Source organism: Podarcis filfolensis (genome assembly GCF_964270895.1).
Source record: "Podarcis filfolensis genome assembly, chromosome: 14".
Taxonomy (NCBI): Eukaryota; Metazoa; Chordata; class Lepidosauria; order Squamata; family Lacertidae; genus Podarcis; species Podarcis filfolensis.
Genome location: NC_139616.1, coordinates 19,810,266 through 20,386,981, shown reverse-complemented (window position 1 = coordinate 20,386,981; position 576,716 = coordinate 19,810,266). Strand labels below are relative to the sequence as shown.

Genomic DNA, 576,716 nt, shown 5'->3' with positions numbered 1-576,716 from the left:
TGGATTTGAATCCTGACACACCGTAAAAGTGGTGCCTGTTTGTTTGAAACTGGCATTTGAAACTGGCTACAGGGGAGATACAGGAAAGGTTGCACATTTGAAATTCATTTTCTCTTTATAAACACAACTCCTTGCACTTCCAAAACAGCAGATTGAGGTGAAGCCTAAACCAAACGCTTCTCTCTGGCATGGGCATTGTGTACATAGAAGGTTCTGTTTATTTATTTACACTTACTTATTAGTCACTTTCCTGGGCTAATCTCTCCCAGAGAGGAAGAAAATAACAGAACCTCACATTTTTTTAGTATATAAAAAATAGAAACCTGAGAGGTACTAAATTAGAGCTTGGGCTGAACTCAGCTGGCGTAAGTCCTCTATTCTGGCTAAGCTGAGATCAGAGTAGGTCTCACAAAGGGGTGCTGTGATGGGAATAGACTGGAGGGTTGGGTTTGGAATAGGAGTACAGTGGTACCTCGGGTTAAGTACTTAATTCGTTCCGGAGGTCCATTCTTAACCTGAAACTGTTCTTAACCTGAAGCACCACTTTAGCTAATGGGGCCTCCTGCTGCTGCCGTGCCGCTGCACGATTTCTGTTCTCATCCTGAAGCAAAGTTCTTAACCTGAGGTACTATTTCTGGGTTAGTGGGGTCTGTAACCTGAAGCGTATGTAACCTGAGGCGTATGTAACCCGAGGTACCACTGTATGTTACAGTGGCATAATCTACCCCAGCGTAAAGTAAGCTGGCTGTCTATCATTTAGATTGCTCTGTCAGATTTCCCACAAATTCTGCAAATAACCAGACATTTTTCACTTATTGATGCATGTGCATCTACTTCTAGTTTCCAAAATCCCCAGTAAGATTCCCAGTTGGTTGTGTAGGTTTGCACCAACCAGATAACTGGTGGGGGAGAAAATGAGTGACCCTGGCTCAAGAAGATGAGTTGTAGCATTAAGATCAGGCAATGAAAGTGAAAAGATGAAAAAGCTTTCTTTGCAATTGGGCTAGTTATGCGACCCCCCCATAGCTACGATACAGTAGAAATCCCTTCATCGCAGGGGGTTGGACTAGACGACTCTTGAGATAATAATAATAATAATAATAATAATAATAATAATAATAATAATTCTTATTATTATTTATCCCTTCCTTTTTTTAATAAAATATTTATTGAGATTTTACAAAAATCTCAATAAATATTTTATGTTTTCTTTTTATTTATCTTTTTTTATATGTTTTCTTTCTATTTTGTAAACCTTTGTTTATTATTTATCCCTTCCAACCCCACAATTCTACAATAAAAAAACCCCAGTGAGGTTCCTTTGATAAAGAGGGAAAGTTGTGTGCAATTGGATGTGGTAATTAAGAAAACGTGTTCAATTTCCTTCCACAAAACATGTAAGCCATCCTTCAGAGCTCATCTGCTGGGGGTAGATTTTGTGCTTTTCATTCCTGCCAAGGGCTTAGATGTAACCAGAAGACAAAGAAAGGGAAAGTGGTGGGAGGTTGGGAGGATGGAGGCACACCGACAGCCTTAAGTAGGAAGCAAGAGGTGTGAGGAGAGGGAAAAACTTGCTAAAAATCTTTTAGCAAGTTAAGAGGATTAAGGAAGGCCCCAGCGTTCTGGGTTGCCTCTTTTCTTTGTGTGTGTTTTTAAGGGATTCCATGTTGTGTTTGCATTATGGATTAAGTTCTGTGTGACTGCAGAAGAAGAGAAAACAACTCATTAAGAGAGGGGCTGGGTGGAAAGGTTGTTCCAAGACAATGGTTACAGCAGGCTTCATCAACCTGAAGCCCTCTCAGATGTTTCAGGCTACAGTTCCCAGCCAACACCACTGTAGTCGAAAACATCTGGAGGGCACCAGGTTCGAGAAGGCTGGACTAAAGCGACTGAGCTGTAAAAACCATGGCCTGCTAAATTTAGGTGGATTTTATCTGAAGACAAACATCATCGCAGTTCACATAGCGTTTCCCAAACGTCTGATAACTGTGACACCATTTCTGCTCCTATATTAAACAGACATGCTCTCAGAGATACACAGGGTGGTGGTGGTATTCAGTGCTGGTCTTACTCAGAGTAGACTCATTGAAAATGGGCCTGGATAATGTAGGATCATTAATTTCAGTTAGCCGCCCTGAGCCCGGCTTCGGCTGGGGAGGGCGGGATATAAATAATAATAAATTATTATTATTATTATTATTATTATTATTATTATTATTATTATCTGCTCCAAGTAGGGCTTAGCTGAATACAGCTTCAACTAGCACATAAACAGATACATAGAACAGTGTGTGTAACTATGTAAAAATATGAATTATGCTGTGAAAATCTAGCATAGCATGAAAACTGATGTTACATCAGTTGCTCAGACATAAGCACACTGGATCTAAGAGGCGTCCCAATGTGAGCATAGCTTGATCAGATAAAATTGCCAAATGCCAGGTTTTGTCCCTTCATCCCTGCACTGGACTCTGTTATTTGGAGGCAAGTTTGGAATGATAAAAAACTGAAGCTTAATTCAGTGAAAATAGATGTACTGTGGGTAGGGAAGTTATTATTATTGACTTATTAATAGCCTTCTAAACCACCATCTCAAGGAAATTTGCAGAGAACATCATTAAAAACAGCCAACGTAAGAACAACAAACACGTTTAAAACAAGACTAAAACCCTAGCAAGTGGACATTCATGGTAAAGACCCATGTAACCAGCTGGGAAAGTCTGTGGGAGACAAAAATGCATTCAATTGTTTCTGGAAAGTGCAGACAGTGGGAGCTTGCCATATCTTTGATTGGGTGGAAGTGTACAACTGGTGAAGAAGAAGAAGAAGAAGAAACAACTACCTTTCATCCATACATCTCAGGGCGGTTCACAGCATAAAAATACAATATAAAAAACGGCAAAATACATAATAAAAGTCAGAACAACAACAACAAAACAATAAACTCCCCTCCTACAACACATTTAAAAGGGCGTCTGATGTCAATCAGCCCCAGGCCTGTTTTCACCTGGCTCTTGTGTAATGAAGGCGCCCGGTGAACCTTCCGGGGGAGAGCATTCCACAAACAGGGAGCCACTACAGAAAAGGCCCTTGTGTTGCCACCCTCCGGACCTCTCGTGGAGGAGGTGCACTAAGAAGGACAACACATGATGATCACAGGGTCTGGATTGGTTCAAATAAGGAGAGGTGGTCCACGAGGTATTGGATGGAGTGGAGTATATGCATCGTCCCCTATTGAAAACTGCCAGCTGAGGGGTCCTTCTGAACTTCAATGGCTGTCAGTGGCTACTAGTCATGAGCGCTCTGCTCTTCCTGCCTGGTTGAAGGCAGTAATACTTCTGAGTATTAGTTGTTGGAAACCTCAGGAGGGGAGAATACTTATGTGCTTAGATCCTGCTTGTGGGTTTTCCTCAGACATTTGGTTGGCCCTTAGCTTTTCCACCAGTGTGGAAAAGCCAGTGTGGAGAGCCAGTGTGGTGTAGTGGTTAAGAGCGATAGACTCATAATCTGGGGAACCGGGTTCGCTTCCCCGCTCCTCCACATGCAGCTGCTGGGTGACCTTGGGCCAGTCACACTTCTTTGAAGTCTCTCAGCCCCACACACCTCACAGAGTGTTTGTTGTGGGGGAGGAAGGGAAAGGAGAATGTTAGCCGCTTTGAGACTCCTTCGGGTAGTGATAAAGTGGGATATCAAATCCAAACTCTTCTTCCAAACTCTTCTTCTTCCACCTGTTGAAACTGTAGCATGATTTTTACTGGTCTCATTTGAAATTGTTTTGTGTTAAGATAAATTGTTCTCAGACACTTATTTCCAAATCTGTTGCGTTCATTGTTGAGCCACCTTGAGAAAACTCTGATCTGCAAGGTGGCATATAAATTTCCGAAATGAATCAACAAGCTTACTTTTGACCCTTCCTCTTTGGAAGACGACAACAGTTCTCCTTCTCTCCCTCCCACGGCCCATCCCGACTTCCATATGGAAAGCAGAACTGTTTTCCTCAGGCATACAACATTTTGGGCTTAATAGCTTGCCAATGGAAAAATGACACTAAAAATATATTCTTTAAAAACTTTTGGAAGGAAGCAAAGGCGCCTCAGAAAAGGGGCAGAGGCTGGGAGGGGGCTGGGAGAGAAACAATTTTGCCAGAAATGATCTGGCTAGACAGCTGTGCTAGGTGGAAACAACGTGCAATAAAAACTCAAGGGAACCAATTAAATTGTGGTTAAATAGGCTTAGCCTGATGATGAACCAAGCCAACAGAAAAACCAACCCCAAATTTGCCATTGTAGAAACTGCTGGTGGTGTGTCTGTGAGGGAACAGCTTAAGGTCTCCACAGGCAGATTTGGGATGAAGACAAGAGTTATTGCAATGTTCTTGACCATCGTAGAGCATGATTCCAAACTGTTAACCCCCCCATACTCATCATTTGGATGTCTTGCAACCATAGAATTCTACCAGAAACTAAGGCTGAGCATTGACTTTGGGTAAATCTTGGATCCCAAACCAAATGTGGCTGCTGCAAGTCTGGAGTTTCATGGAACAGGTAGAGGTAACCCTGAATTGCTCCAGGTCAGGTCCACCCAGAACGATCTGGGACTGGTGGCAGCTGGGTGACAGCATATTTAATTATGGTTTTGTACCACACTTAAAAGGGACGTGGGTGGCGCTGTGGGTTAAACCACAGAGCCTAGGACTTGCCGATCAGAAGGTCGGCGGTTCGAATCCCTGTGATGGGGTGAGCTCCTGTTGCTTGGTCCCTGCTCCTGCCAACCTAGCAATTCGAAAGCACCCCAAAAAGTGTAAGTAGATAAATAGGTACCGCTCTGGCGGGAAGATAAACGGCGTTTCCGTGCGCTGCTCTGGTTCGCCAGAAGTGGCTTAGTCATGCTGGCCACATGACCTGGAAGCTGTATGCTGGCCAATAAAGCAAGATGAGCGCCGCAACCCCAGAGTCGGCCACGACTAGACCTAATGGTCAGCGGTCCCTTTACCTTTACCACACTTAAACATATGATTGGCCTTGAGGGAAGAAGAAAACCTAGCAAGAGTAATTAAACCATTAGGGCTGCGCAAGAACCTCAATTTGATTTGGGGCCTAGGTTCAAGTCACCCTGGGTCAGATTGGGCACCAAATTGTGCCCTGAACCAAATCAGGATGTGTGCTAGCTCTACCAGAAACACATGGTTGCCTTCTCTCTTCCATAACTTATTGAATTTTCCACAGAAACAGTAAATCCAGATTAAACAGGAAAATAATCAGGGTTGGCATCTTGATGAGGATGGCATAGTGTGGATAAGGCACAAAGCATGCACCAGTTCTGCAGAAACACCCAAGGAAATAAAAACACTACTTAGAAGCCCAAATAGTTAAGAAGAGCCCTGTTGGGTCAGGCCAAAGGGCCACTTAGTGCAGAATCCTGTTCTCAGTGGCCACTCGGATGCCTCTGGGAAACTCACAAGGAGAACATGAGCACAAGAGCACTTTTCTGTCCTAAGGACTCCAGAGACTGGTATTCAGAAGCATTAGTGCCTCTGAATGGAGGTAAACCTGGCATTGCTGGCATAGCTTCTCCTTGTCTAATTCACTTTTAAGGACACCCAGGTTGGTGTGGAATCTAAGTTTTGCATTTCACACAGGCATCATGGAGTTCACTGGTTAGTAGCAACGGTTCTCAGCCGATGTCTTCCCCACACTCATCTGGGTCTATTCTCTTGTTCCCTTCAGCACCAGGAACTATGAGCCATGATTTTAAATTTCCCACAATGCCCTGACATAACCTTATGCTGGGGCATTGTGGGAAAATTAATGGTGGCCCCTAATGGGGCCATTGAAACTGCCTCAAGGTGGTGTTATGCCAAGGGCATTATGGGAAATTTTAAAGTGGTGGCCAGCAGGCCCAAGATAGGCAGGGTGATTCCACTTTGTGTTTGTAGGGGTGGGCAAACTTTTTGGTATAGGGGCCCACATGCAGCGCATAGGAATGGATTTTTCCAGAGCTAGTGGTGGAGGCACACAAGGGGAGGGAAGAGTTGGGTTGACCCGGGATTAAAATTGGGGAGGAGGCCATTGTGAAGGAGAGGAAGGCATATTGGGATGCCTCTCCCCATGCGTTGCCCATGGTAGGGCCTCCTCATGGGTGGTTCCCCATTTGTGGAAAGCCTTCCCTGGTGACGGACATTTCTTTCCCTCATCATTAACAAACAGGAGGAAGTCAAAAACATCCCCAATCACCCAGGCATTTGATGCCTGAAATACATTGTTCCTGTCAGCGTTTAAATTATTAGCTGTAAGGATTTGTGATTGTTTGTCGCATGTACTTAATGCTTTTAAATGTTATTTTAGAACTTATTTCATTTTTAATTGTCCCCTTTTTTCTGCTTTGTTGTATGGGACCCTGGGATCCTCTGGGAGGAAGGGTGGGGTGGGAATGTCATAAATATAAATAAATAACAAACATGCCTCCCTTCCCATCTCAATCATGCTACCATATAGCCTGCCAAGCAGCTGTTGGGCTGGGCTGGAGGGAGTGCAGTTTACAATAGGGGGAAAGCACATGGCGATGGTTCTCCATCTACATCCCTATCAAAACTGGTCTCCCAAGAGCAAAAGTCAGCAAAAATTGGAGTCAGCAACATTCAACCTATAGCAGAGCCTCCAAGTGTCCTTATTTTTCAGGAACAGCCCCAGATTTACAGTAGCTGTCCGGGTTTCTGATTTGATCCTGCAATCTCCTGCTTTTCCTTAGGACATCCCTATTTTCATCAGAGAAATGTTGGCGGGGATGGAGTTATCCAATCCCCGAGCCATCTGAAAGGAGCCCTGTATAGGGAAGTTTTTAAAATGTTTTATTATGTTTTTATATATGTTGGAAGCCACCTAGAGTGGCTGGGGCAACCAGATGGGTGGGATATAAATAGTAAAATTGTTGTTGTTGTTGAATAGGACGTTCCTAATTTCATCAGAGAACTGTTGGAAGGTGCATATAGGAAGGGGAAAATATAGCAGCTGGGTGGTGGGCGGGAATCAGACAAAATGTATGGGTCACCATGAAGACCTGCAACAATTGCAAGCACCCCACATGATGCATTATCTTATTGATTTATTGAATTTATATACCATCCTACACCTGCAGGTCTTAGGGTGGTTCACAGAATATACAACCATAAAATACATAGTCAGAATAAAAACAACAACCACCCAATATTTTCATTTTCTCTGACGCAAGGGAATTATTTGGAGTGGCGGAGCAGCTGTAGCAAACAGGACTAAAGCCCTGTGATCCCTGTTTCAAAGAGAAGCTCCTTCTTCAGCCTGTGAAGTTAACAAGGTCCCACATCGGGTACAATTAAAGGCAACAAGTAGAGGTGCGACTGCTGAAAATATATTATTAATTGTAGTATTGTACTTATTTTGATTTATTCTGGAATACTGCTTGCATATACTGTATGCCTTGTAACAGTTGGTACATTTTGACGAATACATTCATTGTACATTGCTTGCCATACATTGTGTCTTTGTATGCTGGCCTGAACCCGTTTTTTCTATTTGCATGTGTTCCTATACAGTGGGTTCCTTAATTTTGTGCTTGACTCAGGGCAGGCCTCAGCACTCCTGGGCCCTGCCGAGCGCTGGGGCCCCAACTGCAGCTCAAGAGTGCTGGGCAATGGCTCTAGGCCTGGGAAAGGGGTGAAAAAGACTGCCCTGCTTCAGAGGCTTCAAAACATAGGGTTTGAAGGAAGAATGTTTGGTTTGTACCCAGACCCGAGTACAGTGGTACCTTGGGTTAAGTACTTAATTTGTTCTGGAGGTCCGTACTTAACCTGAAACTGTTCTTAACCTGAAGCACCACTTTAGCTAATGGGGTCTCCTGCTGCCGCCACGCCACCAGAGCACAATTTCTGTTCTCATCCTGAAGCAAAGTTCTTAACCTGAAGCACTATTTCTGGGTTAGCGGAGTCTGTAACCTGAAGCGTATGTAACCTGAAGCGTCTGTAACCCGAAGTACCACTGTATCCCACTAGGCCATTTTGCTACTGAGCTTACATTCAAGGAGCATAAAGCATTACACAGTTCCAGACCAACAGCAGTGTAGTGGCAAAGTCAGAATAGCAGGAGCCCTTCATGCGTAGGATTCCTCCACACTCCGTCACGACAAAAACCCCCTCACAGTCTCACCTATTATACAACAATAATAATGAAGGATGCATTGCAATGCATATCTATTTGGATAAACCCACGATTTCCTGTGCATGTACATGGGCAAATGATTTTGAGTGCTCCAATATCTTCTTTCGGAGGACCGTAAGTTGTGCTTTCTATGAAATTCCACTGTACGTAACAGAACCTGCACCCTGTTCTCTTGAAACAGAAACCCGTTGTGTTTCCAGCGTTCCTAAATGCTTAGCTTGGGGGCTTTTAGAACAGCTCCGTGTTTCTCCTGCGCACCTTCTCCAGAGTGACCCTGGGAGCCAATCCCCAGTGGCTGACTCACCTCCTTTCATTCTGATTGGCTCTGGAAGGCACAAAGGGTGGAAAGCCTTTTTCTCACTGGCTAAGAAGTTCCTCTTTTGTGCTGTGACTGCTCAGCTCTATGATGCTGGAGACTGGGACCTTGCTGCAGATATAGTCTTCACCCTCCTGCCCGCCACCACATTTGTGGATTTAGGGCAACATGACCGGTTCCACTGCCCTGGGCGCTGAGCTTAGGGGGTGGTGCAGGGCATTGCAACTTTGATGTAGTGAATTGAGCAGAACAGAAGGGGAAAGTTGTGGGCTCAGAATTTTGGCCTTGCAGAGGGCGCCGCTGAAATTTGAAGGACTGAAGTCCACTCCTGTCCTCTGTGTCCCTGCACCATTATGCCTCTGCACACCAGGGTATCTGAGAAGCTGCCTTTCCCGCTGCATCCCACCCGTATCACTTAGATCTGTGGTGCTGCCACATGCCCCTGCAGTAAAGCACACTCTGTTCAGGACGTGTGCTTTTAGCATTATGATACCAGTTCTCTGGAATTCTCTTCCCTTGTTAATTACTATTTCTTTATAAAAGAATATTTGTATACCACACTTTCATTAAAAAAAAACTCAAAGTGGTTTACAGCAATTATACATGGAATTAAAACCACATTAGAAAAATAAAATCACAGACCATCAGCAAACTATTAGAGAAGATGTTTTCTTAATTGTCTGCATGAGCTTTAGGAGTGAAGCAGCCGCTCACACAGCATTGTTAGGTTTCCGACGTTTGTTGAAAACCTTCATTTTCTCTCACGTACTCCCAAATCATTCTATTTTATCGCTTTTTAAAAATTCTTTTAAATTCTTGCTGGTTTGTATGTTTCTAATATACAGTGGGACCTCGGGTTACATACGCTTCAGGTTACATACGCTTCAGGTTACAGACTCCGCTAACCCAGAAATAGTACCTCGGGTTAAGAACTTTGCTTCAGGATGAGAACAGAAATCATGCTCTGGCGGCGCAGCAGCAGCAGGAGGCCCCATTAGCTAAAATGGTGCTTCAGGTTAAGAACAGTTTCAGGCTAAGAACGGACCTCTGGAATGAATTAAGTACTTAACCCGAGGTACCACTGTACTGGTTTTGTGTTGTGTGTTTTATTTCTGTACACCACTTGGGTATTCCTCGAATGTAGAGCAGTTTCTAAATTCTAAATAAAATAATATTCTGGGAACAGAATCGAGTGACAGTGCAGGAATCAGGGAAGCTGGGACGCATTCTCCAACAGTTTGCAACAAGCCAGAAACAAAAGCTATCCATTCTGCAAGGTTTCACCCGCCTCTAGGCCACTGCTCCAGACACAGACACAGCATTTGGGTGGACAACACCTGGCCAGAAGCATCCATTCTTTTTAAAAAAATACTTCCCAGAAGCTACACCTGCAGTAGGTAATCACTAAATACACCACGATCCAGAAGATCAAGGTATGGATGAAATATTGTGTCCCAAACAATGCAATCCTTGTTGCTTTACATCCGTCTAAGGCCTATGCAAACATTTATACACCCCAAGTTGCTACACAAGTCTGAATCATCTGAAGCCGCAAACTGTCTGAACCCACAGGAAACACAAACAGAGCAGTGGCTCAATGAGAGACTCAGCCAAAGGGACAAGTGTTGTTTCTGTAGACACAATTGATGAAAGGATTTGTGTCCTTTCTGTATCACCTGAATAACTTCCTCCCTCTCTGTGATTCTTTTGATGTTCATTTTGATGGCGAAATTCATCTTGATCTCATGGCTCAAATATTTATTCGTTTTGGTTGTTAAAAGGAAGCATGCAGAGTACCCAAAGATCCCTCTGCTCTTAATTTATCAGCTGTTTGTTTTCTGTGTTCTTTTTTTTCTATAAAAAAAATTGCCTCGGGATGATCTTTCAGTTTAATTCTCTTATGCAGTTCCCTATTTGTTTGTTTTTTAAAAAAAAATGGTAAAGAAAAAGAAATAAATACGGGAAAACATGTTGTCCTGGCAATGATTTCATCCGCTGTTATCACCATTCTGTTATTGCGGTGGAGGAGATCAAAGAGTTCTAGTTTATGAAGCGGTGGATGGTCCAAATGTCAAGGGAGAGCTGGGTGAGGCCTCCATGGTGGCTGGTTCGAAGAAACTCAGGGAAACAGGCTGTTCCTTCGGGTTCAATCCAACTTTCCCTGTTTGCGATTAATAAGCGGTCCTCTTGCGTCAAGCAAGGGGCTGAGGACAGCTGTATGCCGTCTAGCAGACATCCTCTTCGTTTGCTTTTCCCAGGATAGAGTGTACAGTACCAAAGGCCCCGTATATAGGGAGGGCTCGGGAAGGAGGAATCCGAGGGAAATGACAGCATAAGCCGATCGGCTCAAGTCATGAGCTCGCTTTGCATCTGTGCTCATACCATTCTGCTTTTCACGAGCCCCTCCAGAAAACCCCCGGGCTCAAGCTTCAACAAACATCTCTTAATTAAGAATTTAAACTGCTTCTCCAAACTTCAAGTCACAGCCCAATAACACACGGGGCAAGGATGGAAGCCATTATGACTTATTTATTGGGTCTGCTAAGAGCCTCAGCCCACAATGTTTTCCTTGCATTAGAGGAATGGGCTGGTTTGTTTTCTTTGTCGCCATTGCATCTCATAATCTGTGGTTGACCTTCAGACCTTCAGAAGCTGCCTTATGCCGAGTCAAGGCAATGGTCCATCTTAGCTCTGTGCTGTCTGCACTGGCTGGCAGCATTTCTCCAGGGTTTCCAGCGGGAAGTATTCCCTACCTGACGATGCTGGGGAATGAAACTTGGACCTTCTGCATACAAAGTACGTGCAACCTTGGCCTTCCTCCTAATGTCAATAGGAAATTTTATGATTGACAAAGCATGTTGTCATGGCACTCAAGTAGCCATTCACAACTATGTGTGGCCTTCTCAGTAGTGGCACCCTTCCTGTGGAACGCCTTCCCATCAGATGTCAAGGAGACAAATAACTATGCAACTTTAGAAGGCATCTGAAGGCAGCCCTGTATCAGGAGATTTTTCATTATTTAATTGTGCGTTGGAAGCCACCCAGAGGCTGGGGCAACCCAGTCAGATGGGTGTGGGGTGTGGTGGTATTAGTATTATTATTATTATTATTATTATTATTATTATTATTATTATTACTATTATTATTATTATTATTATTATTATCCACATGAATCTGCTACTTACCAAGGCACAGTACCAGTTCCTTTGCAGGTGGGTGGCCAAGCTACCTTACTAATGATACCACTCATGTCCTGAGATAGCACTGCCTTTATTTATTTATCATACCTGTGTTCTACTCTTTCTCCATGATGCTGTATCTGCAACTATCCAGTTGTGATGGCCTGGGACTCGGGCTTGGACTCGGAGCCGGGAGTCTCAGTCCACTCTGGATCCTTCGCCTCAGGTGGCAGCTGAACCTAGTCTGGGGCCCGATTCTGAAGAGCCCCCTAGTCTGGGGCCCGATTCTGAAGAGCCCCAGTTGTACCGGCCCAGCTGGTGCAACAAGCACCAGCTGGGCCGAGTCAGGGGCCTGAGCCTGCCCTGGCTCCAGATGTGGGGATCACCTCGTTGCCCCCAGCTGGGCAATCACTTACAGCTGCTCCAATAGCAGTTGGGTCAGGAGAGGCTGAGGCGGACTCTGGGTCTAGTAACCCACTGACATCTCCCGAGCTGCAGAGACTGAGGTCTGAGAGAAGGAGAGACCTGAGTACTCGCAGGAGGAGTGCTCGCCTTCAGGTGAGACAGGGAGGTGAGTCACCATGGGATCAGGACCGGCCGTTACCCCAACAGAGATAAAAGGCTTCTGGACCCCACCCCAGGTTGCGGGAGCAATGTTGTCGTTTGTCAGAACCTGCCTGTGATCCTGTGCCTGACCTTGCCTGGTTTCCTGCCTCGTGTCCTGCCTTTCCCCTGTTGGACTGACTCCTCACGGAACTCTTGGATTCGGAACCGGACCTGGACCGCGTTACTCGGGTTACCCCTGGGCCTAGCACACCAGTGGCAGCAGCAGCAGCAATTTATATAACACCAACCAGGCACAGGGCTATACATCGCTCAAGACAACTGTGCCCAGTGAGGCTTACAACCTAGCATGCGACACAGGGGAACCTGTCGCTTTGAACGTTCGCTCACAAGACCTGCCTGCCTTGTGGGAATGTGAGGACTGCAATTGCACACTCTGTCAGGGTGGGTGGGCTTGCTTCCATCTGCGAAGGCAACACCTCTTTGTAGGTGACTAGACTGCATTGGTTTGTTCCGGCTCCTGCTCTGTTGCTGCCACCTCCTGTTCTGCCTCCCTGCTCAGCTCTTCACAGCCCTCCCCACCCTCAGGGTAGAAATGGGAGATTCCCTCTCCTCCATACGCTCAACTCAGGCCTCCATTCCTTTATCCACCTCCTGTGTTGGGCCCTGCCATTCCAGATCCGATGCTGATGCCATTGCCAGACTCAGGATACTATTGGCTGTTGTGAATCGCCATTGAAGGCTGCGTTTGGCTGTTACAAATAGATCCTGACTTACCATCCATGCATGAGAAGGGAATTATTTTGGAACAATTGAAGATTTCATGGGAAGCTTTTACATGATGGCAAGATACATGCTTAGCTACTGTCTCAAGACAGGCCCATTGTCCTCGAGTTCATCTTTCTCTCTCTCCTTTTAATGTATATTGATGTTATACATTATAAAAATCAATTACCTCCTGCAGCTATTTCCTCTCCAAATAGTGCAAGTTCTGGATTCAATTATGATGTCTCTCTATCTTTTTTTTATTATTAGGAAATGTTGAGTTCAGCCGATACATTCTGCACAGTAACTTCTCATGTATGATGGAGAACCAGTCTATCAGGATGTTGGCACGAAACAAGTTGTTTTATTGTCAGCGTAAGTCAATAAGTATTGGCATATGTTGGGTCATGGCCAAAATGTAACGCCAACAATGCATTTTCTAGTCATGCCAGAAACCTCATTCTCTGCTATTTTCTCATTTAATACAGTTGGCAAATATTCATATCGCTATCTGCATTTGGACCGTAGTTCAACATTCTGCTGGGACTGTGTGTGTTTTTTTAAAAGCTAATCCTCATTATAGTTGTAAACATGTGTTTCTTTTGGCTCAGGGCTCTAGTGCTAAAGTGAAAATAACCATTCAGAACTTAAACCAGATCTTGATCTCTCATATATATATATATATATATATATAATATGTGAAACTGCCTTATGCTGTGTCAGACCACTGAACCATCTAATCAAGTATTGACTACCCTGATTGGCATCCACTCACACAGAGGTCTTTCTCTGTGTGAGAAAGATCCAAGATCCTTTAACTGGACAAGCCAGTGATTGAATCTCTCTTTGTCAACAAGTAAAGCATGTGTTCCGTTGCTGTGCTGCTGGTTCATCAAGTCTTCTATTGCCCACTCTGCTAGCAGCTCTTAACAACTTTAGATCTTTACCAGAGGTCCACCTAGTCCTATTCTCACAGTGGCCAATCAGATGCCCACGGGGAAACCTGCAAGCCAGACCTAAATGCAACAGCTCCCTCCCATTTATATCCCCCTGCAGAGGAGATTAGGAAGCTCATAAAGATTCATACCATTGGTCCACCTGCACTGATGGGCAGTGACTCTCCAGGGTTGCAGGCAGAAGTCTCTCCCAGCCCTACCTGGAGATGCGGGGGGTTGGTTTTGGAACCTTCTGCATCCACAGCAGAGGTCCTAACACTGGGTCACAGACCTTCCCTAGCAACTGGTACTTAAAAGCATGCCAGTACTGGAGCCACAGTATAAGGCCACCATGACTTGTAGCCATTGAAAGCCTTCCCCTCTAGGAATTTCTCTAATCCTCTGTTAAAGCTGTTCAAGCGGGTGGCTATTACTAATTCCATTGTTTAGCTATGCTCCATACTGAATCTTCCAACATTCATCTTCAAAGTCTCAGGCAGAGGTCCTTTCCAACACGGACTGCCCGGTGATCCTTTAACTGGTGATGTCAGCCTGGAGCATGTCTAGAACAGCACGACAAAGATAGTGAAGAGTCTGAAGATCAAATCCTATGAGGAGCATTTGAAGGAGCCCGGTACTTTCAGCCCAGAGAAAAGATTAACAGCAATCTTCAATCACTTCAATGGCTGCCCCGTTACAAGGTCACTTTGGGGCATTGTGGGAAATTGGAACGGTGACGCAGTGTAGGTTGGAGCCCACCAGAGGGCACTGTGCTGAGGACCCTTCAAACCACAGAATCATAGTGTTTGGGAGGGACTTTAGAAGCAATCTAGTCCAAGGCACTCATCCAGCATCCCTGATGCTACCCATGCAGCCTCTTCTTAAAAAATATCTAGCCAAGGGGAGCTCACCACTTTCTAAGGATTTCTGTTCCTCTGTCAGACAGCTTGTACCATCAGGAAACTCTTCCTAATGTTTAGTCTGAATCTTTGTTCTTGCTGTTTGGCCTTTGTGTGTTCCAGCCCTACCTCCTGGAGCAACAGAAAACAGATTTGCGCCATCATTTAGCCATTTATTTTCATAAGATTTCTTCCCTTTACCAGGAGGTCCCAGAGTGGGTTACGACGAGGGAGTATACTATTTCTAAAAACAGATAGTGGTTACAATTACAAAACAAGCGAAACCACTCTGAATGGAACAGAACAGTATAAACAAAGCAGGAGAGGTGGGTCCCACAAGACAAGATCTTCAAATATTTGGAGATGGCTGTTGTATTGTCTCTTAATAATATCTCATTCAGGATAGATTTCCACAACTCCTTCAGCTTTTCATCATGGGTCTGGGGTTTCAATTCAGATCATACAGTTAAATCAAACGTGAGGTACTTGGCTTCCCCCAAGAATTTCTGGGAGCTGAAGTCTAAGGGTGTAGAGAGGAAACCTCACAGAGCTACAATTCTTAGAGTTCCCCATGAAGAACCACTTTAAATGTATGGTGTAAATGTGGCTAATATCATTACTTCTCATGATCTGGGCACAAAACTTCTGTTGATGCAACCTAGAATTACATTTGCCTTTTTAAAAAGCCAACGCATTGCACTGCCAGCTCATATTGTGTTCTGCTAAAATCCCTCTCTCCGTTTCATGCCTCAACTCAGCATTTACCCATCCTAGCTTTGCTCATCTAATTCTTCATACAAAATGCAGAAATTCATTTTGCAGTCAGTCCTAGACAGGACTGCATAATGGTTGTGTGAGCATATGTCTCCTTGAACACTGGTTGTTCTGTGGTTGTCCAAAATTAGTAGTAGCAGCATAGATAGATAGATATTCTATCCTTCCTCCCAAAGGACTCCAGGGTGGCAAACAAGCAACAAAACAATAAAAACATATTTAAAACACTCACACCTTTTTTGCGCATGTTATTTACAGAGCAGCGGTAGAAAGAACTAAAATACATGGCATGAGAGAGCTCACCTTTTTACTGGATCCTGGGGGGGGGGGGGGCGAGAGCGGCAAGAGTCCAATGAAGACCTCCACAATCATTTTGATTAATGTCTTAAGGAATTTGCTCCCCACCCCCAATCCTTAGCAAAGTTGTTATATTTATTATACCATTTCCTGGATAGCATTTATTGTTCTCCGGTGAATAGACAAATAGTTTCTCCATGTGTATCTCAGCTCTTACAGCTGGCTGGCTGTTAACAGTGGTTCTGCTTGTGTGCATGGAGAATTCCCCCCCCCCCATGGATGAATGTGGGGGGTTGCAGAAGGGGCAGGGTAAGAGAGACAGTGTGACGGTGTAGATGGAGGGGCTGGTCTTCAGCCAGTTTCCTATGCTTGTGTAGCATCTACCTACCCTGCACAGGGTGCCCCTGGCAATAGCATCAGTCCTTTGATTGAGGAAGAGGCAGCAGAGGAACGCTGGACCCCGTCTTTTGGTCCTCCCCTCCCTCTTGCTCCTGAACAGCTGATAGGGGGTTATTGCTGGTGATGCAGCTGCGGCTTTGTTGCTGGATGTGAGTTCTGGGACTTATGAATTCTTCCAGGTCAGGCTTAGGTCTTTGCTGGGACAACAGCCTATCTGCCTGCTTGTTCTCTGTTCCTCCCATGCCTATGTGCTCCCCTTCCAGACCTTCAGCCTCTGTTATGCTAAGCCAGGTATCCCCAACCTGCTGCCCTCCAGATGTTTTGGCTTACAACTCCCATGGTCCCTAGCTAACAGGACCATTGGTCAGGGATGATGGGAACTGTAGTCCAAAACATTTGGAGGGTCGAAGGTTGGGGATGCCTGTTTTAGGCTATGACTCAGAGCCATCAACTCCTTGGGTAATAACCCATCCCTCTTGCTGACCAAAGACTTGGGGGTGCAGGCAGGGCCCCCGCTATCACCCTCAAAGTCTTGGAAGGCCAGAGGTAATTCAGTTTATAACTTAAGGGTTCATTCTGCTATCTGTGAGTCAGCTAACCAAGAGGGGCAGTGGTGGAAGAGGTGTTGCTTAGCATCCAGGCAGAGTGGCATGACGTTTGCTGAGGTAGCCTGCCTTCTGATTGGCTGTGTAGCCCTGAGGGAGTTTTCCCTCTGTATGTTCGGTTGAATGTCACCCTGCTATGTGCTGTTAATGGCCACTAGCCATGATGGCTATGGTCGGAAGCAGTAATGCTTCTGAAAGCCTGTTGCTGGAAACCACCGAAAAGGAGCGACTTCTTGTGCTTGGGTCTTGCTTGAAGGTTTCTCACCGGCGTCTGGTTGGCCACTTTGAGAACAGGATGCTGGACTAGATGGGCCTGCTCCAGCAGGCCCTTCTTGTGTTCAGAGCTCAAGGTGATGAGGTTGTTTCAACTTACCCTTCCATATACTTAGCTGCCTGCTGAGGATACAGTTCTCAAGGTGTTATAATGAACATACAAACCTGCTCTTGGTCTGATGATTCCTAGCTTACCTAAATGGCCTCAGTGCAGTATATCTGAAGGAGCGTCTCCACCCCCATCGTTCTACCCGGACACTGAGGTCCAGAGCCGAGGGCCTTCTGGCAGTTCCCTCACTGCGAGAAGCAAAGTTACAGGGAACCAGGCAGAGGGCCTTCTCGGTAGTGGCACCTGCCCTGTGAAACGCCCCCCCACCAGATGTCAAAGAGAACAACAACTACCAGACTTTTAGATGACATCTGAAGGCAGCCCTGTTTAGGGAAGCTTTTAATGTTTGAGGCATTACTGTATTTTAATATTGTGTTGGAAGCCGCCCAGAGTAGCTGGGGAGGCCCAGCCAGATGGGCGGGGTATAAATAAATAAATTATTATTATTATTATTATTATTATTATTATTATTATTATTTATCAGCAGAGTGCACAAAACACTATCTAAGCCCTGCTCAGATGGATGGGGTTTGCATTTATAAGGGAAGGAGTCGACTACACTTCAGAAATCACTTGATGCCTTGGTTCCCTTCTTAGGGTGCATGACTGTCTAGGCTAATTCCTCACCTCACATCCTTGCTTGCAACAAGCTCTTGTTTCCATCCTGTGGATCTACACCAGTCCTCTGCTCCCAGTCTTACACTACAGGTCCTGCGTAACTCGCACCGTGGCCCAGTGCTGAACGAGGTATGAGGAGCTGTCATTCAAACAATACATACCTCCAGCTCCCCAAGCATGCAGAACCCATCGTTTAGACTTCGGCCTTGGACTTCACAGGGCTTTTATTTGATTTCGCTTGCTTCAATGGACAAGCACAGCCACTCTTCTGGAATTTGAGAAATCCGCATCCAACATCAGAAAGGACTTCAGTTTTAGTTTCCCTCCAGACCCTTGCCTGTAACTGAGGCATATTTACAACCAACAGTGCCTGCCAGTCAAGGCCCCTGGTAACTGAGAGCTGAGGTTGGCGCCCCTTTGAAAACTGCTCATGCTTTTCAGCTGTACGGCTTCCAGGCTACGGAGAGCGCAGGGAGGGGGGATGTAAACATTGTTCTCCTATTCAGCCTCCTACATAGGGGCATTGAGCTTGACAAGACTCCAGGTACCCCTGTGTTCCGTTTTCACCAAGATTAGACACCGATATCCTTTCCCGGAGACACACAATCCCTCCGGCTTGTTTTTGCTCTTAACAATTAACTACTGTGGATTTGAATAGGGCCTCTGAACGCTGCCAATAGCTCCTGAGGAAGAAGAGGGATCCGCCACAGCACCTTTTCCTCATGGGAATCGGAAATTGTCCCTTCTCATCCATTTTTTAAAACTGACTTTTTTAAAAAAAAAAGAACTTAAAAAAACCACTTGGCAAAAAAGGGACGAAGATCCAATGAAGAATACACAAGGTCACTAAGTGTAGTGAGCAGGGAAAATGTATCATTTAAATATTCTTAGTGGGCTATGGCTAAATTTGTAGGAGAATCACAGGGAAATATCCAAAGGAGAAGCTCAGGAACTATCAAGAGAGTTTGGATGTGTAAAGTTACGTAGCTGAATCACAGTTGGAAAATACATATGTGTGCATTTGATTGGAATGTGATGCAGACAGACAAATGAACTTGGAGTTCTTATGCTGATATTTCAAGTCCTAAAAGGCTTAGGAAGAGGATGATTCAGTTTGTACTTAAAGGCAATGCCACTTACATGCTCTGAAACAACACACACATCAAAACACAGTCATCCTTCAGAATTTGCCGGCCTCTGAATTTTGCAACGTTGTTCTCCAACCAAGAAACATCTACAAAACTACATATACTAGGTAAAGTGTGCATTAAAAATACATGTATTGGTGAAAATTAAATTACAGACCATTTACTAGGGATGCTAGGGGAAATTGATTGCACAACTATTAGGCAAAATTTGATGCAAATATGTATGTATTAGGGGAAATTCGCACTAAAATGGTGGCAAATTTTCATGAGGACTTAAAAAAATAAATACATTTGAAAACTGATGTGGAAATGTGGAGAACTGAATTTAAATTGGGGGGGGGAATGTGAAACAGAGAGAAACCAAAATTGGGAGATTTGTCCAACCCTACTTGGGACCCAAACATTTAAAGGGAAGTTACCTCCCACACTGTCCTACTCATGTCTTAAGATTTAAAGGGCAGGCCCTTTTCATGCTCCCACTACAAAGTGAAGTTCAGGGAACAGAGTCATAGGACAGGGCCTTCTTGGCAGCAGCACCACAACTCTTAAATAGTCTCCTCTCGGAGGTGCATCTTGTGCCAATGCTGCTTACTTTTTACCAGTTGGTGAAGCTGCTTCTCTTAGTTCAGGCCTTTGGGAGCAGGTGGTGACTAGGAACTGTAACAAGCCACTTGATTTGAACTTGCTTGTCTGATGGTAGCTGATATCCTGCTTCAAAGAATATGATTTTAATTATTATCCTGTTTTCGTGTTTCCCACAGGCATCTGGTTGGCCACTATGAGAATAGGATACTGGATTGGCCCAATCTAGCAGGGATAAATACCTTTATTTCTATTGATTTGTTGTTTTATTGTGGCACTCATTCTTTGGGACCAGTTGGAGGAGAGGTTAAAGGTAAAGGGACTCCTGACAATTAGGTCCAGTCGTGACCGACTCTGGGGTTGCGCGCTCATCTCGCTCTATAGGCCGAGGGAGCTGGCGTTTGTCCGCAGACAGCTTCTGGGTCATGTGGCCAGCATGACTAAGCCGCTTCTGGTGAACCAGAGCAGCGCACGGAAACACCGTTTACCTTCCCGCCGGAGCGGTACCTATTTATCTACTTGCACTTTGACATACTTTCGAACTGCTAGGTTGGCAGGAGAGGTTAGAGAGACTCTAAATCAGCAACCTAACAGTCACATTGATTAATCTGTTTTGTCTCCAATCTTCAGTCCATTTGATGACAATTGGATGATGCTGAAGGAGTTAAGGCAGAATTCTTTTCCAGGGATCAAAGGTCCTCTTATAAAAATGCACGGTGACCGCAGTTTTCCCCTTTTCACTCTGATCTTGCCTACAGACCCCGGAAAAGTATCCCATCTTTGGGCATCCACTGCGAATGTTTCTGTGGCACAAGAACTGCACTTGCGCATGCAAAGCTCATCCGCAGCGTTGGCCGGCTGTTCTGAATTATCTGGCTTTGACTTGCAGAAGGGGCAGGAAACGTGTGCATGCTCCACAATGCCCACCAGAATCCAGAATCCTATCTTTGGTCTCAGCAGAGCTCATTTCCTCCCTGCAAGTCCACTCTCTTCCAGGTAATTTGTGAAGTTTGACGTGCTCCAGTTGCCTTTGCCAAAGTGAGATCTGGAATGGCTTTAAAGGTCACACATGTTGCAATCATGGAAGCCGAGGATGATTTGATTCCTCATGAAGGAGTTGGCCAGCTTTCCAGAGCTATATGCCTGAGTCAGCACTGGCTCCAAAAGAGTTCTGCCTTGTTTTCTTGCTTTGTATGAAAAACACCTGTCCAGGGTCAGGGCTGGTGTTGGGTAGGGAAAGGCAAATCTGTCACTTTTGGTCACTCTCGGTTTCTCATTTTTCCAATCTTTAGTTGAGTTCTCCACATTTCAACATCAGTTTGTGATTTTTAAAAACCCTCCTGGAGCCTCAGTTTTTTTAGTGTGAATTTATCCTAATACAGTGATACCTCGGGTTACAGATGCTTCAGGTTACAGACTTCGCTAACCCAGAAATAGTACCTTGGGTTAAGAACTTTGCTTCAGGATGAGAACAGAAATCATGCGGCGGCAGCAGTGGGAGGCCCCATTAGCTAAAGTACCTCAGTTTAAGAACAGTTTCAGGTTAAGAACGGACCTCCAGAATGAATTAAGTTCTTAACCCGAGGTACCACTGTATACACATTTTTGCATTTCCCCCCCAATGTGTACATTTTCAAAGCAACTTCCCCAATGTAAAGCATTTTTGTAATGCTATTTTCACCGGTGTGTGCATGCTTCGCCCTAGTACACATTTGTGTACACACTGGTTGTCTGGAGAACAGCATTCCAAAATACAGAGAAATTTCAGAAAGTGTGAATTTGTTAAGTTCACCTTTAAATGCAAAGCGAATTGAATTCCCCCCTACTTCCCCTAGGGTCAAGTTTGAGGGGACCTGGGTTTGAGCTGCCTAGCACCATCTTGGTAGTCCTGTTCTCCAAAACAGGAATTTTAGAGTTTCCAGGGGTGATGGGCAGCAGTGAGGGGACAAGTAATAGTAGTTAAATAGGTCTAGTTGTTCACTACTGCCTGCTTCAAGAAGCATCTGCCTCGGGGTTGCAGTTGCCATCCCCCCCTCCAAAAAAACCCCCCTGCTCTCACATCTGAATCATATGCAAATCAAAATGTTGGTGGGGCACAGTTCTGTGCAAGGCAGTTTAAAATAATAACAATAAAATCTGAGAAAGTGGCGATGGATGGATCTGTTAATTTGGAGTCCCCAAGTTTCTCATTTTTTTCTATCTCAGATTCATCTCTCCATATTTCTGCATCTATTAGGGAGCACAAGGCAGGCCCTGAAGCACACACATCTCTGCCCAGTCCCTGCCCCCCATCATCTGCCATGGCCTGAGGCCATTGCTTTCATATGCCTCATGTTAGGGCCGGCCATAATGCTTATTCTCTTTGACGTTGGGAACTCAGTTCTGTGTGGAGAATGAGGGAGGCTTCTCATCTGGAAGAGTTTGGCCCCACAATACACACACACACACACACACACACCAATCTTCCACTCGTTTTATATCATCCGTGGCCATAGGGTCAGGAAGTTTAAACATTTTACTTCTAGTTAACTTAATCTCCCAGTTCCCAGCAATTTCCATACATTTAATTTAAACTTGCTGCAGAGGGAAAGGGGGGTCAGAAACCGCAACCCCATTAAAAAGGAGACATTGCACGCTTTATATAAGGCAGCGCCAGCAGAGTGGAAAGCTGTTTACTATTGGCTGGTCCCCCTAGTTGTGGTGATTTGCTTCTTCAGGCCGTGCTCCAGAGCACAGCATTCTCCTGGTCAGCTCTTTAAATGCGACTCCAGTACGCTGAGAATGCCACTTAAAATGCAGGGTGCTATAAATGCTTAATCTTAGTGGAAAACAATCTTACTCTGGTCTCAGCTGCAGGACTGAAGGAACTCTCGTTGGCCCTATGTAAAATGAATATTGTGAAGCAATGCAGAAATGATCTGCCTACAACTAGGCCCCCAAAGAGCCGATTCCTGTCCACTCTCTTTTATTCACCTCAGCACACATGATCCTGGCCATATGTAAAGCACTATGATAGCATTTTAAACAGTCATGGCTTCCCCCAAAGAATTCTGGGAGCTGTAGTTTTTTTTAAGGGTGCTGAGAGTTGTTAGGAGACCCCTGTTTCCCTCTCGGAAAAACAATTCCCAGAGTTCCCTGTGAAGATGGTTACACTTCTCTGGGAACGGTAGCTCTGTGAGGGAAACAGGTCATCCCCTAACAACTCTCAGCACTCTTAACAAACTGCAGCTCTTTGGGGGAAGCCATGATAATGCTTTAAGTGTATGAGGTGACTGTGGAAAGCAGCAAGAAGAGAATAAGGGCCAAGAATGACCGCTCACCAGTCGCAACAGTGGGCGGCTTTTGCGATGCAGCGCGGGCTCCCCGGCCTACAGAACCACGCCAAAGCTGCCAGGGCCATTGCTCTGTCTCCTGGGCTGGCCCTGGTTTAAATCAGCCAAGCGGCGGCAGCTGGGGGAGGCAGAGCAAAGGCCAGGTAAGGAGGCTCCAGCCGATGCCAATCTCTTTTTTTTTTAAAATATATTTTATTAATTTTCCATACATTCGTGCCACATTAACAGCTTACAATAAATTTTCCAATTTTTTGACTTCCTTCAGCTTCTCTGCCAATCATTCAAATTCTAATTTTTTAGATACACATTTCCAAATTTTGATATTACCTTTATGCTTACCCCCTCTTATATTTTGCTTTTTTGCAATATTTCTTATTCTGTTACAGAGCTTCTTTAAATGCCGCTAACGTTATTTCGTTATCACTTATACATTCCCAATAATCTGCTAATTTTTTCCAGTCCTCGATGAATCTTTGATCTCGTTGGTATCTGATCTTCCCAGTCAGTTTGTCAAGTTCTGCATAGTCCATCAGCTTCGTTCTCCATTCCTCCAACGTTGGTATTTGTTCTTGTTTCCAGTTCTGGGCCAGCAATATTCTTGCCGCTGTCACTGCATATTGGAAAATTTTATAATCCTTTCTATTTATTTCATTACCAACAATTCCTAAGAGAAAGGCCTCTGGTTTCTTAACAAATGTATATTTCAACATTTATATAATGACCAGCCGATGCCAATCTCAGTTCACCTGGATTCTTTCAGTGGTGAGAGGGGAGTTCACCTCACTGCTGAAAACATCCTTTTGTGTGAGCAGGGCAGGAATCGGACTGAGAAGAAGCACACCACGGGCGGTACCTCCTCTGAGCACTATTCTGTACCACTCTCTAAGCTACAAATTGAAGAGACACGTGAGATTTTGTCTTGCTGATCATGTCTCCCTTTTATCTTGGAATGAGGGGCTTAATTCTTCTTAAAAAATGGCAGGGCTGTCAGGTGCACTATAGACAGCTCCCTGGCTTCTTGCACTTACAGAAAAGCCTAGCCAAGGACATCACAGGCTTCTCAAGAAATGTGGATACCCAGAATGCCTTCAGAATGCAGAGCATTGTAGATATTTGAAAGGAAGAATGCTCACATTGGCCACATTGACACCCTACAATTCAAGCTGTATGATACCACTGTAAACAGTCATGGCTTCCCCCAAAGAATTCTGGGAGCTGTAGTTTAGTAAGGGTGCTGAGAGTTGTTAAGAGACACCCTCATTCCTCTCCCAGATCTCCAGAGTGCTTTAACAACCAATCCTTCTTCACAGGGAACTCTGTGGAGTTCTGCCACTGTGCTCATTGCCTTTGCTGAAAAATGCATCAGAGCCGAAGAACGTGGCGTTAGAAATCCAAAGTCTGATAATACAGTAAAAGGGCAAACTTGCAACTTGAAATGTGATAGCAGTATAAAAGTAAAAAGCTGGCACTAAATGTTTAAAACAGCAGATCGAGCTCTGAGAGAGGCTGGGTGGGTGAGTCACGGTCACAGCTGATCTTCGCCATTCTTGTTTTCATCTGCCCAAGCAAATGGGCAAGTGAGAGATGGTGGTGACGGTGGCAGTTTCCTTGCACTCCAAAGGTCAACTGCAGTGAGTCATTTGAAGCTGAAAGGTGAAAGGAAGAGGAGGAAATCTCATATTTCCAGTCCCGGCATAGTTCCAACCCCCAGAAACCCCTTGGTTCTTCCAGGCTTGGAAGGGCAGTCATTGTTTCCAGACCAACCCTGGGCCTTGGAAGGGCTGTGGCTCAGAGCTAGAGCTCCTGCTTTGCATGCAGAAGGTTGCAGGTTCCAGAATCTCCAAGTTTCCCTATTTCCCAGGGACACTCCTGGATTTACAGAAGCCATCCCAGTTTCTGATATGATCCTGGAGTGTCCTGCTTTTGCTTAGGACACCCCTATTTTCTTGGGACAAATGTTGGAGGATATGGAATAGGGTGTCCCTATTTTCATCAGAGAAATGTTGGAGGGTATGAGGTTCAATCCCTGGCATCTCCAGGCAGGACTGGGGAGGGCTTCCTTGAACCCCAGAGAGCCACTGTCAGTCAGTGAGCTAGATGGACGGACTGACTCAGGATTAAGGCAGCTTCCTGTGTTCCTGCATATTTGGGCCAAACTAGACTTGATGTTATTTACGGATAGGAGCTGCTATATTTACCTACTCCAAGCAGATTTCTTAGCTGAGACCCCAATGTGGCTCTGTTGTTTTACATTTCATAGAATCATAGAGTTGGAAGAGACCACAAGGGCCATCGAGTCCAACCCCCTGCCAAGCAGGAAACACCATCAGAGCACTCCTGACATATGGTTGTCAAGCCTCTGCTTAAAGACCTCCAAAGAAGGAGACTCCACCACACTCCTTGGCAGCAAATTCCACTGTCGAACAGCTCTTACTGTCAGGAAGTTCTTCCTAATGTTTAGGTGGAATCTTCTTTCTTGTAGTTTGGAACCATTGCTCCGTGTCCGCTTCTCTGGAGCAGCAGAAAACAACCTTTCTCCCTCCTCTATGTGACATCCTTTTATATATTTGAACATGGCTATCATATCACCCCTTAACCTCCTCTTCTCCAGGCTAAACATGCCCAGCTCCCTTAGCCGTTCCTCATAAGGCATCGTTTCCAGGCCTTTGACCATTTTGGTTGCCCTCCTCTGGACACGTTCCAGTTTGTCAGTGTCCTTCTTGAACTGTGGTGCCCAGAACTGGACACAGTACTTCAGGTGAGGTCTGACCAGAGCAGAATACAGTGGCACTATTACTTCCCTTGATCTAGATGCTATACTCCTATTGATGCAGCCCAGAATTGCATTGGCTTTTTTAGCTGCCGCGTCACACTGTTGGCTCATGTCAAGTTTGTGGTCAACCAAGACTCCTAGATCCTTTTCACATGTACTGCTCTCAAGCCAGGTGTCACCCATCTTGTATTTGTGCCTCTCATTTTTTTTGCCCAAGTGCAATACTTTACATTTCTCCCTGTTAAAATTCATCTTGTTTGTTTTGGCCCAGTTCTCTAATCTGTCAAGGTCGTTTTGAAGTGTGATCCTGTCCTCTGGGGTGTTAGCCACCCCTCCCAGTTTGGTGTCATCTGCAAATTTGATCAGGATGCCCTTGAGTCCATCATCCAAGTCGTTGATAAAGATGTTTTATGTGCCCTCACATCCCAAAGTCTGCCTGGGCCAGAGAGGAGAAACTTGTGGCCTGCCAGATGTTGCTAGAACACAACTTGCATTATCCCTGACTGGGGTTGCCAGATGAGGCACATCCCATGGGATTTTGGTGCCCAAACCTGAGACCCAGAGGCGGCCCCTAGTGATGTCATGAGGCAGGCCCTGGTGTTTCTTCCTCTAGGCTGCCTCTTACCACTGGGTACTCGGGGTGGAGGTTAATAGGGAGAGGAGAGCAAGGAGCACAGGAAAGCAACCTCCCCCAAGAATCTACGCAATAATTTGCAGCTGGCTCCTGCTGAGTTAAAGTTTGCAAGTTGTGTCTGGTGGCAACTGGAACCCAACAGCTTCCAAAGGGCCTCAGTTTCCCCATCCTAGGGCTAGCCCCTTCTTTAAGGCTCTACTGCAATGTTCCATCCCACCTCAGGCCTGGCATTCTGCAGGGACTCATAACAACAGCGCTGGGTGTCCCAGCCGACTGCAGCTCTGTGCTGACGAAAGTAAAACAATACTGGGCGCAATACCTTGCCAAGGCCTCACGATGGTTAAAAAAAAATCCTGATTGTTTCCTTTTTAATTGGGCGTCAGCCAGGGCATTCCAACACAACATCGTTTTTCTTCATCAATGTAAAGGAAATTCTACCCATTGTTTAGATTAATGGGAATGCCTGCGTAAAACCAAAGGTTAGCAAACTGGACCGCTTATTATTATTATTTTCATTCCTTGTAACCTCTTGGTGTGTTTAATTTAAATTCTTCTGGCATAAGGTCTTTGTTCCTTTCACTATAGCTTTCTCTCTCTCTCTTTGACAGATGTTTGCGTCAGGAAAGTTACTCAGGTCTCAGATGTGAGTCTTAGTGTTTTCTGCAGCGGCGATAAGAAGCCCCAGGTTTGGGGGCCAGTCCACTTTCTTTCTGGCCCCTGGGACTCTCCCCAGAAGCCATCCCTCTCCCCAGGCCACACTCCCAAACAGCCCTGGTTCATGCCTTCTTTGTGTGTTTTTGCCTGGCTGAAATGTGCCATGGAACTCTGCTGCATCTCAGTTGCCTGGATGGAGGCTAGGGATGAGTGTGTGCCAAGATACCTGTACACAGGTAAAAATTGCTTTTGTTGCTCCCTCCATTTTTGCCTCTGGTCTCACCCACTGCTGGCATGTGCTCCCTGGAAGGTTGCCATGAATGGAATGTGGCTCTCAGATTGAAACAGGGTCTCGACTCCTGCTCACTAGGGCTGGGCCCAAGCTGGATAGACTGGGGGAAAGAGCAAGGTCATAATGAGTGGAACCGTTCTGTGAAGGCAGCTGGGATGTTTGCCAGAAGGAACGAGCTGGGAAGCCTATTAAGATGGCACCCAAAGGGAACTTCTAGGGATGGCGAGGATTCAATTCAGTTTGTGTTTAAAGGTAAACCTACGTGAGACGCTGCCTTGGGCTGAAGATTGGCGGGGCCAGCATTGTGTCATTTGTGCATGAAATATACTCAGAGTCAAGAGTGGATTTCATGCTCTTTATTCAGCTCATAGTGTTGAGGAGGAATGGAAGTTCCCCCAGGGTAAAGGTAAAGGTAAAGGTAAAGGTAAAGGTAAAGGGACCCCTGACCATTAGGTCCAGTCGTGACCGACTCTGGGGTTGCTCATCTCGCTTTACTGGCCGAGGGAGCCGGTGTACAGCTTCCGGGTCATGTGGCCAGCATGACTAAGCTGCTTCTGGCAAACCAGAGCAGCACATGCGAACGCCGTTTACCTTCCTGCCGGAGCGGTACCTATTTATCTACTTGCACTTTGACGTGCTTTCGAACTGCTAGGTGGGCAGGAGCAGGGACCAAGCAACGGGAGCTCACCCTGTCACGGGGATTCGAACCGCCGACCTTCTGATCGGCAAGTCCTAGGCTCTGTGGTTTAACCCAGAATGTCTGCTTTATATACATTATTTACACAATGGGCCCCACGTGATTGGCTAATTCTGGGATTCTCCTGTAGGCCAATCAGGTTGAGGATTCACTTCCACATGGAGCTGGATTGGGTGGCTCCTGTGGACCAATCAGACTGCTGCATTCTGGACCCTATTGTTCTAGGACCAATCAGACTGCTCTGCCTTTTGGATCCTATTCAACTCAGTACATAACAGTGCACCATCAGCGCTGCACAGCACAATTGTGCCTTGTGCAGCGCCGCACAGCTTGAATGGCCGCAGCTCCTCCTCTCTCACGCTCAGGATGAGCCTGCCTTTGATGCTACAGTGCACTTGGCTCGGCAGTTCGGCCTCCTCTACCTCTTCCATATTGGGGGGGCTGAGCCCCCTACTAAGGAGGGGGCTAATGACACCTCCACCCCCTAGAGTTGGCACATCTGGAAGCCACCTGGAAGCGTGGGTGGCGCTGTGGTCTAAACCACCGAGCCTCTTGGGCTTGCCGATTGGAAGGTCGGTGGTTTGAATCTCTGCAATGGAGTGAGCTCCTGTTGCTCTGTCCCAGCTCCTGACAACCTTGCAGTTCGAAAGCATGCCAGTGTAAGTAGATAAATAGGTACCGCTGCAGCGGGAAAGTAAATGGCATTTCCGTGCGCTCTGGTTTCCATTGTGCCAGAAGCAGTTTAGTCATGTTGGCCACATGATCCAGAAAGCTGTCTGTGGACAAACGCTGGCTCTCTCTGCCTGAAAAGCAAGATGAGTGCCGCAACCCCATAGTCGCCTTTGACTGGACTTAACCGTCGAGGGGTCCTTTACCTTTACCTTACCTAACCTGCATTTTCTGATACCATCTGTGAACTGAAATGAAAACAAACTTCCCACGCCTCCAAATTTTGCAATGCAGCTTTCTAACCCATGGGCCCTGGGGGCTGATGGGAGTTGGAGTCCAGAACATCTGGAGGGCCCCAGGGTGGCGAAGTTTGGATTAGGGGCTCCTGTGAGAATTTTAAATATTTTAATGCTGCTTCAGGGCTAGTAGGTGTGCGGTACGCTATGACTAAGTGTTGACGTTACTGATTGGCTTTGTCACCACCGAGTTATCTAGCATTTGCTTGCCTTTTCCTTTGGTTTTAATGAGTGATAAATCTGTCATCCCAGAAAGTGTTTGCATGTCTGGTCCTTCACGCTTCCATAATAATAAATTCTCCGTAGTGTCAAAATGACACACCGCAGACTATTTCTAGCTAAAGCTTCTCCATCTCCCTGCGGTTTTGCCGGGTATTTCACCTGACCCCAAGGAACAGTTCTTTCGAGTGACCTTCAGATCAACAGCTGTGCAATCTTCCATCTGTGGCAATGCACATAGCACTTCAACATATTCCTCCCTCTCCCCCCCTTCTTCCTTTCACTACATTTCCTCCCCTTTTCCTTGTGAGGGGAGGAGAGTTTTCTGCTTGTTCTAAAGGTCAGAGTTTTCGTTTGTTTTGTTTTTTTTTAACGCATTTGTAAAATACGTGGGAGCTGCAACAAAAGGTTGCAGCATGGAGTGCTCTTGTTCAGAGCTTCAGCCAGCCAGCCATGCCCTTTCCTAAGGTATTCGGTTCCATTCTCCCCCTCCCAGTTTTCCATTTTTCTTCCCCCAACAGTCAATCAACATCCCATCACCACTGAGCATGCTCACTCTCGTGCATAGGTTGTGCCATTTTGGCTACATAAGGGTCTACGATCAGAGAATAAATAGAAAGGTTTCAGAATAAATAGAAAGGTTAACTCCTTGGATGGGTACAGAATCTCATCAAAGGGCTGCATCTGTTGTCCGGACAGCACTGCTTGCTACTACTACTACTACTACTACTACTACTACTACTACTATTACTTCTACTACTGTATTATTATCTGGGTGGCTTCCAACAGAATATTAAAAATACGAGAAAACATCAAATATTAAAAACTTCCCTAAACAGGGGTGTCTTCAGATGTCTTATAAAAGTCAGATAGTTGTTAATTTCCTTGACATCTGACGTGAGGGCTTTCCACAGGGCAGGTGTCACTACTGAGAAGGCCCTCCTCTGCCTGGTTCCCTGTAACCTCACTTCTCACAGGGAGGGAACTGCCAGAAGGCCCTCGGAGCTGGACTTCAGTGTCCAGGCTGAACGACGGGGGTGGAGATGCTCCTTCAGGTATACTGGGCCAAGGCCGTTTACTAAAGTTGTGATGATGGGTATTTTAGTCTTGGTCAGTCCACAGGTATGTTGCCACTAAGAAAACAAACAAAATGCAGCTGTAACACCAGCCTCATGTGCAAAAATAGCAGGGGTGTTTTCTGGCATACAATAAAATTTATTTAATTAATTTTTTTATATCAGAAAATTTATATACTGCTTGATTGTAAAAAAGAAAACAAAAAACAAACAAACCTCAAACTGGTTTACAAATAGAATAAAAAATTAACTATCAGTAAAATAGTTTAAAACAACTATTTAAAACATTCAGAAATGATTAAGATCAATGATAAGTTAAAAGCAAGGTTAAAACCAATGTCAACATTCTACATGTCTGGATGATAGGCTTGCCTAAAGAAAAATGTTTTTAGCAGACACCTGAAAGAGTACAGTGAAGACGCCTGTCTGATGTCAATAGGAGTTCCAAAGTGTGGGAGCTACCACACTAAAGATAGATTGGAGAATGGTTGGAGAAACTTTACCTAATGAATTTTTCTGTGTGTCAGGCTGCTGCTGACGGCAGAAGAGCTAGACCAATAAAAGAAAGCGGTGTCTGTAGCCTAGAACTGTAGCCTAGACAGTCACAATTTTTAAAAAGAAACATAGAGGTACCAGAACCCATCTCTGCTTTTGGCACTGAGTCTTTGGTTTTACCTGTCCCTGAATTGTTTCCACTCCAGCATTGTTTCCAGTTAAGTTTTACTCAAAGCAGACCTAAGTTAGTCATGGCCATTAATTTCAGCGGATCTACCCTGAGTAGGATTAGCATCGGAGACAACCATACAAAACTAAGAACTGGTGCCTAAGTTTGATTGCTTTCCTCTACCCTCCTCATCCCTTTCACCTTTTGTGCCATGCCTTCCTAAGAAAATGCATATTCTCCAATCGGGCCTATATCCTTTTAGTATGTCGGGGCACATATAACACAACATAACAAAGCCAGCAGCAAAAACAAATGTGGAGAAGAGAGCATGGAACAAATATGAATAAAGTCGTTGTTCCCAAAGACTTGTAAATTGTCTCTTTTTAAAACTAATAAAAAGATTTTTTAAAAACCCTATGAAGCAGATTGCAACACAATTGCTTTCATAAGTCAAGTAAGTGTATCTTTCCAAAAGGATAAACAAGATGATGCAGGATGAATCCCGTACTGGTCTTTGTTGATGTAAGAAGGGAAGAGAAACCGTGTTTCTGGGAAGGAATTTTGTCTAACTCTTTTTTGCTGGCCATCGTATACACACTTCCCCGAGAGTAAAGCTCCTCTGATTTCAAGGGGGTTTCATAGATTTCATATTATTCTTATCTGCATAACAACAGAGGGAAATATTTAATTTGGCAAAGAAATGAGAGGCCCACCCGTTACGTCACAGGCATGCTCCACGAGGACGTTTATAGCTTCGCATGATTTCTCTTGCTTTGTATTGAAAACTGGCCATATGCTAATAGCCACAAATCACAAAGTCCCGAGGAACGGAGCTTGCTTTCAGCTTCAGAATATTCATGAACCCTCCTCTTGCAAATCCTTTCACATCCCCCATAACACTGGGGTGGCATAGCAGAGAGCCAGCATGTTTTTGTGCTTGGACCTAGGACCTGGGAAACCAGGGTTCAAACCCCACTCAAGCCAGGAAGCTTCCTGGGTGATCTTGAGGCTGCCCTTGCTTCTCAGCTGAACCTACCTCAAAAGGTTGTTGTGGGGATTGAACGGGGCAGTGGGGGGGGGACCATGTATGCTACGTTGAGTTTTTCAGAGGAAATGGCAGAATATGAATTCAAATAAATAAGATATAGGAAGCTGGTTTGACAGTAGGGCACGCTGTCTTTGCATCTAGCTCAGTGCTCTGAAGTTGGAGCAGGAACAGCTTTCCATAGTCTATGCATGTGGAAAAATAACAGGAAAAAGTAAGCAAAGGGTGGATGGCTGAAATATACTTGGAGTCGAGAGTGGATTTCAGGCTCTTTAATCAGCTCATAGTGGTGAGGAGGAATGGAAGTTCCCCCAGAATGTCTGCTTTATATACATTATTTACACAATGGGCCCCACGTGATTGGTTAATTCCAGGATTCACCGGTAGGCCAATCAGGTTGCGGATTCACTTCCACCTGGAGCTGCATTGGGTGGCTCCTGTGGACCAATCAGTCTGCTGCATTCTGGATCCTATTGTTCTAGGACCAATCAGACTGCAGCATTTTGGATCCTATTCAACTCAGTACATAACAATGGCATTTTCTCATAGAATTGGAAGGGACCCTGAGGATCACCTAGTCCAACCCTCTGCAATGCAGAAATATGCAGTTGTCCCTTATGGGAATCGAACCTGCAACCTTGGCGTTGTCAACACCACACTCTAACCAACTGAGCTATCCACCTCTTTGGCCTGGTTAATCAACATTGGACCGGTGATAGAAACTGTGGGGAAGGGTGGTAGCTCAGTGGTGGAGCATCTACTTCGAACGCAGAACATCCCAGGTTCAGTCCCTGGCATTGTCAGGTGGGGCTGAGACAGTCTTCCTGCCTGGACCTCTGGAGAACTGCTGACAGTCAGTGTAGCAGTCGGTAGAGCATGAGGCTCTTAATCTCAGGATTGTTGGTTCAGGCCCCATGTTGGGCAAAATATCCTTGCATTGCAGGGGTTGGGACTAGATGGTCCCTTTCCACTCCACAGTTCCCTGATTCTGTTGAGCCAGATGGGCCACACAGTCTCAAGTCAGTATAAGGCAGCTTCCTACATCCTGTAATTGTGTATTTTAATGGGTTACTTGGGCAGATCATACAAGCCTTTGACCGACATGACATGGAACACAATCCCAACACCGAAAATACTAAACTATGTATTGATTTAAAGTGTTTATTGAAAGCACCTTCAGCTAAGTGGCTCCCAGGGCAGTTTATGTAACAGCAATAATAGCAATACAACCTGTCTTGCTGTCTGCAGGTTTTACCATCTAAATGGCATGACACAAAAGGAAAACAGGAGGAGGCAGGAAGAAGAAACACACAAACCCAGGTAGTGGTTGCAGTTGTGATGGGAACAGTTCACAGAGAGGGGGAGCCCAATGGAGGTGGTCTCTCAGCAGAGCTGGTGGAGTGGCCCTGTTCCCCATCTCTCCTGGTGCTATCACTTGATGAAATTAGAGTGCTTTTTCCAAAGCAAGAGCACCTGTATCCACAAGAGTCTGTTTGTCCTGAATCACAGCTGAAGCTTTTTGTTGTTGTTTGTTTTTTAACCTAACCAGCTAAAATGTCATCACAGTGATGATGGGACAATTCATTTTTCCTGACATGGTTAGCGTCCTCCTTTAATGAGCCTCCTTTATTTTGTATAGCACCCTAAATTACAGGGTATCACAAAGCAATTAAATGGGAAGAATTCAGAGTGCAAGGAACACACAAGCCTGTACACACACACACACACACACACACACACACACACACACACACAGTTACCCTGCAAAATGGGTTTCAGATGCTGCTAATATTGCTCATATTAAAAACTAGCGAAGCAAAACACCCTTTCATCTTATTTTAATTGAGGGGAGAGGCACATATCTAAACCAATTATCTGAACTATCTTGCTGTTCCAGATCATCGTGTCTTGAGTTTTCATATGAGACTGGAAAGGCTACAATGCCATCGGCAACTGTCCAAGTTTATGCTGGGCCTACAAACCAGCATCTGGGCTACACAAGGGAACAGAGTGCTTAGCACAGCACCAAAGCCCCTGCTTCCACTGTCACATTTTCGCAAGGCCATTATAAAGTATCAAGTTAGGATAGATGGATCTGTCCATATCAGTTTCTTTCCATTTCTCATTTTTCCAAACTTAAATTCAGTTCTCAATTTTTCTACATCGGTTTGTGGTTAGATAGGCAGGCAGGCAAGTAGGTAGACAAACATATCCTCATAAAAATCCACCAGCGTTCTAGAGCAGAGTTCCCCTAATCCACATTCCTTTGTATGCAATTTTGTCCAATGTGCACATTTTTGCACACAGAATGCCTTTTTGTATCTAATTTTCAGTAATATAGTATATACATTTGTAAGCATGCTTTACCGTGGAATTCCCATTGACGTGCTAAAGAACTGCATTGCAAAATTCAGAGAAGTGCAAATTTCGAAGGATGGTTGTTTCGTTTCTAATAATAATTTCAGTAATAATAATAAATGTACAAATGCAGAAATCAGAGTAAGGAAGAACCATTGTGGAGTCCAATGCTAGCCAGGAATGTGGAACCTGTGGCATGCCAGATGTTGTTGGACTCCAACTTCCATCAGCCCATGGTCAGGGATGATGGGAGTTGTAAGAATCCAACCACATTTGGATGGGGGAACTTAAGGGCCACAGGGTCCCCCTGACTTGTGCTCCATGGGACCTTTCATCCACCTAGTCCAGTATTTTCTACTCAAAGGAGGAGGCAGGAAGAAGAAAACAGGAGGAGGAGCAGGAAGAAGAAAACACACAAACCCAGATACTAATTGCAGCTGCGATGGGAACAGTTCACAGAGAGGGGGAGCCCAATGGAGTTGGTCTCTCAGCAGAGCCAATGGAGTGGCTCTGTTCCCCATCTCTCCTGGTGCTATAACTTGGTGAAATTAGAGTGCTTTTTCCAAAACAAGAGCACCTGTATCCACCAGCGTCTGTCCTGAATGTCAGCTGAAGTTTTTTGTTTGTTTTTTAACCTAACCAGCTAAAATGTCATCACAGTGATGATGGGACAATTCATTTTTCCTGACATGGTTAGTGTCCTCCTTTAATGAGCCTCCTTTATTTTGTATAGCACCCTAAATTACAGGGTATCACATAGCAATTAAATGGGAAGAATTCAGAGTGCAAGGAACACACAAGCCTGCTCTCTCTCTCTCTCTCTCCAAGGTCTCTGCTAAAGAAGGCTCTTCCTATCACCTGATCCTTATTGCATGGAGATGCTGGGACTGAATCTTGGGACTTCTATATTCAAAGTATGGGCTCTAACCCTGACCTATGGCCCATCCCCTCACTGATTTGGTGCCTACCCAAAAGACTCACCATTTATATTAAACATACAAGACAGTTGTAGAGGGATTTACAAGCGAGGTAAGACCAAGGAAATCAGGTGTCAATGGAAGTGCAAGTAAGGTATAGATAGGTATGTTCAGAATAATGCTAATTATTATTATTATTATTATTATTATTATTATTAATGCCCCGGCCATCTGGCTGGGTTTCCCCAGCCACTCTGGGCGGCTCCCAACAGAATTAAAAGCACAATAGAACATCAAACATTGAAAACTTCCCTAAACAGGGCTGCCTTCAGATGTCTACTAAAAGACAGGTAGTTTTTTATTTCCTTGACATCTGATGGGAGGGCGTTCCACAGGGTAGGTGCCACCACCAAGAAGGCCCTCTGCCTGGTTCCCTGTAACCTCACTTCTCGCAGGGAGGGAACTGCCAGAAGGCCCTCGGTGCTGGACCTCAGTTGAACAATGGGACTGAACAATGGGCATGGAGACACTCCTTCAGGCATACTGGACTGATGCCGTTTAGGGCTTTAAAGGTCAGCACCAACACTCTGAATTGTGCTCGGAAACGTACTGTGAGCCTATGTAGGTCTTTCAGGACCGGTGTTATGTGGTCTCGGCAGCCACTCCCAGTCACCAGTCTAGCTGCCACATTCTGGATTAGTTGTGGTTTCCAAGTCACCTTCAAAGGTACCCCCACGTAGAGCACATTGCAGTAGTCCAAGCAGGAGATAGCCAGAGCATGCACCACTCTGGCGAGACAGTCCACAGGCAGGTAGGGTCTCAGCCTGCATACCAGATGGAGCTGGTAGACAGCTGCCCTGGACACAGAATTGACCTGCGCCTCCATGGACAGCTGTGAGTCCAGAATGACTCCCAGGCTGCGCACGTGGTCCTTCAGGGGCACAGTTACCCCATTCACGACCAGGGAGTCCCCCACACCTGCCCACCCCTGTCCCCACAAAACAGTACTTCTGTCTTGTCAGGATTCAACCTCTGTTAGCTGCCATCCATCCTCCAACTGCCTCCAGACACTCACACAGGACCTTCACCACCTTCACTGGTTCTGATTTGAAAGAGAGGTAGAGATGGGTATCATTCAGTATATTCAAACCAGCCTCTCCCAAACCTGGTGTCCTCCAAATGGTTTGGACTACGACCCACAACAGCACCAACCAGCAGTGGAGGTTCATCCATGAGGGTGGATAGAGCGTTGGCTCACCATCCCCGCTGTGGTTTCAGCCAGCACCCACCAATGACCAGTTGAGGGGGTGGTTCTGGTTGGCAGCTTCCTCCTCCCTAGTTGCAGTATTTCTCAGAACAGGGAAGAGGAAGGGGACAAAAATAGAATGGTTTGCCTCCACCTGTCATTGGTTCTGTCTTTTCCTGTCATTCACCTGGCTCCACCTACGGTTGACCTTCCTCTTTTCTGCCCTTGCAGTTCCAAAGGGCACCAGCCACCACTGCCAGCCATCACTGATTTAGTCCATTATATTTGTGTGTGCTACTGATACTGATATGTCATACTATCCTACACACACACACACACACACACACACACACAATTACATACTTTTTAAACAATGGCTAACAAATTGTCAGGGATAGGGCGCTTTTGCCACTTCCAAATGTGTTCATGAAAAACAGCACATATTTTTGACTCAATCCTAACATTTTGCTTAATAGTTAATTCAGTCCTGCCCCCAAAACAGCAGCTGGTAGCAGGTGTGAGTTGCTTTCTGGAAAAAAATATAATCTTGTAGAAAAGCATAGAATTTGTCTTAAAACCCACGTTGTTCAAACTTTCACTTTAACGTCTCATCTTGTAACTCCCAAACACTGGAAACGGGCTCAAGCGAATTGTTACATATAAGCTTTTGGTTATTAAAGGAAGTAACTTGAGATGTTAAATTTGGCATCTGTCCAGAGCACAGAGATTCCTTCCCCCTTCTAAACCCCACAAGGGGTGTGTGTGCGCGTAGCTCCGTCAAGCTCCAATACTCATTATAAATGACCTCATTTTATAAATAATGGAAGGAAAAACAATACATTCAACAGAAATGAGATTAGAGCATCGGCGGAGAGGTGGAGATGAATTGCAAATGCCGAAAACGTCTGGTAGTTATTCCAAGGAAGATAAATTTTACGTTAAAAGGCCCCCAGTGGGGCAGTGCAATTGTTAAGAATGAACTAAATAAGCAAACAAACGAGAGAGGGGCAGAGAGAATGAGCTTTTGTTTCATTTCAATAGAAATTATGACAGTATGATATGGAAGAAGAGGACTCACCCATTTTCAATGAGGAACATAGGAAACTGCTGTAGCTCAGTGGTGGAAGGTCGCAGGTTCAATTCCTTGCATCTGTTGCCAGTCAGTGTAGTGCCCTCCAGATTTTGCTGGACTACAACTTCCATAATCTATGACCACTGGCCATGCTGGTTGGGGCTGATGGGAATTGAAGTTGATGTAGACAAAACTGATCTAGATTGACCATTGGTATGACTGAGTATAAGGCAATTTCTTATCGTTCCAATGCCTTATACCTTACAACATTAGTTCATCTAGTTTGGTATGGTCTACTCACTGACTGGTAGCAACTCTCCACAGTTTCAGAAAGGGTTCTTTCTTTACCTTACCTGAAGGCACCAAGGATTGAACCTGGGACTTACTGGATTCAAAGCAAAATGCTCTACTACCGGGTTTACACATCCTCTGGTGGCGCTGTGCGTAAAACCTCAGCGCCTAGGACTTGCCGATTGCATGGTCGGCGGTTCGAATCCCCGCGGCGGGGTGCGCTTCCGTCGTTCGGTCCCAGCGCCTGCCAACCTAGCAGTTCGAAAGCACCCCTGGGTGCAAGTAGATAAATAGGGACCGCTAACCAGCGGGAAGGTAAACGGCGTTCTGTGTGCTGCGCTGGCTCGCCAGATGCAGCTTGTCACGCTGGCCACGTGACCCGGAAGTGTCTGCGGACAGCGCTGGCTCCCGGCCTATAGAGTGAGATGAGCGCACAACCCTAGAGTCTGGCAAGACTGGCCCGTACGGGCAGAGGTACCTTTACCTTTTTTTTACATCACTCAGTTACTTGGACCCAGAACTCACTAACAGCAGGAAATGTTAGTCTAACTCAGTTATACCGCTGTAGACTGCATGAGGCAATTTGCAGGATACTTAATAATAATAATAAATCCCTTGCATATAGAACAGCAGGTGTATATGAGAAGCTGTCAGCAGAAAATGTCTGCTATCTAATTTCTGTGCCACCTAAGAGAAGGATGAGAAAGCCAAGACACCCTCCTCTCACATAGGGCTCAAAGGGTATCAAGCCTCTCACCCTACAAGACAACTACCAGAGAAGACACTCCACTTATTTGGGGTGGGGGATTCTGCAAAAATGGAAGACCTGGTGTTACCACCACTCCAGTTCCAGGCCCTCCATGCTCACCTCTGATACCCCCAGGTGAAGAGACGGCTCTGAGTCTGGACTGAAAACCTGGCTAAACAGTGCAGTGCCCACTGGACATCATTTGCAAAGTCCTATTTTGGAGGATGAACCATGGGGCAATGTTCATCTAGGAAAGGGCGGAGCCAACTCTATAAGTGCTCAGTTGCAGCTGAGCTAGTGCTGGTGCAATGCCTAACCTACTCAGCCTGGTGTGGTTTCTTGGTTGGACAGCTCCCCTCCTGCTTTGGCAACTTTGCCACAGACTGACTCCTAGGCTTGCTGGACAGCTCCCCTAACTTTGCCAATGAGACAGGAGTCGACGTTGCTCTGTAGCAGTGGAGGGAGTGGGATGAGTGAGCACACCCACCAGTTCGGCTATGCAATGATGTCATGCTATGGCCCGGTCTGCCCGGGTAGCAGAATCGGGTAACTGAACAGACTGCACCACTTTGGTCTACAGATGGAGAGGGCATTTTGCTCCCCCATATAAATAATTCCTTGCAGGCATTCTCTGCAATTGTTTTAGCATGAAGACAGTTTACAGTAAGCAGGAAAAAAACAGTTACTACTGTTAGATGTTTTGGCTATTTTCTGAATCAATTGCAATTATTACAATGGCCTGGTTCACACATAACCCTAAAGCATGGCTATTAAGTTATTTATTAAAAACTATGGCTTAGTGTTTTGTGTGAACCCTACCGGACAACTTAACTATGTTTACTGCCAACTATGATTCTATGAAATCATAAACTGAGGCCATGGCTTGTTGTTGGCTTACAAGCACTTTTTAAAAAACAACAACTGTGACTTGGCATTATACATTAACAGTGTTAGCAGAGCTTGCATCTTGGGCAAATTAGATTGGCATAATCACTTGCATTTTCTGGAGTTCAAATGCTTTATTCATGCAGGTAATATTTACAGGATTAGTGGAGATGAGAGCGAGAAAATAACAGACATATTGTCTGGAGAGAATTACAAACAAAATGGCTCTGCTTTTTTGGGCTGGAGTTAGACATAGAGGTTTACAAGCAAGTGCTGACTAGATTGCTACACACACAGTGCCTTCATATGGTTTAAAGTTACACATGCATTAGCTAGAAGTTCAGGAGAAAGTAAATATATTTGCTTTTTTCCAACACCTAGCAACCATCCTTAACCATGGTTTCCTTGATCACCCCACCCCAGAAGCTCAACAAACTACAAAAGCATGAGGCAAAGGCAGCTGGAAGGGAGTGGGGAAGAAAAATTGGGAGAAAGAAGCCGTGGCTTCTTTGATGATCTGTGGGACAACTCATGGTAAACTTGTGATTTGTTAAAGAAACCATTGTTTTGCATTGTGTTGCAAATCAATCCAATATTGATTTGAAAGTTGAGTCTTTCAGCAGGTGGGCACATGGACTAAGCACAATTATCTCCCCTTGGATGGTAGTCTTTGACTATCAGAGACCTAACACAATTGCTCTAATACAGAGCTTTGAAAATTCATTTTTAAAAGGACCTAGTTCATATCCAAAAAGTAGCTAATTCCACTTCACATTCAGCCCTTTATAAAATAAACCCATTTGGTTCACATTCAGTTCCCTTCAGATTCATCCAAATGATCCTCTGCTAAATAAATTAATAAATAAGCATTCGGAATGTTACAAACTCCTATTCTGGTGTATAAAATAAACTTAGGAAGACAAAGAAAACATCAACACACAAACACAGTTGAATGTGAATTGTTTAGTTTTCCCCAAAATTACATTGTTTAAGCTTAAAGGTTCAAAGAGTCTCAAGAGTCAAACAAACAAAACACATGTGTAAGACAATTAAGTTGAAGACAAACAAGAAATTGTCCAAAGGTCAGCCCCAATTCACCTGGCAATTATAGGAACTACTTATTGTTTCTCAACATTGGAATGTAAAGTTGGTATGTTGGACTGGAGAAAGACTATTGTTGACATTTATTGATGATAATAATAATTGGAAAACCCCTTTTAGACTTTTTACGTGGAAGGGAAAATATCGCCCAGCAGAACGGGGAATGGCAGCATACAATCCTGGAATGAATGCTTTGAGTTTTGAACTTATTCAGTGAACTTAGACTCATAGAATCATAGAACTGTAGAGTTGGAAGGGACCACGAAGGTCTTCACATCCAAGCCAACTTCATTAAAATGAACTAGTTCATTCCAAGCCCTGCTCTAATATTTCCCGCTTTCTAATGGAAAATGGGTTATTCTTACACACATTGCTTTGATTAGTTCAGTCTCTCCCCAATAACTTATTGAACTACATATAATACACCCCTCCCCCCTCAAAAAAAAAAGATTGAGCATATTCTTGGAATGTTTTAGCCAAAGGAGTGCACACTGATGCCTTATCTCCATAGCAAGCCCCAAGCATTTTCCTTCTATCAGGCAAGAGGAACACCGCAAACCTTGGGCTCCAAAACACAATGGGCGTGCTTGTATGGCTCACTCACAATGGTGATGGTTTGGTTTGATTCTTTACTGCAGTCAGAGAGCTTTAAAAGGTGGGGGGGGGGAGCATTTGAGCTGGAAGGTCCTGGTCTACTAATTCCTACGCTAGCTTTCTCTTCACAAGGGGTTATTCAGAAGGGGTTTCCCCTTCCTGCAGCCTGGTGGTATGACCCATCCAACAGCTCAGAACTCTGCCACCTCCGTCTGCTGCCTGTTGTGGACCAGGCCTAATGTGAAGCAGATGAGCCTTCCCTGGACTTGCCCCGCTACACTGTGTAGAGGCTTAGCTGCGCTGATTAGATTTGGTGAGGTATCCCCTGAAAGAATGTGGATGTCACAATTCTGCACATGCAGACCTGTGGTATGTGAGGCGATGGAGGCTGAGCATCTAGAAATGGCAGCCGTACAGCCTTCAACCCCTTGGGCCAAGGCTGGAGAACAACCGAAAGTTATGGAGCGCCAGAGCTAATGATTCCCTTTAGGATTGCATCACTGCATTCAGACTGAGTCATGGCGTGGAAATTTGGGGAAACAAGTCAGAATTCATTATAAAGAACGTGATCAAGGCTGTTTCAGTCTCCATGTATTGCTTGAATTATGCAAACATAATAGGTGTAACAAACTGGTCACAAATCTTGAGCACATCTGGGGAAGCCTGGGGGAAGTCTAGAAGTGATTTTTTAAAAATAAAAATAAAAATTAACCAGGGCAAATGTTGAAGTGGAGTCATGGCTGACTTTGGGATGCTTTGAGCTGGCCATTTACTCAAGACAAATTTGCAATTTGTTCTGAGACAACCCAGAAACATTCAAGTTCTGGGCTGGCATGTCATCGGGGAGGTTATTTCTAGCTCTGAAATAAAATTTAGCAGCATTTTTAAAAAAATTAAAACATTTTAAACTTGATATTTCATCTTAGGCAATTTCAATTTTCTCTTTCTTTCTTGTTTGGATACTTTCCTCCAAACCCTTGTTGGTTAATTTTAAGGTACAATCCAGTCTTTGTACACTGCAGTCCAAGTTAAAGATTTTAACAACTGTTTTAATTTGTATTTTTGAGCAGTTTGGGCCAATATTTTGCAAGCAATTTCCCATTGCAGTGAACAACTTGCTCTGACAAGTGCTGGAAGGGAATTTGAGGCCTTTTCAGCATCTGCATCCCAACCCACCTCTCCTAGCTCCACCCCTTTTTAGAGAGTCCCTTAAAAGGGTTAGTCCCTGCAGTCCTCTGGCCAGAAAACAAGCACTTCTCCCTTGCTTCATGGCCTCCCTCTTGGACCACTCCCTGTGTGGTTTGACTGGCAAGGTAATGTTGGAGGAACTCAATTCCTCCGGCCTAGTGGAAGGTGCCCATAATGGTTCTGGCTCTGAATCTATGCACCCTGGAGCTGTAGGAACTATGGGCTGAACAGTTTCCTACTTGCTAGCCTCAAGGTTCAGTGGTGCCCTGACTAATAGGCTCAAAGCCAGGAAACTGGTCCAGCTCCATAAGATCACAGGAACTTAGGAAGCTACCTTAGACTGAGTCTCAGACTGGATTATTGTAACTCACTCTACGTGGGGCTGCCCTTGAGACTGACCCAGAAACTCCAGCAGGTGCAGAATGCCACGGTGAGACTCCTTACAGGGTCCTCTCTGTGGGATCACATTCACCCAGTGCTATACCAGCTGCACTAGCTCCCGGTGGAGTACAGGATCAGGTTTAAGGTGCTGGTTTTAACCTTTAAAGCCCTATACGGCCTAGGACCCTCGTACCTACGGGACCGCCTCTCCTGGTATGTCCCATGGAGGACCTTACGGTCTTCAAACAAAAACATTTTGGAGGTCCCGGGCCACAGAGAGGTTAGGCTGGCCTCAACCAGAACCAGGGCTTTTTGGGCTGTGGCTCCAATCTGGTGGAACGCTCTGCCACAAGAGACTAGGGCCCTGCGGGACTTGTTATCTTTCTGCAGAGCCTGCAAGACAGAGCTGTTCCAACAGGCCTTTGGCCAGGGCACAGCCTGACCCCCTCCTTTGGCAATCCTCACAGAACTCTAGACCAATGGTTGCCATTAATCTGATTTGAACTGTTTATAATGAAATGATTTTAGAATGTTGTATCATTTTACTGTTGTTAGCCGCTCTGAGCCCGGCTTCGGCTGGGGAGGGTGGGATATAAATAAATTATTATTATTATTATTAATCCATCTAGCTCAGTTTTGCTAGCGCTGATTGGCAGCAGCTCTCCAGGGTTTCAGGCAGGGGATCTCACCCAGTCCTACTTAGAGATGCCAGGGATTGAACCTGGGACCCAGAGCTCTGGCCTTAGCTCCTTACTTAGGGATGCTGTAGCCTCCAATATGGTTTCCTGGTCATTGTTGGACTCCAGAGTCATGATGTCTGTTGACCTTAGCTAAGAAATGGGCTCATGGGATATAAAGAAGGGAGGAAGTGTTTCTCCCCCTGCCACACTTTTGAACTCGCATGGCATCCTGGACATCCAGCCGTAGCTGCCCCCCGCTCCCTGTTTTGTACCAGGTAATGCCTGAAACTATCAATAATCATAAGGCCAGCACTCTCAATGGAGTTGACAGATTACATCTCTTGAGTTCCTTTATTGGGCCTTGTTCCTCAGAAAAGCTTGCAAATTGCTCAGATCTCAACTAACAAAGCCACTGTTCGCTCCCGGGAGCCTCTCTGGATATCCTGCGCGATAACATGTGAATTGCTGAGAATTACCCAAGATAAAATATCCTTTACAACATCAAAGTCGCCTGTTTCCAAGCTGTCAGCTGCAGGTATGTGAAAGTTCTGACAGGCTGAAGATGGAAGGAAGAGATAAAGGGGAAATTAAAGAGAGGGAGCGGGGGGGACTGGGGAGTCCAATTCCGTGAATGGGGAAGGGAGGAAAACACACACACACACACACACTTTATCATCGCTTTGGCACCAGAGTTTCTCTGATGGGGATTAGCGCAGGCTCCTCGGAGGTGTGAGCAAAAGAATTATGGATTTGGCCTCGGAAATTGGCAACCAATCCTGCTCAGCTTCAGCAAAGGACAAGCCGCGACCTCCGGTTACATAGCGTACAATGCACATAGGGTAACAATGCCTCGCGCATATCGGTAATCAATCTTTGGGGCTTTGATCATTTTGATGCTGGCAGAGCGGGTCCATACAGTCCCAGCTATGAATTTCTAAAGTGAAGGCTGCTGGAACTCCATATTCTGTTCCGGAGGGAGGGGATCATTCTGCATCATCTCACAGGGCTTAGTAGGCTATGAGTGTTTGGAGCACATTCTGTTGGGAAATTCTGCTGCCCACGTCCCATGCAATTGAATGCAAATTGCACAAAAGCACACCTGTGTTTCTGCAATATCTGTTTATGGAGAAATATACAGGAAGGGTAGTTGGGAAGCAAGGGTCCATGGCAATCGGGCATTGCATTCTGCCAGGCCCCATAAAAGCAAGAGCAGCCCTCTCACAGCCTCCCAAGACTGTATCCCACAGGGCAGTTCGCAACTTTGTTTTCTCTTGCCAAAACTAGCTTCCAGGACTTGAGACCAGAACCTCCAGATCTGCATGCTGGGTTCCCTTTGATGAGTATGGCAGGCTGCAGAATGAACAGGGCACAGTATTATCCATTTCAAGCTCTAGCATGCTTCCTTCCCTAGGCAACCCACTGATACTTCCTGATGCAGCTACGCTATTGAAAGGTGAAGGACCCCTGGACATTTAGGTCCAGTCACAGGCAACTATGGGGTGCGGCGCTCATCTCGCTTCAGGCCTAGGGAACCAGCATTTGTCCACAGACAGCTTTCCGGGTCATGTGGCCAGCATGACTAAACTGCTACTGGCGTATGGAGGATGGTGATAAGTGCCAGAGCACATGGAAACGCCGTTTACCTTCCCATCGCAGCGGTACCTCTTTATCTACTTGCACTGGTGCTTTCAAACTGCTAGGTTGGCAGGAGCTGGGACACAGCAACTCACCACCATCGTGCGGATTTGAACCACCAACCTTCCGATCAGCAAGCCCAAGAAATCCAGTGGTTTAGAACACAGCACCACCCGTGTTGCTATAAATGCATCCAGGTCAGCCTTGGGTCTTTGGCTGAGAAAATTGCCCAGTTTAGGCTTCCAGGGATGAAAGGATCTGTCAGTATTGGTTCTCTTGATTTCTCATCCCCCCCACCAACTTCAATTCTGCACATTTCTGTAGCAGTTTGAAATTATTATTATTATTATTATTATTATTATTATTATTATTATTATGACTCAGTGTAAGGCAGTTCCTGTGTTTCTGTCCCTTAAGGGAAGGGTAGTAGCTCAACAACAGAGCATCTGCTTCGAATGCAGATGGTCCCAGGTTCATTCTCCAGCATCTCCAGGTAGGGCTGGGAAACATTTCCTGCCTGAAACCCTGTAGAGCTGAATTGGGTTCATGTAGCTCAGGGTTGTCTACACGTTCTGCATGCAGAGAAAATGCGCTACCACATTGCACACTGTAATTATGGAGAATGCACACAAGTTCGATCGGTGTTTTTATCTTCCCCAAAACCTTTTTCTTTTTCTATACTGGCAGTCTGGACATGCACTTGCAAGATTTTGCAATTCTACACTGACTCGGTGGTTATGGAGGCTATTTGGGTGGGTGGGGGATCCCACTTTGGTTAGCACCCCCTCCCTGGCCGATACACTGCCTGAGTCAAATTACAACTCCCATCCCTCCAGGCCATTCTGTTGGGCTACCTATGAAATAACAGCTCTTACTGTAACCAAATATTTCCATTCAGGAATGCCAGTTCACAACCAGCAAAGGAGGAGACGTCTTCATTCATTCCCAGAGGCTGGTGAAAGGTCCTTTGTTCTAAGCAGGAGCACCTGGAAAGGATGTTGCTGGAGGCCTGGAGGCCCTCTGAGTCCAAGACTCCAAGCAGCTGTGGTGGCCCCTCACATTTGATCCTGCATGAACACAGTGGGATGGCCGTGTGTGTGTGTGTGTGTGTGTGTGTGTGTGTCTGTCTGTCTGTCTGTCTGTCTGTCTGTCTGTCTGTCTCCCCAGTGCAACCAGTAGCTACTTGCTTTGCCTGTAATAGCCCAATAAGAACATTAGAAGAGCCTGCTGATCAGACCAATGGTCCATCCAGTCCTGATCTCAAAAGTGGCTTCCCAGATGCCCATGGGAAATCCTCAAGCAGGACCTGAGCACGAAAGCACTCTCCCCTCCTGTGGCTTCGTCCATGAATTTGTCCAATCCTCGGCACTGTAGGAGAAGATATTAATAGACAGGATTATAAGCTGTTTTTATATGCAATGACTGCAGCAAGAATATTACTGGCACAAAAATGGAAGCAAGAAGAATTACCGATGAAAGAAGAATGGCGGACGAAATTAATGGACTATGCAGAATTAGATAAATTAACAGGAAGGATTTGAAACCTGCGGGATCAGAGATTCTTAGAAGACTGGAGTAAATATATGAACTATTTGAAAAGCAATTGTAATGAACAGATTACTCTTGTAGGACTGCAAGAAGTTCTGTAAGGAGGACTATTTGAAATATTGCAAGAAAGATTATGAAGAGAATTATTAGTTAATGGTAATTAAGAGTAATAGAGAAATTAAGAAATGCAGAATAAGTGATAAAGAACGGAAAATTATCAGAGGTTGTTGACGGAAGTCTAAAATATTGTATAAGATAAGAAGTTATGTTAAATGATTGTTGGAAATGATATGGTAAAAACCCAATAAAAATATAATAATAATAATAATAATAATAATAATAATAATAATAATAAAGAAGAAGAAGAAGAAGAAGAATTTGTCCAATCCTCTTTTAAAGTCATCCAAGTTGGTGGCCTTCACTCTTACTCACATTTTCTCTGAACGAAAAAGTCCCAAGTGCTGCAACCTTTCATCATAGGGCAGTCACTCTCCTTGACCATTTTGGTTGCCCATTTTGGAACCTTTTCCAACTCTACAATGTCTTTTTTGAGGTGAGGTGAGGCGAGGCATGGTACCTTGGGTTACATACGCTTCAGGTTACAGACTCTGCTAACCCAGAAATAGTACCTCAGGTTAAGAACTTTGCTTCAGGATGAGAACAGAAATCGTGCTCCGGCGGCGCGGCAGCAGCAGGAGGCACCATTAGCTAAAGTGGTGCTTCAGGTTAAGAACAGTTTTGGGTTAAGAACGGACCTCCAGAACGAATTAAGTACTTAACCTGAGGTACCACTATATTCCAAGTGTGGTACCTCCCAGCTGTTCCTTAGACTCCCCTGGTTGTGCCTTTCTGTCAGAGGGCAGACTTGTGTCGAAGGAAGATTAAACCGTCAGGCCAGTCAGCTTCTGTATATGGAATAGCTGGGCGCCATCTTCTCCTTTGCTTCAGGCAGCAAAATGTATTGGACTCACCCTGAGTGGTCATCCTCTGAGCCCAGTGCTCTCCCACCGTTCAGCAGTGTGACATTACAAAGCTCAATGGACTAAGGATTCACAGAAAAGTTGGGGAATGTGTACAATCACAATTAATGACACCACCAAAACTCAAAATTAGGCAGTTTGTAGGTCAAATCGGTTAAGTTGAGAAATGCTTGAATCTGTGTCAGACTCAGTTCAGTATTTTATATTCTTGTAATTTAGCTGCATGAGGAGTTGTAGACTCAGAATTGGAAGACACTTCAGAATATAAATATTTATCAATGGTACCAAAAAGTTTGGCCATGTGCTCTCTTAGAGAAATTAACATAAGAACTAAGGGCAAGCGTGGGACAAAAGATAAAGGACTCATTTGAGAAATTGTGGGAAGTGTTTACTGATTATTGATTGGATTAGGTTCAGGTTTCCTTGTGGGGAGAATTCACAAGCACCTGAAGAAGGGCTTTACCTTCCAACCAGAAGAGAGCCCTGCCACTATTCTTGGATGCGGATTATGAGGGCCCCAAAATAAGTTTATTTCCTTAACCAACCAGGCAGCACCTTCAGGGAGGCAGAGCCTACCACACTTGACGGCTGGTCAGCCTAAATGATGGTTCAGTTGACTCTACTCCCTGCAGAGAATGCATCCCTTGGAGCTGTCTCAGGAGGAGAATGGTTCAGCCAATAGCGATCCTTTGGAGCTGTCCAAGGTCCTGATCTTGCCTGCTTACTACTTGAACCAGATACTGTCTGCTTCCCCCCTGGGCCTAAATAATGTTCCAATTGACTCCAGCTCCTTGCAGAGGCAACTTCTTCAGCACCTGCCTTCATGGGGCCCCTTGGAGATGCTCAAGGTCTTGGATGCACTCTGCTTGACTCAGCTTATTGCCTGTGTCAGGTTCCTGTCCCCAAACAACAAACACTCTACTCTTACTTGTAAGGAAGGAAGAGTTCTCTATTCAGGTGGTGCAGGCTCAACAGCAAACATGGGATCCAGAAGTCAAGTTTCCGAGGTACAAGAGCAAAGCAGGTGGTACATAACCTAGAAGGAAGCTATTAAGATGTCCCAACAGTTGGCACACTCCTCCCATCAAGCTTTTAAAGATGTGACAGGGCAAGCTCACTAGTGGGACTCTCGAGCCCTATGAATTTGCTCCAGGCACGCATGCATGTTTCATTTCGGCAGCTGTGCCTGATCCCTCCTACGAAGGTGGTATCTGGTTTTCTTTTCTTTTTTTTCCAGATGATCTTTATTAAATTTTTAGTTACATACTGTACATACACATACATTATATTTCACATTTGTTCTTGCTCTCCCGAGCTGACTTCCCTCCTTCCTTCTTCTGGCTTTTTTATGTCCTCTTTGACTTTTCGCATTGTCTTTGTCCATTTTCAATAAGATTGTTCTTTTTCATTTTTTCCATTAAATGTCCGTAAACAAATAAATCTTTCTATATATACAAGTTCTTGTTGTCTGTCTATATTCATTTACAAATATTGTTCAATAATAGTCCTAATATACATTTTTAATTCATTTTGATATTATTATCCAGTAAATTTCGGTATCTGGTTTTCTGTGACACAACTTTATCTTGCCCTTTTGCTGGCAGCTCTGCCACCACCACCTCCTGTTCAGTCCTCCACCTTCCCCAGAGAGACTCTGTGCCAGAGGATCAGAGGGAAGAGTAGGTAAATATGCTTCTCTCTCCCTCCCCACCCCTCTCTCTCTGACATCTAAAGTCACAAAGGGAGGACCTTTCTCATTCAATCCTGTGTTCCAGCCTCTCAGTCCTTCCCTGCCTTCTCCTTCTCCTATATAAGTACAGTGGTACCTCAGGTTAAGAACTTAATTCGTTCCGGAGGCCTGTTCTTAACCTGAAGCTGTTCATAACCTGGGGTACCACTTTAGCTAATGGGGCCTCCCGCTGCCGCCGCCGCACGATTTCTGTTCTCATCCTGAAGCAAAGTTCTTAACCCGAGGTACTATTTCTGGGTTAGCGGAGTCTGTAACCTGAAGCGCCTGTAACCTGAAGCGCCTGTAACCTGAGGTACCACTGTAATACACAAACGAGAGAGAAATCATTGTGAAATATGTTCACCAACATAAGACACTGCATTATACTGAGACCAATGTCTGCACTGGCTGAGTACACTTAGTGATAGCTCCCATGCTTCACCATAATCACTGCTCACCTATCCATAGCACTCGCAGCTACCAAATAATATTGATACCCCACTTTTCTGTAGGCTAACAAAAGTGACATACGATGAAATAGGAACACAGAAAGCTGCCTTATGCTGAATCAGACCACTGATCCCTCTAACTCTGTATTGCATACACCGATTGCCATCCACTGTCTCAGAGAGGGAACATCCGTAGCCCAACCTAGAGACGCCAGGGATTCAACCTTGGGCCTACCTGCTCTGCCACTTAGCCTTCTGTGGTAAACAACTGATGCAAAAACCATTTTTACTGCTTGCCCTCCAAAAGGAGAGAATATTTGCAGATATCAGGTTCAGCTCCACACCCACAATCATTTTGTGTGAAAGCACCCTAGCGAATGAAACTTGGGCATGAGCAGGGAAGAGAGTTATTGGCTTGGCTTTTTAAACAAAAGCCTTCATGCTGTACCTAGAACAGCTTAAATGCTCCCCCAAGTCTTTATTTGGTTTTGATTGCCAGGTTCCCTGATACTGGATACTACATGAAAACCAAACAGACCGATCAGGAAGATAGACGGAGAAACACACAGAATAAGCATCTGTATATTTTGTTTCAAAGGGGAAACCCGGCTATTGTCCTGCTGTCCTTGGTTCTGTTTGAGCCTGGATCCACTTAAAACAGTTAAAGTGATTCAAATACACCCAGCTTTAGAAGGCGGTAGCTCCCTATGAAACCAAACCAGCTTCTTTGCCACTGAAAACTTTTTAATGCAGAGGATTGTGTGATATGGAAGTGGGGTGGGGCGGGGGAAAGAAATAGAAAAGAAAATCCTCCTATCTTCCTGGAAGTTTAATGGACAGATTATCTTGCTGAAACATCCTTGCAGGGTAAAATATCTGGACCTGACATGTGCTTGCTTTATGCCTCACTAACGTTTGATCCTCTTGTCTGAATTTGGTTTTTGATCGAATATTTGTATCCTGCTTTTCCAACAATGAAGCTGAGCTCGGCTCACAACAATAGCTAATAAGCATTAAAAACGAACAAGATTTCAGTCAAGATAATTGTGTCTAAAGCACAATAGTGTATAAATATGGCACAAAACAAACAAATTAATCAAATAATTAATACAATTCTTTCCCCCCCAAATAATCTTTATTAGTTTTCCAATTGCATACTCCATATATACATAATGTGTTGCATTTTACAGTTATACTTGCTCCTAAGCGCTGACTTCCCTCCTTCCTCCTTCTGGTTTTTTATATCACATATAATTTTATCGCATTATTTTCATCCATTTTGTATATTGTTATTCATTTTCCATATTTGTCCATAGTATATCCATAAACAAATAAATCCTCCTGTTTGTACAATTCTTGTTGCCTGTCTGTATTCATTTACAACTATTGTTAGTTATATTAATCTCCTTATACATTTTGCTTCTTATTATTTTCATTATTCATCACTGTTCCTAATCTTTCCCGTTATGAGGTTTATTTCCAATTCTACTGCTTTCACTATTTCATCTTATCTTTCCTATATACAACATAAATTTTTCCCATTCTTTTTGAAATGTTTCCTCGCCCTGTTGTCTAATTTTCCCTGTTAATTTGGCTATTTCTGCATATTCCATTACCTTCTGTCGCCATTCTTCTACTGTTGGTATTTGCTGTTGTTTCCAGACCTGGAATAATGAATACAATTCAGTACAAACTCGTATGGCTGCTGAGTAGCAGCCCTGGTCCAGTTGACCTATTTTTTTTTATGGGAAGGGGCTTCTTCACCCAGTGCAGCAGCAGAGTCCCAGGCAACAAGTTCTTCCATGTTTTTTAACCCCAACTTCTTTTGCATGGCATCAAACAGGTGAAGAGAGATTTCGGCAGCAATGCATGAAGGTTGGTTGCCTCCTTCCTCAGTAATTTGCCCAGAAGGAGGAAACGGAGTAGACTTGGTTCTCTCTCGCCACCAGAGCAGGAGAATTCAGGGCCATGGAGTGAAGATCCAGCTTTGAATCGCCTGTGGTTCTCTCAACCAGCATGAAGCAGGGAAACTGTGCCTGAGATCCAGAGGCACTCCTGATAGGAGCTCCACGGTGCCTGTTGGAAGATTTGGGACAGATTAATGAAAGTCCTTCTTCATGCAGGATATATTAAACTGTGGAACTCTCTCCCATTGGAAGCAGTGGTGGCCTAGATGGCTTTAAAAGAGGATTAGACAAATTCTTGGAGGAGAGGGCTATCAATGGCTACTAGCCATGATGGTTATGCTCTGCCCCACACGGCAGAGCTAATAATTCTTCCAAAAGCTGGTTGCTGGAAGCCACAATAGAGGAGAATGCTTTTGTGGGTTTTCCAGAGGTATCTGGTTGATCACTGTGAGAACAGGATCCTGGATTAGATAGGCCATTGGCTTGATCCAGCAGGCTCCTTTTTCGTATTTATGTACCACTGCCCTCACCACCCCTATCCCGCCGCATCTGGCAGCTGAGTCAGTTGCCTCAATCTTCCTAATGGCAGGGTCAGCCCTGCAAACATTACAGGGACATACCTGTTGGCATACAACCAAGGAAACAGGGGCAATTGGCAGGCCCCCAGCTGGCTCCAGCCCACCGGCTGGTCTGCCAGGCAATCTCCAGTTCTTGTTGCAGCCTCTGCGACCAACAGCTTCAGAAGCTGGGGCAAGCAACTCAGCAGAGATAATGCACAAACAGAAGTGGCAGGAGAGGTTGTGTAAACATATTTACAAGCAGTTTATTCAGCATAAAAGGTAAAGGGACTCCTGACCATTAGGTCCAGTCGTGGCCAACTCTGGGGTTGCAGCGCTCATCTCGCTTTACTGGCCGAGGCAGCCGGCGTACAACTTCCAAGTCATGTGGCCATCATGACTAAGCCATTTCTGGCGAACCAGAACAGCGCACAGAAACGCCATTTACCTTCCCACCGGAGCAGAACCTATTTAACTACTTGCACTTTGACATGCTTTCGAACTGCTAGGTTGGTAGGAGCAGGGACCGAGCAACGGGAGCTCACCCCGTTGTGGGGATTCGAACCACTGACCTTCTGATCGGCAAGTCCTAGACTCTGTGGTTTAACCCACAGCACCACCTGCGTCCCTTTTTATTCAGTATACATCAGGACAAAAGGAACACATGTCTGATCCCTTTCGTGCCCAAAGCAAGACAGCATAAGCAAAAGCTATACACAAAATGGAAGTTCCCAGCAAGCTGTGCTGGAGTGTAAACAGGCATGTGACACACAACAGTCATGCCTGTTCCTTAAGGTGGAACGGAATATTCCAACAATACCCTGCCCAGCCAATCCCACTTCACTTGGTTTCCTTCCGTGATGAGAGGGTAGTCTACCATGCTGCCAAAAGCATCCCTATGTGTTCACAAGGCAGGACTGGACTGAGAGGGAACACACAACAGGTGACGCCTCCTTTGAGCACTTTTCGGTACCATTCTCTAAGCCCCAAAGTGAACAGACGCATGAGATTCACATGCCTGCTGATTTTTCTCTTCCTTTTACCTTGGGGAAAAAATCTTTCCAAATTTCCTTAAAAATAAAGGGACTTTTGTTTTGTTTTTTTAAATGACGAGGAACAGCTGTCAGGTGCATGGTAGACAGCCTCTCTGTGCTCACAGGAAAGCCTTGCCAAGGACATCGTGGGCTTGTCAAGAAGTGTGGGTACCCAAAATAAAGGCTCCAGAACGCAGAGTATCACAGAGGCTTGATTGAATGAAAGGGAGTACGCCTCACATAGGCCACATTTGCACTACAATATCACTTTAAACAGTTATGGCTTCCCCCAAAGAATTATGGGAGTGGTAGTTTGTTGAGAGTTGTTAGGAACTCCACCCACCCACCCCGGCAATTCTCCTCACAGAGCTACAATGCCATGAGTTGTTTAACAGTCATTCCCTCTTCACAGGGAATTCTGAGAATTGTAGCTCTTTGAGGAGAACTGGAGTCTCCTAACAATTCTTGAGGTCTTTTTTTGGTGCCCATAAAGTATCTGAGCACCCACCCACCCCACTTGCTTCCCCCTTGGTCAAGAAGTGGTGAGAATGGTTATATCCCAAAGAATTTTGGGAACTGTAGCATGTTAAGTGTGTTGAGAGTGGCTGTTGTTGTTGTTTAGTCGTTTAGTCATGTCCGACTCTTCGTGACCCCATGGACCAGAGCACACCAGGCACTCCTGTCTTCCACTGCCTCCCGCAGTTTGGTCAGACTCATGCTGGTAGCTTCAAGAACACTGTCCAGCCAGCTCGTCCTCTGTCGTCCCCTTCTCCTTGTGCCCTCCATCTTTCCCAACATCAGGGTCTTTTCCAGGGAGTTTTCTCTTCTCATGAGGTGGCCAAAGTATTGGAGCCTCAGCTTCAGGATCTGTCTTTCCAGTGAGCACTCAGGGCTGATTTCCTTAAGAATGGATAGGTTTGATCTTCTTGCAGTCCATGGGACTCTCAAGAGTCTCCTCCAGCACCATAATTCAAAAGCATCCATTCTTTGGCGATCAGCCTTCTTTATGGTCCAGCTCTCACTTCCATACATCACTACTGGGAAAACCATAGCTTTAACCATACGGACCTTTGTCGGCAAGGTGGTGCCTCTGCTTTTTAAGATGCTGTCTAGGTATGTCATTGCTTTTCTCCCAAGAAGCAGGTGTCTTTTAATTTCGTGACTGCTGTCACCATTTGCAGTGATCATGGAGCCCAAGAAAGTAAAAACACTCACTGCCTCCATTTCTTCCCCTTCTATTTGCCAGGAGGTGATGGGACCAGTGGCCATGATCTTAGTTTTTTTTTATGTTGAGCTTCAGACCATATTTTGCGCTCTCCTCTTTCACCCTCATTAAGAGGTTCTTTAATTTCTCCTCACTTTCATCAAAGTTCTGTCATCTGCATATCTGAGGTTTTTGATATTTCTTCCGGCAATCTTAATTCCGGCTTGGGATTCATCCAGTCCAGCTAGGAGACCCCTATTCCCTTCTCAGAGCTACAGTTCCCAGAGTGTTTTGACTATCAATCCCTCTTCACAGGGAGCTCTGGGAACTGTAGCTCTGGAGACAGGGAAACAGGGTCTTCCTAACAACTCATAACAACCCATAGCAAAACTACAGCTCCCATAATTCTTTGAGGGAAGCCATGACTGCTTAAAGTGGTATAATAGCATTTTAAATGTGTGCTGTGAATGCGGTCATCATCCCGTGGCCACCTTGAAAGTCAGGTGAGCAAACAAACAAAAAACCCTTGTGCCCCACTCATAAGAATTTCACCCACATACCCAATAAAATAAAATAAAATAAAAATCTCCCTTTGATCATTTTCAGATGTAATTCCAATTCCCATTAATTTCTTTTAACAAAATTTTATTGGTACTTAAACAAATGCAAATACAATAACCGTTAAACACTTATCCAGCAGTGCAGCTAATGGTGTTTGTTTTATCCATTACAGTGGAACCTTGGTTCTCGAACGGCTTAGTTGATGAACAAATCGGCTCCTGAACACCGCAAACCTGAAAGTAAGTGTTCCGGTTTTCGAACGTTTTTCGGAAGCTGAACGTCTGATATGGCTGTTGGCTATTGTTTCTGGGGCACCTGCACCAATCAGAAGGCACGCCTTGGTTTTCGAACATTTTGGGAGTCAAACAGACTTCCGGAAGGGATTGTGTTTGAGAACCAAGCTTCCACTGTATTTTGTTTTGTTTTCAAAAAAGAGGAAGAAAAAGGATGGTGGGGGAGGACCAGCTATACTGAGCCTCCCAAGTCCATTCTTGGGCATGGTTTGGAAGACCTTCTGCAGCATCTTCAATGCCTATGAAGCCCAGGTTCAGACAGCAGCCTGTGAACTAGCCCCAGTTGTCCCAATTGAGCTTGGGATTCCACATGTCTGGAAGTAGGCTTTCTACACCCCGATCCCTAGATGATGGAGAATTGCTTGCAAGTGGCTGCAGCTCCCACAGTTCCCCAGCCTGATCCAGCAGCTGTGGCTGGGCATGCAGCCCAGTAAACAAAGCTGGAATCCAGCTGTTCGGATGTTTGGGACAGGGAATAGGGGACAGAATCCAGCCCCCCCTCTCCACCTCCTTCCTTCCCTGCCAAATGACCGATTTGTGGAATTTCAGGTCCTTTTAATAGGCTGCACTTGTTGAGGCCTGGCTGCTGTTTGCACCCTCTACAGCAGCTGAGAGCACCGCCATTTTTATTTCCTGCACTACGCCCAGTGTCCTATTGCTCCAGAAGAGGAATTGCCCACCTTTTTTAGGGCTACAGGCAAACTTTTGAGTGATGGGCACCATCCCCTCTGGTCTCACCCAGCGATTGCCACACACACACTGTAAACTCAAGATACACAAAGAGAAAAAGCACACAGGCACATACTTCAGCTTACCCAAGGATCTGAGTGACATAATTAACCCGAGCTCTGAAAAGCACAAAGGGGCGAAAGAGGAAGTGGGCAAGAGTGTCACCCTTCCTCGCTTCCTCCTTTGGTTCAATGTACTTTTTTCACTGGAGAAAAGGTACTCACACTTGCTACCTCATGACCAGGGGGGCAGTGAATGGGGACGGGGGGGGGCCTAACAGGGGTTCATGGGCCCTAGAGGTAGACCTTGAGGATGCTATTGCACCCATGGGTGCCACATTAGTGCCACACGCTTCTGGGTCATGCTTAGAAATTAAAATGGCAGAGATTCCAGTCCTGTCTGCCTAGTACTCTGATGAGGTGTGAAATATACTCGGAGTCGAGAGTGGATTTCGTGCTGTTTATTCAGCTCATAGTGGTGAGGAGGAATGAATGTTTCCCCAAAGTATCTGCTTTATATACATTATTTACACAATGGGCTGCACGTGATTGGCTAATTCCGGGATTCTCCTGTAGGCCAATCAGGTTGTGGATTCACTTCCATCTGGAGCTGGATTGGGTGGCTCCTGCAGACCAATCATACTGCTGCATTGTTCTGGGACCAATCAGACTGCTGCATTCTGAATCCTATTGTTCTAGGACCAGTCAGACTGCTGCATTTTGGATCCTATTCAACTCAGTACATAACAAGGTGTGTGTGTGTGTGTGTGTGTGTGTGAGAGAGAGAGAGAGAGAGAGAGAGAGAGAGAGAGAGAGGAGTGGGGAGGATTAACTGGGGTCCAAAATCAGCCATCAGCCGTAAGCCTTGCTGGGATGCTGAGGCCTGACAGATGACCAAAAGTGCTACTTACTGATTCTGTCTTTTTAGCCCTGTATTTTTATGGGACACTTTCCCTCCTCTGGGTTGTATCCAATGTTAGTCCTCCTCAGAGTAGAACCATTGAAGTTAATAGACATGAGTCACTTAGGTCCATTCATTTTAATGGGCTTACTCTGAGTAGAACTTAGCCGGCTGCATCTGGACTCTGCCTCGTGCCCAGAACTGTGCGCACTAATCTCTGTCAAAATGTGTGTTAGAAGATGTTGCCCAATTCGTATTGTCCCAATTCTTTGAATGATACCATTTCAAACCAATGCTTACTTTTTAATTAGTATTGAATTACGTTTTACTTCTTGACAGCTAATTAAAATCTATTAAAGGAAACCCTGGTCGCTAAAAAAGCCGTCGTTAAAACCAGTTGCTTTGAAAAATTATGCAAATCTGGAACTCATGAACTAAAATTGCACATATTCGTGCCTGTAATGAAAGTTCCCCTGCCCAACGCCCCAGACTGAGCCAACTTTGGAAAAGCTACACTATAAACCTGAAAATACTGCGGTTTTGCTAGAAAAAAGGAAAAGAAACACCAACACTGCCCCAAATTGCTGAAATAAGAATATTTTATATAAACTGTTACACCCAAAGGAAATACATGAAGACTTCTCCCCCGCCCCATAGCCAATTTCCCCAGTTCCCAGCCTCTGCCATGACCACGAGTGCCAGATTCATTTTAATGATGTGCTGCTTTGAGTGAAGGGAAGACTGCCGCCTAAAAGGTAACTGTGCTTGGTGACCCCTGCAACATCTCAGCTGGGAGTGAGCCCTCGCCCCTCCATACCTCTTGCCTCTGGGGAGGAAGTACTGCTTTTCCTTGCTGCAGTAAAATTGCTTTTGTGACATCACCAGCCATGATACTGGTCCTCACTGTCCTCTCAAACCTATTTGCAGCCTTAGGAACCTATATGTAAGGAAAGCAGGCCTGGGAGTGGGGAAAATATGAATGTGGGCATATAGAACTGAGTCGCAAGCTCCCATCTAGTTACAGATTGGCCTATTCCCATTGCCACTTCCTGTTTGCCTTTAAATGCACACACACACACACACACAGACACACACACACGGACGGCTTGTTGTGCCAGCACACCTCCATTCTTGACCTCTCTGTCTCTTCCATGGTGTTCAGGGCAGCGTATATGAGGTTATCTCATTCCACCCTCATGACAATCCTAGGCTTCAATGGGATACAGTGGTACCTCAGGTTACATATGCTTCAGGTTACATATGCTTCAGGTTACAGACTCCGCCAACCCAGAAATAGTGCTTCAGGTTAAGAACTTTGCTTCAGGATGAGAACAGAAATCGTGCTCCGGCGGCGCGGCAGCAGCAGGAGGCCCCATTAGCTGAAGTGGTGCTTCAGGTTAAGAACAGTTTCAGGTTAAGAACGGACCTCCGGAACGAATTAAGTACTTAACCCGAGGTACCACTGTACTTAAATACATACTTAAGAGCTCAGTCCAAACCCAGGCCGCTACCCAGTGGGGATGAACAGAGTGGGGGGACACACATCAGCTGAGGGAGGAGTGGGGGAGGCAAATTACCATGCCAACCTGGAGCTGGTGCAGCGTACAGGCCTGGATGAGGCCACATGCTGCCTTGTGCCAGCACCTTGGGATCCAATGGATTGCAGGCTGGCACAGCCCCTCCCTTTCCTTGCCTTTGGACCATCCCTTGTAAAATGATCCTTGTAAAACAACAAATATAGTGTTTTTTTATATCTGATGAAAACAAAGAAAGCAATACAATCATTTGGAACTGTGTGTGAAAAAATAGTAGAAATAATAACGCAATGAGTCTAATCGAAAGTCAAATGTGTTTATTTTGTTTTCTTTTCCTTTCCCCCCTTTTCCCCCTTTTTCTCCCCCCACCCCCTTCTTCTTCCTCTTCTTTTTTCTTTTTTGTGCCTCCTTTCTTGGACTTTCTCTTTTTGATTTGTTAAGAAAGAGATAAAGAGATAAAAGTGTAATATAAAAACTTCAGTAAGTTAAAAGTGATGTTGTGTAATTTTTCTATTACTATTTATATATTCTTAAAATTGGTTAACTCTTGAGAGTCCCATGGACTGCAAGAAGATCAAACCTCTCCATTCTGAAGGAAATCAGCCCTGAGTGCTCACTGGAAGGACAGATCCTGAAGCTGAGGCTCCAATACTTTGGCCACCTCATGAGAAGAGAAGACTCCCTGGAAAAGACCCTGATGTTGGGAAAGATGGAGGGCACAAGGAGAAGGAGACGACAGAGGATGAGATGGTTGGACAATGTTCTCAAAGCTACCAACATGAGTTTGACCAAACTGTGGGAGGCAGTGGAAGACAGGAGTGCCTGGAGTGCTCTGGTCCATGGGGTCACGAAGAGTCGGACACGACTAAACGACTAAACAACAACAACAAAAATTGGTTAATTGTAATGAATTGATGTAGCAATTACTGTAGTTTTTTCCTTTGTTATTGTTGAATTCTAAATAAAGTATTATTCTTTTTTTTTAAAGGAATGTTCCATTTTGGGGCTTTCCACTGGGTGCTCCTGCAAGAAATTGGATCCAAGTTGCTCCTTGAAGTCTGGACACTCCAAAGTCGTGGCCTGTGTGATTTTGGCCCTTGCACTGTGTCTGATTCATGTAGGCTATATTTGCATGTCCCATCCCCATGTGAACACCTGGCGCAGGCGCAGTAAGCATGCTAGGTGGTCAGGAAGAACAGGTGGGCACCAACTCATCTCAATGTAATGGGCCAGATTGCCCAAGGGTCACCGACTGATCTGGCTCTTTGTTTCCTTAAGGCGCCACACAACTAGGGATGGGAGAGGAATTTAGTTCAAGCTCAGGTGGGCCACAGGTTCCCTTAAGAATATTTCAGGTGTGTGTTTGTTTCTTTTACTTGAAACTTCCCCCCCCCCCCCTCACCCTGCCTTTCCTAAAATTCTCAAGGCAGCTAAACAATTCAAGTACAGTGGTACCTCAGGTTACATACGCTTCCGGTTACAGATTCTTCAGGTTACAGACTCTGCTACCTCAGGTTACCTCGGGTTAAGAACTTTGCTTCAGGATGAAAACAGAAATCGTGCCCCGGTGGCGTGGCGGCAGCAGGAGGCCCCATTAGCTAAAGTGGTGCTTCAGGTTAAGAACAGTTTCAGGTTAAGTATGGACCTCCAGAACAAATTAAGTACTTAACCTGAGGTACCACTGTATACTAGAAACGTGTGTGTTTGTGTGTGTATTTGTATATTTTTTGGAACACACAAAAACCCAAACAAACAGCAACAGACCTTTCCCCTCTCTTCCCAGACATCCCCTCCTCATGTTGGTTTTGATGTTGGATATTATTTCATGCTTATTCTCAGCTGATGATGACTTAATTGGAATTTAATCGAGAGACAGTCGGGCGGCTGTGACTAGGTGACTGAAGCTGCCATCTGATCTTCAACAGCAAACGTGCGAAGTATAACTTCATCCGTACTGGGGATGGACTTTGATCAGATTGGGGTGTAGAAGGTGGAGACGCAGGATGAGAAAGTCAAAGCTGTCAGAGTCAACTCTGAAGTTTATCATTCCTATCATAGCACCATCTGCCAGGAGGCAGGGCAAACATGTCAATTTCAGTATCCCTCCATTTTTACACTCTTATACGTTTTACAGTCTTATACGTTCAGCTCTCCACATTTCTACATCTGTTTGCAATTTTTTAAAAAAAGTTCTCATGCAAACCCATCAGCATTTTTGTGCAAATTTCTCCTACTACACATCATTTTATAAGCAATTTTCTCTAAGATGCCTATTTTTGCAATTTCCCCCCATATTATAGAAGACATTAAGTGTTGTAAGTGCTCCTTTCTATAAACATGTAAGACCACACTCTGCCCTTTTGCTGAGAGGACACCCCAGGCAGCTGACCTGGGGCAGCATGAACAAGGAGCAAATAGCTGGTTACTTACAGAGCAAGCCTACATTTTGTAGAGGCGGCAATCTGCTGAACAACCTCTGTATCCAAAGCACCCCTGGCCCGGGAGCGGGAGAACACAGAAAGAGAGTGGTGGAAGGCAAGGGAGAGCAATCTGTGTCCCCTACTCCACTGGAGACAATAGAAAGGGAATTACTTACATTCCCTTGTAGGAAAGGGAATTACTTACATTACATTGTACCAGGTCCTATTGTCAGTGGCGTAGCGTGGGGGGTGCAGGGGGGAGCTGGCCGCACCGGGCGCAACATCTGGGGGTTAGGGTTAGGGGGCGCAAATCCATGGGTTAGGGGGCGCAAATCCACGGGTTAGGGGGTGCAAATTACTTGCCTTGCCCCGGGTGCTGACAACCCACGCTACGCCACTGCCTATTGTGACATTGTTTTCTGCAATCTTTTTAGTGTGGCAGCACCTGCACTTTTGGAACTCCCTGTTTATTTAAATCACTTATTTAAATCACTGTACCCTTTCCATCACCTGCTAAAAATATTGTTGCTTTGACAAGCCTACCGAGACTAGTAGAATACTGACCTGTGTTTCTTGCTTTGTACTTTCCTCTTTTTCTTCATTGTTGTTATTGCTATTATTTCGCCTAAATTAGTCACGTCCCTTATTTTCATTGAGTCTACTCTGAGTAGGGCTAAGACTGGACGCAACCTGTGTAAACCACTTAACAACTATGGATGATTAAGTGGTGTATAAGTCCTGTTAAATAAATCCAAATAAATAAGGAAACACCTGAGCTTGCGGCCATCAGCCCTCAACACATCTACATGGTGGCAGTTAATTCTGGAAATGGAATACTGTAGCTACAAACTGTGAGGAAAGAACTTCATTTTCAGAGTAACTGCTGGATTCTCTTATCAAAGAGGAATTTGTGTGGGAGAATCTCTTTCCCGTCTGTCCATCACTTTGGACCAGTGAACAGCTGCCCCGTGTGGTCGGCCAATGAACTGCAGGCAGCAGCTTCTTAGAGAGGTGCCTTCAGGCCCTGAACCCTCCCATGCAGGCAAGCCATTGGCTCCTCCTGAGCAGGAAGAGGTGTAAGAGATCTTCCTGTTGCTTGAGCTCTTCAGCCCCAATTGCTCGCCTGTCTGTGGCTAGTTCACCTTAGACTTCTGCTTACAACCTAGTTGCGACCTAATTGCCTTCTTGAACCAATATGCAAACTGAAACCAAACTACCCTTTGAAAACTGCGTTTATCTGAATTTTGCGGTGCAGTTCTCTAACCAAGATGAACGAAAATGTGTATTTTAGGAGAATTTTGCACTACAGTGTTGATGAATTTCCATTAGAATTTATTATTTTTAAAAAATTATTAATATTTGCAGATGATTATGGAAATGTGGAAAACTGAATATGAGATTGGAAAAATGAGGAACTAGTGCCACATCTGCACCCTGTATTTAAAGTAGTGCTGAAGCACCAAGGCTTCTCCTGAAGAATCCTATTCTCCTCACAGAGTTCCTTGGGAAAAGGGATAGACTGCTGAACCTCTCTGAGTATTGTAGCTCTGTTAGGAAAATAGGGGACTCCTAGTTACTCTCAGCACCCTGAGTAAACCACAGTTCCCAGGATTCCTTGGTGTAAGCCATGACTGTTAAAGTAATATAATAGTGCTCAAAATGTAGGGTTTGGATGTGACCTGAGAGAAACTGGATTTGACAGACTCATTTAATGTTAGTGACAAAGTCAATACCAAAATTTTATATCCAAATCTTTAAAAAATAGCCTTTTCTACAAAGCATAAAGCAAAACCCTTGGACTTCCAAAAGTCTTCAATGGGGCATGGCAATTGAAGAAATGCCACCTCTGTCAAAGCTCTCCACTCATGATGAACAACTGTACCCATTTTCCATTGGACTCAACTTCCACTGGCTTTTGTTTCCCATCTGTCCCTCATTCTGCCATGGCTCAGTCTTGTCTGGTTGGATGCTCTGCTCATCTCCCGGCCGACCCCCTCCTCAAAGGCCCAGGGCTCTCCGAGACCCCTTCTCCCCTCGTTAGGGAAGTGTTAGGAAGTTGCTGAAGTGCGAAATGAGCCTGCAAAAGCTCGTTGTCCTAATTAAACTTTGACAAGGAGAGTGACAAGAGGCATCCGAGGGGAAACAATGCGGGCAGTGTTTGGGAATCAGCCTTAAGCTGAGAAGGCCTTTGTCCCTGGAACAAAAGCACTTGTTTGCATGTGTTAAAGTCCATTAAACTTCATCAGGCCCAGGTGCAACCCCCTCCCCTCGCCCTGTCTCTCCCCACCCACCCAGTCTTCTCCAAGCCAACCCGCCGCACCTTCCGAGAGCGAAAGGCCCCAGAATCCTAACTTGGGAGACAGTTGGCAGGGCAGGCGAGAGGACCTCTCAGCTTCCTCGGGGGGGCGATATCAAAGTAAATATTTTGCTCTGAAATGAATTATTGTTGCTGTTTCCATCAGCCTGCTGCCTGGACCGTCAGGGTGAGGGGCACTGGCAGAGGACTTTGTTAATGAGGAGGAAGTGAGGGAAAACCTTCATTAACATGGGAGTAATATAATCGTTTAAAACCAGGGTGGGTGAGAGTGAACAGGCCTGTGGAAGTGCACTGCAGCTTGTCATATGGGACTCTGGAATACAACCGTATGTGTGCGTGAGGAAAGTGGCTAGGGGAAAGTATTTCTCCTTCTCTCATAACACTAAGAACTCATGGGCATCTAGTGAATGTCCAGGACTGATCAAAGAAAGGACTTCTTCTCCAGACTGCCACTCACTGAAGGATGGAAGCAGGAAGAGCCTGAAGCAAGTTGTGCTATGTTTCGTTCATTTCTTTATTTTTATTATGACATTTATATCTCACTTTTCCTTCAAGGAGCTCAAGGTGGTGTGCATGGTTCTTCCCCCACCCATTTTATCCTCACAACAGCCTTCAATGTAGGTCAGGTTATAAGGGGAATAAGAACATAAGCATGCAGGATCAAGCTAGTGGCCCATCTAGTCCAGCAAGTTTTTCTCAAAATGGCCAACCCGATGCCTGTCAGAAGACTGCATAAGGCTATTGTCATCAGGTCCTCCTTGCAGCAGAATTTGACTAATCCTTTTTTAAAGCCATCCAAGTGTCTGGTCAACTCCCATCCTGAGTGACTGGCCCAGCTTCATGGCTGAGTGGGGATTTGAACCCTGGTCTCCCAAGTTGTAGCCTGACGCTCTAACCACTACACCACACTGGCTCTCAGACACACAGGCCTCAGATGGAAGGGGAGCTCCATACAGGGATGCCATTTTTACCAGCATCCCTGTGTTCCCTTTAAAGTATGGCTGCAAATCCCATTGCATAAGCAGCTGGTTGAAAAATATGCTCTGTTAGCCTTTATGTAAACATCACAGGCAGAGAAGATGATGATTATGATTGCAAATTGTCCTGCCTTCCTGTCCTTCTCAGGACCTCCAATGTAGCTTGACAATGGTCTAAAAGAGGACTGGGGAAGCTGCAGCCCTCTAGATCAGTGTTTCCCAAATCTGGGTCTCCAGTTGTTTTTGGACTACAACTCCCATCATTCCTAGCTAGCAAGAGCAGTGGTCAGGGATGATGAACCTACCTAAATCACACTTCCTGAAACGCTACATGAAGCACAGCGATCCTGCAAAATTTGCACAGCACTGAATTTTTGTGGTGCTGTTCTCCAACCAAAGAATGTGTCTGTATTAGGGAAAACAACATACAGAATTGCATTGTGTTGGGAGAAATTTCATACAGTAATGTTTCTTAATCCAGATTTGATGAATTGGTCACATGGCACTTCTTAAGAGAGCCAACAGTAGAAAGCCTGTTGGATGAGGACCTAGGAGACCAGGGTTCAAATCCTCACTCAGCCACAAAGTTTACTGGGTGACTTTGGGCCAACCATTGCCCCTCAGCCTAGCCTACGTCACAGGATTGCTGTGGGGGTCAATTGAGAAGGGGGAGAACCGTGTACTTGAGATCCTTTGAGTAAAAAGGTGGATGCAACAAATAACTAAAATTAAGGTACTCAAGGAAAGTGGTTGTAGCTTGGTGTTAGAACACATGCTTTCCATGCCATAGGTCCCAGACTTGATCTCTGGCTACAGGATCTCAGGTAAAAGGGTCTCCCCACAGAGAAAGCAGGGGAGAACTCAACATCATAGAGTTTTGCCCTTTCGCTCAATGGGTACTACAGAACTGGCCATTTTAATGTATTTCAGACTTTGAGGTAGACATAGCTGAAAAGCAGTGGCTGCTTCCAGTGGTACCTGGCACCCACTGAGACTAGTGGGGCAGAAAGCAGGGAAGTCAACAGGGCCACATGCACACCATACATTTAAAGCGTTATGATATCACTTTGAACAGTCAGGACTTCCTCCAAAGAATTCTTGGGGTGGTAGTTTGGTAGAGTGTTGAGAGTTCTTAGGGAACCCCCTTCACATTTTCCTCACAGAGCTACAATGCCAGGAGTGGTTTAACAATCAATCCCTCTCCACAGAATTGTAGCTCTTTGAGGGGAATTGAAGTCACCAAACAATTCTTGAGGCCTTTCCCTGGTGCCCACAAAGCCTCTGAGACCCCTTCCCCTTGCTTTCCCCTTGGTCAAGAGATGGTGAGAGTGGTTTTTTTATACCCTAGTGGTTAAGAGCGGTAGACTTGTAATCTGGTGAACTGGGTTCGATTCCCCGCTCCTCCACATGCAGCTGCTGGGTGACCTTGGGCTAGTCACACTTCTCTGAAGTCTCTCAGCCTCACTCACCTCACAGAGTGTTTGTTGTGGGGGAGGAAGGGAAAGGAGAATGTTAGCCACTTTGAGACTCCTTCGGCAGGATATCAAATCCAAACTCCTCTTCTTCTTCTGAAGGAGGAAGTTCGAAGAGGCCAGGAAAGGGGATAGAACAGCATGGCAATTTTTGATGCTCTCTCAAATAGCTTGCCATTCTCTTAAAAAATGATTGTTGTTCTCCCGTCTATATTGATGAATGCCCCTTTGCTAAGGGTAGCTTTTAGGTAGCAGCGAGAGGGGAGAAAGTAGGCGATAAATGCAAATGTGAGAGATGAGGATGAGATAAAACAAATGATTGCCTCGCTTGCTATTGTTGCCACTTATTTGTTTCCAAAATGCCTTTGCTGCCTTTCTGAAATTCCATACTGATCTAGCATAGGAAGTTGCCTTCTTATAGCAGGTTAGACCCACACCAAAGCCAGTTTTGCCTGTTCTGACTGACAGCAGCTTTCCAGCATCTCAAGCAGAAAGTGGCTCTTTTCCTTCACTCCTGACCTTTTAACTCGATGTGCCACGGATTGATCCTGAGACCTTCTGCATGCAAAGCAGGTGTTCTACCACTGAGCTGTGTTCCTTTGGGGCTGGAGACTGAATTCAGAGCTTTTCTGGAGAAGGGCCCAAAAGCACAAGGAGGAAAGAGGGGTGAGGACAGGGCCAACGCAAGACGTTTTGCTGTGTGAGGCAAAATACAAGATAGTTGCCCCACGACCGTCATCGCCACCATACCATGTACAAAACCCTACCAGGCTGGCAATGGAGTCTTCAGTCCCAGCCGCACTGTAATTTAAAGCAGTTTCATGCCACTTTAAACAGTCATGGCCTCTCCCAAAGAATCCTAGGAACTGTAGTTTGTTGAAGCAGTTGACCTCGCAGTGCTACAGTTCCCAGCACCCTTAACAAACTACAGTTCCCAACATTCTTTATGACTGTTTAAGTGGTATAGTAGTGCTTTTAAGTGCTTGGTGCAGGTGTGACCTGAGGGTGGGGGGTGACAAACAGGTTGGGGGGAGAATAGAAAGCAGTGACTGGAAAAGGGAATGGGGAATGCCTTCAGATTTTTTCTAAAAGTCAGATAGTTGTTTATTTCCTTGACATCTGATGGGAGGGCATTCCACAGGGCGGGTATTACTACTGAGAAGGCCCTCTGCCTGTTTCCCTGTAACCTCCCTTCTCGCAGCAAGGGAACCACCAGAAGGCCCTCGGAGCTGGACCTCAGTGTCTGGGCTGACCGATGGGGGTGGAGATGCTCCTTCAGGTAAACTGGGCCGAGGCTGTTTAGGGCTTTAAAGGTCAGCACCAACACTTTGAATTGTGCTTGGAAATGTACTGAGAGCCAGCGTGGTGTAGTGGTTAAGAGCTGTGAACTTGTAATCTGGTGAACTGGGTTCGTATCCCCGCTCCTCCACATGCAGCTGCTGGGTGACCTTGGGCTAGTCACACTTCTCTGAAGTCTCTCAGCTTCACTCACCTCACAGAGTGTTTGTTGTGGGGGAGGAAAGGAAAGGAGATTGTTAGCTGCTTTGAGACTCCTTAGGGTAGTGATAAAGTGGGATATCAAATCCAGACTCCTCCTCCTCCTCCTCTTCTTCTTCTTCTTCAATGTAGGTCTTTTAGGACCGGTGTTATATGGTCTACCTACACAAAAAGACCCCAATGGAGGAAGGACAACACACACCCAAAGAACAGGTCATTAAGGACTCAGCAAGCATGTTCAGTAGGAATGAAATGCTGGCAGATTGAAACAGAAATGAAAAATGGGGTGGGGGTGGGGGTGGAATAGAGAGGAGTGGGTGGAAAAGAAGCACTTCATGCTGCAACAATTTTGTCCCACTTGTAAATGAAGAAAAGGAAAGAGAAAGAAGGAGGATGTTGGGAAGCCAAAGACAGTTAACAGAGTCTTTGCCCCACTTTTGATATCTGCTACAGGAAACATCCTAGATACTCTGGAACAAATCTTAAGAGTAAATATTGCATCCCGTACAAGGCAAGAAAATCGTCATTTTCCAGACCAGGCAAATGACCAGGACATTCTTGAACACCTCTAGCCACTCCAGATGGGAAGTGGGGCTGGGGGAATTCCATATCCGTATCACATCCCAGCACCGAAATTACTGAGATTCCGAGAAACGGGAAGAAGAAAATAATAAATGCGACATAAACAAACAAACAAGGACATAATGAGGCATGCCTTCTCTGCAGGATCTCAGCTGTGCTTCCAAACACACGGAGTAGGGAGCAATCTTCCGTGAAACACAGTGAAATTTCCCAGCAAACTTACATTGGGTTGCATTGTTAATCATTCCAGCTTGTGAATCATACTCTCCCCCAACTGTACCTGTTCTGAAAGGTACAATGGCTGCTTTTTCAGGTCTGGAAGCTTACTGGTGTGCAGTGAAACAGAACCTATTGCTGTGGGATCTCCCCTGCAAGGGGTACTCCTCTGGCTGCCACAATGCAATCTCTTATACTGGAGGACTCCACATCTCAACATGGCGACTGAATGCAGGATTCTGACCACTGGGGCCTGAGACCTTGCAACACCCATTTCTTTCATTTAAATTTATATATATATATATACACACACGCATATTAATTTCATAAAATTTATAACCCTCTTGTTTGTAAAACAACAACAACCTCTAAGAAGTTTACAAAAAGAATAAATTATCAGTAAAAAAAAACCATTTTAAAACAACTATTTAAAACCTCTGCAAAACAATTAAAATCAGCCATAAGCTAAAAGGTCACCTCTGGCCTGTCTTTCATGCCAGAGTGCCTCAGAGCCAGTGCAGAGTGCTATTGGATTCATCACTGTGGCAGTAATTCCCAAACTGTGGGTTCAAACCTTTCATGTCCTCAAAGAGAACTGGTAGTGTGTGGTGAGAATTTGGTTAATTAAATACTGTAGTTAAAGAGTTATGTGGGCCAAAAGTGTCTGGACCTCCACAAAGAGGAAGCTGCCTGCTGGGTCTCTGCATGATTTATTGCCCTGAACAAGGTTCCTTCCATTTCATTTCCCTTGGAGAAGATAGTTCTGTACCGTGTCTCTTTCAGGTGTGACAGGATCTTGACAGCTGGCTTTATAATCTCTGTATGAGCTTGGAGGCAAGTCCAGAGCAAGGACTCATGCAGAGGCACGGGGCAGATTCCTTCAAGGGCAGACACTCTTACAAGCTGTAATGTAAAAAGGTAAAGGACCCCTGGATGGGTAAGTTCAGTCAAAGGCGACTATGGGGTTGCGGTGCTCATCTCGCTTTCAGGCCCAGGGAGCCGGCGTTTGTCCACAGACAGCTTTCCGGGTCATGTGGCCAGCAGGACTAAAAGCAGATCATTCAAGGCTCCTGCAAACCTGAAGAGGAGGCTCCCTGTTGTGTCTCTGTATTATTCAACTATGCTCTGATCAGATCCTACCAATCAGCTTTCACTGAGCAGAGTTAACTCTGTCATGTCCTTGCACCAGATTGTTCCACCATGCTTGATATGAAGCCAAATGACTTGCCTTAAGAAAAGACTGCCCCCCCCCCCGTTGTCTCTCTGCATGAGTCACTTGATGTCTAAGCTTGCTTATCAGGAGACACTTTCAGATCAGTAATTTCCACAGAAAAATAGGCAATGGACCGAGGGTTGCCCTAGACCAAATAACACCCCTTTCATTGTTCCTCTTCCATTTGTTCAACTGCCGAATACATTTTTAAAAGTTGCATTAAAAGCCCATTTCACAACTTTGACTCATAAATCGTATGAAGAACAAGGTATCTCTGCCAAAAAAATTAGCACACATAAATCTGACCACAATCACTTAGGCCCCTGCTGCTTTCTGAACAGGGAGTGAAGCTGTAAATTTCACATGAATCATCCTCATACATCATAAATGTTAAGTCACACATTGCCAGCTTTGCAAGCGAAGATGACTCCGAAAGCTGTAGCAGGATAATGTCTTTATTAGGATCAACCAAACCATTAGCAAATAGCGAGATCTGCAGGAATCTTGCAGAAGAGCTCTGGAACACTCAAAAAATTGCTCATTCTTTTGTGACATCATGGATGGTCCTAATCAATCTATTGTCCTACTGTAGCTTTTGGGTTGTTTTTCCTTCTTCTAATGAATCAACACACATTTTTAAGTAAATGTGAATTGTTGCCTTGCTTGTTTCAGCTGTTGAGTGGTTTGAGATACTAGACCCATCAGACAAACCCACCCCAAATCTGACAGCCCAAGCAATTGCCAGGGTCATTTGCATCGAAATCCGTCTTTCATTGGACTCCCGTGAGGGCAAAAGCAGCTTAGATATTATAAAACTCAACAGATTTTAATCTTTATGGGGAAATAATACTCTTGCATACTCTAAATGTTGAGCAATTTTCATTTGGGGTGCATTGAAAAAAGTAACTCACATACTTAAAAATCAGTTTTGATATTTAAACCATCTTACATACTCTAAAGCTGCCATAGATTAACAGAATTGTAGAGATGGATGGTACCCCCAAAGGTCATCTAGGCCAACCCCCTACAATACAGGAGTCACAACTAAAGCATCCAAGACAGATGACCATCCACCCTCTGCTGAAAAAAGGAGAGTCTCCAACCTCCCGAGGAAGTCTGCTCTACTGTCAAACAGCTCTTCCTGATGTTTAGTTGGAATCTCCTTGCTTGTAACTTGAAGCCATTGGTTCGAGTCCTACCCTCCGGAGCAGGAGAAAACAAGCTTGCTCCATCTTCCATGCGACAGCCCTTCAGATATTTGAAGATCAGCTCCTCTCAGTCGCCTCTTTTCCAGGCTCCTTCAACCGTTCCTCATAAGGCTTGCTTACTTATACATTGCTACATGAGAGCAAGTCTTCCATCAAAACACAATCTTTCCTTCAAAGAACCCTGGGCGCTGTAGTCTACAGTTCCCACCAACCCTTAGCGCCCCAGAATTCTTCAAGGTGGGGGAAAATGTGCTTCCAATATGCTTCACAGTAGGCAGACCCCAAACTGCACCCGCAACATACATTCAAAGCACACTGCCCTCCCCAAAGAATCCTGGGAACTGTAGTTTGGCATAGGTGTTGGGAATGGGGTAAACTACAGTTCCCATGATACTGGGGGATGGGGGGAAGTAATGTGTTTTAAATCTATGGCATGTACGTTTTCGACTCTCCTTCCCTGCTGATAGTGGCTGCAGCGGATCGCTCCCTGGGGCCCTACAGTAGAGCCGCGCTGTTGGTCCTGCTGGCCTGGGAGCAGGAGCATCCAGCTGGTGGGCCGAGCGCCAGAGCCGGGCGGGAGGGGCCCGAGGCGCGCCAAGCCCAGCCAAGCCAAGGCAAACAAGCGAGGCTTCCTTCGCGCTGCTCTTCCACGGCGAGAGGGGAGAGATGGACATTATGCACGCACGTTTTTGATTAGGAGGGGTTAATCTGATATGAGCTCATTCCATCGCGCTGCAGTGATCATAGGGGAGAAAAGGAGAACTTTAAACACACACACACACAAGCAGCACCATTATAGATGGATATGAAACGCTCCGTGGCAGTACAGCTGACCTCCTCGGAGGTTTGAGTTTTTGAGGCTGCGTGTGCTCATTTCTAAGGCAATTTTTAAAAAACAAACACACAAACGGGGATGGGGCTTCTTAACTCATTCCCAGCTCATCGAGCCATTCCAGGAGGTTTTTAAAAACAATTACCTTCATTGTATTATTTTTGCAAGGGGTGGGGGGGAGGTGGGGAAGAGAAAGAATGAAAAAATCCAGGGGGCCGCACAGCTGGGATAAATGAAACAGCTGCTGCCTCTTTGGAGAAAAAGGATACACACGTACACACATATCCACAGTATTTATTCTATATGCACCAGCTGGCTGGGGCTGATGGGAGTTGTAGTACACAACCCGGTTGGCAGAGGCTGATAGAGAAACAGACGCTTTGTGTGCGCGCGCGCATGCACACACAATATACATATATGTATATATACAAACACACCCCTTTCTGCTGAGGAAGCTGGAGCTGATCTTCCGCACCTGCTTGGGTCCCGCGCCTTGCACCCGCGCCTTCTCTTCCTTCTTCCTTCCTTCCTTACCTGCCGCCTGTCAATTGCAGCCTCCGAGCGGCTGCATGGACCAGCAGCGGGGCGTGGCTTAGAGCCGCGCAGCCAATGGGAGCCCTCGGCCCGGGACTCCCGCTGGAGGCTGAGAATTCATAAAGGCAAGCCCTGGGAAAGGCTTGTACTAGCTTGGCTGCCTGTCACCCTGCCGAGGAGGACTCCGTCGGCTGCGAGGAAGAGGGAGACTACCCGCACCAAGGCATCCTGCGAGATGGCCGCAATCAATGGGGCCGTAGAAAACGGGCAGCCGGAGAAGAAAACGACCCCTCCGCTTCCTCATCCTATTAGGAACTTGGAGATCAAGTACACCAAGGTAAGGGGGCAGCGGTAGGTTTCTCTTTTCATGTGTGGCTATCTTCTTCTCTGTCTACTTTTCTCTCCCTGGTGGGAGAACTAGAGGGATTTTAAAGTGAAATAAAGTCTCTAGTCCTTAGGAGGTCAATCTCTCTCTTCCTCCCGACCCCACAAAACCTGCTCAAAGGAGTAGACTAGAGAAGAATGCACACCTAAAAGTTGCTCCAGGATAAAAGCCACAAAACACAGATGGCCCTGCATCTTAGAGGGAAATGTAGAAAAGGTGACAGAAAAATGGTTAGGTTGTGATTTCCAAGCACTGTGTGTGTGTGTGTGTGTGTGAGAGAGAGAGAGAGAGAGAGAGAGAGAGAGAGAGAGAAAGAAAGACAGAGAATTTTAGTTTGTTTTTAAATAAATAGTGCATCTCAAGCATGCTGTGGGCAGCTAAAGCCGCATGAGATTACCTTGCCACTGTGCTCATTTTACAGCAGGGAAAACTGAAGGCTGGGAACTAGCTGAGTTAGAATATCTTTTCTTGTTTAAAAGTATTCATGTGCTGCTTTTTCATAATTAATATCGAAAGGAGCTCACAAATCAAGCAACACAATAAGACATGCACAAACTTTACATTCCCATCCATCTAGTTTTCCAGTTCCTCAGTCAGCGTTTCAGGGCCGCTGAACATTCTGTCCTCATTGGGCAATCTTGGGCAGTTCCCCTGCTTCCTGGGGAATTTTTTTTCTTCCAAAATGTACTTTTGTTAAACCCTGGGGTCCCCCTGAGCCTGCCAATGCCCTCTTGTGCATGGATAATGCTGTTTTGGCTGTACAAGCCACATCCCTCATAGCCTGAACGCTTGAAGCAGAGGACATACCAGCTGAATAAACAACAAACAGAAACATCGCAATAATGAAATCCATAGCCAGAGAAGAGAGCAGTTAACTTTCCAAAGGTTATGGCCATATTTGGAAAGCTAGCAGAGATGAGGCCGTGTATATTATGTTCCACAAGTCTCGGGCTGCTGCAGAAAAGGCCCTGCTCCTGGTGGAAGTTGACCTCACCTTCATGGGAAAGGACTTCTGCAGTCATTGGAAAGTTTTGTACCGGGGGGGGGGGGGGGGCTCATAGTGGAACTAGGTTTGCATGTCTAAAAGTTATTCAAGTTCTCTTGGATCTCCATTAATGTATTTTACGGACATGACTAGATCCATGTTCTTCCTGTACCTTGGTACCATAATATTGCTGCATTTCTAATAGTGTTCGGCTAATCCTTAAACCACCCCTGCAAGGTATGTCAGTGTTATACCCTTATTGCAAATGTGGAGGGAGGCTGAAGATGTGGAATTAATGGCTTGTTTAACACAAACTATTGAAGTGTGATTTCAACTGGGGTACCACTCCATTGCACATGGTATTATTTCATACCTTCTGTTCAGTATGTGAACGATAGTGGCATTAGCCCACAGAGTCTGCCGGTGTGAGAATGAATGAAAGTGAAGCATCTCAAAATAGTAAAATTTCCGGGCGTTAATATTGGCTAGGAATTAGTAGAAGCAAAATGCTACCCTGCTTTTTACATTTTCTTCAAGAGGCATGCTTGGAGTGATTGGCCCTGTAGCCATGTTGGAAGCAGAATGAATCGTATTTCATGTAAGTAATTATTTAAAATAATAATGAGCCAGTCCATCATTCACTATAGCCTGTTCCTGTTCCTGTTCAGGACTCAATTGAACAGCTGGGACTGCAAAGTTGAGCGCCTTCCCGTAGTGAATTGCGTAGCTGTAGTATTACTCACTTTTAAAATAAGAATAATATTCAGCATATGATTGAGACTGCTGGTATTTTAGTCTGTGCCAGGTTTTTGCATTTATGCAAATATCCTGCTGTATTTGGCCACTAACATGAAAACTGCATCTACCAGTTACAACTTAGATTAACAGCAGGACACCGCCCCAGCAAAAATAGAACTCAAAAAAAGAGAAGAGTTTATTTGGCAACATTTCCAAATAGAACGTCAGTTTAAAGAAAAAAAGACATGGAAATTGGAGGCATGATTAAAATTCAGTTGCCTTGTTGAAATTTATAATTATTCCTTCTCCTTGACGTATTCATCTGAAGATCTTGTCCCAAAGTAGAGTCTAAATCTGAGGTCCCAACAGAAAATAATACTGGAAATCGAGCCTACCCCTAATTAAGAAAAACAACATACAGGTGATGTTTCAAGTGCAAGGTTGCAGTGAATCTTCTGCTGAAAATTGCTAAGTGTGTATTTCTTTGCAATGTTAGGCAGCATGTGCAACTACAGGCACTTGTATAATCTCACTTATTTGAAAATGAAAGAATGCACTGATAATAAATGGAACATGTATACTTCCGCCTATACAAAAATAAAGTGCATTAGTCATAAAACAGGAAAATTGATCAAGAAAGTTTAGAGTCTTTTGCACACATGCTTGGGACATGTAGGAGTGTGTTATTTGAAGATGGATTTAACTGTTACGCTAAGCAAGCTGTAGACTTTTACCACTTAAAATACTTTTTAAAAACCCAATCAGCTGTCTGGCCTCTACTGATGAACTAATCACTTTCAGTTACAATATCCACACATTGCAGCCTTTAGTAAGGACTTTCAGCTAGTGGAATTGATCTGGGCTGTAGTAACTGACCACTGTTAACTTCAGATTCTGGGATTCATATCGAGAGGAGCTAATTCCTTTTCTTGAAGTATAACCACTCAGTGGCACATTGGAACAAAAAAAAAGCCACAACCCACCACATTTCAGATCTGTTATATTGGACTTAATGAATTGAGTTGGGCGGGGGGTCTCAGGCCTTTTAGGACTCCTTAGTAGAAGACTTCGGCCATATTATTAGCACATTCTCATGGCAAGTAATGCAGTCGGTCACAGCCACCCCTACCATTAGGTAAAATTAGGCAGCTAACTCAGGCAACTGAATTAGGGTGTCATGAAAGTATAGTAAATTGCTGAGTCATTTTAATTTTTTATTATTCAGATTGGGTTGGCTTTTTTTAACTTCTGGGGAATGGGGAGAGGAGCTTGAGATTTTTAGCTTCAAGTGCCAAAATAATGTGACTGGCCTGAGGACCTACAGTAGTACCTCAGGTTAAGTATTTAATTCGTTCCGGAGGTCCGTTCTTAACCTGAAACTGTTCTTAACCTGAAGCATCACTTCAGCTAATGGGGCCTCCCGCTGCTGCCGCACCACCGGAGCACAATTTCTGTTCTCATCCTGAAGCAAAGTTCTTAACCCGAGGTACTATTTCTGGGTTAGTGGAGTCTGTAACCTGAAGCGTCTGTAACCTGAAGCATATGTAACCCGAGGTACCACTGTATATACCTTGCTTAGAGGTACCATTTGCTCTGTGTTGGAAAACAAAATGTTTTGCTAGGATTGCAGCCTTAACTGATCACTTTATTAAAGCTTGTGGGTCTTGCTTTCAAACCCTGGAGAGTTTGTGCCTCTCACAACTTGTGTTGGATCCTATAAGATGTGCACTGCAAAACGCAGAAGCCACATAAGATGTGAACAATGGCTTTATTTCCAGGAAAACGTTAAACTGCTTGCTAGGGATTGGGAGAATCTGTCACTTTCAGTTTCTTAGGTCCAGTTCTCCACATTTCACAGCCGTTTGCAAATTTTCTTCTTAGAGGGCCCTCATGAAAATTCATCAGCGTTTTAGTGCAAATTTCTCCTATACACGTTTGTATGCCGTTTTGAAAAATGGTCACATTTTTGCAAAACAATGCTCCTTAATACATTTTTCTATGTGATTTCCACTAGCGTGTGCATTTTTGTACACATTACGTGGCTGGAGAACGGCACTGCAAAGTTTAGAAACGTGCTTGTTCCAAAAGATAGCTGCATTTCACAGAGTCATGCAGAGTTTGGATCTTGTATTTTTTCCTATCAGAAAGTAGAAATTGGGAAGGTTTGTCTTTAAATGTGAACTCAGTGGAGTTTGGCTGACATCCCTACTGTGGCCATAAGGAAAGGAAATCCTCTTGCTTAACATAGGATCTTGGTGAGGAGACAGGTACGAGCAGATGTTGTGTGCATATACCTGTCTTTAAGGAGGCCTGCTTGTACACATTCTCCTTAATGTATAGGCATATAGATATATACATAAATTTTAAAAACACTGCCATTTGGGGTATCCATCCCAAAATGTGGAAAACAGCAGATGTTGACCATCTCAAAAATCAAACAGAATGGATGAACCATACACATTATTTGGAAGAAGCATAGGATTCCATGCCCTCCAACATTTCTCCATTGAAAATAGGGGCATCCTATTCCCTGATGATAATAATAATAAATTTTATTTATACCCCGCCCTCCCCAGCCAAAACCGGTCTCAGGGCGGCTAACACCAAATATAAAAACAATTGATTGAAATACAGCTTAAAAAACAAGATTAAAATACAACATTTTATGTTGTATGATGATGATAATAATTTTTTTATTTATATCCCACCCATCCAACTGTGTTGCCCAGTCGAGGTAGCTTCCAGCATATAGTGGTACCTTGGGTTACATACGCTTCAGGTTACATACGCTTCAGGTTAGACTCCACTAGCCCAGGAATAGTACCTCGGGTTAAGAACTTTGCTTCAGGATGAGAACAGAAATTGTGCTCCGGCGGCGCGGCAGCAGCGGGAGGCCCCATTAGCTAAAGTGGTGCTTCAGGTTAAGAACAGTTTCAGGTTAAGAACGGACCTCCGGAACGAATTAAGTTCTTAACCTGAGGTACCACTGTATATAAAAACCTAAGAAATCATTATGCATTAAAAAAAACTTCCCTATACTGGACTGCCTTCGGATGTCTTCTAAAGGTTGTATAGTTACTTATCTTCTTGGCTTGGGGCTCACATAACTCTATACCCTCCAATGAAAATAGAGACATACTGCCATACCTTCCAACATTTCTCTAATGGGGGGAAAGGGACACTTGGAGGGTCTGTGATTCCCATCATGCCTGACTATTGCTTATGCCTTCTGGGGTTGATGGGAGTTGGAGCCCAACCATCGTGGGTGCCCCCAATCAGTTTATAAGCACAAGACTGTCAGATCATGATGATCAGTTACAGCTCCCCAAAACCATTCCATACTGTTCATATATACCTCTGAATGAGTCAGTCCCAAAACTGTTTCCTTGCAAGTATTATTGTGGTGGTCTTACGTATTTAGAAAACACATCTGTGTTAAATCCAAGTAATAATAATAAAATAAATTTTATTTATATCCCGCCCTCCCCAGCCGAAGCCAGGCTCAGGGTGGCTAACAACAATAAAACAGTACAAAAGTACAACACAACACAACACAACACTCTAAAATCATTCATTATAAAATTAATTCAAATCAAGCCACTGGCAACCATTGGGCCAGAGCTCCGCGAAGATTGCCGAGGGAGGGAGTCAGGCTGTGCCCTGGCCAAAGGCCTGATGGAACAGCTCTGTCTTGCAGGCCCTGCGGAAAGATGTCAAGTCCCGCAGGGCCCTAGTCTCTTGTGACAGAGTTTTCCACCAGATCGGAGCCACAACCGAAAAAGCCCTGGCTCTAGTTGAGTATGTAGAAAATGTGGAAGAAAGTAAGTGTAAATAGGAACGAGTTGGGCAAAGTTGTTTTCTAGAGTCTAGATAACAATCAGCAGCTGATTTTCAGGGGAAAAGGTTTGTCTCCAATAAAGAAGAGGAATTCAGGAAGCTTGCATGAAATTTTAAGGGATGTTTCATCCATTATTTCATTTTTTTAATAGATAGTAGATATCTAATGAACATTTTATAGGGTTACAGAAATCAGGAGCAAATGTGCTTAAGATGCTTAATTCTTTCAAGTGTTTAAGGACATGGTACCTGAGACTACCCAGGCTTTCTGAAGTACAAATTCCATCAAGGCCAATGGCGATTCCTGACAAATGAGGCTAGGATAGTGATCTCACCCTTCAAAGCGGTGTGTTTTGTTACTGCAAAGTGAATGTAAGGCATCTGTGCAAGTATTTGGTTCTGGTCTTGGATCTGTTCTACTAACACACACTCCAGTCCTAAAATTGATGCTGCAGCTACTTCAGGAAAAACGTGATTTTTGTCACCTTTTAAGGAAAGGCCTCGTCACCCTGCTTTGTGTTAGTGCTAGCCCTGACTTGGAATTGTGTGAACAGACATTTCAATTCATTGAGTTGATACATATTTGTTTGGATAGGTTTTCAAAGAGGTTCGTCTAAAATATTTGTGGCTTAAACAACTTTGGGCAAAGGAGGAATTGCAGTTCAGAACCAATAGTTAGAAGAAAGCAGAAGAGAATGTTAACAGGTGCTGAGAAATGGACTCTGTGTGATGCAATACCGTAGTAGCTCATCACATTATGGGTTGCCCCCTCCCCGAACAACTGTAAAAACACCCTTGTGATTGCAAATAAGCTTTCATTAAAATCTGGGTCGCTGGTATATTGCTGTTTTATGCTGATCTTTAAAAAAAATTAATTTGACAGTCATCCCCTCTGAATTGCTTTTTAACACAAATGTTTTTACAGTTGCCCCGCTAAAGCATTTCTGCAAGGGCTGTTTAACCAATTAATTGGTTTGTTAGATCAAAGCCCAGGCCTCTGAAAACATAACACAAATGGTTTTTTGGGATCATTTTTCTACCTCAAGCTAAATTCCAGCATATCTTGTGGTAGAAAAATGTCCCAAAACAAAGCCATGTGTGTTGTGTCAGAAGAAAGAAGGGTGCTTAAGTCTGTTTCCCTGGATCAGTTTTTGTTGGCGGGCAGGGAAGGGGGAAGGAACTTTTTTTAAAAAATCCTATAAGTTAACATTGGCAAACCAAAAGCAACAACAGCCCAGTGACAAAAGGTGGGATTTATTAGGATATTTTATTGCCACTGGCATTTTTGTAGAAAAGAAAACTAAATGGCAAGCGGCTGAAATGTTGGGACAGCACTTGCATAGTAGTAAACAATATCCTAGAAGCACTCTTATCAGACTCCTGTGTGAATTGTGCAAATATAGTGCAGTAGCAGAGTAATTTACATTGCAGAGGCTCCTCACAGGGTTAATTTTATTTTTAATAAAATATTTGAATAAAAAGAGGCCCCAACAAATTGGGCACGGCACTTAATTTTTATTTTGTTTAATAAAATGTGAATGCCACTTAATTGTCAAAACCGCTAAGGGGTTTACATTGCTTTACCCATATGCTTTTAGGTTGCAATCCCATGCACCTGAGAGTAAGTCCCATTGAACTCAATGGACTTGCTTGTAGGTAGGCATATATAAGGACTGTCCAGTCAATATGATTAGTCGATTTCTCTAATTGAGTAGCTGCTCTGTGTTTGTGGAAAGCGTTTTGCAAAAATGTAACTATAGGGAGAAATTAGCACTAAAGTGCTGATTGATTTCAATGAGGTCTTAAAAAAAATAATAGCAAACTGATGTGGAACTTTAAGATTGGAACATCCCTTCCATGCCAACCTCTCTCAACTTTACAGTTCACTTAAAAAAAAGGTAAAGGACCCCTGACAGTTAAGTCCAATTGCGAACGACACTGGGGTTGCGGTGTTCATCTCGCTTTACTGGCCGAGGGAGCCGACGTTTGTATGCAGACAGTTTTTCTGGGTCATGTGGCCAGCATGACTAAGCCACTTCTGGTGAAACCAGAGCAGCACATGGAAACGCCGTTTACCTTCCCACCAGAGCGGTACCTGTTTAACTACTTGCACTTTGTGCTTTTGAATTGCTAGGTTGGAAGGAGCTGGGACCGAACAACGGGAGCTCACCCCGTCATGGGGATTCGAACCGCCGACCTTCTGATCGGCAAGCCCAAGGCTCAGTGGTTAACACCACAGCGCCAGTTCACTTACCCATATGCTATAACAAAATAACACTTAGTGTGACATCCCTAACAAGCTGGGAAGCACAACTGGGTCAACACCAGATGTGGGGAACAGGTGTCCCAGCCCCCTCACTGTGTATAGGCTGATTCTTGGTAAGCTGGTTGTCTTAAGCACAGAACATGTTCCAGTCCCACAGCAGCTCCTGCCTTCTGGTTAATAAATCTTGTCCAGATCAGTTTGTGGTAATCATAGAATTGTAGCGTTAGAAGGGACCCTGAGGATCATCTAGTCCAACCTGCTGCAATGCAGGAATATGCAACTTTCCCATTATGGGGTTTGAACCTGCAACCTTGGCATACGAAGTACCGCACTCTAACCAGCTAAGTTATCCAGGCAGAGAGCTTGACTTTAAAGGTAAGACGGATATCAATATCAAATGAATCAATCTAAAATGGAATGTTCACTGGCCTTTGCAGTTGACCAAAAGGTAGCACTTTAAGTTTGACGGGTACAGTGGTACCTCGGGTTAAGAACTTAATTTGTTCTGGAGGTCCGTTCTTAACCTGAAACTGTACTTAACCTGAAACACCACTTTAGCTAATGGGGCCTCCCGCTGCTGACGTGCTGCCGGAGCACAATTTCTGTTCTCATCCTGAAGCAAAGTTCTTAACCCGAGGTACTATTTCTGGGTTAGCAGAGTCTGTAACCTGAAGCGTCTGTAACCCGAAGTGTATGTAACCCGAGGTACCACTGTATATCCAAAGCAATACCTGTGAAAATAATGCCAACAGGGGTGTGATCTGTTTGACTAGGCAGCAAAGATTCTTTAAGATGACACGTTAGATGAATATTCAGTATTTGATGAGTCTTTTTATGGTAAAATGTGCAGATGTTAGATGTTAGTGGGACTTGTCGGCTCAGTTATAATGTAGCGCAAAGCCAAACCATGGTTTAAAATGAACATGTGAGCCTTTATAGTCCCCGTGAGGAGATCACGGCTTTTTTTAATGCTTCTCAGGCATTATTCCTGCCGCAAAGCAGCTTCAATCTCCTCTCTCACCCACACTCTCACAGATTTACAGTAAACTGTGGTTTGACTTTGTGTTACATGTGAACTGGGTCAACATCTCCATTTGGACTGTATTGAGTGTGAATCTCCCACATGAGCTGAAAATGTTCATACTCCTACAACTTCCATTGCAACATGCAGATTTGTACCTGGAAGTTGAATGTTTTGGTCCCTTGTTCTGCAAAGGTCCTGTCCTATGAAGGTCGTACATATTGACTTGGAGGGTAACTGCCTAGTAAGCAAGCAGAGGAGTGCAGTCTTACATTGCAACTGTGAGCCGGTATCAAGACTGCAAGAGGCAGCAGCACAATAAAATGCTTCTTGATTTTTTAAAAAATGAAAGGAAACAAAACTTAACAACCGTAACCTGCGCATGAAAAACATGCATGTTGGGGAGAAGATAAGCTTATTATTCTCATGATGCAGAAACCTTTATTTTTCTCTTTTAGATATTTATTAACAATGAATGGCATGAATCAAAGAGTGGAAAGAAGTTCCCTACCTTTAGCCCTTCAAAGGCCGAGAAGATCTGTGACGTTGAAGAGGGGGACAAGGTTTGTTTGATTTTCTTCCTTGAACCTGGTTATTGATAGCTACATTTTGGCAACGCAATTGAGCGATCAACCTGGGTTTGTTGTTGTTGTTGTTTAGTCATTTAGTCGTGTCCAACTCTTTGTGACCCCATGGACCAGACCACGCCAGGCACTCCTGTCTTCCACTGCCTCCCGCAGTTTGGTCAAACTCATACTGGTAGCTTCGAGAACACTGTCCAACCATCTCGTCCTCTGTTGTCCCCTTCTCCTTGCGCCTTCAATCCTTCCCAACATCAGGGTCTTTTCCAGGGAGTCTTCTCTTCTCATGAGGTGGCCAAAGTATTGGAGCCTCAGCTTCACGATCTGTCCTTCCAGTGAGCACTCAGGGCTGATTTCCTTCAGAATGGAGAGGTTTGATCTTCTTGCAGTCCATGGGACTCTCAAGAGTATCAACCTGGGTTAGGCAGCCCGAACTCCAGCTTGCTCACGCAAACAAATAAGAAAAGGCATGATTGTGTTTCTTCATGACTTCTTTTTAGGTGTGTCTGATATGCATGCGACCACACACACATTGCGCTGAATCAGGAAGTGACCTGGAAACATCACGAAACGGGGGACGGGGTGGAACAGGGTGTTTGCAGGCTTTTTCAGCAGGTGTTCCAGTTATACGCAATTCCACACCAACATGCGGTGACCCAGAATGCCACCTTTGCGCAGACAGGGAGTTGCCTGTACTTGGTTCCCCTTGAAATGGCAGAGTTCCTGTGACAGGGATAGGGTTCACTTTAAAGGGGTTTCTCCTGCTGCCAGATCTTCAAAATGGAGCAGGGCATAAGGAAGGAAGAAGAGCCAGAACTGGCTTTCAACCCTCCCAGGAGGTGTGTGGAGGGGCGCCATTAATCATTAAATACATTAAATTACCAATTATGTGACTAACATAAGTGGCTGCCATTTGTATTTTTTGCACTGCGGACTCCATAATGGCTTGAGCTCATTTTGGGCATGCTTTCATTTTTTTTAAGGGGCTACCAGTTAGTGTGGAGTTGAGCACTGCAGTAGCTATGTATTGTCCTGATTTGTTTGCACACAACAGTTGTTGATCATTTGTTCTGATTTATTTGGAGAGAGAGAGAGATGCATTTATTTTTATGTCAAGTTGGCATACAGAGGTTTTATACATACATTCTATCAACAGAGTTAACAACATAGACTCTCATTTTGCATAACTTGCCCCTAAGTCTGATTAAAAAGGGGGAAAGTGACAAAGGGGGGGGGGGAGAAGAAAGCTTCCCATTTTGTTCATATTTTGTTTAATGGAAAGAGAGAATGTGACCTCACATAAAAATGAAGATTTACAGGCAGGCAAAATAAAAGGTTTAATAATTAAATAGGCTTGGTTTGTTTAGGTTTATGCCCTAAAGTGGGGAAAGGAGACTTTGCATCGCATCAAGCAACTGTTATCCTGCTGTTGCAGTTTCCCATCGCTTTCCTTGTCACAGAAAATCTGTTTGCTTTTTAAACAGAAGTAGACTTCTGTGCAAGAAAGCCAAACCAATTTTACATGTGAAAAGGATCTAGGTGTCTTAGTAGACCACAAATTTAACATGAGTCAACAGGGTGATGAGGAACAGCCCCCCCAAAAGCTAATGCAGCAGAAGTATAGTGTCCTGATCAAGGGAATAAGAGCTTGAGTTCTATTCTGCCTTAGTTAAGCATGATTTTAGAATGTATTGATTTTAGAATGCTGTGTTACCTTTATTGTTGTTAGTTGCTCTGAGCCCAGCTTCAGCTGGCGAGGGCGGGATATAAATAAAATTATTATTAAGCTCCAGCTAGAATACTGTATCCAGTTCTAAAAAGAATATTGGCAAGCTGGGATGTGTGCAGAAGACGACCAAGATGATAAAGGGTCTGCAAAATAAAGCTGCCTGAGGAATGGTTGAGGGAGTTAGGTACATTTAGCCTGGTCAAAAAGAAAATTTAGAGGCGATAGGATATCCATCTTCAAATATCTAAAGGGGTGTCTCATGGAAGATAGAGCAAGCTTGTTTTCTGCTGTCCAGAGGGGACGGCCAAAACCAATGGATTCAAATTGCAGGAAATGAAATTTCGAGAAAACATTAGGTGTTTTCTTTCTGGGAGTAAGAGTTGTTTGACAGTATAATTGACTACCTGGGAAGGTGGTGGACTCTCCATCGCTGGAGGTTTTTAAGCAGAGTTTGGATGGTAATCTTCCAGTGTTTCTTTAGCTTTGACTCCTGCATTGCAGGGGGTGGACTAGATGACTCTTGAGGTCCCTTCCAACTCTACAATTATATAATAGTGCGTCCTGCATTGTTCAATAAGTGACATTCTGGAAATACTCTTTGTCCACTGTCTTTTTATTAGGGATCTGTACAGCATCTTTGAGAGATGCACCCCCCACACCCACCGTGCAAATATTACACTGTTTTGCTTGCTGATTGTCTTACAGAATTTTTTTGTGCTCTGTTGTACAGTGGTACCTCGGGTTACAGACGCTTCAGGTTACAGACTCCACTAACCCAGAAATAGTACCTCAGGTTAAGAACTTTGCTTCAGGATGAGAACAGAAATCGTGCTCCAGCAGCGCGGCAGCAGCAGGAGGCCCCATTAGCTAAAGTGGTGCTTCAGGTTAAGAACAGTTTCAGGTTAAGAACAGACCTCCAGAACAAATTAAGTTCTTAACCTGAGATACCACTGTATATTATATATTTACAAAAATATTTGTATACCACTGTGTCATGAAAAATCAAAGCAGTTTACAGCAATAAAAAACACAAAAGCATACAATAAAAACAACAAAAAGGTAAAAGCAGACATCAATTAACCATTGTGGAAGGACACATTCCTGCATAGACCAGGTGGAATAGAAAAGTTTTTCAGCAGGCATTTAACAGTGCCTGGTGACAGCTGTGAGGGATCTAGTCCTCCATTCACTAACCCCACACTTTAGCCGCATGTTTATGCCTCTGTATTGCAACATCCATGAAACATAACACTGATTAAGCACTGGGTGGGTTATGACTGGAATGTCTGCCCTACCCATAGAGTTTTCTTGTCTGTGCGGTTTTTTGCTTTGGGCCTCCTTCGTAGTCTTGTAACTGAGAGCTGACGTGGGCCTGACCTTTTCCGTTGAGGAACTTCAACCGAGTGTCTCCGTTTCCGTAAATAATGACACTGCAGTATCTTGGGCTGCACAGAGGTATTCAAATAATATTCTGGGAGCTATGAAGGTCAAACTTTTTAACCAAATGTAGTCACATGCCAGAGCAGGGATTGTTCACCTGCTGTGATTCTGCGAATGATGCTTTGAGAGTTGGAAGTGTATTTTGCTGGACAACCCAATCAATACCTTCATATGTTCACTGTTTTGAGTGGGTGGAAATATACTTCAGCTAGCCACCGAGGGAAGAAAAAGAATCTTCCAGTTCCTCACCTGGAACATGATTTAGAAGAAATTTTCAGATAATTTTTCCTTTTTCAGGGTTTTCCTACAAACTGCAGGAGGATTTCAACGTTGCCAATGATATTTGGCAACTCTTTCCAAATTTCTCTGCCCACGAATAGAGTGAAGGACTTTGAACATAGCCAACCAAATATGCATTTTAATATTGTTGATGGTGAAGAAGCCTTCAGTGGGTTTGCCCTGCCCCACTCCTGGTTCTCTCTGGGCCCATTGCTTTCTTCATCTGCTAGTATGAGCATCTAGTTTCGTGCAGAATTGAGCAAACTAAAAATTGTGCACACAGAGAATTTTCTCTTTTTTTCTTAAAAGAATATTTGGCAAAATCCCTCTGTTGAATTTCACCACTCACAAATAGGGTGGACATTTCCATTTGATTCGTCTGTATCTGGAAACTTCAGAATAGGTTTGCCTGGTGCACCCCTACTATCTTCTAGGCCAGGAGTGCCTAACCACAACCTATGGGCTATATTGCCCCTGAGTGATTTTTGATTGCCTTCAAAGCCCCCCCCCATTTGACTAGTTACCGTATTTTTCGCTCTATAGGACGCACCCAACCATAGGACGCACCTGCTCAGTGCCCCTTCAGCAAAGCGGCAGCAAAAACGGAGCCCCTTCCATTTCTCCTCCCGCTTGGCTGAAGGGGCGCCGCACAGCTCTCCCTCTCTGCTGAAGCCAGGAGAGTCTCTCTCTCCCAGCTTCAGCAAAAGGAACCCAAAGCCTCTGGAGCGCAGTGGGAACTCGCGCTGCGCTCCGAAGGCTTCAGGCGGCTATCCCTGAAGCCTGGAGAGCGAGAGGGGTCGGTGCGCACCGACTCCTCTCGCTCTCCAGGCTTCAGCAAAAGCAACGTGAAGCCTCTGGAGCATGGAGGGAGCGCTCCCTCTGCACTTCGGAGGCTTCGCGTTGCTATCGCTGAAGCCAAGGAGCCTGCATTCGCTCCATAGGACACACACACATTTCCCCTTAATTTTTGGAGGGGAAAAGGTGCGTCCTATAGAGCGGAAAATATGATAAACTCACATCAGCTTCAGACACTACAGCTGTGCTGGCTGTGGTTAATGGGAATTGTTGTCTAAAACATATGGAGGGCGTTGGGCTATGGAAGCATCTAACAGTGTGTTCTTTTTATTTTGTGTTTGGTCTTTTGTGTGGTAGCCTGATGTCGATAAAGCAGTAGAGGCAGCAAAAGCAGCCTTCCAAAGAGGATCTTTGTGGAGACAAATGGATGCTGTGAGCCGAGGAAGGCTCCTCAACAAGCTGGCCGATCTCATTGAGCGAGACAGAGTGGTGTTGGCGGTAAGTGATGTCTGAAGTGTGTCTGGTCTGGAGATTAAGGCAGAAAACGTTAAGAACCTACTTATGCTGCAATGCATAAGCCATTGGTTCTACAGTACCAAGGGTGGCCAACATGTGCCCCCTACATATAGTTGGACCTCAACCTTCCTCATTCCCAGCCAATAATCAGAGGTGATGGGAGATGCCTTCCTGCAACTTCTGGGAGGTTGTGGGTTGGCTACCGAGTTTTTGGCTCTGTTTCAAAGGTTAGGCAGCTTATGAGATTACAACTTTTCAGCTAACTTCCTTCCTTCATTTAGACCAGGTAGTAAAATCTAGGTTTCAGGAGAGAGTGGAATTAGCAAGGGGGAGTGGTGGAAACCTTTATCCTTTTCAGCCTGAAGAAACCTACCTATTAATGTATACACAAACTCAGAGTTGTAGAATATTGCTTTTCCATCATCGGAGACACATATACCTGAACAGGGACGGGGAACTTCTTGTTGTTGGACTTTAACTCCCATCCACCCTGACCATTGGCCATGAGGACTGTGGCTGATGGGAGTTGGAGTTGTCTGGAGGGCCACAGGTTCCCCATCCCTGAACTAAATGATGCTTTATTGAGAACCTCTAAAATACCACTTATCTGAAAGCAGCATCAGTGTGTGGCCTTTTTATGGCCTGAGGCAAAAGAGTAAATGATACCCTCCCCACTCTCCGCAAGTAAAGGTTTATAGTAACCCAGACTACCTATGTTATTTTGATACAAGACAGAAAATACTACAAATGTCTCTCTCTGGGAGAAAAAAAATACAATAATAATAAATTCAATAACTACCGATTACTGCACATTCATGGCACCCAACGTGAACGCTGTCTAATGTTAGGGCCTACCCTTCAACTTTGGTCACCTACTGCTTCCACTGAAGGGGGGGAAATCTTCATGAGGATTAGACAATGGCAGTATGCAGAGAAATGGAAGAAATTCAGTTCAGTTCACATTGAAAGGGGAACTGCTTAATTCACACTTTCCAAAAGAATATGTGAAATGAAACGCAGCCATCTTTCAAAATTTGCAGTTCTCTGAATTTTGCGATGGAGTTCTCCAGCCAAGTAATGTGTACAAAAAGGCAAATATTAAAATGTGCACGAAAATGCACATCTTACTGAAAATAGTATGCAAAAATGCATTATATTGGGGAAATTGCTTTGCATTTTAGGGGAAATTGCTTACAAATGACCATGTGTATATTTTAGGTGAAATTTGCACTAAAATACTGGTGAATTTCCAGAGGACTTAAAAAAAATGCAAACTGATGTGGAAATGTAGATTGAATTTATGATTGGAAGAATTATAAACCAAAATGGACAGGTTCACCCATCCCCAGTAATATACCCCCGTAGCAAATAGGGTGGGGGATTGACATTTTGTTTCATTCCAGACCTTGGAAACAATGGACACAGGGAAACCATTTCTGCAAGCATTTTTCATTGACCTTGAAGGCTGCATAAAGACACTTAGATACTATGCTGGCTGGGCCGATAAAATTCAGGGGAAGACTATACCTGTGGGTAAGTTGGAGCTTGTGTCGTATACACGTAACACCATAGGTCTGGCAAACAAAAGTAACCTGTAGTGAGGTTAGCCATGGCTAGCATATGGCTTTGGTTTCACAGAAACAGTTCTCAGATTCCTTCCTCTTTGCCCTGGTTCACAGGAAACCATAATTTACCTATAAACCAGGATTAGAAATCCACTTCAGACAGGCTGCCTGAAGCCTACTGCTGACTGCCAAACCATAGTTTGGCCATGTTGCTGGGCTTTCAGCTGCAATCTTCCTTTCATATGCTTAGGAGAGAGGTATAAAGAAGGGGCTGGTTCACACATACTATGAAGCTACTGTTTAAGAAGCCATAGTTTGTTCATGCAGACATAGTGCTTATAGACTATAAAAAGAACCCATGCCTTGTTTATCAAAAATTGGTTTTTCAACTACTCTTGCCTCCTGATTTCGTATTCTGGTCTGGGATGGAGTGGTCGAACAAACCATGGTTAAGGAAGGGTGCTTGGTTTACACATAACACCAAGCCATAGTTAAAACAAACCAAGGTTCATAAGCAATAATTCATCTGGATGATTGTTGGCAGTAAACAAACCATAGTGAAGCCTCTGGACCAGATTTACATATAATGGTAAGCCATGGTTCTATAAACCATAGCTTAGTAATTCATGGTTTAGCATGATGTATGAACCAGGCTTAGTAATCCAGCCTTCTTTATTTTGGTGGGAAAACAGCTGTAGGGTCCCAATCTGGTTGGAATAACTGTACTGGTTTTATGGGTGCTGTGGATAGTAAACAGCAATTCCAAGGACATTGGAATTGCACAAGGGGGTGTGCTTTTTAGCATTAAAAAATGCTTTCCCCAGCTGCATTGGATCTTTGATCCCATGGGATCATTCACATCACAACCATCATAAGTAGATGACTTGCATTCTCAAAACTTTTACAGATGAAAACTTTGTCTGCTTCACCCGACATGAGCCTGTGGGGGTTTGTGGTGCCATTACACCGGTGAGTAGAATATCGTCTTCTACATTTCTGGGGAAGTATTCTGTACTGCCGACATCTTGATTTTTGCCTGTTCAAGTGAATAATGTTAATGTTTCCTTCAACTTCTGAGATTTCAAGACAATCCAGCCAACACACTTCCAAGTGGCTTTGAAGGATGGATAAATAAATAAAATCCTCCTCTCCGCTCACAATATCAAATGTGGCTGCTTGAGAAGTAAATTGGTTTCCTTTAAGCTTTGAAACAAGTTGTGTTTCTCATTCTGGGTCATAACCTTTCCCCCCAAAGTTTTAGGATACAAATGCCTTGCTTTTTCCAGTCTTGACAGAGACAGATCAAAATATTGACCGTGGCCTCCTAGGTAACTGCCAGTGTATGACCTGTTAACTGAGCTTTGTGAAGGTCCTATCTGTATTTCCTTTGTTCACAATTTTGGGTGTGTCCACTTCCACTTCCCTTCCATTGGAATATAGGAATCTGCTTTATATAGAGTCAAGCCATGGACCCGTCTAGCTCAATTTTGTCTATACTGACTGACCTTCTAGGGCAGCCTTCCTCAACCTCGGCCCTCCAGATGTTTTTGGCCTACAACTCCCTGATCCCTAGGTAGCAGGACCAGTGGTCAGGGATGATGGGAATTGTAGTCTCAAAACATCTGGAGGGCTGAGGTTGAGGAAGCCTGCTCTAGGGTGGAGATGCTGGGAGGACTTTCTGCTTGTAAATGCTCTCCTACTGAACTACAGCCCTTACTTAGTAGTGGGAGAAGCTGCTGCATTCTGAGCTGCAGGAGATATAAAGAGTCTAGTGCTAGGAGCTGCTTTTTCTGCAGTAGGGAAAACTCCCAGCTAATTGCACCGCAGCTGAGACTTTGGAGTGGCTGGGGCGCTACTCTGTCCCTTGCTTAGCATAATGGTTAATCCACCGTATCAAGGCCAATTCTGTTGATTACGCTGCTGGGGAAGATCACCACCAGCAATTAACTCTACTTAAATCTACAACAGGTATTTTTGTTGGCGGAAGATGCTTGTAACTAGGCTGAGAATGTTTACACAGCTGTTGGAATAAAATACCACTCTGGGATATTTCCTTACCACTGCTGGGAGGTGGCCAGTATAGTGTTAGACTAGACTAGGGTTGACATCTGATGTCTCCAGGAAAACAAATGCATAATTTCGCTGGGTAGACTGGAGATTCTACTGAGGTTGAACTTATTTTTTGGCTCCCTTTGGCCAGATGAAAGGATTAGAAGGAGCTACTAGCGATTGTGGAGAGATTTGATTCAGTTCACATTTGCAGCTGAATCGATTGAATTCGCACTTTCTGGAACAATATGCGAGCCTGAAACACAGCTATCCTTCACGATTTGCACTTATCTAAATTCTGCATAAAAGATGGTTATTGGTGAAAATAATGTGCAAAAATGCACAATATTAGGGACAGCTACTTGCAAAGCTATGTACGTTAGTCAAAACTGCATATAAAATGCATTAGAAGCACTCAAATGCTGATAGATTTTCATGGTGTGTGTTTTTAAATAAACCAATAAATAAATGGCAAATTGCTGCAAAATGTGGAGAACTGAAGATTGGAAAAACGAGAAGTGGGGAGAACCGAAATTGACAGATCCTTCCATCCATAGGAGCTACTAGCACTCCAACTAGTCTAGAAGAGTGGATTCAAACCAAGCAGGCCAAGGTTATTTCCCAGCCCTACCTAAGAACCAAGGCTATAAACCTGTGGTCCTCCCAGTGTTGCTGGACTACAACTCCTATCATCAAAGGCCATGCTGAGTAGGGCTGATGAGAGATGTCCAACATTGAGATGATCACAGGTTTCCCAGCCCTTCTTTAAAAAGAGGTGTTAAGGATTGTGTCTGAATTGTTTATGCATGCAAATCATGTGTTCAGCTAAGGGAATCGAGACCTCTGTGGATTTATTTATTTTTAACATCACATTTCCATGTGGTCCTTTCACATAGTTGATCTATCTTTCCACCTATAGTTCCCTTCCTGTGTAGATTCCCTCTGGTCTTACAGAGCTGGGAAGATCTGCCTCACTTGCCCTCGATTAGGATTTTAAGAGCAGCTGCTCTGTGCTCTTATTTTCTTTAATGGATGTATTGGTACTTGGCTATGATCTGCAAGCGTTGCTGGTATAGTTCTGTTTGTCTGTGTATATGCGGAGACAAGTAGCACTACAGTGACACCTGGGGACAGGATAAAGGATTACAACGTCAACAGAAGAGGCAACTACACGTTCTGTCTAGAGAAGAATCACAGTTTTAATATAAAAAGGGGGGCCCATAAGTACTTGACAAAGTATATAACAATATGTACATGGGGTAAAAACTCAGCTTCAGTGTGCAGAAATTGCCGATGCTACTTAGGAGTGTGGGGGGTTTTTTTGGAGGAAGAGGCTGTAATGATACAATTGTGAAGCCGCCTTCTGAATTTCTAGAACAAGAGTCAAAGTATAGAAATGGTAGCAATGACATCCTCATAAGGTGAATGTCATGATCTTCTGTTTCAGTGGAACTTCCCATTGCTCATGTTGATTTGGAAGATGGCACCTGCTCTGTGTTGTGGAAACACCTTAGTTGTTAAACCTGCTGAGCAAACCCCGCTTACTTCACTATACATTGGCTCTTTAGTCAAGGAGGTGAGTAATGTAGAAGCCAGCCAGGTGAGCTTATGCGGCTTTACACACTCAATGGGGGGGGCAGACTTTTGAGACCCTGCCCTGTAATTCCAAAGGAATGGAGGTTTGATGACTGGCAAGGAGTGGGTGTGCTCTTCGTACACCCCAGTGGCACCCACTCACCCTAACAAAGGGCACAAATACTCCTTTGCATGCCGCCCCACTCCCTTGCAATGAATGGAAGCCATGCCCTAATTTTTCTTATTCTGACTCTGGAATAAAACATCTCCCCCCCCCCCCGCAGGCAGGATTTCCTCCAGGTGTGGTTAACATTGTGCCGGGATATGGTCCCACAGCTGGAGCTGCTATTTCTACGCATCCTAACATTGACAAAGTAGCTTTTACTGGGTCAACAGAGGTAGGTGATTTTCAACATTTGTGTTTGCCTCTCTTCTTGCCACTCTACAACCCCCAGTTAGTGAACTCTGGAAAGCACAGAAATTAAGCCTACATAGGATGCTTCCTGTCCCTTGACTGGCTCTCACCAGTATGTTTTGGAAGCGTTTTCTGAGGCCGGGTACACACTATACCTTTAAAGTACGTTCAAAGCATGCTATTTCCTTCAAATAATTCTGGGGACTGTAGTTTTACCCTTCAGAGAGTTACAATTTTCAGCAACCCTTAACAAGCTACAGTGTCCAGAATTCTTTGAGAGAAAGGATATGCTTTAAAAAGTATAGTGTGAGAGCAGCTATAATTTTTGTTGGGTGGTGTGGCTTGCGAATAGGCAGGCTTTGCATTGCTGTATAGGAATAGTTCTTGATGTAGCAACTTCGTATTCTCAACAAGGCAGTCTCAAGAAAAATGTTGAGTCCTGCATACTCTGTCCGCCACTTGCCAGAGAGTATCTCCTTAAATAGGGACGCGGGTGGTGCTGTGGGTTAAACCACAGAGCCTAGGACTTGCCGATCAGAAGGTCGGCGGTTCTAACCCCCACAAAGGGGTGAGCTCCTGTTGCTCAGTCCCAGCTCCTGCCAACCTAGCAGTTCGAAAGCACGTCAAAGTTCAAGTAGATAAATAGGTACCACTCCGGTGGGAAGGTAAACGGCGTTTCCGTGCGCTGCTCTGGTTCGCCAGAAGCAGCTTAGTCATGCTAGCCACATGACCCGGAAGCTGTACGCCGGCTCCCTTGGCCAATAAAGCGAGATGAGCGCCGCAACCCCAGAGTCGGTCACGACTGGACCTAATGGTCAGGGGTCCCTTTACCTTTATCTCCTTAAATGTTCTGGAAGAGCCCAACTGGGTCAAGACAAAGGCCCATCTAGTTCCGTGTCTTTCTAATAGCTAGATGCCAACGGGAAGCCCACAAACAGGACCTGAATGCAACAGCAGTCTGCTCACCTGCGATTCCTGACAGCTCGTACATTCCCTCCAACAGCGGAGGCATAACCCAGCTATTTAATATCCATGAACTTATCTAATCCTCTTTTAAAGCCATCACTACCTCTTGTGGGTGGGAGTTCCCAATTTTAACTATGTGCTTTGTGAAGAAGTATTTTTGTCTGTCCTGAATCTTCCAACATTCACTTGCTGGTCCCAAGTTCTAACCTCATGAGCAGAGAAACAACTTCTCTCTGCCCATTTCTCCATAAAGGTAAAGGGACCCCTGACCATTAGGTCCAGTCATCTCGCTTTATTGGCTGAGGGAGCCGGCATACAGCTTCCGGGTCATGTGGCCAGCATGACAAAGCCGCTTCTGGCAAACTAGAGCAGCGCACAGAAACACCGTTTACCTTCCCACCGGAGTGGTACCTATTTATCTACTTGCACTTTGACGTGCTTTTGAACTGCTAGGTTGGCAGGAGCAGGGACCAAGCAACGGGAGCTCACCCCATCACAGGGATTCGAACCGCCGACCTTCTGATTGGCAAGCCCTAGGCTCTGTGGTTTAACCCACAGCGCCACCCGCATCCCTTCTGCAATTCTCTAGCATACCCTCACCCCAATGTGTTTTGCTCTAGCGTGGTTTGTTCATACACCCATGTCACCCATGCAGCCCCCAAGTTATGACATATATTTGCAAACTGCACTTTGGTTATATTCAGTCTAAACAGAGTAATTTGTGATTTCGTCAGATGCCACTTTAACAGAAACCCTGATCCGCCCCGTGCATTCAGTGTTTGTGGTTCAGAGCTTAATATCCTCCCTGGCGCACTGCCAGCGGCATCTGCGGTGGCATTCTCTGCATGCTTGATATGACCTTGTATAATTATGGTAAATTGCTGTCGGCACCGAAGGTCTCACTCAAATGTCTAAGAGTCGGACAACTGAAGACCTTGGCATGTCACACCACCTACTGGTTGAGCTTGGCATAGCTATTCCTGGTTCCTGCAATGGTTTGTGGACTATTCCATAGGGGAACATAGGAAACTGCCTTAGAATCTTACAATGATAGAACTGCAGAGTTGGAAGGGACCCTGAGGATCATCTAGTCTAAGGTTGCCATATTTCAAAAAGTGAAAATCCAGACAAAAATGTTTGTTTTTTGCTTTGTTTTTTTTGTTTTTTTGCCAAAGTTGTTCAGCCTTTTATTTTCGTTTTGGCCAAAGTTGTTGAGCTTTTTATTGCAAAACAAAAAACCCATCACCCTGTTTTTAAGCTATTTTTAAAGGAAATTTGCTCACACAAAAATATCACTTCTGACATGGGCTACCATTTTAAGCAATTTTCAAAAATTCCACCAGGACACCATTTTTGGGGGACAAATCCCGGCTATGTCTGGGAAATTCTGGATGTATGGCAACCCTAATCTAGTCCAGTTGTCCTAAATGGGGATCGAACTTGCGACCGTAATGTTATCAGCACCATGCTCTAACCAACTTGTGCTATCCTTTAAATGGAGTCAGACCTGTCGGCCCATCTAGCTTAGTACCTTCCATGCTGACTGACAGTAGCTTTCCAGGATTTCAGGCAGGGTTCTGTCCCAACTTTAACTGGAGGCGCTGGAGATTGAATGTGGGATGTTCTGCATGCAAGGCAGATGCTCTACGAAAGCACAACGCTGTAAAGAGGTGTGCAGAGAAGAACAGATTAGGACACAGAGCTAGTGTGGGGTGCTGGCAAGGTTTCTCGTTGTGAGATGGACCCACATTTCTGAACCTTCACCAAACAATGAACGCAACCAAGAAAAATCTCTGGCTTTTGTGCTGCTTTTACCCACAACTGAGTAACTTGAGTCCTGTTCATTTGCAGGTCTGCTTGAAAGATAACTCTACAGGGTTTGCAACCTAGAAAATATTCTTAAGCTTACTTCCTTGGAAGGAAGTCCCATGGAATTTCATGGTGCTTCCTTCCAGTAGCCATGAGTAAGATGGCTTTGTAAGGGTGTTTCCAATAACAACAACAACAACAACAATAATTGTATACCATAGATCACAGGTGGTTCACAACAGAAAAACACAATATAAAAAAACACAAAATACATACATAATAAAAACAACCCAACATCCCTCCCTTCCACAACATATTTTAAGAGGGCATCAGATGTCAATCAGCCAAAGGCCTGGTTATTTTGAACTCCTTCTGCTCCATTTCCACATGTGAGAAAAGGGTGATTTGCCTGTATTTCATGGCTGCTTTCTTCCCGGCGCAGGTTGGAAAGCTGATCAAAGAAGCTGCTTCGAAAAGTAACCTCAAGAGGGTGACGTTGGAGCTCGGTGGGAAAAATCCCTGTATTGTCTGTGCGGATGCTGACTGTGAGTGTGGCTGCTGCCAATAGTGCTAATATTGAAAGGGTCAAGCAGAAAGTCTGTACTGTCTTTGGAGAAGGCTTTGGAAGTGGGGGGAGGGATAGGGGGGACCAAATAATGAGACACTGTAAGCCAGTGGCATAGCATGGGTTACCAGTGCCCGGGGCTGTGCAGAGGAGGGTAGGAGGGAGGGAAACAGATGGAGTATGCATGCACATTCAACTGCAGGAGATCGCAGCCACAGAGATAAGAGTTATTCTGTTGTCTGGAGAGGTCACTTTTTGGTTTGCATGGAGAAGCCGTTTTCAGTGGCGCCCAGCAATGGAAGCACACAGCTGTGTTGAGGCAGTACAGCTGTTGCGCCCCCCAACAGTTTTGTGCCCTGGGCGACTACCACTGTGGCCTCTCCACGCTATGTCACTGGTATAAGCAGTAGTATAGTGGCAAATTCAGAAGTGCAGGGTTCCTTCACGATAGTCATAGCCACACCTTTCAAGGGTTATTCAATAATCTTATACCTATCTAATAAAAATTAGGGATGCATTTCAACAATCAATGCAGGTCTCTCTGTGTTGCCCTTCAGCTAAATCTACTATTTTCTATGCATGTACATGGGTAAATGATTTGGAGTGTTCCAGTACCTTATTTTGGCAAGACTCAATAAGTATTTTCCTTGAAGTTCCATTGTATGAAACAGAACTTGCACACCGTTCTCCTGAAACTGAAGCACCTTATGTGTTCCTAAATGCTTTGCTCGGGAGCACACAGAATAACAACTCCTTGGTGTTCTTCCTGTTTGCCTTCTCCAGAGTGACCCTAGGAGCCTATCCTCAGTAGCTTGTTTCCTTTCACTCTGACTGTAATCAGCAAAGGGTGAGAAGACTTCTTCTCAATGGCTCAAAAACTCGACACTGTGCTGCTTGGATGGTTCTAGGCCACTGGAGACAGAGACCTTACTGCAGAAACAGTAACAGTCTTTGACCCACTGCAACCCAGGACCACTGGATGTCCAACAGAGGTCACCATATTGTCTGTAGGTGATGGCTTGCTTATAACAGCCTGCTTTCTCTCTCTTTGCATTCTCTTCTGGCTTTCCAGTGGACTTGGCGGTGGACTGTGCCCACCAGGGTGTCTTTTTCAACCAAGGGCAGTGCTGCACAGCTGCCTCTCGAGTCTTTGTGGAAGAGCAGGTGTACCCAGAATTTGTCAAGCGCAGTGTGGAGTATGCAAAGAAGCGGCTTGTGGGGGACCCATTTGATGCCAAAACTGAACAAGGACCCCAGGTAAACTATTGCTTTAATTTAAAAAATGCCCATCTTTTGCTGCCTCCTTTCCTGAGCTGGAACAACAAATGGCAACTCCAAGTATCAGATATTCCATTTCATCCAATAATTTAGGAAAGGCAGGCGAAACAGATGATGCCAGAGATAACTCAAGTGGAAAGTGGTCACTTTCAGCTCTGGGAATTATCCTGAAGGTATCTCGGTTAATTGGCATGTTATTAGATGTTAGGATATTATCTATGGTGCTAGTAAATCCTTTGGGGCAGATAAAAGTAAAATAACCCTCTTGATGCCATTGACCGTGCCCATTGCATAACAAAAGGTTATGCTTAATTATAAGTTCACAAAGATATTTCCCAGGGTGGTTAGAGGTGGTGTCCATTGCTGCCCTCTGACAGATTTCAGGTTCGTCCTCCAAGTTTAGTCCAGAAATGGCAACTCCACTTCCCAGTTGAACTGGACTGGTCCTGGCTTTTATGGGTTGTATCCAAAGTAGCACTAAGTGAAAGGTAAAGGGACCCCTGACAGTTAAGTCCAGTTGCGAACGACTCTGAGGTTGCAGCGCTCATCTCGCTTTACAGGCCGAGGGAGCCAGCGTTTGTCTGCTCCAGACAGTTTTCCCAGGTCATGTGGCCAGCATGCGCTTCTGGCACAACCGAACACTGGCAACAGAGCAGCGCACGGCAACACCGTTTACCTTCCCGCTGGAGCTGTACCTATTAATCTACTTGCACTTTGACGTGCTTTCGAACTGCTAGGTTAGCAGGAGCTGGGAGCGAGCAAAGGGAGCTCACCCCATTGCAGGGATTTGAACTGCTGACCTTTTGATTGGCAAGCCCAAGGCTCAGTGGCAGTATACTTGTTCCACAGGTGGAATGGTTTGCACCAGTGGAAGGCTGATGTGCAAGAGCAGGTTTCTGGTGATGCTGTCGTGGCATAGTCTGTGTTGCACAGCACATTTTTGTCAACCCAACTGTTGTGTTGTATTCTTCTGTTATTGAATATTTAAAGTTGCCCGTGGTTTCCAGGAACTGTTATTCGGAAGCATTGGTGCCTCCAATTGTGGAAAGAAAACATAGCCGTCATGGCTAGCAGCTGTCAACAGCCCTCTCCTCCACGAATTTGTCTAATCCTCTTTTGAAGCATACAAAAGTGTGTAGATCTGGAGAAAACTGCACTAAAATACTGATGGGTTTTCATAAGGATTTTGTTAATTACAAATTGATGCAGAACTGTGAAGTGAATTTAAGATTAGAAAAAAATAGAAACTGAGAGAACAACAAAAATGACAAATTTGTTGATCTCTGCCCACGACAACTTTCCTTTCCCCCCTTTCTGACAGATTGATCAAAAACAGTTTGACAAAATCTTGGAGCTGATAGAAAGTGGCAAGAAAGAAGGAGCCAAGCTGGAGTGTGGTGGTTTAGCCATGGGAGACCGAGGCCTGTTCATAAAGCCAACCGTATTTTCAGAGGTCACAGACAACATGCGCATTGCTAAGGAGGAGGTACAGACATTTTTATTTTAAGACTGGACTGTCATGTTATAAAATTGGCATGTTCGTCTAGATGTCACCTTTGGGTTCCCCTCTGAGCCTGTGATTTTATATTTCTAGGGTGGAATTTCTGCACATGTAAAAAAACCATTTTTAATTGTTTTTGCCAACCTTCAGGTTAATTACTCTAGCCAAGAATCTTCAGCTAGTATTTTCTGTGGAACACTTTGACCTAAGCTTAGCATAACAATGCCTGTTAAATACTGCCCTTAAGTTAAACTTGGGCCAAAGTGTTCCATAGAAACTATTATAGCTGCAGATTCTGGAAGGAATTTTGGACTGAAGAGAAGTGCAGTTTGCTGAGAATTGTTGGGAGACCACGTTGATCATGGCAGCTACAATTTCAAGAGTTCCCTTGAAAGACGGATGGACTGTTGAATTGTTGTGTGAATTGTAGGCCCCGGGATTCTTTGGGAGAAGCCATGACTGCTTCAAATAGGATACTACTTCAAATGTCTAATGTCCCCTCAAGATGGAAGGGGGGCTGGACATGGGGGGTGGGGCTGTAGAGGCCTCAGTCCAATGGAGTTGACATGTCTGTTAAGTAGCGCAGATGAAAAAACTTTCTGACAGTAAGAACTGTTCAACAGTGGAACAGTCTCCCTTGGGAGGTTGTGGACTCTCCTTCCTTGGAGGTTTTTAAGCAGAGGTTGGCTGGCCATCTGTCATGGATGCTTTAACTGAGATTCCTGCATTGCAGAGGTTTGGACCAGATGGCTCTCAGGGTCTCTTCCAACTCTATGACTCTATGAAATAGAAGGTTCATTTTCCAGCTTATTTTACTTTATCCTCTTAGGATTTGTATGATATCTAAATGATTGACAATTGATTAGAATCAATATGATTAGAATGGGTAAAGTATTAAATGTAACTGTGTATTACTGTAGTGCACTGCATTAAGCACATTCGTGTATTGATCTTAAGACCATTACATAAAAATATGAAAAAGGAAATGGTTTTTGGAGGGGAGGAACCAAACTGCGGATGTTTTTAGTCTGAGCCAAAGAAGGGGCCTTCCTGTTGTCCCATTTCTCCCACTGCCAGATTTGTGACTTCTGCTGTTACTTTGGCTTGTCTCTCGCCTTATTTGTATCACTTCTCATTTTGAGTTCTGTAATATCAAATGAACGAGTCACCGTAAGAAGGAATGGGGATGTGGTGACCTGTCAAACAGTTACAGCTGTTGTAAAATTGCAACATTTCATATGCTCCGTATCCCAAAAGGCACTAATGTCAACGTAATCAGCAACTTTTATTTCAAAGGCAGGTGATCGATTCAACTAAACTCATTCATCAGTTGACGGCCCTGATTCTATAATGTGTTTGCAGATTTTCGGACCCGTGCAGCCCATAATGAAGTTCAAAAACATAGAAGAAGTGATAGAAAGAGCCAACAGCACAGAATATGGGCTTACAGCTGCTGTGTTTACAAAGAATTTGGATAGAGCCCTAACGCTGGCATCGGCACTGCAGTCTGGGACAGTCTGGTGAGATATTTTTTTTAACAAAAATTGCTCAAAGTTTAAGGTGGGCAAATCACTGCGCTGACCTTTATGCCACCTTGCCCCTCTTCCTCTCAGTTATAGACAGTGACCTCTATGTTCATATGGGCAAAGAGGGTTGTGGGTGACTCATAGCTCAGTTGGTTAGAGCGTGGTGCTGATAATGCCAAGGTTGCAGGTTCAACCCCCGTATGGGACAATTGCATATTCCTGCATTGCAGGGGGCTGGACTAGATGATCCTCAACAACCCTTCCAACTCTCTAATTCTATGAAGTGTCTTGCAGGCTTGGTTTACCACCCCTGCTTCACAGGAGTCTACTGAGCTGATGTATAAAGGCGCTTGGAGAATCTGAAATGTAATGTATGTTGCTAAGATCTTTGCTTCTTAACGGGGCTGGCTTTCTTCCCCTCCAATAGGATCAACTGCTACAATTCCCTTTTTGCACAAGCTCCCTTTGGCGGCTTTAAAATGTCAGGAAACGGGAGAGAATTGTAAGTAGTTTTGTTTCATATATTTATATATATATTTTTAAGGTGCCTTTTCATTTATTCATTTCTGAAGCCAGCTTGGGGGAAGCCTAAACTGTTGAAGAGCTATCCTCTCTCTCTCTCTCTCTCTCTCTCTCTCTCTCTCTCTCTCTATATATATATATATATATATATATATATATATATATTCATTTTTCTTTTTCATCCATTACATACGTCTCAATTTCTTAATATTTATTATATATTCCTCCCTCCCTCCCCTCCAGGGCTTCCCCCAATTTCCGCTTCTGGTTTGTTTCTCTTTTCACCCACTTTGCAATCTCCTAACAGAAAAAAGTTATTAATAACATATCAAGCCTAAAAACATAAAAATAAAAGTAAATACACTATATTTCACTATTTTCTAAACATTTTCTAATACTAATAATGTGAAGGTTTATTTAAATAACTGTTGAAGAGCTATCCTAATGCTTTAAATGTATAGCATGGCGCATATGTCATGTGGAAGCACATATACTGAAACTTCAAAGATATCTCTTTCTCTTCTTGCAGAGGTGAATATGCTCTGACTGAATACACAGAGGTGAAAACGGTCACCATTAAACTGTCACAGAAGACTCACTGAGTGAGGAATGCCACGAGACCTAAAACTCTGACGCTCTGAATGTTAATGTATAGTGGGGGGTGGGGGTTGCTTATATCTCGCCGGGGGGGAGGAAAGTAGCTAAACTCTTTAAAAAGCAAACCATCTATATAACATGTTCGGGTTCTTTAAAATTCCAACCACTTTGTTTAGACATTTGTTTCAGGCCAAAATGGAGGATCTTAAAAACTGCATGCTGGAGAGTCACAAAATAATGAATGTTGATACGCATGAGCTATGCTCTGCAGCCAGGCCTGCTCTACTGGCACCACATGTGCTTCAGTAGCAACTAGAGACTCAACAAAAGGCCTTGTGGTCAGAAGCAATCACACACGGCACTTTGTCCAAATTCTGCATCTTTGACATGTGCTCGGGGGCGGCTGTGGTTGTGTGCATGGGATGTGTGTGTTAGTTGATTCACCAGCATGGCTCCTACTAGGACCCTCTCTTCTGATGATGATGTTGTTAGAAAATAGATATAGGGCACACAGGACACACTTATATGCCCAAGGAACTCGCAGCTTACAGTGATTTCGCTTATGCGATTTCAACTTTATGCAGCTGGCAAGAATAAACAGAGAGCCCCGAAAAGTGCTTTATAAGCCTCTCTGCCTTGCTTCCAAGGGCTCTGGGAAGGTTGCGTGTGAGAGCTCTGGGATGCTCCAAACAGGGATGGTTGCACCGGGGAGCAGGTCAGGGGGGTTCCTGACATTATGCAATTATGTGGGGACCTTCAGAACCTAACCCTCACGCAATCTGCAAATTACCTATGCACCCTGTTAGCTAGCACAGCACCTACAGAGTCACAGATCCCTGATGTTTAATGCTGCGTATAAAACAGTGGGGCAAGAAAGTTTTCAGAACAAGGTGCTGTGAGGGCAAGGAATAAAAAGATTGGGCCAACCCCACAGTCCCTCTGCCCCCAGGAACCGGCAGCCTTGGACCCCACACTGTATATTTCCCTCGTCACTTGTGGGAAAAGTCAGCTCAGAATTTCCTCCTTAGGATACGGGGCTGGTTTTTTTGTGGGTCCTTCCTCAGGCGGTTTGAGAAGAGTTTGAGGATAAAATAGCCAGGCTTCAGCTGAAGTTTCAGCCTACGTGACAAGTCCATAATTTCTGACCCGCACATTTTTATGGACCACGTGCCTACAGTATGCATAAAATTAGAGGCCTTATTTGCATTTTTTACAGAGCTTCTGTAGTCAGGTCATTTTTTAAATTTTATTTTTAATTTTTTTATTTTAAAAAACCCTCTACTTTCCCTCTGCTAACCCTGTGCACTGTATTGTGTGTGTTTGTGTGGAGCAAATGAGTGCAGATTCTGAGTTTCACAGCTCCTCAGTGTTGGGATAACTGCTGCATTACAAGCAAACTAAGGCTGCTGCCCTTGTCCAGTTCTCTCCAATTTTTGCAAGGGGTTGCACAAGAGAATATACCACTGGATCCAGGCATGGCTGATCTTCTCGGCGAAATGGAGCATTGCCCCATACAAAACTGCAAACACTCTACTTGCTTGTCGTCTTACTGACAAGCAGCCCAAGGGGGAGAGATGTAAAACTGGCTATCAACTTCTTCCTCCTCTGTCTCAATGTTGCCCCCTGTGGAACTTGGCAAGGGTGAGGATGTTGACAAAATTAGACTCAATTGGCTCTGGCTCCCCCTACTGTTGGGCTCCTTGTCTTCTGCCCTACCAGCCCCAATGAGCACCAACCACTACTTACTGGATCAAGTAAAACTGGTATGAAGCCTTTGGCTTGCAGACCTCATCCTTTGACTCATGAGATCCTTTTGGCCAAGCCACTCCTACTTGCACTGCATCAGAGGCGGTACATGACATCAGGTGTGGGCTAGATAAAGATTTGGCTCTGGTATTTGGTAATCGCAGAGTGCGGGCTGGTTGTCAGGGGCTGTGGGGTGCTTTGCAAGGGGCATCCCAAGACCCTGAGCATCAGCTGGTTGTGAAAGGAAAAGAGAGGCAAACAGTAAAACAAGGCTACATGGGGAGAATTTTGATTCAGTTTTTTGTTTAAAGATGAAGATCCTAATTTGCACTTTCTGGAACCATACAAGAGCCGAAACAGGCCTCCTTTGAAATTTGCCAGTTCTCCAAGTTTTGTGATGCAGTTCTCAAGCAAAGGAATGTTTACAAAAATGAATCTGTTTGGAAAATAGAGTATGAAAATGTATTATGTTCAGGGGGGTTGCTTGCAAAAATGTGTGTGTTAGTCAAAGCTGCAAAATGTATTTTATTTTGGAGAAAGCTGCATAAAAATGCCAATGCTGATGAATTTTAATGAGGATTAAGGCGAAAACAACCCACCACAAATTACTGCAGAAAAGTGGAGAACTGAACTGGAAATTTGGAAAACGAGAAACGGAACCGCAAGTCCCTCACTTCAGCGATTATTAGTTGACCTGTCTGCTTCTTCTGAGTTTAAATCACTACAATCATCATGCCATTTGAGATTCTATTTTCTAGTGGCTGAGAATATATAATATATATTCATTCCAGATCAAGTTTTTTGTCTTGTAACTACTTACTGTAACAGGGTTTCAAAAAGAAATTGTATACACTGAATTTTTCTACATTGGATTATTAAAAGCATCATTAGGCACTAATTGTAAAGTACAATCCGGTAGAGCCTTTATATTCTTTCATTGCATGTTAGTGCTTTTTTTTTGTATGAAATATTACTTAAAATGTTTAAATATATAAATATATATATTTATAAATTAGAATGCAATTAATCTAATGTATTTTTAATTGCCATTTGTACATGGAAATGCCTTTTTTTTAAAAAAGGGGGGGTTCTCTCTCTTGTAATATTAGCTCTATAATTAAAATGTTATAATTTTGTGATATGGCTCAGAGTTATCTGTATGAGAGAAGATTTCCATAATGTTGAAACAGTTGAGCAAAATTTAGATTCTGGTGCCGGGTAAGGATGCCTGAACAATTTGATCTTTTCAAACTGATCTGCTCCTCATAAGAACATAAACTTAAAACTTGTTCTCAACCAAAGGGAAAACAAAACAGTGGTTTAGGACACTTCATGGAAAAAGTATGGATTGGGAATGCTTCATGTAAAACCTGATTTTGAGGCATTTCAATTGAAGCAGCTCTTAAAGCTGGTCTGAAATTCATTGAGATTTCTTGGGAGCAGGAATTAAAAACTGGGGAACCTGTTATATTGGGGTTCAGGATGAGATACTACGGAAAGCATGGCTGGCATGTATTTTAGACCACCCAAGGTTCTGCTACACAGACAAGAATAGGCAATACAAAACAATGGGCAAGAGCACAAATAGGGTATGGGGACATCCTCCCAAGGGGAGGAAAATTACTGAGGAAATTTTAAAGAAACAACTTAATGTTTCAACTACCGGTAACTGGTTCCAAATAGGACAAATTTGTTCACTTGCTCATTCATAACAAAAAAGGGCTCCGATCCCAAATGAAGTTGGAAGCTTTAGGAATTAGATCTAAGATGGAGATAAAAGGCAAAGCTGCTCTACTTTGTAGGTCCCACTTGGAGCTACAAACGGGCAACAGACAGCAGTTGACCTCTCCAGGCAATGGAACTCTAGAATTGTAGAGTGGGAAGAGACCACGAGGGTCATCTAGTCCAACCCCCTGCAATGCAGGAATCTTTTCCCCAATGTGGGGCTCAAACTCATGAGATTATTCACAGGGTTGTAGGGAGGTGAAGCACCGCCAGATACTTATTGACCATTTCTCCCAATTTTCTTTGCGGGGACGTTAGACAAATGCAAATGTTATCCCCCATTTTCCAGCACGTCTGCCTGGAGGTCTGTTTGTAAACAAAACAATCTAGCATTGTATCAGTCTTATGAAATTTGAAAACAAATTCCTCCCCACTTTCCTTATCACAACAGGCAGGGGGCGGCTTTGTAGTGCAAGGACCCCCAAACATATTTCAGTGCACAACCGGCATTTATTTGAACGGCATCCAAAACCTGCAACCGTCTAGAAGGGATCTACACACATATAAAAAAGAAAAGAGGTGAAAATGCTTTAAAAAAAACAGAAACACACGTTTCGAAAAGTACATTGAATTTGGCATAGCTCACTGTCGCCATCTAGCGTCACATTTGTAATATTGCACTTCGCAAAACATTTGAAAGCGTTTCGTTTGCAGCTGTGTAGCTGAGGACCGCTGAAAAACGAGGAGATATCAGAGTGCTTGGAAAGCCCCCCCCCCGTCCCCGCCCTTTTGCAGAAAAGTACCCGCCCCTTAAAAGGGCCTTTGCGGGCACAAATACAGCGAGGACTGTGAGCAGATTCGGAACTAGCCGCTGCAACCCCGCAGGCAGCTGCTCCTACAGCCTCGCCCTGCAGGATCGGGCTGCGCTTTCGCTTCCTCTACAGCGCGCTCTGGGCGCCGCTCCTCCCCGCTGCCTGGCGCGCCGCCGCAGGAGCCTCGGAGAGAGCAAAGACCCGCCTCGCCGCCTCCCTGCCCTGCCCACGCCCAGCGCCGATCGAGGAAGTTGCGACCGCCGCTAAGTCCGGAGCCTGGAGAAGGAGGAACCCCCTACCCTCGCCGGTTAGCAGCAGATGCGCTTTTACGCGTGCGAGGAGAAGAGCAGGGGGCTGCTTTCCCCAGGATAGCAGGTACGGACGCTCAAGTCCTCTCTGCACCCAGCCACTCTTTTTTTAGTTTTTAGGTTGTTCCAGCCTGCCTCGTCGTCCCCCTCTCATTCAAGCAGAGCTGCACCGTGCAAAAAACCCAAAACTACCAAAAGAGGGGCGATGGAAGAGTCATTAAGAACGCGCTGCAAAGTTCATGGCAACTCCCTTTGCTCCCAGCAAAGCGTGCCTGGCGTTGCAGCTTTATTATGGGAGGACGCTGCTTATTTATTTTATTTATTTGCTTGCTTGCAAGGGGTTCCAGGGTAGGATTATGGTTTTTTGCATGGGCGGGATGTTTTTTCGCTTAAAGGAGGGAGGAGGACGCGGGGAGAGTTGCTGGAATGGGGGGACAGATTGCGCACAGACCCGCAGCGCGCGTGTTGCTGGCTGCTGTTGCTTTCTCGTAAAATAATATTTTGCTCCGGCAAGGATCGGGTTTCCTTTGGCCGTTCTTCCACCTCGGTTTCTGTAACTTCGTTGTCTCCGCCCCCTCTCTCTCCGCTTTATTTCTTTTTCCACTTTTCCATCCAAGTTGGCTAGACGGGCGAGCTGTGTGCAACTTCTTGGAAAGTTAGGATGCTCTCCTCCTCCCGCCCGCGCCCCACCCCCGCAACCAATCTGCACCCGCGGTGGCTTTGGATTCACACAGATAAGATAGATAGATAGATAGATAGATAGATAGATAGATAGATAATACTTTATTCGGCTATAAGCCCACAAGGTAAAACCAATCAATAAATAAAATAGCGTTTTACATTCTAAAATATCAACTAAAATATTTCAACGCATAATCTCCTTCACGTTACATACAATCTCTAGATGTACCATATCGTGGCCTTGAATATAAAGATGGTGGATAGAGTTTACTAGATTTTTAATAGTCATGCAGCATTCCATGAAGTCTTTTATATGAAAGAACTGAACACAGATAAGAAGAGAGAAAATTCCCCACGCTACCCCAAATCGCTTAGATTTATGCCAGGGAAAGGCTTCATTTGCGTTTGTTCATGTAGGTCTCCCTGGACAAGTTCACGCAGGGAGAAGGCTATCAAGGCTACTAGCCATGATGGCAGTGTGATGGTGAACTGGAAAGTGCAGAAGAGGAGAGAGATGTATTGGGGCATCTGGTTGGCTGCTGTGAGAATAGGATCCTGGACTTCTAAGATGGGCTATTGGTCTGATCTGGAAGGCTTTTCTTAAGCTACTGTTAAAGGAACAGATAAGGGTGGATGGGGATTTCCAAGCTTCCCAGAAATGCCTTGGGACTAAAGGTAAGGTATCTTTGCAGTGGGGGTATTGATAAGTGCTGTATGTACGAGGTACGCTTTGTGTCTGTCAACTTAGATCAGGGGTCAGCAGACTTTTTCAGCAGGGGGCCGGTCCACTGTCCCTCAGACCTTGTGGGGGGGCGGACTATATTTTGAAAATAAATAAATAAACAAACGAATTCCTATGCCCCACAAATAACCCAGAGATGCATTTTAAATAAAGGGACACATTCTACTCATGTAAAAACACCAGGTAAGCCCCACAAATAACCCAGAGATGCATTTTAAATAAAGGGACACATTCTACTCATGTAAAAACAATCTGATTCCCAGACCGTCCGCGAGCCGGATTTAGAAGGCGATTGGGCCAGATCCGGCCCCCGGGTCTTAGTTTGCCTACCCATGGCTTAGACTGTCAACAGCTTCCCAATTTTATTTGCATGCCTCAATTTCATGTCCTGGATTTTGCCTGTGGCTGTTTCTTCGTCTGTTTCGTGGCAAGTACTTTTATCCCAATCTTCAGTTGCGGGTGGGGGAAGACCCCAAAGTGGCTCTCAAAGTTCAGTCGTAAGACAGTGCTGTCATGTTGACATCCTAAAAGAAAAGGCACAAAAGGAAAGGGGATTTGGAGGGAAGCCAAAGAAAACAAACTCAGGCACTCAGTTGCATTTTGGGTTAGCTTGTTTTTGTAGTTTTAAAATGAACGTTTTCAGAGGCTGCTGCTACTGCTGTCTTGCTGGTGGGGAAGTGAGAGGGTTTACTCAACAGGTTTGACCAGAAGTATTTTTTTAATGCTTAAAACCTTGCCTTGTGCAACCTGATCAAAATATGGATATTTGCTCAAGAATAGGCACTGCTGTGTTCAAGGGGGTTTAAAAGGTAAAGGGGCCCCTGACCATTAGGTCCAGTCGTGGCCAACTCTGGGGTTGCAGCGCTCATCTCACTTTATTGGCCGAGGGAGCCGGCGTACAACTTCCAGGTCATGTGGCCAGCATGACTAAGCCGCTTCTGGTGAACCAGAGCAGCGCACGGAAACACCGTTTACCTTCCTGCCGGAGCGGTACCTGTTTATCTACTTGCACTTTGATGTGCTTTCGAACTGCTAGGTTGGCAGGAGCAGGGACCGAGCAACGGGAGCTCACCCCGTCACAGGGATTCGAACCACCAACCTTCTGATCGGCAAGTCCTAGGCTCTGTGGTTTAACCCACAGCGCCACCCACGTCTCTCAAGAGGGTTTACTCCCAGGTAAATAAGTGTGCATTGGATCAAGGCCTTGATTTTGATTAAATAATGGATAAGCCACATAAGAAAAATGTAACAGTAAATGAGCCACATTAAGTTTTATAGATACATTAAAACAAAAATAACATGTAACATAGTATTACATTTGCATGCTGGTGGTTTTCAGTTTGTCCTCTTTTTCTGGGTATGTATCCAGTGAAGAGTAGAAGAATCAAAAAGTTTCCCACTAACTTGAGACAGCCAAATAGTATACATTGTAAGCTTCTTCCTGACATCATGGATTTTTGTGTGTGCTGGGATTTGGCAGCGGAGATGGGCAAATAGGTCAATTTCAGTTCCTCTGATTTTCTCATTTTCCCAATCTTAAATTCGTTTCTTTGCAAATTCACATCAGTTCACGCTAAAATGCTGGTGAATTTTCATGGGGCTGGTTTTTTTTTTTTAAAGCAAATTAATCAGCATTTTTGTGTGAAGTTCTCCAACTAAATAATAAGCACACTTTTGCAGAGCAATGTTCCGTAATATAATTTTTTTGTATGTTTCCCCACCTACAAATATATGCCTTTGTATGCACACTTTACTCCAGTAGGTGCATTTTTGTACTTGACTGAAGAGCTGCATTGCAAAATTAAGAGAAGCATGAATTTCAATGGATGGTCGTGTTTTGGTTCTCCTACTGTTTTGGAAAGTGCAAATAATAATAATAATATAATTTTTTATTTGTATCCCGCCCTCCCTGGCTGAGGCCGGGCTCAGAGTGGCTAAACATCATAAAAACAACACAATATACATTAAAGCACACATCAGTTAATTAAAATACATCTTAAAATTAATTCAGACAAATTAAAATCTGTGCAGGTGACAATTATCAGGTTGGAACTGAGAGTGGTTAATACCTGCCAGGACCAACTGTTTCCACTGATCATACAAGGACCTTTGGGCTTGTTTTATACAAAGGAAAGTACTGGTAAGTCAAACTGCATCCTGCCCAAAGGCCTGGCGGAACAGCTCTGTCTTGCAGGCCCTGTGGAAAGATGTCAAATCCCGCAGGGCCCTGGTCTCTTGCAGGAAAGCGTTCCACCAGGCTGGGGCCATGGCCGAAAAAGCCCTGGCTCTAGTCAAGGCCAGTCTAATTTCCCTGGGGCCCGGGAATCATGGTCTTCCTTTACATAAGACCACAGGAAGAGCTCTGCTGGATCAGGCCAGAGCCCATCTGGTTCAGCATCTTGTTCTCACAGCAGCCAACTAGATACCTGTAGGGAGCATGCAAGCAAGCTTTTAAATTCAAAGTGTTGGTGTTGACCTTTAAAGCCCTAAATGGCCTCGGCCCAGTATACCTGAAGCAGCATCTCCACCCCCATCGTTCTGCCCGGATGCTGAGGTCCAGCGCTGAGGGCCTTCTGGCGGTTCCCTTATTGCAAGAAGCAAAGCTACAGGGAACCAGGCAGAGGACCTTCTCGGTAGTGGCGCCCGCCCTGTGATGTCAAAGAGATAAACAACTACCTGACATTCAGAAGACATCTTAAGGCAGCCCTGTTCAGGGAAGTTTTTAATGTGTGACTTCTTAGTGTATTTTTGGTCTTTGTGGAAGCCATCCAGAGTGGCTGGGGAAACCCAGCCAGATAGGCGGGGTACAAATAATAAATTATTATTATTATTATTATTATTATTATTATTATTATTATTTGTAATGGAATCCAATGTCTCTCCCATCCTTAGACCTACTATGGTGTGTATTTTTAATCTCTTCAAACATGTGGTTCCTCATCCCTGCACTGTAGTCTAAAACAGTCCTGTTCAGGAAGTGGTATATTTGCATTTTTGAAGAACTAATGCTAGGTCAAAGCGTTCAACCTAGGCTTTTTTTAAAAGTATTTCTTGGGGGGTGGGGTAGAAATGTCCCAGAAAATTGGATCTGTCTTTGAAGGAGTCAGAAAGTGCGTGACTTTGGAGTGGGTTTACTTCTAAAAAATAATTTCTCCCCCTGCCCTTTTTCTTCAAGTGGGTGGAGATTTTCTGCTGCTTCAAACAGTGGTTCAGTTGAACTTGTCAGCCCAGTGACATCCCCCTATTAATCCCGGCAAGATGCTCCGTGGGAATAATAGGTACCCCTGAGCTTTGCAGAAGTTCAAAAAATATTTACAAAAAACCGTAAGGGGACAATCACACCCCCCCCCACAAAACCAACCCAATGAGGACAGAGCTTCCTGAGTGTCACTTAGAGTAAAATGGAAAATGGAGTGTTTTGGAGAGGGTACATCCAGCTGACCGCTGGCACCCCGAAAAGGAAAAGTCCTGCTATAAGACCAGGATACACTGCAACATTTTGTTGCAGTTCCCACTTGTCCTTTCTAACTTTGATGTGGGCTGCCATGGGAGTCAGTCTTGTGGCTATTGAAAAGAACAAGCGCTTTTACTTTCTGGATCATGGAAGCTACAATACTTCTTTTAAAATGGAAATGGCTGTTGTTACTATTATTTTGTTGCAACTCCTTGTTTTTGCTTTCCCCAAAATGAAGAAACAAACAAACCCCATGCCAAGGGTTTTAAGATAAGCTATAGGTGGAGCTTACGATTGTGAGAGGCAGAAGGAATGTTTGAAAACTGTTTGCCAACTGTGAGGCTTTTAGTACCAGACTGAACCTCCTATTTATTGCAAAATGGGACTGACCTTAAGGTTATTGGTGCCTACTCTTTTTATACTCTTTATATTACGTAGGATAATGAGCTGATTATGTCTGTTACCTGTTTTTCTATTTACAGGTAGGTAGCTGTGTTGGTCTACCACAGTCAAAACAAAATAAAAAAATATCCTTCCAGTAGCACCTTAGAGACCAACTAAGTTAGTTATTGGTATGAGGTTTTTTGTGTGAAGAAGTGTGCATGCACACGAAAGCTCATACCAATAACTAACTTAGTTGGTCTCTAAGGTGCTACTGGAAGGAATTTTTTTATTCTGTTTTTCTATGTTTACTGTACATTCATTTCCAGTAAAAGAGCAGTTTCCCCAAACTTGTTATAACCTACCAAGGCTAAGCTATGTAATCATTGTATCAGGAGGAGTCATAGAATTGAAGAGTCGGAAGAAGAGGCCCCTTAGGGACTTCTCGCCACAGCCTCCTGCATTGCAAGAACCTGGTTTGAAACTCACTGTGCAGCATTCAGCAAGGGTTTTGCTCTCAGCTTTGGCCGTCTGTCTGAAGTTTGGGGAATGCTAAAACTGGCCTGCCATCCAGGGCCACTGTAAGGATTGTTGTTGACGTTGGTGTGCCTCTGTCTTGGAGTGTACCTTTGGGGGTGAAGTCAAACCGCTGTGTTAACAGCACCAAAATGACATCCCCGGGGCACAAGCTTGGGCAGTGTATATGGAGGTCCTGGGCTGCCCAGATGACAAGACTCCCCGCCCCCCTGCCTCACTGATGTGGTCCAAAGGAAAGCAGAGCAATACGCTGGGCACCAGCATGGCTGCAGAAGTTGCCAGAAGGAGCTGTACAAGGCGCCATCCATCCATCTTAGGGACTCCGCTCTGGATTTGTGTTTACAGTGGTGCCTCGGGTTGAGTATTTAAATCATTCTGGAGGTCCATTCTTAACCTGAAACTGTTCTTAACCTGAAGACCACTTTAGCTAATGGGGCCTCCCGCTGCCGCCGGAACACGATTTCTGTTCTCATCCTGAAGCAAAGTTCCTAACCCGAGGTATTATTTCTGGGTTAGCGGAGTCTGTAACCTGAAACGTATGTAACCTGAAGCGTATGTAACCCAAGGTACCACTGTACTCCTTAACCTTTTCTTCTCCCAAAGATGTCCCTCAAGACAGCGGAGGTTTAGGATCAGAGTTTTCCTTCTCAGCGGTTCTCAAACTGTGGGTTCCCAGATGTTGTTGGACTACAACCCCCATCATCCCTGAGCTCTGGCCTTGCTAGCTAGGGGTTATGGGAGTTGTAGTTCAACAACATCTGGGGACCCACAGGTTGAGAAAGGCTGAATGGACTACCTTCCCAGGTTGACGAACCCCACCTGCCCCCTTATTTCCCTCTATAGCACATGCAGAAACTGCTTTCTTGACCTTTGGTCTCGTCCGTCTTGTCTTCGCAGGCAGAGGAAGTCTCTAACTCACTGAGGGTTTGTGACCCATCGGCTATCCTCACCTAGTTTAGCACTAATATTATCACCATTATTATTTGTTAGACTTGTTTGCATCCCAGAAAGGTCACTTCAGTGTTGGGAGCCCTCGGCCCTCAATATATTACTGAACTACATCTCCCATCATCCCTGGCTATTGGCCTTGCTTGCTGGGGCTGATGGGAGTTGTAGTTCATCAGATCCAGAAATAACAGACATTTTAAGCTCAACCTGTAGCAAGACAATTAAAAGCAAGAGAACAAGTCATCGGGTAATTGGACTCTCTTGTCTGTGATTATGGATGAATTACCTTGTAGTGGGATTAGGGTTGGCAGTTTCCCCCTTCTCTTGTGCCTTCAGCAATAGTTTTGACATGTATTAATTACGCACCTGAAGGTCCCTCCCACCCCCACAAAGAAAATCACTTTATCTCCTTGTTAGTAGAGATGAGGGAGAAAGTTGTTCAATTTGCATTTTAATATGAACCCACCGGTTTTGCACTTCCTGCAGCAATGCATGAACTGAAACACAGCTTTCCTTTGAAGTTCACACTTCTCCAAATTTTGCGATGCAGTTCTTCAACCCACACATGTGCGCAAAAATGTATGTTATTCAATCTAATGTACAAAATGCATTCTTATCAGGAGGAAATTGTTTGGAGAAATGCATACACACACACACAGTGGTACCTCTGGTTGCAAACGGGATCCGTTCTGGAGGCCCGTTCGCAACATGAAAAGCCTGCTACCTGAAGCGCTGTATCTGTGCAGGTGTGCAGCGCAATTTGGCGCTTGTGCACATTTGCAAAGCATGATTTAGCGCTTCTGCACATGCACAAACGGCGAAACCCAGAAGCAACCCTTTCCGGTACTTCCAGGTTGCCACGGGACGCAACCTGAAAAAACGTAACATGAAGCAAACGTAACATGAGGTATGATTGTGTGTGTGTGTGTGTGTGTGTGTGTGTGTATATATATGTATATATATATATATATATATACGCGCAAGGCTGTCAACACATTGCATTTTGTGTGACTGCCAGTAGATGGCCATGCCAACTTTAGCACAATGACAGAACAATAGACAGGTAGGTAAGTGAGCAGGTAGCCTACTGCAGACAAGGCAACGTTTACATTTGTTGCTCCACCCACTTTTGCTTCTGGCTCCACCCATATTGACATGTGGCTGCCTGAAGGCTACGCAGAGGGGAAGGAGCCCTCAGGCTGAAAAAGGTTTCCAGGCATACATATGTTTTCTTTGGATGATACGAAATGGATGATACATTATTTTTTGGGTATGCCTTGGTGGTCTGCTGCACTTTTAATTTTAGCAACCATATGTGTTGGGCCCCAACTCCCATTCAGCCCAGTCAGATGGCCAGTGATCCATGAACCTCTGACTACGCAGGAAAATTATCTAAGCTTTAGTGGCTCCTCTGCAGACAGAAGTTCAACAGGTGCCGTATTTTCTTACACGGAGATGCAATGATGCGGGGTGGATGTGCATGGATTTCTGCTGAATGTGTGGCTGTTTTCAAAACCAAAAACAAAGGTGCAAAGGGGGTGACCTTGTCTTTCACCCCCACCTCTTTTTGCACCCCCCCCCCAAGGAATGGTAGCAAATTGAAGCTGCCCTTTGCCCACACAAACTGGATTTCCCCACTTCCCCTCTCTGCCATCTGTCTTGCTACTTCCTGCTACACTTTTCAGCTGGGCTTGTGGTTGCCGTGGAAGAGCCAGACAGATGCAGGTTGCAGTTTGCTCCAGCACCTCGGAGATCGTCCTTTGACCTCTGCACAGCTTCTTTTCTGTCTTTTCTCCTGCTTCCCAGAATATGTGGTGTGAACTTTAGCAGTGCAAATGCTGAAATATGGAGGAGAGCTATACAGTCGTACCTCGGAAGTCGAACAGAATCCGTTCTGGAAGTCCGTTCAACTTCTGAAACATTCAACTTCCAAAGCGTGGCTTCTGATCGGCTGCAGGAAGCTCCTTCATCCAATCAGAAGCCCCATCGGACGTTCAGCTTCCAAAAGAACATTCAAAAACTTGAACAATCACTTCCGGTTTTCGATCGTTCAGGAGCCAGGATGTTTGATTCCCAAGGCATTCAGGAGTATGACTGTAGCTTAGTTGCAGAGCTGCTGCTTTACATACCAGAGGTCCCAGGTTCAACCGCCAGTTTCTCCAGGTAGGACTGGGAGCACCCCCTGCCTGAAACACTGGAGAGCAGCTGCCAGTCAGTGCAGACAATACTGAACTAGATGGGCTAACAATCTGACCAATAGGCAGCCGCCTTGTACTAAATCAGACCATTGAGCCATCCAGCCCAGTACTGCCTACAGCATCTGGCAGTGTTTCTCCAGGGTTTCAGAATGGTGTCTCTGCATAAGGCAGCTGTATCTGTTCCCAATATGGCTTTGGGTGACCCAGTTTCACACCTGCACACTCCCCATTGGATGCCTGCAACATCAGGTGACAACTTGCCTATGCACCCAGCTAAAGAGATCTTACTTGCTTATCTTTGAATATGAGGAAACACGGTACAGTAGTTCTAAATAAGGAAAGCGTCTGTTTTTTATATGCTGCACACTGTGCAGGAGCAGATAGGGTCTTAAAAAAGAATTTCCAGAGAGGGAGCCATGTGAGTCTGCTTGTCACATTAGTGAAACGCATTTTATTATGGCATGATATGTATTTGTAAGAGGGACGCGGGTGGCACTGTGGGTTAAACCACACAGCCTAGGGCTTGCCGATCAGAAGCTCAGCGGCTCAAATCCCCATGATGAAATGAGCTCCCGTTGCTCGGTCCCAGCTCCTGCCAACCTAGCAGTTTGAAAGCACGTCAAAGCGCAAGTAGATAAATAGGTACCACTCCGGCGGGAAGGTAAACAGCGTTTCCGTGCGCTGCTCTGGTTCACCAGAAGCGGCTTAGTCATGCTGGCCACATGACCCGGAAGCTGTACGCCAGCTCCCTCGGCCAATAAGAGCTGCAACCCAAGAGTCGGCCATGACTGGACCTAATGGTCAGCGGTCCCTTTACCTTTAAGTATTTGTGAGCTACGGCCTACTTCACTAGATGCACAGAGTGTCACTCTCAGTTGTCAGGTGTATACACACACACACACACACACAAAGAGTTGTGCCCTTCTTGCTCTGCTCACTAAGCCCCCCCTGCAATTCCCCCACACACATTTACCCTCCAGAGGTTCTCCTTCCCACCCCATGCAACTACTAAGCTCACTTTTCCCTTTTCCCAGTCCACTTCTTCATGGAAAATCCAGGATTGTGATGCTGTGGCACTACAGATGAGGGCTGTGTGATGACGGCCTTATGTTTTTATGTATATAGGAAGATAACGGGGGAGGGGAGGAAATGCAAAGGCCGGAGCTGAATGGCAATAGAATGCAAAAGTACAGTCTGTGACAATTAGGTTCAATCAGGGGTAGCCAATGGGTTTGCTGGAGTCCAACTCCCATTGGTTCCAACTGGCCAGGGTTGATGGGTGTTGAGGTCTATCAGGGTCTGGAAGGTGCCACATTGGCTGCAAATGGATGCAAAATGACCACAGCAGCAGTAACTTTTCTTTTAAAAAAGAAAGTTTATCGAGCAACAAAAACAGTCAATACACACAAAGAGAAAAACAAGCATATGAACAACAAAACGATATAGTTCAACATAAGGAGCTTTCAGTAAGAAAGTCAAAATAAAGAATCAGGAGTGAGTGAAATAGATACAATTATAAAATTATAATGACATAAAAACACAACTTACATTCTTCAGCGGAAATGGGAATAAATGAAAAGGGATTGCCTGTATTTATAGATGCCACAAAATAAAATCACATAAAAATCACATACTGTAAACATAGAATTGTAGTGTTAGAAGGAACCTTGGGGATCATCTGGTCCAACCCCCTGTAATGCAGGAATATGCAGCTGTCCCATATGGGGATCGAACCTGCAACCTTGGCATTATCAGCACCATGCTCTATCCAAGTGAGCTATCCATCTTGGCATCTGAGTAAAGTGTAAGTGTAGCAAAATGAGCACAATGGTCCTTCGCACTATTTGTGATTGGTGATCTCACCCGTTGGCAGTGGTGAGTATATTAACATCTGCCATAGAACAGTAAACCATTGCCTCTGTTCACACCCAAATGAATAGAGTTGAACTTTATGATAAGCTGCAATTTATGAGCTTTATCTGGAGCGTCTATGTTCTTTTTTCCAGGATACACACCTTAAGATAACAGGAAGGAGCGGCTGTCTTAAAGCGATCTTTGCCCTCTGTGGGGTTTTTTTTAATAGTCAATACAGCTTTAAAATGTTCTGGCCAGTTAACTGGGGCACCTTTTTTCATTGTACAACATGCTTTTTAATTGATCAAATGTCACAACCTTGATTCTAAATGGACTCATAAATTAACTCATAAATTCCTCCTCCATCTCTAAATAGGGAATTACTAGGTAAGGCTTTCCCTTCTGAGCACATTATCTGCAAAACTTCTTTCCAGCACTGGGAAAGAAGCTTCATTTACTGTAGCCAGAGATTCTAACCTCCAGTTACCCTTCCATTTGCTTCCTCATAGCTCATTTTTGCTTCTTTCTTTGGGTTGTTTAAAGCCTGCCCAGTCTCAAAGGCTCTTTCCCACCCTTTCAATACATACATGCAGTACTTTTTTCAGAGGGGGGGGGGGACACAGGGCTACACATACCCCTAAACATTTTGTGAATCTAGGTTTGGCCTCATTGAGGGGCAGTATTTCAATATGGGGACGCGGGTGGCGCTGTGGGTAAAACCTCAGTGCCTAGGACTTGCCGATCGCATGGTCGGTGGTTCGAATCCCCGCGGCGGGGTGAGCTCCCGTCTTTAGGTCCCAGCTCCTGCCCACCTAGCAGTTCGAAAGCACCCTTAAGTGCAAGTAGATAAATAGGTACCGCTTTATAGCGGGAAGGTAAACGGCATTTCCGTGTGCTGCTCTGGTGCCAGTTCGCCAGAGCAGCTTCGTCACGCTGGCCACGTGACACGGAAGTGTCTGCGGACAGCGCTGGCTCCCGGCCTCTAGAGTGAGATGAGCGCACAACCCTAGAGTCTGTCAAGACTGGCCCGTAAGGGCAGGGGTACCTTTACCTTTACCTTTATTTCAATATGAGTAGGAAGATGAGAGTACCCCTAAACAGTCTTTTTATAGAAAAAAAGCACTGCATATATGCACCATAAAAATAGAATAAAAATTAGACAAGAATGTAGAGCGTGAAACTCCAGAGAACCTGTTGCTGCAATGTATTAAAGCTTCTGCGTAAGGAAGTTATTTATAACTGTTTTTAAGTGATGTACGGAACAAAGAATCCTGAGGGACAGGAGAAAACGTGGTGTTTTTAATTCCTGACCCGCTGGAAGGATTAATTTAGATTTTTTTTTCCTTTTTAAAGAAAAACAACTCTCTTCCAAGCTACATAACGAGGATTTCCGAAGTCTCCAAGCTGGACACTCGCCTTTGAGTTTCGACAACTTCATTTTTGGATATTAAATGTATCAGAAAGTAGATTTCTCGAAACGCCCGAGCAGCAGCCCAAAATGTACTGGTGCGTGGGAACAGAGGACTCTGAGGACGACAGCAAGAGAGACATGGCGGCACAAGACGGTAAATGAAACATCTTTCCTGCCTAAGGCAAATTCTGACAATTCCATGCAGCTGTATGTAAATACGTATATACTACGGTCTTTGAAATATCAAGCCCTCATAACTCACAAATGGAATGAGATAAAAAAAAGCAATTTAAACTTAGCTTGTATCATTCAACAAGTATACAAAATATTAAGAAAATTGGGTGATGGGAAATGATCCATAATGAATTGAAAAAAATGTTTAAAAGTACTTCCCCCCCCAAAAACCCTGAGTCCTTTCTGTTGGGCATAATTCAGACTGAAATTCCCAGGTGTCAAAAAAGGTTATTTATGTATGCTACTACTGCTGCCCATGTTTGGTTAGCCCAAAAATGGAAAACGAGTGAGGTCCCAACCAAAGAAGAATGGCAAGTTGACAGAATATGCACAACTTGCATAGCTGTCAACTTACAGATTTGAAAATAAGGGACCAGCAGCCTTGAAAATAAGGGATCAGCAGCCAAAATAAGGGACCTGCAGCCTCACCTGTTCCAGGCACTCCAGTCTTCCTGTCCTCCTGCAGTCTGGTCAAACTCATGCTGGTAGCTTCGAGAACACTGTCCAACCAACTTTGTAACCAGAGGTTCAACTGAATAGAATCTGAATCACATGCACCACAAGGCCTATGCAGCCTCAACTTAAGATGGCTCCCCGGCCTGGCTTTGCACTGCAAAGTTTGCAGCAGCATGTGCAACAAAATGGCGTCCAGCATTCAAAAAACCCCTCAGCTTGCATTAACTAGCTACACACAAGGCATTCAAGCTCCACCCCCCAGTCGTTCTTAGACTTCTTATTGGGTGAGCAACACAGCCAAGCAACATAGTTGGAGCCTCCCTCCTCCCTGGCCAGCAGGGAGGGAGGGAGAGGAGCTGCTTCCTTTGAAATTTAAGGGACATCATTTAAGGGACATTTAAGGGACATCCATCAATAAGGGACAGCAGCGGGACATGGCGCTGGAATAAGGGACTGTCCCTTCAAATAAGGGACACTTGACAGCTATGAACTTGCAGACTTTAACATACAGAATAAGAGAACAAGAAGAACATACATTTAAAAAAGATTGGGAAAGTTTATTGAATATATGGGGAAATAATTGTGTACAGCTGAAAACGCTGGCAGCATTAAGATATATTCAACAGTGTAAGTAAGTTTTGATGGATGCAAGAATGGAATACTGAATGGTATAGTTTTTATAAAATATGCAGGGATATATATGATATGTAAAATGAACCATGGAAAGAGAAGAAGGGAAGCCATATCTTAAGGAAGTAAAATGAATATTTTAAATTGTAAAACAAAAAATTTAATTAAAAAATTATATACAGAAGAAAATTGGATGACACAAGGTAAAAAAAAAATCAGATCCCTTGATATGTAACGACCTAACTTCATCATCAGTCTCCTCTTCCACAACCCTTGGGGTGAGGTCTTTTACTGCTGTCAGTCTCCGGCTCTGGAGACTGCTGACAAAATCACGGTGGAGAATAGAAGCGGAGGAGGCAGCCCTGTCTGTTTGTCCGCCCTGCCTTCCAGTCTCACGTCACTGCCCCCCTCCAAAGAAACCCATAGGGAAGGGCCAGCCAAGAAGCCCAGCCCAGCCCTCACCAACAGCAAGCTTGCTTTCTCTTTCTGGCCACTTGCCAACATAATGGACAGCTTGCCCAAACCACCGCCCAGGTGAGCCACAGAGGAACAGGGAAGACAGCCTGGGGCAGCTGTAGTTTGCTTAGGGTGCTGGGAATTATAGCTCTCTGAGGGGGCTCCAAGCAACTCTCGGCCCCATTAACTAACTACAATTCCCAAGATTCTTTGGGGGAAGCCACAACTCTTAAAGAGTGCTTAAAATACACAGTGCTGATGTGAACAAAGTGTGCCCAGGCAGAGGCAGGATTTGAACCATGGTAGGTGCTGGAGATTAGCAGGGCGGGGCTATAGACAGGAACAAGAACCATTTGGAAGCCAGCTGAGAGATCCATTGATGCCATCTTGCCTTCCACTGACAAGGCTGATGTTCAGCTCACCTGTTCTTCATAGGGCTTCACCAAATAACCTATTTATTGAGCATGCAGTTCTGCTCTGTTTGCCAGGAGGCTGCATGACAATGAGAACTCATCCTGATTTGCTTGTGGGGTGTTTATACGTCTTCCCAGTAACCGTCTATTCATTCCACGCTCTTCCACCCATTCCCCTGTCACTTTCCCAACAGCAAAAAGTCCATCTCTTTGTAAAAGTGGATTTCTTGTATTAGGGCGGTGGGGCTCTTTAATTCACATCAGTGGTGCAAACCTAAATTTCATGGCATGCCCTTGAATCCCTCCCACAAGATACTAACAGTCCAGAGGTGCCCTTGTCATGTTCTGGCCCGATGCTAGAACTCACAGGGAAAGCAGCAAGGCAGGTTGATGGTTGCCCCGGCTGAGCAACTTGCTCCAACAAAGGTCAGGAGCACACTGAGGCCTTTTATACCTCTGTCCCATGACTGCCTCCTCCTGGCTCCACCCCCTTGAGAGAACTTCAGAGCCTTAAAGGGCCAACCCTCTGGCTTGAAGGCAGCCACTCCTCCTCTGTTCCATAGCCTCCCTCCTAGTGCACTCCTGGACTGCTGAAGTGCAGTGGGCAGCATATGGCTTTTCAGGGAAAGATGGATCAGTCTTGATGGTTTTGGAGGTTCCTCTGGGAGTTATTAGGATGTGGGTGGCGCTGTGGGTTAAACCACAGAGCCTAGGACTTGCCGATCAGAAGGTTGGCGGTTCGAATCCCCGCAACAGGGTGAGCTCCCGTTGCTCAGTCACTGCTCCTGCCAACCTAGCAGTTCAAAGCACATCAAAGTGCAAGTAGATAAATAGGTACCACTCTGGCGGGAAGGTAAACGGCGTTTCCATGCACTGCTCTGGTTCACCAGAAGCGGCTTAGTCGTGCTGGCCACATGACCCAGAAGCTGTATGCCGGCTCCCTTGGCCAATAAAGTGAGATGAACGCCGCAACCCCAGAGTCGGTCACGACTGGACCTAATGGTCAGGAGTCCCTTTACCTTTACCTTTTACTGGCAGTTATTGTCCAGCTACTTAATGCACACTGGTCTCTCTTTTTTCCCCAGTCAGCCTGAGCCCTTAACCCAGCACTCCCATCTAGAGCCCCTGTAGCCTCCAACTCAGTGTCCGGTTGACTGTTGGGTACAGGGATCATGGCACTGCCCATAGGTTGTGTCTCCAACCCAAAACACTCCCAATGCCCTCTTAAGGCCCCGTTTGAGCTAGCCCTAATTTCAGCCCTGCTCCATCAAATCCAGATCCATTTACCTGCTCCCCCTCATGCTTTAATCAGGCACCAACCTTACAAGCTGTCAGTCTCCCTCCCCACCTCCAGGAGAAGCCAGCAGACATCGCAGTCTGTGTCACAGCACCAGTGTGCAATGTGAGTGTCGCGTTATGGAAACCATGGCAGAAAGACGTTTTGTCTCGGCTCTGACAACGAAGGTCCTGCAAGAAAGCCATAAGGAAACCTTGGCAGCTGTACTTCTGGTGTTTGTGGATACGTCTCCGTTCTCACTCCTTTGCAGCCTGCCGTTCTTTAACGAGAAATATTTATGAATGGGGAAGGGATGCGTTTTGGATGCTTGTGAGCCAGGCGTAAATGAAAGCTCTGACAGTGGTGCAATTGCAGATTTCCCTGAGCGATCGCAAAGAAATTCTGACTGGTTTTTATCCTGGTGCTTTTTAGCTTTTTATCAAAGGTCTTTTCTCACCGGGGATCACAGAGGGCTAGGGCAAATCCCTGTGTCTCCATGAGCGTGGATGGTATTTACTTTCTAGGCTTCTGTTTCCACCTCGCAGTGAGTCTATATCTTAAAAACTCATTTTGGGGTGTCTCTCTGTGTATGTACGTGTACGTGTTGAACCATGAACGTAATAATTACCGGATGCCTTAAAACAATAAGGTACTCTGAAAAAAGGGAACTTATTACAAAGGATCTGACATTGTTATAACAATGAGCACTTTTTTTCCAGGGGGAGAATCTCTCCCAAATTTAGTGTTACATAGCAGGTGTGTTTCATCAGGGCATGACTGAGATTTGTTTCACTTTGAATATTGCTTTGTTAGAGGAATAGAGGACAAGAAATGATCAAGGCTGCCACTCTGTGTGCATTTACCTTAGACTTAATCCAGTTTAACTTTGTGGGAATTCCTTTCAGAAAAGCATACATGAGATTGGACTGTATAACTGGACTGCATCAGCAATTAGCAGCCACAATGGCTAAGCTCTGCCTCCGCAGTCAGAGGCAATATGCCTCGGAATACCAGTTGCAGGGTGCTACCGTAGGAGGGGAGAGTCCTGCTTATGGGCTTCCCATAGGCATCTGGCTGGTTGTTTTGAGAACAGGATGCTTGGCTAGATAGGCCAGTGGCCTGATCCAGCGGGGTTCGTTTTATCTTGAACATCTCTGTGTATATCTGGGGTTGTTACCATTTGAACATCTCTTTGTATATCTGGGGTGGCCAACATGACGCCCTCCGGAGGTTTTAGGCTACAACTCCCATTATCCCTGACTATTAGCCACACTGGCTGAGGCTGATGGGAGTTGAAGTCCCAAAATCTGGGCGACACTGCATTGACTATGCCCTGGTGTGCTTGATGCGGAATAAAATAGTACAGCTATTGTACAAGCAAAAGATGTCTGCACTGCAGGGACTGATCCTCATGGTCCCTTCCCTACAGTTGGATGTGATTCTATGATTCCGTGACAATATTTGCCATGTTTGTTCAGTCACGCCTGCACTTTCCACTGCCAACCACTTACTGTCGCCAGGTTTTGCCCCAGGACAGGTGAAAGTGGAAGGTGGTCAAGGAGATTAGAGGATAGCTCCCAAGGGAGCTGAAGTGGCTGTCTTGAAGCATTTAGAGAGATGGAAAGAGGCTCTCAACATGGTCCTGCCAGTGCTATTTTTTCTAGGAAAACGTGCCGGAGCTCATGCATGCCTCCTTTTTTCTTATAATAGCAATGGTGCCCATCTGAGAGGTGCCAGAACTGAGTTCTGGGTGAGTTCCGGCTGGAAAAAAAAGCCCTGGGTGAAACTAATCTTTGTGCTGACTCTTTAAATGAGGATGGAGTTGATTTCTGTTCCACTTGCTGAGCTGTTTCCGTTCGTTAACTTCCTCCAGGCGGCTTAATATATAATTTCCTGACAATGTCCCAGGCCCAGCTGTCGCTAAGCAATGTGTGAGGGTTCTACATCTTTAGATTACAGGTGTGAGTGTACATTGGTGGTTCTCTCCATACAAAATTAGCATTTCACAGAGAAAGCTAATTTAGAACCCTAGGTTTCTAGGGTTCCTGTGTGCAGGGAGGATTTTTGCATGGAAGAGAGTTCAGTCATGTGAGACTCCCATCTGCAGCCTGAAGTGGTAGCAGCCCAGATGCAATTTTACACCTCCATAAGAACGAGAGATTGAGGTTGGCAAGGTTTTTTTTAAAGGCGGAATTTTTGCAGATTTGTTTGATTTGTGATAATTACATAGTACCCGTATGTTGCTTTAGAGTCCTCAATACTCATTACAAATCCTTACAGCAACCCTGTGAGGTAGGTCAATAATAACATTTGAAGAGGGAAAATGAGGTGAGGAAATGAGGTTGGAGCTTAGAGGGAGCAATCGAGAGAGCTCACAGCTATTGTGAGATATTTTTTTAAAACTGGGAACTTCCTGGCTGTGGAAATTCACTTTGATACTGAACTGGGTTTACTTGGAGCAGAACGTTTTGATCATTATTCTTATTTAATTAGCACACAGTACTGCTTAACTGAAAATCTGGAGAGAGAAAACCCTGCCCTTTTGCAGCCTGGAAGTGTTGTGTACATTTTGGAGTATGATCAACCGTGACTTGTGTTACATAAAAATTATCAATTTGAATTGCAAATTCAGTCAACCAGGGAATGCAAAGAGAACATTGGTAATCACTCCAGGCAAGAACTCTCTGAGAATCCCTATTTGTCTTGTATTAAAGAGTTTGCAGAACTTCTGAAAAAGCTGTGTAACATAATTGCATAGAATACTGCCTTCCCTTCCCCACCTGTGCTTTGAGTAACGGTCAGAGCCTCTGGGTCAGAGCCCTTCGAGATGTCCTTTTCATTGTGCATTCATGATTATTTGTGCTCAGGATGGTATTGGGTGGTTATATGCGGCCCCGTTTTCATTACTGTTTCTGCCTGAAAAAGTTCCGGGGCAGGCATTCCGCTTCGTTTCCCATCAGTTCATGTCTCGTAACTTCCTGCTGAAATCCTGCAAGCTTTCATGCCATAAATGCTTGGCGGTCGGGATGGGGATCCAACTTTTGCTGCACTGTAGTTCAGTAATACCCCTCCGGATAGTGGCAATACAATAGCATCAGGGCAGCTTTGCAGAACAGCTAAGGAAATGGAATGGCGTGTGGACGGCCTGGTATAAATCCAGCACTAATGCACTGTTATTGTGTCAGAGACACAATAGCAGTGTGTCTTTGCAGAATATACCCACCAAAAAAGAGAGAGGGAGAGAGCCACCAGTCTGGAGGGTGTTTAGTATGTGTATACATTCGTAGTATGTATGTATTTATTTTGCGCCCATCTGGCTGGGCTTCCCCAGCCACTCTGGGCTGCTTCCAGCAAAATACTAAAATACAATAATTCGTCAAATATTAAAAGCTTCCCTAAACAGTACCTTGGACCTCAAATGCCTTGGCTCCCGAACGCCGCAAACCCAAAAGTGAGTGTTCCGGTTTTCGAACGTTCTTTTGGAACCCAACCGTCCGACAGGGCTTCTGTGGCTTCCGATTGGCTGCAGGAGCTTCCTGCAGCCAATCAGAAGCCGCACTTTGGTTTCGGAACATTTTGGAAGTCGAACGGAGTTCCAGAACAGATTCTGTTCGACTTCCAAGGTACGACTGAATTGGGCTATTAGAATGGAATTCTATTTCAAGTGGGGAGCTAAGCATGGTGGTGGCAGAGCCCGTGCTATATGTATGTATATACTTAGTTTATATCCTGCCCTTTCTCCCCAAAAAGAAGGGCTGCAAACACACAAATGATTAAGCAGTTGAAAGATATTAGAACTATATCAACACAATGGCAGACTGGGGGAAGTCTCTATTTAAAGGGCATGTTGGTAGGGGAAGATAGGCGCCTAAAAGATGATAGGGATAGCACCTGCCTAATATTTAACGAGATTTATTCATCATCATATTTCCTCAGGGTAAGCCACATTCAAAGCACCTCCACACAGCATGGAAGAGTTTGCGTAAGATAACTCGCTGGCTGTTAACAAGACACTGCAAAACTGGGATAGCTGTATAAAGAACAGGCTAAGGAAAGCATCTCCTATTAAAAAATATTCAGAGTGGTTTAGCAATCAGTTCCTTCTTCCTAGGAACTCTGGGAATTGTAGCTCTCCCAGGGGGAATAGGGATCTCCCAACCGACCTTTAGCAACCTTAACCAACTGCAGTTTCCAGGATGGGGCAAGCGAATGGAGAGCCATGAGTGTTTTAACTGGTACCATGCTGCTTTAAATGTATCGCGCTCATGACAAAAGCAGTGTCCAGTGATTTGAAGAGAAGAAGAAGGAGTTTGGATTTGATATCCCGCTTTATCACTACCTGAAGGAGTCTCAAAGTGGCTAACATTCTCCTTTCCCTTCCTCCCCCACAAGAAACACTCTGTGAGGTGAGTGGTGCTGAGAGACTTCAGCAAAGTGTGACTAGCCCAAGATCACCCAGCAGCTGCATGTGGAGGAGTGGAGACGCGAACCCGTTTCACCAGATTATGAGTCTACCGCTCTTAACCACTACACCACACTGGCTCTCCTCCAGAGGTTAGGGTCTCCTGGGGTCTGAGTGAAGGAAGTTGGTAATGAATTTAGCTGCAAAGTTTCGGGCTGAGGTCCAGCTCCGGCAACTGATGACTGACTACTTATTCCGATGTCCAGCAATTGCCTCCTCCATATTATTTTTATTTTTTGCTGGCTACATTTTCAGGGGCTTTGATCCCCTATTCCCTTTGTGCAGGCAAATCTGCCTTGGAAATGCAACATGAAAGGGCTTGTCAAGTGAAGAGCTGTTTACCTTTATGCATGTTTCATGAATGCATCTGAATTTAGGGGCGGGAGGGGAGAACTGACGGTGACATTGGAACAGGATTGCTTACAGTTTTAAGAATATTTTTCAGACTCCCAGGACTGGGCTGAGGCCAGAAGGCAAGATACACAGCCTAACTTCCACCCAAGAGCTGAGTCATTTTCAGTTTTTTCATCACCTTCTTTCTTGACATTTTATTAAGAAAGCAAGCTGGAATGTGGGTGGTGTAGCCTGGCAACTAGCCAAAGAGATCAGGAAAATTCCCGGAAAACAGACCCATGGAGATTTGAAGTTCAGAGCGGGTCAGGCAAGTGAGAACAAAGCAAAGAGAGGAGAGCATTGCTGAGGAACCTGCTAGCTTAGGGGTGAGGATGCACAAATATTATTGAAAAGCGTTGAAAGTAATTGAGGTTCTTACCCGCCCCCCCAGCCCACACACCCTGGCCTTAAGCCAATTAGATTTGTATGTCTGGATTTTCCCGTACACGACTGGGATTTCAAAGGCAAAATTGATGTCCGGGGGGGATTTCCGAAAGGCAGCACTTTTTCCTGGATCTTAGGCAAGTCAGTTGAAAAAGCTCAACAGCTTTTGGGGTACCTTGGTTTTTACATTTTTGAAATATGGCAACCCTAAATTAGAACGTTTTCACTGTTTTAGAATATTTCTGTTCTCTCTTTGTTTCCTTAAATTGTGGATACATTCGCTGCCCTGGGCTCCCTTAGGAGGAAAGGCGAGATAGAAATTCAATAATAATATTATTATAATTTATTCTTTATACTTGCCCAAATGGCTGGGTTTCCTCAGCTACTCTGGGCGGCTCCCAACCGAATGTTAAAAATGCAATACAGCATTAAACATTAAAAACTTCCCTAAACAGGGCTGCCTTCAGATGTCTTTTAAAAGTAAGATAGTTGCTTATTGCCTTGACATCTAAAGGGAGGGTGTTCCACAGGGCAGGTGCCACTACTGAGAAGGCCGTCTGCCTGGTTCCCTGTAACTTTGCTTCTCGCAGCGAGGGAACCACCAGAAGGCCCTCAGAGCTGGACCTCAGCGTCTGGGCAGAACGATGGGGGTGGAGACACTCCTTCAGGTATACAGGGCCGAGGCCATTTAGGGCTTTAAAGGTCAGTACCAACACTTTGAATTGTGTTCGGAAACGTACTGGAAGTTTTAAAGTACAATAAGAGTTTTAAAGATGAGCACCAGCATTTTGAATTGAGCCTTTTTATAGGCCAGGAGCCAGCGCAGTTTTTAAAGCTCTGGTGGCAGTGAGGTAAGTCTCCAGATCCCCAGTTCTGCTTAGCAACCTATTTTGAACAGTTTCCAAACAAAATGTGCATCTCGGGACAGTGCCTTCTATAGTGGTACCTCGGGTAGAGTACTTAATTCGTTCCAGAGGTCTGTTCTTAACCTGAAACTGTTCTTAACCTGAAGCACCACTTTAGCTAATGGGGCCTCCTGCTGCCGTGCCGCCGGAGCACAATTTCTGTTCTCATCCTGAAGCAAAGTTCTTAACCTGAAGCACTATTTCTGGGTTAGCGGAGTGTGTAACCTGAAGCGTATGTAACCCAAGGTACCACTGTATTTACATGTCACAGAGGGAAGTGGAGCAGCGATCGGGCAAGCTGGCGTGTCTATCATAACTGCCTCTAATATGCCTGAATAGGCTTCCAAACAGCATCAAGGGTCTGTGACTGCAGACACACCGTACTTTTAAAGCTCACAGCTTCCTCCAAAAAACCCCCCAAAACACCTTGGGTTTTTTATTTTTAAAAAGGGTGCTGGGAATTGTAGCTCTGTGATGGGTGAACTACAGTTCCCAGGATGCTTTGGGTGGGTAGTCATATGTTTTAAATGTATGGTGTGTGGTCAAGTATCAAATATTTGCTCGTCAAGGATCAACATGGACAGCTGCACTTCGCTAGAGGAGCCATGTATCATCTGGGGATATTTTAATTCTACAAGGCGGGGGACATTAGTTTGTAGGTTGTTTCATTCCTGCTTTCAATCATGTATTTTGTGCTTTTATATTTTATATTTACATTGTGAACTGCCCTGAGAGCTGCAGGAGAAGGCAGTATACAAATTAAATAAACAGCCAAACAAACAAACTACAAAGAAGAGCGTCAATGCAACAGTCCAGCTACAGTTTCGGGAAGTTTTTAATGTTCGAAGTTTTGTTCTGTTTTTAATGTTCTGTTGAAAGACGCCCAGAATGGCTGGGGAAACCCAGCCAGATGGGTGGGATAGAAATAATAAATTATTATTATACATTATTATTACAATTCCAGGTACAAAGTTGTCCAGAATGCCTTCCCATAGATATAAAAACCTCCCACTTTCATTATTATTATTTTAAATAAAACTTATTGTTAACAGTGTTCACAGCTATTCCACACACCTAAAGCACGTGGCTTTTTTGAAAGCATCCTGTGAACTGTAGTGTGTTCAAGGTACTCGGAACCGTAGTTCTGTGCAGGGTGAACTACAGTTCCCAGGATTGGGGGGAGGGGTTCATGTGCTTTAAATAAATGGCATGTATGCAGCCAATCTCTGTTGCCTTGGGAGCATCTGCAGAGCATGAAGTAGCTGCAGAAATCGCCTCTGCTGTTGTGCAATTGTTTACGACCTGCTGTGTTTTTGGATGCTATAATTCAAATCTTATCAGAACAGTCCTGCCCAGTGGTGCCACTAGGATTGGGTTTGGGACAGAAATCCAGGGCACCACCAGCAGAATGTGAAGGAGGTGTCCTCTGAACCTAACAAGACCAGCTTCCCAAATTGTGTGAAGTACCGTATTTTTCACCCCATAGGACGCACCGGCCCATAGGACGCACCAAGTTTTTTGGGGGGGAAATAAAGAAAAAAAATTATTTCCCCCCCAGGCGCTTGTGGGGCCGGCAGCGGGGAGACGCACTGTGCCTCCCAGCTGTCCCCAGAGCTTGCGGGGCAGGCGGCGGGGAGAAGCGCTCTTCTCCCCGCCGCCTGCCTGCAGACCAGGTCCGGGGACAGCGGGAAGACGCGCTGCGCCTCCCAGCTGTCCCCGGAGCTTGCGGGGCAGGCAGCGGGGAGAAGCGCTCTTCTCCCCACCGCCCGCCTGCAGACCAGGTCCGGGGACAGCGGGAAGACGCGCTGTGCCTCCCAGCTGTCCCCAGAGCTTGCGGGGCAGGCAGCGGGGAGAAGCGCTCTTCTCCCCGCCGCCCGCCTGCAGACCAGGTCCGGGGACAGCGGGAAGACGCGCTGCGCCTCCCCGCTGTCCCCAGAGCTTGCGGGGCAGGCAGCGGGGAGAAGCGCTCTTCTCCCCACCGCCCGCCTGCAGACCAGGTCCGGGGACAGCGGGAAGACGCGCTGCGCCTCCCCGCTGTCCCCAGAGCTTGCGGGGCAGGCAGCGGGGAGAAGCGCTCTTCTCCCCGCCGCCCGCCTGCAGACCAGGTCCGCGGACAGCGGGATGGTGGCGTTCCGCCTCCCCGCTGTCCCCCGACCTTGTGGGGCTGGCGCTGCGGCTCTCCTGAAGCCTGGAGAGCGAGAGGGGTCGGTGCACACCAACCCCTCTCGCTCTCCAGGCTTCAGCGAAAGCCTGCATTCGCCCCATAGGACGCACACACATTTCCCCTTCATTTTTGGAGGGGGAAAAGTGCGTCCTATAGGGCGAAAAATACGGTACATGAAGCAGAACGGTGCCAACTAAAGGGGGGCATGAGACCCACCAAGTCCAGAGTTTATATTTGCCTTTCTGCACCACTAATCCTTCTCATATTTACTCAGAAATATGTTCTGTGCAACAAGGTTTACTTGCCAGGTAAGTGGGCCTGGGATTTCAGACTCCCTATGCAAATCATTGCTTGGAAGTAAATCTTGATTAAGCAAACTCCTTAGTAAGTGGTTTGATTGTTTTTTAAGGGTTTCAGCCTAAATCTAGTTTAATTTTCATACATCTACATCAGTATACTTCGTTATTTCTTGAAATCCGTGAACACACCCGCTGCTTTCTTTTTCTGGCTTGCTCATCTTCTGATCAATCAAGTATCGGAACAGGAAAAGGTTAATCCAATAAATTGCAGCCCCAGCCATCTGGTGTCATGCAGGACTTTGATGTCTGAGGTAACCCTGCAAGCTCTCCCTTCCCCCCTCCACCCCACTCCCATTTTTCTGCCGCCTTATTTATCTCAGAACCCACAGCTTGGGTTTCACTGCAAGGGGACACAGGGGTGTCCATTAACCACCAAAGCGAAAAATTATCTGTAATTATTTCAGACCAAGGTTTCCTTTTCAGCCACAAGGTGCTAAGAGCATGGGAGAGCGCATGGGGAGCGCTCCTTGCAGCATGCGATGGGTTAATGGCCTTTTAGCTTACATTGGACTTTGCGGATTGTGCTGCCTCAAATCTGACTTAAAATTCAGAGGGGTTTAGAGCTGCTTTTCCGAATAATGACAAGGTGAGTTCCCTGCGCGAGGTGGCCGTTGGATGGAGATTGCAATGGAAGCAGCTCCATTTTCCTTGACTTTGTGTTTTATCATATATATAGTTATTTCCTGCAAATAAAAATGGGGGGGGGGGATTGTAAATCCATCCAGAGAAGCATCCAGAGTGCTAAATAAAGGCAATAAGAGATGGTGATAAAAGCCTTCAAAGTGGGTATTTCAGAACTCTAGAATTCTTAAAACGACTTGCATTGATGTCACACAAATCAAGAGTTATGCTTTATATTTAGAGAATGACAGGCAGTCGGGCTTTTCCCCCACTAAAGAATGGTACTCTGTCGTTTTAATGTTCATGTCATAAAGCCGGGGGGGGAGGGTGTGCACAGATTTCAGGCATAATAGGGGATGTTTACTTGGGTTTTTGTTCGTAGAACCCCATGTTCTACCAGAAGGCATGCAGTTAGATCAGGGTGCCTCTGAGCACATTCTGAGCTGAGGAATTGATGTTCAGTACCAGAACTGAACCATTCTCTCTCTCTCTCTCTCTCTCTCTCTCACACACACACACACTTTCTCTCTCCCCTGGTTATTGTCCTTCATTTCAGCAGCATACTTTAACTGGGAAAAGTAATTTTGTTGGTGTTATTGCCATTGTTAAACAATTGGGAATCGGGTACTTTTCCTGATCTATTACACGTCACGGAGAGATCTACCACCTACACCCAATGTAAAGGATATGTGAGTTGCAATGTGCAGTTTATCACAATTCCTCTATTTTTTGTTCCTTAGTACACTAGCATTAAGGATAGCTTGTAAGAGAAGCCAATCGATATAAGATTCACCTCATCCTTTTGGCTAAAGGGGGCTTCTTCAAAGCCTAGTTTTAGTCAGAAGATGGGACCCTGCAGACACTAAGGAACACCTCTGCACAAGAGTTTTGCCCACAGATGCCAGCTTTGCAATCCATGAATTAAGCTCTACAACAAAATTTTATTTCTTTCTGTGTTTGCGTTATACGTTTAATTATGCTTTACATATTTTTTTCAGCGACTCTTTGAGATTCATGCAAATGCTGTTGAGTTGTTTTGCACTGTTGAAACTAGGTTAAACGCAGAGCTGGGGCACAACAGAATTAAAAACTGTTTATATTATTAGAGCGGGTTTTTTCCAGGAAGTGGGGGAATATTGCATTTAAAATCCTGTCTCTCAAAACTCCATGCTCAAGTTTTTCCTATCACTGTCTTTGGGTGTGCCTTATAGATCAGCTTTCACCAACCTAGTACCCTCCAGATTTCTTAGGCAGCTGAATGTCTGAAGGGCACCAGGGTGGTGAAGGCTGCTTATAGACGAATAAGCACAATGGCATGTGTAGAGAGAGAGAGCGCACCGTGGTAAAGGTAAAGGTAAAGGGACCACTGACCATTAGGTCCAGTCGTGACCGACTCTGGGGTTGCAGCGCTCATCTCGCTTTATTGGCTGAGGGAGCCGGCGTACAGCTTCCAGGTCATGTGGCCAGCATGACTAAGCCGCTTCTGGCGAACCAGAGCAGCGCACGGAAATGCTGTTTACCTTCCCGCCAGAACGGTACCTATTTATCTACTTGCACTTTGATGTGCTTTCGAACTGCTAGGTTGGCAGGAGCAGGGACCAAGCAACGGGAGCTCACACCCCATCGCGTGGATTCAAACCACCGACCTTCTGATCAGCACGTCCTAGGCTCTGTGGTTTAACCCACAGCGCCACCCGCGTCCATGGTAGCTGCCCCAAAATGACAGGTTGTCCTTGGAGGCTCACCAGAATCTGGGCCTGATCAACTTCTGTAGCAAGCTTAAGATATCTCTTGCTAAAGCTTTCAGTATGTAGGGTTAATGTGAGGAGCAGGGATGGACTGGAATTTTGATAAGCTTTCATTGAATGGAGCTATGTATCCTCATAAGATGCATCATATTACTAGAGTTTATTTTGCTTCTTTTACTAACAGAGGTGGTCAAGGATTTGTTTCAGATGTTGAAGTTCATTGCAAATTTTAACATGCTAGATCCATTATATTACTGGAATATTAATAAAACCTCAACCTCTACCCTCCTTCCAACCCACTCTCAGTCAAACCCTGGAATTTAAGATTTCACCTGGCATAGTTTTGCAAATGCATACCAGGAGCCCAGCCATCTCTTAACCTGGCCAACAGAGCAGAACTTTTTGCCTGCTGCCCAGCCTTAGATTTGAGGGTCCCTTTTCTGTCAGAGGGACTAGGGCATAGCTCTCAATGTTTTCCTTTTTTTAAGGGAAATTCCCTTATTCCGAATAGGATTCCTCACAAGAAAAGGGAAAAGTTGACAGCTATGGACTACGGCTCTTTCATGTTGTGTCAGCAGTGGGTAGAAATAGCAGTTAGAACCTGGTTGAGTGACAGAGACCTAGCTACCATATAATTTTTCAATAATGCCCCACACAGAGATGCTACATCTGAGGCATTGTGGGAAATTAGAATGGCAGATAGACATGGCCACCTGGCATTGTGTTGAATACTAAACTGCAAGAAGTGAGCTTACAGGGAACCAGGCACAGGCCTTCTCGGTAGATGTCAAGGAAAGAAACAACTATCTGACTTTTAGAAGACATCTGAAGGCAGCCCTGTTTAGGGAAGTTTTTAATGTTTGATGTTTTATCATGTTTTTAATATTCTGTTGGGAGCCGTCCAGAGTGGCTGGGGTAGAAATAATATATTATTATTATTATTATTATTATTATTATTATTATTATTACTGGAGGAAAGGAGGGCAGACATCAAGGGTGGGCCCTTCCTTGGACCCCAGCATCTACCCAAGAATTCAGGATAAGGTGGTGCTGGCACCCCGCTGAAGCCTGCACCCCAAGTCTAGTTCCTAGTGCGGTCATCTACTTCCTTGGTTCAGCTCTGTGGCACTGGATTCGGATTCTTCCAATGGAGTCCAGCCCATAGCTGTCAACGTTTCCCTTTTTTAAAGGGAAATTCCCTTATTCCGAATAGGATTCCTCGCAAGAAAAGGGAAAAGTTGACAGCTATGGTCCGGCCTCTCTGGGCATTACTCTGCCATGCGTAAAGACCTGGAGCCAATGCCAGCTCCCCAGCTTTGACCGATCATCCTGTCCTTCCCGCATTCTCTAAGGCCCGGGAGGATCATGTGGGAGATTATTGATGCCTTCGCAGCTTAATGGCGCAAATCCCCGGAGCCGTCTCGGCTGTCTCAGCGACCTGAGCTTCGTTTTGAATAATTGACGAGGAAGAGTTAGTCAGACTTTATGGGTAACCCAAGATGCCTTATTCAAGGGTATTTGCGGACAGCTGCACATGGATCCCAACTCTTTCCCCTGTTTTAGGGTGTGCTTTACGAGGGTGGAGAATACCCCATATGGCGGTTATTGCTTTGTCGGTAGAGGGTTGCACTTAAGCTGCTTCTTTCAGCCCATTGAGTGTTTGTGGAAGGTTACCAGACGGGTAGCCGTGCCAAGTCTTTAGCAGCAGCAAAACCAATCCAAGAGCCCTGTAGCAGCTGACATGCCACTATGACAATGGTCCGGTGGCTACCGCCCCAGCTCACTCTTCTCTCCAGTCTCGTCTCCCCGCCAACCCCTTTGACAGTTTCCCTTTGCCCCACACCTCTCACACCCCCTCACCTATCGCCCCACAGCTCGCCCCGAGCCCCTCTCCCTTTTAAGGGACAGCGGGAACATTATACTGATTTTTTAAAAGCTTTTTTGCCATGGTCTTCCCAATCCTGGTGCCCTCCAGATGGGGCTGTTGTAGGGATGGATGAATCTGTTGACTCAGGTTCTCTTTGTTTCTCGTTTTTCTACTCTTGAGTTCAGTTCCCCTTATTTCAACGACAGTTTGTAATTTTTTAATGCCTTTATGTAACTTTCTTCTAATATATGCATTTAGGAATGCACTTTTGCCTCACACATACCTTTTTGCAAAGCATATTTCCCCCTAGTAGAATGCGTTTTTGTTTGTTATTTTCACAAATATATGGCTTTTTATGCACCACTTGGCCTAGTCTATACATTTTTGTACATATTACTCGGCCAGGGAAGTGCATTGCAAAAGTTGCAGAAGAGCAAAGTTCAAAGGATGTCTACGTTTCAGTTCTTGGAATGTTTTAGAATGTGCAGTTTAGATAGATCTGCCTTTAAATGTGAACCGAATCAAATTTATCCCCCATCCCTGGACTGACAGGATTTGTAATCCAAATCAAGCCCAGCTAATTTGGCTGTGCTGGCTGGGGTTGATCAGAGTTGCATTATTATTTCTTGTTTATAATAATTAATTTATATATGACTTAATTGCCAAAGTGTCTTCTAAGTGGTTTACAATACCAATTGCAAAATAAATATGTGTACCGTATTTTTCGCCCTATAGGACGCACCTTTTCCCCTCCAAAAATGAAGGGGAAATGTGTGTGCGTCCTATGGGGTGAATGCAGGCTTTCCCAGGCTTCCTGCGGCTCTGCGCCACCCTCCGGATCCCGGCGCGAAGCCGCGCGGGGCTCCGGAGGGTGGCGCAGAGCTGCCTGCGCTCCCGGGCTTCCTGCGGCTCTGCGCCACCTTCCGGATCCCGCCGCGAAGCCGCGCGGGGCTCCGGAGGGTGGCGCAGAGCTGCCTGCGCTCCAGGGCTTCCTGCGGCTCTGCGCCACCCTCCAGATCCCGGCGCGAAGCCGCGCGGGGCTCCAGAGGGTGGCGCAGAGCTGCCTGCGCTCCAGGGCTTCCTGCGGCTCTGCGCCACCCTCCGGAGCCTGGCGCGAAGCTGCACGGGGCTCCGAAGGGTGGCGCAGAGCTGCCTGCATTCCGAAGCCTGGTGCGCGCTGAAGAGCACGCCCGGGCTTCGCGCACCTCTCCGCAAGCCTGGGGAGACCGGTGTGGCTCCCTAGGCTTGCGGATAGCAGGCTTTCTGGGGGCTGGGGTCGGGGGAAGCTCGGGCTTCCCCCGCGCCTGCCCCGTGCCTGGGGGGGAGGGAAATATTTTTTTTTCTTTATCCCCCCCCCCAAAAAAAAAAATTAGGTGCGTCCTATGGGGCGGTGCGTCCTATGGGGCGAAAAATACGGTAATTAAAATGTGCAGTAAAAACAATTCCATCAAAACATTAAAACAAACACCCACAATTGAATGCACAGTAAAACAAGCCTGTCAAAACAGCACAGTAATTAAAACTTTGTGTCTCTAATACAGAACTATGCTAAATATGAATACTGGTAGATGGGAGTTGTAGTCCAAAACATATGGAAAGCACCAGGTTGAGGGGTGGGGTGTCTTTTTGCTTGCCTCTCTGGGAAGGATCCAGGGCGCCTTTGTCTCATTAGATAGCATCTGTCGGAAAGTACCTTTTGCAGATATTTAAGGAAGTGTCACCTACAGTTTCGTGTCCCTATTTGAAAGTGCACACATTTATTCCTTTCTCTCAGCTATTGGTCCTCTTCTCTCTCCCTCCCTCCCCAAACACTCATCAAACTTGATAGCTCAGTGGTGGACCATCTGCTATCTAGTAGCTCCAGGAAGGGGTGGGAAAGCCTCTTGACTTAAACCCTGGAGAGCTACTTCCAGTCAGTGTAAAAAGGTAAAGGTAAAGAACCGCTTCTGGTGCAATGGAACACTGTTACAGAAACCAGAGCGCACGGAAATGCCGTTTACCTTCCCGCCATAGCAGTACCTATTTATCTACTTGCACTGGTGTGCTTTTGAACTGCTAGGTTGGCAGAAGCTGGGACAGAGCAATGGGAGCTCACCCCGTTGCGGAGATTCGAACTGCCGACCTTCCGATCAGCAAGCCCAAGAGGCTCAGTGGTTTAGACCACAGCGCCACCCGTGTCCCTCCAGTCAGTCCTGAGATGTACTGTCCTGAGATGAACCAATAGTCTGACTCCGCATAAGGCAGCTTCCTATGTTCCTGTGTTGAGATCCTTTTACCTGCATGTCTTTTCTTTCTGCAGGTTGTTGCTTTAACCTGCTCTGCCATTTTTTAATTTGCTGTTTTATGTCATCTTGCCTGTATTTTTATTGCATTTTTAGTGCTCTACATTGAAAGCAGCCTTGAGGGCCTCCCCACAGAAAGCGGCTTCTAAGTAAATAAAAGTTCTCTCCCCTTTCTCTCTGTGTGCAGAGCCCATGGGCATGGGGGCCAGACAGTCCTCTGCTGGAGGTCTCTCCATCGGCCAGGGTCCAGCGACAGAGACTGTGGAGGGCGCTTACAGAAGTGGAGAATTTGGTAGAGCCCAGGAGCTGATTAAAGCAGTGTGTCAGGAGAACATCTCAGCAGTGGAGAAGGTAAGGGCACAGCCGTCAAAATTCTGCGCCAAAATGAAAGACGAGAAGAGTACATTCTGCAAATCAAGACATTTGCTATAGGATCTCCAGCATAACCTTGCAGCCTCTTGAATCTTGTTTCCTAGGAGACCCCTATTTCTCTCACAGAGCTGCAGTTCCCAGAATGCTTTAACAATCCCTCTTCCCAGGGAACTTGGGGAATTACAGTGGTACCTTCGGGTTACATACGCTTCAGGTTACATACGCTTCAGGTTACAGACTCCGCTAACCCAGAAATAGTGCTTCAGGTTAAGAACTTTGCTTCAGGATGAGAACAGAAATCGTGCTCCGGTGGCGCGGCGGCAGTGGGAGGCCCCATTAGCTAAAGTGGTGCTTCAGGTTAAGAACAGTTTCAGGTTAAGAACAGACCTCCGGAGCGAATTAAGTACTTAACCCGAGGTACCACTGTATAGCTCTGTAAGGTGAATAGTGTTGCGCATCGAGGTCCCCAAGACACCCCCCCAAAGAAAATCACAATTGACACTTAATTTTTGTTTAAGGTTTTTGGCATAATTTTGGCCACAACTTTATTCAAATCACAGCAATGTGAGTGGTTGCTTAGGCATTGGTAGCACTAACTGACCCCGCACGTGGACAGCTCTGACATTCGCACCCCCCGCGACGTCAGCAAGGGTAAGACACCTGGGGAGAGAGACGGGACTGGGAACCATGCCTCACCTCTCCCCAGAATGCTCCCAGGGGCCCTAGCCCCTTGCCAGGGGGTTTTGGACAAAAGCATGGGGAGCCCCTGGGTTCCTTTAATGGAAAACCCTTGAAACAGCAGCAGCAGCATTATGGAGGGGCAGACACAGCCAAATCCATACCCCTCCACCAACCAATTCCAAGACCAATGCCTAACTGCAAACCTTACAAGTTGTGACGATTTGCTACGCAGTAGGCAAAAACCAAGTGGCGCACACTAATCAGCCAAATGGACAAAATTCCTACTGGGCCCCTGCCCCAAAGCAGACAGCCCCATGACAGGCATAGCAAGGTCAAGCAAACAGCCTAAAATTAGGGAAGGGAAGGCGGGTGATCCGAAGTAAGCAGCGAAAAGAGGAAGTTCTTCGCTGCGAGCATTGTATTTAACAAATAGGGCTGTCAATCAGCAAATGGCAACATCTAGATTTCCCCAGTAACAGCCAGCCCCTGCTTAAAGGATGGCCAAACCATTTGCCTAGTAACAGTGAGGTGTCTTGTCAGCCCCAACCGCAACCTGTGCTCTCCATGAGGGAGAACACACTTTCTCCTAACAATTACTTGCACTCTTAACAAACGATAGTTCCTAGGGTTCTTTGTGGGGAAGCCATGACTTTTTAACATTGCCCGATAACTGTAAGGTGAAAATGAGGCCAATATCTCACGATTCCCCCATGCCCACTTAACTTCACAGTGGTTGCATTTAAGTGCGGCAGGTCTCCCATTTTGTTCACAGTAGCAGCATTGTGGAAAGGGTTAACCACCCTTCCCACCTTTGGCCTGTTATTTTTCCCACTGGGGAGCAACTCTGAGGGAGAATACGATTGAGATCCAGAAAACAGCAGGGGTGTATACGGAAAATTCCCCTCTACCCACCTCTACCCCTGTAGTCAAAATCATAGGCTAACCCTGCTAAGCCGTCCCACAGTGCGTTACTTTGGCCTACTCGCTTCCAGATTCTTCTCTAGCTACCCCTCCACCAGGGATGAGGAACCAGTGGCCTTTCAGAAGAGTTTGGACTCCAATTCCCATGAGCCCCAGACAGTGTGGTCAGTAGTCGTGGACGATGGGAGTTGTAGGCTAACAACACCTTGCGAGCTACAGCTTCCTCACGTCAGTATATCCTGGTGAGATCGAGAAGGCCATTTTATGAAATTCCGGGCCACATCCCCCCCCCCCAAAAAAACATCTTATGGAGAAAGTAGGTAGAGAGACAAACAAAGCATCTGAACTTGTGGGCATCCAGCGAAGCTGAATATTGGAAGATTCAGGACAGATTTTTAAAAACTGTGGAACCTCCTTCCATACAAGGCATTGGTGGCCACCAACCTAGGGGGCTTTAAAAGAGGATTAGACAAATTCATGGAGGATAAGGCTAACAGTGGCTACTAGCCATGATGGCTATGCTCCGTCTCCACAGGAGGGGAGAAGCTCAGGTGCTAGTTGCAGGTTCCCCAGTGGCATGGGAGTGGCTACTGTGAGAACGGTGTGGGCCATCGGCCTGATCCAACAGGCTCTTATCTTTGATATATCTTCGCTATGGCTTGTGAATAACAAAAAAATCTCTGTGTTTTGGTTCATTTGGGCGCGTATGCTATGTATTCCACTCTTCTTCTCCAAACCAGGGCTTCCTCTTGAGTCTTTCCACTGCCTATGGGGACCTTGAGACCGTGAGGTATTTGCTGAAAGAAGCATGCGTGACTTTGCCCCTGGAACCCAATGACGATAACCCAGCTGTTGTGGCAGCATATTTTGGGCATACAGACGTTGCTAAAGAACTGCTGGATTCTTTTTATGGTAGGTTATTCTCCTGCCCATCCCATTAGCCTTTAAGGTGCTTGTTGAAGCTACTTTGCCTCTAGTACCTTCCATTGAAGGGCCATAGCTCAGTGGTTGAGCATCCACCTTGCAGGCAAAAGGTCCCACATTTAAGCCCCAGCATCTCCAGGTAGGGTTGGGGGAATGTCCCCTGTCTGAAATCCTTCACAGATGCTGCCCCAGTCAGTATAAACAATACTGAACTAGATGGATCAATGGTTTTACTCAGTGTCAAGCAGCTTTCCATGTCCCTATGTTCCATCTGTCACACCAAGCGGCCATTTTAAGCATTCTACCATTTTAAGCATTAAGGATTTGAAGCTACCTGGGCCCCTAAGCTCAGCCTTGGAGGCCCTGCTGCCTGGACCACCACTAAGTTCAATGAGATTGATAAATACCAGGGTTAGGACCTTTTTCGTGGTGGCCCACATAGTAGAAGTCTCTCTATCCTAAAGCTCTGATTGGTCACCTCTCTTAACACATTTAAGTGGACCCGCTGACTTAAAACAACAACAACAAACTGCCAAGCACTTTATTTATTGAAGGACTTATATACCACCCTCTCCATAAAATATCAGGGAGGTATACAACAGTATGTATACTATAAAATATAAAAACCATTTAAAGCAGAACACAGTAGTCATTAAAATGGCCGGCTAATAAAAAGGTTGTAAGCAGCTGCAATAGGCCTTTTGGCATGAAACTGGTTTTATTTGTGGCCCCTTATGTATTATTGCACCTGATACTGTTTTAGTTTTAAGTTTTAACTTCCACGCTGTGAAGGGCCTTCCGAGGGCTTTTCCTACAAGGCAAGGTATTTATAAACAGTGCAGCAATAAATTGTAATAACAGTTTAATAGGGAAGCTCCTTCACAAAGCAACCGTTCCCAGGATTCCTTGGGGAAAGCCCATGACAGGATAGAGCTTTAAATTTTACTGTGATTATGCCCTAAAGCTAGACGTCGTATTTATCTAAATTGAAAGTCGAGTTTCACAGGGCTCCAGACTCCATGCCAGATAACCAGACTGTTCTGTTGACTGGCAGTCCTGAGGCTACTGAGATGGCAAATAGCCCTGGGTGTCCTGTTACAAGATAATTGACAGGTGTGCTGTTTATGGGCGATGCCCCTTGTGTTTTCTTGCCTGTAAATTGATCCAGAGCCTGACGTAGTTGTGCTTGTGCTTGTTTTTTTAAAAAAACAGGTCCTGCAAACACGTTGCAGCTCCTGAACTGGATGCTGGCCATTGCTTGCCAGCAGGGCCACCTGGACGTAGCCAAGCTCTTAGTGCTGACATACAAAGCAGACCCCGACAGCTATGCCTTGAGAAAGAACGAGTTTGCAGCTCTGACACGTTTGCCACTCTATGCAGCTATGAAAGCAGGTACTGTATGTGAACGTGGGATCTGTGGTCTCCTTTCCCTTTTAGAAACTTCGCATTCTCACTTAGGGGCAAAAGTAGAAAAGGTTGGCGGCTCTGGCTGCAAAATGGCACCATTCCCCATTCCACACTGTATTTGACACATAGAGGTTTCTTTTTTTAATCAACGAGCCTCTCAGCTGGTGTTTTTTAATTACCTGGCTGTGTTCACACCAGACATTTAAAGCACATAACTTCTCCCAAACTGTAGTTTGTGAAGGGTGCTGGGAATTGTAGCTCTGTGATGGGTAAACTACAGTTCCCAGGATTTTGGGGGGGAGGGAGCCTTGTGATTTAAATGTGCTTTAGCTATATAGTGTGCATGCAGGTCTTTGGGATGTATGGCATTTTTGTTTTAAAAATAGCCTGAAATGTGCACATGGGTGTTAATTTTCTTCCCTTCCATCTTCTTTGCTAGGACATGAAAAGGTTGCTGCCTTCTTGCTTGAGAATGGATCCTTCTTTTCTTCCTACGTCCTGGTGGACTGCCCCAGCACAAGCAAACAAGTTCTTCGTAAATACTTCGTAGAAACAATCAATTTACCTGGGAATGCCCCGGCAAAGACAGTGAGTAGGTGTTTGCATATCACAAGACAAGGGGAACTAAGTGACTTGCACTTGGTAATGCTAATAGCATGCCTTTGTGGCCTCAGATACACTCCATACTTCCCCTTCCCCCCAAAAAAGTTTCTCTTTAATTCATTGCTTTAACACAGCGTGAAGACTTGAGCGCACAGTAGATCAGTCACAATGCCCCATGATAGGCCTATTTTTGTCCTGATAAGCTGGAATGAGTCAGATGACTTTCCCTGGCCTCCATTAAGGCTTGCAGCTTGGGCAGGCTGGCTGGCTGACTGGCTTGAGCAGGCATAGGAAACCTTTGGGCCTCTAGATGTTGCTGAACTACAACTCCCATCAGCCCCAGCACTTGTGGCCAGTGTTTGCCATGGTGAGCATCCATCTCCCTACTGGCGATTGTGATGCTGAGAACAATCTGTTTGCATGTCCGTCTGTGGTCCAGAGCAGAAATTACTCAAGTGTATTCAATTGGCATTTGTTCACATTTTTAAATCTACAAGTAATTATTGTGTTCTTTGCATTGTTCTGTTGTTTCCTTTGCACTGAAACGAATGTGACTTCCACATACAATTTCATAAGTTAAATAGCAGAACAGTGAGACACGTAACTTAGTGGTTGTCGGGAACCAAACTAGAGCAGCATGAAAACAGTGCTGATCATGATGGTTGGAGCAAAATTGCAGCATTCTTACCAAACAGCTGAACGGCCTGGATGCATCCCAGAGATTCAACATTTTATGCTTTTCAGTCAGAGTCATTGATGATTCCCATTAAAACCTTCACCTTTCTTTCACATTCAGGCTCTTTCTGTGAACTGGTCGAACCTTGGGCTTCCTTGGGTGGATCTCGAATGGTTGATAGACATTTCCCACCAGATAACTGAGCTGGACCTCTCTGCCAATTGCTTGACCTCCCTTCCTTCTGTTATCCCTTGGGGACTGATAAACCTCCAGAAACTAAACCTTGCTGAGAACCGGTTAAACCAACTTCCTGATGTACATTCTTCAGATGGAATCATCTGCACAAAGTACGTACCATGTCTTGGTTGGGGAACCTGTATCCCTCCCACTGCTGTGGGACTCCAGCTCTTATCATCCCTGACAACTGCCTCGCTAGATGGGGCTATTAGGATCTGGAGTCCAGTAACATTTCTTGGTCCCACAGATAATGAAAGGGACCACATGATCTCGGGTATGCCTTCTGGTAGCTTGGTAAATCTTAAGAAACCAAACCAAAATGCAGCCTTGAACTCAGTGGTTAAAATCAGTGCAGTCCTAATTCATATCAAACAGACAAACAACTTTCCAAAATATATAGCAGATTTATCTTTTGTGTTTATTTAAATCCACAGGTTGCTTGAGATCGACATTTCCAGCAACAGGTTCCTTATTCTTCCTTCTGGATTCCTGCACCTTTCCAGACTCCAAAGGCTTGTGGCTTCCAAAAATTATCTCGAAAAGTTATTAGATGTGGAGAATGGTGGGTGCTTCTTAGCTGAGAATTTCTGGTTGGCCTGTGCGATCTGCCTAGCCAGTGGGTGGGAACCAGTAAACCTTGCTGCCATTCTCACCAAACCTTGTGGATTTGTGACGAAACTGTCTAGCCAGAACTACCTGTGCAGGGTGACTGCTGATCTGCCGATCCCTTGTCAAGAGTCCTCTGCCACATAGCCTACTGTGCTGTGTGTTCTCCTGCTTCTCATAAAAACATACGACCAGCTTGCAGAATCAGGACAAGCAGCTGATTAGATGCCTGTGTGAAGGCCCCCCCCCCCCAAAAAGCAGGACCCAGACACAAGAGCACTCACCCTTCCTGTGGCTTCTGTTCATCATCATTACTGCCCCCAATCATGGAGGCAGAGCATAGCCTAGTAGCGGCTGATAGTCTTCTCCTCAGTCCTCTTTTAAAACCATCTAAGTTGGTGCTCATCACTGCCTCCTGCAGGAGAGAGTTCCATCGCTTTAACTATGCACTGTGTGAATAAATCGTTTCCTTTTTCTGACCTGAATCTTCCAATATTTGGCTTCCAGGGTCTACTGTTCTAAGAGAGGGAGAACAACTCCCTATCTGCTTTTTCCGTGCTACTTTATAAACTTCTTTCATGTCACTGCTTAGTTGCCTTTTCTCTATAAAGAAGTCCCAAACACCTTACTTCATAGGGGGTTTTGTGATCTAGCCCCAGATCACCAGTAATTCAGCCCCAGAGCTCAGCATTCTTGTGCTATATAGTACAGTGCAATGGAGATGTTTCTCCTCGTCCCTCAATTCCTTGCAGGCTACCAACTTCCTTTTAGTTTAGTTTCTCTCTCCACTCCTTTTGTATGTCCTGTCTTTTTTTCTTTTAGTTTTGTAAGCACAGCTAGTCTCATTTATTTATTTTTTACTGACACAAGCTGCTTTTAGTAGACACCTGTTGTCTGAAAATCAGGATACAGTTAACTGGAAATAAAGAAAATGAATAATTTCATTACCCGCTTATGACAATTAAGAACCTCTCACAAAATCTTCCTTCCTTTCTTCTTCTTCTTCTTCTTCTTCTTCTTCTTCTTCTTCTTCTTCATCATCATCCTCCGCTGATTCTTCTTTTTCTTCTTTTTTTTTAGCAGTTAACTGGATTGGATTAAGGAAGCTGCAGGAGCTGGACATCTCTGACAATAAGTTGTCGGAGCTGCCCACCCTTTTTCTCCACTGTTTGAAATCCTTGAATGTCCTGAATGCATCCAGGAATAACCTGAAAGTGTTTCCTCGGCCATGGGCCTGTCCCTTGGTAAGTCTGAACTGCAGTCGTGGCAGAGGCCTTGTAAGATGGCACATGAATTGCTTGGCATGGCTGAGGGATGCCACGTCTCTTGGACTATAATTGGGATTCTGCCCAGTGAGCTCCCTTGAAGAGTAGATAATGCCTTGGGGATTTCTGTCCACATACAGACTTTCTTTTCCCTCTCAATTCTAGAAATGCTGCAAAGCCGCTAGAAATGCAATTGAATTCCTCCCGGATACTTTGGCTGTTTTCTGGAAAAATCATCTCAGGGAAGTGGATTTTTCTGATAATTCCCTGAAAGAAGTTCCCCAGTGTCTCTTCCAGCTCGAAGTAAGTGTCACTACGCTTTTGGTTGCCTTCTTTATTTCAGAGAGTAAATGTAGATATAATTACTTCCCCAATTACTTTTGTGTCCCTAGAGTGGCAGAGGAACCTAGATGGAATTCAGTCGAAAGGGTACGTTGCGTGATAGGATTCCGAATGGACCTTTTGAACCGGCTACAAAATCTAGCTTGCTAAAGCCACAATACCAGTGTAGTAGTTAAACCACAGAGCCTAGGACTTGCCGATCAGAAGGTCGGCGGTTCGAATCCCTGTGACGAAGTGAGCTCCCATTGCTAGGTCCCTGCTCCTGCCAACCTAGCAGTTTGAAAGCACATCAAAGTGCAAGTAGATAAATAGGTACCGCTCCGGTGGGAAGGTAAACGGCGTTTCCGTGCGCTGCTCTGGTTCGCCAGAAGCGGCTTAGTCATGCTGGCCACATGACCCAGAAGCTGTACGCCGGCTACCTCAGCCAATAAAGCGAGATGAGCGCCGCAACCCCAGAGTCGGCCACGACTGGACCTAATGGTCAGGGGTCCCTTTACCTTTTAGTTATAGAGAACCAGTGCAGAGTTAGTGATTGGAGCAGAGGTAGCTAAACTGTGGCCCTTCAACTTGAGCTGTACTCTAGCTCCCATGAGCCCTGTCAGGAATGATGGGAGTTGTAGTTTGGCAACAGCAAGAAGGCCATGGGTTAGCCACCACTCTGAAAATCAGACTAGAAATGGGAAGAACCAAAATCAGGGCCTCAACCCAGACAGTCACTGGATGACCTTGGACCACTCCTTATCTTTTGGTCTCACCTGCCTCACAGGATAAAACCAGGTGAAGGGAGGAGCATGTACACCTCCTCAAACCTCCCTAGAAAGCGGGCAGGATAGAAATGTAAGAAATGAATTCCTGCAGGAGGTTTTTTGTGTGTGTGTTCTCAGACCTCCTTCAGACAGCATTGTTCCATTCGGCTCCCAGCTGTCCTTTAGGGGAATTAATTGCTAATTGGGATTGAATAGTCCACTCTGGAACAAGAAATGGTGAAGTCATTCATGGTGGTTGTGGCGACTGCAGCCCTTGTGTGTTGCTGATGTGGGGAAAAGCTACCCCCTCTCAGAATGGTCCAGTATATGCCTGTATTTCCAGCAGGGATGTCAGAAGGCAGCTGTCTTTGTCACAATCAGTGCTGTTTCCATTCCACTGCAGTTTGACCTCTGCCAAAGAGTACATTTTCCCCCCATCTTGCTTTCCACTATTTAACATAAATCATGAAAGTTAGAGATTTAACATAATTAAGGGAGTCATTATTTCCACACCATTCGTTTCAGTGCAAAGGAAGCACAAATTTAAAGGGGGGGAGGAGTCAGTGATTGTGGATTGTTTACAGACTGAAAAACAAACAACAACAGCAAATACCAATTGATATTCTCTGGCCTGATTCCCACTTCAGATGTGGGACAAACAAGCAAACAATTTTCACTTCTGTTTTCGTTCGAATTCTCCAGCAACCATATTTTCCAGTTAACCCCATACTTTCCTGCTAGTGGTCCAGGGAAATCATGAGTCTGATATGACTACAGTGAATTTTGCGCCATCAAATGTGCACCCTAATTTTCGCGACATGATTTGGCAAAAAAAAGAGTGCATTACCTTCGAGTAAATATGGTATGTGGGGGCTGAAGTTGGCTGCGTAAACTGGCTTTGGATTCCTGAGCATTAGACAGCATAGGATCTGAGCAGCTCTCATAAACACGGCTTTGTTTCGCTGAAGGAATCAAATACATGGCTAGGAAGGCACATGCCAGTCCAGCCTTTGGAACACTAGGTGGTGCTGCTGTGGCATCTTTTCCTGGGCTTATCTTTCCTCTGTGCCACCACTCTTGCTATGCTATCATACATTATGCTATTGGTACAGTGCAGCACAACAAGAATCGCAGTAATTTAGAAACCAGAGTCCCTGGCAAGCTTGCAGTGTCTCACCAGCTGGGGATCCAGGGAAATCATGAGTATGATATGACTATCGTATACTGTTCATATAGGAAGTTGCCTTAAACCAAGTCAGGCCATCAGGCCATCTAGGTCAATGTTGTTGACACTGTCTGGCAGCAGCTCTCATGGTGTTTCACCCAGGAGTCCTTCCCAGCTGGAAGTGTGAAGGATTGAACCTAAGACTATTTCTTTTCCTAGCATTAAGCTACACTATGGCTCTTCCCCAGAGATATTCTTTGCTGCTGACCAAAAATATAGGGTCATTCTGTAGACGAAAAGACCTATGAAATCAATGGTTCAGGGGCAAATGTTGACAGCTGTGAAATGGAATTTGAATTTCCTGAGAAATTTGTAGTTCAAGCACAAGTTAACCTATTGTTGAACTAGAATATGAGTTTCCTAATTCCCATTGCAAACTACCAATGCTGTTACACTGGTATAAAGGTAAAGGTAAAGGGACCCCTGACCGTTAAGTCCAGTCGTGGACGACTCTGGGGTTGCGGCGCTCATCTCACTTTACTGGCCGAGGGAGCCGGTGTTTGTCTGCAGACAGCTTCCAGGTCATGTGGCCAGCATGACTAAGCAGCACACAGAAATGCCGTTTACCTTCCCGCCAGAGTAGTACCTATTTATCTACTTGCACTTTGATGTGCTTTCGAACTGCTAGGTTGGCAGGAGCTGGGACCGAGCAACGGGAGCTCACCCCATCGCGGGGATTCGAACCACCAACCTTCTGTTCAGCAAGCCCTAGGCTCAATGGTTTAGACCACGTGCCACTTAGTCCATATGCCTAACCAAAATGAACCATAAGGGTTCTGCTCTTTGTTGGGGCCGGGATCATTCCTCCCTTTCTCTGTTTTTTGCTCAGGTCATTCCATAAAACACCATACCATATAAATAAGTGGTAGCCAACGAGGTGTCCTCCAGATGTTGTTGAATTACAACTCCCATTATTCCTGATCATTGACTATCCCATCTGGGGCTGATAGGATTTGATGTCCAACAACATCCAGAAGGCTAAGCAAAAATAGCCTTCCAAAATTCTCCATTCTTTTTGTGAGAGGCAAATTCTGGAGTGAAATATTTCGAAGGAGAGAAAGAGGTGAAATTTTCTGATGGTTTTCCCTCAGAAAGCTCTCTCTGGCAAGATTTCAACTCGCTTAACAGAGATTGGAACTCTACTGTTATTTCAACTTGGTGGAAGGAGGAAGTGGATGAGCTAAGTCATGGCAAAGTCTGTTGCTTCCTTCAACAATGTTTAAAGAGTATTAAAATCGTTGCACCCACACATCTTGGATGGCAAGATCAGGTAGTCCAGTTTGCCAAATAATCTCCAGGCGTGGACTGAGATTCCTGCAATGGTTCAGGATAAGCTCAAAAAAAGTTTCTTTTGTTGTTGTTGTTTTTGTTTTGTTGTTGTTGATAATTTTCAGCTCTACCTTCGTTGTGTGAAACTACTGGAACTTTTAACCGATTATCCATTACTGACCCCTCAAAACTGTCGCTTCCCCTTTCAGGCAATGGTGTCCTTGAAACTCTCAGGAAACCGCTTAGTCACATTACCTTCTCAGGAGAAGTGGACTTGCAGGCAGCTGAAATCGCTTGATCTCTCGAGGAACCAGCTTGGAAAGTGAGTTCTTCGTGTTGGTTTTGGAGCAATCCCACAGAGGAGGGCTCTCTGGTTCATTGGTCTTTGTTTGCATTTGCCTACAGAGCTGGCGAAGGGGGCAGAACTAAGCGGATTTCATTTTTCACTACAAGGAGCAGAGCACGTTCTGGCACCGATTCGGGTATGGAATGCGGGGACCGAAGGGCTGGGCGGGAGCTTATGAGGAGGGGAGGGCTGGTTGCAATCCATTGGTCATGGCAAGAAGGATCCAGCATGCAAATTATTATCACTATTCTTCTCTTCATTATTGCCCTTCCACTGCTCACAGAGAGTTGTGTCCAACTAAGTCGTTGCATGAGCAGAATGACTTCTGCTTGCACCATGGGACTTCCACTCCATCCTGCCTGGATAGCTCAGTTGGTTAGAGCATGGTGTTGATAATGCCAAGGTTGCAAGTTCAATCCCTGTATGGGACAACTGCATATTCCTGCTTTTGCAGGGGATTGGACTAGATGATCCTCAGGGTCCCTTCCAACTCTTATGATTCTGTGATCCCCTACTTCTTCCAAAAGGAAAAAAAAAAATCTGCTCTGCTGATTTCCCTAGCTCCCCAGAGCAGTTGTGAAGGCACACAGTGGGAGGAGAGGAAAGAAAATTCAATTGTGCAAGCAGAAGCCATTCCTCTTGTGCATTGACTGAGACCCCATCCGCATCACACATTTAAAGCAGTATTACACCACTTTAAGCAGTCATTGTTTCCCCTAAAGAATCCTGGGAAGTATCTTAAAGAGGTCAAGGGTTGTTAGGAGACCCCTATTCCCATCACAGAACTGCTGTTCCCTCTTCCCAGGGAACTCTGGGAATGGTATCTTTGAGAGGGGAATAGGGAAAGGTAAAGGACTGGACCATTAGGTCCAGTCGTGACTGACTCTGGGGTTGTGGCACTCATCTTGCTTTATTGGCCGAGGAAGCCGGCATACAGCTTCTGGGTCATGTGGCCAGCATGACTAAGCCGCTTCTGGCGAACCAGAGCAGTGCACGGAAATGCCCGCCAGAGCAGTACCTATTTATCTACTTGCACTTTGAGGTGCTTTCGAACCGCTAGGTTGGCAGGAGCAGGGACCAAGCAACTGGAGCTCACCCGGTCGCCGGGATTCGAACCACCAACCTTCTGATCGGCATGTCCTAGGCTCTGTGGTTTAACCCACAGCACCACCCGCATCCTGAGAGGGGAATAGGGACCTCCTTAAAACACCTTTCAAAACACCTTTTTAAAGTTTAAAATGCCTTTCAAAACACAGGAATAAGGTGGGTCCTTAAAATATACATCTCGAGTATCAAAAGTCAGGGGAAAGAGGTACATTTAGAGCATTCGCTGGAAGTTATAGGCTGAAGGGAAGGAGGCGGTCTTTCTGATATTTGGGACCTGAGTCGTTTAGGGCTTTAAAAACACCGACATGAGCACCTTGAATTGGGCCCAGAAACAAACTGACAGTCAATGCAGCTGTTTTAATACGGGGTTATACGAGATGTAGATGGAACTCCAGCCAGTAATCTGACGGCTGCATTTCCCCGAGTTGTCTTCAAGGGGCAGCCCCACATAGAGCGCATTGGAGTAATCCCGTCTGGAAATTACCAGAGCATGGAGTACAGTGGCCAAGTCATCTCTGTCTGAAAAGGGCCATAGCTGCTTTGAATGCATAGCGTAGATGGGGCCTTGGTTGGATTCAACCCAGAGGCATGTAAAATCAACTGCCCTGTGAGCAAGGGGAGAGAACGACAACAAGGCGATCTGTCATTGTCTCCACCTCTTTAAATAGGCCATTTTAAAGCCCACATTCACTGCTAATGATTTGCTGTTGTTTCTATTCATCTGACTTAAGTTGCTCAGGGAGCCTTGTCTGTGGAAGAAGACTGCCATAAAAAATGTGTGATGTTCTTGTAAGCATTCGGAGGTTGAAACAGGCTCTTCTGTGTTCTCCTACTGTAGATTTTTATCAAGGGGTTAGAGAATGCATCGTTTATCCTCTCTTGAGGCAGCTTCCTGGTCTTTCCATAAATGTTCTTTTGTGTATCTTCCTTGAGAAGACTGATCTATTACCGAACAGGTGGCAACATATCTGAGGCAACATGTCATCTCTCTCAGACCAGTTATGATAAATTAGTTCCTACCTTGTCAGTGTCAGTAATTAATTAGTGCTACTGACATTCTGATTTAGGGTTGTAGCCAGCTAAGTTTTACTCAAGAGTAGACCCACTGAAATTAATAGGCCCAAGTAAGTGGTGTTCATTAATTTCAGTGTGTCCACAGTGAGCGCATTTTGCATTGAATGCAGCTCACTAGTGCAAAGGCAAAACGTGTCAGTTTTACTGTTGCACAACAGTTGAATCCATCACATCGGTTTTACTAGTAGAAACAAACTCATGGCACAACAGACAGAACAGTCTATTGTGCAGTGAAGTTACCCATCACCTGCTTATGTATTTGCTTGTGCTACATCGTTCCGCCAGTGCAAAACATTTCACCAGAGGAACAAGTGTTCTGTTAAGTGAGGTTAACTTAGCATTCCAGTCGAAGCAACCACATATGTTTTGTGCTTTGTTTTTTGGTCAATCAACTGTAATGAACACAATGATTGACAAAAAAAATAAATAACACAGGAAGGTGCCTTATGGAAGTTCAAACGATTTGCTGTACTGTTTCTGGAGCCTGCTAAAATCCTTTTTTGTCTACCCAGATCTGTAAAGATGATACGTGTTTCAGTATGTAATTTTATTATGCAAATATTTTAAACTGCTGGTTTTTGTCTGTATTTTGCACAAAAAAGTTAACTTGTTTTTAACTCTCAGCTTTTGTCAACAGTTTCAATGGATAGTATTCAACTAAGTTTTACTCAGTGTAGACCTACTGAAATGAATGGCCCTAATTTAGCCATGTGTTCATTAATTTCAGTGGGCTGCTCTGGAGTAGAACTTAATTGAATACCACCCAGGTATTCTGTTTTAGTTTACATAAAACATATGTTTTAATTTACATCAACCACCTAGACATTTTTACAGCTAAGCGGCATGCAAATTCTGTTGGCTAAATAAAATTCTGTTAAACAAACTGCCCGCGACTTCATACTTCTGCATTCATCTTCCACATTTGCTTGCTGTTTGCCTTTTCCCCCCTCCCCAGGTTCCAACTTGGAGTTTCCTGAATTCCTGTGCGAGTCTCTGGAAGTCTTGTGTCTCAATGACAACCATCTAGACTCCGTCCCGCAGTCAGTCTGCCTTCTGAAAGGCTTATCGGAGCTTTACTTGGGAAAGTAAGTTCAGGTATCGCGCACTGTGGGTGGCTGGTGTCATGGAAACTCTTGCTGCTATCCCTTGATAATCCTTGAATGTTTCATCTGATCCTCCCTGTGTGCTCTGCAGAGGCAGTGTGGTGCACTGGCTAGAGCACAGGGGCACAACCTGCACCCCTCAGCTTGTGCCTCTTGGTCTAATTTCAAAAGCCCTCTGCCAGTGACCAGTTTAGGAGATATCTGACTGACTGCTGGAGGAGAGAGAGGAAAAGGGCTGACTTTGCCCACTTTCCTCCCTCTGGCCCTTGACAGATGTTATGTACTGAGCTGAATCCTAGAATAATAGGATCCAGAATGCAGCAGTCTGATTGGTCCACAGGAGCCACCCAATCCAGCTCCAGGTGGAAGTGAATCAGCGACTTGATTGGCCTGCAGGAGCAGCCCGGAATTAGCCAATCACACGGGAGCCATTGTGTAAATAATGTATATATAGCTTAGACATTTTGGGGAAAGTTTCATTCATTGCTACTATGAGCTGAATAAAGAGCATGAAATTCACACTCGACTCAGAGTATATTTCAACAGATTGCAGCACTCTGCAAAAAGAAAAAAGGTTGCCCTCCCATTAGTCAGCGTGTCTGACTAGGGCTTAATTCACACAGAACATTTAAAGGACTATGATACCACTTGTGCAGTCATGGCTTCCCCTAAAGAATTCTGGGAGCTGTGGTTTGTTAAAGGTGCTGAGAGCTCAGTCGGTAGAGCATGAGACTCTTAGTCTCAAGGTAGTGGGTTCGTGCCTCACGTTGGGGGGAAAAAGATTTCTGCATTGCAGGGTGCTGGACTAGGTGACCTACGTGGTCCCTTCCAACTCTATTCATTGGTACCTTGGGTTACAGACGCTTCAGGTTACGGACACTTCAGGTTACAGACTCTGCTAACCCAGAAATAGTATCTCGGGTTAAGAACTTTGCTTCAGGATGAGAACAGAAATCGTGCGGCGGCAGCAGGAGACCCCATTAGCTAAAGTGGTACCTCAGGTTAAGAACAGTTTCAGGTTGAGAACAGACCTCCAGAACGAATTAAGTTCTTAACCCGAGGTACCACTGTAATTTTATGATTCTGGGAGTAATTAAAAGGCCCCTGTTGCCTTGCAGAGCTACAGTTCCCAGAGTTCCATGTGGAGAGGGGTTGGTTGTTAAACCACCCTGGGAACCGTAGTTCTGTGAGGGGGGACAAGGGCCTCCAATAACTCTAGGACTGGGGACTCACAGGTTCAACTCAGCCCTCAGCCATGAAGCTCACTGAGTGACCTTGGGCCAATCAGAATCTGACCATGGGCCAGGCCTAACCGCCTGATAGATTTGTTGTGAGGTAAAAAGAATAAAACTGAGTGAAGGAGAACTACTTGTGCCACTTTTGACTCATTAGTGGAAGGTGCAGTGTAAAGCAAACATAATTTCGCTTTTAGGTGAAAATGGGTGGTAATTCTCGGTTTTGCCCATTCCTCCAGAAATTTCCTCACCTGCCTCGAACTTTATCTAACAGGACATCCAGAGTTTGGCAAGGGGCAGGTTGGCCAACACATTTACATTAATGCTTTCTGTGTGGCCCCAAACCCCAAGAAATTTCATTAGTTCGATCACTTCTTTCCAATTGAATTCTTTAAAGGTTTACACCCAAGCTGGAGCCCTTTACGTTTCACCTCAAATGTTTGCATTTGTCAAAATTTGGTGGCCACCATCATGTAGATACCCCTCTCAAGGAAGGCTGTTGATTGGCCGGTGGGTGTGTTTGTTTATTTTTTGCGCAGTAACGCCGGCATACAAGAACTTCCTCCTGAACTTGGCCAACTGGTTAATCTTTGGCAGCTGGATATTGAAGAGCTAAATATTGGCAACCTCCCTGCAGAGATCAGAAAAGAGGGTGAGTCTGCTTCCTCCCTGTGGTTTTATTAATATCAGCTGTTTGAACAGAGAGAGAATCCAAACCCAGCCTGGGTGAATTTATTATTGAATGGTGGAGAAAACAGGGTGGAATCTGTCCAGGCTGCCGTTGTTACAAAGTGGAATTGTAAACCTTTCCATGCGATCCAAATTCGGCTTGATCGGTTTGTTCTCGGGGCAACCTTTTTCTGTCATAGTTCATAAAGGTCCCTTTTGTGTTGCACATATTTTGTGTCACATGTGCAGCGGTACTTTTAGGGATGCTGCTGATGTGGTTATGGATGTTTTATTTTGCACTGTTATCTTTTGTCTGACTATTTCTGTGAAAGTGTTTTTAAAAGTGACATATCAGCGATATGGTGGTTAGGGATGGAGGAGACTGGTTTGAACTAACGTACACATTTCTTTCAAAGCTGTTTGTTTCTCCTGATGTAATGCATTTTTGCATGTTGCTTTCACTGAAATCGCTTTTACTCGCACATGTACCTGATATGCATTTTTGTACACATTGTTTCGTTTGGAGAGCTGCATTGCAAAATTTGAATAAGTGTGGGTTTCATAGGATAGCTGTGTTTTGGATCTCATATTGTTTCAGAAAGTGTGCATTTGATAGATTTGCATTTAAATGTGAACTAGATCGAATTTCTCCCCTACCTTTATGTGGCAGCATAAAAATACTTTTATGAATAAGTCCACAATTAGAAATTACAGTTCCTTGGCCTGGATGAATTAAGTATGCATTCATGTTCATTTTTAAAGGTCGTGTTAGAGCATCCACTTGAGATTTCCCTCCCACCCCATCATTTTAATCCAGCCTAATCAGCTCCAAAGGCTATTTGCTTCCTCGTTAAAAACATTTCTATTTGAATTGGGAATTGTTGTCCCCACCCATGCTCTTTAATTCAAGGTGTGTTAGAACAATCCTTGCAAATCCCTCTTATACTGCTGTGATCAGTTAAGCAGTTTTTCCATCCCTTCACTTGCTAGGCCCCAAGACCATTTTAGCTTACTTGCGAGCCCAGCTACGCAAAGCAGAGAAATGCAACCTGATGAAAATGATTGTGGTGGGTCCTCCGCGCCAGGGCAAGTCCACACTGATTGAGATCCTGCAGACGGGGAAAGCTTCTCATTCGATGCCCAGTGACGGCACCATCCAGACCACAAAGTGGGAGCTTCAGAGACCGGCTGGACTCAAATCAAAGGTAAATCAAAGGTAAAACAAAGCTTAGACTTGGAGTGTCAAGCTCAAGGCAGGGCAGGACAAGACTTCCTCCTTTTCAAAGGGGCAAACCAAATACAGTGGTGCTTTGGAAGTCGAACAGAATCCCTTCAGAACAGAAGGGAAGCTCCTGCAGCCAGTCAGAAGCCACGGAAGCTGCATCGGATATTCAGGTTCCAAAGAACATTCGAAAACCAGGACAATCACTTCAGGTTTTCGATCGTCCGGGAGCCAAAGCATTCGACTCCCAAGGCGTTTGAAAACTAAGGTACGACTGTAGATAGATGGTGGGGGACTGGTAATCAGGACATATTCACCCCTCCAAACACATGTTTGTGGCATCCCAAGGTACTCACAAAATTTGTAATTTTAAAACATTTTAAAATGTTTTGAATGCTCCTTTGGGTACCCCACTGTGATGCCATGATACCAGCAGGCTTTTTTTGCCCTTCTGCATTTTTTAATTTTAAAAACTATGTTTTCCACAAAGGTCAACGAGGCTTCCGGCTTCCTTTTCTGTTGCCTTTCCAGCAACTGGTATTCAGTGATCAACTGCCTCTGAACGTGGAGGTTCTGTGTAGCCCTCTAGGCCAGGGGTCAGCAACCTTTTTCAGCCATGGGCTGGTCCACCGTCCCTCAGACCATGTGGTGGGCCAGACAATATTTTTTTTGGAGGGGGGGAATAAATGAATTCCTGTGCCCCACAAATAACCCAGAGATGCATTTTAAATAAAAGCACACATTCTACTCATCTAAAAACATGCTGATTCCCAGACCATCCGTGGGCCGGATTGAGAAGATGATTGGGCCACATCTGGCCCATGGGCCTTAGGTTGCCTACCCCTGCTCTAGGCCAATAGCTGATTTGATAGTCCTATCCTCCTTGACTTGGTCCATCCCCCATAAAGAGGCATGGATGCGTTCACCCGGTGCTTATTACCTGTTTTGTTTCCCTGTGTCTGCAACCTTTAAAGCTGCCTAAGCTAGTGATCATTACCACATATTCTGGCACTGAATTCCATAAATTAGGAATGTGTTGTGTGAAGAAGCGCTTGCTTTTGTCCACTCCAAATCCATTGCCAATCAATTTCATTGGGTCACACACACAAACACACACACACATACACATTCTAGCACTATGAGAGAGGGATGCCCTATTCAAGGCAGTTGTTTTCTGAGTCAAGTCAAAATGTGAGGGGGAGAACAGGGACAAGCAAGCTAGCTGGGACCTCTGCCACAGTCCCTGTTGCTCTCGAATTTGTGGAGGGTGATGGGGATGGCATTAAATGGAGTTAATGCACTCATCCCAGGATACCTGAAGAAGTGTCCCCACCCCCATCGTTCAGCCCGGACACAGAGGTCCAGCTCTGAGGTCCTTCTAGCGGTTCCCTCACTTCGAGAAGTGAAGCCAAGGGGAACCAAGCAGAGGGCTTTCTCAGTATTGGTGCCCGCCCTGTGGAACGCCCTCCTATCAGATGTCAAGGAGATAAACAACTACCTGACTTTTAGAAGACAACTGAAGGCTACCCTTTTTAGGAAAGTTTCTAATATTTGATGTTCTATTGTTTTATTATTTTTAATATTAATATTCTGTCAGGAGCTGCCCAGAGTGGCTGGGGAAACCCAGCCAGATGGGCAGGGTATAAAATTGTTGTTCATAGAATCATAGAATCATAGAGTTGGAAGAGACCACAAGGGCCATCGAGTCTAACCCCCTGCCAAGCAGGAAACACCATCAGAGCACTCCTGACATATGGTTGTCAAGCCTCTGCTTAAAGACCTCCAAAGAAGGAGACTCCACCACACTCCTTGGCAGCAAATTCCACTGTCAAACAGCTCTTACTGTCAGGAAGTTCTTCCTAATGTTTAGGTGGAATCTTCTTTCTTGTAGTTTGGATCCATTGCTCCGTGTCCGCTTCTCTGGAGCAGCAGAAAACAACCTTTCTCCCACCTCTATGTGACATCCTTTTATATATTTGAACATGGCTATCATATCACCCCTTAACCTCCTCTTCTCCAGGCTAAACATGCCCAGCTCCCTTAGCCGTTCCTCATAAGGCATCGTTTCCAGGCCTTTGACCATTTGGGTTGCCCTCCTCTGGACACGTTCCAGTTTGTCAGTGTCCTTCTTGAACTGTGGTGCCCAGAACTGGACACAGTACTCCAGGTGAGGTCTGACCAGAGCAGAATACAGTGGCACTATTACTTCCCTTGATCTAGATGCTATACTCCTATTGATACAGCCCAGAATTCCATTGGCTTTTTTAGCTGCCGCTGTTTAGCTGTTGTTGTTGTTGTTATTATTATCATCATCATCATCATTACCATCCCCACTTTTCCCTTTCTTTCGTTGAACTGACCCTGAAGGCAAACACTTTAAGAGGGTTCCATGGCTCAGGTCATCCTTCTACACACAGGGCAACAAGGATGGCAATAGAGATGGAGTTGGCACACTTGTTCTGCCCTCTCCCCCTCAGCCTGGAAGACAAATAGGCCTGCAGAGAAAGAGAAGATCTGTATCTGCCTTTTTCCTCATTGTTCCATGTGTGAGTGTACACACATGGAACAAGGACTCCTTTTGCTGGACATGGAATTGCCGCTCTGGGGCATTTTGGATAGGACCCTTAGTCCTGTCATCTGGATCCACTCTGAATTGGGCTCGGCCTTTTGAGGCCTCTCAGCCCTGCAGCATGGTGAAGATGTCGTCGCTGCAAGCTTAGGGCCAGCTCTGACTTGAAGCCAGTCCAGAATCTGGGCATCCAGATGGAAATTAATTTGGCTTATGTATTTATTTATATTTAGATTAAGATGTCAAAAGAAAACACGTTTCAGAGCACAGGTGCCCTCACAGCAGAGTGTGTGAAATTCCACAATAAACCATAATAATGCATAACATCGTCAAATCAAAACCACATTGCATCTCTCAAAAATGAACAGGGCCAGTGGTTAATACAATGCAGATTAAAGTGCCGTATGACTCAAGTAGTAGCTGTTTTCAACAACTGACAATGATACAGCCACGTATATTTCAAGGGGGGAGAGTTCCACAGACATGGAACTGCCACCAATAAAGTCTTGCTCCTGGTTCCCCTCATTGCAACATCTCTTGTCAACAGACCAGGGAACAGGACCTCAGAAGCTGATCTTAAAGCCAGGGCATGCTCTTACAGGCTAGGCAGCCATCAGTTAAACTTGTCTCAAGCTAGGTCATTGCAGATTATAGCCTGAATATATGTTTCTCTGTGTAAAAATTCCTTTTCCGGGCATATCCTTTCACACCTTGAGCATCTTTTTACCTTTATCTGAACAGATGTTAGGCAGTCCTGCTTCGCTTCATCAACAGATTTTGTTCTTTTGTAAAATGTACTGGCTGGTTTGAGGGACATGGGGTGTGGGTTGATGGCAATAATGTTCCTCTCCCCTGACATATGAAGGAAAGGAGAAAGGCCCTTCCCAGCCAAAATTAGCTGTGCGCTCTTGAGAGACAGAAAAGGGCCAATTGATTTAATGAAGGAACGGGAGCACTGCTTCTTCCCCAGTCTCGGCAGATGACGCCTGCCTTAGCAGTGAGCAATTAGCTTACATTTCCTGTGGAAGTGATAGCCGCCCTTGACAAGCCCTTCTTTCTTCAGCTGGAGCATGAATACCCATTGATACCCTACTGTCGAACATTATGAAGCTACTTTGCGGGAGGGAGGGGCGGTGCACGAGTTTATTATGCATTGACTATTATCTCCATGTGATTTACTTTTAACCGCTATGGATGTTGTCTCTCTCTTTCAATGTTTCTCTTTGTCCAATTAGGTTGATTCAGTTGAGTTTAACGTCTGGGATATTGGAGGCCCTGCCAGTATGTCGACAGTCAATCAGTGTTTCTTCACAGATAAGGCATTGTATGTCGTCGTCTGGAACTTGGCACTGGGGGAAGAAGCTGTTGAAAATCTTCAGTTCTGGTTGCTAAATATTGAGGTGAGTAAGGCGTCACTGCTGCCTTGCAGGACTTCTCTTTATGCACTGGTGGGAGAATCCAGTCTACCGGTGGAGGTAGTGCAGACTAGTGTCAGAATTTCATTAATAAGACTTTGGGGCTATGTACGCATTAGCAGGGACGCGGGTGGCGCTGTGGGTAAAACCTCAGTGCCTAGGACTTGCCGATCGTATGGTCGGCGGTTCGAATCCCCGCGACGGAGTGAGCTCCTGTCTTTCGGTCCCAGCTCCTGCCCACCTAGCAGTTCGAAAGCACTCTTAAGTGCAAGTAGATAAATAGGTACCGCTTTATAGCGGGAAGGTAAACGGTGTTTCTGTGTGCTGCGCTGGTGCTGGCTCGCCAGAGCAGCTTCGTCACACTGGCCACGTGACCCGGAAGTGTCTCCGGACAGCGCTGGCCCCCAGCCTCTTAAGTGAGATGGGCGCACAACCCTAGAGTCGGACACAACTGGCCCGTATGGGCAGGGGTACCTTTACCTTTACCTTTACGCATTAGCAGCTTGAAACGCTGTGAAGTGACTCGAAACAAAGGGAGGAAACTGTTCTCCTTGTGTTTCAAGTCACATGTTTTATGTCACTGTACATGCCAGAGAGGAGGTGGAGATGTCTTCCCCTGACGCACATTACCTGATTTGTTTCCCTATTTGTGCAACTTCTCCAAACTCCAATTCGGTGAAGCTTGTCATCTGAGCATGTGCTGTCATCTACGCAGTGGCTGTCTGAAATGTACACACCTCAGCTTAACTGCAGCTTAGATTTTGAAATCAGCTGGAAGCTGGTTTGAGGGAAAACCCTTGGAACACTTATCAAAAGACTTCAGAGTGTATTGATTGTGTACTCTACTTCATACACCAGCAGTGGGAGCACACTGGAAGCCGAAGTAAACACTAATGTGTACACAGCCTTGGCTAAAACCACCATTCACTTTTACTGTTCCATCTTGAAACTCTAATCACTTTGGACTGAAAACAGACTTTCTCTGGACCTCATGTACGCCAACTATTTACTTCACAAATATGTATTTAAACACTTTCAGTCTATAAGAAATTCATCTGAGAGTGGCAGTGTTCCTCTTGTAAACATTTGCCTGCACATGGTAGAGCCAGGAGGTCCTATTCTCTTCCTTCTGATTTCTTACTGCGTTAAGGATGAGCAAGTTCTGATGGATGTAATCCAGTCTTATGGTCAAGTCAATGGGAGTGACTAGGGCCAGGTCCACATCATACATTTAAAGCACATCCAACACACATTTAAAGCATGTGACTTCCCCCAAAGGATCCTGGGAGCTGTAGTTTGCCCCTCACAGAGTTACAGTTCCCATGATGCTTTGGGGGGAAATAACATGCTTTAGATGTTCATTGGATGTACTTCGAATATATAGTGTGGATCTGCCCTAGTCCTCAAAAAAATGTTACTTTTCTCCTGCAAACAAATCAGAATGAATATGCAATAAAGGAGAGAACATAAAACTTCTGTACAAGCTTTGTGCAAAGGAATTGGGACAGATGCTCAATAAACAGGCCACCTTGCATTTGAACCCAGTGAAGCTTGCTTGGGTCAAATAAAAAATAAAAAATTCTTTCTAGGCCAAGGCTCCAAATTCAGTTGTGCTGGTAGTGGGGACACACCTTGACTTGATCGAAACTAAATTCCGCGTTGAACGGATCGCCACCCTGAGAGCGTATGTCCTGGCTCTGTGTCGATCTCCTTCTGGCCCAAGAGCCACTGGCTTCCCAGACATCACAATGAAACACTTACAGTAAGTACGATGTCACATTCTCCCACCCACCCCAAATTGTAAATGCCGCAAACTCTCTGCAGGGCTTAGTATATAAAACCAATAAATTGGGATAAGGTTGCAGCTTGCATTGACTCGCCAGCCACCTCTTTCCAGCTATATTGATGCTGGCTCTGATGACCCAGCACTTGGAGACTGAATCAGAATACTAGCATGGTTACAGCCATGCCTCTGGTACTTAGGCAGTAGATGAATTGGGTCCAACAGCAATCCATACCAGCTAGGATACTTGCAGCCCAAGTACAGCATCCTCAGTACAGATTCTTTGTGTTCTTGATGCTAATATATTGCTGCAGACTCACCAGTGCCTTGCCCAAACCCCTTTTTCTTTTTTGCAACTCAGTTGTATTGTATTATGGGTTCAGTGTCTTGTGCTTGTGTGACCTGTGTAGACTGATTTCTCTCTCGGAAAGCCTTTCCCACTTAAACATGCAACTTCGCCGGACCACTCACCATCATGGAGCAAGACTTGTGTCTTCTGTCTCTAGGAAAATTCCGCTCCAAACCATTGTCCTCCGAACTTGACTGAGGCTTCTTTCAGAACCTTCTTCTAAAGCCCAGTCAAGTCCCAGCAGCCCTGATTCTTTATCCTCTACTGCCATCTCCTCGTGTACTTCCTAAGAACATAAGATGAGCTCTGCTGGATCAGGTGAAAGGCCCATCTAGTCTGACATCCTTTTCTCAGAATGGCCAACCAGATGTGTATGCAAAGCCTGCAAGCGTGACCTGAATTCAGCAGCCCTCCTCCCACTGCATATCTCTTCAAGGGGAGTGGTGGAATGGAATGGCAGGCAGATGGTAAAAATGGCAGTGTGAAGAAACAGCCATTTGGTTGAGTAAGGATATCTTATCTTCGTGTTTTCTCTTTGCAGTGAGCTCTCCTGCAGGACTCTGGAAGGCCTGGATGGGCTGCGCCAGCTGATCTACACCATCACGTGCCATATGAAGGACATTGGGAGTTCTATTTGCTCACAGAGACTCGTCGGGAGATTGGTGTGTACCTTTCCCTGCAGTAGAAGACCACGTCAGCTTTGGATGGTTAAAGGTTTCCCGTATGAGCCCTATTCAGAATGAATGCTACTGGCTGTGATGGCTGTGCTCTGCTTCCGTACCTAGAGGCAGTAATGCTTCTGAATACCAGTTGCTGGAAAGTACAGGAGGGGAGAGTGGTCTTGTGCTCAAGTCTTGCTTGTGGGTTTTTGACAGGCATCTGGTTGGCCACTGTGAGTACAGGATGCTGGACTAGATAGGTCATTGGCCCGATGCAGCAGGACTCTTCTTCTGTTCTTTCATACTGGGGATGTGGGTGGCGCTGTGGTCTAAACCATTGAGCCTCTTGGGCTTGCTGATCGTAAGGTCGGCAGTTTGAATCTATGTGACGGGGTGAGCTCCTGTTTTTTTGTCCCAGCTCCTGCCAACTTAGCAGTTTGGAAGCATACCAGCATGAGTAGATAAAGAGGTACCACTCTGGTGGGAAGGTAAATGGTGTTTCCATGTGCTCTGGCACTCGTCACAATGTCCTGTTGTGCCAGAAGCTGTTTAGTAATGCTGGCCACATGACCTGGAAAGCTTTCAGCAGACAAACGCCAGCTCCCTCGGCCTGAAAGTGAAGATGAATGCTGCACCCCTTAGTCAAATTCTACTGAACTTAACAGTCCAGGGGTCCTTTAACTTTAGCTTTAATATGGTTCAGAAGCAATATGTTGATCAATGTTCAAGTGGGGGCTGCACTCTCACCCCTGATGTCACAAACAGCAGCTTATACCTGTGAAGGTTTCCTCGTAGCAGAAGTTTGCACTGAATGCACAGACTTTCGGATTGGAGGTGGGAGCGAGGAAGACACCTGGGTTGGTAGCTTGGTGCAGGCTGCTCAGTGTAGACCTGCTCATGCATCAATTTACTTCTGCACAGAACTGTGGTGTAACCTCATTCTCATGTAAATGGGGGCAGGAATGTTTCTGATTGAATTATAGCAGTAGAAGGAAACTTCTCTTTCCCTTCTCCATGTTAGAGAATACCAACAAAAGGAGCAGCAGAAATTGCCAATGTTCACTTATTTGTCCCATATCCGGAACTTAAGTCAGTGCAGCAAATATGATCATCCTGTAATGATTAGGACAGAATAATTTAGTGACATTATAACTAATGTACGTAATATAATTTTGTCACAATGGACAGTGACATGAATAATGTTTTCTTGGCAGAAGGCATACTGCAGTGGAAAGGAAACACTGATGATGATGAAGAAAGTGGGGCAGAATGAAGAACAATGCCTTCTTTATTCACCATTTCCCCCTCTCAGTTGCATATTCTGCTTCAGAAACATTTGTTGGGAATTTGTTTCTGAATCCTCAAATGAATAAATGAAATGCTGTATACAAATGAAAAGAGACACGGCATTCAGAGCATAATTGATTTTCAATGTAATTTAACAGATCCCAAGGAGTTACTTGAGCCTCCAAGGATCCATCATAGCTGAACAACTGAACAGAAGTCAAAACGACAACGTACAGTATCTAACAGACAAGGAAATAGAGCAAATCGTAGAGAACACTCGAGGCAATGACATCAAAGACTATGAGGACTTGCAATCTGGTATTCCTGCATGTAGTAACTTATTGGAAACCAGCATGTTCGGTATTTGTGAATGTGTGTCTTTTCTTGTGTGCGTACACTTTGCTTGAGGATGCATCACCCTGAATTTACAAAAGGACTGCCTGAAACATTCTTTCACAGCTTTACGACTAAGATAATCCACAGGAGTGTTATTAGCCATTCAAAGAGTTGGTGGAGAAACCATGGTGGCTTCAGTTACTTACCCAACGGAGCTTTCTCATGTGGTCAGCTGGCTAACTAATCATGGGAAACCCTGCATTGATGTCACTCATAGGAGCATAGGAAGCTGCCTTATACTGAAACAGACCTTGGTCCACCTTGCTCAGTATCATCTACACCAGCGCTCTTCAACGCTGGGTCCCCAGATGCTGCTGGACTACAACCCCCATCATCCCCAGCCACCTTAGCCCAATGGTCAGGAGTGATGGGAGTTGTAGGCCAACAGAACTAGGGACTCAACGTTGAAGAACAGCAACGTTGGGTTTCCCAAACATGGGTCTCCAGCTGTTTTTTTGACTACAATTTCCATCATCCCTGACTACTGGTCCTGCTAGCTAGAGATGATGGAAGTTGTAGTCCAAAAACATCTGGAGACCCATGTTTGGGAAACCCTGGTCTACACAATCTGGCCCTGCAGGATTTCAGGCAGGAGTCTTTTCCAGTTCTACTTAAGAGATGTCAGGGATTGACTTCTTGTGTGTAAAGTGAATGCTGTAATGCTGAGCTGCAGCCCTTCCTACAGCCCCCCAATGTCTCTTATATTTTCCAGAATCAGACTTTCAGAGCTTGCGGATAAGTTGAATACAGCCCAGTGGAGAGGTTGATAAACCTCCTTCCTGTGTTCATAACTTACCTGGCGCCTTCCTTTCTCCGCAGCAATCAATTTCCTGATCGAAACAGGGACACTTCTTCACTTCCCAGACACGAGCCACGGATTGAGAAACCTTTATTTCCTCGACCCGGTTTGGCTGTCAGAGTGCCTGCAAAGGATCTTCAACATCAAAAGCTCAAAGTCGGTTGCGAAGAATGGTGTGATCAGAGCGGAGGACCTCCGGATGCTGCTGGTCGGGACGGGGTTCACCACACAGACGGAGGAACAGTATTTCCAGTTCCTTGCCAAATTTGAAATTGCACTGCCGGTAGCCAACAACAGGTACACTGGTAATTGTCACCGGGGCGTGGCTAATTCAGGCAGTTGGAGACAAACAGAGACAAGCCACATCCTCACCATACATTTAAAGCACCATGATACCATTTTAACAGTCATGACTCCACCCCCCCAAGAATTCTGGGAACTGTAGTTCATCAAGGGTTCTGAGAGTTGCTGGGAGCCCCCTATTTCCCTCATAGATGCTCCTTTTATGTCAAATCAGCGCTTCAGTTCCCAGAGTTCCCTGTGGTATTGATGGTTAAACCGCTCTGGGAATTGTAGCTCTGTGAGGGTCTCCTAGCAACTCTCAGCACTTGTCAAGCTACAGTTCCCAAGGTTCTTAGCGGGGAGCCATGGCTGGTAAAGTGTTATCACGGCGCTTTATAGTGTGGATGTGGCCAGAGAGAGGTGGCCTCAGGTGTTCATTGCAGGTGTTGGCGCAACAAACTCCAAAGTGTGCATGTCAGGTGCTGGCTTTTGGATGGCCTTCAACTAAGCTTTACTCAGTGCAGACCTATTGAAATTAACGGCCCTTGCGTAGTCATGTTCATTGATATCTCTGGGTCTCCTCTGAGTAAAACCGAATTGAATACCACCCTTTTGTGTCCAAACCCTTTGGATTCAGTTCAGTGGCAGAGGTTGGATGGCCATCTGTCATGGATGCTTTAAGCTGAGATTCCTGCATTGCAGGGGTTGGACTAGATGACCCACAGGGTCCCATCCAGCTCTTTCTATGATTCGGTGATGAAGTGCTGCAACATACAGGGCAGTGATGTTCCCTGGATCCCTCACAGCTCTGGTCTGGGGAAAACGCTGGTCAGGCCACCATCAGACTCCACCAGCTGTGCTCTGCCCTGTCCTCGAATGCTTAACTGTGACAGACACTGGTGTCTTTTGTCAAGTGTGGATGCTGTAGTTGACATTCCTGCATTGCAGGGGGTTGACCCTCAGGGTACCTTCCAGTTCCATGATTTTATGGTATGTAGTTTCATTTTTCACACATATACAACCTGAGCATAGGATGGAGGGACTCACGGCATTAACACTAACCATAGATCTGGTTTCCCCATTAGGTTTCCAGCACAGAGGAAGACGAGTCTCTAGGTCAGGGGTCAGCAACCTTTTTCAGCCGTGGGCCGGTCCACCGTCCCTCAGACCTTGTGGGGGGCTGGACTATATTTGGGGGGAGAAATGAACCAATTCCTATGCCCCACAAATAACCCAGAGATGGGTTACTCATGTAAAAACACGCTGATTCCCAGACCGTCTGCAGGCCGGATTGAGAAGACAATTGGGCCGCATCCGGCCCCCGGGCCTACCCCAGGGGTTGCCTACCCCTGCTCTAGGTCTTCCAGCAGCAGCCAAAACTCACAGCTGTCACATACACAGCCCCTCTTGGCCTATTCTTCATCCTAGGATGAAGTGGCATTCAGCCAAGTAAGGTGGGCAAAAGCTTGCCCATTTGTCACTATGGCAACAGAGCAGACCTCTTTGCATATGGTAAATAGCAGTAAGCTGGCCAGTCAAAGCCATTATCTTCCCAAGAAACTTGTCTGGCCCTTTTAGGGGGCTCTTCTACTAGATTCTAAACATGCCTTGGAAGGGAACCAAGGCGTCATCCAGACTGATCCCCCCCCCAAAAAAAACCCCTCCAAACTCATAACAATATATTAGTAGACAGCATGAGGAAAGTTGGTTAGATTTGCTAAGGTTCTCACCTTCACTGATGGATCATGTCCTTATCCCAGACACATACACGCACATACATCCCTCAGATTTGTCTGTTCCGGAGAGTTTCTAAAAATAATTACAAGGAACTTGCTCTCGTGAAAGACATACCAGCCATTGTTTCTGCTGAGGAAATTGGGCCTTAGACCTTTGGGTCCGACCAAAAGGAATTTGGGAAGATCTGTGCCAGACATGTCCTGGGGAAAGGAGTTCTTAAATGCTGACATAACGAGCCTCTGTGAATTAAAAAACAAAAGCTTTGCTTGACACCCATGAAGCTGGCAGCTTATCTGTGCTTCAGAAGCATTTAGATTTCTTTGTAGGCTTGTTTCTCTCTCTCTCTTTTCTGCAAAGACAATTCCTGCAGGGAAACAGGTTATTTCTTTGTCCCTTGCCCCCTCAGCACTCTCTTCAAGCCCCCCCCCCCTATTTTGCTGCATCTTCAGGCAAATCTTGTTGCCATTTATTGACGCCATTTCTATGGTTAGTTACCTCTGACAGGCTGCTAGCAATTACCGTCTAGATTGCCTGACGGAATTGCAACCCTGTCATTGGCCAAGAAGGGGAGGGCGAAAGCTGCTGTCGGCTGAGAAATGTACTCTGGAATGTTCCGGGCCATTTACAAGCAGCTGATGCTCAAGCACAGAGTTAAATCTGCCCATGCGCTTTGATGCTGTTATGGCAAAATGTGCTGTTTATTTATCTATAAATAAATTCGAGGTTCATCTTCCCTCCATTAAACAACTGACCAAGGCCGTCCAACCATTCCACATGCTGCAGTTGGGGTGTCGTCCTATTGGTGGCCATACAAACACAAGTGTGTGACGACACCTTACATTTTTATGCCCATAAGAAGAAATGGTATCCTTAGATTTCCAGGTTTGAGAGGTGTTCTGAGGACAGTAGCCTAATCTATTCCACCCAAGTCCCATGGGGGAAATTTATCAGGAAGTATAAAACTGCACAGGGACGTGGGTGGCGCTGTGGGTTAAATCACAGAGCCGAGGACTTGCCGATCAGAAGGTTGGCGGTTTGAATCCCCACGACAGGGTGAGCTCCCATTGCTCGGTCCCTGCTCCTGCCAACCTAGCAATTCGAAAGCACGTCAAAGTGCAAGTAGATAAATAGGTATCACTATTGCGGGAAGGTAAACGGCATTTCCATGCACTGCTCTGGTTCACCAGAAGCGGCTTAGTCATGCTGGCTACATGACCCAGAAGCTGTACGCCGGCTCCCTCAGCCAATAAAGTGAGATGAGCATCGCAACCCCAGAGTCGGCCACAACTGGACCTAATGGTCAGGGGTCCCCTTTACCCTTTATAAAACTGCACAGGTAAAGATGCCTATAGCAACAGGTTCCTCAGGTAGCTGTTGGTTCATTAGAAGTTTCCCATGAGCCCATTTTTACCTCGGCACATTGCTGGGCTTAAGGGAAATCAAGAAATCTTTCAGCACCTGATCGTGTTTTTAAAATAAAATAAAATAAGGGAGTTCATTGTTTGGTTAGTGACGCAAACATCCCACATTATTACGGCACTCAAAATCCATTCCAACAGACGAGCCTCTAAGCTACATCTGTTCCTTGCTTGTCTCTTTCCATGGTATAATTTTAAATGCAGCAGCCCCCAGAGTCACAGTATCGTACCGCCCTGTGCTGCTCCGGAAGTTCATAACGTATATGATTTTGGCTGTGCTGTTGACAGCAAAACTAACATGTTCTATCAGGCAGGCCAAAGGCATTTGTCACTCTGAGAGCGACAACTCAGAATCTGAACGTTGTGTTTGGTTTCAGTTACCTCCTTCCCCACCTGCTTCCTGCCAAGCCAGCCCTCGATATCCATGGCTTCCGCCATCAGACAACCAACACCATCCAGAGGGTGTTCAAGATGAGTTTTGTTCCCGTTGGCTTTTGGCAGAGGTTCATAGCCCGGATGCTCATAAGTCTGGCAGAGATGGACCTCCAGGTAGGTAGATGCAAACAGCGGCAAAAAAAAAAACCTTATTAGAAAATAATCCTGGTATACGATGAAACCGTACATGACAAGATTTGTTGCTAAAATGCCCACCTGCCATTTCCTGTTTGTGCTATGTTGCTTCTGTCACTCTCTAGTGTGACCAAGAAACAGAACGCAGGGTTAGACACAGGGTTAGACCACACAAATGGCTATGGGCTCAGTTCTCAGTGACTTTACTAAGTTTATTCATTTATTTAAGGATTTCTATACTACTATATCATAAAATATCAAAGTACTGTGCACTGTAAAACGTAAAGCACAATTTAAAGTTGGTTTTTTAAATAATAATAATAATAATAATAATAATAATAATAATAATAATAATAATTATGGGTTGAATAGCTGCAAAAGCATTGCCAGAGAGAAAACTCTGGAAAATGTGTTGTCAAGGCCACGGGACAGATTTATTGAACTTTGGTATGCAGTATATGGCTTGTACATTTGGCCAGAGAGTAGAATTTACCTGTTGCAATCACACAGGGAGATTTTGGTAAAGAGAAATAAGCAAGTTAGTTATTAGAGCAAGCACGTAACTAGGATAGAAAAGTTTCTGGTTCTGAGCTAACTAACTGCATCTAGTGAAAACAAAGGAAGTTGTGCTTTTTCCTTTATTATCCAAGGATAAACCCAAGATTACCTCTCATCCTGAGGTGTTGATAAAGGAAGAAGAGGAGGAAGTTGTATACAGGATGCATCCTTTGACTTATCAGTCTAGATTTCAAAGGAAAGAGAGATATGCATAGGTAGGCTAGGAATCTGAAGGTCCCTTACTCTGTGTTTTAACTCCTTGCAAGACGAGTTCTGCAAGCTGAGTTGCACCCAAATTTCCAATATTTATGCCCACCTCAACTGTGTCCCCTATATAAGGGAATGGTTGCTGTGAGAACAGGATGCTGGACTAGATGGGGCATTGGTCTGATCCAGCAGGCTCTTATGTTCCCTCTTACTCCTCTGGGGAATGGGGGAAAAGGAAGGCAGGACAGCGAGACACTACCTAATGGGGGTCCAATTGTCTCCTGAAGGGTCCTTGCGATATACAAGCCATATGCATGTCTGATACCCTCCCTTCACCTTGCACAATGACAGGCATTTTGGGAGCAGTCTGACACAAGTTCTAGAATGTGCGCTAACAAGTTGGAGTAGACTTCTTTTGTTTTGTTTATCCTCACACAAAGATTATTCCAACATGATTGTCATCACCAGTTTGTTTTGCTTAAAACTCTCAGTGGCGACGCATTTGGCACTAGTTTAATTCTCGGCACACTGATTACATTAGTATTAACTTCATTGGCAATCTGTGTAATTACCCACCCAATCTTGTTATCTTGTTGTTATCCTGTCATCGCATCAAATTGTTCAGCTGATTTGTATCAGTGCTGATGACAGGAATGATGCCAGGGGGGCTGCAGGAGCTTATCAGGCTCCTTATGAATATGCAGTTTAAGGGGAAAAAACTGATGCTAAAAATAGCCTAGCATTGTTCCTGACTATGGTGGCTATGCAGAGTGCAGTCCAGCTCTGTTACATTAAATGGAAAATTGGTCATTCATTCCAAGGGCCACATTCACCTCAGGGCAACCTTCGGGGGTCCACATGCCAGTGGTGGGTGGGGCCAGAGAAAAGTAGGTGGGGCAACAAAGGTGAATCTTACTTTTGTACAGTATTCTAGTTTCTGCATGCACCTCTCCATTCTCTATCCTGGAAAACAACCTCTTAGATGATATTCAAATATTTTGCAATGTGTAGGAGGAAATTTGCACTCCGTATAGAACACCAGTGGGGAGTGCCCAGGGCTGCCCAGGATTTATTAGAAACCAAAAAATACTGTGTTTTTTTTAATGGATGTTGTTGTTAGTGGGTTTGGACCAATCACACACACAAAATGGATGGAGTCTTGCCAAAGTCATGTTTTGGTCCACCGGCTTGATTCAAAATGGTGCCTGACATCCTCAGGGACCTTCATGCTGAGCTTGACAACAATTTATCTAGAAGCGTCTGAACACATAGAGAACAAATGGCCATAACAGACAAATATGCAAAATATATAGCAGTTAAGGAGCTGCTTTATGCTACACCAGACCCATGACTGCTTGGCTCAGCACTGTCTTACACTGAGTAGCCAAAGGCACTCCAGAGTTTTGGGCAGCAGTCTCTTTCAGCCATCCCTGAAGAGACAGCTGGGGCATTCTGCACCGAGCTAGGGCCATTTTATTGATTCCAATTAGCAAATGTGTGACTGGCAGCAAGAGCATATGTGTGTGGATTGAGAAGACTTTGCACCTGATTCTCTGAATTCTTTCTCATATTCCAGTTCGTTGAAAACAAGAAGACGGGCAAGAGCAGGAATAAAAGAGCCGCTGTCTACAGCTTCACAGGCACACAGCGCAACAGATGCAGCACTTTCAGGGTGAAAAGGAACCACACCATTTACTGGCAAGAGGGGCTGTTTGTCACCTTTGATGGAGGCTACCTGAGGTAATGGTTGAGGCACGGCAGGTACAACCAGGGACATTTCTCACAAGACCCAAAGCAATCTCAATGTTAAAATGTTGGATTTATTCCCAATATACTGTTTACAAAAAAAAGGGTGAGCCATGGGGCCTATATAGGATTGCCTCCAGTGTTCTATCGGGTTGCTGGGCCATCACAAGTCCAAATTTTATTGATGTGAATCACCCTGGGAGATAATACCTGGAGATGCCAGGGGTTGAATCTGGGCCCGTCTGCAGACGCAGCATGTGCTCTTCCAGTGGCTAAAACCCCAGGCAGCTGTAACTCAACAGGAATTGCTATAACGATCCTGCTCTCCCGTCCCTTTCTCAAAAGCGCATCTTTCGGGTTTCTCTTCCTTGCAGTGTTGAGTCTTCCAACGTAAACTGGAAGAAGAAGAAAAGCGGCGGCATTAAAATCATCTGCCAGTCAGACATGAGAGATTTCTCAGCAATGGCTTTCATCACCGATCATGTCAATTCTCTAATAGACCAATGGTTTCCAGGTAAGAATTGTTTCTGAAAAAGTTGGCTTACAGCAATGATGGCTTGGCCATGACCCAAAGAACTGCACTTCAGGCATCCTTGAAGATCTGGGCACCCAGGGTGGTGTTTTCAACTTCTTCTCCATTGAGTGGATCAGTTTTATACCACATCTTTGAACAGCCTTCAGTTCCCTATGCTGCATGAGAGGGCTTGGATCCGCAGAGTGGAAGAAAACACAAATGTTCATGAAATGCATATCTAAAGCCACCTTGGGAATCAGAAGCTGGTTGTGCAATTTTCTATTATTGTTTTGTATTTTGTTGTTTAGTCGTGTCCGACTTCTTCGTGACCCCATGGACCAGAGCATGCCAGGCACTCCTGTCTTCCACTGCCTCCTGCAGTTTGGTCAAACTCATGCCGGTAGCTTCGAGAACACTGTCCAACCATCTCGTCCTCTGTCATCCCCTTCTCCTTGTGCCCTCCATCTTTCCCAACATCAGGGTCTTTTCCAGAGAGTCTTCTCTTCTCATGAGGTGACCAAAGTATTGGAGCCTCAGCTTCAGGATCTGTCCTTCCAGTGAGCACTCAGGGCTGGTTTCCTTAAGAATGAAGAGGTTTGATCTTCTTGCAGTCCATGGGACTCTCAAGAGTCTCCTCCAGCACCATAATTCAAAGGCATCAATTCTTTGGCGATCAGCCCTCTTTATGGTCCAGCTCTCACTTCCATACATCACTACTGGGAAAACCATAGCTTTAACTATACGGACCTTTGTCGGCAAGGTGGTGATTGTTTTGTATAAGTACTATCAAAAGCAATATTTTTAAATAAAATCTGCTGCCTAATTAATCAGAGTCCATTTGAAAGGTCTTCTAAGTAATTAATCTCACTAAGCAGTCAATTAATCTCACTGTGCAATCGATCAGATGTTGCTGACCAACAAATAATGATTCCAGGCTAGTGATTTTCTGACATTAGTACATCCTCAGGGATATAAAAATATTGTTTGTTGAAACACTACTTTTTTAAAAAATATATAATAAAGTTAATTGTTTATTATTCTGTACTATTAAATTATGTTAATAAAAGTCATTTTTAAAATTATCAAGAACAATCAATGCTTGCCCCTTCCACCCAGGTTGTCATTCTGGGCAATGGACAGGCAGCCATTGAGGGAATTCCCCTTGGCCGCCTGGGCAGTTGGCTTGAGTTCCTACCAGCTGCTGAAGTTCAAATTGGCCAATGAGTGGCCTCCTCTGGGGTGTGTGCCTTGATGGCTGAGAGGGCATTAGCTGCATGCATGCCCTGGCAGCCAGCGGAACGGCAAAAGCAGCAGCAACTTAAATATAATAGGTAGACTTAAGCTAGTCTTGTCATTGCTTTCAATAATCCTATTCTGAGTAGAACTAATATTGGAGACCACCCACTGTTTTTGCTTGTGTACACATTCATGACATTTAATTGGCTGGCTAAAATCCACATGATTAATTGACCTGTGATTTCTTTAATTGGGTGGCCATCATGATAGCTTATGAATGTTGCTAATGCAGGGTAGAGTGTAAAACAGTTTTTCAAATCAAATGCAAATTCTGGTCAGTGTGTAGGTTTTGCATTTGAATTGTAGGCAAGAGAAGGATGAAAACCAATACAAGCATCCCCTATGAAATCGGACTAAGCACCGAGTCTGTTATTTCACAATTATGTAGTTTTGGCAAAAACAAACTGAAAAAGAGGAAACTGCTATGCTAATTTCCTCTGTTTTACAAGCAAAAAGCCCTGCCTTAAATGTCAAACTGTGTAACACAAAGCCCTCCCTTTATGAGGTTGAGCTCTGTGCATACCAGAGAACTCATTTCATAAAAAGACTTTGTCCTTTCCTGTGAATTTTCCCATTGTGATTCCCTTAAAAAAGACATTCCTTTCTGGAAGCTTGAAATACCCATGCTGCAGCCTCATCAATGGGATCCAGTTAGCTTTGAGTGAAAGGTGTTTGATTTATGTTTTTACTTTCATAATTACAGTCATTTCCCGTTTTGCGCACTTTGAACGAACACACAAGAATGCATGTGCAGGTTGTTTTCAGACCCAGAAGAGGGGATAATGGGGCAGGGTGGGCTTATGTGCGCTCCACCGACATGTGCAATCACCACAAAACATGTGCACAAAACAGGGGTTGCCTGTACATAAATCTTTTCATGTTGTAAGCCAGCTTGAGCATGGTTTCATCTATGGAAGGGCAGCGATGTTGATGATGATGTTTCTTAATTCCTCCTCAGCACTCACAGCCACAGAGAGTGATGGGACTCTGTTAATGGAGCAATATGTCCCTTGCCCAGTCTGTTCCACCCCTAAAAGTCAAGAAGGAAAAGGCAGCCAGGAAACGGAAGACATGCAGTACTTCAACATGGAGGATTGTGTCCTAACCGCCATTGAGCTGGACAGCATCACCTGTGTTCACCACCCGGCCATACCTGTCCCTTTACAGGAGCTGGTCCCTGAGCTTTTCATGACAGATTTCCCTGCCAGGTAATACTAATGTCCCTTTTCTTTTTCCCTCCCCAGAGCTACAATATCCAGTTCTCGTTCCCATACCATTTTCTGCTGTAATCATTTCGCAGATTTACTCGTTTGTGCATATGTACCGCAAGCAGAGATGGAGGAGAAATTCAGTTTTTGAATTTAAAAGCAAACCTACCCAATGTGCATGTTCCAAAACACATGACACAAACCAAAACAAAGCTGTCCTTAGAAATTTTGCACTTCTCCGAATTTGGTAGTGCAGTTCTCCAGCCAAGTCACCTGTGTGCAAAGAAAATTTCTTATACTAGAGTAAAGTGTGCATAGAAGTGCTTAAATGGGTGAAAACAATATACAGAATTGCATTATTTCAGGAGAAATCGCTTTGCAAAAATGTATACATGGCATACACAAATGTGAATTTGCATGAGGACTTGAGGCCACTGGTCATGCAGCTTGGCTCATGAGTGAGAGAGCAAACAAGAAAGATGTTTTGTTTGACACAGCTCTAGGCAGCAAATAGTTGGGGTGAAAGCCCCATCATGACTGGGGACAGCATTTGCTGTCTTTTCCCAGAGAATTTGGAGATGATGTGGGTGATCTTAAAGCCTGACGTTGCCTTCTTGCACACAACTCCATGTGCGTATCTCTTCATTCCCAATCATAAGGTTTCTCTCTGTCTCTTTTCCCTTCTCTCACATGCGTGGCCGGCAGATTGTTTCTAGAAAACAGAAAGCTAGAATACACTGAAAATGAAAACAATGTTCTTGGCCAAGGAGGAAGCGGAACGGTTATATATCAGGCACGGTACGAAGGGAAGCCAGTGGCCGTGAAGCGATTTCAGATTAAAAAATGCAAGAGTTCTGCTGGTTCAGCTACAGGTGAATATGCCCTTATTTATCACATTTTATTTTTACATTTGTATCCCACCTTTCATCCAAGGAGCTCAAGGTTGCTGTTATGCATGGTTCTCTTCCTTCCCATTTTATATCCTCACAACAACCCGATGAGGTAGATAGGGCTGAGAGTGAGTGACTGGCTCAAGGTTACTCAGTGTGTTCCATGGTTGAGTGGGGATTAGGATCCTGGTCTCCCAGGTTTTAGTCCAACTCTCTAACCTCCACACCACACTAGTTCCTTGTGGGTCCTTCTCCCTCGCCACCAAAAGCTATCCATGCTTACCAGCAAACAAGCTTCCATACTTGAGGTACCAGGAGCACCTGTTTAAATACAGCTTTTACAATGTACAAGAAAGAATGTGCATCTTGGTGTGGGGATTTTGTATGTGTGGAAGGGATGGAGAGGTTTGGTGCATTCTAGTAAATCTTTGTGCAACGTGCACGTGTGAATAAAAGCAGCAAGCCTGATCTAGTGTTCTACAGGGCAGAGGTCTGAGCAATGCATGGAACTGAGGTGTGGAGAAATGAGCACAGGGGTTTATTTCAAAGGTGGAAATAGTTGTCATTGACCCGTTTGACCATGGGCTTCCCAGAAGTATCTTGACTGCTACTCAGTCAGAAGCAGGATGCTGGATTAAATGGACTCTTTAAAAAAATAATTTAATTTGGTTTTTCAAATTGCAGTTTTACAATCACATATCCAATATACAACATAAGAAACAAGATTCCAAGGAATCTCCTGGACTTCCCTCCTCCCCTTTGTGGGTCCTATTGTTAGTCATTTCCTCCTGCATCTTTTATACTAATCCAAATCTCCATTATATCCAAAATTCGCCATTAAACTACAAGTGTTAATCCAATCCTACTAACAATTTTAACTGTTTACAATGGTTTTTAAGATAAATTATAAATTACCCCCATTCTTTTTAAAAATTTTGGTCGTCCTGATTTCTTATTCTTCCAGTCATTTTTGCCATTTCGGCATAATCCATCAATTCAATCTGCCATTCTTTTCTGGTCGGGACTTTATCTTCTTTCCATCTCTGGGCCAATAACATCCACACAGCCGTGGTCGCATACATAGTCTTCTCTGCTCCAAAGGACTCTTGATCCAGCCCAGCAGGGCTACTCTTCTGTGGTTGTGCCAATGCCCAAAATAATGTAACAGCAGCGCGTTGTCTCCTCTGCTTAGACTCCATGTTGAGACACCTGCAAGCCATGGATGCCATGAAAAACTTCTCCGAGTTCCGCCAGGAAGCCAGCATGCTCCACTCACTGCAGCACCCATGTGTCGTCTCCTTGATTGGGATTAGCATTCACCCACTCTGCTTCGCCTTAGAGCTGGCTCCTTTGGGCAGCCTCACCACAGTGTTGTCAGAAAGCTCTAAAGGTAATAACTTGGATAGTCCTTCTGTGGTTTAAGGTTGGGTCCATATGGTCCTTTTGGAGGGGGCTATGGCATGTCTTTTGCAGGAGCAGAGGGCCGCAGTTCTAGCGATTCCCCCTCAGTGATATTTTCTCCCCTCTCTTTCTATAGGGGCATCCTTTGTGCCACTAGGGCACATGTTGACCCTAAAAGTAGCCTATCAGATAGCAGCAGGCCTGGCCTACCTCCACAAGAAGAGCATCATTTTCTGTGACCTGAAGTCAGACAACATTCTAGTGTGGTCTCTAGACGTGAAGGAAAGCATCAATATCAAACTATCCGACTACGGGATATCTCGACAGTCCTTTCACGAAGGCGCTCTGGGAGTGGAGGGCACACCAGGGTACCAGGCCCCCGAGATACGACCTCGGATTGTCTATGATGAAAAGGTAAGTCTCAGGTGTCTGCTTCTGTGGAAGAAATTCACACCCAGAACTAAAGGGCCTATCTTAGGCATAGGAGCCAACTCCTAGGGGCTAAGGCCCCTTCAGTGACCCCATAAAATGTTTCAGGGGGCTGGGGACCCCCAAGTTGATGGGCATAGCTATTCAAATGGTGTGTATCTTGTGATCGATTGTGTGGGGCAGGGCTTACCTGGGTCCCCCCAATGTTTTATTCAACTTGGCACCTCTGATCTTAGTTAGGTATAGAAACCAGAGCCAAGATGTTTCAAAAATGATGAGTTGTATCCAATGTAGCGCTATGTTGAAGTCACTGATACACTTGTTCCAAAGTAAGCTAAATGTTTTTGCACCAACAGAGTGGCTGGTAACTTTATCGCACAACAGATTGTAAAATCTCTTGTGCAATGAGTTTCTGATTTTAATTGTTTTTTGACTGTTATAAATATTTATTTTTGGCCAATACATTTATTCTCTCCCCCCCACTTTTTTTTTTTTGCAAACCACTTTGAGGTTTTAGGACAATCAAGTCGTATACAAAATTTGCAAAAATAAAACAATCAAGAATGCAACTGTGCATAGTATTCATTCCAAAGCTTATCCAAAATCCAAAGATCTCTGTAATGGGCATGTATTTTTCTCCTAGGTTGACATGTTTTCCTATGGAATGGTGCTCTATGAGGTGTTGTCTGGGCAGCGGCCTGTGCTTGGCCAGCACCAGCTTCAAATTGCTAAGAAGCTATCCAAGGGGATCCGGCCTGTCCTGGGCCAGCCCGAAGAAGTACAGTTCCATCAAATGCAGGCCTTGATGATGGAATGTTGGGACACTAAGCCAGAAAAGGTACGAGAAGGTTGTCTTGGCACAACAGGGTCCTTTTTGACCATTTTCTGAGTTACAAACAGGGCTCTTCATACATTTTCATCAGCCCAAAAGTTTACCTAGGCCTATTAGGTAATCCTATTTCAAATTAAGTTGACTCACAACAAAAAAATCCAAAATCCACATTAACTTTTATTAAGCTACCCAAAATGTAAAAAAATTAATAGCGTGCAAGCTTTTGAGTTTCACAGAATTCTTCATCGGGTGATTTAAAAGTGCTGGAACAAGGAGAGCCATCTATGCTCAGTTGGGTAGAGCGTGGTGCTGATAACACCAAGGTTCGATCCCCGTATGGGACAGCTGCATGTTCCTGCATTCCAGGGGGTTTGACTGGATGGTCCTCAGGGTCCCTTCCTACTCTTCAGTTGGATGATTCTGTGTCTGCTCTTTCTTTAAGATGGAGCATGGGAGGCAGTAGCAGCAGTGGCGTAGCGTGGGTTGTCAGCACCCGGGGCAAGGCAAGTAATTTGCGCCCCCTAACCCGTGGATTTTAGTAGGGGCAGAGAGCTGCGAGTGCGAGCGCGCCCCCCCCCCCATATGTTGCGCCCAGTGTGGCCGGGCCCCCCTGCACCCCCCACGCTACGCCACTGAGTAGCAGACAGTCAGATGTCAGGTGCTCTGCAATTTTCAGGTTGCAACCAGACCTCCTGGGAAGGAGGAGAGAGCACATAATGAGGGGCCCCATCCTCCAGTTTCTGCAGATACAATAACCAGCTGGTAACCCAGTTCCACCTCTGTCCTTAGGGCAAGTTCCTTTGGTAAGCAGAGAACAGGAATGAAGAAGAAGTAGGCAGCTGTTCCCAGGAGGCTGCTCTGCAACCTGAAACCTGCAGAGCACCTGAAAGGGCCTCATTTGAATGTCTGCTGCTGCCTTTCTCCCCCACCCCCAAAAAACAGCTTTAAGGCTGTTACTAGATGCAGACACAGATGCCTTGGCCAACAGACGGCTCTCACCCCCTTTGTGTTGCTTTTATGATGATGAATTCTGGGTAATTTTATAGCCCTGCACAGGATCCTGTGACATTTTGGTTGAGCTAATGAAAGTATTGCACTAACGTGGATTTTGGACTTTTTGATTTGTTAATGTTAATAATATTTGGCCCTGCTTTTCCTCCAGGGAGCTCAGAAGAAGCATATCATGATTCTTGTAATTTTATCCACACCAAAGCCCTGTGAGGTAGGCTGGGTTCAGAGAGAATGGGGACCGCTTCAGATCACCTAGTAGGGGTGCGGAACAAATTGGATTTGGTTTGCGCTTTAATTAGAAACTGCTAATTCGCACTTCTGCTGGGCCCTGGCTTCTTGAACCAGCATTTGATCCCTTCCACAATGTCGCAGCATGTAAAAGCAGCCTAGCTAATCCATGCTTCCCAAAAATATGCAAACCAGATTGTTAGTAACCCGTCAGAATTCACACTTTGGATTTTGTGATGCAGTTCTCCAAACGATGTGCTTATAAAATGCATATATTAAGGGAAAGTGTGGATGAAAATACATAGGTTGGTGAAAACAGCATGCAAAAATGAATTGACTGGGGGGAATTGTTTGCAAAGAGCTGCCCATTCACACTATATATGCCAAACAACTGCAAAACAATGTCATTTGGGCAACCCTATCCAGATATGTAGAATGTCAAAGTGTATTTTAATCTGTTTGTAGTTTATTGCTGATTTTAATATATATATATTTGAACAGTTTTTATGATACTTTGTTTTTTTCTATTTGCAAACCACTTTTTACAACTAAGCGGTGTGTAAATTTTATGAAATAAATACATTTTGAGCACTATGGTACCTTTAAGTAATGCTTAGGGGACTCCTGTTTCCCTCACAGACTCATGTGTGTAGCCCCATGTGTCTCTGTTCATTCCAGTGGAGCAAAGAGCTCTTCATGGTGTGTGCCTCAAAGGAGACACAGAGCTCTGAAGGGGACAGGAAGTAATTTCATATATACCATAATCTTTCGTAGTCACATTACGCTGTCCTCTCTTTCACACAGCGCCCATTGGCCACCTCTGTGATAGGACGAATGAAAGAACCTACTTTTGCTACGTTCATGTACCTGCTGCCATGTGGGAAGCAGTTGTCCTTCTTCTCTTCCCAAGGGGAAGAGTGCACAGTCGTATTCTGGGATGGGAAAGAAGACGCAAGGTTTGTGTATTGTTGTTTTTATTTTTAGATCCTTCTTGTCATCTTTAGTTCAGCATAAACAAAGCCGTCGCTCAGCATCCCTTGAGCTGCATACAGAAGATGCTCACTTGTATTCATAGGGAAGGCTGGGTATTCTCACTTTGCAGATGGAAAACAGAGACCCTTGTAATGAGCGCATTACATTGGATAATGTAGTAACGGAGATCTTGTGGGATCCACCACAATGAGAAGGTTTCAGTGGTCCAGTTTAGAGTTCATTGTAGACCAAAGTAGTGTTTGGGGGCCATCAGAAAAAGGACTATTTACTTTGGCCACCATTTTGAATCCCTGAGCCCAGGGCGTTTGATGAACTAGGATTAGAAGAGTGTTTTGAATTTGAGATGTGAATCTTCTACTCCACTAGTGACACCATCTGATCCTTCCTGCGAAGGAGGAATCTCCTTTCCAGCCATAGATGAGAGCCTTGGGCCCATCTTACTAATTTATCTACATGTTATAAATAAATGCTGTGATAAAATGGAAGTTATGTCTTGGGTTTGACCAGATTTTTGATGCCCGGGCTTCTCCTTTTTGTTATAGGTAGGGTTGTTGCTGTTGTTTCATAACGCTGGTTTTGGGGGTGTTTTTCCAAAAAGCAGGACAATAACGGGAAAAAGCACATCTGGTTCAAATTTTTAATGTGTAACGTTTTGTGCTCAGGCTGGTTAAGACATCCAGCATTCAATGATCAATTTATGGATGCCTTGTGGCTTTTCCTTTCCAAATGCAAACAGTATCTTATTGTGAGTAGCAGCAAAATTAAAATTAACTCTCTGTTCCTCCTTGGAAATGCACCCCTGTGCCATTGTTTGGAACATTCTGATCCAATTGCCATGATGGCTTTCCCTTAAGCAAACAAATGCAATACTAAATGTGTGGACCCTTTGCATTTGTGAACCTTTGGTTACCTTAGGTTACCTTATTTGTAAATTCTTGGTCCGCATTGCAATGTACGTATATTCCTTACATAGTTTAATGAACTTTTCTTGTTTAAAATTGTTGATGCATTTTGCGGAAAACTGTAGAAATCTTTAAATAGATAAAATAAGGGACCCAGAATACAGAGGGAAGGAACGGGGAGGGAAACCAGGCAAGTTAGGCAAGCTAGGCAAGTTGCTGTTGTTTAAAGAATGTATCAGAACCTCTGGCCTCTTCAAACCGAACCAACCTCATCATCTTTCATTGTGCTAACTAGGCCTGGAGGATCCAGGTGTTTGGTAGCCAAATGGAATGAAAATGTATTTTGCTCATTGATCGTCCCTTTTCCTCCAAGGATCTGAAGGCAGTATTTATGATTCTCACCTTTTCCATTTTATCCTCACCAAAACTCTGTGAGATAGATTAGCCCTGGGAGACAGTGACTAGCTCAACCTCACCCAAGTGAATTTCATGGCTAGAAGGCTAATGATTTGTTTGAACCTGGGTTGTTATCCCTCCCTTGTCCTAGTCTTCCATTCTTGCTTCAACACCATGCTGGCTACATTTTTCTTCTCCCGAAAGAACTTTTCTTCCTTTCCCATCCTTCCAGCTTCCAGTTGGGAAGGTAGATAGCTATATCTTGACAACACCCACTGTGGGGAGCCCCCAAACACCGGGGCTGCTTCCAGGTGAGCCCTCTACCTGCTTTGTTGACACAAAGCTTGTGAAGAGGTTGTACAACCTCGGCTGTTTGTCGAACAATTGCTGTGATTAGTTTGTAGGGAAGTACACAGGCAATTTTTACCTACCCCACCCCAGTGTATTTTCCTATCACTTTCCTTACCACAAAAGGTCTGGTCTTTTTTTTTTAAAAAAAAAAAAGTGAGCTAGTTACACACGAGTGCCAAATCCACTTTAATCGCATAAGCTGAATTTGGTGGTAGGTGTCTGAATCCTGCCCTCATAATAGCAACAGTGTGGAAGTTACCCTGGGAGATAGAATTTGAGAACCATCCAAACACACAGCCATGATTTTTCTCCACTACAGTGGTACCTCCGGTTAAGTACTTAATTCGTTCTGGAGGTCCGTTCTTAACCTGAAACTGTTCTTAACCTGAAGCACCACTTTAGCTAATGGGGCCTCCTGCTGTCGCCGCGCCGCTGGAGCACAATTTCTGTTCTCATTCTGAAGCAAAGTTCTTTTTTTTTTAATGAAATATTTATTAAGATTTTTCAAATTCAATACAAAAAAATTAAAAAGAACAAAAGATACAGAAAAAATAAAATAAAAAGGAAAAATTTGAAATTTTTAGTTTCATATTTTCATTACCATATTTCCCAGACTTCCCCACATCTCCCCTTCTTGCATTCCAATTCAAGTTGTTTGTTCAACAAGTTCCTATCCCTGAAGCAAAGTTCTTAACCTGAAGCACTATTTCTGGGTTAGTAGAGTCTGTAACCTGAAGCATATGTAACCTGAAGCGTATGTAACCCGAGGTACCACTGTACTCATGGCTGTTTCTGGCTTTACTTCTGGCGCTGTTGTTAGAATGAGTTCTATTTTCCTCCTCCTTCCAGGAACTACACGGTAGTTAACGTAGAGAAAGGACTGGTCGAAGTTGCAAGGATGAGCTGCCCAGGAATGAAGCTGTGCTGCCAATTGAAAGTTCAGAGTTATCTATGGACAGCCACCGAGGTATTTGTTATTCAGCGAGGTATTTCGTATGTCACCTGTTTTTGAGCCAGAGTTTCTCTTCTGCTCACTTGCCGGCACTCCGTTGCTTCAGACATCAAACGCATTAAGCGGGTGCCTGCTGTGGTCTGTTAATTAGTAGGGTTGAAGGGCACAGCAGGGCATGGATGCTTCAGATGGGCAGCCTGGCATCTCAGGCGGCTCTTCTCCCCCAGACGGCATTATTAAAAAGGACCTAAATCCCAACAAACTAAACACATGATTTTTTTTAAAATGTTTGTAATAAAAAAATAGCTATTATAATCTAACAGGAATAGATTTGGTATATGAAATACTTTTGCATGAGTTAAAAACAGACAATATGTGCCCACCTATTTCAGAAGCAAGTTGAATTTTTAAAAAGTGTGTACAACATGTTTTCTTCTGTTTCTATATTGTCATATTCTATATATGCCTAATGGTTGAGAAAAGGTTTCCTTTATTTTGTTTGCATACAGGATCAAAAGATTTACGTGTACAGCTTACAAGGCATGTGTCCTCTTAAGGTTCCACAAAAGGGTGTGGACACTCCAGCAGTTGTCACTTGTTTCCTTGCAGTACCTGTCATAAGAAAGGTAAAGCAGAGTGGTTTTCAAAGGTGAAGCATTAAAAAACCCCACATTTTTAAAGGACTCTTTCTTCTTCTTTTTTTAAAAAAAGAATTATTCAGATTAGTAAAGCAAGCTGGAGGAGTTGTTAACAGCAGAAATACAACTATAGCTCCTGCTGCTGGCAGTTTTAGGAATAACAGTTCCCTGTATTTCAGTGCACATTCAGTGCTGTTAACTCTAATACATTTTGAATCAAGTCAGGAAAACTGCTGGATATGATGCTAGGCATTCTGGAATTAATGAAAATACATGCTGGTTATAGAGCTCTGAGTGGCTGTAATTCAGAAGGGAACTGAGGAGCTGCACAAAGATTCCTTCCACTGTGTTTCTAGACAAGATGGCCTACCTACCCTGGCTACAAATTTTTCATAACTTCCTCAGAACTTTTAACAACCTGAATCTAGCTTTCCATTACATGACCAGAGACTCTTGGACTCCCATGCCTGCAAAAATATGAGCATCTTCCTGCAGTGCCCCGACTTATTTTACATGTTTCCACCAATTAGCAATTAAATTAGCTGGAATCTGCTTACATTGGTAATCAATCAAAACTCTTAAAAGGTCTCTGGTGTTGCGAGATACATATTATTGGATCTTGGCTGATGAAAAATGTAGTTCTGTAGACAATTCTATATCCCATGGGTGGGGAACCTTCACCCTGCGGGCTAATACTGGCCTGCCAGAGGGTCCACTTGCCTGTGAGGCCATTTTCCCCAGACCTCACCATTTGTCAAGCAGCTGTCCTCACTCATGCCATCAGCTGATGGGTGGGAAGGTGGAGTTCAGTTCTGCCTTATCTGCACACACCTGTTCCCAGAAGAAAATAGGCACTTTCAGCTAAAGCAGCAGGAATTAACTCCCTTGCTCGTCAGCTGACATGGAGGAGGTTAAATCCTGCTCAGTTTGGCTTTGCAAACCTGTTCCTTGCTGGGAACAGGCACGCACAGCCGAATCAAACAGCCTTGTTTCTTTGCAGGCAAAGCACATCTTTCTTGCCTCCCCATCGCCTGATCTCTCCCTGCTGCCAATGTTGGCCTGCAGGACGGAGCCTAATAATTGAACAATGCAAACAGATGAGCAAATGGCATTTTAGAAAGGTAAATGCTGGGCAGGAGGAGAGGGAACTGTCCATCCCCCCCCCGGCAGTTACCTTTCTAAAATGCCCTTTGCTTATCTGTTTACATTGTTACACTGATTAAGGAAATATAATTGTTTCGCTGTAGGGTGGATAGATCAGCTAAAGTAATCAGAACCCTGCAGAGTTTTTGCTGCATCGCTAACAAAAGTGAATGGATTAACGGATACATTTTACAAATAGGAAACCTGGAATTTTTGCCTGCCCCTGGAAAATTTAATGCGTCTCGCAAGAGCTTCATGAATTCCCCTGCTTAAATACGATGGCGTTGTTGCTATATTTCTTATAACACTGTATCAAGGTTGGGAATCTAGAATTCTAATTTACTGCCCCCCCCAAAAAAGTCCTTTAAAAAAAGCAAACAACTCTCCTGCCTTTTTAGAATGCCTACCTTGTCCTGGCTGGTTTATCAGACGGACTGATAGCTGTTTTCCAAGCACCGAACGGTATCCCCGAAGACGGCTGCTGCTACCTCTGCTCCCACACGGCCAACCGCTCCACCTTCAAGATTAGCGACGACGACCCCCGCCAGAACCCTTACCCCGTGAAAGCGATGGAGACAGCAAACAACGGGGCCGAAGTTTGGTACAGCAATGGCCCTGGGATCCTCATCATAGACTGTGCAAGTATGGAGATCGCCAGGAGGCTGGAGCCTTACGAACCGCCGTCCACAGTTGTGTCCATTGTGTGTAGCTCAGAGTGCAATGGAGAGGAAGTGGCCTGGTGCCTGGACGATGCAACCAACCTCCTGGTTATGTATTACACGGCCACTTACCAGCTATGCGCAAGGTACTTCTGCGGGGACTGCAGCCCCTTGAGGGACATGTTCACCATTCAGCAGCCCTCGGCCTTGATCCCCGCCGAGCTGGCTACAGACAGGAGCCCAGAGCCCGGGAGCAATGCTTCTGCTGATGTGGGGATCCTCCGCAGCCAAGAGCTTGGCATCCAGATATTAAACCACCAGGACTCCTTGACGGACTATTGCTCTGTGTCCTCTGTCTCCTCCTCGTCGGTCAACCGCTTGATGAGGTCTGCCTCAAGCATGCCAAGCTCCCCTGCAAGCTATTCCAGCACTCCTTTCTCGACAGACTGTGAGGAGCCCGACAAGACGCAGGAGCCTAAGACTCCCTGCGAGGGGCCTGACAGTGATTTGGAACCAGCCAGCACTCACGCTAGCTGCCTCCAGGCTGTGAGGATCCTACCTGTGAAAGACCTCCTCTGGATTCCCAGGTAAATTGCATTGGCAGCCTCTCTCTCTTGCAAAGATTTGAATGCCTTCACGTTTGAGGTTCAGGATCCCACGCTGACATCCTGACTTGTCTTCCCAGTTCTTCCTGTTTCTCATTTTTCCAGTCAGAAATTCAGTTCTCCACATTTTGCCACCGTTTGTATTTTAAAAAAATAAATCAATTTTTTTGGAAAGTTCACCTGGCGCCTTCATTATACACCAGGCATAGGCAAACTCGGCCCTCCAGATGTTTTGGGACTACAGCTTCCATCATCCCTAGCTAACAGGACCAGTGGCCAGGGATGATGGGAACTGCAGTCTCAAAACATCTGGAGGGCCGAATTTGCCTATGCCTGTTATACACCTTTAGGCGCCAGGCAAAATGTTCCTTTTTAACCAGGCCTTTGGTTGATCCGATTTGCGTCCTATGCCCTTTTAAAATACGCTTTTTGTGGGGGGGGGTATTGGGTTGCTGTTTTTATTCTTATTAGGTATTTTGTGGTTTTATATCTTGGATTTTATTCTGTGAACCACCCTGAGACACCCGGGTATAGGGTGGTATATAAATTCAATAAATAGTAATAATAAATCACATGAAAATTCAACAGTTAGGATGAATTTATCCTAAATAACATAGTTTATATGCAGTTTTGAAGAATGTACACATTTTTGCAAGCAGTTTTCCATAATATACTTCATCTCCATCTCTCTCTCTCTCTCTCTCTCTCTCTCTCTGTGTGTGTGTGTGTGTGTGTGTGTGTGTGTAGTTTCCACCAGTATATCCGGTAAAATCTGCACCCTCCAAAGGGTTCAAGGTGGCGTATATGGTTTCTTCCCCACAACAGCCTTGTGAGAGTAGGCTAGGCTGAGAGACAATGGCTGTCCCAAGGCTACCCAGTGAGCTTCGTGGCCAAGTGGGGATTTGAACCCGGTTCTCCCAGGCCATAGTGTGGCACTCTAACCACTACACCACGTTGGCCTTTTATGCACAATTCCCCCCAGTATGTGCATTTTTGTAAACAATTCTTTGGCTGGGAAGCCACATAGCAAAAATTGAGTAAGTGAAAAGGATAGATGTGTTTCAGTTCCCATATTGTTTCGGGAAAATGACATCTAATAGATTCAGCTTCAGGTGAAACCCAAGTTGAATTTCTCCCTGCTTTCTAATAGCCTCCCACACTTTTGAACTACATCCTCCTTGCACTTCCTAGCAGCTTGGCTTGAACAGCTCTTCAAGGCCACAGCTCATTCTGAGAGATTGGAGGCTGTATACGAACACCCTGGGTATGTTTTTGCTCCTCCGCAAAGCCTGACAGACTTCTATGATCTTCTAAGAATCCTGCCATTTTCAGGAGTTCAGGTTTTCTCCGTGGCCTTTTGGATGACTGCTGCTTTGGCCGCTCCAAGGCATCCACACACACCCGCAAGGAACTTTTCAAACGTCTGCACTTTTCCTGCCGTTGAATCGGCCCCCCTGCTGAGCTGCATGTAACGGAAATCCTCCTGCTTTCCCTTTCCAGGCGAGGCGGAGATATCATTGTGATCGGCTTGGAGAAGGAAGCCATCTCTCAGCGGGGGAGAGTCATAGCAGTTCTGAAGGCGGCAGAGCTGGCCCCTTATGGGTAAGGATGAATGGGAAAGGGGACAATTTTGGAAAGACCTGCCGCTCCTCACATGGCAGGCACAGAGAGCCCAGTTCAATTGCTGACATTTCCACTTGTTAACAGTATCTCTGGATCAAGGAGCAGTTCAGAAGAGGCATGTGCGCAGGCAGGCAGCTTCTCCTCATTTGCTCACGAGCAGGATCAGCTTTGCTCTCAGCCTGCTGCTAGATCCTGCAAACCTCTTTCACCGGCATGAAGGTGAAGGAAGTTCACTTCAGGGAGGCGAAGGGAAAGGTGGTAATGTGCTGTTCACAACAAGACAAAAACTAAAGCAAGCCTGGAGCAACTTGGGAGAAGGGATGTGTGTATACCAAGGCAAGATATAAATCTGTTAAATAAATAGGCTAGCGTTGCTTAAAAGCCTTACGTTTCTATATTTCTGCAAGGGTAGAATGGTGAAGATTGAAAGGCTTCTCTGTTCGAGAAGAGCATAATTCTTCAATAATTAAATTGAACAGGCTTGCATTATCTTCCTTCATTTTGCATAATTTATTCTGCCTTTTTTTTTAACACCCTCATATAAGTTATTCCAAATTAGCTAATTACGAAGAGAGGGGCAATGAGGAGGTACGCAAAACATGGAAGCACCATCCCTCCTACCTGGAAATGTTGTTTAGCTGCCGTTTTTGGCATGTAAAAATTGGAGCAGGATTTGCCCACACCCTAAAACAGATGTGGGGGACTTTTGTCCCTGCAGATGTTGCAGGACTTCAACTCCCATCAGCCCTAGCAAGTGTGGCTGATGGCCAGGAATCACTGGACTTAGTTTAGCAACATCTGGAGGTTCCTCAAACCTGCCCCAGAAGAGCTAAAAACTTGCTTTAACTTTTTAAAAAAATCTCCTTGCCATATACATAATAATAATAATAATAATAATAATTTATTATTTATACCCCACCCATCTGGCTGGGCCTCCCCAGCCACTCTGGGCGGCTTCCATAAAAACAAAAAATACAGTAAAATATCACACGTTAAAAACTTCCCTGAACAGGGCTGCCTTAAGATGTCTTCTGAATGTCAGGTAGTTGTTATCGCTTTGACATCTGCTGGAAGGGCGTTCCACAGGGCGGGCACCACTACCGAGAAGGCCCTCTGCCTGGTTCCCTGTAGCTTTGCTTCTTGCAATGAGGGAACCGCCAGAAGGCCCTCGGCGCTGGACCTCAGCGTCCGGGCAGAATGATGGGGGTGGTGACGCTCCTTCAGGTATACTGGACCGAGGCCGTTTAGGGCTTTAAAGGTCAGCACCAACACTTTGTGCTCGGAAACGTACTGGGAGCCAATGTAGGTCTTTCAAGACCGGTGTTATATGGTCTCGGCGGCTGCCCCCAGTCACCAGTCTAGCTGCCGCATTCTGGATTAGTTGTAGTTTCCGAGTCACCTTCAAAGGTAGCCCCACGTAGAGTGCATTGCAGTAGTCCAAGCGGGAGATAACCAGAGCATGCACCACTCTGGCGAGACAGTCCGCAGGCAGATAGGGTCTCAGCCTACGTACCAGATGGAGCTGGTAAACAGCTGCCCTGGACACAGATTTGACCTGTGCCTCCATGGACAGCTGTGAGTCCAAAATGACTCCCAGGCTGCGCACCTGGTCCTTCAGGGGCACAGTTACCCCATTCAGGACCAGGGAATCCTCCACACCTGCCCGCCTCCTGTCCCCCAAAAACAGTACTTCTGTCTTGTCAGGATTCAACCTCAATCTGTTAGCCGCCATCCATCCTCCAACCGCTTCCAGACACTCACACAGGACCTTCACCGCCCTCACTGGTTCTGATTTAAAAGAGAGGTAGAGCTGGGTATCATCCGCATACTGTGCGCATATACACTGTGCAAAAGGAAATTTCTGTCTTCTATTTTTTTTCTTTTAAAAAGAAACCTCTTTTTTTCTGGGTTCCCCAGGACACTGGTGGATGCTGCTGTGCTGACCAAGGACACGGTTGTGTGCTGCTTCAAGAATGAGGTGACAGAGTGGTGTTTGGCCGCCTGGAAGAGCTGGGGTGCCAAAGACTTTGACATTTTCTACTGGTCCTATGAAGAGCTGGGAAGGCTGGAGACTTGCATGCGAAAGAGGAGGTAGCAGTTGTGGCACAGAGGCAGAGACTGGATGCCCGGCGAACGACGCAAAAACTGACACACAGTTTCAGTTCCCAGCAATCTCCGTATGAGGATCTCCAAGGACACTAGATGTTTCCTGTTCAATTTTGCTGCTAAAGGACATTCTAGGTGGCTACTGGCCGTGATGGTGATACTGTGTCTCCACAGTCAGAGGCAGTACGTCTCTGAATACCAGTTGCTGGACACCTCAGGAGGGGAGAGTGCTGTTGCTCTCATGCTTGGGGGCTTCTCATAAGCATCTGGTTGGCCACTGTGGAAACAGGATGCTGCACTAGATGGGCCATTGGCCTGATCCAGCAGGGTTCTTTTTATGCACTTAGGTGGTTCCCCACCCCACATTGCACGTTGTCTATAATGCATTTGGATTTTCAGCTAGCTAAGCAATAGTCAATGGGAAGACCACTCCCGCCCTTAATCTATTCACGCACGCACGTGGATACGGGCAGCAGCACTTCTTCAAGGTCAAAGTAGTGCTGTTGGTTTTGCAATGCAGTGCTGACCCCGTAGTTAGCAAGCTTTGTCTTCCGAAACACAGAGGGTGACCCCCAAAGTCACACATCAGCTTTCTGATTCCATAGCAATAATAAGGCACGGAATCGCTGCCAAGAGAACACTGCTGTAGATGGAGGTAAAGGTAAAGGTACCCCTGCCCGTACAGGCCAGTCTTGCCAGACTCTAGGGTTGTGCGCTCATCTCACTCTATAGGCCGGGAGCCAGCGCTGTCCGCAGACACTTCCGGGTCATGTGGCCAGCGTGACAAGCTGCATATGGCGAGCCAGCGCAGCACACGGAACGCCGTTTACCTTCCCGCTGGTAAGCGGTCCCCATTTATCTACTTGCACGCGGGGGTGCTTTCGAACTGCTAGGCTGGCAGGCGCTGGGACCGAACAACGGGAGCGCACCCCGCCGCAGGGATTTGAACCGCCAACCATGCAATCGGCAAGTCCTAGGCGCTGAGGTTATACCCACAGCGCCACCCGCGTCCCATGTAGATGGAAGTAGCTTCTTCATAAAATTATCCAGAGGTTTTGGTCTGAGCAGCAGTACGGAGAGAGAGAGATGAATACAGAATCCCACTTTTGATACCATTTGCAAGCTTCAGGGTGGACATACTGCTTCATTTCTAATCCGTGCATGTTCTGTAACTGCCTTCTGTAATTTTTTGTGTCACCAATGTTCCTGGGGGTGGGTAGGGTTGAGGTGTCCAGCTTTTGTTGCAGAATAGCAAAAGAGTGCCTCAGTACATGGCAATAATGACCACCACAGAACAACAGATAAAGCAGAATGATGTGTGGACAGTCCAGTATAAACCCCACTGTTAATGCACTATTATTGTGTCAATGACATGTTGCAGAATATGCCCAACAAAAACCCAGCCTCCCCACCCCTCTGCAGGGGCCCTTAGTTACGTGGAATCAAGTTCAAATTAACCCCGTTTAGCTTTTGTAGCAAATTACCTCAAAACAAAAAAGAAGTGCACAACTCTTAGAGCTTATTGGACTTGCACACAAGCATATTGTTCTGTTGATTTCAGTAATACTTTTAAGTGCAGCTATTACTTGTCTAAGGGACTTAACCAAAGGACTAAACAGCTGCAGTTCTTTGTTGGTGCTGTGCCCCCAGCACTGCACAGGGTTTAAAAGCAGCACCAGGACCCTGCCTGCTGGTCAGGCTTCCCAGAGTAAAACAAAAAACAGTTCCAGGAGAACTTTGCCACTTGCTGGAGTGGGTGTGGGGCGCAGGGAAGGCACTATGGTGAGCCCAGCCTTTCTCCCTGCTTGCTTCACCCCCCCCCCCAATCCTCTTGATTTAGTGTGACAATCGTTCTTTGGATGGGGGTCCAATTTCATTATGGGAGGGGAGGATTTTCTGAAAATATTTTTTTATTTCAGCACTACCAAAATAGATTAAACATGAAAACACGTATACAGTTTTCTATTTCAAAAATAGACATTATCTCCCCAAAAGATAAGTTTTTTAACAGAGGGATGTGCAGGCTTTGGAGGGGGGGTGTTTTAAAGTGGGGAAATGCATTTCAGATCCAATTTTTGTGTTGCCTTCATTATAGAATCCCAGCTGCCCTTCCTGCAGCAGACTTTTGCTTGTTTGTTTTTACAGTTCAACACTCTACAGCTCTTCTTCTGTGCTTGAGGAAGAAGTCTCAGTTAACTCCTAACTCCAGTTTCTTCCAGCAGGAGTGGGGGGGGGGATGCATCCGGCAAGAAATCCAGAGCCACTGAGTGTAGAACCCTCTGTATAATAACGAGCTGTTTAATTGCACTACTGCAGCTTCAGTTGCCAATGTAAGTGCAGAATCATACAAACAAAGCTTCTGGTTGCTCTGAGGAGAATAGGGAGCAACAGCAATCAGTTACAATGCAGACAATTCCTAGTTAGGTCATCTTGCAAATCTGTGCCGCTTAAGGTGTCGTAAAAATTGGGCACAGTGGGTTGGCTGACTTTGAAAGCAATAAAGCAGAGGTAAGGAACTGGATCTGGGTCAGGTCATTACTTTCCCCATCCACCGCCTTTACCCACTTGTCAATCAACTGATGTCATAATGACACCAGGTGATTTTAATTTTTTTGCCTGCATGGTTTTGATGCAGAGCCCACAAAGTGCCTTTCAGAGCACATTGCAAGACCTGACAATCAGCTGGTATTTGGATCTTGCGGGGCACTTTGCAGCTGGACTAGGTGTTCCCCAAAACCGACATCTCAGAGCAGAGTCCCTCTCCCATACTGCTTGCCACTTATTCAACTCGCTCCATGTCCTGACATCAGTATGTCATTCTTTCTCCCATGCATTGGTTGCCCCTGATGCAGGGAAATGCACATTATAAGGACAGTAGGAGAAATTGGAATACATGTTGTGGAGGAGGTTGACGGGGTGTTCTTTGCTATATGTCACTTTTCCCTTAAATGTCCTTACACCCCCATCAACTGACAAGTTCTGTACAGAAAAAAGAGTTTACGGCTATTTTTATGTAAAACCCTGAAGAGAAGAGTTTATATGACATGCTGAGAAGGCCCCTGGGGACTTAGCTTTGGCAATTATAAAAATGAACTTTCTGTTGTTGCAAGCATATACAGAGGAATGTTTTTATAAGCCATAATAACAACAATAAAAATCAGCTTCCCCAAATGCCAGTGAGATGTGCTGAAAATATGAGCTGCCTGGAGCCTCTTCTTTTCCCTCCTCCTCCTGCTCCAAACGGGGGGCTTGGTTTCGACTTTAAATGCTCCAGAGCCTGTTGCTTTCCAGTGACCTTATTCCAAAGCGAAATGTGTTTCAAAATAGACAGACTGTCCCAAGGATTAAGCCATGCTGCTGTCACTCCCAATTGGCAGCTGATGGCTGCATCCGCTCTTAGGTGTTGTGACACCTTCCAAAGCAGCTCAAGAGTTTGCTGCAGCCGGCTGAAAATTTGAAATGAGCTTTAGCACCAAGCTGTTGGTTTGGAGCAGTGTGTGTCTTGCCACTTTTATTGAATTTCACACATTTATTTAAGTATGTGTCTGTGTGCCTCTGCATGCTTTTTAGTTGTTTAATTAGTAGATAAATGCACTAAACCTTCAGCTGCTTAACAGGGGTGGGGGGTGGGGTGGCAGCTTGGCTGTGGTGTATTACACTAACAGAGAAAGAAAGGGGAAGGGGAAATCTTCCTAAAAATAAGTAGCAGCTATTGTTAACAGCATGCATGCATTCTTTTACTCTTCCATTGGTACCTGAAAAAGCACCCCACTAAGGTATTTGGTGACAATACAATTTAAATTGTTTAAGTGAAAATGCAGCTAAACCAGGGGTCAGCAAACTTTTTCAGCAGGGTGCCTGTCCACTGCCCCTCAAACCTTGTGGAGGGCCGGACTATTTTTTTTTGGGGGGGGGGAATGAACGAATTCCTATGCTACACAAATAACCCAGAGATACAGTACATTTTAAATAAAAGGACACATTCTACTCATGTAAAAACATATTGATTCCCGGACCGTCCGTGGGCTGGATTTAGAAGGCGATTGGACCGGATCCGGCCCCCAGGTCTTAGTTGGCCTACCTATGAGCTAAATCATCAGCTAAATTATTTACTCACAGGGAAATAAGACCCCTTGAGCTCAGTGAGCAATTTAGAATTCCAGTGCTAAATATATCAGTCAACCCTTTAAAACAAAACCCCCGGTATACTTTAACACAAAGGTGATGGTGTTTTTTAAGCTGCCACCTCTCAGGGGAACTGAACACATTGCAGAGGAACCCTCTATATTGCGGAGTATCCTGGGTTATATGTTCCAGGGCACACACCTCATTCGCAATGGCCTCATTCACACAATAAACCAAGGTTTGTCTTAAACCATGGTTTAATTTTCAGTGGCTCTGCTACCATGCCCATATGACTTCTCACTCCCCTTGGCTTGCTTGTTGGGGAATGACCCTAGCTCAGGGGTACAGCATCTGCTTTGCATACATAAGGTCCCAGGTTCAAGCCCCACAAAGGGCTGGGAAAGATCCCTTCCAACTCTATGATTCTGTAAAAGATCCCCTGCCTGAAACCCTGGAGAGCCACTGCCGGGCAGAGGTAGAGACAGTGCTGAGCTTGATGGACCAGTGATCTGACTTGGCCTAGGCATCCTTCCTGTGATCCTAACCTGGACCGTAGTTAGCTGCTTCCTACAAACAAACCACATGAAGCAAGCCAGAAACAAACCAAGGTCTGTTCCTCATGTCATGTTCAGGCGGTATGACAAGCCATGGTTAGTCTGAGCAGCACATGTGCTGTGGGCAGGGGAGCCATGCTGCCAATTGAATCATGGCTTAAGCAAACCCTGCCAGTGGTTGGTGGCAAGGTGCATTGAGCTTAGCCAACAGAACAATGCTCCTCTGCAGCATTTTGACAGGGGGAGGGGGTTAATTCTTAATGTACTTTCCCCATGAAGAAACAACTTAATTGTACAGTCATACCTCGGGTTACAGATGCTTCAGGTTGTGTTTTTTCGGGTTACGGACTGCCGAAACCCAGAAGTACTGGAACAGGTTAATTCCGGGTTTCGGCGGTCGAGCATGTGCAGAAGCGCTAATCGCACTTTGTGCATGCACAGAAGTGCCGAATTGCAACCCACATGTGCGCAGACACGCAACTGCAAGTTGCAAACGCTGCAGGTTGCGAACGTGCATCCCACACGGATCACGTTTGCAATCCAAGCATCCACGCTACACATCAGCCCATCATTTGCAACAACACAGATTAAAAGTTGCTGTGTTGGAATAGACAGTGAACACAACTATGCCGTACCTTCGTGAGAGCCAGTGTGGTGTAGTGGTTAAGAGCGGTAGTCTCGTAATCTGGGGAACCGGGTTCGCGTCTCCGTTCCTCCACATGCAGCTGCTGGGTGACCTTGGGCCAGTCACACTTCTTTGAAGTCTCTCAGCCCCACTCACCTCACAGAGTGTTTGTTGTGGGGGAGGAAGGGAAAGGAGAATGTTAGCCGTTTTGAGACTCCTGAAGGGGAGTGAAAGGCGGGATATCAAATCCAAACTACTCCTGCTACTACTCCTACTACTCCTACTACTCCTACTCTTCTTCTTCTTCCTCTTCTTCTTCTTCTTCTTCTTCTTCTTCTTCTTCTTCGCTCTGAATTCTGGCCGATTATTGTGCTTGAATATTGGTGTTCAGACCTTGGTGTGGTCCCCCAGATCTAGCCTCAGGAAGGCGTGAAGATATCTCAAAGGAGTTGCACAGCAGGAAGAACATTCACGCTTCTCTGCAGCTCGCGCCTCTCCGGTTCTTCATGGTTTCTGTTCAGAAACCCACCTACGGGTTCTGCAGCTACAGGGGGGGGAATGCAAAGCTCAATTAGAGTTGTTTTCTGGGTGCCTCACTCTCTGTTCACATACAGCAATGGGCATGGTGCTCACCTTCCTCCACAGGTCAGCAATGGAGCAGAGCTATGAAGAAGGGTTGCAGGGTTTGGGCCTTCTTGGTTTAGAGCAGGCATATCCATCCAACTCCCAAGAGACTGATCTACTCCCAGTATAAAAAAAACTGGCAGTGATTTACCCATTGTCATTGGAGGGAGGAAGAGAGTGCGTGGGGTGGGTGGATTGAGCTTTTTTTAGGAGGGAAGTACCCAGAGTTGTTGAGCTTTTTAGGGGGAGGATTACACAGAGTTTTTTTGTTTTTTCCACATAACTTTTTGCACACAATAAGGATCCCGTGAACTACCAGGATCAGTTGGAGATCTACTGGTAGATCATGATCTACTGGTTGGACATCCCTGGTTTAGAGAAAAGAAGAGTTAGAGGTGACATAAGATGGAAAATTATGCATGGCATAGAGAAAGCAGACAGAGAAAAGGGTTTTCTCTGTTGTAACACTAGAGGAACATAGAATAGGAGAATATACCTGTGTTTAGTGCCAGAACATGTAATACTGGGGGGGGGGGGCAGTTTTTGATTGTTTGTTTGTTATAATGGTATGCATTTTTGTGTTTTTATATTGTAAACCACCCTGTAGTCTTCAGATGAAGGGTGGTATTGAAAACAACAACAACAATAGTGTATCTGACAACATGCAGAGCAGCTTTCTCTAGCCTCTGGATAAGATGAGGCCTGCCACTTCACCCACAAGTCCCCAAGCCATACTCTGGGGTTAGGGAATCAAGACTTCTAGGCAGAAGTTAAGCCCCAGCACCTCTGTTTTTGGAAGCTAACTATGGTCCTCTCACCCAATTGTGTTCCCAAAATTAGGCATTGTTTAAGGGGGAGGGTGTTCGTGATGTCCCTAAACCGAGACACTAGAGGGCGCTTTCTCTTCAGGGAGACAAAGCCAACTAGATCAACAGACTCAACAAAGCAAGTAGGAGAAACAATTCCGGCAGCAACCTCCATGCTCTTCACAGAACCAGCATTGCAACTAGGCCCAGGCTGAACTAGGCCAATGATCCACAGACCATCTGTTTCTGTGCATTGGCATTCACATGGGCCAGTTCCAGCGCCCACCTGCAGCTCCTGTGGAGGAAACAGCTGGAATGGGAATGAGGAACCTGTGGGCTGTGGCCCTCCAGATGTTTCATACTCAACATACTGAACAATCTTGACATTTGGTCTTTGGAAGGACCAATAGGACTTGGGTTCCCACATCTGGAGGGCCACAGATTCCCTGTCTATGGGCCTGAATCTGGACTATATCTGAGGAGACCACTGTCAGAACCTTGTCTTGTTTCTTTGTAACAGAAGAGTCAAACCTAAGTGGTTATTAATGATGATAAACAATAATAACAATGAAGAAAACAAATAATAGAACTATATAACACCCACAACTAAGTGCAGGTCCATTAAATGGTTTGTAATGAAAGCCATTTATCATGTAGAACCAGCGAGTTACCTGGAAATATAGATGTTCCTGAGAAATAATTGCATTTGTTCTGAAACACTAAGATGGAAGGAGAGCCCCATTCTCCTAAGCCCTCCCCTAAGTTTTATTTATCTATAATCACCTTCCACACACACACACATCTCAAGGCAATGTACAAAACGCAATAAAAAGCTTAAAAATGGTTTAAAACAACACAGTTAATAACAGCAGATAAATTTAAAAGCAATACCAAGTAGACCTCCGTGGAAGAGGCATACTCATTTTAGGTGCGAAAGTCTGTCAGAACAAAAATGTCTTCAGATATTTCTGGAAAGTGCAGGCAGTGGTAGTACCCTGTCTCCATATGGCAGGGGGCCCAAAACTAGCAGGCTGAGGGGAGGGGAGATGGATGAAGGAAGAGAGGAGCAAGTGAATATCATGACTGCATCTGAAATGCTCCCTGGTCTTGGCTGTGCTTTGGAGTTCTGTTGCCCATCTCTACTCTCGCCTATTGATACGAGCACGATGAAAGTTTGCTCCACCAACCACAATCAAACAATCCCCGGGCTGAGTCTGTTTTTGTGAGGTGTGACCTTTTTCACCAGTAATGGCTGGTTTATAATCCTTTTCAGATGATTTCCAGGCCCCCTAAGGTTCATCAGGAGGGTGAGGCTGATGAACCAGAGCAAGAATATCTGTAAGCAGGAAAGCTGTCGAGGCGCAGATGGGAGCAAGGAGAAGCTTAAGGCAGAGGGTTAGCAGACAGCAGGGAAGCTGTGATGATGAGAGCAGGGAACCTCTCTGCCACCTCAGCAAAATGCTGAAGTGATCTGCCCAGTAGAGCTGAATTTTCACCCAGAAGCAGTGAGCTTCTTCTCCTAAAAATTCCATGAGGCAGTAGCTCTCAAGTGGTTAAGGAGGACTGTGCATGTTCCCCGGTTCACAATCTGTGGCCTGATCTGGGATGTTGGATTGGTCCAGGGACAACCCAGCCCCACACTTATTCAGGGGCGAATGTAATGTTTTAATCTGCTTGTGAGCAGAAGGTTCAATTCTGCACATTTGGGCTGCTCCCCTGATGGGAACACACACATGGCCAAAGCACAGGGGCTGTTTAAAAGCCCTCTTGCAAACAGCTGCACACTGCCCTTTACAGAGGCTGCCCATCTCTCCTCCTTTCTCCTGCCCCTTGACGGCCCTTGATCACTCCGGGCAGCACAACCTGGGCAAACCAGAGCTGTCATGATCCATCTTGGCCAAAACCCGCTTCTGCCCAAATTGGCCTAGTTTAGTTCAAGATTCAAGATCCAGCCAAGTCCAGCATTCAGTCCCAAGACTCAGTTTTAGTTACAGCAACCTTTAAAGTGTTTTAACCACAAAGAGCCAGAGAACAGGAAGGTTCCTGTTCACGTAATACGGAGGGGGAGCAAGTGCCTGGAGCAGGTGGAGCCAAAACCAAAGTGGGCGTGGCCAAAGAAGACCTGGGCAGGGCTGGCCGAACCCCAGTCAAAAGGAAACTGCATAGGTTCACACTCCTTCCTACATCTCTTGTTTCTAGATTCTACAGTTCTTGGCATCTCCCAGCCATCTTCAGTTTCTCCAAGATGGCAAGCTTTAGACTGCAAGCTTCTCAGGGTAGGGACAGCTCCTTTTCATGGTTATTCTGTGAAGCACTACAGTGGTACCTCGGGTTACATACGCTTCAGGTTACATACGCTTCAGGTTACAGACTCCACTAACCCTGAAATAGTGCTTCAGGTTAAGAACTTTGCTTCAGGATGAGAACAGAAATCGGGCTCCGATGGGGCCTCCTGCTGCTGCCACACCACTAGCTAAAGTGGTGCTTCAGATTAAGAACAGTTTCAGGTTAAGTACGGACCTCCGGAATGAATTAAGTACTTAACCTGAGGTACCACTGTACACAGATTCAAGGCACTGTAGTGTAACAGGTGTGAGGAAACTTTTTCAGCCCGCAGGCCACATTCCCTTCTGGGCAATGTTCCAAGGGCTGGGTGCCAGTGGTGGGCAGGGCCAGAAACAAAAGCGGACAAAGCAATACATGTAAATTTAAACTTTTACAATAGGCTAGATTCTGCACACATGTGGGTGGCGCTGTGGGTTAAACTACAGAGCCTAGGACTTGCCAATCAGAAGGTCGGTGGTTCGAATCCCCGTGACAGGGTGAGCTCCCGTTGCTCGGTCCCTGCTCCTGCCAACCTAGCAGTTCGAAAGCACATCAAAGTGCAAGTAGATAAATAGGTACCACTCCGGCGGGAAGGTAAACTGCATTTCTGTGCGTTGCTCAGGTTCACCAGAAGCGGCTTAGTCATGCTGGCCACATAACCCGGAAGCTTTATGCCGGCTCCCTCAGCCAATAAAGTGAGATGAGTGCCGCAACCCCAGAGTCGTCCGCAACTCGACCTAACGGTCAGGGGTCCCTTTACCCTTTGCCTAGATTCTGCACACACACACACACACACACACACACACGCATTCTTCATCCAGGCAACCAAGAAAACATTAGAGTTCAAGGACCAGACCCTAAATCCTGCATTATATACAGTGGTACCTTGGTTCTCAAACTTAATCAGTTCCGGAAGTCCATTCAAAAACCAAAGCGTTCCAAAACCAAGGCACACTTTCCAGTAAAAAGTAATGCGAAATGGATTAATCCATTCCAGACTTTTAAAACAACCCCCAAAACAGCAATTTAACATGAATTTTACTATCTAATGAGCCCATTGATCCATAAAATGAAAGCAATAAACAATGTACTGCAGTCACACAATCAATCAGTAGCTGATCTGGGTTCCACACAGTCACACACACAAAAAAGAGCCACAAAAACGCAAAATAGCAAAAACAGACAAACCTCATCGTAACACTCCAAACGGAAGTGTGGCACTCAAATCGGAAGCATAACACTCAAAGCGGAGCACGTTCGACTTCTGAAAAAAGTTCGCAAACTGGAACACTTTGCAGTGTTTGGGTTCCAAGTTGTTTGAGAACCAAGGTGTTTGAGAACCAAGGTATCTCTGTAAATGGTGTAATAAGCCCAGCTTTTTATTTATTCTATTTTATGATAGCAAAACCTAGAAGCCAACCATATATATGAATGCGAGGGAATCTCATGTGGCCCTACAGATCTTGTCAGACTCCAAGCCCCATCAGCCTCAACCAGCCTGACCAATGGTCATGGATGTCAGGAGTTCGAATCCAGCAACATCCGGAGAGCTACCTTTTCTCTCTCTCTCTCCCCATCTTAATGGAAAACCAGCAGCCCTTACACATACTGCTGAAATTAACAAACCCAAATGCATTGTACTGGGCAAAACTGCATGCAGACATGTACTCTACATTGCTGGTTTATTTTCATGACAAATAAATCGTAATTCGATGCAGCAATGTGGCAAATTGAATTTAAACTTGGGGGAAATGAGAGAGAGAGGGAGACCAAAACTGGCAGATCCATTCCTCCCAACATTCCTCCTAAGCAGTTGCGGCTGCTGTGCCTCTGCCCACATCTTGGGCAGTAGGAGGGGGTGGGCAGATTAAAATCTGCTATTATTGTGCCTTTGTCCAGTAATCCCGTTATTTAGCCTCATTGTAACTTTGGGTTCCGCTCTGCTTCCCACAAATGCCTCTAATGCGATTATGCTATAAGGATGTTATTATCTCTTGTATCGCACTTGATAATCCAAACTCGAGATAGCAGGGGAACAGAAAAGAACAAAAAGGATAATTTGATTTGTATTAACAAGGGTGTTTTTTTCCCCTTTTCTCTTTTTCTTTTTTGCCAAGACTCATTCTCGGGGATTTTAATCTGCATAAATGGAATACTTCCATATCCTTCACAAAATCTAGACTCGCTGGGTGGGGAAAGAAATGAAAATCCCTGGTTTTGCAACCAGAGAAGCTCAGGGCAAAAATATTCAACCACCTCTTGGCTGGCTACAGATTGAAGAGGCAGGATGCTGGACTAAGGCTGGGGGGCGGGCAATGTTTTCAAAGTATCTTCTGCAACATGTCATTGGCACAACAAACATGCATTAGTGGTGTATTTGTACTGGACTGCCCACAATAAGAACTGCACCCCAGTTGATACTTCCAGGAGGCTGGGGGAGACACTGGCCATCATATGCCTTTCACTGATGCCAGCCTCCTCTGAAGTAAGGATTGTGATACCTTGGTTCTCAAACGCCTTGGTACTCAAACAGCTTGGAACCCAGACACTGCAAATTCAGAAGTAAGTGTTCCGATTTGCGAACATTTTTTGGAAGCTGAACATGCTCCGTTTTGAGTGTTACGCTTCCGATTTGAGTGCCATGCTTCTGTTTTGAGTGTCACGCTGAGCAGCGTGTTTGTTTTTGCTGCTCTTTTTTTGTGACTATATGGAACCCAGTTCAGTTACTGATTGATTGATTGATTGTGTGACTGCAGTACATTGTTTATTGCTTTCATTTTATGATTCAATGGGCTCGTTAGATAGTAAAATTCATATTAAGTTGCTGTTTTGGAGTGTGTTTTTTTAAAGTCTGGAACGGATTAATCCATTTTGCATTACTTTCTATGGGAAAGCACGCCTTGGTTTTGGAACGGACTTCCAGAACGGATTAAGTTTGAGAACCAAGGTACCACTGCATGTCATCTAACCTGGTAAGAGGACCCCTCCCCTCTGAACTGTATTTAATCCAGGCTCCTTGGAGTGCAGGAAGATCAGTGCCAAAAACTTTATTGTCAGCTAACTCTTGGTACTTAAATCTAGATATTTTGTGGGTTTTTTGTAATATTGAATTCTGTGTTTGTCAAATTGTGTTGTTGTTTTTTTGACAGTTTTGAATTCACTGACATGCTCTGTATTTCGTATATTTGTATTTTTATGTTCTTGTTCGTTGTACGCCACTTAGGGCACAGCTCATTGTGGAAAAGCGGCATATAAGTAAACTCAATCGATTAATCACCTAATCCTGCTTTATTAGTTGCTATTCAATGCTTCCCCAATGTTACCACATTCTTGCCACTTAGGACAAATTCACCTGGCAATTTATTCTGTTTCCCTGTTAATTTCCATGTTATATTTGAGCTTCCGCAGGTCATAAAAGCCACTTCTGGAAATATAGCGGAATCTGTGCGATGTTTAGAGCTCATTTCCATATTAATTGCCTTCCAGGAAAAAATTCCATTTGCAACCCCATTAGTTTTCCTAAATTACTATCCCCCGCATCTGAATGGCCCACTGGAAGGGCACTCTTGCAATGCAACACAACAAAAAGAGGGACAGAAAATAAACCGGAACATTTGGTGTATACCAGGGTGGACTTTGGTCTTTCAAATTTCAGGGGCCCCTTGTGCAAGGACAAAATTTAGTCCCCTCCCTGCCTCTCACCTTCCATCCTGCTCAATTCACTGCATCATAGTTGCAATGCCCTAACAGCACAACCCCTATGGAGAGCCAGTGTGGTGTAGTGGTTAAGAGCGGCAGACTCGTAATCTGGTGAACCGGGTTCGATTCCCTGCTCCTCCACATGCATCTGCTGGGTGACCTTGGGCTAGTCACACTTCTCTGAAGTCTCTCAGCCTCACTCACCTCACAATTTGTTGAAAGGAGATTATTAGCCACTTTGAGACTCCTTCGGGTAGTGATAAAGTGGGATATCAAGTCCAAACTCCTCCTCCTCCTCTTCTATGCTTGGTGTCCAATGCAACAGAACCAGTTGTGCTGGCCTAAATTCAGTGGTGTAGTGGGGAGGGAGAGAGGCAGTGGCCCTGGTCACAAAATTCTGAGAGAGGGGTGCAACCAGATGCAGCTGCCAAGCCGAGACGGCATGTGGCCACCATCACCAGCAGCATCAGTGCCGACAGCCATGTGCCTTGTGGACTCCATGTACGCCCCTGCACCCCGGCACATGCCTCCCCCCCCCAGCTGCTAGCCTAGGTGCAAACCTGCCCCACCCCAGGCACCTGCAATCCACGCTACACTACTGCCTAAATCTGCCTGTGAGTATACAAAGATACAGGATTTCAACAGAAAGTGAAAGAACATGCATTGCTCGGAAGCATAGTAGTCTGTCCAATTCAAAACCTTTGTGTGATGGCCTGGGAATCCGATTCAGAGGCTGAACCGGAGGAATCCCAGCCTGCACAGGAGTCCCCGCCTCCAGGGCCGGCTGAACTGGGGCAGGGCCTTGATTCTGAAGCGCCTGCACCTGTGCCGGATCCTCAGGAGCAGGCACCAGGTGAATCCACTCTGGCTCCAGAGGTGGTTGAGGACACAGTGCCTACAGGTGCGCCTCTCCCAGCCCTGTCAGGGGAAGGTGAGTCTCCCCCTGGGTCCAGTAACCTCCAGCCTCTCCTGAGCTGCAGAGGCTCAGGGCAGAGAGGCGGAGGGAACTGGTTTCTCCCAGGAGTGCTCGCCTTAAGGCCAGGAGAGGCGGGTCTCCTGGGGGCCGGGACCGCCCCTGGCCTCAGAGAAGATAAAGGCCAGTCAGCCCGGTCCCAGGTTGCGGGAGCAACGTCATTGAAGAACTGTTTCGGCCAGCACCCAGTCCTGTCCCTCCAGAGTTCCTGTCCTTGCCCTGCTCCTCGTCCTGGACCCCGCTTCGCCCATGGAGGACCGTCTGCCGACCCTCGACTCAGGGCCTGGACCTCGCCCCACGGTAACCTCCCCCCGGGACCAGCACACTTTGCAGGTGCTAACAAACACTGAAAGGGTAGAGGTTGCATATAGCCACCCCAATGACATTATGAGCACAAATAATCAGAAACGCACAACCAAAAGGACATCTGAAATGAAGATGATGGACTTTTCGGAGCTAGCCGACCTGACTGGAAGAGTGGAGTGACCAGAAGGAGGAGGATTACCAGGAAGAATGGACGAAATTTAAAGACTATTTAGTCAAATATGTTAAGTTAAATTAATTGGAGAAGCTTGCAAATAACAGATAGGGTTAGGATTTAAATAGGTAATGTGATGAATTAATATATTTAATACTTAACTGGAAAGGGAAAAAGAGATGTTAAGTGATTAAGTTAAATTTATAAGAATATTGGTTTTGGAAAACCGGTAAAATGATATACACTGAAATTCAACCAGGGGGATACGAGGAAGTCACTTAACAATGTTACCCAGTTTGATTTAAAGACGGTTGAGATTTATGTTTGTGTTTGTTTGTTTGTTTGTTTGTTTGTCTGTCTGTCTTTTTTTAAAAAAAATTGGAAAATCAATAAATTTTTTGAAAGAAAAAAAAAGGACATCTGAAAGGGGCCCCTTGATGGCTGATCCAACAAGGGGAGTCTTCATTTCTTATCTCACAATGCGCTGCTGGCAACAGTCACTTTTGTTCCAGGAAATAGAGGTGGGGAAATTAGCTTGATCCCCTCTCTTGTTTCACAGAGACAGGCCAAAATGCTGGAGCTGCAGTTCTGGCCAGCTTGGTTTGATCTCACCCAGGTTTTTACGCCCTGCCCTTTACCATCCCTGGGCCGGCCTCCACCTCTGAGCAGGCCCTTTGCAAGGTGGCTTTCATTTGAAGCCAGAAATTTCCTGCAGCTGGACCTTTGCAACCGCCGTTTCCCACGGGCAATGAAACACACCGGCCGGCAGCTGGGAATGGCTCGGGGCTCCATTAGCTCGCTCCTGGGAATGGCAGCCCCCAACCCTCCGCAAATTATGGCCACTTCCTCCTCTCCCTGCCATCTCCCTGCCGACGGCAGATGTTTCAAACAAGGGCCTTTGTTGGCTGCAGTGTTTATAGACTGCGGGAGCCGCAAAATGGTTAACTCGGCTGCATGCAGCAACAACAGGCCTTTGTGCACCAGACGGGCGCTGTAATGCAAGCAGTGAGAGAGAGAGGGAAGCGGCTTTGGAAAGTCCTATGCAGGGCAGAATTACTCACACATCTGCATGGAAAGTCAGCTGTTGACACAGTGGTGTCTTTGGGAAGGGGTGCGTCTCAGGGACAGAGCACATCCTTTGCCTATAGAAGGTCCAGGTAGCGTAGGGCGAGACCATTCTCCAAAATCCCTGAAAGCCACTGCCGGCCAGTGTAGAAAACACAGAGTGGAGTACAGTGGTACCTCAGGTTACATACGCTTCAGGTTACATACGCTTCAGGTTACAGACTCAGCTAACCCAGAAATAGTACCTCAGGTTAAGAACTTTGCTTCAGGAGGAGAACAGAAATCGTGCTCCGGCGGCGCGGCAGAAGTGAGAGGCCCCATTAGCTAAAGTGGTGCTTCAGGTTAAGAACAGTTTCATGTTAAGAACGGACCTCCGGAACGAATTAAGTACTTAACCCGAGGCACCACTGTATATGGAACTGGGAAGATTGACAGCAAAGATTAGAAACCAAAATGATGGGAAATTTATTGAGGACGGGACCTTTTATTGAGTATTTAAAGAACTACTAAAGTGAGATGAAAACACGAGCAGGATTTTAAATATAAGTAACAGCATTAATTATTTAGATAAATAGGTTAAAATGGATGTATTGAAAAGTATATATGAAATATGCAGCATTCAAGGGTAAATATGGAAACTATGGGAGGATGGGAAGTCAATGGCTAAAGTAATTTACTGTCTATTAAATGTTGTAAAGTGTGTGTGTGTGTGTGTGTGTGTGTGTGTGTGTGTGTGAAATCAATAATTTATTTTTTATAAGAGAAAGAGAATACTGAGTTAGATATGCCAACAGTCTCACTCAGTATAAGGCAGCTTCCTATTTAAATCATGGACCATGTGGACTAGCAACTTTATTTTGAGGGAAAGGGCTGCGGCTCAGTGGTAGAGAAGGAATTAACACTGATTTACAGTATTTGTTGTTGTTTAGTCATTTAGTCGTGTCCGACTCTTCGTAACCCCATGGACCAGAGCACGCCAGGCACTCCTGTCTTCCACTGCCTCCTGCAGTTTGGTCAAACTCATGCTGGTAGCTTCGAGAACACTATCCAACCATCTCGTCCTCTGTCGTCCCCTTCTCCTTGTGCCCTCCATCTTTCCCAACATCAGGGTCTTTTCCAGGGAGTCTTCTCTTCTCATGAGGTGGTCAAAGTATTGGAGCCTCAGCTTCACGATCTGTCCTTCCAGTGAGCACTCAGGGCTGATTTCCTTCAGAATGGATACGTTTGATCTTCTTGCAGTCCATGGGACTCTCAAGAGTCTCCTCCAGGACCATAATTCAAAAGCATCAATTCTTCGGCGATCAGCCTTCTTTATGGTCCAGCTCTCACTTCCATACATCGCTACTGGGAAAACCATGGCTTTAACTATGTGGACCTTTGTTGGTAATACATACAGTATATATATTAGCAATTCTGTATTAATGTAACATCTTTATATGTAAATAAAAATGTATACTGTAATAAGTTGTCTTTGGTTGCTCTAGCTTTTTGCACACCACTTAAAGGTTTTAGAAATGACTTAGATAAATATAAATGAATGAACGAACTTGCAGGTGTACTTCAGGAGAATTATTTGGGGTCAGAATCATCCCATGAAAAGGCCTTTCATCGAGCTTTCGCTTGTCTAGGAGAGGCCTGCAAAGTCACTACCGGCAGGTTTGCATTGCAAACAAAGGCACCAGTGATTCTTTCCATTCACTGTAATCAGTACAGATGGACCCGGCTGCCATGGAATGGAAGTCAGATTATCTCTCCTTCTCCTTCTCCTCCCCACAACCCGCCACCTACACAAATACAGCATGTGATAACATGCTAAAATAAGGCCTGAGTCAAGACAGCCAGGCTTTGTGATCATGGAAGTGTTTTTCTTTTTTGCTTTTTAAGATTGTTCTGGAATGATCAGCAGCTGAGTGTATATTCTGCACCAGACTTCTAAATTCTGCTTTCACAAATACCTCATGCAGATGAAGAGTGCATGAGTGATTCGTTTTGCAGAACTAATCTGCTTCCATTAATCAGATCATGAATTGATCAATTTATATCCTACCCTTCCTTCTTGCTACCCAGGGCAGCAAACACATTTTAATAACCTGTGGTGTGTTTTTTTAAAGCATTTCAAAAAGCAGTTCAAAATGTTCTGAAAACATTATCTCGACCTGTGACCTCAGAGTTGCCAGGAAGAGTGCCTAGGCGGCTTCTTCTTCTTATTATTATTATTATTATTATTAATTTCATTCTGAAAGTCAATAATGAAGGATACAGATCACAAGGGGGTGAATTCCATAAACAGTGAACTGCCACTGAAAAGGCCCTGTCATGAGTCAAAATGGGCAGCCCCTGAATATGGTATTCTGGAGCAAATAAAGTGAGTGGGTGGGTGGGTTAATGCCCAAACAGGAAATGTACTGCTGAACTAAATAGAGCAGATGTAGCACCCAATAAGGGGGCACCATTTTGTCTTTCGCTTCAGGCAGCCATCTTGTCCTTTGAAGGGATACCATATTGAGGGGGTACCATCTAGTCCTTTGAGGGGGCACCAACTTGCCTTGGCCTCAGGCAGCCATTTTGTTATTTGAGGGACGCCATCTTGCCCTTTGCCTCATGCAGCAAAATGCCTTAGGCCAGTCCTGAAACCAGGGGCAGGGGATTCCAGAAAGTGGGGGAAAGCTCTCCCTTGATTTTAATAAAAAAAATTTGGAGAGCCTAATCCATCCCAAAGAGGCATATTTCCATCCACCATCCTCTGTGGGCAAAACCCAAGGAATCTAAGATTTTTGGAACATTCAAGATACAAATTGGCAGAGGGAAAGAGTTGGAGGGTTGGAGGCAAGCAGGCAAGGAGACCATCTGGTTGGAAACATCCATGGCTGTGAGGAAATTATTTCTTCCTTTACATCCAGCAGAATTAAGTGGGAAGAATATCAATGGCATGATTTATTACGCGCTGGGCTGGGAGCAGCCAAACTGGAGAAGGCTGATGCATTAGCAATTTTTCTACTAGGACGGCAGTAATCATGATGATGACATATGGAGAAAAGAGCAGTTTCTTTGGCGCTGGGCCAAATACCAGCTCTCAGTATCTGATCTTAAGGCTGTTATTCACAAGCTGGCGTGTGAGAGAGCTGCTAGCATGCAGCGAAGAATACATTAATTTGAAGGCTTTGTGATCTCAAAGTCATCCCCATCCGCAGAGGAGGCGGCCTGCTGTGTCTCTGTATGCTTCACTGCCCTGAATGTGCCTCCTAACTGGCATCCATTGGGGGCATCATTCAATCATGCCCCATGCAGTACAACTATCTGCACATAGAGGAGGTTGCCTGCTGTGTCTCTGCATGAGTTATGGGTTTGCCTACACACTCACCTACCCTCCAACATTTCTCTGATGAAAACAGGGATGTCCTATTCTATTAATTTATTATTATTAATTATTATTATTATACCCTGCCCATCTGACTGGGTTGCTCCAGCCACTCTGAATGGCTTCCAACATATATAAAACATTTAACATTTAAAAACTTCCCTATACAGGGCTGCCTTCAGATGTCCTCTAAAGGTTGTACAGTTACTTATCTCCTTAGTTCAGGGAGCCAACAAAACTCCATACCCTCCAACATTTTCCCAGTGACAATAGAGACGTCCTAAGGAAAAGTGGGACATTCCAGGATCAAATCAGAAACTGGGACGGTTTCAGTAAATCCAGGTCTGTCCCTGGTAAATAGAGGAACTTGGAGGGTCTGTACTCAGATCACTGGCTCTTAATTAAATATGGACAAGCAGGCTCCTTTTAGGATAGGCAGCTGTTACTCTTCTAACAATATTTGACCCTCCAGTTGTTGTTGGTCTCCAGTTCCCATCAGCCCCAGCCAGCATGGCCAATTGTCAGGGATGATGGAAGATGTAGTTCATTGGCCATGCTGGCTGGCGCTGATGGGAGCTGGAGTCTGGAAGGCCACAGGTTCCCTATCCTTGTCCTTAAAGGCTCTTTGCAAGACCAGAACTCACATCCACAGAGGTACACATCCACAAAGCTACAACTCCTTTTAGACCCAGCAAGCTTGACCAATAGCCAGGGATGATAAGAGAGTTAAAGGTATAAAAAGTTATCCCTCCACCCCACCGATTAAAGCTTTTCAAAAGGACTCTTTTCATTCTTCAAGAAAGTTCAAAATCTGTCCTCTGCCCAGGCAAACCGCAATTAATGGCAGGAGATGTATGGCTTTATAACTGCTGGCTGACAAAGAGTGAAAATATATATGCTGGAGTGGCAGAACTGCGGCTCGCAAGACCTCACCCTCCAAATGACTTTTTAATTGCAAAAGGTTTCTTTTAAAATGCTCAGGAATCAGCATTTTGGATGCAAAGCATCTATTAAAAAGCATCAGCTTTCGCCCTTCGGAGCGGAGACCATTCGTGTGCCATTGAAATGGTAGCTCTGGAACCCAAGAGGATGGGATTTCACCCAAACCAAACAGGGCTGATACAGAACTTTGGCTGGAGGAACCACCTCCTAAAGCAAAACCATATGTCAGGCTTTTGGGTCTGTCTCGCCAGGGATCGAGCATCAGCTCACGCCACAGCCTTAGTTTTTATATGGGGCCAACAGGAGTCAGCCCCCTAAGATCCTGTTTTTATTGCAAAAGTTCAGACTGCGCACATAACAAATTTCAAAGCATATTGTTTCCCCGGCAAGAAATCCGGGAACTGTAGTTTGCCCCTCACGGAACTTTAATCCTAACACTTTAAAAAAAACTACAGGGGTTTTTCGGGGAGGGGAATAATGTGCTTTAAATGCATGACATGTCTTTATTGAGAAATCAAGTCTTTTAATAATGTTCTGCAGTAATGAGGTAACCAGTTCTATAAAACAATTTGTGTTCCTTTGAACCTTGCGATATTAATAATTTATCGTGTTCTATTTTGGTATGGAGGGATGCGGGTGGCGCTGTGGGTTAAACCACAGAGCCTAGGACTTGCCGATCAGAAGGTCGGTGGTTTGAATCCCCACGACGGGGTGAGCTCCCGTTGCTCGGTCCCTGCTCCTGCCAACCTAGCAGTTCGAAAGCATGTCAAAGTGCAAGTAGATAAATAGGTGCCACTCCGGCGGGAAGGTAAATGGTGTTTCCATGCGCTGCTCTGGTTCGCCAGAAGCGGCTTACTCATGCTGGCCACATGACTAGAAGCTGCACGCCGGCTCCCTCGGCCAATAAAGCGAGATGAGCACTGCAACCTCAGAGTCGTGCGCGACTGGACCTAAAGGTCAAAGGGTCCCTTTACCTTTACTTTTTATTTTGGTATGGAAATTTGTTCCTATGTGCTTAGTTCTAAAAAAAATAAAAATGTATCTTTCTTTTATTTGACATTCATTACTGGATGTGGAATGCTAGTTGGCATGTACACCGAAGTGGGGGTTTCGTTGCAAACAGATCCAGTTATGGAGGGGCAAAAAGCCCTAAGAAACATTTTAGCCAGGGTCTAAGGAGAATTAGCTGATGCCAATTCAGTACTTAACCCTACAAAATACAGAGCAGAACTTTTGAGAACGCCCTCAATTCACACAGTACATAATTAAGCTATGGAATTTGCTTTCATAGGCATTAGTGACAGTCACCAACTTGCAGTGGCGTAGCGTGGGGGGTGCAGGGGGGGCGGGCCGCACCGGGCGCAACATCTGGGGTTAGGGCAAATCCATGGGTTAGGGGGCGCAAATCCACGGGTTAGGGGGCGCAAATCCACGGGTTAGGGGGCGCAAATTACTTGCCTTGCCCCGGGTGCTGACAACCCACGCTACGCCACTGCCAACTTGGATGGCTTCAAAAGACTAGTACAGTCATAGCTTGGATTCTGAACACCTTGGTACTCAGACATTTTGGCTCCCGAATGCCACAAACCCAGAAGTAAGTGTTCTGGTTTGTGAATGTTCTTTGGAACCCTGACAGGGCTTCCATAGCTTCTGATTGGCTGCAGGAGTTTCCTGCAGCCAATCAGAAGCCACATTTTGGTTTCTGAACATTCTGGAAGTCAAATGGACTTGCGGAACGGATTCCGTTCGACTTCCAATGTATGACTGTAGACAAACCCATGGATAATAAGACTACAAGTGGCTACTGGCCATGATGGCTGTGTTTTACCTCCAAGTGTAAGAGGATTAAGCCCAATAAAATACAGATAAAATTATGAATAAAACAGATAAAATCAGCAAAATCTTTTAAAATAATTATGCCCAGGCAGGCTTGCTGAAAAACACACACAAGTTTTCAGCAGATGTTTAAAACAATGTAAGCATCCACAGGGTCCCCAGAGGCATCTGTCTGGACACTGTGAGAACAGGATTCTGGACCAGATGAGCCAGGGCTCTTCTGATGTTCCTATGTCATTCCTAACATTGGAGGAAGTGTCAGGAAGCAGGTTCCTGCTATTACATGAGTTGGGGGTGTTGGAAGACAAAATGTTTCAGGTCTTTGGTGCTTGAGGAAATTAATGAGATTATTCAGCAAAGGGTACCGTGGGATCCTTGTTTTCGCAATTTCAAAGCTAAGGATGCATTATGTAAGGGTCTGATTATTTTTCTTTGGGAAGTTTCAGGGAGGCTTATTGCAAGTTACTGGGAAAAGATTAAGACACTGAAATATACTCAGTCACAAAGTGATTTCATGCTCTTTATTCAGCTCATAGTGGTGAGGAGGAATGAATGAAAGTCCCCTCAAGGTATCTGCTTTATATACATTATTTACACAATGGGCTGCACATGATTGGCTAATTCCGGAATTCTACTGTAAGCCAATCAGGTTGTGGATTCACTTCTATCTGGAGCATGATTGGGTGGTTCCTGCCAACCAATCATACTGCTGCATTGTTCTAGGACCAATCAGACTGCTGCATTCTGAATCCTATTGTTCTAGGACCAATCAGACTGCTGCCTTTTGGATCCTATTGTTCTAGGACCAATCAGACTGCTGCAGTTTGGATCCTATTCAACTCAGTACATAACAGACACATTCCCTTTGGATCTCTGATAGAGCAAAGTACGGCAAATAGCTTTAGCAGGGAAAATTAACCACGCAAGGAACAGCAAATTAGGACCAAAATTACTTTCACAAAATTCGGTATTGTTTTCTTCAGTGCCTTTTTTCTAGGGGCACAAGGGTGCCTGTACTGGTTTTATTACATGTATGTCAATATGCAAGACAATGCAATAAAGCCTACAGTCAATCATGGTCACCTATGGAAAGATGTTTTCATTGGAAGTAGGGATTTCACAGAAACTCATGTGTTTGTCTGTGGTCAGGAATGGAAATCCTACTCTCCCTGCTTGCTGGAAGGGATGTACAGCTCAAGGTTCCTTCACACATGTGTGGTGGGACTGTGCCAAAGTTGTCCAGTTCTGGGATGAGATATTTGTAGAAACAACAAAAATACTGGGAAACATGTAAAAAGGGAAACCCTCCTGAAATAGAAGCACTGAGCATATTACAGTTCAAGGACACATTCCAGTCAGGAAAAAGCACCTGAAGAGGGTGTAGAGTAGAGGCTGTGAGACTCTCTGCCTGGGAAGACTCCTGAGGGCCAGATAAAGAGACTCAGAGGGCCATATTTGGATCATGGGCCTGAGGTTCCCCATCTCCAAGAGAGGCCTTTGGTATGAACCAGAAGGGCTCTTCCTATGTTCTTATGGAAGTACGAAGAGTTCAGGTTCCTCAATTTCCCTCAAGTAGATACCATCCAGTGGTTCCCCCACCCCAAGCCCAGCATTTCTTTCCAGAGGCCCACATGGTCTCAATTAAGTTTTAATAGAGGTGAGGAAACCCACATGAAACCGCGAGCCTTGCTCCTCAAGAGCCTTCCAAGTTGTCATTGGAAATGGCTCTTTGGCACAGCTTGTGGGAGATTTGATTTATAGGGTGCTAATGTAGAAATGAGGACTTGGCAGGCAGGCTCAGAGCCCTAGTATTTTACCTGCTGCTGTAATGTCATGTCTGCAGCTCGAAATGTGAGAGTTAAAAGTCCAGAGGCAAGGTTTGAAGCACAGTGGGCTTAGGATGGCAAGGCTGAAGCCACACAGGCCTTCTGTTTGCAAATAAATGCAAACTTTAATTGACGTACATATGGCTACAAACAAACCCTACATTGTGTTTGACACAGAAAACTACAGGTGTTTCAACTCCGTACAAGACGGGGATTATTATTTTTTGCCAGGTGCTTTGAGAGTGAACTCTTTTTGTTAAGCTCTCTGCTTACTCATTCACCAAGGGTTTCAGCAAGTGCCTCAACCACCGGCCTGTGCTCAAAATGTCACTTGATTCTCCATGTCGAGGAATTATACACGTCATGATCAGTGCACTTCTTGGAACCACCAGCCCCTGCGGTACCTTCTTTTTCCTAGAAAAATAGCACTGCTTACATACTCTGAAACTCAAAATGACTCCACTCAGTGGCTTCATGTAGATGTTAAATAGCATAGGGCAGGCCCATCCAACTCCCAAGAGACTGCGATCTACTCCCAGTATTAAAAAACTGGCAGTGATCTACCCATTATCATTGAGGATTGACCACAGTTGTTGAGTTTTTTGGGGGGAGGATAGACCACAATTATTGAGCTTTGCGGGGGGGGGGGTGTTGAGCAGAGTTGTTGAGCTTCTTTTTAAGGGGGAATGACAAAAATAACTCACCTGGAACTCTGCCACTAACAAACACACGCAGCACTAAAGCCAGTTATATTCCCAATCGCCAACAGAAATCCCCAAACACCGCCAACTTGTCGCAATGGAGGGACAGAGAGAGGGGGACAGGGGGTGGATACATTCATTCCCCAGTTCTTTTAAGCCCGTGATCGATAAGGATCCCGTGATCAACCACGGTCAACTGGGGATCTACCTGTTGATCACGGTTGACCAGTTGAACTTGTCTGGCATAGGGGACAAAACTGAACCTCAAGGAACCCCATGGGGTCAAAAAGCACTCCCTAGGCATCACCCTCTGGAAATGACCATCTAAGTAGGACCGGAATTACAGCAAAGTGGTGCCACACATCCCTAACTCATATAAAGCTTAATATCCCCATACGGTGACAAGCTTCAGCGGTTGATTTTGCAAATCAAGTTTTCATTAAAGGCACATGAGCAGACCAGACCATTGTTTTCTGGTCAACTGGTGGCCCAATCCCATCGCATCCCTACTTTCCACTTTAAAAGGTTAGTCTCAGTAGTAGTGGTAAGTGGGGACAATCCTAGAGGCTTCTCTTAATCTGTTTAAAATGTCCCAGTTGATGAACCAACCATCTTAAAACAGCAGAGGGGTGAGGAGTGGTTGCAAGAAAGTCAAAGGGGGTGAAGAAGAAAATGGATCTAGTGAGTTATTTCTGAAGGGGCTTTCTACAGCCTTTAATTTCTTGCCCACAATTAATGGGTGCAGTTAACAGCGTACATGTAAGCCTTCAAACATCTTGATTCATGGGATTCAGCTCAGTGGGAAGCTACATTTATATGTGTGTGTGTGTGTGTGTGTGTGTGTGTGTGTGTGTGTGTGTCTATGGCCATGCTTGCTGGGGGTGATGGGCTTTGGTTTGGGATCTGGCTCCAACATCAGGGGGCTTTGGTTTGGGATCTGGCTCCAGCTATGCCTGAACTACAACTCCCATCACCCCCAGCAAGCATGGCCATAGACCAGGTATGATGGGTATCACCTGGAACTTCTGGAAAGCCAAAGCCACCCCTGGACTATAGTAACCAGGGCCAGCCCTACCATTGAGTAGCACTGAGAGTCCCATGGTGCCAATCAATGGGGTGGAGATGGCAAGATTTGCTAGAGGATGAACCAGAGGTAGGGAGCAAGGAGAACTATTATTTGGGGTGCTGCAGTCTTGTTGCTGAGCAACAACATACAGAGCTCAGTGGAGTGGGAGACCAGCCAACTAGAAGAGTCTCTGAAGTGTACTTGCCTGGAGGCAGAGGCAGCATCCGAAGTCGGGTCCAGTCCTAGGGACAGGCAAACAGCAATCTACATGGTCAGATGGCCCAGGGGTCATGGAATCCGATGATCATGGGGTCAAGACGAGCAGGAAACAGCAAGGTCAGTCCAGGAACTATAAGCAATGTTACCAGCATCTAACAGCTACTGGAAGCTCTGCTTAAGAAGGCTGAAGCCAGCTGGTTCTCATCAGCTCCTTCTCCTCTGTGTCCTTGAATGCTGATCAGTTGCAGGTGGAGTCACTCTGCCTTCTCTCCCTTCAGGCTGCTGTTCAGCAGGTGAAGCTGACTCCTGGCCCATGACATGGGGGAAGAACTGACACATTATTTCCAGGCCACACAGAAACGAGGAACCACCTAACTCAGTCTCCTTTGTGCCTCCTGTGAGCAAGGTAGCCATAGTATTATTTAAGACACAGGGAGGGGTTAGAAGCACCCGTTTATTATTCAGTGGTGCTTTCCAGATATTGCTGAACTACAACTCCCATCAGCCCCAGCAAGTATGGCCAATGGCTAGGGATGATGGGATTTGTAGTTCAGCGACATCTGGCGGACCTAAGCATTCTCACCATAGCTGTAAACTTTTCCCTTTTCTTGAGAGGAATACTATTTGGAATAAGGGAATTTCCCTTAAAAAAAGGGAAACGTTGACAGCTATGATTCTCACTCTCTTCCAACCTCTTGCTGCCAACCCTCTGCGTGGCAGAGATACAGTTCCCAAAGTGTTTAGCAAAGAATTCCTGGAACTGTAGTTTGTCAAGAGTGCTAGGAATTGTAGCTCTGGGGGGAAACAGGGGATTCCCAACCACTCTCAGAACCCTTAGCAGACTACAGTTCCCACAATTCTTTGGTGGGATTCATGATGGTTAAAGTGGTATAATAGTGCTTTAAATGGTTGGTGCAGGTGTGGCCCTACTGTGTTTGTGTGTATGTGGTGATTCTTTGCTTCTAGCCTTTACAGTGGTACCTCGGGTTACATACGCTTCAGGTTACATACGCTTCAGGTTACAGACTTCGTTAACCCAGAAATATTACCTCAGGTTAAGAACTTTGCTTCAGGATGAGAACAGAAATCGTGCTCTGGTGGCACAGCGGCAGCAGGAGGACCCATTAGCTAAAGTGGTGCTTCAGGTTAAGAACAGTTTCAGGTTAAGAACAGACCTCTGGAATGAATTAAGTACTTAACCCGAGGTACCACTGTATAAGAATACTTTTCCTTTAAAAAGAAAATGGTGTTGAGCTTGCTTCTTTGGTGGCCTCAAGTGCAAAAAGAAGTTTTGCTTTGCCTGTGAGGTGGAGTGGTGGTGGTAGAATCCTTTCCTCTTTTTTTTTTTTTTAAAGCCTGATACTTTGGAAGAGCTGATGGAGAGGGAATAATTTTATTTTGCATCCAGTCTATCCCACCAGCAGCTGGAAAGCGGCGGCTGCCACGCCACTGGAAGATGACAATGCAAACATGTTGAAAAATCACTTCCACCCAGCCAAGGTGGCTCGGAATTAGGGGATTTGAAAATCCATTTGCTTTGGTTGAATTTAATCCTTGAAATTGCCCGGGAGGCGGAGGGGGGGGCGGGGAGGAGAGAGAATCTGTGATGAGCCAGCCTGACTTGCCAAAAGAGAGGTTTGTGAAGCGAAGGGAGAAGGAGTAAATCCTCGTTTACCATTAAAAATCCAGGCCTAGCCAGCCTACGAATCCTTTGCAACAACAGAACAAAGAGCTGCTTCAATTTCCAATGGAATATTACACGGGGTGTAATTGAAACAAAATCATTCTCTGCTCTCATGGCTTGAGAAATAGAGCATTTGGGAATGGAAAAATAATATCTGCCCATCCTCTCCCCAGGGAAGGACACGAAGCCAACTCTCTTTCAGCGTATAAAAAAGCTGATTAAAACCGTTTTATATCATATGCCTTTGAGGTTGGATGGTTAGACATTTTAGAATCTTTTCTTGCCAGTACATCTCTGTGCTGAATCTTTCTATAATTTGTATACATTGTTTTAATGAGCCGCCTTCAGAGCCCAACTGAAGTCAAAATGCAGGTTAACCATTTTAAAACAATCGGAGTCACCCTTCAATCCTTTTTGTCAGGGTAGAGAACCTTTTTAACCACAAGGGCCGCATTCCCTTCTGAGCAACCTTCCAAGGGCCACATGCCAGTGGCAGGTGGGACCAGAAGCAAAAGTGGGCAGAGGAACACACGGCACTTTACCTTTTGCAGTAGGCTAGATTCCGCACAGTCGCACACCTCTCCCTATCCTCCATTTGGAAAAGCAAAGGGCATTATCAGAATTCATGGCACATTCCAGAAAGGCAAAAACACGTGAGGAGGGTGCGAAGTGGGACCAGTGAGTGGCATGGCCTTGGGAGTAGGGTTGTGGAATGGCAGCCGTTCTGAGGGCCAGGTAAAGCAGTCAGGCCCAGGGTCATATGCTGCCCTCCAGAGTCCTACTCCAGGCCTTGTACATAGCAGGAGACATTCAACCAAACACACAGAAAAACACTCGCTCAGGACTACACAGCCATTCAGGCCATGGGCCATCTCAGTAAGCCTCATACCATTCTTCCTAGTTGCTAAGCAGCACCTCCACAACCAACCCGCTCTTGATCAGCTGACTTTCTGATAACATTGAGCAACTCTCTAACCACTGCACCCCATAGTACTAGATTTGTGAGTAAGGATATCCACCCTACAGTCCACAAATTAACCCTTGAGTTGCACATGGCATGATCTCTGCTGCTACATGTCCAGCACCCACTTCTGGTCCAATACATCTTGTGTTTCAGTCCTGTATCCACTTCAACCCTGCTTTGAGCTTGATGGTCTTATCAGGCTGCTGCCTCCCTTGGCTGACATCTTTCTGGTAAGGCGATTTAATAGCCTGGCTTGTTACTCTTGCCGCAACCTAAGTCTCCCTAAGCCAGCTGGCTTCCTTTCTGTTTATTTATACACTCACTAACCAGTGACTTAACTCAGAGAGTCTGATGTCAAGCAGAGGCCTAACACTACCTTATTATTAGTTAGCTAATAAGGTATAGACGTATCTTGTCTGCTTGCGAGGAGGGGGAAGCAGCCATGCAGCTGGAACTCAACAGAAATCCCTGCCTGCCCCCTACAAAACATTTTGCTGATGGAAATTCACTTGTGTGAATTTGAAACACCTCTGCACGTATTTTCTTGACGTTACCTTGTACTCACATGTCAGTACTGTCTGATACAGTGGTACCTTGGGTTACATACACTTCAGGTTACAGACACTTCAGGTTACAGACTCCGCTAACCCAGAAATAGTACCTCGGGTTAAGAATTTTGCTTCAGAATGAGAACAGAAATCGTGCTCCGGCAGCACGGCGGCAGTGGGAGGCCTCATTAGCTAAAGTGGTACTTCAGGTTAAGAACAGTTTCAGGTTAAGAATGGACCTCCGGAACGAATTAAGTACTTAACCCGACGTACCACTGTATATGAAAATTTGCCAACAATGAATCTAATCGTTGCATTTGTTGTGCAAGTGTGTTTATATTTCCACTGTTTAATTTCATTTTGAGGCGGTCTCCAGACTGTCAGTATTTTGGGGGAAGGATTAAAACACATACTGGGAAATTTAGGTTGGTACAATTAAAGTAGGTTAAAGTGCTCCAACACCCTACAGCAACAAATCCGCTTTAAAAAAATAATGAGCTATACCATTTGTGCCTATGAAGGTTTGAGGGTTTGCATTCAATTGGTGTGTATATCCTACAGCTTCCTGATGAAATCTTGCAATTTTTTATATCGCAAAAGTTCGAGGTTTGGTTCTTTCTAGGTTTGGTTTTTTCGTTCTGTATTTGGACACCTCTTGAAATATCAGTTTTTTCATGATGGTTCTGGAGATCAAGGGGCAGATTTTCAATGCCTCCATTTGGATTCCATTTTGGGGGGGGAAGTGAATTGTTGTTGTTGTTGTTTAGTCGTTTAGTTGTGTCCGACTCTTCGTGACCCCATGGACCAGAGCACGCCAGGCACTTCTGTCCTCCACTGCTTCCCGCAGTTTGATCAAACTCATGCTGGTAGCTTCAAGAACACAATCCAACCATCTCATCCTCTGTCATCCCCTTCTCCTTGTGCCCTCCATCTTTCCCAACATCAGGGTCTTTTCCAGGGAGTCTTCTCTTCTCATGAGGTGGCCAAAGTATTGGAGCCTCAGCTTCACAATCTGTCCTTCCAGTGAGCACTCAGGGCTGATTTCCTTAAGAACGGATACGTTTGATCTTCTTGCAGTCCATGGGACTCTCAAGAGTCTCCTCCAGCACCATAATTCAAAAGCATCAATTCTTCGGCAATCAGCCTTCTTTATGGTCCAGCTCTCACTTCCATACATAACTACTGGGAAAACCATAGCTTTTACTATACGGACCTTTGTTGGCAAGGTGATGTCTCTACTTTTTAAGATGCTGTCTAGGTTTGTCATTGCTTTTCTCCCAAGAAGCAGGCGTCTTTTAATTTCGTGACTGCTGTCACCATCTGCAGTGATCATGGAGCCCAAGAAAGTAAAATCTCTTACTGCCTCCATTTCTTCCCCTTCTATTTGCCAGGAGGTGATGGGACCAGTGGCCATGATCTTTGTTTTTTTGATGTTGAGCTTCAGACCATATTCTGCGCTCTCCTCTTTCACCCTCAATAAAAGGTTCTTTAATTCCTCCTCACTTTCTGCCATCAAGGTCGTGTCATCTGCATATCTGAGGTTGTTGCTATTTCTTCCGGCAATCTTAATTCCAGCTTCGGATTCATCCAGCCCAGCCTTTCGCATGATGAATTCTGCATATAAGTTAAATAAGCAGGGAGACAATATACAGCCTTGCCGTACTCCTTTCCCAATTTTGAACCAATCAGTTGTTCCATATCCAGTTCTAACTGTAGCTTCTTGTCCCACATAGAGATTTCTCAGGAGACAGATGAGGTGATCAGGCACTCCCATTTCTTTAAGAACTTGCCATAGTTTGCTGTGAATGGACCTTTCAAAACTGCACAGATTATTTATTTATTTGTTTGTTTGTTTGTTTATTTATTATTATTTTGCCTTTTTGTTTCCAGTTCCAGAGCAATGCCAGGTATGAGGCCTCTAGCAGGACAAATAGCAACCAAATTAACCTGTAAGTATGTCTTGAGATGGGAAAACCAACAGGTTCAATTCAAATTGTAGTTTGTCTACTATATATCTCAGGATCTACTGCTTGGCAAGTAAGTCTAAGCACCACAGAAAAGAAGGATTGCTCAAGAAGCATTTCATTCACCGCTTGCCTGAGTAAGAGACGGGATTAACTAACCAGAATTATAACACTTCATCACAATTTATCAATCTGCTTTCCCCATATCCAAGAAGAATAGAACTTTCTTGTTGTACATAAACATTGCCAAAGCTTAAATTGGTAATTGGTAAATTAAGTAGTTGTTTTTAATTACACCATCAAATACTAAGAGAATATGTTCAAAGCAAATTATGCAGCACCTGCAGCTTATAAAAATATATATAATTTAATTTTTTTAGTCTGTTTGCTGGTGAAACAGTGAAGTATTGTTCAACATTTTGGGGTCAAATATCTTTACTGTCAGCACTATAAAATAACTATAGAAGCTGTAATGTTGTGTTTCTATATGCCTGTCACTTTGCAGGAGCTACTTTTTCACAGCCACTGATGAAGTTAGGAATATGGATTTAATGGGTTTATTTTCCTTACCCCACCCTTTAGCCTGTGGGTGCACAGAGATCTGGGGGTTGTTGCATTAGTTTTCCAGGTTATAATGCTATCACTTTGTCCCAGTTCCTAACATTCCTTTTTACACTGCATTTCCTGTTGCATTATGGAACGGTAGCGTTTGTTTTGTTTCCCCCCCCAAAAAAATTATTAGTTTTCCACAAATTTTAAGCACACAAACAAATAAACAAACAAACAAACAAACGTAAATCCTAACCTTATTAAAACCAATCTTATTAACATTGTTAAGCGACTTCCTCGTATCCCCTTGGTTGAATTTCAGTGTATATCATTTTACCAGTTTCCCAAAACCTGTATTCTCATAAAATTAACTTAATCACTTAACATCTTTCTTTCTTTCCTAATCTCAATTTCATCATATTAATTTATCACATCACATATTTAAATCCTAAGCCTATCTGGTATTTGCAAGCTTTTCCAATTAATTTAACTTCACATATTTAGCTAAATAATCATTAAATTTTGTCTATTCTTCCTGGTAGTCCTCCTCCTTCTGATCACGGACTCTTCCGGTCAGGTCCGCTAGCTCCAAAAAGTCCATCATCTTCATCTGCCAGTCTTCCACTGTCGGAATTTCTTCTGTTTTCCAATTCTTAGCTAGTAAAATTCGAGCAGCAGTTGTGGCATACAAAAATAATTTAACATCTTTCTTGGGCAATTCTAAACGGTAGCGTTTGATCGATCTATGACACCATGTTGCACTTAATTCCATTCACACCCGTGAACGTAATTTCCCATAACAGCGGACATCACTGGGCATGTCACCACCCATTATGTGCATGCATGCATGTTTCTGCTCTTCTAAGATTTGCCCATGAAAATGGTGGGAAAGAAATGTATGCCAGAATACCGTCCCAAATTTTGACAGGTGAGTGGCAGCAGCATGATCTGTGAAAACCATGGGAAAGTTACGGCACAAAACTCTTAGGATTTTCCGGGTTACTGGGGTTGCAAACAGATTTTCCCTGGAAGCAAGTAACATGGAAATGAATGCTAAACTTCTGCCAGTGGCTTTTATGTCGTGAGACACACATGTTCTGCCATTGAGCTATGACCCTTCGGCTCAGATATGTCAGTCACTTTGTGACTGGGACCAGTCAGTGCCAGTGGCAACATATCTTGCCGCCGGTATGCAAAGAACTTTAGAGATGTCTGGTGCATTTCCAAGCACAGTTTGAAGTGCTCAGTTTGCGTTTTGCCAAAATGTAAATACAGTGGTACCTCGGGTTACATATGCTTCAGGTTACATACACTTCAGGTTACAGACTCCGCTAACCCAGAAATATTACCTCAGGTTAAGAACTTTCCTTCAGGATGAGAACAGAAATCGTGCTCTGGCAGCGCAGCGGCAGTGGGAGGCCCCATTAGCTAAAGTGGTGCTTCAGGTTAAGAACAGCTTCAGGTTAAGAACGGACCTCCGGAACGAATTAAGTACTTAACCCAAGGTACCACTGTAGATGGGAAATTTGATCATAGGTGTCTATCTCTTTGGCTTAAGCCAATTGCCACTGAGGAAAAGTCTTATCATTTAAAAAAAAACATTGGATTCCAATATATTGCTCTTGAGGCCCCTTTCGTTTTTGAAAATTTTGATTCCTCATAACCACTTTTCTTGAATTTTGAGCCTTTGTTCATTTGTTTTTTTAAAAAAACAACAACACAGGTGATATTGTTGTCAAATTGTTGCAGTCCTACCAGATTTTTTCAGACTATACTTGTTACTGGGGGAAGGGTAAAATAAAACACAGCTGTAGAACCATATTGAACAGATAAAACATTACTGAGACTTTTCATTATTACTGTGCCTTTAAATAAAAGTTTCCTGTTTTCAGATCCTGCCTGTTTCATTGCTTCCTGCTGACTATGGCTGGGGGATTAGTGTAACCAGTAACTAAACCCAAGGAAACCAGTCATTAATGTCTCTTTCCTCCATCCCATGCTTAAGACAAGCTTTTTAAGGAGCAATGAAGAGGATAGTAATTACTAATGCCCTAGCCACACTCAACAGGAAGCAATAAAACAGGCAAGACTTGCAAACAGGAAACTTTTAATTAATATTGGAAAAGACCTTTGTGGAACGGGATTTAGTTTTGTGTGTAAGCATTATATAAGGGTTTTTGTCACGGGAAAGTGCATTGCTGGGTAACATAGTACTAAATTAAATGCACTGTGGAAACCATAAATTGATTCCAGCTAATTACAAAACGCAATGTTGCTGCAATGATAAAGGACTTTGTCGTAATCTCTAAGCCCCTGCTTTTAATGTAGCCTAATATTGCAAAAGAACTGCTGTACAAAAAGCTTCTCTGACTAATTTCCAGTAAATCTTCCCTCCAGATGAGAGGCTGATTTACAAACTTCACTTAGGTCATGAGATGGAGTCTTCTTTCTGAGACACTGCTCTCTGTTCCCATGCTCCCTAAATTGATTCTTCCCAATGCTCTGGCACTTTCTAGACCACGAACAGCCACTGTGGTGCCATGTTGCTGTTGTTGGAGTACAATTCCCATCATCCCTGAACACTGGCCATTCTGGCTGGGGCTGATGAGAGTTGGAGTTCAACAGTATTGGGAGTCAGGAGGGCATCATGCCTACTCTAGGTCCTAATATCATAGGAATGGCTATCTTGCAGGCCTCTAAATGTTGTGGGACTCCAACTCCATTCAGTCCCAGATAGCATTGCCGATGGTCAAGGATGATGGGAGGTGTAGTCCAACAACATCTGGTGAGCACAAGGTGTGCTAGTATTGCTTTGAGACCGCTTGTGGTTGGAGAGACACCAGGCTGTATCTTTGAAAGATCTTTAAACCTTTAAAAATGTGCTTCTGAAGAAACATTTTGTGATCCGCTGTGCAGCAGCCTGGCTTTTACCCAGGTTCTGTTATCCCATCTCTGTGTGAGTTTTGAAACCTATATTTGCCTTAATTCCGCCCCCCTCCCCAATGTTGAGGTGCATGATGGGGGATCTGTCTCTTTCTCTGCCCTTTTGGATGTGGTGGCCATTTTGTGCTATGTCACATCCCTAGACAGCCATTTCATGACTGACACCAATATCACTTAACTCAAAATTCCAGATGTGAAAACTGGTCCCAAAAGGTTAGCGCTCTCTGAATAATCACAAACCAATAAAACCACAATCAAAGTTATTATCATATTAAAACAGCTGCAGTTAAATCAATACAGAGCAGCCTGTGTGTGTGTGTGTGTGTGTGTGTGTGTGTGTGTGTGTGTAGATGTACACTTCGCACCAAGGTTTGGGACCGAAACTATTTATTTACTACAAACTCAAACAACCATTAGGTACTGGAAAAGCCCACCATAAATCTTCTCAGTTGCCTGGGGGCCTGTTTTTTTAGAGTTTTGTGTAAGATTTGGACTGGAAGTGCTTGAAATACTGGTGAACTCGAATACGCCTAAAATATGGATTGGACTCCCCAGCACTGCAATGGGGACACTATAGAAAAGGCCCCGTCTTTAGTACCCGCTAAGGCTGAGTTTAAGACCTGGGCAGCTTTGTAATGTTGCAAAACTCCTTCAAAAAATTGGTACGGTAAGTATTGTAATAGAACTCTCTGGGATCCCATACCTACATTATCTCGAGCTTCACGCAAGCTGGCCTAAATCTGGAGTCCTGCGTGTGGCCTTCAAGGGGAAGTCCAATGAAGAACAAACGCTTCATTGAACAGCTGGAGAAACATAAGAGCTTTCTTTCAAGCTAGCTCCTAAATGTCTGCCCTTCTGCTGAGTCAACCAGGAACTGGTTTTCGTGAGTCATTTGATCTACATTTGAGGGAGTAATTTACGATACAACTATCCACTTCCAATTCTCTGCCTCCCCCACCCCCAAATCAAAACGCACAAAATTTTACCTGTCCTCAGATACTGGCTACATGCATACACTGTGCAGTTGAAGCACATTTCCCTCATCAAAGAATTCTGGGTACTGAGGTTTGCTAAGGGTGCTGGGAATCTGAAGGCTGCCCTGTTTAGGGAAGCTTTTAATGTTTAATAGATTTGATATAGATTCGAACCGCCGACCTTCCGATCGGCAAGCCAAAGAGGCTCAGTAGTTTAGACCACAGCACCACCCACCTCCAACAACATATGGAGGGCACCATAGGGTCCCCCATCCCCAACATAAAACAGGGATTCAAGCATCTCTGGAAGATCTAGCCCTGGAGATCTGGCAACCCTACGTGCCGCTGATGGGGAAGGGCATGGCCTGCAGAGATTCTTGAGGGCTAGATAGAGATTTGGGCTCCTGGTCTGTTGTTTTCTGCCCCCCACCCAGTTGTATAAAAAGCTGATACCCTCTACAGTAGGCCTCCAGAGCATTTTGTGTTTCCACTTCCTTGCCCAGTGAAAAAGAGAAAGGAGAGAAGCTTTTGTGGAACTGAGAGGGCAGCACAAGAGGGTCTGTCTCAGAGCTCTGGCTCGCAGACGGGCTTTCTAGGAACGAGTCCTGAGAAGCCGTCAATGCTACCTTGTTGAGTTCGTTAGTATTCATAAGCCATCCCTGTCTGCGCGGACGGACACCATCAGTTACTGTGTGCAGGCAGGGCTCTTTTTCTCCGCTCGGTTTCATTGTTTAAGAAGCCAAGTAAATGCGAAACCACAAGGGCAGGAGAGGAGCCAAAGAAACATGAGTGCGATGGCCAGAGGAGATCAATGAAATCCCCAAAGGATTGTGGGAGGGAAACTTACAAGACAAGAGAGGGGGGAAAGACAAGCCTAACTGTACCTTCAGCCTCTGCCTCTTTTGAGTCTGCATTTTAAGACAGCTACCCTGAGTTCTTCGGAGAAAGGGTGGTATTAAAAATGTAAATAAAACAAGCGTGGGTGTTTTTGGTATGTCTAAAATACCGTATTTTTCGCTCTATAATGTGCACCAGACCATAAGAAGCACCTAGTTTTTGAAGGAGGAAAACAAGAAAAAAATATTCTGAATCCCACAAGCCAGAACAGCAAGAGGGATCACTGCGCAGCGATCCCTCCTGCTGTTTTGGCTTCTGGGATAGCTGCACAGCCTGCATTCGCTCCATAAGACGCACACACATTCCCCCTTACTTTTTAGGAGGGAAAAAGTGTGTCTTATAGAGCAAAAAATACGGTATATACCTAAAAGATAGTCTTAGCTCCTATATGCTCAGATGATCACTGAGCTCTTCGGGAAAGGACTTTCTGAAGAGGCCATCGCATATGGAGGTCCCTTCAGCAGTGGGGTGGCACTGACCCCTTAAAAGTTTCTCCTGCTACATATGAGGCAGGCACAATCTCTACTGTCCTTTCAGCATCTCTCAACGACTTTCCTCTTTCAAGAGTGGATATTGTTTTAGATTCAGTTGTGCACCATTCAAAGATACAGCAGAAGTGTAAACCCGTTCTGGGCAGGCGGGTTGCAGGCTGAAGTTTGGTGTGGGTTCTGTTTGTTTTGCTTCTTTTTGAAGAATTGAAAAAATGTGGAATTGCCTGTGTGTGGATCGTTTTGTTCAAGTGAGAACAGCAGAGATACTGTGCCCACTTTGCTGCATAGTCAATGCTGGCTAATTAATGCAAAGAAGAAACCACTCCGCCATCATATGCCACAGAGCACAATACATGGTTTTTTTGCAAAGGTAGTTCTGCTGTGGTGCTTCATTTTGGGGCCACCTCCGTACCACCTGATAGGACCACCGGGAGGAAAGAGCAGAATATTGGCCGCCTGGGCTGCTTCAGACTCACCGGTCACATCTGCTACCTCGTTTGTTTGGATTGCCGTTAGGAAGCAGCCCTGGCATTTTGGCACGCTTCCCACATCCCGTCAATTAGCACACACAGATATGCAGATTAGCAGGGCCTGCTTTTGTTTCCCACAACAGGTGGCAACCCTTTCGACGGGCTGACGGGTGGCTGGGCCATCTATCACTGATCGCTGGAAACATGCGCTGGAAAAGTGACACGTCTCTGGGCTTTTTTCTTTCTCTTCGATGCCAGCGGCAAAGCATTTCTGAAAAGCACCCAAGGCACATTGAAGTTCCGGCGATAGAAATCACAGCTTAGGCAGGCTGAGCACCAGGACTGCAGTTTTCAAATAGTGAAACTATTCACTATTTCTGTTCAGAAACTGTTCGCTATTCACAAATAGTGAAACTGGGGAACTGTGTGTGCCTCAAAAACCAAGCAAGGGTCACTCAGCAGAAAGAGCAATAGCAGATAAACTTCCCTGGAAGACAACTAGCCACTGCATCACTGCAGGAGAGTGTTGAGTGAATTCAAGCACAGAGGCCACATCTGCACTACACATTTAAAGCACTGTGACACCACTTTTAACAGCCATGGCTTCCAAAAAAACCTCTTGGGAACTGTAGTTTGTAAAGGGTGCTGAGAGGTGTTACGAAACCTCTATTCACCACACAGAGCTACAATTCCTAGAGTGGTTTGACGAACAATTCCTCTTCCCATCAAATTGCAAACACCAGCAATATCCACTCTCGTTCCTGTAAGAATTCTCCTACATCCCGAATTGAATTAATTAGAGATTGGAATACAGAAAGGGGAGGTATGAGGAGGTCGGGAAAGTAAGTTTTATGAATATAAGGGATTGAAATTATACTTGTTGTATGTGTTTTGTATGGTTTGTATGTATTTTTACTTTTTTTGTTTTTTGATTTGTTTTTTCTATTTTATATAAATTCTTAAAACCTTAATAAATATTTTATAAAAAAAAAAAAGAATTCTCCTACATCCCTACCCAAGGACACAAAGCTTTGTCTAACTGGACATCTTATATCAGGGGTGGGTGATATTTTTCCGTCCAAGGGCCTCGTTTGTTTCTAAGAATGCTTCCAGATAGGGTTGCCATTCATCAAAACTAGACAAAAGTGATCACCCTTTTGTTTGGAGAAAAGTGTCCCCTGTCCTGTTTGGGCTTCAAACGGGATGCCTTTTTTTTCAAGCATTCATGCTCATGCTCATCCTCAAAGCTTTGCAGTCAGAGGGTGTGTGCAGTGGGAGAAGGAGAGCGAGAGCCTGAGTGGGAGTTTGTACAGGACATGGACAGAGGTCCGGGAGGAGGAGTTGGAGAGAGTTTATGCACATGTAGAAGGTGGGCTGGGGAGAGCAAGAGAGTGGGAGAGTCTCACAATTTGCGCAGGCAGGTGGGGTGGTGGGTGGGGTGGAGAGTGCGAGAGGCAGTTTCAAGGGGCCTGGTCTGGTGTGGACAGAGGGGGAGGGGTGGGTCAGACTCAGAGAGCGAAAGATGTTTGCATGGCCCTGGTGGAGAATGGGGGAAAGGAGAGAGTTTTTGTGCAGGCAGAGGCGGGTTGGTCGGACCCCATGTGCCATTGTAATGGATTGTTCTGATGTAATTTTTAGGCCCCCATCCCCAATCAGTCCCATATTTTGCCTGACCTGTTCTTCATTTTGCCTGACCAAAGGCGGCAAGCCTACTTCCAGAGGCCACGCTGCAGTGGTGGGCAGGGCCAAAGGAAAAAGTAGGCAGAGCAATGAATATAAATTTTATCTTTGTACAGCAGGCTACTCATATACTCACACATCCCTCTCTGTCCTCCACCCAGGCAAGCAAGCAGCATTAATCAGAGTTTCAGCCCAGCCAGATAAAAACACTCAAAGAGAGTGCAAACCACAGCCTGCGAGGGGTATGGTCTGTTGGTAGGGGGTGTGGTCTGTGGAGCATTCCCCAAGACCAGATAGACATTCACCTCCCATACCTGATGTTCCCCACACCTGGTTTCTATAAAACACCTGCTTTTGTTTATATAAACTGTAGAACAAAATATATACAGTGGTACCTCAGGTTACGTGGGTGGCGCTGTGGGTTAAACCACAGAGCCTAGGACTTGCCGATCACAAGGTCGGCAGTTCGAATCCCTGCGACAGGGTGAGCTCACGTTGCTCGATCCCTGCTCCTGCCAACCTAGCAGTTCGAAAGCACGTCAAAGTGCAAGTAGATAAATAGGGACCGCTCTGGCGGGAAGGTAAACGGTGTTTCCGTGTGCTGCTCTGGTTCGCCAGAAGCGGGTTAGTCATGCTGGCCACATGACCCGGAAGCTGTCTGCGGACAAACGCCAGCTCCCTCGGCCTATAGAGCGAGATGAGCGCGCAACCCCAGAGTCGGTCACGACTGGACCTAATGGTCAGGGGTCCCTTTACCTTTACTTACCTCAGGTTAAGTACCTAATTCATTCCAGAGGTCTGTTCTTAACCTGAAACTGTTCTTAACCTGAAGCACCACTTTAGCTAATGGGGCCTCCCACTGCTGCCGTGCTGCCGGAGCACAATTTCTGTTCTCATCCTGAAGCAAAGTTCTTAACCTGAGGTAATATTTCTGGGTTAGCGGAGTCTGTAACCTGAAGCGTCTGTAACCTGAAGCGTATGTAACCCGAGGTACCACTGTATTTAAAGAATAATACCGTATATTTAAATATATATTTAAAGAATGTTGAGCAACATCCAGCATCACACCAGCAGACTTCCTCTCACATAACAAGACTTCATTTTCTTCCCCTCTCCACCCTGAAACCAGCCACCCAAATCTGCCCTGGAGGCAACCGGCACCAGAGCACATCAAACAATTAATCCAGAAGGATGTTAACATAGATTTCAAGAAATGCAAGTCATCAAAACTTAAAATCCTCCTAATCCTTTAAGTATTTTTTTTTTAAAGCTCATGCTTCCCTCTTGACAATGTCACTGTCTAGCTTGCAATGTCCTACATAAACATTTGAGGGTGCATTTCACTCACTGCAAGAAATGGGTGCCCATGTCTTCAAAATGTGAGCAATACAAGGATTCAACAAAGTCATGGAGGATAGGATCTATAGGTGCTGTACACAGATAAATAGACTTTCCATGTTCAGAGGCAGTACGTGTCTGAGAAGCAGGAGCTGATGGCTAGGATGTGCCATCACACCCTGCTTGGGGGGCTCCCAAAGGCATCTGGCTGGCTGCTGTTGTAAACCTAGGTCTGTAAACAAACAAAAGACATTGATCTGTTCCAGCAAGACAACCCTCCTCAATGTCAGTCAGGTGTCAGCCAAATTTATTTGCTAAAAAGCACTGGTCACCACGAAAATACAATCTACTTACATTGTTACGGTCTCAGATCAGCCACTAGAATGCAGTCAAACGGATAGAAGTTTACAATTTCCAGGCAAAAGAAAATTTAGGATCAACAGCACAACGGAAAGCTAGGATATTTCTGTCCATTCTTGCACATTTACAATTGTGCTAGAATGAGTGTTAGTGCGGTTGGTAAAGAGCTTTAATGATCTGGTTCCTAGCAATGTGTGCTGAATTTCAGGGAATTTTGTCACATTGATGGTGATTTTGTTAGTGGAGGAGGGAAGTGTAAAAATGATCTGGTTTGACTGGGAATTTGAATTAAAAATGTGTGATATATAGGGAATGAATGCCTTTATAGTGTGAGCAGTATAGTAAAACATGCTCAGATGTTTCAATGGTGGTTTGACAAATGCAGGAAACATACCAACAGACTGTGATGCATTTTAGAGTCCCTAACACATTACACACAAGTTGGGCAAAGGAATTTTATCTAATTGGGCTGCTAAACCTAGGGTTGCTATATTTTGAAGAGCAAAAAAGAGGACACTATGACGACTCTCATTTTAAATATCCCTACTCTATGTAGGCTATAGAAGCTGTGATATATTGCTGAGAGGGGCAGGAAAAGAGAAGAGGAAAGCAGTATTCAACCACCAGTTATGTCTATGTCTCATCCAGAAAGTAGAGCCAGAGATATCTTGGCAAATTTTAAAAAATCCACCTGGACAGAGATTTTAGCCCTGAAAAAGAGGACGTGTCCTGGACAAAGAGGACACATGGCAACCTGAAATACGCAAACCTTATAAGTAGTATATTTATCCCCATCCATCTGCAAGTAAGAAGCATTGGGGAATGAGGTCTGTAAGCTCAGAGACAGAGCATTTGATTTGCATTCAGAAGGTCCTGGCTTCTCTCAGGAGTAGGGCTTGGAGAGATCTGAGTCTGAAACCTTGAAGAGTCACTGCCAGTCTGTGTAGACAATATTGGGCTAGATGGACCAGTGGTCTAATTGGGTCTAAGATGGCCTCTTATGTTTTCTCTGCTCTCATAAAAGAAACTCTCTGAGAATAGATTTCCTTTGAGAAATCTATCCTCAGGGGATATTTTTCAGGGAGTGATATGGTACATAATGAACAATATCTTCCAGTTCTCCCTGGCCACAAATACATGAAACCATGATTTACAGATATTCCATCTTATCTCTCATCTAAATATGCTGCGGGCACAGTTTGAAATCTCAAAGCTGTTTTTAATGAGTCACAGGTTGCTCATTTGAAAAGAACAAAAAAGCCCCACAAAACATGCTCGTTTTGCATTCCACCAAGTCAAAAACACAAAGGAAATTAATCTTTCTCTTTTTTTTTAAGGTTAAATTTGGAGAGAACAGGAAATTTGGATTCCATAATACCAGCTCATCTGTGTCTGTAGGGGCATTTCATGACATACGGTGGTTTAACCCAGCAATTCAAAAGCCGTGTTTCTCGGCACCCTGGGGCTCTCAGAAGCTTACGGGGGGGGGGGGGGTTCCCAGAAGATCAGGAACAGCAAGCAAGCTTCCCCAAAAGACAGCTGCCCATCACTTCTGATCATTACTCTTACAGTGTGCGGCTGCAGGGGAGTTTTGAGGTTATTCCAGGGCTCCCTGTCCATCAGGATCAGCATCAGGCCTAGTTCCCAGAAGGAAGGAGTCAAATATTTATTAATTTCATTTATTAATTTCAGCTATTTCTATGTTGCTTAATACCATAGTCTCTGATGTTGCATTAAGGTTATAAAAGGTATAACAAAGTTAAAATCAGTTAAAATTAACGGCGGGGGGCAGCAGGGTGTGTGTCAGAAAAGCTTACTTAAAATGACTGCTGATTATATTTTTAATGTCTTCTCCAAGGACCAGAAGTTCAACAGGAAGGGAGCTTGTGTCTGCTCTCAGCTAGTTGTTCCACAGGTTGAGCCCACAATACTGAATGTATAGTTCTTGGTGCATATGAGCCATCAGTCTAGCTGTCTCCTTGTGCAACTTCTAGTTCGGTTCTGACCAACAACAGCATATTAGGAGATAAAATGATGCTCAGCTGTAGTTTTATCAGCTGAGTTGTTAGAAGACCCTATTTCCCTCAAAAGCTACAATCTCCAGAGAGGTTTAACAATCAGTTCCTCTTCCTAGGGAATTCTTGGAATTGTAGCTCTGTCAGGGGAGAATAGGGGCCACCTAGCTACCCTAAGCACCCATAACAAACTACAGATCCTATGATTCTTTGGGAGAAAGTCATGACTCTTAAAGTGGTATAATAGTGCTTTAATGCAGCCGGGTCATAAATCATATGTGGAGTTAGAGGTTAATTACTCAGACATTGATCTGTGGTCAGAAAGTACAGAGAGCTAGTGAAGTCATTTAATAATAATTAAGATGCATTGCTACGGGACGCGGGCGGCGCTGTGGTCTAAACCACAGAGCCTACGGCTTGCCAATCAGAAGGTCGGCGGTTCGAATCCCCGCGACGGGGGTGAGCTCCCGTTGCTCAGTCCCTGCTCCTGCCAACCTAGCAGTTCGAAAGCACGTCAAAGTGCAAGTAGATAAATAGGTACTGCTCCGGCGGGAAGGTAAACGGCATTTACATGCGCTGCTCTGGTTCGCCAGAAGTGGCTTAGTCATGCTGGCCACATGACCCGGAAGCTGTACGCCGGCTCCCTCGGCCAATAAAGCGAGATGAGCGCTGCAACCCCAGAGTTGTCCGCAACTGGACCTAACGGTCAGGGGTCCCTTTACCCTTTACCTTTAAGATGCACTGCTATTCACCATTCCTAATAATTGCAGATTGGGTACTGAGAGTGTGGCTTGCTAAAGGGCAGCTGGGTTTATGACAATGGCAAGATGTTAATCTGTGACTTCTAAATTCACAGCTTACATGCTTAATAATATTCCTTTTTAAAAAGAAGAGGGTAGTAGATGGTTATAAATTGAAGCAAAAGAGTATAAAATAATAATTATTAATATTAATAATAAAGAAAGTAACTTTTGCAAAAAGGAGATGACATAATAAAAAACCTCAGCAGCCCACTGAAAATCTGGATATACAGCAAACATCATGAGTCCTGGGATCTTATGATGTTGTTTTCCTTCACCCCATAGCCTGTCACAAGTTTGCTGCCTGAAGGCGGAAAATTATGGCTGGCTTAGTGGGTTGTTGTCAGGCTAAAAATAAGAGGCGACTCTTTAGATTTTTGCTTCTGTTTGGGTCTACAGATTTAAAGGAACACAAAACCAAAAGCTAGCCGCTGCCACCAGTGTACCAGAAGCCACAAGACAGTGGTACCCTTCAGGAAAATTGCAACATCTGGAAAAAACAGCTGGAGGAAGGGAAGCTATTACATAAGGCCTTATCCAGAACAGAACCCTGCAAGATCAAAGCAAGGAGCCATCTAGTTCAGCATCCTAATTCCAGCTGTGGCTAGGCATATCGGTCCATGAAGGAGCACAGGGACCTGTCTTATACTGAGACAGACAATTGGTCCATCTAGCTCAGTATTGTCTACACCAGCCTGTCTCAATATTAGATTTTGTTGGACTACAACTCCTATCATTCCTAGCCAGTGGCCAGGGATGATGGGAGTTGTAGCCCAATGTTTCAGACTGAGCCCTACTTGGAGATGTTTGGGGTTGAACCTGGGACCTTCTGTATGGAAGGCAGATGCTCTAGCAGTGAGCTATGGTCTGACCCTGAAGTCCACAGGCAGACCACCTGTTTTAAGGGTAGTAAGAGAGTTGGCATCTCTCTCTGCACTTTTTTATTTGCAGGATTACTGAGGAAATTAGGATATCAGTCTCATTAAAAAGGTAAAGGGACCCCTGACCATTAGGTCCAGTAAAACCAAAGAACAAGTAATTATTTCAGATCAGTTCATCCAGGTTGCTTTATATAATTAGAGGTGGACAGAAGGTTGATGCATAGGAGCCAACTCCTAGGTGCTGATGGGGCTTTGCCCCCCCCCCAATAAATGAGGGGACTGCCCCCCCCAGTTGATGGACATTGCCATTCAAATGGTGTGCGTGCACTGCATCATGTGATTGATTATACCAGGTGGGGCTTATCTGGGCCCCTGCAATATTCTATTCAGCTTGGCAACCCTGGTACATTGGGATCTACTGGTTGGGTGATTTGCATAAGGAGAGCTCTGCTGGATCAGGCCAAAGGCTAATCTAGCCCAGCATCTTGTCACACCAGCCATCCAGTTGCCCACAGGAAGCCCAAAAGTAAGGATTCTGGCCCCCAGTTGTCTAAGGAAGGAACCCCAGGAACTAAGTTTGATATCCATCCGTCCCTAGTCCAGAGTGACTGCCTAGAGCAGCTACACAGGCAGACACACTCTTCTAAAGGTGGGTAACTGCTGGGGGAGGGATTAAGTGAGCCGATGACTGACGAAAAGGTGTGGCAGAATCACTCCTATGCCAAACAGAAGTGGATCAGTAAGAGGCAAGCCCAGAGCCGTCACTCATGCAGAGTGTTTCCTGGATGAGTGGGGACTTTGGGGCTCATGGAAAGGTTTGATGATGGTGATGATAATGACGGCGGTGATTTAAACCAGGCACAGGCAAACTCGGCCCTCCAGATGTTTTGGGACTACAACTCCCATCATCCCTGACCACTGGTCCTGTTAGCTAGGGATGCTGGGAGTTGTCCCAAAACATCTGGAGGGCCGAGTTTGCCTATGCCTGATTTAAAGCCATTCCTTGTGTCACAAGTGTCTGGCTCCAGCGTGCAGTTTGGGAGTTCCTGCTCTAAATAGGGTTGCATCATCCGCCACTGGAGGTCCTCCCCATCAACAAAAACACTTGCCTTTGCACTAAACAGATTTCTGGAGCCGTTTACATAAATGGACAGGAAAGAGGTCATAAATGCTTTTGTGGTCAGTGACAAGGAGGCAGCTTCCACTGAAGCGGCCTGTCTGTGGGAGGGAGAATGAGGTTTTATGGGCCAGAATGGACCTACCCGTTCTGACTCTCTGTTACCCTCTTTCTTGCACAACAAAGGCCGCGTTTGATGGAAGAGATCCGCTTTGAGTGTCTGCAGCTGCACCAAGAGCTGGTGCTGTGCCAGTGCAGACCAACGGTTTGAATCCCATGTGGCTAGCATGGGATGGAGGAGGTTTGTCCTGCTGTAGCAACACCAGATCTCTTCCAGCGGACGCTCTTAAACAGGCTGCTTCATGGGATTTGGTCTAAGCAGAACTTTCGTTTCCTTTAAAGAATGGGTATTTACTGATTCTGAAAGCAGAATTTGGTAACATTAGCAAGTGACTAAGGATGTGTCTTGAAGGCTTATTACAATAAATAGAATGGCTGGAAATTTCTGGGTAGTGAATACCTTGTGTTAATTGGACTAACCTAAACATGTTATCCCTAAACCGAATCATTGGCTGAGAAGCGTCTTTTCTATATAAATGAAGAAGCAATTTGCTCAGGTAAGAGTTCAGGTTCAAGGTGTTATTATCACCATAGAAAGCCCTTTACAACTTATGTCCAGTTTACATACAAGAACACCTTACCCCGTATGCCCACTTGGCTCTTTTGATCACCAGAATTGGCACTGCTACAGGTGCCACATAACACCCATTCTTCATTTGTAAGAACGTGATTTAGTGTGGCAGCACGTAACACTTTGGAACTCCCTGCCTATTGATAGCAAGCACGCCCCTTCACTGTATTATTTTCAGTGCCTGCTAAGAACATTCTTGTTCAGGCAAGTCTACCCAAACGCTTAGAAATGCTGGTGTGAATTTAAACTGTTTTTAAGTATTTTAACTTTTTGTATTTTCCCAAAGTATTTTATTTTTCCCCTTGATTTTATCATTTTATCTTTTTATAAACCGCTTTGAGGTTTTTCTTTTACAAACAAGCGGCATATGAATTTTACGAAATAAATAAAAATAAATAAACCAAGCGGTAAAGCTTTTCCTGGGCTGGACAAGGTTACGTGTCTGAATGCTTCCCCACAGAAAGAAAAACAGCATGTCAGGTGGAAGGGAAAACCGAAATGCTGGTTCTCAAAAGTGTTGAGCCCGAGATTTTAGTAAAGGGTAAAAACCCCTCCCCCTCCCCCCAAAAAGTCTGGATTAATCTTTGGTGGGATGGGCAATTTCTGAAGGGAGGAATTTGAATAATTTTATGTTGTATATTATATCACTGCCCTGGAGCCACGTGGTTGAGGGTGGGCTATAAGTAAGTGAAATAAATAAATAACTTCCACCAATGGTGCAGGCATCTCCCCACCCCATCCCCAAAATGTCCCTGGGAGCAAAGCTACACTGTGACATTCTGGGACACTACTGCTGTTAAAAGACTGAAACTGTAGCAGACTTTTTTATTGTTTTTAAAAAATAAAAAGAAAGAAAGAAAGAAAGAAAGAAAGAAAGAAAGAAAGAAAGAAAGAAAGAAAGAAAGAAAGCTCAGCCACCTTGTATTTCAGTTAAGATAGAAACAAGTAACTGTTGAATTCCACCACCACGAAATCAAATTCATGGTTGATTATGAAAATCAGCTCAGCTAGAGTTGGCCACACGGGATGCGGGTGGCACTGTGGGTTAAACCACAGAGCCTAGGACTTGCCGATCAGAAGGTCGGCGGTTCGAATCCCTGCGACGGGGTGAGCTCCTGTTGCTCGGTCCCTGCTCCTGCCTACCTAGCAGTTTGAAAGCACATCAAAGTGCAAGTAGATAAATAGGTACCACTCCGATGGGAAGGTAAACGGTGTTTCCATGCGCTGCTCTGGTTCTCCAGAAGCGGCTTAGTCATGCTGGCCACATGACCCGGAAGCTGTACGCCGGCTCCCTCGGCCAATAAAGTGAGATGAGCGCCGCAACCCCAGAGTCGGTCACGATTGGACCTAATGGTCAGGGGTCCCTTTACCTTTAGAGTTGGCCACAGGTAGGGAAACCAACAGAAGGGGGAGACAGAGCCAACTAATTGTAGTTTTGCCCCATCCTCCTCTTCACTGCTGAGTTCTAGAAGAGCAACACTGAAGACTAAGGAGGCAGAAGTGGACAGTGGAAAGCAGGCAGGCAGAAGATGCCTGAGAGCAGTCTGAAATTGTGCCCCATCTTCCCTAATGGACCAGCCTCCATTGAGCCCATCACTGATTTGCAAAGGAACATCTAACATCTGAGCATAAAACCTCTGATTTATACTGAGTCGACCATTGGTTCACATAGCTCAGGATTATTCGTTCTGGTTCTGTCTGGGACAGGAGTGTACCCCCTAGCCTTGCCCCCAGAATCTTCTTAACCAGACATTAAAGGTCACATTCAGGATGCCAGTAGCTGTTTCAACCCCTCTGCTCCCACAAGTGACGCAAGAACATCGGAAGTGAGCTGCTGGATCAAGCCAATGGTCCCATCTAGTCCAGCATTCTGCTCTCGCTGTGGCCAACCGGTTGCCCATGCGAAGCCTGCAAGCAGGACCTGAGCACAAAAGAATTCTCCCCACTTGCAGTTCCCAGCAACTGTTATTTAGATGCATGCTGCTTCCAAGAGTGGCGGGAGAGCCTAGCTATCATGGTGAGTTGCTACTGATAGCCTTCTCCTCCATGAATTTGTCTCACCCATCCAAGTTGGTGGCCATCGCTACTTCTTGCAGGAGCAAATCCTGTAATCTTAGCTATGCACTGTGTGAAGAAGTCCTTCCTTTTGCCTGTCCTGAGTTCCCCGATATTCAGTTTCATTGGATGACCCTGAATTCTAGCATTATGAGAGAGGGATGCACAACCAGGAATAAGGAGAAGGCATAATGCTGAAGAGTGCAACAGAGTAATGCATATTACTCAATTCATTTTATTTTTTCCAGCAGGAGAGAGAGAAAATTTATTACAAATGACGAGGTGCCAATATACGATTGTGCTTTGAACGCAAGTTCTGGTGTGCCCTTGTAAGGTTCAATGCCAAACTGCTTGTTTGTATTCAATCAGATGCATTTTATTTTGCAATGTGTGCGCATGTGTGTGCATGTGTCCAGCATGTGCACATTTTTTACAAGTTTTTGCTCATCTGTGGTTATCCAAAACACCCAAACAAATCCAGCTTCTATTCTCTTCCTCATTTGGGGGCATCAGAGGTTAGATCCAAAGGTTCCAGTTACTTTTTTTTCTTTTTTAAAGTGATTTCGGAAAATGAAAGAGAACGCTTTAGAAAGAATCTTTGGAGATCAGTTTACTGCAAAGTAAGAAGACGTACGCTACCTTTAACAGCATGAAAATGCAATACATTCCTAAGATACATAAATATTAATGACTAGCAGATATTAAAAATAAAAAGACAGAAGTTCTAGAACAAAGTATATTAAATAAATTAAAGGCCTACCCAATACAGACAGCAAAAAACAAACTAATTAAGCAAAGGAAACATAGTAAATTGTTCCCATCGAAATACTGTAACTGGTGGGGGGGATGGATATTTCCCCAACACATTCAATTTCGAGTGTCTCGGTTTTAAGTTTGTTGTTTTTTATGGCAAAGAAATGTCATTCCCCCCCCCCCATTAACTAAAACACTGTTCTTTGCCATCAAGGCATCTACACAAGAGATCCAATTTAGAATGCAACACCTGCTGTGGAAATTTTTAAACATCAGATCCACATGTGGACCAAGAAAGAAAATACTTTTTGTTTTGTTTTGTTTTAAGCAAAGGTACACATTTATCAAGGTTGTGCTCAAATCTCCCCTTTTCCCTCAGTTGCTCGAAATACAATGAGCAAAAAATGGTACATTTTAAGGTTGAAATATCAACCAAATCGAAAGATTCTTGTACATGGATTAACCAATACTGCCACTCTTGTTTACTTTGTTCAATTTTTTAAAAAATACAAGGACGAATCCATTTATGTTGTTACCAATCCCAAGAGGGAAGAAATATTAAGGGAATCATTTGTGCCACTTAGCAATGGATAACTCCTGGGGAAACCCAAAGAATATAAGAGGGGGGCAGGGGAAGTTTTCTTTTCTCTTTTTTAAAAAGTCTGTTTTATCAGGAAAAGGTAATTTATTTCAAGTCGTCAGAAATCAGGCAAGTTGTAATACTCAGCCACAAACGTTTGTTCAAAAAGGCAAAGGTTGATCACAGTTTTGTTCAGAAAAACGCTCAGAAGGTCCTTGTAAGAAAACGATGGTTTCTAAAATATACCCTTGTGCGGTCTTTTTCTTAAAAAATCAACTATCAAAAAGTTTTCCAAAAAAATAAATTAGGGCAATAAAAAAAACGCAATAGGTAGTTTTTGTTTGTTTTGTTTTTGTTTCCTCTCCCAGCATAGCTGGATGTTAGGCTGTCCTCAGGGAACCATTAGCAATGCTGTTTTTCCCAAAGCTGGGCTCATTTTTTTGAAGCCACAGCTCAGCCAACTGTTGCGTAGACCCATAAGTTGATGCTTTGGAGCCCAAGCACATTTTATACTGTTTTGGATCAAGGTTGGGGTCACAAAAGACAGGATGGTGTACATGGACAACTCCAACCTCTTGGCTGCGGAAAGTCTTTAGGCCAGCCTGGACAACTTTGTTAAACAAGTCGACATCCTCAAGACCCCAACCTTGGATAGAGACATCAAAACCACCAGCTCGAATAAGATCACCTTTGTAAATACAGGCAATCCCAAAGCCATAGTTCCTCCAGAAGCCGGTTTTCTGGGTGAAGGCAAAGTGATTATCACTAGGAACTTTTCCACTATAGACAATCTTTGGATCGTACTGGCTAAAGATGACTGGGAAATAAATCTGTTGCCCTAAAACAGTATTGGCTCTGCACCGCTGGAGAAAGTCTGCCGTAAACACCAAGTCGACATCGCAGAAAAACAGCAAGGACTCGTTGCTGAACTGAGAGGACCCAACTTCTAGCGCCAGAGCCCGGGAAAATTCACCAGACACCGGCAAGATCTGCATGTCTGCCTTGGGGTATTTCAGGCGATAATCCCTCATCAGTTCAACCTGCCTCGCTTTGTCAGGGTTGGAGTCCGAATTGAAAAGCAGGACAACCAATTTGACGTTCTGATTAGGAATGAGACAGGTCTTTTCAAAGTTCGCCATGAAGCGAGCAAACATGTCAAAGCGCCCAGACAAAGGAATCAAGATGTTGATCTTCTTGTCTTTGGGTTCCTTCTTCTCCGCTTTCGACTTACTCAGCTGGAATGGGACAAACATCTTGAGGGAATTGGAGAGGAAAGACAAAGACCCTGAATCCTGGTTGATCTTATTGGCCAGTTCTTTGGCATCTATCTCGTCGTGCTCCATAAACTGGACTTTGCTAAAGGTCTGTTGCAAGTATGCGTGCCTGCGGACAGGAACCGTCATTTTCTTCCCCTTGTGCTTCTTGTACAAGAGCAGTAAGTCGAGAACGTATTCCGCCCCGTACATTGGATTAACCCTGCGATAGCCGTACTGGATCTCCTTGAAGTCTATGATCCGCCCTCTGGTCTTGGCGTTGGCATTGATCATCTCCATCACCTGCATCACAATGTCGTCCAACGCCTCGCGCTGAGAGGAGTCCATCCCTCGACGAGGTGGCTGCCCATCTGCTGCGGAGTAAAGGTACTTCCCTGTGAGGAACTCCCACTCCAGAACATCCTCTCGTTGCCTTGGCTGAAACCGCATGAAGGAAGGCGCGATGCCCAGCTGAAGGTCGTCCCTGTGGACTTCCGTACTGCTGTATTTGCTCATGAGGACGATTTCTCGGTGCAGCTGGATGGTCCGGTAGCGCAGCTCTGCTATTTTGCGACTAAGCATGTAGCTATGGAGCCTGTACTGGTAGGGTGGGCTCTTGTTTGGGTGCAAGGTGATCGCCCTGTGGATCTTGCTATTACGGAGATCTTTGATGTAACCTTTTTTGTTCTGCTCGTAGTTTTCGTAAAATAGCTGCTGCATCTAAGAAAACAAGGAGTGGGGGGGAGAGAATGTTACTATGTAAGAATGGATAAAATAGCCAATCACCCTACACATTTGCTTACATGAATAGAAGGGCTTTTAAGATAAGCTCTTCCCTGCTCTTTAAGCATAGGTTTTAGCAATATCAGCGGCTTCTCAAAAGGAATTAAGAGGATTATGGATTGTAGACAGTGAGAAACAAACATCTACTACAGTCCAGAGATTACCATAACCTGTTCCACCAATTGCATTGAGACTGTCTCCCCAAGGGACCATGCAAGAAGCGTTTCCTGCTAGTACACGTAAATATATTTTCATGACAATAAAAGGAAAAGAAGTTAAAGCAGTAAACATGCCACTACAATGGACTATCACAAGAGGAAGTGATGGCCACCAACATGGATGACTCTGAAAGGAAGTTCATGGTGGAATAAGGCGATCAATGGCTCCTAGATACCATGGCTATGTTTTCCCTTCACTGTTGGAGGCAGTGTGTCTCTGAAAAGCAGCTGCCGGGGAACACAATAGGGGAGAGGCGCTCTTGTGCTCTGGTCTTGCTTTCGGGCTCCCACAGACATCTTCCTGGCCACTGTGAGAACAGGATGATGTGCTAGATGGATGGTACGTTAGTCTGATCCAGCAATGCACTCCTTCAGTTCTTACTACTCATAGCCATCTTTGTCCTATCTTCTACACTAAAAAGCCAGGCATCTTTCTGAAGAATATGACATGGCAAAAGGTTTTTTTAATCCAGTACTGTATCATGATTTTTTTAAAAAAATCTTGCCCTCGAGCAACAGTAAAATGCGTTCTTCTTCCTGCAAACAGTGAAATGGGCTGACCAAAAAATTAGCCATCTATGAAGGAACGGTCTCCTTTCAGTTGCCAATCCACCAATGAGACAGTTGGGTTCATTCCACTAGCTCTGCTGAAAAGAATAGCTTTGTTCGATTCCTCCTCTCCCTAAACCAGGCATGGCCAAATCTGGCCTTCCAGCTGTTTTGGGACTACAACTCCCATCATCCCTAGCTAACAGGACCAGTGGTCAGGGATGATGCACTGTTTCCATTCAAGCTAGGCATGATAATAATTATTATGTAACTTCAACCAACCAACCAACCAAAACTAAGTAACCACCAGTGCCTGAGAGTTTGCTTGTTTTCCTCTTTCCTCCTCACCCCTTTTTCCTTTTGTGATGTCTTTTAGATTGTACACCTCCAAGCAGGGATCCAGCAGGGCTTTCAATATGACCAATCCCCCTCTATCAGTCTTGCCTTGTACTAAATCTCATCTAAATTGTGGGTGGGCTGAGATAAAGCTATCCACCTCCCACCCACCAGGAGGCTGCCTGCTATGCCTCTGCAATATTCTGTGCTCTGCCTCTTCCTAACTGGTCTCTGCTGTTCTCTGTGTGTGTATGTTGCTGCATAAGGGGTGTGTGTCTTGCCATGTAACTTCAAGTGTGACTGGATCACTGCAATCATTCTAAATAAAGGGATGCACTAGAAATGCGTGTCCCCATAGAAGACTGTGTGTTGAATCTCTGCACGAGTTACTGTTCTCATCTCAAAGCAGACAATGCTTGGTTAGGTATCCTTGACCTGGTCTAAGGCAGCTTCCTACTTAAACATCCTAAAAGCACACATTTCAGAAGCAAAAATTGCCTCCAATTTTAGTTGAGATCTTTTTTAAAAAAGAATGGCCCCGTTATCAGAATTGTGGAAAACACTGGCTTATGTAAGCCGATGGCTTCCTTTAAAAGGATGGCTTTGGGGATAATGATATGACTTGGGCCAGGAACAGGATGGGAGGAAAACAAAGGCGAGTCTGCTTGAGGTGGTCTCAGATACCAAAGCAACAGAAACAGCCGCAGTCTCTGTCCTATATTCAGATGTATCAAGTACTTTCCACTGGTATCGGGAAACAGCCATGGGAAGTGCAGGCATCTCAAAGCCATACAATATTGATGGCAGGAGATAAACATGGGGGCTCAAGTTAAGCTCGGCAGGCATAAATATTTATGGCTAAATGAATTCAAACACCTGCAAAGTCACAGCCACCTAGCTCAGCCAGGCAGATGCATCAAGTGTCAGGAAGACAAGGTTGCCAGGGTGTGAACTGATAAGTATGTGGCATCAATGGGTGGAGCCAGGCCAAGTCTGGACTGGGAAGGGGAGGAGCCGGGTGGTTCAGGGATGTAAGGAGAATGGCGACAAGGGGACGGGGTCTTTTGGGGATGGCACCTAGCCTATGGAACACTTTCTTGGGGAGGCTTGCTGGGTACATACACTAATGTATTTTAGGCTGCCCCCTCTTTATGTTTTAACTGTTTTAAATTTTAAATTGGGATCTGCTGGAGAAGGGCATGCAATATTAATATCAGTAATATAATACATTGTAACACTGATGGCACTAAATAAAAACATATGAAAATCAATCAATGATCTTGGTTTGGGGGAAGATATTAAGTTTTGTATTTTGCTCTATAAACCTTAATAAAATTTATTAATAATAATAACCACAGCAGCCCACAAAACCAGCTAGTTGTGGGAGAAGACACAAGAAAAGGTCTGTATGGACCATACAATCCCTCGAAGCAAAACTTTCATTATTTTCAAAAGTAACATTATGCGTGCAACTTTTACTTTAGCCTAAGATTTATTTTGAAATGCAATTCATGGTTTGCATAAGAAAATAAAGCAAGTAAGTGGTGGTGGGGATGGGACGTGAACAGAAAACCAAACCCTCCATAGCCCTGAGGCATTGCATCCAATAAGCAGTCAACAGAGTATGGAACAGCCCCAACAGGAAATTAATAGAAGCCAACACACTTTGTTGATTACACAACTGCATTTTAACAAGCTACCAATAGTCTAGGCCAGATGTTATGAAACACAGGGTTGCAAGGTTAGGTATGGGTTATTTGCAGCTAGCCTGCTTTTTTATGAATGACTAATGTCAACCACTGAGCAGGACCACATGGGAAGAAAGGGCAAGTGTGCCCTTCAGGAATGGACTTTCCTTCTTGCACATGCAAGTTTCAAGAGGATCTGGGGAATGAGGAGAAAGGGTGGGATCTCATCCTCCTCTAGTGGTTGGACATCAATAGTAAGACAGTGACAGAGAGAGGGACAAAATCAACCACCCAGAGGACTAGTCCCTCTCACTATGCAATATCGGCAAAGCATCATTCTGCATAATAGTGGTTCCTTCCAGAACCCAGAGAACAGCTACAAGGCTGTGAAGAAGAGCTACCATTGCAGTGTTGTACATTCTTGAAAACTGCTGCTGATACAATTGGAATTGGGCTTCAACCATCAATCAAAAACACAGCACATTAACGTTACACATGTTTAGCTGGAAACAGAGCCTGTTGAGTCCAAACGATATGTGTTCCCAAGAAAGAGCCCATGGAATTGGAGTCTAAGATTCTGCACCAAGAAAACCAGAATTCTGCCAACTGCAGAAATTAAATAATTCATTCTGAAAGGGTTACAGGTGTGAATGCAGTAATCTGGTTTTGCTAATCATGTGGAACTCCATCCCCCTCAAGTCCTGGAAATCCTGTTCAGCTACTTCTCTTTGAATTTTCAGTAGGTAAAACTCATAGATTTAAAACCATATGTGCTATAAACTTGCTTTTTTATTTAACTGAGTTTGTCACGGAGCTGAATTCTGAGACTTATATCACTTTCTTCACTCCTCAGCACACATATGTGAACACACACACCCTAGTCAGACCCGATGGCCCAAGAGCTTAACATTTGTATTTGAAGAGAACATTTTTTTTTGAAAGAAGACAGAAGTCCTGAAGACACAAACCTGCCTAGTCCTTTACAGCTTCATATTTGCAAGTATTTTCTTTTTACTGAAAGGAGTAGTGTTGATTTTTAATACCACCCCACAAACATAAATTTGGCCACTTCCAAGTCCAGCAGGAAACATTCAACAGTGCGGAATGCCTTCCCCCTCCACAGCACAAGCTCTCTCCCTCCTAGGACAATGCATTTTCCAGCCCTACACATTTACTGGAAACTGCTTCTCTGAAATGCGTGTTTAGAATAGAGTCTCATGGTCATCAGCACAACCAAGCGTAGGTTTCTATATAGAAGGTTGCAGAGAGCCCACAGATACAATGAAAAACTATTCCTCATTGCTCCCAGGTTGGGTGGTTTTCAAAGGCTGCATATGCAAGGACTTCACAATGATTCATCTGCCTCAGAACATAGGCATCATGGTTAGTACCCACTGATAGCTTTGTTCTCCATGATGGCTATGTTCACTCTCCACTGTTGGAGGCAGTATGTCTCTGAATACCACTTGCCGAGATTCACAAGTGGAGAAAGTGCTGCTGTACTCAGGTCCCTCTTGCAGGTGACCCATAGGTATTTTGGCTGGCTACTATTACAACAGGATGTTGAAGCAGATGGGTCTTTGGTCTGATCCAGAAGGGCTCTTCATACGTTCTATCCACATATTTATAAACCACTCCTCCAGACCACCACTCTCAGGAGTTTCATGTAGATGCTGAATAGCATGGGCAATGAGATGGAATTGTGATGCACAGACCCTCCAATGTCCATACTTTCCAGAGACAGTCCTAGATTTACAGAAGCCATCCCAGTTTCTGGTCCCATAAGGTCCTGCTTTTCCTTAGGACACCCCTATTTTCACCAGAGAAATGTTGGAGGGTATGGAGTTATGTGACACCACCCCCCCTCCCGGAACCAAGGAGATAAATAACGATACAACCTTTAGAAGACATCTAAAGGATAGGGAAGGTTTTTTTAAATGTTTAATGTTTTATTATGTTCCTATATATGTTGGAAGCCGCTCAGAGTGTCTCACGCAACCCAGTCAGGTGGGCAGGGAATAATAATAATAATAATAATAATAATAATAATAATAATAATAATAGAATAGGACATCTCATGCCTATTTTCATCAGAGAGTATTAATGTATCTTAAAACCTAAAGAATATAGGGTTGAACAATAATCTCCTAGCGCTGCTGTCTGGAACCAGCCTTACAGGAACGACTGAAACACAAGTGCCTATAACTCTCATTTTGGGCTAGCATCTCCAAATGTTACCAAGGCCAAAACTGTCTAAAGCCACTGAGAAGTTCTGCAGAACTAACTTTGCATCTTCCACCGCTGTGCCGCAATTCAGGGTAAGAAGACCAAGAAGAGGCTACACTTTGCCTGAGCAGCAGGGCGAACCCCTCGCTGTCTTGTGTTGCTGCAATACTGCAGGGCGATTAGAACAAAATGGTGCCAGTCAACAGCAACAAGGAAGCTGACCATTATGGCTTCAGAGTTTACAGCCACAGAAGAAATGAATTAAACTGCTATTTCATACAGGCCTCCCTTAACTCTGCACGGCTTATTTCAGAGTAGAAACTGCACAGAATTACACTTTAAATGCATGGTATGAAGTTCTTCCAGGAGGGAGGCATAGCCTACCCAACAAGCTCAACACCTCTTCCTAGGAGATACTTCAGCTCAGCATTCGTAGTAGGCAATATGCCTTTCTCATTGAGAAACCCCTAAGCTTTTGAGGATTGCCAGAGACAGTTTGAGACCCACTGGCCTAATGTTTACTTTTAACCCACGTCTCTCTCTCTCTCTCTCTCTCTCTCTCTCTCTCTCTCTCTCTCTCTCTCTCCCTCTCTCTGTGTGTGGGATGTATCTCCCCTTCACTGGAAACTGAATATTGTCGTTGCAGGAACCTTTGGCTCAGGCTCAAAATACTTTCCCCTGAAAAGTTTGTGTTACATTCACTTCCAATTCAAAATCCCCTCCCCCTTTTGCAAGCTTTCAATTTTTTGCCATTTCAGTGCACGGGGGGGGGGACAGCTGCTGGGGGTGGGGAAATAAAGTCAGTTTATACTGAGATGAGCAGACAACCAAAGAATACCCCTGGAACAGGAGCCCTACACTGCAGCTCCATATTTTAACTCCTTCTTCCTAAAAAGAATGCAGTGTTCTAAAAAGCAGCTTTCAATGAGCTGGTGTTTTGAGCACATTTACAAACTTTCAAAGGTTTGCTTTGAAGCACAATATAAACTGTCCTGCTCATATCTATGATACAGAGTCAGTTGTGACACACTGGTAGCCTAAAAGAAAAGTGATGGGGTGAGGGTATCGACTCTCTCCCTTGCTTGGTCAGGTAGGGTCAGTACCCAGACAACCTGGGAAATGACTGGTGCCAAAGCGGAACGACAGGTTTGTATCATGTCCAGCTAAAGGGTGTGTGATTTCCTAGCAGGCAAACACCTGGGTTTTGTTGGTTATAGTTTGTGTGGAGGGGATAAATCACAATAAAACAATTGGCATTGATTTGCCACTGGGTCCCCACAGGCCAGTCCAAAAGTCTTGCTAACCATATCTGGTTTTCAGGTTAGCCTGCTAGTAGGTTAAAGGGAAAGCTATTGAGCAAAGAGAAAGATAGTCAACGATGCTTGGGCACAGCAACTTAAATTGGGTGGAGGGGAGGAAAATCTTCATTTTTATTGTGTTTGCATAGGAGACAATGTAGTAATGGAATTTGACAAGAAGAAACTATACTGTCATCTTTAGGTCCAGATGTGGGAAAAGGCATCCAATAAGCACATGTGGTTTAACTTACCGCATATGTGGATTCATGCTCCTCTCTCCGATTTATTTATTTACTATCCAAAAGGCCCGCCAATTTCGATGGGAAGGAGAGCCAGGCCTTTCCTGAGACCCACTTCCCCAGCCTCCCATCTGTAGCTGAGGCCACTGAGCTTGAGGCTTCTAGACCCCCACACTGCCTTTGCTTTCCTTTCAAACCAGGAAGTGTCCAAATGGGCTCCCCCTTCCCACCGCTAGCCTAGAGCTGCCTTCCGGAGAGGCATTCCTCCCCATGGAATGACCAGGACACTCAAGGAAAGAGTAGCTCTTGGCACAAAGACACACACACAAAGACACAACTGCACAGGTGAATATGGTTCCCAGCGTACTCCACGGAAGACATTTGCGAAGGGGGGGATGTTATACTGTTTGCAGGTGTGTGTGTTTTATCTGTAAAAACTGCTTAGGTTAGGGCCTGCTTTGAACAGTTTTTGCCAAGCAATATAAAACTCTTTCCTTGACAAAAAGAGTATTCTCAAAATGTCCTGGGAGCCATATCCATGTGTGCAGCTGGGCCTGGGAGCTGTTTTTGGAAACACCTCCTGTCCTCAGCTGCCTCCCAGACTGCAGCCCATTCATTTTCCCCTATAGAACTCAATGGGAGCCAGTGAGGACAAACACAGCCCCCACCTGCCCTAGGATTTGTGGGGGGTTTTTGAGCAGGCGAGAGAGAGTGTGGTGGGAGGTAAGAGCAAAGTGGAAGACTGCATGAGGGCTGATCAGTAAGGCCACAAGGTAGCTTTTATCCCAGTTGGTTTTTGAATTGGATCTTATTTTTATTTTGTCATGGACTGGATGGTTGCAGAGAAGTGGTGGGAGGCACCAGCTGGGGAACCCCCAAGGGTACCCCCAGGGGGAAAGAAGGCTCAGAGCCAGGGGAGTGGTGGTGGGACAACAATGAGTGGTCAGAGGGAGAAGAGGGAGCAGACTGGGAGGAGATGCTGGAAGTTGAAGAGGTAACAGGGTTTCGTGAGCAGGAAGAGTCTTTGGCAGAGAGCAGTGCAGAATCAGAAGCGGCAGCAGAAAGGGGTCAGGAGGCAGAGTGGAGGCAGGCTACCAAAGAAGCCAGGGAATCTCTCCCTCCTGCTGGGACCAGCTCACTTCCTCCCTGGTCTCCCAGAACACACAGAGAAATAGAGAGGGCAGAGCAAAGAGAGACAAGATGAAGGAGCCTTAGGATGCCAGGGGATGAACCTTAGAGAGCAGTGGGAAGGCAGGGACCTTCAGTCACCACAACTTCCTCACTGGGGGCAAGGCCTACTAGGAAGAGTTGGTGTGATCCCAGGGCCTGCGCTGTTTTGGTTTCTTTGAATTTCACTGACACTGGGTGTTTTATGGCTGACCTGCCCCCGACTCTGGCTCCTGACATTTTTAATATATGCAACTGTTTAATATATGCTTTTATTGTACTGTGAAATCCCTTTCAGATGTTCCATAGTAAGGATTCATGAACGAAATGAACAAATAAATATTATTTTGATATTGATAACAATTTGCTGAATACATTGCCCGTTGGTATGGACTCAAGTCGTGCCTATTGTCTATTTTTGATTATTTTAATGCAGATCTTGTGTGTAAACTTCTGGCAATTTACTTGTAGGTTGCTCCTCATTTCATTATAGCTCAGGGTGGAAGGAGGCCTCATGTTTTTCTTCAAATATCTGGTTAAATAAGGTTTTCTCTCCAAAGAACTAGGGGAACAGCCAAGAGAATGGACTTTGCATCCACTTGGTGGATGTACGTTTCTGGCATACATGACAAATCCATTACATGGATGGCACATTACTGCGAAAAACAATTTTATTTGTTATTAACCATATGTGTTCATGCTCTAACAAATGTTCCTTTATATTACTGTCGTTTTAGCATCCTTTCCTTTCATGCTCAGACTAGATTTAGCTGTTGGATTTGCCTTATTTATGTGCTCTCAGCTCTGTATCCCCCCTTATAGTGTGAAGATGGTGAACCCTTGTTTCGTTCTGTGTTTTAAAGTTCTCTGTGATTTCTCTGTATTTCTACTTTGATCCTCCAATATAATATTTGAAAACCAGTAACAATAATAGCAGCAGCAACAACAACAACAGCAACCCCAATTCTACCCACCAGAAGACAAGTCTCAAATACTGGGAGACATAGCTGATTAGAGCAAGGTTCAGAAAGATTTGTCATACATATCATAGGAAAAAGGTTTTAGACTATGATATACACACATACCAATTTGTGCAGCAACCAATTACACAAACACAAATTTGGTGGTGTTTGGAAGGACTAAGTTGTATCTAGCAGAATAAACAGCTTTTAACTGTGGGCTATAAAGTGGTGCTGCTGATGTTTTTCTTCTTCTTGGTGCCTGTGAAAGGGTCCCAGAATTTCCTTCCTTGCAGTGCCTTGAGCTTGATGAAGCTACAGAGAGCTCTAAGAAGGAAGCCAGCTCTCTGAAGGAAGCCAGCTCTCTTACTTTACAGTAAGGGAAGCCCAAGGTCACTCAATTCCCAAGGCATTTCAAATCCAGCTGTGAATTGGAAAAGTTGAACGGGCTCCAGTTTAATCTTTCATTTACATTATTACGCAATGACCTCATGAAGCGGTGTTTTTTTCCTCGTCCAATCAGCAGAAAAGCCGTGAGATTTGTATTTACTGGGAAACTAATTAGACTGAAACAGAATTTTCACCCCCACTCCCCCTTGCATTAGGGGAGGGGGAATAAACCCTACACCATCTTTCAGAAGCAAGATCCTTCCTTCTGCTCCAAGTGCCAAGCTAGAAGCTATCTTTTGGAACCGGGATTTAAAAGGAGAAAGACTTAGAATACATTTTTTTAAAGTTCCCATTTCTTACTTACACATACACACCCAGACACTTGAAGTCAGAAAAAAACCACAAATGACTGATAATTGTCAGCCTACTTTTAAACACAGCTGCCAAACAACCACACTGTGCTTGATAAAATAGCTTTGTGAAACTTAAAAAATTGAATATTGCCTATGGTAACTAAATGGGTCCAACAAAATGCTTTGGGTGGCGCTGTGGGTTAAACCACAGAGCCTAGGACTTGCTGATCAGAAGGTTGGCGGTTCGAATCCCCATGACGGGGTGAGCTCCCGTTGCTTGGTCCCTGCTCCTGCCAACCTAGCAGTTCTAAAGCACATCAAAGTGCAAGTAGATAAATAGGTACCGCTCCGGCGGGAAGGTAAACGGTGTTTCCGTGTGCTGCTCTGGTTCGCCAGAAGCGGCTTAGTCATGCTGGCCACATGACCTGGATGCTGTACGGCGGCTCTCTTGGCCAATAAAGTGAGATGAGCGCCGCAACCCCAGAGTCGGTCACGACTGGACCTAATGGTCAGGGGTCCCTTTGCCTTTTATTTACCTTCTATGATGTGTACAACCACAATACACTCTGTCTATTAAAGTGCCTACACAACCTAAAAACGAGTTGCTTTCCCATTTGATCTAATACAGAATTCTGAGTAGCCTGAAGGCTTGCACAGTTTAGCAGATCTAGCTAACTTTCCATATCCAGACATTTGGAACCAGATATATCCATGTCTATATCTGAGGATAGGGATGGGGATATAGTTCAAGGCCTTCGTATTCTGTAGATTGTTTGTGTGGTGCTCCATCACCAGCGTTGACATGCGCTACCAGTTCAATCACATGCATCTGGGCTGCATTCTGGGGTGTGCATTTAAAGGGCTACACATGAGATCTGCCATAAACCACTGCCTGATAACAGCAGAGAATGGCAATACAGAAACCACACAAGCTTCCTCATTATCCAGGAAACATCCTTTGCATTGTAAGAAGTCACACACTTTGCTGCCACCTGCCCAGTGAGATCTTTCATTCAGAGCACGGCTGGCCTTATAGCGACAATGCAAAGGCATAGCAGGTTTCTGGCTTCAACTGGAAGATGGGTGAAAATTGCAATTTTTATATGGTGTCAAGATAGCTTGGAATTCAAAATGTCCACAGAAAAATTGCTTGTTTTTAAAAGTGTGGAAGCAAAATTAGGGGAGCGCGGGACAAAGACAGGAACATAACCCCTAGTTTAGGGTGAAAATGGAGAAATGCACATTATTCATGACCAGAACACTGGCAGCTGCTCTCCAGGGTTTCTGGCAGAAGTCCCTCCCATCTCTACCTGGAGTTGTTGTGGATTGTACCTGGAACTTTATACAAGCAGGTATTATTGGTGGTAGTAGAAGAAGAGTTTGGATTTGATATCTTGCTTTATCACTACCCGAACGAGTCTCAAAGCGGCTAACATTCTCCTTTCCCTTCCTCCCCCACAACAAACACTCTGTGATGTGAGTGGGGCTGAGAGACTTCAGAGAAGTGTGACTAGCCCAAGGTCACCCAGCAGCTGCATGTGGAGGAGCGGGGAAGCAAACCCGGTTCACCAGATTACGAGACTACTGCTCTTAACCACTAGTAGTGGTAGTATACTGCCCTTCATCCGTAGATCTCTACCACTGAGTTTGGCCCTTTCCCACATGATTCCTTCAGACCACGGGCCCATCAAGCTCATGTTTGCAAAGCAGATGTGCTACTACTGCACTATGGCCTTTTCAATAAAGTTTTTGTTGCGATTGCTTGTTAAAACTGTTGGGACACTGACTAGATCTTTCCTTTCTTTTCTTTTTAGTAAAAGGTCCCTGATAAAAGAATAAATACATAACAGTGCCCAGAACCTCCAGAGGGTCACAAATGGCAACTTGCCATGCGCTGTGTGCAATGGATATTAATTTATTTTCACTTCGTAACTAAACATGATACACCACAACTAACGGCTGTAAATCTACTTACAGCCGCTTCCCCAAGCTGGCTTTACAGGAACCATAAAAGTGGGCCAATATAAAATAAAATCCCGCCAGACCAAACACAGATGTTCACAACCTGCTTTTCTCCTCCGATGAGTCACCTGAAGTCTGGGGTTATTGTTTCTAAAAACGAGGTCTGAGCAATGTTCTAAATAAAAAACAAACAAAGCAAAGCAAACATTTTGGAAAGGGAAAGGCAGAAAGCCACACATTTCTCTTTGCTTCAATGAAAATGAAAGTATAATAATGCTTTACGTTAGTATAGTGCAAGGGACAGATGCGAAAGTAGACAGAGCAAGAATTGCAAATTTTGCCTTTAGGCTCCAGTTGCCATCATAACCAAGAGTTGGAAATGAGGGGAACTGTAATCCAAAACAACTGGAGGACACCACATTAACTTTCCCATTATAGAGCTTTTAAGTGGTCTAAGATGGGATACGTATGTGAAAAAGAAAATTCCACATGTGATGGAGAAGTGACAGACAGGGGCTTCTTGTTCATCCTAAGACCCACTGAGAAATGGTGTGGTGGCTAAGAGAATGAGCTATGAACTGCCTGCTTTGACTCTCACCTCTCTCATGAACTCACTAGGTGGCCTTAGGGAAGCTACTCTGTCATGTTCTCAGTCATCCTAAGTGCAAAATGGGTATGGGTGGGTGTGCGTACCTAAAGTGGTACCTCAGGTTAAGAACAGTTTCAGGTTAAGAACGGACCTCCAGAACGAATTAAGTTCTTAACCTGAGGTACCACTGTAATGCAAACATGGGTTGTACATCACTGACTACAAAGGGACAAATATACCGACTGCAAACTGTGACTGGCGAAGATGAAATCTGCCATGTCAATCAGGAGGAAAAATGTAGCTTGAGGCCTTTGGATACATTGTAGGCTGTTTGGCATTAGCATTACCCAAAAAATGCTTTGCAGGATATTAAGAAATATAGATCAGGATATTAAAAGTAAGCCTCCTTTAAATGCTAGCAGTGAGCGCCACAGCATTGTCAGATCACAAGCTTAATGAAGCCTAAGAAATGAGCACCAGAACCTAATTTGAAGCATACCAAAAAAGAATCTTGTACAAATTCCAGTAAATCCGTTAACTCCTTTAAAGGATGCTGATTGCTTTGCTTATAAATGGGAGCAGAGGCAGGCATATGACTATCATATGATGATGGCATGAAATCACTTACAGACAGTGGTTATTTGTGCAGCAAGTTCTAGGGCCAGCATTTTCATGCAGGCTGTTGAAAATGGACCCATGACCCTGTGCAGTCTAAGGCAGCTCTTAACATTCCTTTTGTATTACTGGTTTCACATACATTGTAAATTCATTTTTAATAGATGCACTTCATGACTAACGTAGAAGTTGAAACTACAAAAAAAGAAAGAAAACCGATTTACAACATATGTGAAACCAGTAATGTGAATGGAACATAGGTAAAGGTAAAGGGGCCCCTGACCATTAGGTCCAGTCGTGACCGACTCTGGGGTTGCAGCGCTCATCTCGCTTTATTGGCCGAGGGAGCCGGCGTACAGCTTCCGGGTCATGTGGCCAGAATGACTAAGCCGCTTCTGGTGAACCAGAGCAGCGCACGGAAATGCCATTTACCTTCCCGCCGGAAGGTTTATCTACTTGCACTTTGACGTGCTTTCGAACTGCTAGGTTGCCAGGAGCAGAGACCGAGCAATGGGAGCTTACCCCATCACGGGGATTCGAACCGCCGACCTTCTGATTGGCAAGTCCTAGGCTCTGTGGTTTAACTCACAGCGCCACCCGCGTCCCTATGGAACATAGGAAGCTGCTTTATAATGCCTCAAATGACCACCTCCATGCAGCTAAATACTGTCTGCACTGACAGGCAGCGACTTTCTAGGGTTTTAGACCATTTCCCCCCAGCTCCACCTGCAGACAGCAGTGTCTGAACCGGCAATCTTTTTGCACGCGAAGCATGAACTCTGATCAATGAGTTACAATCTCCTGAGTTGTCCAGCGCAAGTAACAAACAGCCCTGTCTATATTATACATAATACATAGTTTCTGACAGGGCTTAATTTATAACAAGGACATCTATGGGGTTTACACTTTAACTTACAAAGAGAGTAAGGAAGTCCACGTAGAAAGCATGCACTCCTGCTGCAATCCTGTACGCACTTATCCGAGAGAACATCAATGGGGCATTAATATTTCTACACACATTCAGGACTGAGCCTTTGCACAAATTACTGTTTCTGGAGCTAAGCCCAGATACATTCTGGCTCAATTTAAGCTCATATGACCTGAAGATATTCCACCCTGATGGGCCAAATTTTGAATAAATGACGCATTGCCACACTTCGCAGTCATCAACATTGGATCTCAGACCCTACAAACTAAGTCCCTGAATGCAGGAAGAGCAAAATAAAATCAAACTACAGAATACTTTGCATTGATCTGTTTCTCTTCTCAAGTTTCACCATTTGATCTCAACACTGGCTACAAATTAAGCCCTGTAATTCAGGGCAGATAAGAATGAAACTGACCCTTGGGGAAGACAGCTATCCCTCTCTGCAAGCAATACAGCAACAGTTGTAGATTGAAAGAGAGAGGTACCGGCTGGAGAGTTCCTTATCTAGCCTGGGCTTCATTAATATTGATAATTCAGTGCAGTAAGATCAATGGAAGGTAACTTTAATGTCTGAAGTTGCCCCAAACTTAAGGGAAGAGAAGGGATAATTTTTAGACTGATACAACAGAGGATTGTTTATTTTAATAAAACATTTAGATGTAAGTTTTTGACCTCAAACTATCTTACAAAACTTTTTTTTAAAAAAATTGATTTATTTTTTTTACTGGCTTGGTAAAAAATGGCATCATTTTTAAAGAACCTGGGGATCAGGCAACTTTTAAAAACACACATATAAATTTAAACAAAGATGTTTTTGAAAAGGTCCTCTCTACATTCTCACTATTTTTAAGCAAATCCACTGATTTCGCACTTTCCAAACCAAAATACAGCCATTCTTCAGAGTTTGGCACCTCTGAATTTTGAAGTGCAGTTCTCCCACCAAGTAATTTGTACAACGATGCATACACTGGGTTAACATAAGCATAAAAATGCATGTGTGGTGAAAATAACATACAAACATGCATTGTGTAAGGAGAAAACATGTATATTGGGGAAAACGAATACAAAGATATGTGCATTAGGATAAATTTGCATTTAAAAGCAGCTGAATTTTCACGAGGACTTTTAAAAAAAAATTGCAAGCTGATGTAGAAATGTTGAAGAACTGAATTTAGGATTGGAAAAAATGAGAAACCAAGAGAAACTAAAATTACTTAGGGTTAGAGGCTATACCTTAAAAGTGCCTCCCCCTTTTTTCTTTTAACCCCCTTCCAAATTTTATCCTTCTGCTTGAAATATTAATGCTGTAGTCATGCTAACACAAAAAAATTGGTTGCAAAAGCAAGTTAGCCACCCATAGGGTGTTTTAAGTCCAAATCAGATACTAATCAGGCCTGAAGTAAGTAGTTGGTAAGTAGTAAGTAACAAAGCAGAGATTAATACCCCGAGGGAGACACAACTCTGGAACAGGTTCAAAGAAATGATTGCTGCTTACTTAGTCACTGTGTTCGGTCTCTTGCCCAGACAGCAGAAAAAAGCATACTACTCCAGATTTCAGAGGATTAAAAATATTTATTTTGATGGGTGTTGCATGATGGAAAAACTAGTATGGATAACCCAAGAAATAGGATATGGGCTCCAAGCTGAAAGAAGATTAATTCACAGTTGAAAGCAGCACTGTTTTTCTGAAAGGGATTTATGTTCCATAGTCAGGTATCCACATTTAAATATGGTTAGCACAAGTTTTCTGCTTAGAAACCAGAGAAAGGTTCCCTCAGTGAAGAGAAGATGAGGATTTCTATCTACAAGTAGTCTTGAGCCCCCCAGTCCTGTCAGGATCGGGCATGGCTTAATAAGTTCAGAAGGACAGGGTGGGGGCAATTGTGGGAACTGAGGATGGAGGTCCTCGCCTTCTTCAGGAGCAGAGGAGGGTGTAGACCAGCCGCCAGACATGACTGAGCAAGAGGCAGAAGAAGCTCTTCAGGTGTCAGAAGGGGAGGGCACTGCCTCCATACATAAGCATAAGCACAGACTCACCCAGAGAGACAGACAATGTGTCTATGAACCTGACATTCCCATGAAGAAAGACAGTCTCGCAAGAAAGCTTGGCAGGAAGGGTGTGGAAACTTGTTAGGACATCTTAGTTGTCCTAACAGTTCTGAGCTTCTTGCTAGGCTCCTCGATTCCTGCTGCTATGCTTGCACTGTTACTTGCCTGAATAACTATCTGTGTTTTACTCACAAGTAAGAACCTCTGTCATGTTTTGGGTGGGAGTCAGGACAGTATGATGGATGCTTAACATTGAATACCAACACAATGCTGGGTGCTGCACACAAACCAAGTGCCAGGGCACTGAATCTATGTCTTATAAAGGGATGCAAGACAAAAGAGAACATCCAGTAGGCTATCCAATTTGGAAGAAGTGGCTATACAGGTGATGAGCATAATGGCACCTTTATTTCAACTTGGGAAGCATCTGCCAAGTACTGAGCCTGTGGCTGCCAGAGTGTTGTTGTTGTTGTTGTTGTTGTCAGCCCTAATGACATGATAGAAGTACATTTGCACCATCTTCCATTGTACAGTGGGGCAAAAATGGAGTTCATTTCACAAGGACATTGCTCTGACAAGGAACAGCTAAAGACTATGACCTCTGTGCCCTGCTTGCCAATGTCCAGTTGGCTCTGACTGGACATTGTGGCAGAGTTAGTGCTTGACCAGAATGTCATTTGGCCTGACTCAGCAAGAAAAAGAAAGGAAAAACATGAAAAAGGGAGAGAGAGAGAGAAAACCTCCTTAGAGTGGTGCTCAGAAATAGCAACTTATTTGAGAGCTGCCAGACATGTTTCAAAATTATGTTCCTTGAGGGCAAAAGATACTCTCATATCTTACTTGGGGACAACTCATTCAGGAAACATGCTTCCTGGATGGGGACAGAAGGAAGAAAGGTCCAGCAGCCCCACAAAGGTCAAAGATTGGACACTTCCCAGGATTTGGAGAATGGAAAAGTTCAGTAGCTCCCACCACCTTAGAACTCTTGACTGGAATTTCCCCCAAAGGCCTCTTTCATAATGAAGAGTTGACATCAGGCCTATGACACCCCAATATTGGCTCCTTCAGTCTTTCCCAAACTTGGGTCTCCAGCTGTTTTTGAACTACAATTCCCATCATCCCTGACCATTGGTCCTGCTATCAAGGGATGATGGGAGTTGTAGTCCCAAACCAGCTGGAGACCCAAGTTTAGGAGACACCAGACTACATCAACACCATACATTTAAGTGCTATTATACTACTTAAAACCACCATGAGTTCCCCCAAAGAATCCTAGGGTGCTGTTAAAGGTGCTGAGAATTGTTAAGGAATTAGCTCTCCAGTTGGTGGCCCAGTGTCCTTTTGCTGTCTGCTTTTGCAGCACTGAGATTTAAAGAAGAAGGAAAAGACTAGGCCATTCTAAAAATGTAGAAAGAGGCTACTGGACCAGACCAGTGGCCCATCGCGTCCTGTTCTCATAGTCGCCACCCAGCCACTGGTGGGAAACCCACAAGCAGGACCTCAGCACAAGAGCACTTCTCCCTCCTGTGGTTTCCAGCAAATGGTACCCAGAAGCGTTACTGCCTCAAACCGTAGAGGCAGTGCAGAACCCCTGTGGCTAGTAGCTAAGGCTTATAGCCAGAGTCTTGGCTTATAGCTCACACTCCGACTCCAACAAGGTACTGCTTGCACAATAACAACACTACTCCTTTCCATTTGAGAGCATCTAAAGCAGGAGCTCCAGCTGCACCACATCCGATGATGATGGGTAGAGGCAATGATGCAGGCACTAGGAATAACTTGTGACATTCTGCAAGATTTTGCCCATCCACTTCTTTCCAAGACAGTCAAAGATTTATGCATATATTCTGTACTAAGCCACTTGTGGCTTTTAGACTCATCATTTATTTCTATTACTGGACAAACCATTAAAAGCTTGAGGGTTTCTTAATGTTTACCTTTTACATACCCAAGCAATCTCTATTGCTCTCCCCCACCCCCCAACTTCTTCAAAGCAGCCGAAGTCGGCAATATGGAAGATTATATGTTTTTTCCTGGGTTGGGGGAAGGGGAAGAAGCACTTTACTTCTATTCCTGTCTTTAATTCATCCTTTTCACATACAGCTGGGCTGCGGGCAAGTCCCCAAAGCCAAAGTGGCAGTTTGCTGTGTCTGCTGGTCTCCCAAAATTACCACTCTGCCTGCTGGTGATTCACAGACCAGAATAAGACCAGGGAAGCGAGACGTGCACTTGGGGACTAGAATAACCCATTTACACAAGGAAACAGCTGGCAGCTTAATTTTTCCTTTCTTCAAGACATTAAAATCGCTCTATATAAGCCAAGAGGAAATATATCTATATTTCCCTGACACAGGTTTTCTGTACAGCAGGAGCTGGAATGCCGCTTCTGGCACAGTCGGGAGAGGTTAAGTGGTACATTTGAAGGTCCCTTTATAGAAGGAGTGAGTCCCATTCAGCAGAGGCTGGGGCCCATTTGGACTGGTAGGGCAGCAGGCAGAGGGGCCAACTGTTGATGAAGCCAAAGCAAATGAATGGCAGGACCAGAGCCAACGATAGGAGGAGCCAACTAGTTCTGGTTTGGTCCATATGCTGTGGGTTATTGGGGGGTGGGGAGGGGAGAACACACACAGCAACACAGATTTCCAGACAGATATGTCAGCTGAATTTGCATTTCCGTGAAGCACAACAGTTCTTCATTAACATGACCTTAAAAAAGTATACAGTGGTACCTTGGGTTAAGTACTTAATTCGTTCCGGAGGTCCGTTCTTAACCTGAAACTGTTCTTAACCTGAAGCACCACTTTAGCTAATGGGGCCTCCCGGTGCTGCTGCGCCACCAGAGCACGATTTCTGTTCTCATCCTGAAGCAAAGTTCTTAACCCGAGGTACTATTTTTGGGTTAGAGGAGTCTGTAACCTGAAGCATATGTAACCTGAAGCGTATGTAACCCGAGGTACCACTGTACAGTGGTACCTTGGTTACCGAACAGATTGGCTTCTGAATGGCTTGGCTCCCAAACACGGCAAACCCAGAAGTGTTCCCGGTTTGCGAACGTTTTTTGGAAGCCGAATGTCTATTTCAGCTGTCGGCATTGTTTCCGGAGCCAATCAGCCAATCAGAAGCCACTCCTTGGTTTGTGAACATTTGGGAAGGCAAACAGACTTCCAGAACGGATTGCATTTGGGAACCAAGGTACCTGGGTGGGTGGGTGTATTTTCAAGCTCTCTCCATCTGCACTAATGTTGTAGTAAATTCAGAACTAGAGTATCCCTTCCTAACAGTCACAGCAACACCCCTTCTAAGATCATACAATTTTATAAGGTTATACGCATGTGCACTGAATGATCACCGCAGATCTCCATGTGCAGCCTTTCAGCTATATCTACTAATTTCTGAGCACGTCCCTCGGAAAAGGATTTGGAGTGCTCCAATGTCATCTTCTGGAGTGACTTACTTGTGTTTCCCTTGAAGTTTTCCTTGTATGTAACAGAACTGCACACTATTCTCTAGAAACCGAAGCACCTTGTGTATTCAGTGTTCCTAAATGCTTATTCAAGGAGCACACAGAAAATGCTTATTTCCCAAGTCTCAACAGGACTCAACAGGACCTGAGAAGGGAGGAGGCAGGGGCAACCACAATTAATGGCTGGCTACCAAGGTGAACCAAACATGTGGATCTCTGCAAATCCAACGCAATATCTCTGCAAATCCAACGCAAGCTAACAGTCCTTATGCAGAAGACTCTCCACTTCTCCACCCAACTCGAAGATTACAAGCTCCCCACTGCTGGCATTGCTTCGGGAAAGGTTACCCAGGACAGCTCACTGCAATGTAACTTTTCTATATGTATTAATTCACAGGGTTGTTTTCTCTGAAGAGACATACACAATCAACCTCTGTGGCTTGGCCCTGTACTTAAACCAAGAACAAAAGGATAGTGTCAAGCAAAAAGTCAGTCTTAGACCGTAGATAAGTTTTTTTTGTTTTGTTTTTTGTTACAGTCACGATGGTTACCAAGAATTGCCACTTCACAGCTGGCAAAAGCAAGTCACTGCCCAATTTTCACCAAGGTGACTTGTCAGGCTTGAACATTTGAAGAATTTCAACCCATTTCACTTCTAAGACGACCGAAAACCCGACAGTCTCTGTTTTGTTTACCCATGAAGTTGGCTATTTTGACAGAATCTCTGTCTCCCACGAAAGAAGAAATGGAATATAAAGACTTCTCTCCTTTGTTTTATCATCTGGAAATGAGAAGTTTGGCTTCCAATAAGTTTTAAAAGTTACACCCATGTAAAGCTTTCACTTCGGAAGAATTAAAATTCGCGACTGCTTTGGAAAAGCTGCCAACTTGCTACAGTACTGAAGCATCCACCTCTCCCATTGAAATGTTTCCAGCTTCTTGTGTTCAGAGGGAAATCCTTCACCTTCTTCGTCTAGACTTCCATCCCGAAACGTTCAGAGAAAGGGACAGAACTGGAAGAATGACAGAACTGGAAGACTGACAGAACTGGAAGATTAACAGCCCAATCCTCTGCATCTTCACCTGGAAAGAAGCCTTGCTTTATTCAGTGGCACTTTCTCTCCCACTCCCGCCAAAAAAAGGATGCATAGGATTGCAGCCTTCCTTTCTTCTCTGGAAAAACCATCCAACATTGTGGAAAAGATGCTTATTTCCCACCTAGCAGTAAGAATAAAAGTTGGCTCTTGTGTACAAAAGTCCGCCTCAAATGCAGGAAGTTGGCATACACACACTAAAAGGGGGCAGAAGGGGGGGGGAATATAACAATTCTGTCCAATGCTGGGAAACTTAGCAGAGATGGAGAACCTTTTTCCTATGAAGAACCACTGAATGATTTGAAAAATTAGTTGGGGGCCACATCTGATGTTAGACAAAATCAGTGATGGTGGAATAATAATAGTAATAATAATAATAATTTATTATTTATACCCTGCCCATCTGACTGAGTTTCCCCAGCCACTCTGGGCGGTTTCCAATCAAGTGTTTAAAACAATACAGCATTAAATATTAAAAACTTCCCTAAACAGGGATGCCTTCAGATGTCTTTTAAAGAGAAGATAGCTGCTTATTTCCTTCACATCTGAAGGATGTGTAGGAAAGGGCGGGCACCACTACCAAGAAGGCCCTCTGTCTGGTTCCCTGTAACCTCACTTCTCGTAATGTGGAACACAGTGTGGCCCCCAAATGGGTGGAATTCAGAGCCCTGTGGTAAGGCATAGATCTTTTTCTGCACCACCCCATTCACCAACACCCACCAAGTGCTTTCCTTCCTTCCCATCTCTGTTCTTTTCAGCTTCCCTCCACTGCCACACAGCACAGGTCTAAATTTATCACTTGCAGAGGGCCACACAAAATTAGGCTGAGGGCCCAGGTTCACTAGCCCACTAAGTTAAGGCACAACAGAAGGGATTGGTGATACCACAGTCTTCCTAACTCTGCTATGCTATTTGAGTGAGAAATTGGCAGCAACTGAGTCCTAAGCAAGCGGAATCTAACTTGTTATCAACTTAATGCAGCAATCTCCTTCACAAGTTCCTTTGCCGAAGTACAGTGTCTTTGAGATCAGCAGCAGAGTCACAGGAGAGAGATGTTCTCCCCCTCATTTCTGAACATTGCCATTTTTATGGTAGGTTTATGTTCTATTTGTTCTTCTGTGCAAAGATTAACCTGTTTGTCCTGGGAAGGGGATTGATGACAGATGGTGGTATATACAACTGAGCATTTGAATGAGGCCCCTGGAGATAAAAAGTTTTAGGAGGAGAGATGATGGGATCCAACCAAGCCTGAATGAAAGCAAACACAGGTGGACAAAGATCACCTGTGGGGAAGGTTCACACAATCATAGAAAACCACCAAAGCGCAAGGATGGAAGGAACAAAACTGGACTGCTACAAAGGGGGGTGGGGAGACTTCATACAGGTTTGCATTTCTTTTTTAAACTGCTTAACCGCAGAGCAATTTTCTCCATCCATTCCAGACACAAGCGCACCCCATGCATTTGTACCATGAGCAAGCAGGGTTATGAGCATTTCGCTTAATCCCTTTGGCAGCAGACACTGTCTGGAGCAAGGAAATTAAATGTGCCATATGCAAAGAGATCCTAACTATAAAAAAAAAGAAATTCAGCTCCTTTCCCTTCAGGATTCCAAATTAAGTTGTTACTGCTGTCTTGCGAATAGGTCAAAAAGATCTGCATAAGTCAAAAGGATCTGCATGCATTTTTAATAGTCTCACTAGCAATGCATACCAGTGCAAACCAGAATGCTACAGTGCTTAGGATGTTGGACCAGGGCAATCCAAGCTCAAACGATATGGGGTCAGCACCAACTCCCCTTTGAGAAAGGGGCTTTTTCATTTAGATAAAAGGCGAGTAAAGGTAAAGCTAAAGGGACCCCTGACCATTAGGTCCAGTCATGGCCGACTCTGGGGTTGCGACTCTCATCTCGCTTTATTGGCCGAGGGAGCCAGCATACAGCTTCCGGGTCATGTGGCCAGCATGACTAAGCCGCTTCTGGCGAACCAGAGCAGAGCACGGAAACGCCGTTTACCTTCCCGGAGGAGCGGTACTTATTTATCTACTTGCACTTTGATGTGCTTTCAAACTGCTAGGTTGGCAGGAGCAGGGACCGAGCAACGGGAGCTCACCCCGTCGCGGGGATTTGAACCGCCAACCTTTCAATCAGCAAGTCCTAGGCTCTGTGGTTTAACCCACAGCGCCACCTGCATCCCAAAAAGGCGAGTAAGGTGTATAAAATTACAAACTGTGTGGAGAAAGTGGATACAAAAAGGTTCTTCTCACTCTCTCATAATACTAGAATCCAGTTATCCAATGATGGTGAATTGTAGAAAATTCAGGACAGACAGAAAAGGAAGCATCGTTAAAATGATACAATTTGCTACCAGAAGGATAAGATGTTGGTTATCACTTTAGAAAAGATGGGATTATAAAAAATTGTGGGGTATAAGATTATGCAAATTCACAGGGTATCAGAGACAGCATTATGGATGGATGAGAATTTTTCGTGATCTGCATTTCTAAGCAAAGTGACCTTAACTCACACCTTACAGACTAAGAGTTATATCTAACACTGCTTTAAGTTAAAGTCACTTGGCAGAATATTTGCCCCAATAGTAAATGTGGAAAAGAGGATGCTGGAGCAGATAGGCTTCAGAGTTTGGTCTAGTAGGACTCTCCTTATGTTCTCAGATATAGTGGTACCTCGGGTTACATACGCTTCAGGTTACATACACTTCAGGTTACAGACTCCGCTAACCCAGAAATAGTACCTCGGGTTAAGAACTTTGCTTCAGGATGAGAACAGAAATCGCGTGGCAGCAGCGCAGCAGCAGCAGGAGGCCCCATTAGCTAAAGTGGTGCTTCAGGTTAAGAACAGTTTCAGATTAAGAACGGACCTCTGGAATGAATTAAGTACGTAACCAGAGGTACCACTGTAATACTGAGCTAGATGGACCAATGGTGTGACTCAGTATAAGGCAGCTTCCTATACTGTATGCAAGCTATCTGTGGCACTTCAGCAATCTGTGAAATGGGGACAGGGAGAGGAACTCATTCTCAACCAGTTTACAAAGAAAAATGCTATTTGCTCACCTTACTTGCTACAGGCAAGTGGCTGTTTACAAGCTATGTTGTGATTGCATCTAACACACGGTGGGCAAGTAGAACATCTAAGTATTATTCAAGTTACTTGGATGGAAACTGAGTGGGGTGTGTGTTGTGGCCATTTCACACATTTATACAATTTTCGCCACAATGATTTTAACCTCCAACATCTTCAAACAGCACGGTGCCCGGTACAAAAGGAACAGCTGTTTATAGGCAACCACTCCTTGATTTCTTGCAAAATTGGCTCTTTTTCAATCCATCTCAGACGTTAGGCCAGAGAAGAACACTAGTCTTTTGTAAGCTTTTATACCAGTAGTTTGCAAACTGTGTTCCGAGAAACAGTACGCTGCAAAAGCTTATCAGGGTTCTGCAAGAAGAAGGCTGGCAATGGGAGTCAAGCTGCATGACAGCCAATTAAGATTCTCTTCCAACAATTAAGGGAAGGGGTTCAGAGATTAAAGGTGGCATTTCCATTGTAACAGAAGAGAATGATCTCTCTATCCTTTCCCATCGATCCCAGAGACCATATTGCTGTCTACAAATTTCCTATTGCCTGTTACTGTAGGCAATCAAGACATTGTACACAGGGCCTAAAGTGAGCCAGCATTCAAGCATTACTATTTCTGTAATACTCAGTCTCCTAAAAGGTAAAGGTAAAGGGACCCCTGACCATTAGGTCCAGTCATGCCCGACTCTGGGGTTGCAGTGCTGATCTTGCTTTATTGGCCGAGGGAGCCGGCGTACAGCTTCTGGGTCATGTGGCCAGAATGACTAAGCCGCTTCTGGCGAACCAGAGCAGCACACGGAAATGCCATTTACCTTCCCGCCGGAAGGTTTATCTACTTGCACTTTGACGTGCTTTCGAACTGCTAGGTTGGCAGGAGCAGGGACCGAGCAACGGGAGCTCACCCCGTCGCTGGGATTCAAACTGCCGACCTTCTGATCAGCAAGTCCTAGGCTCTGTGGTTTAACCCACAGTGCCACCCGTGTCCCTACTCAGTCTCATAGTATAAGCCAATCCCATTGTTTTCAAATTGTGCTCTGTGGAACCCTGGGGTTCCTCAAAACTTTACCAAGATGCCTCAAAGAGGAGACCGAGGATTTATTATTTCATCTATCGAGATACCCCTTCATCACCGAAGCTTCCAATCAGGACAGACTCCTTCACAGAAAGACAACAAGCCCACCAGCAAATACTGATTTCCCCTTTCCACCTATGGCTCTCCAGTTGCTGCTGGACTCCAACTCCCAACAGACCCCAGCCAGCATGGCCAATGGCCAGTGATGATGGGAGTTGAAGTCCAACAACACCTGGAGGACCACAGCTTCTCCATCCCAGAGTCTAGGATGGACTCTCCAAGGCATGAGAGATAATGAGGAGGCCCAATACACCTGACCCAGTGCTCCCACAAGAACACTGGGGTTATGTGGCTTCACTAGGAAGCCTCCACAGTGCATGGCTCGTGCATGGCTCATGTGTGGTGACGGTAGGGGTGTGGGGTCCTTGGCAGACAAGTCAAGCATTGAAAGGGGTTCCCTTCAATGTTCTGCTAACAGAACACATAAAACCATGTTTCTCAGATCAAGTGAATCAGCTAATCTTTGGATGATCTACGGCCAATTTGCTGCGTTTATAGCAATTGCTTTTCTTCATTGCTGTTTTGCTTTCAAGACCTGCACTAAACAGTTTCTTCCTCGTATGAGCATTCTGCATGCCCCAGTCCCTTCTCTTTTGAGACCGCACACAGAAAAGTTGCAGCAAGGGCAAGAAGCATGCTCTGCGTGATGAGAAAATTGCAAAGAAGAAAAGTGTGATTATCTACCACCGCAACCCTGCTGGCTACGATTCTTAAGTCCGGAAGAAGAAGGTGAAGAGTATGACTCACATCCTGCTGAGGAAAATCCTCACCCTCAGGACCAAGTGAGAAAGGTGAAAGAACATACAAAGCTACTTCATCATGAGTCAGACACAAAAACGGCAAAGTTTCCCAGAAGAACACGAGCACACAGCTAAGACTCAATTCTGGTGCTTAAAAGTTTGCAATGGCTGCCCATACACTGCCATGCCAGATTCAAGTTTCTTGTATTAATTTGTAAGGCCCTTAACAACCTGGGTCCATGATACCCTTAAAGACCATCTGATACCTTATAAACCCTACCTGATCACAAAGATCTCTGGGGTGTGTGTCTCTGTTTGCAGTCCCTCATGGCTCAGATGCATGCCTCAAATCCCTCAGGAGCCAGACATTCAGTCTTGTGAGCCCGACCCTGTGAAAACCCCACTGTGTAAAACTCCCCAGAAAGGCCCACCTCCCTGTCAAACTTCAGGTCTTTGAAAAAGACCTTTCTATTTCATCTGGCATTGGAAGTCTTATTTTGCCTATTTATGAAACTTACGGGATTTTTTTGGGCCCCTGTGGGTTTTGTTTGGTTTTGTTTAAAACACAGCATTTGTTTGCTTGATGAGTTGCTTGACTGAATGTTGTATAAACTGTAGCAAAAAGTGTCCTATAAATATTGGCAAGGATAAACAAATAAATACAATAAGAAGATACCGGGGGTGAGGCAAAAGCAAACAAGGTCTTCTTGACAACACAAAAACTCAGTCAAAATCAGTCTCTGAAGACAGAGAAGGTCTCCCCCGCCCCACAATCTCCCTCCTGTAACTCTATCTATCTTTGGACTATCGGTTAGCATAGTCCATTTCCACCAGCACTGAAACTGGTGCTGATTCTCAGCTTATGCCATGTATATATGGAGCAAGAGGGCGGGTGTTTAGGGAATATGGCCTTACAAACCCTGCCTCAGTACAGGCAACCAAAGGTTATTTTATAAACATTTCATTGGTTACTCTTTAATGGCAGCAGGAATACTGACAGCTAGAAAATGGAAAGAAGCAAATGGTTTTTTAAATGTACAAAAAACTGTATAATGTAATTTGGGGGTACAGCGCTTTCTGAGAAACTGATGCAAAAACTTTGTGTGGTTAGAGAGGGGGGGAAAAATCTTTTATGGCAGACTGGAACAAAGACTCTAGCGGACAAGCAGTACTTTCCACATCCCATAATATATGGTGGTTTTAACAACTTCCTTTGACATCACCAAATTTTGGACTCTCCACTTCAGTGCTCATATGAACTTTACTACTATTATTTAGATCTGAACTATGCCTTCAGGCTGGGTAAAGGGGGATGTTCAGCTTGTCATTTTTTTTCAATACATAACAACTAACATTTAATTGAAATTATTGTTATTTTAATTAAGATTTCCCCCGCACTTAATTTGGCCCATGGACCACAGGTTCCAGACCAGCAGGGCTGCTTTCCTCACCATTGGGTGAAGAATTTCCTCACCACTGACCTAACTATTCCAACTCCCCATCTCCACTGTTGAAATTGATCTCTTTCTTTCCCCACCCTTTCTGTTATTAAGTAGAAACAAGCCTTTTGAACCCAGGTTTCTGCTTGCAGCAACTTTTTTAAAAAAACAACAACACATAACTTAAAGGCTATTTAATGAACAGTGTAATTAGTAGGCCACCAGTGTTGTTAATGCCCATTAATACCAGGCTTTCTCTCGGAAATCCTAAAGACAGGTAAAATTGGTGACAATTTACTTCCTTTGGGAAGCCAAGGTTGACAAAAAGTTGATGTTTCGGTTAACCGTTTTAATTAATACCAGTATTTCCAAGAAACACAGAGCAGATCACTGCAAATTCAAGAACACAGCTCTCATCCAAGTTGACTTGTTCACCTTAAAAAGAGGTGAAGACTTACTTTCAGCCTGAGGAAAACTATAACACACCCTTTTCTTATATAATTCCAATCTACCACTGGCTGCAGGGCATTGGGTTTGACAGTCTAAACTGAAGAAGATCTTGGCGGACTTTCTTTTTTTTTCTTTTTTCTTTTTTTTTTAAGGAAAAAGAGAACTATTTGACTTTTCTTTTGAATGTTGGTAAAGCAGCAACTGCATTGCAGGGCGTTGCAGCAGATAACACCAGGGCAGAAATTTGTCCAGATTAATGGCAGCTGGCTCTGAAATATTTGTAGACTGAACAGAAGTCTGCATAACCAACAGATTATGCTAATCAATGGATGGTAAATTATTACCATTGGTTTTACCATCTGGTCATACACATCAACTATCTTGACTGGATGCTGCATTTATCAGCAGATTGTTTATCAAACCATTGACGTAGTTTGTAGTAAACTATTTTTATTTTGTGTCGAGGTGCTTTGTTCCATCTGGTTAACTTTTAGTGGTGGTCTTATATGGTTCCAACAGCCATTTGCAATTGCACAGGATGTTTTGCTGCATAGAGGGCAATTGTTAACCATTAATTTGCAACTAGAAGACTAAAAAGCTGAACCAGTATGAATGTCAGCTCTGTCCATGCTTTATGGTCCTCGTTGTCTTCCGAAGGGTTGCCAAAACCCTTTTGGAATCCTTTTGGAATTTTCTGTTTTACAATAGATTTGTGTAGAGTGGGCCTGGCTCTCAGATCAGGGCAATCTGGATTCAGGTCCTGGGACCTGAAGAAAGAGCTTTGGGTTTGCTGTACCTGACATAGAGATGCAACCTGATTTCTTAGTGTGTGTTTTCAACCTCAAAAGAAGAAGAAGACTGGAAAGCACATTGTAAATCAAGAACTGCTTTGTAAACCTTTCACAGTGATCACTTACAAGAAGAAGACGAGCTCATCTTTCAAGCTAAACAAGGCTATTAATTTGAACACAACCCACAGAGCACTGCTCCATTGCAAACCACACAAAATGTTGTTACATAGCAAGAATGCTTGGCAAGATTGCACCCTTTCCATATGAGCAAAAAAAAAATTGGGAAGTCGTATGTTCTGGGTCTGGTTGAAACAAGCACCAGTTAGAGCAGCGGTGGGGAACTTTTTTCCAGTCCAGGAGCTGCATTCCCTTATAGGACATTTCCTCTTTTTTTGGTGATGGTGGTGAGAGCACAAGACAGGGGTGAGTGGAGCAACAACTGTGACTCTTGACGTCTGTACAGCAGGCCACAATCCAGCTGTGCAAAAGCCAGAGGTTTCTGCACATGCACACATCTCACGCCCAGGAAACCAAGAGATTATTACCACAGTCCAAAGCACAGGCACCAACTATAGGGGCCCTTGGGGACCCAGGCACCCACAAAACAAATTTGTGGGTACTCAGCACCCACAGCACAGACTCCGATGTGACTTCCAGTTTCCACCAAAAGTCATGTTGGAGGCCTGACACAACCCCCGAGGTAACGTCCTAGGTCCTGCCAGGCCTTCGGCGAGGGGTGGGGGGGACTTCCAGTTTATACCGGAAGTCATGTCAGAGGTCTCATGAGGCCTTGGCCATGATCTTCAAGGCCCCACAAGGCCTTGGAGAGCACGTCCGAGGCCCTGCTAGGCCTCAGAAGCACCGCTGCAGCATGCTGATGTAACGTGACATCGTGACGTCACGTTATGTCGCAGGTTCCATTGGGCACCCATAACCTGGGGCCCAAGTTGGCACCCCTGGTCCAAAGGCACAGACTGCAGAGAAGTGTGTTCTGGGGAGAGGGGGGCATGGGAAGAGTCCCAAGGGCCAGACAGAGAGGCTTAAAGGGCTACATCTGACCCACCACCCGGAAGTTCTGACACCATTTCACCTGCATGCTGCAGCATGTGAACATGTGGCGCTGTCTTGCAGGCCCCTGATCTGTACAACTCAGTGGCATGCATTATTTTATTGGGTGGCTGAAGACCCCTCGGCCCCTAGGAGGCTCCTATGGATGGAACTATATTTATTATATCTATGTATGTATTTATTTATTTATCTATCCATGCATCCAAAAATATTCCCTGGGTGACTTGCAAGCAAGACTAGCTTTAAAAGTCAATACATATGCAATAACTTAAGGCAAAAACAAAAAACACCCTCACCCTCTGTTTGTAGCAAAGACAGCATGAACAGCTTGAAACCTGGGTTTAAAACAGGATTTATAAAAACCTGGGGGAATAGAAAGGTCTTCGTTTGGTACCAAAAGAACCACATAGAAGGTGCCAGGTGAACTTATCTGGGGAGGCTATTCTATAGCTGGGGTGTCACTCCACAAAATGTATTTTCTTTGGTAGCTAGGGTGGTGCAGGCTGCTGCTATTAAAATCTGCAACGGATACATCTGTGAGTGAGAAGTGAGGATACAAGTTGCTCAGCAGAATGGTTTTAGGCCAAAGCATAAGGTCTGATGTATAGCTATTACAGGCTTAACAGCAGGACAGCAAACCTAAATCATGTGAAAGAGAGAGTGGGGAAAGGAGAGAAAAGATGGAAGGGTACAGTTTTGGTAAGTGAGGTATAGGGTAAGGATGACAGCATTGGAAGGGTATAATCACCAAAGAAGAGTGACAACTGAAGCACTGGGCAAAGCTGCCAGGAAAGCTTTAGTACAAAGATCCAAAAATAACGAGAGAGAAAATTAAAAATAACCAAAATTTGAGACTGACTTGCTTCTTGCAGGAGATTTTCTAGTCGCTGACGTTACCTATTAAGAATCCAACTTATTGCTCATTCTGTGGTCTCTATCTCTGACTTTCAAGCATTTCGGCACAAGGCCAAGCATGACTTTTCATTCAGACAGCCATCTGTACTGTTCCTGTTCCAAAGCCAATGGATTTCCAGGGCTGCCTATATGGCTGTGATTTCACAGGCATGCCGAAATCCCAGAGATTGCAACAGGGGTGGGGTGCAGAATTCAGAGGCCAGGGAAACTTGTCTTCCATATAAGTGCAGGTTAAGAAGATGCACAAGGGCATAAGAAGAGTCCTGTTGGATCAGGCCGAGAAAGCCCATCAAGTCCAGCATCCTGTTCTCACTATGGCCAACCAAATGCCTGTGAGAAGCCCACAAGGAAGGCATGAGCACAGCATCTAGTTCTTCCTGCACCACATATTCAGAGGTAACCCCCAAACTATATGGACCAATGGTCTGACTCAGCAAAAGGCAGTTTCCTATGTCCTAAATCAGCCTTCCGTATCGAAGGAGCTGCAATCTACCTAGTCAAGTTTTCTGTTCTCATAGCAGCCAACCAGATGCCTTAGCTCAGTGGTGTCCAAATTTTTTTCAAAGAGGGCCAGAATTGATGAAGGGAAGGGCCATGAGGGCCAACCAAAGTTGTTGACCTTTTTTAAGGATTTAAGCTGCTGAGGTTTTTTCAGGATTTTACCCCACGGAATAAACTGCTGCAGGGGCTGGATTAAACCAAAACGGACTTTGGTCATGCCTGCCTTAGAGTTTGCCTGCAAGCAGAACATGAGTGCAACAGCACTCTGCCTACTTGTGACTCCCAGTAACTGGTATTCAGAGCCTCTGACAGCAGAGGTGAAATATAACCATCATAGCTAGTAGCCATCAGATAGCCTTATTCTCCACACGTTTGTCTAATCCATCCAAGTTGGTTACCTTCACTACATTTTTGGGGGAACAAATTCCATTGTTTTAACTATGCACCTCGTAATGTACTTTCTTTCGTCTGTCCAGACTTCCTAGTCCTCAGGGCTGCAAAGGCATGTCTGAAAGGGTGGTGCCTGCTTAAATCTCAAAGCCCAGAGGGATTATTATTATTATTTTAATTTTGTAGACTGCCTTTCATCTCATCAACTCATCCCAGGATGGTTTCCTATTACTACATAAAATACAAGAAATGCAAGTACATGCCACTGATTAAAATCAATCAATCAATTAAGCTAGTCAACGAGAATACTAAAACCGATGGGCAGTCTTTCTCATTTACTCCAAACAGAGGCTCAGATGTTAGCATTTATGCAGGTGCATACAGGCAAACTTGATTCTGTGTTACCAGATAAGGATGCAAACATTTTTAAGTTTGTACTTTTTATTAATAGGTGAGCACAAGTAATGAGCAGCAGCATTCGGCTGGGCGTATATTCCAGAGAAATGGGAGCGGGGTTATTGGTTTATTATTTGTTTTTATTACATATTTTTTGTTCTCAATAATAAAAAAGGCCTTATAAATTATGCAAGATTAAAAAAAGAATAATCCTCACCTGCCTAATCTGCACACACTGCAGAATTTCATTTGAAAATTTAAAGTACCTAAGACGCACAGTCATATCAGCTGCTCACATATGCAAAGAAGAGCAGGTGCCGCATAATACTCATTCCACAATAGTAAGAAATCTTGTGGCTTTGGACTTTGGAACTCCCTGCCTGTTGACATCAACCAGGAACCTCTAATGTACTCTTTTTGGTGCGTGCTTAAAACATTTCTGTTTAGGCAAGTGCATCCAGACATATAGAAGTTAAATGTGGTTTATTTCTTTACGGTTGACTTTAATCGTGTTTTGGATATTTTTAAATACCCGTTTTTAAATCAACAATTTTAACATTTTATTTTATGTTTCTTATAAACTGCTTAGAAGCTTCCTTCAACCAAACAATATATAATTTTTTAAAAATAAATAAAATTGGTCCATCTGTCTCAGGACTGTCTACACTAACTGGCAATGTCTCAGACACTGGACACTCCCAGCCCGACCTTGAGGTGTCGGCTATTAAACCTGGGACATTTTGCATGCAATGCATGTGTGCTATTCACTGAGCTACTGCTCATCCCCAGGGAAGTCCTAAGGGACCTAAAAGTCCCTAAAAGGAACTGAAGCTCTGGAACGCCCTTAGAGGTACAATTGAATTTTGCCCATACGTAAACATTTAGGAAGAATTCGAGAGGAAGGGGAGAAAGAAGAAATGTATGCCTCATTTTGCAACTTGTTAGAAATGATCAGAAGGGCAGAAAGAGTCCAGTTAGGAGCAAGCCCATCCAAGTTCCCCTCTTCCAACTAATATTTATTTTTCCCTGAGACAGAAAGCCTGTGTCTATACCATTTCAGACAGGAGCTTCTGCGATGGAACACTCTTCCGTACAAAAGCATTCCCTGCAGACAGAAAACTAGTGTGTCAGGGGAAAGGATTTCTAACATGCTAATGTTCTATATGCAAGGAATTCTTTATAATGTAGAAGCATTCCATCACAGGAACCACCAGTATCAAAGGTAGCAGCCCAGAAACGTATTCAACCAGCAGCTTTAAAAAATAATGTTAAAATAATGTGAGCCAGTGTGGTGTAGTGGTTAAGAGTGATAGACTCGTAATCTGGGGAACTGGGTTCGCGTCTCCGCTCCTCCACATGCAGCTGCTGTATTCTGGGACATGGAGGGAAGTTTTAAAAGTTCATGTCACCCCTTTCTCGCTGTTCAATCTCGCCTTAAACCTGTTGCGCAATAAACTTGGATCTTCTGCAGCTTGCTCCTATCTCCGGCTGAGCTCATTTTCCTCCGCAGGGACCCGCGGACTTAGTCCGATGAGCTGGGTGGCAGAGCAGCCTCGCACCCAGATTTTACCGTAACAGGCTAGTCACACTTCTCTGAAGTCTCTCAGCCTCACTCACCTCACAGAGTGTTTGTTGTGGGGGAGGAAGGGAAAGGAGAATGTTAGCCGCTTTGAGACTCCTTCGGGTAGTGATAAAGCGGGATATCAAATCCAAATAGTATTGCCACCACCAAATGCAGTGTTTTAGTTCTGTTTCAGTTAACAAATGAATGAACCTGAAGTAGTTCAGTCCTACCCTGGAGTAGAACTAGCACTGGATAGAACCCCATATAAATATATTTCTTCCTTCGTTTGCAGCTCCATTCCAGATTGATATAAACAGAGCTGGTTTTAATAAGGCTCTTCCAGTTAATGCTCCAGTCTTTTCCATACCCCACATGTGCAAGTCACAAAAAAAGTGTTTTTCTTGGCTGTAACTGGAACAAAATCGCCTGAAGGTCATACGTAAAGGAACTGAAGGAGTGTTAGGTTTAATAGACAGAGGCAGAAAATACTCTGTAGGGAGAGGGGGCTGGAGTTCAGTGGCAGAGCACATGCTTGGCACACAGAAGACCGCGGGTTCAATCCAGTTTAAAAATGGCATGGGAAGGGCCATAGTTCAGTTGGCAGAGCATCTGCTTTGCATGCAAAAGGCCACAGGTTCAATCCCCAGCATCTCCAGATACGACTGGGAGAGATTCCTTCCTGAATCCCAGCAGAGCTGCTACCAGTTAGTGCAGACAGTACTGAGTTAGATGGACCAATGGTCTGGATAATGAACCCCAATCATCCCTGATCAATGGCCACGCCTGGCAGGACTGCTGGGAATTGTAGTCCAAAAACATCTGGAGGGCACCAGGTTGGATACAGCTGGGGTACACAGAACAAGATGAGGTGGGCTGAAGGGTCTGACTCCACTTCAATATTTCATCCCAAGTCTTCCTCCTTCTAGTGCTCCCATTAGAATTATTCATTTTACCATACTACCGAAAGCACGAGAAAAGACTTTTGAAACACAGCTTTGCATTGGGGGGTTGGAAATCACACAGTGAAACAAACAGTTAAGGTGCTATCTATTATTAGGCCAACTTCAGCTGATGCCAGACTATCAAAGCTTTTCGAGATATGCAGAGGGGTTTTTTTTAACGAGTGTGCTGCTATCTCAGGGCCATTTATAGAGCAACATAGCTCAGCAATGCAAATTTTTTTTTTTTTATCGGATATCTATTTTGTTGTTTCACTTTGTTCTCCCCCTCCCACTTTGCCTATAAGGTCATCTTTTCGTGAGCCTCCTTTAAAGAAGAGCCTTTTGTCAACAGAACTGGGAGGTTACAAATAAATTCTTTGGGGCAAAGGGCAAAGCAGAATTTTATTAAATAGCTAGGCCATTCTTTTTACAGTTCTGGTTAAAGCCTGTTCAAATGTTATCCCCACCACCACCATGCCAGACTCCCCACCCCCTGTGGAGGATCAGAGGAGATCCAATATTCAAAGAACCATGAAATATCCTGTTTAGTCATTCGCTTCCCCCTGCTGGGAGAGCAGTGGTGCAGGGGGAAAACAAAGGAGGGAATACAGTGGTACCTCAGGTTAAGTACTTAATTCGTTCTGGAGGTATGTACTTAAGCTGAAACTGTTCTTAACCTGAAGCACCACTTTAGCTAATGGGGCCTCCTGCTGCCGCCACGCCGCTGGAGCACTATTTCTGTTCTCATCCTGAAGCAAAGTTCTTAACCTGAAGCACTATTTCTGGGTTAGCGGAGTCTGTAACCTGAAGCGTATGTAACCTGAAGTGTATGTAACCCAAGGTACCACTGTATGTGGATGCTAAGGTCCACACTCAACCTCTCCCCGGACGATCTCAGTGTGTGCGCACGTGTGTTATGCCTAAAGGAGATCAATCATTACCTGGGGCACAGCAACCCCAAAAGCATTCCATGCAAAAAGGGAACTTGAGGAGATAAGTGAACCGTCAGCTATCAGCCTTGTGTTCTTAAAGCATTTATGGAATTATGTCATATTTGAGCCAGCAGGGTTGTAAAGATTAGAAATACCAGACAAGCTCCCCGTGAAACCATTAATTGCTTCATGGGGTTTCTAAACAGTGAAACAAAGGCAGTTAAACCTCCAAAGGTTGCTAAATCTGCACTTCAGGAGAGAGAGGTTTCCAGTCTCTGTAGCAAGAACATTTCAACAATACCGGACAGCTTACGGTAATTTTTTGAAAAAGCACACATCAAATCCTCTGGGCTGCCTTTCGAAGAAACATTTTGCCAAGGTCCAACAATCTACGCAAAGGAAAAGCTGAATGCGCTGATGTTGTTTAGTGTTACAGTAGAGTGCAGTACAGTAAACAGCCTCTATCCAGTATATCTGAAGGAGCGTCTCCACCCCCATTGTTCTACCTGGACACTGAGGTCCAGCTCCGAGGGCCTTCTGGCGGTTCCCTCACTGCGAGAAGCCAAGTTACAGGGAAAAGGCAGAGGGCCTTCTCAGTAGTGGCACCCGCCCCGTGGAATGCCCTCGCACCAGATGACAAAGAGAAAAACAACTACCAGACTTTTAGAAGACATCTGAAAGCATCCCTGTTTAGGGAAGCTTTTAATGTTTGATGCTTTACTGTATCTTAATATTTTGTTGGAAGCCACCCAGAGTGGCTGGGGAAGCCCAGCCAGATGGGCGGTGTGTGTGTGTGTGTGTGTGTGTGTGTGTGTGTGTGTGTGTGTATAAATAAATAAATAATGAATGAATGAATGAATGAATGAATGAAATGGGCGCTTCCAACAAAATGTTGCATGCAGGGTACCAGCCACTCAATCCCACCATGTTCAGTTTCCCCTCCAAACAGTCGATTAGCACTCTAAGGCTGTGAAGTATTCTCAGTCCTTATCTGGCTGCTTCGGCTCCTCTCTCCTACCCCCACCCAAATAATATTTATTTTATTGTGCATCTGCAAACTTCTGGGTTCTTCCCTAGTGTTGCTGATCCCTCCTGCACTGGCAGGCGGGTGATGCCATTCTGGCTACACATGCATTATTAGTCAGAGTAAAGAGAAGGAACGATAGTATAGAACACAAAAATTTCATTCATTTATTTATTGTTCAGTCTCTCGCTTAATTGCCAAGTGGCTTCTAAGCCTCTTATGATTATAAACCAATTACAAACACACACAAACGCACACACATACACACACATAATTAGAACACAGAAGAAAACAACTAAGAAGCTTGCAGTTGAGATTTTTGCCTCTGCTGTGAACATATTAAGTGGCCTTAGGCCAACTGTACAGGGCTGTTGCAAATACAATAATGTGTGAAGAGCTTCAAACACTCTGAAGCACTGTATAAATGTCAAGCAATCGCTTCCAATCTTGGGTTAAGTGGAGACTCCGAGAACATAGAAAGCTGCCTTTTACCAAATCAGACCACTGGCACAGTGTTGTCTACTCCAGGGGAAGGGAAAATCCAGCCCTCGGGCCTAATCATGTGAACCAAACTTCCCCCATTTGGTCCATAAGGCCATTTCAGCCAAGCCTGCCCCCCCTACGCCTGACATCATACATGATATCAGGTATGGAGAAGGTAAAAAGCTGGCTCAGCCAGCTGATTTATGGAATCTTCAGAAGCCCCTTTCAAAGCACTGCACAAGAAAGGGGCTTCTGAAGTCATGTGACTTCACTATGGCACGGGTGATTGACAAGTGCAAGGCTTCACCTTACCTGATCAGCTTGGCCTGCAAAGGGCGGGGGGCGTGAGATAACCATCTAGCCCACTGACCAGACCCAGGTCCATAGCCTTGCTCTATACTGATTGGCAGAAGGTCTAAGGGAGATAACCTGGAGATGCTGGGGAACTGAACATAGGGACCTTCTGCATGCAAAGCACATGTTCTACCACTGAGCTAAGGATCAACATAGTGAGACCTAGTTGTAGTTAACACAGTTGGTGATACAGTGCTGAACTCTTTGTTAGGTCCCAAAGGAGCAATTTGTGCTCTGGAAGAGAGTGGGGAACGTTCTGATTGCTTAACCATGGTTAAGCAATCAGTGGAGTTGCGTCTGCTGCAGCTTTCACAGTTGATCTATGTGGCATTTCTCGTTGGATCAAGACAACTCTTTAAGTGTCCCAGTATATCTTGAAGATGATATCTAAGCTTTCACTGAACTTCGTTCTCTGGAAGATGACTAAGGCTGCTGGCAGATTTATTAGGATTGACCAAGCACTTTCCTAACAATCCATCAGGAATGGCCTTGCACAGTAGAGCTGTTTCCTGAACTCACAAATCCAAACTCACAAACTGTAAAGAAGTTGTCTGCCATCTGAGGGGGCTGGCTACTTACAGCAAATCCATATATTCACGTAAAGGGGTTGTATGTGGGAAATTTTTTAGTTGCATTCGGTTATGAAAAGGCCTCAAGCTCACAAAATGAAAAAGAAAGGAGAAAAGGAGGAAGGAAATAAGAGAGAATGGAAGGGGAGGAATGAACAAACAAATGAAGGAAAGGAAAGGAGCCTGTATTGAAAGGAGGGGTGGAATCAAACATAGATCTGGTTTAGGACATTTAACAGACTACCAATCCTATTTGTGCTTCCAGATGAAGTATGTTTTCAGTAATCAAAACTGAAAGACCACTGAAACGTTCTGCACCATATCACACAATTTTGGAGGGAGATGCGGAGACCACAAGAAGTGCCTTACTGGATCATACCAAAAATTCATCTAACCCAGCATTCTGCTTCCAACAGCAGTCAGCCAGATGCTTGTACCAGCTTTTAAAGAAGACAGGGAAGGCTCTCTCTAAACACTTCCCCATGCTTTTCTTCAGCAGTAAAGGTGGTCTGAGCTTCAGCTATCCATTGAGTTTCTATATCATGGCTATCAGCTCTTGATAGACCTAAAATCGTGTTTTGTGGTGTATTTGGGGTCTTCCTTTCTTTTCTTTTCACCACTGTTCAGCGGATAGCTAATTAGCTAGGCAGCCGAGAAAGATGGACAGAGCTCTACTGGGACTTAGTGGGCCATGCAGAGAGTGTCCAGGGGTCATATGCTGCTCACGGGTTGTCCATTTGTGTCTTAGGAAAGAAGCTCCAGATCAGGGGTCGCCAACATGGCACCCTTGAGTGCAATGACACCCTTGAGGTCTTCCCTGTCACCCAAAAAGCCTCTGAGCTTCCCCAACCATCCTTCAGCTAAAGGAGCATCTCCACCCCCATTGTTTTGCCTGGAAAATGAGGTCCAGCTCTGCGGGCCTTCTGGTTCCCTCGCTGCGAGAAGTGAGGTTAAGGGAACCAGGCAGAGGGCCTTCTCGGTAGTGGCCCCGCCCTGTGGAATGCCCTCCCACCAGATGTCAAGGAAATAAGCAACTATCTGACTTTTAGAAGACATCTGAAGCCAGCCCTGTTTAGGGAAGCTTTTAATGTTTAACAGACCATTGTATTTTAATATTTTGTTGGAAGCTGCCCAGAGTGGCTGGGGAAACCCAGCCAGATGGGCGGGGTATGTATGTATGTATGTATGTACGTACGTATGTATGTATAAATAAATAAATAAATATTTTTATTATTCACTGTCCTCTTGGCCACAAGGCTGTTGAGGGCAGTTACATTTTTTCCTCCCATAACAAGTACAGTCATACCTCATGTTGCCTCCGCTTCAGGTTACATCTTTCCAAATTGTGTCCCGCGGCAACCTGGAAGTACCGGAATGGTTACTTCTGGGTTTCGCTGCTCGCGCATGTGCAGAAGCGCTAAATCGCGTGCACAAATGCGGCGCTCCTGGATGCGAACGCTTCGAGTTGTGGATGTGTCTCCGGGACAGATTACATCTGCAACTCGAGGTTCCACTGTACTTAGAGCTGAAGGAGGAAGTTGGAAGACTGGCCTTCTTTCCCACTTCCTCTTTCAGGTCTATGTTCTTCTTGAGGTTCAGATTAATTCTACTGGATACAGCTTGGAAAAGTGAAACACATGAATGCATCGTGGGGTGCGAGGCTGATCTGGAGGAAGGGAAGTGGACCCAGAGGGTGTTGCCCATGGTGCTCACTCAAAAAATAAAATGCGCCCTCAGGCCTAAACAGGTTGGCAACTCCCAGCTAAGGCTGATCAACAAGAAGGCAGGGGTAAAATGTAGTTCACCAATGCTATTAAACAAGGCTGGCTTTGGGGAAAGAAATGCCTTCTAAGCAATGCAGGAGACAGCATCCCAAGGGATTTTGCAATCACACAACTTTCTGTGGAATGTGGCAGCTGTTACAGAATGGGAACAGTTTATGCAATCTACTGAATCAAGCAGGAAAACCTTTCTATTTTAAACTGTATTTAAAACTTTAAGTGTACTATAAAATCTATATATTAGATGTCTTTAAATGCATTAAACAACTTGTGCTTAGGTTTCTGTGGTTCTGCATAAACAGATAATGATGCATGAAGCTCAGAAGCGGGAAATATCAGTCCTGATGGCCAAATGCAGAACTCCAGACCTCTATTTGACCGTCAGAACTCTCCTGAGGTCATGCCCCTTCAACGGTTATGCATTGCACACCGTGGTTTTTTGCCTGGCTGAAATGCATCCCTTGCACTCTGATGATGCTTCTTGCATTCCTGGATGCAGGATAGAGAAGGGTAGAAACTGGTGCAATGTGCAAAGGTAAGCTTTACATTTGTTGCTCCACCCACTTTTGCCTCTAGCTCTGCTCACCACTGGCATGTGGCTCTTGAAAGCTTGCCTGGAAGCAAATGCAGCCCTCCAGCTAAATAAGGTTGCCCACTCTTGCTCTAACGTCCTTGCCATCACACACAAAAAATAGCTAGGCTTAGAGTTAAATGAATTCTCTCCAGACCAGCCCTTGTGGAACAGATGGTTCGCAACAGAGGCTTCCTAAGGAGGCTGCAGGCCTCTGGGAGAGAAAGAACAAGCCCACCATTCTAGGACTGTACACTGCATGGGACAGCAACATAGGAAGTTGCTGTATAGTGTGTCAGCTCAGTATTGTCTATACTGACTGGCAGATGCTCTCCACTGTTTCAGATGGGGATCTTGCCCAGCCCTACCCTTCTCCTATTGGAAACTGGAAGAGTGATGCTCTCTCCCACTTCCTTTTTCACCTCCTCTTTGCATCCATCTCAAACATGAAGAGTGTGTTGGAGAAAAGCAAATATTTCCTTCTCCTGAGTTTGTAGTTAATACATGCGTTGGTTTAAACTACATGAGGGCACTGTTTGTGTAGCAACCTAGCAATTTGTAAGCCCCTCTGTCTAACTTAACTCCATCCCTAAAACCTGTTTTTTGTTTGCTGTCCTCTCTAGACAAAATGTCTGCTACTTCTCTCCTATCTCCACTCATCCTTTAAATAGTTCCTGCATGAATAAAGCCTTTGAATCTAACTCACCCAAGCTGCAAGGTCTACTAACAGAGCATTCCCTAACTCCTTCTCTCTCTGAAAAACTCTCTCTCTCTCTGAAAAACATGTCTCTCTCTCTGAATTTTCTCTCTCTGAAAAACATGTCTGCTGGGAAGGGACTGGACAGTGAAAGCACAGGAACATCTGTAGCTGGGGCTTCTTCTACTGTTATCATTAAAATAACTTAGAAGCATGTGAATGGAATTTCGAATGTATTCTTCTACCTGACGCAGGATGCTGCCATACTGAGCCAGACCATTGATCCATCTAGTTCAGTACTGACTACACTGACTGGCAGGGACTTTCCAGGATTTCAGAGCAGGATCTCTTCCAGTCCTACCTGGAGATGCTGGGGATTGAACCTGGGACCTTCTACTTGCAAAGCAAGTGCTCTACCATTCAGCTACGGCCTTTCTCAAGATAGGTCAGTCCGGAGCCAGACACCGTTAATGCGCTACAAGGCCATTCAAGTCTAGCTGGGAAAAACTCCTGCCAAAACAAAGAGGGTGTGTACAAACTGCTGCATAGATCGCCACAGAACTGCACTCAGAAACACTTGGAAGAAAATCCTGGTCCTGCTGTTAAATTGTGTGGGAAAGGCAGCAAATTAAATAAGAAGGGTTGGAAGAGACACCAACCTTGCAAGGAAGGCAAGCAAATATGCCAAGGGTGTTTAAAAACTCTGACAGGCTTGGAGGGGGGAGGGGGGAACAAACACAGAAGACTTTGCTTGGAAATTAATGTCAAGCATCTGACTTCAATATAGAAGAGGTTTCCATTCAGAATTTCCTTGTTCTCTAGATTGTCGCTCTGTTCTCCGGCAATCAAGAATTTCAGAGAATGAGATCAGCCGGCTACAAATGTCCAGGAGCCACAGGGCATGTTCAAAAGGAATAAGCCTTGAGCAATTTTTAGTTTGCTTTGCGAGCTAATTCTTTTGGGGTGGGAAGCAGAGGGATTGGTGCCTTTTCTTTCCTTTTTGCAAGCTTTCAAACCGTATCCTAGGAAATCTGGTGGGTTCAAAAGAAAGATAGGATGCTAATTTAAGGACTGGAGATTTTGAGATATCACTTGTAAGACAGATTGTCAAAAAATAACAGCAGCAACAACAAAACCCCATCAGTATTATCTGTATTATAATATTATAATAATCTCCAGCCTGACTGGGTTTCAGACAACTTTATATAAGGGCACACATTTAAGAAGACCAAACCTACCTAATCATTAATCATCTTTTATTTTGCCTGTCTGTAAATCTTAAATGTTATGTCACTTCACTCTTTCCATTAAACAAAATAACATGAGTACCAGGTGAAGCTTAAATAAATGCAATATTCTTTCATTTTTCCTGCTTCTTTCCCCTTTCTTTCTTTCTTTCTTTCTTTCTTTCTTTCTTTCCTTCTTTGTTTTTTTATTTCTTCTTTATTGAGTTTTAGCTGCAAATTATGTAAAATGCGAGTTTACGCTGCTGACAGAATTTATGTATAAATGCTCTGTACATGTCAACTTGACATTTAATAATAATAAAATAATAAAATCCTACTTCCTATTGGTTCATCTACCCCAGTATTTTAAACTGCAACCTTTCCCACTCTGGCACCTTCCAGATGTTTTGAACTACAGTTCCCATCAGCCCCTGCTTCCTTCCCCATCCCCTGTCATGTCTTTTGGGTTGTCAGTCTGCATGCAGGGAATTTTTATCCTTTTTTGATCATATGTAAGCCGCTCTGGGAACCTTTTCAGCTGAAAAGTGAGTAAAAATGTTTTACATAAATGAATGAACCCAACACTAGGATTCTTGTGAAGAATGTTGAACAAGGGAGATTATTGACTTGGTCCAGCAAGGACACTTCTTATATTCTTAAGCAAAAGCATCTCCTAACATGGATGAGCCAGTGAATGCGGTGGCCAAGAGCGTCTGGACCTGGGAGACCACCATTCGAATCCCCACTCAACAATGAAGCTCTCTAGCTGACTTTGGGCCACTCGCCATTTCTCGGCCTCACCTACCTCATAGGGTTGTTGTTAGGGTAAAATTTTTAGGAGAGCATTCGGATGCTAAGCATCTTCAATAAAAGGTAAAAGTACCCCTGACCATTAGGTCCAGTTGCAGATGACTCTGGGGTTGTGGCGCTCATCTCGCTTTATAGGCCGAGGGAGCTGGCATTTGTCTGCAGTCATGTGGCCAGCATGACTAAGCCACTTCTGGTGAACCAGAGCAGCACACGGAAATGCCATTTACCTTCCCGCCAGAGCAGTACCTATTTATCTACTTGCACTTTTTGGGGGTGCTTTCAAACTGATAGGTTGGCAGGAGCAGGGACTGAATAACGGGAGCTCACCCTGTCGCGGGGATTCAAACCGCCGACCTTCCGATCGGCAGCCCCTAGGCTCTGTGGTTTAGACCAAATGTAATAATACATATTTTATGAGATTGGGAGTATTATTTCTTTGTAAATTTAACACACGTTGCTGGACAATAGGGATTGCTCTTTAAAAACAACAACAACAACAAAACAATGCAGAAGGGCTGAATTCAGCCCTTCCACTTCAGAGCTATTTGAGAATCTTGTCTCTTAGGACCTCCTTTGCAAAGCCAGGCAAGTCAGCCTTTTCATCCGCTGTCCAGACTTGTCCCCAATTGCTCGCCATTTGCAGGATGGAAAGGTCTTGAGGAGAGGCCTTGTTAAAGATCTTAACAGCCCCAGGGCAGATGAACACCCATAAAGCACAGGAAGTCAAACTCCATCTTAGTGGAGCTAATCAGCTCAGATCATTAATTTTCCATGGTATAATCATGTTCAAGCAGAAACACGTCTACAGCTGAACTTTACCGAGGGGTGAGGAAAGACAGAGAGAGAGAGCTCTGCTCACTAAAAATGTTTTGGGTTTAAAGCATGTATTAGCTTATCCTCATACTGTCCATCATGTAGATCTGGGTAATTAATTCAAGAAGAGGAAGGATGACGATTAAAAAAACAACCCTCAAAGAGATCCAAACTTTACACAGCAAGCAAGAGACCAATAAAATAGAAGAACAACTGTAACGAAAGGATGATCTACAGCAATGACAGCTCTTTGAGGATAAGTTGACCGAAACAGGATATTGACAACAGCAACAAAACAACCTGGAAAAAATTAAATTTTGATGCTGCAGGTATCCGAAGCATTCCAGATCTGAAGCTAGGCACACAGCAACGTGCACTCTCCCATCCAACACACAAGCAAATGCCATTTATGGTGCCTCAAACCTTTGCTAGAATCTAGAGAACTGCAGTCCCTATTTAATCTAATCCTTCCCAATGCGCTGATAAAACTGAAATAACATAAGACTGAGAACCATGAGGCAAGCTGCTGAAGACAGTGCCATGAGTTACAAGCCTATATATTGATCTCCTTGCAAGGAATCTTCCCTTAAGGAAATGCTTCTGCAGGCACATTTTCCTGGGGTTGTAATATTTCCATAGGGCAAAGGTGCAGTTCTTCCCACAGTGAATGCCATTTGGAGAAATGTGTGGAATGTGGTTGTGCCCGTGGTACAGGTCTGCAAGGGTCTGTGCCACGTATGCTTTCAAGGACAAGTGATTCAGGTCACTTCCCTTGCTCCAATCCCAATTTGGCAGTAATACAGACCTGCTTGGGACGTGGGTGGCACTGTGGGTTAAACCACAGAGCCTAGGACTTGCTGATCAGAAGGTCGGCGGTTCGAATCCCTGCGACGGGGTGAGCTCCCATTGCTCAGTCCCTGCTCCTGCCAACCTAGCAGTTCGAAAGCATGTCAAAGTGCAAGTAGATAAATAGGTACCGCTCCGGCGGGAAGGTAAACGGAATTTCTGTGCACTGCTCTGGTTTGCCAGAAGTGGCTTAGTCTTGCTGGCCACATTACCTGGAAGCTGTACGCCGGCTCCCTTGGCCAATAAAGCGAGATGAGCGCCGCAACCCCAGAGTTGGTCACGACTGGACCTAATGGTCAGGGGTCCCTTTACTTTACCTTTACAGACCTGCTTGGTCACCACGGGAGACCAGGAATTCACCATAGGAGAGTACATCTAGTTCCATGCAAGCGAGTGAGCAGGCTGGAGGAAGAGGGACAGATCTTTCTCTCCTTCCTCCACCAGTTCACTCAAGTTTCATGGAAGAAGGAGATCCCTTTCCTCAGCGACTAGGATGGAACTAAGCCAGCTGGCTGGGGGGGAATGACAGCTCACTGCAGAGGGAGAAGATGGGTTTTGACCTTTCCACCTTTCACTAAGCCCTTAATCCCCATTCCCAACTGTGACAGCATGCAGCTGCATTTGCAAATATTCACCCTTCACTGCCCTCCTCTCCTCCTCCCCGGTCTCTGATGTCTGCTTTCTAGTGTCCATTTTAGTTTGTAAGCTCCTTGGGGTTGGGAATTCTCTCTTCTTTATTTGCTTAGGAAACTATGTCACTGACCATTTACACCGATGACACAGGGCCAGCCCTAACATTAGCCATTGGGAGGTGACCACCTCTGGCAGCTGATTTTGGGTGCCGTGAAAGGGAAGTAAATTGTTAGCTATTTCATTCATTATAATGATTGTATTTTTGTTCCCAAGTTGCAGGGGGAAAGAGGAGGCACTTACGGGATTCTCTGACTCAGGTGCCAAAGAATATAGGAAGAGCCCTGGTGGATCAGACCAAAGGCCTATCTAGTCCAGCATTCTGTTCTCACAGTATCCAACCAGATCCCTATAGGAAGGCTGTAAGCAGGACCTGCACAAAACTGTGTTCTTCCCACTTGTGATTCCCAGCAATTAATATTCAGATGCATACTGCCTCTGGTACACTTGGCCAGTCTTGGGCACCATGATTTTTGTGCGTTGGGGGTGGTCGTACTTTGCTTTTCTGCTCCCATCAGGTATTATGCAAAACCTAAACTGCAGCACATGGTAACTTCAGAACCTGCCACCCTCTAGGTGTACACAGAGAGTGAAAGCTGGTAATTTGGAGTCTCAAGGAACTAACAGGGCCAAAAAGTGAAGACTGCCAAACAGGTGTACACTCCGAAGGCTTCTGATTATGGAAGTTTGAAAACTTACCCTCAGGCTACTTAATGGTTGTAACTTTTGCCAGAATGTCAAGCAGGCAAGCAACTAAGTTGCAAGATCTGGCAAAGTCACACAAAGTCTTCAACATTTCCCTCAGAAGCAGGAATGAGTCCTCACTCCTTTCCCCCAACCACCAATCAACTCAAAATTGCTATCTTCCACATTTTTCAAATGTTTAAGCAACACTTAATGTTTACCCAAAGTGTTCAGCTTTTAGCGGAAAAAAGGCAACACGCATGTCTGGGAAGACGACGGCAGCCAAACACTGAAAACAGCTGGGTTTTGGTTGAAAAACTCCTTCAGTTAAAGATACATTAATGTATCCAAACAGGGGTCTCTCACTGTAGCAGATGATTAAGAATTTCTCTTTATAACTTTGTAACAAAATTAGAGGGGGGGGAAATTGGGGGAATCAGTGCTATGAACAAAGAGATGGTCTGTCTTCATGCTTGTTGAATCTACCTTGTTCTTTACTAGAACTCCAAAATATATAAGCCAGAACAAGACGTACAGTTAAGAATGAAAAAGCAAGGTACCTCTGAGCACATTATTATTATTATTATTATTATTATTATTATTATTAGTCTTGTTTTCAATGCCAGAACTGAACCAAGTTCACAATCCTTCCTAATTTAGGTGGGGAAAGTCTGTTGTTATTGTGATTGTTAAACAACTGATCTACTGCAAATCACTCCAAGGTCTATCAGTACATCCTGATCTACCTTCTGCACACCCCTGCTGGGAAAATCATTCAAAACCACTATTCAGAGAAGTCCAACCTGAAAACTGCATTTGTTCCAGATTTGGGAGAGGTTTTAGCACTGAATAAACAGCAGCAGCCTTTGAGCCACAAGTTGCCAGAATTACTGTTGGTCTCTTTGATTTTAAGAAATAAACTTTTCTGGATCCTTCAATGTCTTTTACTCAAGATAGCTTTTCCTGTTTTCAAGATAAGCTGGACATTTCTTCAAAGAAGATGACTGAATAGTCAACGATAAGAGTATCTTCTTATAATAAGAAGCTTGTTTGTCTGATGAGAGGCAGCGACTTGGACAGAAGCCTATCTGTTTTGTGACAGTTTGGCATGGTGGGATGGAGAGTGGGATAAATGGAGGAACAGGCTTTAGAGGGAGATTCTGCTACCCAAGCTACACAGAAAACTGAAAATATGTAGTAATGACCTCAAAAGAGAGAGAATATACAGTGACTGATGGATTTGAAGCTATGCCTAAGAGTCTGAATTTAAGAGAGGAAAGGGTTTTGATTGAGACATCAAACCCAAAATATTCCCCTTGCGGGCAACAGAGAGATCATAGCAGATTTCTGGGATTTATTTATTTTTTAAAAACAGCAGATAAAAAGTAGTCAGACTGACCACTTGGGCCTATTTACACCATTAACTTGGCCCCATCATCACTGTGCGTTTAAAGCAGTATCATACCACTTTAGACAGTCATGGCTTCACCCCAAGATGATGTTAGAAGACCCCTATTCCCCTTACAGACCTACAATTCCCAGAGTGGTTTAACATTCGATCCCTCTTCCTAGGTGATATGGAAGGGGGCGGCATGTCTTCTTCACCTTCTTCTTCGCTACAATATATCCATTTATTTCCAATTGTTAATGTCAAAAGGGACTAAAATCTATAAAATTCATAGAAAATCAACATGCCAATTTGCTCAATTTCTCTAGGACTCCATGACACCTTCCCTGTCCTCCATAATCCCTCAAGCAAGGTGTCAAGACCCTAATCCTGTCAAATCACTCTGCCAAGCCATTCCTCCAGGCAATGCCAGGTGGCAGACTATACATACTTGGACCATTGTCTTCCCATCACCAGTACTCAGGAAGTGCTTATCTGCGCATATCTCCAGCTCTGCATATTCCCCTTCCCTCCTCTATATGTTAATCCGGTGTAACCCAACCTCTCTTTAATGTATTCATGATGTAATCCGTGTAACCCAACCTCTCTTTAAAGTATTCATGATGTAACTGGGATGTATTTTGCACTGTATTCTGGGACATGGAGGGAAGTTTCAAAAGTTCATGTCACCCCTTTCTCGCTTTTCAGTCTCGCCTTGAACCTGTTGTGCAATAAACTTGGATCTTCTGCAGTTTGCTCCTGTCTCCGGCTGAGCTCATCTTCCTCTGCAGGGACCCGCGGACTTAGTCCGACGAGCTGGGTGGCAGAGCAGCCTCGCACCCAGATTTTACCGTAACACTAGGGAACCATGGGAATGGTAGCTCTGCAATGAGAATAAAAATGGTAAAGGGACCCCTGACCATTAGGTCCAGTCGTTACCGACTCCAGGGTTGCGGCGCTCATCTCGCTTTATTGGCCAAGGGAGCCAGCGTACAGCTTCTGAGTCATGTGGCCAGCATGACTAAGCTGCTTCTGGTGAACCAGAGCAGTGCATGGAAATGCCGTTTACCTTCCCACTGGAGCGGTACCTATTTATGTACTTGCACTTGACGTGCTTTCGAACTGCTAGGTTGGCAGGAGCAGGGACCGAGAAACGGGAACTCACCCTGTCGCAGGGATTCGAACTGCCGACCTTCCAATCGGCAAGTCCTAGGCTCTGTGGTTTAACCCACAGCGCCACCCGCGTCCCTGCAATGAGAATAGAAGCCTCCTAATACGTCTCAGGACCCTTAACGAACCATAGCACAATGCTGCTTTAAATGTACAGTGCAGGTGGGTTCTCTAACTGAATTAACAGTCATTTCCTCTCTCCTGGGAATTGTTTTGGGGAGGGGGGATTTGGAATATTAATAGGTGTCTTCAAACTGCAATTCCTTGAATTGTTAGAACCTTATGGGAGCTGGAGTTTAGCAACAATCCAGATGTGCACTGTTTTCCTGTACCAGCTTTAATGGAATCCATGACAATGAAACTGAGATGAATGCAACATATGATTAGACTGGGAGGGCTCAGTAGCCCATTAGCAGAGCAGCCGCAGAAGCTCATTGTTTCAAGTCTCAGCAACACCACCAAAGATCCCTAGATAGCAAGCTGTGGAACAGAGTCCCATGAGAGGTGGTGAACTCTCCTTCCTTGGAGATGCATGATCTAGTTGAGATTCCTGCATTGCAGGGGGTTGGACTAGATGACCCTCAGGTTCCCTTCCAACTCTACAATTCTAGAATTCTGAAAGCTTCCAGATTAGGGCAGATTCCCCACATATATGTCAACAGTGGCATTAAATGGATGTACTGGCCATTTACAGAGACTCTTGCTGCTTCTCAGTGTGAAAAGCACATTACTACGGGAGAACCCTATAAAAGTCACAAATACCAGGCAATAAAGTCACCACTTTTAAATGGATGGAATCACTGTCCTAGGCTTTGGGAATGAAGAAAAAAAAAGATTTATGGTTTCCTCTCAAGCTGCATCCATTAGAATTAGACTGACCTAACCAACAGCAAGGGAGAAGACGGATTAAGTGCAAATGAATACACAATTGTTGAGGGAGAGACAGACAGTTGTCTCCTTTACCACCCAAACCGCCTTAAAGGACCAGGTGACAGAGTATACAGACAAATGTCCATGCAAGGGCTCATGAGAAGCATTTATTTTGTCACTGAAATTTCTCACAAGCAGAGTTTTTAAACATTCCAAAACAGCATAATAAAGAGCTATTAGCCCACTTACTTGCCACTGTGAGTTTTATTCTGTATTCTATAGAGAGAAACAAGCTGACTGAAAGGGAGAGATGGGGGGGGCGGGAATGAATGCATAAGAGACACTGAAATTGATTGATTTTAGAAAGTTTTAAAAACCTCATCCTCTGTGGCTGAGGCTTCAAATACCACTGGCCAAAACGGATGCAAATGATTTAAATCAAAAAGAAAGCTACTATAACCGCTGGGTTCCTAAATGAAAATGGGAATGCATTAGGTGCTGAAATAAATGATACCACTTCTCATTTAAAAACAAACAAACCAGAAGTACTGGATGATTTAAAATAGTAATAATTTGGCAGAATTTTTAGGTAGGGTTTTTATCAATTTCCAAGTATGCACATGGAACAGAATGAGGTGGTCAAATGGAATGTGAGGAAGTGCCATATTTAACGCTCCCCCACAACATATCTCACTGCAGGGCAACTAGTACAGAGAGGCAACAGCTGTAGCTCAGCTCTTTTCCTACATTGCTAGTTTTCTACCTGAAGCAAACATTTGCTCTGAAAAATGACACCCTGAACTAGCAATGTGACATGATAGAATCCTCTCCACCAACCTGGCCCAGGTTTAACTATAATTTAATGTGAAACACTTGCCCGCTACTTAAAAGCTGGGGAGGAAGTTTGAGAGGAAACAGGGCTGGCTTATACCATAGGTTTAAGAAGAGTTTGGATTTGATATCCCGCTTTACCGAAGGAGTCTCAAAACGGCTAACATTCTCCTTTCCCTTCCTCCCCCACAACAAACACTCTGTGAGGTGAGTGGGGCTGAGAGACTTCAAAGAAGTGTGACTGGCCCAAGGTCACCCAGCAGCTGCATGTGGAGGAGCGGAGACGCGAACCCGGTTGCCCAGATTACGAGTCTATCGCTCTTAACTACTACACCACACTGGCTTTAAAATGTTTCAGCAAAAATAGTAAACTATAGCAGAAGTAATTAATAAATACAAAATGAATGGTCTTCTCCTCCAAAATGTAACAACCAAGCTAACCCTACACCCCAGCCTTGAGCTGATAATCTAATGGTTCTAAACCCTTCAGCTAAATTTCTAATTATGTGGCAGATTTAAAGCTTCTCCTATGCCCCCCCAAATGATATTACGGTCCATTTAATTTAGGCCAGTAAATACAGGTTGGTTATTGTTGTTAAGGCTGAGCCACAAAGCAGCTGTCAGAAGTGGGCCAGAAGTTAATCCAGGGAGTTAGACCCAAGAGAGGCACAGGAAAAAACCAGAGCAAAGAAGATATTGTTGCTCAGGCAAGGTTCCAGTCCAAACAGGAAACCTTTTATCACCCTTCCTGTCCATTGCGGCCAGTATGGGTGGGCAGAAACAGACCAGAACCTAATTCTTCATGGCATCAGAGCTTTTTCAAGCTGCACTTGCAATAGCAAACCCGAAAGTCCCCCAGCCCCAGCAAGTACCAACAGTTGTCAAGTTTGTGAGTTTGTCTATAGCCATTGGCTAAGCTGCTCTGATGTCACAGAAGTTACTTGCCACAGTTGCTCTGCCAGTTTAATTCTGTTGTTACTGAACAATTTTTGCAGATATGCTATGGTTACTAGTGAAGATGAATAAAGCAAAGATGCTTATAAAGACCAAAGCATTTTTTCCAGGTCCCCACCACACGCTCCCAAAAAATCTTAACTCTGCAAAGTAGGTTAGATTGAGATCTACTGACTGCCCCCAGGAAACCCAGTGAGCTTCATAACTAATTGGGGAATTCAACCCAGGTATCTCTGGTCTACGTTTAATCACTCCATCACATTGGCTCTCAATAGCACAGAGATCAGGAGAATGGGAACTGGAAAAACTAGATTTCATGGAAGCGAAGAGGGAAAGAGGCCAGAGGAAATGGAAGATAAGCGGGGAAAGACAAGGTGATAAATGAAACTTTTCTCCCCAACAACGAAAGTTGTTGTGCTCAATAAACATAAGAGGTGTGATTCTTAGACCAAATTATCTGATGAGAGGTAAGATTATATAACTGTCACACACTTCATGATAGGCAAAATTTTAAAATGAGGAATTCTGAAAGGGTTCCCCACACACACACACACACTCAGAAAGTGAACAAGTTGTGCAGATTGACATAAAACCTCCAAAAAAGAAGAGAAAGAAAGATTTAACAAAACCCTTTTAAGTACAGGAAATGACTTAGCCTTTACAAAATGAAAAAAGAGCACATCAGACAGACTCTCCTTTGTGGTTTCAACTTTAAAAGAAACAGAAAACACAAGAGAGGTTAAGACAAAGCACAGAATAATCCAGGGTGTGTGTGAAATATATCTGTATTTAGTTGTATCCATCCCCCAATACAGATGTTTGTTTTTAGCTATACCCATTCCCCAGCACACATAAGGAGACAGATTTTTTTTTATCACAGGAAATTTCAATTTAATATGAAACAAAAGCTTGCCCACCAATGCACATACAAAGATCAGGGCTAGTGATCTTCTATGAAAAAATGACCAAACAGGTAAAATAATACCCCCAAATTATTATTTCCAAATGCCTAAAATCTGCTAGTAATTAAACTACTGAGACTTATTTTGCCATTTCAATAAACACTTTCCACCAACCTTATCTGTTTAACTGTAGCAAAACAAACTGAAAAGAATCATAACCTGAACCAACTGTTACATGATGTTACAGTGTCGGTTGTCTTAAATCCCACTACTGAATCCAAAGTTGATTCCACAAACGGAACTAGTGTTTGCGTTCAGCGGTTTAAAAGCCTAAACTTGACATAAGATGCATTCTTTGCAAAATAATTATTTTTTGGAAGCCAGCCTGTCCGCCTACAACATGGAAAGGTATCTTATCCAAGTGACAAGGGGTCAGTTCTCACACACACAGCCTCGGTGCAAAGGTTTTCAGTGTAAGTGGGGGCACAGAAGCAAGCTTGACCTCACGCAAAAAGCCTAAATGCCGTGGTTGTGACTGAACCAACCTTAGGATTCCTCTTGCCTGATACAGTGGTACCTCAGGTTACAGACGCTTCAGGTTACAGACTCCACTAACCCAGAAAGAGTACCTCGGGTTAAGAACTTTGCTTCAGGATGAGAACAGAAATCGAGCGGCGGTGGTAGACCCATTAGCTAAAGTGGTGCTTCAGGTTAAGAACAGTTTCAGGTTAAGAATGGACCTCCAGAACGAATTAAGTAGTACAGGTACCACTGTACTACAAAGTATCACTCAGAACAACTCAGAACACAGGGAAAGAGAATTGTTAAACTGAAATGTACCTTCAAGGGGCATGCTCAAATTACACTTCATTTCTTAATTGAAGTCACTTGCCTATGCAAACCAATTGTTTCTACCTACAGGGAACACTGTCCACATTGATTTGTCAACTGAGCATTCCCAAGATTGCTTGGGATACATTCTAGGGCAAAAAGTGAGGAATATCAGACCCAGGGGCCAAATGTAGCACTCTAGGCATCTCAGTCTGCCCCTCCCTGGACTACACCTCCTCCTCAGCTACACCTTCTCTCTCTCCAGGCCAATAATGCCTCTTACTTGACATAGAGGGATGTGTAGGTCTAGAAACTAGCCTTCTGTACAGTGTAAAAAAATTACATTGATTGCTGCATCCACTTTTGGCTCTGGCCCCACTCACCACTGATGTGTGCCCCTTTGAATGTGTGGCCCTCTGTCTGAAAAAGGGTTCCCCATCCCTGACTTGCAGGGGGGACACCATCACCTGAGGCAGCCCCCTTAAAAACACACCCAAGCTTCCTCTCCATGTGTGTTCTGTGGGGAAAGATGAGCAGTGGTGGGCAAAGTCGCCTGCAATTGCTCATCTTCTCCTTGAAGAACCTGGTTGTGAAAGCAGGACGCCAGACTAGATGGGCCATTGGTCTGATCTGGCAGGCCTCATCTTTATGTCCTTGTGGACAACAACAACTTCCACGGATAAAGCTGAATTAGGACATGAGAAACTGCCTTATGCTAAGTCAGACCACTGGCTCATCCGGCTCAGGATTGCCTCTGAATACCAGTTGCTACAAACTGCAAGTTGGAAGGGGTACTGTTGTGCTCAGGTCCTGCTTGTAGGCTTTCCGTAAGCACCTGGTTGGTCACTGTGAGAACAGGATGCTAGACTAGATGGACCATTGGCCAGATCCACCAGGGCTTGTCTTTTTGGCAGAAAACTACCTTATATCTAAGGTGGGTGCCGTGGGTTAAACCACAGAGCCTAGGGCTTGCCGATCAGAAGGTCAGCGGTTCGAATCCCCGTCATAGGGTGAGCTCCATTTGCTTGGTCCCTGCTCCTACCAACCTAGCAGTTCGAAAGCACGACAAAGTGCATGTAGATAAATAGGTACCGCTCCGGTGGAAAGGTAAACGGTGCTTCCGTGCGCTGCTCCGGTTCACCAGAAGCGACTTAGTCATGCTAGCCACATGACCCGGAAGATGTGCGCCGGCTCCCTCGGCCAATAAAGCGAGATGAGCGCCGCAACCCCAGAGTCGTCCGCGACTGGACCTAACGGTCAGGGGTCCCTTTACCTTTACCTACCTTATATCTGGTCAGGCTATTTGTCCATCTAGACCAGTATTACACTGGCTTTCTCCAGCCTTTCCAATCACTTTCTACCTGATTCTTTTAGCTGGAAAAGCGGAGGATGAGACTTGGGAGCATCTGTCTGCTATGCAAGTGCTCATCCACTGAGCCACAGTCCCTCCCTACAAGGAAGGGTGAGGCAATCAGCAATTTATCATACATAACCACTGCATTCCTGGGTGAGGTCGAAGTTCCCCAAATTCTGTTTTCAGCAACAGACAGTGTTTGCAAGTAGGAAGTTTATCATCTTCACCTGTCAAAGGACTTCTGCAGTCGTGTGTTCCCAGCATTCAGATATACTGTCTTTGTACATGGAGGTTTTGGTAAACAAAAGCTGGCACTTCATAAATGCTAAACAGCTTTTTTCATTCCCTAAATAAATGTGAAAAACAATCACTTTTTTGGCCTTAATTATCAGCTTCATCAATTAAATAACTATAGTTTTAATGTACTGATCTGCTAATTAAATTTTCCCACCCTGGTAATTTAATTCTGCTAAGGAAATAATACTTATTTTTTCCAACCCTTGAGATGAATTCACCAGAATACTCTGTGTGTGTGTGTGTGTGTGTGTACAAATGGTGCTGCTTTACTTCTTACATTTTGCAAAAGCTTTTCAAAAGCACATTATTTTAACTGCAAGATGAGACAATATTTACATTTTATTTTTTAAAGAAATCAATCACATTGTATTGAAACCTAACAGCAGTCAACTAAATATTCAGCCAGAACATGGGAGAGAGAGAAGAGCCAATATAAAGAGCAGGACCCCCACCCCCCAAAACCCAGTCACATGTTCTCCCTATAAAGGAGGGCTGGTTGTCAGTAGAGCTATAATTCATTCAGAATTCAGTGGAGAGCTTGCTCCAGCTCGAGGGGGAAACGGCGGGGAGTTCTGCACAGTAACGGATCTGTTACTCTTACACATCACCCGGGTCGTCGCGACTGGCTGGCATGACTGTGCATTGAGAGAGGACTTTGCAGTCGTCACAGACAAAGGCTTCTTTGTGTCCTGTTTCCTAGAAATCAGTTAGCTAGAAATCGCATCGCAAGCTGTATCCGCTTGCAGCTCTGGGGCTCAAGTTTTCTGCAGGGGATCAATGACAGGCCTCCTCTCCCTCCGCTGAGACCCACACTTCCTTCGTTCACCATTTCAGTTTGGCTTTTTGTTGCTCTGCTTATTCATTTAGTGAATATGGTCACACCAGTGCTTAAAGCCTTGAAGAACTCAGGCCCCAAATATCTGAAAGACCACCTCCTTCCCTACAGACCACCTCAGGTGTTAAGACTGGCAGGGGTACTGCCCTAAGAAACTCGGGGGGGGGGGGAGAAGCCCAGGAAAAGGCACTCTCTGTGGCAGCCCCTAAGTTGTAGAACTCCTTCCCCACAAAAGTGTGCCTGGCATCTTTATACAGCTTTCAACATCATCTTTATACAGCTTTCAGCAAATTCTGAAGGCAATCCTCTACATCCTACATCCATTTGATACATGAGATGTATTTTTGGGTGTGACAGTGAAGTTGTTTTAAACTATTTTTAAGAGTGTTTTTAATTGATGTCACCTGCCCCGGGACCTTCAGGTGAAGGGTGGGTTGTTGTTGTTGTTGTTAATAATAATAATAAAAATAATAATTTATAATAATGCCATTTTCCAATCACCTCATAAGGGCCACTGCAGACATACTCCAAGAACAACCATTAACAGCTCAGACAAAATTGCATAGGGACCTATCCCTGCCAGAAAACTCTGCTGATCCAGAAAGCTTTTGATTTTTCTTAAATTTATTTTGGATTCATATTTCATATTTTAATTGAACTTGGATAAAATATTTGTTATAATGCTACAAGCACTCATTGGCATGTGCTAGGATATCTATCAACAGCAGGGTTTTCTTTTTGTGAATGGCCACTGTTAATAGAGCAAATATCACCATCTATAAGGGATCCGGGAAGCGCTGTGGTCTAAAAACCACTGAGCCTCTTGGGCTTGCCAATCAGAAGGTCAGCGGTTTGAATCCCTGCGACGGGGTGAGCTCCTGTTGCTTGGTCCCTGCTCCTGCCAACCTAGCAGTTCGAAAGCACGTCAAAGTGCAAGTACATAAATAGGTACCACTCCGGCGGAAAGGTAAATGGCGTTTCCGTGTGCTGCTCTGATTCACCAGAAGCAGCTTAGTCATTCTGGCCACATGACCCAAGAAGCTGTACGCCGGCTCCCTCGGCCAATAAAGCAAGATGAGCGCTGCAACCCCAAAGTCGTCCGCGACTGGACCTAATGTTCAGGGGTCCCTTTACCTTTACCTATCGCTATCTATATTTTTCTGCATTCCTTTTCTTCTGCCCTTACTGCTTACATTATCCCCATCCCAATCATGTGTGTACATGTGTATTCACATATGCGCATGCACAAATGTAACTCAGATTAACAGTTTATGCAGCTGATGAACTGGACTGTAGTCCACAAAACTTTATTTCATAATCAGAAGTGGGGAACCGCTGGCCCACCATTGCTCAACTACAACTCCCTCCAGTGCCAGCAAGCATGGCCAATGGCCAGGGATGATGGGAGTTGAAGTTCAGCAACATCTGGAAGGCCAAAAGCTCCCCTGCCTGCCGTAATAAATGTGTTCATTTTTAAGTGCCACAAGACTCTATTACAAACTAATGTTGCTACCCCTTTGGAAAATAATTCAGCCTCGCTGTTTTTCCTGCTGCTCAGGTTTTGTCATTGTTAATAGAATTGCCAGGCTTCTACTGTTTATTCGGCCTTTTTCATTTAGTTGAGAGTAGCCATAATGGACATCTCCAGCTGGAGGAGAAAAGCAGAATATAAACCTTGCAAGAAGCAAATAAATACAGATGCATTCCTCACTCATGCTTCAACCACAGTTAAGCACTAAATTGGCATTTAACAAAATTACAGCTATCTGGGGCTTCTGCCTGACCAAAATTTAACACCAGGGTTTAAAGCTGTTTTTACACACTGGTTTCACAAGACGCCTCGTTAGTTTTAAATGTGGCGAATACTGGGGCGTACATCAACAGTATTGTGTGAAGTAAATGGTAGTAATAAAAATATCGCATGCCTAGCATGAACTATGCCCTGTGCAAAAGACAAAAAATGGAACCTTTTCAGAGGTTTACAGTCTTAATCAGTCATCCAACAGTACAGATGGGAAACTGAAGTTAGAAATTAATTCAGCCCCAAAGGTTTCCAGTCAGCTGAGAGCTAAAATAGGAGATTGGAGTCCAGATCTATCTCTCATGTGGATCACACTGCCTTGCAATCAAACAGGAAGATAAAGGAATATGAAAAGAGATAGTGATAACTATCTTATCCACTTATTAAGGTCAATCTATTTATTTCACAATGACCCACGTAAACACGGTTGCACGCAAGTGGGATATGGGGTGCCTGTAATGGCTTTCGGAAAGTTTTAACTGTAACTGCTTTTAGCAGTTTTTAATTGTCATTGGTTTTAGAAGGTTTTAATCTGCTTTAGAAAGTTTTTACTTTGCTTTTGTTTCCACACAGCGTATCTGTTTCCCTCCCTGGGCTTCTTGGAAAGGACGAATGGGATATAAATTCTATTTTCAAAAACAGCATTTTTAATTAATTTAAAAGGGTTGGGGTTTGAACCCTGCATGAGACTTTAGTTAGGCCTTCTGTTTGGCTGATGTTCTAACTCAGCCTTCCCCAGTCTGATGCCCTCCAGATGTTTGGGACTACAACTCCCATATCCTCCTAGCTAGCTGAGTTATAGTCCAAAGAATCTGGAGGGCACCAGGTTGGGGAAGGCTCTAAACTTAAAACTTCAGAGCAGATGCCTTCCACTCCCCTCCTGCTTCCCTCATGCATGAATGGTTGTGTGAATTGCCAACTGCCAAATCACTATCAAAGTTTGCTTTCCTTAAAACCTTCTGGTTCAACACCCACACTCTAAGTAAGGTCACTCTGTACAGTATCCTGAAGCTTCAAAAACCTCCTACTCATGAAGTCTAGACACTAAATGCAGGAAGAAAACTAAACAACAAAACGCACTGACCTGGGATGCCTTGCTTTGTATTTTACAGGACATATTATCGCCCACCCTTTGCCTCAACATGTACAGAATTCGGATTCTTCTTTACCTCAGCCATTTAACATTTTTGTGTGTGAACCGTAAAGGTTGAATTCGGTTTCTCAGAACGTAACAGATCAAGAAGTAGGGATAAAGGGAGCTTTAACTCAACAATATCCAGAGGGCCATAGACTGCCCACATCTGATTTAGACAATGCTGGGATAAATGGGCAAAGTCTGTCCTGCTATTTTTCTTTCCTCACAACCACCCTGTGAGCTAGGCTAAACTGAGAGACAATGACCAGCCCATGGTAACCCAATGTGCTTCGCGGTTGGGTGAGGATTGGAACCATGTTCTCTGAGGCCTTGGCCAAACATTCAAATGCATGGGTAGGCAAATTAAGGCCCAGGGGCCAGATCCGGCCCAATCGCCTTCTAAATCCGGCCTGCTTATGGTCTGGGAATCAGTGTATTTTTACATTAGTAGAATGTGCCCTTTTATTTAAAATGCATCTCTGGGTTATTTGTGGGGCATAGAAATTCATTATTTTTTATTATTTTTTTCAAAATATAGTCCGGCCCCCCACAAGGTCTGAGGGAGAGTGGACCGGCCCCCTGCTGAAAAAGGTTGCTGACCCCTGCTCAAATGCATCTTCCTAAGACAAAAACCATTCTCTGGCCTACAGATCTTAAAAGAGGATGCCTTGATGAGTTTCATTAGCACCTCTGGCACTTTTGGAGGGGGGGCGAACTTGGTGACAGTACAGAGACTGATCCCACACCTGACACACCTTCAACCTTGGGCCTGTCAGCCTAGCCTACCTCACAGGGTTGTTGTATGAATAGAATATGGAGGGGGGAGTGCCTATAACATCTTGAACTCCTTGGAGGAAAGTTGGGAAATATATGTAATAATAACAGCAACAATTATTTCAGGTTCTAGTCCCACTGCGGTAGGCTTGAGGCCTAACGCAAAGAAATCACTGAAAATAAACTAATGCCTGAACTTTCTGGTGCTCTCACCTAGAAACCCTCAAACTTTCTGAGGCCATTTTCAGAAGTAACACCACAAAGCACCGCTGGACTTCTCTGGCACTTCTTCGTAAAAATGTGTAAATGTTATTAGGCACAAACCAGGAAACCCAGGGGAGCCATTTTAAACCAGTCTAGCAAATACAGTGCCAAACAGTGTACACATCAGCCCTGCGACAGAACATACAGGTGGGGAGGGACCCATGGCGAGACCACTGTGTAACTATTTGCAAACTGTAGTGTGGGAACTGAATTATGGCCTGGGGTTTATTGTCAGGTGTGTATGTTTAGTGGGGGGTGGTAGGAAATATGATACACATACACCCACCAAGACAAAGTTACAAAATAATCTGCTTGGGGGTGCGGAATCATTCTCCGGGGGGGGGGGGGGAAATGCAGCGCTTTAATGGTTCGAAGCCAAAACAGATGTGCGGCAGAGCAGCTACAAAAGAGTCTTTGTGTCAGTCCCAGAGGAACATGGCTATTTCTGCAGGCGAAATATGCCTCTCGATAGCCCAAGCAGAGAGTTGATCAGGGAACTGTCTTATTTATTTTTAACACTAACCTCTAGAATTCCTCCTTTTCCTCTGCTCACTGGCTTCAACTTTGCTTGGCTCTATATTCAACACCTAACTCTTTGTCTTCCGGGCATTGTTCGGACGTAACAGCTAGGCGTGGGACAATAACTGCTTGGTGGAAGGTAACCACCACCTTGGGGCAAAGCTGGTGGGGGTATCTGAAAGACCATCTGCCCCTGTATAGAGCTAGTACAGTATATCAATGAAATTATCTGGGCCATCCCTTGCTATAGGCAAGGAGTGATGAGCATCAGGCCCCGTGGACAAAATGTGGCCCTCCAAGTCTTTCTATGTGGCTCTTGGAGCTTTTGCCAAGCCACATTCCCTCTCCACAGGCCACTTCTCTTACTAGATCTGCTGACTGGAATGTGTCCTTGAATGCTGATAACACCTCTTACAAATCTGCACAGAGAATAGAGAAAGAGGTGTGTCTGTGTATCACACAGAATCAAAGAGCTGGAAGGGGCCCCAAGGATGATCTAGTCCAGGCATAGGCAAACTCGGCCCTCCAGATGCTTTGGGACTACAACGCCCATCAACCCTAGCTAACAGGACCAGTGGTCAGGGATGATGGGAACTGTAGTCCCAAAAACATCTGGAGGGCTGAGTTTGCCTATGCCTGCTCTAGTCCAACCCCTGTGTTGCAAACTTAACACAACAAACAACACAAAGACCAGTATACTAGATGATAGCACTGAAATTCTTATTGCATAATATACATACCACTGCTCCTTGTGCATTTTTCTAATCTATGGGTTGTGCTGAAGAAGATTCCAGCAAAACAGTCAGATTATCTGGGATCACAGTCCTAACGTTATTATTCACTTACTACTTCAGCACCATAAACGCCTAAAAAGTTTTACTACTTAGGCCACAGAATTGCATCTATTACTTTGTTTCAACTATAGACTTATTATACTTCTACGGATTTTCAAAGATTGACAGACGTGTGTTCATTTGATTTCAAATATATTAGAGAATTTACAAGTGTACACATTTTGTTTTTGTTGTACTAAATTATGTATATTATGCAATAAGAATTGCAGTGCTATCTAGGATACTGGTCTTCGTGTTGCTTGTGTTGTTTGTTGTGTTAAGTTTGCAACACATGGGGTTTGTTGTTCTGGCAATGCAGGAATCTTTTGCCCAACATGGGGCTGAGAACACATGTCCCTGAGATTCAGGGTCTCATGCTCTACCGACTGAACTACCCCACGGTAGAAACTAGATTCTTTGAAAACCACAGAAATAAATGCAAACATAGAGAGCTGTAACTATCTATGTGAAAGTTGGCTCCTAGGGAACTATTTTATTTCCATCACACTTTGCACACCCAAGAAAGCAGAACAGAACTTGGGGTGATGCAGATGAGAGGGCAAATAGCTGAGTCACCCTTGGGAGCACAGAGCAAACTAAACCACCAATCCAGTCGTGCTTCTTTTGGGTACAAATCCCTTTCTTTTCTACCATGTGGAAGTAAATCCTGCAATTCATGCTTGGGAGGTGCAGTTAAACTGGTGCAGTTGAGGGCACTCAACCCTACCCATCACTGTGGCAGGTACCATTATTAACCACCATGTTCATAAGAACATAAGAAGACCTTGCTGGAATCAGCCCAATGGCCCATCTAAAGCAGCATCTATGGAGGTAGAGCATTGCCATCATAGCTAGTAACCATTGATAGCTTTATCCTCCATGAATTTGTCTAATCCTCTTTTAAAGCCACCAAGCTGGTGTCCATCACTGCCTTCCATGGGACTCAAACAGCTGAACTGCTCCTGAGACGCTTTCAAAATCCACCAGCAACTAAATTTAAATACCAACAGGGCTACCAATCCTCCTATGACCTCATTGGCTGGCCATGCGCTTCTTCTCTTCCCAACCCCATAAAATGTCTCTTGCGCAAGACTACATCAAATACGGATGGAGGATTGGATCTTTCTTTGCACTGGGGGGAAAGGAAGGAAAGCCACATTTGTGTCCCATCCACCCCAGATATTTACACCGCTTTAGCAGTCGTGGCTCCCCCCACAGAATCCTAGGAAGTGCAGCTGAAGGTGGTAAAACTCACAGAGCTACTGTTCCCAGCATCTCTAACAAACAACTGTTTCTAGGATTCCCCATGACTGTTAATGTGGTATAAATGTGTTTTAAATTTATGGTGTGGGTGAGGCTTTGCTGTGCTGCCATTGCATGGCAAAGCAAAGGATTATGGTCTCAGACACCGAAAAGAAAAACTTGTTTCTTTTGCGGTAGGGAGAACATCTTCTCTTCTCGCTCAACAGATGTTCAAGCTGAAAAAAACCGTGCATATACAGCCAGGAGATGCTACAGAGTTATTTTTGGCCAGGGGAGATACGATCTCAGGCTACCTCTTCTCATAAATGATTAGAGGGCAGATGTGAGAGGATGAGGTTTGGAGATTCTATCAGGCTCATCTTAGCATCAGGCTTCACAGACTGTTCCAGCACAAGCTAGAATTCCTCCCCCCTTTGAGCCTACATAAGCCATAAGAAGGTCACTGAGCAAGGCTTAATTTATTTTATATAAAAAAATGATTTTTTTTTCTGAGCAGGGTCCATTTTCTTGGCTTTTGGATTTAAAAATACATTTGCAGCAGAGAACTATTGGAAAGAAAATGAAGCTCACTTACAAAGACTTGCTCACTGAGCCAAGCAACCTATCTACCACTTCTCCTTTTTTAGAACACATATAAGATGCACATATAAGATGCAACAAGGTTGGGAGGATTGGATGTGAATAGAAAGAGACGGTGCTCCAAGGCACATTTTACCTCCAGCCACACTGTGTGATAAGCATGCTTTTAGATGTGGCTATGGTGCAAACAGGAAGTGCAGCTGGCTCGTTCTTCCAGTCTCGTGACACAGCTCCAAACTGCAAACCGAGTGCATGACACACCTCCTCACTGACAGAGAGATGCAAAAGATCCATTTCATACAAGACAGACATGCAGAGAAACATTTAAAAATAAGGGGTAGCTGCATTTCCTGTACTTTTGGTGCCGATGTTAACATCTGAAGCGTATCTAAAGAAAGAAGCAAGGGAAAACACGATGAATCTGGGGTGACAAGGGGAACATGGGGGGACCAGGAGCTTTAACACAGAAAGTGACTGGAAACCATTATGGAGAAGAACAGAAAGGAGTAACACTGAGAGAAAGACCAGTTTAGTGGCATCATTTTGAGTCTCTTAAGAGAGTGGATGATGGGAGGAAAGAAGCCAGCAAGTCCATATAATTCTCACCCGCCTCCTCTACAGACGCGAAGCACTGAACAAAAGCAAGGTAAAAATAAATAAATACTTTAAATAAATAAACGAACAACTCCACTAAAGGTTCCAGCAGAAGACCTCTGCCCAAGACCCTAGAGAGGCAGTTAAAGAAGCCAGTACTGCAGCAACCAAATAACCTGAGCAGATTCCTATGTTACTATTAAGCTGACAACACACCCTGCTGGACCCAACAACCTAAGTCTGTGGTTTGAAACAAGGGCCACATGCCCTTCCAGGCAATCTTCTGAGGGCCACATGCCAGTAGTGGGCAGACCCAGAGCGAAAAGTGCTCATGTGCAGGGGGGAGAGTTGAGGCAGAGAGTGGCCACCATTATGGGGTTTTTGTGTTTTTTTACCTCAGAAGAGTTGGCGTTGTGCCTGTGGTCTCCTTTCCATAAGAGCAGGTTAGTACTGAGGTTTCCCCTTAAAGTTTTAAAATGAGTGGTGAAATTTCCCCCAGTTCCACATTGCCTGTGGATATCCTTTGCGTTATGAAGGGCTGCAGGTTTCAGTTTCCTGAACGCCAACCCTTTTGAGAAGCCTGCTGTGGAGCTGAGGTGAATGAGATGAGGCAATTTCCTCTCCAGCCAGAAGAAAGACCGAGCTTCAGGGAGAGGTTTTGTGGTGGCACAGAACTTCAGAAGGACAGCGCTTGGTTTTATTAATGTTGTGACACTTACATAAATTATATCACTTATGCAAAATCCTTAACTGAGTACTCCTGTTCGATGTTGGAGAGCTTTATGTTATGTGCCATTCCTTTAAGTCCCTTCAGAGGCTATAATAATATAGACCTTTGACATACAAAAGAATGTTCAGAATCATAGCCCCCCCCCAAAAAAAAACCCTACACAATAAATCCAGGTTTTTACTTGTTATACAGTGGGTTAGTTTCTAGACATCCTTCTTTAATCCTCCAGCCAGGCAAGAAAGAAGCAGTATCGGAAGTCAAGGATGCTCTCCAGCCAGGCAAAGACACTCAAGGAGGGTGTGAAGAGAAGCCTAGGCTAAGGTGTGTGGCATGGGGAGAATTCTGCTGACCAGACAAGAGAGGCTTGGAGGGCCGCACTTGGCCCTTGAGGTTGCCCGCTCCCTAGTTTAAAACCTGGGCCGCAATACCTCAAGGACCGCCTCTCGCCATATGAACCCTCCCGGACCCTGAGATCATCTTCTGAGGCCCTTCTTCATGTGCCTCCTCTGCGAGAGGTCCAGAGGGTGGCAACATGTGAACGGGCCTTTTCTGCAGTGGCTCCCCATTTGTGGAATGCGCTCCTCAGGGAGATTCGACTGCTGCCTTCATTACACATTTTTAGGCGCTAGACGAAAACGTTCCTCTTTAACCAGGCTTTTACCTGATTGACATCTGATGCCTTTTTAAAATGTGTTGTGGAAGGGGAGATTATTGGATTGTCTTTGTTTTTCTTTTTAACAGCGCATTTTGAGTTCTTTTATATTGTGATTTTATATTGTGAACCGCCCTGAGATCTAGGGGTATAGTGTGGTACACAAATTATTATTTATTATTATTACTATTACTATGATTATTGATAATATCACACAGGAGCTGCCATTGAAATGCATACCACTATGCTCTCAAGAAGTCAACATAACAGTCGCAGCTTCATGCAATGCTTTCCCGTTAACATTCCACGCCAACTTGATAGGGCGATACACACAGCCAAAGCATTTTGGTCTGCTTCAAGGTTGTTTTTTGTTTTTTTGTTTGCAAGGGCTTGTTGCCAAGTAATTAATCACGGCCCAACGCTGCAATGCTTCATTAGTGTGGAAGTGCTATTCACAGAACAGCAATATCCCTGCCGGTCAGGCCCATACTAAGTTACTCACACACTCTCTCTCTGGAAAACTTTCACTGTTATTCAACAAAGAAAACTTGTTCCTTTCAGGAAGGCGCTGTGACAGAAGGGCTTGGATGAACAAAGATTATTATTAGAAGCAATTTTTAAAAACACACATAAAAACCAAAAGCCACTTCTTGCATTCACATTCAGAGCTGTGCACCTGTTAAAAGCTAATAAAGCAAGGGTTGCTTTTCTAGAATTATACTGCAATCGATATGAAAAGAAGAAAAAGCCTTCAAGACTTTACACGCAGCCCATTTTCTCTGTAGGGTTGACTTACTTGCCAACTGCATTCACAAACCGCTGCAATGGGGCTAATAACAGAAGCCCACACGAAAACTATTAGAGTTGGCTGGCATGGCAGAATAACGTTATTTAAAAATAAAAATAAATAAATATGACTACTGCCAGCAGAGCTGGCCTTATCTAAATAACATTACAACCCTATTAGGTTATAGGCCCAGTTTCTTGTCCAAGCGTAAGCTGTTATTTAAGAGCTGCTAATTTGTTGTTTGGGACGCGGGTGGCACTGTGGGTAAAACCTCAGCGCCTAGGACTTGCCGATCGCATGGTCGGCGGTTCGAATCCCCGCGGCGGGGCGCGCTCCCGTCGTTCGGTCCCAGCGCCTGCCAACCTAGCAGTTTGAAAACACCTCCGGTTGCAAGTAGATAAATAGGGACCGCTTACCAGCGGGAAGGTAAACGGCGTTCCGTGTGCTGCGCTGGCTCACCAGATGCAGCTTGTCACGCTGGCCACGTGACCCGGAAGTGTCTGCGGACAGCGCTGGCTCCCGGCCTATAGAGTGAGATGAGCGCACAACCCTAGAGTCTGGCAAGACTGGCCCGAACGGGCAGGGGTACCTTTACCTTTACCTTTAATTTGTTGTTAAGCACCAGTGAAACTTTCCCCAGTTGTCCCAGAGCCGCTGTGCCCCTCCTTCAACATTTTCCAAAGATAAGAGGACTTTGGCATGGGTTGGAACAAGGCTAGCCTAATTAACAGAAGCCCTGTTCATGTGTTTGGAGCAAACATGCATGGGCTTTAAGAGGGGAGGGGGAGGGTGTGCAAGCCCCTCCTCCCAAGTGCATGCCAAGTGCATTCCACCTCTCTAACCTTTGCACAGAGTGCAAAGGTCCAAAGGGATCTTCTAATTGCCTTCAGCTGATCACTTAGAAACCTCCCTGCATCCAGAAGCTCTGGATAATCAGGATTCTTGGAGGGAGACTTCTAAGCACACTCACCCGAACACACTTCAAATGCCCTTTCAGAAATTCACACTCAACAAGTCAAAGTGGGGCAGAAAGTTGGCATGCATAAGGTTCTTGGAGGGGGTGGGTGGGAGTGGAAGGAATCCTTGTCCCACTTTGAATCTACATGCATTCCCCCTGAATGCACGGCTAGGGTCAGAATCAATGTTGGAGCATTTGTACAACTAAGCCAGGCAGCGCGCGCACACACACACACACACCAGATTAGTGCAGGAATCTTTCCAAGAAACCAAATGACTTCGGAAGCAGCCTTAACACTGGGAGGGCATGCTCTCTAGGCCAGGTATGAAGAACCACTGGCTCTCCTGACATTGCTGAACTACAACTCCCATCAGCCCCAACCGGCATGGCCAATGGACAGGGATGATGGGAGTTGTAGTCCAGCAACACCTGGAGGGCCAAAGGTCCCCCACAGCACCTGCTCTACGTCATTTGGAAAGCTACTGTAATGCAGTGAGTTATGCTTTGCATGCAAAGCCCTGGCATTTCAGGATGAGGAGGGTTGGGAAAGCCTTCAGCTTTGAATTCTGCTTCCAGCCAGAGCAGGCATCATAGGGCCAGATGGAAACAATGATCTGGGCACAGCATAAGGCAACCTCACATGCTCATCCCTAGTCCACAATTTGGAAAATGGCCCCGAACAGGATGGGCGAAGGGTAACGAAGGAGAGGCCACTGACAGACAGAGGAAAACAGGAAAAAGAGGAGCATTTGTTTACAATAGGCATGGGGAACTGGTGGCCTGCTGGACTACAAATCTCATCACCCCTGACTATTAGCCTTGCTGCCTTGGCCTGAAGGGAGCTGGAGTCCATCAACATCATCTGCAGAGCCACAGGTTCCTCACCCCTGATTTGCAAGAAAACACACATAAGAACGTGCACAGATTTTCCCATTCAGGGTGAGTGTAGCTTGATTGAAAGCAAATTGTACTCCCTCTTATGCTAGTCTTGAATGTGCAAAAGATAGATAGATGACTATTTAAAGATTCCCCCTTCCCTCTTGCACCCCAGAGTGATATAATCCAGGGAGGGGAGTTTTTCTCTCTCTCCCATCGCTTGATTCTGCTAAGCACTTAAACAGGCCCTCAACTCTACCTAGGGCAGCACCCAGCTATTTTGAAAGCAATTTAAGACAATATATCCTGGCCTACTAAAATATTTAAAAAGTTTTAAAATAGCTACTGCCAAGGACGTAGGGGGGAAAGGCAGTTTTTTCCAAGACTCTTCACTGCTCAATGAGAAAAGATTGAGCTGTGATGAGATTGGCAGAGCCACAGCTATCCAGTCCTCCAACACAAAGGACAATAGAAAACTCTCTCTTTTTATTGTTGCTAAAACCACACAGCAAATCCTTGACAATAAAGATGATTTAAAGTGGCAATAGCCACAGAAAATCTTCTTTTTTTAAAAAAAAACACAACTGTAGCAGAAATTCATTGTTTCACTCCAAACAAAACCAACGAGCCATTTAAACTTCCTCAAAAGCTCAAACCATATTAGCAGTACGGCAGACTGGTACTCTGTGCCACATCCCTGGGCTTGGGAAGCAAAAACTTTAAAGGTCACTTTGTCCCAGCCAGGGCAAGGAGATAATCCCTACCCTTTTAGACAATCAGGATTCCTGGCAAGATTTTGAGAGGCTCCAGCTGGCTGCCAAGAAAGTTCACACCATCAGGGGGTTCGGAAAAGCTTTTACTGCTAAAAATGCTGGAGACTGCTTTAAGGCTCAATTAAGGCTAAGCATGGCAACTGAGAAGCTGCAGAGCTCACGAGATTTGTTTGCAAAATGTCAGTCAAACAAGGAACCCCACCTTGCATTGCTTGCTAGTCTAAAGCACCACCATGTCTGGCAGGTGTGCCAGACACTCCTTATTCCTTTCTTACTCTCTATTGCAGCAGCTCTGCTGCCACTGATAGTCTTATCACAACAGTAAGAGGAAGAATCCTGTCTCACTGCTATGCGTCCCACAAGCTGCACCACTTTCAGAGGTCCCTTCTGCACCACACATATGAAGCGGTATCAATCCTGTGGACTGTAATACGATAAGCCTGCCAAGAGGTGTTAGGAGATCCTGTATTCTCCTTCACAGAGCTTCAATTTCCAGAGTTCCCTGGGAAGAGGGACTGACTGTTAAATCAGTCTGGGAAATCTGAGGCGCACTCACTTTTAGTTGGCATTTGGCCTATAAGCAAACACAAGAGCGCATTCTTAACATTTGTCTGTAGTGTGCATTTTATCTTATGGAATAAAAAATATTATTTTCATGTTTGCAAAAAACCTTATTTTGCCTTAACTATGTCTCTCTTTTTTTGAAGCTGTATTCTGTTAAAGGGAGTGGAACTTTTTCTTCTGTTTTGTACACTTTTACGGTATGACTTCATAACCTACACAAATGAAAGAGGCCTATCAACTCCTTTCCACCCCCTTTCTTCCACTGTGGAAGAAAACCTGAATTATGGATAGTCTTGGTCGTTGGTCTTGAAAAGCAATTGCCCATCTGCGCAGTCAAACCTAGGGATGGGGAAGGAAAGCAAATACCAAAACAGAACTTCCTGCTATCGCTAGGCATTACAGTGGTACCTCGGGTTACATACGCTTCAGGTTACTCCGTTAATCCAGAAATATTACCTCGGGTTAAGAACTTTGCTTCAGGATGAGAACAGAAATCATGCGGCAGCGGCGCGGCAGCAGCAGGAGGCCCCATTAGCTAAAGTGGTGCTTCAGGTTAAGAACAGTTTCAGATTAAAAACAGACCCCCCAGAACGAATTAAGTACTTAACCCGAGGTACCACTGTACTGTGTAAGCCTCTGAGCAATGATTTGCACCACTGGTGGGTTTTGTGTGTGTATTATCTGTATGTACATAGTGTGTGTTAAATAAAAACAAATGTAGCCTTTGCTTCATCGTAAAATATTCTGATTACAGTGGTACCTCGGGTGAACTTAATTCGTTCTGGAGGTCCGTTCTTAACATGAAACTGTTCTTAACCTGAGGTACCACTTTAGCTAATGGGGCCTCCTGCTGCTGCCACGCCACCGGAGCACGATTTCTGTTCTCATCCTGAAGCAAAGTTCTTAACCCGAGGTACTATTTCTGGGTTAGCAGAGTCTGTAATCTGAAGCGTCTGTAAACTGAAGCGTCTGTAACCCAAGGTACCACTGTACTTAATAAAACCTTTTTCTAAAAAAAGCCTACAGTACAAAGGTAAGAGCTACACCCACTGATCTGCCCCATGTTCTCTTGCCTCTGGACCTGCTAGCCACTGGTGTGTTTCCCTTGAGAAGTTTCCCACAGACAAATGCAGTCCTTTGGGTAAAAAAGGTTCCGCACAACTGCATAACAGCAACAATCAAGAACATGACTGTAAGCAAAAAAAAGCCTGCAGCAACACAAGAAAGGACGCAACAAAGGATAAGGGAATGACACATAGGAATTGTGTCACAAACCCTAATGGCTATGGTCTACCTCTACTGTCTGAGGAGGTATGCATCTGAATAGCAGCTGCTGGAAACTGCTGGAGGGAAGAGAGCTGCTGCATTCAGGTCCTACTTGTGTGCTTCCCGTTAGTTGGCCACTGCGAGAAGAAGATGCTGGACTAGATGGGTCACTGGCCTAATCCAGCAGGGCTCTTCTTATGTTCTAAACCGCATTGGGAAAACATAGGATACGGTATAAAGAAGTGTCCTATGTCCCTGGGTCAGGCTATTGGTCCATTGACCTCAGTATTGTCTACAGACAATACTGACAGAAGCTCTCCAGTTCACAGCCAGGATTTCTTCCACTCCAGTGTGGAGATGTTGGGGATGGAACCGGAAATATTCTGCATGTGATGCAGATGCTCTGTCACTGAGCTCAGACCTTGCCATAGCTGTGTGCATTACCTAGAGCACACAGAGAACAACCTATCAGTGCTGGGTCTAAGATAACTCTGGAATGAGAACCAGGAACCTCTAGGCCACATATCTTCAATCTATTCAGACTCAGGACTCATGTTTGACACAGACATGCATCTGAGGACCCCATTCTTAATATATATTTGTATTGTGGGGATGCTCCTGTTGCAACCCACCTTGGATCAGGACAAGACCTGAAAACCAGTGCTCTAGGCAAGAATTGTATGGGGGAAAGCTCTAGTCTGACCCAAAGCCTTTGAGCATGGGGTTGGGAGTGGGAAGGGTTGGCCTGGGAGGGGAGAGCAATTATGGGTCCTAGAAAAACTTACCCTGGCCTGCAGTTTGCCCTACAGGGGCAGCAGTCCAGGGAATCATAGTTCCTGCAGCCCTCAAGACAGCAGCCAGGTTTTAATGCAGCCTGCACTGATGAAAAAAGAAGGCTGCGGATCGGTGGATGGGATTGTTTCTGGCAGCCTTAGTGCCGTTTTGCCAGGAGACACACTATGCGCAAGAGTTTCCATCAAAGTCATAAGGTTCCACTTTGGTAAAGGAAGAGCAGGAGCTATTTTTTTTTTTCGGTGGGGTGCCCATCCAGAACCCAAAATACTCTGTGCAAAAGAGAAGCCTGCCCATCACTCGCACCTTTGTAAACCACACAGAGGTTTATTTTGGGCAGCTCCCCCCACCAGCCCTTTGTTTTCATTTCCAGCTTCAGAAATACTTTGGTGTGTGTGTGTTATTTTCACAAGGATAAGTTGCTAAGACTTGCAAGATGCAGAAACAGGAACAAACAAACAAACCCACTTTCAGTTTTAAAAACTCAATGGGAAGAGGAAGAAACTTTGCTCATAAAGACCCAGAATCTCCCTTCCTTTAAAGGGAAATTGCAAACAAGAACACAGAGTATTCCATGACTTTACAACACTATGAAATGCCTATTGTTAGAAGAAAAGAAAATTCAAGACCAGCATATGGAGTGCCCCAAGTTCTTGATCATCTTTTTTGATACTGAGTATGTCAGAGGTACTTTTGAGTTTAAAACATTTTGTTGTTGACTTTGATAAAGAGAAGATTTATTGTATTTGCTTTTAACTTGAATGGGAGGTTGTGATGTTATCATCATAATATACCTTTTCACTTTATTATGTTTCTATGTTTATGGATGCCCAATTTATTTTGCTTTTAGATTACGGTGGCCTTCTGGCTGCAAGCCATAAAGTTCTTAAGAAAAGAACAAATGAAATTTCCAAGACAAATCACCGTAAGGTCCTTTCCCCACACAACCACCCATTCAGCTTGCCATCGCCTGCATTGCACGCCAATGCCCTATCAGTTTCAACAGCCAACAGCTTATTCCCTTAGGAGAGGTCATTCTAACTAACTGGAAGCAGATTAACAGTGCATCTTCTCACGAAAGCTGACCTCCCCTTCTTCCCAGGCACCAACCCCATATATACAAAGCAGCTGCAATGTCTACCCTGTCTCCTCCTCTCTACTATCACCCGATGAAGGTCATTCGGAAGATACAAGGATATAAAAGTAGCGTAGCCAGACTAATAAAGAACACCCTGTCTTTTTAAGAATTACAGCTGCACAATTCCTTTTATAATCTCTGGTGAAAGAGAAAGAAAGCTACTTTCTCAGGGCAAAGCTGAGCACAATCGCCGGCAAGTAGTATCGTGCGGAGGCATAGAGATTACCTTTCTGTGCCATCGCTTAGCTGCCATCTACCCACATTATGTTCAAGGCAGGCTACAGACGCCCTTTAGTAGATTCTCACTTGGCTTTCAAGGTTTGACCTCTGTATACTGGTAAATAGCCTACAATAGGACCAAATGAGAAACAAAAGTGGCCTCTTTTCATTCATATATATCAGGCATGTCCAACTCTCTATAGACTGCGATCTACTCCCAGTATAATAAAACTGGCAGTGATCTACCCATTGTCATTGCCCAGAGTTGTTGAGCTATTTTTTTCTGGGGGTGCATAAAAACTCTACAACAACACTACACTAAGGGAGGGAATACAAGCTTTCACGGCGGCAGCGGAATTGGGACATAGCGCCGGGGGCAGGGGATGGAGCGACTGATCAGGAGCGCACAGGAGATCAATTTCTTCAATCGCACGATTGACCTGCAACACCTCGGCGATCTACCTGTCGATCGCGGTCGACAGGCTGAACATGTCTGATATATATAAAATACACGTCATGCACATATAGAATGGGGTGTGTGCATTGTAGCTTAACAGTAAATGAAATGTGGACTGCCACAAGCAAATGGAACTTCTGGGAGGCCAAGGAAGAGGACTTGCCATCAGTCTCTCCCCGCCTCCACCAAGCATTTCCCTTTTGCAGCTGTCGGCCTCCTCTGGAGCCAGCTGTTAAATCATCCAACCTGGTAATGAAGACCTCCTCCCTTCTGAAATCTATTTAAACCAGTCTGCTGAAGCTCTTTCAGCAAACTGGAAGTTTACTGCACATTAGCTTTCTCTTTTCTCTGTACTTATATATTTGTGTCTAGATGGTTTTACTTTTCGTAATATTGAATTTATTCTGCCTTTGCTAAATAGCTGATCTGTAAGACTCTAAGAAAGGGACGCGGGTGGTGCTGTGGGTTAAACCACAGAGCCTAGGACTTGCCAATCAGAAGGTCAGTGGTTCGAATCCCCGCGACGGGGGTGAGCTCCTGTTGCTCGGTCCCTGCTCCTGCCAACCTAGCAGTTTGAAAGCACATCAAAGTGCAAGTAGATAAATAGGTACCGCTCCGGCGGGGCATTTTCGTGCGCTGCTCTGGTTCTCCAGAAGCAGCTTAGTCATGTTGGCCACATGCTGTACGCCGGCTCCCTCGGCCAATAAAGCGAGATGAGCGCCGCAACCCCAGAGTCGGTCACGACTGGGCCTAATGGCCAGTTGTCCCTTTACCTTTACTTTTAAGACTATAAGAAGAGCCCCGCTGCATCAGACCAATGGTCCAGCCAGTCCAGCATCCTGTTTCTCAAAGAGGCCTGCCAGATGCCCATGGGAAACCCTCAAGCAGTTACTGTGTGCAAGAACGCTCTCCCTTCCTGTGGTCCCCTGCAACTGCTACTTAGAAGCACTGCTGCCTCTCAAAGTGGAGGCAGAGCATAACCACCATGACTAGTAGTCACTGATAGACTTACCCTCCAGGAATCTGCCCGACCCTCTTTTAAAGCCATTCAAGTTGGTGGCCATCACTGCCTTCTGTGGCAGTGAGTTCCATAGTTTCGTCCTCTATGTATGTATTGGTACGTTTTGCAAACTGGTTTTTCTCTACTGCGCGTGCACACACCCTCAAAGTTCTGCATTTTGTTTCTTGCAAGCTATTTTGGACATGGCTCACTGTGGGAAAGCGGCATACAAATGAAAGAAAACTAAATCAAAATATATCTCCTCTACTCTTAGAGAACAGCAAACACTATTCTATCATCTCAGTTTACTTCCAGAGTCAAAAAGAGGAAAGTGTTTTGAGCAATGGACTAGGGAAAAAGAAGAAGAGTAGAAGAGGTTGGATTTGATATCCCGCTTTATCACTACCCGAAGGAGTCTCAAAGCGGCTAACATTCTCCTTTCCCTTCCTCCCCCACAACGAACACTCTGTGAGGTGAGTGGGGCTGAGAGACTTCAAAGAAGTGTGACTTGCCCAAGGTCACCCAGCAGCTGCAGGTGGAGGAGCGGAGACACAAACACGGTCCCCCAGATTACGAGACTACCACTCTTAACCACTACACCACACTGGCTCTCATAGGGGTCACATGGGAGGATGTTTCTGTGCCCTTTTTACTGATAAAGTAATCCCAACTCTCCAAACCCCTGCCTTAAAAATGGGTAATGCAAATAGGTGGATGGTGACAGCCCATTCATTTTCTTGTTCAGCTCTCAGTGGTGAGTCAGGTGCTCAAACAGGGAACTTGATCCATCTAGTTCAGTAGTCTACACTGACTGGCAGCAGCTTCCCAAGATTTTAAACAAAATCTCTCTCTCTCAGCTCTGCCTGGAGGCACAGGTGTCATACTTTGGACCTCCTGCATGCAAGGCAGATGCTTGACCACTGAATTCCTTCCTCGGGGGTTGTTTGGTTTCTTAAAGGTAAAGGTACCCCTGCCCGTACAGGCCAGTCGTGTCCGACTCTGGGGTTGTGCGCCCATCTCACTTAAGAGGCCGGGGGCCAGCGCTGTCCGGAGACACTTCCAGGTCACGTGGCCAGCGTGATGAAGCTGCTCTGGCGAGCCAGCACCAGCGCAGCACACAGAAACGCCGTTTACCTTCCCGCTATAAAGCGGTACCTATTTATCTACTTGCACTTAAAGGTGCTTTCGAACTGCTAGGTGGGCAGGAGCTGGGACCGAAAGACGGGAGCTCACCCCGCCGCAGGGATTTGAACCGCCGACCATGTGATCGGCAAGCCCTAGGCACTGAGATTTTACCCACAGTGCCACCCGCGTCCCATCACCCGCGTTTGGTTTCTTACAGGAGTGTATTTTGCAGGTACATGTTTTAACCTTCCCCTCTTGTTGACTACCTGGGTTCTCAAAACTTGAGAGAAAGAGTGTGTGACTTAGACCGTGTCTGAAAACAGGAAGATGAAATACAGAGTGATTCTGATCAGTCAGGAACTGAGATCAGGGAGAAAAGGTAAGAGTTTATGTGAACAGTTTCAGAATAACCTCTCTAATACAGACCAGTCAACTAAACATACCAAAGCTAGCTTTCGGGTTTCAGGGTATTTTCCCTCAAGCTCAGCACTAAAAAATAAAAAGGAGAAAGAGGAATGCAATGGAGGTGGGGGGAAGAAATGGGTGTCACTGGCGCAGGGCATGTTAAAGTCCCATCTGCAAGGTGATTCAGGAAGCTCTTGCAAACTGGTTGGCTTTTTCATGGTGCAAAAAGATCGCAGGTTGCACCACAGGCTGACAAAGAAGCAACGGTTGCTTCCCTTTCGGAATAAATTTAAAATGCCAGAGATTATTTAGATCTGCCTCTGGCACTAATTAAAACATATAAGATGGTGGCAGTGATGACTAACAATGCTATTTTTTGGCCGCCTTTCCTTATAAAAAAGAGAGCTGAAGAAAACGGCCTCCCCCAAGCCTGGAGTCTTCCAGATATCTTGGACTACAACTCCCATCATACAGCTGGTGGGAGTTGTAGCCCAAAATACCTAGAAGGCACCAGGTTGGAGAAGGCTCTGTTAATCATTATCCTAAGTGAGAGCTGGACCATAAAGAAGGCTGATTACAGAAGAATTGATGCTTTTGAATTATGGTGCTGGAGGAGACTCTTGAGAGTCCCATGGACTGCAAGAAGATCAAACCTATCCATTCTGAAGGAAATCAGCCCTGAGTGCTCACTGGAAGGACAGATCGTGAAGCTGAGGCTCCAATACTTTGGCCACCTCATGAGAAGAGAAGACTCCCTGGAAAAGACCCTGATGTTGGGAACGATGGAGGGTACAAGGAGAAGGGGACGACAGAGGACGAGATGGTTGGATGGTGTTCTCGAAGCTACCAGCATGAGTTTGACCAAACTGCGGGAGGCAGTGGAAGACAGGAATGCCTGGTGTGCTCTGGTCCATGGGGTCACGAAGAGTCAGACACAACTAAATGACTAAACAACAACAACAAAGCAACACTGAAGATTTAAGATCTATATAAGCCAAACATTGAAGTATTGCCTAATGTAATTTTAGTGTATTTTTAGTTTCTGTGGAAGCCGCCCAGAGTGGCTGGGGAAACCCAGCCAGATGGGCAGGGTACAAATAATAAATTATTATTATTATTATTATTATTATTATTATTATTATTATTAATGGGAATTCTCCACACCTTTAACTTCCTATCTCAATTTAAGATTTCTCGCACGCACATCCTGAGTTTGGGAGGTAGTTCGCCAAGTTGCTGTCTTCAGCAAGATGTCCATAAGAGAAGAAAGGAAAACCACATTTTCTCCTTCAGTTATCCTCTGGGCTTTGCCTCAGTGCTAAAGAGCTTAAGGCAAGCTAGGGACTTACTGAACTGCAATGAACTTTTGCCTGAACCCAGTCCCTATAAACCAAACATAATCAAAATGTATCAAAGGTACTGAACGCCAAAATTTTCTCATCCGCCCCCCACCCCACCCCGCCACACAATGCAGAGATGAATATTTGCCTAGATTAAAATTTAACCGAAATTCCTCAAAATCAAAACCATTAGATCTGAAAGCAGATTTCCTGGAAGGCCTCCAACGATCGCACACAATTTGAGGAATACTAGTTTTCAGTCCATATGCTGTGGGTTGCTCAGGGGAGGGGGGAGAACACACACACAGCAAGAGAGATTTCCAGACAGATATGTCACCTAAATTTGCATTTTTCTCAAAGCACAACAGTTCTTCATTAATATGAGTTAAAAAAGAAGTATTAAAAAACATTTAAAGCTCTCCCCATCAGCACTAGTGTAGTGGTAGATTCAGAATTTCAGGGTTCCTTCATAATGGCTACAGCAACAGCCCTTCTAAGATTATACAACAACATAGAATTAATTAATTAATTAATTAATTAATTAATTAATTAATTAGGAGGCACTAGAATCATCAATGCTGATCTCCATGGACAAATAATTTGGAGTGTTCCAATGTCTTCTTTCTGAGCGACTTAAGTTGTGTTTTCCATGAAGTCCCTTTATATGTAAGCACTGAAAACATAAATTTCAGGAGCACCGAAAGGACAAGTTTCAAGAGAATGGTGTCCAATGGAACTTGCAAACCATTCTCTTGAAACTTGTGTTTTCAGTGCCTAAATGCTTAGCTTTGGAGCACACAGTGGCCAAAATGCTCCCACCTTCCATGCTGATTGAGAGACTCTGGGATACTGGAGAAAGGGACCCTGCTGCAGAAATAGCAAGAAGTCTTCAACACTCCCCTCCTCCCACACACCGCTACCCTGGACCATACCAGCTACATACCTCGTAAGACCAGACGCACTGCACTCCTGCAAATCTCCGCACGCATCTCCCAATCTCCACATCCTCGTGGGTCGTGTACATCTCTCGAAGGCACTCCCCGATATGAGGGACCATCCTCCGCAGGACTTCCCGGCTCATGATGACGCCTGGGCCCCCCATGCAGAAGTTCTCCCCGGGCTCCAAGGCCAGCTTCCCCATTTCTTCCGTGGTGCCCAGACCCGTCTGCCCAAGGAAGAGGGGCTCGCTGCTGTTCAAGCTCCGAAGGAAGTTCTCCAGCTTGTCCCCCTTGACGTAAACATCGTCGTCGGCCCGCATGAACCATTCGTACTGGTCCAAATAGTGGTCATGCATGTACTTGAGCATCATGAAGGACTTCTTCTGGGGCGGGTAAGAGTCATCCACACCAGGCAGCGGCACGATGGGGATGGGGAGAGAGGTGTCTGAGCCCTCGCTGGAGAAGAACTCAACCTTGCCAGGGATGGTGCTGGACCACGTTCTGCAGAGTAGAAGACCAAAAACCAGTTACGCAAAACCGCTCTGTTTGTGCATATTTGTGGAGAGTATAGGAACATAGGATGCTGCCTTCTACTGAGTCAAACCATTGGTCCACCTAGCTCAGCATTACACAGACTGACAGGTTGATGCCCTGCAGGGGTTCAGGCAGGGGATATTCCCAGTCCTACCTGAAGATCTTGGGGAGAAAGCAGATGCTCTGCTGCTCTAAGCACTGGACAGGTGGGGTCTGGTAATGACCAAAGAGGCTTCGCCTGTGTTTTGATTGGCACATGATCTTTAATGCCCCCAGCTCAGTGGATGAGCATTTGCTTTGCAGGCAGAAGGTCCCACGTTTGATTCCTGACATCTCCAGGTAGGGCTGAGGGCGAACTCCATCTGAACCCCTGGAGAGCTGCTGCCAGTCAGTGTAGCCAAGCTAGCTAGACCAATGGGTCTAACTCACTGTATTGATAAGAGCCCTCTGCCCTGGCTGTAGAGCTGTGCTTATTGTGACCAAAATCGCATCTCATCTATATCTCATTTCTAAAGCTTCCTACCTGCTGACCTGAGGTCGGATCCTGCTGAACAGTAAGAGGGTTTGTCTGATAAGACAGATGGGGTGAAGTACTTGTCCTGCAGCCATCTAAGAAATTAACCCAAATCACTTCTTTTGACCAAAGGACTGAAACCTAGGCATTTGAACATGCACCCATGACCATAAGCCGATAATTTCAGGTACAAACAATCCAGAGTCTTTAGACCAAGCACTTTCTGGCCCATATGAATTCACATTTTGTCATTCTTTGAATGAACGTAGGAAGCAGTCTTATATAGAGTCAGAGCCATAGTCCTTGGACATTCCCATCCCTACCTGATGAGGCTGGGGCTCAAACCTAAGGCCCCTTCCTGACAGTGTACGCTCAGCCCATGAATGTAAGGTTTAGTCAAGGACCTTTTGCAAGGGAGTTTGTTGAATGCTTTATGGAGGTTCAAGCACATAATGTCTAGGAGGACATCCTCATCTACGTGTGTGTTGACATTCTAAGAGGCTTGTGAGTCGTGGCAGCTGAGGCTGATGAAGAGCTGTGGTGCCGAAACATCTGGCGAGCACCAAGTCGGGAGAGACTGTCTTGGTGTTTGTCTGAATCAACCAGGTATGTATTTCAGTATGAGATTCTATAATTTTAACAGTCACAAGCAATAATGATTGGGCACACTGCAAATCTGTTCAGAATCCCTCAACAGTGCATTACGGCAGAACCAAGCTAATCTGGGCAGCAAGGCCACACTCAAAACCATACATTGTTCCCAAAGTGGTTTAACAATCAATCCCTCTTCCCAGGAAACTCTGGGAATTGTACTTCTGGCAGTAGCTGTGCCCTATCAACTCTCAGCACCCTTACAAACTGCAACTCTCAGGATTTTTTTTAGGGGAAGCCATGACTGTTGAAAGCGACATCATGGTGCTTTAAATGTATGGTGTGAAGAATGTGACTTAACATAGACTGCCGTCGCCACTGTAATGCAAGGTTTCTGTTGCAGGTCTCTCTCAAGTCAGACCCAAAAAACAAGAGCCACCCAAGGGACAATTATGGCCAACATACACATTCAGTGTCTGCTCCAGGCTTTCAAAGACCATGAAGTCTAGACTACCCAATGTTCTCTTCTCAAATTTCCACCTATAATTTCTACCTACAAGAAGTGTGCTTTTGGCAGGAAGAGATGAGGGGGGGAAGTCTCTGCTCAGTAACCAGATAGTTTTATAGCTGTCACCTTTTCTTCCTTCCCTGCACAAAGGTAGAACATTTTTAGTTATGTTAGACAGCTTTGTTCCAGACATTATCGGTGTTCAGAATCTGACCTGAAAACACTCAAGAGGTGCAAAAATAAAGCACTCTTTAAACGTGTTCTTCCTATTTTATACTGGGGGCTCACCAATCGTTTTAGACAATAAACTGATCTGTTCACACATGACTAAGAAAAGGAAGGAAAGGCTGACTATTTTATGTGGCATTAGAATTTAAAATATTCACACATTTTAAAGTAATTTGCATATACTTAAACTACCAGCCTATTTGGAAACAGATGAAAGTGGTTTGGGGGTTTTTTCCAGCATAATAAAGGAGGAGCAGAAAAATTGCTGTTGATACGCCCAATACATATTAAAGTCAACACCATGGATTAATTTATCAGAATTCTATCAACCCAGCCTGTCCTACAGATATGGACTGGATAACAACAAAATGAAATCTGACAGAAAATAAATAAAATGTCCTTTAAAACAAATATATGTTAAGTGTAATTTAGGCTATTAAACATTTTTGCTGTCCAGGCGCATCCAAAGTATCTGGCAAGCCAATTAGAAAATAAGAAGGCACAATTTAAGATAGGGAATCTATTGAGATCCTACTTCTGTGAGCAGAGATGAGCCAGACCTTCTGCGAATACAGAAAGTCACGGAGGTGTTTGCTTCAGCCGAAGCACCATTACAGTAAAAGCAGGCAGTCAAAATAATAAAAAAGAACAGAGGTTAGATTTGGACTTATGGCACCACCAAGAAAGGAGAACAAGAGGGGTCTTGAAGCTGCTCATCAACAGTTAGCAGCACAGACTGAGCAGGCACTTGGGCCACCTGATCACAGTCCCTTCCTACTGTTTCAATTACAGTAATTATTTCTAAAAGTGTATCGACACACATAAGTTAGCAGATGCAAATCTGTGCCCGCTTTTGTCTTATTTCTCGGTGATGCGTTTCCTCTTTTTTAAATGACGCGACAGGCCGTTTGTAAAAAGGGTCTTTTCTTTGGGGCTGCTTCCCATGATGTCTACTCTGCCTTCACTGCCAGGAGCCTGTGTGCTTCTGAAAACTGGTTGCTGGAAACCGCAAGAGGAGAGAGTGGTCTTGTGTTCAAGTCCTGCTTACGGGATTCCTATTGGGACATCTGGGTGGCCACTGTGAGAACAGGATGCTGGACTAGATGGGCCACAAGGCTGATCCAGCAGGCTCTTCTTATGCTCCTCCCAATTGCATTTTTGGGGGAGGGGGATAGGCCACTCTTCTCTGCCCCTTACCCTTTTCTCTCACCTTGCCAATTCATTCTTTGTAAGCCCAGACCGACACAACTACGGCTTACTATGAGCAAGTAGTTTCAAAACAACCAAACACAGAACATATTTGATTAATTCTTTAGAGATCGTATCAAGGAAACAAAAGTTTCTCCTTCCTAAAATTAAACAAAGTCAACCCGAATCAGCTTCTTCCCCACAACCACCAAAGCCAGAAAGAGATAAACAAACATTAATTTTGGGTTTCTTCCCTTCTCTGAGTGTCACAGGAATACAGAAACTCAAGGCAGAAACTGTAGGGATCTGCAATCATTCAGAGGCCACAAAGTTGTGGGATTTTGTGTGTGTAAAAAAACCCAAAAAACCCCGTTCTTGCTTTCATTATGAAGGCAACCTTGATTAATAAAAGCGCTCCCCCACCCCCCACTCCAGGCAGATTCATCTGATAAAGTGGCAAGATTAGGTTCTCCCAGCTACTCCTGTTTAATGACTTCCCTTTACAAAAGCCAATTAATTCCCTTACTTGCTTCCCTGCACCATGAAAGATTAACTGCTCCAAGTCATGACTGCCAGAAAATACAGGCAGGCAGTTTCATTTGTACAAAAGACGAGCTACACCTAAGGCAGTGGTTTTTCTAAGCATCTGCCTTCAAGGAATCAGTTCCACAGACGCTAATCTGCAGAGGAATTCCTTTGAGTTACTCTTCTCAGGTGGCCACCTCAGGTCACAGTAACCTGGATAGGTGCAGTGTTCGGAGTGCTGCATTGGGAGACCTGGGTTCAAATCCCAAGGGCCTGACAAGAACTCTCAGCCTAATCTCCCTCACAGGGCTGTTGGGATGATGTTATGTACTGAGTTGAATAGAATCCAAAATGCAGCAGTCTAATTGGTCCTAGAACAATAGGATTCAGAATGCAGCAGTCTGATTGGTCCTAGAACAATAGGACCCAGAATGCAGCAGTCTGATTGGTTCACAGGAGCCACCCAATCCAGCTCCAGGTGGAAGTGAATCCACAACCTGATTGGCCTACAGGAGAATCCCAGAATTAGCCAATCACGTGGGGCCCATTGCATAAATAATGTATATAAAGGAGACATTCTGGGGGAACTTCATTCCTCTTCACCACTATGAGCTGAATAAAGAGCATGAAATCCACTCTCAACTCCGAGTATCTTTCAGATGATAAGGGAGGGGGAAGAATGTGCATGACAATGAGCTCTTTAGAGGTAGTTTAGAGTAACCTTGTAAATAAATAAAAACAAAATAAATAAAACAAAACAGGGGAAGGAAACTGCCACCTTGGGTTCCACAGTGGATGAAATAAATATTCACCTGGATACTGTGCACAATAAAATGAGGCTGTAGGATGCCTGACAGATACTCATCAGGCAAAGAGGACCATTGCCAATATTCTTAAAAGAGTTTTGTGGGAATTTGAAACATACCAAATAGATATATTATCTCAGCCTTCAGCAGCTTAGTATCCATGGGACTACAGCTTCCCTCAGACCAACAGACCCAGCCAGCAATTTGTGTGACCCAAATCCCTCTGCAATGTGCATTTCAATGTCAAGACATGTAGAGGTTCCTCAGCAGTGAAGCTGTATTGTAATTTCAATAATTTTAAGAGTTGGAATAGTATTTACAGTGTCACTGTTTTTTATGGTTTTAGAGTGAAGCATCTTCTTAAGTTTCCAGTTCATCAACAATAATCTTGGTCCTGCCTCCAGGCTTCCCAAAGGCACCTGGTTGGCCACTGTGAAGGCAGGTTACCAGACCAGACGGGCCTTTGGACTGTACTACAACCACTACCACAGGGAAGTCTAATTTAGGACACTGGAAACTGCCTTACGCTTAGTTTGGTCCCTGGTCCATCTAGCTCAGCACTGCCTCTGAATACCAGATGCTGGAGAACATGGGCGGGAGAGAAGACTGATTGGGCTTTTACCCTCCTTGTGGACTTTCCATAGGCACCTGGTTGGCCACTGTGAGAAAAGGATGCTGAATTAGATGGACCACTGGCTTGATCCAGCATGGTAAATAGGATGATAAGAAGAACCATCTCCCAATCCATTTGGTGGGGCGGGTTTTAACATTGGCACATTTTAAAAAGAAAATACATAAAGAACCATGTGTTGGAAAGGAAATGAGGGAGTTGTTGTTGTTGTTTGCAGAATGTTGATCACACAAACAAGATTTATGGAGGGCTGGACCTTTACAGCTGAGATACTAAACATCTCTAAGAGACTAGCATCTCAGTGTCACAGACACTGAAAATCTGGTGATTGATACTGAAACTAAAAAAGCAAACTCAGCCAGTTCGTAACAAAGGTAGGCTGCCTAATATGAAGTCAGGCCACTGATCCACCTAACTCAGTTTTGTTGACACTGACTGGCAGCGGCTTTCCACTGTTTCAGACAGAGGACATTCCCAGCCCTACCAGGAGATGCCAGGAATTGGACCAGGGACCTTCTACAGAGAAGGCAAATATTCCACCACTGAGCTCTGGCCCTTATCCCAGCTGCTGCTTTAAGTGTCTCAGACCTGGCCTACAAAGTAGCAGAAATTAGGGGTAGAATTGTATCACAAGAGTCTGCAGTAGAAGATAGTATCTGTACACTCCCAGTGTGGGAAGCAGCGAGGAATTGTCTACAAAAAACCTAGGACCCTAAGATTCTAGCCCAGCCTACTCCCTGCTGGGCTAGTTTTCTGTCATGTAAGAAGGTCTGCTTCTTACATGAGGGAGTATTCAAACACTGCACCCCTATGCCAGCAGTTTGAAGTGGTACAGTCCATTCTACTACCTCAAGAGGACTCTACCACCTCATTCTGCAGTATGTGTAGCTCCAGACTATATATGCACTCCTCCTGCTGTTAAAACCCTTACACTGGCTTCCCATCGCCTTCTGGATCTAATTTTAATCTCCTCGCCTTTAGCTTTACTATTAGATAGATAGATAGATAGATATAGATAGATGATAGATAGACAGACAGACAGACAGCATTTATATACCACCTTTTCATAAAAGATCAGAGGTAGCGGACAGCAGCATTTGGGGGGGTTAAAAGCAATACAAGAGAGTTGTTAAAATGACTGGCTACTCAAGAAAAAAATTAATAGGCCTGTTGTCATAAAAAAAAAGTATTCAAGAGGCACTTGGAAATAAAAAGCAAGGCTGCCTCTGCTGCATCTCTGTTGGAAAAGTGTCGCACAGCAGAGGACCAGAGACACTAAATGCCCAGCTTACAATTAATGCCAGTCAGGACTCTGCAACTCAGGGGACAACAAACAGCTCTCCTCTGGATGATCACGGTGATGGGGCTGGGATGTACAATAAGGGCTCAGGTGGTCCTCAAGCTATCCTGGTCACAAGTTGTTTAGAGGCCTCTGCAGCATTTCTCCAGCCTGTATATGGGTACTTATTTCCCCGCTCTTTGCTCCTCTGACTCTACCATCCTGAGCTGCCCAAACATACCCCTACATCCTGAAATACTCTTCCCATTTCCACTTACTGCCCTTACGCCTCGAACTCTTGTTGTTTCTGAAAGTGTTGCAAAACCACCTCTCTTCCTCAAAATGTTCCTCAAAACTCACCTTTGCTGCACACACAACCAACACACACGTTACACTTAATTGCAAATAATAACCTTGGCACACATTCGCCTCGGTGCTCTCTGCACTTCCATCTCTTCTATTGTGCTCCCCATCGACAATTTCACCACTGCAAGCTCTGTGAGGCCAAGGAAGTGGCTGCAACTTGCTTTTGCTACAAAACTCCGCAAAGCTCATGGGTTACATGCATGTGTGCATACCTGAACAAAGCAACCAAGTTAAGGCTACCTATATACCAGTATAAGCAAACCAGTGAAGCCTCCTCTGAATTACTGCATTGCAGGGGGATGAACTAGATGAAGGTACCTCAGGGTACCTTCCAGTTCTTACAATTCTATGATTCCAGGAAATCAAGAGCGTTAAGTTCTCAAAAAGGATAGTCTTTGTTACATGCAACACTTGGTGTCACCTATGTGAGTTTTGCTCATGGGGGGGGGGGTCTCGAATAAGGGATAATAGGCTGGAGTTTAAAAAGCTTGGTGAATTACCCAGGACAACATGGCTATGACTCAATGGCTACTAGCCATGATGCCTATGTCCTGCCTCCATGGTTGGAGGCAGCAATGCTTCGGAATACCAGTTGCTGGAAGCGACAGGAGGTGAAAATGCCCATGTGCTCAGATCCTGCTTGACAGTTTCCCACAGGCATCTGGCTGGCCACTGCGTGAACAGGATGCTGGACTAAATAGGCCATTGGTCTGCTCCCCCAAGGTGTTTTTCTTATGTAGCCTACAAAGGGCTATGTTTCAGGGGAAGGAAACACGCATTTAAAAGGAGATGGTCCCATGTTCAGCATCCTGATATGTCCAGTTAAAATAACCCAGGTAGCAACATTGAAAAAAATCTCTGGCTACAATACAGTGGTACCTCGGGTTACAGATGCTTCAGGTTACAGACTCCACTAACCCAGAAATAGTACCTCGGGTTAAGAACTTTGCTTCAGGATGAGAACAGAAATTGTGCTCCGGCGGCGTGGCAGCAGCGGGAGGCCCCATTAGCTAAAGTGGTGCTTCAGGTTAAGAACAGTTTCAGGTTAAGAACAGACCTCTGGAACAAATTAAGTTCTTAACCTGAGGTACCACTGTATTGAAAAACGACTGAGCCAATGAATTGCTTTGGATCTCTGTGTACTTTACGGTCAACACTATGGTGGTGTGTCTGCGTGTTAGTTAACAAAGCACTTCCCTTTGCAATCTTCACAATTCTAAGAATTCATAAGAATTCATAAGAAACCCCACCACTACCACCAGCTAAGCTATTCACTCCCTGGAAGTTGAACTTTCTGTATATGGTAAAGGGGTCAGGGCGGGGGGTGAGTGGGATAAAATAATTTCCCAATCAATCAATTACATTTTTAAAAGCTTCCACTCCGTTAGAAGCGGGGGGAAAGAAAATGAGCTGGTTTCAATTACGGGCTCGTTTGTGCCAGAATCCTTGCCAAAAGTTATAATTCAGTACATGAACATTAGCTTCTTACAGCCTCGCTGAGAACAAGGGTGCTTAATCGATGCCACCTAAATGATTCGGAGGAAAAAAGATGAGCCACGAATGAAGGAAGCCTCTTAAATCACAGCTCTCGGGTGGATTGCAGGCACCAGCTTTGCTGAATGCGTTTAAAGTACTATAGTACCACTTTAGCAGTCATGTCTTCCCTCAAATAATTCTAGGAGCTGCAGTTTCTTAAAGGTGCTGAGCATTGTTTGAACTCTATTCCCCTTTAAGAACTCCCCTACAATTTCCAGTGTTCCCTGGGAAGAGGGATTGGTTGTTAATTTACTGGGAATTGCAACTCTGTGAAGGGAATAAGGGCCTCCTAACAACTCTCAACCCCCTTAGCAAACTGCGGTTCCCAGAATGCATTGGAGGAAGCCATGACTGTTAAAGCAGTATAACAAGTGTTTTAAATGTGTGCAATGGATGCAGCCTAAGTATAGCTGAGTGCAGAAGGCCAGCCCCCCTGCTGTGAAAAGAAATCCACCTAAAGAGCCTGCAATATCCTGTCACTTTCTCCTAACATCCCACTATACCAGGGGTTGTCAACCTGGTCCCTACCACCCACTAGTGCATCAAGAAAGATGCATTAGTGGGCAGTAGGTATAAAAAGCTTGACTATACACTCGGCCAGGGCAGGCTTGGTTCTTAAGGCTTTTGGGTCTCAAGGTGCAGGGAAGAGATTTAGCTATTGTCTATCTCCCCCAAGGGGACGCAGGTGGCGCTGTGGGTTAAACCACAGAGCCTAGGACTTGCCGATCAGAAGGTTGGTGGTTCGACTCCCCCCCGTTGCTCAGTCCCTGCTCCTGCCAACCTAGCAGTTCGAAAGCACGTCAAAGTGCAAGTAGATAAATAGGTACCATTCCAGCGGGAAGGTAAACAGCGTTTCCGTGTGCTGCTCTGGTTCGCCAGAAGCGGCTTGGTCATGCTGGCCACATGCCCCGGAAGCTGTCTGCGGACAAACGCCGGCTCACTTGGCCAATAAAGCGAGATGAGCGCCGCAACCCCAGAGTCGGTCACGACTGGACCTAATGGTCAGGGGTCCCTTTACCTTTATCCCCCCCCCCAGATTCCTGACTGCCCCCTTTCTCTACTATCATATGGAGAAGCACCGGAACATTGGTAGCTGACTTGTATGGAGTCAGACCATTGGTCCATCCAGCTCAGTACTGTCTACACTTTCTGGCAATCTCTCTCCAGGGTTCCAAGCAGGAAGTGTTCCCCAGCCCTACCAGGAGATGCTGAAGATTGAACCTTGGACCTTCTGCATGCAAAGCAGATGTTCTACAACTGAGCTGCAGACCTTCCCCGAAAGCATTGCATTCCCAAGTCCAAAAGGCGTTACATTTGCAAGCATTGATTGGGTTTGAGGGCTAAACCTGCCCACCACTAACACTGGATGGCCTAACATCTGATAGCTTGCACCTCAAGAGGATATGATGCATATATGCTCTTCACGTGCTATGCCTTTCATAAAGGCAGACATTCATTACCTGGCTCTCAGAACCCTGTTGCAGGAATTGAAGTCAGGCCAGCTTGTCTGCTTTAGGGGTTGAAGAAAGGACTTGAACTCTCTCCTCCCGCATTCCTGCCACACACTTGATCAAATCTAATAGTCCTTTGGCTAATGTAAAACAAAGCAAACGGCTATTTACACGCACCCGGGAAACTGGATTTGCCCCTTCCAAGCAAACGTTTGTAGTTTGCAGAGCAGAGGTGGGGAACCTGTGATTGTCCAGATGCCATCGGACTACATCTCCCATCATGCAATGCATGGCTAAACTATGGAACTCACTTCCGCAGAGGGCAGCAACGCCTTCCAACTTGGATGCCTTAAAAAGGATTAGTGATAGAACAAGACTAGCAATGGCTACTAGACATGATGGCTATGCTTTGCCTCGGCAGGTGGAGGCTGCAGTGCTTCTGAATGCCACTTGCTGGAAACCACAGGAAGAGAGAGTGCTAATGTGCTCCCGCAAGCAACTGACTGGTCACTGTGAGAACAGGATACTGGACCAGACAGGCCACTGGCCTCTTCCTCATGGTCCATGTTGGCTGGGGTGATGAGCTGGAGTCTTAATCTGTAGGGCCACAGACTGCCCACTTGCATTATAGAGAAGGGGATATTCAACCTGCAGGATGCATCACACTCCTGGCAATTCCTTTTCTTTTCCCCTTGCAGAGAGGCCATTAAGCTGGGAAGTCCACCATCGCCAACAGGCTGTTCTGTGTCTACCCAATTGCATCACTTCCTACCTAAGCAACTTGATTTAGTAATTCTTGCGGTGTCTGCAACAAGCAGAGGAAGAGTCTCAGACCGAAGAAACAAGAAACTGCAAGGAGGCCCAGTGGTAGAGCACCTGCTTTTGATGCAGAAGGTCCCTGGTTCAATTACCACCATGTCCTGCAGAAACCCTGTAGAGCGGCTGCCTGCCAATGCAAGCAACACTGAGCTAGCCAGTGTAGCTGACTCCGTGTAAGGCAGCTGCCTGTATTCATTCAAAGAACATCAAAATGTGAATTCATATGGGCCAGAAAGTGCTTGGCCTAAAGACTCTGGGTGGTCTATATCTGAAATTATTTGCATGTGGTTGCATGTTAGCAACTAAGGACATAAGAGCCTGCTGGATCAGGCCAGTGGATCATTGAGTCCAGTATCCTGTTCTCACAGTGGCCAACCAGATGCCCCAATGGGAAACCCACAAGCAGGATCAAAGGGCAAGAGAACTGACCCCACCACCCTGCTGAACTGGCATTCAGAAGCATCACTGCCTGCAGCCATGGGGGAAGAGCAGAGTCAAAACTCGGGTTTCAATCGTTTGGTCAAATTAAGCTGTTTTGGTTTCCTTCCTTAAACAGATGCAGGGCAAATATTTCACCCCACCTGTCTTATAGGATAAACCCCCGTTACTGTCCAGCAGGATCCTTCTTCAAGTCACCGAGCAGGAAGCTTTAGAAATGAGATAGAGATGAGATGCCCTCTTGGGGGATTTTGATCACAACAGCAGGCACACAAAGCTGTTATAAAGATTGGCTGCCCATCAGGACACAGGCAAGGCCTCCCTGGTCAATCCCAGTGCCCATCTGTCAGTGCTTAAGAGAAGCCAGCAGGTATTCAGCAAGACACCCCCCCTCCTGGAATTATGAAGCAGGTTTGAGATGCTTATGGGGAGGGAGGAGGGGAAATAAAACAAGATTCCCTTCCTCTCTAATGCAAGCCTTTATCTTCTTAACAGATGGGAAGCTAGCAGCACATATACAAAGGAAGCAAGCTGGTCTCAGTCTCTCTCCCCTCCGCTCCAGAGATCTCCAAACCACCTCCACCAAAACCAAGGGAGGGTGTGTCATGCGTTTTCACATACAGAATTATTATGCCAAGGAAGCTAACTGGCAGAACTTACAAGCCGCATTCCCTATGCCAGGGATTGTTCTCTTGTGAGAGAGGGCCGCCAGAGAGGAGTGGCTCTCACATCCCTGAAGAGCAAGGAACAGGCAAAAGAAAACCCTGGGAATGAATTCCTGGAAGAGGAGGACAGGTGAGAGGGTTCTCTCCCCATCTCCCATGCGCAGTGGAAAGAGAGACCCGTTTAACATGCACCATGCGTTTGTGCAGAGTGGGAGGAAGGTGATGGGGTGTCAATGAGACAGGCCTTGCAAAATGCATCGCTGGGCACGGAAGAGAGACGCAGGATAGCAGTTAATTGCAAGGTAAAAGCTAGGAAGACAGGGAACTGCCCTATGAGTCAGACCACTGGGTTCATTTAGCACGGGGCTGTCTACGGGGACTGGCAGTGGCTCTCCACGATTTCAAATTGGGGCCTCTGCCAGTCCTACCTAGAGGTTCAGGGGACTGAACCCCAGACCTTCTGCATGCCTTAACACTGAACCACAGTTCTTCCTAACAATCTAAGGTTCTAGTCCTCATTGTCCTGAATAAAAAGTTGACTGAAATGGGAAGCTGCTTTAGATCACTGGCCCATCCAGCTCAGTACTCTCTCAGTGACTCTCCAGGGTAGAGGCCTCTCCCAGCCCTACCTGGAGATGCCACTCTGAGACCCTCTGAACGCAAAGCAGGCGAAGCAGCAATGAGCCATGTCCTGTCCCACAAATGGGTGTTAGAAGCCTTCCTAGCCACACAACAGAGGGTAAATTAAGTCTGCGGTTCAGAAGGTGGGTGGGAGTAAAGAATGGAGGTCCTCACCTGTAAGCCGCCACAGCTCGGTTCTGCAGGTATTTCTGAGCCGTCATGACCCCCACGAAGAGGAAGTTCTTGGCAGGCAGGATCTCGCCTTGGTGCTCAGCAGGGTCCTGATGCCACAGCAAGGCCCCCCGGGAGTCTCGGTGCAGCAGCCCCCCACTGGCCTTTGTCCGGCACCCTTCCAGGCTAGCCTTCCGCCGGTGCTGTCCTGCTCTCTTCAGCTCCGAGGCTCGAGGGAGGATGAGCCGGGAAGCCAGGATGAAGCCCAGCACCAGACCGAGCAACACGCTGAGCCAGGAGCGGCGGCTTCTGCCAGCCATTCCCCACCCCCTGCCTCAGCACACCCAGGGCCCCCCAAAACAGACACACACACCCCTCAATTTCAGATCTCCAGAACAGGGCGCCTTCTCTTTCTGTCCCTTGGCCACACACTAGAGCTTCCCCCAACACAGGAAGCACCCCAAGAGTAGTACGTGGAGGGGGGGTAGGTCTGAGCTGTGGAATCCGAAAGGGGGGTTTCCTGCACCCCTCTCTGCCTTCGGAGGCCTCCCTCTTCCTGTCCTCCCCAGATATCCCAGTCCTCTGCCACCTACCTCAGTTCTGAGCTTTTCTGCACCCCTTCTTCCCAAACCCCACAAACTGAGCAGGATTCCGCCGCCCCACAACCTAACTGACCACTCCCCCTCCCCAAAGGAGACCTAAGCACTCTTCCCAACTCCAGCGCGTTTCCTCCCCGCACCGCGCCTTGCTTAATGGGCTGCCTTGCAAAAAGAAAAAGGAAAAGCGCCGCCTTGCCCCCCCTTTCTTGCTTAGGACGCCCCCCCTCAAAAAAGAGCAGCCCTCTCTTTATCTCTCTGCCGCCCCTTCTCTTTCCTGGCCGCCTCCTTCCCGCAACTCCAGCTGGGACACCCCCACCTCCTCGCTCCGGCCCAGGAGCGCCCCGCGCCCCCGGCCCTTCCTCCTCCTAGTCCTACTCCGAGCCGGCCCGGCTGGGCTGCCCCGGCGGCGAAGGGAAGCTCAGCGTCTCCGAGAGCGCCGCGGCCATGGGGGAGCCTCCCGCTCCGCCTCCTCCGGCGGCGGCTGTGCTGCTGTGCCGGGGAAGCGCGCTTTGTTCGGACGCCTCCGCCTCCGCCGCTTCTTCCTCCTCTCCCTCCGCCTCCTTTGCGGCCGCTAGTGCTGCCGTGGCTCGCCGCCTGGACGCAGCCCGGGGCCGCCGCCTGCTTGCCGGGCGCCCGCGGGCTCCGCCTGGCCCTGCTGCTGCTGCTGCTGCTGCTTCTTCCGCGGCTGCTGCTCCTCCTGCCGCCGCCGCCGCCACCGCTCCTGCCCGGCCCGGGGATACTGCCCGCGCATCCCCACACAGCTCAATTCGCCATGGCGCGCTGGGGCGGGGGGAAAAGAGGGCGGAGCGGGGAGGCGGAGGCGAGCCAGCCCCTGGCCGCCACCTCTCCGCCTGCCAGCCAGACGGCCCGGCCGCCGTTCGGGGCGCACGGAGCCCGGGCGCAGCGCAGCGCGTCCCGGACGCAACCCTCGGCCTCTCCCGCTCGCTCTTCGCCAGCGGCGGGCTCCGAGGAGAAAAGGGGGGTCTCTCCCGCACTTGGCAGGCCGAGGGAGGAGGGAGGCTGCTGGCAGGGAAGCCGGGGGGCCCCGGAGAGGGAAGGCCGGCGGGGAGGAAGGAAAGGGGAAATGGGAAGCGGGAGGGAGGCTCGAAATCGAGATTTTTTGAATGACGACTCGCCTCGCCCGGCCAGAGGCCCAGCCTGGCACATAAGAACGCGCGCAAGTTACTAGCCCCTAAGAACAAAAGTTCTGCTGCGTAAAGGGGGTTGTTGTTATTTTTATTATATATTTTGTGGTTTTATATTTTGATTTTGTACTGTGAACCGCCCTGAGACCTCCGGGTATAGGGCGGTATAGAAATTCAATAAATAATAATAAATAATACAGGGGGAGTCCTTTAAAAGAGGCCCGGTGGATGCAGAGTACACATGTTCCACTGGGCATCTTTTAAAAGACTCACCCTGTATTTATAAAGAGAGCTTGCTGCATCAGGCAAATGGCCCACCTAGTCCAGCATCATGGTGGCTGACCAGGTGCAGGCACGCCCCGGGCACAAGAGCACACTGGCGTTCAGAAGCATTACTGCCTTCCACTGTGGAGGCAGAACAGTAGTCACCATCCCTAGTAGCCATTTGTAGCCATTCTTCATGGAAGTTCCCAATCCTCTTTTAAAGCAATCCAAATTTGTGGCCATCTCCAGCCCAGCCCTTGCCAGTTTGGGGCCACCTTTCCAGCTGTTTTGGACATCATCTGATGGGAACTGTCATCCTAAAGAGCTGGAGAGGGAGCCCCAGAAATATTCACCCAAAGATTCCCTGCCAGATTCTTCTTGGAAGTGATTATCCCTTGCTGTGAGTAAAAGTGAGGAAGCCAGAACCAGTCCTGCATTCTAGCTCCTGATGGCCCCCACATCTGGTGCATATACAGAGATAGACTGCATCTGGACATGGAGGTTCTTTTCACCTGACCTCAAGTGTGGCGAATAGCCAGAGACTTACCTGGTCCTTTTTCAGATGCTAGGAGCTAACTGGTTCGAAATGCCATTGATTTCAGTGGGCTGTATTTCTAAGTTAATCAGTGATCCAATGTATGCTTAGGGCCCCATCTGCGCTATGCCTTTAAAGCGCTATCATACCACTTTTAATAGTCATGGCTTCCCCCAAGAATCCTCCCCATTCCATGTACAACAGCCAATGAGGCTGGCTATTGAATCTCACTTCAATGCTGGCAACAAGATGGAACCCTCCGCTGCACCTGAGGGTAGCGAACCTAGGAGGCACAGGGCTCTGTCAACTCCTTGCTGCCTCTCAGCATCTGCTGTCAGAGGCAGCTGCCTCACTGTGCCTCATGATGGGGCTGGTATGTTTTGTGTCTGCAGGCCCACCCAAAAGAGGGACAGTTGGCCTCAGCCCTTGTAGATTAATGAGCCTCAATGTGGCCCCAAAATGAGCAGGTCTTCTCGGGGCTATCTTTTGTATCCTGGTTCCAATACCTGAGGACATAATACACATGCATGGCAATTTAAAGCAAGGGGCTGAGGGCCAAATGCAGCCTGCCAAGCCTTTTTATCTGGCCCTAAGGACTTCCCCAGGCCATGCACACCCTCTCCCTAGGCTAAATCCCTTCATCAGACCTGCTTCACATCCCCTAGGCCAGGGGTGTCCAACTTCCAAGAGACTGCTTGGGACTGATCTTCCAAGAGATCTGCTCCCGCTATAAATAAACTGGCAGTGATCTACCCATTGGATTGCCCCTGGAAGATTGCTCTGAAGGGAATGTGGCCCACCTCCAATTTAAGGTTTGCATGTAATTAAGGGAAGACTGGTACACTGGCTGCAAGCATTTCAATGGGAAAAGTTATGTGGAGGCCACAATTCTAGGACAAAGAGTCCAGGCACTGCATGCCAAATATCCCAGATTCACCACTATCTCCCATTAAAAGGATCTGAGAGATCAAAACTGGGAATTCCATTGAGACCTTGTAGAGCTGCTGCTAATTGGAGTAAGGCAGTTCTGAGCTCTAGATGGATGACTCAGGATAAAGCAGCTTCATACTGTATGTTCATATAAACACTGCCGATGATACAGGCGGCCTCTTTATTACTTTATTACTCAACTCATATATTTTCCACTTGGAGATTGGAACTCCAGAACAAAATGTACGACCATAAGGCAGCAGCTTTCACGAATGCTCTGAGGTGGCCAATTTTATTTCTCCCACTCCTTGAATCAACTTGTGCGTGAGCCCAACCCGAACCCAAGGCATTGAAACGCAGCCAGTGGTCTGTTTGAGTATTTTATCAGTGGAGTACTCTTATCTGAAGTTTACAATGTGGAGGAATGATAATGTTCTTATGTTCCTGGTCAGCAACCAATGTGGCTCAAAAGAAGGGCATAGGGTACAGCAGCCCGAGCCTCTGATAGGCCTCCCTTCCCCTCACAAAGCTGTCTTGGATTACAGCAGGGTTAGGCTTCCAGATATTTCTGAATGACAACTCCCATCAGCCCCAGCAATCATGGCAAATGGACTGTCAACATTGAAGCTTATTCAAGATAGGTGGATAGTAGAGCGTTCTGATTGGCTAAGCGGCTACCTAGACCAGGGGTCAGCAAATTTTTTCAGCAGAGGGCCAGTCTACTGTCCCTCAGACCTTGTGGGGGGCAGGACTATATTTTGGAAAATAAAAATGAACGAATTCCTATGCCCCACAAATAACCCAGAGATGCATTTTAAATAAAAGGACACATTCTACTCATGTAAAAAAACGCTGGTTCCCAGACCATCCACAGGCCGGATTTAGAAGGCGATTGGGCCAGATCCAGCCCCGGGGCCTTAGTTTGCCTACCCATGATCTAGACCAGTGGTTCTCAACCTTGGGTCCCCAGATGTTTTTGGCCTACAACTCCCATGATCCCTAGCTCACAGGATCAGGGATGATGGGATTTGTAGGCCAAAAACATCTGGGAACCCAAGGTTGAGAAAGGCTGACCTAGACAATAAAGAAGAAAACGTGGAGTTGCTAAGAGCTCTGCTGGATTAGGCCAAAGGCCCATCTAGTTTATCTTGTCCAACTCCCACAAGAGGTAGTGAGGGCCACCAACGCAGATGGCTTCAAAAGAAAATTGCATACATTCAAGGAGAATGCATGTTGATGGCTACTTGCCATGATGACACTGTTCTACAACTACTGCTGAAGGCAGCATACCTCTGAAGACCAGTTGGTGGTACTCAGAAGCAGGGAAGAAGGAGAAGACGATGAAAAAGAAAACAATGGTCAGGTGGCCTGTGTTGAATGTTGCTCAATCCACTCCCCAGGCGTTCCTAACCTTTCTAACCCGGGCAATTTCAAGGCCTCTGCTCACCTCCCTTCCTACAGTTCTTCATTTCATTTTCAAATTAGACTTGGCCCAGAACAGCTCTTCAAATGCTTCCCGCCCCCGCCCCCCGTAGTTCTATAGTTCTTAAATTCTTGTTGGTTTTTATGTTTCAGTATTGTTTTATGACCTGCATTGTGTTTCATATTCTATCTCTGTACATCACTTGGGTATTTTCTGAATGTAGAGCAGTTTGTGAAACCCTGAAAGAAAGCTTAAAAAGTAATTGGAATAAAAGATGGCTAGAGGGCTGTCTGCTGTCAAGGAGGGCACCTTGCCTCCCTTGCAATGTTTCAATTGTTTAGCTCAAGGAAAATCACACAACCAGTGTACCCCAGCAAAGAGAAGATTGTTCAAAACAGTAGCCTGTCTTCCTGTCCTTTGAACAGATCCACAACTCTCTCTCTCTCTCTCTCTCTCTCTCTCTCTCACACACACACACACACACACACACACAAGCACACCATTGTCATTCCAGCTTCATTTCCAAGTTGCTGTCTAGAGCAGCCTCTCTCTTGGAGACACACACGGGGGATGTGATGTAAAATCCACTGAAATCCAACTTTGTTATATAATGTGACTCAACTTCTACGTTCAAGCAAAGCTGTCTCAGTCTCCCACAGGGCTTTCCAATCTATGTTTATTTTTATTTCCCCCTTGCAACATGGTCAAAGAGTCTATTATTTCCTTGTTGTTATTAAAAATAGGAAAGAGGAGTGAGAGCTGCATCTAAATTTTGCAGTGTAGTCTGCTTCCAGGCAGTCCACTTCATTCTGCTGCCTCCTTTCCAGTAGTCTGTTCCCACCCCCTGACAGTCAGCTGTCTACTAAGTACTGTATGTTCTGATCTCATTGGGTTATGGGGTTGAGGGACAGAGGGGTACCCTCCCTTTAAGTATTTTCTATTTAGAAATTGATTGTACTTCTGAAAAACTCAAGATCTCCCTGAGCCTACTGCTGTCTTCCTATTCTGCATGGCTGATACAGTTTTGGCAGCATTAGGACCTTAGTTAACCCCTAAAATTCCCCTTTCAAAAAATTATTCATTGTACTTCTACAAACCCCAAGGTTCCCATAGCCCTGCTGCTACCATTCTATTTTGCATGGGTCATACAGTTTTGCCTGTAAAAGAACTGGTACTTGGAGAACTAAAATCACTATTTAGTATAAATGATTTGCATTTTAGGAGAGGTCCCAAGCTAGAAAACAAGCGCAGAGCAACGGGGTTTGTGCTAAACTAGATGTGAGACCCCCAGGAGATCTAGGAACAGAATTTCCCACATAAAAAAAAGAGATTAAAGCACCTACAAGAGTGAGGTGCACAAGAGAGATCTGATGTTCAGGGGTGAAGGTGTTTAACCCTTTTCTCCTGCACTGTTTCCCTCGAATGAATGGCATCCCCATGAAGGTGCCATATTGATGAAAGGGTGGACAGATTGGAGAACAAAACTCTTGTCACTCAACAGATGCAAAGGAAGAGCCACAGAGCTGCTCTGCCCACCCACAGGGAATTGCAGCCAGTGGTGGCTTCTAGTTCAATACTGGAAATTCAGGCTGCGGTGCTTGAATGCAACACTCACCTGGTCACCCAATATAGCCAACTCACTCTGTTGCCTTAGGCAGGTTGTTATCTCTCAGCCTCAATTCCACCCCGCCTTACAGAGTTGTAACTGGCCTGCATTACAGAGTTGTTGTAAGGACTAAGATACTGCACAGGAAGCACTTGGAACACTCAAAGCTATATTATAATATAATAATATACCCGGTAATATAATATAATATAATGTAATACATTTTTTTTTTAGTAGTAGTGTTTTAATGTTCAGGCAACTTTCTTTCGGCCGAAGGAGACCAACAGAGTACTGTTATAAAAGAGAGCTCAAATGCTCCCTGGAAAAAAACCCCTCACAAGGCCAAAATGGCAAAACATCTCTTTAAAATAGGCATTGGGCTAAGATGCAACTTTTCCATGAGGACGTGTGGCACAAGACGTGCCCTAGAATAGTATGGCAAAGACTTACAAAACCTTCCTAAAATGAATGCTGAGTGATGGGGCAGCTTCCTTCGTCTAATTGGTTGGTAGGCTGGTAGGTAGAGATTTTATAATGGCACGGACAGCAGTGTCCAGGTCATATTGAGTCAGACACCAGATTATGTTCCAAACAACAGTCTCTTAAGGCCTATATTTTTTCCCCGAGTTGGTAAACCTATGTCTAGGCTGAGCTTCAGACAGAGGGTGGGGCAGAAGATAGATGGGGCAGTCGTGTCTCCACTCTATTACTTTCACATATGTTCATTTGTAAGTCCATCCATCAAAAATACATATATTGGGACTTCTAGTTTAGATAAATGGCGAGCAAGCAGCAACAGTTATTCATGGTGTCATTGACGTAGAGAAATCGGAGGCAAGTTTTTCTTCCTCTCTTGTGTCCTCAACTTGTGGTCATTCAATGAGGCTGAACGATGGAAGATTCAGGACAGGACTTTGAGCAGCACATCAATAAACCATCATAAAACCAGAGGAGACAGTGGTGGCCACCAACTTGGATGGCTTTAAAGAGGAACAGGCAAATGGAGGAGAAGACTATTGGTGGCCATGACAGCTGTGTACTACTTCCAGTATTGGAGGAGATATATCTCTGAATACAAGTTTCTGAGAACTGCAAGTGGAGAGAGCACTTCTGTATTCAAGTCCTGCTTGAAGGCTTCCTACAGGCCTCTGGTTGGCCACTGTGAGAACGGCATGTTAAACTAGATGGGCCATTGGCCTGTTCCAGCAGCCAGGCTCTTCTTTATGTTCACTTCCACACCAGTCTGCTGGCTTTTTTTGACCACAGAACATTTTTCATTCCTGGTACGTGTACAGTCGTACCTCAGGTTACATACGCTTCAGGTTACAGACTCCGCTAACCCAGAAATAGTGCTTCAGGTTAAGAACTTTGCTTCAGGATGAGAACAGAAATCGTGCTCTGGTGGCGTGGCAGCAGCAGGAGGCCCTATTAGCTAAAGTGGTGCTTCAGGTTAAGAACAGTTTCAGGTTAAGAACGGACCTCCGGAATGAATTAAGTACTTAACCTGAGGTACCACTGTACTCACTTACTGTATGCTACACAAACCATGTTGCAGTTGGTTCTATCGTTGATCTTTACGGTCAACTTTTTGAAACAAAATTTCCCCCATTATTTTTGTACAATATTTTTTTTCACAAAAAAATGCATTTTGGGGACACCTCCTCTAAAATATGCATTTTGTCCACTTTCCCCCTAAAAATACACATTTTACCTAAAATAATGCAGTTTGGGTACATTTATTGGGTTGAGAATTGAATCAGGAAAAACTGAAGAATTACTGCATTCCAATCTGTGTGTTAGTCTGGGGAGTGTGGATCAGGTTTGTTTGCTTAAAAAATGTGGATGAAACAAAATATTCAGTCATCTCAATTTGCCTGATTGAATGCTCCCTCCATACAAAAACATTCCCCCCTGCAAGAAAAACAGCACATCACGAAGCAAGCTAGGATTAGAATTTCTACTCCCTGACAGGCTAGATTTCTGTTTGCAGAGAGTTTATTATACGGAGGAGCATTCCCCACCTACAGTCCGAAGTGGTACAGCCTCTGGGCTGGCCCTCTCTGTGAATATGAGGCCAAAGTTTCCATTCAAGCATCACACTTTTCCCTGCCAGCTACAAGGTCCCGTTTGTTCCTGAGTCTCAGAAAGAGAACAGCCAACCAATTCTTTTTAAAAAATGCTTTTTTAAATTAACGAAAATGAAAGCCGTCACCCAGAAATGAAGCTAGGCCTGCATGGTGCAAGTCAGACGGCTAGGTTTACAGAAAAGGTTGGCGAGTATTTTAAAAACAGAGAAACTTGAGCAACATTTTAGCAGTGAGAAGGACGCTGCCAGGCTCCCATGATAGTGCTCTCCTCTCCCTCTTTTGCAGGTACGACTATTCTGTGCAGAAACCACGTCCAAATTTTTGCTGGACCAGGACAGCTTCCTGTTTGCTGTTCCTGAGGGATGTGATGGACTACAATTAAGGAGACAGGAACACAGGCTGCCTTATATTGAGTCAGACCCATTGCTCAATCTCACTCGGTGTTGTCAACACTGACCACCAACAGCTCTCCAGGATTTTAGACACCAGGAGGCTTTCCCAGCCCTACCTGGGGATTGGACCTGGGACATTTAATTGGTATCTTGACTTGCTCACAGTCTGGCCAGCCAGATCACTGCCTTTATAACCCCAAAGTCCAGGAACTTCAGTGGAAATAACTTAGAGATCCTCCAACTGGTGGGAAAGAACTGAAAACAATGGGTAGAAGCTAAATCCAAATGAACCTAAAGGTTAGCAATGAATTGAAGAAGTCAATATGCTGTAGCAAATCCTTAGCCAACAGATGCAGCCAGGGCTCTAGACTGCCAGGAACACCCTTGTATTGCCACGAGGGGCAGATAAGGTTGTAGCAAATGGGAAAAGAACGGGAACACTTTTATTATTATTATTTTCCAGCCTCCTGAGTCGAAGAGCTCCGAGCAAGTTTTCCTCTCTCCTCACAAGCTGCGAGAGAGATGTGGCAAGTGCATCTGCGTATATTTCAAAAGGCAGTATAATTCAAACCAGGGGCTAAATCAATATTAAAGAGAAGAAGAAGAAAAAACCTCTCCTGATTCCAGGGAAAGATGACATATCCTAAAATCACAAGCATTTTCTGACAGGAAAAGCCAGGAGCCAGTGTGGTTTTTGATGCAACGAAGGAAGTGGCTGGGCATTGCCGCATGACCCGCTGGCTCCTTCCCGTAGGAAAAAAAACAACCCAGCTGTCAGAACTGCCTTATTTTACTTGACAATGGTGGCAGCCGGAGGGGATGAGGAGAGGACAGCAAAGGGGTGAAGGAAAAGAAATGGGGCTAGCTGTACATGTGCCTACATTTCCCTAGGCAAACAAATACATAACGAAGCCCTGGACTTTTTCATTCGAACTGCCCCCAGCTGGAGTGCATTGTGGGGAATCATTGCTTTTGAAAACGAAATGAGATCAGAAGCAGCACAAGACACTGATGGATAGAGCTGTCACTGCGCCAAAGGCTTCTTGTGACTTTGGGGGTTTTTTGCCCATAGTGTATATTATTTATTTCCTTCCAAAACCTTAAAATAGCATGCAGCAGAGGGGGTGGGGACGCAGCATGCCACCAGCTGTATTCCACTATGATTCTGTTAACATCCAACTTTTCAAAGATGAATATGGGCGAAAAGCAGCACTCCGGCTACAGACCTACAAAGCTCCAAATGGCTTAGCACCGCAACAGAGAGAGAGAGTGCCTTTCCAAATCCTTAGGATAAAAAGAACGGAGCAGCCTAAATGTGGTTGGTGTCAAGCAAGGAGTAGAATGTGGTCTCAAAAGCTTCGCACTCCGTGAAAGACCTGGCCAGGGATTCATAGGGTACCTGGCACCCTTGAAAGATTGCCTAGGCTTCTTGGTCAACAGGCACCAACTATGCACTGACATTTTAAATTTCCCACAATGCACCACAGCACCACTCTGGGGCATTAAGGGGTTTTTTAATGGTTCTTTAATACTAGGGTACCTGGGGCACTATGGGAAATATAAAATGGTGGCTCATTGTTGCAACACCACTTGAGGATGGTACAGCAGCAGGAAGGGGTCCATGGAGGGCATTATATCAATAACCCTGTCAAGAATGGAGCTGGATCTCATCCGCCTTGGGTTCCATGACAGGAAATTTTAAGGGGAGGTGACATAGCTGAGTAGAGTGTGCGCTTTTCATACAGAAGGTTCCCGGTTCAGTCCTTGTTATTGCAGTCAAAAAGAATGGTGAATTACAGATGATGTGAAAGACTACACTGTCTGAGGCCCTGAAGAGTTGCTACCAGTCTGGGGCCACATTCACACAATTCGTTTAAAGAACTATGATGCTGCTTAAGGCAGCTGCAGCTGGGAAGGTTCCTGGCAAGTGTAGTTTGTTAAGGGTGCTGGGAGTTGCTGAGAGGCACCGATTCCCCTCACAGAGCTACAGTTCCCCATGTTTCCTGGGAAGAGGGATTGCTAAACCACTCTGGGAATTGTAGTTATGTGAGGGGGAATAACGGTTTCCTCACAACTTTACAATGTACAGTTCCCAGAATTCTTTGGGGGAAGCCATGGCTGTTTAAGGTGGCATCATAGTGTTTTAAATGGGTGGAGTGAATGTGGCCTGCGTTAGATGGACCAAGTGCATGGCTTGATATAAGGCAGTTCATAAGAAGCAATGACACAGAGAAAGGCTTTTTTCATCACTGTGAGATAGACATGTGCACACGTGTGTGCACACACATGCACACACTTAAGCTCATTTCTAGTCAATAAGCAATTTTAATTACACAACATCTCATAGACAGTTTTAAGTAGATGAATCAATTAAACCTCTAGGTGATTAATTGCAGGGGACAACTTCCATTTACTGAAGGAAATTTTAATACTTGGGGCTTAAAGTGTGTTCTTTTTGTCAAGCCTACTTCTGTGTGTTGCAGTATCAACAAATGGACTTCTAATGAGTGGCAGGCTAGCATCGTTCTCTCTCTTTTTAGAATACAAAACCTTTAAAATACAAAAGTAGGAAAACATGTGGCTGCCACACAGGATGGTCCAGATTAAACCCCTCACATCTTCACTGAAAGGTGATGGATTAACACAGGGGTGAGGAATCTGTGCATAGCTGTCAACATTTCCCTTTTTTTTAAGGGAAATTCCCTTATTCCGAATAGGATTCCTCACAAGAAAAGGGAAAAGTTGACAGCTATGAATCTGTGGTCCTCCAGTTGTTGGTCTCCAGTGCCCATAAACTCCTGCCAATGGTTAGGGATGGTGGGCGTTGTGGTCCAACAATACCTGGGAAGACATAGGCCCAGCCCTGAGTTAGCAGTTTGCCTCAAATCTTGGAACATAGGAAGCTGCCTTATACTGAGTCAGATCATTGAACCATCTAGCTCAGTACAATCTGCACGGACTGGCAGCAGCTTTCCAGGAAGTTAGCTCAACTAACCTCAGCGGGGCTCACTTCTGAGTAGACGTATATAGAAGCGCAGAGTTTTGAAATTACCTTACATTCCTTCAGCATCTCAAAAAGGTGCTTCTGTGGAGGATTCGGCAATGTGCAGTTTTATTTGAATGCCATCAATCAAGCATGAAAAGGCAAGCCATCACCTAAAAGTTCTCTAATGTAAAGAGAGTCCTAATTACAGTTACAGACCCTCCAAAGTGTCCCTATTTTCCAGGGACAGTTTTGGACTGACAGAAGCCGTCCCAGTTTCTGATTTGATCCTGGAATATCCCACTTTTCCTTTGGATGTCCCTATTTTCATCGAAGGAATGTTGGAGGGTGTGGAGTTATGCAACCCCCCGAGCCAAGGAAATAAGTAACTATACAACTTTTAGAAGGCATCTGAAGGCAGCCTTGTATTTCTAAATGTTTAATGTTTTATTATATTTTTATATATGTTGGAAGCCACAGAGTGGCTCGGGCAACCCAATCAGATGAGTGGGGTGTAAATAATAAAATTATTATCTATTATCTGTTATGATTATTGTCATCAAATAGGATATCCCTATTTTCATTGATGAATTGTGGGCGGGTATGCGGTTAAGTAACAGATACAGATCAGAACCATGGAATTTGAGACATCTTGTAGACCACCTAGTCCCAGGTTAGCCAACATGGTGCCCTCCAAATGTATGTGGACGCTTATATATAAATCCCTGATGGAGCTGACTGGCATTGGAAGTTCAACAGTATCTGGAAAGAACCATGTTATGAAGCTAATTCATAGTTATTGAAGCCAAAGTAGGCCTGAAATTGCCATTTTGCAAGTGGGCACCCCAACCAGCACCTCAGAACCACTCAGTCAGGGTGGGTGTGGGGAATACACCCTTTTCCATATTCAAGGTAACAGAGTCATAGTGGAAAAACTAAACTGGGCAAGCAGGAGCATTTGTCTGGGTTACAATTATTTCCAACAACTCTTTTTCTCTCTCCCTGGGCAGCACAGACACCTCCTGGCTCCTTGCAGATTTCCAGACCTCTGGGCCAGATGTTTAAAAGCATCCCCACTTCATCTTGTCAGGCAAATATTAATCCTATCCTTGCGGTGGAGGAAGATTGGAAGAAATTCAAAGACTATTTATAGAAACATTGCAAGATTAATGAATGTTAGAATGATGTTGGAATGAATTTATGTGATTTTAGCAGAAATGTTATAAAGATTTAGGAAAAATAGACTGTTAATTGGTGAAAGGAGGGAAAGTAAAGTTATATTAATTTTAAGATAAATTTACAGGACAAAGATTTGAAAAGAGGGAAAGGATTAGCTGAAATGGATAATTGACTTAGAATACAAAAAGGGAGGTGTGAGGAGGTCAGGGAAATAAGTTAATGAAAGATCAGTAATGGGAAGATTGGCTGTTTTTTTCTTTTTTCTTTTTGATTTTTCTCTTTTTTCTTTTTTGTATCTTATCTTTAATTGTTTAAAATGAGGTTTTTTCTTGATTTTTTTGTTGTATTTTCAAAAACTTTAATAAATATCTTATTAAAAAAAATTTAATCCTATCCTTGGATGAGCCATTGTGGAGATGTGTAGAGCAGCTCATTCAAAATCCAGACCAATGCTGCCCTCCAGAGGGTGAAACACAGCAAGGCACATGAGAGCCGAGAGCAAAGGCCACAGACGTTTCTCTTTTTGTGACAAGAGAGATAAACTAAATCAGTGACTTCTGATACCTGGGGATGGTGTGTGTTGCTGCTCTATATCTCAAGTCAGCCCATCCCAGAGTGCGTGTGTGCAGAAGTGGACAATCTTCTTTCAGCTAGAGAGCCACATTTGCAACCTTCCAGGAAAAGTGAGAAGGTCGACAGAAGCAAATTTTACCTTTGTACAGTAGGCTAGTTTCTCCACGGACACTTACAGAGCCCTCTTGATCCTCCATCCCAACAATCAAGAAGCACGATCCGTGTTCGGGGACACATTCCAGCCAGACATTACAGGGGGTTGATGACCCTTGGGTCCCTTTCAACTCTACAATTCTATGAAATTCTATGGGCGTGTGAAGCAGGGCTAGTGAGGGGTGTGGCATGGGCAGAGGTCCAGGGGAAGTAGAGAGGCATGGAAAGCCATATTCCCTACCCCCCCATTGAATCCTCAGGAATCCCAGATACATAATCCAAATGCAGAACAAGAAGTGGCAAGTTTAACAAAATGTTGCAGTGTGGAACGCATCTGGTCAGCCCATGAGCCATATCCTCTTTCAGGATGTTCCATTCCGTTCAATTCTACACACACACACACACACACACACACACACCAGACTTCCACCTTCCACGGTCAGCACTCTACTTCCACTCTGCTGTGTCTTCATTGGGCTGCTTTGGATCACCTCCACCATGACCCCACCCAAAAGAAAAAACACACATGTACTTGTGCAAAACTTGGCTTCCCCCCTCCGCGCAAGCCTGCTGTTACCTCCCCCCCCCCTTGCCCACTGATGGTGCTTTTGGGGGGCTATTTCTCTCTGTTGTCTGAGTGAGGCTGTGCAGGTGCTGGATTGGTGCTTGGGCTTGGCAAGTGAACTTGTCCACTGAATAATAATAATAATAATTTTTATTTATACCCCGCCCTCCCCGGCCAAGGCCGGGCTCAGGGCGGCTAACAAGCAATAATAAAAACAAGTTGAATGAATACAACTTAAAAACAATATTAAAATACATTAAAATATTGAAACATTAAAATATTAAAATGCAGCCTCATCACAGGAGGAGAAAGGAAAAAGAAAAAGAAAGAGGGGGAGGGAATCAAATTAGCTCCAAGCCAAAGGCCAGGAGGAACAACTCTGTCTTATAGGCCCTGCGGAAAGAAATCAGATCCCGCAGGGCCCTGGGCTCATGAGGCAGAGCGTTCCACCAGGCTGGAGCCAGTGTTGAAAAGGCCCTGGCTCTGGTTGAAGCTAATCTAACTTCCTTAGGGCCTGGGACCACTAGGGTGTTGCTATTTATGGACCTTGAGGCTCTCCATGGGGCATACCGGGAGAGGCGGTCCCGTAGATATGAGGGTCCTAGGCTGTGAAGCTGAAGCCTGCCAATGCAGAGGTGCCCCAAGAAGCTGGTTCTCATGCCCTGGCTTATCCTGAGGCCATCCATGTAGCTCAGTACAATCTACACAGCAGCTTTCCAGGGGACATCCCTCTTGGGAGCTGCCAGGAATTGAACCCGAGACCTTCTGCATGCAAAGCAGATGATGCACCGCTGAGCTGCACCCCTCCCCATAAAGCCAGTTACAGTAAGGGCAAGCCCACAGCTTGGCTGCGGTGAGCAGTAACTTTATGCTTTACTGAAGCTGGCGCAGAGCTTGTCCCACTTTGCCTTACTCATCATGCAGCTTCTAGATCCCTCTCCGGGCACTGCTAAGATTTTCCATTCCCATTCCAAAATACAGGAGTGATTTGCTTTCGCAAAGTCTTGAGGGGAAATATCCCTCCAGCTGCACAGCACTCGGCCAACATTTCACACACCGTCACTCGATTCAGGCTTTTTAAAGAAGACCTGGAAGTGCAGCTCTCAACTCTTACGCTATTCATCTGCCAGCCATGCGATTCTAACAGGATCGCACCATCCAGTGAATTCTTGATTTTTGACTACAACCTAAGGGAGGAACCACTGACCCAGGGACAAGCAAGCGCTCAGCTGAAACCTTTAAGCCAGTGATGGCCAAATTAGGGCTTCCAGCTGTTTTGGGACTACAATTCCCATAATCCCTGACCACTGGTCCTGTGAGCTAGGGATGATGGGACTTGTAGTCCCAAAGCAGCTGGAGGTTCAAGTTTGGCCACCACTGCTTTAAGCTGACTTGCCCAATCTTTTCAATTTCGGCTGTGTACGCACTGTGTACGTACATTTGGGCTGTGTACACACTCCTAACTTTGCATCCAGTGTGCTCTCACCATTGGTGTAACTGGGGGTTAAACCAAATCAAAAACTTTTTCTCTGGTTTATTTTTGTAGATCATGGCATGAGTAAAAGTTGGCATACGTAACTTGGCATAAAAAAGGATCCCACAAAAAAAAATCCTTCCTGTGTTAATAATAATAATAATATTTTATTTATATCCCACCCTCCCCAGCCAAAGCTGGGCTCAGAGCGGCTAACAGCAATAAAAGTAACACAGCATTCTAAAATCAGTATTCTAAAATCAATTCAAAATCAAACGGCAACCACTGGGCCAGAGTTCTACGATGATCGCCAAAGGAGGGGGTCAGACTGTGCCTTGGCCAAAGGCTTGGTGGAACAGCTCTCTCTTGCAGGCCCTGCGGAAAGATGTCAAGTCCTGCAGGGCCCTAGTCTCTTGCAGCAGAGCGTTCCACCAGAACGGGGCCACAGCCAAAAAAGCCCTGGCTCTGGTTGAGGCCAGCCTAACCTCTCTGTGGCTCGGGACCTCCAAAATGTTTTTATTTGAAGAACGTAAGCTCCTCTGTGGGACATACCAGGAGAGGCAGTCCCGTAGGTATGAGGGTCCTAGGCCGTATAGGGCTTTAAAGGTTTAAACCAGCAACCTGATCCTGTACTCCACCGGGAGCCAGTGCAGCTGGTATAGCACTGGGTCAATGTGATCCCACAGCGAGGACCCCATAAGGAGTCTTGCCGCAGCATTCTGCACCCGCTGGAGTTTCTGGGTCAGTCTCAAGGGCAGCCCCACGTAGAGTGAGTTACAATAATCAAGTCTGGAGGTGACCGTCGCGTGGATCACAGTGGGTAGGTCAGGGCGAGAGAGGTAAGGAGCCAACTGCTTAGCTTGGCAGAAATGAAAAAATGCCGCCTTTGTTATAGCCGCCATCTGCGCCTCCATGGAAAGGGAGGTGTTGAAGATTAAAAAAACATGTCACCTGGGCCCTAACTTTAATAAATTAAGGCTCCTTTGCAGAGCAGTTAAGTGCAGGATAAAAATCTTTCCATGTTAATTAAATCTGCCTTCCAGGAAGCAGCTTTGGTCGAGGCTTTGGCCTGAGAGACGTTTTCCGATAAGCAGCAAGAGCCTTTTGCAACCGTTTTCACCCACGGAGATGTGTGTTAGCATGCACAGCCACAGCAGGGCTGCGATCCTCTACTCACCTTTCTGCAGCTCCAGAGGTTAGCACCCAAACCGATGGGATTCAAATTACAAAGAAGGAGATTCAGAGTAAATATTAGGCAGGGCTTTCTGTCGGGAAGAGCTGTTTGACAGCAGAACGGACGACCTTGGAAGGTGACGGACACTCCTTCTTTGGAAGATTTTAAACAGAGGTTGGATGGCCATTGATGAGGGGTTCAAAAAATGGATGTACTGTGCCATATTAGAAGCAAAAAAACTTGTTCTGATGAATTGGAAGAGCCGCAAAAAGATTCCATGGAGCACATGGATTGACAATATGGGCAGACTAGCCACATACAAACAAATTGAATGTTGACGCAAATTAAGAATGGATAAATATGAAGAAATCTGGAAGGAATCTTTAAGCGATAAGGCAGACGGTGTTGGGAAGTAGGGGGGTGAGAGGTGGGGAAATATTGTTAAAAAGGTGTAGTCATAGGTATATCAGTACTCAAATATGAAATGTTAAATTGAATTATTAGTGTTATTGCGGTTTTTGTTGCATGTGTTTTTTGTGGTTGTTATTATTGAAAAAATGATTAAATAATTTTTTTTAAAAATCGATGAGGGATTCTTTACTTGCAATTCTTGCATTGCAAAGGGCTGGTACTAGGTGACCCTTGGTGTCTCTTCCGACACCACAGTTCTCTGATTTTCTGAATAATTTCCATCAAGATGAACGTAACTTGCTTTTGAGAGGATCACATCCGTGGCAGACTTGGGGACTGCTGCTGAAGATAGTTTCTCATGAGTTCTTCCCATGGCTCATTTTAGACTGCTGTACTTAACAGGGCAATCCTACCTGCACCTGCTCTGATGCAAACACTCAATGGGGCTTACTCCCAAGTTAAGTGTGTACAGCAGGAGTAGCCAATGTGATTTCCTCCTCAAGTTGTGGACTCCAAGACCCACCAACCCTGGCTTTCAAGGCCAATGGTTAGGGCTGATAGGAGTTAGTAATCCAGCCAACATCAAGAGAGCACCATATTGGCTTTCCCCCATGTACAAGGACCACAGCCCTAGCTTCGTGTTTCGTTTCCAGTTGTTTTATTTACATGATATTCTTTATTTCTGCACTGCTTGCAAGCCTCTTTGGACTCCTTCTTTGACAAAAAGGAGAAATAAAAGTATTTCAAATATATGCAAATAATATCCTTCTCTTCAGCAAAATTTTAGATTGCAAGCTAAGCTCCCTTAACAAGACCTGCTTTGTTCTGGGTATGTTTCCTCCCCTCCCTTATGCTTCTCTGCAAAGACTCATGTAGGCTGCTAGCACTATATAAATAGTATTTATTAATTAACAATATTTTGAACGGGGAGGGAGGGGCGGGGAAGGAAGATCTTCAGAACAAGCCACACACAACCAATTTACTTGCTTGAGACACATCTATTAAGCTAGAATACATACTTCTCTATAGAAAAAAGCTATAGAAATTGCTGTAATGTTATTTACAGTATATATATATATTTGTCATACAAAGCTGAGAACATAAAAAGAGGAAATGGCAAAAACTCTCCACTTGCTGTCTAGTTTCAGCAGCCATCAGTGGTACATTCACCATTTATAAGGACTGCATCATTCAAGGCTGCTTGGTACAGGGACAATCGCATCCATAACTGTGGACGTTGAAAACTCCCAAAGGCAGGGCTGGGGAACCTGTGGACCTCTGGATGTTGCTGGACTACAACTCCCATCAGCCCTGACAATTGGCTGTGATGGCTGGGGCTGAATGGGAGTTGGAGTCAGAAAACCTGGAGTGCATCAGGATTGGGAAGGCTGGTTTCATGTGTTTCTCACACAATACTTTCCTTGTTTACATAGGAGAGATGGAGCAACAGAAACATTAACACATGCCTGGGGCTTTTGTATGCAACTTTGACAGAGATGATCACAACAGATTATTTACCCTCATCCTATTAAAAATACCCAGGACTGATATTCGAATTGTATTCGGCCCTGTTACTGGAATAAGAATGGAAACTGTTGCTGAATCTCTTTTAAACTGCAAGAGACCCATAAAAGACCATCTTGTTAATTTCATTTGTGGTTTGTTCCTGTCCTTGGTCTATATAAGTACCATATATTCTAATTTGGCCTATGTTAAAAGCTGTGCGATCTTCATATTTTAACGTGCCTTTATGAGGTCTTTTGACTATGTTAAGATTTGAATTTGTGGTGTTTTGCTGGGGGCTGATGGGGGTTGGAGCATGACAGTAGCATCTTGAAAGTCACAGGTTCCTCAGTGATGCTCAGAGCCAAGCTCAAAACAAATCCATCAATCATGCTACCTGACCACCTTGCGGGCAGGAAGTTTGGGTGGAAAAGCCAGTTAGGAAACTGTGGGCAGAAAACCCACCTGGTCCTAACACCCAAAGCAGTGTCGTTCTACCTCACCATTACCTGCCAGCACACTTCCCTAATGTCAGTTTCTTCCGCTACTTTGAGAAAATTCCACTTTTGATGCCTGAAGCTCACTTTTGAAGAGGGTGGGTAGCACACGCTGCCCTTTAAAACAGGCTTTTCTCCAGTGGAGACCAAACCACTCTCAGCAGAAGGTTAAGTCACAAGCCCCCTTGCAAGGCAGAATGGGCAACATCCCCATTTCACAGAAAAGGCGTCTCAAAATAAAAGCCCGTCATCCAGACTAAAGTGCAAAGCCATGGCCACCAGGCCTCTGGGAAAGGAAAGGAGCTGTCTGCCCCCGTCCCACAAGCATCGCTTTTTGTCAACGCTCACAATTTATTTTGGGCAAGCTTGGCTACATTAAAATGTTTTGGAAATTCAACGTTGCGCCCCTCCACTCAACGCAAGCATTTCTGCTTCCTGGATGCAATGATCTCTCCCCCCCCCCATGCGCTGTTCCTACGGTTCTCCTGATCCCTCCCCCTAGCCAATTCCAAGGGGCGCAAGGAGGGAAGAGAGGGAGGAATGCCCCAATTTGCAAACTAAAGTGCCTGCTCAAGGCTTCTGCAGACAGGATTCCGTAGCTGAATCCCACCCTTCAATTCACACATATTTGATGTTGTTAGAGTGCTAAAAACAGACCCCCACCCAAAGTCCCTGTGCCAAGCAGCCCACAGACTGCCACAGTTGTGGAGTTAAGTTAATGCCTGCCGGTGTCGATGGACAGCACCGGCAGAATTAGCCTCATCCACCCGAGGAAGGCCCACGGCGCCCTGGTCTCCACGAGCAAGTCCCGCCACCTTCTCCAGAGAGGGGATTGTAACCTGGGAGAAGAGAGGAGCAAGAGAGAAACCGTAGCATGACTGTTCAAGGAAAAGAAAGGGAGTTACAGCACAGGCTCTTGAGTGACTTGAAAATGTGGTCCAGACATTTGGCTCTAACTTCACTTTTGAAACCAATTACAGTGGTGCCGCAGAAGTCGAATGGAATCCGTTCGACTTCCAAAACATTCAGAAACCAAAGTGCGGCTTCTGATTGGCTGCAGGAAGCTCCTGCAGCCAATCAGAAGGCCCGTCGGACGTTTGGGTTCCAAAGAACGTTCGCAAACCGGAACACTCACTTCCAGGTTTGCGGCGTTCGGGAGCCAAAACAGAAGAGTCCCAAGGCATTTGGGATCCAAGGCACGACTATGTTCCACTCACTTTTGTACCATATCAATAGATTTCAACAATTTAGGGGGTGGGGAAAAGTCTCCCTTTATATCACGTGTGATTTTTATGAGAATTCAGTTCCATTGACAGGTGCACCATTACAGACAAAATAGCAACACTTGAGGCTACAGGCCTATAAAATACTTCATTTTATTACACTGAGTGAAGTGAGAGTCAAGTCAACACTCATTATTCCCCTTTGAAACTTTCAACAGTGCAAAAAAAAAAAAGGACATGACAAAGGGATAATATCCTGGATATACTGTATCTTGGAATCAAATAAGGCTGGCTCTTAAGATGGTCTAAGGACTTGTTTTAGGTGAGCTCTCCTACTGCATGGGTTAACATTTGGGACAACGCCCCATCTGCGCTGGTTTTAATCTGAGTATATGAAAACCTCCTAAAGATAGTCTGCTATTGCTACATGTCGTCCTACTCATTAAGCAAGATCAACCAATTAAAAGCTTGACCAATTAAAAGTGCTGGTGTGAACTGAATCATAGAAATCATGAGTAAAATGGGACAAAACCTTTTGCCAAATCCCAAACAGGATCTCCTCTTTACTAATTGTACCCAAACTCTCTACAAGAACAACATTGGAAGCTGACTTGTTTTTAGCACTGCCATGGTGAAAGCTGGAGCCTGTCCCTCATGGAGAAACTACGACTCCATCACATTCGGGCCAGAAGTAATCAAACTACAGAAGACACGTTCTCTATGAATTTGTTTGCGTTTATTCAATGTGCTGCAACCAAAGCGCATGGTTTCCATCCTCCATTAACTCAAGGAAACACTGGCTCAAACACTTTGAATGGTTCTTGAAATTATATGTTTCATTTCATGTTTGCATATGTTGCTTTGTAATCTGATTTAAACAATAAAAAGAGGACTGTGGGGTTGTTGTTTTAAAAAAAGGATATAATGGTGACCTCCAACTTAGTAATTGGTAACACAGAATTAGGTTTGCCTGTATATACATGTATGAATGCTAGCATAGCCATGTGAGGCTCTGTTTAGGCTAAATTAGTATTCTCATTAATTGATTGATTGGTTATTTTTAATCAATGGTATGCACTTGAATTTATTGTATTTTATGCTGGAAACTGTCCTGGAATGAGTTGATGAGATGAAGGTCAGTCTACAAATTAATAATAATAGTAATAATAATAATAATAATAATAATAATAATAATCCCTCTGCACTAGAAATCTGGACAAACTAATTTACAAGGTGCATAGTTAAACAATTGAAATTGCTCCCACAAAATGTAGTGATGGTTGCCAACTTGGATGGTTTCCAAGAGGATTAGAAAAATTTGTGGAAACTAAAGCGATCAATGGCTCCTAGTCATGCTGGCTATGCTCCACCTCCATGGTTGGAGGCAGTGATGCTTGCTGAGAATCACAAGAGGGGAGAAGTTTATTGCACTCAGGTCCTGCATCTGGGCTTCACATGAGCATCTGAGCCTTTGGTCAAATCCAGCAGTGTGTTTATGTTCTTATGGTCTACAACAATTCCCATTGGTAAAGCTGATCCAGGGCACAGGAAACTGGCCGATGCTGAGTTAGGCCATTAAGCTGAGCATTGCCTCTGAATACCAGTTGCAGAGAATCGTAAGTGGGGGGGAGAGCGCTGTTTGCTCAGGCCCTGCTTCCTATGGTCATCTAGTGGACCACTGTGAGAACAGGATGCTGGACAAGATGCCCAGTGATCTGATCTGGTAGGGCTCTTCTTAAGACAAAGCAAAACTTGTTCCAATGTGTTGTGAACGCTGCAAGGCCTAGGCGGGACCTCCCCATCAGCAGATACTTTCCCCATTAAGCTGCATGTGCATGCAACTGTGTTGAACCAGTCACAGGGAGTGCCTGGCAGGAGGACAGAAATAAGTGTGAGACCCAAAACCTTGTTTGCTGTTAAACAGACTTGGAACTTACCAGCACCTCGCAAAGGTTTCCTGTTGGGTTTTGGCTTTGGGGCAGCAGCCGCTGCAGATGCTCCAGGCTCAGGTTCCTGCTGTTTAGAGGAACAGTTAATTCAGCAATTTTAGCTCATTCTCAATTTTGAATGCAGTGGTACCTCGGTTTTTGAACGTCTCGGAAGTCGAACATTTCGATTTTTGAATGCTGAAAACCCGGAAGTAAATGTTGGACAGCTTCCACTGAGATTATTTTCAATTTTCTCTATTGAATTTGCAAACCACCATTTGAGCCTTGGCTTTCGAATGTTTTGGAAATCGAACAGTCTTCCAGAACGGAATACATCTGGAAAAATCGAGGTACCACTGTATATTTGTCCCTCCCTTCCCAAAAGACCAAACCAACCTGATTCTGTTTCAGGGTCTCCTTATAACTTTTGCCTTCCTGCATGCTTTCCCACATGACAATCTTCTGCCTTCTCTTCTCTTCTTCAGCCTAAGGAGCAACAACAGATTTATTTTAGATTATTTTAAAAGCCTGATAACAAAATGTAGTTCAGACCTACACCAACTTGGGCAAGGCACCCAACTGAATGTGCGTCTAGCATGTGCCAACTCAACTGCTTTGATCTGCAGAATTGGCACTTTTATCAGCGCCATGTAACATTCATTCTGCAGTTGCAAGGAATGTGGCAGTAGCTAATCTCTGGAGCTTCCTGCCTACTGATAAGAGGGAGGCCGGTGTCTTCACTGTACTGTTTTCCATTCCTGCTAAAAAACACCCCAACCTTTTTTTATTTAAGCAATCCTACTCAATAAAGTAGGAGAAATAAAGAAAGGAGTATGACAAGGCTGTATATTGTCTCCCTGCTTATTTAACTTATATGCAGAATTCATCATGCGAAAGGCCGGGCTGGATGAATCCCTAGCCGGAATAAAGATTGCCGGAAGAAATATCAACAACCTCAGATATGCAGATGACACAACCTTGATGGCAGAAAGTGTGGAGGAATTAAAGAACCTTTTATTGAGGGTAAAAGAAGAGAGTGCAAAATATGGTCTGAAGCTTAAAATAAAAAAAACGAAGATCATGGCCACTGGTCCCATCACCTCCTGGCAAATAGAAGGGGAAGAAATGGAGGCAGTGAGAGATTTTACTTTCTTGGGCTCCATGATCACTGCAGATGGTGACAGCAGCCATGAAATTAAAAGACGCCTGCTTCTTGGGAGAAAAGCAATGACAAACCTAGACAGCATCTTAAAAAGTAGAGACATCACCTTGCCAACAAAGGTCCGTATAGTTAAAGCTATGGTTTTCCCAGTAGTGATGTATGGAAGTGAAAGCTGGACCATAAAGAAAGCTGATCGCCGAAGAATTGATGCTTTTGAATTATGGTGCTGGAGGAGACTCTTGAGAGTCCCATGGACTGCAAGAAGATCAAACCTATCCATTCTTAAGGAAATCAGCCCTGAGTGCTCACTGGAAGGACAGATTGTGAAGCTGAGGCTCCAATACTTTGGCCACCTCATGAGAAGAGAAGACTCCCTGGAAAAGACCCTGATGTTGGGAAAGATTGAGGGCACAAGGAGAAGGGGACGACAGAGGACGAGATGGTTGGATGGTGTTCTCGAAGCTACCAGCAGGAGTTTGACCAAACTGCGGGAGGCAGTGGAAGACAGGAGTGCCTGGCGTGCTCTGGTCCATGGGGTCACGAAGAGTCGGACACGACTAAGTGACTAAACAACAACAACTTAATAAATGTAAATCTTATCATGTATATTTGTTTTTAAAATACTATTGATTTGATCTACATTTCTATAAATGTATAGTCACTTTGTTTTTAATGTCTGTTGATGCATCACTGTATTCTTATTAATATTTTATACTATTAAAGTGCTTAAGAGTTTTATTTTCAGTTGATCACGCTGCATATAAACCTTATTAAATAAAGCAAGCACAGCTTGCCAGCCATGGCAGACCTTGGATCAGCCTCCTCTCTCCACTGCAAGCCTGAGACTTGATGATAAGGGACCTGGGAAGCCACAACAAACAGCTGATTGGGTCATAAGGTGTGCAAGCCTGGTTTAGGCAGACAGAAACAGAAAAATCTGCAACCAGGTCCAAGAGAGGCAATGCTTAATTGCAACATCTGCTACCTAAGAGGGTGCAGAGTTGTTTGACGAAGCCATGCAGTGTTTTGCTTTTGTGGCAGTGAAGCTTGTTTTCCAGAAAGTATCCTCACAGGGCGTTACCTAGATACAGGCTGAATACCGTATTTTTCGCCCTATAGGACGAAAGACACAGGGAACTCCCCTGCTGTTGCATTCAAAGGATAACTCTCAATCCAGTAAGAGCCTCTGTCTGGTGGCAGAGTGTCCCTTCTCTCAGCTACAGGGAAAAAGTACCGAGCAAAACCAGACTGTCCTGCCTTCATTTGAGCAGGCTTAGAAATGCTAAGTGGGCAGTAGGAGCAGGCAAGGGCAGGTTTCAAATGGTGCCATTCACTGCAGTGCTACTCCTTCCAGAGCTGGGCTCTTGTAGGGAGCGAGTTATACAGGATGGTTGCCACCAGGCCCAGTAAGCTTTCTGGGGCATGATCTAGAGAGACAGGCTCCTCAAAACAGCCGTAGGCACACGAGTGATGCACTCATCAAGGCCAGCACAACTTCCCCCACCCCTAGCCCTGAAAGGAAAAGCATCACCAGCCACCATCTACTTTCCTCAAATGCCTTTGGCCCCCAACATAGCATCCATACATTCAAGGGTGGGATCCAGAGGCACCAGGGCAGAGAGGAAGAGGGACAGAGATGGTGGCCACTGCAGGGATCCTGCCTGGAGTTTTTCCTTTCAGCACCAGACACTTACAATTATTTCCTCCCCCATCCCTAAATTTCAAAACCTGATGTCCACTCTAGTGGACTTCTTGGGGCCCATGGCATTTGCCCTACCATGCCAGGCGCAGTCAGTGCCACTGCCTTTGCATGCAGTTCTCGCCATGGCCACATAACCCAAATCACTCATTCTTGGGCAGGCAAAAGTAGCTTGGCTGGGCAGCGAGAGACTGCACTCAAATGGTTCACCAGTTCTTTTCCCCCGCAGGAGGGAAGGAGTACACAAAAGGCCAACTCAGGGTAGAGTGCTTATTTTCCCTGGAATGCAAGGAGTTGGCAGGCCCATGAGTCAGCATAGTTTTACCAAACATCGGTTTGACTGTCAAACACAAGGCTACCTGGCTCGAACAGCATTACCTTCCTCTGCTTTTCTTTGAATTTTTCCGCTTGCTCGTTCAACTCTTCTTGCATGCGCAGACGGGCTGCGAGCAGAGCTTCCTGTCGTCTCACCACAGCATCGGGTTCTAAACCAATCACAGAAAAGAGTTGTCAAAAGCTGAGATCACAAAGTAGTCCAAAGAGGCTTGAGCTACTTTCATCCTGTTGGATATCCTCTGTCTGTGTGAGAGAGAAACATTTTTTCCAGAAACAGAGGAGAAGTTTCAAGAAGCAGCATAAGGCTGAGATTATTTTGTCTGTGCAAGGACGTTTTCTGTGGGAACTGCTCTTTGGACATGCAGAGTGTGACAGGAAGTACTGATAACAATGGTTCTGTGGAATTTGTTGTGTCTCTTGCTTGCGTCTTTGCGGTGAGAGAAGAAGACAGAGAGGCTGGGACTCTTGCTGGGCTCTAAGCATGCCTTGACCACGGCAGTGGTGAATGTCTGTATATATTTGCCACCAATATGTTTTTATACCTGTCAAGGAAACCTCTACACTTGACTGAATCTTTATGGCGTCCATGAGTGTTTACTGCCTACTGTGTGTACCTTCAGCCCCAAAGATGATTCCAGGGCAGGAGCTGTGTTGAGATATAACTCTGCTGAGTATGGATACTGGCACAAAATGCACAGTGAAAGCGATGCCGGACCCAGCCCTTCTAAATCATCCACCAGAGGTTGATGGATTGATCCAACCGTTCCAATATAAGCCAATCCCAACTTAGCTAACTTTCCCCGCAATACCATTCAGAAATAATTAGTTAACCCCCTCTGCATTATTTTGACTGGTTCACCTGAATAGTCAAACTGAAATCTTCAATTCACTAATTGCAAAGTCACTCCTGGCCCTTTCAGATGTTTGTTTTGTTAACAAAGCTTGGAGGGAGACCAGATGTCGGCTGCTGCCTAGAGAGTGGGGACATTGCTTCTGCACACTTCTGAAAACCTCCTGGGTCCCCTTCCTACAGAAGGAGGGTTTGGGGACCCTCCAAAGAATCACCTGGCTGAAGGGGCAAAACACCCACCCAGGCCCAGGTGTGCCAGGAAGATACAGGTGACTCTCCACTTTACACCGGGGTTACGTTCCGGGTCCCCATATGCATAAGCAAAATTGCGTAAAGTGGGGAGACCCTCTAAACACCATTAAAACACCCTCTCTGCCACTTTCTCTTCAATCCATACCAAAAATACTGTATCCAAAAATATCTACAACTAGAATTGAAGCTCTGGGGCTGGCTGGAGGCTGGAAGATACGCAGGAAAACAGATGCTGTGCTACCCTGCATATCAGCTGTTAGGTCGGGGAGAACAGGCACACTAGATGCCTGCCTTCTCGTTGTGGTCCATCAGGCCTCTGTGATGGGAACAACTAACAGTGCTGCTCTGGATGATCTTAGTGAATGAGCTGGGATGTCATTCATTCAAATGGTCCTTAAGACACCCTGGACCCAAGCTGTTCAGGGTCTAGGATACCTTAGCCCTTATATCCCAGCTCATTCACGAATATCATATGGAGGAGAAACTGTGGCCTGCGTGTGTGTCACACATAGGCTGTGCACACAGATTTAGCTGTGTGAAGTATTATGGCATGTGTGTAAGTCACTCTGTATGGCAAAAGCAGTGCAGGACAACACATCCTCTCCCAATCCCATACAAACCAACAGCTGCTGCATCCAAGCGGGGCTGCCTCTTGCCTCGAAAGCTTCGCGAGAGCTTTTGTATAAGCAGATAGATCGCAACGGAGCTGAGGAGGATGTACCACCCATAGTCTGCAAAAAGTGAGCCCACTGGAAGAGAACACAAACAGATACAATAATTAGGCTTGGCTGAAGGGCAGCAGGAGCCAACGTAATGCCCATAAGATGCTGATGGACTCTCATCTGTCCCCATCAGCATGTCCATTGGATAAGGATGGGAAGTGAAGTCCAGCAGCCACTCAAGAGGCTGTACCGGGAAGTTTTTTAAATGTTTGATGCTTTATTATGTTTTATATATTCTGTAAGCTGCCCAGAGTGGATGGAAAAACCCAGCCAGATGGGCAGGGTATTAAATAATAAAATTATTATTATTAACCCCTACTATATTCTTTCATGAGACAGTTTCTTGAGCTTCTTTAGAGAAGTTCCCAAGCATCTTCCTCAAGGGGACAAATAATTTTGTTACACAGAAGTAAGTCAGCTCTTCGGTCATTTTTTATTACTGATTTGAGGCTGCAATTTTGGCCAAAACCCAAAGTGTCCCGTTCGAAATTTGAACAGAAACAGTTGGTGGAAAGGAGTCGGCAGCTCTGCCTGCAGCCTCCTGCACACCACCAAGATCTGGTTCAGAGGGTTGGTGGTGGCACACACCTGAGCAGAAACAGCCAAGGCATTCACTCATGTGTCATTGTGCAATTTCTAGTTTGCCTCCTGCTCAGGTGACTTTAATAAATTCCTGATTGACTGAATCACAGTACAGTGGTACCTCGGGATGCGAATGGGATCCGTTCCGGAGCCCCGTTCACATCCCGAAGCAAACGTAACCCGCGTCTGTGCGTCTGCGCGTGCCATGTTTCGGCGCTTCTGCGCATGACGTTATTTTGACGCGCTCCATTACTTCCGGGTCGCCGCGGAGCTCAACCCGAATTTGCCTAACCCAAAGTGTATTCATCCCGAGGTATGACTGTATAACTTAAAGATAACTTCAAACATTCAATATCCATCTGATCACTGCGTTCTGCAGGAGAGGGCAACTTGCAGATACCATCTTATCAGTAGGTCTATTCAACACATTATGTGGTGGTACTTACCCGTTGGAGCTTCCTCTTGTTACATATCAGAAAAGTGACATTTCTATAGTTTTTTGTGTCTGTTTCCTCTTCCAAAAAAGCCTTATAAGTCAAGATTCTTATACATGCACTAGTTTTAACTGAGCTGTACCCAACATTGTCTGCTAGTGCAGGTACTCTTGTATTAGAGAACAGGTGAGTTTTAATGCTGCAGAACAGAGAGCACAAGCTATTGTGCAACATATTTAGCAGTCATCTACTCCTGCGTTCTTTTGTGCAACAATGTTTCACCAGTCGAACAACTACGCTAAGTGACTTGCACTTAGTGCTACATTGGATACACCCCATTTTTAGATATGCAATATTTTGAATATAATTTTACGGTATTGTGAAGTCACTTTGAAATACTTCATAGGAAGCAAATTCATAAATGAAATAATTTATTTTGCTTTCAACATTTTTATCCTACTTTTTAAACATGAATTCCAGCCATCTTGGCTACAAAGTGTCATAGCATAACATTAATAAACACAAAAAACACAAAACCATGAACTCCCTACTCACTGGGACTCAAAAAAGGGGGGGTGGGAAGAAAGAAAAACAGCAGCTAGAAATTAGTCTAGAACGAGGATGATAAGCATGCTAGTTCCACACACCTAATCCACAAACTGGAGAGATAGCTTCTGAAGTGAGGAGCCTGCTCTGCATGTTCCCCCCACAAGAAACATTTAGTTTGCTAGAAAACCAGGAGTCTAAAATGCACAGTGTTCCCTTATGAGTACAAAAGGCCCTTGCAAAAGTTTTCTCTGACATGTAGAAGGTGGGGTGAATTTAGCCTGCTCTCCTTTATCATGTGAGTGATCTAGAACACCTGAATGCAGTTGCAAGTTATCAAACAGATTAAAGGCAAAAATCTCATCCGAGAGGCAGGGAAAATAATAAAACTGGTCAATTGTTTTAGACAGCTATACAAAGCATGATACAAAGCTCTGTTCTGCTAGTGCAGCAGACTTCCACTTGTGCAAGGGAGCTTTCCCCTGCTCTCCTCTGTAACCCCTGCTCCCTACCCCAAAATCTACCACAGAGAGATGGTGGAATGTCTGGAGCATATTTTGAAACTATGCAGGGAGAGGAGAGGAAGGGGAAGTCCCACTGCATGAGCAGAACGCCACAGGCCCAGTGTTGGCTCCAGCCCTTAATATGAACAAAGCAAATAAATTATAAACATAACAAATTGTAGCCACTGTAAGGTGCCATTTGTAGATTGCTGCATGTCACTTTGAGAGCCACCCTTGGCTGAAAAGTAGGCCATAGGTACAATGCCATATTACACAGTACATGTGACACACAGTACATGTGGCGGCACTTTTGTCTAGGTCTTGTCTGAGCCTGGATGGGAGATTTCCTGGGAATGCAAAATCCCATTAACCAAAGATATAAACTAAACAAATACTTAGTACTCCAAAAATAAAAAAAACAGAGGCGGAAGAACCTACAGGTTGCTTGATACTGCATGTATCGAGGTGGCATACATGGTTCTCCCCCTTCTCATTTAAACTCTACAACAACCCTGAGGGGTAGGTTATGCTGAGAGGCACTGTCTGGCCCTAGGTGAGCTTCACGGCTGAGTGAGGATTTGGATAAATGAGATGGTGGAGGCATTGCTGCATTTGAAGGTGCTGGCGGTGGCAACAGCTTTGGTGCTTTTTGCAACGTTACATCCAAGCTAGCACAGCAGAACCATCCATATTGGAGGTTGCCATATTGCTTGCCCATGATTCCAGCAGGTGCAATGGGGACTTCTGCCACATCCTAACCCACCCCCCACCCCCGTATACAGGATTAGGAATTAGCATTGCTCTACTTCAGGCATCCCAAACCTTCGGCCTTCCAGGACCAGTAGTCAGGGATGATGGGAATTCTAGTCCAAAACATCTGGAGGGCCGAAGGTTGGGGATACCTGCTCTACTTGTACCTGCATTCACTCGCTTTCCTCCTCCCTCTCCATTCCTTTCCCCTCCTGTATCATACCTATCCAATTGTAAACCTTTGCAAACCTCCACGGAGCGCTTAGAACACTGTAGCAAGCCAGCCAGCAAGCCAGTTTTTATTTATCACGACATAGGCTTTAGGAAGCTGCCTTACAAAAAGTCAGACCATTGTTGGCCCATCCAGAGCTGTGTTCACTGCGCTGGGATTTCAGACAGGAATTCTCTCACAACCTTGCTTTGGAGATGGCGGGCACCTTCTGCACGCGAAGCAGAGGCTCTACCACTGACAGCTACAGACCTCCCCCTGTGACAGATTGCGAGTTTAGGCCGTTGAGAAGACCTGTAAATTCATCTGCCTTTTGAAAAGGTGCCACAAAACGCAGCTGCTCCTCTACAGATCGACAGGCAGGCGATTTAACACCGATAAACGACGACGACCCCTCTACTTTCCCCCCAGACAGCACCTGACAGCTTTAAGGTAGGCTATTCCTGAAAATGGAGGCTCTTCGAGGGCCGCTTCCTGGCCCCTCCGCCACAAGAAAGCCATATGCTAATCCCCTTTCCCCCCAGAGACCCCCCTCACCTGTCTGCTGAAGGAACTGGACCCCTTCCCGCTCCAGGGGCGGATTCCCCTTTTGCGCTGCCCCCAAACCCATCTCGCAGCAGACCCGGAACTGCAACTGACCCTCCTCCCCGGCAACATCCGGGTCCTGTTAGCTGTAATCACCACGCCCCTTTCGTTAACTGTCCAATGGGAAAAACAGCATCTCAGAACTCCAGTTCCGAGCCAATGAGGGCGTGGAGAAGCTTAAGCCAATCAGGAAGAGACAAGAGGGGGGGAAAATGGTGCTCCTCGAGGAAAGTGGAGGCGACAGGAGGGAGGAGCTACAGCCAATCTGGAGAAGGGGGAGGAGCGAAAGTTAAGATGACGGGGCAAAGTTTTGAAAGCGAAAGCAGCCATCGCGCGGCACGCTTTGCTAGGGAATAAGGTCTATGGCAGGGAGCGGGGCTTACTCCAGAGGAGACCTGCACGAGAAACAGCACAAAGCCTTTGCAAAAACTCTGGCTGCGGCGTTTGCGACATACTTACTGCATAAAACTGAAATAGCACTTGATTGTATTTTTTCTTTAAAAAAACACCCTCAACCCTCCCAAATTGGGGCGCCCCCTGAATCCAGGCGCCCCCTGAAAGCTTTGAACCGCAACTCCCATGATGATTAGCCTAGGCTCGGGCTCGCTGCTCGCGGGAATTGTAGTTCAGCACCTGGAGGGTAGCATGTTGGGGAAAGGGGCCAACTTGAAAGAAATATTGGGGGGAAGGCAAGCCCACAGCGCATAATCGATCACATAACACGGCACACGCACGCCCTATTTGAATGGCAGTGCCTATCAACTTTGGGGGGCGGCCTCCTTAAATATTTTATGGGGGAGGGACCTTGGCCCCTAGGAGCTGGCTCCTATGATTATGGGGAAGGAAGCATGGGCGTAGCCAGGATTTATGGTGGAGGCAAGTTTCATGTTAGGGGGACAGAACCTCAGATAAGTATTTTTATTGATTTACTCGATTTGGGGGGGGCAGCTGCCCCCTGCTCCCCGTTTCCTTGGCTACGCCCATGGAAGCAAGACATGACTTTAGAATGATCCTGGAAGGGGCGGGGGCTCTGGCTTCACCCGCCCCATCGCTGGGATGGGCTGGGCTTCAGGCACAAGTAGCGTAGGACGGGTCCAGCAAGCAGCTAGTCTCGAGCAGCGCCGGGCGGCTAACCAGACGCAAAGCGAAGTTTGCTCGTCTGCAGCCGGGCTCCGCAGGCAATGGGTCCCGGCGGGAGGAAGCGAAAGGCGCCTCCTCCCGAGGACGACGGCGGCAGCAGCAGCAGCAGCGGTTCCGAGCAGGAGCCGCCGCCGCCTCCCATCTCTCTCCTGCCTCCGGAGCTGCTGATCAAGATCTTCGAGTACCTGGACGACGAGGACCAGGTCCAGGTGTCGCAGGTGTGCCGCGACTGGCAAGCCGCTTCCTACCAGATCTTGTGGTGGCGTTCGGAGGCCCCCGTGTCCCTGTGCCATCTCCGCAACGACCCGTCGATGTTGGCCAACATGGCAGCCTGGGGCATCCGTCGGGTGCGGATCGTGATGACGCCCTGTGTCACCATGGGCTTCGTCAGGCACGCAAGCTGCACCCCCGAAACCTACAGTGAGCTGTGCCGGGCTTTGCGGGCCGGGCTGCCCTCCCTGCGGGCGCTGAACATGACCGGCTGCCCATCCGTCACCAAGAGGAGCCTGGCGCAGATTGGCAAGCATCTGAAAGGCCTGGAGGAGCTGGTGCTGTTCGGGTGCAGGCATGTGAGTGACGCGGGCCTCCTGCTCCTCAGCAACAGGCTGCTGCACCTGAAGAAGCTCAGCCTGGACCACTGCAACCTGGTCACCAATGCGGGCATAGGGCACTTGGCGGGCATCACGGCAAGGGGCTGCCTGCAGCTGGAGTGCCTCAGCCTGGAGAACTGCGACAGACTCAGCGATGTTGCCCTCCACCACGTGGCCCAGGGCCTCCCCCGCCTGCGCTACCTCAGCGTCCGCTTCTGTGGGGGCATCAGAGATGAGGCTTTGGTGCCCCTGTCGCGCCTGACCAGGCTGAGAACCCTCAACCTCAGCTTCTGCCAGAGAATCACCGACGTGGGTGTTGGGCACCTCGCGGGCATCACTGCCGACGGCTGCCTGGAGTTGGAGGAACTCGACCTGGCGGGCTGCGGCCAGCTCAGCGATCATGCCGTCCGCTACGTGACCCAGGGCCTCCCCCGCCTGGTCCACCTCAGCCTCCGCTTCTGCGGGAATATCGGGGATGGGGCTCTGCTGTCCATGTCGCTCCTGAGCAGGCTGAAGAGCCTCAACCTGAGCTTCTGCCAGAGAATCAGCGACGTGGGCATTGGGCACCTTGCAGGCATCACCAGCCGCGGCTGCCTGCAGCTGGAGGAGCTCGACCTTGAGGAATGTGAGCGGCTCACCAATCTCACCTGTCGGTATCTGGCCCAGGGCCTCTCCTGCTTGCGCCACCTCAAACTTTGCTGCTGTGAGAAGATAAGGGATGAGGGGCTTCTGTTCCTGTCGGGCATGAGGAGCTTGAACATCCTTGAAGTAAGCTACTGCAATATCACCGACGAGGGAATTGGGCACCTGTCAAGGGGGTGCTTGCCCCTTTCAACCTTGAACATTACCTGCTGCGAGACTCTGGGAGACGCAAGTCTGGCCTATATTGTACAGGGCTTGGGCAGGCTGCGCAAGCTCTACCGCTGTGGTTGCAACTTCAGCCTCAACTGCATGCTAGAACTGGAGCAACAGATGCCTGGACTGTCGATTCTCTGAGAGCTGTGTAATCTGCCAAACAGTTTGTCTACTGACGTAGCTCAGTCAGTAGAGCACGAGACTCCTAATCTGTCAAGGAGACCCATGCTGGGCAAAATATTTCTGCATTGCAGGGGGTTGGACTAGATGACCCTTGTGGTTCTTTTCCAACTCTGCAATTCTATTATTACTGTTGCTTTTCACCAGTGCCTTTCCGTTTTGTATTTTTTCTGATAAAAAGCATGTGAAAACTAAGGGTATTTGGTTATTTTCTCCTCTATTCTGCAAACCATTTTCATTTTGTGTTGTGTTTTTCAGATGGTATGTCTGAGGTCATTAAGAGATAAAAACTTTCTTTTTAGTGATTTGTAAGTTGCCCTGGAAGTCTTTTTTTTTTGGCAGAGGAGCAGGATTTCTTTAAAAATCGAAAACAATCCCTAATTAGGTATTACTTCAGTTGCAAAAGTATGCAATTAGCAGACATCTATTATTCCATGCTGTGCAACTGCTTCTACATTCCTGATGTCTTACAACAAAATAAAAAGTTTGCCAACCCTTTTGAAAATAAAACAATACTATGAAAAAACGCACAGAAACTGAAAAACAAAAAAACAAGACCTGAAATCACAGCACCTTCACGGGTCCATGAATTTTTGGCACTACAAGTCTGGTGCTAAACACACTTACCTGGGAACATGCACATTTTGTTTGTAGAAACAAATATATTTTAAAAATAAAAATATTACCATGATACAAGAGCATGAGAAAAGCCCTGCTGGATAAGGCCAAAGACCTATCTAGTCCATAAGATGCTTCTGTGAAGCCCAAAGGCAGGAGCAGAGAATGAATGAATGAAATCTTTATTTGCGTCAGCCATTGGCCATAGCAATAAAACAACAATACAATATACAAAGAATAGAAATAAAAAGTCAATTATATAAAATACTGTGGTGTTTGCCCTCCTAGGTGTGTGACATCATACTGGGTTCATAAGGAGAGGGTTAACTAATTGTAAAATGCTTAACCTATAGGAACCCAAGGGGAAGAGTTCGAGTTCAAGCTCAAGTTGTTAAGAAGTCAGTCTGGAGTTAGAGAAGAGAGAGGGAGGATAAGTCTGTGGGTTGGGCTAGTCTGATGTGAGAGAATGAGAGAATCTGTTAAGAGGAGTCAGAGAAAGAGTTGAGATAATCAGTCAGAAGGTATTAGCAAGGTATAGGCTGGTAAAGAAACTAAGTTTAAGAAACTGACAAGAAAATTATCGGAGAAACCATAAACTTGTAAATGCTTATAAAATAAACTTATTTGGTTTAATTTTAACTGTCTGGACTCAGTGCGTACCTGAGAGTAACGGGTTGGTGGCAGCGGGTAAGCGAGCACAGTGGTGGCACAGGGATCAATAGACCGTCAAACGTCCGGGGACCCTGTGTTATCACCACAAATACATTTTAGGGTTCTGAATCAATAGTCAAATACAGTCATACCTCAGGTTACAGACGCTTCAAGTTGCGTTTTTTCGGGTTACGGATGCGCCGAAACCCAGAAGTACCGGAACGGGTCACTTCCAGTTTTTGGTGGTCACGCATGCGCAGAAGTGCTAAATCACGCTTTGCGCATGCGCAGAAGCGCCGAATCGCAAGCCATGTGCGCGCAGACGTGGCACTGTGGGTTGCAAACATGCCTCCCGCATGGATCACATTCGCAACCCGAGCATCCACTGTAGTGGATCTTATTCTGAGTGCCCCAACTAAAAACTTTGCAACCTTTGCTGTCACTTGCTCATCTTGATCTGCCAAGAGAAAGGACACTAGCAGTGGTTGGGCGACCCAGAATGGACAATAAAATAGGGGTGATAATCTCATTCCTCAAGTCTTTCTAAAGAGTGCAAGCTAGAAGGGCATGCACCAATTCAGTATTGCCATCTCCACAGGGACATACCGTAAGCGTTTTTCGGGTGGAATTTGTTGGAATTGTCCCTTGAGTACAGCCGAGGGCAATACATTCAATCTTGCGAGAGTAAAAGTGTGTCTATTATTTTAGAATTGCTAGGTTATGTAGATAGGGTGCCAGAGTTGAAATGGGAAGATGCAAGTCATACCATGGGCAAAATTTCCTTATTGTGGCCAAGCTGTTCTGATGCTCAATATCATTTAGGCGCTGACAAATTAGACTGTCTGCTTTACTAAAACTCAAAGTGAGTAGCTGTTGTGGTGGCAAACCACAAGAGTGAAGTTTTTGATAAGACAATTTTAGTCCAGGTGCTCTTGTGACCAGAGAGCATCACCACAATCACTACCCACCCCAGTAAGCAGTACTCCAGTGGATCCTACCTCCAACAGTGGAGGTAGACTGTAACCAACATGACTAGTCACCACCTCCATCCTTTGTGTGTGTGTGGGGGGGGGATACTGTGGCAACCAATGACAAATTTTGTGGGCCTGGCGTGAGCCTGATCCAGATACTGATGCAGGATCCGTTTGCCAGTGCCTCCCATCACCTGCCACTCTTTGGGTGATCATGGGATGGGTGGGTGTAGGGTGGCTACATGGCTCTAGGCTTTGGCCCTGGCTGCATCACTACACAGAAGAGATGGAAGTTTTTGTGTGTGGCTCATAGCCCCATCCTAGACAGGACAGAAGAGGCTAGGTCAAGCCACAAGAAGCCCAGAGATCTAATGGTTGAGGGAGCGCCATCAATAAGAAGAACTGGCCCCTCCCACAGCAGGTAAACAAGAGGAGATACTTGCAATGTTACTGCGTCCATACCCAGAGCTAAAAAATGGGAAAACTGCAGCTACTGACTTGATTTCACATGGGGTGGGGGTGAATGGAGGAGAGAAGAAACAATTCAGAATTCCACTGAGAACAATCTCTCTCTCCCCAGGCAGCTTCCCGGGTGTAGAGGAAGTAACATAAAACCCTGCCCACTTTTAGCTCTGGCTCCACTTACCACAAGCTACAGCCCTGTCCACCAACAAAACGTACCTCCCACAAAACACCTCCTAAGGGAATCTGGACCTCCACAAAAAAGAGGTTCCCCACAGTGTTTGGGATGAACGATGGGGGTGGATTATTATAAGGTGGATTCACATTCACACATCCATCACTCACCAAGGCACGTAACAGAAGCAATGCAGACGTTCTGGTTGACATTTGTGCCAAAATAGGGATCAACCTTACCTTCTCTGAGGTAATAACTGCTGTAGTATAGTTATTGATTCACACTTGTGTGCATGAAAGGGCTAACCTGAGCCCTGAGCTGAAGTTGCCAGAGTGGGTATGGCTTAGCAGGCTCTTAGAGCAGGGTTACCAGTCGTCCCCGGATTTGCAAATCTGTCCCCTGGAAATGTGGCAGTGGGAGCCTCGGCAGCCCGGAGCCAGCCTGGTAGCGCAGTTGGCTCTGGCTGCCTTCAGGAGCTGCTCGCTACCGCCGCCACTGCTGAAGGGGAACCAGGGACGTCCAGTGGTACAGATCTCCTGCCCCTTCCCCCTTTGTTTTGACAGGTCAGGGGAGGCTTGGGAGTCACGGGTGGGCAGGCGTTGCCCAGGAGGGGCGCAAGGTGTGTGGTTTCTCTGCCAGGCAAGGTGCAAAGCCCTTCTTTTGATACATAAATGCACAGGTTTTTTTAAAAAAACTGGGCAACAGCCGCCCGCCTGTGACTCCTGAGCCTCCCCCCCCATCAGTCAAAACAAAGGAGGAGGGAGGCAAATCGGGGGAAGCTCGGGAGTCATGGGCGTGCTGTTGCCCAGTTTTTAAAAAACTCTGCACATTTATGTTTCACAGGGTGCAAAAGAAGGGCTTTGCACCTTTATACAATAGACATGTGTGCTTGGGCCCAGGGTCTTTTGCCTCACCGTCCCCACTACTGACTCCCTGTTGCTACTCAGCTTCCAAAAAAAAAAAAAAAAGTGTCCCCGGATTCAATGAAAAAAATCTGGTAACTGTATCTTAGAGGCCTCTACTCCAACCCTTTCTTCTCTGTGATTTCTGGAACAAACAAGAAACCATGTGGCCATGGCTCTCTGCAAGTGAACCGCATCTCTCCAAAAGGAAAGTTTTTAAATGAACAATAGTTGACATGTAACCTCCTGGTATGGAGGGCAAGTGCAAAATATGGCTTGAAACTTTAGATGTAATGGCACCAACACACGCACTTGGAGGTGGGACAGTGGTACATGGAAGATAAGGCTGCAATAATATTATTTTAAAACCAACTGTTTGCACCAAATGTTATGCTGCGTTTAGGAAAAAAGTTTTAATTTTACTTTAAAATGTACAGTATAAAAAATTAACAAGAGTGATTCTGAACAAAAACTACAAAAAATAATAATTCCACTTCAGCAATCAATCAAAAGGCTGTGACAGACAATGGTACAGAGTATTCTGCAGACTCCCCAGATGCAGAAAAATGCATTTTAGGATCCATTGGCAATTGAATCTTCCTCCATCTCTTCTTCAGCCTCATCCATAGGGCCTAAAGAAAAGAGCACAATTTCTTAATATTTTAACCATACCCTCCACCACAAATGTGACGCTGATGATAAGGAGTACAGGTCTGCTTTTTTATTCTATGGAAGTATTCCAAAGATGGGCTTTTGATGCTTCAAATTTAGCTCACTAGCATTAAGTGAATTTGCAGGTTCTTAACTTGTTTGCTTCCTCACGCTGCAATAATGGCTATTCTACTAACTACTGCTGCCAAGAAATACTTAATTTTGCATAGCCGCCTTTTCTAAGCTATGGAAAATCCTAGCTTTCTTAAAACTTCTAGCTGTCTAAAAATCAGAAGCTGCCTTATACCATCTTGGCTGTGAGTCCTGGAAGAGCTGCTCCATGCCTGGCAGGCCTTTTCCCACCTGGCCTGGGAGGGCAGGACTGTGATTGACTCCAGCTACAAAAGCCAAGGCTGCTGAACAGATTCGTGGGCTGGGGTATTGTTTGGCTGGTGGCAGGGGTGTGTGTGTTGCTGTTATTGACTTCTGACAAGGGCCAACTCCCCTGCGCGGAGAGGAAGAAAGAGAGAGAAAAAAGGGGCAGTTCAACCTCTCTTCTAAATGTCCTGGAAGAATAAGGGTTCCAAAGATATTCCTTACCTGCTTTACGATCTCTGCCAGGTATCTGACCAGCTTGCAACAGACCCTTCAGCCTCTCTACTTCAGCAAGTGTTGTGGCATTAGCAATGGCATTCTTAAAGGGAAAGATCAAAGGTCACTTATGCAACACTTTTAACATTAAATTCAATGCTTGATTCACAACAATTGAACTGTGCCTATTACAACTGTGCTAACAAGACTGGTCTGAACACCAAGGAAGAAGAAGAAGAGTTTGGATTTGATATCCCGCTTTATCACTACCCGAAGAAGTCTCAAAGCGGCTAACATTCTCCTTTCCCTTCCTCCCCCACAACATACACTCTGTAAGGTGAGTGGGGCTGAGAGACTTCAGAGAAGTGTGACTAGCCCAAGGTCACCCAGCAGCTGCATGTGGAGGAGCGGAGACGCGAACCCGGTTCCCCAGATTACGAATCTACTGCTCTTAACCACTACACCACACTGGCTCTGAAAATGATTCAGCATGTCAAGAAGAGTTCAATTCAATTCCAGCTAGAGGGTGACATTTTATTACCTATAACATTTTAGCTGTTGCTCCTTAGACAAATACATATTTAACCTACTGATATCTACCCCTAGCTATCAGACTTTGTTGATCTGGCCACTTAGAAACTTGAATTTTTGCAATAAGGAGCAAGACAGTTATAGTATGTTTACAAAATCTGAACTCTTTATTTGCAAAGGAAAGCTACGCAAACTATGTCAGTACCTGAAAAACAAAGCAATGTGGCACACTCAAAACACACATAGATAGATATATCTTCTGGAAGTAAATGATAGTGAATGCTTTTCTTGGTAGATTCCTCCCTGTACAAGTCTGAAAAAACATTACCTTAATAGCCTCCACATCTCCTGGGGACGGGCCCACCTTCTTTTTGTCACTTGGCAAGCCAGCACCTGGGTTGAAACTTCAGAAGGAAAAAAGACGCCTTGTTAAAGTCAAGGAGTTATTGTCATGCTTCTCGAGCTTCCAAAGAGAAGTCTCCGGAAGCACCAATTTCAATCAGGTGTAGTATCTTATCTTTGTTAACAAACTGATACAATCAAGTAATAGCTCCTTCAGAAACACCAGCAGAGTGACTTTCCCACATCCCACCCTTTTTAGAGCCTTTTAATAAAAAAATATCAATTGGATGTGTTGTTCAAGCTGCTAGCTTGGATGTTAAAACTGTCAGGGTTCACAATGTACTTGTCGAGAAAAAAGAAGCAATGATTGCCATTCATCAATTAGGCAATTTTGGTGCTAACTAGTGCACCGACTATTCAATTTTCTTACAGCCCAAGAGTATTTACAAACCGGCTGTGGTGTTTCTGAAGGAGACTGCCAGTTTAAAGTGGTTATCTGTATCTTACGTTTTTGCTCTCCTGGCAATATCCTTTGCAAGCTGTGCACCCCGCTTGCCCTTGAACATTTTCTCTGCCTCCTGACGCTCCTACAGCGATACCACACACACAGAGTTAATGCAACATTCAATAGAAGCATGTATACGGTGCATAGCTCCTGACTCCCAAAAAGAAATGGAGCAGTGAGGAGCAATTCTTGAAAAAGCAAGGTGGCATCAAGATGAAGCCTTAAAAGTTGGCCCTAGTGATACCTATAACCCTTCACAAGAAAGATCTATTTTCCATTTAGCTCAGATGGCAAGGGAGTCCACTGAGATATTTCCCACTCTGCAATAGTTCCTGTCCATTAATTTCACTTCAAAAAGAGTATGAAGTTGATTGAAGTCACAGCCAGCAGGCAAACTAGAGTTTATTTGTTACACAAGAAACTAACATTTAATCTCAAAGCATATTTGATAAGACTCTGCTTTCTTTCCTCCAGCCACAGCTGCGAGCAGGGAACAGACACCCCCCATTTCTAGGAATTACCTTCACAGAAACGATTTCAAGTAAATGGAACACACAATAAGATATATACTAAAAAGCTTCAGCATGTTTATCGTCTGAAAACTGCTTCAAGCTTTCATTTAGGCTAACATTTGCTGATTGGTGATGAGAAGGCAATCCTGTATTTATGTTAATAATGATTCAAATCTAAAATACAGTTCCAAATAAAAAAGCTTCCAGGCTTATGACTGCAGATTCATAAATGTGTTTTCATGATATCTGTATGGTCATGAGAAAGGTATTCAGAATTACATTTGCAGAGCCATAGCCATAAACAAATGTCACAGTCTGAAAATGCGTTATAATGAGAAAACTATGTTATACTATAGGCACGAAAAGAAAACTCAAGTAGTAAACATTTAAATGCATAGCTTCTCAAAAGACAAATTCTTCACAATTGCCAAAACACTTACTTTTAATTTCACTTTTTGGAAATCCAGGACTCTGACTTGTGGGACTTTGAAGATGACATACAACCTATAATGCTTCTTATTTGTCACTGGATTCCTTAAAATACTGAAGGGAGGAAAAGGAGAAACCTATTTACACAGTTCAAACAAAGGCACTGCTGAAGAGGAATGTTTTGGCCCAACATTCCCTATTGCCAAGTGTCTTTCCCCTTCATCTCCCAGGTTCTTACCAATGTTGGGAATAATTATTTTTAAGAGGCCAGACCAAATGGCAAGACCCTAGTCCTGCCATCCTCTTAACTATGCTTTGGTCCACCAGCCACTTTGAGGACCGAGGTAAAAAGCCGAGTTGCTTGACTAATTAAAGGGAGATTAATAACCAAAAGTAACCTGATTACACTATTTGATGAAGAATAATAACTTTGATCGCTGTCACCGTTAGTGGGTTACTGATGTCAGAACTGCTCTCAAATTTAATTTTATTGGAGGCAGGACCTACTAATCTGCTACATGTTAATGCATATCTGTTTGTGACGCTCATGAACATAAAAGTTTATGCAAACATTACAATCAGAGACAGGAAGACGTGACACCTATTTCAAAGACCTATGATATCCGGTGCCATCTGTGAATCAAAATATTATCTGAAAAGTAAACTATATGAAGCATAATATTTTCATTTTCATTTCATTCTGAAAAAGCCTCAGCAAAATGTTACAAAAAAGAACTATGCAAATGTTAATTACATAAAATAAACATGGATCCCTTCAGTATATAATTATTTATCTCATCATACTTTTATTATACTCTCCTCTTGTGAAGAAGCATCACTCTGTGGTAAGAATTCACATCTAAAGACCCCAGGTGTACATTTTTATTATTTTAATAATGTTTCAGCGTTTCACTTTCTTTGCATTTAACTGTTGGACAGAATGTATTAGGCTTGAGTTTTGTGTGTTCTCATTTGTGAGACTCTCCCGCCTACGCTGCATTCCATCTCTCCTTATCTGACCTTGAAAGCAGCACAAATGGCAGGATGTTTTCATATGAGTTAGTACCAGAGTCTTAATCAGAAATCCTTGGAAGCTTCCTGAAAGATAGATGGAGAAACGTCAGCAAAGAATGATAATAAGACTAGGCTGCCAGGGCAATGTGGGACACCCAATACCCAAAATGGGCAAAAGGTCTAGGCACTGCTGGTCAACCACAAGGCGACAGCAGGGGGAGGGGAAAGCAGGAAAAGGCCATACATTTTTTCTGTTTCATGACCTGTAACCTTTCCTGACGTACGTGAAGATGTTTTATGACTTCGTTTGCTGCGTTTGAACTACTATATAAGCTTTTGCTCTGAAGTGCCTCTGAGCAAACCCTCTCAACTGGCACTTTGGGTTGAGCTCTATTGCAATAAATAAAATAAATAAAAACGCTGAGTCCCTAAATCTGGATGCTGGACTTGAAACAGTTTCCTTGGTTCTGTGGTTCATTTAAAAGGTGGTCCCTCACCTGGGTAACAAACAGTGGGGATGTAGAGGTGAATTCTTACCACAACTGCACACTCAGAAATCCCTAGAGAGCTTTTGGAAAACAAAGCAAGCCCTCTTAGTTCTATTAAGTGTTGAAGGCTTCAGGAAAAAATATTTGGCAGATCATTTTGCCAACCTTAATTTATAGGACAGACGTTTGGTAAGGAAGGCATATTATAATATTTGATCACAAAGGTGAATTATCTCATACCTCAGATATGTTAGTGATTTGACAGTTGCCAAAGGATCTAGATCACCCTGAATAAGAGAAACACAAATGTAGTTAAAGCTATGTTGATATACGTTTTCCAGCTCACACTGAGGCCCCTTAACCAAGAGTTAATTATACTATAAAATGAGGATCATTGCATGCATTTCAAACTTTATAGCTTAAGAACAGTTAGGCTTAACTCACTATGTGAAACATGTTTGTCTCAGTTGTATGGCTTTACATTGTAAAAGCAAGATAATTAACCCTTAGTGTCTTCGCATTCAAAAATTCATCCAGAACAGCAGCAACAAAAGTTATTTATGGGGTCAGTTTACATTCTAGGGGATTTATTTTCAACTGATTTTTTTCACTTGGTTACTGAGCTCTTCTCCAAGGGTGTGTATGGCTTACTACACCCAACCATATTGTATGTAGATGCTATTTCCAATTGGACATTGCTTCTCTCCACATATAAATGCACCAAAAGAAAAATCTGTGATCTTATACAGGGACAGCACGTGCACCATTTTCCTATACAGTGGTAACTCAGGTTACATACGCTTCAGGTTACAGACTCCGCTAACCCAGAAACAGTACCTCGGGTTAAGAACTTTGCTTCAGGATGAGAACAAAAATTGTGCTCTGGCGGCGCAGCAGCAGCGGGAGGCCCCATTAGCTAAAGTGGTGCTTCAGGTTAAGAATAGTTTCAGGTTAAGAACGGACCTCCAGAATGAATTAATTTCTTAACCTGAGGTACCACTGTACAAATATCAATGGCAAAACTGCATATTAACAAAATACAGTGTCTGATTAAGAAATAATTTTAAGTTCAGGTTTTTCAGGTAGTTTTGGATCATAGCGCTTATTTGTTTAACTTTGCTTTGCCTAAGCTCAGGCAAGCCTTTATGGCCATTTATTTTCAGACCAAGCAACCAGCCAAGATTGATGGTAGATATCAAAGGACTGCCATGCTGACTGAAGGCAGCAGGAGTCCATTAACATCTGGAGGGCCACAAGCTTCAAACTGTTGTTTCTGAAGCTGGCTTGTTTAAACTTAGGAGAATTTGTTACAAATCACAATCTCTAGGTCATTCGCAATGATAAGTGTGATCAGTGGAAAGCAAAATTTAACCGCTGCCAAGGACTCCCAGCTGCATGGAAGGAAGAAATGGGAGAGCAGTGTTGTTCAGGGTCTTCTTGCTCATGCATGTAGCACAAAACCATGGTTTAATGTTGTGTGCAAACCTGGGCCATTTCTTAATTTTAAGCAACAACATGGAAACAATATTCTGAGTAACATTTCACTGGTATTATCTGCTACATTGCAACTGCTCTCAAGAAGTCAGAATGGGTAAAATCTTCGCTGAGAAAGTTGCCTCATGTAATCAAAAAAAGGCAAGAAAACCCTATCTTAGAAAATTTTGGGCCTTTCTAGTGATTGCATGTATGTCATTCAATCATTCCAATTTCTTTCATCCTTTATTTCACTTACCAATTCCATGATGTTATTGTTGGTAAGAATGAGCTCCTTGAGATTTGGTAAAGACTGTTCAAGTCCCTCACCTATTCGGCTAAAAAAAATAAAATGGGGAGGGGGGACGACCATCAGAATAATTATTATATTGGAAGCTGTAAGTCCTCTTCCCCAAACTTCAGCTACTTTTAAGCTTACACTTGAATAAGTGGTACAAGAAGTAGAGTATCGAGAACTGCAGCCAAGGAGACCTCAAAATTGCAGTTGGAAAGACACTCACCTTAACCTGTTGTTATTCATCAGCAATGTTTTCAGTCTTTTCAGCAGAGGAAACCCATCTAACTTCCGAATCTCATTGTCAGAGAAATCGATAGCATCAAACTGGTCCAAAGTAGCACCCAAGTTCTCAATCACAGGGATCTTATATCCTGATGATGCAACATGGGACAAAAACAAACAAACTATAGTGCAGGGAAAATATATACTTTGGGGAAATAGACAACATTGGAACGAAAACTTTCACCTCAGTAAGTCTGAGAGGATGGACTTGGGGTTACTCAGTGAAATTGCGTGCCAGCAGTTTTAGGATAGGCAGAAAAAAAATGGTACTTCAAAGCACTCAATACTAATTTGTAGTTCTCAATGCTACAAGTCATGTTAAATGTTAAACGGGTGTGCCTTTGCTCACAGGTAGAGCACATGCTTTGTTTGAAGGTCTCAGGTTTAATATCTGGAAAATTCAGGTAGGGCTCAGAGACTTCTGTCTGAAACCCTAGAGAGTCACTACCAGTCCATGTAGAAGCAACACTGAGCTAGATAGACCCAATGGCCGGCTCAGTATATGGTGCTTCCTTTGTGGTAATAGCCATCGTCTTAAATTGCTTTAAAAAAGCAGGCTCACAGAGGGAAATTCCATCAACAGTTAATAGCTGCAACAGCTAATTACAAGCTCTATTCTTAAGAAATCAATCTTAGATGCCAAATACTTGTGGGAGGGAGGGTTATTGGGTGTTTTTGTTTTGCTTTGGTTTGTATTCTGTGTTCCCATGTTGCATTTTTATGTTGTGATCTGCCCTGTGATATACAGATGAAGAGTGCCATAGAGATTCAATAAATAATTAAAATGAATACTAAACATGACGGCGTAAGGGTCTTCATTAGCTCCTTTTGAATTTCCTGGAACTGTGTGGCTGGCCTCTTATTAGAGACTGTATATATATGCAATGGGACGCGGGTGGCACTGTGGGTTAAACAACAGCGCCTAGGGCTTGCTGATCAGGTGGTCGGTGGTTCAAATCCCCGTAACAGGGTGAGCTCTCGTTGCTCAGTCCCTGCTCCTGCCAACTGAGCAGTTCGAAAGCATGTCAAAGTGCAAGTAAAGTGGTACCTTGGGTTACAGACGCTTCAGGTTACAGACGCTTCAGCTTACAGACTTCGCTAACCCAGAAATAGTACCTCGGGTTAAGAACTTTGCTTCAGGATGAGAACAGAAATTGCGTGGCGGTGGCGCAGTGGCAGCAGAAGGCCCTATTAGCTAAAGTGGTACCTCAGGTTAAGAACAGTTTCAGGTTAAGAATGGACCTCCAGAATGAATCAAGTTCTTAACCTGAGGTACCACTGTAGATAAATAGGTACCACTCCGGCGGGAAGGTAAACAGCGTTTTTGTGCGCTGCTCTGGCTCGCCAGAAGCAGCTTAGTCATGCTGGCCACATGACCCAGAAGCTGTACGCCGGCTCCCTCGGCCAGTAAAGCGAGATGAGCACCGCAACCCCAGAGTCGGCCACGACTGGACCTAATGGTCAGGGGTCCCTTTACCTATCTACAGTACAGAGGTACCTCGGGTTACATACGCTTCAGGTTACAGACTCCGCTAACCCAGAAATAGTGCTTCAGGTTAAGAACTTTGCTTCAGGATGAGAACAGAAATCGTGCCCCGGCGGCGCGGCGTCAGCAGGAGGCCCCATTAGCTAAAGTGGTGCTTCAGGTTAAGAACAGTTTCAGGTTAAGAACGGACCTCCGGAACGAATTAAGTACTTAACCCGAGGTACCACTGTATATGCAACAGGGGTCTTCTTACATTAGCATCTGTCCATTATTTTGGGGGTGCCCGCCGAACCAACATTGCTCCTTAAGGCCCAGGTGACCTCTGCGGCATTGGGCTCCTATTACCACCAGCTGCAACAGGTACGCCAACCACACCCTTTCCGGGACAGGGGCGGCGCGACCCACGTGGGCCACCTAACGTGACCCTCTTGAGCCACCGTCCCCCGACTCAGCTCCCCCTCCCGCTTTGCCTACTGCCCGCGCGCTTCAGGCCTACTAAGGTCAAGCAAGCGCCGCGCGCTTCCGGCTCCCAGGCCGCCGCCGCCGCCGCCGCCACCACAAGGCCGCGTTCCTCACCGCGCAGGTCCAGCTCCCGGTCCCGCACGGCGTTTGTGTACTGCGCCGCCTGCTCGATGAGCTCCGCCGTCAGCTTCACCATTTTCGCTCCCCGCGGCCGCCGCACACCAAAAGGAAACCTGAGCGGCACGCCGACGGAGGAGCCGAATTAATACGCATGCGCCGGCCGGCCGCGCAGCCCGCAGAGCCGAGTCGCCGAGCCACGTAGACAGGGGGTGAGTCGAGTGCCGAGCGGCGCCTTCGGAGAGACGCTTGCTCGTCGCCATGGCGACGCTTTGAGTTCCGGGAGGCCTGCAGAGGCTTTTGGGTCGTTGAGCTTACCCTCGAGAAGAGAAGCGTATGGTGCCCGCCTGGTTAGACGCAGTTAACTAACGTGCCAATTCATTTAGCACAGTTCTGCGCATACTTGCCACCAAATTTCTTTTAGCACAATTTTGTGCATACTTACAGCTAATTTCTTTAGCACAATTCTGTGCATACTTACAGCTAATTTCTTTAGCACAGTTCTGTGCATACTTGCCACCAAATTTCTTTAGTACAATTCTGTGCATACTTGCAACCAAATTCATTTAGCACAATTCTGGGCATACTTACAACTAATTTCTTTAGCACAGTGCTATGCATAGGTAAAGGTAAAGGGGCCCCTGACCATTAAGTCCAGTCGTGACCGATTCCGGGGTTGCGGCGCTCATCTTGCTTTATTGGCCGAGGGAGCCGGCATACAGCTTCCGGGTCATGTGGCCAGCATGACTAAGCCGCTTCTGGCGAACCAGAGCAGCGCACGGAAACGCCGTTTACCTTCCCGCCAGAGTGGCACCTATTTATCTACTTGCACTTTGACGTGCTTTCGAACTGCTAGGTTGGCAGGAGCAGGGACCAATCAACGGGAGCTCACCCTGTCGCGGGGATTCGAACAGCTGACCTTCTGATTGGCAAGTCCTAGACTCTGTGGTTTAACCCACAGCACCACCCGTGTCCCTTAGTGCTGTGCATACTTGCCACCAAATTTCTTTTAGCACAATTCTGTGCATACTTACAACTAATTTCTTTAGCACAGTTCTGTGCATACTTGCCACCAAATTTCTTTAGCACAATTCTGTGCATACTTGCAACTAATTTCTTTAGCACAATTCTGTGCATACTTGCCACCAAATTTCTTTAGCACAATTCTGTGCATACTTGCCACCAAATTCCTTTAGCACAATTCTGTGCATACTTACAACTAATTTCTTTAGCACAATGCTGCGCATACTTGCAAGCAGATTCTGTTGAGCTCGGAAAGGCTGCTCCCAATTAAGCACACGTACAATTCCACACATACTGAATGTTCCAACTGACCTCTGGTTTACAGTCCTTGTTCCTGATGAATTCTTGCTGTTTTATCCTTATTTTGTCATTTGATGAGTAAAGAGCACCAGAATAGTCCCGCTGGATCAAACTGAAGGTCTGTCTAGTCCAGCATCCTGTTCTTAGATTGGTTATCCAGATGTCTCTGGGAAACCAACAAAGAGCATGGCAGCACGAAAACCCCTCTCCCCAGTCGTGATCCCCAACAACTGGTATTCAGAGGCAATCCTTAGCTAGATGGACTATTGGTCTGATAGAATAAAATGTCATTTCATGTCTCGATTGTAGCAGTTTTGCTGGTGGAATTCAATGAATTGAAGGGGCACAATTGAAGTGGATTTGTTCTTGTGCTATAAACATATTAAAAATGAAATAAAAATGGCCCTTTTTGCAGTAAGGAACTCAGTGGGGAATGCACTACTAGAAAGTGTGGGATAACAGTTGACCTGCATACAAATAGGCTTGCCATATGTCCTCTTTTTACAGGACACATCCTATTTTTCATGGGTATGTTAAAATGAGAGTCATCATAATGTTCCATAGTTACGGTAATAGGAGAAGGTGGCCAATGTGTCCTCTGTTTTGCTCTTCAAAATATGGCAACTATAAGTCTGAATGAATAAGCAGCCAACCTCTTACAATCTCCCTGCAAACTTTGGGCGAACAGATCAGGATGGAAATTCAACCAACACAACATGTGGATGCAACCCAAAATATCCTAGACAAGCCACAGCAGCTATTTCCTCTGCCATACATAATTTTAAAATCTTTATTTTTCTTTCACTGAAGACCACATGGTGGCACACTAGCGTCAAGTAAATTTCCACTTCTTCTCTATTCCATTTGCAAGCTATTTAACAAAGGAAAAGCGTTTTAATTTTATGGCAGTGCAGATCCAGGTAACAGACATCACTAACAAAGAGGGACACAATTTGCGGCTAGCCCACATTTTTGCCAATGAATACAGCAATAAATTATTCTGCACTGTGCCACACTCTGCCAAAGCTGATTATTTAAAAAAACTATTGAGTTTTTTTGGTTCCAGTCGGTCACCCACGAGTGTGAAAAGTTCATACAAAAGAAAAGAATTAATAGTTGCCTGAAAGAGTTTTTAAATTATTATTGTGTACAACCAAGATGAACTAAGAGCCAGGTACAAGGCCCACCCCTAAAGAAAAGTTATAGGACAGGGAGGGGCATATTTAGGTGCCCTCCAAATCTCTGGTTTTATATCTGCAAGAGGGGATTATGTAGAACAGAGGAAGCTTTTCGGCAGCTAGGAAAACAGGACAGATCTGAATCTTTTTGAACCCCCACAGAGCCACCCACCTGTCAGTCGTCTGGAGGGGAGGGCATCTGCCTTGCTAGAGTAGTCTCCACCAGGAACACACTGGCAAAGCAGCACCCAGCTGGATTGAACACTCTGCTATCCAGCTGATGAGAGGAGGATTCAATCCTGCAGAGCAGTACCTGGGGAGGGGGGGGGGGCTAGCCAGGTTATTTTTGCCCTGGGTGAAGCCTCCAGAGGGATGTCATTGAGGCCCCAAGCTTCTCTCTCTCTCTTTGTATGTGTGTGTGTGTAAACAAATTTGCAGATGGGGGGGGGGGATGCGCCAAACTGTGTCTTTGACCGAGGTGAAATAAAGCCTAGTTTTGCCCCTGAATCCTGCTGGCTGCAGGGATCTGCTTTGACAACGCATTCCGCACAGGGGATGCAGTGTCCCAAGTACTGTAATGCCCAGCAGGACTGAGCCCAACCCGCTTGCCTATAAACTGATGGACTGTGAGCATGGCTAGAGAAAATGGGCTCACATGCTAACCTGAGCCCTGCAGTGGGCCAAGACTGGTACCCCCCCTCTTGTTGTAAAAGAGGCTGCTGAAGCTGTCAAACCAGTCTCTTTGCTAAGCTAATGCCCCTAGCCAACATTTCTTTCCTGCCAGGCCTTTGGCGTTTAATTATCTGTGGTCCCCTTCAGTGGGTGAGGTGTTTTAATTCTGCTTTTTAAAAATTTGCTTCTTCTGTGCTTTGTTTTATGGTGGTTTTACTATTATTTATTTATTGTTGTGGGTCACCTTGGGTTATATCGGTAGGAAAACAATGACGAATAAGTTTAATAAATAATAAGAATTCTGAAGTTAGTGTGGCTTATGTTTTCAAATTGTGCGGAAGCTGGGTTGAGGAAAGACACACCAGACAGTTGTATTTCTCAAGAAATTACAGGATAGGTATGGATTGTGGCTAACGTCATGCACACACAGCTTGAAGCAGCGGCAGTGGGAGCATACTGGAGCGAGAGTAAATGGTAACGCTGTTCCTCTCCCTGCTGCTAATTGCAGCTGTGTTAGGCACCAGGAGTTGCTCGTGCATTAAATGCGGTGTCTATTAACTTCTTTGCCCCTGTGGTATTTGCTGAGAGTGCGCTGGCATTTCTACCACCGCTCCTGTTTGCGGAGATTGGGAGACGGAAGTTCTGGACATGCTGATGACAGGATAGGACATTATTATAATTACAGCTCTGGGTCAGGGAGGAAATGAATGTGTAAATCACAGGCCCCCACATTCACTCTCCTCTGCTGCTGGGTTTTTGTGACCCTGAGAAAGAAAAAAGCATGCTTCCTTGTGGTTACCAAGGACCCTTGCTTGTACCACAGTTAGCAAGGGACAAGCTAGTAGTTTTTTTAAGGGTGCTGAGAATTGTTAGGAGGCCCCTGTACCCCCACAGACCTACAATTTCTAGAGTTTCCTATGAAGACAGATGGACTGTTAAACCACTCTAGGAGAGGAATAAGGGTCTCTGAACAACTCTCTGCAACCTTAGGAAACTAAAATGTGTCTGTAACTAAAAAGAAATAAAAATAGTTGTATCTACAGTGGTACCTCAGGTTACATACACTTCAGGTTACAGACTCCGCTAACCCAGAAACAGTACCTCGGGTTAAGAACTCTGCTTCAGGATGAGAACAGAAATCGCACGGCGGTGGCGCAGCAGCAGCGGAGGCCCCATTAGCTAAAGTGGTGCTTCAGCTTAAGAACAATTTCAGGTTAAGAACAGACCTCCAGAACGAATTAAGTACTTAACCCGAGGTACCATTGTACTTTCCTGCTATTGAGCTTAACACAAATTGAGCAGCCACCCTTCCCTTCAGTTCAAACACAGGCATACTTCTGAAACAATCCTTTCTCTTCGTCGGCAGGTCAAGCCTCCCTCACAGTTGTCAAACGAACACAAACCGCGCACACACCATTTTTGTAATTCCAAGCAGGGCACCAGATTTTCCAAGGTCCACCATAAATGGCTGATGGGCTGCATTTTTGCCCTGTGGATTATGAAGCGCGCAGGCCAGATGTCAGGGTTTCTCTTCGGGATTTATTTTTATTTATCAGCCGTGCTTACACTTTGAAGAGCTTTGAGTAGCTTCCATATGGTTCCCACATGGTCTCCTGTCCAAGCAGCTGACAAGTAGAAGTTACTTTGGGGCTAGCAGATGGCCCAGGAGCACCTGGTGATACAGGCCTGTCCATAGTCACCAAAGTTACTGTATTTACTCGAATGTAATGCGAAATTATGTCGCGAAAAATAGGGTGTGCATTAGATTCAATGGCGCATTAGATTTGCGTAAATACAGTAAGTGGCTGCAGGCTCGATCAGTATTACGGATTGCCACTTTGTTGTTGTTGTTTAGTCGTTTAGTCGTGTCCGACTCTTCGTGACCCCATGGACCAGAGCACGGATTGCCACTAGGAGGCCTATATACATATAGGGCTTTCTTTCAGCTGGAACTCAGTTCCAGAATCTCTGAGCGGGGTGCCATTGCCGTTCTAAGAGAACAAGGGAGGTATTCATGATAGGTTCTTGCACCTAGTTTTGATAAAGCTGCTAATGGACCAAATACAGACACCTTCAAGTGTCCCTATTTTCCAAGGAGATTCCTGGATTAACAGAAGCTGTCCCGGTTTCTGATTTGATCCCCAAATGTCCCGTTTTCCCTTAGGACGTTCCTATTTTCATCGGAGAAATGTTGGAGGGTATCAAATTAGCATTTGAACAGGAACAGTTCTGAAGGGGGAACATATATATAATGCACATGTGTCACCTGCTATCCACATAGGTAAAGGTAAAGGGACCCCTGACCGATAGGTCCAGTCGTGACCGACTCTGGGGTTGCAGCGCTCATTTTGCTTTATTGGCTGAGAGAGCCGGTGTTTGTCCGCAGACAGCTTCTGGCTCATGTGGCCAACATGACTAAGCCGCTTCTGGCGAACCAGAGCAGCGCACGGAAATGCCGTTTACCTTCCTGCCGGAGCGGTACCTATTTATCTACTTGCACTTTGACGTGCTTTCGAACTGCTAGGTTGGCAGGAGCTGGGACCGAGCAACGGGAGCTCACCCCGTTGCGGGGATTCGAACCGCCAACCTTCTGATCGGCAAGTCCTAGGCTCTGTGGTTAACCCACAGCGCCACCCACGTGCTATCCACATACTGCCCACCAATACTTGAAACACAGCAGCTACCCCAGCTTATAGGACCTCAGAAGAGGTATTTTCTCCTGACTGAGAAATAAGAGCATCAGGACAAAAGCCCAGCTAGTCCGGGATTCTGGGCAGCAGTCAACGTTGTACTAAAATGGTCCACAAGAGCAAGCATTTCTTCTTGCCGGATGGATTGATTTTTCTTTTCCTCACACATGCTGTTCTGGGGGGTTCTCCTTAACTCCTGGGGGGTCCTCCTGGGGGTGAACAGTGGGAGGAGAGAAGGGAAGCCTCATTGTGCTAGTGGAAGTCACTGCACGGGCTTCAGCTGGGAGGGCCAGTTAGTTGAATCTGGCGCACTGTTCCATGGCCCACCAGATGCCTATGGGAAGCCCATAAGTATCTTCTGAAATTCCTACATTAGAAATAATCAACAATATCTTTAAGACCAGCTGCCCTGTTAGAGCAAGCATAGGGACCCTGTGACCCTCCGGATTATGATGGACTCCAAAATCCATCAACCTCAGCCAGCATGGCTGTAGAGCCACAGATTCCCCATCCCTAAATTAGAAGCACCTTGAATCATGCTGTGGGTCATTAGCTCACTCACTGGGAATAATCTACAAGATGAATCACATCCCAATGGATTTTTGTGTGTGCATCTCATCAATAAATATAGGTCGTTGATCCCCCTCCAGATGGTAATTAAAAGACTACACAGAAATAGGATATTCATAGTAAAATAAAGCAATTTACTTTGGTTGCTTTGGGGTGGGGTAAGTACAGAATAACTCATCAGGACTATAAACATTTTATTCATGGTGTGGTTGCCTTGTCAACTTCTTGCCATTGATTACATCAGAAACACTGTGTTGGCTTTCACTATTCATTCAAGCCAAGTTTGAGAGCACATGGGTCTAAAGCAGTACGGTCATGTCAGTTAATTTTAGCCAGGAAAAAAAAAGCTTAGAAAACTCACTTTGTTAAGAGCCAATTAATGTTTTACCGCCAATTTCATGGGCTGAAGGTTTAACTTATTAAAACAGCCAACAACGCGAATCAGAACAGGCATTATAAGAAAAAAGAGAAGTGTTGTTTACATATGTCTGAAGAAGGGGAAAAGGGACATATTTGTTGAAACTTACAAAGATGTCACTGGAAGGGAAGGAGACACATAAAAAAAAAGGTCTGTCCCTGTAAAAAATAATTTAAAATTTCTGTGAATAAAGGCAATGACTGTATAAGTTACTTTTTTAAAAAATTCTGTAAGACAACATAGCCAAATATATTTAAACACAATTATATAAACACCACACAACAAACTAAAAAATATATATTATTATATGTATATATATATATATATTTATATGTATAGTGAATACATTCAGATGTGTTGTATAGCGCCGTTCGGTACAATTGGTTGTTTCCCTTCCCTCCTGGCTGGCTAAATAGAACGTCTCCTGGAAGGGATTGCTTACTAAAGTCACTGAGCTGTCATTAGACAGGAAAGGTTTTGTCAGCAAGTTGTGGTAGGCCAGAAAAATGAAGCCATCAATCAAAGCTGAAAAAGCTAGGAGAGGCAAACATTTGGGGAGGGGAGGAGGGCAGAAATAATCTTTTGTTGCGGAGAGGAAATTATTCTAGTCTGTGTCTGCAGACAAGAGATGAATTTATTCCTAGCAATTTCACGGTGAAGGCTTCAATCCTGCAGGGTGCTCATGGCTTACCGGGTTCCCGACAGTCACTTAGGAAGGATTTGGCTACTCAGAACAGCTTGCAGTAAAGGTGGACACTTGGGGCTTAGACAAAGACCGCTCTCACCTCTTCCTGCCAACTCTGGGATCGCCTCTTTGGTGACTGCCAAGTTGCAAGTTTGCTATGGCCAATTTTGCTCCTAAAAGGCAACTGGGGATTGTCCTTATTTTTCACCACAACATTGCTGGGGTGAAGTGCATCAAGCCAGGGTTGCACTGAAAGAAAACTCAATCACTGTACAGCTAAAGGGCTGTAAATTCTTCTGGGATGGGTGGGCAAGAGGTGCCCTTTTCTTCTCAAAAGTGCAGAAATACCTTACATCTGCCCAGTCACCCGCCTGGATACTATTTGGGAGGGTTGATTATTTTGAATGAAGCTGGGCATGTGGACTTTGGTGTCACTCTCCATTTGCAAGACATGTCCAAGAAGGATTTGTGTTCCCATCTGCATTTTTATTCATTTTTATTTTTTTCTTTTAAGATGCAACAAGCAAAGCAAGGGTGCTACCTAGGCTTGGGTGTTAACCAGGCGTGTGGCACTGTAAAAACCAGACTGGCAGGCAATATTAAAGTGATCCGAGTTGCAAGCCGAAGCTTCAGTCAGCGCTGGGTGAAGCTTCCCAAAGGGGGGGGGGGAGGTAGGGGTAGGGGCAGACAGGGAGGAGAAGGGAGACTTTGTCCTAGGGAACTGGCACAACAGGGCCTCCAGAGGGCAGATATTAAAATCTTCAGCTCAGCCAGCCAAGAGGCACGTCCGACAGCAAAACTGTATAAATGGCTTGCGCTCACAGAGTTTGTTGGATTTCACCATCTCGCAGAAGACCTCATCAGCTGGGAGAGCATACATACATTTGGAAAGAGGGAGGAGAGGGGGAAAGAAATTGGATTAGCATTTTAGCCAAACAAAGTAGGACTGGAAAAAGCACAGCAAGAACTATTCTGCTACACGAGAGATAACAGAAAAAAGCAGCTCATCCATCTATTGGAGAGTTTCAAGATGGGGAGGGGCATGTGCACTTCATGAGCATAGCTCTTACACATGCATAGACTTCAGAATGGAGATATTTATCTAATCCTTCTACCTACCATATTTATATCCCAACCTTTCCCCCCGTGAGCTCAAAGTGGTGTACATAGTCCTCCCCCATCTCTGTTAACTCCCCACAAAGATCCTGTGAGGTAGGTAGGGGCAGTGACCGGCCATGGCAGGGTGGGAATGTGAACCCTGGTCTCCCAGGTCCCAGCCTGACACACTAACCACTACACAACACTCTTCTGATCAAGTACTGCACAGATGCACCAACACAGTTGAATTGTACAAGGGGATGAGCAAGAAGGGAAAAGAAAATGACAAAATGGCCTCACGCGGCATTAGGATAATATGGAAAAACTGAAGGATGGTGGGGATGAGTTATTGCATCTCTGAAACCTGGCTGTCCATTGTGCCCACACCACAAAGGAAGATGCCATATATGGAGTCAGACTGCTGGGTCCACTTAGTTCAGTACTGTCTATAATAATAATAATAATTTATCATTTATACCCCACCCATCTGGCTGGGTTTCCCCAGCCACTCTGGGCAGCTTCCAACAAAATATTAAAAGCACGATAAAAGATCATTGAAAACTTCCCTAAACAGGGCTGCCTTCAGATGTCTTTTAAAGTCAGATAGTTGCTTTACATCTGATGGGAAGGCGTTCCACAGGGCGGGCGCCACTACCAAGAAGGCCCTTTGCCTGGTTCCCTGTCCCTTCGCTTGTCACAGGGAGGGAACCAGCAGAAGACCCTTGGAGGAGGACCTCAGTGTCCAGGCTGAGTGATGGGGGTGGAGATGCTCTTTCAGGTATACTGGACCGAGGCCGTTTAGGGCTTTAAAGGTCAGCACCAACACTTTGAACTGTGCTCAGAAACGTACTGGGAGCCAATGTAGGTCTTTCATTATGTGGTCTCGGCTGACTGGCAGCAGTTGTCCAGGGTTTCTGGCAGGGGGCACCCCCAGCCTTACCTGGAGATGCCAAGGGTTGAACCTGGGACCTTCTGCATACAAAACAGGTGCTCTTCCACGGAGCTGCAACCCTTCCCCACTAGCTCATTTTATTGTGCTGCCACAGGGCCAAAGCAAGAGGTTCCCTTGCAGGCCTCCACACTTCCCCTTGCCCCCTGCCTAGAGAGCACGGGTCCAGCAGTTTTCAGTTTGCCCTGCCAATTTCCCAGAGGAAGCCCATGCTTCGCCGCTGGAACTGGAACAAATGTAACTCCACAGAAAAGGTGAGTGACGTCAAATTCAGCAGTAAATAGTGGCTTTCCCTGGGGGAAAGCAGCAGAACAAACAGGAAGTGTGGATGAACCTTGAGGTGGGTAAGGAAAGCTTGGTCAGTCTGTCCCTTTTTAGGGATATCTCCCGATATTCTCACTGAAACAGCTGACAAAGGGTGCAATGACGGACAGGCTGAATTTAAGAAAGAGATATAAAAATGTTTTTCAGCAGCATCATGTATAGACTTGGAATATGCCAATTTCTCCCATCCTTCAGCAGTCGATTCTTAAAACAGCTCCATGCAAATTCTGTGCCGGGAGAAATTACAGGATTTTTTTTTCTTTCTTACCTTACCTGCACATTTTCAGGTCACTGATTCTTCTCTACCGCCTGCTGCCCCAAAGTTAAATTTCAGTAAAGTTCATTATATATTCCATAAATATGAAATCTCAACCTCAAAAGTAATTAAAATTGCTGCAAGTTCCTGATGCAAGAAGGGAGTGAAGAATGAGCAACATCTGGCCGAAGACAAGGATGAGATTCTAGGGAATGTAGGTATGCAGAACTAGTAATGATTCAATCGAAATGTTAGCTCCTAAAGTCCCATCACATTTCTTCCCTAGATGCCCTCCAATTTGATACTAAAATCTAGTTCCATTTGAGCTGCACATGGTTTCCCCCCCCCCCCCTTTGCTCCCCAGCTGCATCATCTTTCAACTGCTGTGATGGAACCAAGCAAAGGGGGACAGAGGCTGTATTAACAGTATAATTTAAAGCACATGATCTACTCCAAAGAACCCTGGGAACTGTAGTTGGTTAGTGGTGCTGGGAATTGTCGCTCTGTGGGGAGTAAACTACAGTGACTTAGCACGTGACTTAGCCCCAAGGGATCCTGGGAGGTCTCGTTTCCCCCTCACAGCAATACAATTCCCAGCACAAACTTTTTAACCAAAAACGCTTCTAGAATTATTTGGAGGAAGTCATGTGCTTCAAATGTGCATTGGATGTGCTTTAAATGCATGGTTTAGATCTGCTCATCTTTAATAAACGTCCATGCGAATACATACCATTGTGGCATCTGTCGCTAGCAATGCACGAGCCACTAAGCAAGCTAAAGCCTTCTTTACACCGGAGACATTTTCTTCCCGAGCTGTCACAACTTGAACAGTTATCTTCACATCTGAGGAAGAGATGAAAAAGGCAACTCTTTCTAGTAGCTCGTTGCGTGCCCATAATCCAAACTAAAGCATGGAACCCACAGCCCTCCAGGTTTTGAGGGACTGCAACTCCCATCATCCCCAATCACTGACCATGTTGGCTGGGACTGAGGAAGCTGGCGTCCAGCCAACATGGAGATGTTTCCCATCCTTGGCACAGATGGAAGGAGGGTAGACATATCTGACCACTAGCTTATCCCACAGCCCTACCAAAACTCTCTTCCTATACAGAGAATTTGAGGTCTCCCATCCAGACAGTTGCTGTCCCTACATTGTATCCAGCACAAGAGCCATGCCAACCCACCAGGACAGTTCTGTTGCTCCTGTGTAGTCCAGAACTCCTTACCCTGATCTTGGGACTCCTTAACCATGGACCACTGCTTCTAGCTTGGCTAGTCTCATCTTTCCTAGTATAGCTCAGTCGGTAAAGCTCAAGACTCTTAAAACATGGTGTCATGGGTTTGAGCCCCATGTTGAGCAAAGGATTCCTGCATGGCAGGGGGTTGGAATATATGACCCTCATAATCCCTCCCACCTCTACAATTCTTTAATTCTATGCCTGAGGGCCGTGGCTGCCATGACTACCTGTTGCTGAGCCTGTATGTCTCCTCTGCTTCAATAGATATCTCTCTTCCTTACTCTCAAGGAAGAGCCTCCATTGTCAAGGTCTGGGAGGGAGCTAAGACACCTTTCTGGAGATGTGGAGGTTTGAACTTGTGACCTTTTATGCGTAACATATGCTCAGTATCTGAGCCTGGGTCTTGGCTAAATGCCATTCAATAGGAATTCACCTCCCAGTTCTTTCCTTGTTGTGGAAAGAGATGTTGCAGGAGGTTAAAAGAGGACAATATCAACTTGGTATACACGTGGTAGACTAAGAGGAATAAATTTGATTCTGACAATTATCTCCTCCTTAAATCCGACCACAACAGAGCTGCTTTGAGTCAAGAAGAGAGATCCTTGTTTGTATTATGCCAAAGCAGAGTGCTTGGCGAGGGTTAACGCTTGCTCCTACACTACTTTCACAAAAGGATACAAGGACATAAGTCGAATCTGCTGGATCAGGCCAATGGCCCACCTCTCTCACAGGGGCCAACCAAACGCCCGTGGGAAACCTGAAAGCAGGATCCAAGCACAAGAGTACTTTCTCTTCCTCCTGTTTCCAGCAAATGGTACTCAGAAGCATTACTGCCTCCAAGAACCATGGAGGCAGAGCCAAGCCATCATGGCTGGGAGCCCCTGATAGCCTTTGTCCTCCATCCCTTTGTCCAATCCTCTTTTAAAGCCAACCAAGTTGATAGCCATTACAGTCGCCTGTGGGAGTGCACAGTTTGAAGTAGCATTTTTATCTGTCCCGAACCTTCCAACGTTCATCGTCAGAACCGGGTTGCCAAAACTGCTTGTTCTCCTACCTTCTGCAGACCTTGTGGGGGAGCCCACGCAACTCCTCGGGGTAAAAGCCTTCGCCGCATGCTGGGACGCACCTCCACTCGTGCAGGTGCAAGTTCCTGGCACACTGGATGCATTCCTCTCGGCCCGGCCCTAAGGAGCATGGGGAAAACAAGCACACCAGTTTGGTAAGACAATCACTGTACCGGGTGCAAACTGGGGGATAATGGAGGCGAGGAATCTGCTTGCTGCTCTACTCCTAAGGGAGAAGAAATGAGTTGCTAGAGCACTTAAGATTCTCATCATTTTGCCTTTGTTAATGTGCAACAGGACGACAGTTCTTGGATACCAGTGTGAATGAATCACTTTTGATTTTCTATGGCTTAGAAGAATGGAGAATCTGGTGTGATTCATGCTGGTGGCCAAGGACTATCATCCAAGGCAAAGTGCTCAGGGTCTTTTGAAAAGAGTAAACGTAAACGGAGGAGGAATTCATACGAATTTCTGTGAGATTACAATACAATGGAAGTACAAGCTGCTATCATTGTGAGGTTTGTTTGTGTGTGTTTTTTTAAAAAAATAATGTGACATTAACAAGACAGCAGGAGGAATCTGCCTTGGTTTCCTTCCAGCAGGAAGATAAACACGAGCCAGAGAAGCTTCATCTCTCCAAGGACACCCTAATGCAAAAAATCTACAGCTTACATACCAGCTAGCTACTGCTAGGGCGTCTTTTGCCATTTCATGCAAGCAGAAATTTGAATTCCTCAGATTTGTTCTTTAAGGAAAGGATGTTCCTAGCCCTTGTAGAGCTTAGTTTGAACATGAGCAGGCGATTAATCTGCAAACGTCTTGAAGCACTCAAGGTGCCAAGCTTCTGGGTCATAGAAACCTACCTGCTCTTTCAGAATTTAAGGGAGTACAGTCCACTTGGCAATTCCACTCCTAAGCTGTTTGTCACTCTTTTAACTGCTAATGCTGAGCTTATCAATAGAGAGAGACAGGGATAGGGCAACAACCTAACTGAATCGTGGTCAATAGCCACCTTCAGTTTACCACAGAAGTTCAGGCTGTGTGTTATTCAAGTCTTATTTCATCTCATTCTCTCATTCTCATATATATATATATATATATATATATATATATATATATATATATATATATATAATAATAATATAAAATGAACCTCTCATTCTTTTCCTAAAGAGCTCAGGATGGCACACACATGGTTCTTCCCACCTTTCATTTTATCCTCACAACAACCTTGTGAGGTAGGTTAGGCTGAGAGATGGCTGAAGGAAGCTCACTGAGAGTTTCACGGCTGAGTGAGGGCTTGAAATTGGGTCTCTCTAGTACTGCTCCTTCACTGTAGTCACTATACCACAGTGGTTCTCTAACACAAAGAGAGCTTTCTAACCACCTGCTGTTTACAAACTGTTCCCCACACTCATAAAGGGGGGTGGGGAGGAAGAAAGCAGAAGGTTAATTATAAAGACGTGCAGACTGAATCAACTGCACCTTGTAAAGAACCACAAATCCTTGAACTTCGCAAATTTTGAGAATTGCACTTGAGCATTCTGCCTGGAGACCAACAGCCATTTGGGATGTATAAGTTGAAGAGGCTTGATTACAACATGTAGCCAATGGCAGATTCCCGCGTGGCTGGTGGCACTGCAGGAGAAAGCATTTTACAGGCAGGGACAAACCGACTCGTTCCGAGTACATTTCGTGGAAAAAGCACAAGTCTCTCTCAATTCCGATTTGGCTACAGACCAGGCCATTAAAGGGGCAGCTGCAAAGACAAAATGTTTCTGGCATGGAACAAATGACTTGGGGGACTCCAAATTGTAGGACTCGGGTAGCAGAGCCACTCAGGCCATAAAAGAGTATATATGAACATACCAGTGAAGTTGAGCTTTGCGCTCCCTCAAAGCTGGCATGTATGCGGTTGGCAATCTGGGATCGGACAAAGGAGGTTTATGGTCTGTGGTGGTAGCATCCCAGCATGAAATGCTGACACGTCCTTTCTGGGGGGCACAAAACTACAACTCTCAATATCACTGACCATTGGCAGTGTTGTCTGGAGCTGATGGGAGTTGTAGTCAAAAACATTTGGAGCGGAAGGCTGGGACAGGGAACCTGAGCAGCAGAGTGCACCCAGTGCTCCACAAATTTGCACCTGAAACTCAACAATTGTGATACGGCTCAGAATTCTGCTGTTCAAACGCGTGACAATTTGCTTTAAGTTCACGCAAGCCCTTGGGCATACATAAAGTACCGTAGCTCTTTGGATTGTGGCCATATGCTCTGGAAAGGGGAGATTGCCCAGCTTTCAACGGGGGGGGGGGGGAGGATTTCAGCACATGCTTTGTGTTCACTCTGAGTTTTGTAGATTTTCTTTGTTTTTTTAAAAGTGCATTTGCTCTTGAATTATTACTGGTCTGGGGCAGAACGAGCTGGAAACCGAAGCAAATTCTCAGTGGGACACCGCACAAGCTTCCCATGCAAACGTACAGATTTTGAAGCACTGACACTTTTATGTACTCAAAAAGCTCTCTTGTGCTGTGCTTCTTACAGGCTTTTCATATGGCTCCCTTTGAGTCCCATGAAAGGTAAGGCTTCTATCTTTAAAGCAGAAGGAATACAAACAACAATACTCCAATCACATATATATATTTTAAAGTCTTCTTGAAACACATCCAGAATATGTGATGGAGTAGAAAGGAGGCTGTCTGTCTCAGGCACTCATGTCATTAGTAAAATATAAATTAACTTTTTTAGCTTTGTCCAAGTAATGTTACATTGAACACACCTTTTGATTTACAAACTGCACAACAGAGAGGAGGTTCTGGTGGGCCCAGTGGCGTAGCATGGGTTGTCAGCACCCGGGGCAAGGCAAGTAATTTGCGCCCCCTAACCCGTGGATTTGCGCCCCCTAACCCTAAGCCCCAGATGTTGCGCCCGGTGCGGCCGGCCCCCCCTGCACCCCCCACGCTACGCCACTGGGTGGGCCCTCGGGCAGCACAACCCTCCCCCTTGTTCCCCAGTGAGTCTACATTCACACTGCAACAGGTGCAGGGGGCTCTTGTCAGTGGCCCCTCTGCCCAACCATGCCCACGTGTGATGCTGGCCCTGGCAGAGCGAAATCCAGTTGGATTGTGGAAATTTTCTATGGTTTAAATATGAAGAGTTGGCTGTTTTTCCTTATGAGCTGGCAAACTAGAAGGTGTGTGAAGAGGGCCTAGGACTCTTTGGGGTTGCACCCAATCCCATCTTTACTCAAGAGTAGATCCATTGAAATTAATGGACATGATTAACTTAGGTTCATTATTTTCAGTTAATCTACTTTGAGTAGATCTTAAGCTGGATGCAATCCTTAGAAATAAGAATCTGAAGGCAGACTTGACTTAAAACAGATACAGAGCTCAATGCTCCACAGGCAGACACCTATTTTCTCTTTTAGAAACCCCATTGGCTTTTCAGTCTAAAACAGCCTCCCACAACCTCTCTGGTCCTCTCTGGATGTTTTGGTCTACAACCCCAGCCAGCACAAAAAATTCTGAGTGACAGCTTGACGTGCTCCAACTGGCCCAATGTATTAGGGACAGCTCCTTCCTACATATGCACTAGAGCAGCCTCCCCTCAACCTGGTGCCCTTCAAATGTTTTGTACTACAACTCCCATCAGCCCTAGCTAGCTTCCTGGTCCATAGCAAACCATACATTTGCCATTACATTTAATCAGCTATGGTTTGTGCCTGCACTCCAAGCAAGAAATGGAAGCCAACGAACTGGTTGCCCATGACCCAGGGAGTCAAAAAAAGCATGGGCCTATAGGCTGGCTTACGGTAAAACCAAACCATGGTTTGGGATCATATGTGAATTGGCCCAAGAAGAGAAGAAGCCAAGGACCAACCAGGACAATACTCCTTTGTTGGTGGAGCCACACAGCCAGTAGCTTGCATTTCTCCAACTCCTGCAGGCTGGCTTTGTTCCTCTCTGCAGTGAAGGACATGCAAAGCTTGCAACAATTCAGATCAACAAGCTGATGTTTCCCACGTACTACCTGCCTCTTGTAACTACTTCACACAACCTACCCACGCATGTCCGGCAGTTTGACTGGCATCCCTCACATCGTACTGGCTCCTTGATCAGGTACATGCCCGGCCTGCATCCTGTAACGCAGCTATTGTCCACAAGGCTGTGGAGGAAAGCAGTGGAGGTCATCATCAATGTCATTTCAATCTCATGGTTGACTGGCACGTTAGGGGTGCCCAAGGGGGGTTACAAAATTTTAAGCGTGCAAAGCACAATGTAAAATGAAATACAATGCATTGCAACAAAGGCCATACAACAATAACACATAAAACAGCTCAATAAAACAGCAGCAAAATGTACAATCAATAGACAGCAAAATCACTGTAAAGCGGTCAAATGTCTCGGAGAAGAGAGAATTTTTTACCTGGCGCTGAAAGGATGCTAATGATGGTAGCAGGCAGACCTCATTGGGGAGAGCATTCCACAAGCAGGGTCACCACAGAAAAGGCCCTGTCCCTTAAAGGGTGCACCTAGAGGGGGGTCCCAGATAAAGACCAAAGGGTCCACACTAGCACTGAAGCCTAGAAATATGCACAAACTCCCTCCATCCTGTTCTCACCGTGGCCAGTTAGATGCCTATGGGAAGCCCACAAGCAGGACCCGAGTGCAATAGCAACTCTCCCCAGTTGTAATACTCAGGAGCTGGTATTCAAAGGCAGACTGCCTCTGGCAGGCGACAATTGCTTTTTCTGCAGGAACCGGTACAACTTCTATCCTATTAAGGTTCGGGTCTCTGGACATCTCTCTACCTGCTATTGCAATATTGCCTCTTCTGCCCAGCTCAACCTACCCAACTCAAAGCAATAAAGATTTTATTTTTTAAAGTGCAATTACGGGTGGGGAGTGGGTGGGCACAAAAATGGCCAGCTGCCTGTTCTGAAGAGCACTGCTGACAGTGTCTTTAGAGGCAGCTGAAACAGAGCTAGAAGCACAACAGAAATTAATTTCCTTTTTGGGGAGCAGAGGAACTACTGCCTTAAAAAAAAAAAAAGCTTTCAGACTTAGAGGAATGGGCAGTGTTTTTTCATATCCGTAGCTGGGCAGTCAAGCCTGACTCTCTGAAGATCTTCATCATTAACAACCCACAGAAACTTTAGTAATAAATGGTTCCTAGCTTTTGGCTGCCTTTTTGTAATTTCTCCAGCAGTGACCCTTTCTTACATACGAGGTTGCTGTGCCTTGATGTGATTGGGTCTGAAATGTTAGAAAGGTCCCTTGAATAACTTTTAAACCATCCAAGGTCATCTAACCTAGCAGACCATGGAATTTCATCCAACCATTCATTAGTGGAGCTACTAACATCCAGCTGAGGTCAACTGTTCCTTTGGCAAAGCCACTGAGTACAGATGAAGGAACGGTATAGAATTGTTCATGCAATCACCCATGGAGAAATGGAGGCAAGGAAACAGAATAGGATCACGGTCAAAAGGTCCATCCTGCAACATCTACCTATCTACCCAAACCGAACAACAAGCTCTGCTTATATATCTGCAGCATATGAAGATCTGGTAGCGCTGCTTGGGGCATGGCCAGCGGACACAGTCTCACTTACCCTCTCCCCACAAAATGTGATCATTTCTACACAGACAAAGTCATGAACAATCCTGGGGTGATGGAAAATTGCTCCTGAACCAACGGATGTGTCCTACTGTTAGAAGCGCATGTTCTTTGGCAGTGTTTGGTTGGCTAAGAGCTGAGCTACATGATGCATTAGCCATAAAGATGTCGGAGAATTCCAACCGAAACAGGAGTGGAAATTGCAAATGTATGCTCCTCGTTGTGTTATATGTAGGTTGGTCCCTAGGAATACTTCATCACGTGCAAAGGCCTGCTTATTTTCTCTATGCCGTTGTGTAGCATGCAACCATTTCTTCAGTGCTGCTTGCACTTTTGCCAGGTGCCACAGTCCATATACCAGCCTTTGCCAACTTGGTGGCCTCCAGATGTTTTGGACCAACTCCCATCAGCCTGACCAGCACAAATTCACTGACCAATACTTATTAAGACTCCTGCGCCTAGCCATGCACTCATATATCTGTGCAGATGATGAATTGCGTGAGAAATGCCCCCTTCTTGATTACTTTTAGCAGCTATGATCTCATCAAGGCTGTGTAGTTGTCTCAACACTTTAACATGCTCCAATGGCACAAGCTAGGAGTCAGGTATCCCTGAAAGATATCCCAAGGCAAACACTGCAATTCAGTAGTAGAACATCTGGTTTGCATGCAGAAGGTCCAGAGTTCAATCCTGGGCATCTCCGGGTAGAGATGGGATAAAACTCCCTCCCTTGAGAACTACTGCCAGACAGTGTAGACCAGGCATAGGCAAACTCGGGCCTCCAGATGTTTTGTGACTACAACTCCCATCACCCCTAGCTAACAGGACCAGTGGTCAGGGATGATGGGAATTGTAGTCCCAAAACATCTGGAGGGCCGAGTTTGCCTATGCCTGGTGTAGACAGTACTGAGTTATATGAATGCCACATACTTTCTGTCAATCCATGAAGGGGAAATGGGGTTATACCATTTAGCCCCACTCTTGGTGGTCACACATACAGCTGAGTGGGGATTTGAACCCAGAACCCATCTGTCTCCAGTCTCACACAAAATCCACCACATAAAGAGCTTTCATCCTTGGTCTAAGCCAGGTGTGGGGAAACCTTTGGCTCTCCAGATGTTGCAAAACCACAACTCCCATCATCTCTGTCCATGCTTGCTGGGGCTGCTGGGAGCTGTAGTTCAGCAACCGTTGTAGGGCCAAAAGGTACCCCACACCTGGTTGAAGTTTTTCATCACACCATCCTGCCATTTAAAAATAAAGTGATGTTTTTGAGGCAAAAAGGCCCAAACTCTACTGAATGATCAAGTTCAAGACCAGGCCATCATTACTTTATAGAGATATGGAGACAGATTCCTCAAGTCCATCTGCACTTCCTCGGTGAGCCTGATTTACAGCTGAACCATCCCTGTAAACATCTCTTGGTTTCACCCTAGAAGATTTTTCTTTTTTTAATAAGCAGAGACAGAAACGTTGCTGGCAAAATGCTCTTCAAGGTGACAAGCCATGATTTTGGGGGAGCAGCTTAAGGAAGTTAGCGGACAATAAAAAGATACTTTCCCCCCTTCCTAGGAAGTAGATAATCTTTGGAGGCAACTTGCAATTTTCCACTTTAGCCAAAGTGCCGTTATTGAAGCAGTCACTTCAGACCAATTACTGCCCTATAAATGAATCAGGCAAGGAGGCCTTGGGCTCTGCAGTGAAGCAACACAGACGTGCAGCTGCTTGAGGTGGCCTTGGGGCTCCCGCTTGAACAAATTGTTCAGATAAAGCTTCTGGTGTTTGACATTTTAAGTTCCGCTTCTTTCCCGGGGGAAAACCTATCAGTGGGACCCATCTTCCTAAATCCACTCCGAGTTGCCATGTATCATTTTCCTCATGAAGGCTAGATGGAACTTTATTACTGGAGAAGGCAAGGGAGAAGAAAACCAAATGGAGATTATAAAGAAACTAATCTTTAAATAGAGATTCCATTTTGAGGGAGGTATTGCCGTGAGCCCTGTGAAGTTGTCTTGGAGGAGGGGCTCAGGATGACCCTGGGGAGGGGTCCTGGCAGAATGGGGAGGGTGGAATCGGGACTCCAAGATGTGCCTGAGTCTGGAGAAGAGGCCAGTAGTCTGGGGAAAGGAGAGTTGGGACTAGGGGAAGGTCCAAGCAAGTTGGCAGAGGAGTGTTTTTCTCCTGCGGTGCTGGACAGCCCTAGTCAAATGCATCCTACTGAGAAGCCACCCTTGGCACCCCCTCCTGTCCGTGAGGGGCCTCCTTCAGAGGAGGAGATACCTGAGAGCCAACTCCAAGGACACAGAGACAAGGATAAGCCCAACCCACTCAAAGGAGTGGGCCGCTTGGTGTGCTAAGTTCTATGCCTGCCCACTCTTCAAAAAGAAGGTACAGGGCGGGGTGTCTGTGTCACTCGTTGGATCAACGTCTTAACTTGTTGCACTTAGCCATGAATCTATAGCTCTTATTTATTTCCTGCATCTGGCAACTACTTTGTCCTGGATCTTCCAATATTCAGTTTTGTTGGGTGTCCCCAGTGAGTTCTAGTATTTTGAGACGGGAAGGAAGACTTTTCTCTTTTCTACTTTCTCCACGCCATACATATTATACAGTATCATCTTACTTGCCTTTTCTCTAAACTAAAAAGCCTCAAACTAGATGCCCCGCTTCCCAATAGCACTTAGGTTTAAACCAGTGATTCCCAACCCTGGGTCTCCAGCGGTTTTGGGACTACAATTCCCATCATCCCTGCCCACTGGTCTTGCTAGCTAGGGATGATGGGAGTTGTAGTCCAAATACAGATGGTGACCCAAGTTTGGGAAGCTGTAGCTTGCTGTAATGCTTACAGTGACCAGCCTGTAGTCACACCCACACCATCCATTTAAAGCACATGGCTTCCCCCAAGAATCTTGGGAACTATAGCTGAACCTTCACAGAGCTACAATGCCCAGCAACCCAAATTCTTACTGACTCTACTACAAGAGATTGCACAGGTATGCAAGATTACAGGTGTGTATGGGTAGGGAAGAGGAGAACAAAGCTCCGGTAAATTGGAATTTCTGTGTACCAGATGATAGCGACAAACTACTGTTTCTTTTGTGGCCTGGTTGTGAATGTCCAAGGGGGAGCCTGGCTGGCCACCGTGGGGAAAAAAGGATATCAAACTAGACGGACCCTCGTCTGGCCTGATCCACCAGGGGGGTCAACTGTACATGCCTAGTTTTGACCCATTTCCCCTATTGATAAATTCAATGTTAGTTTCTTCAGAAGACATTCTGAAAGCCTAGCACATTTTTTCCCCATTAGCAATTTACCTGAATCCATCTTTGCAGACAGTGCATTTGTCCATCTCTCCAACGCATTTCTTACAATTCTGATGACATTTCTGACAACGTCTCTGACCTTTATTGGGGAAGAGGGGGAATCAGAAAGATGATCAATTGCAGATATTAGAGTTTATAAGCTTCAGTTTCTTGCAATTTATTTGTCAAATTCACAATAATCTAATACTAAAAATATAATTGTTTTTAGACTAAGTGGGAAACTAATTATTAGTTTTTATGACAAAAGAATAACTCACAAAACTTATCAGTTTCAACTTTAAATTAGTAAGTTTCTAGACCTCATTGTTTTGAAGAATTAAAACAGCATAATAATTAAAAGCTTGTATATTTTTAATGGGCAAGGACAAATGTTAACAGCTGGTGCTGCAAATTATGAACAGTTCATAATTATGAACTTGTTGAGACTGTTTTGGTTATACCATGTCACTGTGAGAGAGAATGAAATAGAAAATACTTCTAAAGCTTTTCTTTCTAACAAAGGGGGTTGGTATCTGTTTATCAAATTGTAGGTGCTCTTACCCTTCAATATTATTCCTTAAAGATGGGAAGCTACAATGAGGGGTTGACAATATGTACAACTTGAAATCAGTTAACACAGAGACAATTATATTGGGGGGAAACAAAAACAAAAAACCTTCAATTGGTTAGCAGCCCTTAGCTGAGAAGCATTTCCTTTCCTTACCCTCATCAGAGTAAAACCCAGCTGGACACAGCATCACACACGTATTCGTCTCTTGGTGGTGATAGAAGCCGCGTTTGCAGGCTGTGCACGAGTTCTGGCTTCTGCCCAAGCACGCTTCACAGCCCCTGTAGCATCTGCGGCATTTCCGCTGCGAAGTGTCCCCAAAGTAGCCAGGGGGGCAGGAATTTACACACTTCCTGGGGGGGGGGGGGAGAAACACAAGGAAAGTGAGGGGCTCCAGCACAACCAGCATAGTTGTTATGGTCCCGTCTCCATTGTGAACATCACAGTTCTTTCCTGCCATCTAAATGTTGCATGGTTCTCTGATCGCCCATTCGCCTGTTTGCTTTGCAAACATGTGGCTTCTGGAGACATAAGAAGAGACTGCTGGATCAAGCCAGTCGGGTCCTATTGCTTTATAGGAAGGGCGGGGAAGCTTTTTCAGCCCAAGGGCCATATTCCCTCTAGGAAACCTTCTGGGGGGCCACAAACTGAAGCCCAGACACTGAAGTCCAGCTCTGAGGGCCTTCTGGCGGTTCCCTCACTGCGAGAAGCAAGGTTACAGGGAACCAGGCAGAGGGCCTTCTCAGTAGTGGCACCCGCCCTGTGGGACGCCCTCCCCTCAGATGTCAAGGAAATAATCAACTAGCTGACTTTTAGAAGACCCCTGAAGGCTGTTCAGGGAAGTTTTTACTGTTTGATGTTTTATCATGTTTTAATATTCTGTTGGGAGCAGCCCAGGGTGGCTGGGGAAACCCAGCCAGATGGGTGGGGTATAAACAATAAAATATTATTATTATTATATCAATAATATACAGAAGGGGCCACAAAAGAGAAGGAGTGAGGGAGACAAGCACCCACCCAGGCCTGCAGCTCGCATCCTCACCTGATCCTCACCTCATTGTTGGACCCCCTGTTTCATATATATGATGTCAATCATAAACTGGAAGAATTATGAGGCTGCAAACCTCAGCAGGTTTGAAAGTTAACTCCATAAAAAAACCATTACAACTTAACTTTAGAAAAGACAGATATGATGGGAATATTTTGTTTTGTTTTTTACATTTATATCGCAGTTGCCCTGCCCCTAAGGAGCTTGAGATGGTGTACTTGTTTCTCCCCCTTCCTATTTCAGCTTCACACAACAACCCGGCGAGGTAGGTTAGGCTGAGAGACAATGAACGGTCACTCACCCATGGCTGAGTGGGAATTTTGTACCTAGCTCTCCCACCACTAAACCACCGCACCTGCTCCTCCAGAAAGCTAACATGTGCGATAAGACTTCTGTCCACTTTACCTGCCAGTTTTAAGGCTCCCGAGGCTGAAATGGAAACAGTTCAGGCACTGGTCAGCGTTGGGGCCGTCGCATCCTTTGTCGCCACATTCCGTATGGCACGGACCTTAGAGAGACAGACAGTTCTGCTGAAAGAAGAGATATAAAACTCCTCCTAGTTCAACCCACAAAATTGCATCCGGTGTACATTCTATCAAGTGTATCACATACCAGCAGAATTAAAAGACAACAACAACCAACCCAAAAATGCTGGGAATATTTTGCACTCATTTTCCCTCCTTCCCCAACCCCAAAGGTTTACCATAATCATACTGAGAGCCAAAACCCAGCAAGGCTCTTTCGGTCAGTGTATGCCTGGCATGAGGAGCACAAAACTTAGGATTTCAAATGGGGGCCCACAACTTAGCTCTCCTTTAGGTGCTCTGCTTCAGACTGCACCATGATCAGTGGTATAGTGGTCGGGGGGTGTCATTACTGTTTCTGTAGCAGGGTCCCTATCTCTGGCATTCTAAAGCTGCTCAATCAGCATGAAAGGGGAGCTTTTTAGCCACTGTATGCTCCTAAAGCTAAGCATTTGCAGACGCTGAAAATAGAAGGTGCTTCAGTTTCAGGAGAATGGCGTTCAAGTTCTGTTGCAAACAATGAAACCTCATGGAAAACACAACTTAAGTCGCTCTGAAAGAAGATACAGACCGCTCCAAAACATTTGCCCATGTCTATGCACAGAAAATAGGGACGCGGGTGGCGCTGTGAGTTAAACCACAGAGCCTAGGACTTGCCGACCAGAAGGTCGGTGGTTCGAATCCCCGCAACGGGGTGAGCTCCCGTTGCTTCCTCCCTGCTCCTGCCAACCTAGCAGTTCGAAAGCACGTCAAAGTGCAAGTAGATCAATAGGTACCGCTCCGGCGGGAAGGTAAACGGCATTTCCATGCGTAGCTCTGGTTCGCCAGAAGTGGCTTAGTCATGCTGGCCACATGACCTGGAACCCCAGAGTCGGTCACGACTGGACCTAATGATCAGGGGTCCCTTTACCCTTTACCTTATGCAGAGAAAATATTAGATCTAGCTGAAAGGCAACACACGGAGGAAGGGCCACCAGCTCCTGGGGGCCGAGCCCTTTCAATCCTCCTCAATATATTGGGGGTAGGGGCCAGGTGCCCCCCAATGCCCCAAAAGCATGGAAACGTTTTATTTGCAGCTGTATAGCTGAGTCCCAGGACTGTCTCCAGGCCACACCTTTCACTGTCCCTGTGCAAATGCTTTGGTCTGTTTGGAATCCATCCCTGAATTTTGAAAATGTCTTGCTTGTGGTCCAGATTTCATTGGTATTGATACATACAGTCAAAGGTATAAGTACCCTTAAGCTTGGTTTTGTTTACTTCTAGAATCCAGATACTGCCAGCAAAAAGTGTCAAGGGTATTATGGCAAGCGCAGCCCAAAATGACATAAGTGAGCAGAAGAACTTGCATGTCCCACAAAACACAGAGGTCCAATATTGGGACAGGTTTCAAAGCTGAGCTGAGCTATGCAGCTGTGTACGATTCTACATTTTTGAGGGTTTCGCCAACGTTTATGAGACCACCTGGAAAAAGATTCCAAATGCCACAATAAATTTTGTGTGAATAATTTAATAGCGCTGGGGAGGGGTGGGCAGAGCTTGGAAGGACAACAAAGCTGCATCTGCGGCCGGTTTTTAACAGGAGGAGTGGGCTCTGTCCAAAGAAACCCATTCACCTACTCCTGAATTCTCGGCTCACAGGAAGAGGCTGTATAAACTAAGAGTCAAACAGAACCTAACATTTATCTCGCAGCCATAATATTAGTATACAGGATATCAGCCAAGCCAGCAGCAGCAGCAGCAGCAGCAGCAACTCACATTTCTTGCTCATTTCTTTATGGGGCTTAGAGTTACAAGCCCTAACGTGCAGCTACCAGGCCAATTGAATGTCTTTCCCTGGCAATACAGCTTGTCAACTTAATTGTCTCAAGGAGGTGGCCATTAAAAAGGCATGCGCATTTCCGAAACTTTTGGTATCCGGGATGTTGGGTGGTTGCCTTTCCCCTCTCAGATTAAAACTGGAGACGCAGTTCAGCCTTAAAGATGCATCTAAATTTACTAGGGACTGCCACCCTTGCTTGTGCTGCTTACCAATCCCGCCAAACCCCACCCCATCCTTCTCCCTTTACCTCTCACCTAACCTGTATCTCCTCACAGCTCCTCTGTCCCCCCCCCATCCCTGCTTTAATTATTCAAGTCTCTGCTATTGTTTAAAGCCACCATTTCAAACCTTCCTTCTGTTTTGTTCCCTCCTCCTGTTCTGAGTTCATGAAATCTAGGATTGCGATGCACCACTACAAATCCTCCAACAGGGGCTGCGTGATGACAGCCTTACATTTTTATGTATATAGAAAGATAGGCATAGAGACACAAAAGTGGAACCAGCAGCAACGGTCCTGTCTGGAACGACACAGCAGCTCCAGTAGCTCCTCGTACTTAATACTGCCTCCTGGGCATTCTGTACTCCCGGACTATCAAGGCAATGGTTTCTAGGCAATGGCGGTGCTTCACACCTGTCATGCTGTAGTTCTGGGACGGGGAACCAGTGGTCCTCTGGGTGCTGCTGTACTTCAGCTCCCATTGGCTCCAGCCAGAATGGCCAGGGATCAAGGATGATGGGAGTTGTAGCCCAGAAACAGCTGGAAGGCCACAAGATCCTCAACCCTGCTGTGTTGAGCAAGGCTGTGTCAGCTGCTGCACATCTTTATACCCCTCACTTAGGATGAGGTTGCTGCCCACATATTTGCAAAGAAAGGAGAGGGATCACGGATGCATGGGACCTCTCTGAAACAGGACAGGCATTTCTGGTTTTCTGAAGATTGAGAGGAAAGCAGTTAAGCCACCTTTCCTGGGGAGGGTTCTAAAGATCAAGCAAAACTACAGGAAAGTTACTAGCTCTAACATGGGGTAGTCAATGTGGTGCCCTCCAGATATTGTTGGGTTACAACTCTCATCAGCCCCAGGCAGCATGGCCCATGGTCAGGGATGATGGGAGTTACAGTCCAGCAACATCTGGAAGCCAACCACATTGGCTACTCCTGTTCCATCACCTGGTCCATCATGACACTGATACGAAATTCTGCTTTTCTTGAAGCCTCTGAGTCACCCCCCCCCCCCGAAGCATGGGTCAGCTATAGCTCAGCGGCGCATTCTGGAATCCCACTGCATTTTTACTCCATCTTTGAGATGATGGCACTGCCAATATACTGGCGGAGATAGTAGGCATCAACTGCATGGCGCCTCTCTATGCTGAAGAGCATGGAGTAGCAGATGTATTGCTGCCCTGGGCTCCTTCAAGAGGGGCAGGAAAGAAATGGAGTAAGTACATGAATAAAATATCCCTCACTTTCCAAGGCACACTTCAGTCCTTCTTAGTAGTGCACCCCGACATGCAGTGTGGAGTTATCATATCATATGATAGTGCTTTGCTGCATGATGTTATATCCTCATAATTCACAGGGTGGTGCATGAGCCCACCCCACAAAGAGATACAAATCAGAAATCCTAAACTCCACAGCCAGAGCCCCTCTGTTAATTCTGGGCTCTGTAGGAGATAGCCAAACTAAGTACATTTGTATTGTGGTTCTCATTCTGCCATTTGTACTGTTTTCCAAAACATTCTGTTTTGGTTTCTGCCAGTCACCGGAAGGGATATGGGATAAATTTGATTCAGTTCACATTTAAAGACAAACCACCATAATTCATACATTACAAAGCAAATACAGGAACTTAAACACAGCCATCCTTTGAGATTCACACTTTTTCTGGATTTTGCTATGCAGTCCTCTAGCGAAGAAACGTGTACAAAATGGTATAGGCTACAGTTTGCATATAGTGTGAAAATAACATACAAAAATGCTTTCTACGAGGAGGAGAAATTGCTTTGCAAAACTGTGCATATTACACCAAACTGCATACAGATCTGTGTATATTAGGATAAATTAGCAACACGATACTGATGAAATTTCATGAGGGAATAATAATTAGAAAAGAAAAAGCAAGCTGATGTGGAGAACTGAGCATAACACTGAAAAACTGAGAAACTGAAATTGAGAGATTTGCCATGAAAAAGGGTCATGAAAAAGGGGAAGGACTAGTGGTGTGGTCTTCTGCATCCCCACTTTATATGTATGTATTTCATGTGTATTTTAATGAACTGAATAATGAGTCATGGGGATGTGGGGAGTGTGTGCATAAACTTAGCAGGGCTTATCTTTTCAGTTGCTAATCTGTTAATGTTGTTAATACTGTTTTGTAGAATGCCACATTGATTTGTTAATCATATATTATGACTTTTGCTGTAATTGTGATGCTCAGCTTATTTTTAGTTGCTGCTTTGTTAACAGTGCTTCATAGACAGCAATTGTTTTATTGATGGTCGTCAATTATTTTATATTAATTATGCTGCCTTTGTGATGTTCTATGATGTTATTGTTAGTTGTTTGTAAGCTGTTCTGGGATTCATTCAAATGGAAAGAGGCACAGAAATACAATAAATCAAAATCAATTTGCATTCTGAAATTACCCAGGCATTGTCCATACCTGTCGGAAGTTTATCTGTATAACCTCAAAAGGCTTGGAAACTTCCTGTTGTAATGTGGTTTTAATTTCCTATATGCTAGTAGGGGCCGCATCATGCATTTGGGATTAACCAGCTTAGAATTAGAAACATGGACACCAAATCCCAATGTTTTCAGGAATCTGAACGGATTCTTGTACTGGCTGAACACCAAGGGAGAATGGACAAAACATTGTACTAGTTTGGGATAGGGTCAATTTTTTTGGAAGTCAATGGAGCACCATCTTTGTTCATAGTACTTGTGGTGGACTTGGCAATAAGACGGCTTGGTGTACTGGATTACAAACAATCTCCTAGTTTTTCCAAGATGAGGGGAGTGACAGCTCCAGTTGTTTGCATAAGGAAGTGGAGTTTGAGGCGGGGGAGGGAGGAAGGGACAGACAGAGAAATGGGATTTGGGCACTTTACCTGTGTATTCCTCTTCATCCTCCAGTATCTCCATCTGAGTTTGGAAGAAAGCCGCTTTTGAGGCTTCCATGTCAGAAGATGGCATCTCCAGCATCCTTGACCTGGAGTGATGGGAGCTGGAATTGGAATACGGGCTCTCAGCTGTTCCATATAAAATGAGGCTCCATTCTTTTAACTTTCCTGCAAAAGATTCGGCATTCATAAATATTGCCCTGGTTTGCACATTAACACTAAGCAACAGTGCATTAAACTATGGTTTATATGATAGTCTGGACCCTGTCCAGGGGTTTGTTTACTCCCAACAAACCACAATCTTAAGCCACGTCTTGTTGTTACCTTACAACTTTTAAAAAATGATTACTTGGCATTGAAGTGTGAACCTAGCACTGTTCCTTAACTATGGCTTGCTTGGCCGCCCCAACCTAGGTATTCAACAAGGTATAAAAGCACGAGGCAAGAGCAGCTAAAAAACAACCCAAGTTTGGAGGAACAAACCATAGTTTGTTTGATTGTCTGTGGGACAAATCATGGTTAACTCATGCTTTGTTAAACAAACCATAGTTTAAACAATTTTTGAAACAGCTTTTCCCAATCTGGTGCCCTCCAGATGTTTTGGATTACACTCCCATTATCCTAGGCCAGCATGGCCAATGGTGAGGGATGATGGGAATAAACAGTCCAAAACATCTGGAGGGCACCAGGTTGGGGAAGGCTGCCTTAAATGAATCAACGCTTAGCATTATGTATGATCCAGGTCATTAAGTCTATTAACTGTTAATAATCAGTCATCTGCCTTAACTGATGGAAATGCTCCCAGGTACCGCCTACTAATGGATTATTTGACAAGGTTGTAATGGACACAATTACTTAAAATGGATAAAACACCTATGCAAATTAAGTCGGCTTTGCATCCTAATTTCAAGGGTGATTTCTTGTGAAAATGATCCCTATTTCAGGTAAATATTCGCTCCAAAAGGGAGATGTGTAAAAGTCTTGCTAGAACTAATCCTATTCTGACGTTGATCTGTTTTAATGAATTTGATCCTTGATGGCTCTGAAAAGAGAACGTGGAAGAGGAAATTGGCAGTTACGTTTGAAATGAGTGCTTAATGAAATCTTGGTAAATGTGTTACTCTTTTGAAATGCTCAAATAAAGTGGTTGAAACATCAATTCAAATTAAATAAGTGTGAAAATTACAAAAGTCTACTATATGTTTTGGAAAGTTCTTGGTTCATTCCATGCACATTTGGAATGAACCAATTTGAAGAATCTTAAGATACTCTAACCAAATATTGCATGATGCTTCCTGAGGTCAAGAAGCAGGTTTTCATCTATGTTTGGATACACCTGGATGCCATTTTGAACCAAGATGGCGGACTGAACCTTTCAAAACTGCACTGATTTTTTTGTTTCCAACATTTCCCAAGCAACACTGGTTATGAGGCAACTAATGTACATATAAGTGACTTTTTGAGATAACAAGGGAATGCAAGGATTGACAATTTAGTTTCTCCTTCATCCTTTAAGACCTCATTGACACATAACTCAGAATGAGGTGGCAGAGTTATGAGACAGTTGAATGGCCTTTAGTGCTTAAAACTACAGAAGGGTGAATCATATTCTTCAACGCTTCCACCACAGCATAAATATCATTCATTCCCTGGCAGATGTACATTGCTGAGGAAGATCAGTAGTGGCCCGAAAGCTGTCTATCAAAACTGCTAGTCTGCTTTTGATGGTCTTCTAACTGAGGGATCTCCAACGTGGTGCTTGTGAGCACTAGTGTGCCCACCAGATTTTGTGTTCTCACACTCCCACAGCAGCCATTTTGTGACATGTGCTCATAGTACTTTCTCAAAATTCCAAATGTTCCCCCAAAGGTTGGAAAGCTTTGTTTTAATTGGAGGAGCTCCAAACAAGTTTTGAGTGACTTCAGGACTCCCTGGAAGACAGTTTGTAAGACTGTGAGGTCACCCTTCTCCAGTGTAAAGATTGCAACTTGAACTGCTGTCCAAGATTTACAAATGGCCCTCAAAAAGGCTGGCTACTCAAGCATTTAAACATTTGGTATGAAGCAGAAGCACTAAATCATTCTCAGGAGAGGGGGCTAAATATTTGCTAACATGTACAATTCCTTGCTTTTTGCTCATTCTTTTCATAAGCATGTTGTTGTTGTTGTTAAAAGGGAAAAAACCTAAAACATATCAACCAGCCTGATTCAAGTCCGCAATCCTAACTCCACTTACCTGGGAGAAAGCCCCACTGAATTCAATAGGACTTACTTCTGAGTAGACATGGTTAGGATTGTGCTGCAATGGTATCACAGAAGCAAAAGGGGAGGAAAGGGGGGGTTGCCTTTACAATAAAAGCTCAGGAATAGGGTGGGCTTTGAGGGTTTTATTAAAAAAACAAATATCAAGGGCATTAGAAGTAATCCACCTGAGCACAGAACAAATTTGCTCTAAAGAGCTCCAGGAAGGGCATGAGGAGGAATCTGTTCCCAGGGATTTATTGCTGCTTCCCGTGGTTAATATATGTTGGGAGGCGTTCAGAAAAGAAGCTGCAGTAACTCATTCCCAGTGGGTGCAGGGATCATAAGCAGCACCCACAACGAGCACATTATTATTATTATCATTTATTTACAGTAAGTCTGCAACTTACACACATTCAGCTTGACACGCCTGGCAGAATAATTTTAAAAAATTAAAAAGGAGGAGGGAAGAGGGCAGACGTCTGGAAAAAATGACTTCGGCAATCCCACCCACCATTGCACTCAATGTGTTTTGACTATGCACGATTTTGGCTTTAGGCGTGATCCCCAGAACATAACGTAAGTTGCAGGTCCGCCATTTATCCCTCCTTTCCTTTAAGGGACTTACATACCCATCATTGGCTGTAGCTTTTCCAAAGAAAACTGCCTTACACAAAGGTAAAACGATTGTTCCAACTAGCTCAGTATGGTCCACACTGGCCAGCAACAATTCTCCAAGATCTTGGACTGGGACTATTCCAAGTCTAGCTGGTAGATGCTTGGGGAAGGGCCACAGGTGGCTGGAAGAGAATGTGTGTTGTGTGTCCCTGATGCAATCCCACTTCTTTGCAGCCGGCGCAACAATGCAGACTAGGAGACGGGGAGCTCTCCCAGCCCACCCTAGGGATTCTGGAGACTAAACCTTCCTGCGTGCAAAGCATGTTCCACCACTGAGCTACAGCTCTGGCCCAGACCTGTCTTCCTGCTTCCAGAGTGCTTCTTGGTGGTGGAACATCACATTCCAGATCAACAAAATGTAAATATTGAAGAGCAGCAAAGCATGCACATTTAAAATGCCTGTGCAGCATTAAACAGACTACGTTGCACTGATTTGCTTAGACCGAGTGCAGAAATGTAACACCGTTGCGTGCAAGATGATCATGACTTTCAATCCATCAAATTTATGTTATGGAATCCCAAAATGTCATGGAAAGCGTGCAGGGCACCCATTTGAACATCACAGGGAGCTTCTGCCCCGTGTTAGTCTTTTAGTTTCACATCTGTTTTGTTTTAAATGTGTTTGTTGTTTTTCTGTGTTTAACTTTTTAAAATTATATGATGTGCAAATTGCCTTCAGATGGTGGTTTAGAAGGAGAGTGATAAAGCAATGATCAATAATAATAACAATTCTCCCACTTATTTACAAGTGGCAGGGAGTGCCAGGAGCAGCCCAGGAATTTGAATAAACCAAAAAAAATAATGTGTTTTTAAAATGAGTAGCATAATTTGTGCGTTTTGAACCGTTGTGTCAAGAATCAGGCCAAATCAGGCCAAAGTCGTGTTTTGGTCTGCCATCTTGATTTAAAATGGCACCCAGCACCCAAGCTTCAAAGAAAACCATTGCACCCTACTTTGGAAACCCTCATGCAAAGTTTGGCAAGGATATATCCAAAAGCAGCAGAATCTATGCCAAAAGAAGGGTGAAGTCACATTTTGGACCGCCATCTTGATTCAAAATGGTGCCTGGTGTCCAAACGTTGACAAAGACTCCCATCTTTGTACAGGTGGCAATATTCCCCTCTGCAGCACTGCCATTTATTTCTACACCCAAATAACCTGAATATTCTCAGCCCTTTGACAAAGCTAAGCCAAAGCTGGTATGTCAACTGTGAGAGCCTCAATGAAAAATTATAGCAAAGGTCACATGGGGGGGAGAGGAAAATTGTGCCCCTTTATTTCACTGCCAAGGGTTGGAGACCCAGAATCACACCAAGGAAAGAAAAGGACAAGAATCCTGTCCTTACGCCAGCCTTTTACACCCTGCTGTAAAGGCACAGACTCCTGACATGCGTTGTTCAGTGTTTAAAAGTCAACTTGAGGCCTTTTAATGGCATTTGTATCAGAGGTATTTCATGCTGTTTTGCCCAAACTGCAGCCAGTTCCTGAGAACACTGTCTCCTCTTGTATTAACAGGGGGGAAATGTTTCTGAACACCATTCATGACTCTAACCGGGAGCAGGATGGGTTGGGGGTTGGGGGAGAGACTAGGGGCCAGAAATCTTGGAGAGGGAGAAGGAGCGACTCCTAAGGAATGAAGAGGCCTGCGTACCAAGCACAAAAACACACACCGTCACTTGTTAATATGTCATCTCTCTGTAACACTGCAAAGCTTCAGTCGGCGAGAAATAAATATAGATCTATACCGTATGACGCAACCTACAGAACAGCCCCGTCCAGAGCTAAAAACAGCACACAAGAGGCGTTAAAAGAAATCCCTACATTGCCAATGCAAACATTGCAGGGAAGCTTGAGTTTTATGTGCTGATTTTCACGTTTTCATGGCTGTGGGGTGAGAAAAGAGGGAAGGGAGTTGTAGGGTGGCAGCCTGTCACATGTCTCACCTGCACCGAACATTTGGGCCTCTCACCGCAAGAGACGACACAATCCAGAGCACTTACCTTGCATGTCTGGGTTTCGCACGTGGTATGGCTTATCCTGGATTTCCAGTGTCCATTCTCCTGCAGCCCTTTCTCCCCAGCAGTGGACAGTCATGAACTCCCAGTGCTTGAAACCATTACTAGAATCATCGTGCTGTCTGTTAATAGGATGACAAACATCAAGAGGTCACACCAAGAGGTGGCAAAGAGAACTGGTGGGCTATCTAGTTCAACCACCTAATTTAGGCTCACAGGCTGAAGGTTCCCCATCAATGCCGGATTTACGTATAAGCTAAATAAGCTATGGCTTAGGGCCCCATTCTCTTGGGGGCCCCCCAAAAAATTAAAGGGTGAAAAACTGGATGTACATTTCCAAAATATAAGATAAAAAACAAATAAAATAAAACCTACATACAGCAACAGTGTTTTGTATTGTGTAGGCTCCTATGATGTAAGTAATGGGCCCTGCCTGCTAGCCTGCTCCCTAAAATATCACTGGGTTGCCCATTTCTATATACAGGGTGCCTACATTCTGCATGGACTGGTCCATAAATTACCGTATAGCATATATTCAACACAAAAAACAGTGACAATTTGTTGTTGACAAAGGACAGCTTGACATATAAAGGGCCCCATTACCTTCAGTAGCTTAGGGCCTCATCAAACCTAAATCCGGCACTGTTCCCCATGCCTACTCTAAGTAGGACTGGTTGGATTCTACCCATTTGTACTAAAACTAGGAACAGAACTCCAAATTTGACTTCGCCATCGACCCTGAAAACTCTCCTTTTTGGCACCAAAGGAATAGCAATTATTTGCCAACATCCACACATCAACAGAGGGACGCGGGTGGTGCTGTGGGTTAAACCACAAAGCCTAGGGCGATCAGAAGGTCGGCGGTTCAAATCCCCTCAATGGGGTGAGCTCCTGTTGCTTGGTCCCTGCTCCTGCCAACCTAGCAGTTCAAAAGCACAAAGTGCAAGTAGATAAATAGGTACTGCTCCGGCGGGAAGATAAACGGCATTTCTGTGCGCTGCTCTGGTTTACCAGAAGTGGCTTAGTCATGCTAAGGAAGCTGTACGCCAGCTCCCTCTGCAATAAAGTGAGATGAGCGCCGCAATCCCAGAGTCGTCCGTGACTGGGGTCCCTTTACCTTTACCTTTTACACATCAACAGAATAATGAAATAATATCTGCCATAAAAAAATGGAGAGGAGGAGTTGTGGGGTGGGAGAAGATATATAGGGGAACACTTATTTCAGCATGCATGTCTCTGGACACACTCGGCTGCAGCATGCATCCTGGAATGTTTAACTGTTTTGATTCAGCTCCGCTGCCATAGAGCAGCTTGTATCTAGAGGGCATCAGTTGCTTTTCCAGATTAGCAGACCCTGACTTGGCAACGCAAGCCCTGTCAGCATCTTTATAAAAGAAAATCCAAAAGGACAGTAACGGCCTCCTGCTCGTGTTCACGGTACGTGAAGTTGCAGCTGGCAGAGGGACATGCAATTCCCTGAAAATGCACTGTTTCCCACTGGCTCTCTGGTTTCCAAATCACCTAGTGCTAATAGGAGGGGAGAAAGCAGAAAGCAGCATGGCCGAAAAGCCTGTTGCAAATATGCAAAACAGGTGCAGCTGGAAGTAGAGACCAATGAGGGCAGGTATCAATAAAATGATGAACGACAGCTCTCAAGTGCCAGTGGATTTCAGTGGCTACCTATAGCCACCCTTGTGTAGTGTGGACATATTGTGCAACCTGGTCTTGATTACATTGCCCTCGGTGGGGGGACTGGATCTTGGAGGCACCAGGAAACTGCCATGGGTTCTTCCCTAGAGCCTCAGCCTTGAGGAGAAAGGGTGCAGTTCTACTGTTGTCCTCCAGGGGTCAGGAGGGAGGTTCTCCCTGGTTTTTGACTGGTTCCCAACCTCCTTACGGCTACCTTACCTATCTTCCAGCAACCACCTGGTTTCCTGCTCGCTATACAGCAGGGGTGAGGGACATCGGGTGTGGGAGCCACACAAGTGGCCCTCTGAGACTCTATTTGGCCTTCGAGATTCTCTCCAGGCCAAGCCCCTCCCTCAACGTCACACCCCTCACCAGCCCAGCAAGTGCCTTTGCAGGGCTCTAAGATGCTCTTTAAATGTGGTACCTCTTGCTTGCTTAGATGGAAGATGGAGAGAGGTGTGTAGAAAACCTCTGAATTTTAAAGGCAGATGTGTCCTGCTTTACGAACGCTCCCTACGCAAATGTTCACTTATCAGAACACAAGGAATTAGCACCCAAAGCTCCTTACACGTACAGTGGTACCTCTGGATGTGAATGGGATCCATTCTGGAGCCCCATTCGAATCCTGAGTAGAGCGTAACCCGTGACTGCGTGTCTCGAGATTCGCCGCTTCCGCGCATGTGCGTGACATCATTTTGAGCGTCTGCGCATGCACGAGCAGCGAAACCCGGAAGTAACACGCTCCGTTACTTCCAGGTCGCCGCGGAGTGCAACCCAAAAATACTTTACCTGAAGCTACTTCAATCAGAGGTATGACTGTACACACTGCAGATTCTGTGGTCAGGAATCAGTGGAAATTGTTGACTTGTTATGTGAACAGAAATCATTTACTCATTATGCAAACGCTCACCTAATGAATGATTTCCAGAGAACACATTTTGTTCATAAGGCAGGACCTGTGTGTATGTTTTTGCACAGGCTTCTCCTGCATAAGACTGGAACTTGTGTGGTTTTTTAAAAAAATATTTTCACTGTAATTAAATTGTTTTTGTGTTTTTATGTTTTGTGTCATCGCACATTGCTTAGGATTTTATTTTTTTTAATGTTAAGAAATACTTTTCAGTGAAATAAATAAACCCACGCACTCCAGGTCTTTTTTAGAAGCTCATGGGCTTGCAGTCTTGCTGGGGCAGGTCACGTTCTACTCTCCCCCCTCTCAATCCTTTGCCTGGTTCTTTATTTTTTTAAGAGCAAAATGTCTACCCCGCTTTTTGAGGAACTCCCCCCAGAAACCAACTCACAATCTCTAACCTTGAAACAACTCTGCTTGACAACAAAATGCAAACCACTAAAGAATAAACCAGCATAAAAGATGAAATACAGAAACAGAATACAGTGCATAATGCAGATTTAGAAAAAAGTATTAAAACAGGGGAAAAAATTTAAACTGCAGAAAGACAGTGTGGTGTAGTGGTTAGTGTGACAGGAGACCAGGGTTCAAATGCCCATTCAGCCATGAAGCTCAATGGGTGAAGAATAAAATGGTGAGGGAGAGAACCACACTGGGCTTCTTGGTGGAAAGGTGGGGTATAAATGTAATAATAATATATTTATTAAACTTTTGAGTAATTTGGGAAGGCTTTTATATTATTTATTTACATAGGGTTGCAGTCAACCAACTTTTACTCAGAGTAGACCCACTGAAATTAATGGCCAGGACTAACTTAGGTCCATTAATTTCAATGGGTCTCCTCTGAGGACACCCCCCCCAACCACTGAATACAATCCATACCATTTAATGCCAAAATAGGCTTATGAATGGGCAGGCCTAGTAGAGCTGCAATCCCACCTGCAAAATCCAAGCTCTCCCCACCCTGTACCACCTACTGGCATTCATGAGGAGCAGACCCAGAATGCCTTTTCAACCTCAGTCCAGCTGGGCTACAAACTCTCAAGAGGTCATCTGTGTGACGGCTCACCTTCTAGCCAGGAGCTGGGACTTCGTACCAGAAGGAGAGGTGAGGTTTATCTGCAGGTCTCCCCGGCGCGGGTGTGCAATAGAAACCCGCACAATGACGTGCTCCAGATAGGCTACGTGATGGTCAGGGTGGTCCACACAGGCGTTAGTTAGAGTTGCCGTCCGCACCGTCTTGTTGGTGGGGATGAACCTAGAGAACGGGAAATAAAGGGAATAAACGGGAAATAGAGGTCAGCAGTCCAGAACCCTGACAGGTTAGGTTTACCCTAAATCAGGACTGGGGAATCTTTGGCCCTTCAGATGTTGCTGAATGGCATTGCCCATTATCCCTGCTTACTGGCCATGCTAGCTGGGGTTGATAGGCATAGGAGTCCAATAATATCTAGAAAGGCTACAGTTTGCCCATCCCCAGCCTATGAAATGGGCTCCAAGCCTTCGTTCATTTAGACAGCCCCTTTCTATTATCTTTTCCAGCTCTTTTATACATGGCAAGGTGCATTAGAGAGGTGGCACCCAGCTCTGGTGGTTTGCCAGTTTCTCTTTCTACCTCCCAATTCTCTGCTGGAAAAACAGCTATAATATGGACTCCATGCTTTCCTTTCTTCCTTCGTTGGCCAAGGAAGCCTGCAGCATTCGTTCTGAGCTGGAGCTGAACTTGTTCTCGCTTGCCAAATCACACTGAACTACAACTCCCATCATCCTTGCTTACCGGCAATGATGGATGGGGCTCATGGGCATTGGAGTCCAAAAACATGTGGAAGGGAGGGCCCCAGGTTCCCCAGCCTTGCCCTAAGTCAAAGTGGAACAGTTTAGACATTTTGTGTGATGGCCTGGGATTCGGACTCGGATGCTGAACCTGAGGGATCCCAGCCTGCACAGGATTCCCCGCCTCCAGAACCAGCTGAGCCGAGGCTGGGGCATGAGCCTGAAGGGTCCTCACCTGTGCTGGGTCCTCAGGTGCTGAGTCTGCTCTGGCTCCTGAGGTGATGGAGGACCCATTGCCTGCAGGTGCTCCACTCTCAGCCTCGTCAGAGGAAACGGAGGTTGCCTCTGGGTCCGGTAACCCTCCAGCCTCTCTTGAGCTACAGAGGCTCAGGACAGAGAGGCGGAGGGAACTAAGTTCCCGCAGGAGGAGTGCTCACCTCCAGGCCAGGAGAGGCGAGTCACTAGAGGATCGGGCCGCCCTATACCTCGGGGCAGATAAAAGCCGGCCAGCCCCAGTCCCAAGTTGTGGGAGCAACATTGTTGGTTGCTAGTTCCTGCCTGAACCCTGTCCTGCTTTTCTGACAGAGCCCTGCCCTGCCCTGGCTCTCTGCTTGCTTGCTTGCCGGTTCCTGACTTCATCTGACTCCCTGCCCTGCACCCATCTTCAGCTACTATGGACTGCCTCCACGTTGCACCTTTGACCATGGACCGGACTTGGACCTCGCCTCTCGGGTAACCTACGGGACCAGCACATTTTGGTACAGTGGTGCCTCGCAAGACGAAAAGAATCCGTTCCGCGAGTCTCTTCGTCTTGCGGTTTTTTCGTCTTGCGAAGCAAGCCCATTAGCGGCTTAGCGGCTTAGCGGATCAGCTGATAAGCGGCTTAGCGGCTTGGGAAAAAGGGGGGGGAGGAAAAAAACCCCGCAGGAACTCGCAAGACATTTTCGTCTTGCGAAGCAAGCCCATAGGAGATTCGTTTTGTGAAGCACCTCCAAAACGGAAAACCCTTTCGTCTAGCGGGTTTTCCGTCTTGCGAGGCATTCGTCTTGCGGGGCACCACTGTAGTTAGCCAAACTCCACCACATGCTGCTCCAATAACAATTTGTATTGCAGCCTAGAGGGTTTTTAAAATGTATTTATATTTATTTAGTAAGCGCATATATATCCTGTTGTTCTTCCATCAGGGAACTCAAGGTCACATAGGCCATTCCCTGGTGGTCTCCCATCCAAGCACAGACCAGACCATGACCTGCTTAGCTACAGCAAAGGGGCTGCATTTGGTGCCATGAGACCAAGTTGTATGTTCGCCTGGTGGGGATGCTGACGACTTGGTTCTTGGAACTGCCACTTTAGTTCACAAAAAAAAACAAAAAACGGGTCAGCCTACAACTGCTCTTAACAGCCTTCTTGAAGCGAGAATCCAATCTCGACAGCAGTCTTGGATCTCGTTCAGCCGAGGATTTCGTGCTTTCAGAGACCATCGTCTCTCCTACACAGTTACCGCCCACCAGCAATGAAGCAACTCCCAGCACAGGGTCTGGAGCATGTTGTTAATGCCTAATTTATTGGGAGGAAGCTGCTCACCAGTCCCCAGACTTGCTCTAGGGACGCTTCTCAGCATATGGTGGAAGAGACTCGTGGGGATTACATCGCCGGTCTTTTATTTCGCCTTAGTCATAAAGGGAGAATCGATGAAAGCTATAAACAGTGATGTCATTTCCCGGGGAGAACAGGATTTTTACAAGGGGACTTCAAAACATTATTTGCATGCAGCATGAACTGATTTAAAGAAGCTGTTTTGGCCAAATGTTCCCGACTTTCAGTTTAAGCAAGCATCAGCTCTAGCATCCTGATCGCAAACACCGACAAATCGCATAAGGCCAAGAAAGCAATGTTTTTCAGCCAGATTCTCAGTCAATTGTGTGGAAATATTTCCTACTGAAGTCAGCGGGGCTTACCTCCCGAACTGGAGCCCCATATGTTCCTGCACGCATGGACTTCCCTTTGGAACAACAGAGTGCTTAAGGACAAGCCTGTGATGCAAGGGTGGGAAACCTGTGGCCTTCCACATGCTGCCAAACTACAACTCCTAACAGTCCTGGCCATTGACCATCCTGGCTAGGGCTGATGGGAACTGGAGTCCAATAGCATCTGGAGGATCACAAGATTACCCTGATAACCTGCTATACAGAAATGATCATACAGAGTTGACTCATTTGCTAAAAGGAATGGGGACGTCTGAACAATGAAGATTTCTCTGTGTGTAGATCACAACTCCCATGCCAACACCATATCTGAATATTTTTCACCCATCTTAAAAGATCTGTGCTGGCTTCTAGTAAGTTTCTGGGCTTAGTTCAAGGAACCAGTTCCAGATTTTAAAAGACCTAACAGCTTTGGTCAACCACGGCATCTAAAGAACAGTCTCCTCCCAGATGGGCCTCCCCTAAAATTAAGATCTGCTTCAGAGACCCTCTTCTGAATGCCTGCATTGGGAGAGATTGAGGGTGTGGCAAACAGACAGGGTCTTCTCAGTGGTGGCACCTCATTCATGAAATACCCTTACCAAAGATATGTGGGCGACAGTAATACTTACATTGTTTTGACAGCAGATTAAGTCATTTTTATTTTGACAGCCCATTTTATTTGCTCTTAATACTAACTTCACTGAACAGCATTTTAACATCTTTAGATTTTCTCTTCCTTTTACAGGCAAACTTATTGCTATATGCCTGCCGTTCTTATGACTTGCTGTTACCTCGAGATGACTACTTTGAGGGGAAGGGAGGAGAGGATTTTTAAATAAATAAAACAGATTTCTAGAGCCAGACAAAAGTGTTTATGAGAGGGACACAGCGACACAGCTACCTCTTCTATTTAGCCACTACAATACCTAGATTCCCCATGAATATAATGGAATCTGTCCTCAGGGAGTCTCAGGAAAACAATATACTTCACCATTAGGATGTCATACAAAGTGAATTCTGTCTGGCTTGTAATGCTTAAAATAATCAAGTTGGAAGAGTCTCTCCAATGTCATCTAGTCCAACTCCCAGCCTATACAGGGAGCCGACTACTACAGGATTCCCGATAGAGGTTTTTAAGCAGAGACTTGCACAGTCCCCTAACAAAAGAGAGTCCACCTTCTGAGGCAGTCTGGTCCACTGCTGAACAACTTGTGCCATCAGGAATGCTTCCTAAAGTTCAGCTAAAATCTTCTTTCTATGTGAACCTGCTGTGGGGTGGGGAATCTTGGGGCCGAATACACCATTCCAAGCCTCTCTGTGTGGCCCTCAGGATTCTCCCTAAGCTACACTCCTCACCAAACCTGCTCTGCACTCTCACTGACCACATTTGCCTTGCTGGAATGTCTCCTGCAACAGCGATAACACCTCTTCCTTGCTTATTTGCCTGACTCAAACATGCTTCTAGACGCTTATCCATCCAAGATGACTGCTCATCAGACACCTGGGTGAATGGGGTCTGGTCCAGGAGTGGGGAAAGCAAAATGTCACTTAGAGAAGGATCTGAAATATTTTGAAGCTTGAATTTGTTTTATTCTGGATTGTTTTATTTGAAGTTTTAATGTGTTGTAAACCACTTTGGGATTTCCAGCCTTAAAATAGAAAGTGGTATAGAGATGGAATGAATGATCACCGTATTTTATACAGTCTGTATATGATGTTTGTTTGATAATGTGTGGTGTGCTATGCCTAATAAAGGATTTTGAATTGAATGATCACCATCATGGCAATCAGACAGCCTCTTATTGAGCAGCTACTTGCTTGGGCTATAAACTCCATCCTGTTTTTACAAGTTCCACTGGAGAGTATCAGCTTGAATTAAGCCTCAGACCCAAGTCCTCAACCACCTCACTCCACAGGGGAAAATACTGACACAGGGTAGGAGAGGAGGAGGATAGGAAATTAGGTTATCCTCATTGACCAGCTGCAGACTGTAAGATTCCAGCAAATGTTAAACACCAGTTTCCAGATGCCTTTAGTCAACACAAGGAAAGCTGGAGATGCGTTACTGCAAGGGTGGGGGACCACTTTCAAGCCAAGGGTTGCATTTCCATGAGGTTAACCTTCCAGGAGGCACATACCAAGGGTGGGTGGGACAAACGTTAAATGTGGGCATGGCCAAAGTCATATACATATACACCCAGTTGCACATCTACACACACAAAAGCAAACCACTATCTCAAGCTCAGCCTTCCCTTTCCCAATAGCCCTAACCTACTTTACAGGGTTGTTGCAATGATCACTGAGATAATGTGTGTTATATGTACACATACTGTAAGTTTTACAAAAATGAACGCGATGCTAATGTATTCACAGTTATAAGGTTTACAAACACTAATGTGTAAAATGCTGTTTTAATTTATACTATATTTTGCTTGCTGTTATTAGACTGAGATGGCCACTTTTAAAGTTGTATTTATCAACATGAAACTTTCTGTCATTTATTTAATTAATTGTGTATTGTATCTATTTATGCTTTAAACGTTGGTTTGGATGCTCTGAGCAGAACAGCAGGATTCTAATAAACAGTAAGTATTTCTTTAGATCAGGGTGGGAAAACTGTTTCCCTCTACCACTAGATGCTGTTAAACTACAAATCCCATCATCATTATTATTTTTTACCGTCGGCCTTCCTACCTTGAGATGATGGGAGATGTAGTTCAACAACATCTGAAGAAGAACCAGAGGTTCCCTACTTTGGCTTTAGACCATAACCGGTAGACTGAGCCAGTGTTAGTTTTAGTTTTTATACAGTGCCAAACAATTTTAGGTGCTTTATTAATGAACTATTATTATTATTATTAAATGGGTATTGGTTTTACTTAACCACCCATTGGAGGTTGAATTAACTGCATTTTAATTTCTCTTCACAGCAGCCTACAGGGTCTTCCCTTCATTTTATCCTCACAACAACTTTGTGAGGTAGACAGTAACTGGACCAAAGTCACCTAGTATGCTACATACCTGATGTGGGATTTGAAGCCAGGTCTCCCCACTCTTCACCTGAAGCACTAACCTCTCAAAGATTGGGGGGAGGGCTCCGAAGAGAGTGTGGCTGAGGCAGGGGAGTGACCCAGGAGAGGGGACCAGTGATTTATGGGGTGTGATGCCACCCACAAGGCAGAAGCCAGGGGAGAGGGAGAGTCAAGGCAGTCTGAGGCGGAGGGAAAAGGGACAAGAGACAGGTCAGTAGATTCCTCACTTCCTCTACCCCAATGTCTCCTAGAACCAGGAGGGGCTTGAAAAGGAACCAGGCCTTTTTGGTAGTTGCGCCCTCCCTCCCAGAAGATGTCAAATAGATAAACAGCTCTGTGATTTTTAAAAGACACCTGAAGGCAGCCCTGTTCAGGGAAGTTTTTAGTGTTTGATGTTGTGTTTTTACTATTTTTTGTTGAATGACTGAGGCAACTCAGTAAGATGGGCAGCATTTATTATTATTATTATTATTATTATTATTATTATTATTAAGCAGTGATGACTTCTGTGCAGGAGAAGCCTCAGGTTGCGGGCAGGCAAGCTGTCAGAGGAAGGTACCTAACCCAGAGGAGGAGAGGGGTCCCACTGTTGCTGCAACTGCTCCAAGGGGCCCAGACCTGTGGCCAGCTACCAAGAGGCTAGAAGCATGTGTGCATGTGTATCCAGAGCACCATGGAAGCTACTGAAAGTGTTTCTCTTGCCAATAAAGTGTTAACTATCAGACACATGTCTTCCTTAACTGGGACGGGCTGTGACATAACCATGACATCACACTGGCTCTGTAGTCTAGCCACAGCCTGTGAACGTACACTTAAGAAACACTCGCCTCAGGATCACAGAAATCAGAATCTTTTGGCAATATCTATAAATTCCGTGTGTGTGTGTGTGTGTTTTCTGTTGTAACCTATCCCCACCCCGAAATGGGTGGAAGGGGAAAGGGAGGGATCAAGGCCAAACTGAACCAACTTCCAGTCATCCTCAAGGTTCAGAAAAAGGTTATGCAGTTCAGTAATTAGAAACAGTTGTCAACATGGAAGCCACACCAAATTATACCAGCAGCAAACAAACTTTTAAAAGGGGGGAGGGGGTGAAATGTAAAAAAACAACAACCATAATGCGTGAAGGGAAGAAATACTGGAGGAGATCTAGGAATGGATCTGTCATTGCAGCCTCACAAGGAGTAAACACATTAAACTGTACTAACAAACTCCAGACAACTCCATGACTGGGTGATTATAAACACTGCAAATGAGCCAAAGCACACAAGGAAGCCTGTTAAACCACAGCAGGGGTGATATAGCTTTTCATCTCTTGCCAGTGTTTCTCAGACTCATTGGACTTCCATTCTAAAACGTACCCTGTTTTGTGTGTGTGAGAGAGAGATTTATTACTGACAAGTGGGCCCTGCAACAAAATGTTGCAGTGTGGCGTGCTCCCTACGGGGAAAGGCTGTAGCATTTCGAACTTTTTAGTTTAGAGAGAAGGCGAGCAAGAGGTGGCATGATAGAAGTTTATAATATTATGCATGATGTGCAGAAAGTTGGTAGATAAAAAAGTTTTTTCTCCCCTCTCTCATAGCACTGGAACTCATACGCATGCAATAAAGAATGTTGGAAGATTTGGGACACGTAAAGAAATTATTTCATGCAGTACATTATTGAACTATGAAACAAAATCCCACAGAAAGCAGACACAGCCACCAACTCGGATGGCTTCAAAAGGGCAAGGTCAACACTGTGCAAATGCACTAGTGGGCATGCTAAATTTGTTCCACTGGTTTGTTTGCACTGCACTGACTGCCTCCCTTCCCCCCTTCCCCTTCCACAGGTAAGCAACAGTGTGCTACTTACCAGGAAGCCAGGATAGTGATTTTACCACTTCCGATACACACATTTAAACACTCACCAAGGCTTCTTATTTGAGGTCCCGACACAAATGTGCTGAGCGGGGACTGTTCGCCACTTCTTTGCCTCGACAACAAGTGCTTCTGCATCCACCAGGCCGAATCCATACAAATGGCTAACTGAAAAGACAGGTGTCTCAGAGATTCACTGGTTTATTAAACAAACCCTTGTTTTTCACAGCGTCTCAAAACTGTTCCCCTGCCCCAGCACCTTGTGGGCTTTGTTCATGTGTTTGTGCAACGCTTTCACAAAAGAACAGCTTTATTTTTTCTCCATTCAAAACCGACAAAACGTTGTGTATTTTGCACTTTTTGTGCCATCAGCTTAGATATTCTGATCCCTCCTCTGCTTTAGTTTTAAATAATGTTGTATAAATGATTTGCATACATGACTTAGAAGCCACAGTATTGTTATATAAATTGTTGATAGAAATAAATACAGCATTTAAAATAAACATGGGGAACAGAACCAGATATCTAATGTCATGCTCAGCATCCAGAGGCAAAATGCAAAAGATAAAGCCAGCCTCATAGACTTGTCTCTAATATCCCATACTGTCCTATTATTAATTATTACTATTATTATTTAGGCTTGTTAGACATTTGTTAGCCAAAGGTCTCCAAGTGACTTACAACACATTTAAAAACATAACAGCTTCGTATGCTCAAAACACCATAGGAATCAGAATTAAAGTCAAAGTGCAGAGCAAAGAATTCCACAAATGCAAGACTGCAAGTGCAGTTTTCACATTTGCTAATTTTGAAAAAGTTTGTAAAGGCTTTCTAGCTGTTACATTCCTGGCTTCAAAACTTACACCTTTTTCAATAATTACTTTGAGGTTTCAGCTGTGCTGTAATGCGTAGAGACCATTGGAAACCATCTGAAGCGGGGGATTGATAATTGATTCTTCAATGTTTTTTATGTGGTTGAAATTAATGTCAAATCAAGGTGGAGTGTGTTAACTTCCTATGAAGTGTGCATTGCTTTGCCCATCTTAAATGTTTATACAAGCTCTTCTGCCTACAGGCCAGACAAATAAAATGATTTGGGCCACTGAACTGACACAACAGTTGATATATGACTCAGCCCACCTATTAACCTGTGAGGACACATCTGCAACATGTGTCCAAATCAGACTTTGGTAATGTATTTTTATATTAAAGAAGTTAACCAGTATCTGTGATAAAACCTGAGCATTTTCAGTTTGACTGTAAAACTGCAAAGGAAAACTAGTGTTGTTATCTGATGCGCTCTCTCTCTCTCTCTCTCTCACACACACACACACACAATTGAAAGGTACTTCCTTTTGCATACATACCCATCCCTAATAAAAACAGTTTCTGGGAGGAAAAATAATGTAGAACCTACAGATTGTTTTGTTTCAGAAGTAACCAACAGTCTTACTGTAAGGATTACTTTAAAGTCACTGAAAGGAAATCCCAGAGGTAGAACTTAATTTTGACACAGGCTTGTTTTGCACCTTTGCAATAGTTTTTTGTCACAACTAAGAAAACAAAATGAAACAAAACAGAAAAAGGCAGGATTTCCCACATCAAATCACTATTCCAATCCAGTAGGAGTTAAGCCTTCTCAAAATGCTATTTGCTTTTGCATCTGTCACCGCTGCTTGGATTTTGTCTCCTGCAACAGACAGGAGCTCACAAATACCCATTGATAAAAAAGGCTTCTAAGGGGATTATCAGACCTCCGAACAACCAATAATCATTTTTCTTGGCAGGTCTGTGGGGCAAGTAATAGAAGGAGCTATTTGAAATGGATACATGAGATCTCCAGCTCAGAAATCTCTGTGGATATTGATTTGGATTTATAACTTAATCCCACAAGCGCCATGTGGGGAGATGCATTGCTAAGAATAAGAAACAGAAGAATCATACAGGTTTCTCACCTAGTGGCAAGGTTTTCCTCTAAAAAGTAGGAGTGTACATAGACTGCAACTGCTATGGCTTGAGCATTCAGATGAAGGAACCTAACTGAGAATGTGTTGCACACAGACTTGGGACCCACAAGGCGATCTTTGTAGGCGATCTTGTTAACCATTGGAAATATGGAACTTCAACAGCAGAGAAAGAACTTTTGCCATTTTTAATGCCAGCTTCAAATGGCCAGGACAGGCAGGTGCAGGATAAATGCTTTCTTCACATTTAGACTACTGCAATGTGCTCTACATTGGGCTGTTCCTTGAAGACGATCCAAAGACTGCAGCTATTGCAGAGTGTTGTCCCCATTTGTTGGCTGACGCACCTCCATGCAGCAATGCAGAAACCAAACCCAGCCCCCAAGCATGCATGTTAACTCACCTCGACGTCCAGCTCCATTTGTTTTCCAGTCGGGGGCCAAGAGGTGTCCTGGTCGAGATGTTTTAACAAGAAGGTGCTGAACGTCTCGCCAGGTCAGCAAAGGGCTAAAAGTCAAGGAAGGAAGAACAAGCCAAGGATAAGACAACATCTCTCTTGTTCTGTTGGTAGGGTTTTGAAATGGCTAGGCAAAGGCTAAGGCAACAGCAGAAAACCCTCTAACACCAGTCAGTATATATAGCAAGCATTGCCAGTATCTCCTACGGTGCCCATGAAAAGGTCTCAGTAAACATCCTCTCAGAAATGAAGACTTCACAAAAGACTCTTTGCTCTTCCCACTCAGTTCCTTTTTGCACAGGCTCAGTCTCTCCTACACTGAACTTACCCCTTAAATATGCCCCCATAGAACATCAGGATTGCACACCCACCCTACCATCTGTTCTGAACAGAGAAGGGTACAAAGAGCTTCCTTCTGTGTGCATCGGCAGCGGTGTAGGTATCTTTTCCCTACTGATGGGGCATGACTATACCCATTTTGTGGTCCAGTCTCTTTTCTGCTGTTCTGGATGTGGCAGCCATTTTGTGTTGTGCCACGCTCCCACGGCAACCATTTTGTGACTGGCACGCACTATACTTTGATCCAAATTCCAAATGTGTCCAGTGACCCCCAAAAGGATGGCAAGCCCTAGTATAGAGGAATATCAAAGTAATAGAATAGGTTTCCAATAAGTAACTCAAGCAATCCCCCCCCCCCACTGTCATGGGTTCAAAATGGAAGTGCTTGTTTATACCAGCTAGATAAGTGGAGTTTGTATGAAGATTTTGGTATGTACCTCTTCGATTTAAATAGTCTGGCCACCCTAAATATTTGCCTCTGAGAATGTGTTTATGTGTGTATAAGCCAAAATATTTAGAAGAATTCCAGTTACAAGCTGCCACATGGTCCTGTGGTGCTTTTGCCCAGCAGGTGTTCCTTAAAGTGCCTGGAGCAAGGGTGCAGAACCTTAGGCCCTATATCCGCTCTATATCCGGCCCTCTGGACACAGTCTCTAGGCCACAGCCCCTCTTTCCTCCCTGGCCCTCTATGCCAGAGCTTCCCAAACGTTTCATGTTGGCGACAGACTTTTTAGACATGCATAATTTCGCGACACAGCTATTCAGTTTTGCATCATTTCGCGACACAGTAGTTCAGTTTTACTATCAATCCAGAGCTGAAACTAACCCCTTTCCAGCCCCAGGAGGAGAGTGGGGAACATTCACACGGCACACCAACACACGGCAGCCAACACACAAACATGTCGTGACACACAGTTTGAAAAGCACCGCTCTACGCCTTCCTCAAGTGCTTTTGCTTGGTCGGAAACCCAAAATGCATTCTTCAGCTGTGACAATGCCTCTTGCTTGCCTAGATGGAGAGAGAGGTGTGCGTGCATGAATAGAAACCTCTGGCTTTTGCAAGGCTTGAATGTAGCTTCCATTCAAAGGTCAGAGTCACATCCAACGTTGCACTTATTTTTGCCTCTGGCCCCAACCTGTGCTCTCACACAGCCTCTGGAACTATCCCTATGAGCCCTATCACCCATTCTAAGATTATACAATAATCTGTTAACTATACAATAATCATTGGAGATGCACTGCAACGATCAGTGCAGGTCTTGTGTTGCCTTTTGACCAGATCTACTATTATCAGTGCACACACATAGGAAATGATGCAGAGTGCTCCGATAACTTTTTCCGGGGTGACTTAAGTTGTGTTTTCCACAAAGTATTTAAAATAACTTGTACACCATTCTCTTGAAATTGAAGCCCCTTGTGTTTTCAGTGTTCCTAAATTCTTAGCTTTGGAGCATCCAGTGGCTGAAAAAGCTCCCTTTTTCAAGATGCTTCGGCAGCTCTAGGAAGCTGTAGACGGGGACCCTGCTGCAGAAATAGCAATAGGTCTTTGGATTCCTGTGACCCTGGGTTGCTCCACTACTGCCTATGCAGTTCTCTGGGTGAAAAGTTTTCCCCATTCCCTGACCTGGAGAGAAGGATTTGTAATTATAGCAAAGCATTTAGCAACAGGAAAATGTTAATTCATTTGCTCCCCGGCAATAAAAAAGGAAACGTCTCAGCACTCAGCATCGCTTAACGCGCCTGATCCCGGGTACTTAATGGTGCATTTTATGTCAAGAGCTAAACAATTCCAAAATTTACAGGCTTAACCTTCTCCAATGTACTGGTCACGAAGACTGCACTCCTTTCAAACTGCGTTCACACAAGTGTTTAAGAATTGAGCCAACCCACCCCAAAACGCAGGGCGTGGGGAGCGAGGCCACTGCTGCCAGCTCTCTTTGTGCTGGCAAGACACTTCCACATCCCCAGTCACAATAATGTAACAAATTAACCGTCTCGACCGCTGTGAGCTCACAGCAGCCGACAATATATTAGCGACAAGAGCCAAAGTCACAGCATGGGAGTATTAAAAGTAGTCAGCAGTCTGAGCTCGGGGGGTTCATTTTCCCCACCCCTCCTAAATCTAAAAATAAAACAAAGCTGGAAAAAAGTCTATTGCTATGCAAAAGAAACCAGGGAGAGAGGTTTTAAGAAAAGCCCTGCCTGATCAGACCGAAGGCCCGTCGAGTCCAGCATCCTGTTTTCACCGTGGCCAACCAGAAGAACACATGCAAGACCCGAGTGCAACAACATTCTCCCCGCTAGTGACTCCTAGCAACTGGTACTCAGAGACACACCCAGAGCCACTGATGCTGTAGGGAGCATAGCACTATCACGACTAGGAGCTGCTGGTAGCCTTATCTTCCAAGGGTTTTTCTAACACACTTTGAAAGCCATCCAGGTTGGTGACCATTATCACTACATCTTGTGGCACTGAAGATGCAGCAAAGTTATGGAAGCTGATGCCTGCCCCCTTAGTGGAAGATGGGGCAGTGCTTTTCAGGGGTTCCACGCAAGCCTATCCAGGGAAGGTGTACTGCTCAATGAGAAGGTTCACGATTTAGGCAAGTCCATCCAGACACGTAGAAAGTTGACGTGCGTCGTAATCTTGTTTTTTCAATCATTTTTTAAAAAGATGTTTTAAATAGTTGTTTTTACTGATGAATTCATCGCCTTGTTCTTTCTTGCTTTGAGGGTTTTTTGCCCCTTACAATCAAGCAGTATATGAATTTTGTAAAATAAAATAAACCAACAAAATCATAGAATCATGAAGTTGGAAGGGACCCTGAGGATCATCTCGTCCAACCCCCTACAATGCAGGAAGGAATATGCAGCTGTCCCATATGGGGATCGAACCTGCAACCTTGCAGTTATCAGCACCATGCTCTAACCAACTGAGCTACCCAGGCTGCAGACAAACTTCATCAGTGACAGCTTGGTATGCTCCAGCTGGCCCAGGGCATCAGAGACAGTTCATTTCTGCTTAAGGCACCACAGGAACCTTCCCCTGGTACCTTCCAGATGTTTTGGGCTACATCTGTCATCGGCCCAAGACTGCCCAGATGGGAGCTGTAGTTTGAAACATCTGGAGGGCAGGCTTACGAGAGTCTCAATCTGCAGCTCCTTCTTATGCTCTTGTACATAACTTCAGAAAGCAATTATATGCAATTCATGGAAAGCAGCACACTTGAAAACCAATGGTTTGTTGTGCTGCCTTCCTCAAACGTTCCATCTCCCCTGTGTCCTGCTCCCCAGAGCAGACTCTTGCTTTTAACAACAAATCTACAAACTGTCAGAGAAAGAAACGGAGCTCTTACTTGGCCTCCAGAGCCAGAGCGATGATCCCTGCCACCATGGGGGCAGACACAGAGGTGCCAGTATGTCCATCTGTACAACGTTTCCGCAGATCAGTGGTAACCTAATAATAATAATAATAATAAATTTTATTTATATCCCGCCCTCCCCAGCCGAAGCCGGGCTCAGGGCTAACAACAATAAAATAATACAACATTCTAAAATCATTTCATTAAAATTAATTCAACTCAAATTGATGGCAATCATTAGGATAAAATGAGAAAGTCAGTGCAACTATTAGCAGGGAGTGGAGGTGACAGAGCGGTTCACACTCAGGCCCACTGGGACTGGAAGGGCAGAAGGTGGGGAGGTCAACAGCAGGTGGCGGCAGAGCTAATTTCAAGCAGGGCCGGCTCATTCCAGGTTTGTTTGCACCCTTCTCCCTGCTTGAGTTCTACAAGGGCAACCCTGAGACTAAGGAGGAGGGCGAAGCTGACAGTCAGTGCCATTTTCTGGACTCGATGAAAAAAGGAAGGCGGGCACTTGGGGGGGTGCTGGCTGAAGGCAGACGGACACTTATTGGGGCGGGACCCATTTGTCATAATGGACCAACCTCCACTGTGCCCAGCTGGCCAAGGCCAAGGCAGTCTGTAGCCCCCAAGAGTAAGTCAGAGCAAGATTTTACAAGGTAGACACTGAGCATCTCCTGATTGATGGATCGCATTTATATCCCACCTTTTCTCTAAGGAGCTCAAGGGGACATACTTAGTTCTCTTCCCCATTTTATCCTCACAACAACCCTGCGAAGCAGGTTAGCGTGAGAGTGAGTGACTGGCCCAAGGTCACCCAGTGAACTTCATGCCTTCAAAAGTATGAAGGATTTGCTCCATCCTAATTCCTAGTTCTGACTCCAGTAGAGTCGTACCTTGGAATTTGAATAGCTTAGTTGCCAAATGTTTTGGCTCCCAAACGATCGAAAACCGGAAGTGAGCGTTCTGGTTTGCAAACGTTCTTTGGAACCCAAACATCCGCCACGACCTCCGCGGCTTCCAATTGGCTGCAGGGGCTTCCTGCAGTCAATCGGAAGCCGTGCCTTGGTTCCTGAACGTTTTGGAAGTCAAATGGACTTCCGGAACGGATTCCGTTCGACTTCCAAGGTACACCTGTAGTCAATCTCAGGGATGCTTGAGTTGGAGAACTCACATCCCAAGTTTTGGTTTGGGGGGGTAAACTTTCCCACAGCCCAGGCAGTCAAATTAAACTGGCTGCGCCGTCTACTTACAATTTGCCGCTCATAGAAAGCCCCGCTGCTGTAGGTGGTAGCAATGGTGGAGGCGCACTCCTCTAGGTACCACGGCTTGTTCCCGTTCTCCGTGGTGCTGCTGACGGAGATGGTGTAGATGCTGTTGGTGTATCCATCGCAAGAGCAGTGGTCCCCTTCTCTTCCGCCATTCCCAGAGGCCCAGACAAATATCGAACCCCTTCCTCTACGGCCCTGAGTGTTTGGAGTGAGGAAATGGTAACACAAAGCAATACGTCATTGGCTAGCACTGGCCCGGATTCCTACATCTCCATAAGATTTGCCATATTTTTCGCTCTATAGGACGCACTTTTTCCCCTCCAAAAATGAAGGGGAAATGTGTGTGCATCCTATGGAGGGAATGCAGGCTTTCGCTGAAGCCTGGAGAGTGAGAGGGGTCGGTGCGCACCGACCCCTCTCGCTCTCCAGGCTTCAGGCAGCTATCCGGAAGCCAAGACAGCCAGCGGGATGGATCCCACTCGATGTCTTGGCTTCTTTGCTCTTTGGGGCTGGGGGGAGGTATTTTTTTTTCTTTATTTCCCCCCCCCCCTAAAATCTAGGTGCGCCCTATGGGCCGGTGCGCCCTATAGAGCGAAAAATACGGTAAGTTTTGGAAGGATGCTTCTTCCACAACTTCCTTCCGCAACTTCCCTCTTGTGGGTCCCACTGTTGCCACAAGGGGGGGGGGGTCACTCTCAGTGAAAATAAGGGCTACTAACAACTGTCTGGGGTTTTTTCTGCCTTTCAACATGGTTGCTGCAGTATGGTGTCGCCTCAAAACTTTGTCTCGCAGGCTTGCGACAGAGTATGTTTTCCACTGGCAGCTGGTTTTCTAGGACCTATACTTCAATGAGTAAGGGGTTCCCAAGCTCAGAGGGGTGTACTTGCCGCAGGCTATCACCACCCTCCCAACAATTAGCCCAAAATTGTCCACTTTGCAAACTCTGGGCTAGGGGCACAGCGCTCAGTGACTGTCTGAATAGATGCTCCAGGTGTTTTTGACTCCCATCATGGGTGTTATAGCACAAAACACCTGGAGGATACTAAGAACATGAACAGAAGAGCATAAGAAGAGCCTGCTGGATCAAGCAAGCCCATCTAGTCCAGCATCCTGCTCTCACAGTGACCATGGGAAGTCTTCAAGCAGGACTTGACCTAACAGAGCTCTGCCTTCCTGCAATTCCTAGAGGGATTCAGAGCTGTGCCCAGAGGTATTCAGAGGCATACCACCTCTGAAGGCTAGGCATCGTCATTGTGGTTGGTAGCTGCTGACTAGAGGTTGGAGAAGGCAGAAATCGGCTGGCAACCCCCTGCCAAAGCAGCCAGAAACATTAAGATCCCTATGTGAAATGCGGAACGGAAAAACACCCAAGAAGAAGCTAATCCACACCGCGCTGCATTTTCCCCACACCTTTTTAATGCCTTGCTCAAATGCTTGCTTGGCCAGAGGGCCAGGCCCATCGACTGTCCGTCCATCATCGTCAGGGCCCCAGCTTGCGCTGTAGATGTGGATGTATTCAGGTTTGGTGCCAATCGCCTTTGCTTCCACCACATCCGTCACGTCACCGTCTAACATCCGAATGCCTAAAAGCACCCCCCAAATTAAAAAAAATATGTATCAGGCGTTAAGCTTCAAGGTCCCCCCCCCATTTTTTTCTTTTCCAGAAGAGCTGGAGGACTGCAATCAAAGGCTTTTGTTCTGAGGCATGAAAAGATGCTTTCAATCTTGAATGGCCCAAAACAATTGCAACTTGTGCTCTCAGTTTGCCAGCTTGTTTTGGATGCGCTCTCTCTCTCGCCCCCCCCCCCTTCCAAAGTTGCTGATTCAACTGCATATTGGAAGTAGCTTTCTTGGCACAACAGGAAAAAGCGACACAAAGCCAGTGACGCAAGTGACTTTTCTTTCAAAACTATGAAAGCCACTTCCAGATGACACAGAACTCTTCTTCAAATGGCAGCTACTACACTGCTGTCTTCTACACCCAAAATTGGCATTTCACCACTGCCTTCAACTGTCTGGGCTGGCAGTTCAGAAGCAAGCTGGAAAGTTTGCAGGCAGACAGGTAGGCAGGGTGAGTTGCTCTTACCATGGTTTAGTTCAACAAACCATGAGTTGCCACGAATACAAGCAACCAAAGCATGGCTGATTTCTCCAACACTTGGGTTTTGTTTTCTAGCTGCCTTGTTGCTCTGTAGCTTGGCAAGCATCTGGGATGGGGTAGCAAAACGAGCCACGGTTAAGCAAAGCTGTTGGGTTTGGCCCAACCACAGTGGACAAGCCATGGTTCATAAGCCAAAAACTTCACATTGTGCTTTGTTGATGGAAAACAAACTACAGTTAAGTTGATGGGTTGGGTTCAGTCATTCAAAGAAACCACATTGAGGCTTAACAAACTATATGCAAACAAGGCCAGTAGTTGTATCTTTATCTGCAGGGTGCCTCCAGACTGTCACTATTTTGTAGGAGGGATTCAAGCACATACCAGAATTTTAGATTTGTACAGTTCAAGTGGATTAATGGGCTCTGCCTGGCACCTTAGTGCAAAAAATCCACTTTTTAAAAGAATCAGTCTTGGAGAGTGACAGGGAAAAGCATTGAAAAGTGTGGGATTAATGAATGTCCAAGGAGAAGATGTATAACCAGCCTACCAACAAATAAGGATAAATGCAAGACGAATGTTCATTGTTGTACAACTGCCTGGCAAACAAATCACAACGGATGCTTAATAAAGACCGGATATAATCCAATACCTGCATGAGCTTTGTGCAAGCAAATCAGGACGAATGCTCGATGAACAGGGCTTTAGGAGGGACCGCAATGTTCCTAGTTTTGGTCTACAGGCTGCAATAATAAAAGTCAACCAACCATAACTGAGTGAGCTAACAATGACCATTCCAGAGAAAATGCTAAGATAGAAACAGCCTGAAATTTGGACCAGATCCAGCTTCCACACAGTCTTCAGAAGTGCCCTCAGATAAAATGCTTCCCAGTAATACGATTTCCAATTCTTGAATAACCACAGGCAAATTGCAATTTGGCCATATCTGCAACTTGAAAAGACGATGGCTTTGTCCCTAATTCTGGTATGCCTCAGGCGACGCCTTCAAAAATTAGAATAAATAAGAAATTGCTGGGGGTGGCGGGAAGATACATTCCTTCATTTAGGAAACCAAAAGATTTATGGAATTTCTACAGGGGGCTAAAGCCATTTGTTAGTGAAATCCGGGGGGGGGGGTCCTAAATCTCCGAGGCTGACTTTGAACATGAACAAGCGATTAACTGGCCCTAGCTCTCCTGGATGAGGATGAGAAGGGGCACGATCCGCTGGGAAGCCTCCAGCACAAGCCTGATCAAAATGAATGGCATTCATGCAGCAGCTGCTCGTGTTGGGTTGCACCCAAAATCTTACTTGCAGTTGAAAATATTTTTTCAAACAGACAGAAATACAGCCAAGCAAACAGGAAGACAAAATTACAAACAGCAGAGTGCCCAACCTCGAATATATATATATATATATATATATATATATATATATATATATATATATATATAACTCTCATATGCACATGAGGCAATCTCAAGGTTTTGGGACATTTGACTCATCATTTTTGTAAAGAGGAAAGGTTGATTATTTATCACACTATAGAGGGCTACTGTGGGTGGCAGAAAAGGAAGTGCAGTGGATTATAATTTTTGAGCTTAATATAGCAAGGCATGGAGCCTTTTTTTCTTTCTTTTGCTTTTTTCATGACGTATCTATTTTTCCGTACGTTTTTACTTAAGAAAAACAAAAATCGAGAGACAGAAATAAAATTAAGGTTGCAGCTACGTGGTAGACAGCAGTCAACTTAAATGGATTTCCTTTCTAACATTATTCTCTGCTCGCAAAGATACCTCTTAAATATAATGGGAATGGAGCAAGGTTGTTTGGCAACAACCTCCCCTCGAGCTGAATTCTCAGAAGCATTTCCCAGCAAGTTTATTGATACAAAAAGTTCATTGCCGGGCCTTGCCACCTAACAAGAACAGCTGGTCAAGGGAAAAGGGAGATACGAGAAAGATTGCACAAACTCGGGATGGAAAAATCTATAATCCGTGACTGCTGCAACAGTTGGGAGATACACATGATACGTTTGGGAGTTTAGTAGCATTCTGAAGATTCTACATTTTGCAATTTATTTATTTATTTTAAACAAGTTTCAAGGTCTCATGGTAACAAACATATACTAGAAAAACAGGTGGCAAAAATTCTAAAAGGGTAGGCTAAAAGGCAGGCATCCCCAAACTCGGCCCTCCAGCTGTTTTGGGACTACAACTCCCATCATCCCTAGCTAACAGGACCAGTGGCCAGGGATGATGGGAACTGTAGTCCCCAAACAGCTGGAGGGCTGAGTTTGGGGATGCTTGCTAAAAGGAAAGGTTAGATAGGTCTGCAGTGTGATCCAACAGGGTTCTCCTTATGTTCTTACAAACCCACATGTTGGACCAGAGACAAAACAGAATAATAGAATCATAGAGTTGGAAGGGACCATGTCATAGACTGGCTGAATGCAGAGGAGTGGTGGGGAAGAAGGCTCAGAGCCCGGGGATTGGTGGTGAGACGATGATGAGTGGTCACAAGGAGAGGAGGAAGCAATCTGGGAGGAGGAGGTGTCCGAAGCTGAAGAGGAAACAGGGTTTAGTGAGCAGGAAGAGGCTGTGGCAGACAGCAGTCCAGATTGAGAGGCAGCAACGGGGCGAGGAATACCAAGAGGCAGCGTGGGGGCAGGCTGCTGAAGAAGCCAGGGAATCTCCCCATCTTGCTGGGACCAGGCCCCTTCCTCCCTGGTTTCCCAGAACACACAGAGAAATGAAGAAGGCAGAGCAAAGAGAGACAAGATGAAGGAGCTAAAGAAGGAACCAGGGGAGAAGCCTCAGAGTGCGGTGGGGAGGTGGGCACCTTCAGTCCTCACATTTGCCACATTGGGGCAAGACCTACTGGGAAGAGTTGCAGTGATCACTAGGCCTGCACTGTTTATTTGAATAAAGAGTTGACGTCACCCACACCGGTATTTTTTATTGCTGACCTACTCCTGACTCCGGCTCCTGACAAGACCATGTGGTTCATCTAGCACAATCCCCAGCAATGCAGGGATCTTTTGCCCAACGTGGGGCTCGAACCCACAACCTAGAGATTAAGGGCCTCCTGTTCTACAGGGTGAGCTACCCCTTTGCCTCTTTCAAAGCTCTTATTGTCATGTACAAATCTATCGCACAAGCTGGCTCTCAAAACAATTCATCTCACATTTTATTTATTTATTAAATTTGTATTCCACCGCTCATCATGAGTGAGCTCAGGGACAGATAACAGCAATATAAAAGGAAACATAAAAGGGGAATAAAACTCAAAACGTATCATTAACACATCCATCTGTCGCAAGTCCGTAAATATTCAGATGCAGGTCTGCTCAAAGGCCTGGAGGAATCGAACTGTCTTCAATCGGTGCCAGAAAACAGACATGAGTTGGCACCAGCAGGAGGTTGGGGAGGCAATTCGATTACCAGGCAGCCATTGTGAGATGGTCCTGTGACAGGTCATAGATCTCCTCAGTTAGGCCACATGTGCACTATGCTTTTAAAGCATCATCATACCACTTTAAGCAGCCATGGCTTCCCTCAAAGAATCTTGGGAACTGTAGTTTGCTAAGGGTGCTGACTGTTAATAGGAGACACACACCCTTCCCCTCACAGACCTGCAATCCTACAGTTCACTAGGGAAAAAAGAGTGGCTGCTAGACCACTCTGAGAATTGTAGCTCTCCAACCATCAGCTGATCGTCCAGACAGGCAAAAACGGGTCACCTGATATCAGGTGATTAACAGGTGGCTGGCCCCACCCACCTATGAAACTTGGCCCATGGTCCATGGGTGGGTGTGTAGGAGATAAGGACGCAACTGACCAGTCAGATCCAGTTCCCCACCCTGGTCCTAACAGGAAAGCAACACAAAGAAGAGTGGTATTCGAATTTCCATAGGGGGATAAAGTCACATGAGCAAGACAGAAGGAAATAACCAAATCAATCAATGTCTGATCCTTTCGCCAAAGCATTTATGCTATTACAAACCCAATTAAGCCAGACCATAAACATTTCCACGCCAGATCAGCCCAAAGGTTCATTTAGTTAAGCTTTCTACTGCCAACATCTGCCAGCCAAATCCTTCCAAAATGTTGATGGCCACCCTCTACTGTTTTTGACATGAGAGAAGGAGTCCACTGCTGACATTAATGAGGGATTGAACATCTATTCTTCATGAAAGGCGATGCTAATGCACTCAGCTTTGAAACTGACTTGCAGATACGCACCTGGGAGGATGAAACCTCCATTTCAGTCACTCTGGCCTTGAGTGTTTGGTGGATCAAGGCTGTGTTCACAGATCCAGACACCACCGATTGCTTTCATAGCTATTTACAGGAAATCCCTTTAGAGAGAATCTTTATAACAGGATATATGGATTTGGCATGAATGGGCTGGTGGTGCCATTACTTAGGACACTGTGAGCTTCAGCAAACAGCTAGGAATGCCCACATAGGTTGCATTGCTACCAGGCTGTGGTTTTGCTTGTGGCAAATAGCAACTTGGGCACAGGAGGTGGGAGATTTAGATCAGGAAAACAGCACAAGGGGAAGGGTTAACTCAACTCTCTCCCAGCAGCATAGATGTGAACTTATTCAGGACAAATCCATAGCTGTTTTAACTATTTTGAGACTTTTAGCAGAGTTTATCTTGGATTAAAAACGAAAGGAAGTTGCTTCAAGCATGAGGGCTCAAGTTGGGTAGAGAGAACTGGGACACATGCACTGATTCCAAACCTATCTTCTCTTCTCTTGACTTGTGTGCTGAACTGCAGGGAGGATTCTAACTGCATTGGAAAGGGACACAGCTCAGTGGTATAGCATCTGCCTGGCATGCAGCAGATCACAGATTCAGTCCCAGGCATCTCCAGGTAAGGCTGGGAGTGTCCCACCTGAAACCCTGGAGAGCCACTACCCGTCAGTGTAGACCAGCCTTCCTCAAGCTTGGGTCCCCAGATGTTGTTGGACTACAACTCCCATCATCAGTAACTGGCAGGACCAGTGGTCAGGGATGATGGGAGTTGTAGTCCAACAGCATCTGGGGGCTCAAGCTTGAGAAAGGATAGTACAGTGCTACCTCGGGTTACGTACTTAATTCGTTCCAGAGGTCCGTTCTTAACCTGAAAGTGTTCTTAACCTGAAGCACCACTTTAGCTAATGGGGCCTCCTGCTGCTGCCGTGCCGCAGGAGCACGATTTCTGTTCTCATCCTGAAGCAAAGTTCTTAACCCGAGGTAATATTTCTGGGTTAGGGGAGTCTGTAACCTGAAGCGTATGTAACCTGAAGCACCACTGTACAGGCAATTCTGAACTAGATAGAAGAAGTCTCAGTATAAGGCAGCTTCCTATGTACCTAATCCTCTCTTCAATTGGAAACCCTGACTGCAGGTTTTTCCCAATCCTGGGAAGGATTCTAGCCATGATCCAGCTGAATATAGCTAGAATCCACATTCAGTCCTGCGAACTGAACCACGTTGAGGACTTTTTTAAAACAACCAAGCAGTGAAATAAATAACATTGAAAGATCAAGAAAGGATCTGGTGTACCCAGGGACATTAGGGCCCTACTTTAAGCTAACACAATTTCTTTCGCATGTCTGGTGAAGGCTCAGTTCAAGTATTCCAGTTTAAAACTGGTCTGTGGCTAGCTGCCTTACCCCTCCCACACTCCCGACTTTTCTTTCTCTGAATCAACCTGCCATTGCCTGTGAATCAGGCTTATTAAAGTTAACAGGGGCACGCATAAAAGCGAGAAATGCATCACCTTAATTCCCAAGCACATAACATCCGACACAGTTAGCAGAGCCAACAATCAAAGCCCAGAGTAGAAGCCCAAACTGCGGGGGGAATCTATAGGTTGTCAGAGTGAAGTAGAGGTTAAAGAGAGGAGATGGGAAGGAGAAGGAATAAATCAGCCACTTCCCACGGTGCGAGCAATAAAAGCTTCAGAAGGCTCACAGCTTTAAAGGAGGGAGTGTGAGGAAGAAAGATGGGCTGGCATCCCCTTTTTGTTTATTGAGCGGTAAATGTATTGTGCCCTCGGCAGAAGCAAAAAGAAGAGGGAAGGAAATGCAAGGGCAATGAGAGATCGGAAAGTAAAAGAAAAAGAACTGGACTGTGGCAGATAGGACTCCCCATCAAGCTGAGCACAATCCTCACAAGGGCTACCAGACTGCCAGGTCTGACCTGAAGTCTCCAAGTTTGTCTGGTCCCCTCCAGGGGAATCTGCTGCTGGCCGAGGGTGCCTTCAATTTATATATATATTAAGAAGGCGCTGTGCGTCCAGCTTGCAAGCTTTAGCCCAGCAGGAGCTGGCTATAAATTACAGCGGTGCCTCGGGTTACATATGCTTCAGGTTACATACACTTCAGGTTACAGACTCCGCTAACCCAGAAATAGTGCTTCAGGTTAAGAACTTTGCTTCAGGATGAGAACAGAAATCGTGCTCCGGCGGTGTGGCAACAGGAGGCCCCATTAGCTAAAGTGGTGCTTCAGTTTAAGAACAGTTTCAGGTTAAGTATAGACCTCCAGAACGAATTAAGTACTTAACCCGAGGTACCACTGTATAGCATAGACACTTGGGCTGGGGTTGCCCTCTTGTGCTCACCTCTCCCAATTAACCCCTGTCTCCAGGGCCTATCCTGTTAACATCACCGGGGCCACCCTACGTCTCATGATTCAGCTCCGCTATCTCAGGGTTGGTATGCTGCTGATCTGGCAAGCCTAGTTCTTACCAGCTGTAGTTTTTAGCAATCTATTTAGATTCGCTTCTGGTGAATCCACAAAATGTACAATGCTCCCCACGCCCCCTAAAAGAAATAATCAATAATGGTTGGGTAATTAAAAAAAATTAATAATAATTGGCTGGGTAATTATTAGATTTTTAACAGGCTTCCCCAACCTAGAGGACTCTGGATGTTGTGGGACTTAAACTCCCATCAGTTCCAGCCAGCACGGCCAATGGGCAGGGATGATGGGAGTTGTAGTCTAGCAATATTAAGGACTCATCCTACTTGTCTCGTGCTGTCTACTCATAGGGCTACCATATAGCCATTTTTTCCAGACATTACCGGGATTTCAAAGGTGGAAATGACACTCAGGATGAATTTTCAAAAGGCAGCGCTTTGCCCGGTTTGTTTGGTGTTTTTGCAAAAAACAAAACAAAAAACTCAACATTTTTTTGGGGGGAGGGGGTCCTGGTTTTTTACTTTTTGAAATATGGCAACCCTATCTTCGCATGGATCCGAGAGGTTTTCTGTTTGCCATGCCACTTTTCCCAGGAAAACCTGCTCTTTACCAATGAATCGGAGCAAATGGCAACCCGCAGAAAGTCCAATTGATGTGTGCTCCAAATCAGTGGTAAACAACTGGTTTTCCTGCAGCAAAAGAGGCAGGACAAGCAGAAGCATAGAAGAGCTTTCAGAGGGCAACAGGTTGAGAAGGGTGTTTCAAAAGGGGATGGAAAACTGCCTGCAGCGGCTACTTCTGTAGCTCAAGATGCTCTGGATTGCCACTGTGCAACTCAGCTTTCATATAAACTGATGCATCTTCATAAGAAAGAAGAGATAGAGAGAGAAACATCTAAGATTCCTAGAATGTCCTTGAGCTGACCTGTAGATCTTCTTTCAGTGTTAGACTGTTGACCTCACTTCCTATTTATTTTCTTCTTCTCCACACCTCCCTCCCTTATGAGAGCAGACATACTTCAAGCTCTCTAGATGCAAGAGGAAACATGGCCCAAAGGATCTCTACCATTGTTAAATGGAACTAAACTATTTCCTATCAAAGATGTATTTCCATTAATAAACATAGCTTTCTTATTTTCTGAAACCCCAGAGACTTGGTGGGATTGTATCCAGGGCAAAGTGTGCTGCTCCAACAGGGGTTCTGTATGCAGTTTCTGCTGAGAATGCAACTCCGAATGCTAACACGCAAAGCAAGTACGAAACACAAATCCTCCTCTAGATATATCAAACAAGTTCCATCTTGGAGTCCTCACCAAGAAGAAGAAGAAGAAGAAGAAGAAGAAGAAGAAGAAGAAGAAGAAGAAGAAGAGGAGTTTGGATTTGATATCCCGCTTTATCACTACCTGAAGGAGTCTCAGAGCGGCTAACATTCTCCTTTCCCTTCCTCCCCTACAACAAACACTCTGTGAGGTGAGTGGGGCTGAGAGACTTCAGAGAAGTGTGACTAGTCCAAGGTCACCCAGCAGCTGCATGTGGAGGAGCGGAGACGCGAACACGGTTCCCCAGATTACGAGTCTATCGCTCTTAACCACTACACCACACTGGCATAGCCATGCCCTTTCAGGCCCTCCTCTGGCACTGTGCAGTGGAACAAGAGGATTATAGGGGCGAAAGTTACTCAGTCGCCACAGGTTAGACAGCCGCCTAGCTGGAAGGGAACTTCCCTGTCAACATGCATCCAGTTTGCACCCCGAAAACGTTCCCAGTCCAGTGGAAGAGGGAGAACGGCAACAGATGTTAACAGAAGAGGTTTCAATTTCCTTTACTGTGCAAAAGTACTAAGAGCAAGCAAATTCAGCATTGCAAAAATAAAATAATTTCATATTCAGTTAATGCACAAAAAGACTCCCACTACCAATGGGGGAGAAATTCAAGTGAATTCGAATTTAAAGGTGAACCTACATAATTCACATTTTCCAAAACAATGTGAGAAGCGAAAAACAAGCATCCTTCAAAATCCACACTACTCCGAATTCTGCAATACAATTCTCCAGCCGAGTGATGTGTGTAAAAATAAATATACAGGTAATTTCCATAAAAACCCACATGTTGGTGAAAACAGCACACAGAAATGCCTTGTTTTAGGGGGAATTGCTGTGGGGGGAAATACGTTCATCAAGCAAAGTTGCATTAGAAAAAATTCATGCTGAAATAAGGAATTCACACTAAAATGCTGATGAATTTTCATGAGTGCTTACAAAAAATCCACCACCCAAAATGGATGTGGAAATGTGGAGAACTGAACTAAGATTGGGGGAATGAGAAACTGAAACTAACAGATTCACTTACAAAATTGACAGTCCTTAGCTCTGGAATCCCTGTTATCCTGGCCTTAGCCCAGGGGCAGAACACCTGTTTTGCACACCTGGCATCTTCAAGTAGAGCTGGGAGAGAACCTTGTCTGTATAAGGCAGCTTCTTGTGGTTCTGAGATTCATATGTTTGTATGGGAGGAGAATTTTGCTGTAACTCCCATCTGACCATTCCAACGCACACCTCTTTTTCCCACATGGAGGTTGACCTCTGTGTAGCAGAAATAAGGGCTTATCCACACTTAGCTTTTGCCCTGCTCTTTTTCCAGGCAGAGGTCTGTGCTTTAATGCTCCATGTCTGCGTGGTGGTGGTGGTGGGTTTTTTGCCCCTAAATTTCCTTGCCCCAAAATTTCCACTCTTAAAAGCTGAATCAGACAGAACATCAATGCTGGTTTCCTGCAGATTCACATTTGCTCCAATTGAGCTTTAAAGAGCAGGTTTTCACAGGGAAAGTTCCAGAGACTTAAAAGTGGTGTTCAGACACAGAGCTTTAAATTGCAGGCCGTGCCTGGAAAGAGCGGAGGAAAAGTAAGTGTGGGCAAGCCCTAACAAACCAGGGACATCTTTACGAAACTGCACAAGAAAGAAACCAAAACACGACACAATTCTTACACAGGAAAAGAACAAAAATGCCCTAATGAGGGGTTTTACATTTCAGAGGAAGCATAAAGAAAGCTGTGAGGTTACTTAAGGACCTTAGGGTGCAGGCAGAGGAGGACTTAATCTGTAGAAACTAAAATTGTGGGTATTGTTCTATGTTCATTTATTGCCCTCCAGCAAAACTTCCAGGGTGGTTTAGAAAAAGCCAAGGAGGATTTATAGCAGAGCTTAGAGAATTGTGTCTCTTAGGTAAAAATTTAAGACCCACCCCCAAAATGCCAGATTTAGAGGCAAAAAAGAGACTTGTGGATGAGGAATCTTTGTAGCAACAGGGGTTAGCCAGAAGCCCTCGGAAAGGTGTGATGAGGGCCAACATTCAGTGCCACTTTCTCAAATCAACCCTCCAGAAAAGCTGATTGCAGACCACTGATTGCAGAAACGTCTTCCTTACCTCCAATTCTTGCATTGTATGCAATTCCCACTATGCAGTTGGAGTTGTTCGCTGACGCTGCCACTTCCCCAGCACAACGGGTGCCATGCCTGGGGAAAGAATACAGAGAATGTTATTTCTCTTTCAGAAATCAAACACAGTCGTACCTCGGAAGTCGAACACCTTGCGAGTCAAACGTTTTGGCTCCCAAACGCAGCAAACCCGGAAGTGAGTGTTCCGGTTTGCGAATGTTCTTTGGAACCCGAACGTCCGTCGTGGCTTCTACAGTTTCCAATTGGCTGCAGGAGCTTCCACTTTGGTTTCCAAACGTTTTGGATGTCAAACGGACTTCTGGAATGGATTCCGTTCGACTCCCAAATAGATAGATAGATAGATAGATAGATATATTTGAAGGGGGGATAGAGGGAGCAGACTGCATGTGTAGGGAACACTGAGCTTTACCCCACATGCAGTTTGCTCCCTCTATCCCCCCTCCAAATATCTATCTATCTATCTATCTATCTATCTATCTATCTATCTATCTATTTGGTGCCATGACTCCAGACCACTTCAAACATTACATGGTGGTGTCTAAACTGTCTTTTTTTCTAAATAAAAATAAAAAATGGGGACGCATTGAAATATGCAACAGCCTGATTTTCATCTTCAAGCAATTCAGTTCAGAAAAAGCTTTACCACTCCATTCTGATGAATGCTATCTCTGCACATATACAAGTGTTTGTGTGATTTGTTGATTTGTATCTCTCAAATATTGTGTACACAGGTACACAAGACTGTATACTAGTTGAACGTTACATGTGAATAACAGTATGAGTGTACAGCTAAACCACCTTGTGTACACAGTTTGTACACTGTGAACACCTAATATACGTACACTGACCTTAATGGAATTACAGTGTTTTAGAGTGGGAAAGTTCTTTATCAAAAATCATGATGAAAATACCCCTTCTATTTTCTGTGTTGAAGTGGAGACTCTGTATGGAAACCCTGTATGGAAACCCTGGCCTCTTGCGAGTTTTCAGAAGTGTGCAGGAGTTTTTGGTAACTAATCCCCCAAATTAATGAAGTGCTCAGAGGATTAGTGTCATTAAAGAGAGAAATTCACAGAAGGCCTCCATAATAAATACAAATAAAAATGAATTCTTGGCTTGGATTCTGCCGGTTTGGAAACTGCTTTTGCACTGCAGCCAGCCACCTGTGAATTCCACCACACAACTTGCCCTTGTGAGGGAATCACAGACAACTCTCTCAACACCAGGTGGGACGCAGCAGTGGAGGTGGAGCTGGAGCTCTGCACTTGATGTAGCCATTATAGCATCCCAAGTTAGACATTACACCAAATCATGGTTAATGGTTTAGTCTAAAGCTTAGTTTTGGTTTGACTGAGCAGTTTTGGCCACTTCACCTAAAGCTGGAGTGCAAAGCAAACCAAGTGGCCATAAACCATGGTTTGCCATTACATCTGGAAGCTGAAACCATGGTTTGAGTTCCAAGTGATAGTGGAGATTATTATTATTTATCAATTTATATTTATGGTTAACAGTTTTATCCCGCCCTTCTTTCCAATCAGAAGCATTATAGGTGTTAAACACAGGTCAAGTTATCTGGAAAGGGGAGGGGAATGCAGCATTTTTCGGCGCCTTCAAATATGTTGTTATTATTATTACTACTACTACAGAGTTCCCTAGGAAGAAGGATAGACTGTTGGACCACTCTGAGAATTATAGCTCTGTGACGAGAATGGGAGTCTTCCTAATAATTCTCAGCACCCTTAAACTACAGTGTCCAGGATTCTTTAGGGAGAAGCCAGGACTGTTTAAGTGGTATGATACACAAGATTGTACGGTTACCATAATTTGTATTCCAGGTCCGAATGTACTTGGTTTGTTTTTTGTATTTTTCTTAAAAAACGATAAAATACTTTATTAAAAAAATAAAGTAGTATATTCAGCTACTTTAAATATACAGTGCAGGTGGGGTTTGGGTTTAAGCACATGTAACTAGAACCATCTTTTATTCTTTTTATTCCACTCTTTATCCTGCCTCTATTTCTCTCCACTTACTCTGTTTCACAAGCCCCTCAGGAAAGGGACCGGTACTTTTGTTCTTTGTAATGTACCATGTATTATAGATGGCCCAGCAGCAACAACCATACAGCTGTCAGATCATGTCTGTACTGGATCACTAACTTTAAAGGGGCAAGGTGTGGATAGGGTTATGACCTCTTTTATAGTGGGGGTTTCAGAGCCTCAAAGGCAGAAGCAGCTGCTGCCAGAACAAAAAGGAAGCAACCGGTCACTGGAGATCTGTCACAGGCACCAGAGCCCTGCCTTCAAAGAGGCTACAATCTTCCTGGCACCTTGATGGCCCCAGGTGTTTTCCACTATAATTCTCAGTGCCGGATTTACACACACATTAAGCAAACAACATCTTAGGGTCTCGGAGGATGAGTGGCCTCTAAATATACAGTCGTACCTTGGATCTCAAACGCCTTGGCTCCTGAACAAATTGGCTCCCGAACTATCAAAACACAGAAGGCAGTGTTCCAGTTTTCAAACTATTTTTCAGATGCCGAACGTTCTGCGCGGCTTCCGATTGGCTGCAGGACCTTCCTGCAGTCAATCAGAAGCCGCACCTTGGTTTCCGGAACATTTTGGAAGTCGAAAGGATTCCGTTCAGCTTCCAAGGTACGACTGTATATATAATTTTAATACTCATTTTTAAGTTAAGATAATTGGCCAATTTTCTTTATAGAAATGGGGAAAGCAGACTCTGAAAGGACAAAAATATACTCAAAGGCTGCACAATTATTTGTCATATTAGCCCAAATTCCTGCTAGTGAAACATGGTCTCCCTCCCCACTCTTGCACGATCCCATCTTGCTCTGGTGGGTCAAAAGAACCTCCAGAACAATGTGGCAGGGAAGGAGAGGGGAGATTGTTTCGGCTAGCAAAGCAAAAATGCCTGCACTGATGGAACAATCATGCTAGCTCAAGGCTGAATTCCATCCATTCTTTTTATAAATCTGTGCAGAAAGGACTATAATCTATATCAAAATGTAATTTGGCAAAGTGCCCATATGCTGTCATACAGCACAGGTGGCAGCTGGTGTTCGGTTCAGGTTAAGTGCAGACCGCAACATGCCCCACCCCTTAAAGCATCAAGTCAGTGTTAAAAAACAGGCCTACTTGTTTTCATTGCTGGCATCATAGCGCGGAGTTGGGTCTTCGTCATCCCCATTGACATCATAGCTTGCACGAGGGTCCTGAAAGAAACAGAGGGAGTTGTTCACGTTAGAAAAACTAAGAAGTGATTGCCAGGAACAAGCTTGTACCAGGACAAGAGACACTCTGGTAGGATAGAGGTTCAAACACAGTTTATAGGGTATAAATGTTGTTAAATTAATAAAAGTCACAATCAGTTGCAACAGATATTACAAGGCTATATGGGGCAAAAGGTTGGGCTTGATGTATAAAGGTAGCTTCTTATGAGGTCCCCCATTCTGCCTTTTTTTCTGCCTGAAAAAGAAGCAAAATTCTAGGACAAAGGTAGGGTTCCTGTGGCCCTCTAAATGTTGCTGAACTACAACTCCCACCACTCCTGAGAATTGGCTATGCTTGCTTGGGCTGACATGGACATCCCTGCTCTAGGTGAAGAAGAGGGCTTGGTCAGAAAGAAAAAAATTCAAGCGGGGCTTTTAAAGCACACTCAGCTCTCCAAACAAAGCACAACATCACTTTTAATGAAAAGCCCACAAGCCTCTTGAGATGCCCCATTAACACTAATGAGAAGCGCCAGGGATTCAATCTGATAACCGGGCATTCCTATTTTTTACATTTCCTCATCTGAGGCTATAAGGAGCCAGTAAGCATCAAGCAAATGTCAATTCCAGAGCGCTGACTTCATCATGCTCTCACAGATGTCCAGCCCAATTCTGAAAGCAGGTAAGTGTGCAAATTCAACAAAATGTTTTTTTTAAAACAAAAAAACAACAACTCACCTCAGCGGCTTAGTTCACCTCACAGAATATTTTTTCTCCTTTATGGAAGCCAATAGACAATACAATGCATTTAGAGTATGGGTGGGAGGAAACTGTTTTGAGTTATTCATTTAGGGCTGTGGAATTTAATTTATTAAATTAGTTGGTTAGTTGATTATTTTTTTAAAAAATCCTGAAATGAGATTATGCTCTGGAGGGCCCATGCATAACACAGAGGCCTCTGAGCCACTCCCTTATTTTGTGCTTGGAGAGATACCTATCAGATGAATCTATGGCGTGACCGCATTTGGAATATTGTGTGCAGTCCTAGTTGCCTCATCTCAAGCAGGACATTGCAAAGTTGGAAAAGTTTCAGATAAGAGCAACCAAAATGATCAACGAAGAAAGGCTGCAGCAACGGGGACTTTTTAGTTGAGAGGAAAGGTGAGCCAGAGGTGACATGACAGAAGCTTATAAAATTATGCACAGCATGGGGGAAAAAGTAGAGAAAAATTTTTCTTCCTCTCTCATAGCACTAGAACTTGTGGACATCCAATGAAGCTGTATATTGGAAGATTTGGGACAGAGAAAAGGAAGCACTTCATATATTTAAGCTATGGCATTTGCTCCCATGGCCAGCGATTTGGAAAGCTTTAAAAGAGGATCAGACAATTTCATGGAGGATAAAGCCATCAGTGGCTACAATGGCTATCCTCTGCTCCTGAATACCAGTTGCTGGAGGGTGCCTGGGAAGACCAACAGGGTTCCTTTCTTAATGCCCTTAAGTCAGTCTTTCTGATAATCTAGATCAGGGGTAGGCAACCTAAGGCCAGGGGGCCGGATGTGGCCCAATCGCCTTCTCAATCTGGCCCACAGACGGTCTGGGAATCAGCGTGTTTTTACATAAGTAGAATGTGTCCTTTTATTTAAAATGCATCTCTGGGTTATTTGTGGGGCATAGGAATTCGTTCATATATTTTTTCCAAAATATAGTCCGGCCCCCCACAAGATCTGAGGGATGGTGGACCAGCCCATGACTGAAAAAGGTTGCTGACCCCTGATCAAGATGCTTCTCCCCGTCCGCCATGCTGACTATGACTGACTGGAGTCCAATAGCATTTGGAAGGCCACAGGTTCCCATACCCTTGACTTATTCAAATATCATGGTTCTGATAACACGAAGGTTGCAGGTTCGATTCCTGGATGGGACAGCTGCCTATTCCTGCATTGCAGCGGGTTGGAGGACTAGAGGATTCAAGGTGTCCCTTCCAACTTTACAGTTCTATGATTCTTTGTGGCCCATAGGCAGTCTCCTGTCAATGCAGCACATAACTGAATCAAAGCCCAAGTTACCAATTTCCACCTGAGGCCACCTTTGCTCAGAAGCACGTTCAATTGGACTCACTTCCAAGAACCCACAGTGCCGTGTGTGCAGGTTGCATGTGCAGGTTGCGATTCGGTGCTTCTGCACATGCGCAAAGCGCGATTTAGCGCTTCTGCGCATACACGACCGCCGAAACCCGGAAGTAACCCGTTCCAGCACTTCTGGGTTTTGGCGCGTCCGTAACCCGGAAAAAACGCAACCTGAAGCGTCTGTAACCCGAGGTATGACTGTATAGGACTGCGGTCTTGAGGGCTAGGGTCTCCAGCTTTACTCACATAGTTCTGCACAAGATCAGGGTGGTGCTTCTCTATGCCATCGTCGAGAATGGTTACCACGACGTCTTTGCCAGTATATCCTCTCTGCCAGGCTGCTAGGACATTCATTTCTGACCTACAGTCGCTGTTGTTGTCTTCGCAGTGCTGAGGATGAAGGCAGCAGTCGGTTAGCCGTTTCTTCCTCACACAGACCAACAAGCAACACTCCACACGGCTAAACAAGCAAGTTTAAAAGATAGGATAGGGGAAGGGCTGTAACTCAGTGGTGGAGCATCCGCTTTGCATGCAGAAGATCCCAGGCTCAACTCCTGGCATCTCCAGGTAGGGCTGGGAGAGAACCGTGTCTGAAACCGTGGAGAGCTGCTGCCAGTCAGTGGAGACAGTACTGATTCAGATGGAACAATGGTCTAATTCAGTGTAAGACAGCTTCCTGGGCAGAAGGCCAAACTCAGTGGATTGGTCCTTCTTGCCAAGGCTAGCCCTAGAAGCTCAGGGGAGGTTTAAATGTCCCATCCAGCCTTGTGATGTGCTCTGTCCATCAATCGAAGTCAGCCTTGTAAACAGCAACTAGCCAAGTCTTCAAAACCAGCTGCTTAGGTTTTTAACTTGTAACCCAACTTAATGCACACAAATCTAAGCATTTTGAAGCATCTAAGATTAGGTTACACATTCTATTATTATTTGTAGGAAATACTATGAGCAAAATGGGAAATTGACCTGGGTCGACTTTTACGTTATGATTATTTTTAATTTGTACTTAAGCCTGTTTACTATGTAGGTAGTTTTATTTGTTAGTTTTTTCTCTTTTTTCATTCCTTAATTATTTGATTTTTCTTCTTAATATCGCTGCCCACTCCTTAATATCGCGGTAATTCTATCTTATACACGTGTTGGACTAAACAGAGCTCTGAAGATCTTTGCCACGTATTGTCAACTCAATCAATTAACTATCAACCATGCCAAGTCCAAGATCCTGATCTTCTCCAGAAGCCGGAGATTATACAAATGGAAGCTTGGTGGGGCAAAAATAGAGCAAGTCCTAAAATTTCAATACCTAGGAGTTATTTTTCAATACAATTTGGGGTGGAAAGCTCACATTCAACACCTACTTAATAAGGCCAAAACCTTGTCATATGCGCTCCTCCGATTCTTCTTTTCGGACGGAGCTTTGCATGTTCCCTCGGCCCTAAAGGTGTTCAAGGCAAACGTGGTTGCCGTGCTTGCTTATGCTGCCCCGCTCTGGGCCGTGATGACAGATCTTGCTCCCCTTGAGACTCTGCAAAGCCAATTCCTACGTCGGCTCCTAATGCTCCCCCTGTGCGTAAGCAACGCAGCCATGCAACTAGAATTGAAGGTCGCATCCCTAGAAACTTGCCTGTGGAAGCAAGTCTTCAATTACTGGTTATCATTGTGGCATAGATTACCAAACCATTACCTTGCCCAATGCTTATGGCGAGATGAATTCTCTAGCCTTTGGACTAGTAGAATCCATGCCAAACTCCTGAGTTATGGAATCTCTCCCTCAGATTCCCTAAAACTAGACCAAATCACTGCTCAGAGACTGATCCGCCAAAGACTGGATGACATCGATTTACAGCGAAATTATACGCTGGGGGGAGGTGTTTGTTCGCCCCAGAACATTGGTATCACTTTAACTTACTGCGTTCCATCATACCTCTCCTCCCTTTCGACTGTTGCACATAGACTGGCCTTCACCAAAGCGAGGTTTAACGTTTTTCCCTCCAATGTCCTGAGACATAGGTTCTCAAAGGGCCAAGCCCCCGCCGTGTGCGAATGTGATAAGGTGACGCCGGAGTCGCTCCAGCACATTATGTTCACTTGCCCCTTGTTTAATGTGCTACGGGCAAATTTGTTGGGATCAATCATACAGAAACTAGAGGGTACCCCACCAAAATTCCACCTTGCCCAAATCTTGCAGGACAAGGATACCCACACGACCCTGAAGGTGGCTAGGTTCCTAGTTGCTGTCCTTTCCCAAAAGCGACGCCAAGGAGCTCTACAAGCTAATTAAGGCGTAGTATGCCTTTCCATTTTATAGTATTTTATTGTTATAGTGGTGTTTTAGCGATTGCTTTTTTTTCTCCTTACGGCACAAGCTGTTATTTATGTGTTGTTTTTACCTGTATGGGCCTATGGCCGTAATAAATGATATTCAATGATATTCATATTCTTCTTAATATCTTTTTTAAAAGGCAATCTGTATAAAGTTTGATATTGTATCAGGCTGAATTTATTGACTGCATTCTGCTGATTTAGAGTATTTTGCATACACTACCTTGATTTTCAATGAATAAAATATATTTTTAAAGATAAATAGCCACTTTTTCTGGAATCAAATAACTGAGTGCTAAACATGCTCTGTGTGGCATTAGTTTTCCAGAGGCGGCTTTTAATGCAACGTGGAAATTAACAGTTAGGGAAACGTGAAGAAATGGAATAAACTGCCATGTGAATGCAGCACAAACTGGGAAGAGGAGATATAGAGTTGCAAGGGCCAGATATAGAAGCTTGGAGGGCCACATTAAGACACACATTCACCCTCACAGTCTTGCCACTCCTGAACAGCAGAGGAAGGGGGTGGAGGGAATGTGTGATTCTGTGATGCCAAAAGACTTACAAGATTCCCAAAATATGCATAATACGAAAACACACACACACAAACACACACACAGAGTGAATGTATAGTTACCATGTACCACATTTCAGGCCAGAGTGGGTCATTGAAGGAAACAAAATGGTGGTCACGCCGAACGCGTCTTTTGACTCTTCGTTTAACTTCCTGTTGTTGCAGCCACCTTACCTAGAAAAAAAATTTAAATAGCAGTGTTTCACAGGAATGCTTGGGGTTTTTTAACAGCAGCATCAATAAGAAAATATTTGTTTGCTTTGACATCTAAATCCCAGTTCTTGCCATATGGCTCACAAATTGCTTATTAACTCTGTTTGTACGACCAGCCAACAACATACGCTCACAAAGATTAAGAGAATAAATTGTAACATTAAAAATACAATAAAGTAAGCATTCAAATTGTTCTTTCTGGCAATTAAACAAGAAGGCACAAATCAGAAAAATGGGATGCCCAGATTATGAAAACACATCATATCAAAAGAGTCCATTGAAATCAATGGACTCTACATTAGGTCAACTCTGACTCCCACTAACGTTGTGTATCATCCAGGTTGTTGAAAGTAATAATATACATACAAATGCACACAACCTTAAAACATCAAAAATGAGCCTAACAACCTAATATGCATCTTTTTTCTCCCAACAAGCATTCAATACGAACTAACAACATTTTCTGCAATTGGATTAATCAGTATCTGTTGTTTTGAAACTTGACTTTGTCTAGATTTATAGGCTTTTTTTGTGTACAGTATGACGATTTTGCAAGCAAAATATGTAGATATAAAATTTTGTTGCATTAATCTCCCTATCTTAATACTGTATTGTTCTTGGAAATAATTCGACCCAGGCTTTTCTCTATTCTGTTTGATTTAACTATTCTTGTACTCTTATGCTACGAGCAATAAACCTTCAAGAATTTTTTTTCTTTTAATGAACCTAACTAATTAACAAAGCCTAACTTATCCATGCCTACCCACAAGCCCTAACAGTATCAAAAACTGTTTGCTACTAATCTGTTCAAAACAACAAAAGAGGTCTGGTGGGCCTACTAGAGGTAGGGAATTCTACAAAAGTTCACCACAGAAAATGCTCTCTTCCTTTGCATTCATTGCCTGGAATGAAAACGCCTTTCCATTTTATTGAGGTGCCTATCTTAACCTCATCAGAATGACACTAGACATCAAGGCCATTTGTCTAATTAAAAGCAGTTTCAAGCACATGAATAATTCCTCATCCTGTGCGTATTGTTTTTCTAAGTCACCGTCTGCCTTTTTCCGGTTTTTGCCATTTTTTAATGGGTTTCTCTTCTTAAACCTAAACAAATCCCAGTACAAAGAAGCACCAACGTAATTCTTAAGAGCAGTGGGTGCTTAGAGCCAAAACAAAAAGCAAAAAAAAAACCCTACTTCAAACACACGCCACAGAAGAAAAATGAAAGTCGGTTAAAAGGGCCTCAGTGAGTTTTGATAACAAAAGTCGAGATAAAAATTCTAGAATGCTCCCCTTTGCTCTCAAGTAGCTTTTGATAGAGCAGATGTTCCACAGCTGTACAGACCCCTCCACAGAACATTAACAAGATAAATTAGATTATAGGCATGCTGTATACCAAAAGTATGAGGTTTAAAGCAAATGTTTATTCATCGGAACAGATCGGAATTATAATACAACTCCACTGAATTAATGCAAACTTCCCTGCTCAAGTACATAAGAGAATTAATCCTCCACATCCCCAGCTTCTTACAAGAACAGTTTCATCAAGGAAAGGAGTCATGAAAATCTGGGATTAGTCTCCAAGGTAGGAAGGATCCCCGAGGGGACTCAAAGGATCTGAAGTGGATTCTCAGCAAGGGAGAACATTTCCGACACACGGATTAGCCTAAAGTTTCTGTAATAATAAATAGGAATCCCTGGGTGGGGGAAGGCTGGTTGTGACCTTTTGAAACGCGAGAGCTGAGAAACAACGTGAACCAGACATTTCATGTGCTCAACCGACTCTTGAGTTATTGTTTTAAAGGATTATCGGCACTTTCACCCCTTCAAGCCTCAGAAGCTTAGAAATATAAGAAACCTCAAAGGTTTGATGGGGGGGCGTTAAAAGCAGGGTTTGGGGGTTCTCTCTCTCTTATGTTGTTTAAGATGATGAGAATAATATAGTATTTCCATAACACACTTGTCTAGGTCATTTCCTGCCGAGGCACACAGCTCCTGTCAAGCTGGGGAGCAGGATTGGACTGGGAAAATTGATGGTTAGTACAGTACAAAGCAAAGGCAGTCTGAAGTCTGCTAAAAGGCACTCACAATTGTCTAATTAATCAGGCTTAGCAAACAAGCCTAACCCAGAAGGTTTTATTTGGCAAGGAAAACCACTTGACCTATTAGGACTTACCGCTGTCCCCTTCTTCCATTTGGCCAGAGGTGGTAGACACGTTACGTAAACCTTCTCTCAGCCCAACACCCCTTGGGGAGTGGGGTTTATGTCCAACAACAAAGCAGAGGCGGTGTGACGTAGTGGTTACAGTGATTGACTAGGACTGGGAAGACCCGGGTCCAAATCCCCAGTCAGCCATGAAGCCAACTGGGTGACACTGGGCCGGTCACTACCTTATAATACTAATAATATGAATACTACCACTGATAATAGGAATAATTCTATTTTTTGTACTCTGCCCCAGCCACTCTGGGCTGCTTCCAGAAACATAATAAACACAGAATTACAGAAACATAATAAATTACAGAAACATAATAAAAACTTCCCTCTGCAGGGCTGCCTTCAGATGTCTTCTAAAGGTTGTATAGTTGTTAATCTCCTTGACATCTGATGGGAGGTCATTCCACAGGGCAGGTGCCACTACTGAGAAGGCCCTCCTCTGCCTGGTTCCCTGTAACCTCACTTCTCGCAGCGAGGGAACCACCAGAAGGCCCTCGGAGCTGGACCTCAGCGTCTGGGCTGAATGATGGGGTGGAGAGGCTCCTTCAGGTATACAGGGCCGAGGCCATTTAGGGCTTTAAAGGTCAGCACCAACACTTTGAATTGTGCTCAGAAACATACTGGGAGCCAATGTAGGTCTTTCAGGACAGGTTTTATATGGCCCTGGCAGCCGCTCCCAGTCACCGATCTGGCAGCCGCATTCTGGATTATAACCCCATAACCTAAGAAGCATCTCACAAGGTTGTTGAGAAGATAAACGTGAGGTCGAGGAGGAAAACTGTGTGTGCCACTCTGAGCTCCTTGGAGAAGAGACAATGTAAAAATGTAATACAGTGGTACCTCGGGTTACATACGCTTCAGGTTACAGACTCCGCTAACCCAGAAATAGTACCTCGGGTTAAGAACTTTGCTTCAGGATGAGAACAGAAATTGCGCGGCGGAGGCGCAGCAGCAGCAGGAGGAGGCCCCATTAGCTAAAGTGGTGCTTCAGGTTAAGAACAGTTTCAGGTTAAGAACGGACCTCTGGGATGAATTAAGTACATAAGCAGAGGTACCACTGTAAATAAATGCAGAACAAGAGATGGTGGCTTTGAATTTTGTTGCGCATAAGGAAGACTGAGCAGGCCCGCACTGAGTGACAGTTACTGACAGCAGTGACCTCATATCTCCTCCTCAAAATGTCCCCCCCAAAAGACGAGCCTTGGCCAGACGCCTGAAGATATAAAAAGGTGAGGCGAGATGCACCTCCATAGGGAGAGAGTTCCAGGGGAGGCTGGTGCTCATTGGGGCTGGTCGCCCGTGAGGCAATCTGAAGCAGCTGCCTTGGGTGGCAGAATCCCATGGAGCAGCGTAGGCCTCCCTCTCTCAGGGGTGATGGAGGGGAGGACGTGAACCTGCAGGAGAAGCGGGTAGCAGACCGTACAGACTTCTGCCCCCTGCGGCAAAATGTGTAGATCCGGCACTGCCTCCAGATGCATCCGTAGCGACGCCCACCGGGAAGAGAACGAAATCTTGCATGGCTAATTGCATTTTGCTAATTGGCATGCTGGTTTATTGGGCTACTTCCAACCCTGCCTAAATGTTGCAACACACAGGCCGAGACACGTATAAACCAGGAAAGTGATTCAATTCACTTGAGGGAAAACAACGAAAATGCCAAGCCAATCCAACCCAGAACCTTGACTAAAACTTCAGCCTAGTCATTAAAACAAGATGCCCTCATCATGATGTAATGCTAATGAAGGGTATCCCTTTGGGATGTCTTTATTTGTTATGATTTTCCAACGCGGAAGATGCATCAGAATAGCATATAGAACGATCATCGGATTTGATGCTTTTAGGAGTTTGCAATTCACTGCATGTAAATGGCAAGGGAAAGCTAGCTGTTTGGGCATCATTTTCTTCCCACAATTCTCCGGGGGGTGGGGGGGGAGGAAAAGGACACCAGTTCCACCCCCACTCTCCTCACTAGGGATGCTGCAAATTTCCAATGGAAACAGGAGTAGAAATTGCCAATGTTTGCAATTTTTGCCCCCATGTCCAGAACAGAAATTAATCCAGCAAATATGATCAGTTGTTGTCCCTTTCAGTCCACAAACAATCTGTTCACGGTGTTTTCTTTGCATTGACATGGATAGGGTAACATAATGATGTAATCTTGCCATGGCCAACAGCGGGACAAATAATGTAGCTTTTGGCAGAAGACTAAATGCAGTGGAACGAAAACAGCACTGAATCCAAAGACCACAAGGCGGGATGGAAAAACAATGCCTTATTACATCCTACTCTTCTTTTGGCTAAATTATTTGTACCCCGCCCATCTGACTGGGTTGCCCTAGCTGCTATGGGCGGCTTCCCATTGCCACTCACCAGCTGAGATCATTACTAGAAAGAGCAATAATAGATAGCTCTTCCAGAAATGCTTCCATCTGCAAGCAAAGCTGACCCGTTGCATCATCTGGGGCCAGTGGTCATCTGGTCTCCCGTCATCTGGGTGGCCATTCCAGCGGGTCACTATAAGATCAGTTATAGAGGCAGGAAACTTTTTCTGGCCTGCAGGTCAGCTTCTTATCTCTCCACCCTTGTGGGTGGGGTCACCATTTACAGGTGGGTGAGGGCACAGCCAAACTGAGCAAGATTTTCTAGAACAAGTATGAGTGGAGGGTTCAATCCTGCCAGCTGCAGGGAATGTGCTGGTGAAGCTGATGTCACCCAGCAGTGGACAGGTGGGCATGATTTGTGGAAAATAGCTGCATGGGCCAATTGGGGCCCAAGATTGACCTATGGTGTACAGGTTCACCACCCCTGTTCTAATAACTGATACCAGTATTTGCTTGCTTTCCTCTTCCCTCCTAGTTCCCTCTTCCTTTTTCATCACGTCTGTCAGAAATCTGAAGTTTTTTGGTGCTTTTTAGCATTACGATCAGCTGCCCTGACAGATATCCCCAACTGTGTTTGCTTTCTGTGTCTATATGCAGTATTGCAACAGCTTGGCTCTACAATAGAAATTGTGGGATATAGATGCCGTGCCCCACCCTCAGAACTTGATTCAACTGACCTGGAAAAAAAGAAGAAGTAGCACTAGAGACTTTTCCTAATATTTTAAAGCTAACAAGTTCCACACGTTTCTGAGAACATTTTCTCCTCCCTTCATCAAGGAAGTCTAGGTAAATTGAAAGAGACAAACTGCAAAGCTTGTGGGAAAAGCCACTTGATCTACCAAGTTTCATTGGCAAAAGATCGCCCAGTTCAGGGAGCCTCTGAAATAGGATGCAGATTTATATAAAAACAAAAATAAACTTGAGAAGTTTTCAGCTTTAAAAGCACCAAGTCACTTAGTTGACTAGGAGCTTTAAACTTTTAAAAACAACGCGCGCGCGCACCCCCCTCCCCAAATCCTTAAGTTATGCAGTTCCATCTTTTCCAGTTAAATTCAAAGCGGCATGACTTGTTTAAAGGCTTGCTTTAGCACCACTATTAGCATATTCATGCATACACATTAGGTATACCAGTCAAGTAGCAAAACACTTCCCAAGTGATCTGCTAAGGGAGAACACCAAGGCATGGATTACGAATCCAGCCTAGCTCCAAGCACCCAAAATACAGCGGTGCTCTATTTTGCAAACTGTTAGGTTGCATACATACCATACATCTGAAGTGCATCCCCACCCCACCCCAAAAAAGGAATCCTGGAAACCATAGTTTACCTCTCACAGAGCTACAATTCCCAGCACCCTTAAGAAATCACATTTCCCTATTATTCTTTTTTTTTGGGGGGGGGAGGTCTTTAAATGTCTGGTGTGCATGCTGTATTAATCAATACGACTAGGTAAATAGACTAAATTTTTTAAAAAACCATTTGGTTTGCATCAAGTAGACTAATTTGCTTTTCCATTGCAGATATAGATTCAGACCCTTCCCTCGCCCTAGCTCCCCTAGGGCTCCAAAACTTAATTAGAACACCAAAAAAACCACCAGCCATCCGTTTTTCTCACAATTGGTGGGATGTTCAGACACTTGCAGTTTGTTTATTCTTGTTCTTTCTTCCACCCACCCCCCCAAATCCCACGCCATCGTCAACTATTATTGATGCAATATGGGTGTACATTCAAGAATTATCTACAGCTTGTTAGACAGTGAGAGAATAAGTTCAAATATTTGAATGGGAAGGTACATGGGTTGATTTGTTTGCTGTATGTGCACACGTCTGGAAGCTACATTTGGCAATAAGGAATTGGTGGGAGAGCACCATTCTCTGCTGTATTGTAGACCAGCAGCCTTCATAATCAGTGTTCCGCAGAATCAAAAAATCAAACGCAGTTTCGAAAGGTTCAGCCTGCCACCTTGGTTAAAAATGGGGCCCAGCCAGCACACTGGAACAAAATGCATCCTCTATGACACTGTTTCAGGGTAAGCCCAATGCCTGTACACAAGTTTCATGCCCACAATTTTAATCATCCACTAAAATGGTTCTGGCCCAGAGGAAAGCTTTCCTTCTGCCAACTAAAAGGGCTTTTGTAGAGAGGAATGTCACCCCAAGGCAACTTACAGCACTGTACTGCAAACTGAAGCAAATACAAATAAATAACGTAAAGTAAAACTCACATAAAGTTGCCCTGCAAAACCTAGGGGCCCACTGTTATTCCAATCTTATAGTCTAGCAAAACATCCGCCATTATGGTGAGTTAACCTTTTGTTTAACTTTCATTTGCACGGACCCCTGGAGAGTATAGTTTACAGGCAGGCATATTGCAGGGATAGCCAAAGCAGTGCCCTCCAGAAGATACTGGACTATAACTCCCATCGTTCCTGACCACTGGCCACGTGAGGTGGGTCTTATGGGAGTTGGAGTCAAACACTACCTGGAGGGCACCATGTTGGCTATCATTGGTGTAGCTCATCAAGGTCGACCCAATGATGCCCCTGCCAAGATGGCATTTGCCTAAGGGGCTTCATAGGCAATATATTTGGGGATATATACCATCATCATTTCATGCTGCCTACCTTTAACTCTGGGATTATGGTAATCATATATTTAATCTTGCTGGTTTTAAGGACACATTCCTACACACCCAAAAGCTAGTTAAATAAAAACGGTGATTTCCCGCCAAGCGTACTTTGGGCTTTCACCAAGTTCCTTTTGCCTTTTGTAACGTCCCCTTGCTCTGAAACTTGGGCTAATGCAAGACTAGCCTGCAAATTAGACCTTACACCAGTAGCTTCCTACTGTACCTTTGGATCCATTCTGAGGAAGTTGTGTGGGCCTCTGCTGCTGAACGTTGACCTTTTAATCGTCTTGCTGTGGTGAAAGTGGTAATAGTCTTCCAGGCTGCCAATCTGCAATGAACGATAGACAGAAAAGGTGTCAGGCAGGAGGCAATGAGAACCATAAGAAACAGCTGCATGTTCTTTCACAGTCCACTAGAACCAGGAAGGAATGCAATTCAGTTCGGGCAGGAAAAGTTTCAACGAGCAACCAAAGATGCTCGTTTCACACAGCTAAACCTCTTGCACATTTGGTCGCCAGGAGGCATTCAAACAGCCTGTGCAGAGGTCAGAACAAGTGTCCAGCTCTTCTCCCACCAGTGGCCAACTAGATACCACTAGGAAGCTCACAAGCAGAACAAGGTGAAGACAGCTCTTGCCAGCAGCTTACCCTCCAGAAAAGGGAATTCAGAGTTCAAGAGGAACCTACAAAACATTGTAGGATGGAAAGCTCCTGTTCAGGGTATCAACTTTCCAAGCTCTGCTCCAGGAGACTCCATTCCATTCCCACTCCAACTCCATCTACCTCTCCCACCAATAGTCCAGCAGCATTCCAAGGCCACTCAACAAGAACAATCCTTATAGGCTGCTTTTGCATTTTCCACACCTTTCAGTTTTCGCCTCTGAATTCTGCAAACCAGTATCTCCCCCTCTTCTATGTGGATGGCGTCATTTTGGCTACATAAGGATTAGGTAATTTTAACTAGCCACATTTTAGTGTTACATGTGCACCTCAAACTGTGGTTGACATTAGCTACTGTTTATTGAAACAAGCCAGCTTCACAACTATAGCGGACTTTTTTTCAAGCAGAACAGAATTAACATTAACTAGAGTTTGTCAGGTGTAATTAATCAAACATCACACCCCTCCTTGCAGTCATGCCAAGGAGGAAGGAGGCAGAGTAGGCATGGTTTATCATCATATCAAAATGTGGGCAGTATCAAAGATGGGAGCAAAGGAATCTGGCTGAGCCCTGGTTCACTAAGGGCTCCTCCACACTTCCACTTGCCCCGCTACTTTCCCCGGGGGGGAAACCCACGTTTTAGTGCTGAATCGGAACAAATGGCAATCGAGTTTTCTGTGAATCACCATTTGTTCTGATTTAGCACTGAATCTTGGGTTTCTCGGGGGGGGGGGGATGGCATGGCGTGGCAAAGGCAAAACCACTCAGATCCATGCCTAGAAAACATGGGGAAACTGCTCAGAAAACTACCATAATCAGACTCATGCTTTCTAAGCTCAGGACAAAAGCAAAAGTGTGCACAAGCCCTAAATCAGACCATTGTTTCATCTAGCTTGCTTTTGTTGGCACGGACTGGCATCTCTTTCCAAGGTTTCAGACTAAGGTATTGGAGAAGCTAGAGGGCTTCCGTATGCAACCTGGGGCATTCTGTATGCAAAGCACTGAGCTACACCTCTTCCAGAGCAGAATCTCAGTTGCATGACCCATCTGTCTCCACTTCTGGTTAAAGGCATATGTGAATGGATGAGCTCGGGGTCTCTTATCTCCCGCTCACCATACGGGCCAAAGATAAAATGTGAAAACTGCACTTCCGAAATGCATACGGCCTCCCCTCCATCCGCCCCACCACTTAATAGCAACAGAATATGCCTGGTCCAAAACAGCCTCCAGAGTTCTTGGAACCAAAATCCTCAGGAAACCATCTGCCCTTCACAGGTGCACACACATCACGCAGGCAAAGAGCCGTGCGGCTGTGCCATGGCAGCAGTGCCTGCTGCACTTATTCTGACAAAATGCACAGTGAAGTGCAGCATCTGGTGATGCTGCCAAGACGGTGCTCAAGGTCTCCAGATACAGGCAGCTGCAAAAGTGACGGCTGTGATTTCCCTGCAAATGTCTCCTGGCGGGGAAACTTTGGCCCTCCAGATGCTGTTACCCTGGCTAGCACAGCCAATGGCTAGGCGTGATGAGATTTGTAGTCCAGCAACATCTGGAGAGTCCCAGGTTCCCCCGCCTTGGTTTAAGAGAATCAGTCTGCAATCCTATTCCAATCAGCTGGGAGAAAACCCCACTGAATTCAATAGGACCTACTTCTGAGTAACCACGGTCCGGATTGCGCTGTAAATCACAAATTTAACTCAATGGAGAGAAAACCACTGGCACATGTCAGAATCAAGCCAAATACAGCCTCTTCCTTAAAAAATAAAAATCAAGTTGTTATGAGCCATCCTTCCTAGAGCTATCACTTGATTAAAGCCGTATTTGATGAATCCACTAAAGCGCCTATGATTAATTCTGCTTAAATCTGTATTGGAAGAAATAAACCAATACTGTAGTGCAGAAGAAGAGGAAAATACTTATTTTTCTATACTTATTTTTAGATATGCATGCATGTTGCAACAGGCTCCATTTCAGAAGACTGGTACCAACAGTCTTTTCAGCGCCAAGGTAAGGCTTCCTTGTTTGCTCAGGCATGTTAAATCTTCATTTATATTGGCTTGCTTTCTACATCACGCAAAGCCAAACAGCGGCTTAGTGGGACATGCAGAAGTATGCAGGCTCCCCAAGAGGAGCAAGGTTACAGCTTATGGTTAGTGAGGAAAGGGCTTAGCCACAAGCCCTGGTTCAGAAAACAGGCTAAACCATGGGTAGGCAAACTAAGGCCCGGGGGCCGGATGAGGCCCAATCACCTTCTAAATCCAGCCCACGTACGGTCCAGGAATCAGCATGTTGTTACATGCATAGAATGTGTCCTTTTATTTAAAATGCATCTCTGGGTTATATCTCTGTGGGGCATAGGAATTCGTTCATTTTAAATACACACACACACACACACACACACACACACACACACACAGTGGTACCTCGGGTTGCATATGCTTCAGGTTACATATGCTTCAGGTTACAGACTCCACTAACCCAGAAATATTACCTCAGGTTAAGAACTTTGCTTCAGGATGAGAACAGAAATCATGCTCCAGCGGCGCAGCGGCAGCAGGAGGCCCCATTAGCTAAAGTGGTGCTTCAGGTTAAGAACAGTTTCAGGTTAAGAACAGACCTCAAGAACGAATTAAGTTCTTAACCCGAGGTACTACTGTATATATAGTGCACCCCCCACAAGGTCTCAGGGACAGTGGACCAGCCCCCTGCTGAAAAAGTTTGCTGACTCCTGTGCTAAACCAAACCTTGGCTTAGCTCAGCACAGCAGCCTGTACACTCCCAGGGACCCACTAAGTCAAGGATGGGAACCTCTGGGGTGGGGTGCAGGACACGGCCCTCCAGGACTCTCTATGAGCCCCTTAGGGCTCTCCCCAAGGTACACCCTCTATGTGCCCTGCTTCACATCCTCCTTGCGTTTTTTTGCCTGGCTGGAATGTGCCCCAGAAATGTTTGGGAAGCACAGACCCAGATGTTGCAATATTAGGCAATTAATGAATTATAAATTATAAATAATGTGAATTAAAATAAAATAAATAACCTTCAATGCATAATGTATATTTTACTGTGTGAATTGCTTCTCCAAGAACAATGCTATTTTGACTGATATTTTTTGTGACCGTATACATTTCTTTATAAGGTCCACAGTGGTTCAAATGCGCAGGTGTTGAGTTTTATGCTGTTAACTCTAATATAACATTGTCTCCTGCCTGTGTTGGATATTTGTATATTTTTTCTGTTAATGACAGAGGCATATTTTTTGTCTATAAAAAAATAAGAAAGAGTCAACGTATGATGTTTTGAACATATTGTGTAGATACTTAAATATTTACAGTAAAAGAGAAACTACCACTTTCTGAAGCAGCCTGTTCTTACATTGGTATATCCAGTGCTTTTTTTCTTGGGGGACGCATACCCCTAAACTTTTTATGAATCTTTGTACTTTTGTATTGTACTTTTTATTTATTTTTCCCGATCTGAACTATAAAATGGTGATTTTCTTGAGTCCTAATGAGAGTACCCCTAAACATTTTTTAAGAAGAAAAAAAGCACTGCATATATCCAACTGCTCTACTAAACATTGCAGCTCTAATATTTTCACAACTCCAAAAAGGGAAATGAGGCAAATCAGACTGACAGCCGTTCTATTTTCATAAGAGACATTGTTTGCACCCGAATTATCCATCTCTTGGTTTGTTTTATTATTATTTTGCTACGAGCAGCCAGAAGGCTCCTAGCCCATGTAAAGTATGGTGTTCCTCCTTTAAGAAACCACATAAATATCAGAGACACTGGCCCAGATAGAAAACAATTCATATGTGCCAAGAACCATCACTATATAGTTTCAGAAGCAAGTTTTGCTCTTGCTTAGACTTGGCTTCTCCTCTCTGGAAAGTGGAGATTATAAATAAGAAACATCTATATTTAGCCTGGAGGATAGGAAGCAATAAAAACCAAAATTAAAAAAAGAGGTTTAGGAAAAACAAAGTGTACCAGTAACTTCAGATGGATCTATGAAGTTGCCTTACACCACATCAATCTTATAATCCATCCACCTAAATCTTAACAATTCCAACCAGCAGTCAATTTCCAAAATCCCAGGCAGATTATGTTCAGCAACACTTCCACCCATCCAAAAGATGAACAATGGTTACAGAGGATGTGCTCCAAATGACTTGCCGAACTCATGAAGTCTTTTTCAGTGGCATCTATTTGGAGGGCATATCATTGTGCATTGACTTAAGTCCATTCGTACGGCACATACTTCTGCTGCAGGTTAAAACCAGCCCCCCTCTGCTGATCTAAACACCTGAAGGGGAAGGAGGTGTTCTTCCAGGTATTTGGGGCCTGGGTCCGGAAGAAGAAGAGAAGTGGGTGGTGCGCAGGAACAAGGTGAGCCAAAACGGGACACCCGGGAATAGAATCAAAAGCCGGGGTGGCTTCTGTAAATCCAGGATGTCCTGCTTAAAACAGGACAGTTCGGCTGTTATACTTAGGTTCTGCTTGTGGTTTTCCCAAAGGCATCTCATCGGCCACTGTGAGTACAGAATGCTGGACTAGTTGGGCCACTGGCCTGATCTATTACCTACAACATCTAGGAGAGAATACCAGGGTCTACAGGAGGTGATCTAACTGAGGAACATTCACACAAGGAGCAACTGATCAAGTGGTTTTTAAGTAAATAACAGGTGCACATGCATACACAGAGAAAGGGAGAAAAAGAGAGAGTGAGAGAGAACATTGGACTGGGCCTTTGGTACGAGTGCAGGTGAGCTTAACCCTTTGCCCTTGTTACAATGGCTGTCGCAAGGATCAGGTACTAAATGATAAGGAAAGTCCTCTCCCCAAGACCCTGGAAAGCTGCTGCCAGTCAGAGCAGACACCATTGAGCTTAATCAACAGGTAACATGACCTAGTTTAAGTCCGCTTCCTATGCTCTTTCCTACACCTACTGGGAAACCCCAGTCATCACGGCAGAACTTGCAACTCTAAAGCCTCTCTCCAACTTGCCAGTTTTGTACGTCACAACTGGGTTTCCAGTAGCCTTCGCCCTTCCCAACATGTCTCTGCATGTTTCCCAGCACCACTTCTACCGGTATTGCAATGACGTTTTGGTGGACTGCCATTTCAGCCACATGCAGCAGCTGTGACTGGGATAACTTGTTTGTGCCTTGCACCAACTTAGCACCATGTTTTGTGAAGCTACAGTAAATCTGTGCATTTCTGTTAGCAAGATTTTGCCAGGTCATTTTGTTTACTCCTGCCTTTGCTATCATCAGCTAGATGTTTTTATCACCCTCTTTTGATTATGCTATAGATCAGAGGTGGCTAACCTCTTGGGCCCAAGAATTGTGCTGAATCCTCTAATGGCTGCATGCTATTCAGACCACAAGCTTGCCACACACAGAGCACATAGGCACACAGAGACTACCTTCCCCTATCATCCCCACTCAGATCTAGAGCTCTAGCATGGACTTATGGAAAGCCTTTCAAGGTCCACCCCACCCTTTCAAACTTCTCAGGAATAGAAAAAAATAACCCCAAGCCCCAGAAGCAGATCAGAGGGACAAAAAAACTTTTAAAGGGCTCTCTTCCCAGCCCAGCACCGCCATCACCTCACCTTTTACCAGTGGCAAAACTGGCACTGAAAGGGGAACCTCTAACCCTCTTTTCACTTTGCAAACGGATTAAAGCAGCCCAGAAACAAGGTGCTCTGATTTGGTCTGATGTTTCCACAGCCATCCCTGGAAACATCACAGTGGACTGAAGTGCTCCTCCCTGCTTTTGGAGCACTCCGATCTCTTTGCAATAGTGAGAGTGCTCTGGAAACAAGCAGCACCTTGCTCCGCTGGTACAGCTTGGGAAACCTCAGAGCACATGAGAGCAACTCCAGGGCTCACCCAGCGGAATGCTGGCAAATTCAGAAGAGCAGGGTCCTTTCACGATAATCACATCCACACCCAGGGGTGGCCCATCCAAAACGGTTCAGTGCTGCAGCTTCCGGGTTCCAATAGCGCCCCCTCCGTTAAGGGAGAAGTGGCGGCGGCTTCCAGGTTCCTGCAAGATTTCACCAGAACACGGAAATAGATGTTGCAGTGTGGAGTCCAGAGTTGCTGGTAGCAACAGCAGAAAGTGAAGCGGCAACAAGAACTCCCAGAGTCCTGCAAGATCTTGTGCAGAGTTCTGCGAAATTTCGTGGGGTCTTGCTGAAAGGCACCAAAACTACTCCTCATTGTGGCAGCAGCAGTGGGAGTGAGCCTAGTTTCTGCTGCCCCACTGGGATTCCATCAAGATCTCACAATCTTGCCCACATCCCTTCTAAGATTATACAGTATGCTTACCATTACAGTGGTACCTCAGGTTACAAACGCTTCGGGTTACAAACTTCGCTAACCCGGAAGTAATTGCTCCGGGTTGCAAACCTTGCCCCAGGATGAGAACGGAAATCGTGCGCAGGCAGCAGGAGGCCCTAATAGCGAAAGCATGCCTCAGGTTATGAATGGTTTTGGGTTAAGAACGGACCTCCGGAACAATTAAGTTCGTAACCCGAGGTACCACTGTATAAAATTATTATTATTATCGATGCATTGATCCACATGTCATCTTTCAGCTGTTTCCTATGCACATACATGGGCAAACGATATGGAGTGCTCCCTTATCCTCTTTTGGAGTGACTCTTTTGGAGTTACCCACAACAGGTGGCACTGTGGGTAAAACCTCAGCGCCTAGGACTTGCCGATCGTATGGTCGGCGGTTCGAATCCCCGAGGCGGGGTGAGCTCCCATCATTTGGTCCCAGCTCCTGCCCACCTAGCAGTTCAAAAGCACTCTTAAGTGCAAGTAGATAAATAGGTACCGCTTTATAGCGGGAAGGTAATGGCGTTTCCGTGCCCTGCGCTGGTGCAGGCTCGCCAGAGCAGCTTCGTCACGCTGGCCACGTGACCCAGAAGTGTCTCCGGACAGCGCTGGCCCCCAGCCTCTTAAGTGAGATGGGCGCGCAACCCCAGAGTCGGTCACGACTGGCCCGTACGGGCAGGGGTACCTTTACCTTTACCTTTTAAGCTGTGTTTTCCACGGTACATAACAGAACTTGCACACCATTTTCTTAAAACTGAAGCCTCTGTGTTTTCAGTGTTCCGAAATGCTTAGCTTTGGAACTCAGGGTGGCTAAAAAGGTCCCCTTTCACACTGATGGGATGGCTCTAGGATGTTAAAGACACAGACCCCACTGCAGAAATAGTAACAGGCCTTTGATGCCCCCCTCTCACAACCTTGGACACAACTGGGCTCGCCATCCCGATACAGATATTACAATTTGCGTGTGCATGTGCAAACTGCATTAAATATCTGACCAAACTACGTCAGATGTTTGCAATTCAAATGCATCTCTCTCCAGCATCTATCTCCAATCCTCATTGCTGGGTAGTCATTTTTTCACTTTCCTGCAGTATTCTCCCCCTCCCCCCTGCTGTTAAGAGTTTACATTTTCCAGTCTTTATTATGTTCATTTAGTTCTAACCTCTAAATCTATTTCTAATCTGCAACCCCTGGGGTCTTCATTTTTAGTATAAATTAAATTCATAAACAAGCAAGGCAAAGGAAGCACTCACATTCCCCGCCACCCGCGAAGAGCTACGCAGTCCCCTGTGTTTGTCATTTGTAAAATCTAAACGCAAGGTTTGAAATGCACCACTAGCGAAAGAGCAGAAGAAAACAAGCAGCTGTTGGGGCAGAAGAGGGAAAGGAATCCAAGGCCAAAACGAAAAAGAAAAAGAAAAAAAAGAGAAACCAAGTTAAGCTATGGAAATGTAGTTTCCTTCAGGCAAAGGATGTCTTCTCTTGGCCTAGTGAGCAGATGAAATCTTCCAAGGAAGATTTCTTGCCGGTCCAGGAAGACGTATCTGGGAAGTTATCCCAGTTTGAATAGCAAGATTCACTTCCAAAATCTGTCTAGGAAGCTTCTTCCTTGACCTCCTCTGGAATGTCCCCTATCTTACAATCAGGTGTGAGAAACCGTGGGCCCGAATGTGGCCCTTCAGGCCTCTCTCTGTGGCTCTTGAAATTTTTCTGCCCACATCCTTCATTGGCTCTGATTTGCACTCTTTTCAAGTGCTTTTACCTGGCTGGAATGTGCCCCAGAATGTGATGGTGTAGTGGTTAGAGCACTGGACTAGGCCCTGATCTGGGAGACCAAAGTTCCAATCTCTGCTTAGCCATGGAACTCATGGTGTGATCTTGGACCTCTCCTGTCTGTTCCCTGCTCAGATATTAAACAACAAGCTGTCCTATACCTAGTCAAATTATTTGTCTCTGTAGTTCACTGTTGTCTGCTCCACAGCAGCTCTCTAGCAGACCCTCCAAGTGTCTCTGTTATCCAGGGATGATACTGGATTTACAGAAGCTATCCCAGTTTTTTATCTGATCCTGGAATGTCTCGCTTTTCCTTTAGGACATCCCTATTTTAATCAGAGAAGTGTTGGAGGGTATGCTCTAGTTTTTCAGATACAGTGAAACCTCGGTTTTCGAACATCTCGGTTGCCAAATGTTTCAGAATCCAAACACCGAAAGCTCATAAGTAAATGCTTCCGTTTTCGAACGCACCTCGGAAGTCGAACAGGCATTTCTCAATTTTCTCCATTAACTTTGCCGACCACCCTTTGAGCCTCGGTTGTTGAATGTCTTGGAAGTTGAGCGGTCTTCCAGAACGGATTATGTTCGACAACCAAGGTTTCACTGTAGTCTTACCAAATCCCACCTAGAGATGTTGGGGATTGAACATGCAACTTTCTGCGTGCAAGGCTCTATGTAGCTTTATCAATAGGGCCACATCTGCACCATATATTTAAAGCACTATGGTACCACTTTAAACAGTCATGGCTTCAGCCAAAGAATCCTAGGAGCTGTACCTTGTTAAGGGTGCTGAGAATTGTTACAGGGTGGAATTACCAGAGTGGTTTATCAATCCTTCTTCCCAGATGTCATATATTCATTCATATATATATGTGTGTGTGTGTGTTCTCAAATCCATATATATATATATATATATATATATATATATATATATACACACACACACACACACACATATATATATATATACACACACAGATACATATATACATATATATATATATATATATACACACACACACACACACTCCCGAAAATAACATGCAAGAATGATACTAGGGGAAATTGCTCCACACAAAAATTGTACATTACATATAATCGCATGTAAGAATGTGGCTATTATTCACATTAAATTCACACTAAAAGGCTGATGAATTTTCATGACATCTTTTTTTATTAAGCAAACTGATGCAGAAATGTGGAGAATCAAACTTAATAGTGGAAAAATGAGAAACTGCAAGAAACCAAAATTAATTAGCTCATCCCTAATTATCACAGGCTTTTGCAAACGCCATACGAAATCTGATATTATTAAAGTGCACAGAAGCATACCCATCCAATGCACAAAGATTAGAGCCATAAGAATTTAGATACATTTAGTTGGTTTTTGGAAACAGTTTTTGAACACATATGAAGCTGGGTACATCTAGCCGTGGAAAGGGGCACCTGTGACCCAACAGAGGTTGTGGGACTGCAAGTTCCATAGACCTAACTGAGAATAAAATTTTCTTATTCTGGCTTGAAGTAGCTGTCCAAGATCTCAGGAAAGGGACTTTTCCAGCCCTATTAAGATCCCTGATGAATTGTAGAGGCTAAGAGCAGTCTTCACCATTTGAGATAAGCAATGATCACATTGCAAACATTTTTTGTTTGTTTCGTGATCAGGGAAGAGGGGAGCTGGGGCCCCACAAAATCCAGAGGATGACTGTCCAATTCCTGTATGGCCAGCCCAGCCATTGGAAAAGTGGCAATTTGTCCCATACATTTAGTGATGGAAGGAAACACTGGGCAGAGAGCTCCTGTGCTTCTGCTTTCCCAGCAGCATCAGTGGCACTCTGAAGCCAGGTGCCAAGCATAGTTCAGAAACAGGCAGCTATCAGAAGGTACAGCACGCTAGATTTTCATCTGCATTCTTCCAAGGGCCTGAAAGTATTAGCTAGCAACAGAAGCAATCAGCAATGTTAATATCCATTTGCAAAAGTGATGAATAATGCTACGCTGTTATGACAGAAGTCCATGCACCAATTAGGCTTTTAACTCAAACCAATGTAGGTTTTATTGTTTTCCTGAAGCGCAAAAGTCCTGTTTTGTTCTTGTTTTTTTAGCCTTCTTTTGCATATTTCTGCTTTGTTGTCACAAAGCCCCAGATTGGCACCACTCAGCTCTGGGTGTTTACGTCTGCAGCAAGCAAGTCTCAAAACAATGAGAAAGTGTTATTTTTGCCTTGCAATGCCACCATTTGCACATGAAGGGTACGGCTCGCTCGGTTGCCATGGCAATGGGGCCATGCCAATTCCATCCGACTAAGTGTTAACTGCCAGGCACTGAAGGAACCATTCATCACTATTTAGTGAAATTGGACCAAAGACGTTATGCATCACGGACCAGCTGAGCTCAAAAGAAGTCATAATGGAGAAGGATGGTCTATGGGTTGGGGCACTTCCACATATTGTTGACAGCGGAGGCTGCAGAAGCAAGAATGGCCAAGAGACAGGAAGTACCTTCTCTGGTACTGGAGCAACGTCCGGTTGTGGGGCTTAGCGCCAAAGGTGAAAGCTTCCTCACCTGTGCCTGCTAGGCGGTTTTCAGGCCTCAAGCCCACATCAGGTCCTGAACCTAGGACCTAAAGTGAATAAGATGTGGATTTGGTACACAACACCTTATTGTTTTTTATTATTAGTAGTAGTAGAATTTATATCCCACCTTCCTCCAAAGCTGAGATTCAGGGCAGCTTACAACATTTAAAAACAACATTATAAAATGCAAAGTTAAGACAAACAAAGCAGTTAAGAACAACAATTAGGATACATCAGAACACGTTTAGAACCAGCCACTAAAAGAAGTTTGCCCTGACAGCAGCCCATCAGTGATCAGAATCATCTGCACCTTCGTTTTCAAAGGCCTGACTGAAGAGGAAGGTCTTGGCCTGCTGGCGGAAGAACAGCAAAGAAGGAGCCAATCTAAAATCTCTTGGGAGGGAATTCTGCTATATGGAAGCAGCTGCAGTAAAAGGGTCTCTTTTGTGTTACCACCAACCATGCTTCTGATGTTAACGGGACCCAGATAAGATGCTCACCTGAGGATCCCAGCACCCAGACTCACCTGAGGATCTTAGCATTTCAAGAGATACGTTCTTTTAGGCAGCCTGGGCCCAAGCCAGGGTTATTTTTACCTTTATACCAAACCTTTCCCCCAAGAAGCTCAAGGTGGCATTACATGGTTCTCCAACTCCCCATTTTATCCTTACGCCCACCCAAGGTAAATTAGGCTGAGAGATAGTGGCTGGCCCAAGACTATCCAGAGATCTAAATGGCTGAACAAGGATTTGAACCCTCATCTCCCTGCTCCTAGTCCGGTGCCCTACACTATGCCATACTGGACCTCAGCATTCCAAAAACAGGTAAGACGACTTTAGACAGCTTCTGAGTCTGACTTGGACCACATTCACACATTAAAGCACCAATACCACTTTGAACGGGGACGCGGGTGGCGCTGTGGGTAAAACCTCAGTGCCTAGGACTTGCCGATCGTATGGTCGGCGGTTCGAATCCCCATGGCGGGGTGAGCTCCTGTCTTTCGGTCCCAGCTCCTGCCCACCTAGCAGTTCGAAAGCACCCCTAAGTGCAAGTAGATAAATAGGTACCGCTTTATAGCGGGAAGGTAAACGGCGTTTCCGTGTGCTGCGCTGGTGCTGGCTCGCCAGAGCAGCTTCGTCACGCTGGCCACGTGACCCGGAAGTGTCTCCGGACAGCGCTGGCCCCTGGCCTCTTAAGTGAGATGGGCGCACAACCTTAGAGTCGGACACGGCTGGCCCGTACGGGCAGGGGTACCTTTACCTTTACCTTACCACTTTGAACAGGCTTCCCTGAAGAATTCTGGGAGCCATAGTTTTTTTTAAGGTGTTGAGAGTTGTCAGGAGACCTTCATTCCCGTCACACAGCTACAATTCCCAGAGTGATTTAACAGTCAGTCCCTCTTCCCAGGAACTCTGGAAACTGTAGCTCTGTGAGAGGAATGGGGCCTCCTAACAGCTCTCAGCACCTTTAACAAACTACAGCTACCAGAATTCTTTGGGGGAAGCCATGGCTGTTTAAGTGGTACAATAGTGGTTTGAACGTATGGAGTAAATGTTGCCTCGCTTGCTGGTCTGAGTAACTAGCAGACTCCACTGCAGCTGCTTCTTGTGCTAGCTGCAGGTTGCCTTGGCCTTGGTCCTCCTCTGCCTCTCACACCCCACCCTCAACCTGATATAGGAGCCACTCCCCTAAACATGCAGGTGCCTGCCAGGCTCACTCAAGCATGAGTCACCCACAAATGAAAGAAGTGCAAGTGTCACTAGACCAGCTTGCACCAACTCAGTGGTCACAGTGGCTTAGACGGGTGGGAGATGTAGCCCAAAACATTAGGAGAGTGCCAGGTTGACTCACTCAACCATCTTGCTCATGCACCTGCATGCAACTCCTGGTCACCTATGGCTTCCAGTCATGATGGTAAATGCAAGCCTGAGGGATATTCACCTGCCCAGTTAGGTCAAAGGCAAACAGTGGAGTTCCAAACAGGATTCTGGAGCAAGCAAAACACACAATGGACTAGAGGCACATGGCATAGTCTAAATCAGGGTTTCCCAAACTTGGGTCTGCAGCTGTTGTTGTACTACAACTCCCATCATCCCTAGCTAGCAGGACCAGTGGTCAGGGATGATGGGGGTTGTAGTGCAAAAACAGCTGGAGACCCAAGTTTGGAGCACTCTGGTCTAAATATATTGTTGGGTAAATTCTGGAGCAGGCCAACAAGTTAGGCAAAAAGAGGTGCCGGAATTCCTCATGAACACCTCCCTTGTTCTCTTAGAATGGCAATGGTTTCCGAGCACAATTCAAAGTGCTGGTGTTGACCTTTAAAGCCCTAAACGGCCTCGGCCAGTATACCTGAAGGAGCATCTCCACCCCCATCGTTCTGCCTGGATGCTGAGGTCCAGCGCCGAGGGCCTTCTGGCGGTTCCCTCATTGCGAGAAGCAAAGCTACAGGGAACCAGGCAGAGGGCCTTCTCGGTAGTGGCGCCTGCCCTGTGGAACGCCCTCCCATCAGATGTCAAAGCGATAAATAACTACCTGACATTCAGAAGACATCTTAAGGCAGCCCTGTTCAGGGAAGTTTTTAATCTGTGATATTTTAGTGTATTTTTGGTTTCTATGGAAGCCGCCCAGAGTGGCTGGGGAAACCCAGCCAGATGGGCGGGGTACAAATAATAAATTATTATTATTATTATTATAATGGCACCCACCTAAGAGGTGCAGGAACTGAGTTCCAGCTGGAAAAAAAAGCTCTGTGAAGAATCACAATAGTATTGTGCCTCAGGGTGACATGGGAATGACTGCCCACCCTCATTTCATCTTTTCAAAAATACTGCAAGGCTGACTGAGCCACTCAGTCTATGTGAATTTCATGGGTAAGCAGAGATCTAAGCCCAGATGAAGCCCAACATTTGACTCCAATGCCACACTTGCTCTCAAACTTCCATTGCGATGGGCTTTTAAGGAAAATCTCCAATTTAAGCTTCCAGCAAGAAATACCCATTTTATTTTTAAAAATTGATATACTACCACCCTTTGGCAGCTTTGGTTCCAACAGTGGTTTACAGGGTTTGGTTTCCTTCCCTCGCACTCCAGCACCCAAACATCTGCCAGCTTAATTATACTGGAACAAGGCTGAAATTTAAAAGACAAGCAAGAATTTATAACGGATCCTTTTTAGCACCAAGACAAATTACTGTGCCACCTGGGCAGAGGAGCAGTGAACCGCAGAAGAGTGCAGAGCCCACAAGGAAAGCAATAAGCTAGGATAACTGGCCCCCACCGGCCCCAACCCACCAACTTTGTTCTTTGCAACTGAAGGGCATAAGAAAAAGATTTAGGAAGTAGTGGGGAACAGCTGTAGCTCAGTGGCAGAACATCTACTTTGCATGCCAAGGTCAATACCTGGCATCTCCAAGAGGACTGGGGATGCCCCTTGCCTGAAACCCTGAACAGCCACTGCCGGCCAGCATAGCCGTTACTGAGATAAATACAGTGGTACCTCGGGTTACATACGCTTCAGGTTACAGACGCTTCAGGTTACAGACTCCGCTAACCCAGAAATAGTACCTCAGGTTAAGAACTTTGCTTCAGGATGAGAACAGAAATCGTGCTCCGGCGGCGCAGCGGCAGCAGGAGGCCCCATTAGCTAAAGTGGTGCTTCAGGTCAAGAACAGTTTCAGGTTAAGAACAGACCTCCGGAACGAATTAAGTAATTAACCTGAGGTACCACTGTAGATCAATGGTCTGCCTCTGTATCCTGCAACCTGCCCATGTATTGACAGAAGCAGAGTTCAGCCAGTGGAAGTCTGCAACGGTTTCTTAAGCCTGGAAAGAGGCTGTGGACTCATCCGTACTTCCACTTTCCCCTACCTAGAAAGCATGAGCCAAAAATGGTTTCCCCCTTGCCCTCCAGCTTTCTCAGGGAAAGCCCAATCTAAATTGTCAGTCCGGAGGCACGGCAGACCACTGAGACACGCAAGCACAAAAGGATGAGATAATCTTTTGCAGAGCACCAAAATCACTGCCCGTTACTGCTATTGGGACAAGATTTGTGATGCAAAGAAAAATTCTATTTAGATTAAAGCACCCTGCTCTTTACTGGTTTCCGTCACGGATGATAACACTCCATGTGGAAACACTGCAAGACGCTATGGTTTGAATTACAAAAAGAGCTTATCTTTAAACTCTGTTTGATTGCTTGTGTGTGTCGTTCGCATGCATTTGCTAACCCCAGCTCCCCTCGCCCTGCTCCGCCCCAAACCCCTTGAGAAAACCTGTATACATTACAAGTTCATAATAACTTACTTCTGCCCTTGAGAGAGCAGGCTGGGTTTTCTCTTTTTGAGCAAACTGTAATTATATAATTACCCTGTGTTCTTCATCTGAGGCTCTTCTTCATGTGCCTCCTCCACAAAAGGTCTGGAGGGTGTCAACATGAGAACGGGCCTTTTCTGCAGTGGCTCCCCACTTGCCAAATGCTCTCCCCACGGAGGCTCACCTGCTGCACATATCTATAGGCACCAGGCAGAAACATTCCCTTTCTCCCCAGCTACCGTAATTAAACAATCTATGGCCTTTTAAGCTGTGGGAGGGGGTATTGTTTTTGTTTGTTTTGTATGGTATGTGTTTTTGTATTGTAAACTGCCCTGAGATTCTCAAATGAAGGGTGGTATAGAAATTTAACTACTGCCTCAAAAAAATGGAGGTAGCACATAGCCTTGTCCACATGGGGGAGGCGAGGGAGTGAAGACACCCCATAAATAAGAAGGTAGCAGCAGGTCCATAATATTAATAAAGAATGCACACAACTCTAAAACAGCAGCATGGCCACATTCACTCCCTACATTTAAAATGCTATGGTACCACTTTTAAGAAGCATAAAGGGTAAAGGGGACCCCTGACCATTAGGTCCAGTCGTGACTGACTCTGGGGTTGGGGCGCTCATCTCGCTTTACTGGCCGAGGGAGCGGGCGTACAGCTTCTGGGTCATGTGGCCAGCATGACTAAGCCGCTTCTGGCGAACCAGAGCAGCGCACGGAAACGCCGTTTACCTTCCCGCCGGAGCGGTACCTATTGATCTACTTGCACTTTGACGTGCTTTCGAACTGCTAGGTTGGCAGGAGCAGGGACTGAGCAACGGGAGCTCACCCCGTCGCAGGGATTTGAACCACTGACCTTCTGATCGGCAAGTCCTAGGCTCAGTGGTTTAACCCACAGCACCACCCGCGTCCCTTTTTAACAAGCATGGCGCCCCCCCAAAGAATTCTGGGAGCTGGACTTTGTTAAGTGCGCTGAGAGCTGTTGCAGCTCCCAGAGTGGTTTTAACAATCAATCATTCTTCCCAGGGAACTATGGGAATTGTAGTTTTGTGAGCTAGATAGAACTCTGGTCTCATCATGTACAGGGAAGAGCTGTAGGTCAGTGTTTTGCAGGCAAATGGTCCCAGGTCCAACCTCTGGCATCTTCAGGTAGCCAGAGAACGTCGCTTTTCTGAGCCACTGCCAATGAGTGCAGATGACACTGAGCTAGAATGACCAGTGTGAAGTGGCTTCCTATGTTCACCTTCCTCTCTTCCTTTCTCTCTCTCTCTCTCTCTCTCTCTCTCTCTCTCTCTCTCTCTCATAACATTGGAACTCACAGCCTCCCCAATGAAGCTGAATGCTGGAAGATTCAGGATAAATATGGCAGATGAAAGTGATAGACTATATGGAATTGGCGGAAATGACTGGCAGAATCCGAGACCAGGGAGAAGAGTCAGTGGAAGAAGGCTGGAAGAAATTTAAGGACTATTTACAGAAACACTGCAAAATTAATGAATGTTAAAATGATGTCGGAATGAAATGAAGCGGTTTTAGTAACAATGTTAAAAAGGAGTATGTAAAAATGGCTTGTTAATAGATGAAAATATAAGGCTATAATATGTTAAGATAAAGAACTAAGATAAAAACAAAGAGGGAAAGGATTTGCTGAATTAATCATTTGAAATGGAATACAAAAAAGGGAGGTGAGAGGAGGTCAGGGAAACAAGTAAATGAAAGGCAATACATTGAAAGATGGACTTATTTTTAATCTTTTTTTTTTCTTTTTTTCTATTCTGTATTTTGTATTTTTTGTTTTTTTCCCCTCTATTTTCTTATTACCTATGTAACTTTTTTTTTTTGAAACTTCAATAAAATATCATTTAAAAAAAAAAAGGAAGATTCAGGATAAATAGAAGAAAAACACTTCTTCAAGCAGGGCGTAGTTAAACTATGGAACGCACTTCTACACAAGGTAGTGATGGCTAGCAATTTGGATGGCTTTAAAAGAGAACTGGACAAATTCATGAAGGACTAAGGTTATCAGTGGCCACTAGCCATGATGGCTATGCACTGCCTCCACGGTTGGGCCCAACTGGGCACGCCTGTCTGGAAACAATACGAGAGGAAAGGGCTCTCATGCTCAGGTTTTGCTTGCAGGTTTCCCACAAGCATCTAGTGGGCCACTGTGAGAACAGGATGCTGGACTAGAGGGGATATTGGCCTGATCCAACAGGCTCCTCTTATGCTCGTGTATTCTTATGTTCTTATTTATGGGGGTATTCACTCTCTCTCTCTTCTCCCACCCCCAGCAATGGGCTGCCTTGGCCAGCAGCATGCAGGGCTCCCACCCTGTGATGCTTCACAGTTTTCATATCTCCTGGAGGGTGAGACATCAGCCCAGAATTTTTACCAATGCAGGAAGTTACACTGATTCAATCTGCTGCTCCATCATCTTGTGAGATCATCTTCCCAAGAGAAATGGCGATATAGCCATGACGAGACTCTAGAGCGAAGTATTTTTCAGGTGGGTGGAGGCCTCTCTACATACCCACTGGCAAACTCCCAGAAAGGAAAGGTCATTTCTACATGGCCACGTGGGTGGGTGGTGCCATTTCACCACTCGCTACTCCTGCCTGAATGGCATATGCTGTAGGAAGCACGTGCCAATGGCTGCTCCCCCACTAAACGGCAACTCGGGAGTGGGGAATCATTTGCAACCTGAAAACCACATCCTCTTCCATGCAGCCTTCTGGGGGCCACATGGCAGTGGCAGGTGGGGGCTGCTGGCAAAAATGGATGAAGCAACAAATGTGAATTTACTTTATGCAGTAGGTGAGCTTCTACACACACTCAGCTCCCTATTCCTCCAGCCAGGCAAAAACATTCAAGGAGGGTGCAAAACTGGGCCAGTAAGAACAATGGTTAGCAGAGAGGCCTAGGAGCCACACTTGGCCCTTGGGACTGAGGTTCCTCAAGCCATAAGGCTGGATCAGGTTTTCAGCTACTGGGAGGACTGGGTTCCCTCCCCCTCTTCTATGCCACTTCACACAGTCTCCTCCACTGGAGGTCAGCAGCTGACAGCCTCTGGACCAAATCTGACCAACAGGAGAAAACATTATTTGGAGAATGCAGGTGATGCTTCGCTGGCAGGTTGCATGTACGTGTATGTAAACATATGTAGTGGCATCATATAGTTTTGGCCCATTCTCCTCCCACTTCTTATCAACGTGACCATTTGGTTTTACTAGTTCCTGACCAAGGTCCTACAGCAGAGATGGGGAACCTGTGGCCCTTCTGGATGTTGTTTGCCTCCAATAATATTAATAATACATTTTTATTTGTACCCTGCCCTCCCTGGCCAGAGCCGGGCTCAGGGCGGCTAACATCATAAAGCTAACACAGTATACAAACAACATAAGAACATAAAAACAGGTGATCAATTAATTAAAATACATCTTAAAATTAGTTCAGAGCAAATTAAAATCTGGACAGATGGCCGTCCATGGGTAAAACTGAGGCCCAGCCAGAATGCTCAGTGGTCAAAGATTATGGGCATTGTAGCCCAAAAACATCTGGGGAGAAATTGGCTTCCTATTCTGGTCTTAAAAATCAAGAGAACTGAGATAATGATGATGATGATGATGATGATGATGATGATAATAATAATAATAATAATAATAATAATGGGTTTTATGTTGTTGTTGTGTTTCCTCCCTGGTTTTCACTGGATTTCAAGATGCTTTAAAATACAACAGCAAGAGAGCTAGAAACTTGGCTTAGTTTGGATGAAAACTGGAAATGCAAAGAATTCAGAGTGGGGCCACCTAAACATTCCAGTGTGTCACAACTGGGTTGTTTCACTGTCCTTATTGTGATCTTGATCTCACTCTCTTACTTACACACACACACACACACACACCACACACGAACACACGCAGAGAGAGCCATTAATCAGAGCTCCCTTGTGCTTTCTGTTGATATTCTGCCCCCTTCCTGACATTCACAGAATCAATTAAGAAACACCAACGGGTGTGTTTTATGAGTCCCATGCTGGTTCTTTTGCCACCTTCGCTAAATGACCCGCATACCTAAAAATAACAAAAATTAAAAATTCCCCAAGCAGAGTTGTTATTAAAATCTGCAAAGATAGTATAAAGTTCAAGCAATTACCAAAAAAATAAAAAAATATGAAAAAATCTTGGCAGTGATCTCAATATAAACATTTCCATCTTTATAGCAATCCTTCTCCGCTCCCCCAACTTCCACTGTCACACACCCCAACCCTTAAAAAAATCCAACACCCACAGAAAAATTGATTAGTCTTACGTACAGCAGTTGGGGAAGAAATATATAAAAGAGCTTTATAAACGGTATTAAATTGATAAGGGTGCATTTTGCTGTGCAAAAATTAAATATTGATTCATTTCCACTTGGCAGTTCCCCTCGGAGTCCGCCTCAGATGTTTTCTGTCATGCTTTAGCTGACTAATTACCTTTTGGGTCCATCTGCTATCATGTGTCAACTAGAGCCGGTTGGATGGAACCATTCAGCAAAAGTTGGGGTTGAGCTGAAAATTAATTGGTGGGGATTGGGATGGGGAAGGAAGGCTACTGAATACTCTCCGTACATTTATAACACATTTAAAACACACATACAGTCAAAGAATCCCAGGAACTGTAGGTAACAACTCACAGAGCTACAACTCCCATCTGAATAAACTACAGTTCCCTTCTTCGGGACAGGTAAGCTTTAAATGTATGGATTATGCACAGCCTAAGAAGCTCTGGAGACTGAAGAAAGAAAGAAAGAAAGAAAGAAAGAAAGAAAGAAAGAAAGAAAGAAAGAAAGAAAGAATCTGGAAGAACAATAGCCTGGGAGAGCCATGATGGATTTAATGAGTGAGAGGGATTTGAGGCTGAGTAGGGGGTGTCACTGGAATGACTACAGAGAATGCAGATGGTGGGGAAGGGGAGAGGTCATGCTGGGAAGAAGAAAACTCCTGTTGGCTCCCACCGATCCAGGATCCACCTCCACAGAACCAGCAGCAGCAAATTGCCAGCATCGAACACAGAAACACTGCCTGGACTTTTAAAACTTCCTACTTAAGAAGAAGCCAGGTTGCCCTGGGTTCAACCCTTAGCAATGCCAGGTACATGATCAAATTAAAGGCCTGTATGCCTGAGAGCTCGAAGGGCAGTGCTGTTCAAGACTAGCCAACACTGGGAGAGCTGGAGCAATGGTCTGATAAGGCAGCTCCCTATGTAAAAGCGTAAAAGCTTGATCTGTCTCCGCAACTTGTAGCTCGCCCTTCTCCCAAATGACATACAACCTTTAACGCTGGGATTCTACCTTTCAAGCATCTAGCATCTTCCCAAAGACCTGACAAACCTCCATTCTGAAAAGAACCAGTCTTATGCACTTTGTAGTTGTATATTTTAAAACCCAGAGATTCAGTCCTAGCAAAGAATCTGTGGCATTTTTTTTTAATGACTCACACATAGGTTGTGATGTACATTTTCATAGGTTACGGCAGTCTTCCCCAACCTCGGATCCCCAGATGTTGTTGGACTACAACTCTCATCATCTCTCACCACTGCCATGCTGGCTGGGGACGACTGGGGGTGAAAGTCCCAAAAACATGGGGACCAAATAAAGCTGGGGCGAGAGAGGAGAGAGAGAGAGGAGAGAGAGACCTACACAGACCACACATCTGCAAAACTGGACTCCAGCCCCTGAAAACATCTGCCACAATTTTCTTAGGGCACTCACCCAGTTGAAGTTCAGCACTTTTAAAGCCCCATTCGTTTCCAAGAGAGAGCTAAGAATATGCTCAGATTTCACTCTTCCACAGAAACTGGCAGGGATCTATTAAGTACTTAACCCGGGAACCTGCTAAGAATTCCACTGGTTTCACTGGGTCGTTGTCCTCCTGGCTTTCATCGCCTGGAGCCCAGTTTGCATGTAAGGAAGCCGGCTTTTAATACTTTAATATGCTCATTTGCCTGAAGTCCCAGTGAACTCCATGTGGGCTTACTGTCGAGCAGACACGTACAGGCTTGCACCTTAAACGTGCTAGTCTGAAAGGTGCGGCAAGGCTCCTGATTTCCACTTGCACGCGCGCGTGCGGGTTTTTCTACCGAACCCCCTTCGATCCAGAAGCGATGCTTGCCTTAAACCGGACCGGCACCGTGGACACTGCACCTTTCCTGGGTTTGTTCCAGCGGGAAGACGGCGGCAAAGCGGTGCCAAAAACTGGACCGAAAGTTCCTTCGGGGGCGCACGGGAAGTTCCTTCTGGGGAGCAGCGCTGCTACGAAACTATAGACGGGGAACAGCTTGGAGCACCCCAAAAAAAAATCATCCCCGGCACCTACCCACCCCCCACACTCGGGATCCGCTCGTGCAGGATCCTCGCGTTCCAGAACAGCGAATGGAAGGAAAGAAAAGTTTTGCCTCTCTCACCTGTCCGAGGTTCAGGTAGCCGTAAGCGGAGGCCAGCCGATGCGCCTCGTCGGGGCCCCCCAGCACCCGCACAGCCCAGTGGTTGGTATAGACGGTCCGGGGGCGCCGGGCCGGCCAAGCGGGCAGCGCCGCCAGCAGGAGGAGGAGCAGGCAAGCCCCGAAGGCGCGCATGGTGGCGGCGGCGCAGGGCTCTTTGCGCGCGGGGAGAGGCGCAGCGAGAGAGCCGCTGGCGGCGACGGCGCGCACAGACGCCCGCTCCGAAGCCGGCGCGAGCGAATCGCAGACAGGCCCCCGCCTGCCTCAGCCGGCCAGTGGGGGGAGCTCAGCCTTTTTGAGGCGGGCGCAGCCGGGCACCGGGGGGGGGAGGATGGGGCGGACGGAGAGATGGAGGCGGGGAAGGATCCGCTCGGGATCCCGGCGGCGCAGCAGAAGCCGAGATTGGCAAGCCCGCCGCCGGGGGGAGGCGATCCCGGATCTGCGAGCCGCCGAAGCCCTTCCTCGCGCGCTCTTCTTTAGCTTGTCGCTGTTGGAACAGTGGGAGAGTTTGGGAGCTGTTGCTGCCGCCTCCCAGTCGGAAGAACTGGTTTGGCCGTCTAAACCGAGCGAAAGCGGATCGCATGGGGTTCAAATCAGTCGTTCCTGGTCACCCCCTCCTGGGTCACATGATCTGGGCCGCTGCTTAGGCTTTTGGTTTTGCGTTTTAGCAGGTCTTCGAGGCCGCACTGAATAAAGCTTCTTCACAAAACTTCCAATTTCAGGGTGTTTTGTCATCGGACCCACAAATATTACACAAGGTGCCCCAAAAGGCAACCCAGATCCACAAGGTGCCCAAAAAGGCAATCCAGATCCACAAGGGAGTTAATTCCCTGTGAGAAAAGGTTTGGGGGTTTTCTGAGCTCAGAAAAAAGGGAAAAACATGATTGAGCTGCATAAAACTATGCATGGTGTGAGGAAACTGGATAGGGGAAAATCTTTTTCCTCTTCTATAACCCAGGTCTTCCAGTGAAGCTGGATATTGGTAGAGAGACAAGAAAGTACTCAACACAGCGTAAAACATGGAGTTCGGCTCCTCGGAGTGAAGTGCTGGCTCCCAATTTGGGTGGACTTAGAAGGGAATGAGACAAATTCAAGGAAGGTAAAACTATCAGTGACTACCAGGCCCTCTCAATAATCCAGAGAGTCCTAGCTGATTTGAGAAAGCATGTTCACATACCTTTTTATCAATTTATAAGTACATTTAAACTCAGTTTTAATATGACAGCATCCACAGGAGTTAATGTGTTTTACTCGGTCACTTATATGCTTAAATAAGTAGTTGTGAAACAAAGCAAATACCCTCAAGTGTCTAAATTTGAGTTTAAGGCTTGTTGCTCAGAAATGCCAGGCTCTGCCCCAGGGAATTCATAGTCTCTGTTGGATGGGGAGGGGAAAAGCAAAACTCATTATAGACCTATCAATGACCATGAACCAGGATAATAAAGCAAAACCTTCAGACACAGAAGCAGTATACCTTTGACTAAGAGTTACATTTTTTTCTGTATGCCATGTCACACAGAAGATAGAGCAAACTTGTCTGTTCCTCCAGAGGACAGGGCTAGAAATCAACAGGCAGAAATTGCAGGGGGTGGAATATATTTTTTTAAAAATTGTTGGGAGAATCTTCCTAACAGAGGTGTTCAGCAGTGGGACAGACTGCTGTGGGCAGTGGCTGGCTCTCCTTCATTGGAGATAATTAAGCAAAGGCTAAACAGCCATCTGCCAAGGGCAGTTGTAGTTACATCCTGCATTGCAGATCCCTCATTAAGCAAGGGGTTGGACTAGACCTCCGAGGTTGCCTTCAGCTCTAAAATTCTATAATTTGGGGAAGGATCAAGTGAAAATAAGAACTGGGTGCAAAAATTCATTCAACAAATGGTGAAATAATTACCAAAGGAGAGAGGTCAGAAATAACTTTTATAATCACAATAATAAATAAATAAATATTGTGCACTACATCTGACTTACATTGCATAATTACAATAAAGAAAAAGCATTTCCAGTGGTCATGTTCTCTTTGGCATTCCAGAATTACTTAAAACATATCCACTTTGCCTCCAATCGAGCCTTCCCAAAGTCGGTACCCTCTGCTTTGAACTACAACTCCCATCTGTCTTGGCCAGTATAGCTATGCTGGTCAGGGCAGATGGTAGTTGTAGTCCAAAACATCTGGAGGGCACCAGCTTAGGAAAGGCTGCTAAACAAATTAGTGGCATTCACCATAACCGTCACAGGCAAACACAGTCCCCTAATCTTCACACCATAAAACTATGTCAATAATAATAATAATAATAATAATAATAATAATAATAATAATAATTTATTATTTCTACCCCACCCATCTGGCTGGGTTTCCCCAGCCACTCTGGGCGGCTTTCAACAGAACATTAAAAATGGAATAGTCAAAAGTAAGGCCCAGTCAGTTCAACGGGGCTTGCTACCAAGTAAATGTGCATAAATATACAGTGGTACCTCAGGCTAAGTACTTAATTCGTTCCGGAGGTCCGTTCTTAACCCGAAACTGTTCTTAACCTAAAGCACCACTTTAGCTAATGTGGCCTCCTGCTGCTGCCGCACAATTTCTGTTCTCATCCTGAAGCAAAGTTCTTAACCTGAAGCACTATTTCTGGGTTAGCGGAGTCTGTAACCTGAAGCATATGTAACCCGAGGTACCACTGTACAATCTTAGATGATAAGCATAGCTCAGGGCCAGAGCATCTGCTTTGCATGCAGAAGGTCCCATGTTCAATTCTCAGCATCTCCAGGTAGGGCTGGGAATGTCCCCCTGTCTGAAATCCTAGAGAGTCACTGCCAGTCAGCATAGACCAGGCAGAGCCGGCCCACCCATGAGGCAGGGTGAAGCAGCTGCCTCAGGTAGTGGAAGTGCAAGCGGAGGCGTTCGCCCATCCCACTGCTTCCGTCATCACCAAGTTTCAGTAAAGGGAGGGGGGACATTCTGGCACACAACATTGCCAAGGCCTTGCAGAATGCAATGAGACCAAGGCCTTGTGGAGCACCCCCTTTCACCAAGTTTCAGCAAGGGGGTCATTCTGGCGGCAGCCAAAGTGGGAGGCGAGGCACAGCAGCAGGTGGCAAAATGGACTGGGCCACCCTTGAGACCAGTGCTGTGGAATATTTTTCAGCCCAAGGGCTGCATTCATATTCCAAGGGCCACACATCAGTGCTGGGTGGAGCCAGAGACAAAAGTAGGCGGAGCAATGAATGCAAATTTTACCTTTGCACAGTAGGCTAGTTTCTACACACACACACACACACACACACACACACACACACACACCCTCTGTAGTTCCCATGCATCTAACAGGATACATAATCAGAGTTCAAGGACACATTCTGGCCAGGCAAAAACATTCAAGGAAAATTAAAAGTTGGGCCAGCGAGGGATCTCTCCCGGGGAGTGTTCATGGGCTTGAGGATTCCCCTCCCTTGTCCATGGATTACTCTCTTATCTAAACAAAATAAAAAAATGCCTTCCAGTAGCACCTTAGAGACCAACTAAGTTTGTTGTTGGTATGAGCTTTTGTGTGCATGCACACTTCTTCAGATACACGAAAGCTCATACCAGTAACAAACTTAGTTGGTCTCTAAGGTGCTACTGGAAGGATTTTTAAAATTTTGTTTCGACTACGGCAGACGAACACAGCTACCTACCTGTAACCAGAACTCTTTTATCTAAGAACATCTAGAATCGAGCACCTTGCTGTAAAAAAAGGACACTGACCTTTGCTTAAAAAAACATGATTGGCTTGGGGTCAGGTCTAGGGCAGGAGACCATTGTCTCTTTTATCATTTTAAAAGGAAAGTTTACTCTTGATGAGTGGCTGTGATTATAAAGAGGAAATGCCTCACTGCCTGGAAAACAAAGCAACAGTTGTACAGTATGTTGATTGGGATGCTAAGTTGATGGTGTGACATCTCTCTCTCTCACCTGTGCAGATGGGCCTTTAAGAACAGATTATGGTTTGCAACACCTATCCAAAGCTTATCAGTTTTCAACATCTGGCTCTGCCATGTACTCTGAAGCACTGCCTATTCAGCTTCAGTAACTACAAATCCCCAATTTGAGTACTGATTTCTAAGTTTGGAGGACACTGCAAAATGTGGGTTTTTGCAAAACTTTGGCCCCGGTTTAAGGTGAATTGGAGAAGGTTGTTTTTTTGGGGTGTTACCTATGACCCCCAGGGTTGATGTATCAATTGCTCAGTTTAGGGGATGCTGCAGGGCCTGCAAGGCGGAGCTGTTCCGCCAGGCCTTTGGTCCGGGCACAGTCTGACCCCCTTCTTTCTATGGGACCCTGTATGTAAGTGGCCTCCTTGGCTCAACACAAGTGGCCGGGCATGGTGAACTTTTAATTCCTTACCCCTATGGTTATGATTCATGGATTCCCAATTAATTTTATTCTGGTTTTAAATGTGATTTGAATAGTATTTTAAACTAATCATTTGATTTTGTGTTTTTAATGTATTATACATTTGGTGTTAGCCACCCTGAGCCTGGTCTCGGCTGGGGAGGGCGGGGTATAAATAAAATTTATTATTATTATTAAAAACACAAGGTATTATTGGCCGCAAAACTCTGCAAAAGCACTGCAAAACCTTGGCATTGGCTTGGAGGGGACCCCAAATTTAAGCTTCTATCCTGTACATAATAGCAGGATGTGTGTGTATTATAGTTGTTTCTCAACTCTACCCATTTCAGTCCCCGGCATCTTCAGGCAGCGAGAGACTGAAACCCTTGAAAGCTGCTTCCAGTCAGTGAAGACAGTACTGGGCTAGATGGAACAAGAGTCTGACTCAGTATATAGGCAGCTTCAGTTGTTTCTATGAGTTTACTAATTCACTGGTTTGGGGGAAGGGTTGCGGCTCATTGTTGAATGGCTTAGTATGCTAAAGGTCCCAGGTTCCATATCTGGCAGGGCTGAGAGTGTCCCTTGTCTGAAAACCCCAAAGAGCCACTGGCAGTCAGTGTACACAATACTGAGCTAGATGGACCATTACTCTGACTCAGAATAAGGCAGCTTCCTGTGTTCCTTTTGGGTCTTTTTAATCCAGCAGCAGTGAAACACTTTGAAATCCTTTCTGTTTTCAGCGGAAGAGTGGAATTCTAAACCAACCAACCACCAACACCAAATAAACCCTCTTAACTCTGCCTTTAAGGCTCATCATAAAGCTTTTTGCATGGAAATAAACATTTACCAATAGGTAGAATTCAGTACGTATGTATTCAGAGGGCATACACACATTTACATTTTTCTGCACTGCTTTAAGGCTTAGAAATGGGTGAGTGAATTTTAAATAAAAGCTCAGCTTCTATATTCTGCTAAGGATTTTAGCCCGTCCTTGTTTTAAGGCTGTTTTCACCGGGTTGAGTGCTGCCATGGTCACAAGCAGCTGAGCAATCTCAACCCTGTGTGTGTTTGGGAGAGGCCAACTCCCATCACAGAAATGTGCTTCTCCCCACCCACCCCTCACTCTTGCAGATGGCCCCTGGTTCCATATGCAGCCCCTCCAGCTACAGCAAAATCAGCAGAGAATAACCCATACAAATTCATCGCATTTGAGCTACGATTTCCCTGAATGGACCATTAAGGAGCAGATATTTGTCTTGCCTGCGAACTTACAGTGGCTCTTAGCTCATGGTGCTTCTGTTTATCGAATGATGATGATGTGCCAGGAATAATACATTCTCAGAGGTTCTCCTCCGCCAATGATGGATGGCGCCGATACATAATCGGGGCAACCCATTGCTCCACTGATGTATTATACCAACATGCCATCAAAGGGAAAGGCTGTTGTTTTATTGATGTCCTGAGTCTGATTTGCTGCCTGACTAGGACCCTCTGATGATGCATCACACAAAGGACCATTTCCTGGTTAGGGAAGAAAGGTGTCATAATTGCTGGGATGGTGCAATCAGGGAAGGAATAGCAAGCAACAAAAGGTTGCTTTATACAACCAAAGGTCATGGAAGCTAATGTTGTCTTTTTCTGCTCTCTTTAAGGTACTGGGCCCTGAGGAAAGTGTCTTAGCTCAGAGGTAGAGCATCTGCTTTGCATGCGGAGGTTCAATCCCTGACATCTTGACGTAGGGCTGGGAATGTCCCCTGCCTGAAAAGCTGGAGAGCCAGCGTCATGCAGTGTAAACAGTACAGTACTGAACTAGATGTAGCCTGACTTCATAGGCTCCTATGTACCAAGGACTGGTAGGGATGCTTTGCTTTAGGGATGCTGAGGGCCCCAGGGTCAATTCCTAGCATCTTCAGGTAGGGCTGGGAATGACAGCTGTCTGAAACCCTGGAGATCTGCTGCTAGTTAGTAGTTAGTTATTATTTCAAATCTCCTCAAACTAGGCCAGGGAGGGCTCCAGGTTTGGGCAGATTCTGGTCAAAGCGTCCTCAGATGAGCCACCTCTTCTTTCAGTGTGTTCTGTTGGGTTTATCTGGCTGCCATGACAGCCCTCCAGAGAGCACTGGTTAGGCAGCTGGGTCTAGCCAACCTTTTAATGTCCCATCATGTCCCAGAGTATTGCCAGGTTGGGACATGGTGGGATATGTGTGGCTAAATACAGCTGCTTGATGCTTCTCAGAGTGCTAGTTGGGGCAGGAGGTAAACAGATGTCCCTACATCTGGGGCTTCAGCAGTGGACCCTGTCAGGGCTACAGGAGCCCTGGGGCGCCAGGTGTTGATGCCAGCCCCGAACTGGATCCAGAGTTCCAGCCCAGGCAGTGGATGCAATCATGAAATGAATATTTATCATAGTAACCTTTCCTGCATGAATGTTTCAATTCAAAGCTAGAGGCACACTGTGTGATGCAAACAGTTCAATGAAATTTGTGAGCCAAGCAATTAAGGGTAAGGAAAAACCACTTCAAATACTTCTCCAGAGGGGAGGAGGGGACGCAAAAATTGGCAAGGTGAAAGAGTTCATATCTGCAAGAATTTGAGCTTTCTTTACCTCTGAAGCTCCTTTCCTTCTGCAGCTCTCCTCTGTTCCTTTTCCAGTTTTCCTTCTCCTTTTTTCAAATGCTCCCTTATATTCTTCTTCAGCCTTCCTTTCCCAGGACACCCTGTCTTGCCTGGTCCTTCTGGGAGGTCAGAGCAGTTCAGCCAATGGTATGCAGAGATTCTTAGGGTCAGCCAGTATGGCAATCTGAGGTTCTTCTGCAATAGCAAAGAAGGGAAAGGGTGCTTTCAAATAAATGTTTATTGGAGGATTGCTGCTCTTTATGAATGCAGAGTTTTCAAAGGCTGTGTACACACCATGCATTTAAAGCACATGCCTTCCTGCAAAGAATTCTGGGAACTGCAGTTTGTTGAGGGTGCTGGGAATTGCAGCTCTGTGAGGGGTAAATTACAATCTCCATGATTCTTTGGGGGAAGGCATGTGCTTTAAATGCCTGGTGTAGAGGCAGCCACAGTGTCAACACAACATTGTTAGCATCAAAATGCCAGCCTATCTTTCTTCCCTACTCAAATTGAATCCAGATTTTCCCTTTCTGTGGAAAATGCAGCATTGCAAAAACATGCCAGTTGCCAATTTGTGTTACCAACCTATTTGCCATTTTAAGTCCTTGTCTGGAACACCCAGAGTAGCTGATATTGTGACTTCTAGATGTTGTTGGATTACAGTTCCCACCAGTGGAAACTGGCGCCCATTGGGAAGAATAGGAAAAAAGTCAGGGAGGCCAACACCAGCACCAGTGCACATGGCTGGTGGAGCTAGTGAATTCTGGGTTTGTCTCCATCCTTCTCCCTGCTGAGCTCTCCAAGGGCAACACTGTGACCAACGACAAGGAGGTGGACCATCTAAGCCACAGCCTGGACTGGTTGTAAGTAAGGAAGTGGGCAGGTGGGGACTGGCTGAGGACAGACTGAGCTTGGTGGGACAGCGTTCTACTTGCCTAATGGATTACCTCCAATGGTCCCAAACATCCCTGACTGTTGGCCATGCAACAACTGGAGAGATCCAACTTGGCTACCCTTGAATTAGATCATAAGACTATACTTATGCTGCTACTCCAAGCAGTGGGTTAGCAAAAGACTCAGTCTTGCATTTTTTGCCACTTAGCACGGAATAGTAGATGCCATAAAAGCCGAGGAGATTTCAACTCTTAAGACCAGATTTTCCTAAGTATCGAGTACTCAAAACCCCGGCTTGATTTTTATCTGAGATTTGCTTTACCTTTCACTTTGTTAAAGCAGAGACTGGATTATTGGAATCCCACCAAACAGATCTTATTATCTAATCCTGTGATTAGCCTCTCAGAAGCATGTGCCTTGTAAGGAAGGAATCTGTCATGTCTCAAGGAATTCAGGGGGTCACTGCAGTCAGGCGGAAAACAGTGAATTTCTAAAGAGAAGATATTCGTTCCAAAGCTAATTCAGCACTTTCCAGTTTTGCATCATCTGGTGAATAGTTACAGGTCAAGAGTATGGGCCCTTCTGCACTATACATTTAAAGGTGTATTGTACCACTTTAAACAGTCATGGCCTTCTCCAAAGAATCCTGGGAAATGTAGTTAGTTAAAGATGCTGAGAGTTGTTAGGAGTCCCCTATTCTCTGCACAGAGCTACAATTTCCATATTTCCCTGGGAAGAGGGATTGGCTGTTAAACCACTCACTTTGCACTGTCTCCAGCAGTTGCTGGAATACAACTCCCATCAGCCACGACCATTCTGCAGTATTGTTCATTATGTTCACTATTGTTCCTTGTATGATTCTCCTAGGGACAGATTTCTCAAAGGAATTCTTCAGAGAGCTTCCTTTTTTGAATAATAAAGAGAAAACCTGTTATTTGTTGATAGATGGGGATAAATAAGCTTTGTGCAAGGTTTCTAAGTTTGCTTCCACAGCTCAACGGATCAGACAGAATTTTGTTGTACAGCATGGGGTCCTGTGTGCTGGGAACCACCTGTGCTCAAATGTGTTTCTATGCTGTTTGCATCTTTGTGATGACCAAAGGCTTGTAACAAATTAATTTGAGTGCCCCCTGGCCATTGGCTGTGTTGAATGGGGCTGTTGAAAGTGACAGTCCACAGCATCAGAAGGGCATCACATTAGCTACCATTGCCTTAGGCTGTGATCCTTGGTGTGAGAACATTGGGGTCACATACATATACCCAGAAAAGGGACAGGTACCATATAGCTCAGTGGGAGAACATCTGCTTTGCATGCAGAAGGTCCCAGGTTCAACCCCAGGCATCTCCAAGTAGGGCTGGGAAAGACTGTGCTTGAAAGGACCCTTAAAAAGGTAAAGATAAAGGACCCCCAAAGGTTAAGTCCAGTCGCAGATGACTCTGGGGTTGCGGCGCTCATCTCGTTTGTCTGCAGACAGTTTTTCCGGGTCATGCGGCCAGCATGACTAAGCCGCTTCTGGTGCAACGGAACACCGAAACCAGAGCAGCGCATAGAAACACCATTTACCTTCCTGCCAGAGCGGTACCTATTTATCTACTTGCACTTTTTGGCGTGCTTTCAAACTGCTAGGAGCTGAGACCAAGCAACAGGAGCTCACCCCATTGCGGGGATTCGAACCACCAACCTTCTGATTGGCAAGCCCAAGAGGCTCAGTGGTTTAGACCACAGTGCCACCCGCGTCCCCCGAAAGGACCCTTAGGTCCCTTCCAATTCTATGATTCTATGAAACCCTGCAAAGCCTCTGCCAGTCAGTTCATACAGTACTGAGCTAGGTGGACCAATGGTCTGACTCAGCTTCCTGTCCCTATCGTCATTTTTGTCACACTGCAGGATCTGCAGGTCTGAAGTTTTAGTGTGCACATATTTCCAGGTTGCTTTTTGGGTATATTTCTGGGCTTCAGACCCCAAGTGCCCACCAGTTCAACCTTTGCCAACATGAAGCAGATAAATTTCTCACCCATAGTCACACGCCACTGGTTCCTAGATTCCTTTCATAAAAAGAGCAGCGGGGAAAGCCAGACGGACTGTGGGCAATGGCACCCTCAGTAGCACGAGTTCAATAAGTTAAATAAATAAAGAATGTGCTCAGTAAATACAGAGCGGGCCTGCAATGGATTCCCTTAGGCAAACAGAAAAAGCCTGGGCTTTCTTCTGCTCCTTTGCCTTCATACAAACACTCAGTGTGCGTTTCCATGGCTCTGGTCCCAAGAAGCAATATATTATTCAAAGAAATAAAGCTTTAAAGTCTTCTCCATGTGCAACGCTCACCCTCCCCACCCCACCCCCAAGAAACTCCACGAGCCACACTGGAAATTGGTGTCGATGCAAATACAGTGGAAAACCACCGAGGTCCTGTTCCGGCAGCATACAAAGAGCAGCCTCTCTTCCTTAGATGTGGCAGAAGTCTGTCTCGCCATCACCAGGCTGCGGAGTTTGCAAACTCTTCAGCTTTTAGGCAGTGGCCCCAAAGGCAGAAATTCAATGGGTGAAGCTTGGCTGGGGTACAAAAAGAAAGAATGCAAAACATCCAAGCCTGTTCCACTTCTCCACATTGGGTGGGGATGGAGCAGGGCTGGCATTGTGGTCTAAACCACTGAGCCTCTTGGGCTTGCTGATCGGAAGGTCGGAGGTTCAAATCCCCATGACGGGGTGAGCTCCCGTTGCTCTGTCCCAGCTCCTGCCAACCTAGCAGTTCGAAAGCATGCCAGTGCAAGTAGATAAATAGGTACCACTCCAGCAGGAAGGTAAACGGTGTTTCCATGCACTCTAACACTCGTCACGGTCCTCCATGCGCCAGAAGCTGTTTATGTGATGGCCTGGGAATCCGATTCAGAGGCTGAACCGGAGGAACCTCAGCCTGCACAGGAGTCCCCGCCTCCAGGGCCGGCTGAACTGGGGCAGGGCCTTGGATCTGAAGCACCTGCACCTGTGCCGGATCCTCAGGAGCAGGCACCAGGTGAATCCTCTCTGGCTCCGGAGGTGATTGAAGACACAGTGCCTACAGGTGCACCTCTCCCCGCCCTGTCAGGGGAAGGTGAGTCTCCCCCTGGGTCCATTAACCCTCCAGCCTCTCCTGAGCTGCAGAGGCTCAGGGCAGAGAGGCGGAGGGAACTGGTTTCTCCCAGGAGGAGTGCTCGCCTTAAGGCCAGGAGAGGCGGGTCTCCTGGGGGCCGGGACCACCCCTGGCCTCAGAGAAGATAAAGGCGAGTCAGCCCGGTCCCAGGTTGTGGGAGCAACGTTGTTGAAGAGCTGTTTCGGCCAGCACCCTGTCCTGTTCCTCGAGAGTTCCTGTCCTTGCCCTGCTCCTCGCCCTGGACCCCGCTTCGCCCGTGGAGGACCGTCTGCTGACCCTCGACTCAGGTCCTGGACCTCGCCCCACGGTAACCTCCCCCTGGGACCAGCACAGTTTAGTCATGCCGGCCACATGAGCTGGAAAACTGTCTGTGGACAAACGCTGGCTCCCTTGGCCTGAAAGCGAGATGAGCGCCGCAACCCCATAGCCGCCTTTGACTGGACTTAACCGTCCAGGGGTCCTTTACCCTTACCTTACCTTACCTTATAACGTAGGAACAGCCTGCTGGATGAGGCCAATGGCTATCTAGTCCAGCATCCTGTTCTCACAGTGGCCAACCAGATGCCTGTGGGAAACCCACAAGCAGGACCCAAGCACAAGAGCACAGTCCCCTCCTGTGGTTTTCAGCAACTGGTACTTGAAGCATCACTGTCTCTGACCATGGAGGCAGAGCATAGCCATCATGGCTAGTAGGCATTGATATCCTTATCCTCCCAGAACATGCCCAATCCTACTTTAAAGCCATCCACGTTGCTGGCCTCACTGCCTCCTGTGGGAGAGAGTTAAATAGTTTATGTGATGCACAGAGAAATATTTCCTTTCATCTGTCCTGTGTCTTCCAACATTAGATGTTCCCAAATTCCAGTGTTATGAGAGAGGGAGAAAAACTGTCCTCTGATCGCTTTCTCCATGCCGTGAATAATATTACATACTTCGGTTATGTCACCTCTTGCTCGCCGTTTCTCGAAACAGAAAAGCCCCCCCCCCCAAAGAAGATGGGAACCGCAACGTTTCCCATGGCTAGCAACACACTATGGAGTTACTGAAATCCAGCCCTTGTTTGAGTGGTCACCATCCTTTCCCACCAAAGAGAGGGAAGCAGAAACACATAAAGGCATTGGTCACCAATACAGCATTGTGGGCACAGAACCACCCTTAGAGGTGTCCCCTGGCATCCACAGGGTCCCATCTCTCCTCCTACTGAAATTAGGCTTGAAAAAAGCTTTCCATTCTGCATGCACATGTGGGCTTGCAATTATGGAGTGTAGTTGTGATACATTCATGGTTGCAGTGCGTACATGTTGTGCATGCATGGTTGCGGTGCACACAACAGTTTCTCTGGTTTGCAAATGTGCCCACGGACCCACAAAGACTGGCAGCCTCTGCATTAAGGACTCTAAAGAGAGACAGACAAAAAAAATGTGTGTGCCTTCAGTAATGGAATCGACAAAATGCAGCGGATTCATGACATTGCTTTCAGGAGGTTCTTGGTTATTTCCAAAACTTGGTTGTTTCCAGGGACTACCAGCTTCTAAGAGTGATCTAGTCTGCGGGAATGAGCAGCTAACTCGTCTCCATTCCATCAAAAGCTCCACATTTCTGCAAATTAAGCTGCTGGAAAAGGCACAAGAGCAGGCTGGGCCATTTCCCCCCGATCCGTTAGCAACCCCAGCTTTGAAGTTTGTGGCTTAATTAAATCAATTACAAATATTGTGGAATATATAAGGCACAGGTGTGGGGTGGGGGACCTGTAGCCCTCCCTATGTTGTTGGACTAACACTTCTATCATCTCCAGCCCGCACGGCCAATTGTGAAAGGGTGATGGAAGGAATAGACCAGCAACTGCTACTGTGCCTCCAATTCCCGACCCACTTAAAAGGAGCTGAGGTAGCCGAGCTGAAAAGACCTTTTGCCTTGACTGTTGGAAAGTCACTATCGGTTAAAGGACTTTTGGAGGGGATTATTTGGTTATTGGTTTCGGCTGTGGCTCCGATCTGGTGGAACGCTCTGTCACAAGAGACTAGGGCCCTGCGGGACTTGACATCTTTCCTCAGGGCCTGCAAGACAGAGCTGTTCCACCAGGCCTTTGGCCAGGGCACAGCCTGACTCCCTCCTTTGGCAATCTTCACAGAACTCTAGCCCAATGGTTGCCATCAATTTGATTTGAATTAATTTTATAATGAAATGATTTTAGAATGTTGTATTATTTTATTGTTGTTAGCCGCCCTGAGCCCGGCTTCGGCTGGGGAGGGTGGGATATAAATAAAAATTATTATTATTATTATTATTATTATTATTATTATTATTATTATCTGCATGCTGCCAAGGAATCTCTAAAGCAGGGGTGTTGGGACTTTTGACTGCCAGGTGTGATTGGACTCCAACTCCCATCAGCCTGAGCTAGCATGGCCAATGGACAGAGAAGATGAGGGCTGTAGTCCAGGGACATCTGGAGGACTGCAGCTCCCCTCTCCTCGATATAAGTGATAGAAGGAGAGAGAATGCCTCCTCCTTCTCTTTTTAATTTTTTAATATCCAGCCGCTGTGGTTCTTTCTCTAGGTTTCAATGGCAAGCCATCCAGGTGAGACAAGAACACTATACGAAAGCAGACCCACACTGTACATTTAAAGCATATTTGACACACGACTTCCCCCAAAGAATTCTGGGAACTTTAATTTGTTATGGGTGCTGGACAGGGTAGTACCATAAGGGGGGGAAACTACAGTTCCCAGGATTTGGGGGGGGTGAGCATGTGCTTTGAATGCACACTGAATGTGCTTAAAATGTATAGTATGGATTTGTCCTTATGTTGCCAGAGCTGCCTTAACTAAACAGAGGTGTGGTAAAACATGCTAAATAAAAAATAAAAAAAAGAAGAAGAGGAAGAACAGGACAAAAGGCAGTCAAGGTAAAAGGTGTTATTCATAAATGTCAGGAGAAATGGCAACAGGTGCCCTTGAATGAACTGCACACTGAGTACTGCAGAGTGGCCGGCGGCAGCAGCAGGATGAGGAGCGATGGGTGGAATTTCCTGAGCAGGGAATAGAGGGCATCTTTTTAGAAATCCCCCCAGCCTCCTTTACACAATATGTTCCCTGTCAAAAATAGCTCTTGCTCATCAGGCTCACCTGTCCTCCCGAAAGACAGGTATTTACAGATGGTAGAATCATTCCCTTTAGCCCCAGAGGTTTCAAAACAAACAGAAGGCAGCTCTCGGAATCTGGAATACTGGCAAAGCCATTGGCAGCTTGACCAGCCTCTGGAACGTATCAACACAGACGGCCCTACCGTGAGGCAGAGTGAAGCAACTGCCTCAGGCGGCAGCTGCCGGAGGGCCTTTTGAAGCCTTCCCTTCTGTTGGAGAACAGGCCTGCATGTGCCCCACAGCCTATCCTGCGTGCCTTAAACTAGCTTGCTGCCCTCGGGTGCCTTGAAGAATGCTATTCCATAAGGCAAAACCATCAACAGCTTGACCTATCTCTGTAATATTATAAATGCTAAGGCAAGTGCTTAAAATGTGAAACGGAATATTGATCTAGCCCAATACTTTAAATGTTTTGTGTGGGGCTAGGGGGATTTAGCAGCAGTTTTGATCTGTAGACATAGACAGACGACAATGCTTCTCTGCACACCGTTAAAAGCCTAACCTGCCTACCGTATTGGCCTGAGTATAAGACACACTTTTTTACCAAATTCCGACCGTGAAATATTCATGTGGGGCTTAAATTCATGATCTTACAAAAATAGGCATTTACGATATTGCTGCTGAAACAGACATACGGTAAAATGGAACAGGTGTGTGTACCTGCAGAATTTTAAGAGAGAGACTTATATTCGGGTACAGCGGTACATCAGGTTAAGTACTTAATTCGTTCCGGAGGTCGGTTCTTAACCTGAAACTGTTCTTAACCTGTAGCACCACTTTAGCTAATGGGACCTCCTGCTGACGCCGCGCCGCCGGAGCACGATTTCTGTTCTCATCCTGAAGCAAAGTTATTAACCTGAAGCACTATTTCTGGGTTAGCGGAGTCTGTAACCTGAAGCGTATGTAACCCGAGGTACCACTGTATTGTCTTTTCCCCCACTCTTGAATTTTAAAGGTGCGGCTTATATTCGGGTGCAGCTTATATTCAGGCCAATACGGTATTTCTACCGAACCAATGGCTTTTAGAAGAGCAGAACAGGTCCCTCCCTGATCAGTTGGCAACCCTATATGTGCTGCATTGGCTAAGGCTTCAGGAGAAGGGCTGTAGCTCAGTGGCAGACACCTGCTTTGAATGCAGAAGGTTCAAACCCAGGGATCTCCAGGTAAGGCTGGGACTGTTCCCTGCCTGAAACCCTGGAGAGCTGCCAGTCAGTGTAGACAGTGCTGAGCTAGGTGGATGAATAGTGTGACCTAGTATAAGGCAGAGTCCTATGTTCCTGATATATCTGAGAACTGTGATAAAACGGCCTGCTAATTCTTGCTCTTCCTTATAAAATAAAAGGGGGGGTGTTTAAAGCTAAAATTTTAACAGCTGCATGCTGTGTACTCTGGAGAGCAATCTTGTTAATTTACCCTTGAGTAATCCCCAGAAGCGACGGCCAGCTTCATCTCCTCTCTAGACAGGCCGCTAGGGGGACCTTAATACAGCAGAATCTTCATTAATAATTTTCACAGAGCACACAGATGTTAGGATGAGTGAGTGGCAATAATTAAACTAGGCAAGCACTGGCAAAACAAAAAGGAGAGGATGTAACACTCCCTCCGTCCCCTGCTCTCATTGCTTAGTCCTCTGTGGAAATTCAGGCCCAGGGGACAAATAATAATAATAATAATAATAATAATAATAATAATAATAATTTATTATTTATACCCCGCCCATCTGACTGAGTTTCCCCAGCCACTCTGGGCGGCTTCCAATCAAGTGTTAAAAACAAACAATGTGGCCCTCAAGCCCTCTCTGTGTGGCCCACTAAACTCCCTCCCTCACCAACCCTGCTTTGGGCCCTCCTCAAGTGTTTTCCCCAGTCTGGAATGTCTCCTTCAATGGAGCCAATAATGTCTCTAGTTCAGCAGGATGGAGGTGTGTGTGTGTGTGTTGTGTGTGTGTAGAAACTAGCCTGCTGTGCAAAAGGTAAAATTTACATTTATTGCTCCACCCACTTCCCCTCTGGCCCCGCCCACCACTGTCACACGGCCCTCAGAAGCTTCCCCAGAAGGGAATGTGGCCCATCAGGGATATGTGTATGTGTAAGGAAGGATTCTGGATATAGCGGCAGCCTCTAATGTTAAATAAGAACTTAACACACACCTTCAGCACCTTTCCCCAGTGTTGATGGAGATGGAGTGGTGAGGAAAGCTTCACCAGTTGAATTTCTCCCTGTTATGTAGTATTTAATGGCACAGGAGCCTGTCTTGGGAAGGGGGAGGAAATGACAGCACTCCTTGCAAGATTTAACAGTCCCCCCACAATTGCATTCTCCTTAGGCTTTTAGAATTTGCATCTTGGAGTGTTTAATCCCAGTTTGAGATCCAGAATGGAGATATGGGTAGTTCTCTCTCAACAAATACGATACAACTCAAATTATAGTTAATAGACAGAGAAAATAAAATTTAGACAGCATTATTGAAGCTGGCAGTTCTTCAGGCTAAACAGAGATTGAAATGTTAACAAAATTCATGGGCTGTAGCTGACGTACATTCGACGTTGGACTTGATAAATTAAGCCCTAGATAAATTAAACATCCATTTCTCCTTCAGAGAGGGCAAGAGAAGGGGGGAGTTAATGTGCTTCTATTCTGAAAATGACTTATTAGTCCTTGTTAAACATAATTACACTCTGCCCCAAAATGAGGCATCCGAAAGAATTTTTACTGTTTAATGGAAAGTTAATATGTTACTAAGATTATGTAGAAATTGAAAAAATAATACTGTATATTAAATATGATTTATGTGTTAGGATGGCTGTTTCTGGTAGCTACTTGGGTGCACAATTGTGACCTGTGTCAAATTAATAAGCTCTTAGTAACCAATTAGAGAGAAAACTAGGCAGTTTTTCAAAAAGGAAATTGATCAAGGATACTGTTTGAAACAGACATTCTTCGTCTTCTGGCTGAAAATTGTACAATTATCTATATATATTTTATTAGCTCTTTCAATATTGGCTTGTGATATGACCAAGGAAGATTCATATTGAGGCTATAATCTTATGCACACTGACCTGGAAGGGGGGAGGGGAGAGAAATCTGATTCTGTTAGCATTTAAAGGCAAGCTTACCTAATTTGCATTTACTGAAACAATTAAATTAAACAAACAAATTAAACACAGCCATCCTCCCAAATTTGTACTTCTCTGAATTTTTCAACACAGTTCTCCAACCAAGTAATGGGTACAAAAATCTATATACAAAGATGTACACATAAATGTATATATTTGTGAAGGAAAAAAACATACAAAATGCATTGTATTAGGGGAAATTTTGTAATTAGTCAAAATTGCAACAAAAATGTATATATTGGGATAAATTTGTGCAAATATGCCAATGAATTTTCATTTGTTGTTGTTATTATTATTATTAGTATTATTATTACTAACAGATGTGGAGAACTGAATTTGAGATTAGAAAAATTAGAGCCTTGAGAGAAACTGAAATTGGCAGATTTGTCCATCCCTAGTAAACTCAACTGAATGCAGTGGGGTTTTCTTGTGAGTAAACGTGGCCTCCTCAAACTGTACAGCTGCTGCCCGGTGCAAACTGAATAGAGAGCAGGCCCTGTGGAACTCACTGGGACTTATATTTCAAAGAATTGGTCTGACAAGAGAATTACTGCTCTTATTTTCGAAACTGTTTCCTGCTTCAATAGTACTGGGTGCTTCCCAGTGGAATTTTATTGTGGAATCGGTGCTACTCGTACACAAAAGCTTTTCGCACCGTCCACGTGACATCACAGTCATCAAATACCAACCGGTGCTTTTTTGCATTAAATCCAGATTTAATTTTCAATCCACATTTCCTCATTTGCCTTTTTCTCTTACTGCAGAAAGTCTGTTGCGCAAAAATATCCATTCCTGACGTGGAAGCTCATTAGCCCACAGTTGTTGTTGCTCTGGTGGGTGGTTTGTTGTATGTGGTGGCATTTTTTTGGTGTGTGGTCCCTATTGCCACATCCCTGCTGAAATCAGCTCCTCAACTGTCGTGCAACTACTGTATGCTGAAGGCACACTGGGATTTCAACAACCCAGTTCGGAGGAGTTATTTTCTCAAGATTTCAACATATATGGGGGAGACTGTGTATGTAACCTTAGAGACTGTAGGTGAGCTACTCAGAGTAAACCCACTGAAATAAATGGACCCAAGTGAGGCAGTGTTGTGTAGTGGTTAGAATGTTGGGAGTAGGACCTGGAAGGCCAGGGTTCAAATTCCCAGTCAGCCATAAAGCTGTCTGGGTGACTGTGCGCTGGCCACAGACTCTTAGCCTAACCTACCTCACAAGGTTGTTGTGGGAATTAAATGAGGAGTGGGAAAACCACGTATGCCATCTTTGGAGGAAAAGGTGGGATATAAACACAATAAGTATACCCAGCCAGATGGGCAGGGTATAAATAAATTATTATTATTATTATTATTATTATTATTATTATTATTATTATGAATAAATAATAGGAGCCATATCTGTTAATTTAAGTCAGTCCACTCTGAGCAAGACTAGCATTGGGTACAACTTTGTAACACCTACACTGATTATTGTTATAAATAAGATGTTTTGTGTATTAGCTCTTTACCAGAATTTCAGCAGAGCTAAGAACACAAAAGAGCTACCGTATTTTTTGCTCTATAAGACTCACTTTTTCCCTCCTAAAAAGTAAGGGGAAATGTGTGTGCGTCTTATGGAGCGAATGCAGGCTGCGCAGCTATGCCAGAAGCCAGAAGAGCAAGAGGGATTGCTGCTTTCACTGCGCAGCGATCCCTCTTGCTGTTCTGGCTTCTGAAATTCAGAATATTTTTTTTCTTGTTTTCCTCCTCCAAAAACTAGGTTGCGTCTTGTGGTCTGGTGCGTCTTATAGAGCAAAAAATACAGTGTGTTGGATCCAGGCCACGTTTCAGCTGGGCAAAAGTGCTTGGGGAGAGTGTGGAGCAGGACCAGTGGTTGGAACAGGCTGTGGAGAGGGTGTGCGGCCTGGTGAGAGTTCTGAGGGCCAGGTGGAGAGACCCTGAGGGCCACATTCTGCTCCGCCATACAGCATTTCGTAAGATCACCTGTTCCAGCTTCACTACAAAGAAACTCAGAAGCTGAGGAGAAGGACGAAGGAGCCGATGAAAAGATCTGGGAGCTGCCACAAAGGCTGTGTTTCCCCAAAGCACATCATGGGCATATGGTGCTTTTCTTTTCATTGCATCACATTTCCGAGAGAGGGTGTGGGGAAACTTTGTGAGTTTAAGGACACTTGAAAGCGTATGCCAGGAGGGGCAGCCGTTACCTCTCAGCATCTGTTGCAAGTGAGGCTGGCATCTTGCCTGTTCCGAAATCCCTCGGAGACCCACCTGAGTTGCCGAGAAGGAAGGAGTCACTTTGAACAAGCAGATGGAGGGCCTCGTTTGCATGCCTGCTATCCTCCAGGTAGGAGAAATAAGAGTCCCAGGTTTCCTTTGCTGCGCCGCGAAGTTGGGTTTTTTTTTTTAAGCCGCCGAGTTCTGAATAATAAAAAATTACAGTCCTCTCAGCTCTGACGGGAACTGGCAGCATCGCACAGTTGTGCAGGTGATGAGTGTACTTTCTGCTTGAATGTTTTCTGCACATAGCTCTTGTGACAACTAAATAGAACAGTGGAGCCTGGTCCATTAGGGCAAATGGGGCACTGCCCCACCAACTTCAGTCTACCCTCAGCCAGTCTAACCTGCCAGCCTTCTTGCTTATAACCAGCCCAGAAGCTGGCCCTGTCCTCTTCCCCTACTCTTCTTCCCCCTCTTCAAAAGAATTAGTTAGCTCCGCATATTATTGGTTCTAGCTCTGCCCATCTTTCTCTCTGGCTCCACCTACTGTTGCCCCCCCCATGCCTTCCAGCCTATGGGTACCAGCTACCACTGAAATGGGACCTCCATAGAGAGAGAGAGAGAGAGAGAGAGAACATCATGCCCACCATTTCTGATTTCCAGGCTGTGAGTGGTGATTGGAATGTAATAATGGAGGGATACAATCTATTTCAGAGAAACAGACCAGACAAGAAAGGAGGAGGAGTGGCGTTATATGTCAGGGATGTGTATACCTGTGAAGAGATCCAAGATTTAGAACCTCAAAGCCAAAGTGAGAGCATTTGGGTCAAAATTAAGGGAGAGAAGAATAACAGTGACCTCATTGTGGGAGTTTACTATAGATCCCCAAGCCAAACGGAGGACAGGATCACACTTCAAAACGACCTTGACAGATTGGAGAACTGGGCCAAAACAAACAAGATGAATTTTAACAGGGAGAAATGTAAAGTATTGCACTTGGGCAAAAAAAATGAGAGGCACAAATACAAGATGGGTGACACCTGGCTTGAGAGCAGTACATGTGAAAAGGATCTAGGAGTCTTGGTTGACCACAAACTTGACATGAGCCAACAGTGTGACGCGGCAGCTAAAAAAGCCAATGCAATTCTGGGCTGCATCAATAGGAGTATAGCATCTAGATCAAGGGAAGTAATAGTGCCACCGTATTCTGCTCTGGTCAGACCTCACCTGGAGTACTGTGTCCAGTTCTGGGCACCACAGTTCAAGAAGGACACTGACAAACTGGAACATGTCCAGAGGAGGGCAACCAAAATGGTCAAAGGCCTGGAAATGATGCCTTATGAGGAACGGCTAAGGGAGCTGGGCATGTTTAGCCTGGAGAAGAGAAGGTTAAGGGGTGATATGATAGCCATGTTCAAATATATAAAAGGATGTCACATAGAGGAGGGAGAAAGGTTGTTTTCTGCTGCTCCAGAGAAGCGGACACGGAGCAATGGATCCAAACTACAAGAAAGAAGATTCCACCTAAACATTAGGAAGAACTTCCTGACAGTAAGAGCTGTTCGACAGTGGAATTTGCTGCCAAGGAGTGTGGTGGAGTCTCCTTCTTTGGAGGTCTTTAAGCAGAGTCTTGACAACCATATGTCAGGAGTGCTCTGATGGTGTTTCCTGCTTGGCAGGGGGTTGGACTCGATGGCCCTTGTGGTCTCTTCCAACTCTATGATTCTATGATTCAATGATTCTATGATTCTATGATCCTTATGTGCACCAAATTTGCACAAGAAGGCAGTACAGTGGTATTTCAGGTTACATACACTTCAGGTTACAGATGCTTCAGGTTACAGACTCCGCTAACCCAGAAATAGTACCTTGGGTTAAGAACTTTGCTTCAGGATGAGAACAGAAATCGTGCTCTGGCGGCGCGGGAGGCCCCATTAGCTAAAGTGGTGCTTCAGGTTAAGAACAGTTTCAGGTTAAGAACGGGCCTCCAGAACGAATTAAGTTCTTAACCCGAGGTACCACTGTATCAGCAGGGTCGGGGGGACTCTAATGGTTGCGGAAGTACATTTTAAAAAACCTAACGGTGGTAGAGGGGAAACCCCAAATAAAGCCCAATGGGGATGAGGGATGTTAAGTAGGCATTGATTTTCGTTCTGACCAGTGTTTGTCACATACAGTGCTGTTTCTGTTCTGCTGCAGTTCGGCTTCTGACAAAACCTACGGTATGCTTTATCCAACCTTCTTTGTCCCACAGTGCAAGAACTCTTGAGCTAGTGTAGTGGTGAGTTTAAATGTTGTGCAACATAGGAATCCAATTAAACAGTTGTGCTACTTGAAACTCTTTGTGCAGATTGGGCAATCTACAGTGGTACCTCGGGTTAAGTACTTAATTCATTCCGGAGGTCCGTACTTAACCTGAAACTGTACTTAACCTGAAGCACCACTTTAGCTAATGGGGCCTCCTGCTGCTGCCAAGCCACCGGAGCACGATTTCTGTTCTCATCCTGAAGCAAAGTTCTTAACCCAAGGTACTATTTCTGGGTTAGCGGAGACTGTAACCTGAACCGTATGTAACCTGAAGCGTATGTAACCCGAGGTACCACTGTACAGTGAATACCAGTCATATTTCCTGGATTGATTTCTGTTGCAGACATGGGACAAATAAGTGAACATCGCTGATTTCTGCTTCCATTTCCAACAGAATTCTCTGATATCTCAAATGAAGACACTAAAGAGATTTCAGGCCTCTAAAAAGTCAAAAGAAACATCCTGTTGTGTATTCACTGAAGTTTTAAACAAAAGGGCCCACCTCAAGAGTCACAAACTTGCCTGCAACAAGTGAGAGGGCCTGCATGTAGGACTGCCGCAAGCTATGCGCTAATAATTCATCCCTGAACAGAAATGCCAGGATAATAGGCAGAGGCTATTAAATAAGTTTCTCTCTTGTTAAGGCAGAGGAATGAGTGGGCTCATTACAACCATCACCGAGCAAGCAGCTGGTCAGATGGATGGGAGAGCGGCCAGAGAGCTCAGAGGGCAAGATCTATCACACCGAAAGCAGTCACATTGGCCTGGAGGAAGGAAGCACTTGATAAGATTGGGCTGGGGAGAGATAAAGAGATGGACAGAGACATACCCAGGGCAGCGATTAAAACAAAAGCACACACATTGCCAAAAGCACTCACAAAATGGGAGTCTTGGGACAGCCTTGCTAGCATTTGCATTGGGATTTTGCTATAGTTATCAGGCCATAGTCGCACCATTTAAAGCACAATTGTACCACTTAATCAGCCGTAGCTTCCCCCAAAGAATTATGGGAAGTGTACTTCGTTAAGGATGCTGAGAGTTTTTAGGAGAGCCTTATTCCCCCCACAGAGCTACACTTTGCAGAGTGGTTTAGCAGTCAATCTCTCTTCACAGAAAACTCTAGAAACTGTAGCTCTGTGGGGGGAATAGGGGCCTTAAAGTGGTATCACAGTGCGTTAAATGCAGTGCTTTTTTTAAACAGAAAAATAGGTGCCGGTATTCACCATGAAGTTGTTACAGTAAGTGCCACATTTTTTAACAACAAAAAAAGAGATGCCGGTACTGTGTACCCTTGAGTACCCCCGGGGGAAGCACTGTTTAAATTTATGGTGTCTACATACTCCATTAAAATGGACACAGGAAGCTGTCTTATTCTGAGTAGAAATCATTGGTCCATCTATTCTGTCTAGTAGATGCTGTCCTTATTACCCACTAGGGATGAGGAAGAGATCCAATTCCATTTGCATTTAAAGGGAAATCTACCTAATTCACATTTTCCAAAACAGTACTTGAAACAAAACACAGATGTGCGTCGAAATCGGCACTTCTCTGAATTTTGCAATGCGTTTCTCCAGCTATGCAGTTTACAAAAATGCATATACTAAGGCAGGGGTCAGCAACCTTTTTCAGTCGTGGGCTGTTCCACCATCCCTCAGACATTGTGATGGTGAAAAAAAAATATATGAACAAATTCCTATGCCCCACAAATAACCCAGAGATGCATTTTAAATAAAAGCACACATTCTACTCATGTAAAAACGCCAGGCAGGCCCCACAAATAACCCAGAGATGCATTTTAAATAAACGCATACATTCTACTCATGTAAAAACACACTGATTCCCAGACTATCTGCGGGCTGGATTTAGAAGGCGATTGGGCCAGATCCGGCATCCGGGCCTTAGGTTGCCTACCCCTGTACTAAGATAAGAAGCGCACAAAATTGCATATAGTCATGAAAGCAGCATACAATAATGCACCATAATAGAGGAAATTGCTTTTCAAAATGTATATATTAGGTAAAACTGCATACAAATGCACATATTAGAAGAAATCTGCACTAAAATGCAGGCGAATTTTCATGAAGACTTAAAAAAACAAATCACAAACTGAGGTAGAAAGGTGGAAAACAGAACTTAAGGAAGAAAGAAGAGCTGAGAGAAACTGAAACTGACATATTCCCCCAACCCTATACACCAGAACCTTTAACTCAAGGGTGGGGAACCTGAAGGTCTCCAGATGTTTCTGGACCACAGCAAACATCATTCTTGATGAACGACCATGCTGGCTGGGTCTGCTGGGAGTTGAAATCCAATGACATACCGGGGGGGGGGGGGGCGACAGATTCCCCACCTGTGCTTTAACTCGAAATGTCAGGGATCTAGTCTAGAACTTTCTGTACGCAAAGCATGTTGTTCTACTGAATTATGGCCCACTCTCCCAAAACAATCCACAGCTGCAGTCCTAACCACAAGCCCACCTTGAGAGAAATTTCTGAATGGGACCTGCAGCAAAAGTTTGCAGCATGGAGTGTTCATGTTCAAGATTCCAGCCACTCAATCCCACCCACCCCAATTGGCCCCAGTCAGTCAGTCTGACTGACGGTGGCCACCGATTCCTCATTAGGTTGTTTTGAGAGTCCCCGGTTTGGATTCTGCCCCCCCCAAAAAAACTTTTTGTACTTCGGTAAACTGTGGGGTTCTCCAAGCCATCCAATACCTGCTGGTTAAAGTTCCCTATGGCCCCACATAAGGGTCCTTGTCTGGATGGGGGCCAGCACATACAGTGTGTTAAAGCAACCCTCACACACTTAAAAAAAGAATAGCTGTAGAGCTAATGTAACATGTAGCTTGAGCCATAAATCAGAAAAATTAAAAGTTGGTGACAGGAGGGATAACAATTGCAGAAAGGATGAGGGGTATGCAAACGGTACAAGCTGTTTGAAGAGAAGAAAACAATCTTTTAATTCCTGAGTTGTTCTAATCTTTGAGATGACATCAAGAATGCAGGAAATTGCATATTTGCAATGAGATTGTGCTACCAGAAAAATGTAAATTTCGGGAAATACTTCTGTGGAACTGAACAGCAGAGAGATAAGGATGTACTTTCACCATCCAGCCTCCCTCCACCCCCGGCGATCAAGAAGCTTTTGGGATATTTCCATGCTGAAACAAATCCTATTTAAGCCAAAGCATTTACCACACATGGACCTTGCTCCCAGTCAGGAAATTATTATAGACACATGAGGCATAACCTGTTATGAACTTCTCTGAAGTCAAGGGAACTGTACCAGACCACAAGCAATTCCTAAATCACCAGGCTCTATTCCCATCAGCAGAATTTGTTTTTATGTTAAGATAATAAACTAATGCCAGAAACAGAAAAGCTGTTGTCCCAGTTCTGATGTATGAGTAGGTTGTAATTTAACTGCGAGTATGCAATATTTATTAACAATTTGTAATGTTTTTTCAAACATTTCTATCTATGTGAATGTTAGCAACTCTGGACTGGGCTGTTCTCATTATGCCATTTATGCCTCTTAAATATCTTACTTAAAAAAAATTATGGCATAGATAATATGCAAAACGTGTTAATGCGCAAATAAGAAGAAAGAAGAAAAGAAAACAAGCTAATCTCGAGCACAAAAAGAAACTCTCAAAGCCAGACAGCAATGAACCTACACAGATGAGCCAAATTAACTTTGAGCAGCTTGATCCATCTGTTTTATTCTTTCATCTGGGAAGGGAAATTTAATATGATATAATTTATCTACAACAGTACCCAGTTTGAGACTCATAAAACAATATAAAACAAAGAATCATGGGAGCTGTGCTTTTTAAGGGTGCTGAGAGTGTCTGCTGTTGTTTAGTCATTTAGTCGTGTCCGACTCTTCATGACCCCATGAACCAGAGCACGCCAGGCACTACTGTCTTCCACTGCCTCCCCCAGCTTGGTCAAACTCATGCTGGTAGCTTCGAGAACACTGTCCAACCATCTTGTCCTCTGTCGTCCCCTTCTCCTTGTGCCCTCCATCTTTCCCAACATCAGGGTCTTTTCCAGGGAGTCGAGTCTTCTCATGAGGTGGCCAAAGTATTGGAGCCTCAGCTTCACGATCTGTCCTTCCAGTGAGCACTCAGGGCTGATTTCCTTAAGAATGGATAGGTTTGATCTTCTTGCAGTCCATGGGACTCTCAAGAGTCTCCTCCAGCACCATAATTCAAAAGCATCAATTCTTCGGCGATCGGCCTTCTTTATGGTCCAGCTGAGAGTGTCTAGGAGGCCTCTATTCCCTGCACATTACTACAAATCAGGACCTGTCTGCCCATTAGGCTGGGTGAGGTGGCATCTCCCAAGGGATAGCATCCTGTTCCACAGCCCAGCTTTTCTGCTGGTCTCCCAGACTCTAAAGTCAGAGAGCAATGGGTGGCAAACCTCGGTGGAACACCTGCCCTCCTTCTGACTCAGGAGGAAATTTCTCCCACCCCACCCCACTCAGCAGAGTGTTGAGGCTTTGTTGATCTTCTATCCCATGAGCAACAGAATTGTAGAGTTGGAAGGGACCCTGAGGATCATCTAGTCCAACCCCCTGCAATGCAGGAATATGCAGCTGTCCCATATGGGGATCGAACTTGCATCCTTGGCGTTATCTGCGCCATGCTCTAACCAACTGAGCTATCCATGAATTGACGTTGCACTGGCATCTCCTTGAGCTGCTAAAATGTGTAGTAGATGCACATCCCTTTCTGTACACACCATTAAACAACCCTCTGTAACTACATACAGGTAACTACAGGTTGACTATGAGCAGGATTGGGTAGAGAAAACTCCATGTCTGCTTCGACAAATGCAAAAATGAGGACCGAATAGTATGAGCTCCTTTCTTTCCTTCACCCTTTTCAGCCAAATGCAGCAATTTTCTCACTTATCTGGTCCATTTTTCCACAATCAAAGCATCCCAGGTTTTAACAAGCCATCGCTGAATATCCAGAAAGGTGTAACCCTATCTCATTTCTCGGCCACAGCCAATTTGGCAGCTGGGATTAGATTTCTGGCTTTGTTGCTGGTGCTGCAGGCCAGTCGTAGTTTGAGGCCATTGCTCAGTGAGATCCAGCCTTCAAACTGGACATTGTTAATTGCAAAGAATGGCTTCCAGGAGGACAGTGACTTGGAGAAGACACTTTGCTGCAACACTGCCAGGAGAAAGTGTGAGTCACTTGGCCTTGAATCGACAGAGGAGGAGGAAGCCTGAGAGAGACAAGCAGCTTAAAGGCTAAGATCACAGAGTACCTGGCCTTTGTCCACACCAGGCTCCTTCAATTGCAAATTTATGGAAGCCATTTTGGGAGCCCAGGGCTCTCCCTTTCTCCCTCCACCCCACTGTTGCAGTGGTGTAGTGGGAAATTAGCAGAGGCTAGGGATGGGGGAGATATTTGATTCAGCTCACAATTAAAGGCAAAAATCACTTAATGCACACTTTCCAAAACAATACGTAAATCAAAGAACCGCTACCCTTTGAAATCTGCACGCCTATGAATTTTGCAACACACTTCTCCAGTCAAGCAGTGCATACAGGAATGCATATAATAGGGTAAACGGTAAATCATTTAAAATGCATCACAAATAAAATTATTTTACAAAAACTGCATACAGGCATACGTAGATTAAGGGGGAAAATATATAGTCAAATTTTCATGTGGGTGGTTTGTTAAAGGCAAACCGATGTGAAAATGTGGAAAACTGAATTAAAGACTGGAAAAATAACCAGCTGAGAGGAGAAGAAATTGACAGATTCATCTATCCATAGCAGAAGCTCATTGTAACCACCATGTCCCCAACCCCCCGCAAGAGTCGAAAAGCACAGCTGTGTTGAATTATTTTTCTCATGGATGGGGAACCTCAGGCCTGATTGGAAAAGGGAAGGGGGGAAATGCAGCCCCCCCAGGTCTCTTTAGCTAGCCCTCAGGACTCTCCGAGGCCACATCCACTCTCCCCAGGCCACTCTTCTCAGCAGCTCTGCTTTGCACCTTCCTTTAGTGTTTTTGCCTGGCTGGAATATGTCTTTCAACTTTGATAATTTTGCTTGCCTGGGTAGAGGATAGAGGTGGGGTATCAACATCATCAGCGAGCTCAATTTAACACATAACTTTATTTCATAAAGATGCATTTGTGCTAAGGAATGGTAAGCCCAGTTCCTACCTAACCCTAAGCCTCGGGGGGGGGGGGGACACTCAGAAATCCGTGCAACAACATTGGTTCATTCTCAGAGGCAAACCTCATATTTCTTGACTTTGTGGGCCCTATATATATTTTTTGCAGTGGAAGAATTCAATCGCAGGCTGTGGAATCAGTTGGGCAATTCCAGTTTTGGTACATGTGAGAAAAGAAATGAAGGCTTTGGGTGTCCTCTAGTGGTGTGAGATTTTAATGCAGGATTTGTTTCTGGACAAAGAACAGAGCGGAAGTTAGCAAAGAGAAGTTGGCTTGTGCCAACCTTGCCACTCTGACTGGCCAAGTTCATGACCCTCCCTTGCAAGGAGGGGCGGGTGGTGCCCCTGTCACCAACCTGTGGAACAGAAGGGAAAAGAGGCTTAGCATCCTTCCTCATCCGTCTCAGCAGCACCTTGTTTATGCTCCGGTAGTGACTGGAGCCTCAGTGAACCTGTGCCATCCAGCCCCCTCACCCCATAATCTTCTTGACCATGGTGCAAGCATCCTACCAGCAACCTTAGTGCTAGTGCACCTGAGCACTGCAGATAAGGAGGAGTAAGGCGTGGGCAGCGGCAGGGAAGGCGTTGCAAAGGAGGAGGAGGAGGCACCAAAAGTTGGCACTTTCAGTTTTGCCTCAGGTGGCAAAACATCCTGGGCCACCCCTGATCCACACCACACACTGAAAGCACATTCGACACGCATGGCTCCCCACCCCCCAAATAATTCTGATAACTGTAGTTTAACCCTTACAGAGCTACAATTCAAAGCACCCATAATTACAATACCTAGGATTCTTTGGGAATCTTACACAGGGCAGAACACTCCACACATTTTGATTTGAAACTAGTCTATAAATCCTTCTGAATGATCCTTTCTTCTTCTTCGTTAAGTGTGCATTCTGCACCTTATCTGCATAATATTAAATACAGTACAGAACAAACTCGTCTGCTAATTTTTATACACCCACCCACTTGCTTCAGTTGCCATCCTAAGTAAGGCTCTGTTATAGATCTAAGGCAGGGGGGACACTTCCTGGAGTGATGATGTTGATGATGATAACAACAAGAATGTTGCTAATTGAATATATTAATTAATCCCACTCTGCAATTACTCTTACCTGCCTTGATTGATTCCCCTCTGAAATCAATGTTGTTTCTCGTTCTAGTCCTTAAATAAAAGAGACATAATTGTGGTGTCAGCGGGTGCTCCATATCAATAACATCTGGGGTTATCTATATCTAATATGAATAGTCTTCAACTCTGCAGTTTAAAGCCCCGGTCTACAACTTCTATGTTAAATGAAGCTGACCTGGGTCCCATCTGTACTGTGCATTTAAAGCAGTTTCATACCACTTCAAATAGTCTGGTTTCCCTCAAAGAATCATGAGGGCCTTAAGCGTACTGAAAGTGGTTAGGAGACCACTATTCCCCTCATGGAACTACTATTCCCAGAGTTTCCTGGAGGGATTAACTACTAAACCACTCAGAGAATTGTAGCTCAGTGAGGGGAATAAGGTCTTCTAACCACTCTTACCACCCTTAAAAATGCAGTCCTCAAGATTCTTTGGGGAAAGCCATCACTGTTTAAACTGGTATGATGCTACTTTAAATGTATAGTGTAGATGGGGCCTTATACATTGGAAGCTGCCCACAGTGGCTGGGGCAACCCAGTCAGATGGGTATGGTATAAATAGTAAAATTATTATTATTATGAAATAGGACATCCCTATATTCATCAGAGAAATGTTGGGCGGTATGAACCGGGCGCCCTCCAGATATTTTGGACTACAGCTCCCTGGAGTAATGGCCCAAATCACATTAAGGACTCACCTATACAGCTGCAAATAAAATGTTTTAATTGTGTTTTAAGTGCCATATACAATGCGGCACTAGATAGCGATGATGAGCCTTATGGAAAATTCAATGTATTTTTTAAAACGCTTTTTTAAAAAAGCATTTTCAAAACGGATTTTATATGTGTGCGGATTCCACCTAAGTTAAAAGCAACATACAGTATAGAACCGTAGCAATCAGATGTAGCTAATAAGAAAGATCTAAAAACAAAAAACGGGAGCCAAGCTAACACCAGTCACAGCAACGGCCAGAGAGTCTGATGGCTGGATTATCACTGCAGCCTGTATTAAGCTGTATTTACAGGGCCGTAACCCAGGCAGCAAAGGAAACAGGAAGCAAGCCCCATCAGCTACAGAAGAGGATTATGAAGGGCATCCGGTAAAAGGCCAGGTTCTCGCCCCCTGCAGCGGGGGGGGGGGGGGAGAGTTTGAGGATGGCGGGAAGTGATGACTAAGAAGCTTTCAACAAGGAGGCCTTTCCCTTCTGACACTCAAAGCCATCTGTGCTTCTTGCAACAGGTCCACTTTCACATCCACAAAGTCAGACAAAGAGGAAACCTCTTGGGAAAACATAGGGGTGCAAAAGGCATCTGCAAAGCTATAATCATCATCATCATCATCAGTGCTTTTTTCTAAAAAATGTACTCTCATTTTGACTCAATAAAATCACCATTTTATAGTTAAATCGGGAAAAATTATTACAGTAAATGGATAAAAGTACAAAGATTCACAAAATGTTTAGGGGTATGCGTACCCTTCATACCCACAGAAATAAAGCACAGATTATAATAAATTTATTTATAGCCCTCCTTTTTCCTTGACAGGGACTCAAGGCGGCTTACAGATAAAATAAGAACAGCTCTCTTTGTATATAAATGCAACAGCAAATTGGCAGGAGGGCTGAAGTTTTGGATTACCATTAACAAAAAAAAAAAAACCTAATCCCAAGCACATTCTTCGAATTCTTCTTTTCTTTCTTTCAAAAATTCATTTAGACATGAATCTCCAATGTTCTCAGTAATAGATGCTATTTAGCTGTAGGAGAGATAAGTGTGAACACAATGAGAGGGAAGGGGGAAAAAGGCCAGGATTTAAAGTATGGTGTAGGGCCAAGGCAGTCTAATGCACAGGGCCATATGCAGCCCTCAAGGCCTTTTTGGTGGCCCCCAGCAACGTGGGATGTTCCCCCAGCTCTCTCACTTCCTTCCCAAAGCCAGGTAAGCAAGGTGCTGGGCTTTGAGAAGGAGTCCCACTTGATATGAAAAATAGAACTGCCCTGCTGGAGGGCCACATTCACACCACTCATTTAAGGCACTAGAATAGCACTTCATACTGTCATAGCTCCCTCAACAAAGAATCCTGGGAGCTGTAGTTTGTTAAGGGTGCTGAGAGCTGTGAGGAGACCCCTTTTCCCCTCACAGAGCTTCAATTCTCAGAGTGGTTTAACAGTCAATCTCTCTTCACAGGGAACTCTGGGAATCGTAGCTCTGGGAGGGGAACAGGCATCACCTAACCACTCTTGACACCCCTTAACAACCTACAGCTCCCACAATTCTTTGGGGGAAGCTATTATTCTTTAAAGTGATGCTGAAGGCTCCACAGAGCTGAAGAACGTTAGGTTTATGTGATAAAATAGACGCCTTACACAAGACTTGATGTACCTTTACTTGTCAGTTTGGCAACGGTTGAACAACAAGTGTTATTCATATATATTTATTAATGAATGCAGCGTGTTTCGCGCCCCTGAGCCCAAGAGAGGGTTTAGTCCTTTTCCTTGCTAAACTCTTTCATAGCAGTACATAAGTTATTAATTAGGGTTGCCATACATCCGGAATTTCCCAGACATAGTCGGCATAGTGTCCGGGTGGAAATCATTTAAACGTCCGGTAAACTCTGAATGGTTGGCAACCCATGTCATCAGTGTCATTTTTGGCGTTTCCCCTTAAAAATAGCTCAAAATCTTCAATTATTTTTATTTTGAGATTTTGAACAACAACAAAAAAGCTGTTCAGTCTGGATTTTTACTTTTTGAAATATGGCAACCCTATATTAATACATAGCTTGCCTGCCCTCACAAACTTCTCTAGCCAGCTTCTGCTTGAAGTCAAAACACTCCCTCATTCTCAAAGAATCAACTAAACAGAATAACCAGCCAACTGCAAACTGCTACCTCCTTTCCAGGATGCCATTTATTCTTTGTGAAATACATTTGCAATGCAAAGACAATACAAATACTAACCAAGAACACTCCCCAAGCAACACCCTCTGGAAACATCCATGCCCCTCTCCATCCAGCCGAGCAAGGGGCATTTTCAGAGTTTAAGGATGCATCTCAGCCAGGCCAAAATGCTCAAGGAATGGGTAAATAAGTGAGGGGAGAGGCCTGGGGAAAGGGTGTGTGGCCTGAGGCAATAGAGAGGACTGGACAGATGTATTTGGCTCCCAGTCCTGGGGTTCCCCAACCTTAGGGTAGGCAAGAGCTTGGAAGAAAAGTCTCAGAAGGCTTCTGCCAGATTTGAACAACCTGTCTGTGCTGCAGCATCCTCAGGGGAACACTGTGGCACCATGCGCAGTGGGTTCTGGGAGAAACAGAACTGTTCTGGGGCCCAATGGAATCAACTCCACTCCCCATTCCCCATGCATACAGGCTACAGGACTGCCATCTCCAAAAAGAAAGTCCATGTGGCAAATGCATTGCAACTTTATTCATATGCTTAGCATGCTCCACAGTTGCATTAATTCATTAGCAGCCATGTGCTACCTCTTAAAAGGCCTTTTCTGCATATATAATGGTGTGAAAGATTTAGAACCTTCACGTGAAAAGGGTTTTGGTGCTGCCCTGTAAATCCATGTCTAATCCACTTTATCCTAACCTACTTCTTGAATCAGACCAAGACCAGTTATGGGAAATATAAATCTATGAACTTGGCCACTGTTAGTGTACTGTGCACAGTTCCAGCCATTACATCTCAAAAGGGATATTCTACAGCTCGAAAAGATTCAGAAAGGGGCAAATAAAATGTGACTGAGAAACGGCTTCTGTAAATCCGGGACACTTGGAGAGGCTGCTCTTTGCATGAAGGATAGGGAGCAAAACATTTTATTTAGAACAAACTCAAAATGTTAAGCACAAGAAAAGCCCACTAGAAATCCACGTCCTCAAATCAGCTGTCTCGGGGCCTGGTCTTTATAAAGCTCTTTTTTTTCCTTTTTGGATGACCTGGAACTGCTCTAGACCCTGGTTAACTGGAAAAAAAACAAACATGGCCTGGATTCCCCAACATTACATGGAATTGTTTGAGTCAATGATCTGATTGTTAGAAAACAGCAGGGGCAGCTTTTAAAAGACTGCTGTTCTAAAAACTAACACACTGTGTCATCTATCATCTATCATCTATCTATCTATCATCTATCTATCTATCATAGACCCAAAGGTAGCCAAAATTGCACCATCAATGCAAAAATGGAAGTTATAAGCAGGCTTCCTTCTGCAACATTTTGGGCTCCTTCCGGTGACTTATTTATTGAACATTCATCTCAGTTTGGTTGCACAATACTTCATACAACCAAGGACGAACATTCAATAAATAGGTCTTTACTAAGCTTATATTTGTGGGGAAATTATACATTGTATAATTTCCCCACAAATATAATATACTATACAACAAATATAATATAATATACAACAACAGGCTGATGGGAGTTGGAGTCCAACAACGTGCAGTCGGCCCTGGGTTCTCCACCCTAGTTCTGTGTGCTTGCCTGCTTATGACATCAACATTTCTTATGTGCTTTTCTAATTACAGACCCAAAATTGTTTGAAATCAATCTGTTCAAAACTGGCTAATGCGTATGCAGAAGTAAGTGGACACCTCCAGGATTATCTTTGGAATGGAGAGGGGGAAATGTGCAGCCAGTTGCGCAGACACAACAATCTATTCTTTAAGATTGCAAATGGCCATTATTACATTAGGTTAATCTGACTGGGAAAGTACATCTCCTAGACTCCCATGTTCTTTGTAATGCAGAAATATTTTTTTGCTTTTAGCAGGGAGCTGCCAACACCTAAACGGGACAGTCTCATGCAATGGATACTGCTATTTCCATCCACTCTGAGAGCTAACAGCTTGCAATTCTCTTGCTGGGACAGGAATGGCAGATCAAATGCCTAAAATGAGAATAAAATGGATCAGATTGGGGATAATATGACCAACATAGGCCATTTTAAACTATGAACATTACAAAAGCCAAGATGGTCATTGTTATAAAGTGGAGAGTTAGGTTTCACTGGGACTACTCTAGAGTAAGTGATCTTTTTAAGGATCTGAGCCCTCCAGTTCCAGTCACGATGCTCAAACTGTAGATGGCTACCTGAGGAATAAGCCTTAGACCAGTGGATGCTAGTGTTGAGTCCAGGGTAATGACCTTCCTTTGGTACCCACAAAGCCTCTGAGCCCCTCTCACTGCCCCCAAGTTCATAAGGGGATGAAGGTGCTCTTTTTTTTTTTGGAGTGGAAATTAATAAGGTATATTAGGGAAAGGGGGTTGTGGAGCTCAGTGTCTTTAACAAAGCAAATAAGTAAGAAATGTTGGCATTGGCCACACACACTTTGGCCTAAGGGGTTAGCCATGGGTCAGTGTAGCCCTTCGCCTGGGAAGGATGAGTCAACCCTGCTCATGGGGTGTTAATTAGCAAGAGCTCACTGTTATCCCCACATCATGAGAGCATGTGGAACTACTGCACACCTGATACTCCCCGACAGCTTTCAAAACTCTCGTTCTAGGTGCATTGTGTGACAGGGAATTTCATAAACGTGAGCAGTTTCTGAGCTATGGGTGCAGTACTGCACTTAAGATTTCAGATTAAAATTGCCAATGTTACCCAGAGATAAATGGCAACCAAGTTCAATGGGGCTTCCTCCCAAGTAAAACATTCATGGATTGGGAGATCTGACAAAAATTATCTTCTTTTGTTTTAAACCCAACATGTTTTGTTCATGTTTTCGTTGCCTTGTTTAATGTACTTTTAATGTATGACGTGCTTTTAATTTGAAATATACTAGCCAGTTAGTTATGATGGTTTAAGTAGTGCATGTTAAAGTGTTATCTACCTTAGACTCTCACAGTGATGCTTAAAACCAAAACAAATTTTGGAGTGGAATAACTGAGGGACCCTTAAGTCTTAGGTTTGCGAAATGGACACTCAAGGCGGGTGTCTCTGCCATCAGTTGTACAGTGGTATCTCGGGTTAAGTACTTAGTTAAGTACTTAATTTGTTCTGGAGATCTGTTCTTAACCTGAAGCACCACTTTAGCTAATGGGGCCTCCTGCTGCTGCTGCGCTGCTGCTGTGAGATTTCTGTTCTCATCCTGAAGCAAAGTTCTTATCCCGAGGTAATATTTCTGGGTTAACGGAGTCTGTAACCTGAAGTGTATGTAACCTGAAGCGTATGTAACCTGAGGTACCACTGTATAGGCCTTTAATATGTGTTAATTGTGGTGCCGAAAATATATATTTATATGGAGGAAAGGGGGTGTAGAGAGAATCCAGGGCTTGTCTGCAGAGTGAAAGGAATAGAGGACCTTTTTCTGCCTCCCCACTTCGAACCACTCTCTGAAGACTGCAGAAGGGACCCTCATAGGAATATTAGGGGGGCAGGCAGGGGAAGCATTGCTTTGTTTTTTAAGTCTTCAGATGAGGCCTAGACCATGTGAAAAATGAACATAAGATTTCAGCTGCAGTTCATTCATTTTCAGCTTTGTATTCGTGTTATAAAAAAGTGCACCTAGACATTCCGTTGCTGCGCCCATAACCCAGGTTTAAGGTGCCATTCAGCTCCTAGCTTTCACATCTCAGTTTCTAACACTGCTCCCCTACAAACGATGATGGCTGATAAGAAGCTTGTCCCCCATTTTGATTTTCGTTCCAGGGCCCACTTGTTATTACTCTTGTCTTTTTGCTATGCAATTTGCCTAGCGGCTAATTATTCCATGGACCTTCATTTCAAAATGAAATGGCATCAGGAAGACTTTGACGTATAAAACAAATGGACTGGCTATATGGCTCAAATAAACACAATTAAAATTCACAGCAGTGACCCGAGGAGGAATTATTGCTGGTTGGAGTGCAGAAAGAAGAAATGCCATGGTACACCTGTGAAATATACTCAGAGTCGCAAAGTGATTCCATGCTCTTTATTCAGCTCATAGTGGTGAGGAGGAAAGAATGAAAGTCCCCTCAAGGTATCTGCTTTATATACATTATTTACACAATGGGCTGCACATGATTGGCTAATTCTGGAATTCTACTGTAAGCCAATGTGGATTCACTTCTATCTGGAGCATGATTGGGTGGTTCCTGCCAACCAATCATACTGCTGCATTGTTCTAGGACCAATCAGACTGCTGCATTCTGAATCTTATTGTTCTAAGACCAATCAGACTGCTGCCTTTTGGATCCTATTGTTCTAGGACCAATCAGACTGCTGCAGTTTGGATCCTATTCAACTCAGTACATAACAACCTGCATCAGCACAACTGGATGCCTTCATCTGTCCCAACTGCAACAAAACATATCTTACTCATATTGTTCTCTACAGCCACAGCAGGTGCTATAACACTCCAACAGTTTGACTTCACCTCTGAAGGCACACTCTTCCATTGTCTTGTGAGACAGATGGATGCCAGCCTTCCTAGTTGCAGAGTGGTGGGAGGTCTCAGCCTTTCATAATCCTGCACTGTAGGCCACTGGAACGACACCCACCTCAACCCAGAAAGTCAGCTTGATGCGAAATTTAGTGCATTGTCTTTGGATGCAAGAGACTGGCATTTGTCTCCTTGGTTAGCCACAAAACTCACACGATCATGACAAATCTTAAGCGAAAGCCACCAGCCCTCTCCAGCTTTTTGGCAGCCGAAATGTCCTTGCCTCATGCAGCAAGTGTGTGTGTGTGTTTCTCAGTTCTTTTGTCAAAATGTGATGTCATACACCCAGAAGACTCCACTTCGTCTGAGATACCAATCCAAAATCGCTGTGGGATTGTGCAGAGGCTGTATGGAATTTCCTGCAGGATCACGCTGAGCAACTAATTCTTAACGCAGACTGTACGTTGAATGGGGTCAGTGGAGGCTGGTTGATCAGGGAGAATGGGGCACTGCCCCACCAACATTGGCCGGCCCTCAGTAAGCTCCCACCTGCCTGTCTTCTTACTTACAACCAGCCAGGGGAGAGCACTGCCTGCCAGATTGCTCCTCCTTACTTTTAATGTTAGATGGGACACGGGTGGTGATGTGGTCTAAACCACAGAGCCTAGGGCTTGCTGATCAGAAGGCCAGCGGTTCGAATCCCCACGACGGGGTGAGCTCCCGTTGCTTGGTCCCTGCTCCGGCCAACCTAGCAGTTCAAAAGCACGTCAAAGTAAAAGTAGATAAATAGGTACCGCTCTGGTGGGAAGGTAAACGGCGTTTCCGTGTGCTGCTCTGGTTTGCCAGAAGCGGCTTAGTCATGCTGGCCACCCCAGAGTCATCTGCGACTGGACCTAACGGTCACAGGTACCTTTACCTTTACCTTTTACTCTTAATGTTGCCCCTTGTAGAACTCTGCAGAGAGGAAGATGGGGCAAAAACTAGAATGAGTTGGCTCTGTTTGTCATTGGCTCAGATGCCACTTTCTTCTGACCTCTGCCTTCTGTCCCACAAAGTCCCCATGGGCACCAGCCACCACCAAAAAGGGTGGCCAGATGGGAAAAAAGGATAGTAGTGGGAAAGACCTGTGACACAATTGCTGCGAGAAAAGCTACAAGTGCTGACATTTTCTCTTCTACTCATCCATCATATGTGCAGGAACCCTGTCCTCATTTTTTTCACCCAGCCACCCTAAATTTTGAATGGAGGGAAGGCTGAAAGGCTGACCATTTTAGCTCTGCTGCCAACTCAGGTGACCCAATTAAAGTTTAAAGGGCTCATTAACCCCTTCCTCCCCAGCATGAATAGCTACAGAGTCAGGTTGGATAGCCTCTATGTATAGGTAAAGGTAAAGGATCCTTGGACGTTTAAGTTCATTCAAAGGCATCTATGGGGTTGCGGCGCTCAGCTCGCTTTCAGGCTGAGGGAGCTGGCATTTTTCCGCAGACAGCTTTCTGGGTCATGTGGCCAGCATGACTAAACCACTTCTGGTGCGATGGGACACTATGACAGAGGCCAGAGCACACGGAAACGCCATTTACCTTCCCGCCACAGTGGTATTTAGTTGCTTGCACTGGTGTGCTTTCAAATCGCTAGGTTGGCAGGAGCTGGGACAGAGAAATGGAGCTCACCCCGTTGTGTGGCTCTGGACTGCCAACCTTCTAATCTGCAAGCCCAAGAGTTTCAGTGGTTTAGACCACAGCGCCACCCACGTCCCCGTCGCCTCTATGTACGCACTTGTTGACATTCTTAGGGAATAAGTTAATGAGGCCACATCCATGCAGTATATTCAAAATACATTTAAAGCGCATAGCTTTCCCCAAAGGACCCCGGAAACTGTAGTGTGTCCCTCACAGATCTACAATCCCCAGTGCCCTTAACAAACTACAGTTCCCTGGAGTCCTTGGGAGAAGTCGTGTACCTTAAATGTATAGTGTGGATGTGAAGTATGACAGAACACATTTTGGGGATAATTTAAATAGGGGGGGAAAGACATCTCAGTAGAGTGAGGAGGACTATGACCAGGTGAACTGTGTATACACTTAGTCTGCTGTCCAGACGCTAACTGGGGACAGGCAACTTCAAGGCCCCTTTCCCCTTCTCAGGGTTCTTCTTCTTTAAACCAGACTTGGATCATAAAACTCTTCAAACAGAGGTCTCCTTAAATGACTTGTCTGCAAAGTCAGTACCACACCAATTAATGCAAAACCACCACCCCCATGCACATGTTTAAGGCAACTGAACATATTCTAATACGATGAAAAATCGTTGTCGTGAAATCTTTTCTTGTGCAAGTTAAACACACTCGCACACATGGGAAAAACTTTCCCATATTACAGCTAGTTCCCCATTCCACAACGTGAGAGCTTGTAGCATGAACATCTGATTTCAATCACTTTCTTTTTTACATCCCTAATTAAACCCACTGAAAGTGGTGGCCGAGACGTGGAAGTGGTTCCTGCCTGACACTCAGCCACCACTTTCAGCCTTAAGCCCAACTTGGAAATGCAGGGAATTGAATTTAGGAACGTCTCTGCGTGCACAGCAGATGCTTTACCATTGAGACCTTGTGCCAAGTTGGAGGGGGAAGAGAGATGACACAAGGCCCACACCCTTTAAAAGTTTCAACAAGCACACTTCCTCTGGAAGCTGCATTGCTTAAGCAAAAATAAGTTTGCAGTTTATTTTAAGAGCCTGCAGCATGCGAAGTGCCATTTAGAGAAGCCTCTCGGACCATTGCAGGTTCTGCAAACTGTGCAGCTTTGTGCTGCACTTTGACCTGCAGGATATCAGGAGCCACCTTCCAAACACTGCCAGCCTAATAATGTTCAGTAGCCACTAAAGAGGGTTGCCATGGCTGTGCTAGCTGGGGCAACAAAAACTGAGACAAAAAAACTCTGCCCGTTCAGTTCTCCCTCAATGCTGTAGATCCACATTTGGAAAAGATGTGCTGTTTTTTAGAGCTGGTGGAGTGGACCTTAATGGCTACTAGCAGACTCACACTTAGGATTGATCATAAATTCTAAGAAACCCCTCCAAATCAGTGCTGTTATGAAAACAGTAGTTAAGACCTATGCAGATCTGAAAGGTTCACTCCGCCATTTTGATATCAAAATGATGTCCAGCGGTATGGAAACAGGCAGAAGGCTGTACCTTGATCTCAAGAACCATGCAGAATTTGATTTTGCTGTCTTAAGAGCATACAGAACTGACAAACAAACAATATCCCAAACAATATACAGTGGTACCTCGGGTTACATACGCTTCAGGTTACAGACTCCGCTAACCCAGAAATAGTACCTTGGGTTAAGAACTTTGCTTCAGGATGAGAACAGAAATTGTGCTCCAGCGGCGCAGCAGCAGCAGGAGGCCCCATTAGCTAAAGTGGTGCTTCAGGTTAATAACAGTTTCAGGTTAAGAACGGACCTCCGGAACGAATTAAGTACTTAGAATCATAGAATCATAGAATCATAGAATCATAGAGTTGGAAGAGACCACAAGGGCCATCGAGTCCAACCCCCTGCCAAGCAGGAAACACCATCAGAGCACTCCTGACATATGGTTGTCAAGCCTCTGCTTACTTAACCCGAGGTACCACTGTAGTAGAAGCGTGTGAGCTGGGAAGTCTCCGATTCAAATCTCACCACAGCCAGAAGCTCATCCTGGTCTGGCATTAGCAACCCTGCTCCCCAGGCAGGTCCCACTGCCACTGATCTCTGCCCTGGGTGACATGCTCCTATAAGCCACTATTTTAAATTCCCCCCAGTGTCCCAGAGCACTCTACATCACATTGCTTTCTGGCCATGTGGATATTTAAAATGGCAGCCGCAACAGTTGGTTGGAGAATTGCTGTCATCATCAGGTAAGGCCCAGGATTGTTATGGAAGTGTCCTCCAGAGCGCATCATGCTGAGAGGCATGGAAGTGGCCCTGCCTTTTTCTTTCAGCCTCAGTTCCCAATGTGGGGGTAATAATAACCAGTCAAGGCTGGTCCATTATACCAAGTGGGGTGTTGAATTACTGCCCTCAGCTGTCCCCCTGTCCGGATTTTTAGTCTCAGTTTTGCTCCTTGTAGAACTCATCAGGGAGTAGGTCAGAGAGAAAAGTTAGCTCTGCCTGTCAGTGGTTTTGGCTGCACCTACTGTTGGACTCCCTCCTTCAACTCTTCTTGTCCCAGTGGCCAGCAGCCACCACTGATATTTGCACTATTTAGAATCAGATGGCTATCAGTTCTTCACATATACAGTGAATGTGTATCTGTTTGTTTGAGAGAGAGTTAGACTGATAGAAGTTGCAAGCCCAGCCTCCAAAGTACTCCGATTCTCTGTATCCTATGTACATTCCCCACGCAAGCTATATGTGAGTCAGCTTCCCCCAGCCCCCTTTCTTCTTAGCCCTTGGTTTTGACTGCTACATATGCATGACCAAAAAGAGGAAATGCTTCTCCAAATAAATAAGGCAAAATAGGGCAAAGATTTGCATAAAATGCACACACAAATTATTACTACACCTTAAATAGAAATATGACGCATCTCACCAAAGAGGGGATGACTGTAGCCAGGAAATCTATGTGCCCGATCAAGTCCGCTTGGCTGTACTGGCTAACAGGTATGGAATTCCAAGCAATATCGAGAGAGCTGTAGGTTCCTCATCCCTGGTGTAAAGATGAAGAACCGTAAGAACAGGGGCTTTGAAGCTGCCCGTACAACAGTTAACATTTGGACAGAAGGTCTACCAAGATCATGTACATGAAGCATTTTGAACCCTTAGAAATGTGCCATACCTGGTGGTGCTGCTAGATCCTATACTGATAATTGGTGAATTATACAACACTTTCTGTGAAGAAGGAACCTCTTATATGTTGTCCTGCCAGTTCATGACAAAGACCAGGGTTCAAATCCCCACTCAGCTACAAAGCTCACTGGGTGACCTTGGACCACTCGCTGCCTCTCAGCCTGCCCTAGGGTTCTTGTGAGGATAAAATGGAGAGAGGGAGAACTGTGTATGCCACTTTTTGAGCTCTTTGGAGAAAAGGGGGTGGCAATAAATGTAAAAATTATGTACTGTCAAGAGAACTACTACCTCCCACAATCTCAATCTGGGTTTGACTTTTTTTTAGTCGTTATCATTAATGATCCTATAATATTTTATTTGATAATACATTATTGAGATATGTTGGATAAAAGTGTCAGTAAAACAGTATTGTAATTGTATAAGGTTTGTTCAATGTTTCTCTTCAAGGTTTTTTTTATGATGAATGTTGCCAAAATTAACTTTAAAATAAAAATATATTTTATCTATCTATCTGTGAGATATATATAGATATATATGTGCCAGATAAATGCTAAATTATCACCACCATATTTCTTTTTCCAGCAGAAGGGTTTCATCCCATTTGAAAGTGCAGCTCCTTCATAAATATATTCAGATTGGCCTTTCTGGTTGAGTTGCCTCCCAAAGTCAAAAGATTCTGCTTCGGATCTAAGAGTCATGGAGATCACAATGCTGATCCAATGTAGCTGGTGCATCTATAATTAGGTATGGAAAGAGGGTTCTGCTGGACTGAGAATAATGAAATCAGAGTAATGATTTATACATACATATTGGCTTAATCTTGTTTAGCGAGGTTAACCGCATTTTATAGTCTCCAGGATTAGCTCCCATAAGCGTAAACACAGATGATGGTTTGAGACAATCTCAGCTATCACAGTTGTTTATAGTTTACCTGTTTGTGTTTCCACAGCTTACTCCGCATGTTTGGAAAGTCTATTTGCAAGTGGGGTGCTGCCCCTCTTCCCCCAGGCAGCCCCCACCTCCCTACCTTCTCACTTACAACCAGTCCATGGGTGTCTCTGCCCGACAGCTTCATCCTCCTGAATTCTCAGTGTTGCCCTTATAGAATTCAGCAGCGAGGAGCATGGAGACAATAATAATGATATTATAATAATTTATTATTTATACCCCGCCCATCTGGCTGGGTTTCCCCAGCCACTCTGGGTGGCTCCCAACAAAATATTAAAAATACAATAAAACATCAGACATTAAAAATTTCCTCAACAGGGCTGCCTTCAGATGACTTCTAAAAGTCAGATACAGTGGTACCTCAGGTTACAAACACCTCGGGTTACAAACCCTTCGGGTTACAGACTCCACTAACTGGGGAGTAGTACCTCAGGTTAAGAACTTTACCTCAGGATGAGAACAGAAATTGTGCACAGGCGGCAGTGGGAGGCCCCATTAGCTTAAGTGGTACCTCAGGTTACGAATTAAGTTCGTAACCAGAGATACCACTGTAGTTGCTTATTTCCTTGACATCTGATGGGAAGGCATTCCACAGGGCGGGCGCCACTACCAAGAAGGCCCTCTGCCTGGTTCCCTGTAACCTCACTTCTCTCAGGGAGGGAACCGCCAGAAGGCTGGACCTCAGTGTCCTGCTTGAACGATGGGGGTGGAGACGCTCCTTCAGGTATACTGGGCCAAGGCTGTTGAGGGCTTTAAAGGTGGGCACCAACACTTTGAATCGTGCTCGGAAATGTACTGGGAGCCAACGTAGGTGTTATGTGCTCTTGGCAGCCATTCCCAGTCACCACTAGACTTAGTTGACTGTGCCTGTCCTTGGCTCTGGATCCACCTACTTTTGGGCTCCACTAGCAGTCCCAAGGGCCACAGCCCCCATTGGTTAGGGTCTAGTAACATCTGGAGTCTCCCCATTCCTACCTTACCCACTTTCTTCACATCATCCATAATTTTATATGCACCTCTATCATGCCTAAGGGATGCGGGTGGAGCTGTGGGTTAAACCACAGAGCCTAGGACTTGCCGATCAGAAGGTCGGCGGTTCGAATCCCCGCGATGGGGTGAGCTCCCGTTGCTCGGTCCCTGCTCCTGCCAACCTAGCAGTTCAAAGTGCAAGTAGATAAATAGGTACCGCTCCAGCGGGAAGGTAAACGGCGTTTCCGTGCACTGCTCTGGTTCGCCAGAAGTGGCTTAGTCATTCTGGCCACATGATCCAGAAGCTGTACGCCGGCTCCCTCGGCCAATAAAGCGAGATGAGCGCCGCAACCCCAGAGTCGGCCACGACTGGACCTAATGGTCAGGGTCCCTTTACCTTTACCTATCATGCCAACCCTGTCCTGAAGTCTGAAAACTGGAGATCTAGAGCGATTGGTCCCAAAAGCGAGAGTTTCATTTGACATTACAAGCTTCCCCCATACTTGCTGACATATGGCTCTTCAGGGCAGGGGTGTTATTATATTTCACTGGGAGCGTGACTTTTCTGTTTCCCATCCTCATCTCTATATTGGATACAGGACTGTCCTTCTCTCGGTGAGAAATGTTACATCTCCTGTCCTCCTTCAGCATCACTTTGGCCAGCCACAGACTTGTTCATTCAAGGGCTAAATTGGCTCTCTCCGTTACACTTGCACAACTCCATGGAGTTCTGAGGTTGGCTTTACATCAACGCCCTTGGCATTTCCTCTCAGCTTTTCAGTATTTTATTTACGTCTCGAATTTATATCCCGCCCTTCCTCCGCAAGGAGCCCAGGGTGGCAAATAGATCACCATTTAAAAGAAAAAACAAACGAAACAAGCATTATAAAAAACAATTAAAAATTTCTAAAATCAGTTGCAGTTTAAAAACATCCTGAAGGCAGTCACAAACATCTATCCATCCAAAGATCTGAGGGTTGCCTGGAATACCTTCAGCCACCAAATGCCTGGGTAAACAGGAAACTTTTTCAAATTCCTCCTGAAAGTTAATAATGATGGAGACAGGCTCACCTCACTAGGAAGGGCATTCCACAACTGAGGAGCCACCACTGAAAAGGCCCTGTCACCACCACCAAGGCCTCAGTTGCCAATCACAGGGTTCAATATGGTGAGTATTGGGGAAAGCACTCTTTTAAGTACTTGGATCCCAAGCTGTTTAGGGCTGTATATGATAGTATTATGAACATTTAGAGCTTGGCCTGGTAGCTCACTGGCAGCCAGTGTGGCGCTTTCAGGACCAGTGTCACATGGACCCGGTAGCTAAAAACCAAATATACTTCTTTGATGGGTATGGCTAGTGCTTGAATGAACGTCAATAGCTTTCGATGGCTCGTGACTGTTATCTACCCCACACATCCCACAAGCGTAGCTCACAGCCAAGAGAAACAGTTTCGCCATTTTAGTAGTTTGAAGTTTTACAGTGGGCTAAGGAGGCTCGGAGGGGGCAGTCTTGGAGCGATGCTATGCCAGGGGCATTGTGGGAGATTAAAAATGGCCACTCATAGTATTCTACAGTCCAGTTGCACCTGTGTTTAGCCAATGAATCCCACTGGGGAACTGGATTCCAAGCAGCTGTCAGGGTGCTACTTGCTGATGTGATGATTTATTTTATTTATTATTACACTTTCATGTAGGCACTTCTTCATTTTCCATTTGTAGTTCTAAATGCTGCTGCCCTCACCTCCACCCCCTTGGAAACCTCATCCAAATCAGTTTACATTTGGGGGAAGTGCTCTTATGCTCATCTTCACATGACTTCCTCTATCTGTCCGGTGTGTTGAAATCGCAATGACGCTGCTACTCAGCTGTAATATTTAAAGCCTTGGGGGTGATGCCAGAAGAGTCCCAAAGTGCAGACCGTGCACAGGAAAAAAAGTATTTAAAAATCTATTTTTGTTCAGAAACCTATGACCCTTGTCTCGTGGGCTGGACACAGAAGCAGCCTTCCTTTGGTCCACTTCTGCAATCACTTCTTTCTCATGTTCACCTGGGTAAGTCTGCTCGTAATTAACTGTACCAACTTTATCCCTATTTTTACCATGTCGGGATACCTATTAAATCTTTGGGTACAGCGAGGTTACGCTTACATTATCAGCTTAAAACTCCAAGGTTATTCTTGCTATGTTTCAAGCCACATTTGCATACCCACCTCCAACATTTCTCTGATGAAGATAGGGATGTCCCATTCCATAATGATAATTTTTACTATTTATACCCCACACATCTTATTGGGTTGCCCCAACACACTGGGCAGCTTCCAACATATATAAAAACATAATACAACATTTGAAAAAACTGCCCTATACAGGATTGTCTTCAGACGCCTTGGGGGTCAGATAACTCCATACCCTCCAATATTTATCCAATGAAAATAGGGACATCCTAAGGAAAAGGGGGACATTCCGGGATCAAATCAGAAACCAGGATGGCTTCTCTAAATCAGGGACGTCCTTGGAAAATAGGGACACTTGAAGGGTCTGCATTTGTACAGTGTTGTGCACATCAGAGAGGGGAACAGGATTGTTTTCACCTGACAGGCATGACCTTTTAGTTTTTTTCTGTCTTTGGGTTGCATAGTAAAGGTAAAGGGACCCCTGACCATTAGGTCCAGTCGTGACCGACTCTGGGGTTGCGGCGCTCATCTCACTTTATTGGCCAAGGGAGCCGCCGTACAGCTTCCGGGTCATGTGGCCAGCATGACTAAGTTGCTTCTGGCGAACCAGAGCAGTGCATGGAAACGCCGTTTACCTTCCCGCCGGAGCGGTACCTATTTATCTACTTGCACTTTGACGTGCTTTCGAACTGCTAGGTTGGCAGGAGCAGGGACCGAGCAACGGGAGCTCACCCCGTCACGGGGATTTGAACCACCGACCTTCTGATCTGCAAGTCCTAGGCTCTGTGGTTTAACCCATAGCACCACCCCTATTCATGAAGCTGTTCTCTGCGTGCTCATCCGAGCATCCTCTATAGCTGTCTTAAATGTAGTATGAAGTGAATGTGGCTTAAGTTTTCTTGTTGGATTGAAGCTGGTTGGAGGGGAAAACACACCAAACATTTCACGTGCACAAGCTGCTTGGGTTGGCACTTGTATTTTACTCCTGGCAATGGGGCCGCATCCCTCCATTGCACCTGAGGGCAGCCAGGTAGCTTAAGGGAGTGTAGGCCAAAGAATATGGAACACACAGCCTTGTCCAGCAACCCCTCAGCTGCCTCACTCTGCCCAATGGTAGGGCTGGTCCATTGGAAGGAGGATGCAGAACAAGGTGTGTACATGGTAAATGGCTACTAGCCCAAATGGCTATGTTCTACCTCCACTGTCAGTGGCAGTGAATACCAGCTGCCGGGAATCACAAGTAGGCAGAGTATGCTCATGTGCTTGGGTCCTGGTTGTGGGTTTCCCACAGACAACTGTCTGGCCACTATGAGAGCACGATGCTGGACTAGATGGGCCATTGGGCTGATTCAGTAGGCTCTCTTTTTGCTCATGGTTTGATCCAGTATGAGTCTTCTTACATTGTTCTATTGAGCTTCCTGCCCTTGATGGGATAAATTACTTGGTGCATGGCACAGGCTCTGATCTTTGGTACAGTTTTGTCAGCTTCACCCCCTCCCCCCCAAAATAGAGGAAAGTTCTAAACTAACATTGCTTATGTATGTGTTAAATCTCTATTGTCACACATACACATGGGCTGTCTAAAAATATTCTCAGTTTTGTTTTAAAAAAACCTGATTAATATTTTCCAGGAAATGCAATTTTATTGGCCAACACCCAGTCATTATAGTTACTCACCCATTATTTCCTCCAGCTGTGCTGTTTTAAAGCTAGGGTGTTACATTTTGAAAGATAGCCGAGTGTGGGTTGTTGTCCAATTATGGCCAGATAGAAACAATATTATTTTTTCCTTCAAAATCTGAAACTGGTACGAGAGAGCCAATGTTGCTTGCAATGCAAATACACTAATTTCCCCCCTCCCCTATTGCACTACTATTGTGTATGCTCCAACGAGCTTTGTAGATTTTTTTCGTAGCAGGACACAAACATCAAGGAGAGGCCTGTGGGTGACAATGGCCTTATCCCTGCATTCCACAATCTTGTTCCTCTCCAGATGTTTTGGACCACAAATCCCATCAGCCCCAGGGGGTACAGCTTCCTTACCCTATCAAGGTAAGAGGATCAAGTGAACAGGTGATCACCTTGACCTATCCAAGCACCCTGCCCACATCCTTGAGTTGGACTGAAACTCATCCAACACAACAGCACTAGACAGCGCTCTGAATACTTCTTGAGATTCGTCTGCTGTAACAGCGGAGTCAAGGTCCCAGTGAATGAAAGGGATTTTATCCTCAAAATGTTTTGCGAACATGTCACAGCAGGTTACTGTTGGTTCTACCACCTTGTTTGGGCCAGACGGTAAAAGGCCCAAAAGCAAAAGCTGTGTATTGCAGAGTGAGGATGCCACTAAGTAGGCTTAAGCCCCCCCAGTGTTCAAATGCATTTAACTGGAGTTTTCCTCCACTTGCATTCCAGCTTGTCTCATTGCCCTAAACCACAGAGCCAAACAGGCTCTACGAAGTGGGAGAGGACTCTCAGGGGCGGATCGTGTCAACGGGCCTGAGCCATTTAAATGTTCCATAAGTTGGCCAGGGCTTTGACAGGAGTGCCAGTCATATCAACTCATCCATCACAACAGCACTAGACAGGGCCATCTGGAAGCCAATTGGATCCATCAGCCTTTGAGGGCAGACCCTCCTTATAGGTCCCTACCTCTGCAGAGCAGAAGAGGTGCTGAAAGCCTAAATCTCAACAGGAAGTGATCAGACAAAAGACTGATGCCAATATACCCCCACACTTTCAGGTCACCCTCTTTCTTCCCAGTTAAGAAAACAAGGTCCAGACTGTGGCCTGCCACATGTCTTGGACTGGTGACATATCCCATGGTCATCATGGCAGCCATGAAGTCCTGAGCCACTCCATAGCCATTCACCTTGGCATGGATGTTGAAGTCCCTCAAAAACAGGAGTCTGGGAGTCCTCAACCCTGCAGGAAGACTACTGGGCAGCAAGGTATGCGGCAAACCAGCAGAATTCCTAATTTGTCCCAGTTGCCCAGTGCCAGGAACATACACTCTAGATCTCTTCCACACACACCCCACAACTGGACAGAGAGCTTGGAGAGAGAGAGATGGAATCCCTATGGACTATAGCAATTTCCCCTCCCCATCCTTAAGTCTGCCCTGATACTGCATTATGCACCCAGGTAAGCACAGCTAGATGAGACCAGCTCCACTCTGCTCACCCACCCAGGTCTCCATGATACAGACCAGATCAGCCTCCTCATCTGTAATCAGATCATGGGTGAGGGAGGTCTTACTCAGAGCCGGCCTGGTATTCAGCAACAGCAGCCGTAGTAGACCTGAGGGCTGGCTGATAGGACAACTGCAATTCCCCTGGTAGAAGAGGGGCTACTAACTGTGACTGTGCTAAGTGCCCCTCCCTGGGGTCTTGGGTCCCCATCACTTTCTTTTCTTATAGCCCAAGACATCCCTGCCTGTTTCCCTCATTCCTCCAGCCCAGAACCCACCCACCTGTCTGAAGGTCTTCTGCTCTTAAATCAGATGTGTGGAACCTGGGAAGCCTAAAAAGGGGAGGGGGGGTCTCGTATTGCCTAATAGTGGGTTTTATATATTTTAATTAGTTTACAGCAATAGTTTTATGGATTAGGAATAGATAATGCAGGTGAAGCCCTTTGCACTTTTAGACAAATGTACAAGATTATTATGCAGTAAGGTGGTGCCCTTATATACACCCTAAGTATTGAATTTGTGGGTTTGTTTGTCTTTGTATGTGTGTGTGTTGCAGTTTCAACCTTCATTCTATGCCTCTTTGAGACTTTTTGCTGGTAAAAAAAGTGACAAATGAATAAAATGATTGCGTGTAGGGCTGTTCAGAATGCACACCAGCTGGTCCTCAAGATGACACCCTCCAGGGGTCGTTGGCCTACAACTCCCAGCACCCAAAAAGGGGAGTTGTAGTTCAGCAACACCTGCGAGTCACTAGCTCGGGCAAGTCCGGTGTCCCCAGAGCCTCTCGCTCTGGAGTCGAGGCGCACATGCGGGACTTACTCCCGAGTAGACGCTGGCACGCTGGAGACAGCCCTGCAAGCTGGAGCTGGATCTCACCCAGTGTGGCTGTGTAGGTGGGGAAAGGGGGGGAAAACAGCTTCCCCTTCTCAGCTGCTGCTGGTTCCTCCTCCTCCTCTCCTTCCCTAAGAGCTCAAGCTACTACCGGAAACCAATATTTTTTTGCTGCTGCTGCTGCCGCTGTGTCTTCTTTTTGCAAAGTTGTTTCGAAGCAAACAGAGGCGCAGTCAGAGGCGCTGCAAAGCAGCATCGGCGGCGGAGCTGGTTTCTTTGCAACTTCCGAACGAACCCTGGACTTTTCTTTTTCTCTCCGCCAGCCTGGAAAGTTGTTGAAGCTCCATCTCCCCGTTCCCTCCCCAGCGCCCAAACCCGGCATGTTTGATCCGCCGGCTGCTGCTGCTGCTTGCAAGCTCCGGGACTCCGGCAGAGCCCGGGCGAAGGATGGAAGAACAGCCCCGAGGCTCCTAAGAAGGCATTAAAAAGCGATCTCCGAGCGAAGAAGCGCGCCCGGCGTGTTTGGAGAGGAATCCAGATAATAATAAGAATTATTATTATTATTTTTGCAAGGGGTGGGAGACGCATCGCCCTCCTCTTTCCTCTCTCTCCCTCCCCCCCCATCTCCACCATGGAAGATGTGAGTAATGTTTCGAGTGCAATGGGTTGGCAAAGGAAGGCAGCTTAAAAAGGCTTTGCATACTTGGGAGGGAGAAGGAATGGGCGAGATGTGGCGAGTTACAAGATAGAGGAGGGAGGAATGCGCCCCTTTTCTGTTCGTTCAAGAAGTTAAGTTTCTAGTCCGCTGGGTCCAACTGCTTGCTTTCCTCTTGGCTGGGCGTGTGTTTGATCCTGTGATTATTTAGATTTCATATTAGCCCTTCGCTGTGGGGTCCCGGGCGCGTTACAGCCATGTGAAAACACAATATTAAAATCAGTTAAAACAAATTGCGGTCGAGAGAATAGGATGGATCCTAGATCGATAGATTGTCAGAAACTAGGGTACAGAGCATGCAACAAAAACTACCTTCTTAAACATTCTTATCCAGATCTTGTTTTGAAAGCTGACCGAATTTGTTAAGTTTAACATTCGAAGAGGAGTATGTCAGTTTCAAAAGCTTTTTTTTTGGGGGGGGGAGGTTAGGAAAAGCTGGTGGGGGGCAAATATACTGTAGCAGAGGATAGAGGTAATTGGGGACGACGACTGGGCGCTCCCCCCTTCCCCCTGCTTCCTGCTGAAATTAAACAGAGGGAGCTCTCAAAAGGGCCTGGATGAAAGTCTTTTTAAAAGTTTGTTTTCCTATTGGCATGGAATGGTCTTTGGCCTGGGAAAAGGAGAGGGAGGAAAACATAGCTTGTTTTGTTGATGGATGTCCGAGGCTGCTGGAAAAGGAGCACGTGCTTCAGAGGTCTCTCTGGAGTTGCTTTGCCCTGCTATGAGAAAACTCAGGCGGTGGATGAAAGTTGCCAAGGTTCCAACTCTAACCTTGCTCCTGTGCCTTTTGTAGCAGCTTAGCACACTCCAGTCTTAGGCATCAAGTGTTGGTGGGACAGCTTTGCTGGCTTAATTCCTGGGCACCAAGTTGCTGTTGAAAACAGTGGAGCAGGGCCAATTTAAAAAATAAAACAAAAGCTGGCAATGCTTAGGCAGCAGTTGCTGATAAATTGAACTGGGTGAACCTCGCTGTAGGAAATGATGCTTGGAGTGTGCTTTTGGCTCAAGACAGCTGGGGGTGTGTGGGTGTTTCTTGGTTGCCATGGCTCACAAGAAGCAGGGAATTGTCATAGCCCAGGGTAGAAGGGGCCAGGCTCAGGCATCCTCAATCTCTCCAGATCGTAGTGACCCATTGTGCAACTCTGACATGCAGTCTGATGAAGCAACCTGAGAGAAATGCCTTTAAGGACTGTTGCTCCGTGGTAGAATGTCTGCTTTGCATGTTGAAGTTCCAAGGTTCGATCCTGGTAGGATTAGGAATGCCCCTGAACTGAAGCCCTGGAGAGCTGCTGCCAGTCAGTGTGGACAGTACTGAGCTAGATGGACCAGTGGTCTGATTCATTATAAGGGAGCTTCCTATTTTCCAGTTGGTTGGGATGGAGAGGCCTGTATCTCACTGACAGAGCATCTGTTTTGCATGTAATAGGTCCCAATTTCGATCCCCAGTGTCTCTAGGTAGGGCCGGGAAAGTCCAGAGAGCTGCTGCCAGTTAGTGCAAACAGTATGCAGCTAGGTGGGCCAGTGGTCTGACTCAGCATGAGGCAGCTTCGTATGTCTCATGGGCACATCTTAGCAATCCCTCCCTGGACCCAGCAGCATCCTTGACAATGACCCACACCCATAGCTATTGTTAGTTTGTGGGCAAATAACTCGATAAATTAATACTCAAACTCATAGGAGCATAGGAAGCTGCCAAGTCGCATCATTAGTTTACCTGGCTCAATATTGTCTACAACTGAGAAAGCCAACATTGTGTCCTCCAGATGTTGTGGGACTACAACTCCCATCAGCCCCAGCCAGCAAGTCAGGGATGATGGGAGTTGCAGTGTAGCAGCATATTAGTGGGTACCCCTGGTCAGTGGCGTAGCGTGGGGGGTGCAGGGGGGCCAGCCGCACCGGGCACAACATCTGGGGGGCGCTCTCGCACTTGCAGCTCTCTGCCCCTACTAAAATCCACGGGTTAGGGGTTGCAAATTACTTGCCTTGCCCCGGGTGCTGACAACCCACGCTACGCCACTGCCCCTGGTTTACATTGACTGGCAGTAGCTCTCCAGGGTTTCAGACAGTAAATCTTTTCCAGACCTTCTTGGAGATGCCGGGGATTAAACCTGGGACCTTCTGCATGCAAAGCATGCGCACTGCCAGTGAACTATTGCCCTTCCTACATTTTGTACTTGGAAGCAATTCAGTACAGACCACCGGGCTATTTAAACTCTTGACATAATTAATTCAAAGGGTCACAAGAAGGCAACTGAACCCATTATATTTACTACATTCTGCCTCTCCTGTGCTGATGTTGCTGCAATAGGATATAGGTGGTAACCCAAGATAGAGACCGGCTTTGCTAAGAGCACTTAGCATGCTTTCAGTGTGTGCTTATTTGCAGCTAAAAACTACTTTCCTATATAGGTTAGCATGCTTCTCCTTTAAAATGTTGTTTAGTCTTTTGTGCATCTCTACCCAAATCGCCTCTGGCTTGGGGTGTACCGTTTCCCCTCATCCTAGAGTTTAAATGGATCTGTCCAGAAGATCAGGCTGCTGCTTCTTTGCTTCCCTGGCTTCGCCCTTGTTTTGCATTTTGAAACTCTTGCCTTTTCAAATGGGGCTGCTGCTTCCTTCTGCCAACAAACTCGTGCTTGCACCAATTCTGTCAGGGCACTTTTGTACTGGCAACCCATAAGCTGCTTTCTTTCTGCTAATGGGCTGTTGCACTATCAAGTGGGTTTTGTTTTGTTTTTAAAAGAGATTTCATGGAGCCTTCAGCTGTTCCGTCCTCTTGGAGAACTAGGAAGTGGGGAAAGGAAAGGAAATGTCTTGCAAGGCTTTATAAGGGCATGGTGATGCTACAGATGTAAACCAGTTTCAATCCTGTTGGGCAGTGAAGAATAAGAGCATATACAGTATTTACTCATCCGACTTTTTAAAAAGGTTCAGTACTGCTACCCTCTCTGCAGTGCTTCTTGGGAACTGTAGTTCTGTGAGGCATTCTGTGATTCCCAGAAAAGTGTGGGTGAAGCCGCAACAATTATGTTGTTAAAATCTATATAAGTTTGCCGTGGAGACATAGCATGTTGCTTTATACTGAGTCAGATCATTGTCCATCAAGCTTGGTTTAGTCCACAGTTTCCCAAACAAATCTTCAGTTGTTATTGGACTACAACTCCCATCATCCCTAGCTACTAGGACCAGTGGCCAGGGATGATGGGAGTTGTAGTTCAAAAGCAGCTGGAGACTCAACTTTGGGAAACCCTGGTTTAGTCTACATTGTGGCCTTCTAGATGTTGCTGGACTCCAGCTTTCATCATCCCTGTCCGTTGGCCCATGCTTGCTGGTGCGATGGGAGGTGCAGTCTGGAGGGCCACAGGTTCCCCATTCCTGGTCTGCACTGATTGACAGTGGCTCTCTGGGTTTTCAGAAAGGAGAGTTCCCCAGAATTACCTGGAGAGGCTGGGGCTTGAACCTAGAATCATTTGCATGCAAAACCTCAAGACCGACCCTACCATTAGGCAGAGTGAGGAAGCTGCCTCAGGTGGTAGATGCTGAGGGTTGGGCAATGGACAAAGCTGTGTGTGCCATATTGTGAGCACTAGGTGAGCCTATTGGCCTCCGATGCAGCGGAAGGCACTGCCCCATTGCCAGAGCTGAAGTAAGATTCAGCTGTCAGTCTGGTTAGCTTTTTTACACGGAATGTAGCAGAAGGGAAGGCATCACTTTATTCTTTGCCTCTGGTAGCAAAATGCCTTGGACTGGCTCTGCAAAGCGTGGGCTAGGCTACAGTGTCTTTCAGCCTTGGGTCCCCAGACACTGTTGGACTACAGTTCTCATTAGCTGGGAGTTGTAGTCAAACCATTTCAGCCCCAAGGTGCTGCAGCTTACGGTAATTAGTTGTCCTTTGTCATCACTGTGCTGTACTCAGGTGGTTGAGGGAATGGTGACATATCTTGCAAGTATGGCATTGAGCAGTGGGTTTGTTTCAGGATTAGTTAACACACAGGACAGGTCAACCACAGGTGTCATCTCTAGGCTGAGCCTGCCATGTTCATGACCATTTAAGGAATTATAATAAGGATGGGGAACTTGTGGCCTCTATATATTGTTGGACTCCACTTCCCATCAGTCCCAGCCAGCACAGACAATGGCCAGGGATGATGGGAATTGTGGTCCAGCAGTTACCAAAGGACTGCAAGTTCCCCATACCTGGAAAATAAACTTTGCCTTTGACTAGCATCTGGTATTCTCAGCTAAACCGTTACTGAACAGGGAGGTTACATTGACCTATTTTGGCTAGTAGCCACTGATCATGCTAATTAAGAGATGATAGATTTGATTCATTTTTAAAGCTGTCTAAGCTGGTTGCCATCACTATATCTTCTAATTTCCTTTTTCACATTCATACTGTTATCTTCCTTAATTGTTTCCAGGATTTTAGGCAACAGAAAATTACAAAGATGCTTTTTTACAATCTCGTGCCATTTTTATTTGCAAGAAAAGAAATCTTTTTTTCTATGTCTTTATGGACTGCGCTTTCATTAAAAAACAAAAAAACAAACACAGTATACCAATTTGTAATAAGGTCAATTAAAACACCAGTAAGTACTGGTTACTAAAAAAGAAATTCACATTGCAAAGGCCTGTCTGAAACATAGTTTTTTCAGATTCCTGCTGCAATTCTAGTGGTATGGAGTTCCACAGGACTGGGTCTGTCACACTAAAGGCTTGGTCCCTTGTAAAGCCCAGCAGAACCTCCTTAGACAACTTAACTGCAAAAAAAATCATTTTTGAAAGTGTTTGAGGGCAACTGCCTTGAAAGGATTGCAAAAGGAAATTGTGGCCTCAGATCTTCAGGAAGCAACTGTCCACAAGTTTGCTCACCACACTGAGTGCCCACCAACCCAACAGGCATGCTTGTCGGAACTTAAGTCTGTGTTGCAGAGTCCTCTGAGTGCCTTGGAGGCAACAGAAGACGTGTCTAAGCCCTCTTCCTGACTGCCTCTGAGTTTATGCTGCACCTTGTAGATTCTCCAAGTGCCTCTGAATGAAGTTGAATGGGAAATAGGAGACACGCCCCCCCCACGCCCTTCCCTTCCGTATTGGAAAAGGGGCAGGGGTCCTGGGAAGCCTAAACATTAAGGTAAAGGGATCCCTGACCATTAGGTCCAGCCGTGGCCAACTCTGGGGTTGCGGCGCTCATCTCGCTGTACACTGGCGTACAGCTTCCAGGTCATGTGGACAGCATGACTAAGCCACTTCTGGCGAACCAGAGCAGCGCACGGAAACGCCGTTTACTTTTCCGCCGGAGCGGTACCTATTTATCTACTTGCACTTTGACGTGCTTTCGAACTGCTAGGTTGGCAGGAACAGGGACCGAGCAACGGGAGCTCACCCCGTCACGGGGATTCGAACCGCCGACCTTCTGAGCGGCAAGTCCTAGGCTCTGTGGCTTAACCCACAGCGCCACCCGCGTCCCATCACCTATACATTAGATTACTATTAAAGCCACCCAACATTTGTCAACCCCTCCCTCAAATTGGAATTTCTGTTTGTCCCATAATAAGAAATGTTCAGCGTACGATGGAAACCAAAAGGTTAAATTTTGGACAGGACCTTTTTTAGATTGTATGTGTAAAGTCATATGTCTGAATTTTCCACACATACAAATGCAAAGCTCCCTTCAGGTAGTATACTTGGAAGCAAGGCTTAAAGTATTCTTCTCCTGGAGAGAGAAGGAGAGAGAGTGGTACAGTCATACCTTGGAAGTTGAATGGAATCTGTTCTGGAAGTCTGTTCGACTTCCAAAACGTTTGGAAACCAAAGCATGGCTTCTGATTGGCTGCAGGAAGCTCCTGGAGCCAATCGGAAGCCGCGATGGACATTCGGGTTCCAAAAGAACATTCAGAAACTGGAATACTCACTTCCGGGTTTCAATTGTTTGGGAGCCAAGGCGTTTGAGATCCAAGGTACGACTGTATATCAAGATTTTCACTAATGTGGGGGAAGAGAGCTTTGTACATCATAATTTGACGCAAAAGAAATGAAATCCCACCAACAGCTTTGAAATGATCCAGGTCTTCCTTACCCTTAGAAACATGTAATTTGTGGGTTATTTTCTCTGCAATAGCCAGAGTTCACATACCCTTCTGCCACAACAAGTGGTTTAAGTCATGTTGTGTCTTCCATTTCTGGGCCAAAGAAGTTCTAGATAGGCTAGTTTGAAAATTTGTGTGTGAGTATCCAAAAATGTAATCGTACCCTGTGGAAGTTGAAATGGTGCAGTCCAGAATTTCATCACTCATGTTCAAATCCACTGTGCACATTTTGGTTACAGTGTGGGAGGAGACTAGGAGGGGAGGTACCACTAGTTATACATCTGCTGTAGCCAATGTTACACCGGAAACAGCTGAGCTAACCTCTGTTGGCCATATACCTGGTGACTTGCCAATGGGCATCCTTTGGAATCCATGTCAGAGCACTGATTTCAAAGCAGTTGTGTGGCTTCCAAGTCCACCATGTTTATTGCTGGACCACACTAGCTGCAGACCACTAAAAAGAAGTGAACTGGTATGCTCGTTCCAGCAACTGGAGTAACTTTATTTTTGATGCACTGGCTGCACCCCCAAAACCCTAAAAAAACAAACCATTAGATACATGACAGTGGTGTGATCATTGGGGTCAAACATGCAGAGAAACCGAGGACTGCCATTTGCAGAACTTGTATTTGTAGCACTGCAATTTTGCATATGTCTCAGAAGTAAGCCTCATACACGTTCAGTGGGTACTTACTACAGGTAAATGTGCATAAGATTTCTGCCTGAATTTCAATGATCTGGTTCACAGTTTTTCTTTTTTTAGCCCTGTTCAAAGGAGGTTAGAGTTATAGACTCTTGATATGCTTCTACGGGTTGCACCAAAAGGAGCTTAATCAGAAATCCTGACGTGTCTATATTTGTACAAGAACTGAAAGTTGCAGGAAGTGGTAATACGTAGTAAGACATAAGTTCCTGGTATATTAGAAAGATGAGTTCTTGTTTTTTAAAAATAATACATTTAATCTGATTTAAGCACTCCTCATATCCTTACCCTCAAAGAATGAATGAATGAATCTTTATTTGCATCAGCCATTGGCCACAGCAATAAAACAACAATACAATATACAAAGAATAGAAATAAAAAGTCAGTTATATAAGAAGAAGAAGAGGAGTTTGGATTTGATATTCCGCCTTTCACTCCCCTTCAGGAGTCTCAAAGTGGCTAACAATCTCCTTTCCCTTCCTCCCCAACAACAAACACTCTGTGAGGTGAGTGGGGCTGAGAGACTTCAAAGAAGTGTGACTGGCCCAAGGTCACCCAGCAGCTGCATGTGGAGGAGCGGAGACGCGAACCCGGTTCCCCAGATTACGTGACTACTGCTCTTAACCACTACACCACACCATACAGTCCCTCAAAGAGATTTGAATAAGAAATCTAAATTGCAAACCTTTTCAGCATCAGTCTAATTAAAATTAGGAATAGTCAGGTTCCCATAAGGAATATATTTGGGGTACTTGTTTGTTTGTATCGCACATTTATAGCCAGATTTATTTATTTTTTTCAAAACAATTTTATGCCCTGCTTTCCCTCCTCACAAAGCAGTTGCTCAGAGCAACTTACAAATAAAGAGCAAACATCAGTGCAACAGTGATCCAAGCACTAAAACACAAATGTTCAAACAATTTTTTTTACAAAGAGCAGTACTTACACTGAATATGTTGAGCAGCAACAGAAGAGAAGTTTTTAATTGGCAGTGGGAGAAAAAAAGAGTAAGATAACCTAACCTTCAGCTGGTGCAAAATGTAATGGCCAGATTGTTCGCCAGAACAAGATGGTTGGAGCATATCCTGACCCATCTGCCCTGGGTGTCAGTTAGTTTCCAGGCCAAATTCAAAGTGATGGGGTTGACCTACTAAGCCTCAGGACCTCAATACTTTAAGGACCGCCTCTCCCCATACAAACCGATCCAAACCCTGCGCTTATCATCTCAGTCCCTTCTCTATAGCCCCCTCCCAGAGAGGTTCAAAGGGTGGCAATAAGAGAACAGGCCGTTTCTGTGGTGGCCCCCCAACTGGAATGCTTTCCCAAGGGAGACTCGCCTGGTGCCATCATTACATGTCTTTAGATGCCAGGCAAAAACATTCCTCTTTACTCGGGCTTTTAACTCATTAAATAACTTACGGTGTGTTAAAGCTGGTGGCATGTATGACTGTTATTATGATTATTTTATTATTATGCTGCCTGTTGCTATGCTTTTTATTATGTTTTTATTATTGATTACTGCCCTGGGATCTTTTGATAAAGGATGGTATATAAATCAAATAAAAATATAAATAAACAAACAAACAAATAAATAAATCACCAGAATATCCATTTCAGCAATTCTCTGTGTTTGTGCTTTCCCCCATTTTCTTTCTAATATATTTCCCCTTTGCAGTGCTATTTGAAAGTCATGCAAACCAATCTTGAAGATTTTCCAATGTTGGGGGCAGACTCATGAAAGGAAGCTTATATCTGATCTTCTGAGAATGTGTGCTGCAAAGTGTATTTGAACTCATCCTGTCAGCTCTCACAAGATATTATGAGACTTTAATTTAAAGAGAGAGAGATATTGGGGGGGAGGTGGCTATTTGGCCTGGAAAATAGAAGCTGTTTGCCCTTAATAGGAAGGTGTACTGGAATTTAGGATGTTTTTTTCTTAGACTATATTGGTGTGTTTGAGTATCCGTCCTGGCTATGGGCTTCTATTAGTGCATCTCTGAGCAAGTGTGCCTGAGGCCAAGGCTTATTTTTTTTAAGGCGAAAAAAAAGGGTATGAATGTGACTGAAGAGTGAGAACAGGAAACACCACGTTATATTTATAGTTAGGGTATATATACATTTAGTTATTTATCTGTCTACAGTTTATATATATATCTAATGTGATATACCGTATTTTTCGTCCTATAGGGCACACCGGCCCATAGGACGCACCTCGGTTTTTTGGGGGGGGGGGAATGAATAAAAAAAATTATTTCCCCCCCCCCAGCCGCGGCTGCCGCCCCAAGCCTTGCACACGCCTGCCCGAAGCACGGGGCACCCTCCGGAGGGCTCCCTGTGCTTCGGGCAACAGGCTGCCGCCCCAAGCCTTGCGCGCCCGGCGGGACCTCCCGCCTGCCGTGCAAGGCTTGCGGACACTCGCCGGGGCTGCAGGCTGCTGCCCGCAAGCCTTGTGAGCCCACGGGAACTCCCGCCGGGCTTGCAAGGCTTGCGGATAGCTTCCTGAAGCCTGGAGAGCGAGAGGGGTCAGTGCGCACCGATGCCTCTTGCTCTCCAGGCTTCAGCGAAAGCCTGCATTCGCCCCATAGGACGCACACACATTTCCCCTTCATTTTTGGAGGGGAAAAAGTGCGTCCTATGGGGCGAAAAATACGGTATGTATAGTCTTGTCAAAGAGAACCTTGAATTACTGAGGGATCTTAAACCATTTCTTTCAACGAACTTAAAAAACACGTTTTCAGTCAGTTGGATGGTTTCCAGAGGTAGCGTTGACAAAGCACACGTCCCCCCACCTAACGCACATGTTCAGGGTGCGAGTCTCCTTGCTGATTTGCTGCTAGTCCCCATGAGTGAGCAATGTGGCCAGAAGTGGCAGGAGTAGATTAGAGCGGGGACAGGCTCCTGCTATATATCCCAGGCCTGGCCAAGCAAGTAACCGCCTGCTGTCTACCAATGTTGCATATAACATAACTGCTTCTGTGTAGAAGTCGTGGAATCTGGAGCTCCAGATCCTTGCCTCCCTCCTGGTTCATGTCTCAGTTTCTGTGATTTTTATTCTCCTTTTTGTTTTACTTTTTACTTTAGATTTCTCGCTTCTCCTTTACCATACCTTTCTCTTCAACACATTTATTCTATGCTATACTGTAGGGGTGCTCAGGTGAACCCCCACGTGCCAGTCCTCAAAGGTTGGAGGGGGGAGGAAGTGGGAATGTTAGGCAAGACTCACTTAAGCCTGTCTGAAAAGTGGGGTGCCCATCTTGCCCCAGCTTGAGTGCATTGCCTCATGTCCTCGATGAATATGTGAGGGAGGGTTAGTATCCTGACGGAAGGACTACATGGCAGGAGCTGCCTTGACCTCTTGGATTGGATCTGATCTGTGGGCAATTGCCAATTATAAGAACTGTAACTTGGAGGAACTTGTTTTCCTCTTCCCTCCAATTCCTTTTTCCTTGTGTGCTGTGTCTTTTTTATTGAGAGCCCGAGGGCGGCGACTGTCTCGTTTGCAGTGCAATAAAAACACACACACATGCAAACAAACAAACAAACATTTCACAAAAGGTTTCTCTCGCCTTGATTGCAATTTCTTTTCTCCTTAAATAACGGAGAATTGTGGTGTGGGGGAGACACAGGAGAAAAACTGAGCACCTCTTATGCTGTGCACATAAATTAAAGTTACTTGTATAGCTGCATAATGTGCTGGGGGGTGTAAAGGTTTGAGTTTCTAATGACAACCTTTCTTTTTTCCTGGTGTGGCTCTAGGGTGTGAAGGAGGAGATCCCAGAGAAGCCAAAGTGTCCTACTAAAGCGGAGAAAGCTGGCTGGATCAGAAAGAGCAGTGCAGGCCTCTTTGGTCTCTGGAAGGAGCGTTACATCCAGCTGTGCAAAACCAAACTGCTAGTGTACGAAGATGAGGTAAGAACAGTTGAAGGGAAGCTTCTCTGGAGAGGGCTGTTCTCTTGCTCAGTGCTCTGTGACACTGGGGCCTGCCACAATGCAGTGATAGGATCAGCCACTCTTGTTTTGACACAGTGCCTTTCAGTACGTTCGCCTGCTAAATCCTGAAGACCGGTGGCGCTCATAGTTCGCCTGCATTAAGGTTGCACCTGTCAATTCCGTATCAAAATAAGCTCCTGTTTCTCCCCTTGTATGAGACACCACATTCCAGGGAGCTTGCCGTTTTGGTCCATTGCAACAGAAACCAGCAGTCTTGTACCAATTGAAAGGTTCGTGTTGTGGCATGAAGCTTTGGGGATCGCAACCTGCTCAGGCTTTAATACCTGCCTTGGAGGCCCTGCTGTCTGTATCATTGTCCAAGGTGCTTAATAGTAGTAGTAGTAGTAGTAGTAGTAGTAGTAGTAGTAGTAATAATAATAATAATAATAATAATAATAATAATAATATGTATGCAACCCACTTGACTGGGTTTCCCCAGCCACTCAAGAGATTAGGCCCTTTTGGTAGTGGAAACGGGTTTCCCTGTACAGCAGGGATCAGGAGCCTTTTTCATCCCGAGGGCCACATTGCATTCTGGGCAACTGCAGGGAGCCACGTACCAGTGGGCAGCCAATGAATGTTCAGTATACTGATTTTTATGCACATTCACCCACTTCTCCATCCAGACTAACAAGACACATTGTCTGAGTTAAGGGTACGTTCTAACCAGGCAAAAACACTTGGGGTGTTTCTTGGGGAGAGTCCCAAGGGAGATAAAGACATTTGGAGGCCTGCATTCAGCCCCAGAGCTTGAGGTTCCCCAACCCTGCTGCAGAGATTCACCCAGCTTCCTCCCTGTTATTTTTCAGACAAAAATGGAAAACATGTCTATTCATCAAACAGGATTTTAATATCTAACTCTGCTTCTTTCTTTTATTAATTGCTTGGGGGTAAGCAGCTCTAACTCTTAGAAGAAAGACAGATTTAAACGTTGAACTTGTAATAATAGAGCCCATTTTCTTAGATGTGCTGCTACACATTCCCCCCCCCCCATACTCATGTGTGCCAATGAGAGATACAGTTCTGCCATCTAAGGATCTGATCAAATAGATTCTAAGCCACAAACATTCATGTCAAAATAAAGCTGCAGTCCTGTGCAATTTTACGTTGCAGTAAGTCCTGCAGAATTCAACAGGACTTAATTCTGAGTAGGCAGAACTTTTTAAAAAGAAAGAAGAAGAAAATGAAATGCCGTCTGAAGCCCAGTGTTGGTGAAGGCCTGTTAGATTAGCAGTAGACATTCTACTGTGCATGCAGAAGGTCTCGGGTTCAACCCTGGAATCTCCAGGAAGATCTGGAAGAGAATCTCTGTCTGAAACCCAGGAAGAGCTGCTGCCAGTCAAAGTCAACAATAGACCAGTGGTCTGACTCACGATAAGGGAGCTCTCTGTGTTGCTCTTTTGTTAAGAGCTGTGTTTGGACTTTGAAGAACTGGGTTTGAATCACAGCTCCGGCATGAATATTCTTTGTCCTTGGGTGAGTCACTATTTTTCTCCTTCAGCCTTATTTTTCCCAGCTGTCTGCAGGAATAACAAGGACTTGCCTCACAGGACTTAGTGAGAATCAACATAATAATATTTATTATTATTTTTACAAATATCAGGAACCTCTTCTTACATTTGCTGAGAATTGGCCAGGATATTATCTGCAAATAATTTGTTTTGATTTGACTGGAAAATAAAACCACATCAAGAGAAGGTGAAACGACTTCATAGGATTTGGGAACAATCAACTGAAGACTAATTCGCAGCTTTTCAGCAATTAAGGGTGCAGTCCTGCGCATGTGAAATTTGGAGGAAGAAAATTTGGAGTTTAGGATTGCAACCTAAGCATCAGAATATAATTCAGACTTGGGGATCGGTGGTTACTTATATAATGAATAAGCCCTCGTAGACAACCGAGCAAAGATTTTATGAATGATGCTCCTTGCTGCCTTTCATTTTTGGATATTTTAAAAGATTTTTTTTATAATAAGTGCTAATTTAATATACGTTAAGAAATATGAGAAATATGAGTCCCATCAGTGTCTGCAGCCCTTTATAGTATAGGCAAAAGGGAGTAAGTTCCTGCTCCAGGGATCCTACAGTCTAATGGGAAGAGAGCAAAGGGAGAACATTTTTCACATTGGAGAGCATTCAGAAACACAGACCTCCTCTTGCAGTTGCACATACAAGACTTGGATTTCCTGGAAGTTGGGAATAAAGACTGGGGTGGAGTGATGGGGTAGTAGTTGTATTAATCAAGAGCGTCATAGAACATGATCTGGAGTAAGGCCTGTGTTCAAGTCCCCACTCAGTGATGAAGTCTGTGAAGCTTGGGCCAGTTACATACTCTCAGCCTAGCCTATGTTGCAGGGTGATTGTGAGGAGAATATGAGACAGCCCCCCTGCATGTCAACCTCTGGTTCCTTGGGGGAACGGGACAGGATGTGCAAAAGGGTTATTTTAATTGTAAAAGATGCTTGTAAATAACCACTTGCCTGGTCAACTATGGTATTCCCCCCATTTCCTCCAGGTGACCAGCTATAGGTCTGGTCCACACAGGCAACAGAATAAGACTGCAAGAACCCTGAAGTGGTAGAATAGGCTGTACCACTTTTAACTTCAGGTGGGGCAATGCCATCTTTGAATGCTTATCCACTGTAAGAGCTCCCTGCAAATTTAAAAGGAAAAGCAATGCCTCTTTGTTGTTGTACAGCAGCCTGCTCCGTGTTATACTTGCTTTTTACTTTCAGAGATCTTCCCCAAGCACACACAGAGGGGAACGATTGAAAATGTGGTGTTTCTCCTGCCGTCATAAGTAGTGTAGTTCATTCTGACACCTGCTAACGCTGCTGCCCTCTACCCACAGCTTTATGCTAGCTGTGACTAGTAACTTCACGCGTGCACACCCCTCACTCCACCCTCAGCGGTGAGCTTGCAAGAGCTAACAGAGGCAAGTGTGGGCTCGCAGGCTAATAAAACCAAAATAAAACTGGAGGCTGCAGAGCTTCTCTGCAAGGCTGTTGTAAAAGCACTCTGCAAAATTAAAAATGGGGCAAAGATTGCGGTGGTGCTTATTTATTTTTAAAAGCGTGTATCTGGTGCCCTTCCTCTCAGGGCCGTGTTCAGACCATCACAGGGAAAGATGCTGTCTAATATGTCAAAGGATGGGTTTGTTAGAAATGACAGAGCAATGCAATAATGCCATACATGAACAGCAGGATTATGTTCGAAAACCGAGGTACCACTGTATTGCAAATTTATTGAAGAAAGGAGAAAAAACATATAGAAAGGAGAGGAAGAAAAGGGGGGACAGGAGAGAGAGAAACACACAGGAGAGGAAAAACATTTCAGCTCACATTAACAATACAATAACCATCAATACATCCATCTTAGCTTACACAGGTAGCTCTCCACATGCCAACCAAATGTCCAAATATGTATACAAATGAAGCTGATGTTTCTAAAATGTGTGTTCAGATATAGCAAGGATGTTATGGTCTCCAGACCATTGCGTGATAGATGTTGAGTGTTTATCCTTCTAGTTTCGCAGTGTCTCTTGGCTCGCTATTGTTCTGCAGTTAAAACCCACCCTTCAGGAATGCAGCGTAAAAGTACACAAGCACCCACAAATACCAAGTATTTCACCAGTACAAAATTGATAAAGAGAACAGCTTTGGACCAGAAAGGGTCTTGTCCGAGGAACCTGCAGGACCATGGAGAGTTTCTAGTGGACAACCTGTTCTACTAGAGACTGGGACTGGATTGAGCCCTTTTCAGCCTCTGACTTCCTTGGACCCAGGAGAGGGTCCCATGAGGGTCCTAGTCCTCGTTCTATAAGCCCTAGTGCTGTGGGATCTGGTCCAGAGGTGTCCTGTGTCCCAGCCTTGGGTTTAGCAGCCCACGTGGGGCTCCAGGCCATGAAACCAGACTACTGTGGCTACTCAAGCATAAACCCAGGCCCCATCTGCATGGTTCCCCCCAATGAATCCTGGGAAGTGTAGTTGGTTAAAAGTACTGAGAGTGGTTAGGAGATCCCCACAGCGCTCCAATTCCCAGAGTTCCCTGTGAAGAGGGTTTGATTGCTAAACCACTCTGAGAATTGAAGCTCTGTGAGGGGAACGGGGTCTCCTAACTACTCTCGGCTCCCTTAGCAAATGGCATTTCCCAGGATTATTCAAGGGAAGCCACGGGTGTTTAAAGCGGTGTCATGGTGCTTTAAATGTATGGAGTGAATGTTGTTGCCTCAGTAGACTCTAAACTCTGTGTCAGGATCCATGCTCAATCCCAGCAACATCATGCTACTGTGTTTTTAAGGCAAGCTTCCTGGATTGAGATCTGAAATGGACTGGCAACTGTTGGGAGTGTTGGGCTGGCAAAGCGTGTTTGCTTCCGCCAGTCCCGGTTGATAGCCTAGCAGTCCCCCGTCCCCCCGCATTGTCTTTTAATGAAAAGCCTTCAAAGGAAGCTCTATGTGCAACACATGCCAGTGGTCCAGATCCCAGATAGCAGTGGCTAGGCTACGAGGAGAAATATGGGTGTTCCTAATCAATCATTAATCCCCGGGCAGCTGGAAGTCATCAAGTCCTGGGAGAGATGAGAAATTTAAAAGATGCACTCACAACAAACCCCTGATTTAATTGCCACAGCCCATCTTCTCAACTGCTACTGAGTGCCAAGGCAATTGCCCTTCATACCTTCTGGTCTGCCTTTCCCCTTTCTCCTCTTTGCCCATTCATGTGCATGAAGGACACTTGTCTGATTGTGTTTTCTTCTCTGCCTTAGATGGTGACACCTCTGGTGATAGCTCTCCAGATGTTGCTGTCTCAATAGCACTTTCTTCTCCAGTTGATTTCCATAGGGTTGGTGTCTTGAAGCAAAGGCAATCTAAGAGCCTTTGGGCCTTAACAAATTTATTATGGCATAAGTTCTTGTGGACTCAGATTTAAGGGAAATGTTAGTTGGCAGATATATATAAAGAAAGGAGAAAACTAGACAGTGGGAGGTAAATGGCAGTGAATTGCAAAAATTACAGTCAGTTTGCATGAGAGCTTAAAATACACAAGCAAGAGGCGAAGGTGGTCCCTCAAGCTTGCAATGAGCATTTGGTGTGTTGGTATTTGTACTTGATCTGAAAAAGTAGTCCTGAGTCTAGGACACAGTCCCCTCCCATAGTATAAAGGTAGATAGAGAGAAATAGGTATTTTTAAATATTCTTTTCTGCGTGGCCCAAATATACAATGAAATACAAACAGAGAAATATAAGACAGTGGTTGTATTGTGGCTGACTGGCAGGTGAAGACTGTTTTATTCCAACAGACTTTTGGGAACAGACTGGTTTTAAGGAAGGGGCCTTTAATAGTGCTGTGCTGCATTTCTATAAGTTGTTTAATTCTATTGTAGATAAAATGCCTTTTTAACTATTATCTTTTAGCTATCTGTGCTTTTTTTCCATGTTTGCTTTAATTTTTGTGAGCCACCTTGAATCCCAGTTCTGCGAAAAGGGCAGGATATAAATAAATAAAATGATAACAATAGTGTTAGCCTTGTGCAATGAAAGGAATCAAAGGGGTTCCTTCACACGCCACACTATTGTAATATCATATAAGGAACAGTGTGAGTGTGTGCCAAATCAACCCTTTTTTAGGTGAAGCTGATCTGGCTACTGTCACATGTACCTTGGGCACATTTAGCATGGATTACTGCAACATGCTTCACGCAGGGTTGCCTTTGAAAAGTTAATAGGAAATGCTAGCTGGTGCAAATAGTATGTATTTTGTGGTTTTATGTCTTGATTTTATTCTGTGAATCTCCCTGAGACCCCCAGGTATAGGGTGGTATATAAATTCAATAAATAATAATAATAATACAGCTCCCGGAGTGTAGTCAGGGCTCATGGGTATTTTGAGCATAATACTGTTTTCCCTTTTCAGTCTGAACTGGCTTCCAGCTCATTGGTGGTGCTGATAATGTCAAGTTTGCAGGTTTGATCCCTTCATGGGACAGTTGCATATTCCTGTTTATTGCAGGGGATTGGCCTAGATCAGGGGTCACCGACCTAAGGCCCATGGGCCGGAAGCAGCCCGCGGAGTCATTTGACCGGCCCACGAGCCACCCCCAAACTGAACTGCCCGCTTGCACACTGCGCTAAACCGACGCAGCATGGCAACTCGCTTCCGCAGCACTGGAAATCACGTCTGCGCACGTGCATATGCTGGAAATTGCAGGCGTGCGCACGCCCAGGCAAGATAAACCTTGCTGACCCCTGACCTAGATTCCTCAGGGTGACTTCTAAGTCTACAATTCTATGATTCATCCCTGGGCACAATTCAAAGTGCTGGTTATTACCTATAAAGCCCTAAGTGGTTTGGGTATTTCAGTATTTAAAGCTGTACGTTCTCCAACACATACCTGCTCAGGACTGGCTGGTGATGTCTTTCTGCCTGAGACAAAGGACATGATGACACATCCTGCTCCCAGATTCCATGTACAGAAGCAAACCAATCTGGCAGCTAAATCTTACGCCACATCCATACCATACATTTAAAGCAGTATCAAACCACTTTAAGCAGTTATGGCTTCCCCCAAAGAATCCTGGGAACTGTTATGGTGCTGAGAATGGTTAACCCCTTTTCCCCTCACAGAGGTCCAATTCCCTGAGAGGTTTAACAATCAATGCCTCTTCCCAGAGAACTCTGCAAATTATAGCTCTGCGAGGGTTTGTCTCTGTTAATTTGTAGTTGAAGACGGGAGACAGCACGTCCCTCACAGTAACTATCCATATTGATCTTTAATTGTATTTGTTATGGCTTCTTGTATTGTATTTTATGGTATCGCAATATGAAATCTATGGGATTCAAATTGTAATACAATAAAATGCAATATATAAGAAATAAAAGATGCAGTAAAAATACAATTTAAACCACGTAGCATCTAGTTCAGTGCCAGTTTTCAGGTGTGAGAAAAATGATTTTATATGTAATGGAAGCAATAAAGTCTGAGGCAGAACTCCTGAGTTTTGTGGCCTCACCTTATAAGCTCTTATATGTTATAGTATGGTTTAAATGTGCTTAATGAGCCGGGATTTGCTTGTAATGCAAAAAGAGAGAGAGAAAGTAAAAAGAAGAAGAAAGAAAACCAGTGGGGTTTCAGGCACCCCATGACTCTGCTGGGCTGGGACAGGGCAGTAATATTGAGAGAGGCAATCTCAATCTAGCTATATATGCTTTGACTGGTGAGCTTCTCATGACTTCAAACGGACCCAGACAAAAATAATCTGTGTTTGCTCAATGTTTCCGTTGTGTTCAGTTTCCTGTGACTTGGTTTCTTGCACAAGCTAGATTTTGCAGGATAGGGCCCATAATGATAAGATTATTTTTCTGCTTTACCCAGCAAGCAGCACCAGATATATGGACATGTTTCGTCTCAAGGGAATTTGGAACAGCACACTTTTGCACCCTTAGAATATTGCTGCCCAGTGACCATTTTAGTTGCTTCTACAGTGCAGTCAATTGGGCCTCCTTCCCTGTGCTGACATTCCCACTGTGAGGAACCTGTGCTCCTCCAGCAGTTGCTGGACTCCAAACCTTGTCAGCCTCAGCATCAGCATGACTGATGGTCAGGGATTATGGGAGTTGTAGTCTAGCAACATGGAGGGCTGCAGGTTCCTCACACCTGGTCCGTAGGCACAAAAGGATGTAACATTTCCAGCAGTTGAGGGGGCTGGGGGGGCAAAGAGATTTATTTCAATTCCCTGTGAAACTCCTTGCCGTTCCTCACCACAAGCAGAACCATCTTAAGTGATGTAAAGTAGCGGAAATTGTAGGAAAAAATTATCCAAAATGAGAAAAAATGACTCTTCTTTCATATATGGTAGACATACTCTTATATTTTCCATCTCTGTGTAAAAGTTTGAAATTCCTAATTGTGTGTGAATTTTATTACATCTGTGTTATTTTCCTTCGGCCATGAACTTAAATCACTAAGTTCCATTTCCACACTCACAAGCTGCCTTCTGTCGTCCAGTGTTGCAATCTGTGAGCTTTTTACACCCTTGCAGAATTGCACAGCCTAGAATGCTTGTTGAAATGAGAATGGCTGGTCAAGGCCTGGCCAGTGGGCCTCGGCTTGAGGCAGGATTCGAACCCAGGCCGTCCTAGTCCAAGCCCAGTGCCCTCCGCACAACATTGCATCTGGTTTCATGTCCTAGATCAGAGTAACCCAGTGCGTTTTATTCCCCCGCCCCTTGCAGGACGAACAGAAGTGTGTCGAGACCGTGGAGCTGGAACGATACGACAGGTGCCAAGAGTTGCGTGCCCTCCTGAAAAGGAAAAATCGGTTCATTTTAATCCGGTCTCCGGGTCACAAGGTAGGATGTCCTTCTCTTTGTACATGGATGAATTGCGTTTATCTGTCACCCCTCCCCAAGAACCCAGTACTTCTTCTTGGTGCTGTGTACTTATCCATGCTTCACAGCTGTTCTTTTTCACAGCTCTCCAGAGTGTCATGCAGATGTATTGGCTTGAGAAGTCAGAGATTGAACTGAAAACCTTCAGTATATAAAGTGTGTGCTGTGTTGCTTTATCTAGGGGCATGGTGTAGCTTGTTGAAGAGCTGGACTTTCCCGAGTAGCAGCCTTCTCGTTCTGGCTGTTGGAAGGGTCAGACTTATGGGAGCAAACAGAGGTGATTCAGGGTTGCAAGCGGTCTGAAATATACTCGGAGTTGAGAGTGGATTTCATGCTCTTTATTCAGCTCATAGTGGTGAGGAGGAATGAAAGTTCCCCCAAAGTATCTGCACGTGATTGGCTAATTCCGGAATTCTCCTGTAGGCCAATCAAGTTGTGGATTCACTTCCATCTGGAGCTGGATTGGGTGGCTCCTGCAGACCAATCATACTGCTGCATTGTTCTGGGACCAATCAGACTGCTGCATTCTGAATCCTATTGTTCTAGGACCAATCAGACTGCTGCATTTTGGATCCTATTCAACTCAGTACATAACACTCAGTACATAACAAAGACTTGCTATGCTTTCTGCAGCAGGGTCCCAGTCTCTAGCATCCCAGAACTGCCCAGTCAGCATGGAATAGAACTTCTTTTAGCTATCGAGATGAACCAACTTTGTGTTGATTGGAGCCAGTCAACGTGAAAGGAGGTGAGTCAGTCACTGAGGATTGGCTCTGGGGGTCACTTTGGAGAAGGTCTGCAGGAAGAACACAGAGGGGGAGTTTGTTCTGCATGCCCCAAGGAACACTGAAAACGCAAGGGGCTTCAATTTCAAGAGAAAGGTGGGAATAAGGAAAATGCAACTTAAGTCATTCCAAAAGAAGATATTGGAGCACTCCAAATCATTTGTATGTGCACAAAAAATAGTAGATGGTAGCTAAAAGGCAACACAGATGTGCATTGATCATTGCAATGGATTCCTAATTATTATTGTATAATCTTAGAAGGGGCATGGCTGTGAGGGGGTGTGACAATGAGGAGTCATAGCTGTGACTATCATGAAGGGACCCTGCACTTCTGAGTTTGCCACTACACTACTTACTATGTGGCAGTAGCCCAGAGGACCAGTGGCTTCTCTTATAACCTCTCACTAACATTAACATAGGGACGCGGGTGGCGCTGTGGGTTGAACCACAGAGCCTAGAACTTGCCGATCAGAAGGTCGCGGTTCGAATCCCTGCGACAGGGTGAGCTCCCGTTGTTTGGTCCCTGCTCCTGCCAACCTAGCAGTTTGAAAGCACCTCAAAGTGCAAGTAGATAAATAGGTACCGCTCCGGCGGGAAGGTAAACGGCGTTTCCGTGCACTGCTCTGGTTCGCCAGAAGCGGCTTAGTCATGCTGGCCACATGACCCAGAAGCTTTACGCTGGCTCCCTCGGCCAATAAAGCGAGATGAGCACCATAACCCCAGAGTCGGTCACGACTGGACCTTTACATTTACTTAACATTAACATGAAACTTCTCTTAGCCACACACTCATTGTTCCAATTCCTGCATGCCTTGAAAGAACACACAAGGGGGGTGGGGTGGGATCCTGGGTCACACTGTGTAGGCCTTCTCTGCCCCCCTCCCATCCAGATGTGCCTCCCACCAGCTGCAAATTCATCGCCTGTATAACTGGCTCAGGATCACCCCTCACATGGAGGATCTCTGTACACTGTTGCAAAGGCATTTTGGGTTTTTGCAGAGCCTTTCAGTGCACAAATCCCTTTTGCAGTTCTTGGTTTCTGATCCTGCCTTGCTGAGAACCAAAGGGATGCAGGGGGACCAATTTGAGAATGAAACTCTGTGGCTGGAGTGGTTGACTCACGCCAACGAAAAGTTTACTGTTCAGAGCCTCCCCAACCCCCACATAGCTTGCATTCACTGGGAATCTGGCCCGAGTGTTGACAGGCAACATAATTGTGCAGATGTTACACCGGGCTTCCATTAGCAGGCCAGCATACACAACTGTGCGTCCCTTTTTTATTTTCCTGTTTTGGAATTGCAGCTGTGGGAAGATATATCAACAGAGCATTAACACACAAACACATTTGTGACACTTGCTCCTCTGTCCTGAAGCTTCAGCCCCTTCAGCCCCCTGACCCCAAGCAGACTGCAGTTGCTTTTTCTTGTCAAGGGGTAGGATGAGAGGTGGGGCGGGGGGGGAGAGTCAGCTCACGGCTGAGGATTTGACGTGAGGGTATGGGTTCACTTTCGGAGGTGGGGGCACAGGGAGAGACTCGCGGCCATATTGCATCTCTAGATGCTGAAAATTTGCCAGTATGCTTAGAAATTTCACGGCCTCAGTCGTGTGATGCGGAGTCTAATCCAGCTGTCCATTTGGAAGAATGTGCAGATCCAAGGATATTGTGCAGAAAAAATTCCAGATTCAATCCCTGGCTCTTCCAATCAGAAGTCTCATGGGATGGGGTAGAATTTTTATTGGTCTTAGATCCTAAAGTGCTGCTGGTGGTCAGACCAGGTGTAGGGACAATATTCCGGGGGCCCCGTACTTTGGTGGGTGGAGCCAGAGGCAAAGTGGGTGGAGCAAACAATACAACATCACCTTGATACTGCAGGCTGTACAGTGGTACCTCGGGTTACATACGCTTCAGGTTACACACTCCACTAAGCCAGAAATAGTGCTTCAGGTTAAGAACTTTGCTTCAGGATAAGAACAGAAATCGGGCTCCAGCGGCACGGCGGCAGTAGAAGGCCGCATTAGCTAAAGTGGTGCTTCAGGTTAAGAACAGTTTCAGGTTAAGTATGGACCTCCGGAATGAATTAACTACTTAACCTGAGGTACCACTGTACTGTTATGCAGCCCCCGAAGGTTGCCAATGCAGGATTGTACCACCCGAGGTACCACTGTATTCCTCAACAAGAATGTTTCATCCAGGAAAGCAAGAGACATAATAATAATAATAATAATAATAATAATAATAATTATTATTATTATTATTATTTATGAGTTTCCCCAGCCACTCTGGGCAGCTCCCAATCGAATGTTAAAAACAATACAGCAATTAAATAATAAAAACTTCCCTAAACAGGACTGCCTTCAGATATCTTTCAAAGATGGGATAGCTGCTTATTTCCTTCACATCTGAAGGGAGGGTATTCCACAGGGTGGGCGCCACTACCGAGAAGGCCCTCTGTCTGGTTCCCTGTAACCTCACTTCTCGCAATGAGGGAGTGGGGGTGGAGATGCTCCTTCAGGTATACAGGTATCATGGTTCAAGGATGCTTTTCAGCCAAGCAGAAATACTTTATGAGGCCGCATCAGGAGGACTGATGTGAGCTGTGGCCTGGAGAAGGGACATGGTTTGGGTAAAGTCCTGTGGACCAGGCTGACAGGCTTGGAAGGCCTCCTTCGACTCCTGTTCTTGCTGTTCTGGGCAATTAAGATGGATGCTGCTGCTGTTATTTTGTGGGGGAAGCGTGTCTGTTTTGGAATGCATCGAGTGACTTCTCTCTCTCTCTCTCCAAATAAAATGTGTGTGACTCCCTTCCCAAAACACACCTTTCCCCCCGCTTTCATTCTGTGGGTTTCTAGCCAACGGCTTGTCATGGAAAAAGATGGCTGGACTATTGGGACACTCTTAAAATTACAGTAAGCTGCACGGGTTGTTCAGCATGGGTGCTCTCATGCTGTGATTTGCCAGAACAGCTTTTTTTTCCTGGCACTGCAGGGCTGTGTTTATAAGGGTGACTCAGACTCAGCTGGCTGGGCACTTGGGAGGAGCACAATGTCCATCCAGCAAACTGTCCCTCTTGGTTGTCTGCTTGGGCTGCTGACCCTTTTTACCTTGGTAGCAGCTGCAGCAGCAGGAAGGAAAAAAACCCCCATCAGATCTGCCTTTTACAGAGTTAGACATAGCTCAGTATTGTCTACAAGGGGGCAGAGGTGGGGAAGGGACATAGCTCAGTGGAAGAACATCTGCTTTGCATTCAGAAGGTCCCAGGTTCAATCCCCGGCATCTCCAGATAGGCATAAGAATGTCCCGTGTTAGAAACCCTGGAGAACTGCTGCCCGTCAGTGTGGACAATACTGAGCTGGATGGGCCAATATTCTGACTTGGTATAAGGCAGCATCCCATTCCAATCAACTATTCAGAACAATGAGGACTAGAATCTCACTCTTTTTTTAGAGGAAGAGCTGTGGTTCAGTTGTTGAGCATGCAAAAGGTCCCAGATTCAGTCCTCAGAACTTCCAGCTGGACTGTCTGAAACCCTGGAGAGCCACCACCAGACAATACTGAGCTTTTAGGGTGTTATTGTCTTAGATCCTAAATTGCTCTTCCATTAATGCATGTGGCCAAGGTGATTTCTGCCCAACCCCCCCACTCCATCTGTACTCCCCCAGCTCAAAGAAACAGACAGAAAAGAACATGGGACTACAGAAGGAAGGAGAAGGCAGCAACGTCCCATTTATATGAACACTGAAAACCAAGTCTGACAATTCTTCTATCTACTCAGTATTGTCTACACTGACTGGCAGCAGCTCTCCAGGGCTGGAGGCAGGGCAGCTTTCCCAGCCCTACCTGAAGATGCTGGGGATTCTGTTTGGGGGGCCACAGCCATTTACTTTCATTTTTTACAAATGTGAACTCTTTTCCAAAGATAGAAAGAGAATTAAGATCCAAACCACTGATTTTAAGTGCTGTTAGCCACCTTTTATGTTTTTACAGGTGTCTCTGGTAAATAACAGAGGCCCACGAACTCCAGAATTCTTTGGAAGAATCCAGTCACCCAGTAGATACCAGGCCGGTGGTCAACGTGTCGCTCTCTGGATGTTTTTGGACTCCAACTCCCATCACCCCCAATGAGCATGGCCATGGTCATGGAAACCCAGCCAGATGAGCAAGATATAAATAATAAATTATTATATTATATTATATTATATTATATTATATTATATTATATTATAATGATGGGAGTTGAAGTTCAACAACATCTGGAGGGTCATACCTTCCCCATCCCTGGCTGAAAACACATTTTCTGGCTGGGCTAAAACTGAATTACACGTTACAGCAGGGATGGGAAATCTTTGTCCCTCGAAATGTTTTTGGACTTCCAACCCTCAACAGCCTTCGCCAGCATGGCCAGTAGTCAGGAATGATTGGACCAGTTACATCTGGAGGGCTGTAGGTTAATCACCCCTGGTCTACAGGAAAGTAGATTGCTGGTTCTCTAGAAGGTGGCTGGTCCTCTGCAGTTGGGTGTGATCAACTTTTTCAGCCCTGATCTACAGCACAAGAAAATCTTTGTTCCTTTGAGCTGCCTGGTTTAGCCGTTGCCCGTGCTTCGATGGATTTCTCAGCACTGATTGAAATGCGGGATGGGCGTTGATTTTATTTTAAAAAGAAAAGAAAAAACACAAGCCAACTGTAAACCCAAATTGCAGTCCTTGAGTATAGTCCACACCTCTCTCTTTTCCTTTTTCAGGTGCAAGATATCAAATTTCAGGCATCCAACGGGGAAGAAAAGGAGTCGTGGATGAAAGCTCTCAATGACGGCATCAACCGGGGCAAAAACAAAATACTGGACGAGGTAGCGTGAATGACAGGGAGCTGCTTTCTGCTCTGCTTCATACTAGTCCATCCAGCTCAGCATTGTCTGTAGCAGGAGTAGGAAAACCTTTTCATCCCTGAGGCCACATTCCCTCAACTGGCAGCCTTCCAAGAGCCACACGCCCGTGGTAGATGGGGCCAGAGGCAAAACTGGGTGGAGCAGTGGATGTGACTCTTACTTTTGTCCAGCAGGCTACATCCCAGCCATGCAGAAATCTGCACACGCACACCTCTCCTTCCTGGAATGTCACCTACCGTAAAGGTAAAGGTGACCCCTGACCATTAGGTCCAGTTGTGACTGACTCTGGGGTTGCGGCGCTCATCTTGCTTTATTGGCCGAGGGAGCCTGTGTACAGCTTCCGGGTCATGTGGCAAGCATGACTAAGCTGCTTCTGGCGAACCAGAGCAGCGCACGGAAACGCCATTTACCTTCCCGCCAGAGCGGTACCTATTTATCTACTTGCACTTTGACATGCTTTCGAACTGCTAGGTTGGGAGGAGCAGGGACCGAGCAACGAGAGCTCACCCCGTCGTGGGGATTACCGCCGACCTTCTGATCGGCAAGTCCTAGGCTCTGTGGTTTAACCCACAGCGCCACCCGCGTCTCTGTCACCTACTATCCGGAGGTAAAAGTCCCTCTTGCTGCTTCACCGTTTGCTTCTGGCCCAAGCCCCTTCTGCCATTGGCCCTGGCCCCACTGACATGTGCCCCCCTGAGGGTTTCCCATGAAGGAATGCAGCTCTCAGGCCGCAATAAGTCCCACACCTGCTCCTCCTATAAGCAGTGATATCGCATGAGCAAGTGAATTTCAGGTGGGTGTTTTTTCCCCCAGTATTGCATCTAGCTCTAGGCTTGGCGGCTTTCGAGGGGAAAGGATTTATTTTGGCCGGAGAAGAAAATCCGCTTGGGCTGGCCCTCCGTGGGCCTGTATCAAGGGCAGTTTTGGCAGCGGAATGTAAACTCTGAATGAACTTGGAGTCTGGTTTTCCGTCTCCTCCCCTCCTCGCTCTCTCTCGCAATTAAGCCCAAAGGGAGATTTGTGTGTGTGTGTGTGCAGTGTGGAGCTGTAACCGTTGAGAAGGAAACGGTTTCATAAGAACTAACCCATCCCTCTCCCACCAACAACATTTCCCCCTTCTAGCAGAACTGAATTGGCTTTGAGTGTTGTGGTATCGCCGCTCCTCAAACTGAGCACAACAGGGCCAGCTGGGAACAGCAGACTAATTGCAGTTGCCTTGCATATCCAAGGCGAGGGGGGGGGGGGGAAGGCTGAATTCAAGGCATTCAGGGCTCCCGTTACACAGGAAGAAGGAATTGCAGAAGTGATGTCATGTTGGGTGATGCTGGCAGCGTTTGCTGTATCTATGGAGTCGCTGCCAGAGGCTGCTGTGGATGCCCTGAACTAGTGTATTGTGAAGTCTGGACATATTGTTTTCCTCTGGTGGGTGGGTGTGCTAATGAACTCCATCTGCCCCTTGCTGACAGCGTCCAAAAGGAAGAGTCTCCTGGGTGAGCAGGCTTCCAAAGCATCTAAGGCTGAAAACTTGGGTCTTTCTGGAAAAAGAACTATGTACGAGAACAGAATCCAGAAGGGTGCTAGAAAAGACTTTATGGGGCCCTTTTCTCCATTGGTGAAAAATCTCAGCATGATTCTAAGGTTATTGGACTCTGCTACAGCAGAAAATCTTTACTCATTGTATCAAGAAGTCAATACATCATTGCTCATAACAATCAAATACTAAAATCATTTCAAAACTTAACACAGCAAGCTGACAAATAAGTCAGTTTGCTTTATATGAACATTGTAACATTTAAGGTCATCATAAAATGAGCTGCCAGTCACAACAACATATTGATTAATGACGACTATAGTATACATTCCAGTGCAATTGCATATCAAGGATAATATAACCACCAGCCCCTGCATGGCAGTATTATATGTACTATATAGTTATTTGGAAGTCAGGGCTGCTTCACACACAATCAGTCGATTTTCAAAAAGAGCTTGTCATTTTTAAATGTTTGAACAATGGCAGTGTCTTTGTGTGTAAATCATGCATCAACCGTCCCAGCCCATGGACCCCAAATACCTGCTTGTACCACTCTGGCAAATGTTATAAACTTGTGACAACCAACTTTTTCATCCTGGTGGTAGGGGGCTCTCTTTAGCAGGAGAAGAGATGTTAACGGCATTGTTGAGACCCTAAGTAGTTTGGGTGGAAGGGTCTAGTTTGAGGTTGAAAAATCTGACCTGTCCTCCTTCCTAGTATAAGATGAGAGAACATAGATATTCTCTCAGTGTTGTCTACACCAAATGGCTCTTCAGGGTTTCAGAATAAGATTCCTAGGGTAGCTCAGTTGGTAGAGCATGAGACTCTTAATCTCAGAGTTGTGTGTTTGAGTCCGACGTTGGGCAAAAGATTCCTGCATTGCAGGGGGTTGGACTAGATGACCCTTATGGTTCCGTCCAACTCTACAGTTCTATGATTCTGTTATTTTCCCCTGCCTTGTGTAGAATTGCTAGGACCTCCTGTGTGCAAAGACTGTGTTTCACCACTGAGTTACAGTCCTATGTTCCAGAGACCTTTCCTATTGTAACGCGAGGGCTACTGCTCTCCAGATCAGAAGTGGCTAACTCTCTACTTGGTGCAGGGAGGGTTGGAAAAACAAGGCCATCTCTTCTATAAATTATACCTCGTAGTGGTTTTTAGTGCAGTGATTGATTTCTGCGCTGTATCAATTAATGTGTGAAGGAGTCATCCAAACTTGGTAGTTTTAGCAGGGTTGGAAGGATTGATTCCTTTAGTCTTCATCCATCCGTGATGTTGTTTCCCTCCTCTGTTTTCTTCTCTGTTCAAAGGTGAAGGTTGATCCAGACCTCTCTCTGGAACACGTGACACGAAATAGAGCAAAATTGGCTCAGGGCCGTCGTCCTCCAACCAGATACCATCTCAAAGAGGTAATAAGGCTACAAAAAACCCCAACTCCACTTTTTATGTTTGGTAGTCTGAATTCTGTATCTTAAATGCACCGCGAGAGCCAATTTGTGCAGCCTTTGGAACCTAGGAAGCAGCTGTATACTGAGTCAGACCATTGGTTCAGCCACCTCAGTCTGCACTGGTTGGCAGTGGCTCTGCAGGGTCTCAAGCAGGAGTCTCTCTCATCCCCAACTGCAGTTGCTGAGGATTGAACCTGGGACCATCTGCATTCACAGCTATGCGCTATGGCAGGCATGGCCAAACTTGGCCCTCCAGCTGTTTTGGGACTACAACTCCCATCATCCCTAGCTAAAAGGACCAGTGGTCAGGGATGATAGGAATTTAGTCTCAAAACAGCTGGAGGGCCAAGTTTGGCCATGCCTGCACTATGGCTTTTCCCCTGTAAACAATTTCCTGGCACGTAGCCACATTAGTTTCTTGCAGTGAAAACAATCAGAATATATTGTGTCACCTTAAAGATGAACAGATTCATTACAGCAAATATTAAATTTGTTAGCTGAGAGCCTTTGTCTTTGCATGTATATGTGTGAAATATATAGTGCTATTTTTTTAGAAAAAGAGGTGCCGGAACTCACTATGAACACCTCCATTGTTCTCTTAGAATGGCAATCGTGCACAACTGATGTGCCGGAACTGAGTTCCGGCTGAAAAAAAGTTCTGGAAGTATATATTCTGTTATATTATACAGTATATGATTAATTTTGGACAAGGGAATTATATAGAGCACATTTTCCCTGTCCCCTCACCTCCAGATCTGTAGTAAATCTTGCATATAAGTTATTTATGCTGCAAGCTATGGGGTCAAGCCTTGGACTCTCATGCCGCCCCTCTCCTGTGCACAGAACCTTACAATTTGGTGCTTATATTTAGTCCAAATGTTTCTAGGTTGTTGCTTGGCAGAAGCCTCTGAAACAGCTAGCCAACAAGCCAAATCCAAATGATAGTAAAACGATCATAAATCAAGGTTAAACACGTACACGATTTAAAAATCGATAATAACCAGTAGAGGGAAAGTGAATTGCCAGAGCATCACAGTCACTCCAAACTGAAAGCCCAAAGGAATAAAACAGTCACCACGGACACCCTCACTGATGGTGAGAGGATGCACAAGAAGGACTTAAATGATGACCTCAATAGGCAGGAAAGGCACATATTGGAGGGGTGGCCCTCTTGGGCAAGAGAAGGCTCTACTCATGCAAACCACCCACAGCCTTAAGCCAACATGGTTTCTTCCAGACGTTTTGAACAGCACAACCATGCTGCCTGGGGATTGTGGACGTTGCGGTCCAAAACATCTGTCGTGCACCAGGTTGGTGAAGGCTGATGTAAGGGACCCATGTGACATACTTTCCAGACAACAGTTCTATGTTGGAAGGATTACAATAAAACCAAGGTTACTGTTGTCCGACAGCAGTGCTGGAAGGACCTCTGTAGTACTTGGTTCATGTTTGAGGTTCTGCATAAGGAGGGAAGATGAGATCAGGTCTCACTCTTGTGTCTGCCTATATGCTGTGTGAACCTGCCACATTAAGGAAAACTTAACTAAAATAAAAAATAAATGCATGGTGGTCAGTAAGGGAAAACTAGTGGTGCATACTCAGGGCCTGTGTCAGATGCCTGATTTTAGCTCTGTAGTACAGTGGTACCTCTGGTTGCAGACGGGATCCATTCCGGAGCTCTGGCCAGATCCCAAGGTTTCTGCAACCAGAGGTGCTGCTTCTGCACATGCGCGTGGCATGATATAGCGCTTCTGTGCATGCACGTGGTGCATAGAGCACTTCTGCACATGCCGCTTTCGCAACCCAAAGTTTACGTTACCCAAGGGTAACGTAAGCCAAGGTAGGACTGTAATTGCCTTTTTGGTTTCAGGAGTTCTTTGAAAGCCAGGTGGCTCAAAGGACTGATTATCATGTAACGTGCTCTTTCGATGAAAAGTCTCCTAGAGCAGCTTACATAGAGCAGTAAAAGCCAGGCAGTCCCTGCCTATAGGCTTGCAATCTAGAAGACATGACTCAAAAGGAAAAAGGGATCTGGAGGGGGGGGGGAAACAAGCAAGGGTCACTTCTTTTTTAAAAAAACATAGGTCTTGTTCAGGTGGAATGAAAATGGTTCAGGAAGAGGAGGAGCCAAATGTAGCTGGTCTCCCAGCAGAGCTGATGGGGCAGTTCTGCTCCCTTTCTTTCCCTTAGCTGCAGCCTGATGGAATGGCTGCTGCCAAAAGACGGTTGTGGGAGGGAGGAGCCTGGTGGAGCTATTGTCTCAGCGGAGTTGCTGGGGTGGCCCTGCTTCCCAGCTCCCTTTCTGCTGCAGCCCAACATCTGCCTTGTTGTTTCCTTGCCTAGGTTGCCAGTGGGGTGTCAGACGGGATCCTGAGGCTTGACTTGGACGTACCAGACAGCGGTCCTCCATCCGTCATGGTGGACACAAGCGAAGCTGCTGACGTTCCTCTTCCGAAGGAGACTCCCAAACCACCCATGCCACCTACGAAACCGCCTATGCCTCCTTCGGAGAAGCCGAGCGCCGACTCCGAGCCCAAAGATGTAGAAGCCAAGAAGCCCCCCATGCCTCCCGCAAAGCCTCTTAAGGAAACCGCAGCACCCGGTGACAACACGGACTCTGCGGAAGAAGATGTTGCTGCTACAGGTGATGACGCTGAAGAACCTGAAGCCACCCTAGATGGAGAGGACCTAACAGAGGCCCACAAAAACAATCCCAAAGTTCCAGTTCCTCCTCCAAAGATCTTATCTGATAAGATGAGGGTGACATGGGACAGTCCAGCTTCCGAGCAGCTGGAGGACGAGGCTGTTGATCTGTCTGTGCATGGAAGTAAAGAAAATTTATCCGAAGCAGCCAAGGAGATGCTGAAACCTCCAGCTCCTCCTCCTAAGGTTCTGTCGGAGAAGTTGAGAGCCAGCATGAAATTGAACAGGAACAGCTCAGAGGTGGATTTTTCTGAAGGCGGACGCCCACCTGATGTCCCGAACGGTGACAGCCCCGGTGTTGCTGGCGATGAAACCTCTGAGACTGTTTTCCAAGATGGAGAGGAGCATGGAGAAGCTTTGTCAGAGCAAGAAGCAAATAAGGAGAGTTTGGACTTGGCGACTAAAGATCAACTGCCCTCGTTGGAACCTGAAGGAAACCCTCCAGTTACCAAGCCTCGTTGTGCCTCCGTAGGGGACCTGCTGTTGGAACCAGCTAAGAAGCCCCTTCTGGGACCACTCCTCCAGCGGGGAGCTGCCTCCAAAGTGGCCCAGATGGAGAGGAAAGTGGCCAGCGAGCAGGAAAGAACAGAGAAACTTCTGAAGGAGGTTTTGCGGGGGGGATTTGAACAGGCCCAGGATGGCAGCAATGGGCCTCCGATCTATGCTGAGACGTTGCTCAACGAGGCGGCAAAGCAGCTCCAGCAAGCCTCGCAGGTCTTGCAAGAGATCAGAGATTTAGGAGAACTGAAAAAGGAACCGGCCGAGCTTCGGAAAGGGGCGCAGAAGGATCTAGTGACTCTGTATAGGAGAAGTGCTCCCTGAAAGGAAGGCGCTTCTGCTTTTTGTGGCTTAGCTGAAATGTTGCCATATCGCAGCACAACTTTCCACTATTCCGCTAGGTCGGTGTTTTTGAAAACGGGGGGAATGTCATCTTGCTGCGCACTGCTAAGAAGGAGGGGGAAACGTAATTTTAAAGTATCGCTCTGATGAGCTCAAGCTGTGGGCTGGAACTCCCTGGTGGGTCACGTGGCAGCAGCAGGGGGGTTAAGAGGACAAGGGAAGGGCTTCTCTCTGCTCTTTTTCTTGCTCTCTTGGAGACCCTTTGCAGCAGTTCTGCAAGCAGCAACTGAAAGCCTTGATCAACTGGGGGTTATTTACTCCCTGGCAAGAGAGTAGGGAAAAAACAGGGATGGAACACCTCCTGAAACCCACCTTTAATAGCCATTGGTCCTGACCCACAAGATTCTTGCAAGTGGAAGTGATACACAAACTCCAGCACATGAGAATCTCCATAAACCTACCAGCTAAAGCAGGTGGTTGGTCTGAGGCTGGGAAAAGTAAGTTGTTGTTTTTAAGAGAGATGGAGGCTGAGTAAGCTCTTAAAAGAGATGGAGCAGGGGGAGTCTCCAAAGTTTGGGAACTGCCGGTTTATGGAAACAGGGTGTGAAGAGTCACTAACTACTTGCTGCGAGACTCCAGTCAGAGACTTAAGCAAGCGCTTAGGGGACGTGGATAGTAACCTTCTTGCATTCCAGCAATGGCAGAATTCCTATGCTTGCCAGGCTAGCCATCCACTGCAAATCGCAGAAGATGGGGGGCATGGCACTCCCCCACAGGAAGCCAACGCATGCACAGCTCTCCCCAACTCTGTTTTATTTTTTAATGTGGAAATGACCTTACTGTGCGTTCCATTACATGCGCAGTGAAGGAGGAGAGGGCATGCGCCTTCATTCCCACCACACAAATGGTGCAGCAGCTTTGGCAACCATATGAACAAGGGGCTAATCTTAGGAAAACGACCCTTGCAAGACACATGAGCATAGGCACCCCCTCAACCCCCAGTATTACTATTTCTACACACCTGCTCCCCCTCCCCAATGAAATGAATGCTATCCATTTCCAGGACTTATGATATCAGAATAACTTACTTTCAGTTCTGCTTGGTTGCTTTTTTCTCACATGAGCTCTTCTTGCACTCTGGGGCCTGAAGTGTGGGAACCTTGTGCTTAGCATTTTCCTCAGATGCTTCTTTTAACATTCACATGTCATTTAAACAACAACAACAACTGTGCGGGCATTAAATTGGCACCACATTAATAAACAAGCGAATGGTGAATAATCATTTGCAGTGCAGGCTAGGTGGCAGGAAACAGTGGTACTTAGTACCTATGACCCTGGCTGGCTTTCCTGGAGGAGGCCCTTTACCCCCAGCCCCTCAAATGGCCAGCTTTCAAAGCCTTGCCATGGATTTCATTTGATCTGTACACTGGCAAGCAAGCAGGGTGGCGTGGAGGCAGAGAAGGATGCATAAGTTTTCACGGGAGGAAGGGAGATTTCTCGTTGGGGCTTCTTGTTGCTGACTTCTAGCACAGTGGCCCTGTGCTCTTGCTGAATACACCATGCAACTATTCCTGCAGGGTAAACGAGGAAAGTGGGTGAGGTGAACAATGACTTAACAAAGCCCAAAGGGACGGGCTTAGCTCATTTTTGTTTTTCTGCACCTTTGTGGGTTGGAACCCCCTCCTCAAAAGGAAGGGAGGAAGGTAGAATTCTTCATATTCTAACAAAGTGCCTCAAGAGCTACCTAGTGCCCACCAGTGTTCTGGATCACCTACAAAATTGGTGTAGATCAGAGCGCTTTAATACAAAGCATAGTGTGAATGCCTATAACAGGCTTGAAAACAACAACCTGTCTGGTGAATAAAATTTGCCTCCAGGTGGCCAGCCACAAATAGCTAACAAATATATGTGTGGGCAGGTGGGCAAGCTGCCTTGAAGGGTTTGTTTATAAGGTTGGCTTGGCTCTAAATGAGGGTGCTGGAAGGGCACAATGGGAGCCGAATGGTTCTGCAGGGTGACAGGAGGCCTTTGTCCCTTGACTTCCGGTTCTTGCTCCATGGTGCCCCACATGACTTCAGAGCATATTTCTTTAATCCTGACCTCGGCCCTAGTACCAGGGCCTGGCAACCCTCAAGCAATTGCTGGGACCTCTACTGTCCCAGCAGTCTCCACCAGTACTGACACTTGCACATGACGCTTGCACCTTCCCACTGTGGGTTGTCTAGCTCTTGTTTAAGCATTTTATATTCCCATTTAATGTCTCACAATACCAATAAATGGAGGAATTGTGGGAAATGTCAAACGGTGGCCTGTAGCTGCCCACCCAAGCTGCCATGGAGGGGCCTGCCAATGTAAGGGGACTCTTAAATTTGGAGCTGGCCCAGAATAGTTGTACGTAACCAAAAGTGGTTACCCAATAGCTAACAACCTCATTATGTTCACTCAGGTTAGTTCCCTTGCCTTTCTTTGCTTTCCCAGCTTGGCCTTTGGGGAGCTGAGCTGCTCGGATCATGTGACTCATCACATGATTATATCTAAGTTCTAGTTCTCCAAACTTGGAGCAAAACTGGATTGAAGCTGGGCTCCTCTTTAGCATATATGCAATTGTTTTGCACTAGCAGCTTGCCTTTTAAATAAAGGATGATAGATATTTGTGTTTAGGGCTACTTCCCTCCCCATTACTGTTTTAGGTATACCCCACGATGGCTTTTGTGTGTGCCTAAAAATGTATGATTGTGAATGTAACACATGTTTGCAAAAAGAACTAGTTCACACATGCCTTTTCATCTCCAGCAAAGCATCGCGTGGAGATCTGCACATGTGAACAGGCTGCCATCAACCTCAAAAAGAGATCGCACATCACCTCTTAACACAATGCTTTTTTAAAAAACAACAACACACCAAGTCATGCCACACATTCCACTGTCAGTCATAGAGTGTAGAGAAAGTGATGTTTGTACATGTTGGAGCCAAAACCACATTTCTGAAGGCGCCAGTATTAGTTGTGCTGCTCTGTGCACAGCAATACCCCATGTAATGTGTGAACTGGCCCTTATTTATCTAGTTACGCACTGAAGGAAATACCTGCTGGTATCTCCTGCGTCATCCATCTATGCCGTACATATTTCATTTACACTGAATAACTGTCTGATATATTTTCTCAAAGTCCTTTCCATAGGAACCTTAACAAGAAAGTCACCTCTGAATCGTCACAGCTGGTTCCCCCCCCCCAAATTTAGAAGCTACATATTCTACAACCTATATACTAACAGTAACTTAAAACTTTTTTTCTATACTATCTTGTAAATAAGAGTAAATTAAAGCCTCTTTTGGCAATACCGGCTGGATTAAATCTCTTGTGGGAGAACTCGCTTTCCAAAATGTTTCATTCTGAAAAGTGGGGCATCCTTGTAAGCCTATGAGGTAGCTGGCACACATATTGATAACTGGTGACCCAAGTCCTTAAAATCCTGAGAAACTAATATATATATATTAAACCAAGATTTTCTGAGTGTCTCGATTTTTCTCTTTGGGCTTAAGGGTATGTTTCAACAACCCCCCCCCCCAAATAATGTGGAGTGTGCTCTATAGAGCATGAAACAAAACCAACAGGACATGCAAACATTTCAGGAGTCTCAAAACTTTTCGGGGACAGAAATAGAAATTTCCATAGATGCAAGTCGCAAAATGGCTGCCATGTGGGTGTAGCATAACACAAAATGACTGCTACCTCTGAAAGAGCAGAAAAAGAGATGAATGGTGTGGGGTCTGCTCCCCATTTAGTGGGAGAAAAGGCATTTCCTCACACAGAGAATCTTTTTGCACTTTGTTTAGAACAGAGGGTGTCCAATCCTAGCATCCGGTGAAATGCGTGTTATGTTTAAGGGGGCATTTTTAATGTAGGAAAGGCCAGGTCAGGCCAGTCAGCCCTTCCTGCCATTGTTGGTTTTTGAGGCCAATCAAGGTGAAAGGAGGCTAACTCCAGAGAAGGTGCGCAGGAAGAACACCGAGAAGCTGTTGATCTGTAGCCTCCAAAGCTAAACACTGAGGAACACTGAAAGCGCAAGGCGCTTCAGTTTCCAGAGAACAGTGGGCGAGGTCTTCATAATGTACAGTGGTACCTCGGTTTACAAACTTAATCCATTCCGGAAGTCCATTCTTAAGCCAAAGCCATTCTTAAACTGAGGCGCACTTTCCCTAATGAGGCCTCCCACCGCTGGTGCCCTTCCACTGTTCAGCTTCTGTTCATAGACTGAGGTAAAGTTTGCTAACTGGGACACTACAGTGGTACCTCAGGTTAAGAACTTAATTCGTTCTGGAGGTCCGTTCTTAACCTGAAACTGTTCTTAACCTGAGGTACCACTTTAGCTAATGGGGCCTCCCGCTGCTGCCACGCCGCTGGAGCACGATTTCTGTTCTCATCCTGAAGCAAAGTTCTTAACCCGAGGTACTATTTCTGGGTTAGCGGAGTCTAACCTGAAGTGTCTGTAACCTGAAGCGTCTGTAACCCGAGGTACCACTGTACTTCCGGTTTTGCGGAGTTCTCATACCGAATAGTTCATAAACAGGGCTTTTCTTAAACCGAGGTACCACTGTACAACGAAAGCACAACGTGAGTCTCAAAGAAGGTAAGGAAGCATTCAAAAACATTTGCCTGTCTATGTGCACAGAAAACAGCACGTCTAGCTTAAAGGCAACACGTGGAGATCTGCAATGCATCCATCGTCATCCATCATTGTTATATTGAATTATAAGATTATTGTATAATCTTAGAAGGTTGTAGAATCCTAGAAAGGTGCAGCAATAAGGCTGTGACTTTCATGAAGCAACACTGCACTTCTGAATTTGCCGCTACGCCAGGGAGTAGATCTGCATTAAAATGCAAACCTAACTGAATCCCACCCCTCTCCCTACTCTGGACTGAATGGCCTTACAGAGAGGACCCATTTGAGACTATAATATGTACCGTATCGCTTAAAAATGTAGTATTCTGCTGCCTTTGGGACCCCTTCTCTGAACTCCGGCTCTTTTGAAGTCTTTCCCCTGTGGCTGTGCAGGCTGCAGGCCTCTAAACCGCAAACATCCCTTTTCCAGCCTGTGAGGGAAGCTGCCAAAGAGAAGTGGAGGTTGTGCACATGGCAGCAGAGTCACATGCATGACTTGTTGGCCATAGGGTGGTGGAATCTGGCATACGCACAACAGGCCTTTTTTCAAGCAGCTGGCTGCTGCGGGTGAACAAGCCTCCGTTTTTCAGAATGGCGCTGCTCTTTCCAACAAGTCCTTTCCCCCCTGCTCCCTCTAGCAAAGCCAGCCGTTTTACGAGGCCTGCACAACACCTCTCCTTGCTGCGGCACAGCTGGGTGAATTGTCTGGCTGTGCTGTATTTACGAAACGGCAAAAATCCTCCAGCAGATAAGCCACAAACCAGATGCAATTCGCAGAGCTTCAGAGAGTCTTTGCCTAATAAGGAAGGCACAGTGTGCTCCTGCGGCCTGTCAAGTTCCTGGCCACAAGTTGCGATGTTTGCATCTGCAAACAGAAAAGTGCTCAGGAGGCGTATTGTGACCTGGACCAAAGATCCCAGCTGCTGCTTTGCCCTAAAAAGGTGGAGATGACTGTGATTACTCAGTGCAGTTCAAGTGTGTTCTGTTCTCCTGCTCTTTGTATTCAGAACCTCCATCTCATAAAAAATGGAAGTGATTTATAATCATATCTATATATAATAAAAAGACATTAAAAATTAAAATTGGAGAACATCAAACAGCCATTATTGAAAGATACCTTCTAAACTGGTGGCGTAAGCTTGGCAGCTTAGAAAAGTTTTCAGCAGGCTTTTAAATGTTGAAACAGAAGGTGGCTGCTGATTCTGTTGGCAGAGCATTCATTGGGACTTGGCCAAGGATGCCAAAGGCTCTACAACTTCATGAGCCTCACCAATGCAGAAGGCAACCAATAATACTCCTGAAGATGATTTTGATAACTGAGCTGGGATATAAGAACGTAGGCAGTCCCTAAGGTACCCTGGACTCGAGGTGTTCAAGGCTTTGCAAATTAATACAAAGACCTTGAGCTTGGTTTGGTAGTAGGTGGGCAGCCTGCACAGATGTTTTAGCAATGGTATCACGTGTTGTTGGCAAGATGCCCCCATCGACAGTCTGGATGTTGCATTCTGCATTATCTGGATATAGAACACATTGCAGTAATCCAGCCTCAATGTTACCAATACATGGACTACAGCGGTCGGTCATGCCAGTGTGGTGTTCTCCAGATGTTGCAGACTTTCATTCTCATCATCCCTGACCAATTGGCCATGCTGGCTGGGGATGATGGGAACTATGGCCCAAAACATCTGGAAGGCACTAGGTTGGCTGTCTTTGGATTACTAGGTAGGCACTTAGTGTATTCTTCCTGCTAAGAACACATCACCGTCTATGCTCTGCCTGAGCCAATACAAATCAGCGCCACAATATCACACAGTTGCCAGCCAATATCAACATTGGTTTCAATGGAAGAGGAAACCGGCTTTTCGGGGGCTGCAGAGCTGCGTTTTAAAACACAGTCAATAAATAAACACAGCCTAAAAATACATCATCTACACTGTAGTAGACCCAATGGAGGAAGGCAAGTTTGGATTTCTGCAGCAGGCTGAAGGAACCCCCAATGGGCTCTTTGTCTGTGAGATATTTTCACAGCTGATTAGCCCTGCCATATGCCACTGAAAGCTGAAGAGGGAGATCCTTGTTCTTAAGCATGCAAAGCAAAGCAAGGAACTGCAGGGAACAATGTTAGCCTATGTTTAAGATTGTAAGAAATTCTCTCTTGGATTGGGCCAAAGGTCCAAGCAGATGAGCATCTTGTGAACAGCCACTGGAGAATACAGTACCCAGATATCACATCAGTGAATCTATGCAGAGGGACCCTTGACCCACTTGGCTGATAAAAACTAGGAGGGAGGGGAGCTGTCTGAACCAGGGAAGTGATTAATGCCTCCTCAGGAGATGGGTTTGTCCTTGATTGCTTAAAGGAGGAAGTGGTCAAAACACTTCTAAATAAACACTCCCTGGTTTCTGAAAATTTAAGTAATTACTGGCCAGTGGCCAATCTCCCCTTCTTGAGCAAGGTCCTTGAGCAGGTGGTCATGGATCAGATCCAGGCTCTCTTGGTGAAAACCAATTTTCTAGATCCATTTCAATTGGGTTTTAGGCCTGGTTTTGGCACAGAAGCTGCTTTGGTCATCCTGTATGATGACTTCTGTTGGGAGAGAGATGGGAAAATGTGTCCTTGTTCATTATTCTTGACCTCCCAGTGGCTTTTGACCATGGTATTGGAGTGGCTGTCCAAGTTGGGGGTGGACGGCACTGTTACGTGGTTGGCTCTGATCTTACTTAGATGGTTCTCAGAGAATAATGCTTGTGAAGTGTCGTTTGGCCCCGTGGGTTCCTCAGGGTTTGATTTCATCCCTCATGCTGCTTAACATCTATCTACATGAAAGCGCTGTGTGGGGTCATCCAGTCTTGGAGGACATTGGCAGCAGTATGCTGACAACACAGAGATCTGCTTCTCCAGAGAGTGGCATTTGTGGAATACTGGGGTTAATGGTTGTAGTTCAACATTTCCCGGGGGGCACCAGATTGCATATGCATGCAGTAAGCTGACCGTCTTGCATTTGGGGTCTCTCCTGGCCGTTCTGCTGACTGGAGCTCTGGATTTCTCCCCTAAAGTCCCACCCTGAAGGCAGTAAAGGTAAAATAAGGATCCCTGGACGGTTAAGTCCAGTCAAAGGCGACTGTGGGGTTGTGGCACTCATCTTGCTTTCAGGCCGAGGGAGCCGGCGTTTGTCCACACACAGATGGTTATGTGGCCAACATGACTAAACCACTTCTGGCGCAACAGAACACAATGACAGAAACCAGAGTGCACGGAAATGCCGTTTACCTTCCCACTGCACTGGTGTACTTTCAAACCGCTAGGTTGGCAGTAGTGCCCACTGGGACTGGTGGGGTGGAAAGCAATGAGCCCAACAGGGAACTTATTATTTGGAGCCAGGGAACTTATTATTTGTCCCCATCCTTCTGCTGAGTTTAAGGAGGACCACACTGAGTCCAAAGATGAGGAAGCAGACAGCCAGAGCTGCTCTTAGGACTCAGTGCAAGTCAGAAAGCAGGTGGGCTTGGGGGAGTCAAGACTGAGGTTGGTGGGGCAGCGCCCCATTTGCCCTAACAGACCACATTCCTACATCCTTGTGCCAAATTGCAGACTGATCAGCAGTTTCCTGTTTCCAAGGTCGTTGCTTGGTTTGGTGGCAGGCAAATGGGCACCCACAGAGAACTGAAGAGTGGTGCAACCCCTTGGCCTGCATCACGAACCTTTGCCAGCTAAAGGACATCTTTTAGATGGGAACCAGAAATTAAGGGTTGCCATGTAGAGGTCTTGTTGCTTCCTCTCTTCTATTTTTATGGTTTGCTGCCAACTTTTGAATTCATGCAGAGACTTCACGGAAGGAAGTTAACACCCCAAATGCAGAGTCTATTTTTGGTGCCTTAGAATGAAAACCAAGTGCCTTAAAGCTGCCGAACATTTCCTTTGCATTTTGTCACGAGCTTGTTTCCTCTCCTGGCTTCCTCTTTGCGCCCATCTCAAACAGGAAGAGCGCTCCTTCGCTCCTTCCCTCTTTGGAGAAACTATAAACATTTATTCTGGGACAGGAGACTGGACAGTGGAGCCACAGGAAGGTCTGTAGCTGGAGACACAAATTTCCCTTGGCTGCTTCTAGTGTTGTCCATACAAACACACACACAGGGAGAGACGCACACATTAAAAGCACATGAACTAACATCTTCAGTAATTTCAAACGCATACTTCTAGCAAACGCAGGATCATAGGAAGCTGTCATACTTAGATCATTGAATCATATCGATCAGTATTGTCTACAATGGCAGAGGCTCTCCAAGATTTCAGGCCAGGATCTGTACCAGCCCTCTCTGGAGATGCCACAGATTGACCCTGGGACCTTCTGCATGCAAATTTAGAGGTTCTGCCAACGAGCCATAGCCACACCCAGTGGCATAGTGTGGGGGGTGCAGGGGGGGGCCGGCCGCACCAGGCGCAACATCTGGGGGTTAGGGTTAGGGGGCGCAAATCCACGGGTTAGGGGGCACAAATTACTTGCCTTGCCCCGGGTGCTGACAACCCACGCTACGCCACTGGCCACACCTCCCCAGACCAAAGTGGTGGAATGTTGGAATGTGGGTTGCATAAATCGCGACGTATCAGACAATTTAATTGGCAGATTGTGACGCATGTTTGTTAGTGGCATGAACAATACATATTGTTGAAATAGACAATGGGTGACCCACTGTTTTAGGCCCATGGGTAGATCTGTTTTTCTGAGTGGGCGATATGAGCACCACCTGCTCTGGCCACTTCTCTCCCCTCTGTCAGCCCCTCACTCCAAAGAGACAGAAAGAGAGAAAAAGTGCACACTCATGGGCTTCATTTTTTCCAAGCAATCTGGGTACAAGTTAGGTTCAGCTGAAACAATCTGAGACTTAGAAAAGCACATAGATGTAAAAGAGCAAGCAAAGGGAAAGAGCACCACTAGGGGAAGGGTTGAAACTCAGTGGCAGAGACCGAAAATCCGCTTTGCATTCAGACATGGACATCTCCATATAGGACTGGGAGAGACTCTCTGACTAAAACACTAGAGAGCCACGGCAAGTCAGTGTAGACAATACTGAGCTGGGTGGGCCAGTTGTCTGACTGTAAGTTGTCCCCTGTTCCCAACACCCTCCTTCAGCCTTATATACTTTTCTGGGGAGGAAAATGTAAGCTCATCACTACCTCATGACTTAGAGGCTCTGTGGGCACCAGAGGAAGACCTCAAGGGTGCCATGTTGCGCCCCTTGAAATAGACAATAAACATACAGTTGCCTCTGTCTTCTGCTTTCTTTTTCTTCTGCTTCTGTTCTTTCTGAAGAGCTATAAAAAGTGGGAAAGTTCAGGGCTTTCAGCACTTGGGGGTTTCCTTTTGCAAATTAAATAACAGACTCCAATACAAATTCTACTCATAAGTAAGTCCCATTGAGTTCAATGAGCCTTACTCCCAGGTAAGTAGGCACAGCATCACAGTCCATTTAACTTAGCAGGACTTACTTCTGCTTAGATATGCAGAGGATTGCGCTTATGTGCCACTGAATTCATTGTATTTCTCAGTAGGCATGTTTAGAATCGCCCTGTGAAGATAAATGTGATGGGCAATCCCAGCAAATAGCCAAGTGCTTGAACTGACACTACTTAGCCAGCGACAAGAGTCCCTCCAGGTAAGGGCTGGGGAATCTCTGGCCTGCCAGATGTTTTTGGCAAGGGATGTTGGGAGCTGCCGTCCTGGAACAGCTGGAGGACCAAAATTTCCCATCCCTGCTCTAGACTTCTGAATGTTCATCACACCACCGTGTTGTAGTGGTAAATGTATCAGACTAGGATTTGACTCAGCCATAAAGTTATCTGCGTGAACTTTGGCCCATTACTCTCTCCCTTATGAGGCAGGTTAGGCTACTCAGAGCAAAGTCTTAACCCAGTGACTAAAAGATGTCAGTGTTGGCATCAAGAGGGCCTAACTTGGAAGTGCATTCCACAGGCAGCGGGGCCACAACCAAAAAGACCCTCTCCCTTGTTCCTACTCTCTGGATGTCTTTCATGCAGAAAGGCCTCAGAGGATGCTAGTAAGGTCTGAATTTAAGGTGGTATTTGTGGAGGAGGGCTCTGAATAAAATGACTGTCTCTTTAAAAATAACTCATTCACTCACATTCCCATACCCTTTGCCCCAGTGACCTAGATTCTTCATTACAGAGCAGCCACCTTGTCCTGTCTCAATCATACTCACCATGGGGCGGGCGGTGGGGGGGGGGGTCAATAGCAGGCCTTGCCTTCAAGAGGAAATATCTCCCATTCCACACCTCTTCCTCCCTCCTTCATTAATAAGCCACCTTCCCACACATTCACCATCTCCTAGATGCACCTGATTGAGAGATTCTCCAGCTCCTGCCCACAATTCTACTGGGTTAAAAGTCAGCTTTTCCTCATGTGAATTTGGACCTCAGCTGAGCAAGATGGGTGGCCTTTGCTAGGGGTAAGTAAGAATCAGACTACTTGTATAAATTTTTGAAAAAAACTGACTGGTGCAAGTGGCTTAGAATGTACTAAATGGACTTATGAATCTGCCTATTTGCTTATCTTCCTACTGCTAGTGGAGGCTAATTTGGAACTGGCAATTTGATGGCACACTTTTGACTGTGCAAACATTTGGTGCCAGATTGCTTGTTCATACTGTGTTTTTCTTAAGAGAGGCTAAAGGGCAGGCAGAAGGGAGGGACAGGCTGAAATTGCTCACTGGGGACTGGGGAGTTAGCTGGCAGTTGCCCCCCTGCCAGAAAAGTGGTCTATAAACTTAACAAAGGGAGTCAGCCCTACTCTTGGGAAGACTGGGGCTGCCCACTTCAAGCTGCAAATGTTGAGATGCCATTAAAGTCAACACACTGTAAGTGATTTGGTACACATTTTTTTGCTCCCATTTGGATATTCTGCCCTGTGCAATTAGTGGCCGTGTGTCCTACTTTAGAGGACATGCCTCTGTTTGAAGTTGTATTCCAGTAGAAGGGCTGTCCAGTCCAAGTCTAATGAAAAGATAAAGAACGGTGCGGTGGGAGAGCTTGCAGTTGCCTATCAACAGTTAGCATCTAGACAACAAACTGAGTGAGGAGGTACACAGGAGACCTGGTCAGTCTTGTTTCCCACTCCGGCGAGATGCATCAAATTTCTTTTTAAATCATAGTAATTAATTCTAAGGGATACGGGTGGTGCTGTAGATTAAACCACAGAGCCTAGGGCTTGCCGGTCAAAAAGTTGGCGGTTTGAATCCCTGCGACGTTGCTCAGTCCCTGCTCCTTCCAACCTAGCAGTTTGAAAGCACATAAAAGTGCAAGTAGATAAATATGTACCGCTCCGGCGGGGAGGTAAACGGCGTTTCCGTGCGCTGCTCTGGTTCACCAGAAGCGGCTTAGTCATGCTGGCCACATGACCCGGAAGCTGTACGCTGGCTCCCTCGGCCAATAAAGCGAGATGAGCACTGCAACCCGAGTCGTCCACGACTGGACCTAATGGTCAGGGGTCCCTTTACCTTTACCTTTAATTAATTCTAAATGTGCACCTGGACACAGAATATGCAAATTTGTACTATCTTTCATTCTCTTTGGTGCTGGATGTACTTTTTTATTCTTTGGGCATCTTAGCAGCAACATTATTTAGGTTGTGCATCTCTGACTGCTATGCATTTACTGCTGTCTTTGCAGATTGTTGGGGGTCCGGAAAGCTGTGCTTTGTGTGGCCAGGCAATTGCAGAATCTGCTGTGCATGTACCTGCTTTGCCACCTCCCCAGAATTGTGGCAGGATTCTTGACATCTATATTTCTATGATGGATTAGCGTGTGCGTGGTGATGAGGCCCGTTAATGATGGGAAAGTACCACCAGATGGCGCAAGTTCACAGATTGTGAGCTCAGCCAGTTTTCAAGCCTCCAGCTGCAGACTTCCTTAGACCTGCAGTTCTTTTGCCTGTGGACCGGATTTCCTGGCTGTTTCTGAAGCCTCCTCCATCTCTTGTTAGAATGGTAAAAATGATGGCTGTTCACAGGAGGCAATGTAGAAACCCAGAACTATATCTCTATAGTGACTACTAGCAGTACTGTGTTGTCCCCCCCAAAACTTAAAAGGAAACAGATTCATAAACTCCTGAGCACAGGGTCACCACATACGTAGTTTTTTCCTCAGCTATTCTGCAGCCTACCTTCAGGCAACCTGAATGCAGCTCATGGACCACTATCTGAGAATCTTTGCCCTAGAGCAGGTGTGGGAAACCTCTGGCCCTCCAGATGTTGCTGATCTACAAATTTCCATCTGCCCTAGCAAGAATGGCTAATGGATGGGACTTGTCGTTCGGCAGCCTCTGGAGACCAGAAGTTCTTCACACCCGCTCTGCAGCACTGGTCTTCAGCTGGTGGATCGGGACCAGTTGCGGCCTGATCCAAGGTGGGTCACAACAGGAGCAGAATCACTATGTAAATATGTGATAAAAGATTGAGCAGTGGGCCCCCCCATGCATGTTTGGGTTAAATGTGGGTCCTGGGTCTGAAAAAGTAGAAGATACCATACCTGCTCAAAAAGATGTGTCAGCATTTTGTTTGTCGTAAAGGTGAAGGGATCCCTGACCATTAGGTCCAGTCATGGCCGACTCTGGGGTTACAGCGCTCATCTCGCTTTATTGGCCGAGGGAGCCGGCGTACAGCTTCCGGGTCATGTGGCCAGCATGACTAAGCCGCTTCTGGTGAACCAGAGCAGCGCACGGAAACGCTGTTTACCTTCCTGCTGGAGCAGTACCTATTTATCTACTTGCACTTCGTGCTTTCAAACTGCTAGGTTGGTAGGAGCAGGGACCGAGCAACGGGAGCTCACCCTGTCATGGGGATTCGAACCGCCAACCTTCTGATCGGCAAGTCCTAGGCTCTGTGGTTTAACCCACAGCACCACCTGCGTCCCTTTTTGTGTGTGTCTTGCCAATACTTAATCTGGGTGCTAGGAGCAGAGATGGGAAGGCCTGGAAAAAAATGGGGGAAATGGAAAAAAGTTTTTTCTCAAAAATTTGAAAGAAACAGTTTGATATAGTTTGAATATTCCACATACTTTCCCCCCAATTTTTCTGGATAAAAACCTGTCGTCCCCCCCCCCCCACTTTTTCTGGGTATTTTCCCTATCTCTAGCTAGGAGTCAATACAGTTGGGTTTCGTGTATCAGTTACACTTGCTAAACAAAAGTATTCATTTATTTTAGGCAATGTAATTCATGGCCACTGGGGGGAGATGTGCTGTTGCTCTTACTGCTGAAGAAGCACGCTCATTCACAAATGTACAAAAAAAAAGGGGGGGAAACCCACCAATATTGCTTTGCTCAGATAAGTTATATTTAAGCCACTCTTAGTGGGCAGTTCCCTTGACTGAATGGATGGAAGGTTGCCCACTCTTGATGAGGTTACATTCCCTCTGAAGGAGCGGGTACATAGCTTGGGGGTACACCTGGATCCTTTGCTGTCACTTGACACTCAGGTGTCCATTAGTTTCAGTTGGTGGCCCAACTGCACCCCTATCTGGACAGGAATAGCCTGACTTCTGTCGTCTATGCTCCGGTAACTTCCAGGTTACATTACTGCAATGTGTTATACGTTGTCTCTGAAGACAGTTCGGAAACTTCAGCTGGTTCAGAATTCAGCAGCCAGGTTGCTCACTGGGGCAAGACAGTTTGAGCATATTATGCCAATCCTGGCACGACTGCACTGGCTGCTGATTAGTTTCCAGGCCCAATTCAAAGTGCTGGTTTTTACCTATAATAATAATAATAATAATAATAATAATAATAATAATAATAATAATTTATTATTTATACCCCGCCCATCTGGCTGGGCCTCCCCAGCCACCACTCTGGGCGGCTTCCATAAAAACCAAAAATACAGTAAAATATCACATGTTAAAAACTTCCCTGAACAGGGCTGCCTTAAGATGTCTTCTGAATGTCAGGTAGTTGTTTATCGCTTTGACATCTGCTGGAAGGGCGTTCCACAGGGCGGGCGCCACTACCGAGAATGCCCTCTGCCTGGTTCCCTGTAGCTTTGCTTCTCGCAAGGAGGGAACCGCCAGAAGGCCCTCAGAGCTGGACCTCAGCGTCCGGGCAGAATGATGGGGGTGGAGACGCTCCTTCAGGTATACTGGACCGAGGCCGTTTAGGGCTTTAAAGGTCAGCACCAACACTTTGAATTGTGCTCGGAAACGTACTGGGAGCCAATGTAGGTCTTTCAAGACCGGTGTTATATGGTCTCGGCGGCCGCCCCCAGTCACCAGTCTAGCTGCCGCATTCTGGATTAGTTGTAGTTTCCGAGTCACCTTCAAAGGTAGCCCCACGTAGAGTGCATTGCAGTAGTCCAAGCGGGAGATAACCAGAGCATGCACCACTCTGGCGAGACAGTCTGCAGGCAGATAGGGTCTCAGCCTACGTACCAGATGGAGCTGGTAAACAGCTGCCCTGGACACAGATTTGACCTGTGCCTCCATGGACAGCTGTGAGTCCAAAATGACTCCCAGGCTGCGCACCTGGTCCTTCAGGGGCACAGTTACCCCATTCAGGACCAGGGAATCCTCCACACCTGCCCGCCTCCTGTCCCCCAAAAACAGTACTTCTGTCTTGTCAGGATTCAACCTCAATCTGTTAGCCGCCATCCATCCTCCAACCGCTATAAAGCCTTAAGTGGCTCAGGACTGCAATACATCCCCATATGAACCACCCCACACCCTGTGGTCATCATCTGAGGTCCTCCTTCATGTACCTCCTCTGTGAGAGGTTCAGTAGCTGGCAACACAAAAACAGGCCTTTTCTGTGGTGGCTCCCTGCTTGTGAAATGCTCGACTTAGGGAGGCTGGCTTGGCGCCTTCATTACATATATTTAGGCACCAGGCAAAACATTCCTCTTCTCTCAGACCTAAACAATCCGGGGATGGGGTGGTATTAGTTTTGTTTGTTAGCATGTTGTGCATTTTTGTGTTTTTATGTTGTAAACCACACTGTGAACCTTGGGTGAAGGGCGGTATAAAAATTTAATAAATAACGACGATATGAAATGCAATAACACCAACCTGTAAATATGCCACGTAATTAAAAACGTTAGTAAAACATCAGTAGAAAATGGTTTGCAGAAATTCATGTTGTGAAGGGCTGTCTAAACAGTGCAATTGTTTCAAACTGTTTTATATATGTAACTGTCTTTCTGTGTTATTGTACGCTGCTTTAGGATGCCTCATAGGAAGTGATTCATGAATGAAAGAGTGAGTCCAGTGATTCATGCTTTCATGCTTTTATCTTTCTTGTTCCTTCAACTGCTGTCCTGCTGATTTAAGCAGGTGGAAAAGCTTTACCTGTATAAATTCTGCATCTCAAGCTGATGTTCAAAGGTGCAGCAGGAGAGCCAGAACAACACAGCTACAGCAACCCCCAGCTGCAGTCTCATGTTTACTTACTCAGGAGTAAGCTCTCACTGAACTCTATAAAGATGCATGTGCTTGGGATGCACAGTTGCAATAGGTACTACTACACCTTTTCTATTTATGTCCCCTCCATCCCTTAACTATCAACCCATTGCAAATGGGGCAGCAGTTTTCATGGCAGTGTGGTGCAGCAGAGGAAGGACTCAGTCTTGTCCGCCTGGTAGGAAGATGAGGAATATCCCTTGCTTTCGGATTACATGGGGCTGACCTGAAAGCAGCCACTCTTCATCAGAATGATTTAAAAAGGGAGAATGGGACATGGAATTCCTGAGCTATCTGCTAGTTTGTTTCTATTCACTTCAGGTGAAACCAGGTGAATTCAGGTGAAACCAGATTTTTATTCCTCAAGGTTGGGAAATTAGCATATCAATACTGGGAAAATTGTGGCGCCATCGATTACTGCTGTGTGTTGAATCATCCTGCTTTTATGTTTGAGCTTTGCATAGATAGGCTGTACATTGTGCATTTCAGTGCCTTCTCTGCTTTACATCTTATGCATATATTATGAGTTGGTACTGGGTTTTGCTTCTTCCTCTTCCCTCTCTGTCACTCCTTCCTTTTGTGCCATGTTGTTTAGAGAAAGCCTAGCTGGTGGGGACTGTTTTATTTGAATTGGTTGCATTTAAGCTGCCCTGAGAGTGTGACTTTTCCGGGCGAAGAGTGGGCTGCACATGTTCTGATATTGTAATAAATGTTCTATTATGCAACAATATATTGCCATGATAGGCCTGCCAGCTTCATGCATCAAATGGAGACGGCTGTAATTTGCATTCAGTTAGTTTTAATGGTGCCCAATATTCCTTTTTAATTTTTGGAATGTTTATTTTTGGAATGTTTTGCAAAGGTATGAGGAAGCAATTTTGTGGAGGACAGTGGGAGAGTGCTGTAGTGCTCATGCCCGGCTTGTGGGCTTCCTAGAGGTATCTATATGGTTGGTCATAATAATAATTTATTACTTATACCCCGCCCATCTGGGTTGGGTTTCCCCAGTCACTCTGGGCGGCTCCCAACAGAACATTAAAAACACGATAAAATATCAAACATTAAAAACTTCCCTAAACAGGGCTGCCTTCAGATGTCTTCAAAAAGTCAGATAGTTGTTTATTTCCTTGACATATGATGAGAAGGCGTTCCACAGGGCGGGCGCCACTACTGAGAAGGTCCTGTGCCTGGTTCCCTGTAACCTCCTTTCTCGCAGTGAGGGAACTGCCAGAAGGCCCTTGGAGCTGGACCTCAGTGTCCGGGCTAAATGATGGGGGTGGAGACGCTCCTTCAGGTATACTGGGCCGAGGCCGTTTAGGGCTTTAAAGGTCAACACCAACACTTTGAAATTGCGCTCGGAAACGTACATGGGAACAGAATGCTATGCTAGATGGTTCCTTGGCCTGATCCAGCACAGCTCTTCTTATGTCCCTATGACTGAAACAATAGGAATGGTATTATCTAAGAATAAATATCCTCAGGGGATTGACCTGTTTGCGGCAGACTCTCAAGTAGTATCTAATCTGAAATCTCTGGGTGGCTAACTCAAGTGGTAAAAACAGCAAATGAGACACAATAAGGAGGGGAGGAGAAAGAGATTTTTGCAATGAACCCTCTACAGTGGCTCCTTAACCTTTTAAGGTGTGTTTGCTGGAATAGT

The 576,716-nt window shown here is 45.2% G+C and overlaps 8 protein-coding genes and 2 long non-coding RNA genes across 15 annotated transcripts; 5 read left to right on the top strand and 5 right to left on the bottom strand.

The window, feature by feature from the left end:
* The first annotated feature begins 71,158 nt into the window (after window positions 1–71,158).
* Window positions 71,159–103,322, top strand: ALDH1A3 (aldehyde dehydrogenase 1 family member A3). The gene is made up of 13 exons (XM_083586704.1): window positions 71,159–72,130; window positions 81,484–81,588; window positions 86,207–86,347; window positions 87,769–87,898; window positions 88,838–88,899; window positions 91,427–91,555; window positions 91,839–91,952; window positions 95,187–95,289; window positions 96,382–96,566; window positions 97,909–98,073; window positions 99,451–99,608; window positions 100,042–100,116; window positions 100,666–103,322. Exons 1-13 carry the CDS (start codon window positions 72,029–72,031, stop codon window positions 100,736–100,738), a joined length of 1,542 nt encoding a protein of 513 aa, XP_083442830.1. The 5' UTR covers window positions 71,159–72,028; the 3' UTR covers window positions 100,739–103,322.
* Window positions 103,323–105,030: 1,708 nt separating this feature from the next.
* On the top strand, window positions 105,031–190,387 carry LRRK1 (leucine rich repeat kinase 1). The gene is made up of 35 exons (XM_083586102.1): window positions 105,031–105,391; window positions 117,473–117,684; window positions 136,368–136,531; window positions 138,895–139,066; window positions 140,291–140,470; window positions 140,925–141,073; window positions 141,885–142,111; window positions 142,436–142,563; window positions 143,688–143,851; window positions 144,038–144,175; window positions 147,664–147,776; window positions 147,860–147,936; window positions 150,937–151,066; window positions 152,859–152,971; window positions 153,979–154,193; window positions 158,015–158,179; window positions 159,784–159,956; window positions 160,868–160,988; window positions 162,431–162,590; window positions 163,488–163,764; window positions 167,282–167,453; window positions 169,816–169,979; window positions 170,360–170,499; window positions 172,754–173,003; window positions 173,709–173,875; window positions 175,086–175,283; window positions 175,431–175,708; window positions 176,367–176,561; window positions 178,599–178,750; window positions 181,286–181,403; window positions 181,898–182,014; window positions 183,568–184,415; window positions 185,934–186,035; window positions 187,974–188,823; window positions 189,192–190,387. The coding sequence occupies exons 2-34, from the start codon at window positions 117,618–117,620 to the stop codon at window positions 188,149–188,151; spliced, it is 6,012 nt and encodes a 2,003-aa protein (XP_083442228.1). The 5' UTR covers window positions 105,031–105,391; window positions 117,473–117,617; the 3' UTR covers window positions 188,152–188,823; window positions 189,192–190,387.
* Window positions 190,388–236,000: 45,613 nt separating this feature from the next.
* CHSY1 (chondroitin sulfate synthase 1) lies at window positions 236,001–329,406 on the bottom strand. The gene is made up of 3 exons (XM_083586431.1): window positions 328,288–329,406; window positions 315,419–315,914; window positions 236,001–239,111 (listed from the first exon to the last, which is right to left on the bottom strand). Exons 1-3 carry the CDS (start codon window positions 328,602–328,604, stop codon window positions 237,519–237,521), a joined length of 2,406 nt encoding a protein of 801 aa, XP_083442557.1. The 5' UTR covers window positions 328,605–329,406; the 3' UTR covers window positions 236,001–237,518.
* A 17,349-nt stretch (window positions 329,407–346,755) lies between these two features.
* Window positions 346,756–359,684, bottom strand: SELENOS (selenoprotein S). Of its 2 annotated transcripts, none has more exons than XM_083587101.1 (6): window positions 359,531–359,684; window positions 355,848–355,976; window positions 354,168–354,274; window positions 351,325–351,414; window positions 350,938–351,016; window positions 346,756–348,616 (listed from the first exon to the last, which is right to left on the bottom strand). In XM_083587101.1, the coding sequence occupies exons 1-6, from the start codon at window positions 359,601–359,603 to the stop codon at window positions 348,537–348,539; spliced, it is 558 nt and encodes a 185-aa protein (XP_083443227.1). In that variant the 5' UTR covers window positions 359,604–359,684; the 3' UTR covers window positions 346,756–348,536. The 2 variants fall into 2 exon arrangements, with proteins under 2 accessions (XP_083443227.1, XP_083443228.1); XM_083587102.1 differs by having other exon boundaries at window positions 350,938–351,013.
* A 973-nt stretch (window positions 359,685–360,657) lies between these two features.
* Window positions 360,658–362,538, top strand: LOC310748732 (F-box/LRR-repeat protein 14-like). Its single transcript, XM_083584579.1, has one exon. The coding sequence runs from the start codon at window positions 360,760–360,762 to the stop codon at window positions 362,302–362,304; it is 1,545 nt and encodes a 514-aa protein (XP_083440705.1). The 5' UTR covers window positions 360,658–360,759; the 3' UTR covers window positions 362,305–362,538.
* A 3,978-nt stretch (window positions 362,539–366,516) lies between these two features.
* Window positions 366,517–375,478, bottom strand: SNRPA1 (small nuclear ribonucleoprotein polypeptide A'). The gene is made up of 9 exons (XM_083587041.1): window positions 375,301–375,478; window positions 373,180–373,327; window positions 372,918–372,996; window positions 371,426–371,472; window positions 369,695–369,797; window positions 368,745–368,824; window positions 368,224–368,299; window positions 367,374–367,467; window positions 366,517–366,754 (listed from the first exon to the last, which is right to left on the bottom strand). Exons 1-9 carry the CDS (start codon window positions 375,380–375,382, stop codon window positions 366,696–366,698), a joined length of 768 nt encoding a protein of 255 aa, XP_083443167.1. The 5' UTR covers window positions 375,383–375,478; the 3' UTR covers window positions 366,517–366,695.
* Window positions 375,479–381,849: 6,371 nt separating this feature from the next.
* On the bottom strand, window positions 381,850–484,505 carry PCSK6 (proprotein convertase subtilisin/kexin type 6). 4 transcript variants are annotated; one of them, XR_014541637.1, is made up of 21 exons: window positions 477,387–478,030; window positions 455,489–455,593; window positions 447,889–447,999; window positions 445,179–445,322; window positions 442,729–442,805; window positions 439,541–439,629; window positions 428,732–428,904; window positions 427,303–427,515; window positions 426,044–426,144; window positions 422,295–422,398; window positions 419,978–420,095; window positions 412,369–412,557; window positions 408,686–408,822; window positions 403,756–403,935; window positions 398,713–398,837; window positions 397,416–397,612; window positions 396,704–396,791; window positions 391,832–391,935; window positions 387,759–387,888; window positions 386,197–386,309; window positions 381,850–383,703 (listed from the first exon to the last, which is right to left on the bottom strand). XR_014541637.1 is itself a non-coding variant. In XM_083586400.1 (21 exons), the coding sequence occupies exons 2-21, from the start codon at window positions 455,498–455,500 to the stop codon at window positions 383,606–383,608; spliced, it is 2,481 nt and encodes an 826-aa protein (XP_083442526.1). In that variant the 5' UTR covers window positions 455,501–455,593; window positions 484,397–484,505; the 3' UTR covers window positions 381,850–383,605. The 4 variants fall into 4 exon arrangements, 3 of the variants coding, with proteins under 3 accessions (XP_083442526.1, XP_083442525.1, XP_083442524.1); XM_083586400.1 differs by lacking the exon at window positions 477,387–478,030 and adding an exon at window positions 484,397–484,505 and having other exon boundaries at window positions 398,713–398,815; XM_083586399.1 differs by lacking the exon at window positions 477,387–478,030 and adding an exon at window positions 483,064–483,212 and having other exon boundaries at window positions 398,713–398,815.
* Window positions 457,866–461,151, top strand: LOC310749836. The gene is made up of 2 exons (XR_014541835.1): window positions 457,866–457,932; window positions 460,443–461,151. It is a non-coding gene; the product is annotated as an uncharacterized lncRNA (long non-coding RNA).
* A 20,369-nt stretch (window positions 484,506–504,874) lies between the features above and the next one.
* LOC310749785 lies at window positions 504,875–519,870 on the bottom strand. The gene is made up of 4 exons (XR_014541781.1): window positions 519,312–519,870; window positions 518,493–518,609; window positions 506,538–506,587; window positions 504,875–505,775 (listed from the first exon to the last, which is right to left on the bottom strand). It is a non-coding gene; the product is annotated as an uncharacterized lncRNA (long non-coding RNA).
* A 7,119-nt stretch (window positions 519,871–526,989) lies between these two features.
* Window positions 526,990–562,271, top strand: PLEKHO2 (pleckstrin homology domain containing O2). Of its 2 annotated transcripts, XR_014541661.1 has the most exons (7): window positions 527,017–527,500; window positions 538,121–538,273; window positions 546,587–546,703; window positions 552,270–552,374; window positions 555,255–555,353; window positions 557,736–559,408; window positions 559,493–562,271. XR_014541661.1 is itself a non-coding variant. In XM_083586656.1 (6 exons), the coding sequence occupies exons 1-6, from the start codon at window positions 527,492–527,494 to the stop codon at window positions 558,915–558,917; spliced, it is 1,665 nt and encodes a 554-aa protein (XP_083442782.1). In that variant the 5' UTR covers window positions 526,990–527,491; the 3' UTR covers window positions 558,918–562,271. The 2 variants fall into 2 exon arrangements, 1 of the variants encoding a protein (XP_083442782.1); XM_083586656.1 differs by having other exon boundaries at window positions 526,990–527,500; window positions 557,736–562,271.
* Window positions 562,272–576,716: the final 14,445 nt, after the last annotated feature.

Bases quoted from the DNA above. Each gene is read 5' to 3' on its own strand.
- ALDH1A3 (XM_083586704.1), top strand. From the start codon at position 72,029: ATGGCCGCAATCAATGGGGCCGTAGAAAACGGGCAGCCGGAGAAGAAA. The intron at 81,589-86,206 runs GTTTGTTTGATT...TTTGTGTGGTAG, and splicing joins ACGTTGAAGAGGGGGACAAG to CCTGATGTCGATAAAGCAGT. The intron at 95,290-96,381 runs GTGAGTGTGGCT...CTGGCTTTCCAG, and splicing joins TGTCTGTGCGGATGCTGACT to TGGACTTGGCGGTGGACTGT.
- LRRK1 (XM_083586102.1), top strand. From the start codon at position 117,618: ATGTACTGGTGCGTGGGAACAGAGGACTCTGAGGACGACAGCAAGAGA. The intron at 162,591-163,487 runs GTATTCCTGCAT...CTTTCTCCGCAG, and splicing joins CTATGAGGACTTGCAATCTG to CAATCAATTTCCTGATCGAA. The intron at 176,562-178,598 runs GTACGAGAAGGT...TCTTTCACACAG, and splicing joins GGGACACTAAGCCAGAAAAG to CGCCCATTGGCCACCTCTGT.
- CHSY1 (XM_083586431.1), bottom strand. From the start codon at position 328,604: ATGGCTGGCAGAAGCCGCCGCTCCTGGCTCAGCGTGTTGCTCGGTCTG. The intron at 315,915-328,287 runs GTGAGGACCTCC...TCTACTCTGCAG, and splicing joins CGAGCTGTGGCGGCTTACAG to AACGTGGTCCAGCACCATCC. The intron at 239,112-315,418 runs GTATGTAGCTGG...TTGTTTTCTTAG, and splicing joins AGTGCGTCTGGTCTTACGAG to ATGCAGCAGCTATTTTACGA.
- SELENOS (XM_083587101.1), bottom strand. From the start codon at position 359,603: ATGGGTTTGGGGGCAGCGCAAAAGGGGAATCCGCCCCTGGAGCGGGAA. The intron at 355,977-359,530 runs GTGAGGGGGGTC...GTTCTCTTCCAG, and splicing joins CCAGTTCCTTCAGCAGACAG to TGGGCTCACTTTTTGCAGAC. The intron at 351,415-354,167 runs GTAATGCTGTTC...GTTGCTCCTTAG, and splicing joins TCAAAGAAAAGCAGAGGAAG to GCTGAAGAAGAGAAGAGAAG.
- LOC310748732 (XM_083584579.1), top strand. From the start codon at position 360,760: ATGGGTCCCGGCGGGAGGAAGCGAAAGGCGCCTCCTCCCGAGGACGAC.
- SNRPA1 (XM_083587041.1), bottom strand. From the start codon at position 375,382: ATGGTGAAGCTGACGGCGGAGCTCATCGAGCAGGCGGCGCAGTACACA. The intron at 373,328-375,300 runs GTGAGGAACGCG...TTGCATCATCAG, and splicing joins CCGGGAGCTGGACCTGCGCG to GATATAAGATCCCTGTGATT. The intron at 367,468-368,223 runs GTAATGTTTTTT...TTTCCCTTTAAG, and splicing joins GAGATGTGGAGGCTATTAAG to AATGCCATTGCTAATGCCAC.
- PCSK6 (XM_083586398.1), bottom strand. From the start codon at position 477,557: ATGCGCGCCTTCGGGGCTTGCCTGCTCCTCCTCCTGCTGGCGGCGCTG. The intron at 455,594-477,386 runs GTGAGAGAGGCA...CGTTCATTGCAG, and splicing joins GCTACCTGAACCTCGGACAG to ATTGGCAGCCTGGAAGACTA. The intron at 422,399-426,043 runs GTAAGAGCTCCG...CTTGACTTTTAG, and splicing joins GCTCTGGCTCTGGAGGCCAA to CCCTTTGCTGACCTGGCGAG.
- PLEKHO2 (XM_083586656.1), top strand. The intron at 546,704-552,269 runs GTAGGATGTCCT...TTCCTTTTTCAG, and splicing joins TCCGGTCTCCGGGTCACAAG to GTGCAAGATATCAAATTTCA. The intron at 555,354-557,735 runs GTAATAAGGCTA...TTCCTTGCCTAG, and splicing joins CCAGATACCATCTCAAAGAG to GTTGCCAGTGGGGTGTCAGA.